The 554795-nt window shown below is 57.6% G+C and overlaps 9 protein-coding genes across 19 annotated transcripts; 6 read left to right on the top strand and 3 right to left on the bottom strand.

Moving 5' to 3' along the window:
* The first annotated feature begins 10710 nt into the window (after positions 1 to 10710).
* Positions 10711 to 103689, top strand: ACOT7 (acyl-CoA thioesterase 7). Of its 3 annotated transcripts, none has more exons than XM_044237018.1 (9): positions 10711 to 10868; positions 40390 to 40507; positions 46469 to 46625; positions 50697 to 50788; positions 55071 to 55185; positions 59573 to 59659; positions 78096 to 78212; positions 88135 to 88319; positions 103504 to 103689. In XM_044237018.1, the coding sequence occupies exons 1-9, from the start codon at positions 10711 to 10713 to the stop codon at positions 103600 to 103602; spliced, it is 1128 nt and encodes a 375-aa protein (XP_044092953.1). In that variant the 3' UTR covers positions 103603 to 103689. The 3 variants fall into 3 exon arrangements, with proteins under 3 accessions (XP_044092953.1, XP_044092952.1, XP_044092954.1); XM_044237017.1 differs by lacking the exon at positions 10711 to 10868 and adding an exon at positions 23409 to 23895; XM_044237019.1 differs by lacking the exon at positions 10711 to 10868 and adding an exon at positions 33046 to 33080.
* Positions 103690 to 106943: 3254 nt separating this feature from the next.
* Positions 106944 to 117726, top strand: GPR153 (G protein-coupled receptor 153). Its single transcript, XM_044237016.1, has 6 exons — positions 106944 to 107110; positions 111230 to 111694; positions 112058 to 112487; positions 114046 to 114238; positions 114776 to 114960; positions 115117 to 117726. Exons 2-6 carry the CDS (start codon positions 111339 to 111341, stop codon positions 115765 to 115767), a joined length of 1815 nt encoding a protein of 604 aa, XP_044092951.1. The 5' UTR covers positions 106944 to 107110; positions 111230 to 111338; the 3' UTR covers positions 115768 to 117726.
* A 1656-nt stretch (positions 117727 to 119382) lies between these two features.
* HES3 (hes family bHLH transcription factor 3) lies at positions 119383 to 127390 on the bottom strand. Of its 2 annotated transcripts, none has more exons than XM_044237014.1 (6): positions 127085 to 127390; positions 126222 to 126387; positions 121779 to 121915; positions 120319 to 120414; positions 120138 to 120219; positions 119383 to 119753 (listed from the first exon to the last, which is right to left on the bottom strand). In XM_044237014.1, the coding sequence occupies exons 4-6, from the start codon at positions 120397 to 120399 to the stop codon at positions 119383 to 119385; spliced, it is 534 nt and encodes a 177-aa protein (XP_044092949.1). In that variant the 5' UTR covers positions 120400 to 120414; positions 121779 to 121915; positions 126222 to 126387; positions 127085 to 127390. The 2 variants fall into 2 exon arrangements, with proteins under 2 accessions (XP_044092949.1, XP_044092950.1); XM_044237015.1 differs by having other exon boundaries at positions 127146 to 127390.
* Positions 127391 to 127709: 319 nt separating this feature from the next.
* On the top strand, positions 127710 to 137002 carry ICMT (isoprenylcysteine carboxyl methyltransferase). The gene is made up of 5 exons (XM_044237013.1): positions 127710 to 127924; positions 128740 to 128828; positions 129929 to 130098; positions 130891 to 131108; positions 133604 to 137002. The coding sequence occupies exons 1-5, from the start codon at positions 127730 to 127732 to the stop codon at positions 133784 to 133786; spliced, it is 855 nt and encodes a 284-aa protein (XP_044092948.1). The 5' UTR covers positions 127710 to 127729; the 3' UTR covers positions 133787 to 137002.
* Positions 137003 to 137404: 402 nt separating this feature from the next.
* RNF207 (ring finger protein 207) lies at positions 137405 to 149511 on the bottom strand. The gene is made up of 17 exons (XM_044237012.1): positions 149321 to 149511; positions 148574 to 148706; positions 147310 to 147454; positions 147117 to 147198; positions 146967 to 147042; positions 146768 to 146893; positions 146335 to 146381; positions 146018 to 146090; positions 145861 to 145929; positions 144986 to 145054; positions 144805 to 144902; positions 144020 to 144206; positions 143690 to 143875; positions 143339 to 143390; positions 142896 to 143013; positions 139026 to 139106; positions 137405 to 138227 (listed from the first exon to the last, which is right to left on the bottom strand). The coding sequence occupies exons 1-17, from the start codon at positions 149509 to 149511 to the stop codon at positions 138056 to 138058; spliced, it is 1905 nt and encodes a 634-aa protein (XP_044092947.1). The 3' UTR covers positions 137405 to 138055.
* Positions 149512 to 153753: 4242 nt separating this feature from the next.
* On the top strand, positions 153754 to 162636 carry RPL22 (ribosomal protein L22). The gene is made up of 4 exons (XM_044237011.1): positions 153754 to 153854; positions 155772 to 155876; positions 159424 to 159548; positions 162436 to 162636. The coding sequence occupies exons 1-4, from the start codon at positions 153843 to 153845 to the stop codon at positions 162578 to 162580; spliced, it is 387 nt and encodes a 128-aa protein (XP_044092946.1). The 5' UTR covers positions 153754 to 153842; the 3' UTR covers positions 162581 to 162636.
* A 6837-nt stretch (positions 162637 to 169473) lies between these two features.
* On the top strand, positions 169474 to 225291 carry CHD5 (chromodomain helicase DNA binding protein 5). The gene is made up of 42 exons (XM_044237010.1): positions 169474 to 169552; positions 178222 to 178349; positions 183532 to 183711; positions 186630 to 186748; positions 187274 to 187512; positions 189111 to 189235; positions 190955 to 191078; positions 191555 to 191721; positions 191902 to 192123; positions 193231 to 193437; positions 193656 to 193867; positions 196338 to 196469; positions 196554 to 196662; positions 197664 to 197855; positions 197947 to 198147; positions 200526 to 200663; positions 200765 to 200886; positions 201715 to 201888; positions 202290 to 202431; positions 203537 to 203668; positions 205910 to 206027; positions 207086 to 207210; positions 208272 to 208503; positions 208674 to 208784; positions 209102 to 209274; positions 209882 to 210056; positions 210407 to 210499; positions 210722 to 210810; positions 211107 to 211240; positions 211648 to 211792; positions 212193 to 212349; positions 213947 to 214026; positions 214285 to 214402; positions 219634 to 219723; positions 220385 to 220522; positions 220784 to 220892; positions 222160 to 222292; positions 222699 to 222894; positions 223701 to 223864; positions 223989 to 224103; positions 224209 to 224262; positions 224782 to 225291. The coding sequence occupies exons 1-41, from the start codon at positions 169474 to 169476 to the stop codon at positions 224214 to 224216; spliced, it is 5847 nt and encodes a 1948-aa protein (XP_044092945.1). The 3' UTR covers positions 224217 to 224262; positions 224782 to 225291.
* Positions 225292 to 228681: 3390 nt separating this feature from the next.
* Positions 228682 to 309245, bottom strand: KCNAB2 (potassium voltage-gated channel subfamily A regulatory beta subunit 2). 8 transcript variants are annotated; one of them, XM_044237005.1, is made up of 17 exons: positions 309115 to 309193; positions 279142 to 279270; positions 277996 to 278037; positions 254902 to 254945; positions 254023 to 254060; positions 246963 to 247042; positions 244370 to 244414; positions 242299 to 242343; positions 241612 to 241655; positions 240417 to 240503; positions 239530 to 239574; positions 236559 to 236644; positions 234693 to 234813; positions 234411 to 234505; positions 233445 to 233565; positions 233007 to 233095; positions 228682 to 231490 (listed from the first exon to the last, which is right to left on the bottom strand). In XM_044237005.1, exons 2-17 carry the CDS (start codon positions 279216 to 279218, stop codon positions 231401 to 231403), a joined length of 1149 nt encoding a protein of 382 aa, XP_044092940.1. In that variant the 5' UTR covers positions 279219 to 279270; positions 309115 to 309193; the 3' UTR covers positions 228682 to 231400. The 8 variants fall into 8 exon arrangements, with proteins under 8 accessions (XP_044092940.1, XP_044092939.1, XP_044092943.1 ...); XM_044237004.1 differs by lacking the exon at positions 309115 to 309193 and adding an exon at positions 287091 to 287282; XM_044237008.1 differs by lacking the exons at positions 239530 to 239574; positions 309115 to 309193 and adding an exon at positions 287091 to 287280.
* Positions 309246 to 309557: 312 nt separating this feature from the next.
* NPHP4 (nephrocystin 4) lies at positions 309558 to 415270 on the top strand. Its single transcript, XM_044237000.1, has 33 exons — positions 309558 to 309656; positions 310466 to 310532; positions 314760 to 314976; positions 316140 to 316321; positions 322478 to 322630; positions 326145 to 326231; positions 328835 to 329007; positions 330269 to 330333; positions 331678 to 331833; positions 340927 to 341063; positions 343590 to 343771; positions 344445 to 344571; positions 358410 to 358592; positions 364616 to 364754; positions 377986 to 378047; positions 379926 to 380033; positions 381341 to 381492; positions 381638 to 381829; positions 382217 to 382404; positions 391835 to 391995; positions 395087 to 395264; positions 400209 to 400334; positions 402979 to 403187; positions 406545 to 406771; positions 407058 to 407244; positions 408026 to 408109; positions 410780 to 410936; positions 411506 to 411591; positions 412149 to 412234; positions 413176 to 413347; positions 413971 to 414150; positions 414381 to 414524; positions 415071 to 415270. The coding sequence occupies exons 4-33, from the start codon at positions 316187 to 316189 to the stop codon at positions 415209 to 415211; spliced, it is 4377 nt and encodes a 1458-aa protein (XP_044092935.1). The 5' UTR covers positions 309558 to 309656; positions 310466 to 310532; positions 314760 to 314976; positions 316140 to 316186; the 3' UTR covers positions 415212 to 415270.
* Positions 415271 to 554795: the final 139525 nt, after the last annotated feature.

Here is a 554795-nt window from a genome sequence, read left to right as displayed (position 1 = left end):
CATACTACTTTTTCATGCTCTGTTACACCCAACTCCACTGATCTTTTTTTTTTTTTTTAAAGTAAGTGTTACATCTAGTGTGTGGCTCGAACTCACACCCTTGAGATCAAGAGTCACACGCTCCCCGGCTGAGCCAGCCAGGCGCCCCATCTGGCATTTTGAACTGGCCTTTTACCCACGTGTGATTACGTAAGGACACGCATTAGCCTTCTGAAAAATATCAGTCCTCCAAGTCATGCAGATCTTCCAAATATTGCCTGATTTCATTACATAGTTTCATCACACATCAGGTAGCCTCTCAAAAAACCCCATATGTATGTATATATTTTAAAGGTTTTACTTATTTGTCAGAGAGAGCACAAGCAGGGGGAGCAGCAGGCAGAGGAAGGAGGCTCCCCGCTGAGGAAGGAGCCAGACCCGGGGCTCAATCTTAGAACTCTGGGATCATGACCCAGAGCTGGCCATGACCCATCACCACCCAGGCGTCCCACCCTGTGTATGTTAAAGAATGAAAATAAAGGGGTCGTCTGGGTGGTTTACTTGTTAAGCATCTGCCTTTGGCTGGGGTCATAGTTATATCACAGATTGACAAACTGGGGACGAGGCAAGCCGACTACTTCTCCCGGAAGTAACCACAGCCACCCCCCACACTGATGGTTGTGCACAACGATCACCTTTACCCAGGAGGAGAGGACAGGTGGGAGCCTTCTTCGTGCCGGAGTGGTTGTTATTCATGGTCTGGGGTGTTAATGGGTGTACTTCTTTTATAATGAACATAAATTATAGCAATCATTTATTATTATAATTATTTATTATAAATTATAATTATTGTTTGTTATATAAATCATATAAAATTATACTATATATATTTAAGATTTTGTTTATTTGAGAGAGAGAGAGTACAAGCTGGGGGAGGAGCAGAGGGAGAGTGAGAAGCAGACTCCCCGGGGAGGGGGAGCCTGACTCCGGGATCATGACCTGAGCTGAAGACAGACGCTTAACCAATAGAGCCACCCGGGCGCCCCTACATAAAATTATATTTTGTAATTATAAGTTGATAATTAACCAACTGTACAATTAAAATTTGGGCATTTTGTCTGCACGTGTGCTTTACTTATCAATATCTAAATGGTTTCTGTATTGTGTGGTATCATCAGTGTGATGGTACTGCCTAGCCCACGGCTTGGTGTGCATAAGGTGCTCCATAAGTGGCTGTTGGGTGCATGGGAATAATCATCATTAATTAGTCATACTGTCGACTGCCATGTATTGAAGTCTTCCTAGGCACCAGGCACTGTTTTAAATGATTTTTACATTAAACCCTCATACATGGCTTCCGGGGTGTATCCTGTTATCTTCATTGCATAGATGAGCAACCAAAGCCCAGAAGGGTCACGGAGCCTCTCTAAAGCCACAGAGCTAGTAGGTGCCTGCAGGTGCGTTCGTGCTGTGGGGCTCCGGGTCCCTTCATTCACCAAACTGGTTACGTCATTCACCAGTGATGAAATGACCCCCGTCAGACACTCACACCGATACCAAATCCAACCGTGTCCCTGCACCATCAAGGAATCAGAGTGGTTCTGTGACCTGGGTGTTTAGATGAGCATTTGGAGGGGTCCCCCACATTTCTCAGCAGTCGAGAGCTCGGTTAGAAACCAGTCCTTTCTTTGGGGAGCAGGCTCCTCAGCAGAGAGCAGCATCTGCCGGGTTGGGGCTGGGAGCCAGGGAGCTGCCCCCTCCCGGGTTTCTCACGCCCCCCCCCCCGGCTTGAGCATCTCTAGCTAATCAGGGCCCTTTGACTCTTCACAGGGCAGTTACTTGATGTGTGAAGCCAGCATCGTTTTCCTCCAGGGCCTTTGAGAAACTGTAATTATACACTAGTTTTTTATTATCATGAGTGCAACTGTAATGGAATTTCCTGCATGCTGAGTGGCTTTTGTTGTCATCCCAGGGCTCCCCGGCCTCCGTCTTAGTAAGGGGGAGTTTATTCTGATTTTGAGCAGGATCAGCAGGCCAGTGGAGCCCAGGCTGGGGTCTGGTGGAGGGAAGGAGGCTGCGCTTGGGGACTCGGCCCCTAGGTGGAGCCACAGAGCTTCGGACCGGGAGTGGGGGGGGTTGGGGGGGGGGTGGGGGGGGGGCCAAGGGCAGTCGGGCTCCGGAGGGAGTGGAACGCCCAGAGGCTAACGGAACATTGAAGACCGCCTCTCACTTACACACCAACCTGCAGGCTCCGGGCCGCGGCTGGGATTGTAGGTTGACAGCGTGACCTGCTTGAAGGTGTAGAGATGATATCTAAATGCTTCATCTAAATGAATCTCCATCTGCATTTGGTCTGCATCTGTGCTTCTGATGTCTGCATGTGTCTTCTCCATAGAAGGACTCATTTGTTCTTGGTGGCCCTCCTGCATTATGGTTCCTGATTTCAAACGCCTGGTTGATTACTTCTGCCTTGTTCACTCTGGGCTTGATCTTGCAGGTGTTGGGGGTGGGGGTGCCACTGAGGTCTCTAAGCAGCCTCTGCCGTCCTCCCTGAGATGCCGGTCGTCCCTTTGTGAATGGAGACTACACTTCCATATCTGCGGGTTTCCCGCTGGCCACAGACAGGGCTTGTCCACGTCCTGCCGTGGACAAGATGCGTAATCATGAAATGTCCAGCATCTCCTAGCAGGAAAAGCAAATCTTTAGTAAAACAGTTAAACGATACTGACATTTGAAGAAGACGATGGAGGGCCCAGAGGAGCCAGAGCCTCCCCTTCAGGTTGTGTGTCCCCAGTGCCAGACACCAGGAGGACACGGCAGGCCCTAGGGAATCCTCCGGTCTCCTTCTCTCTCTCTCTTTTAAAAAAGATTTTATTTATTTATTTGGAAGAGAGAGAACGAGAGAGACAACATGAGATGGGAGAGGGTCAGAGGGAGAAGCAGACTTCCTGCTGAGCAGGGAGCCCAATGTGGGGTTCAATCCCAGGACCCCGGGATCATGACCTGAGCCAAAGGCAGTTTCTTTTTCTTTTCTTTTCTTTTCTTTTTTTTTTTTTTTAAGATTTTATTTATTTGACAGAGAGAGACCACCAGTAGGCAGAGAGACAGGCAGAGAGAGAGGAGGAAGCAGGCTCCCTGCTGAGCAGAGAGCCCGATGTGGGGCTTGATTCCAGGACCCTGAGATCACGACCTGAGCTAAAGGCAAAGGCTTAACCCACTGAGCCACCCTGGTGCCCCTCTTTTTATTTAAATTCTTAATTTTTTAATAAACACATAATGTATATTTAGCCTCAGGGGTACAGGTCTGTGAATTGCCAGGCTTACACACTTGACAGCACTCACCATAGCACATACCCTCCCCAATGTCCATAACCCAACCATCCCTCCCTCTCCCTACCCCCCTCCCCCCGGCCCTCCTCTGTTTGTTTTGTGACATTGAGAGTCTCTTATGGTTTTTCTCCCCCCTGGTCCCATCTTGTTTCATTTATTCCTTTCCTATCCCCCAAAGCCCCCAAGTTGCATCTCCACTTCCTCATATCAGGGAGATCATATGATAATTGTCCTTTTCTGATTGACTTATTTCGCTCAGCATTATTACCCTATAGTTCTAGCCACATCGTCCCAAATGGCAAGAGTTCATTTCTCTTGATGGCTGCATAGTATTCCATTGTGTATATATACCATATATTCTTTATCCATTCCTCTGTTGATGGACATTCAGGTTTTTTCCATAGCTTGGCTACTGTGGACATTGCTGCTATGAACATTAAGGTGCAAGTGCCCCTTCGGATCACTATGTTTGTACCTTTAGGGTAAATACCCAGTAGTGCAATTGTTGGATCGTAAGGTAGTTCTATTTTCAACTTTTTGAGGAACCTCCATGCTGTTTTCCCGAGCGGCTGCACCAGCTTGCATTCCCACCAACAGTGTAGGAGGGTTCCCCTTTCTCTGCATCCTCTTTTTTTTAAGATTTTACTTATTCATTTAACAGACAAAGATCACAAGTAGGCAGAGAGAGAGGGGGAAGCAGGTTCCCCACCAAGCAGGGAGCCTGATGTGGGGCTCCATCCCAGGACCCTGAGACCATGACCTGAGCTGAAGGCTTTAACCCACTGAGCCACCCAGGTGACCCCGAAGGCAGTTTTTTTTTTTTTTTTTTAAGATTTTATTTATTTATTTGACAGAGAGAGAGATCACAAGTAGGCAGAGCAGCAGGCAGAGAGAGAGGAGTAAGCAGGCTCCCCACCAAGCAGGGAGCCCAATGTGGGGCTTGATCCCAGGACCCCGGGATCATGACCTGAGCCGAAGGCAGATGCTTAACCGACTGAGCCACCCAAGCACCACGTGGAATCTTTCTCTTGCGCTGACCCCTGCTTGAACTAGCTGGAGTCTTCTTTCTGGACATCAGCTGGAGTTCTCCAGCTCAAGGCAGACTGAACCCCATCCGGTCAGACCATCCCTGCAGCCCCCCAGGACCTCAGGGTGACACGGCCTCCCCAGCGGCTTCACGAAACCTTACGTTGACCTTCCTCCACGCTAGGCACTATTCCAAGTGCCTCAATAAGTCAACTTATTTATTCCTTCCAACAACAGATGGAGCAGGTACTACTGTTTGCCCGTGTTTCTTTTCTTTTTTTTCTTTTTTTTTTTAAGATTTTATTTATTTATTTGACAGACAGAGATCACGAGTAGGCAGAGAGGCAGACAGAGAGAGAGGGGGAAGCAGGCTCCCTGCTGAGCAGAGAGCCCGATGCGGGGCTTGATCCCAGGACCCTGAGATCATGACCTGAGCCGAAGGCAGAGGCCCAACCCACTGAGCCACCCTGGAGCCCCTGCCCGTGTTTCTTAATAAGAGAGCCAAGGCCCAGGTGCGTGATGAGCCGAGGTAAGGCAGAAGCCAACAAGGGCCTGAGGCCCCGGGCTGACGACCCTACGACCTGTGTCCTCTCTGATCCCCTCCCTCCTCTGCCTGCAGCTCGTCTCCGTCCAGGCTCAGAAGCTCTCTCGACTCTGCCAGCCTGCTGAGGCTCCCCAGGGTGAGCTTGGTCTGACTTCTGGGCAAAGGCTTACAGAAAGGTCTCCGCGTTTACGCAGAGGCCCTGCTCTCCCACGTGAAGGAGGCAACAATGGGGACACTTGGGGCTTGGAGCGTACTTCCTGGGAGACCTTCTCTGCCCATGCAGGGCCGCCTGTTGCCCGGTCTCTGCCTCACCCCTTTCCAGGCACGGGGCACGTGAATGGTGCCACCAGCAGTTTTGGGGGCCCCACGCCCCGTGTCTATTAGGCCTCTTCTCTTGCGTCACTCTAGGTTATATATTCAAGCGTACGAAAGAGCGACATCTTCAGTTTAAGGAATGACAGTTATTATGCTTAATGGCATTACCTGTACTAGTCAGTATGGCACGGGCTTGTCGCGCACCCGTGACACTGGAGTCCAGTTCGGGGTTATCACAGTGTTGCTGTGACCCTCTTCGAAGCCCATCTGGGTGACCTCACGTTCAACATATCGGCAAGGCACCTGGGAGTAGGATTTCTGGGTCACAGGCTATGGCTCTTTCCAACTTGAACAATGATCTTCAGCTATTTTTCAAAGAGGCTGCCCCAGCTTCTGTCTCCACCATCAGAGTGTATGAGCCTCTATCGCTTCCTGTCTGATACTCCATGACGACTTGAAAAAAATAAAAAATAGTCAAGAGGTTAGGGGCGCCTGGGTGGCTCAGTGGGTTAAGCCTCTGCCTTCGGCTCAGGTCATGATCTGGGTCCTGGGATCGAGCCCCTCTTTGGGCTCTCTGCTCAGCAGGGAGCCTGCTTCCTGCCTGTCTCTGCCTGCCTCTCTGCCTACTTGTGATCTCTGTCTGTCAAATAAATAAAGAAAATCTTAAAAAAATAGTTAAGAGGTTTGGTGGTAACAGTGCAAAAATATATAAGTGAGGGGCACCTGGGTGGCTCAGTTGGGTAAGCGGCCAACTTTTTTTTTTTTTTTAAGATTTATTTATTTATTTGACGACGAAGATCACAAGCAGGCAGAGAGGCAGGCAGAGAGAGAGGAGGAAGCCGGCTCCCCGCTGAGCAGAGAGCCCAATGCGGGGCTCAACCCCAGGACCCTGGGATCATGACCTGAACCGAAGGCAGAGGCTTTAACCCACTGAGCCATCCATGCACCCCAAGCGGGCAACTCTTGATTTCAGCTCAGGTCATGATCTCAGGGGCGTGGGGTCGAACCCCGAGTCAGGCTCTTCAGCAGGGAGTCTGTCTCAGTATTATCTCTCTCCATCTGCCCTCCCCCTCAAATAAAGTAATAAATCTTTTAAAAGTGTGTATATATATATGTGTGTATATAGAAAGCAAAGGTCTCACCCCTTTTCCCCAAAGGTTACCAGTGTCAATCGTTTCTTAATTGTCTTTACATGGGGGTGCTTGGGTGGTTCAGTCGGTTAGCCATCTGCCTTCAGCTCAGGACATGATCCTGGGGTCCTGGGATCAAGCCCCGTTTCGGGCTCGCTAATTCAGTGGGGAGTCTGCTTTTCACTCTCCCTCTGTCCCTGTTCCTGCTCACTCACTCTCGTGCGCACACTCTAATAAATAAAATCTTTTTTTAAAGATTTTTTTAAAATTTATTTATTTGACAGACAGAGATCACAAGTAGGCAGAGAGGCAGGCAGAGAGAGGAGGAAACAGGCTCCCTGCTGAGCAGAGAGCCCGATGCGGGGCTCAACCAACCCCAGGACCCTGAGATCATGACCTGAGCCGAAGGCAGAGGCTTAACCCACTGAGTCACCCAGGCGCCCTCTAATAAATAAAATCTTAAAAAATAAGTATCTTTCCATAAAAATTTGCAGACATTATTTAAATAATATATGCAAGCTTTTAATTTTTATTTTAATATTATTTTTGAAGATTTTACTTACTTATTTGACAGAGAGAGAGAAAGGACAAGCAGGGAGAGTGGAAGAGGGAGAAGCAGGCTCCCTGTGCAGGACTCGATTCCAGGACCCCGACATCATGACCTGAGCTGAAGGCAGCGGCTTAACCAACTAAGCTGTCCAGGCGTCCCTATTTTATTATTATTATTATTATTTAAAGATTTTATTTATTTACCTGACAGAGATCACAAGTAGGCGGAGAGGCAGGCAGAGAGATTGAGGGGGAAGCAGGCATCCCGCTGAGTAGAGAGCCTGGCTCGGAGCTCGATCCCAGGACCCTGGGATCATGACCTGAACCGAAGGCAGCGGCTTAACCCACTGAGCCACCCAGGCGCCCCAATTATTATTTTTTATATGTAAGCTTTTAAAATGACGATTTGTGGATACCATTTCTAGTCCAAAGAATGAATGGGGAAATTAAGGCAAATGAATCACATTGCTGTGGTCCAGTATACCAGTATATTGCTGTAAACCTCTGTTGAGTCGATCACTGGTAAAATATTTCCTGAGCGCCTGTTACAGGTGAGGCACTCTTCTAGGGGCTTGGCATACAGCAATGAACAAAATAGTAAAAAAAAAAGAAAAGAAAAGAAAAAAAAATCCTGCCCTCATGGAGCAGGAATGCTGGTTCGGGGAGATACAATAAATAGATGAGTAAAATCCATGTTAAGTGGCATTAAGAGCTAAGGGTAGGGGCGCCTGGGAGGCTCAGTTGATTAAGCACTTCTGCCTTTGAGTTAGGCAGGATCCTGGGGTTTTGGGATGGAGACCTGCATTGGGCTCCCTGCTCAGCGGAGAGCCTGCTCCTCCCTCTCCCTCTCCCTGCCCCTCCCCCTGCTTGTGCTCTCTTTCTTTCTACCACTCTGTGTCAAATAAATAAATACAATCTTAAAAAAAAAAAAGTTAAGGGGAAAAGAAGTCAGGAAGAGAGGTAGGGAGACTGAAAAACCACAGTTTTAGACAGGTGGCCGGGGAAGTCCCGTTCATAGGTGGTATTTTAGTAAAGACCCAAGGAAGTGAGGGCTTGGTCTTGGGGGTGCGTAAAGAAAAAGGGGTCGGGTGTGGTCAAGGACCCTTTGAGGGGTCACAGAGGTGGAGATTAAACGAACAATGCGGAGGGCAGAGATGAGGCCACGTGGACGGAGGTATCGGTGGATTCTCGAATGCCACGGGGAGGTGGGGCATATTCTAGACTTACTTTGAATGCAGAGCTGGCAGGATTTGCTGGTGGGCTGGATGAGGCCTGGGCGAGAAACGAGGCCTGGGTGACTCCTCAGTTGTTAGCTTAGGCAGTAAGAAGGAAGAAACTAGCACGGAAGACTAGAGCAGCAATTTCGGGGGGAATGGGAGATGCTTACCACACACCTGCAGCGACGTGTGGTCCAGGCAAGAGGACGCATGTGTCCAGAATTCAGGGGAGAGGTCTGGGCCTCCGCTGGGGCAGGACCAGCAGAGCAGGCCAAACAAAGTGGCCAGAAATATAACAGCGAATGGCGTCTTGGAAGGCAAGGAATAAGCATTTCAAGAGGAATGACTTCTGACAACGGATTACTGGATTTAACAACTTGGAAGGAATTAGCGACCTTGATAAATTGAGCTATAGAGACAAAACCCAGCATGGAATGGGTTCAAAAGAGAATGGGACTGGGAGCAGAGGATGGAGGATGTGTATATAAACAGCTCTTCTGAGAAGTTTTGCTGAAAGGGACAGAACTGGGCCCGCAGCTTCAGGAAAAGGAAAAAATCCCAGAGTGGCAAGGTGGGGACTGAACAGTGAGGGCGCAGTGGAAATCCATCAGCGCTGTAGTAAAGCCAATTCGTGAAGTTTTTGCTGCAGGACTGTCCCCCACCCCCTGACCTTGAACATCACACCCCCCACCCCCTGACCTTGAACATTGGCCAAGTGCATAAACAATTGGCAATCATTGACAAGTGATTAATCCCGGAGCAGTCTGCTCTGCAGAACCGGGACACAGACTATGTTCCCTGGCTCCCTCTGCTATTGGACGAGCTGTCACATGGAGAAGGTTGACAGACACTGTCTTGGGCCAAAGCAGAGCCACACCCTTTCCCAAAGGTACAGATGTTGCCCCAGATCTTCCCGTCCCCCTCTGGGGGGACCATTCAGCCCCATTCCCTGGTCTAGGAATTCCATTCAGCATGTGGTCATGATCAGGCTTTTTGTGTCCCATTTGTCTCCCGATCAGATATAGAGCTTTTTGAAGAACAAAAATGTATCCAACCTGGTGGGAATGCTCCCACCTGTACACACAGGGCAGGGCCCTTGTAAATCCTTGTTCTATCCCACTGAGGGCCTGGGAAGAGCTGTCTGGAGAAACAACGTTTGAGTAGGAAAGGTGAGAACAAAAGAGAAAGAAAGGCCCTGATTATTAAGGAGGTAGGCCCCTTACTTTCATTACCTCATTTCTCAGGCGGAAGGTCAGGAAAGGTATTAATCCCAATTAACAGATAAGGAAATTGCTTTGGCTAAGACTAAAGCTGGCTATTGCTCCTAGGTTCCCACCCTAAGAAATCCATCCCCTTTGGGACCCATCAGGAGAAGAGGTGGTGGTTAACTAGGGTTAAAAACAAAATTTCTGGGCGCCTGGGTGGCTCAGTGGGTTAAGCCGCTGCCTTTGGCTCAGGTCATGATCTCAGGGTCCTGGGATCGAGTCCCGCATCGGGCTCTCTGCTCAGCAGGGAGCCTGCTTCCTCCTCTCTCTCTCTGCCTGCCTCTCTGCCTACTTGTGGTCTCTCTCTGTCAAATAAATAAATAAAATCTTAAAAAAAAAAAAAAATTCTAGTGCAATAATCACCCCCCACGCCCCGCCCCGGGCCCCGCCCTCTAGTGCAATAATCTTAGATCACAGATGGGATCTGGGTTCCCCCCATGGTCCGGGAAGGCCAGACTGACCAGGATGAGGCACGAGTCCTTCAGAGCTATTTAGTTTGGAATAAATAGGTTTTCAAATTTCACCGAAGAGCTGGAGTTCTGTGGCTTTCATTTGATTTCTAGAAATCTGACTACAGAAGCAATTTATGTTCATTGTAACAAGTCTGGAGAAAGGCGAATCTAACACGGGGTAAACAGCTCTGGGTAATTCTGGCAAGGCAATCACCCTTCCCCTCCTTGGGGGATTTTGGGCGTATTTTGTGACCCCGACTTGACCTGGACCCCACGGCGGAGCATAGGGCGTGCAACGTCACAGAGCAGCATCTCTAGGGTTCCTACTGCAGCATGCACGCCCCCAGGCCAAAGCTCCGCGCCCCAGGAGGGTCCTCCTGCAGGAACCCCGCGGCGGTTTGGAGCCGGCGGTGTAGACAGATGCCCAGCTCAGCTCCGCGGCGGCCGGCTCCAGGCCCGGGGCTCCGCGCACCCACGTGCCTCGCGGCACCGCACACGGCAGCTCTGCCGTAAAGGCTCCTTTACGGGAAACCGCCTCCAGTTTCCTGTCATGGCTGATTCGAGAAGGCGACACCCGGACGCGGACCCCCGCAGGCCTCTTTGCCGCACGCCGTTCGCCTCGCGGGGCGCTGTGACCCGCAACGGCCGGGCGCCGACGGCCGGAACGCCCCGCACGAACACGCGCCGCGTGGGGCGACGCTGATCCACGCAGCCGCCCCCCCTCGGCGTCGCCCAACAGCCGCCGAACCTTCTGGAAGCGGCGCCCCACGGCGCCCCGCCGCAGCCAGAACCGGACGCCGGGGGAGCCGGCGGCAGCTCGGGGGGCGGGGCGTCTGGGGGCGGGGCCGGCGCAGGAGCCCGCGTTCGATTCGTCGCCGGCGCCCAGGCCCCGCCCCCGGCGCCATGGCCCCGCCTCCTCCCTCCCCCTCCATGGCGCCGCCCGGGCTCATTCATTCCGCGCCAGGCCTGCCAGACACCTGCGCTCTCCTTCAGCCGCTCGCTGTCGCCGCCGGCATGTCAGGCCCCGCCGCCGAGACCCCGTCCGCCATCCAGATCTGCCGGTAAGCGGGGCGCGCGGCGCGGTGGGCGGCCAGGACGCCGAGTCAGCGCGCGGGCCCGCCCCGGCCCGCCCCGGCCAGCGCCCCTCCGCGGCCTCCCCACCCCGCCCCCGCCCCAGCCGGTGCCGGGCCCCGCTTCTCCGTCTCGCCGTCCGCCCGCCGCGGCCGGGATGCGCCTCGGACTCCGCAGCGCCGGCGGCCCCTGGCGTATCCCGGGGACGGCGCGGCGCGGCGGCCACGCAGGCCGTTTGCGGGAGGAATCCGCGCGGCGCCCTTCCGGGCGGGGTCGGTGCGCATCCCCCGCGCCGCGCGCCCCGCCCGTGCCGGAGCGCGCTGGAGCCCCTACCCGCCTCCCGTTGAGCCCCCCTAATTCGAGGGCGTTCTCCGGGCGGTGGCGCCTCGCCCACCGCATCCCCCCAGAGGTGGAGCGCGGATTACCAGCTCGCCCGGCGAGCCCCCGGGGGGGGGTACCCGAGTGGGCGGGGGCTGCAGGGGATCATTCCCTTCCGTGTGATGCCTCGGGTTTCGCGGAGAGCCGGTGTTAAGTGGAAGAGCGGAAAATCCCTTTCCCTGCTGATGGTTTACTGCTCCGTGGAGCCTGGAAGCATCTCACACAATGGGGCGCAGGGTTGTTCTTCGCAGCGGACCACCCCTACCTTCCTCCACGGGCCCGAGGTAGATAGCAGTCCTCCGAGAAGCCGGAGACCCTGAGCTGGCTTATTTCCCGCTGGAGCGCGGAGGGCAGCCTCAAGGTTACTCTCCATCCCTTTGGGCAGAATCAGAAGCAAGCGCCCTGGTATTTGGGGAGTAGCTGAGTAAGGGCAAGAAGTGTGGGAAGGCCGCGCTGGGACCGGGCCTGCAGCGGGGCTGTCCTGCCTGGTGTGCGCTAGGAACGAGCTGCTTCCTGGTGTGGGGCTGGTTCCTGAGGTTTGGAGGTTGGGCATCACACTGAACTTGGGTCCCAGCCAGATCGGTTTCCTGTGGATGTTGACATCTCTCTGGAAAAGGCAGTGGCTGGGTGTGTACTGTAAGTGCTGCATTCACAGGGTGCCTTGATTTCATCTCACTTCTGACCCAGTCAGAAGCCTTTTCTGACCTCAAGGTCAGTTTTGAGTTTTCTAGGGAGAGGAGGCTTGTAAGGAGAACCTTGCTGTGCTCCCTTTGTTATTGGCTGTGCGCAGTCATGGCCACACCAACTCCCAAGCTCCAGGGCAAAAATAATAGAAGCAACTGAGTTGGGTAAAGGACGGGCCTGGTGTCAGGGCCCTGGATCAGGCTCTGCCTTGTATTGGCCAAGTGACCTTGGCATCCAGGATTTGCAGAGGGCTTGTGTATCTTTGGACTCATTCGGTTTGCCCAACTTTCCTGGGAGGGAGGATGGCAGGGGTCTTACCACTGTGAAGAGAGGAAGGAGATTGGAGTTGGAAATTGAGGCTCTGGGAGCCCCAGTGTCTCGGTAAGGTCATCCAGCCACAAGAGCCTGAGGGCAGCCCCTGCCAGGTTGTATGTGTCCAGACCTGTGGATTTTCCACCACACCCCCCCCCCACGTAAAAGAAGATACCGATTTCAATCTACACATCTGTGTGTGTGCTTTCTGTTACCTTGGGTGTGTACGGCGCAGGTTCTAGCATATTTACAATTGCGTATTTTCTTGGAATGGCCTTGGGACAGGTGGGCAGAATGCTTGGCTGAGGTGAGTGGCAGGTGCCCAGCTCAGCTGCCAAAGGGAGTTGGGGCAGGTCACAAGGGTTTGGCCCAGAGAAGCTCCAGGACACTGGAGAGTGGACATACCAGGGCAGGGAGCCCTTTAAGGACATCTGAGCTGATACCCTGCGTTGAAAGAGGAGCCTCCTGGCCTGGGACAGCCAAGCCTGTGAATTTAACGAGTTTCACTGGACACCTCCAGGGAGCCAAGTGGCACGGAGGGACACTGACCAACATGGAACATTTGGTCCCCAGCTTCAGGGGTTCACAGTCCAGCAGGGAAGGATGCCAGAACCCCCACTATACCAGATCATTAAGAGTGGTCACATGCTCACGGTTTGGAAGGCGGTGTTGAAGGGGTGGGGCGCTAAAGGTTGGGGAGGCAATGGTTAGAACCAACTCTGCAGCCCCATGAGGAAAAAATGTAATCTGCCAACTAAACATTAGCATTACTTAAGTGAATGCTGCCTCCACCCCGTTCGGAAACTGCCTGACCTTCCAGTGTCGCATTTTTCTCCTGGGTGGTTCTGAGTGTTAAAGAAAGTGTATCTAGTTAGTGCCTGTTGGAATGGCTGGCACCTTGTAAGTAAATGGAACCTCTTTGTGTCCCAAAGTGGGACGCTGGCTCAGGAGGCCGAGGGGCCTGAATTTGAATCCTAGCTTGGCCTCTTATAGGTGAGTGGCCTTAGGCATGTTCCTTAACCTCGCTGGGCCTCAGCTCTCTTCTTTGCGAACAGGAGATGATAATGCCTGCTCTAGGGATTAAAATCCTTGGCGCAGTCCTGGGCAGTTATAAAAGTGAGCTCACAAGGGGAATGTGAGCTCACAAAGAGAACAGTTCACCTTTGAGAACCTGAACTTTGGACAGTCAGGCCACTGTGCGGTGCTGTCTCCTCCTCTTTCTGATCCAGCCCTATGATGCAGGTGCCCGGACAGCAGTTAAAATCTCAGAAGAGCATGTTTCCTTTGGTTATTTTGGTTTATTTCCTTTGGCTTAAGTAATGTTAATTAATGTTTAGTTAGCAACTTACATTTTTCCTTGTTGGGACTCAGAGTTCTAGAACGTCAGATCTGGAAGGTCCCTTAGAGGCCCCCCAGTCCAGCTCTGTCATGTGACCGGGAAAATGGGGCCCTCAGAGGTTAGGTTAAGGACTTGGTCAAGGACAGACCTTGGACCTTGACCAGGAGCTGAAGGCTATTGGCGGATTATTCCCTGCCAGTGTCCCTGTTGCTGTGGTTTCCCTCCTGCTTTCCAAGCTGAAGTTTATATTTGGTTGTGAGGCTTATTCATGGCATCAGTGTGGGCCCCTAGCAGAAGCCCCCGAGTGTGTGTTGAAATAAAGTTGAAGGACATGTCGTATAACAGGTTGTGGGAGAATAGGGCTTTGTGGGACGCTGATGGACATCCTCCATGTCTGCACTGTCCAATATGGTAGCCATAGTCACTGGCCACTGAGTGCCTGGAGTGTGGCCACACGGGGCGGGGGACTGCATTTTTAATTGCATTCATTTAAATTTATTTAAATATAAACCTACATAGTCCTGTGACTGGTGGCTACATTAGGGGACAGTGTAGTATGGTAGAGGCATGTAGAAACTGGGAATTGTGGCAGGCCTGGGAGAGGAAGGATTTCCTCAGGCTTCAGAAGCTCCCTGGGAACTGCAGTTGGCTCTCAAACCACGTAGCTAATGGGGGCGGACCTTGGTTCGGACTTTGCCCAGGGCAGGTGATCTAGGAGTCATTTATTTGTAGGTAAGTGTGTGAGGTCTGCATGGGGTATTTTGTTTGCATGCTCTTAGATGCAAATCTGCCCGGAAGTGTCTTGAGGTTAGGGACTGACAGTGTTCACTGCTGTGCTGAGAATGCCTTGAGTAGTGCCTGGCGTCTAGGAGATACGACTTCTGGTAGATCTGGCATCAAGTAGCCAAAATGTTAGTGGAAAGGACCTGAATTCTAGTGTGTTAACAGGTTAACATTTTTCCCCTTGGACTCGATCTTTGGGTTTATAGTGGAATTAATAAAAACATCGAATCTGATGTACAGAAGCCATACCCTGAGCTAATGTTCTGGAACATTCTATAGAACAATGCACCGTGCTGACTCCCTTCTTGCTAGGACAGGGAGGCCCTGGAAAAAGGTGCAGCCATTACAGCCCAAGGAGCCTCTGGTTGAGTAGGCTGTTGCTCACCCCACCGCCCAGCCTCCCCCTGCAAGTGGGCCAGGCAACCTGGCATCGCCCTGGATTTGGCACCACAGGCCACCAGCTCCCTGGCTTCCGTCGGGCCGGAAGTTGCTTTCTCCTGTTGACCTTAAAAAGAAAGCTGCCAGTTATTTTACCAGAAAGAAAAAGGGGGAGGTTATTCAGGAACTGCCGGGCAAGGAGGCTTAGGGCAAAAGCACGGACAAGCCTGGGAACAAAGGAGAGGGACGCTGTTTTATATGGGAGGGGGGCGTTCCCGAGCCCTTAGGAACAAGAAGTCTATTGGAGCGAACCGGGAGTGCAGAGTATAGTGGCTTCTCATTGGCCGACGTGTGACAGTCCCCCACTGGCTGGGCTGTTGCCAGGGGAAGGGGAAAGCTTTCTTCCTCGTGCTGGGGCGGGCGCAGCCGAGCTAAAGCCGGTGCCCTGCGGAGCGGCCTTCCCCGCGGCCCTGCAGGCGACGCGGAGCCGCGGCGTGTGGGAGCTCCCCCTGCCGGCGCCCTGACGCCACTCCACCGGTCTCCTTGGACGGACCTTCACTGCACGCTGGGGCTCGTGCAGGGGGGCCCCGCCCCGGGGGACCGCCCCGTGTGCCTCCAGGCCCCCTGTGTCTCCCTGCCAGAGGTGTCCCGGGGAGGGGGATGTATTATAAGGTCACCCGCCCCCACGGACCACCTGCATCCCAGTAACTGAGGAAGCCTCTTACAAATGCACATATTCTGCATGCACATTACACTTAAGTAGAAAAATCAACAAAATGCGGATTTTAAAACATTAACGAGATACTTGGGGGGAACTTGGCTAGTTCTTTGAAACTTAAAAGATACTAAGGAATTTCCAGTGTTTTTAAGGTGAGGTCTCTGTAGTTCTGCTTTTTAAAAAAACGACCTTATAAGGTATGATGTACACAATGAACCGTACCTATTTTAAGCGCACTGCTCACAGAATTCGAGATGTGCACCCCCAGAATTACCACCACCACTGTGACACAGCGTTTCCATCACCCCCAGCGGCCGTCCCAGCCCCAAACCCTGGTAAACAGGTCTGCTTTCTATCACTCTGGTTTCTGCCTTTTCTAGAATTTCGCATGGGTGCAGTTATGCACCTGGCACTCTGCTTGTGAGCGCCACCTGCCGAGTGCGTGTCGTTCGTTCTTCTCACTGTCCAGCTGTGCTACCTGCACTTTGTTTCCCGCCAGTCTGGGAACACCTGGGGTCTTTCCAGCTGTTGGTGATTGTGAAGACAGTTCACACATGTGGATCTCAAAACTTTTAGGACGCCACTGGGGAAACCTGAACACTCACTTGGTATTCAATGTTATATTTTAGGTGAGATCATTGTTTTGTGGTTCTGCTTTTTAAAAATTAATTAATTTATTTGGCAAAGAAAGAGACACAGTGAGAGAGGGAACCAAGCAGGGGGAATGGGAGAGGGAGAAGCAGGCTTCCTGCTAAGCAGGGAGCCCGATGCGGGGCTGGATCCCAGGACCCTGGGATCATGACCTGAGCCGAAAGCAGATGATTAAGACTGAGCCACCCAGGCACTCCTGTGGTTCTATTTTTAGAAGGAGTCTTTCTGGTTTAGAGGGAATGCTGAGATATTTACAAATGCTAAGCTGTGATGTCTGAGATTTGTTTAAACTCCTCCAGAACTGGGGAGTGGGTGGGAACAGAGAGGAAACCGATACATCTGAAACCAGAGTTGACCAGTGGGGCTGTTTAGTGGGGACTTGGGTTCATTTCCTTCTCTCTGCTCTTGTAAGTGATGTTTTCCACAATAAAGAATAAAAAGATGTGGGCACTTGGGTGACTCAGTTGGCTAAGTGTCCGACTCTTGGTTTCGGCTCAAGCAGTAATGTCAGGGTCCCGGGATGGAGCCCTCAGTCGGGCTCTGTGCTCAGCGGGCAGTCTGCTGGAGATTATCTCCCCCTCCCCCTGCTTGCACTCCTTCTCTCTCTAAAATAATTTAAAAATTTTTTTTATTTGAGAGAGCACAAACGGGGAGAGGGAGAAGCAGGCTCCCTGCTGGGCAGGGAGCCCGATTTGGGACTCAGTCCCAAGACCCCGGGATCATGACCTGAGCCGAAGGCAGACACTTAACCAACTGAGCCATGCAGGTCCCCAGTAAATAAAATCTTTAAAAAAGAAAAGGAATGAAAAGACCAACAGCCTCTTGCGTCTCTACTCCAGACCTACTGGTTTTGCATCTTGGGGATCTGGGGCGCAGAAATCTGTGGCCCACCAGTGCTCCACCAGAGCTGGTGAGCCACTGTCTGAAGTAGGGATGGGAATTTTCCACTGTTGTTCTTGTGTCCGCTTTCCTCAGCCACCCGCTGCCAGAACCCATGCGCTAGTTGGCAGCCTCCCAGCCCTCCCGACACCTGCCATGCAGGGACCCTTACCGCCCAGTGGAGCTGCTCACCCCTGCCAGAGGCCGGGTCTGGCCTGATGGGTGGTAGAGGCTTCCAGGTCCTGGAGATGAGAATCTGGGCCATGTTGCTCAGAGTCCCACCCATGTCCTCCTGTTAACTTTAAAAAGGAAAGTTATTTTATCAGCAAAAATGGCTTTATTCAGGAAAATCAGAATTGCAATTCAGGACACACAAGCTATGGAAAGACCATAAGCAAGTCCAACAGACAAAGGAGAGGAACGTTATTTTATGGAGAAGAAGGAGGAAGTCTGGAGGGGTGGTACTGAATGAGAGCTAAGTGGTGACAGTCTCTCATTGGCTGAGCCACAGGAATAGTTGATTTTTTGTAGAAAATCCAATGTACATCTTTTCCTGTTGGGGTCCTTTAGCTGATGATTCTTTCCTGTTGACGATTCTTGTCTGGGAGTCTGTAATTGGCAGTGTTTCCTGGAACTGACGTTGAATGGCATAACCCCCTTCTAGCCTGCTGACTCCACTTGGTTTTACCTTATTAATTTTCATGCCACTTTTGTTTTGTTTTGTTTGGGGGGCAGGGGCAGAGGGAGAGGGAGAGAGAATCTCATGTGGGCTTCACACCCAGTGCAGAGCCTGATGCAGGGGTCTGTCTCACAATCCTGAGATCATGACCTGAGCTGAAATTAGGAGTCAATCACTAACTGACTGAGCCACCCATGTGCCCCCATTGTTTTTAAAAGAGGTTTATTTATTTATGTAGTTATTAGAAAAAGAGAGCGAGAGAAAGTGCTTGAGCAGGGGAGGAGCAGAGGGAGAGAATCCTCAGATGGGGACTCTCTGCACAGTACAGAGCCCAATTCAGGGCTTGATCCCAGGACCCTGAGATCTTGACATGCGCTGAAATCAAGTCAGATGCTTAACTGACTGAGCCACCCAGCACCCCTCTTTTGTTTTGTTTTGTTTTTGGTCAAGCTCTGATGAAGAGTCAGGCCTCCTTATTTAAGATTTTATTTATTTATTTTACAGAGAGTGAGAGACTGCACAAGCAGGGGAAAGACAGAGGGAGCCGGAGAAGCAGGCTCCCCGCTGAGCAGGGAGCCTGACACAGGGCTCTGTCCCAGGACCCTGGGACCATGACCTGAGCTGAAGGCAGACGCTTACCCTACTGAGCCCCCCAGATGTGCCCTCCCTCATTCAGTGGCTTCATCTCTCAGTGCCAGGAAGGACCATTCCCAGTTGTCATGTCCTACATTGGAGGGGGAAGCACATGGCAGTTGGAAACCACTTAAGGCCACATTTGAGTAACAAAGAAGGTTAGGAGTGTGGACTCTCAGGCACTTCCTATCTCTACTACATCTTACCAAGACCGTAGTGTTGGAGATCATCATCTTCCTGGGTACGTCATTTTTACGAAAGTCTGACCCGCAATCAGACCACACAACTGGAAATATTTATGCAACAGAAGAAGTAACATAAGAATTCCAGATTGTGTGGTGGTTCTGTACCAGGACTCGAGGTCTGGAAGTGCCTCCTGGAAGTCTCCGCTGAGACAGGTGAGGAGAGCAGCAGGATGGTGCACAGCCCCGGGACAGGCTGAAGGAGCCCAGGACACTGGGGAAGACCCGGTGCAGCGTGAAGCAATAGCACACGAGCTTTCTGCAAAAATAGTAAAACTTCAAAGGTGTATTAAAATAGTACTGTTGGGGCCCCTGGGTGGCTCAGTGGGTTAAGCCTCTGCCTTTGGCTCAGATCATGATCCCGGGGTCCAGGGATGGAGCCCCGCATCGGACTCCCTGCTCAGAGGGAAGCCTGCTTCTCTCCCCCTACCACCCGGCTTGTGTTCCTTCTCTCGCTGTCTCTCTCTCTGTCAAATAAAATCTTTAAAAACAAAACCAAAACCAAAAAACCCACTATTATTATCTAAAAGAACAGTTTGCAAAAACAAATGTTATCCAATAAGACAGCCTGTAAGGTTGCAAAATCAAGAGACCGTGAATTTGGATAAGAACTCAGAGTCAAGGGGTGCCTGCGTGGCTCAGTGGATTAAAGCCTCTGCCTTCAGCTCAGGTCATGATCTCAGGGTCCTGGGATCAAGCCCCACGTCTGGCTTTCTGCTCAGCGGGGAGCCTCCTTCCTCCTCTCTCTCTGCCTGCCTTTCTGTCTACTTGTGATCTCTGTCTTTCAAATAAATAAATAAAATTAAAAAAAAAAAAAAAAGAACTCAGAGTCAAATAATAGTTCAGATGAAAGACTTCTGTGACTCCTGAACCTTCTAATCCTTCAGAAAATGCAAGTGAGAAACTAATTTGTCATGGGATCATGATGAGGCTGTTTCTGAAAAAGGCCATAATAAAAAAAAAAAAAAAAGAAAGAAAGGTTTTCCCCTTTTCCAAGAGCCTGGGGAGATGCAGATGAGGGCATTTTCTTTCCATGAAAGTGAGAGTAGAGGCAGACAGCGTGGAGAAGGCTTCCAGGCCTGGCTTGGACTGCTCAGGAAAGCTGTGTCGTCAGATGTCATCGACTTCATGGCCTGGAAGCCTGTGCTTTTGGTCACCAGCTGGTCAGGGTTAGGTGCTTCACCTAGATGTGTCCTGTTGGAGTTTGGTGGCACAAGGGCTGGTGAGCAGTGCCTGGGAAGGGCATTTCCAGTAAGGCTGATGAGTCTTTGTGGAAGTGTGTCTTCCAACAGACGAAATCTCAGGTTACAAGGTCTATGTCTCCTGGGAATGAATGGTGAAAAGGTTGGTCTACGAAACATGGTTATTTTTTATTTTTATGTTTTAAAAAGATTTTGTTCATTTATTTGAGAGAAAGAGAGAGGAGCATGAGTGGGGTGAGGGGCAGAAGGAAAAGCAGACTCTCCGTGGGCCTCAACCTGAGCCAAAGGCGGACACTCAAATGACTGAGCCACCCAGGCACCCCTATTTTAAATTCTTAAAAATATATTATTTTTAAAGTAATCTCTACACCCAATGGGGGCTTGAACCCACAACCCCGAGATCAAGAGTTACACACATCACCGACTGAGCCAGCCGGGTGCCCTGTACCAAAGCCTGGTTATTTTTAACAGATGCGGTTAGGACTTTAAAATATTGGAAAGCATCTCCTTTTGTCAACTACAGATCAGAGGAGGCAGGGGCCAAGGGCACCGGATGTCCTGCTACTTAGCTCCACGGCTGAGAGCCTACAAGTTCCAAAGGGGGTCAGTCGGAGATTTGGAAGGACCAAGAGCGGTGCTTTCGGCCACCGCGTCTAGAAGGTCTCTACAACTTTTGCCAACTGAATCTTCATAATGCCTTTCATGTGTTTCACTGACCTTGAGGATTGACCTTGAGGAGTGTGCGTAGTATCCTGAAACTAGCCAAACAGCACAGACTCGTCGAGGCGCCTGACCGTTAAAATGGGTTTCTTGATCACTGTGAAGTTTGACAGGAGTTGCTCAGGTGGGGGCATCCTTTTGAACAGAATTTTTCTTTTTAAGATTTTGTTTATTTGAAAGAGCACAAGCAGGGGGAGGGGTAGAGGGAGAAGCAGACCCCGTAGAGCAGGGAGCCCAACGTGGGACTCGATCCCAGGACTCCGGGATCGTGACCTGAGCCGAAGGCAGACACTTAACGGACTGAGCCCCCCAGGCGTCCTATTGAACAGAAGTTTAACCACCGAAGCAGCAGTGGCCTGCCTATAAGGGAAGGGCTCAAGCCAGTGAGAAAATACACAAACTGTGACTACCACATCTTGTTGTGTTTGTACAACCCATACACGTGAAGGGGTTTCCGCAGATTGTACTTCGGACAGGTGTGTGAAGTAAGCCCTTTTTGCAGCCTTGTTAATATTTCTCCCCCCCACCAAATTTCTCCGCTAATTATTCATGAACACTATAATTTTGTCAGTAAACCCGTGTACAGAGGTAAGTAGTGGGAATTAGAACTTCCGGTAGGCTCAGTTTGTTTTTGGGTCCAAACCAGAATTCTGTCTTTTCATTGAGCCAACAATGATTAGACTTCCAGTACTGTTTTTCCTTCTCGGGGGCCAATTATTGGGTTATCACCTGTCAATTTTTCCATATTATAATTTGGAACAACATTGTTTCGGACCACAATGGGGATTTGTCTCTGGGTTTCCTTGACTGCCTCATTTTTGGCAGAAATATCAGTGAGGTGGTTTCCTTTGGTCTCCAAGGAATTGCATCTGAATGTCCACGAGCCTTAAATCATAGCCAGAACAGCCAGCAAAAGTGTGGCATCTGATAAGTTTTGGCAATGGGAACCATTTTTAATGCTATTCCCATTCCAGGTAAGGAAACCAGACCGCTAACCAGCATTCCAGGGTCATGAGCCGTGGCGTGTGGGCTGTCGGTATAAATACACGTGGTTTTACCCTGGTCCGGTGTCACCATGCAGGGATGTTAAAGGGGACCCTGCGAACATCTCCTCAGTGCTCTGCACTAACAGGGCAGTTGGTAGCAGGAATGGCTGTGAGGCAAGGGGGATTTTCCTGGCCACAGGATCTGGTTGTTGCCCCTCTATACCCCGTGGGGCCATGCTGGTCCCCGTGTTTTTGCGGTTGTGTACTGTTAAGATGTTCCCTTCACTCTCATTTACACAGAGGAGAAAATGAAATTCATAATTAAGATGTCTGAGGCCGGGGTCTTATTAGGCTCTTCCTTTTTTTTTTTTTTTTTTTTTTTTAAGATTTTTATTTATTTATTTGACAGAGAAATCACAAGTAGGCAGAGAGGCAGGCAGAGAGAAAGAGAGGAGGAAGCAGGCTCCCCACCGAGCAGAGAGCCCAACGCGGGGCTCAATCCCAGGACCCGGAGATCACAACCCAAGCCAAAGGCAGAGGCCCGGCCCACTGAGCCACCCAGGCGCCCCCAGGCTCTTCCTTAGAGTCCCTAAAGTTGTATCTTCCTGCTCTTTCACTTTTACAATTTTTATTTCTATATTTACAGTAGCTCTATGTGCCCAATGTAGGCCTTGAACTCATGTCCCCAAGATCAAGAGCCACACATTCTGTTGACTCAGCCAGTCAGGAGCCCTAGATTTTTCCTTTTCTTACTAAAGCATGTAGACATTGAACCACAAGACTGGCCAGCCAGTACAAAACCTGTACAAAACCAGCCAGTACAAAACCAGTACAAAAGCAATTACAAAAACCTTGTAATTGGTTTTCGGTTTTGGGGAGTTGAGGCATGCTACCTGGGTTCTAATGCAGTTCTTGTTCTGAGATCAGGTTTCCTAGTATCAAACCAGATTTGAGCAAACTGCAATTTTTCTTTGAGGATTTTATGTCCCTTTAAGGTCAAAAGCATTAAGAAGCGGTTGCTATCTTCTTGGGAAGAGGTTTCAGAAGGGCAGTGGAAAAGCAAGTCATCTACATGTTATAAGCAGAGGCCACAGACAATTTTTATATCATCCAAATTAGCTTTTAAGACTTGTGAAAAGTAAGGACCATCTGTAAAACCCTGAGTGATTCAGACATACTTACGTTCTTCCCAAGTGAATGCAAAAGGATGATTGGCTTTCCTTATTGCCTGGAATACTGAAGAGACACTGCGTAGGTCAAGGGCAGCAAAGAAACTTGCCTTCTCTGGGAACGGATGTCGGTGACGCACAGGGCCGGGGCAACAGGGTGCAGAGAGATGATCATGCTGTTGGTTGTTCGCAGGTGCCGGACAAGAAGAGCAATCAGAGAGGCGTCCCTTTCAGTTTTGACAGTCCCAGAGCCCTGGCTGTCCAGTTTAGTTTTGAGAAAGTAAGTTTGGGGAGATCAAAGAGTTCCCCATCACGGCCACTGACCATAGTTTTTAAACACAAAGCCAACTACGGTCCCAGAGATGGGGGCCTCTCTGCCTACTTGTGATCTCTCTGTCAATTAAATAAATAAATTCTTTTAAAAAATAAATGAAAATCAAAAAGTCACTTATTTTGTCAGCATACTGTGGGTTTATTTGGGAAAGCAGAGAATTGCCGTTCGGGACAAGCAAGCTGTGACAAAGGCAGGGGCAAGCCCCACAAACTGGAGAGGAGTGGTACCTCCCCAGAAGGGGGGAAGCCAGTCGGTGAGCGAGAGCTCAGGGTCATGACGGCTTCTCATTGGCTGAGGGGCGGGGGCGGGGCCGGGTCACCTCGTCGCCGAAGATGCCAGGCGCATCTTGTTCCATGGAAGCCCCCCGCTGCGGTGGCTCCTGGTGGTGGTTCCGCCGGCGTCTGTAACTGACGTGGGGCCGCTTCCCCTCCGCCTCCCGGCCCCACCTAATGCGTTCTTCCTCAGGAACGGGCACGCTGCCGGCCCGTTGCCGCCCTCCCTCTTTTGCTCAGGGAAGAGCCAAGCTGGTGACTTCAGGCGGAGTCATGAATTCCTTGCATCACTGGGGTTGCAGGGAAGCATCGTGAGACGCTTCCGGAAGGAGAACCGCCAGTTTGAGTGTGGCCGGAGGAGGGGCAGCCCCAGGAGGACAGCCCCTGCTGTCCTATAGGGAGGGCTCTGGGGGGCAGGGCCACCCGGGAGACAGGACAGGAGGCTACTAATACGCCTGCTGCCGGCAGCAGGGCAGCCTTACTGCTCGATGAAGCTGCTTGTCTACGCTGTCCGCCTCCGAGGGCTTGCCAAGCAGGCGGCCGCTTGGGAGCGTCTGGGGCCCAGGAGCTCCCCCAGTCCCGGGCAGAGATGCTGGGCTTCCACGAAGGCTGCTGAAACCAGGTCTGATCTGCTGTCTCGACCCTGTGTCACTGCAAGGTAGGATGACAGGGACATCTCTGTGCCCACAGCGATGGCACCACTCTGCTGTCAGCGCGTAGGGCGACTGAGGCTTGGCCACGCGACTCAGGATTTATTGTGAATAGACGGAGAGCTGGGTGTTCACGAGCTGCCTGGTGGCGCGTACTCACTTGTGCGTCCCTCTGAAGGGGAGACCTAGCAGGTTTCTGGGCCAGGGACCTGTCGAAGCCTGTTGGGCTTTGTTGGAGGTGGAGGCCTTCAGGAATGGCAGGTTCTGGGCTCTGGGTGGCTGACAAATTTGAAGGCTTGAGGCAGCTATGGAGATTAAAGCACCACTCCTACTAACAGTTGTGCTGGCTCCTCACCCCCTGGGCACACGCTGCCGAGGAGTCCGGGGACATGTGCCTTCTGCTGTCCCCTGGGGCAGGGGATCAAGCTGTGATTTTGGCCCCTTAGGCTTGTATGGGGCAGGGGGAGCTATCCTTGCGTGCTGGGCTCATCTTCAGCAGCGTGACCCTGTGGTGCTGTCCATGGCCTTCCCGTGTTTATTTCCAAACTTTATAGAAACTTTGTTTGGTGGGTGCAGTGGGTGTACCGCCCCTCCCGGTTTGTACCAGCTTTACTGGCATGTAACCTGGGTTCTGTAGGACTCGTCCGCCGGAGTGCACAATTTCACCAGCAAAAATGGGGTTACTGGGGGGACACCTGGGTGGCTCAGTTGGTTAAGCATCTGCCTTCAGCTCAGGTCACGATCCTGGAGTCCTAGGATCGAGTCCCGCATCAGACCCCCAGCTCCACGGGGAGTCTGCTTCTCCCTCTGACCTTCTCGCCTCTCATGCTCTCTCTCTCTCAAATAAATAAATAAAATGTTTGAAAAAAAAAAATGGGGTTACTGGGGAAAACCAGAGAATTGCAGCTTGGGACAAGCGAGCTACTGTGACCCCTCCGGAGAACAAAGAGGTTGCTTTTATAGAGGGAAGGGGAGCCGGGAGGGCTGTTGTAAACTAGAAGCCCGTTGGAGCAAACTGGGAGTTGGAAGTGTTGTGGCTTGTCATTGGCTGCACTGCCTCTCGGGGGCGGGCCCTTGCTGGAGCAGGAGAGCCTGCCGTCCTCCTGCTGGGCTGGTCCAGCTGGAGAGGTGTAGTGGGGACCTGCCGGGGTCTCTCTTCCTGGTGGGGCTGCAAGGGACCAGTTGTAAGGTTTGAGAGCGCCCCCTGCTGCCCTCCCGACTCTGTTCTCAAGGAGGCTTTTATTTTTTATTAATTTAATTTTTTATTAGTTTATTAATCTACCCAATCTCTCTTCTTTACCTATCGGTTTGTCTCTTCTGGACATTCCAAATAAGCAGAATCATGCAATATGCTGTTTTCTGTTTGGCTGCGCTCACGGAGCATCCTGTTTCCAGGGGTCATCTGGGCTGGAGCAGGCGTCCGTGCTGCCTCCGGAACTCACTGCAGGGTCCATACCGCCCTTTGTGTATGCATTCATCAGTTGATGGACATTTGCTGGGCTCCCACCGTCTAGCTACCGTGTATAACTTTACTGTGCACGTTCCTGTCTGAGTTTTTGTGTGCATATGTTATTTTTTCTCAAGTGTATACCTAGTGTGGCTTAATAAGATACCTATTTGGTCTTTGTCCCTGAGTTCTGGCACAGACTTCCCAAAACACTTGAAATTTCCTTTGTGACAGTCTGTCTTTGGTATGCAAATGAGGTGGTTGGCGGGCTGGAAGTCTGTTAGCGTCAGGATGGGGGCTGGTAGCCAGGATGACCCAGGCAGGGCCAGAGGGTTGGAACCTTCTGCCCCACCTCCTGCCTGGAGCCAGGGAAGGGAGGGCTGGAAGTTGAGTTAATCACCAGTGTCTCCATAATGGGACCTTTATAAAAATCCCCAACAGTGGAGTTCAGAGATCTCCTGGGTTGCTGGACACCTGGATGTGCATCAAGGGTGGTGTGGCTGAGTCCCACCCCATGCTTGACCTGTGCATCTCTTTCATTTGACTGTGCCTCAGCTGTATCCTTTATAATAAACCAGTAAATGTGAATATAGCTTTTGCCTGAGTTCTGTGAACTGCTCCAGTAAATTATCCAACTGGAGGAGGTTTTTGTGGGAACCCCAATTTCTAGAGCGATTTTGTCAGAAGTATAGCTGGCATTGAAGTGGGGACAGACCTGAGCCCTTGAGCCTGGGGCCTGAGATAACCCTGGGCTGTTCGCGTCAGAACTGCCCTGAATCGTAGGCCCCCCAGCCGGGAAAACAGCCCCCTCACCCCGGGTGTCAGAGGTGGTGTGAGAAAACCAGCCCGTCTGGGAGTGGGGTTGCTGGGTCATAGGGTTTCTCTACGCAGAAACTTCCGACGAGCCACTAGTGTGTTTTCCAGCGTGGCTGCCTCACTGTTTTGTCCCCTCCTCCAGCAGTGCGACGGTGGGGAGTCCCTGCCTCCTCCTCAGAGCTAGGGAGCTGCCTCTTGGGTTACAGCCGCCCTGGCTGAGTGGGTGTGAAGTGGCATCTCCCTGTGGCCTTGATTTGGTTTCTCTGATGACTGATGACATAACTTTTGTACCGATTTTGTGAGCTTCGCAGACAGTGTACCTCTTGGTCTGTTCAGTTTCTTTCCTCATTTTTCACTGGGCTTCTTTGTCTTATTCTTGAGTGTTTAGAGTTCCTTCCAGATTCTAGATCCAAGTCCCTTCTCAGATGCATGGTTTGCAAAAATTTTTGTCTGTCCGGTGGGTTGTCTCGCCACTTTGGATGCTATGCCTTCAAGCACAGACGTTTTGGATTTTGATGTAATCCAATTCATGTTTTTTATTTTCTGACTGCTTGTGCTTTTTGCTGCCAGCAAATGGCTGCCAGGTCCAGGGTCACGGAGGGTTACTCGTGTGTCCTCTCTCAAGATTTCCTCAATCTCATCGCTTTTAGGGCTTTACCTGTTTTGAGTTCTTCCTCATAGATGGTGTGAGGTAAGGGTCCAGCTTTGTTCTTTTGATGTGGACACACCTCTTTCTTCAGATGGGGACAGTCTCTGTGAGTCCGAGGTCCTTGTCGGCATCCCAGGGTGAAGCCACAAACCTGCCCCACACCCCCGGCTCGCCCCTGACCCTGAGGACAGAAGCAAAGGGGCACCAGGGGTAAAAGTGCCCTACAGAACGTGGGGTGTTGGTCACCCACGTGGTTTCATTTCAGCAGTGGGCCGGGCCTCTGTTCCTGCATCTGTTTCCCACTTCACCTCCCAGAACACCAACAGGCCCCCTTCTGGTCTTTGCGCCTTTCCTACTTCCCCGCCCTCCTGTCCCCGGGGTGGTGTGCTGTCCCCGCAGCGGTGTGCTGTCCCCACCTATCCCCCACCTATCGGGAGGCTGTCTGTAGTAGTCATGACCTTGAATGTGCCCCACGGCCCAGCAAGAATGTTTAACGGGGCATCAGGTGCATCAGGGAAATCAGAATTTTAATCCAAATGGGGGAGGTCGTGTTCGCCCTGGGAGGTGAAGTACAGGGAGAAAGAATTGCTTTTGTACAAGTAGTTTCCCCCACCTCTGGATGTGGAGCAGAGCCTCCTAACAGCTGACAGAGGGGAGCCGCACCCACAGTCTGAGCCACTGCCCTGGCTCCTGTCTGCACCCTTCATGCCCACTCAGCCCTCAGCCCCGGGGGGCAGAGGGGCTCCCTGTTTTACAGGTAGGGAGACTGAGGGCAGGAGTGACCTGCCTGCGGTCAGCACAGGGAACACTGGAATTCAGGTCTCTTGACACCGAGTTGGTGTGTCTCATCACCTGCTCAAGGGAGGTGATGGGGAGAGCTCTGATCCACCAGCCGCCCAGACACGGCCTGGTGCCCCGACTTTGATTTATGAGTGGGGAGGATTAAAAGTCAAAGGCAGGATTTGTCTCCTCCCAAACTCAGCACAAGATCGAGAGGTTCTCTGAGCCTCAGGGAAATATGTGGCTCACGGCACAAAGGCCAGGGTGTTGCTCATTCTGGGACAGGGAGAAGCCCTGGCTGAAGTATCTGCCCCCCGAAGATTTGTCTGGTGGGTCTGAGAGGGGCTTCTGGTGTATGTGCCACGCAGCCACTCAGGGAATGGGGTGCTGGGGAATGCTTCAGAGGTGTTTTCTGATTCCTCAGCCTGTGTCCTGGCCTCCCTTGGCACACCCCAGCCGTCTGCAGGTCCCTGTGACATGGTCACTGGCCCCGCTCTCCACCAGTTGAAAGTCCCTGGGCTTCCAATTCCAGTCTCTTCTCGAGCCGCCTAAATATTTCATGACCCTCTGGGCCCTTAGCAGGTGGGAACTTCAGCCTTGTAACCGATCAGGGTGAGTGAGGGCGGGTGGCCGTCATTTTCCGTAAATGCCACGCTTGTTCTGTGCTTCTTGGCTGTACTCAGGTGTGCCTTTGGAATCCAGAGCTTTAACGGATGAAATGCTTTCTGGAGCCTGGCAGTGTCTCAGGAAACCAGTTCCCGTTGGGTCAGTACTCAGTCTCTCTGAATGACTGGCTGACACTGCCCCGTGCCCCGTCATGTCCTGTGCCTGATAAACGTCAGGACCTGAGAGGTGGGGACACCCACAAGCCAGCCCAAAGTTGCCTGATTAACCTATGGCATCTGAAACCTGTTGCTAATACTCTTCCTTTTAATTGAGGTGTAGTGGACGAAGAGTATTAGATTAGTTTCTGATGTGCGGCAAGTGAGCTGACATTTACGTGCATCGCGCAGTGCTTGCGGGAAGTGTAGGTGCCGTCCGTCGCCTGCAGTCATCACGATGTTTTGGCTGTATCCCCTGTGTGGTACTTTACACCCCTGTGACTGGCTTCATTTATAAATGGACGTTTGTACCTCTTTCTCCCCTTACCTGTCCCCCCCGCCCCACTACTTAGTTCTCTGTATTTACCAGTCTGTTCTATTTGGTTTGGTTTGGTTCTTTAGATCCACATTAAAGTAAAACACGGTATTTGTCTTTGATTTATTTCCCTTATCATGATACCCTCTATCCAGGTCCACCCATGTCACAAATGGCAAGATTTTTTCCTCTTTGTTAATGGCTGAGTAATATTCCTTTGTGTTTGCGCGTATGGGGTGTGTGTGTAACACATCTTCATCCATTCCTCTGTTGACGAACACTTACTTCTGAATCTTGGCTGTTGTAAAAAATGCTGAATTGAACATCAGGGTGCACATACCTCTTTGAATTCGTGTTTTCATTTTCTTCTGGTAAATACGCAGAAGTGGAATCTCTAGATTGTGTGGTATTCTTCCCTCTTTCCCTCCTTCCTTCCCTCCCTTCCTCCCTCCCTCCCTCCTTCCTTCCTTCCTTCCTAAGATTTTATTTATTTGCCAGAGAGAGAAAGGGAGAGAGAGCAAGTGGCAGGCAGAGGGAGAAGCAGGACCCCGCGATCATCGCCTGAGCTGAGGGCAGATGCTTACCCGACCGAGCCACCCAGGTGCCCCTTGTGTGGTATTTCTGCTTGAAAGCTGAGGAAAACGGCTGCCACCGATGTCTCAGCAGAGCGCAGCCCTGCTCGTGCGTGGTGCTGGTGGCCTGGGGGTCTCAGAAGCCTCAAAGCCCCTGACCTGTCCGGCTGTGTGTGGTGTTCTTTGGGCCCAAGTCTGGGAGCTCTCTCTTGGGCTGAGTGTTTGGAGGTGGGGGGGGCCAGCGGCCTGCAGCAGGTGTCATGGTGACGGCTCTGTTGGGTCGTAAGTTGCATCCGTTCCCTCGAGGGCTACTCGGTGTGCTCTGGTATATGCACAGGCTTGGGCGGCCGTCACCGTGGCTTAAGTCCAGAATGTTTGTCTTCGCCCCAAAGGAAGCGCTGTAGTCTTAGCTGTCACTCCCCATTTGCCCCAGCCCCCAGCCCTGGCGGCAGTCAGTCGGTCTGCTCTCCGTCTCTGGATCGGCCTGCTTGGACGTTTCGTGTCCATGGAATCGTGACTTTTGGGACGGCTGCTTGCCCTCGGCATCATGTTTTGGGGATCCTTCTGCGTGGTCGCAGGCATCAGCCCCCGATTCCTCCTTAGTCAGATCCTGTCCTGGTGTGCGCGTGGAGGGCATCAGACTTGCCGCTTCCTGCATGAGGGGCTCCTGGGCTGTTCCCTTTGCTCTTCCCTGTCTTTTGGCCGTTCTGATCATCTTGCCGGGAACCTTTCCGGGCATCTGGTTAATTCAGAAACCACCTCCTGGTCATCAGTTGGTTTGCTGGTTGTCTCACAGTGATTTGCTCGGAAGGCTGACGACGGACAAGCCTGCTCCGCGGAGAGTCGGCGTGGCTGTGCGGCCAGTGGAGGGGACACGGCCCCGCTGCTCCGCTGGAGCTGTGGGACGACCTGCAGGTGTCCCCCAGTGTCGTCTCCTGCAGGGTTCCCTCATTGCACTTCCCCGTGGGCTTTGTTTGGGTTTTCCAAGTCTTAGTTCTCCCGGTCCAGGGTGTGTCCATGTACGCAGGCGTTAAGTCATTGGGCCTGCCTGTCACTCCATGCATCATTCCGGATCTGACACATTCTTCCTTCTAATGATGAAAATGGGGAGAGAGCCTCATTTGGGTCTGAACTCCGTGGCTTGCCTCGATGCTTCCCTCTAGGTGGATGGGGATCCCCTGTGCGCTCTGGCAAGGACGGCTTCCCTCGAAGCCAGTCTTGGAGCATTTTCATGATCTTTCTCCATAACTGGGAAAGAACGGGTGGGGCAGGTTGTAGCCTCTCGTCCGTCTGTGAGTCATCACCCCATCACCTGGGTGTTGTTTTGCCGGGAAGGATGGCAGGTCTTTGTGGTGTGTGGGAGGCTGCGTCCCTCCACGGCCCAGCGCCTCCCGGCATGTTCCCTCGAGGTGCCCGGCGCCGCCTGCAGGTGTGCGTGACACGGGGCCACCCCCTCGCCTCTGCGGGCCTGTTTTCCCCACGGTAGAAGCTGGGGCTCGAAGCGAGTAATTTCCAGCATTCTTTTGAACTCCAAATTCCTGTGATTTTAAGGGATCTGAGAAGGTCACGGGCTCACACAGTCTTGGGAGTGGTGGGGTGGCTGCTCCTTACCTGGGGTAGGCCGTGTGCCCAGCACACCCAGGGTCGAGACCAGGGAGGAGAGAGAAGCCAGCGTTGCTTAGGGAGGCAGCGATGCCTGCCCAGAGGAATGCGGCCGAGTCCAAAGGGCACAGCGGGCGGCTGACACCCCCCTCCGGGTCCCATCTGGCCGGGGCTCTGGAAAGGACACGCAAAGACCATGCTCTGGCTTCGGAGGGGCGCGTCCCTGAAAGTGTTGAGGAAGGGAGCTGGCGGGGCCTGTCTCCGGGGGAAGGCCAAGTTGTAAGACAACCGTGGGATGGCTGGGGGTGGGGGTGGGGCCGGAGGGGGCCCTGGTTGTGATGGTGGGGTGTCTGGACACATGGCTCTGGGATGCCCCCTGGCTGGAGTGGACACCCGTGGCCTTGGGGGCCTTTTCTCTGACCCGCGGGTGATAGATGGGCTTGACCGGACCCACAATATGGCCCACTGGTGGCCTGTGGGGACAGCGCTCTTGGCCTTTTCTAGGGAAGGAGAGTGCGGCCAGGCTTCTCTGGGCAGGGAGGGCAGGGGAGGTGCAGGCTGTTGGTCAGGTGCGCATGGGGCCGGAGCACCCAGCTGACCGGAGGGGACCTAGGGTGAGTGGGGCGGTGGCTCTGTCCATCCGTGTCTCTCAGGGACTGGGTCACTCTTCGATTTGACATGGCACTTTGCTTTGTGTCCCGTGTGGTGCCAGGTGCTGGGGACATCGCAACGAGCAGGATAGCCCCAGTCCCTGCCCTACAGGAGTGTCCTCGGGGCTGCTGGCAAATGGGGTCATTTCTACTCAGGTTGAAGCTGCGTCTCGGACAGCTGAGGGGCTGCAGGAGGTCCTGCCAGGGCCCCCCCTCGGGCTGTGAGGGTAGGGGAAGGCTTTGGGGAAGGTTTTCTGCCCAGACTCTGCCCTGACTCCCCTTCCAGGTAGACATTTCAGGTGTGGTCCGTGGCGCCCGTCGGAACCCCGTCCTGCCCCGGCCGGCCTCCCTGCGGGGCGCGCTGCTGGGCTGCTGGTCGGTCTGGAATTTTGCTTCTGTTTCTTTTCACATGAAGGGGAGAGGACGTGGGACAATGGTAGCTGTGCCTTCAGGAGCAGATCATCGTGTTTTAGGGAGGCGGCCAGGAGCACGCCGGGGCTCTGGTGGTGAGAGCGGCCGTTGCGGGGGGTGGGGGACGCCCCTGGGGCTCTGGCCCACGTTTACCTCTTGAGCACGGTACCTGCTGGAGTCACCCCCCCGCGAGGTGGACCCGTGCCCAGGAGCCAAGCCGGGTGGACAGTCCAGGAAGGGTCCCTCACGGAGCTTGCGGGCCGGTTCATTCATTCACAGTCGCCATCAGGGCGGCGCCACATGGGGGTGGCCCTGGGGCGCAGGGACAGTAATTACACACCCAGCCTCCTCTCCTGGGGCTGCCAAGGTCACACCAGCTCCTCGGCCACTCCGATGGCTTGCTTTCCTTCTTCCCAACACCCAGTGGGAGGGGAGAAGGGCAGGCCCCCTGGGGGACGGAAGGTCTGCCCCTGGCCGCCTGGCCCCGGAGAAGGGAGGAGGCAGGTCTGTGCGGTGGTGGCCACGGGAGAGCGAGGTCTGGCGGAGCTGGCTGCTTCCTCTCCCCACTTCCCTTCCAGTGGCTCACCCGGCCCCTAGAGCCCTGGAGGTAGCCTGGGGATAGATGTCGGATGCCAGCCCCTCTGGGCAGGATGCTGGGCTCTGCCCCTGATGTGAGCCTCGCTGTGAGTCTCACTCTGGCCTGGGACCCTGCTCCCCTGTGTGCATCTGGGGAAGCTCAGAAGGCGTGCGGTGGCCCTGGGCCCAGAGCCCAGCCTTTCCCGGGACCCTGGGTGGGCGTTTGCCCCATCTCGGGCCCCCCAGAGGCTTCTGAGAGATGGCGGCTGTCTCTGTGTGACTTCTCGATCCCACGCACAGCAGCGGAAGGGCTCGGAGATGTGCTCTCCTCCACTGTCATTATTTACAAAGCGCGGTTTCTATGACACCGGCTTTTGGTAGACTCCTCGGATTGGTGAGGCGGCCTCTTCCTGGTTACATTGGGCAGCCTGGTGGCGGGGACTTGGGACGGTGCTTTTGGAGTGGGAGGGCCGGTGACTTGGCTGCCACTAGCCCCCAGCTTCTCTCCGGACCCAGGACGAGCCCCAGCGGGCATGGCTTCCCAGCTGAGCAGGTACCATCCGTCTTGTGCTCCCCACTCTTGCGGGGCTATTGTCGCAGATGGTCTGTCGGGGGGCACTTAGAGGGGATGTGCCCCCCGCGTCCAGTGTGGGGGCTGGCTGGCTCCCTGTGGCCAAGGACAGATGTGCCTGCTCCGGGTCTGCTGCTCCGGACGTCAGGTGCGGCCGAAGCTGGGGCAGGAGGTCCAGCCCCCACGTCGCCCCCTCGGCAGGACCGCAGCCTGAGGGCGGGGAAGCATGGCCCGGGGGTGGCAGCCGCTTCTCTCTGCGGCTGTGCTGCTTCCGGTTCTCCCCTTTCTCTCGCCAGCAGGGTCCTGTGGTTGTGTGGGGCGCTGCTCACTTCCTGCCTGCCCAGCCGCCCGGTGCTCTGGGGTCTTGGGATCTGTGGGTGCTGGGCGGCGGCTGCACCTGGAGCTTTCTCTGGTTCATTCCCCGGTCCTGGCCGAAGTGTGAGCCTGGGCCTTTGGGTGAGATCGGTGCCTCCCACTCCTGCTCTGGGGCCTGGAAGAGGCCCCAGGACTTTCTCCTGGCCCAGCCATTTCTCCCTCCCTGCCTCTTCTAGGGACTGTGGTGGGAGCTCTGGGGTTGAAGGCACCTTGCTGGAACCTTCTTGGACAGCAGGTTGGAGAGGAGAAGCAGGGTCACTTGGGCTTCTGATTGGCGGGGTCTCCTGTAGAAAGGTGGGGTGTTCACATGGGCCATGGTCGGGCTGCCTGGTTGAGCCGGTCCCATCCCCCAGCCCACATGGTCCTCCTGGCACGTGCACACCCTGCGATCGGCCCCCCAGCTCCTGTCTGGCCAGGAGGGACTGCACCTGCTCTTCCTCGGCTCCCTGCCAAGGTGGCGGCTCCCTGCACGGAGCTTGAAGCTCGCACCTCGGCAGCTACGGCTGCGGGTTAGGTCAGGGCAGAAACACCCTGGGGTTGTCCCTCCTCGGGACACCCGCCGCTGCCCCACAGGGACAGGCCTGGGGACCTTCGGCATAGTCTCTGTGGTGTCCTTGGCACTGGCCACCCTGCAGGCCCCCACCTGGACCACAGCTGGGGGCCCGACGGCTCTGCCCGTCTCTGGGACAGGTGGAAAACCCGAGAGGACTTTATCTGTCCCGGGGGTCCGGCTGTGCGTTGTGCTGCCTACTACCTTCTACCTCAGAGAGCTAGTTCAGCTTTCCCCGTTGAATAGAGGAAACCACCTCCCTCCCCACTTACCATGGAACTCACGCTGCAATGTTGTATTTTCTTTTACTTTTTTAAAGATTTTATTCACTTGAGAAAGAGAGAGAGAGAGCGTGTGCAGGAGCAGGGGGAGGGGCAGAGGGAGAGAGAGAAACAGACTCCCCACTGAGCAGGGAGCCCCATGCAGGACTCGACCCCAGGACCCCAAGATCATGACCTGAGCTGAAGGCCGACGCCTAACTGACTGAGCCACCTGGGCGCCCCTGCAGTGTTGTATTTTAGCAGGGACGTTGTGGTGTCAGAATCAGAGAGTGCCGGGGGCTGTGGAGGTGGGGGGAGTGGTCAAGCCCCTGTGCTGGGGCCTGGCCCGGGCCGGCTGGGCTTGGGACGCAGAAGCTGAGGGTCAGGCTCCGGCTGTAGCCACCGCCGCAGGTCCCGTGGGGCTCACCTGTCCCTCGCTGCCGTCTTCTGTGGGTGGAGCACAGCCCTCCCCCCCTCCCCCCGAGTGCGAGTGTCCTGTGGCTGCCATAGCCAGTGGCCACAAACTGGGGGGTTTAAAACAACAGAAATGTCTGTTCTCACAGCCTGGAGGTCCCAGGCCCCGAATCCTGGTGTCCGCCGGGCCTTGCTTCCCCTGAGGGCCCTGGGGGAGGATCCTTCCTCGCCTCCTCCAGCTCCAGGTGGCTCCTGACACCCTTACATTTCTTGGCCTGTACACACGCCACTCTGGTCTCTGCCTCTTCCCTGGTGTGTCCACATTTCCTTCTTTTCAAAAAGACACTAGTCGTTTTGGATCGGAATGCCCCCGATGACCTCACCGAACCTGATCACGCCTGCAAAGACTCATTTCTGAAGAAGTCCCGTTCACAGGTTCCGGCAGCTAGAGCGTGGGCGTACCTTTTGGGGGACACAGTTCAACCCAGTATAAAAGCTCTGTGCGGGGCCAAACAACAGGGGGACAGGGCCTGTCCTCAAGGTGTCTGCTCTGAGGCCAGGTACATGGAGCTCAGGGGGAACGAGTTTAATCATGTTTGGTGACGTCCCTAGGACGAGCTCGGATGTGCGGAGCTCAGGATCGGAGCACGCCAGCCCAGCTGGAGTGTCCACGGGCAATGCCGGGCCGCCCTTCGCCACTGATAGCCCTGGGGACTGGTGACCCTTGAGGCAGTGGGCTAAGTGGCCAGTTAGGTCCAGGAGGTGAGAGACAGGTGTAGAAGCCTCCCTTGGCTTTGTGCCTGCTTCTCTGGGCTTGCTTTTCTCATTCTAAATAGTGAAGAGGAAAGTGAAGCACTTTTCATTCCCCATCTTCATTAAAAATGGGAAAACAGGGACGCATGGGTGGCTCAGTTGGTTAAGCAGCTGCCTTTGGCTCAGGTCATGATCCCAGCATCCTAGGATCGAGTCCCACATCGGGCTCCTTGCTCAGCAGGGAGCCTGCTTCTCCCTCTGACCCTGCCTGCCTCTCTGTCTGTGCTCGCTCTCATTCTCTCTCTCTCTGACAAATAAATAAAATAAATAAAATCTTTAAAAAAAAAAAATGGGAAAACAAAAGCTTGGACAAGGGACCACATGTTCTCCTGGCTGCCCTCACCCCTCAGACACCTGCCTGCCTGGAGAGGCCCAGGCCAGCGGCGCGGGACTCTAGGGAAGTGAGTCGGGTGGGAAAGTCCCCGACCGAGTGACCAGTGTTTCAGGACAGCCCTGCCCAACAGCTCCTGAGCCATTTGGGGCCAAGAGGAGTGGCAGCCGGGCTCTGGTCTCCCTGCCTCTGCAGGTCCTGTGGACGGAGGCTCGGGACTGCCCGAGCGGCCAGCTGGCCTGGGGAATTAAGACTGTATTTATGCCAGACCTGGGTGACCCAGGAGCGTGGGGATTGGCAAGTGTCCCAGTGAGCTCTCATGTCCGACAATGTGTGGTTTGGAGCTCCTGGCATGTATTCCCAGGGTGTTGTCGGGGGGCCCTGGGGACAGCCGGGTGTGGATGATGAGGGGTTTCTGGGGGCCCTTGAATGTCCCACGATGGCCCCAGGCACTATCTCAAAGGCTGCTTCCTTATCAGTCTCTTCCTCAGTGCCCCACCGGATGTGAGCACTTCCTCGTCGGCTCTGTGGCCCCGAGTCTGCCCCCCTCCCAGACCACGCCACATTGCTGTGGGCCAACCGTGGGGGGCACAGCTCCACAGGCCAAGTGAGGCCCGAGGGGGGAATCGGGCTCCCCCAGAGGCAGGCTCTGGTTTCTAGGAAAGGCTGGACTCAAGTTTCCCTGATGCTCTAGAACCCAGGGGCGCTGCTTTTCCTGGCCAGCCCCCTGGCCCCTTGCAGCTCCAGGATGACCAGCCTCTGGGCAGAAATGACCATCTGTCCTTTACTAAGTTGAAAACAGATACAAAGGAAAGAGGCTGATAACAGCAGTTTTCTTACTTATTTATCAGAGGAGGGGGAGAGCACAAGCAGGGGCAGTGGCAGGCAGAGGGAGAAGCAGGCTCTCTGCCCAGCAGGGAGCCCCGGGATCATGACCTGAGCAGAAGGCCACTTGTTTAACCTTGACTGAGTCACCTAGGTGCCCCTAGTTTGGTTATTTAAATTGTCTGCGTCTTCACTCAGACTTAAAAAACAAACAAAAAAACCCCTTAGTATAAACTTGAATTTCTATTTTATTTTTAAAACTTGAAAATATATACATATATATTTTTAAAGATTTTATTTAGTTTTTTGACAGACAGAGACCACAGATAGGCAGAGAGACAGAGAGGGGGAAGCAGGCTCCCTATTGACCAGAGATCCCGATGTGGGGCTGAGTCCCAGGACCCTGAGATCATGACCTGAGCCGAAGACAGATGCTTAACCCACTGAGCCACCCAGGCGTCCCTAAAACTTGAAAATATTTAAAAAATTTTTTTACTCTTTTGTTTTTTCAGCTTTATCATGATGTCACTGGCGTTGACCGTGGTGTCAGTTTTAGGCGTGCAGGGTGGTGGTTTGGCGCGCGTGTAGCAGGAGACTCACCCCTCCTACCGTTGACCTCTCACCTGACCGGGCTGCGGAGTTTTCCCGGGGGTGGAAGTGTTCGCCGCCGCTTTTCTCAGCGACTTTCCCGTGTCTGGTGTCCTACAGCTAACTAGCGCCTCCTGCTGCCCTGACGCCCTCAGGACTGGTTTCCCTGGACCTGCCGCCCCATTCACCCCGCCGCCCCCTGCCTGGCCCCCAGGCAGCCAGCGGTGTGTTGTCTCTCTGAGCTCCCTGATTTGGATTCCACATGTGAGATCAGGTAGAGTTGTCTTTCTGTCTCCGACTTATTCCACTCAGCATGATGCTCTCAGGGTCCATCCGCGTTGTCAGGATTGACCGGATTCCCTCCTTTTTTGAGCTTTATCCCCTCAGCCATTGATGAGTGCCCCGGAGGCTGCAAATACCACTGCGGCATCTTACGTTTCCTCCGGGTAAATGCACAGAAGGGGCCTGGCTGGATCATGTCGTGGTTCGGGCTTTCATTTTTTTTGGAACCTCCGTGTTGTTCTCCATGGTGGCTAAACCAGTGTGCAGCCCCAGCAACAGAGCGTGAGGATCCCTTCCTCTCTACAGCCTTGCCAACACCCGATCTCTTTTATCGTTTTGATAATAGCTGTTCTAATAGGTGTGAGGGGAAAGCTCACCATGGTTTTAATTTCATTTCCACTGTGATGAGTGGTGTGAAACGTTTTTCCGTGTACCTGTTGGCCGTATCTCTCTTCTTTAGAAAAATGTCTTGTCAGTTTCTTTGCCTGTTTTGTTTTAAAAAAAAATTTTTTAAGTAGGTTCCACACCCAACATGGGTTTGAACTCAAGACCTGGGATCAGGAGTCGGATGTTCCACCGACTGAGCCAAACAAGCACCCCACTTTGTCCCTTTTATTTATTTCTTCATTTAATAAAGACTTTACTTACTAATTTGGGAGAGACAGAGAAAGTGACAGCATGAGCTGGGGAGAGAGGGAGAAGCAGGCTCCCCGCCTGCTGCACGATTCAGTCCCATGAGCCCGAGATCATGACCTGAGCCGAAGGCAGACGCTTACCCAATTGAGCTACCCAAGTGCCCCTCTTTACCCATTTTAAAATCAGATTTTTTTCACTATTGAGCTGTGTGAACTCTTTATACGTGTTTGGGATATTAACCGCTTAGCAGATACATGATTGGCACATATTTTCTCCCATTTGGTAGGTTGCCTTTTCTTTCTTTCTTTCTTTTTTTTTTTGGATTTTATTTGTTTGATAGAGAGAGCCCCATCAGAGAAGAGCAGAGGGAGAGGGAGAAACAGGCTCTCCACCGATCAGGGAGCCGGATACGGGACTTGATCCCAGGACCCTGGGTCATGACCTTAGCTGAAGGCAGCGGCCTGACTGACTGAGCCACCCAGGCGCCCGTGTGTTTTCATTTTGTTGGTGGTTTACTTTGCTCTGCAGAAGCTTTTTACTTTGGTAAAGTCACATTTGTTTATTTTTGCTTTTGTTGCCTGTGCTTTTGGAGTCAGATCGAAAAAACCATCGCCAAGACTGAGGTCAAGGAGCTTACCGTTAGCCTGTGTTTTCTGCTGCGAGTTTCATGGTTTCCAGTCTTACATTCAAGTCTTTATCCATGTTGAGTGGACTCAAGAAATATTTTTAAGTGAACGTTTGAGAAGCCAAGTGAAGCTTCTTTCCGGTTCTCTGGGGTTCCCCTGGCCTCTGGTTCAGGTTCCCATGACTGTTGCCCGAGCCAGTGAGGCAGGGCGGGAGTGGTTCTCGGTCCTCAGAGCCAGCTCTCCCGCAGGATGAAGTACCTGCGGCGGGCAGCAGTCTGCTGTCAGTTACCCAACATGTCCATGCGCGTTTGCTGAGAAAGTAACAGCTTCCAGCTCTGTCCTGGAGCTTCCAAACTTCTTGCAGTCTGTTGGGTAAACGTTCCCCTAGAGGGTAGGATACCGCTGACGAGCTTGTGTTGTATTGGCCACGTGCCAGGCACCGTGGCTGGGCCTGTTAACTGCATTATCTCGTGTGATTCTGTCCCCCCGTGGTCAAGCGCAGTGGCTCCGTTATTACGCCTATTTTAAAGACAGGGAAGTGCAGGAGCGAGAGTTTGGTCTGCTGCCCGGCGCACCCAGGTCTAGTAAGAGCGGGAGCCAGAAAGATCTTGGGGTCTGATGGGCTAGACTGAGCCGCTGAGCGGAGCTGTCAGGAGGTCATAGCCCCAGAGGGTGGCGGAGCTCTCTGGGCCCGAGTGGAGGGTGCTGGTCCGGGGGGCTGCGCTGGGGGAGCCCCGGTGGTTGGCAAGCATGCTGGGAGTGTGGCCTGTGCTCTGTGGATCCTCTTTCTCCAGGCGTGAGGCTGCTGAAGGCAGATTTCTTTAGCCTGGCTGTGGTTTGGGAAAGTGCCAGCTAGACTGGGGTTGCCCACTGCAGGGGCACCAAGCTGGCTTCTTGGGATTCCAGAGATTTCTTGGAGTTTCCCCACCACTGGCTGCCGACAGCAGGGATGTGAACATTTTTCCTCTTTGGGCCACTGAGGTGGCATTTCAGTTCCCCCCAACCCTGGAGGGCTCCCAGCTCTCGATCCAAGGGACCCAGCCCCCCTCAGGCACCCCTAAGAGCTCAGCAGGCCAGGGGCAGGCGGGGACGGATGTTCCCGTGCTGACAGGTGTCTCAGAGCTGTGGCCTCTTTCCACTTCTCAGAGCAGCCAAGGCTGGGTGTGTTTTCCCCTCTGGGACTCCGATGGTGGCCTTCCACGGGGTCACAGCCTATGTCCTGGTGCTCATTCAGCCCTGTAGGTGGCTGGGGAGCCGGCGAACCAGGAGGGGCAGGTGTGCTGGGAACCCCAATAGCCACGCTGTTGCCTTGCTGCCTTTGCCGAAGGCCCCTGCTCTCACCCCTTCCCTGCTGGGTGCCTGCGGCCCTGGGGACACAGTCCTGCTATCTGCCTCCCTTCCTCCTTCCCATGGAGACAGGACCCTTGTTTGGGGCTGTCAGAGCAGTGGCCCACTCTGACCAAACTCCCCCGGAAAGTTCCCTTTCCTTCAGGAGGCTTTGGTCTCCTGGGACGTCCTCTGGCCGCTGCTGTTCCATGCGCGACACCCTTCCCAGTGGCCTCATCCCGCTGCTTCTCTCTCCTCCACCCAGGATCATGCGGCCGGATGATGCCAATGTGGCTGGCAACGTCCACGGTGGGACCATCCTGAAGATGATCGAGGAGGCAGGAGCCATCATCAGCACCCGGCACTGCAACAGCCAGAACGGGGTAAGCGTCTGCGAGCCGTCACCCAGCCCGCCTGGGATCTCCTGAAGATTCCAGGCCCAGGAGGCCCGGCGTCCCGATGTGGGTGACATCGAACCACTCCCGGGTCGGGACAAGAGTTTGCATGGGCTTCTCCCGTCCTTCGTCCCTCGGCCTTGGGAGCTCCTGGAACCCTGGAGGGGACCTGTTGGAATGGTGCTGGTTTGGGGATTCATCAAGGAGGCTTGGGGGCAGCCAGAGAGTAAGCAGGGAGCCAGCTTAAATGAGAGCTGCATTTAAGTTCCTCCCTCCATCCACAAGAGTCTTGGTTTCTAGAATGCCCTCCCCCAGCTCGGCTGCCCTGGGCCTAAACCCTCCCCTGTCCCTTCGACACCCCCAGGGACGGGGAGGGGCCTGGGCAAGCACTGGCACTCTTGCCGGGGAAGCCCACCAAAGCCCGGCCAGAGCGCCCGGGAGGAGGGTCAGCTTTTCTGCTTTTGCAGCTTGGGCAGCTGGGGAGCATTTGGCCCATCTTCTCCTGCCCTGCCTCAAGGGCCGAGGGACCTGACCTTTCCCTCTCGAGGTGGCCCAGCACCTTTGCTCCGGGGGAGGGGGTCTGTCTTGCGCCACACTGCCACCTGGGGGCCAGTTGAGATGCAGTACCACTGGCATCTGTGTCCCGGTGTCCTGTGTCTCCCTGGGCCTGGGCCAGCCACCCACCACGAGGGGAGGAATGCACGCCGGCTGGAGGGGGGAAGGAGAGAGAGTGCTGCACAGGTGTGGGAGCCAAACCAGAGCGAACGTTTTAGTGGGTGGACATGGGCGAGGGGGCCTCAGCACACTGCGAAGGAGGGGCTCACAGGCCCAGCTAGGAGTCCGGATTTGTTCAGGTGCCCTTGGAGTTGCGGGGCGAACCAGGCCGTGTTCAGAGTGCGCCCTCTGGTGGCAGCTGTGGGGCAGGGCCTGCGTGAGGACCTGGTGAGGACCCAGCACCTGGCCCCCGGCTGAGACAGACAACAGGATCCTGGCAGGAGAGGCCGGACCAGGGAAGGAGAACGTTAGGATGGGGGAGTGAGAGAGTTGGGGGGGATTGCGTGGTGAGGACCCACGTAACTGCTGCTGGGTAGTGAGTGCTTAGCATTTTGCAAAGCTCTGAAGTGGTTCTGCTCCTATAGTCCTCTACTCCGTTCCCCCATGTTGCACAGCGGAGGCCGTGGAGGTACAGAGAGCCTGCATGCTTGCCCGAGGCCATGCGGGAAGCAGGGGGTAGGTCTGGGCCATGAATCCAGGCCTCAAACCTGTGCTTTGAGCCCCTGCTCCTCCCCATCCCATCCCTGGAGGAAGCCTGGGGGTACAAGGGGGATTGTTCTCTTGTGCTGGCTTGGCGATGTCTCCAGACTGGTGGGCCCAGGATGAGGGCGTAGAAGTTCCAGGCTCGGGAGGGCATGTGAGCCCCAGGCAGCTCCAAGTGGTTAGACCCTGGCATGGGGGCCAATGCTGACCTCTGAGGGCCTCGCTGGGTCTCTGCGTCAGGCAGGGGCACCCCCAGCCCCTGAGATCCCCACCCAGCTCCCCTGCAGGTCTCATCCGCTTTATGTCTTTAGTATGTCATGTGGCCCCAGGGTTCTCTTGTCAGCTGGGACCTCTTGGTTGGCATCATCTGGATGCTGAACTGGCCCCTTGACCTTGATGGGCCCCAAAAGACACTCTGGACCTGTCCCCAGGCTGCTCTTCCCAGACTCCCTCTTCTCTGTACATGACCTCTGTGGCATCTGGCTACCCACACTGAAAACCGGGGACCTTCAGTGACCCCATTCTTCCTCTTCTGTTGCGGGCCCTGGCAAACAGTCCTGTTGGCTCCACCTGCTCGGTAGTTTCGGATCTGAGCACCGTCCGGCTCCCAGACCTTCCCCTTTACACTCCCTTGGGCCACACTGGCTCTCCTGCTTCTGTGGGACTGGCTGGTGTTCCTACCCTTTGCACTGCCTCTTCCCTCGGCCTGAGCAGCTCTTCCTCCAGAGTCTGCATGGCTCCCCCTCACCTGGTGCCAGTGTGGCACATGTGACCTCCACTGAGGCCTTACCTGGTGACCAGCTCCCTCCTTGCTCCCAGCTGTGCTCCACAGCACTGTTGCTCCTGGAACATTGTGTGCTTTGCTCATTTATCTTGGTCTGCCCACCCCCTTCACCCCGTTAGAATGTAAACCCCACGAAGGGAGGGACTTTTGTCTTCAGGTCCCTGCCGGATGTGCAGCATCTGGGTCGAGGCCTGGAGCTCGGTGGACTCGCGCTGGCGATCTGCTCATTGCCAGAAGGGCATGTGTGGAGTCGCTGTCCTATGGAGCGTTGAGTAGGCCCTTAGGGTGGACCAGCGACCACACTGTGTGCTCGACCTTTTCTCTCTGGAATCTTCCCAAGTGTCGCCTTAACCCCACATTGTAGGCGAGGCACAGGGGCCTAGAGAAGTTACACGGCTTCCTGAAGGTCCCACAGAGTGGCCCTCTCTATGGTGGCATCTGCTGAAGGCGGCCTGTGTGGGAGTAGGGCAGGTGCAGCCCAGTCAGTCATCGTAGGGAGAGGGAACCTTCTGGACCCGCTCGCTCTCACGTCTGATGCCCACATGTCCGCGAGAGGGGCGGCGCACCCCTTTCTCCGGGGGTCACCCCCTTGGATTCTGGCAGCCCACTGTCCCCACCAGCGAGTGGCAGAGCCGGGAGCTGAGCCCAGGGCCCTGCACTGTTCTTTCTTGCTCTGCTCCTGAAGCCGCTGTCCTGACTCCCTGCCCCGTGGCTTCTCCAGAGCCCAGCAAGCACTGTGATACTGGTCACCTCTGGGAGCATGGCGGAGGGCCCTTCCTGGGGTAGACTCTTGAGAGTGCTCCTGGGGTGGGGTCTGCCCCCTGCTTTCAGCCCCAGAAGCAGGGAGGCCCGGGGCTGTGTCAGAGGACAGGCAGCCAGATGTGTGCTCAGCCTGGAGGCCCTCCTCCTCTGTGCAGGTGTTTGCTGGCTGGTGTTTTGAGTCTTTGGGTCGCACCTGCTCTTTACGGAATGCCTGAGGCAGGCCCAGTGCCCTGCTGAGCCCTTGGACAGCGGCTCACGGTCAAGTTGCCTCTGCCCTGGGTCCAGGCCCGTGCTATCTGCACCCTGGTCTGGTGGAGAGCCCCCAGGCAGCCCACCCGTCTCTCTTGGGCTGCCCCGCGTGCAAAGGTCTCTGGAGTGGCTGCCCTGTAGACGTTCCTTCTCTCCTTTGGAAGCCAGCCAAGATTCCTAACAAGCGGCTTCCAAACCAGAAGAGCAGGGGTGAGGCCTCTGCCAGGCGTCCTGTGTCAGGCCTGAGGGCTTCCTGTGGCAGGTGTGTGCTGACAGCTTTCCCTGGGACAATGTGGAGAGCAGCTCTGTCTCCTCCTGGGTCACCGTGTCCGTGTTCCGGGTCACAGAAGGGAACAGCAACACCAGCTGCTCAGAGTTCACGCCATTCTGAAGTGCAGGGACTAGAAAGTCAGCCGGTCTGCTCGGGGTCCCTGCCCTACCCGCAGAGTCCTGGCCCTTCAGGGCCTGCTGACCCCTTAGCTCACACCTCCTGCTGTGCTCCCCTCCCCGCACCTGCACAGCCTCCGCCCTGCGCAGTCCCTCCTGCTCTCCCCTCTGCTGGAGAGGGTGCACACGGTCCATACCTGCCTCCACCTTTCCACTCACACCTCAGCTCAGAGGCCACCCCCAGCACCAGCGCTTCCCACACGGCCCTGTCAGAGCACCCACCACCACGTGGCCGTGTCCTGTTTGCTTGTTTATCATCCGTCCCCCTGTCAGAACCCGAACTGAGGCAGGTGATCCGACTCGCTCCCCTGCAGGCCGCACAGGCCCAGTGCCTGGCTCCGTGCCAGTAGCTGCCTCCTGACCTCCTGACCAGCCTCTGGTCCCCTGGTGTACCCGCACTCAGCTGCAGCCCAGAAGCCGATGACCCTCCCCCTGACGGAGTGTCCGAGGGTCAGCAGTCGCCTCACGTTGGGTCACCTGCCCACACCGTTCACCTCCTTCATCTCAGCATGTAGGCATTTTACCATCTCCTCCTCGCAGAAAGGACACTAAGAGGGAGCCCAGGTCCTCCAAGACTAAGCTGCAATCCCATTAAAAATTATTCACACACACACACACGTATGCTACCCATGTGTGAGTGTAGCCATACCAAAATTTAGCCACTCTCCAGTGAAGACACCTGGTTCCATGCTGTTTCGGGGTAACAGCGCTTGCGTAATTCCACCTAGCGGCCCAGAAGTGAGGCCTCGGTTCCTGTCCTGCTGCGCTCAGCACGTGCCTTTCCCGCTTTCTGCCGGTGGGTGGCGCTGTAGCCACAGAAGTCTACTTAGGGGTGCACTTTCTTTTAGTGTCCGTGTGACTTAGGGGGCAAGTCGTGGTTGGGGGGAAGCAAGGGCAGATGAAGGGGCAAGTCGTGGGGTGGGGGGTGTCGGTGCAGATTAGAGAAGCCACAGCCTAGCCCTGGAACCTTTCCCAGCCACTCTGGTCCCTTGCTTGCTGAGACCTGGCTCTGGCATGTTTATAGGAACAGAAACTGGAGGAACCCACCCCATGTTCCTGACTCACCCAAGAGGGGTGAAGGTGCAAGTTCCCTGACTGTCCCTCCAGAGCGGCAGGTCCGGTCGGTTTGAGGGGCCCCAGGGCATTGGCGCGTCCATGAGGCGGCAGGTGGGCTCTTGCACAGATAACCACAGGAGGTTCCACCAGGGCTCAGAGTGGCTGTTACTACAAGCTCAGTGTCACCAGCCCTTGGATGAGGGGTGCTGCGAGGACTAACTGGGAAGGCGAATACCAGAGCGGGCAGGGCCGGATGGACAGGCTCCCACCCCCAGCTCCCCATCCAGCTTGGGTGGCCCAGCCTCCTGGAGAAGAGGGCTGGTTTCCAGGAGAAAGTGATAGACGGGCCAAGTGCTCTGTTTGGCACTGAGGGTCTGAGGTGCCCCTGTTGAGAAGTACTTTCGGGAACATACACCAAAGTGTCCCTTCAGTCTGGGAAACAGCCCCTGGTACTGAAAACGATTTACGTGAAAGGACGCGCATCACAGCGTTGCTTAGAGTAAGAAGCAAATGGACCCAGCTGGACACAAGACTGTGATAATGGAATATTCCGTTCTATTTGGCCATGAAACACACTTTTGCAACAGAGGGTGTGTCCACTGTGGAAAGTGACAGTGACGTCTGTGGTGGAAACGGCCATGCAGAAGCACGAGCAAGTCAGGTTCAATAGAGAACAAGCCCCAGTGTAGACTGTCGCGTGCCCTCCAGACATGGGTGTACTCCGTGGCCACGTCGATCCCTTACCAAGGGGGTCCTGGGTGACTGGGGACCAGTGACAAACACACACCTGGTGCCCTGTACCCTTTTTTTCCTTGGAGTTTTGAGTCCTGCACTATTGGAAGGATAAATAACAGTTAAAGGAACACTGATTGCAAAGCATCGTTTGTAACACAGGCAGGTTATGTTTCCTTGTTTCGAGCGGAGGAAGAAGCAGGTTGTGGACACGTCTGTTGATGTTTGCATGAGCCTGAGTAACTGCAGAGGAACCAGGGAGATTCCGTTCTTGGGGAGAAGAGCCTGGGAAGGAAGATCCCGAAATAGAAAGCTGGGTTCTCTTCCGAGGTGAGGAGTGATTTTCCCTCCTCGGTCTACTTCTCTGTGTACTTCCCAAATTTTCCATGATGAGTATGTCTTTTTTTACTTTTCATTATGGAAGTGATACACGTCTTTTGTAGAAAAATTAGAAAAAAGAAGCCACTCCCCACCCTCACTGCTCAGAGAATCCGCCGGCGATTGCTTTAGGGTGTCCCTTGAGGCCTTGCTGTGTGTCCCGCGGCTTTGCAATTAGGAATGTGTGATGTCGAGAAATGGCGTGACTTTCACAGTGGGCGAAGAAGGGCCGCCTTCGAGGAGCGCGGCCAGGGCTGGGGCTCACCTGTCTCTGGTCTCCGCAGGAGCGCTGTGTGGCCGCCCTGGCCCGTGTCGAGCGCACCGACTTCCTGTCCCCCATGTGCATTGGCGAGGTGGCGCACGTCAGCGCGGAGATCACCTACACCTCCAAGCACTCCGTGGAGGTCCAGGTCCACGTGATGTCGGAAAATATCCTCACAGGTAACTTCTGCACGTGTCTCACCAAGCCAGCTCTGGGTCCCCGCCAGCAGCAGCCACAGCTCGTGCTGAGAGGGGGCCTGGCCCTGACGTCCCCTGTGAGTGACAGTCCCTCTGTTCCCAGCCCCACCCCTGAGCCGACACTCCTGCCATCCTTGTTCTGCAGACAGGGACAGGTTAGGCAATGAGTGTGACAGCGAGCTCCCCCAGTGGGACTTGGGCTCCCCGTGCGCAGACCTTCCCCTCCTGCCTTTCCCAGGAGGAGGCCCCAAGATCAGCTCCTCAGGGGCAGAGGGGTGGCAGTGGGCTGGGAGGACACAAGCCACCCTCCAGCCCCCTGCTGTCTCCCCCCCCACCCCCCCCCTCCTTGCTGTTCCCTGGATGGGGACCACCGGCAGGTGGGGGCGGCGGGGGAGTGGGTCGCTGTCCGGCCCTTTCCCCCTGCACCGGGGCCCTGCATTCCAGGCTTAGGCTGAAGCTCCCTCTGCGAACCTTTGACTCTGGTTTGATCTGAATATTCTCTTTCTCCCAGTGGTAACCATGGAAACCCCTTTTCATCCTCCCACTGGGCTCTGCAGGGGAGTGTGGCTCTGCTTTGCCCTCGCTGCAGCTTTTTATAACCGGGCTGCTGATGAGGAAGGCAGGCCCCTTTGTCCCCTTGCTGTCCCCCTCCTTGCCTCAGGCCACCCTGTCGTCCCACATAGTCCCACGCAGGGGACAGTCCAAGCTGCTTCTGGAGGTGGGAGCTGCCTGGGTCCTTGGGTCCTCCTCCTCGTGCCCCTCGCTCCTTCCTTGGCGGCAGTGGCCTGCAGCTGCCCTGCTGGGAGAGCTTACAGGGGCTCAGGCTTCTCCCCTCCCCGGGCCTGGAGCCCAGTTGTCCATCTGGAACATCCGGTGTCCTCAGCAGGCCTGGCCGCAGCGTGGTGAATGGTTTAGCCGAATGGGGGCCCGTGGCCCTGGAGCACGCAGCCTCCCTGTGCCCTGTGTTTGTGTCCAGGCCCTGGGGGAGCCCGTAGCTCTGGCATCTAAGGGACCATGGATGTCGCATGCCGCGGCCCAGAAAGGGATACCTGGGCATGGTCTTCTCACCACGGGGCCTTGGAGTCCCTGTGGCCCAGGCCTCGGGATCGAGGGGGAACTCATTGTCTCAGCTGCTGTCCATCTCCAGAGTCTTCTCCTTCTGATGGCGTTCCCAGCAGTGTGGCTTTTGCCAGCGACTTCAGATGGGGGCGGTCCGCCTTCCAGATTTCTGGCCCCAGAGGAAACCCTGAGGAACTGAGTAGCATCTCCCTGTGGCGAAAGGGGAAGAGGCCGTAGATGGGCATTCTTGACTTGCAAAGCGGAGCTCAGCCCCAAAGCATTGGGCCCCCGGCACAGTGACTCTCAAGGGGACCTTTTTGGTTGTCACCATCTGGGCAGAGGGGCTGGCGTCCGGGGGCGGGTAGGGCAGGGATGCAGCCGCACAGACTGTGTCCACCACGAAGGGGGGACCCAGTCCAACGCGTCCTTGTGCCGGACGAGGCTGAGAAGCCCTGTCCTCCACCATGAACTCCGGAGGAAGGAGTCATGCTTTCGTCTTTCCGGCAGCTTCTCTTGGCTCGCGGCCGGTGGAAAGCTGACAATGCAGGCAAATGAACGATGGAGTGAGCCGAGGCTGTCAGGGAGATTTGTGTTCCTGTCCAGAGACTGGAAGCTGACGGAGGGTTTTGTCTAGAAGGACACGCTCCGCCTGACTTCTAAGGGGTTGCTCCCACTGTGGGGCAGGGGCTTCTCGCCCTGGGCCGAGATGGCGAGATGGCAGCCCTCTACCCCGCCCGAAAGGATGCCCCCCGCCCCCCAGCACCTGGTCGCTCGGCCTTGGTTTTGCTCCTTCCCTGCAGGGTGGGCACGCAGAGCTGACAGGCCCTGCGGGGGACAGAACGGGGCTGCGGGTGTCCAGCCTCACGGGCAGGTGTGGGCTCTGTGACCCTACTGTGCTCTGCTTCTCCAGACGGGGCCTCCTGACCCTCAGGCCTCCCTATTACACGACGCGGCCGGCCACTCTTGGAGCCCCGAGGGCCGTGGCCGTTCTCCGTGTGTGGGTTCTCTTGCCCCACAGCCTCCAGCTGAAGGGCCAGGAGCCGCCCCTCTCTCTCCACCACCACAGGTCCGTCTCTCGCTCATCTCTGCGTCTCTTTCTGTCATCGCCACGTCTGGGCCTCTGCGTCGCGGTCATCCTCCCTCTGTCTTTCCGAGTTTGGATCCGTGCAGTTCGCTCTTATTCTGGGACCCCACGTCTCTCGAGGCCTCCCTCTCTGTCCTGACGTGTGTCTTTCTGTCCACATGTCTAGAACACGAGGGCAGGGCTGGTGGCTGCCTTGTCCCCTGTGGTCGCCCCCAGTGCTTACAACAGTGCCTGGCCCCTTGGACCCAGGGTGACTCTGACAGGGGGACGGGGAGGAAACTGAGACCCCAGGAGACAGGGGTCCCCTGTCCGGTGTGTCCCCCTCCTCTGGGGCTGTGCTGCCTGCCCGGAGGCAGCCAAGCGAGCACGCGCCAAGGCAGACAACCGGCAAACCTCTGCCTTCGAGTTTGTTCATTCATCTCTGGCAACTGTCAAAATATTAAGCTAACTGGGACCTGATTGTTGCAAATTGCTCCAAAAAATAGCTGGGAGCGCTTAAGATTTTAGAAGAGGTGTTTTTAATGCTGCAATTGTCTTTTGATGGTTTTATTAAATGACGGAGAAAGTACAATTAGCATGTTTTTCCTCATTTGGCCCGTGGCGCTCATCTGGGTCTAAAGGAGGGCCACTCCGGGTTTCCATGGAAACCAGCCTGTCAGGCTGGCTCTGGCGGAGTCAAACAGGAAATCTTTATTCCCAAAAGCAGGTTGTCAGATTCACTCTCAGTCAAAGTGCAGTGAAAATATTTTCTTTGTTACTGGCCTGTGGTTCCCAGGCACGGAGAGCCTGTCCCCATGGGGCCGGCGGTGCAGGCCGGGCGCCGGGGGCTCATCCTCCTGTGTGACCACACGGCTCAGCTCCGGCCTTGGGGCTGTGTTCAGGGGCAGAAGCAAGAGGCCCGGCCCCCTTTGGGAAGGCACCAGGTCAGAAAGCACTGCTAGGAGGGGAGCTCCACGACAGGCTTTGCAGAGGACACCTGGCTGCTGTCCACCCTCCCCGCTTGCATCCTTCATGTCCTGCAGATGTGCTCTTCTCCACACGGAGGATCTTCTGTGTTGAGGAAGCTACATTTTAAGGCATCTTTGCAGATATTTCTCCGAAAGTACTGGAACCCCAGAGGTGTAGGTCTATGCACACAATAGCACCAAGTTGCTGTGTGACCCTAGGTAGACCCCTTGACCTCTCTGGGCTCCAGGCTCCTCCTATACAAGCAGGGAGGCGAGGGACCATGCGATCCCTGGACTTTTCTGGCTCGTGGTTCTCAGCCCAGGCAGGCCTCCCTGGTAGGCCTAAGGAAGGTTCTGTTTCCTGTCACTTGGCCCACAGTGGGGCTGAGCAGCTCAGTGCCCACCTGTCAGCACTCCACCCGGATTGGGGTTCTGAGTCGGTGGTTGGTGGCCGCAAATCCAAGCGTCTGGGGTGAAGCCTCCCACCTCGCGGGATGGGCCTTGCCCAGGGGCCGTGCAGCCACGCCCCAGCTTGTGGCCCAGCGGCAGCCGCTCCCGGGGCTGCCCATACAGGCTCTGGCTCTGTGTGTCCCCGAGCCTCACGTCCGTGGGCCGCTATCCTTTGGGCCCCCTCTGGCAGGAGCTGTTAGCCTGTTCAGGAGACGGACGTTCCCTCGCCGAACACAGGTCTGCTGGATCGGGTTGCAGACACGAGCTCAGCGGAGCCAGAATGCCCTGGCTCTGTCCCCTCTTCTCTGGGAGGCGGCTGGAGAGGGCCCCACCCGAGAAAAGCCGGTTCCCCAGCGTATGATCGGAAGTCTTCCCAGCAGCCTCCAGGGGGCAGCACTGGGCTGGGTTGGGGCAGCTCCCCATGCCCTGGGCCCTGGCTCCCACCTTGTGTCTCAACCCCATCTGCCCTGGGCTCGCGCTGCACCGTCACTCACGTGGTTTTTTTCTCTGAAGGTACTAAAAAGCTGACCAATAAGGCTACCCTGTGGTATGTGCCCCTGTCACTGAAGAACGTGGACAAGGTCCTGGAGGTGCCTCCAGTTGTGGTAAGGAGACCCCCCCCCTTCTGCTTCTCTCGGGGGGCAGATGGCAGAGGCTACCCAGGCGTCCCAGGACAGCAACAGCGGGGGCTGGGGGCCGGCGCTGCCGGTGGAGCGGGCTGTCCCTGGCTGGGACCTTCGTGCAGGTTTCGCTCGTGGACGTCCCTCCCGGAGGGCCCTTCCTCACGTCCCGACCAGAGCGGGTCAGGACGGTGCCAGGTGACAGGTCCTTCTGAGAGAACCAGGACCTCCCGGCTGTGTGGCCCAGGCCAGCCGCTCCTCATCTCAGCCCCTGACGAAACGGAGGCTAAGATATCTGTTTCCGCCTCTTCCCCTGCCGTCCTTGGTCCCTTCACTGTGGTTTGCTGCAGACAGAACCATCTTTGCATGAAGGGAGCCTGTTGTATTCGTTCCCAGCCTGCTGGGCACACTTGGGTGGGCAGCCTGTTGGAGGGTGAATGTCGAGCCCATAGAAGGATTTCGTTCCTTCCTTAACGTTGTGGTGCCTGAGTCCCTGCATGTTTCCAAGACATGTGTGACAGCTCCTCGGTGGAGGCCTGTGGCTCTGTTCTCACACCTAAGCTGTTCTAGAGGAGCCATCCCGTGGCTCAGACGGTGGCTGCCTTGCCACGAGCATTTTCCTGTGCAAAGAACAGATTTTTGTAAAGACAGTGTAACTGGGAACCACAGCCGTGGGCACTGGCGCCTGCTCTTTTCGCATTGAGCTCGCAGAGAAGCTGGGTCCCGTCCTCCTCCTCACCAGGACGCTGGCTGCAGGCCCTTCCTGCTTGGAGGAGGCCTGCTCTGACTCCGCGGCCCACCTTTCCACTCCCTGCACCCCTGCAAGTGTGACCCTATCGGGGGCGCTCCCTGGAACTCCCCACCAGCCACACCTCTGCCCATGGCAGCCCAGGGTCTGACCCCACACCCTGCCTGGGCCCCTGGGGGCAGGCGAGGCCTGGGTGACACGTCTCCCCAGGTCGGGATGGCAGCCTGCGGGGCTCTAGTTGCCACAGTCTAAATATCTAAAAAACTCTCTGGAGACAGGGGAGCCCTTTCCATGTTGAAGGGGAAAGGGTGCTTGGACCTTGACCTGAGTTGCATGGGTGGCCTGTCCTTTGGTTCCACGAAAGAAGGGACATAGTGCTGCCACCGGATGACGCGCTGGCGCCACCCGTCCTTGCACGAGCGAGGGGTCCGTTCTGCTGCAGCCTTGCCTCATCCAGACCCCAGTTCTGTGGAGGTCACGTGCACGGCTTCAGTTTGGACATACCGTTCTCGCCAGAACGCTGCCCTTCCTTGCTGCCCCACCCCACCCCCTCCCTCCCTCTCACTCTCTCCCTCCCTGCAGGGGGCTGGGGGCAGGACCTACACTTAGGAGTGAGTGATTTTTCTCTCCGGAAATTACAAGCCTACCCACCCCCGCTTTCATCTTTTGCCCGAGCCCTGGGTACTCGGTCTGTCACATCGCAGGGAAACACGACCTAATTATCGAGCTGCTGGCATTTTCGGACACCGCACATTGTGGAAGTTTCCCACAGGCCCTTCTCTGGCTTCTGCACCTGATGCTACATGTTCTGGGGTTGATGCTGAAGGAAGCTTCTGGGGCTGAACTCATGAGCCTTTGCTTCCTCTGGCCTCTCGGGGCCAGGGGGCTGGGGGGCCGAGAGCTTCGGGTCTTCCCGTCCTCCCCAGGGAGCTCACCCCCACATCCCTTGGGGGCCTGGAGCTTTCCCAGCCGCTTTGCTGAGCCGGCCTCGATAAGACACAGACACCGACTCTGCCCTGTGGAGGTGGCCGTGGGGAGGGTTCCAGATGGGAGAAGCCGCGCAGATCCCAGCTGCGGGGGACGCCGGTACTCACGGGAGCCTTGCCCACCAACACGTGCCCCCGCAGAGAGGCCTTCAGTGGGTGTGCGATAAGGTCTGCTGTTTGCCTTGTCCTGATCCATCCTGGAGGGCTTGGGTGGCATTTATGCAGGCAGCGTGGCCACAGGCTTTCTCATCCCCCACCCCCGAATCCCGCCATCGACCTTTTACAGACCACTGTCCTTTCTTTGAGAATACACACATCTCTCTGTGCAGGTGTGTGTGTGCGCCACGGACACGTATGTCACACTATCAGAGCACACACTCATATGTGCGTAGAGGGACCCCGTGTGTGTCTCCCTGAAGTCACCGGCAGTCAACCCCCGATGGCGGTGTCTGGGGTCAGGGGCTGCCACTTGGCTCCACCCTCTTCTCCAGGGAACAGGGACCTCAGCATCTCTGCAGTGACCCGGGAGAGGCTGGGGGCATCTGAGAGCAGACACTTGGGTTGTGGGTTTTTTTCTTTTTCCCGGTGTCAGAATGTGCGCTCAAGTTCAAAGTCTGCCCTGGCTGTTGGACCTGTGGGCTGAGCTGGCTAATGATTCACATCACTGGGGCTGGACGAACCCTTGGGGGTGAGCGTGGGGTCCCAGCCCCACATTGGGAATTCCAGTGACTTTATCCCCAGAGTCAGAGCCGGCAGGCCAGCATTAGGAGGAGGCTGTGTTTCCTCCGTCTTCTTGGCTCGTGTCCGGCTGGGGCCACGCCAGCCGCATGCGAGGGCCCAGGCCCAAGTAGCGGGTTCACACAGCCAGGATTTATGAGGCTCGGGAGGTTGGCTGGTCCTTAAAAAATATCTCTTTAAAAGGCATTTCTGGAGGACACTTGAGTGCAGCCGTGAATTTCACCGGATAGGTACAGCACAGCCTCTGCTTGCTCTTGACTGTGGACGGTGGGGCAGGAGGCTGCGGTTTATTTATGGAGGAAAAGGTTGAATTATCCACCGTAACTTAAACACTTGGGGTTTGTTTCTTTTTTCTTTTTTTTTTAGCGGGGGATTTGTCTCTTTTGAACAGAGTCCTCAGCTCCTTTCTTGGCCTCCTTGGGAGACAGGTTCTCAAGCCTCAGATCATGGTAATTAAGCCAGAGACTGGTGTTCCAACCCTGTGCGATTTGGAGCAGAGCCATGAGCAGGAAATCAGGATGTTTAAAACGGGCTTTTGAAAGAAGTTCCAAAATTGTCGTCTAAAGTGAACTGCCCAAGTCGGAGAGGTGTAGCAGGGCGTGGAGAGGGGCCCATGGGGTCCTTTGTGTAGAAGCTTCTCCATCGGGTCTGCTGGAAATGCCACCTGAGGGAAGGCAAGGGCAGATGTCGGAGCTAACCGAGGGGAGGCTGGCTGGGCCGTGGTCGGCAGGAAGGGAGAGGGGCCTCGGGGAAGCTGGCCACCGAGGACCGGGCCTGCGGCTTTTCCAAGGGGTCCCACACAGAGGGCGTGTGTATGTGTTCTACACTGGGCTTGGGGACAGGGCCCTTGCTCTCACATCAGAGAAACCCAGCATCTCCCGCTGTGCCCTTTGGAACCCATTTTTGTGCCAAGTTTTACATTCATGTTTATTCTTAACTTCTTGGGTCCGAACACCTGTGATCCATGATGACAGCATCGGTGGGGCTGTCATAGCTTTCGTGTGCGTGACCGCAAGTGTGCAGCCTGTTGGACAGGCTGGGAGGTCCGTGGGGGCGGGTCGCCCTGTCGGTTTCCCATGATTCTGTAGTTCTGTGTCCAGGGACAAGTCCCTTCCTTCCGAAGGGGCACGTGTAAAATGTGACAGAGGTTGGTGACGGGGACGTTGTTTGAACAGCAAAGGGCTGATGCGTTCAGTACTGGGTCCATCCCCAAGTCCTGTTAGGCTGAGAAGTTGGGCTAATGCAGTTGGAGGGGAAATATGGCTCCTTGGAAACGTGGCACATGGCCCGGGAGAACTTTTGTCTACACGTGGACGTGAAAACAATGGAGGAAACACAAAGTAAACGCTTGAGTCCGCTTATCTCTGGATACCTGAAATTTTCACCTTCTCTATGTTTATATTTTTATATTTATTTATTTTTTAAAAAGATTTTATTTATTTATTTGGCAGCGAGATCACCAGTAGGCAGAGAGGCAGGCAGAGAGAGAGAGAGAGGGAAGCAGGCTCCCCGCTGAGCAGAGAGCCCGATGTGGGGCTTGACCCCAGGACCCTGAGATCATGACCTGAGCCGAAGACAGAAGCCCAAGCCACTGAGCCCCCCAGGCACCCCAGTTTTTATTGATTATATTAAGTCTTCCCCGGACAGGGATGGATGGCTCCGGTTGCGTGCCTGGAGACCAAGCCAGGAGAGACTTGAGGCTGGGGGGCCGAGCCATGCCTGTGCAGGGAGGGCGAGGGGCAGGAGGCCAGGCTCGCTGCTGCTGGCCTGACCGTGTGCACGCTGCTCTCGGCAGTACTCCCGGCAGGAGCAGGAGGAAGAGGGCCGGAAGCGGTATGAGGCCCAGAAGCTGGCGCGCATGGAGACCAAGTGGAGGAACGGGGACATCGTCCAGCCTGTCCTGAACCCAGGTAAAATCTGGGGTGCAGGGCGGGGGGTTCACTTCTGCTGGCAGGTGCCGGATGCGGCAGGCTCCAGAGCCCTCTCCCTTTGGGGTCGGTGCAGCCCCTCACTGTGGATGTGGTTCTCGCGGCCCTATCCTCTGTCCCTGCAAACCCGTTCCCAATAGCACTGTCAGCGCTGAGGGGACGGGACAGCTCTGGGGGTCCCAGCAGGCCGTTGGAGTATGAGGCAGAGACCCCACTGTGTGGACACACGGGAGCGAGCCTGTGCCGTTGTGTCCGTCCCGCAGGGTAGCTCAGGAGCACATTTTTATGGGGTTTCCAGCTCATAAAAAAAAAAACAGGCAAATGGCAGCAGCTCTTTCCACGTTTCTCCTCTCCAGCCTGGCCCTCACGTCTGTGGGCCTACGGCTTCCCCTCAGGCCGGGGCCTCCGGGTCATTCCCTCCCATAGCCGGCGTCCGCCAAGTGTCCGCCCAGAACCCACACAGAGAGGTCCAGGCTGGTTTCCTTCCAGATGGGACTTTCCTCCCCAGTCCTTAGCAGGCCGCTGCCCTGGGGCTCAGACTGTGCAGGGCAGGGTCTCAGGAGGTCTGTCCCCCTCAAGACCACCGTGAACCACTGGGTTGTGTGTCTCCACCGCACACACACGAACACACGTCATCCGAGGGGGGAGGATGCGAGAACATGCTGTGTTCTGTGTGGGGCTCCACGGGGTGAGCCCTCAGGGTGCCCCGGACACAGGTGTGTCTGAGTTCCACGTTTTGGTCCTTGACAGCCGAGGACCTGTCCCGAGTAATCCCTTTCCTCGCTGATGTGCCCCCGTGTGCCCTGGGCTCCCCTCCCCCCACGCTATGCCCCAGCTCCCGCTAACCAGGACGACGGTGGACTCCAGGACACAGACTGGACTGGGTTTCTGGTCCCCCCGTCTGCCTGCCCAGGCTTCAGGCCCCATCCAGCATCAGGGCAGGGGGGCTGGTGACCACGCAGCAGCTGTGCGAGTGAGGACGGGACCTCCTGGGTTCGTCGGCAGCGCCTGTGTAGTGCGCGCAGGATTCTGCAAATCTTTCTGTGCCCTCACGCGCATCTCCCCCTTATCCTTCTCACTCTCCAGCTTCAGCCTGCCCACAGCAAAGGCCGTTGCCTGGGAGTGGGGGAGTGTCTTCACTGTCTTTCACATCTGCTTCGCAGCAGACGCCATGATGATAAATTACTTGTTAGTATTCGTAAGACAGAATGTTGCTGGAATAGATGATCGGTGTCTAACACAGCCACCCGCAAGATGGGCCTGGGGTCACTCCTGATGGTGGAGGGCAGCGACGATGCCAGACCTGGGCTCTGCTCTCGGGGGGTGGGGGCAGGCAAGCCTGCTGGTCAGGCAAAGACATGGGTGACTGCCACGTGACGTAGGGAGAGGTGATGTCTTAGGAAAGGTACAAAATTGGTGCTGATGCTGAAGGTGTTCTGGAACAGAGAAGCTGGAGGGGCTGAACGGCAGCCCTCCCCCTGAAGACCTGTCCGTCCCGCCCATCCCCCATTCTGGACTCTTCTTTGCAGAAAGGGTGTTTGTTGATAGGATTAAGTTAAGGATCTCAGGACGAGGTCATTCTGCATTACCCAGCTGGGTCCCTAACACAGGGACTGTTCTCATTAGACAGGAGGGGAGAGACGGTGTCGACCCAGTGGCAGCAGGGATGGGCTGGGAGGAAGTCTGGGCGCCAGGTGGGGGCTGCTGGGGCGCTCCTCTCTGTGGGCCCTTTCCAGCGAGTACTTGGGGGTGGGAGCCAGTCCTGGATGCCTCCTCTCTCTGGGAAACAATATAACGCTCATGGTTTCCAGCCTAAGTCCCCTCATGCAGGGGGTTATTTATTTCCTGTTTGCTCTCCTGCCTGACTGTGAATCGGATACATAACACTTCTCAGAATCTATTACTCTCCAATGCTTCAGTCAAAGGAGACATTCTGCACCTCAAGATTTCTTTTTTCTTTTTCTTTTTTTTTTTTTTAAGATTTTATGTATTTGAGAGAGAGAATGAACAAGAACACACACGAGCTGGGGGGAGGGAGAAACAGGCCCCGCACTGAGCAGGGAGCCCAAAGTCGGCTTGATCCCAGGAGATCCCATGAGGCCATGACCCGAACTGAAGGCAGATGCTTATCCAACAAAGCCATCCAACGCCCCAGCATCTGCTTTTTCTTCTTTTTAAAAAGATTTTATTTTATTTTATTTATTTTTTATTTGTCCGAGAGAGAGAGAGAGAGAGAGATCACAAGCAGGGGGAACAGCAGGCAGAGGGAGAAGAGGGCCCCCCGCTGAGCAGGGAGCCCGAAGTGCGGCTCCATCTCGGGAGCCTGGGATCACGACCTGAGCCAAAGGCATGCTTAACCCACTGGGCCACGCAGGTGTCCCCGAAATCTCATTTCTTGATAGATTTTTACAAACTTTTATTTTTATTTTTCTGTGTTCCAATAAGAATGCATCTTTCTCAGATGATTAGCTTAGGGACTGGCTTTTAAATGCTTCTTAAGGCAGTCACATGCCCATTCCTTGCTGTTTTTGAATGTGCCCTGCATTTCTGACCTCAGTGTCCCTGAAGAACTGGCCTCACTCTGGCAGGGCGGGGCTGGGCCTCTGCAGCCAGGCCTCCCGGGCCCAGAGGAGGGCAGGATGGGGTCCCCAGGACCCGCTCGCGGGGCAGGCGCTCAGCAGAGTGTGGGGTCGGCACTGGGTCTTTGGAACACTCCAGCCCCTTCCTGCGGGAGGACCCCGCTACCCCCCGTGTCTGCAGCCCTCTCTCAGGGTTGACATCAGAACCCTATTTAGGCAGGCTATTGCCTAGGAACTCCCTCGCGGGCTTGACCTTATCCTTCAGGTGTCCTTTCAGGGAGTCTGGGAGTTCTTCAAAACCCAGCTTTTTGTTTTGTTTTGTTTTCTCCATCCGACAAGAGAAAATACAATTACCTTGAACTGTTTGATCCACAGCCATCACAGGTCCAGCTTCGACCATGGAGGGACTGCGTGGCCATCAGAGCCGTTTGGGGGCAGTCAGGTTGATGACAAAGAACCCAGCTCCGGCTGCTGGGCTGGGCCCAGGCTCTGCCCCTGCGTGGTCAGCCCGACCCCAGCCGCCCCCAAGAGTGCTTGGTGTGCATCTGGAGTCTCCTAGGATCTGACCAGGCCCCATCTTCCTGCACCCATCAGCATTGTTCTGGGGAGAGAGTGAGGCAGTGAGGGACATGTTGTGGAGACTTGAGCTGCCCACGTCTGAGTCCTACCTGCGCCTCCATGGGGACTTAATCTCTGCCACTGTTCCCAGGCTGTTAACAAAGGAGAGGGGAATTCTGGGTATGTTTATAGCCGTGTTGACACTCTCCCGTTGCTGCCCTGGGGACATCACTCGCATTCTGGGTGCTGCCATGATCTTGAGATCCACACACTAGGTGCCCTGCCAGCCTGTGCCATGGCAGCTGCCGCCACTGCGGAACCCTGGAAGCTCAGTGCCCGAGCTCGTAGAGGTTTATTTCTCATGAAGTCCAAACCGGCTGTTCCTGATCAGGGGGTGTCCTGCAGGTGGGGCGGACTCGTAGCTGTGCGTCTTGAACAGGTAGCTTTTGGGGTTACCTTGGAAGGGGAAAGGTCAGGGGCTTCCCCATCTGGGGTTCGCATGGGTCGGGCTGAAAGCAGGTAGCGTTCCGCTCGCACCTCTCTGGTAGGAAGATGGCTTGCCGAGGAGGCCGGGCAGCGTGGTCTGGTGTGCGTGGAGAAGGCGAGGAGAAGGGGCTGCCCAGTCCTGCCGCTGACCACCACGTCCTGTTTCCTTCCCACGCCCACGTGGGACATTTCACCCCGAACCTGTCCAGCCACTGCCTGACCTCAGGGATCAGAGTCTCGGATTGCATGTGGTTCCCGCTGGGTTTAGAGGTGGTACCTTGTGGGCCAGTGGCCGGAGAGCAAACCACGGGTCCCCTGCTCCAGCACCGTGTCCACACTGTGCTCCCGGGGCTCGTGTGCTGGTGGGGGGTGCTGCGTCCGTGACTGTTTACAAAGTTGGGAGTGAAAGTCAGAAGACCCGACTGTCCAGATGGAGGGTCACCACAGCCCTGGGAGCGTGTAGCCCCGAGGTATTGACTGGCTGCCTCTGTCTCAGGAGCGGGCCTCACTGGGCACACTGGTGTCCCCAGGAATAAGCACCATGACCCGCTAACAGAGGGGCTGACGAGCCCCTGGAAGCCTTTCCTTTCACGGACCAAAGCACGTGGAGACCGCAGTTGTCCTTGGAGAGCTCTCACCGGAGCGGCCGGCACCTGGACGCCCTCCGCGGCCGCGCAGACGTCGTGGTGCTCGGTTGCGGGCATCGAGCTGTCCCATGGCCTGACTCCTCTCCTTTGCCGTTCCAGAGCCCAACACGGTCAGCTACAGCCAGTCCAGCCTGATTCACCTGGTGGGGCCTTCCGACTGCACCCTGCACGGCTTCGTGCATGGAGGTAAGGAGTCCGCGGCTGCTGCTTGCTCACGTCTCTGTCTCCGGGAGCCAGGCGGCCGTCTGACCCGGTTTAGGCTCCCGTGTTTGACGAAGCAGAAGTTTAAACTTTTAAGAGGCTGCATGATAAATTGCCGAAATACAGTCGGCGCCGGTTTTTAAAATTGGAAACGAAAGTCAGGTGGCTGGCTCTCCTGACAGAGGGTCACACGCAACCCTAGAAGCTGAGAACCATAAGGTGTGTAGTGGCCTCGGGTTGGGGCAGGGTCTTTTGGGCCAGTGATGTCACCAGAGAGTAACAATGTGACCCGTTACTGAAGCAGGGCTGCTGCAGCATGTTTTTGGCTCTGACGTTCTCATTTATTTCTTCCTCTGGTCAGATTCCACCTTAAACAATGTAGACCTTGAAGTTCCTGGCTCGGGAAATATAAGGGACTTAGCCCCAGGTTCATAGCGGGACACTTTTTACTTTAATGGAGAATTGATTGATAGATTGTAATTTAGAGAAAACAGTAAGCATGGGCACAGTGCCATTCACTTAAGCTCTTGCCTCCAAGGCCGGGAGTACCAAGCTCTCTCTTTTCTTTTCCTCTCAGAAAACTCCTATTCATCCTTCAAAACCCAGCTCAAATGGTACTACTCTGTGCAGGGTTATGTTGCTATTTCCACCCAAGGTGGCTCAGGGCAGTGCTCAATCTTACTTTGTGTAGGTTCTAGGACTTCATACAGCGTCGAGCAGGCGCTCTCCTGAGGCGCGCTCCATGAGTGGGAGGCACAGATCACATCCCCGTTGAAGAATACGGGATAATAGGTCCTGGGCCAGTTGGAGTCAGAGAGTGCGCCCTAATTTGAGAAATACTTTTAAAGTTTGCTTCTTTTTTTTAGCTAATCCTCTTTGGTGTTTTTGTCTTTTTTTTTTTTTTTTAAGATTTTATTTATTTATTTGACACAGAGAGATCACAAGTAGGCAGAGAAGCAGGCAGAGAGAGAGAGAGGAGGAAGCAGGCTCCCTGCTGAGCAGAGAGCCTGATGTGGGACTTGATCCCAGGACCCTGAGATCATGACCTGAGCCGAAGGCAGCGGCTTAACCCACTGAGCCACCTAGGCGCCCCCCCCCCTTTTTTTTAATTTCACTATTGTTTTCCTCCTTCAACTAAACGTTGGCTGCAGTGTCCTTTAATCCTATTAACTTAGATCCTACCCATGAAACTGGTACTGCCCAGGCCCAGGTCTGCGGTGGTGGTCAGAGCGTCTTTGTACCCCAAGGACAACTGTGACCCCATAAGCTTGCTTGTCTGCTTTTCCTCACCAGCCCTTTCCTGCCTCCTGGAGGTGGGAGGCAGCCCCTCTTCTGAGCGCCCCATCCGGAGCCCAGACCCCATCACTTTCAGCCTCACTGAGCTCCATTCCGCCTGAAATCAGTGAAGCTACAGCAGAATTTTTGCTTGTCTTGTCCGTATGTTGGAATTTTGGGAGAGGTGGCATCTCCACACTTCGCTGTCTCCTGGTTGACAAGCCGGTCTCCCTCCACACATGCTGGACGGCGTGAGTGAGGGAATCGCTGCAGATCTAGGACCCGTGCTCTGTCACAGAGCCTGAGCTGCTTCCTTCGAAGTAGGCACGTTTCTTTAAGAAGCGCGTTTAAGGAACGTTTATGCTGGCTTTGCGGTATTTAATGCCTATTTTAGTCGAAGTTTTTGTGCCCACAAGTTTAAAAAAAAAAAAAAAAAGCCAAATATTTTCCCCAAGCGCAGTCATCTCTAAATAGCGCCTAGTAAGTCACCAGGAGCGAGTGAACAAGATAAACGCCACGCTGAAAACACCTGCAAAGACCTGGGATTTCACGGCGTTTTCCTACGGAGAGGAAGCCCGCGGTGCGAGGGTGTCTGAACGTGTCTCCGTCAACGTCCTCTCTAACCTGTAGCTCAGTCATGCCAAGCGCAGGAAATCGTGAGCTGAGATGGAGGCTAATTCGTCTTTTATCCAGTAATTCTGGACCGTGTATATGTCTCTGAAAAACTCTCGCCCTGTCCCGTTTTCTGTGCCTTTCACACACCGGACAGTGTCAGCCTTGCAGCTCGGCTCCCGTCCCAGCACTTAGGAGCGCACGACGCGGACGCTGCCTGTGCTGAACTGGGGCGGGGGGGCGGCCCCAGATGGGAGGCAGGAGTGCAGTCCGGTGCCCGGTCTTTTGTCCTATCCTGGGTGCAGACAAGCTGTCCAGGGATTCATAGAGGAAAGCAGGAGCTGAGGGCAGCAAGCCGGAGGACATAGAGGATGTTGGTCCCATGCCGGGGAGGAGGGCCGTCTGCGTCCCTGTGGTTGTGGTTTCAGGGTCTTGGCACGAGTTCCAGCCTGGCTTTGGGCTTCTGCCTTCCCTGAGTCCTGAGTGAAGCTGCGCGGGCCCTTCCTCCTCTTCTGGCCTCCCGTCCCCTCCACTCCCCTGCTGTTGGTTGTATCCCCGAAGTGGTGACCTGGAGGCTACTTGGGGGGTGTTTTGGTTCATGCCACAGTGAAGACCTGATTATAAACTCATCCAGACGCCCATCCTTGATAAACAGAAGAGGAATTGCTGGCCCTTCCCGAACGTACTAAAGTGCGGGCGTCTGAACCCCAAAGTGAGCGTCTTTTTCCAAGGCCAGGACGGAGGCGAGGGCTGCGCTGTCATGCGTGTTCATGTGGCTTCGGGGATTGGAGTCGCTGGCGTTAAACCAGAGGGACACTCGGAGGCCCCGGCACTGACAGAAAGGAGGGAAGGCTCTGTCTTTGCAGACGGCACAGTGACATACCTGGGCGACCCCAGAGATTCCGCGATGAAGATAACTCAGGTTATTAAAGACTTTAGGGAAGCAGCAGCATCTAAAATGACTGATACTTGCCCAAAATAGAAAAACAACTTTTCGTTGTTTCTGTTTGTAGGCTTGTCTGTTGGCCCACATGTGTTTTGGGTTGAATTTTATTTATATCACGAAATACCACTTTTCAGTAATTTGGTGGAAAGGTGTAGGGCCAGTTTTTCTGTTTGACTCGTCTTCTTCAAGGTCTTGTTCTTGTCTTCCGTTGGTTCCCGAGACAATCGCTGCTGCTTTCTTCCTCTGGGACGCTCCCTGCCTGGTCCTCTGTCGGCTCTCCCACGTGGGCTGGAAGGGGGTCGCTGCTCAGCATGGCCCGCATGTGACAATGGCAGGGGGGCTCCCTGGGGGTCACCCGGCATCACTCAGGGCAGGCTGGAGGAAGTGTCTCCGCTGTGAATTCTTCACTTCTGAACCTCTGGTGGCCTTGGATGTTTCTTTGGCGCTTTAACAAACCTTATTAATTAGTTTAAACCAAGGTATCCTACGGGAGGGTCCAAAATGGCTTTTGCCAAAATGCAGCTGCGCTGTCCTCACTTCGTGGGGGCCACAGCTCTGGCTATGCTCCTGGCTTGTGGCTCTGTCTCTCTGGGGGTCACTTGGTGGGCCCGCCGCAGACTCGTGGCATCGCCGTGTCTCCCAACCACACCGAACTCCCAGCCCCCGTTGCCCTGTGGATGCCTCTCGGGGTAGTTACACCTGCCGGACAGCCGTGCAGGACGCGTTTCCTTGGAGAGGGCCCCCCTCCGCCCCCCGCAAGACGGACTGCTCGTTCCCTGCACTGCCCTGTGCTGGTCATCCTCACAGAGTTTGTTTTCTGGTGGCTTCCTAGGGAAGGCGTATGTCAGCCGGATGAAAGGCTCAGCGGCTGTGCGGAAGGCCCCACATAGTGGCTTCCACCAGACAGACGACAGCTGCACCCTGTGGGGTGACGAAGCTATAAGATGTCCAGGGCTCCTCGGGAAGCTCGCTGGTGTTGGCGACCCAGGCTCCCTCTGCCCAGCCTGCCGTCCCTGGAGTGACCCCATTTGGGGGGGGGGGGCATGTGGTGGCACCAGTGTTCCAGCCCGGAAGGCCGGGGGCCTCCCAGGAAGCGGCACCCGCCGCTCGTGTCTGCTGGTGGGCCTAGCTGGCCAGACGCGTCAGTCAAACTCTAGAGCTGCTGTAGGAGAGACGGAGAAGTCATGGGGGGGCAGTCTCGGTGGGGACTCAGGAGTAGTTTTTCTGGATTTGGCATATGTCAAGCGTTTCCTGGCTGGGTGTGTCATTGTCTCCCCAGGACTTGGAGGCATCGGTGCTCCCCTTCCGACAGCCACGGTCCCTGTTCCGAGATGTGGGGAGTCTGTGGTTCTCTCCCTCTGCTCTCTGGCCGCACCTCGGCCTGTCCCTCTTCCCTGAGCCTCACGGCTCCCTCTGGGCTCTGCTCTGGGCCCATCCACCAGCTTCCTGCGCACTGCTTTCCCGAATAACATGGAATTGAGGGGTCCGTGTTTCCTGGGCTCCTCTCCTTTGCCGTGCCACCCCCCCCCAGCCTGCGCCCCCTGGGGGTTCAGAGCAGCCCAGCTGTCCCGAGCTGAGGAGTCCTGGCTCCATCCCTGCAGCTCCGTGGCCACCAGCTTTCCACAGCCTCTTACACCTCAGTGCGCCCCCCTCTGGTGCGTCTCCGTTCTGCCTTTTCCGCCTTTTCCTCCGAGTCCGAGTCAGCGCTTCTTTCGGGCTTCGGACTCTCTTCTCACCCACTTGCGGGTGTCCGCCCCAGTGGCCAGCTCATCCTTCCCGTGGTGTCCGTCTGTCCACTTTCCCGAGAGGTCGTGGATTGTGGTCTCATCCTTGCCGCCTGTCGGGATCGCCAGGGCCCTCAAAAATGCAGATGCCCGCCTCACCCCCCGTCCCCCGGTTGGACCAGGCGCTGTGTGGAGGCCGAGTGCTGGGGTCCTGGTGATTCTGACAGACGGGTCAGCCTGAGTTACCAGCAGCTGCTGGGAAGGTGCGGCCCTGGGGAAGAGGCCACAGCTGGGAACAGTGAACCGTGCTCAGACCCAGCGCCCAGAGAGCTTCCTGCCTCGGAACACTATTCCCAGTGGTCCCCACTGTTCCCCGGTGTCCTTAAATGAGCAGCCAGTGCCATGCCATGCTAACGACTTACAAACTAGATGACAGAACCTTGTTCTTAAAGTTAATTATTGTTGTCCTCTTAATAACCCTGTGGAAAACCCCAGAAACCGGGAAAGGAAGGAAGTTTACAGACTCAGGGAAGGGTGTTGGGGGCAGCCAGAGCTCTGTTCTGGATGATCGGCCCCAACTGCACCTTCCAGAGCTTCCGTGAGGGGTGGACCTGCGGGGCCCTCGACCCAGGGGCTGACCTGGGTGATGCCAGTCGCCTCTCTGGTGCCTGTCCCAGACCTCTAGAGCATCAGCGGAGGGGGTGTGGGGTTGTCTGTGGTAGGGATCTTGTGTTCACAGTCACATCTGGTTCTGAGTAAAAACTGTCTCTGCTCCAAGACGAGAAGGCAGCAGCGTGGCGGTGAACTGGGGCTGACCCGGTTTCCTAAACTTGTCTGCCCCTCAGCAGTCATCTTGGTGCCTGTTAGGAACACAGATTCCTGGGCCTTCTCCAGGAGGCTTTGATCAGCTGGTCTGGGCCCTGGCCTGGGGACCTGCATTTTGACACAAATGGCCTAGTGGTTCTCGTGATTCGGGGCTCCCAGAGACTCCCAGTGAGGGGCCTTTGGTCTCAGTGCACCCAGCGACTATGCCCTCTCACCCCATTCCCCCAACCTCTCAAGAACATTGGACGCCCACCCCCCTCCAAGTCCCCTCCCGGGTTCATGTTTCCCCACTCCAACTCTGTGCTGGGGCCAGAGTGCCCGAGTGTGGACAGAAGCCAGGCCCCACCCCGAGAAGCCTCCAATAAGTCCGGGGCAGGCCCCGGCATCTGCATAGTCAAGCGCTTCCCAGATGACTCTCCCCATGCCGACAGTGAGGGCTTCTGGGGGCCTTCCTGAATCGCAGATCGCCCTGTCGCCTGAGGCTGGGTGCCTTTGCTCCCCCATATCAGTCCCGGACCTTCTCCTCCTTCTGCATCTTTTCTCCTCGTGCCTCACCCGGCCCCGTGGCCTCTGTGACCTTATCCAAGTGGCCTCTGATAAATTTGTTCTTCCTTGCTTGAGTGGTCTCGAGGTCTCCCCTGGGACAGTGGCCCCGTGGACCTGGTCTTTCTCTTCCTTTCTCCACACGGCTGTTCTTCTCGTCACTTCTGTGGAGTGGTTGACGATGACACCCGCTAGAACAGTGTGGCTGTCCTCACCTGGCCCCTACCCCGGGCCTTATAGCCTCCCTTTCTGTACAGGGGTTTGGAGAGGGTGGATTAAATGAGATAATACGGGGTAAACAGCCGGCACGTAGGGAACACTTAGTAAAGGCTGGTGGTGGTTACAAACCGCAGGCCCTTGAGCAGTGCGGGTTTGAACCACACGGGTCCTCCTATGTCTGGATTTTTTTCAACAAAGACAGGACAGCGTGTCTCTTCCTTGTGATTTTCGTGTCATTTTCTTCCCCTTTGCTGACTTTGCCGCACGGCACCATGTGCGATGCAGTTGACACACGCAGCCCGTGTTAGTCCACGGGTCCTGTGGGGGGGCGTGTGCTCAGCGGTGCGCTGCTCGTAGTTAGGTTTGGGAGAGTCGAAAGTTACGGGAGGGTTTGTGAGGGGATCAGCGCGCGTAACCCCACCGGGTTGTTTCAAGGTCAACTGTAATATTTACTTGGTTTACTAGCTTTAGTCCAGACGCAGAGGGAACACGGAGAACACATGCTCTTTTCTCCCATCCAGGGAGGTGTTTGTAAGATATCGTTTACGTGAGCACAAAACATATCTTAATGGTAACAGGAACGTAGCCACCTGTGAGTCAAGCCCGTCCTCTAAATGGAAGAGTCAAGTCTGGGCTTCTGGACAGTCCAGAACCACAAATAGCAGAAAGAAGAGCGTTTCCTGTCAAAAATCGGGTTTGGCTAAAGATATTCTCAGAGGAGAGAGTGGGTCACTTGGAACTTGTGCTACCTAAAAAGAAAAATTAAAAATAACTGAGCGCTGGAATTGGAAAAAGAGCAGCAGATCCACCCCCAGGATGGAGGGGGACGGGGGCGGCAGCAGGCCTGGCTGTGTGCGCCTGTCTTGGGACCCCCCCCCCTCCGGCCCGCTGCTGTCCCTCGTCTTTGCCCCGTCCCCGCCCTGGTCCCACCTCCCAGCCATGGGACCTGTGAATGTTGGGCTGTCAGAGCCCGGCCCCCTTCCTGTCCTCCCCAGGTTGCGGGGTCCTGGGGCCCCACACCTCCGGCATCTCCCCTCCCTGACCTGCCCCAGGCAGCACATCACTCTCGGCAAAGTCTGACTCTGCCCGCGGCAGCCGAAGCTCTCCTGGCTCAGGTCTCGCCGCTGCCTGCAGGACGCCGTCCCGCCTCGTCGCTGCCCTCGAGACTGTCTTTCCCTAAGCGCGCCTCTTGCTTTTCTTTCTCCATATCTTTGCTCGGCCTCTCCCCACCCGCGCCCATTCTGTGTGCCCAGCCCTCATCCCGTCTGCTCCCAGGTGCTCCAGGAGCCCCCCTCTCCCCAGGGAGTAGCAACCTCCCCTTCCTCCTTATGCCTCCTCGCACGTGTGTTTCTCTCTTACACATTTCGGTCTTTCTGTCACTTCGAATGGTGGCGATATTCTCAGGTGTTTATTTCCTGGAGGTGGCAAGCTTTCTTGTCCTGACTTCCTCCCTTCCCAGCCGCTTTGCAGAGAACCTTATGCATGGAAGGAACTTGGTGTCCGCTGAGTGAGCGAAAGACATCATTCGGAAAGGTGGTGTTGGAGTTGATGCCGCTCACTAGCTGTGTCCTGAGCTTAGCGGTTTGTCTCAGAATCGCAGCTTGCAAATCCAGCTGAGTGTGGCGCTCCGGCATCCTTAGATCAAGCTCCAGACGGGGCCCCAGTCGGCGGGCGCTTGGAGGACAGGCCGGGCTTTCCAGCAGGCGGAGGCGGCGGCGTGCTGCAGGGGAGCCCACGTCCGTATGCCTGATCCTGCCTGGCACTCGGCTGGAGTGTGGGGTGGCCACCGACCCCTCAGCTGGACCCATTCTGCCTCTGTTGCCGAGGCCAGGGGTCTGGTCGGTTTCAGCCATGGCTGCACCCCGGCCACGGAGCCTGTCAGCCGGGAAGGGACGCATGACACAGGGAGCGTGAGCACTGGTCAGCCCTGGGAAAGAAAGCCTTGGTTTCAGAAAATAAGGGGCCGGGGTGAGTCGTTTCCTAGCCCGTGCTGTCCCCGTGAGCCTGCAAATAAGTTTATCTGTGGGGACCCCTGCCTCTAGCTCTAAGACACTCTGATGGTCTGTGCTGGCCGCCCCCCCCCCCGGGGCTCTCAGATCTGCAGCTGACTTGCTTTGGAAAAAGAATAATGGAATCGTGGCTGTCATAAAACATTTATCAGTTGGAGTTACTGGGGTGCCACTTGTCACAGTGTCCTCGGTGCCCTCAAGCCAGCTGGGGAGGCCGGTCATCTCTTTCCTGGCAGAGCGGTCTCCCCGGGCCACCTGTGCCCCCTGCCATGCCTCCCCTCCCCCTTTCATCTTGGTGCCTTGGTGAGCTGTGTGTCCTCCGTCCTCCTGGCTCTCTCCTCATCCTTTCTGGAACCTGCTCCCAACACTTCCCTCCTGTCAAGGAGCCCTCTGGCCCGCCATTGCCAAAGCCGGGGAGCAGGTCTCGGCGCGCCCGGCTCATGCAGCCCCTGCTCTCAGCCTCCCTCCCTAGGGCCCTTCCCTCCCCTCCTCGCGCCCATGGCCTTGGGGCCTCCTGCTTGCTCCCTCCCTCGGGGACTCATCTGGTCTCATGCTGCCCTGGGCCTGCGGCTCCGAAACACCAGCAGCCAAGGGGCCTCGTGTGGCTCCCAGGGGTCCTGAAGCTGGGGGACTGCGCGGCTTAGCGGGGACCCGAAGGAGAAGGCGGCAGGGAGACAGGTGGTTCACAGGCAGAGACAAGCCTGGTGGCCCAAGCAGAGCCCGTCTGGGAGACAAGGTGCAGAAGGGGCCTCCCGCCCAGAGGCTCTTGTGCGCTTGGATTCCGTGGGACGGTTGGGAATGAGCAGTGTTTTGCACCCGTGGGAGGAATTGATTTCACACAAAATACAGAACAAGGCACAGATGCTCCTTTCCAGTTTTATGGCCTCGTTTAGCCGGGGCCCTGCTGCGTGGCAGACAGGGTGCCGAGCCCTCAGTCGGAGAGGAGGGAGAAAACGGGGCGAAGCGTGTTTCTGCCTTTTGAGGAACGGGTCTGGGGGTTTCTGAGGTGAGGAAGCAAATGCTGGTTCGGGGCTCGGTCCCTTCGTGGTGCAGCTGAGTGCTCCTCCCACTTCCCACTTTCTAAGAATCTTTGGTTTTGAAAATGTTCTTTGTAGCTAAAGCCCCACAGAGCAGCTTCAGGACCACCCAGGTGGTGCCAGGATGCGGGGCCAGAGGCAGAAACCCAGGTGAGTGGACCAGCCAGCTGCTCCCCCTCCTCCCCTCCAGGCGGGCAGCGGGTCTGTGCCACCGGGTGCGGCCACCCTGCTCACGCCTGTCCCACGGACTGGTTTCCTCCTGCCCGCTGGCCCTCTCAGTGGCCTCTCCAGCCAGGGACGTCTTCACCCAGAACTGTGTATGTTTTGCTTGAGAACCCCGCTGTACGGCACCAGAATGTCGTTCTCTGTGGGTGTCCTGGGATCTTTCATCTTTGGTGCCAGAATTAATTAGCTTTTGTTGCCCATTTAGCTGCATCGTTAGGGCCACTGATGTCCCCTAACAGCGTCTTTCCCATTTAGGATCACGAGCATGGCATGCCTAAATATTACCCTTCACCCTGACTCAAGTCTTTCCTCTGAGGAAACTGACGCCCCCCCCGGAGTGGTTCTTGGCCTTCAGAGACGCGACCAGGCCCTGTGTGGCCCCCGGGACTCAGTCCGCCCTTCCCAGAGCAGGTAGCAGGGAGGGGGCTGAGCGTACAGGCCGCTGATCCCTAATCTCCTTGGAGGTTGGGACAGGAAGCTGCCTGCCCTGCTTTCCCTGCTGCCTTGTTCGCAAGAGGGAAGCATCGATTCTCAAACAGCAGTGAACACATGCAGTTGTGACTTGACACAGAGCGAGAGCGGTGACGGCCAGGCAGCCCCTTTCCCTGGCCCTGGGGCGTATGGGAGCCACAGTCCTGCCGTGCCTGAGGCTTCTGCCCAAGTTCCTGCTTTTGATATTCTAACGTTAGAAACCCATCGTCTTTATTACCCTGTGTATGAATTGCCACAAATAATCCTTACTAATTACCTTACCTAATACTCCCCTGACCCCTCCCGGCCCAGTCGCTTTTCACAGAGCTGCCCACAGGTGCTTCTGGAACCTGGCAGGGAGCCGTGGGACTGTCTGGGGAGGCTGTCACTCAGCCAGCTCCCAGAATAACTCGTTGCCATTGCGGAGGGGTGGGCTAGTTAAAATAGGATGAACTTACTATTGTTTTCTTAATATAGGAGCCTGGCACCCACACTCCATCAGCTAGGATTAAATATAGAAATGGGGGCATCTCAAATCGCCACCCACGGGGCGGGCAGCAGCGGCGCTGGGCTGGGAGCTGCTAACTGCTGCTCTGGGTTTGTAGGCAAGCGTGACCCAGGCAGCCAGTCGGGCCTGAGAATAAACTTAAGCCTCTATTTTTAAGCCAGCCAACATGTTGTCGATACTTAAAAAACCTATGAGCAGTTAAATGTTAGATTCAAAAATATCTCTGGTGCCCACTGTTTATCTGCACGCTCGTGGCCGAGCAGGTCTCGTTTTCTTCCTTCCCATAATTCCTGAGATGGGTGCAGCATCTAAGGACAGCGAATGTACAATTTTGTTGTCATTTTTAAAATGGCGAGTCCCGGGTACTGAGGACAGCACAAGACAGACTGTAATTTGCCAAAGTGACGTCCCCGTCGCGGGCAGCCCCCATTGTGCCGGCATGGGGAGAAAGTGACACGCTGTTCCGGCGGGACCCCGGCCGAGGCACGTTTTGGAAGGCTCGGGTACTCAATGTTTCACGTGCAAGTGTAGAAAAGGGAGCAGGAGGTGGGGAGTTCAGTGTCAAGGAGCGCAGGGGGCTTTCCGCAGGGCGGGGAGTGTTTGTGTGTGACAGTTTCTCTCTCTCTGTGGACAGGTCATAGCGTACTGCATCTGCCGCCCTCGCTTTGCGGTACTTGTCCTTACAAATATGTCAGGACGGGATGAGATTTTTCATGTCTTACTTCCACCTGGGCCACGTGACCTCGTGGCTGTCTCCCAGCCGCAGATGACAGGAGCATCTCAGAACCAGCCCCATACAGCGATGTGTCCCGCGGGGGTCCTCTCCGTACCATGAAGACGGAGAAGACAGCTTGAATTAACATCTTATTAGAATCTCGACTTTGGATCCACTCTCTTCCCTCTAAGCAGGCACCAGACATCCCTTGACATGCAGGACCCGAGGGGACCGGTGCCTCCAGCTCCAAAAGCCCCAGGACACCTCCTTTTTCTTTCTTTTTTTCCGGAGGAGGGGCAGAGGGAGAAGGAGAGGGAGAATCCCAAGCAGGCTCCATGCCCAGCACAGAGCCCGACGCACAGCTCGATCTCACAACTGAGATCTCATAACTGAGCCGAAGTTAAGAGTCCTACTCTTCATGAGTCACCTGGGGGCCCTCAAGGAGACTTCCCTGATTCAAACACTTGAGTTCTGGACAGAGATTTTCCATGTAGTGAACCCTGAAGACTGCCTTGCTGTCACTTCCCATTGAACCGGCTGTGGCCTCCGTGGGAGGTTCAGATTAATGGACGTGGTGAGAGCCTTTCTGCAGCTTGGACCCTGCGCCCCGAGGCTGTCCCCGGTGCAGCAGACCCCAACCTCTTCCCAGGCCTCCGCGCGTGGCCGTGTGAGATTGCCGCCCGGCCGCACTGCGCACTGCCCACATTCGGCTCTGTTGCCGGTACCTGGGATAAATCCCCAAGTTGGGGCACTGTCTCGTAATAGACACCCATGGTGCGACCAGCCGGTCCCATCTCTGGGCAGTAGAAGTCTGTGGCTTCAGTCCATGAGTGGCCTTTGCCATAAAATGCTGATTTTTTTTTTTTGTGAGGTTTGCAGCTAATCACGGTTCTCTCCCCTGTCCCAACTCAGATTTGTATGCTGGCTGTTAGGGTCTGGAAGAGGTTATCTTGTTTTAATTTTTAAAATTTAAATTAAATTAACATAATGTATTATCAGTTTCAGAGGTAGAGTTCAGTGATTCATATGCTGCATATAACACCCAGTGCTCATCACATCACGTGCCCTCCTTGATGCCTGTCCCCCAGTTACCCCACGCCTCTCCCTTCCAGCAGTCCTCAGTTGGTTTCCTCGAGTTAAAGAGTCTCTTAAGATTTTTCTCCCGCTCTGATTTCATCTTGTTTTATTTTCCGCTGCCTTCCCCTATGATCCTCTGTCTTGTTTCTCAAATACCACATATGAGTGAAATTACATGACAGTTCTTTCTCTGGTTGACTTGTTTTGCTTAGCATAATACCCTCTAGTTCTATCCCTGTCACTACAAATGCAAGATTTCATTTTTGATGGCTGTGTGACATTCCTTTGTAGATATCCCTCATCTTTATCCATTTATCTGTTGTCGGACATCTGGCCTCTTTCCATAGTTTGGCTATTGTGGACGTTGCTGCTATAAACACTGGGGTGCACGTGCCCCTTCAGATCACTACGTTTGTAATTTCGGGGTACATACCAGTAGTGTAAGTGCAGGGTCATAGGGTAGCTCTATTTTCAACTTTCTGAGGCACTTCCATGCTGTTTTCCAGAGCGGCTGCACCAGCTTGCATTCCCACCAGCAGCCCCCTCTCTGTACATCCTCACCGACATCTGTCATTTCCTGACTTGCTGCTTTTAGCCATTCTGACTGGTGTGAGGTGGTGTCTCTCTGTGGTTTTGATGTTCATTTCCCTCATGCCGAGGGATGCTGAGCACTTTTTCATGTGTCTGTTGGCCATCTGAAAGTCTTCTTTGCAGAAGTGTCTGTTCATATCTTCTGCCCATTTCTTGATTGGATTATTTGTTCCTTGGGTGTTGAGTTTGATAAGTCCTTAATAGATTTTAGATACTAGTCCTTGATCTGATAAGACATTTGCAAACATCTTTTCCTGTTCTGCCATTATCTTTTAGGTTTTGTGGGCTATTTCCTTTGGTGCAGAAGCTTTTTATCCTGATGAAGTCCTAAGAGTTCATTTTTGCTTTTGTTTCCCTTGCCTCTGGGGACGTGTTTAGCAAGAAGTTGCGGCTGCTGAGGTCACAGAAGTTGCTGCCTATGTTCTTCTCTTAGGATTTTGATGGATTCCTGTCTCACATTGAGGTCTTTCATCCATTTTGAGTTTTATTTTGTGTGTAGTATAAGGAAATGGTTCAGTTTCGTTTTTTTGCATGTGGCTGTCCAATTTCCCCAACTCCATTTGTTGAAGAGATTTGTTTCCATTGGACGTTCCTGCTCCGTTGAGGATTAGCTGATGTAGAGTTGAGGATCCGTTTCTGGGCTCTCTGTTCTGTTCCATTGATCTGTGTGTCTGTTTTTGTGAGGAGACTGTCTTCTCATCTGTTGCTCTCCAACAGGCGTAGCAAAAAGTAATTGTACCGTGAGCACCAGTTTTGTTCCGTGACAAGTCACCCAACTCAACGTGGCTCTTGATCAGACACGAGTGTCTTCCCCAGCTCAGGCTGTGGCTGATCACGAACCAGATTGTTACCCAAGCATGGGGCTGACCACCTGCTCGTAGGGCCGCTTCCTGGGGCTGAATGTGCTCTGTAGTCGGTGACCTTTCATTAGTTTCCTCGTTTAGTCGCTTATTCATTCAGCACAACTGTTTCCTGAGTGCGCTCTGCCAGGTTCTGACCCGGGTGGGGTGCAGACAATGCGGTGTGTCACCGCCTGCTGCTGGCTTCGGTGCCACGGATGGTCTGGGGTGCAGCGCTGAAGGGGGTCTTTCCCTGGGTCTGCCCTGGGCTCAGAGCTGATCGGGGTCAGCACACGCTGGGGTCATATGATATTTTTTAGCAATTTTAAACAATGAAGTCGCTTGTGGAATCTTTTTTTTTTAAAGATTTTATTTATTTGTCTGACAGAGAGAGATCACAAGTAGGCAGAGAGGCAGGCAGAGATGGTGTGGAGAGGGGGAAGCAGGCTCCCTGCTGAGCAGAGAGCCTGATGTGGGGCTCGATCCCAGGACCCTGGGATCATGACCTGAGCCAAAACCAGAAGCTTTAACCCAATAAGCCACCTAGGTGCCCCCGCTTGTGAAATCTGCCTGCATTTTGGATAAATGGGGAAGAAGCCCTTCTTGTATTTATCCTCCCTCTCTTGATGGCTTCTGCTTTTCAGGACCCACAAACGAGGGGTTCATTGTAGGTACTTCCTGCGTCCCGAACACTACTTGCAATTCAGACTCTACCTTCTCCTCCTCCTTACCTTCCTCCCCCAACCCCCAGACCCCGAAGCGGATGGCACCGCCTGACGGCTCACGCTGGCAGCTCTGGTCTCCTGTCCTTCCACGCCCCCACACGCTAATTTTGCCGCCACCCCCACCCGGCGCCGTGGTCTTGCACCCTCTCCTTCATATCCCATCTCGGGCAGGAATTCCACCTCTCGTCTCCGTGCTGCAGGTCCCGGAGGCAGGCGACGCGGCATGGCTGTGATGGTTCCCGCCCTATGGGCTGGTCCCCACTCTACCCCGAGTGAGTGTTGTGCCTTTGGACGCGTGTCTCTGTGCCTCCATTTCCTGCTTTGGAAAGTGGAGACCATAACGTGCCTCCCTCCCGGGGCTGCTGTCCCGTCACTCCGTCCGTCCTCCCTGCATTCCTGCATTCACTGTTCATAGAGAGGCTCCCGCGGAGCAGACACTCCGGGATACAACCGTGGGCAAAACATGGTCCTCATCCTCCAGGGCAGACCTGGCATATGCTAGTCCCACGTGCTGCAGCTGCGGCGGCCCCTGGCCCTGCTGGAAACCAAACTCTTGTTCCCGACCAGCTCCCCGCGACGCTGCTACTTCTCTACCACGAGTCCACTTGGTTCCCATCTCCTGGGCCGGACTTCTCGGTCTCCTCCATTTTCTCTCAAAAAACCCTCCTCGTCTCTGTCTCATCAGAAGGACCCTGATGGGGGCTCCATCTAAGAAAAGGACAGCTACACGTAATACTGTTGCAAACGTCTAAAATTTTCCAGTTAAAATGCCCTGAACACTCCCCGGAACACTGAAAGAGGAAGGATTTTAACTGAGTCTTGCAGCTGGACACCCTCCATAATTTCTCCCGGAATCCTGTCTCTTTGCCATTCTTGGTTTCAACTGTTCCTAGATTCTGGACCAGCATTTCCTTAACGTACATTATTGCTGGCGTGGGGGTGTCTCGTGGCAAACGCAGCCTCTGCTGCCGCTCCTGGGACTGAACCTCTTTTGTTGGCTGCCCGAGGAGGTTTGCTTATCGTACTCAGAGTGAGTCTGGGAAAAGGCCTTCTGAATTCAGATCGAGCGAGCAGGGCCCACCTGGCCAGCTGCTAGAACAGCTCAGTTCTCTGTGAGGCAGACCGACCCAGGAGAACTCAGTCTGCGGGCTCTCGCTCCCTCTGCAAAACTGAACAGGCAGGCGCATGCGTGCCCACATGTGTGCACATGTGTGTGTACACACCCCACACACGTATACACACCCACACACATGCACAGTCACACACGTCCCCCCTCACTGCCCACACACTCACGCACACGTGGACCCACACGGTGTCAGGAGGTGGTCCGTGGGAGGTCCACTGTGGGGCGGCATGGGGCTCATCCATCTCCCAAGGGCTGTCTCTGCCTGCCCAGGGACCCCAGCCAGGCAGTGACCTCGGACTCCAAGCCTGCACCGCTGTGAGGGCAGCACCGCATTCACACCGCAGTGCGGCCCGTCCAGAGGCTCGGGGTCCCTCCAGCGAGGCAGTCCACACTGACAGGCTCAGTGAGTGACCCCGGCGCTGTTTGGTGTTTTTCCCTCCTTGGAGTGCGGGGCTGGGGATGTGGCCCGCCAGGCCTGCACTTTGCCCTGCGTAGGCCGAGACTCTGCTGCGGGTAAAGACCCAGAAGGCCTCGTGGTGGGCTCGGGGAGGCTGCCTGTGTCCGTTTCCGGTAGCAGCGTCACCCCGCATAGGCTCCTTACGGAGCGCAGTGGGACCCCTTGTGTCAGCTTGGAGCCAAGCTGCTTGAGGCCAGAGGCCTCCCCCCACCCCGGCCTCGGTCACCTGGAGATGACACCTGGCACCTGCCATTCTTTCCTCTCAAAAGAGCTGTTTTCCCCAGCATGCCGTCTGCACAGTCTTTAGACTCAGACCCGTATGGGTCAGAGCCTGCGTTAGTTTGAAAACCGGGTATACCGATCCCTTCCATCTTGGCTGAAGCGAATCCCTGGGCCAGTCTCTCCTAAAACGGCGGCAGCAGCTGCGTCTCCGTCCCCGTCTGGTCATCTACCATTTCCACCACATAGCAGCATCTTCCGTGAAGAAAGTCACGGTAATAAAAGCATCATTTTAAAATCAAGAACAGGAATGTGTTTTTTAAAAACCTACTGTTCGGGAATGCTCAGATATGCACAGAATGGAGGGAAGAGTGTACTGGACCCCAGGTGTCCCTCGGTGTCCCAGGTGCCTGTAAGCAGCATCTCTGCCCCCCGGCCCCGTCCGGAGGGGAGCTCTGCTCTTTTCAGTTTATTGGATTTCGTTTTTCCCACACAGTAAGAGGGTTTTAATTAGTCACCAATGTTTAAAAATTGGTAGATGCCTTATAAACGTGTAGGTTCCAGTCTTGTCTGGAACCATGGCAAGGCTGGTAGCAGGAGGTCGGCATTCCTGCGGTGGGAGGCCATGGGCAGGGCAAGGCAGCGGCCCTGCTTCCCGCCCCCGATCGCCCGCCTGGCCCTGCAGACATTTGGCTCTGCAAGCCTCATCCTAAACATGCTTCCTCGTGAGCTCTCACGAGTGGGATGATGTCTGTTTTCCTGCTTGTTCTGGATGTTTAGAAAGCATTCTGGTCCTGGGGTGAATGGACATTAGTTTCTGAGATGATTGATTGACTGATTGATTGAACACAAGAAAAGCGTTGGGTGGGCAGAGTGAGAAGGAGGCTGAGAATCTCTCGCAGACCCCCCCGGCGGAGCTCAGAGGCAGATGCCATTCTCAGCCCTGAGATCATGACCCCGAGCGGAAATCAAGGGTCAGACGCTTAAGTCACTGAGCGCCCAGGCGCCCTTTGAGACTTTGATAGCTGTTAGGTTGGTTCATCTCACTCTGCTCCTTTTATAGGTTAAACATGGTTGAATATTGGCAATTTCATGTAGTTCAGCCTAATAAGAAACATGATCTAAATGTTTGCGAGTAAGTAGCATGTGTTTTCCTGGAGGGCAGTGTTGGGGTGGGGAGACCAGCAGGTGGGCAGTTGTGAACCCGTCAAAGTAAGGGGGCAGTTGAGCAAAAGCCAACACCTGCAGCCTGAGGTTTTAAGATCACCTTGGCCTGCCGTGAGCCGGCTATTCTGGCGTGTTTGTTTTATGTAACGGCTTTACCGAGACGATTCGTGCCGTCACGGGTGATTGATTTCGGTGTATTCCGGTTCGTGGCCATCACCACAGTCAACATGAGAACAGTTCCGTCCCCCCAAAGAGAAGCTCCACACCTGTCAGCTCTCACTCCCCCTCTCCCCGCAACCCCCCCAGCCGGGCAACCGTTAATCTGCTTTCTACGGTTCTGCCTGTTGTAGACCTTTCTTATAAAGGGAATCCTACAACGTCTGGTCTTTAGGACCAGGCTTCTTCCCTGAGCAGCGTGTTTTCGGGGCTGCTGTGTGTTGCTGTGTGGGTCAGGGCTTTGCTCATTTTCGTTGCTGGATCGTATCCCACTGTACGGAGGGGCCGCGTTTCCCCGTCTGCTCATCAGTTGACCCGCGTGTGGCTCGTGTCCCCTATTTGGTCGTCGTGAGTAATGCGGTCATGAAATCCGTGTACAGGTTTTTGTGTGACGACGAGTTTTTAGTTGTCGCGGGTGCACACGTAGGAGAGGAACCGCCGGGGCATAGGTAACTCTCTGTTCAGCCTTTTGAGAAACTCCCGCCTCTTTCCAAAGCGGCTGCACCTTTTCTATCCCCTCTGGCAGCGTGTGCGGGCTCTGATCTCCGCGCGCTCACTGACGCTTGCGACCTGACTTTGGATGCGGCCATGCCGGCAGGGTTTGTAACTTACTTCCCGAGGGAGTAGGGTACCTGGAGAGGGTAGGAAAAGGACCATCGTTTCGTGAGTGGCCTAGACCATCAGCTGCGGTCCGTTGTCCGCAGACTCTGCTAAAGAAGCCAGGTTCCCGCACAGGTTCCTGCTTGTGGGGCGTCAGCCATGCCCGGTCACCCCCGCAACGCCCCCGGCTGCTGCGGAGTGGGAGGGCTTTGTCTTTGACGACCGTCTTTTACAGCTCCAGGGTGGGAGGTGGCCTCCCCGTGTCTGACCTGCCGCGTGCCCCTTCTTCATGCAGGTGTCACCATGAAGCTCATGGACGAGGTGGCCGGAATCGTGGCTGCGCGTCATTGCAAGACCAACATAGTCACTGCCTCCGTGGACGCCATCAACTTTCACGACAAGATCAGAAAAGGTAACGGGCTCTGCGGACAGAGAGAAGCCGGGCGGCCACTGGCGCTCTGGCTCCCTCGGCCAGCTTGCTGGTGGTCCGCGCCCCGCGCACCCGCACCCCGCGTCTGCCCATGTCCCCAGAGGAACAGGAAGCCGGTCTTGCGCTTCGTTCTTGTTGACGCCTCCGTGAGGCTAGGATTGGTGGGCTGGGCTTTTCAGACTTGTAACACGCACAGTTCAGATGTGTCTGGGGCCTTTATGCTGCTGGGGAACGCCACCAACCCCTCTTAAAATGCTCCATGAACCGAGCCCTCTAAAGAGCTCACGAGCACGGCTCCGGTGAGCGGTGCCCCAGACCTTCCCTGTTTCCTCTGGGGGAGGAACAGATAAGCCACGATATAAGTAACAGTGGGATCCGAGCAGAGAAGCCCATGGGCCAGCAGCCAGGCAGCCCTGGGGTTTGGGACTCCCCCTGTCCCAGAGACTTGGCGGCCTCCCAGGAGAGAGGGCCAGCTCCTCACGCCCACCCCATGGGACTACTGAGGGTGTGAAGTGAGTGACCATCCCCTCCCAACACAGGGTGATTTCCACGTGTGTTGTGTCTTCTGCGGTGAGGCTCGGTGCTCCAGACAAGGAGCGCTTGCTGTGGGCTCGGGTGACGTCACTGCGGCGGGAGCCTGGCGTTGTGCGCAAGCAGCTTAGCTGGGAAGCTGTCGGGTCAGGCCGGTCCCTGGCTGCGGGTGGTGGTGGCACTGGTCTGTCCTGAGCCCCCCAAGGCCTTCCTGACCCTTGAAGGCGGCGGGGCCAGCACTGCCAGCAAGTTCTCTCTTGAACACACGGGTGGGAAAGGCCCCCAGCACGGGGCCGGAAGGGTCCTAGCGTTGGAAGGGTAGAGGCCTGCCTGCCCGCCCAGGGCCATCAAGAGCAAGTGTAGCAGGCCCTAGTAGGGTCTGGGCGATCTTAGGGTGAGGAAAAGGTGTTTGGCTCCACTCCGTCTGCTTTGCACAATCCCTTCGTACCTGGTGGGTGTTTGCCACACAGACCTCAGCGCCATTTTAGAACTGGTCCACGGAAAGTGGGTCTTGTCCTGGATTGTCCTCCGTGGGCCTCTGGTATCGAGTGCCACAGTTGCACGATCATTCGGGAATGGCAGAATCCTGTGCCAGGATTCCCTGCCTCTGTTATTCTAGAACCACTCCCCGGACCTGTCCCTGCAATCACAACTTCATTGTCAAACACAACTTCAAAATCCATAGTGGAAAAGGCATTCACGTTCCAGGACCTTGCTCTCAAGGTCTCCCAAGTGTCTCCCAAGTGCCCTTTGAGAAGCGCCACCTAGGAAAAGAGACTTTCCTAGAGAGCCCGTGTCCGCGCCGGCCGGCTCAGCGTATGTGCTCCGTGGCTCAGGGAAGCTCCCAGAGAATGACCAGAGTCTTCACCCCAATCCTTTGTACGACCAGAATTAACTTCCAAGGGGGAGCTGAGGAAGGAGAATGGTTGGTTCCTGGTCCGTGTGAATTATGGATTCGCAGGCAAACTGTGAACTCTCCTGGAGGACAAGGCCCTTTCTAGGACCCATTTAGCAAAATGAAAGTCACTGGGGCAACATGTGAGCAGCTGTCCTTGACAGATGCTGTCGGTTTCTAAAACGTTCCTCTTACTCCAAAACACAGAGAAAGGATCTTCATTTTCAGAAGGCGTAGTTCTGGCAGAACGTTCTAGTCTAGAGGGTTTCCTCCAATAGGCAGATTGAGGGGTGGCCCATGAGACCTGCCTGCTGCACCCACATAGTCCCTGCCCAGGCCCCTCGCCGGCATCCTAGCCCCGGCCCGGAGTCTGTGATCCCCAGGATCCCTTGCTGGCAGCTCCAGTCTGGACTCTGGGATGCCCCGGACCCCTCACCAGCAGCCTCTGGTGAGCAGAGAGAGGGTTTCTGCTTTCTCGGATCACTTCTTGCTTTGTACATGAAGGAATGTGGACCACACTAACAGCTATGGAGTCTGGCCTATTTCTGTGCCAGTGTCCCCCAGGCGCTGTTAGACACTATCACATGTTATTTGTTGTTTTCCAGAGGAGTGTCCCCGTGTGAAGCTGGGGACTCCTCTGGGCCACGGCGCTGCTGGGGAGCCAGCACCGGTGTCCCAGGTGGGGTGTCGGTCTGGCAGCGCGCTGGCCACACCTGCTGCAGACACAGGGTGGGCCCATCATGTCCCCAGTTCTGGGGGGGCCCAGGGCTCTGCAGGCATGACTCCTTTCCTCCCCCTTCCCCATGCTTTGCTCCTTTCTGAGGACATGCAGCAGTGTGAGGCTGGGGTGACCCTGCCCACTGGGGACTCTGGACAGCCGGCGACCCGAGTGTGCCCAAAACTCGCCGGGGGGATGGTGGGCCACATACCAGCTTGTTCTGCTTCGGTTTTCTGACGCAAACCTGTTGAGATCGCGTGAAACCCCATCCTGGGGGCTCGTGCAGCCTCCACACTCCTGCCATCCCTGATCCAGCAGGAAGGGACCTGGAGGCCGGGTGGGACCCCTGCACACTGTGCCGCAGTGGGGCGGTGGCAAAGTCGAGAGCCCTGGAGAGGGTGTTTGTGTCCTGGGGCTGCACCACGGGGGACCACAGACTGGGGGCTTCAAACAGCAGACCTTTGCACTGCCACGGTCTGGAGGCCCCAGGTCCCAAATCCAGGTGTGGGCAGAACCGCTTGGAGGTGCTAGGGGAGCCCCCCTTCCCTCGGCCAGCCTCTGGGGAGGATTTCCTGGCTCGTGGTCCCATCGCTCCAACGTCCCTCCACCTTCACGTGGCCTCTCCCTTCTCTCTGTGCTTTGCCTCGTATAAGGACATCGGTCACAGGATTTGGGGCCCACCCAGAGAATCTGGGAGGATTTCATCCAGAGAGCCTTAACTCAGCGGCATGCGCAAAGATCTGTATTCCCAGTAAGGTCCCGTCCAGAGGCTCTGACCGGCCTCACGCGGGGGTGGGGGGCACCGTTCCGCCCAGCACACGTTCTCTCTCCTTGCAGCTTGCTTCGGGCAGACACCAGCTCACTCTCTTTTGCAGAAGGGTGAGGTGGGTAAAATCTCTTCTCTGCCTCCAGTCACCCCTTTCCCCACACAGGTGTGAGGCCTTCCCTCGTGAGGGCCGACAGTAAAGTCAGCACCCAGCTCGGAGAAGGGGTTAATCTGAGGGGCTCAGGAGGGAGGCCCCCGGCTTTGAGAAGTACAGTCAGGGTTGGGGGACAGCCCCAGGCCCTGACTCCCAGGAGCAGCCCCGCTGGAGCAGAGCTGAGAAGCCCCTTGCTTCTCTGGCTTCTCTGATGAGGGAGCCGTGGCGTTCCTCCACGGGGCAGGAGACAGGCCCAGCCTCGGGACACAGATAAACAGCACAGCACATGGAGCTGCCCTCCTTTTCGTGGGCATCGAACTAACTCATCCCTAAGTTGACTGTAGAATGGGTCCAGCATAAGAACTGTGGCTGAAGTAATGATATTTTCACGGGAGAGGCATACGCAGGCGGCTGAGCAGGTGGGCACCCCAGGGCTGTGGTCACAGGGCGGCAGCGGCCCACAGCCAGTGTCCAGCCTACTCAGTCACACCACCCTGGACGGTGCCACCATAAGAGGCCACTGCCCCTCTTGGGAGGGTCTCCCCACCCTCTGACAGCTGATCTCACAGGTGGGGGAAAAGTCCAGAAAGGCAGGTGCGTGGCCAGCACACGTACCACATCCCTGTGAGTTCGCCATGGCTGCTCTAATGACTTCCCACAAAACCAGGGGCTTCACGGGCCCCAGACACCCTGTCTCATGGCTCTGGAGGCCAGGCATCTCAGAGAGGCCCACAGGGCGGCATTCCTGACGGGGGGCCTGACTGGGTGGGGTACAGCAGGGGTGGCCGGCCCTGCGAGGTGGGCTGGGCTGTCCCGGGACCCCCGCTGTCACTCAGGACAAGCTGGTGAAGCCTGAAGACTGAACTTACTTTCATTGGCCGTTTGCCCCGTTGCTGACCGTTTCCCTTCAGGATGAGAAATGGAAAGGCCTGGGCAGCGGTTGAAGACAGTAATGCTGGCATGCGGCTGCTGTCGCTGTCATGGCTCGGAAAGCCCAGGCAGGAACACTTAAAGCTGGACCTGGGTGTGGAGAAGCCGTTCTCCCCAGACTGGGTGGGAAGTGAGGGATCTTCTAGAAAATGCTCCCGGCTGTGTTACGTGAGACACTGCAAGCTGCTTCGTTAGCTCTGTGCTTTTCTGAGGAGCGCCCGCTGCTGCTGCTCTCTCTGCAGCGCCAACCCTGAGCCGTCCCTAGCGTCGGAAACCCTTGGCAGCACGACCGCTGTGGGAAGAGCAGCGCCGTGCCATCCAGCCCGGGAGACGCCCCACTCCGGGGGCACACAGCGCACCTGCCCTGAGCCGCAGGAAGCCTGCTCATCCCCACTTCTCCCGCCTGGAACCTCCCTGGGCCGCACAGCCGGCTCCTCACCACCGGGCTTGATCGACACGGGCATCCACTGCCATGGCCCAGGCCTTGTCATCCGGGTGACGAGCTCGTAGCCTGGCCATCAAATGCAGCGCCACTCACCCTTGACCCTTACGCACCTGCCGGAGCGGCGGCTGGCCCACGTGGTTGGGCTCAAAACTCTCCTGGCTTTCTCGAGCCTCGTGCAAAGCATGGCTAAGAGTTCTCCGTCAGGGGAGTCCAGCCCCAAGGAAGACCCCGCTCCATCCGTGTCTCTGGCATTGGCCTTGGCCCAGGACCCTTTTCCCACTGAGGTTACTTCGTCCTGCCTCCGGCTGTGCCCTCCATCTCGCCAGCTTTGCCTGGGGGCCCCCACCTGGGCTGTCCCCCACACCAGTTGCTGGCCACCTGTGGCTTTTTGCGTCACAATTAAAGGTAAGCAGAACGGCAGATGCTGCCCGTCCGTGGCACCGCCCGCGTTTCCAGTACTCAGTGGCTGCACGTGGCTGGTGGCTGCTGTATTCCACGGCACAGAGAGAGGACCTTCCACCATTGTGGGAAGTCTGCCGGGCGGCGCTGGCCTCTGGACGGTCTGGACTCCGTCCCCAGCGCCTGGTGCTCTGGGAGGGGCTTCCGTAGACCTTAGAGGTCCTGTGGACACTCCGCACAAAGCCTAGTGCCCCAGCGCCCCCTTCAGTGGGGTCCCAGCACCACCCAGCTCCCTGCAGCGCTAGGCACAGAGCCGTCCCACGAGGCTGCAGGGCACCCCGCTCCAAGCTCGGGCCTCCAGATGGCGTTCACTAGACAGGCCTGCTTCTTGGCTTCTTGCTGGTACCCACGGGGCTCTGCTTTTTTCTGGAATTCACAAGAGGAATTTGACAGAGGCTCCAGCTCCCAAAGTCAGTTAGGCATCCAGCGGTTGGAGCCCCCAGACAGGAGACTGGCAGAGCTTACAAGACACCAGACTTACGGTGGCCTCCTTTCATCTCGGTTGGATACTTTGTGGCAAGAGAACTGCAAGTTTTAATTTCCAGGCCTGATGGAACAGTGAACCACCGACCACCCTTCCCACTGGTCCCAGTTGCCTTTGGGGTTCGTGTATTGGTTCTTGGAGCTGCCTCAAATTTCTCGGTTCCTTGTACTGTCACAGAGTCCCTGCTTGAAACACGGGACCGTCCCATGAAGCGATAGAAACATGTGACGAAACCACGTAAAGGTTTGTAAAGTAGCATTCTCCTGATTCTGCGGTCACTTCCGATGCAGCGTTGGCAGCAGCCTCCACGGGACCGCATCAAAGTCACCCGGCGCTGCAGCAGCCCAGATAGGTGTGTGGGTTTTCTAGGGCTGCCGTGACAGTTTACCAGAAACCTCACGGCGGAAACGACACGGATTTGCTGTCTCAGTTCTGGAGGTCGGAAGTCTGACCCGGGTCTCACTGGACGGAAGTCGGGGGCCGTTCTGGAGACTGTAGGGAAGAATCCCTGCTTGCCTGTTCCGCCTTCTAGAGGCCGCCCGCCCCCTCGGCTTGCGGACCCTCCTCCGTCTCCAGAGCCGGCGAGATGGGGTGTCTCCGACCCTCGCGACGACGCTGGGCCCACTTGGATAGTCCAGGCCGGTCACCCCCTTAGAACCACATCTGTAAAGCCCCTTTGCCACGCAAGGCCACAAAACCCCCAGGGGCAGGGGATGAGGACATGGACAGCTCTGGTGGCTGTTGCTTCCCCGGCTGTTGCGGTCTGTTAATTCCGCTCGACGCAGGCAGGTAGAGCTCCAGACCAGCTCTGAGCACTGCCTTCTCCCCACCCTGTGTCTTCTCCTAACGCTCTGTAGACAGGACCGGCGCAGAGAGCACAGGAGAGCAAGAAGTAGCTCAACCCTGTGGGCTTCAGGGAGGCGTGGCGAGGAGACGCCCCTCAGTCTGCCCGAAGCCCCTCAGCTGCTCGAACCCAGCACCTCCGAGGCCCCAGGGGATTCACAGCGAGGCCTCGGGGTAGTGAGCGCTGGAGGTCGGGTCCAGAGGGTACTTAGGTCCTGGAGTCCTGAGTCCCGGCCTCTCAGACCTCGCTCACATGCTGGGCGAGCTGAGCCGCAGCCCTGGCCTCCCTGTGCGGGGACCACGACCACTGTGGTCACGTCTCCGCGTCCAATCTGGCACAGGTGCTGATCAACTGGGACCCAGGGAGAAAGGGCAGGGTTTTTAATGCTTTGCTACCCTGTGTTCCTCACAAGCTGAAAATGTAAAGCCTCCCTTGTGCATGCTGTAGCCCTTCTGAGTCATGTAGACGACACTAGAAGCAGACCCCTGGCCAGCATATACACACGCTCGCTACAGAAGAAGGAAAATGTGATCTGCTTTAAACGTTACTTATTACCATGTTGGTGCAACTCTGCACCCAGAGACCCCCAAGAGCACTGTGTGGGCTCAGTCTGCCCTTAGCTCAAGACGGCTGTTAAACAGAAGGGCACTCAGACCTTACCAGAAATTTCTGTCCTGGGCTTCACGTCCACGTAACAAAATTAATGTGGGCGAGTGACCTCCACGTGGCCACATTTGGAGGCTCACTGTTCCTCACAACCTCCCTGAGCTACTTCCTGTGCCTATTTGCAGGTGAGGAAACCAAAGCCCAGTGTGGGTCCTGGCTGGCCACCTGCCCAGTGTGCTCCGGAGCCTGCGGAACCCGAGGTCCTCCTCAGAGCCCTGTAGCCTGGGCTGTGGGCCATCTTGGGGCCGCTCCAAGAACCTGCCTTTCAGGGAGACACTCGGTGGGGAATGGCTGTTCTCACTTCAGCAGCTCAGAGAACTGGTGCCCCCTCCTGAACTCCCCCACCACCCCTGGCCGGGAGGGTGACCTGACACCCAGAGCCTGTCCGGCGGGCTTGTGACTCCTAGCGCCGATGACAGGGGCCATTTTCCCCCCTAAACTTGTCATGCCGGGTCCTCTGGGTGGATTTGGACGTGTGACCTAGTGGGAAAGTCCCCAGGCAGTGTCTCAGCACTTTGGACCACTCTGCCTCCGCTGTCCCCGACAAAGGGGACCGTGTCTCGCAGTTCCTGTTCCCCCGTCTGCAGTTCCTCGGGGAAACAGAAGTGAACGTGAGCACAAGCCGACCCGGGCTGCGGTCCTTCCCTGTCTCACGTGATGTCCCAGTGTCCCAGGCGAAGTGCTCCTGGCACGCCCTTCCTGTGATTCTGCCCCTATACCTGGGATGGAATGAGCCAGACTCTGTGGGAAGGAGCCTGACTCCCCATCCCCATGAGATCTCTGGGCATCCTGCCTCCGGCCTTGTGTCCAAGCCCCATGCTCCCCGGTGAGCCATGTTGATGGCCTTGCCCCACCCCCGCGTGGGGAAGGGGCCTGCTGGCCTCTGGTTTAGGCTTTAGTCCCCAGAGAAATCACCGCCCCAGTCTCAAGGAATCTGCAGGAAGGGGGAGCCAGTCCCAGCTGAGCCTTGGAGCAAGTTCTGTCCACCAGAACCGCGCATGTGTGGGCCGCTGTCCTCACCACCCTCTGGGCGGTGAGCACCTGCCCCTGCTGACCCCTGGGCTCATGAGAGCCGAGCGGCGGTCACAGGCAGTGAGCAGGTGGAGCCCGGGGCCGCCTGGCTGGGGGGGGTGACTAGGTTGGCCGGGCCGGTGTGCTGCCTTCCGGCAAGGCATCCACACGCCTGGGGTGTGACCTCGCTTCCAAACGTAGGTGCGCCCACGGGGTCATTCCAAACAGAGCCTCCAACTTGGGGACCACAGAGCACTTCAGGGGTGTCCTGACCCCCTGAACCAGAAGCAGCATTGATGTGATCTCTGCCTCTAGGAGAGCCCCCGTGGCCATCACAGGTTCTCCGGGGGTAGAGACGCGATGACGGGAAGGATGCAGGGATGGGTTTGCCCGTCCTCCTCCTGCCCGGGTGCCGAGCCGCCCGTAGTAACTCTGGCAGAGGCTGGTGAGCCCGTGAGGGGCTGCTCCTGTGGGTCACGGAGGCAGAGTCTCACGGGGCAGCGGGACTTGGGACACACTCATGTGTGCTGGGTGCTTTGTTCGTGACTCCGTCCTCGTAGAGCTCCCGTAATGCCCCCAGCACTGACGGCGCGGCCTTCCCTCCCGGAAGTGGCTGTGCAGGACTTGAAGCACTCCCTGTAAGTATGAAATTGAATGTGGCATGGAACGTTCTGGAACTCTGTAACATGGAATAACCCCTCCCTGCTTCTGGCCTGCCCACACACTCACCTCTAACAGTCCCCATGCTGTCTTGACTTTCTGTCCTCCTGGGTCTTTAAACGTGTCTCGTGCCTGTGTCCTTGGAGCTCGGACGTCAGGGTTCCCAGGATTGTTAAAATGTCCCCTCAGCCAGCACTGGTTCCGGGGAGTGCCGGGACTCAGCATCGTGTGCCAGGCTTGGACAGGGATTGCCTTGAACCCAGCCTGGAATGAGGCCATGCTGGGGACAGGGGCTGGGGGAGCCGTTCTGGCCACTCATCGTTGGGGGTGCAGCCGGGTGTCAGCCCCTCCACCCCGGAAGTCCTGAGGCTCGGTGCTGCCTTGTGGTCCGGAACCAACCTATCGGTGACGATAATGACCATGCTGAGAGCCTTCCTCCACTGGGCCCCTAGCACCTGGCTCATCTCGTGTCTTCCCCGTGGTCACCCTGGGAGACAAGTCCAGTCTGTATAGGAAAACACTGGGCTCCGTGACGAAAAGGCAGCAAGGCAAGGAAAGGCCAAGGCTGGCTGGCAGACGAGAGCCTGTGAGCGGGTGGTGGGGGCGCTCTAGGTTGGGAAGCTGCCAGGGTGCGTAGTCCTGACCCAAGGGCCACGGGGAGGACAGGGGGGTTCAGTTGAGGTTGAGAGGGACAGGGGCAGTGGGGACAGTGTTGTGGGAATGTAGGACTCTGAGTCGTGATCAACAAGGGAAACCTTGCCAGTCTAGGCAGGTGGTGAGCACCTGGGGACTAGACCAAGGTCAGGGCCTCAGCTGTATGGCAGGGCAACTCCCAGGACAGCTCTGGTCCCGTGAGCAAGCCGCTGAAGAGACAGAGCCAGACGGCACAGACGCAGTCTTATAGGACACAAGGGTGGGGGGTGTGGGCTGAAGTGCGCGCAGTGGCTCCGGGGGACGTGGGACCAGGGAGCTGGGAAGGTACCGGGCACAAATGAGGTCACAGGGTGGACAGTGTGGGCTGGCGTGGCCTTAACGTGATTTCAGAGAGACAGAGCCAGCTCACCCCGCGGCTGCCTGAAAGCAGGTTCAGGAGGCAGGGGGCCAGGTGACAGCCACCACTCCGAGTGATCACGTGAACACCGAAAGCAAACACCTGCTCCCAAGGCAGGTGAGCCTTTAGGCACCATAACGAGGCCTGGAGAGAGCTTGCCATTTCCATGTCGGCGTAGTTGTTAGATGCTGCCTAACCCGGTGTCTCTAACGCCCTCCGGGACACTGCTGCCTGTGCCCTTCCCCGCCCCTCCCTCGGCGCCCCGCTAACCGGCTGTGCGTGCTCCGCAGGCTGCGTCATCACCATTTCTGGCCGCATGACCTTCACGAGCAACAAGTCCATGGAGATCGAGGTCCTGGTGGACGCCGACCCCGTGGTGGACAACTCACAGAAGCGCTACCGGGCGGCCAGTGCCTTCTTCACCTACGTGTCCCTGAGCCAGGAGGGCAAGTCGCTGCCTGTGCCCCAGCTCGTGGTGAGTGAGCGTCCGCCCTTCTTGGGGGCAGGGCCCGGGCCTGGCCGCTCCCTGCCCCGGTGACCTTGGCTGCCCTGCCCCTCAAACGGGAAGGCCTTCCCCCGGGGGCTGTGAGGTCAGACCGGGCCGACAGGACTAGAGGGCTGTCCTTACCAGCTCCTTGCTCTGGGGCTTCTCTCTCAAGGCTGAGTACAGGGCCCAGGGACTCCTGGCGCCGTGTGTAAAAGCTAAAATGGGGCTGAGGACCCTCCCGAGGGCTGGGTTCTCAAGAAGCCTTGGCCTGAGTGTCGTGCCTGATGGGGACTGAGCCAGACCCCGACAGCATGAGGCTGGACATCCGGGGACCCAGTGCTTGCTGCCACCACAGGGTCCCGGGCCTGGAATCCCAGCAGTCTGACAAGTGCTGGACGTAGGGAGAGTCGAGGAGAGTCAGGGAGCCAGAGGCAGCCGAGGTTCAGAGTGGGCGATGGGGAAGGGGGCGGTGAGTGGGGAGGGTGCTTGGCTGGAAGGTACTCGGGGACTGCGGAAGGAATGCATGCATGCGTGCTCGCGGCTTACAGGTCTCCCCCGAGGCCAGTGATGGTTCTACCGGAAGCCTCGCACACCCCTTACCAGTGCCGGTCGCAGAGGTGTCCCTCCTGGACCTCGTCCAGACACTAGCAGCCTGCCTCCTGCTGCTCCCCACAGCCAGAGCCACCCCGGCCCTGGGGAGTGGGGCCCCCACTGCTGGCTCCCCTGTCACCTGGCGAGGACCCCTCAGTTCAGCAAGGCTGAGGCCCCTGTGGAGGGTCGTGCACCCCGTCCTGGGAGCCCAGGCTCGGGTTCAGCGCATGACCTGGGGCAGCTCGGGCCACTTCTGATGGCTCCCGAGCCTGTCGCTAGAGGCAGCTCTCCTGGGGCTGCAGTCAGAGCTCCCCGCCCTGGGGGGGGGTGAGGGGGAGCGGGCAGAGTGGCCAGGGCCGGGGGCGCCTCTCTCAAGCAGCTGGCACGTTGTGGCCCCCTGCCGCTCCCGCTGTGCCCCAGGGAGAGCCTGAGTCTCTGGCAGGAGGAGAGCAGGCACCGAGAACCTTCGACAGGCAGGCCGCAGGGAAGACCTCACTTCTCTCCCACGTGCCGCTTCCCTCGGCCCCCCGTCAGAGCTGTACCCCCAGCAGCCCCCCAAGGCAGGGAGCCCCACACAGCCCTCCGACCTGCCTTGCCTGAGTGTGAGGACTAGGGGTGGGTGTGCGCCCCATATGCTGACCTGCAGCCCCGCAGCCTTGCCAGGATGGCTCTGCCCCACCCTGTCCCCTTGGCTGATGTGCGTCTGTTCCCCCAACCGCCCCAGGCCTTGACCTTTGCAGCACCTGCCTCTGGGTCTTAGGCCACTTCTCAGAACCTCGCCTGCTTCTCGTGGTCCTCAAACACAGGCTTCCCCACTTCTCTCCTGGACCCTTGTCTCATCCTCCATATTGTCACAGTGCCCCATCCCGAATGCTGAATTCTGTCTCACACAGGCAAATACTTGCTCCCTGTTCTCGTTGGCCTCTGGGCTCCAGCAGCGCGGCCCGATCCAAGCACGCTCTGCACCTTTGCTTTGCCAGCCTGGCGTGATGCCCCAGGCCTCAGTGGAGCCCGTGCTCCCTTGGCATAGGACCGCAGTGTCCAGATGGTCAATCCATGACCCCAAAACACCAAGCCCTGATGGCCGCCTGCCGCGCCCTTCCCTCCTCCTCGGGTAGTTGGGTCCAGGCCTCATGCCATGAGCTTTGTTCTGCGTTCGCTGTTCAGGCCCCGATCAGCTTTGCCAGCCCTGCCTCTCCCCGTGGGGTCCCAGCACGCGTCTCAAACGTGATCTGTCCTGAGTTGAACTCGCTGTCTTTCCTTAGAAAATCCCACTGGTCCTCACGGGTTCCCTCTCTCAGTGAGCCTGGGAACATGCCTGGCTCCTCTCTCCCCTCTTGCTCAGCCCCGACACCCACTGTCCCTATGCCCCATGGCTGCCTGGGTCACTGCTCAGCCCCAAACGGTATGGCCCCAGGCCAGCTGCCCTCCACCTGACACCACACTAGAACCCAGGGAGCTTGTTTAAAACTGAATCAGGTTTTCTCCCTCTCCCACCTAATCTGCTCAGCAGCCTCTGTGCCCTCAGCACAGGGTCCTGTGACGCTGGCTTCTCTGGCCTCAGGTCCCAGACTTGTTCCTGCCTCAGGACCTTTGTACACACTGTCTGTCTGCCTGGACACCTTCCCTCAGACCATTGTGGAGCCAGGTCCTTTCACTGTTCCTCAGCTAGCTCGTCCTTAGATGACCTTCCCTCCACACTGGAGGTAAAGCCTGACCCCGACCACTGCCCAGCGACTCTCTGTCCCCAGACCATCTCCCAGCAGCCGGCACCACCTCTGAGCCTCTGGTACATCCGGCCCATCATGTGATCCCAGGATACCCAGCGCAGAGTGGGGCTCAGGAAAATGCCCGTGGGTGGCTGATGGGCCTGCTGGCCTCTCCAGCCATATTCCTCCCCCACACTGCCCAGTGTCCTGCTGCTGGACAGTCGGCAACTGCATGTCCCTGAGCACCCCAGGGACTCTAATCCTAACACACACCCCCACTGTCACGCTCACACGTGCTGTCATCTTGCCACCTGCAATCTGGTCAGGGCACTGGTGCAGGACTTTGTGGTCCTAAGCTCACTCTTCTTGGGTGCCTCTGTTGCCTCATCTGTACCACGGGGACAGCCCTAGTGGAGTGCCTGCTGCGAGGGGTGGGTGAGGGCTCTGGGGGCTACTTTACATGTCTGGGAGCGCCACACTCGTCCGCTGCTGTTGGCTGCGCTTTGGGGAGCCCTCCCACTGGAGCTGACGCCCTCCTGGAGGGAGCCAGTAAGCAAGTGGGGACAAGGGACCGTGTGAGACGCTGGGGAGAGTCCTGAGGGAAGAAGCAGGAGGTGAGGGGTCGGCCTCCCCTGGGAGAGTTGTTGCTGCCTAAGGAGGCTCCTTCTGAGGAGGACCGCACAGGCCACTTGTTCTAGCGGGGCCTGGTGTTGGGGACAGGGGAGCCGTTTCCCAGAGACCATCTGGGTCAGAGGAGCCAGGGACTTGGAGGTCTGGGGCTGGAGCTGGTCGCCCGAATGAGGAGAGGAAGGGGCAGGAACACACCAGAGGCCACCCCGCTGATCCTGGCCAGGCCCAGCCCCGGGACCCAGCCTCCTGACCACAGGGGCCTTTCCTCTGCTGTCAGCTGAGGGGGCTCAGCGGCCTGCAGGGCTCCCCACGTGGGTCCGAGAGTAAGCACAGCCGAGGAGTCAGACCATCTTCGTTTCACAAAGGCTCATTCTGAGTAACTGTGAACTGACAGGGTTTTCTGGCCAGGTCCAAACTGTTCTCCGTAGCTGAGCTGTAGGCTCGCCCGTCCGGAGCCCAGCAGCTGCTGTGGGCTGCCCATGGCCAGCATGCACCCCGGAACTCAGCCTGCTGGCGAGGCCAGTGCTGCAGCCAGGAGCCAGGGATCGGCCTCCTGTGGACAGTGCCTGCGGGCCAGGAGCCCTTAGTGGGGGTACCCATGACCTTCACAGAGGCGGAAAGCAGTCCTGGGTCTGGGCCAGTCTATGTGCCTGCCCCCTTTCTAGAAACCTGTGATGTGGGCCACAGGTGGAGGGCCAGCCCAGAGGAAGGGGTGCTGGTGCCTGGCAGGTGGGGCAAGATACCTGCCTGAGTGAAGGGGACAGTGGCTGAATCCCTAGGTTTGAGGGGCCGGCCGTTAGCGAAGGCCATGTCTTCCTGCCGGCCGGCTACACGCTGATCCGGGCTGCTCCGGCTTGCTAATTAAAGATGGTCTTTGATTCTTCATGGAGGTGGCCTGGGGCCCAGCCTCTGGCAGGGAGGGTGGGCAGCTCCCCAGAGAGGTTTTTGGCTCATCCTGTGCATATACTCCCTTGAGGACTGCCCGTTGGACACCATCTGTCCCCCGCAAGCACACTCGGGCTCCCCACCGCCAGCGTGCCTGTGCCCGTGGGGGGCGCTCAGCCCTCCTCCCCTCCCCGCCCCCCGTTGTCAGCAATTCTTCTACCTCCTGCCTATTTTTAGCTTCCATCCCCAGGGCCTGGCTGACACGGAAGGCAGCGTTGCTGTTTGGAGTTTTTCTTGATGAATATTTTATGTTGGGGAGGCTGTGCCGAGGCCAGCTGCTGCTGGCACTTTCCAGGCTAATCAGTGAAGAAGCAAGTGCGGAGCATGGAGCCAGGCTACTGGTCCAGACAGCAGGCCCAGGCCCCCCGGCTGCCCTGCCTCTCTCTGAAGGCCTCTCTGCGGCCATGACCTCTGACCTGGGGGGTAGAAACACGCCCCGGATTTCGCTGAGCACGGCTCAAAAGGGGCCAGTGCAGAGACAGGGTGGACACCTCCAGGGTCTCAGGTCGGTCCTGGAACGCCCTGTGGGTGACTTTTTCTAGCCCCTTTTCATGTCCAGGGGCGTGAGGACCACATTGTGTGTGTTAAAGACGGAGTCGGCACTGTTCTGGGCGCCCACCTGCCTCCCATGCCCTGGCTGAGTCTTGGGTGCCGCTGCCCTGGAGGGCCACCTGGGGGATGTGTGAGGACGGAGGCACCAGCAGTGCAGGGGTCCTGGCGCCCTGTGAGGGTGATGTGGGTCCACACAGGGCCCCTTGGGCTGAGGGGGAAGCCTGGAGCCCATCCCAGGCTTGTAGGTGGTACAGGGTTTAAGCCCTTCATTACTTTGTGGATCTTTTGGAAAAGGAATGTTTGCCCCTGTGAACTGAGGCCCACGTGGGGGCAGCAGCAGGTATAGTGTCGCCGAAACAGGAATGCTCTGCTTCCAGGAAACCCAAACCACAGTGAGCCTGCCCCGTCATGGAGGGTCTTGGTCACAGAGTGTTTTGGCCAATGCTTATAGACACCCACTTCTTGCTAGACCAGGGCCTGGACCCGGAGGCCTCCGTCTCAGCCAATGAAATGGTCTGGAAGTATTTTCTAGGTTGAAATGGGAGGTGGCGAGGAAATCAGGGGTGCAGCTGTCCCTTTGTCCTTCTCGCACGAGGCCCACCCCAGCCCGTGAGCTCCACATGGAGCACCGTGAGAACACATGTGTGGAAGGCACGTTATTTTCATGCTTACTGAGCACCCACTCGAGATGCCCGGGGGTGCCCGCCTAGCCCTGTGCACATGCATGGCCATTCCCTGTCACCTGGGAAGGGTCGGGTGGGGTGGGTGTCTAGGTACACATAGTGACCACAGTCTGGTCCTAAGGAGCTGGGGTGTCCATGGAATGCTGACCTACTTCCCCTTTGCTATTGGATCTGGCCTGGGGAAGCAGGGGAGAGGGTTCCCATCCCACAGACAGGCAACCAGATGGCTAACTCTGGTCCAGGGGACCAAGTGTGGGACCCTGAGCCTCAGTTTCCCCACTGGAGCCATCCGGGGCCTCTCACCAGCCACCAGCCCCCCGCTTCTCTGGACCCATGCCTGAGCCCAGACATGTGGCAAGGCAGAGGCTAGGGTCCTCCAGATGGCCCCATTCCTCAGCCACCAAGGAGACTGCCACTCTGCTGACCGTGGCCAGGCCTGCTCTGCACAGCCACCGTGGCAAGAGGAACTACTCCCCCAGCTTGTAAGACAGCGCGTCCCTACACAGGGCTTGTCGTGGCCAGGGTCCCCAGCATGGGGAGATGCGTCAGCGGGCCAGAATGATTTCCTAACTTGAGAAACTCAGATGCGCCGTGGTGCAACACGGTTGATGCCGTTCCTGGAAGGGGGCGAGAAGCCGCACGACCGACAGAGCCATGCCGCCCCTCCTTGCCGTCCTGCACAGGGGTGAGTCCAGGATGACACTGTTCGTGAAGCTTCTTGACCCAGTGATCCGTTCTCCCTCGGTTCTGGGTGCTTCACAGAAAGTCTGTCTCGTGATGGGAAATGCTCCTGTCAGCTGAGTGGTTCATGCTGGGAACTTTAGTGTCTGGTGAGAATCGGGGGTGTGGGTGCCCCAGGGGATGTGGGTGACGGGGTGCAGCCCCTGCCTGCACGTGTCCCTGGACACTCGGCTGTGTCCCTGACCACTGGGTAACGGCCTCTCTCGCTGGTACAGCCCGTGCTCTGGAGATCCCACCCAGTTCACGTCCATAAGGGGGAAGGCCCATGGCACCAACAGTACCCATTTTCCTGTTAACATGCTGGCAGTTTCTACTCATGAACAACCTGTCTGGTTGCTTCATTGCCGCGTTTTCAAATCCTGGTGCGCCCTTGCTATTCTAATTTCTGTAAAGCGGGACAACCCAGCAGCAGGCGCTCCGAGGGCCCTGCTAGGCCTGACCTTGCGTGGTGCCTGGAAGGCGGCTGCAGGAGGGGAGGCTCGTGGCTGAGACTTGCAGAAGGTGCAGCGGAAAGGGGGATCCCAGATGGTCAGGGCGCCCCGGTTCTGCGGTGGTCACCCTGCACGGTCATAAGGGGAGAGGCCTGGGCAGGTTGTGGGGACCCAGCCCGGGGCTCGCAGCCGGGCACCCTCCTGCCCGGGCTTGCTGGGGCAGAAGGCGGCGCCGCCTACCCTGGACACGGACGAAAACACCGCTGCTCGGTGGCACCGTGCTCTCTCTGCAAAGTCCCGTGGCAAAGACCCTGTGAATCCAGGGACACGGTACTCAAAGTGTAGCCAAAAGTGCAGGGAAGAAACAGGCCCCGGGAACCCCCACAGTGGCCAGAAGGATGCGGAAGAGCCTCCCCTCACACACACGCACGCGCATGTGGACACAGACGGGAGCGTGTCAGCTTTGCCAGCAGGACAGGAAGTGCTACTTCTGGGGCTTTATCCCTGGCTCGGTGTGCGGGCCGCTCCCAGCCATACCTGTGTCACCGGGGCAGGCTCCTGGGGAGACCCCGAATGGGCAGAGCTCTGGACTTGCTGGTGACAGGAGATGCCTAACCATGTGTCCACTGAGCAAAACTACTGGTTTTGAAGCTTTAGCACAAAGACCACACCAATTTGTTATTTGCTTTTTTGGTTTGATCTTCCGTTGGTTTGATCATCTGTTCATTCAGCAAATGTCCCCTGGGTCCTCGCTGTGTCCCAGGCACAGTGCAGCTTCAGACCCAGGACAGGAAAGACGGACTCGACGCACAGTGCGCCCCCACACAGGGTGGGGGGCTCAAGTGAGGGCACAGGTTCTGGCCAGGCCCGCCCTCAGCATGTGGCTGTTACGATCTTTGTCCCTGTACGGGTGTGGCGGAGTGCTCCCAGGAGCACGTGCTGTGACCCATCCCCACCCCCACCCTCATCCCCGACGCCTTGGGAGAAGCTGCTGAGAGGCCACCCAGCAGGGCCGAGTCCTCTTTCACCTTCTCTACCGGAGACCGTCACCCTTCGCTGCCTTTCCCCAGCCCCCCGCGCTCCCTGCCGCCCCCTCAGCCTCCTGCCGGCCTCTCCTAGGGGCGTCCACGGCCACACAGCAGATCAGTTCCACAGCGATCTCACTGTTGGAGCCGCCGCCGCGATGAGCCCCCTGGCCCTGGTGTGTGCCTCGGGCAGGGCGGTGAGCGGCTTCCCAGGTGCCCGGCCCCACCCACCGAGGTCGCGGTCACCGGTGGAGCCCCGCTCTGGGGACACAGCTGCTTGCCAGGCTAGGGCTCCCGGATGCCAAGCTTGTCCCTGCCAGGCCGCGTGGAATGGCCCCAGTCATCAGAAGACGTCCTAATTGCCGGCACAATTGTCCCAAGGCCCCTCCTGTCTCACGTTATGAAGACTGGAGCGGGCGCGCGGTTTCCTAATTAAGAATGTCTGTGTCCCTCCGGCCCGCAGGAAGCGGTTCTGTCACGACGGGAAACCCTCTCCGCACCAGCCTTCCTTAATCACAGAAAGGGCGAGCTACTGAGTCTGCGGAGGGTGGGACTTAGTCACTCGCCTCTGCGCCAAGCTCCAAATGTGTGTGCTCGCAGCACAGAAAATGCAAACTGGGAAACATCTTGTCTGTACTGTGGGCTCTGCGAGCCACGGGCTTCCCTCCAGGGGCAGGGAGCCCGGGAGACAGCAGCTGGCAGGGGGAGCCGGAGGAGGGAGGGAGAGGCCGCCGATGCGAGGCCCCTGCAGCCGCCAGAGCAGAGGGGGCGGGGACGCTTCTGCCCCCCGGCTCTCTGTGGCTTGGGGTGAGGTGGCAGAGGCCTAGCTCCCTGACAAGGACCCCCGGGGAAGCCCTCCTCCCTGGGCCGCACGGCGGGTGGGCAGACCGGAGTCTGTCTCTGAGGCTGTGTGTAGCGTGAACGTGTCCTGGGCGCACACGCGTGCACACGTGGCCTGACTGCTGTGCACGTCAGAAAACAGAAAACGCCTTGCCCTGGGAAGGGGGGCCAGCCCTGAGGCCACATGGCTGAAGCCCAGAGCCTGGGTTCCTTGCCACCCCTCCACGTCCCTTCCTCGTGCCTGTGGGAAGCGGTGCGCCAGGGTCCACAAAGGGTGCGAGCAAGCGCTCAGGCCATCAAAAGACACTGGCCTGTGGTCCAGAGCCCCCTGCCCTGCCAACAGCCCTGGGCACCCGAAAGCATATGTGATTTCCCATGGAGGAGCTTTTTCCTTCCCCCCAGCACCCTCAGCCCTCCATTAAAAACAGCCACGGCCAACAACTTCTGTATTTATTTACTTAGCCGGGTGGAGGGAGACGGGAGGTGGGGACGCAGCAGCTGGGCCGTGGGTGGGGACCGTGTGCAGGCAGCCATCTGTCTGGCTCCGTCAGCTTCACACCCGGCAGGGAAGGGGTGGCCCCGCTTAGTCACTTGGCGGGGAGGGCCGTTGGTCGGTCGGAACTCACAGTGTCCTGCAGCCCGCAGGGCAGGGACTGTGCCTGCGGAGGCCGAGACGCTGCCTTGCCCGCTGCTGTCTGCAGGGGGCAGCGACGAGCCCTTGACTATTTCCTGGGGCAACTGGGTGCGGGCCACGCGGTACTCCCTGGGTGGATGCTCAGTGGCCCCGGTGTCAACCAAACCCCGTTCCTGGGCCTGGTGGGGCTCATGGAGCCCAGAACATTCAGCACGAGCACGAGCCCCATGGCTCCTTTGTCGGAGGCCTTGCAAGGGCCTTGTCCTCCTGCGGCTGGCTGGCTGCCTCCATGTCCGGCATGAGGCGGTGTGAGCTCTTGTCAGCGGGGCTAGCTGTGGAATCTCGAACAAACGTTGGCACTGGGTATGGCTTCTCCCTCCACCAAGCAGCGCTAGAATTTACTGTGTCTGTGTTGGCAGCGTAGACCAGAATCACCTGCACTTTGGACTCGGCCCCCCTCAGCTCATGCATGGACTGAGCCAGTGAGAGAAGCTTCTAGAGTCCCTGGTGGCCTGTTGGCCACTGTGGGGCGAATGGCTACAGTTGTCCAGGGGTAACCTGGTGGAGGCTGGGCCTCAGACCTGACCGGAGGATGAGCCCCAGAAAGCCATGCTGGACGGAACTGTCATAGCCATGTGGGACGAGGGGTGGCCCGCTAGGTGTGACCTGCACGCGCACCGCCCCGGGGCTGGGGGAGCGCCTCCTTAGGACTGGTGCCGGCGCCTTGCTCGCCACCTGAGGCCTGGCCCTGAGCAGGACCCGGCGGCGCTGGCTCCCAGACTCTGACGTGCTGTGCAGACGAACCCTCCTGCCCGCCGCTCTCTCTTGACCTTGACGGGCTAGGCTTAGCGAGAGCGCATCTCATGCATCAGGGGAAAGCCTGGGGCTGATGGGGCCCCAACGCTGACTTCCCCGAAATGTAACAGAAGGCGGGGGGCCATGTCTGCTCGAGTCTGTGGAACCTGGAGGACACCCGGCTGCTGGCGGGGTCTCCGTAAACCAGGCTCCAACAGCCCCTGGTGTCACGCTCACGGGAGCGACAGTCATTGGCACCTGAGCCATATGGGAGAGGCCAGGCACATCTGCCCTTCTCCGCTAGGACTTGAGAAGCTCCCTGGGGAGGCGGCTAGCTCCAAGGCCGGAGTGAGGGGCTGGGATAGGAGAGCACCCCTGACCCTGGGCCCCTGGCAGGCCGGCGCCAACAGGAGGGGACACCTTCACTCCTGGGGGCTAGGGCCCAGGGGCTGAGCCGTTGCAAGTCCAGGTGGGCTCCAGGCTTGTTCTGGGAGAGCAGGCCCCAGCCCGTTCACCAGGGCCACACCACAGGGTCGCCATCACCCCCTCTCCCCACTGCTAAGCCTGCCGGCCAGAGCCCACTGGCATGGAATGAGTCGGACCAGCAGCAGCGCCCAGGCCCGGGTCGAGGCCGTGCTGCGGACCAGCTGCCACTTGGGCAAGTCCCTAGCTGTGTCTGCGCCTCACGTCCTCATCGGGAGAAGGAAACTGGTGACTTCAGAGCCCCCCGGGTTGTCGTGTAGACTCCGACGGGCAGATGTGGTCCTGGCACGCATCAGGCCACGCCCTGCCAGCCTTTGCCCAGAGAACTTCCTTGTCCCTAACCCCACGTCCATGCCTTGGGCACAGCCCACGTGGGAGAAGGTGCAGGAGGCTCTGGGCTGGTCGCTGCAGGAGGTTTACCTGGGCAGTTGGGGGGATTTCGTCCCCCGTGTGGGTGAGCCCAGGACACGGCAGGTGTTCTGGCCGGAAGAAAGGTGCTAGATGGTCATTAGAGCCCGGTGTGGGGGGAGCAGGTCTTCTCCAACCCTGGACTTAGCCCCTCGACTGACTGCGTGTGACCGGAAGCCCTTTGTAACCTGGGAAGGGAGAAGGGGTCCCAGCAGTTGCCCTGATGGGTCTAGTTGGTTTTTCTTTTTTTTACCTTTGAATGATGGAAAAGTTCAACTATATGCAAAAGTAAAGAGAAGAAAGAACCCCTTGTAGTTAGCCTCACAGGCCCGGTATTGCTCATGGGTGCCCCTGCCCACCCCACCGCTGGGCCGCTGGAAACAGAGCTCAGATCTCATCATCACCTGCGAACAGCTCAGTGTGCTTCTCAAGGAGCAGAGGGCGCGGCGTTCTTTGTTGCTGACTATTCTTTCCGCTGGACTAGACTCTGGGCAGCTCCTTGCCCCGTAGAGGCCTGGCCGGGGGCCCCACTGTCTTCACAGCCACTATAGGACCAATGACCCAGCGTCAGGCTCCTGTTCGTAATCACAGCATTGCTCAGAGAGAAAAGGGCTCGGAAGGTCATCCAGATTGATGCTCGCCCCAACAGTGTGTTACCTGGGGGCTCCTGGAGCCCCTGTGTTGAGGCCTGGGGTTGGAGATGGCCTGGGCGCTCTGTCTGCTCCTCGAATCCACAGGGACCCGGGAGATCGGGATACTGCACAGAGGAGGTGGCTCGCTCTGCCCAATGGGCCTGGCTCTGCTACTTGCCTGACCTGACCGGGAGGACAGCAGCCATTGCTGGTGGCAAGTGACTTGCAGACCTCTGTGTCCCTTGGAGCCCACCCGCTGCTCTCCCCACTGTGGAGCCTCCCTGGCACCTGTCCCGCGAGACCCCCTGGCTCTGTTTGACCTTTCCCACCGTGCATAATCTGCCTGTTGTCCTCCATCTTGCCGGCTGGAGCGTCAGCTCCGGGGACGGGTCCCTGTGCCAGGCCCAGAGTGGCACCCGGGAGGCCGCTGGAGAGAAAGTCCTGGGTGGGGTTTGGGGAGCGTTGCCTTTGCCGTGTCTGGGGTGGGAGGCATCCCGCCATGCTGAACCTTCTTTCTGGCTTTCTGTGAACTGTGAGGAGGCATGTCACCTCTGGTGGGTTTGAGATATAATGACGGACTGACTGTAGAGCCCCCCCCCGTTCAGAGTGTCCAAGCCGGCAGGGGTTCATTTGTTCACACCATTGTGCAACCATCGCCACGGTCCATTGTGGAACATTGTCATCCGCCCAAAAAGAAGCCATGCGCCCCTTAGTTGTCCGCCTGTTCCCAGCCCCTGGCACCAGTAACCTGTGCTGTCTCCGTGGACGTGCTTACTCTGTGTGTTTGGTATAAATGGGCCCCGACTTGAGGCTGGGGGGGGGGGTCTTCTTTCTCTGTCTTGTTGGGGACAGCTGAGAGGACTTTGGGGCTCTTTTTTTTTTTTTTTAAAGATTTTATTTATTTATTTATTTGTCAGAGAGAGAGGGAGAGAGAGCGAGCACAGGCAGACAGAATGGCAGGCAGAGGCAGAGGGAGAAGCAGGCTTCCTGCCGAGCAAGGAGCCCGATGTGGGACTCGATCCCAGGACGCTGGGATCATGACCTGAGCCGAAGGCAGCTGCTTAACCAACTGAGCCACCCAGGTGTCCCGACTTTGGGGCTCTTATGGAGTAGAATATATGAGAGTCTGTGAACCTTACAATGGTAAGCAGAGGAGCCCGGTTCAAACCAGCCTGGCTTGTCCCCCTACCCTGGCTCCAAAGGGGCAGCTGGGCTGGTTGGTGTAGGGGCAGGATGAAGAGGCCCGTCCAGGAAGGGCACGCAGTGTGGTGGGGACCCAAGGCAGGCCAGCCCATTCCAGAGGGTGGGTGGCGCTGACCAAAGTATAGGCATTTCCTAGAACTGTCAGGATCAGCTTTTTTTTTTTTTTTTTAACATTATTTTCTTTATTTGAGAGAGTGAGCAGGAGTAGAGGAAGGTGGGGCAGGTGGGGGGAAGCAGGCTCCCCACTGAGCAGGGAGCCTGATGTGGGGCTCCATCCCAGAACCCTGGGATCACGACCTGGGCTGAAGGCTGATGTGTAACCGACTGAGCCACCCAGGCACCACTTGAGTGGGCCATTTCTGCCCATCTTCTAGGGTACCCCTGATGACAGTTCCATTTACTGCTCTCCTCTGGACCCCTCCCTGCTGTTCGGAGCTCTGGGAGCCCTTGGCTGGTGACCCAGGTATTGGGGACCAAGATGCGCGTGTGAGTCTCATGTTTGCGGTTTCCAGAGACACTGGTGGGCTGGAGACCCAGAAAGGCCCCTTCCTTCGGGCCCTGGCTTTGGTGGGCTCTGCAGACGGCCTGGGTGGCCATCAGTCCACCCCACAGCCTCGCCCAGGCCAGGCTCACATTCTTGTTTTGAGCAATTATTTTCTTTCCAAACCTTTTGCGTTCTTTCTCCCGCTCCAGGGATGGAAATTCTGGCAGCTGGCGGGGCTTGGAGGACCCTCCACAGGTCCAGCCCATGCTCTCCCCCTCAGCCAGTCTCCCAGCTCCAGGACCCAAACACATTGATTCCCCATGAGCTGGTCAGCTCTGTGAGGAGGCGGGAAGCCAGGCTGCAGCCCCTCCTTCCCCCTGAAGAAGGGCCCAGCCATGCCACTCTCCTGAGCCCTGGCCTTTGGCTGCACATGGATGGGAGCCACAGGTCCCCTCAACCACGCCAAGCACGTTCCACAGGGGAGAGGGAGCAAAAGAAAAAAAAAAAAAAAAGACTGTCCCAGCCTCGTGCCCTTGACCTTGCATTCTTGGCCCCCTCGGCTGTCCCCCGTTTGCTGCAGGGCCCTGCTGCTCAGAGCGGCCCCCAGGCCAGCAGCACCGTATCATCTGATGCTTGTTAGGAATGAGTCTCAGGCCCTGGGCCCTACACCCCCTGCCTCAGGTTCTGCATTTTAAGACCCCCCAGGTGATTTACGCACACGGAAACTGGAAGCAGCTCTGCCTGGGTTGCACAGAAGCTGGGCCCCGCAGAACGCGGCCTTGTCTTCGCGGGGTGCCTTCAGCAACAGGGACAGGCCCCTGGCCTCCTGCCCCCAGGATGCTCTCCCTTAGCACCACCCGCTCTAACCGAGAGAACATTTTGTTTCGCTGGGCTGTTTCAGGTCAAATTGCATGGCCTCAAATTTCATTTTTAAAAAAGTCAGCCAGGGATGGAACCAGAACAGCAGGAGGGCCTTCCTCAGTAAAGCATCTTGGAAAGCCACCGTTGGCCACGTGTGCTCCGAACACTCTTCAAATAGGCACCAGAACCACTAGAAGGAGCGTGATCCGAGTTCTTTAAATACCCTTGTGGCTCCAAGCCACAAGGTTTTGACAGTTTACACCTGGTGACATTTAGCGAACAGTTTCTGAGAAGGCTGAGGGGGAGGAAATATTTGGTCGAAACTGACATTACATCCTCCGGCTGATTGTTCTCTCTCTTGCCAATATCCCATTTGCCTGTAAAACACTTGGGCTTGAAAATAGCCGCCGGGGCTTGGTGTCTTTGTGGATGAAGGGCGACTGCCTCGTTTCTTTGGCTTTCAGTCACCCTCGAAGTACCGCAAGGAAACGTCCCAGAGGAATCAGCGCAGCTCTTGAAACCTGAATTCCTGAGCAGGGCGGGCGAGAGAGAACTTGGGCGTGGGCCAGCTGGGGCCTCAGGGAGTGACCTGTGCCTGGGCCACGCCCCTTAGCGGCCAGGCTAGGCCACTCTTTATAGATTTTATTTTATTTTATTTTGAGAGCGGGGGGAGGGTGGGGAGGTTCAGATGGAGAGTGAGAAGCCTTGAGCAGACTCCGTGCTGGGGAATGGAGCCCAGCGTCGGTCTCCATCTCACTACCCTGAGATCGTGACCTGAGCCCAGACCAAGAGTTGGATGCTTAACCGACTGAGCCACCCAGGCGCCCCCAGACCAGACCACTCTTAAAAGTGATAGGGGCATGGTTCACAATCCTGCCGGGACGGCAGGCAGAAGCCCGCCTTCGGCCAGTTCCCTCTGGTCAGTAGGCTCTGCGTCCCCCCGCCTCCCGGCCGCCGAGTATGGGGACATGGCTTCCTAGGCTGCTTAGAGGAAGAACGCGACAGAGAAGGGGTGATCAGGACCCAAGGAGCTGCTTCCTGGTCATCAGCGCCGTCCAGGGCTCCCTGCCCAGAAAGCAGTCACTATTGCTTCTGCTACAATAAAGTGGCCTGCCCAAGGTGACACAGCCAGCACAGTGCTTGTCCCCACTTCCCTTTGGGGCAGACACTGAGCAGCTGGCATTCCCTGGGAGTGGACCAAACACTGTGTCCCCAGCAGGGACCCTCTTTCCTTCCTCACACCCAGCCCTGGTTTAGGCCTTCCCTTCCACCTCTCATCTCCCGCTGAAGTTCATTATCAAAGAGGCGCTGGGGTTGGGATCCCACCTGCCGTGAAGGGTGGCGTGGGGGTACCCGTGATGCTGCATCCCTAGGAACTCCTTCCCAGGTGGTCCTGAGGCCAGCATCCAGACAGCCCCAGGTGGCCAGTGGAGCCTGGGGGGTGGCGGGGGGTAGGGGGCTTCCGGGCCCACAGTCAGGGTTCTGTGACCTTGCTAACGTGCCTGTTTCCATGTGTGGTCCACAGCCCGAGACCGAGGACGAGAAGAAGCGCTTTGAGGAAGGCAAAGGGCGGTACCTGCAGATGAAGGCAAAACGGCAGGGTCGACCAGAGCCCCAGCCCTAGGGGCCGCCCCACGCTGGGCCCGGAGAGGCCCCAGAGTCCAGTCATGTAGAATCCACCCCCTTGGCCAAAAACCCAACCCACACTGAGAGCCGGTGTCGTGTGAAGTGTTCGTCTTGCAGTGTTAACCTGTGCCCTCTCCTGAAAACCTACACACCAAAGCTTTATTTCTAGGACTCCGGTGTAAGTGCTCCCGTGTTGTCCCTGCCGCCGAGGCGTCCCTCGGGAAGACGCGCGCACACTACGGCGTGTGTAGAACCCAGCATCACTAATAAAGCTGCTCTTTGGCTGGACCTTGGTCCTGGGTGGTCGTTTTTCTTGGGCATGGGAGCACTGCTTTCCTGGTGGGCACAGATGCGGGGGCTAGAGGCTTCCATGGGCCCACCTCTCCTTCCTCCCCACCCGCCGCCAGTGAGGGCCCATACCTGTGTGTACCCCAGATCTCGGGTGTGCCTGGTGACTTGCTGGCTGGAGAGGACACTCCTTCCCTCCCAAGGCCCTGGTTCCATGTCCTGGCCTGGAGGCACCAACCCCCCACTTGCCCTCTCTCTGGCCTGTGCAAGACGCCACCCCTGAGCATCCCGCGGCCTTCCTGCAGATGGAGGTGGAAGGTGCTTTCGAGGACTCTGGAAGCTGATGCGCAGAGAAAGCTGAGCCTGCCCGGCCAGAGCATGCTCGGCATATAGGAGCCCTGCCCTGGCTTCCCTCCACCTCTTAGTGGAAGCAGCTCTGACACCTTGGCCTTCTGGATAAAGGCGGAGATTTTGCTAGAAGGAGTCTCCCAGCTGGTGCCAGGGCCCCTGTGCCTGTCATGGAAACCCCCAGCCACTCAGGCCAACAGGTTATTGGGAAGGCTTGTGGGCTGGGGGTCTGAGGGGCAGCGTGTGTGTGTGTGTGTGTGTGAGAGAGAGAGAGAGAGAGAGACAGAGAGAATAGTGCCAGTGAACGACTATGTGTGTGTGCGCACGTGCACGTCTGTGGCCCTGGGTGTGCCTGTGTGAGATGGGAAGCTGTGTGTGCACCCAGACCAGCACCCTAAGGGGGCAGACAAGCCGCCAAGGCCACAACGTGGGCCCATCCTTCACCTCCCGTGACCGAGAAAGATTCCTCCACCAAGCACACCTGGCGGTGGGGGCTCATCCTGGAAGCCTGGAGATGGAGCCCGGCCCCTGCAGCTCCAGCCTCTCACGGGGCTCCCTCAGGCCCACAGAGAAGGGGCTCCAGATCCCCTCCATCTCCCATCTGCAGACGTGCAGAAACGCCGCCAAGAGCTTCGGAATCCGTTTCAGGGCCCAGTCCCAGCTGACGGGGTTATTTCCTGCCTGGAAGCAGGGAGAGGGAACATGGCCCAGGAAGCCGCAGCCGCAGAGCCCGCAGCCGCCCCAGCCCCACCCAGCCCCACGCTGACCTGAAGGCCACAGGTGGTGCCCGGGCTGGGGACGTCCACAAAGCCCAGCCCTAGCTGGCCAAACCATGGTCCTTGAAATCGGAGCTGGTAATGGCAGTGCCTGAGCCCTTGCATTCCCCGAGGGAAGGGGGACACCAGGACATCCACATCTTTCTCTGTCATGGCTTGGCTGCTCATCTGTGCGGCTTTTGGGCAAGGCAGGTACCCAAATTCCACCTCCCAAGGCAGCTGGGAGGAGCCCAGACTAACAGCATTTAGCACAAGGCCTCCAGGATGGCTGCTGGAGGCCCATTCCTACCTGCCCGCAGAGGCAGCTGAGCCCAGGGCAGGGACACCACCAGTAAGGGCAGTAGTGGGTGAGCTGGGCCGGGGGAGCCAAACGCCCGGGGCAGTTTGCCCTCTGTCAGTGGGGCGGCAGAGTGGCCTAAAGCTAGGGATGACTGGGTCGCCTATGTTTGCCTTAGAAATGTCACTTGATGACCAGCCTCCTTGTGCCAGCTTCTCACTGCTGGTGGCCCATTTATAACCAGGGCCGCCTGGTCAGGGAGCTGCCTCTCCACCAAGGGCTCACTAGGGATCCTGACTGCCCAGAAGCCACATACACAGAGCGCATGGCCCAAGGCGCCCTGTTCACCAGCCCCACTTCATTGTGGAGGCTTTGGATACAAACACCTTTACTCTTGTCTCAGAGGACTGATCCTGAGGCCTTCGAGGGGTCTCCTAACAGCTGCTCCTGACTCCCCAGCAGCTCCTGGGATGTGGAGATGGGGGGAGTGGGCAGGGCGGGAGCCAGGCTGTGGAGGGGTGCAGGCAGCATTGGCTGCATTTGGCTGGGTCTGATCCTGTCTGGACGGGGCCCCCTTCCTCCAGACACCGGGTTGTGCGATCGTGAATGCTTCCCAGGTGCACGGGAAGGGCAGGGCTGTGCCAACAGCCCAGAGTGATGGAGGCCTTGTGCCCAGGGTGTGTGGTCACGGGCAATCTAGAGGAGACAGGAGGGAGGAGACACACAGTGTCCACTGCCTGGATGGGAGACCGAGATACCCCCAATCATTCTCTTGTGACTCCAGCCATCTCCAGAGGCCCCCAAAGTCAAGGACACTGATAGGATGTCCTCTAGATGTCTATGGGTGGCAGCCTGTGCCCCTTCCAGGAGTGTAAAGTGGGTTGCTCCTGGGGGGAGCGGACAAGAGTTCTGGGTTGTAGGCCTGGCCTCTCCCGGCTGTGTTGTCCTGGTTCCAGCTTGAGAACATTTCTGAGCCCATGGGGGTCAGGGCAACCACCTGGGACCCCTGTGGTATGGACCCCCCCACCCGCGCTGCCCAATACAGGATGAGTCTGAATCCTTAAGTGGCCCAAACTTCCACCTCCTTGCCCCAGGCCCTGATCTGACAAACTGCCCAGTTCCTGGAAGGAGCTAATCCTCAGATGCCCCACGTCCCCTCCACACCCCACCCCTATTGTTCACCTTAGATGTGGCTTCCTCCGGGAAGGCTTCCAGGAGCCCCCCATACCCCTGGCCCTAGGTTCGCTCTGTCCTTTCTCGCCCCAGGCCCCCTTGGCCCGCCAGCCCCCAGAGCTCTGGGCCTTCTCTTTCCCAGTGGGCTTGGAGGCGACATCGGGGCAGTGGACCGACCCGAGACGGCGACGAAGGGGACGCCCTCCGTAGGGGGCTGCAGTCCCATGGCGGCGAGGGGCGGGAGAACCAAGGACCGACAGATGCGCGGACAGACTGCCGCGGCGGCGGGCCGCGCCTCCGGGGGCGGGGGCGGGGGCGGGGCGGTCCGAGGGGCGGTGCGGAGGCATGCGCCCTGCTCCGCCCCCCGCCCCCGGCCGCCCGAGCGCAGCCAGCAGAGCCGCGCGAGCCGAGCGCGGCGGCGGCGGCGGCGGCAGGAGGGGAGGGAGGGGCGGCGGGCCGAGCTGAACCGAGCCGAACGCGCGGGCCCCGGGCGGCGCCGCCAGGATGTCCCGGCCCGCGGGCCGCTCCGCCGCCAGCCACCCTCGCGGCCCCCGGCGGCCGGCGCTTGGCCGGGGAGCGCAAGAGCCGCAGCCGGAGCCGGAGGCGGGAGCAGCGAGCAGGAGCCCCGGGCGCCCGAATGCAGGGTGAGCGCCGCCGCCCGAGCCCGAGCGCGGCTGGGTGGGAGGACCCCGGGACGGAGGACCCCCGGCGGGAGGGCTCTGGGCAGGGAGGGCTGCCTGCGGTCTGTTGGTCTCACGGTCTGTCCGAGGGGCCGCGCATCGCCACCCCCGACTTGGGGACCTTCGGGGTAACTTCCCTGGGGCTGGCCTCTTCCTCGGTCTCTCCCCCGCCCCTCCCCCCAACTGCGGGTCCGGCCCCGCGGCTTGCAGGGAGCGGGGACGGCCAGTCTGGGGGTACTGGGCCAACCCCCCTACGCTGAGTAACCCGTTGGGGCGTCCGGCCCCCGGGTGGGAGCTCGGACGCGCCCTCGGGGCTGCGTAGAGCTGGGGGTCCCGCTAGGGACCGGCGGGCTGGGACGCGCCGCGTTGGGCGGGAGCATCGGAGCGCGGAGGAGCCGGGACCGCGGGAGTGGGGGGCGGGCGTGGCGGGCGGGGGGCGTGCCGGAGATGCGGAGGCTCCGCGCAGCGAGCCCCGCCCTGGCGGCGGCGGGGCCCGGCCTCGCGGGCCGGTGAGGGGCAGCGCGGGCGGGGCGCAGCTGGGGGCCGGCGGGCGCGGCGCAGGCCTCGCGCGCGCTGGGCGGTGCATCTGGAGGCCGCCTGGAGCCCGGGGAATCCTTTCAAGTTCTGGGTTCTCTTTGTTGCGCAATAGAGCCCCGGGGCCGCGAGGCTTCATTGGCCGGGGGCCGTGACGTCACGCGGGGGCCCCGCCCGCAGACCCTGCGGAGGGAGGCTTCTGGGCCGACCCGGTCCCACGCGGGTCACGCCCTGCAGTCGGCCCTGCGTTGTGGGAGCGGGGTGGGGGAGAAGGAGGGGCTCCAGGATCTGGGCGAGGCGGGAAGCCCTGACCTGAAATGCTGGGGGGACGCTTGGAGCCTGTGGCGGAAGAAACTTCCCAGTGGGGGGCGGCGACACCTGGGTGTGGCCCGCACTGGCTGGAGCCTAGCCTGGGGTCTGGCCCTCCGGGTCTGCGGCTCCCTGTGGAGAATGAACTGTGGGCGCCCCATCAGCCTGGAGGAGGGGGTCTCCCAGTTCTTGCACGCCAGCCCCCCTCACCGTGCATTTGGGGACCTCGGCATTCACTCCCCAGTGACTTTCTTCCCCCATCCCAGCGCCGCCGCTCTCAGGAGTCCCAGGCTCCAAACCCCTTTGCGCACTTCCTCCCTGTCTGCGTGCGGGTTCTGAGCCTCAGTGTTCCCATCTGCAGTGTGGAACAGCACGGCCCAGCCTGCAGGGGTCTCTGAGTTGAGAAAGGTAACCTCAGCTCAAGGAACCAAAAGTGCCTGTTCCTGCTTGGGTTTGGGTTAAGGTTAGGGTTTGGGCTTGGGTTTGAGAGGTCAGGAGTTTGATGTCAGCCAACTGGGGCTTGGGTCCTGGTTCAGACACTTCATAGCTTGGGCAAATGGTTTAACCTCTCTCTGTCTTTACTGGACTATCTTTAAAATGGGGATAATGTCAGTATCGACCACACATCATCCCTGGGGACACTAACTGGGAAGTGTGCCTGTTCACACTGCTTGCTCCCACTCCAGGCAAGGCATGTTCTCCTGCCCACAGACCTAGAGCCTTTGCCTGCAGTGAGACACAGGCCAGACAGGGGGCAGAGCTGGCACCGTCAAAGGTTATGCCAGTGACAGCCGGTGGCCCCTTCCCCACCACCCTGCACCAGTGGGCCCAGGGCCTAGGGTGCAAATAGCTGCTGGCCCACCAGGTGCACACCGAGTCGAGCTTCCTGTTTGACAGCGTAGAGATCACTGGTGTCTGCGTCTGCCCACCACGGGCCCCCACAGCCAACCTGCTATGCCCCAGGCTTCCTCGCCCCAAGGCTGGGCTGTCCCAGGTTCTGCTTGGGGTGGCTCTGTCTATCCTCAGGCTCAGTGCCTTGGCCCTTAAGGGACAGCAGAGCTCGGTGAGCTCACAGGGCTCTAGTACAGACTTCCACGTGGCAAGCATTCATTGAGCGCTTACTGTGTACTTGGCTCCGTTCCATGGCGGAGCTTGTCTATCACCTGCAGCACCTTCCCAGGTGATCCTATCATGTCCAGCTCACAGAGGAGAAGCACAAGGCCCAGCTGAGTTTGTAACTGGCTGGCGGGCGAGAGTCTAGCAAGCTCTTTACCCAACCCCATGTGGCCTCTGTATGCTGAGGTCCGAGAGGTTTGCTGGACACTGGAATGGCTAGGGGAGGGTCCCGTGGGGCCACCCCACCTCCCACACTGGATCTTGGGTGGGGAAGAGGAGGGTGCTCTGTAAGCAGAAGCCTGATGTTCGGGAAGGAATTTCCCTGTCTCCAGAACGCCCCCAACCCCTTAGAAGGCCCTTAAGGAGCACTGGCGTAGTCCAGAATGCACCCCTCCCCTTGGTCAGGGGTCGGGGCAGGCCCGCAGCAGGGGCACAGGGGTGAATGCGACTCATCCCTGAGAAGTCCTTCCGTATTGGGGATGGGGGGGCGGGGTCGGGCCACAGAGACACCAAAAGAACTCTAGATGAGACAAGGGACGCCTGACACCCAGAGCAAGCGGTACTGCTTCCCCGCCTGGAGAGCCAGAGCCCTGCTGTGGCCTGTCCATTCCACGCTGGGTAAGAGCCCCTGGGGATCTCATGGCTGTGTCTGGGATAGTGGGTGCTCATAATGTGTTGGAGGCAATGGAGCGCCGGAGTGGCTCAGTGGGTTAAGCCTTCGGTTCAGGTCATGATCTCAGGGTTTGGGGATCGAGCCCCACATCGGCTCTCTGCTCAGCAGGGAGCCTGCTTCCCCCTCTCTCTCTGCCTGCCTCTCTGCCTACTTGTGATCTCTCTTTGTCAAATAAAGAAAGAAAATCTTTAAAAAACAAAAAAATAAGGTGTTGGATGCAAGAGGATTGGAACCCGTGAGATTAAACGGGGTCCAGAGTAAAAGGGCCCAGTGTCGCAGGGCACACAGTAGGCCTTCACTTAGCACTGCACTTCTCCCCAGGCCGCCTCTTGCAGGCTATGGCCACGGAGGCCTATTGTGGGCCTCACATCAGAGGGACCCACCGGGTTCTGCACAGGGGCGGGGTTTGGGGCTGCTGGGCAGGGAAGGGGTGGGAGGGACTTAGAGTCCTGCAGTCTGGCAAGACGGAGAGCCTCTGCTACATGTGTGTTCTGCTCAACATCCTGTGTCCTGGGCTCATGGCCATACGCTCTTGGCAGTTGCTCCTTGGGGTCAAGGTCTGGTCCCTTGGCCGTCTGCAGGCAGGCCCCATGCTGTCCCAGGCATCCACAGCATAGTACTAGTCGCCTCCCCAGAGCACCCACTGTGTGCAAGACCAGGACCCACAGCACAACTATGACCACCACCCAGAGCACCCACTGTGCGCGAGGCTTAGCTCAGGGCTTTAAAAACGTGGCATCTGTCCACCCCAGCCTCCCCCGGAGGAATCATCATGGTCCCTGTTACAAAGGATGTAGGTGCCGGGACCTTGCTTAAGCCACACAGCTAATATGCTGGAACTTAATGGGAGCCCAGCCTGTGGTGGCGCCGGGACCTGCCAGCCACAAAGCCAGTAGGAGGCGGACCTGGGCCAAGTAGGCTGCCGTTGCCAAGGTGGCCATGGAAGTGGTCACCACGTCGCCCCTACTGCACAGGGGGGTTCAGGGGGCTCACCGCCAAGGCATGTCCTCATTTGGCCCAATGAAGTGGGACAAGTTAAGATAAGGGGCCCTGATGTGCCCTGCAGACAACATTGTTTGGGTTGTGTGAGATGCAAGACACTCAGGGTGAGGGTGCTGGTTCCTGGCAGGGCTAGGGCCCCCGGGGCAAGAATGCCCCCCCGGGACCCTGCCTGGTTGCTTCCCTGAGGAGGCAACTGTCCCAGGAGCAAACCCAGATTCCATACCTTGGCCAGGAGTGGGTGGAAAGGAGAGTGTTCGTGCTTATTGGGGACCCCTGGCTATGTCCCTGGGTGCCAGGGACATGGGCTAGAGGCCCTGGAGTAGAGAGGAGGGCCGAGCAGCCCAGTCCAAGCCAGGACCACGCAGGTCAGGGGAGCCCCAGGAGCTTTGATGCCGCAACTAGAGGGACTGTCTCGGAGCACTCATTGGCTTCTCCCCCCAACCCCACAGATGCTCGCGGTCCCTGGTGTCGCGGAGCCCGTGCGTGTGAGCGCCGCTGCTCGGAGCCAAGCCCCGGCCCCGAGGATGTCTCAGCTGGCAGCCAGCTCCCGTCTGCACCATGAGTGATGAGCGGCGGCTGCCTGGCAGTGCGGTGGGCTGGTTGGCATGTGGCGGCCTTTCCCTCCTGGCCAACGCCTGGGGCATCCTGAGCGTGGGCGCCAAGCAGAAGAAGTGGAAGCCGCTGGAGTTTCTGCTGTGCACGCTCGCGGCCACCCACATGCTCAACGTGGCGGTGCCCATCGCCACCTACGCCGTGGTGCAGCTGCGGCGACAGCGCCCCGACTACGAGTGGAATGAGGGCCTCTGCAAGGTCTTTGTCTCCACCTTCTACACCCTCACCCTGGCCACCTGCTTCTCCGTCACCTCCCTCTCCTACCACCGCATGTGGATGGTCCGCTGGCCCGTCAACTACCGGTGAGCCCGGGCGCACGCTCGCACTTCGGCCCCTGGTGGTCCTGGGGGGGTGCGGGGGAAGGGAGCACAGAGGCCCCTGGGGCACAGGGTGCAGAAACGGCCCCCTGTGCTGTGCTGCGGGCAGGCCAGAGGCACGGGAGGGGCTTCTCTGGGCTGCACGCCTGTGTGTGCGGGCGTGTCCACGGTGTCCAGCACGGAAATGCTTGGCGGGAGGGATGTGCCACCACCACCTGCAGGAGGATCCCCTGGGCAAGGGACAGGCCCCACTTCGCTGGCCGTTTCATGATAATGAGGTACTAGGGGCCCAGGGCTCTGGGAGGACCCTACGAGTGACCCCTCGCTCCTGCCCCCACCGCATCCCAGGCTGAGCAACGCCAAGAAGCAGGCGGTACACACGGTCATGGGCATCTGGATGGTGTCCTTCATCCTGTCCGCCCTGCCGGCCGTTGGCTGGCACGACACCAGTGAGCGCTTCTACACCCACGGCTGCCGCTTCATCGTGGCCGAGATCGGCCTCGGCTTCGGCGTCTGCTTCCTGCTGCTGGTGGGTGGCAGCGTGGCCACAGGCGTGGTCTGCACCGCCATCGCCCTCTTCCAGACGCTGGCTGTGCAGGTGGGGCCGCGGGCCGGCCACCGCGCCTTCACGGTGCCCACCATCGTGGTGGAGGACGCTCAGGGCAAGCGCCGCTCGTCCATCGATGGCTCTGAGCCGGCCAAAACCTCGCTGCAGATCACGGGGCTGGTGGCCACCATCGTCATCATCTATGACTGCCTCATGGGCTTCCCTGTGCTGGTGGGTGAGCCTGTGCGGGGACTGGGCTCTGGGGCAGCCCTGGGGCTGGGCATGGGTGCTGGTGGGTGAGCCTCTGGGGGGACGGGGCTCTGGGCAGCCCTGGGGCTGGGCGCACTCCAGGTATCAGGTGGTTGAATCCTCTCATCTGGTCCCTGGAGGTAGGAGGGGAAGGCATTATCGCCCTCTCCATTCTGTAGATTTGGAAACGAGGTTCAGAGGGGTACCATAACCCACCTAAAGATAAAAGCCCATGTCAGGGGAATGTGGAGCCCAGGGTCTTTCTGGCACACTGTAGGGGACGTTTCCTCACCAGAGGGAGGCCCATTTGAATCAGAGGGTGTGGAAGGAGGAGGAACATAGCCACTTGGCCCAGATATGAAGTCTGGGTTCAGCAGCCGGGCCCTCGCACCCAGGGCTCCAGCCCAACCTCTTGAAAAGTCTGGACTGGGGTATGGGGGGGTTTCCGGGCAAGGATTAGTCAGAAACTGTCCAAGCAATTGGGCAGGGCTCTCTCCTTGGAGTTACTGTAGGACACAAGCTCCAGAAGGTGGCAGGTGGGGTGGCAGCCTCATAGTCAGGGTACACACTCGGGATGCGGTGGCGCCACTCTCAGAGGGCCTGGTAAGCCTGCCCCCTCCACCGCCGCTGCCAGGTACTGGGTTCTGTGTGCAGCAAGGCCCCGCGTCTCCAGCCTGTGCTGATGGAGGGAAGGAGCATGTATAAAACACAGAGCCAGAAGGGGACAGCAGTGGAAGAAGAGCCTCCCCAGCTTCTCTTTAGGGCATGGAGGGAGTGTAGTTTCTGGAGCCCACTCCATGCTGCGAGCCTGGCACAGTGTCTGGGATCCTCACTTCACTCTGTGGGATGTTCTTGGCCCATTTCACAGATGAAGAAACTGAGCCCAGAGAGGTTCAGCACCTTTTAGAGGGTCACACAGCTCACACAGCAGAACTAGTACAATGAGTGTATCCTACCCATTTCTGCTCTGTTGGAATAATTAAATGTCACTCTGGGTGGGGGAAGGAACTATCCTGGGACAGGAGGAGTGAGGGTCCCTGGGCAGGGACCCAAAGCCTACCTGGTTGATTCTCAGACTCCTTTGAGTCTCCTCTGAGGTCCAAGACCTAGACCTCCTGCCCCGGCCCCCACCCCTGCCCCCAGGGTAGGCCATGTGTCCACAGAGGCATGGGGATGGCAAAAGAAGTACCTGAACTGGGAAGTTTGAGACCTGGTTCTCCAAGCCCGTTTCCTCTTCCCCAAAAGGGGTTGGTAAGCCATGCCCCCACCTCTGTCCTGGGGCAGTCACGAGGCTGGCATGGGGGAAGGCACTCTGTGAAGGGCTGTCCGTGTGCACACGGGGCTCTGGCTGTTCGTGCCCGCAGCCGGCAGCTCCTGGTGGACATGCCCTTCTACTCGCACTCTGGCTTTTTCCTATCCAGGACCCTATAGCTCTGTCTGTTGCCTCTCCCTCCGGCAGGTGAAGCGGGGGCCGGGGCGGGGGGAGGGTGGCTGTGGCCGGGGATCCTGCCAGGTGCCAGGTCCAGCCGTGTCCCCACAGGTGGTGAGCTTCAGCAGCCTTCGGGCGGACGCCTCAGCGCCCTGGATGGCGCTGTGTGTGCTGTGGTGCTCGGTGGCCCAGGCCCTCCTGTTGCCCATATTCCTCTGGGCCTGTGACCGTTACCGCGCCGACCTCAAGGCCGTCTGGGAGAAGTGCGTGACCCTCATGGCTAACGATGAGGACTCAGACAATGGTGAGGGCGGCCTGGGAGCGGGCCCCCGGGAGACGGGTGAGGGCAGCAGGATCACCAAGATGGCTGCGTCCTCTAATGTGCTGGAACCCCTAAGCGACCTAAGTGTCCTGTGGGACATTCTCCTGTCCAGCCTGACTGTCCCAGGCAGTATCTGTGGACACCGGACCGAGCGCGTTCCCCAGAACTTCCACCCTTAGAGGTCCCCCGGGGCCTCCTGTAGACCCCAGTGCTGTCTCACCTGGTGATGAGCATTACCCTCCGCTGAGCCTTTGCGAGGTACCGGGCACTGTCAGACCCTACCTGTATTTAGTTCCCCCGGAGCTCACCCAGTAACCACACCCCATGGCAGAAGAGGAGCAACCTGGCTCAGGTGCTCTCCGCAGTCCCACAGCTAAAAGGTGGCACAGTTATGGTTTGAACCCAGGCCGCTGCCCTATGCCTGTCTCTGAGGGTCGCTGGAACCCACTGTCCGGGGACAGTGAGGAAACCCCCCTCCCGGGGTTTCCACGGCCCTAATCTTTTGCTCGCGCCCTGCAGATCCCAGCCTGGAGGGCGGCATCCCCCCGGACCTGGTGCTGGAGCACTCGCTCGACTATAGCTATGGCGGCGACTTTGCGGCCCTGGACAGGATGGCCAAGTATGAGCTCTCGGCCCTGGAGGGGGGCGCACCCCAGTTCTACCCCCCGCGGCCCTTGCCGGAGAACAAGATGCAGTACTTGCAGGTAGGGGCAGGGCAGGGCTGCGGTCGGCCGGGCTCACGTGGGGAGTGGGGAGAGCGGGGAGGCTCGTGCCCTCCTCAAGGCCTTGCCTCGCTGAGCCCCGCGCCGGTCCCCGTTTTCCAGGAGGGCCGCCCGGGTTAACCCCGCCCGTCCTGACAGGTCCCGCCCACGCGACGCTTCTCCCACGACGACGCGGAGGTGTGGGCCGCCGTGCCGCTGCCCGCCTTCCTGCCGCGCTGGGGCTCGGGCGAGGACCTGGCCGCGCTGGTGCTGCCCGCCGGGCCGGAGCGCCGCCGCGGCAGCCTGCGGGCCTTCGCAGAGGACGCGCCCCCGTTCCGCCCCCGCCGCCGCTCCGCCGAGAGCCTGCTGGCGCTGCGCCCCCCAGCCCCCGACGGCGGGCCGCGCCGCGCCCGCGACTCGCCCCCCGGCAGCCCGCGCCTCCGCCCCGGGCCCGGCGCCCGCTCCGCCTCGGCCTCGCTGCTGCCCGACGCCTTCGCGCTGACCGCCTTCGAGAGCGAGCCGCAGGCCCTGCGCCGCCCGCCCGCCCCGCCGGGGCCCCGGGTCCACAGCGCACGGCCGGGTGAGGACGCGGCGCCCCCTGCCGGCGGCGGAGCGCAGCGGAACCCCGGGCCGTGCCCGGCCGCTTACGCACATGCGGGACCCCTGAGGACCGGCCTGAGCGCGTCGTGGGGCGAGCCCGGGGGCATCCGCGCGGCGGGCGGCGGCAGCACCAGCAGCTTCCTGAGCTCGCCCTCCGAGTCCTCGGGCTACGTCACGCTGCACTCGGACTCGCTGGGGTCTGCGTCCTAGGGCCTGCGGGCGCTTCCCCACGCGCGCCCGGCGGGCCGGGCCGCCCGCAGGGACCAAAGCACCAAAGATGCCACGCTGACCCAGGCCGGGTTCCGGGCGGCGCCACGCGGGGCCCACGGACGGCGCCTAGCCAAGTGCCAGCCCTCCCTGCGTGACTGAGCCATGGGCATCGCCCTGAGGGTTGGTGGCTGCCCTGGACCGCTGCTGGCTATGGCATCACGGGGCAGAGCGAGGCCGGGCTTGGGTAAAGGCAGGCTCTGCACGCCCTGATGTGCCTCGTCCAGCCTGGGGCAGCAGCATTGGGAGGATGGGGGTAGCAGCAAGGAGCCCGGGACGAAGGCCACCACCAGACAGAACAAAGCCCAGCCCTGCAGGAGCCATGGGACTGACTGCACCTGGCTTTCCACTTTGCACTGTAATTGTCTCTCCCCCGCGGGGGGCAGGGTACAGAGGGTCTCTAAGCACAGGGGTCTACAGAGCCCAAACAAGCTCTCTGAGTAGGTGTTCCTGCTGAGCAGTTCTGCCTCGGTTTCCCATCTGTAATGAGCAGGCGACCATATTAACTCACAGGACTGTTTGGAGCAGTCTTCTGGTCGGTGTGCACCGGCCCCTGCATGGGTGTGAGAGCATCTAGGGCCCTCTGTGGGTCCTTTGTGGGGGTCAGTCTTCAGTGTGTGGCCTGCTGTGGCCTTTGCACCTGAGGCCTCCCACTCTCAGTGCCCCTGGCCTCCCCAGGAACTCACCCCACCCACACCCCAGCTAAAGTACAACACTGCGCCATCACCCACCTTAACCATTGTTAGTGTCCCCGCCCTCATCTGTCTCTCACCAAGCCAGCCTCCCATAGGACTCCCACCGTAAAGATCGTGGGTCCGTGCTGGGAAAGAACTGAAGCCAAGGGAGAGTGGGCTTCCTTATCCTGATGCCCCTGGGGAGGGGTCCTGGCTGAGAGGCCTCCCAGGTTCCCAGTTTAAGGTCTAGTTCCTGCTGAGGGCAGGGCTCTTTGCTCTCTCTCCTGGGCAGGACTTTTGCTGGCCTAGGCTTTGCCATAGGCGTTGGGGAGGGGCTTGCTGGGTCTTCCCTGGAGAGAGACCTTAGAATCAGGCTGAGCAGAGGCCCGGGAACAGCTGTGACCTTGAGCTGAAAGGACAGGGGCAAATGCAGAGGTGGTCTCCTCCTAGACCTCGCCTCCACACAATGGTCTCACACAGCACACAGGGAAACCTGGAGCAAATCCCAGAGCCAACGCGGAGCTTGTCTGCCTTGTGCAGCCCCTCTCCAATCCTCCCCACCTCTCCTGCCCGTTGCCAGGCCTCTTTCTTCATCCAGCTGACAGGGTCTCAGCCCCAGAAGAGGCCTCTGGGAGGATCAAGCCTAGGGGACCGGCTCCATCTCTGCTTCTGAGGCCTCCCTGGCCCCTCACTGGGGGTTGGGGGGGGTGGTTAGGGGAGGGATGAGCTAGTCACAGGAGAGCAAGGCAGGAAGCTGCGGGATGGCCTAAACCACGGGAGGGGCTGCCTCTGGCCAGTGCTGCCGTGCCTTCAAAGACCAACAGGCCATGTGGGGGCAGAGATCTCAGCTGGCCACTGTGGCACCCACCCCTGCTCAGGCCTGCCCATTTGTCATGTTGGGTTTTTAATCTGTGTACTTCATATCCGATGGCAATACTTGCAGGGAGACTTGGTACCCCAAAGTCCCTCCAGTTCTGGGTTTTACAGAAATAAAAAGGAGGGAGGACCCCAAACGGAGGAACCTGGGGCCTGGAGCTCCCTCTCTCACTCCCTGAGCCTCCCGGGCCTATTGGCTGCCTTGGTCAGCAGCTTGAACCTGGGCTCACAGGGGCAGGAGCCCTGTCTTCACACCACCACCCACCCGGAGCCAGGGATCCGTTTGTAGTTTTTTGACAACTGAGCATTTCTCTTCTGTACAGGATACAATAAAAACTTCCTATAATTTGCACCTGGCATTCCTAGGCTGCTTTAATGGAAACACTTTCCTAGGATACAGCAGCACTGCTCAGCCAGCTGCCCCAAACGTCTCTCCTCTGGGTTTGGGATCCCTCCTAGTGTGCCACCTTTTGGGCCGGTGCCCCTTTTCTATGCAACTACTGCAGGCCTCCCCCTTGCCCCGCCTCGCCCCCCGGACAGCGAGTGAGACCGGCATGGAGCAGCTACGGGATGGAGCTGTGGGGTAGGCACCAAGGCCCTAGTAGGAGAAGCCCTAGAAGGGCAGCTGGCAGCCTCGGCCTCAGGGGCGTCTAGCCCCCATGAGGTTGGCTCAGGAGGGCTAGGGGCGGGGGGGTGGGGGTACCTCTCCGGCCGCTCGCGGGCTCGGGTGCGAATTTGGAGTCCGCCCCCTAGGTCCGCGGTGTAAGATCGTCACCTAGTGGCTGGTGGCGGAATTAGTGCGGCCGTCCCGGTCGCCGAGTCGCCTCCAACGCACTAGCAGGCGGAGACCAAGAGGCCTGCCCCTCGACCCCACAGCGGAGACCCCCTCCCCGCCTGTGATCTAAAGAGCCTGGTGAGTGGAGTGAGGGAGCCGGGCCACTCTCCCGTGAGTCTAATCAGAACGGGTTCGACACGCCGCAGAGCAGGGGCACTCCTAAACCGGAACTGTTGTACGGAAAGTCGATTATTGGTTGTTCAAAAGATGCACCCAAGCAGGCATCGTGAGAGAAATGTGGACCTTCGTGGTCTCTTTATACCCATTTCACAGGTCTGCCCTGTCTGTGTTCTGAATCTCGAGCGGGAAGTGCCAGGAGCTCTTCCCGGGCTCCGCGCGGTTTCCCGTCCCCGATCCCAGGCGCCGCTGGAGAATCGGGACCCCGGGCTCGAGTCCGAGCACAGCAAAGACCTCGCTTTCGGACGAACAGCCGGCGGCCGAGCGCTCCGCGGTGGTCGAGGGTCGCGGGCTCTGCAGCAGGAGGCCGGGTCCCTGAGGATCCGCGCGCGGCTGGGCGTGGGGCGCACCGAGCGGTGGGCGGAGCATCTTGGGGGCGGGCTGCCGGGCCAGGACAACTCCCCGCTGGGCCTCGGAGCGGGGTGGGCCTCGGAGAGCGCGCCTGCCGGGTGGGCTGCGCCGCGAGCTGAGGGGGTGGGGATCCGTGGAAGCCGAGAGGGTCCAAGGTGGGGGTTGGCTGGGGGCCCCTCGCCAGCGGGGCGGGACCCGGCGCGCTTTGTGCCGGTGGGAACCGGGCGTCCGCCGCCGGCTGAATGGGCCGGGGCGGGGCAGCGATTCTCCTCGCTGCGAGGGGTCCGCTCTGCGCTGCTGCGGACGGCGACCTTCCCACCACGGCGTGGCTGCAGGGCGGGGGCGAGGGCGGGGGCGGGCTCCCCGCCGGGGGCCCTGGGAAAGAGGCGCAGCTTCGGACATCCCCTCCCAGCCCCACGAGAAGGTGGGAAGAGGGAGAGGGTCTGGCTTGACTGGGTGGGGCTGGGAGGGCTGGATTTCGGTTTCCCGGCGGCCGCGAGGCGCGCGGCAGCCTCCCAGTCACCCCTGCCACGGGACCGGGACGGATGACTGGGGGTCCCGGCCAGCACCGCAGGCGCGCTCTGAACAGTCTCTGCGTCTCCAGGCCGGACGGGGGCCCTCTTGAGTCCGAGGCGGCGCCGGGACTCACCAGGGCCGCCAAACGCCCAGACGCGGCCCGGGGCTCTCGGTGCAGCGGCGAGGTGCCGGCTGCGGCCCCGGGACGCTGGAGGACGGGCCGGGAAGACCTCCAGGGAAGAGGAGCCGGGGTGGCGGGGACCGCGAGCCGCCGGTGGCCGGAGCAGGGGCCCAAATGGCGGGGGCGCAGGGGCTGAGCGGCTCGGGCGCCTCCCGGCTCGGGATGGCGCTGTCCATGGTGCTGCCACCTGCGCGTTCGTGCGCCAGGGGGCAGCGCAGGCCACCGCCGCCCTCTTCGCGCCGCAGAAGCTGGCCAACGCCAGGCAGACAGCTGCGGAAGCCCGACGGGAACTCAGCTCCGAGGGGGACCGGCCAGAGCCCTGGGGGGAGGGGGGGGGAGAGCGGACGGGAGAAATGTGAAGGGCAGGGAAGAATAGGAGAGGGGAGGAGGAAAGGAGAGGTGGGGAGAGGGAAAAGGAGGGCAGAAGAGTGGCAGGGAGGGGAGGGGCTACGCAAACCGAATTTCCTTCCCAGGGTCCAGATCTTCGCCCACCCGGATTACAACTACACTAGCCTGCAGGGTCTTTGCGGCCTCCTGCCTCCAGCAATCTGGGGCCTTCTCCTCACCCAGCTGCCCACTGCCCCAAGCTTTCTTCTCCATCCTTTTTCCTTGATCTGGTCTTGTCATATCCATGGCTCTGACCCCAGAAGTCACCGCCCCTCCCCGCAGCTCTTTACCCCACCCGATCCAGACGCCCTCCCACCTTGCACCGAGTTCTGAAGGCTTTTCATGTACTTGACGCTCAGCTCCAGTATGTCTGCCTTCTCCAACTTGCGTTTCCGGATCTACAGATCCGTGGAAAGGGCTCTTAGCTGGGCAGTCCGACTTAGAAGGGATGAGGTGCGGATTGTATCACCCCACCCGTCCACGGCCCCACGTCTCACCTGGTGTGAGTAGTGTTTTTCCAGCAACGACTTCAGCTGCTCCAGGGACACATTGATGCGTGCCCGTCGCTTCTTCTCCATTAGAGGCTTGGAGATCTGTGAAGGGGTGGTATTTTAGGGCAGGGCAACGGTCCTCTCACCCTCTGCCCCACACCACCCCCGGCTTGGCAGAGCCCCCACTCTGTGCGCCTCAGGACCCCAGACCTTGCGGAAGCTGCTGGAGTGACTACTGGAGCTGGCTTGGGTCCCGGGCTTAGAGCCCATGGTGTCGTTATCTGTGCCTGTGGGAGGCAGTGCCGCCTTTATAGGGCTTCTCGTTTACATGTCAATGAGGCGCTCCTGGGCTCGAGGAACCCCGAGGGGGAGGAGATGAGAGGGGGATGCACTGTGAAATTCCCCACCTCCCTCTCTTCTCCCTGGCTTCAGCCTCACCTCCAGGAGCCCTCTTTTCTTCCAAGGGACCCCTCTTCCCCTTTCTCAGGCTTTCCTTTATCCCTTTCACCACCACCACTCCCTGAGTCTGAGGTCCCCTCCCATGCATACCCCTCCATGCCCTGTCCTGTCCCTGTGTCTAGTGCCCCTTAGGTACTGAGCCTCACTACTAGGCCCCTTGCTGCCCCCTGTCTCCAAGCATTCTGGGGGATACCCACTGAGGAACGTCCATGGGCCCATGGCTCTGAGCCTGGCTCATGACTCTGACAAGGTGCCGGGCCTCTCTGGGCCTGATGAAGATGCGGAGGCAGGGAGGACCCGCCAGCGACGCCTTTCTGCGGGTTTCACGCTCTGGCCGAACTGGCAACGCCACATTAGTCGCCCTAATGTCGGGACAATGCAGCGATTTTCTGCCTGTGGCTGCTCAAAGCCGGGTACAGGCTGGGCCTGAGGGGGCCAAGCAGAGACATGTGTCCCATTAAAGCGTGCAGCCCGCCCTCAGGGCTATAGCCAGTCTCCTCTTGGCTGTGGCCTTGGACTGGGAGCTTTCCTGTGCAAAGGTGTAGCCTGGGCACATGTGTCCTCTGGCCCTGTTAGGCCCCCATCCACCTCTCCTAACTGGAGGGACGCTGCAGGCAGCCTCAAGCCTGGGCGAGTAGAACAGCCTCCCCATCCTCAGTCCCGGATTTCCAGGCTGGACAAGTAGGACTCTGACACTTCCGTCACAGCCTGCGAGTTTATTCTCACCCGCCTTCTCTTGGTTCCAGCTAATGTAAGATGAGAGTAGGAAAGACACTGATCATGTGGGGAGAGCCCCATTCTGTGCTCTTGCAGGTCTGGGACCCCCAAACACTTTCCATTATTCGGCCTGTGGTTGGAGACCCAGAGAGCTCCGTGGAGGAAGCACCCACCGCAGGACCGCTTAGGCCCTACAGCAGGACTGGTGCGGTCCCGGGTTGGGCCCTGGGAGCAGGACTCCAATAGCTGTGACTGAGGGGCTGACGTCCAGAGGACTCCAGGGTTCATACCGAGTTGTGTCCCTGTACTGGGCTCTCAGGGCCTCAGGTTCAGAGTTTGTAAAATGGGGTTGCGAACAATGCGGACCCCCACGGCTGCTCCGGAGGGTGACGAAGTAGCTTGGACGCCGAAGTTCTGCAGTCGAGCCCTGCGGCAGGAGAATAAACAAATTGGCCTTTGCGCGGACGCAGCGTGAGGGGGAGGGGATATTGCTGAGGCCTGGGTGGGCCCCCTCACGACCCCGCCGCCGGGCTCCGTGGAGCCCGAGCGTCTTCTCCCCCGACACCCGCCCCCCCCCGGGCCTCTCCGGCAGTATTGAAGGGCCCTGCCCGGGCAGAGGCGTTCTCAAGCCTGAGCAGCGTGGAGAATCGCGCCCCGCCCTCCTTTCAGGCGTAGGTTGCGTGTCCCGCGGCCCCGAGGTGCTCTTCCGCCCCGGCTGTCGGACCCGCAGGCCGGATCCGGGCCGGGCCGGGCCGGGCCGGGCCGGGGTTGGGCGGCGGGGCCGAGGCCAGCCGGCCGGCGTTGGCACGCGCCGGGCAGCTTTGAAGCGCCGGGGCTGGCCGGGCCCCACTGCGTTCCTCCGGCTTGGGGCGGTGGCGGCCCGGTACAAAGGCGCCGCCGGGCAGGCGGGCGGCGCGGCTGGGCACAAAGGGGGCAGCCGAGTGTTAAGGGCATTGTGCCGGCCCCACAAAGCCCGCCCGCGCCCGCCCCCTCGGGGCCAAACTCCCGGCGCCCCGCCGCGCGCGGGCTTCCAGCTGCTGCACATCTGCACGGAAGCTGGGCGCGCGCCTCGCTCTGCCGGTCTCCCTCACCCCCGCCCCCGCTCCTGAGCCGCGCGGGCTGCGGGGCAATTTGTCCTCTAATTATGATCCCTTCCCATAAACCGCCGCCCGCGCCTTTCAGCGCCGCGTATTAGCAAACCAATGGCCCTCCTCGCAGCCCTCGCGGCCCGCCCCCTCTCCAGAGTTAGGGCCTCCATAAAGGGGCCCACGGGCCGCCCCTGCCCGCACCCCGGCATCCGCAGCCCCTCGGGCCATCGCTCCTCTCGAGCCGGAGCCGAGGGCTCGCGGCCGCGCTGGGTGGGGCCGCTCACGTGGGTGGCTTAGTGTTTTCCTAAGCAGTGGAAAATTGACCGCAAAATGAACTAATTCGCAATGTTCTGCTTTGCCTGCGGGCGGCGAGGCTGGCGGAGAGGCCGGGGCTAGACTCGCAGCAGTCAAAGTCCGCCCCCTGCCCACTTAATGGGCCTCCGGCCCCGCTGCGCCCTACGCCTACCCTGGCTGCACCCCCTTGCGTCCCCCTCCATCCCCCAGCCACACACACACCTAGGCTGATGGCCTCCCTGCTCTCCCGGTTTCCCACTCCCAGCGTGGCTCGGCCGCCACCAACAGCCCTTAAACCGGCTGAGGGTCGCGCAGACTCAGGACAGAGAGAGATCCCGGTGCGGATTCCATCCCGGCTCTCCCCCTCGCCGCGGGCTTTTCCCCGTGCCCGGGAAATCCCCCACTTTACCCGCAATTCGGGCTCCTGGGCATCCACCTCCCCGCTAAGACCCAATTCCTTTCCTCCCTCCCACACTGTTTCCAGGTCCTGAGCCTGAACCTCCTACCCGCACTCACAGGGAGGCGGGGCTCCGGCGGGGGGGGGGGCGTAGAGGTAGGGAAGGCGATTTCTGAGATGCGGGGTGCGGCACCCCCCACTCCCTTATCTGAGAGCAAGCAGGGCGAAGTACTCTCGGGCTGCAGGGAAGGACATAGACCAACTTAGAACCCCGGCTTATGCAAACTGGGATGTAGGCCACCGACTCCCTTTCCATCTTTAGCATCTGGAATCCCTAGGGGGCCTCTGCAAAGGAGCACAAGTTCTGGCAAAGCGCTGGGGAGATCCAGGTTGTCCTTTGCTCATTCAAGGAAGAAATTCCTTCTATAGTTCTGGAGGCCTCTGGGGGCTTCCAAGAATACTCAGAGCCCTCAGCTTCCTCCGACTTGAGAATGTAAGGCAAAAAGTGACCTCCCTTCCCACGGTGGGTTTTCTCAACTTTGGCAAAAGAAAGAACATTACAGAGTAACCGAGGTCTGGAAGGTAGGGAGTGGAGTTGCAGGTCCCAGGACAGGAGCCTGACCGGATATTCCACCAGCCCTCCCAGGTGATGGCCCTGCTAGCCTCTTCACCCTGGGTGAGAGCCCCTTCCCTTCCTCCAGCACCCATTGAAAGCTAACTGGCGAGTGCCACAGAGGCCACCGAGGGTGAGGGGGGAGAGAAAGGCACTGTGGGTCTCTGCAGATGCATTTCAAAGTGGAATGAAGTGATTGCTTCATGTAATTAACTATCGGGACACAGCAAAACTCTGAAATGACTCAGCCGATTGTCTCCAGATGGGGTTGGAGAGGCCGCGATTGTTTAACTCTCTTTAGCTGTGTTGCGACTCCGAATAGCCCGGCCACCAAGGGCCCTCCAAGGGACAAAGGCTGGGACTGCGTTGAGTGCCTCAACACTGAACCGGGCTGGCCCAGCTCAGAGAGAGTGAATTCAGAGACACCCCTATTGTCCTAGCCCTTTGTGTCTCTCCCCAGCTGGCTCTAATCTTTAAATATTTACCCGGCCCTTTTGTGCACATATGACTTATGCACTTCGGGCTGATGGGCTCATAAATTACGCATCATTTACCCGTTTCCAGACTAGAGAGAGGGGACTTTCATGCCTGGAGCCCAGAATAGCCAGAGGAGGGAGAAGAAAAGCGTTGGACGATCAGGGTTCCCTCCTGGGGAGAACAGCGGCTACCCTGAACAGGCCCCTCCTGGCCTCCACGTGGGAAGTGGATGGGACAGAGGAGCTTTGAGTGACAAGGAGCCCCCAGGAGGCCCCCTCTAACAACAACTGACCAGGGACCCACCAGCAGGAAAGAGGGGGAGGCCCGTTCTCAGACTTTTTATGTGGCGTCAAGTTTGGACAAGAACAAACTTCTCACCCTGGGAAGCTGGTGTGGGTTGAGGGGCTTGGCGACGCCTCCAGCTTGCTCTGGGGGATCCCCTCTCCATATATTCTCCCTTGCTCCATCCAGGAACCCCGTTTAAGAAAAGGAGGGTAATTTCATCTCAGCCTGCAGTTTAACTTGGGAGACTCGAGGCGGTTTCTTAGGACTCTTGAAACGGGAGGAATCCCCTCTTAAGCTCAGGGTAGAAAACCACCGCGGCTGGTGGGCGAAAGGCAGGATGAGGGGGGCACAGGGGAGACCCTGCAGAGGGGCCTTCCTGCATGAGAAAGGGCTCCCTTTGTGCATGCCTCTGGGCTCTAAGAACAAAACACATTCAAATGCTTATTTACAAAAGAAGGCGAGTGAGGCATCCCAGGGCTGAGTATTTTACCTTTATGTTCTTCTATTTCTATGGGCTTGTTGTTCTCGTGCCTGGGGAGGACACTGGAGAACTGGACCCAGAGTGGATTTTTTTGACCAGATTGCTTCCCTCTCTGTTAGGAAAGCAGGTCTCAATGTATTTGTTTCTGTCCATATCGCTCTGTGAATTACTGTTTCTCTGGGTATCCGTCGGTCTGTGTGTGACTCCGTTTCTCTGGGTCTATGCCACTGTGTGCACATATTTGCTTACTTGCCTCTTTCCTACATTACTGCTCTGTGAGCCGTGGGCCCTAACAGATTTAGCAACTCCAGGTACTTCTAAACATCCCCCTTCCCTCTGGTCCGGCCATCCCTGGCAGGGGACTGTTTCCCCTCTTTCTTCCTTCTCCAAGATGGAGCTGATGGAGAGGTATGGTCTACAGGGAGATCATGGATAGAGAAGAGAGTGTTGCTCAGGCTCACCAAACTGGATTTCCAGTCACCCTGTGCCCCCAGAATGGGGATGGTCCCTGGGGTGCATCAGGGCCCTAAGTCAGTGTGGACAGCACATGGCAACGGCCAGAAAAGGGAGCTTCCTGGGAGCAGCTCTCTGCCCCAGGACCAGACTCACTCCCAGGAGTGAAGATGCAATTATTCTCTGGGGTACCTGAGGCGTCCCAGAATTGGGGGTGAGGTACTGAGTCTGGGTGAGAGCATCAGAAACTGGGGGCAGTGTTGGGAGCGGGAGTTCTCAGCCCCCAGCAACACCATGCCTCCTTCCTATATGGTACTGCAACTAGGCAACTTTGGATTTTAAAAACATTAAGTCTTTTCAATTCCCATGAGCCCAGCTTAGCGTATGTTTTCTGAGCATCACTTATTTTATTTTTTAAGATTTTACTTATTCATTAGAGAGAGAGCACACAAGCAGGGGGAGAGGAAGAGGGAGAGGGAGAAGCAGACTCCCCACTGAGCTGGGAGCCTGACATGGGGCTCAGCTTGATTCCAGGACCTGGAAATCATGGCCTGAGCTGAAAGCAAATGCTCAGCCATCTGACACCCAGGTGCCCCTCAGCATCATTTAAACATGGTACTGGGCTTTGCAGAATGTTATCAATACCTGATAGTGAAATGAGGATTCCTGTATTATAGGAAGCTGAGATTTGGAGATGATTTGTCCAAGGTAACAAAGCTGGGCCCTGGCAGTGCTGAGACGAGGATTCAATCCCAGGCTCTCCATCCTTCCCTGAGCTCAGCTGCTTAGACACCAGGCCTCCTCCCAGGTCCTGGGGGGACAGAAGAGGATGGGGCAGCTAGCGGCTCAAATGCAGGTCTGGGTGACTGCAGTGCACACCCCGCCTGGTCTCAGCACTCTCTGACCCACTACTCTGGGCTCCAGCCTCTCCCGGGGCCTGTCCCCTATCCCAACTCAGGCTTCCTTTCTCCTGCCTGAGTCTGCCAACTTGGTGTCCGCCCCCCCACCCCCGCCCTCTCCATCGATGCCCTTGCTCTCATTTCCAGCGTAAAGCTGCCAGTCCCTGAGTGCCCCAAGACCTAGCTCCAGCATCCCTCCCATGCGGCCCCCCTAACCCTCTACCCACCCACCTGCAGGCCCCTCCTGGGTCCCTTTCCCTCCTCTCCATTCTTCCCTGGCTCCTATCCCACTCCCACCCCTCCATAGTTTATTCCAGTCTCTCCTCTACTTGTCTTTCCCCTTCATCACCCCTCTGTGAGCTCCCCTGGGGGAGGCCATGAACACTTTTTTTAAAAAATTCCGACTTAAAAAGTAATGTATGTTGATTGTGCACAATATGGAAAATACAAAAACAAACACAGAAGACAGTGGAAGTCACCCACTGTTCTGTCACCCGAAGATGACCGCTGTTAAAAAATTGTGGCTTCTACTCCCACGGTTTCTCCAGGCTCACACGTCTGCTTTTGCTCCCCTAAGCGAAGCCAGGGTCGCCCCGTAAAGCTCCTTACTCTGCCTTTTAAAAGCGGGTGTCTGCTGAGCTCTTGCAGGACTGCCAGCATTCTCCCTCACCGCGAACTGAAGCGGGCGGTCACCCCGCGCGCAGAGTCCCCGTGCGGGCTTCCGGCTGCCTCCGGGGCAGGGTCCCCGCGCGGAAGCAGCCCGGGCTCCCAGCTCGCGGCCCAGCTCGCGCCTGCGCGCCCGAGGGTGTCAGCTTCGCGGGGGGACCGTGCGGGGCTGGCCGAGGGCGGGGTCGCTTCGAGTTCTTCGGACGGGGGCATTCTTAAGTTTGGGGCTCCTTTCTGGCAGACGCAGGCGGCCACTTCTCGGCCCGGGACCCGGGTGCCCCGCGGCCCCGCCCGCCGTTCGCCCCTTGTCCTAGGTCAGGGGATCCCGGGGGGGAAGGGAGAGGGCTCCGGGAACTGGCGGGGCGGGGCCACGGACGGGGCGGTACCGTGGGCGGGGCGTTCCCGCAAAAGCTTGGGGACCGGGCCCGCGGAGCGGTAGTATCGCGAGAGCTCGCGGGAGGCGCGCGGCTCCCAGCAGCCGCACTTCCCGGTCGGCGTCGGCGGCGTAGTGCGCAAGCGCGGCGGGCGGGTTTCCCCGGGCTACCGCCGGCGCTGTCGCCGTCGCCCGCTCGTCGGCCGCCCGGCGCCATGGCGGGCTGCGCGGCGCGGGCTCCGCCGGGCTCCGAGGCGCGCCTCAGCCTCGCCACTTTCCTGCTGGGCGCCTCGGTGCTCGCGCTGCCGCTGCTGACGCGCGCCGGCCTGCAGGGCCGCACCGGGCTGGCGCTCTACGTGGCCGGGCTCAACGCGCTGCTGCTGCTGCTCTACCGGCCGCCGCGGTACCAGGTGCGGGCCGGGCGGAGGCGGGCCGGGGCCGGGGCCGGGGTGAGGGCGGGAGCCCGGTGGGTTGGGCACGGCGCGCGGGCTCGGTCCGGTCGGGGTCGGGAGCTGGGCCTGCGGGGGACGGGCCCGCTTCCCCTGGGCGTGTTCTTCGTCCGCGAGTTGAGGCGGCGGGAGGGACGCAGCCTCGCCAGGCTCGGGGCTCAAGGGGCGCGGGCCCCACGTCTCCGGCGGAGTGGGTGGGAAATCGCAGTTGGTGCTGCTCGGCAGCTGCGGCAGAGGCGCGTAGGGTGGGGAGGGAGCGGGCCCGCGAGTTCTTTTACGTAATTTAAGGTGTGGAGACTTACCTGCTGCCAAGTGTCAGGTCAGGGGCGCCCGCGGAGGCTCGGAGTCGCGCTTGCCCGGACCCGCTTCGCTGCGTGGTCTTGGGAAAATCCTGCCAGTAAACGAGGTTCCTGCGGTTTTCCCGCGGCTCTGGGTAGCGATAGCTGTAATCCTAGCGATGGCAGCGGGAACCAGGAGGCACCTGCTCTGGGTGCTTTACGTGGCTGCTCCTCACAGCAGTGCCCAGAGGTGGGTCTCTGGTTATCCCCGTCGTGTGTGTGAGGAAGCCCGAGGGCCAGAAAGGCTAAGTAACTTGCCCGAGGCCACACCGCCGGACAGGGGTGGCGGCGGCATTTGAGCCCAGCCCTCCCTGCTTCACCCTGTTGTCGCTGAGCACGGCAGCGGTCCTGGGTTGCCCGGAGCCTGCTTATCCCAAGAAGTGGGATGTGTGCTCCGGGAGCAGCCAGGTGACTGAGCTGCTTTTGGGTCCCTTTCAGATAGCCATCCGAGCTTGTTTCCTTGGCTTTGTGTTCGGCTGCGGCGTGTTGCTAAGTTTCAGCCATTCTTCTTGGAATCACTTTGGCTGGTAAGAAGTACTTGGGGGAATAATGGTTTTGAGGCGAGAGTGGGAGGATCAGAGGGTCCAGAGGGTTGGAAGTGGTGTTTCCTCATCCCTCTGTCTCATCTCTGAGTGGCGGAAGGCTGTTGAGGATTCTGTCAGGTCTCTAACTCCCACCTAGATTCCTAGGTCTTGGACCCCAAGAGCTTGTGCCCACGGGTTGCTTCTGTTGCCGGCAGAAACGGGTCTCCCTGGCACCGTCCCGGTAGGTGCCCTCATCGGTAATATCAAGAGCCCTTCCCAGAAGAGGGTACAGGTCCTCAGTGACAGGAAGGAGCAAGGCTCAGGCTCGTCTTCACAGGCCTTTTCCATCTCTAATTTCTATTAGGTCACATCTAGTGCCTCCCCCACGGCCAGGGTAGGATTGTCCCCTCCACTATGATTTCAGGCCCTTGAGCCTTCTAGTCCCTGACCTGGATATGAACCAGTGGCTTCAAGGTAAAAAGTTTTATCTCCTGTTATCAGTACTCGGAGCCATCTAATCCTTCTTTGCTGGACTTACTGTTTTGTTGAACTTTTGTATTCAACATGCATCACTGCTTTGTTTTTATTATGCCCCTCTTTCATATTTTACGGGGTGTGTAGTATCATTTTTAACAGACTGATGGGCCCATAATGCCTTCCCTACCTATGTTCATTTGGTCTATTACATCCCACATGTAGTCCTTTTAAAATCCCACCTTCTGCAAACCTGAGCAGGCCTGTTACATGTGGGTGCCTGCTGTCCACTCTCACAGAGGTAGCAACGGGGTCTTCTCTTAGAATTCAGGGACAGGGGCGCCTGGGTGGCTCAGTGGGTTAAGCCGCTGCCTTTGGCTCAGGTCATGATCTCAGTGTCCTGGGATCGAGTCCCGCATCGGGCTCTCTGCTCAGCAGGGAGCCTGCTTCCTCCTCTCTCTCTCTGCCTACTTGTAATCTCTCTCTGTCAAATAAATAAATAAAATCTTAAAAAAAAAAAAAAAAAAGAATTCAGGGACAGTTCTGCAGACCCAGATTCGTACTTTGAGTTATGGCTGACTTGATTCCCTTGCCCCAGCTTACCTCTCTGTCTTTTTGTTTTTAAACAGGTATATGTGCTCCTTGTCACTATTCCATTTTTCGGAGTACTTAGTCACAGCAGTCAATAACCCCAAAAGTCTGTCCTTGGATTCCTTTCTCCTGAATCACAGTCTGGAGTACACAGTAGCTGCTCTTTCTTCTTGGATAGAGTTCACACTAGAAAATATCTTTTGGCCAGGTCAGTGTGTCCTGCTTTCTCTTCCAGAGGGGAGAAGGGTGGTTTTGTGCAGGCCTGAGGACAGTGACTTGGGTTTACCTCTCAGGTATAATCTCCCGGAGTGATTTTCCCCAGATCTCAATCCTCACTAAGCTCTTTATAGAGGACAAGCAGAGCCTGTGAATTCCACTGCTGGATTTTGAATGGAGGACGGGTTGACCTTTTGCCCGAAGCCTGCCGTAACATGCCACACTACCTAACGTACCAACCCATGGTAGCTGTCATTCTGGCTTTACAGTCAGAGACTTGCATCTGTTCATTTTCTGTGACTTGAGACTTTTCTTGTGAAGATTTTTTTTTTCTTGTGAAGATTTTATTAACAAAAAGCTATACATCTGAAACCTGCTCTCAAATTGAACTTTCCACAGCAAATTAAGTAAAATGTATGTGGTTCCCAGGATTCAGTAAAGAGCCAGGGCGGGAGACACTAGATGCTTCTCTGCTTTCCTTAGCTCTCCTTTCCCCAGGGGAAGCAGTGGGGCATGTGGCAGAGGAACATGGATGGGGAATCCATCAGGTCTTTGCCAAGAGGCTCTGGTGGGTTGTTGGCACTTTAAACAGATGAACAGCACAACTTAAGGGCATGTGTTTTGCTTATAATTAAGTCTTAATGTGATGACAAATGCTGATTGCCCACTAGCATGTTTCCTAATGTTGTTAGCCTTGGAAAAATAGGTTAATTTTAAGCATCCGTAGGGTGAGCCCCGCCGTCCGGTGTCTTCACTTCCTGTTTCTCCCATGTCTCTCCTCCAGAACTGAAGCAGGTCACCTGGCTCAGTGCCATGGGGCTGCTGATGGTGGTCTTTGGAGAATGTCTGAGGAAAGCGGCGATGTTCACAGCCGGCTCCAATTTCAACCACGTGGTGCAGAATGAGAAATCAGAAACCCACACTCTGGTGACAAGTGGAGTGTACGCTTGGTTCCGGCACCCTTCCTATGTTGGGTGGTTTTACTGGAGTATTGGAACCCAGGTATAGTATCAGAATTGACAGTGGCTGCCTTTAATTTTTTACTTTTTTTTTTTCTTTTACTTTTTTAAAATTGACATAACTCACATACCATAAAATTCACCATTTCAAAGTGTCCAATTCAGTGGATTTCAGTGGATTTATTAGATTGTTGGTCTCCTTTAAATAGGTGCATCTGCCCCTTGTCGTATTTTGAGTGAGAACAAAATAAAACGCAAAAGAACTGATGTAGTCCTTAACATTTTTTTACTATATACCTAAAATCTGGGTGTCTTAAACTTGTAAGCTCCTGGCGATTCTAGTTGCTGTACCCATTCCCTGCTTCTTTAACTTAGATCTGGAGCACTCTTGTTGGGTGAGGACAGAGATGGGGCTTTGGGGAGAGAGAGCCTTCTGCTGTTCCGGTGGATTCTGATTTTCATTAGAAGCTGCTGTTGATGAGGCCAAGGTCTGGATTAGACTTAATGTGAGCTACAGAGGTTTATTCTAAGGTTGCAGACCAAGCCTTGTTTCCTGCCCGTTGCCTCTTAAATATGTTCTCTTGGTCCTAGAAATACTTGGCCAGAGAATGTGACCAGAGCTTCGGACACTCCTCACCTCTTTGGAAAAATCCAGTCTGGGGCCCCCAAGCTCCACTGGCAATGCATGGTCTGTTGGGGACTCTCTGGTGACCCCCAATGGTGTAGAAGGGGCAGGACAGTGCACACAGGACTTACTTTAATACTTGATTTCTGAAACCCAACACTGCATCCCCAGTCGTATTCCGAGAACAAGCTGACGGTGGTTGAATCCGTCATCTGCCAGAAATGCCGCCTACACACGGAAGTGCTCTAGGAATGAAGTTTGCCCCCCTCTGTGACCATAGATCTTTTCACACTGTCACCCAGTACACACGCGTGTATAAAAGTGGAACAGGCCTTTCCCAGGATAGTACTTACTGAGTACAAAATACACTGTTTCTTGTCTTATTTGTAGTTCCATTTATGATGCAATGAATGGGTTTCAGGGCTCAGGAACAGGTTGAGGCCTGCAGTTGGGAAACCCCACCACAGGGTGTGGTGGCTGTGAGGGCACAGGCTCCAGGATCGCCGACAGGGCCAGCCCTGGCTTGCGCGTCGGCCGCTTAGCCTGCCTGCCCTCACACATTGAGCACAGCAGTGCCACCTCAGGGGGTTGCTGTGAGGGCTGTTTGGTTGGAAAGAGCTTCGCTGGGGCTTGAAATACAGCCAAGTACCCCGTAAGCAGTGGTGGGCATAAGAAGTTGAGGGCATGTGCCTGGCTTTCTGGGTGGAAGTTGCCCCGTTGGGGAGGACATGTGTCCGTGGGGGTCTGTCAGAGTAGGCAGGGGTGGAGTGGTAGGTTTCTCACACAGCACAGAAGTTCCTGAGAGCGGGGAGATGTTCTTGGCCTGGAGGGGTTGTTTGGCCTTGTCTCAGTGGGGAAAGATGTTCTCAAAGTGGGAAAAGCACGTGAGTAAGGAGGTGACAGGCAGTTCAAGTGGGTACAGCCCAGGGGAAGGGGGCTGGAGGAAATGACTAAGGCACAGCTTTTCCTTGGTTTGGGCAAGGGAGTGGTTTGAAGACTGGCGATTTCACTAGCACTGTATGCCGTATAGGGTTAGAGCGAGGGGGCGAGGAGGAGGGGCGAGGTGGCTGTGAGGGGGGGTGTGAGCACGGAACGGGAAGGGGCAGGCTGGGAGCGCCACAGGAACTCACACCTGGGGTGGGATCGGGAGCTGCTGTCCCCTGCCCTGAGGAATGAAATCTGAGAAGTTGGCCTTGTATTTTTTAATTATTATTTTTTAAAATTTTATTTATTAATTTGTCAGAGAGCACAGGAGTGAGCACAGCAGGGGGAGTGCAGGCAGGGGCGGGGGTGGGGGGGGAGCAGACTCCCTGCTGAGCGGGAAGCTGATGTGGGACTCAGTCCCAGGACCCTGGGATCATGACCTGAGCCCAAGGCAGACGCTTAATCTACTGAGCCATCCAGGCATCCCGTGAAAAAGTGGTCTTTTAATTTTTAGATCTCTCTCACATAAGAGGAATCAGCAAGGGGTGCCTGGTGGCTCAGTGGGTTAAAGCCTCTGCCTTTGGCTCAGGTCATGATCCTGGGGTCCCAGGATCGAGCTCCACATCAGGCTCTCTGCTCTGGAGGGAGCTTTCTTCCTCCTCTCTCTGCCTGCCTCTCTGCCTACTTGTGATCTGTGTCGTCTGTCAAATAAATAAAAACAAAATGTAAAAAAAAAAAAAAAAAAAAAAGAGGAACCACCAAAAAGTGTTTAGAAAAAAACTACAGTGCTCAGTGTTTGTTTAGCTCTAATGTGAAAAGAGCGGTAAGGTGTCAGTGAACGGCCTCAGGTCTCAAAGACCCTAGTAGTATTCTGAGAGTCTCTTGAGCTGTTGGCAGGAAGTCCTGGGTGGATATTCAGGAGAAACAGGTGCTGCTGAAGTGCTTGGTGTCAGGACACTGACCCTGATCACCTTCGTGTCCTCCGCCAGGTGATGCTGTGTAATCCCATCTGTGGCATTGGCTACGCTCTGACAGTGTGGCGATTCTTCCGAGATCGAACAGAAGAAGAGGAGATCTCGTTAATTCACTTTTTTGGAGAGGAGTACCTGGAGTATAAGAAGCGGGTGCCCACGGGGCTGCCTTTTATAAAAGGGGTCAAGGTCGAGCTATAACACAGCTGGAGCGGGCCGGGCCGGGCCCAGAGGCCTCACACTGCACGTGGCCTGGGCCATGGCTGCCCCCCCGTCAGCCGCTCTGCAGAATGGATTTTCTGAACCATTTTCTATGTCACCAATTACTCTTCTGGAATATCACTCAAGACCAGTGGTCAGAAGGCCTTAGGACCAAAGGACCCACACCCTAGAGCAATCTGTTCTTGGGCTGAATCAAGGTAGGACACAGACTGAAGATGGACAAGGAGCAAATAACAGCAATATTCGACATTGACCCCCTAGAAGGGCCCTGGTGACAGCCCAGGCCGCGCAGCATCCCCCACGAGGCATTTAGTGTAACGAGGACCCCTTGGGAGCGGTGGGCTCGCTCATCACTGAGTGAGGCTTCTTTGGCAGGAAGGGGTACGTGGGCAGCAGTGCTTAGTGTTAGAAATACATTCAGAATCCTTAACCGAGCAACACAGACAGCACAGCGTTGACCTCCTTATTTCTGTGCTTACGTGCATGAGCATCTATACAGTTTTAAAGATAATTCTTTATAAGGCACTTTGGCTCTTAATATATTTAATCGTATTTACATATCTATTTTTTATAAATAGCGGTATAAATTTCAAGGGGGCTTAGTGTTTCAAGCCCCAACTTTTATTTGGCAGAAAGGCAGCATGGACACCTCCGGATGCTTTGGCTGAGTGGCTTTGTGTTAACAAGGGCACCCCAAGCCAGGGAGACTGTGGGCCTCTGTGGCTTTCCCCGGGGTCCTGGCTCCTGCTCTTCTCCCAAGAGGGGGCTGTTATCAGTGACAGGCATGTTGGAAGATGTGACATTTTTTGTTTATCCAAGAAATGCTAACTGAACCCCCGCTCTGTGTAAGGCCTTGTTAACCATTGGGAAGTACGACTCTCCGTTTATTTGGGGTTTTAGTCTTACTGCATCACAGCTTATATTTTTGTGTTTCCATTGAAGTCTCTTAACTATTGATTTCTATATTCTGTTCTCAAAATTCCACCAACTCTAATGCCATGACAGACTGTTCGAGCATATAGAACTATACAATTCAAGCAAGTCAGCTCACAAAAGTCTTAAATAGAACAAATGATCCCAACTGAGAATTAGTATTTTTGTTTTTCAAGTTTGGGGAGAGTGGTTGGCTTTAACTGCATCAGCTTTAAGACCCTGGTTTAATTCTGGACAAGAGAGGGCCTTGGTCTCAGCACGAAATCCTTCCTGCAGTTGGCAGTAGCCGCTACCGAGAGCCGAGAGCTGCCCGGCGGCCACGCCATGCCCGGCGGCTTCAAGGAGCCACTTAACCTTTCTGTGCCTAGACTCCCCATCGGTAGAATGGGGTCGATACCACCTACCTCATAGGGGTGTTGTGAAAACTTAGAAGAACGACGTCAGACGTTTCTGATCCTTAGATAGGAGAGATGGCGTAAATGGAATCTGCACCGTGCGAGATGGCACAGAGGCGGACCCGGTGGGCCGTACCAGACGCTGGAGCTGTGTGTTCAGAAGAGCGTGTTACCAACTCAGAAGTAGTACTGACTTCTAGATTCCATGGCCTAATTAATTTTTTCGTTATTATATATACCAAAGAGGTTTACGGGTTTGTTGATTCCTGGGATGCCACTCCTGGTGTGAGTGCACCCTGCCATCAGCCCTCGAGAGGGCCTTGCAGCCAGGCCAGCTGAGGCCGCTGCTGGAGCTCTCAGCAGCCGGTCCCTCTGGCACGAACACTCCCCAGTGGGACGTCGACATGCTCTTACTCTGGGAACTTGCGTCGAATCCGTTCTGGCTTGCTCTCCAGACCACGCTTAGCAAAGGATACGCCACTCCTCGGGACTGCAGACTGGAGGAGGGCGTGTCTGGGGCGTCGGGAGCCATCCCTACCTTCTTGAGGGAAAGTTCTGTGCTGCATCTAACAGGATTGGACCCAGCTTTCATTCCCCCCAGGTGTGGGGCAGGGAGGGGGGGCACTGTGAAGTTGTGTTTAATAGATGGAGAACAGCTCCTGATAGCCCCTAGCTCTGTGGACAGAAAGTGATCTCAGCTTTGTCCACCTGCTGGAGTTCGCGAAGCCCACCTTGCTGCCAGGCCCTTGAGCTCAGGAGGCAGGCCTGGTGTTTCTGCAGTGAGATGCTGCTGTTACACCGCCTGGGCTTTAAAGAGCAGTCCCGTGGGCAGGAGTAGGGAGACCCCCACCCCCACCCCGACCTGTACACCCAGGGTAGAAGTCAGCAGTTACTTGGGGGAGAAAAGATGAGCTTAGGGGAAGACTTGGCAGGTGATTGACTTTCATCTAGTACTGACATTCTCAGATTATTTTTAACTTTATAAATTTAGCAGTGACATTGTACCCGGCAGAGAATCAGGTTAATGAAGTACAGGCTTTTTGGGTATTCCCTAAGGCTTTTTGGGTAAAGGCCACGTCACCAGTTCCCTCAAATTAAGAAACTGTCAAGAGATGACTGACTTTTTCCGTTGTGGGTTTTAAAGTGGAGATTCTTAAATGGAGAAAAGGCAGTGCATGGAACAAAGCTACTCTGAAGGAGCGTGAAATGAAACCGTCTCTGAGGATTTGCAGGCTGGGGCCGAGAGTAGCAGCTTACAGGAGAGGAAGCGAGAGCGCGGGCCCGGCTGAAAGCGAAAGGCGGCGTACCCCACTGGCCATCGTCTGTCGGAACTGCTTCTTGAGCCTAGAGACTAAACTTGATTAGTCCCTTGCATTTATTTAACACTGAATGATTGACATGATGGGGAAATACTCCTAAACCGCACTCGTGTTTCTAGCTTAGGCTCAGGAGGGTCGCCGTAGCCCAGGCTCACTCTGGCAGCAGCCCCCCCGTCACGGGCACAGTACACCACTGTCCCTTCTCTGCACTTTCTTACTGCCTTAGATAGTTGTGATCTCCCACCGCCACCTTGCTTCCGTAGTGGCTTGATGAGGCTGGTGGGGGAGGCTTGCGCTCTGTGCCCTGCTGTGAGAGCTCGCCGCCTTGCCCTGGGCCTGGAGCGCCAGCCGTCGGGGCGGCGGTCCCAAGCGCTTGCTCTAGAGGAAGCCGTCCCGTAGCTAGGAGAGTAATTTAATGGAGTAATTATTCTACTCTTCTTTTTACATGCAGAAATGTTTATTTAAATATTTTAAATTGGATTTTCTTTCACAGATACTGAATATTCTTTCCAGTTCTTAAATAAAACTGTACTTGATTTCACTACGAACCGTAGCGTGGTTGTGTGATGTCATCACGTCACCTGTGAGAAATGTCCAGGACCCGCTGCATGAAACCAGATGGGATTGGCCCACTCAGTTCAGTTATGAATTCTGATCTCTATAGCCAGTCCCTTAAGACAAGTTCCTCCTGCCCTGTAGGCCCCCGGGGGTTTGTGAGGCTGTGGAACGAGCGTGTCTGGGCCCGAGAACAGCAGGGGCAGAGGCGCTGGACACGGACGCGATGCCGTCAGGTACTGACGTGCTGGTCTCCCTGCACATGGAAGCCATTTGCTGCTGGAAACCATTGAACAAGCTGGATATCTGCTTAAAATGTGACTGTGGACATTTTTATCTCCAAAATGAAATTTTAGGTCATCCAGATTAATTTTCCTCCTTAAGCATTGGTGAAATTCCATCTCAGAGAAAGGGCACCATGCAGGAGTGGAAACCACTGGAGAAAAGTCACTTCGGGGTCATCCTTTACACGGGAGAGTGACCGTCGTCTGGAAAAAGCAGGAAAAGGCACAGAAGTTGTGACTGCCTCCTGCCACACATACCGCCAGCCGCGTCTCTGCTCCGTGAGCTCAGTCCTTGTGTGAAAGGAGAAAACCGGAGCCACGGTTTTTGAGCCTGTGCCCGGGCTACTGGGCACAGCTTACTGGCGGGGAGCTGTGGCTCAGGGACAATGAATTTGTTTGAGGCAGGGCAGGTGCTGCCCTGTGCCAGAGTCCCACGATCTCAAGTTCGGGGTGGTGCACGCTGGGCCCACAGACACCTGGGAGGTGCCCGAGCAGCGAGGGCTTCTCCATGTGGCCCGGGATGCCATCCCCAGTCCCCAGCCTCCTGAGGAGGACAGGCTTCATGCAGTGCAGTGCAGACACCGGGAAGAGTGAAGCTTAGTTAAGGCCAAAGAATCTGAAATGAGGGCCTGTCAGAGTTTCTGGGTTTTTCTGCTGTGTCAGTGATGACTTTGTTTCATGAAGGGAACAGCCTTTTCTCAAATATGCCAGTCTTGATGTGTGGGCTGTGAAACGCCCACCCTTCCGGGCCAGTCCCATTTGCTAAGTCGGACGCTCCCTCCACGGGGGGACGTCATCCCCGTCCTTCTGTCTGGGTCTGGGGGCATCTTTCCTCTTCAGCAGAGGCTCTTCTGTGGGACTGCTCAGAGTCTGGCCGCTCCCTCTAGGTTCTGATGTTTTCTCTCTCTTCTCTGTGACACTCACCAGGTCATTCCTAAAGGGACACTTGATGTGAGTTCTACTGGCCACCCCCACGCCAGCACTAACATCCAGGGGGGCCGAGGCTTTTGGAACGGGAAGCCTTTCTGGGACCACCTGTGGGTCTCCCAAAGGAGTCTCACGGTTACTGAGTTTTAGTTGCCTGAGCAAGTGTGGTTCAGGCCTTCTCAGAGCCTTGTGGGGACAACAGGTTCTATCGGACGCTCCACTGGAGCATCTGGGCTACCCCTGGCGGCAGGGAGGGTGAGGCCCGTGTCTGGTCTGCAGAGTGGCAGACTGCTCTGTGCCTGCGAGCTTGGCCCGCTCGGATTTTCTGTCCCCCCATTCTCTGCCCCATGGCGAGCTCACTTAAGGGAGAGCAGAATACTGGAAGACCAGCCTGGGCCCGTCCTGTGTCTTCTGGCACATTCTCCTTCTCCTGCGGCAGGTATTTCGGTGGACACTGTCTCCAGTGAACAGTGATGCTCTCACGTGGAGTCACTTTTTCTCATTTCAGAGACTCTGAGGCGCTTGGTGTGTGCGTGTGCGGGCTGGTCTGCAGGGCGCGCAGCCCTGGGCGGCGGGAGTGCCGCAGGCCCCAGCCACGGCCACTTAAAATTCTAGAACGCGGGCCGCATCCACCCTCCGAACTTCCCCGGCCTCGTGTTTTACGAACAGACCCCGCTGAGCTCGGGGAGCTGGTCAGCAGCAGCCTGGGCCAGATGGGAAAGAAAACCCGGGGCCTGTCTCTGTGCCCCACGTTTGTCTCTGAGATTGAATCACTTGCCACTTGGGCTGGAGAGCCCTGCCATACCTGGCCTGTATCTCTCCACTGGCGCCGTCATCGTGCGTGTTTTGTAGGGGCTCCGACTGTGGGTCCGCGGGCGCCTGAAGCCTGAGGGAGAGAAACAGCTCCCAGCAGGCTTGAAGGCAGCAGAGCAGGCCACAGCCTGTCCTGCATCTCTCTAGACAACCCAACTGAGTGAGACACTCATGGGCCTGCCTAGGGTTTTGGTCCTCAGATACTGACTAGGGCTGGGGCCGTTCTCGGGACAGCTGCGCTGTGGTCAGGAGACATGCGGAGGTTGGGAAGAAGGCGCCGCAGGGCCAGGCAGCAGGGACCCATGTGGAGAGGATCTCTGGGACAGTCTGAAGCAAGAGCTGTCCAGGCAGAGGCTGGGAAGGGGGAACTCGTCTGACTTGTCTGGGGAACTGAAAGGCCATTGTGACTGGAGTGTGGTGAGGGGCTAGTCTGGTTGGAGGGGGACAAGGAGGGTCCCAAAAGGGCTGTCAGGCCCAGAGTGATGGGAACTCTAGGCTTTAAGACCGCTGGCTATGGAACACCCTAGAGGGGCCGGAGATGGTCGGTGACAGTGGCTTGGCATGGGGCGGCCATGGGGACAGCTATGGCCTGAGACAGTCATGTCAGCAGGACTCAGGGTTGTTGGAAATGAGACGAGGAAAGGAAAGGAAAGGAATCAGAAGGCCCCAGGCCTTCTCACTGGGGCATCTGGGTGCTGTGATGTCACTCACTGGGTTGGGGGGACCCAACCAGTGGGTCCTCAACCCACTGGTTGAGGACCTCAACCCAGTGGAGTCCTGCCACTGGGGGAGCTGAGGCACCTGTGATGTGTCCGAGTGGAGACCCCCAGGAAGGGGCAGTTGGAGAGGGGTCTGGAGCTCAGGAGGGCCTGTGCTGGGGAGGGCTTGAAGGTCGTCTGTGTCACAGTGGGATTTTAAAGTTGGGACTGGATGAAGCCACTTAAGCGTAGGGTGTGGGATGGGGAGAGGCCGTAGGACTGGGCCGTGGGGAAAGCTGACGCTTGGGCACCGCGCAGAGGTAGCAGAGTGGCCAGACAGCCTAAGAAGGGACAGCCTGAGCGGCAGGAGGGAAACAGGTGTGGGCTGCCTCGGAAGAAAGAGAGGAGTGTGGTGAGGACGGCCGTGAGCACTACTGAGAGACCGAGGGCTGCAGCCAGAGGCCCCTGAGGACAACCGGCCCCAAGAGCGGGCTTGGGGCAGGTGGGGCTGCCCGAAGTGCAAGGGGAGGAAGCAGCACCAGACACCTGGAAAATGGTGCCCTGGAAAGGGATGGAGGCAACCTCCTTCCTCCCTCCAAACCTCCAGGAGCCAGGCTCTAGCCTGAGCTGCTTTCGCTTTGCCAAAACGGATCACAGGTGCCATTTCCCCCACAAAGCCAGGCAGCCAGGAGCACATTACTTGAAGCCATTTTCGCACTGAAGCAGAGCACCCAAAAGGAAATGCACACCAATGATAAGAACGAGTCTTGGTACGCGTGCGTAGCCTGAATAAGTTGGGTAGGCAGGACCCAGAACGTCACCTCCGCCCAGAGGCCCCCCAGGGATCATCAGCATCTCAACTGCTGATGCAGGTGTGTCTGGTTCTGAGGTTTTATAAATGGAATTGTGCAGTGTGTGGAGTGAACGGCTTTGAACGCCCGCTGAGGAGATGCTGCAGCCCATCTTGGGTAGACCTGGACGCCACCAGGACTGTGCAGAGCTGTGCCGAGCCTGACGTCCCCGGGTCAGGAGGCTCACTTGTGGCTTGGGTGAACATATAGTTGCACACACTTTAATTTTCCTTCTTCCTCAAAGTTGCTAAAACTCTAGTAAAGGGGCCAAAACAATAGGGGAAGAAACTTCTCCAGGTCGAGAACAGAAAAGAATAACACCCAGATTTTTGAAGCTGGAGGGCACGTGATCAGGGGTTAACAACCTCAGCAGACGGGAGACACCCAAGCGGGCCCCCTTGCCTCTGCAGCAGGGAGGACAGCACAGAAGCAGGGAGTGGGGTGACAGTCACGGCCCTTAGTGCAGAGCAGCTGCCCCTCCCACAGCCCACCAAAGGGCCGGTCTCGGAGGTACCACACAGGTGAGAACTGTGTGCCTGCAAATGCTTAACAGGACAGCCTCCAGGGAAGAGACTAGGGAAAACACAGAAAAAAGCCCTGCCTGGCCTGACCCCAAGCTCTGAAGCGCCATCCACATGCTCCGATTACCCGGTCCGCCCCTGCCCACCGGCTCCTACTTTGAGCACGTGCTCAAAGACGGCTGGAGAGAAGCCTTTCACACGGAAGATGAAAGCCTAAACCAACATGTGGAGGAAACAGATTTAAGGAAGAAAGAAACGTAAACACTATCAGCCTCAGAGGGTTAAGACACATCTGAGAAACAACAGAAGGCTGTGAAAAAGACAAGTCTAGGGTACAAAGCAGGAGCTCTTGGAATTGGAAAACAATGAAGTTTTTAAAAGTGCTCGTGGAAATTTTCTTCAAAAGTGAAGAACTCAGTACAAGGGTTGGGAGAAAAAGGACATGTCACAGAAGGCACAGCAGAGACACAAAGAGATAGAAGAAAAGCCGGAGAAAGCAAATCAGAGGGCCAGCCTGGAAGAGCCGATATCCAGTAATAGGGATTCCAGAAAGAGAAAACATGAAATCAACTCACTGGTTCAAAAAGATGTGTGTCAAAACTGAAGGAGGCAAACTTCCAGACTGCAAAGACCAGGTTCTTTCTGATGGATGGAAGTAGACCCTCACCAGTGGGAAGTTTCAGAACCCTGGGACCAGAGAAAATTCCACAAGCTTCTAAAGAGAATAAATAGGTCTTGTCACAAGGATTAAGAATCAGAATGCCATCAAACTTCTCAAAGACAGCCTTGGAAGTTAGAAAATAATACAGCGATGCTGTCAAAGGAGAATCATTTTCAATCTAGAATTTCTTTTCTTTTTTTTTCAAAGATTTTATTTATTTATTTGACAGAGATCACAAGCAGGCAGAGAAGCAGGCAAAGACAGAGAGGGAAGCAGGCTCCCTGCTGAGCAGAGAGCCCAAAGTGGGGCTCGATCCCAGGACTCTGAGACTATGACCTGAGCCAAAGGCAGAGCCTTAACCCACTGAGCCACCCAGGCGCCCCCCAGTCTAGAATTCTGATCTGAATTCTATACCCAGCAAAGCTATCAGTCAAGTGTGAAGGCAGAATAAAGACATTTCAGACTCGTGCTCTCCAAAATATATACCTCCTGTGCACCCTTGCTCAAAGGACTATGGTGGGGAGGGGTAGATTCCACCAAACCACAAAAGAAGAAACGTGGGATACAGGAAACAGATCGAAGGCAGGGGTGAGGCGAATGAAGTCCCCAAGAAGGTGGTAGGGGACGAGGTCAGGCTGACTGACCGTTGTGCTCCAGACCTATAGGGCAACCAGCCCACCCTGGGGCCAGGTGACTCAAGAAACAGGCATATTGAGGACCTGCCACCAACATCCCTCTGCCATTGTAACACCTTTTGATGCCCAAGTGCAGTGCTGAGTGCCCAGCCTTGTCCAGATGTGGCTTAAGCATGTAGTCAGAACATTCTGCTCTCCTCCGTGTCCTGCTGCCGGGATCGGCTGAGGGCCCTCATTACACCCTCAAGAAGTATCTTTTGCTTTGATCTATTCCTGAGGGCTAGAAGGAGCGATTTTGTGCCTCGAAGCAGAAACTCAGAGCAGCCCACTCATTCTGTGTTTTTGGAGATGTTCAGAACCTGGTCTGCCCAGACGCCCAGTGAACCCTCATATCCTGACCCACTGACTTCCCGAAAAGAGCTTTTCTGAATGTGTGGCACCTTTCCCACACACATCCTTGTGTCTTGGCTGTCCTGTGAACACCCCTTGGTCTCACCTGGGCTCCAGCCGCTCCTTCACCTTGGCAATGGAGCGGATGTAGGGCGTGATCTGCTTGGTGATGGTGGTCAGGTAGGCATTCTCCTGCTTCAGCTGGAGAAGGTCATGGAGCTGGGCTGTGGGAGCCAAGGCCAGAGCACTGGGTCTTGTTGTCTTCAGGTTCTCACTGTCAAGCCTCATACCATCTAAGTATCCCAACCACTTCAGCGCTTGCCTCTTTTTAATTAAAGGGCAACGTAAGACTTGTGAAGGCATTCTGCTTCCTGAAGCCTGACCTCACATGTATCATTTTGGGGCATTAGCAATTGTGGGGCAAAGTCGAGGGCTACGGGGAAGAGCATGGGAGTTTGTATCTGGTTAGTGGGTAGCTGATTTCCTGCGCCTGCCAGCACGTGGGTTAGCTCCAGGAAAGGGGTGCACCCAGCAGCAGTGGTCTGTGACCTTCGTAAATCTCCTGCTCGTTAGCCACCCGCTGGTAGGATTCCTCCCAAATCTGAAAGAGAAAGTGAGTTGGATGTTGCCTACGGCCATGAGCTGGAATTTCCACTGGTGGCATTTCTGTCCTCTAGCTACTCAGGGCCATAGGGCACCCCCAGCTAGTTCATGTGATTCTAGGCAGCAAAGACCCCAGTTCCAGAGCCTGCCACAGGAGGGCCTCATGATGGACCAGACCAAGGTCCTCCTTTTCTCCCCTTCCGGTCTTGGGATAGCCCGTGTTCAAGCTGACAGGCGGGCTGCAGGGAAGTCAGGTGCGGGGCTGGAGGGCGGGATGGGGTGGGCGCGGTCCGCTACCTCCTGGAAGACTGCTCTCATCCCCTGCAGGGAAGCGTACTCAGAGGCGATCTGCGCGTGCACCTGCAGGGACTTGCGCAGGATGTCTCCCATGATCTCCGCCTTGATGAGCGAGTGGTGCTTGGTGAGGTCCCGGTGCAGCTCTTGGACCTGGTCCTTCAGGTTCTGCATCTCTGCCTGCAGGCGCTGTGCGGGGAGACCCAGTGAGCGCCGGCCTGGCTGTGCTCCCTGCGGAGGCCCTGGAGGCCAGGACGAGATCTGGCCACCGCCCTGTGGTGAGAGGGAGCGGTGGGGCCTTTCCCAGCCCGCAGATCCCTGGCCCCCGCGCACCCGGTAGGAGTCCTCATAGTGGCGGCAGTGCTCTGAGAACGGCGTGTCCTCCCCCTCCGTCAGCAGCACCTTGGTGCTGATGGACCGGTGTGGCGTGGGCTTTCGGACCAGAGACCCCAACATCCTTCCCGCTGGGGAGGGGCAGCTGGGCCCCATCAGCACCTTGGGGCCTGAGCCCGCTGCTAGCCTGAGGAGAGAGCCAGTGTGAATGCAGATGGGGGGGTGGTGAGAGAGTCTCCCCGCTCCAGGCTCTGAGCCTCTCCCTTGGACTGCACACCAGAACCGCCTAGGGGCTCTGAAGAAGCCCCAGGGAGCCCCCCGCGCCAGTACTAGGACATCAACATAGGGTATTTTAAAAACTCCCCAGGGAAGTGTCTGTGTACAGACAAGAGTCCATCAGGATGCCTCAGGGCTGGTCCAGGGTTAACTTTGTTCACTCACACGCGGGACTTTGGACATTTGGCCTGATGCCCAGTGTCCCCTGGTTTCCTGGGGTCCCTAGCACATACGTCCATCTCGGGCATTTCCTGTAACTCCTCCTGTGTTGCTGGCTCTCCAGACTAAGACCTGGAAGTCAGGCCTTTAGCTCAAGCTGCCCCTTCCTTTCAGTCCCTGCGTGTCCCGTCCTGGGTGGTGGCGGCTGCCGTGGCAGCTGGGGACAGCCCTGGGGCCTCCCCATCCTCCCCTAACCAGGTTTCGGCATCTGGGGAGGGCGGCAAGCCGCCAGACCCCACTGCAATGGGTACCTTCTGCCGCCCCCCTCCCGGCCGCGCCCCGCTGCTCACGTGCTGGTGCCGGCCCCAGCACCTGCTGTCATCCGCGGGCCCAGCAGCAGCAGTGGCTCCAGGCAGCGCGCAAACTCCGCGTGGTGGTCGCTAGTGATCTGGGCGGCAGCAGCGGGTGGTGAGGCGGCCTTGGTACCGGCTGGTCCACCCAGCCCAGCCCAGCCCACTCCGCCCCGGGCACCTTGCTGTCCTGCGCTGGCCGGAGGTGCTGGGGACGGGTGACGATGGCCTGCAGCCTCTCCATCAGCTCCTGCAGCAGGACAGGGGTGCTCAGGCCCGAGGAGGGGTGGGAGGGGAGGAGTGGGAAGGCAGGGCTGTCTTGGGCATTTCGCTGGGGGCTCCAGGCCCTCCCTGGGACTGTCCCAGAACCCCCACACCACCCCAGCCCCCAAATCCACAGGAAAGTTGGGGGTGGCCGGACTCCAGTAGACACACTACACTTTGGGGCAGTGGAGGCTCATGCTCCCTTCCAGGCTTTACTGTCCTTTTATTTTATTTTTTTTTTTTAAGATTTTTTTTTATTTATTTATTTGAGAGAGAGAGACAGTGAGAGAGAGCATGAGTAAGGAGAAGGTCAGAGAGCGAAGCAGACTCCCCGTGGAGCTGGGAGCCCGATGTGGGACTTGATCCCGGGACTCCAGGATCACGCCCCGAGCCGAAGGCAGTCGTCCAACCAACTGCGCCACCCAGGCGTCCCATCCTTTTATTTTATTTTAAAGATTTTATTTATTTATTTATTTGACAGACAGAGATCACAAGTAGGCAGAGAGGCAGATAGAGAGAGAGGAGGAAGCAGGCTCCCTGCTGAGCCGAGAGCCCACTGCAAGGCAAAGGCTTTAACCCACTGAGCCACCCAGTGCCCCTTCACTGTCCTTTTAGAAGAGACTCAGCTAAATGGTTCACCTATGATGGTGTGGGGGAGGGGAAGGTAAGCCCAGGACAGCCCTGGTGCAGCTGCCCAGGGGCAGGCTGCCACGCCCCGAGGTGGCAGTCTGGTGTGCAGAGTGGGCCGCTGGCGGGGAGGGGAGAGCTCTCTCGGGAGCTGGGGGGACTCACGTAGCCCAGGTCCAGGAACTCAGCCTTATTGGCCAAGCTGAGGAAGGAAGAGCAGATGACCAGGTGAACCTGCGGGAGGGACCCTACTCAGGACCTGGCCAGGGGAGGGAGGCCTCTGGCCTGGGGTGCCCAGCCCTGAACCCCCAGCTCCCCTCACCTGCAGGGTGGGCAACAGAGTGGCCAGGTGGGAGAGCTGCTCCTTGAAGGCTTTGTCCTTCTCTTCGTATTGGCTGGGGGAGGGACAGGCAGCCCATTCTCGGTGGGGAGTGCTGCTCGCCCCCACCTAGCGGGGACCTCAGAAGCCGGAAGCTGCATCTCCCCACCACCTTTATGCACCCTTCCCCGTCAGCACTTCCTGCTCCCGGGGGCACCCTGCCCTCCTCACCCAGAGGTCCTGCTCCCAGGGTGGGGCCAGGTCTACCCAGGTCCAAGCAGTGAGGCCAAGCAGGGGGCGGAGACCCTGCCATCACTCACCTCTGCACAGCCTGCAGCAACAGCGCTTTCCTCTCCGCCAGTCTGTCCTGGGAGGGACAGCTGCTTCTGACTCGGCCTGCCCGGCTGGCCCCCTCCCGGCACTCACCCACACCCCGGCCCCAGACGCGCAGCGCAGCTGGAGAGGCGGGCTGCATCTCCCCAGCCTCCTAGCCCTTCCTTCCTGCATCAGGCGGCCTGAGAGCCCCGGGGGACCTCCTGGGGGACGCCTTCCCTCTCCAACCCTCCCCCCAGCACCAGCCTGGGGCTGGATCTCTCCTGGCCACGTGACTAAGGAACTTCTGGAAGCCGCACGGTGCTTGCCACCCCGCTACACCGCAAACTCCCTGGTAGCAGGAGGTGGGGTGCTGTGGGCATGGGGTCGCGGCTGGTGAGGCTGCGCAGCACGGGCCCACGGGTCCCCAGCACCCCTCACCTGCATGCTGCCGAAGAGGGCATGGATGGCAGCCTCCTCCTCCGCGGCGCTGCGCCGCACCTCCTCCACCATGGCCTGCAGCAGCTCGATGGCCTCCCGGGTGGCTGTCTGCAGGGCCTTCACGGCCTGGGAACAGGGCGGCCTCAGCCCGGCGGGGGCGCCCGTCCCCGCCCTCGGCGCCCGGCCCTCCCGCGCTCACCAGCACCGCCTGCTCCAGCCGCTCGCAGCCCTGCACGTAGGCTGACTCGAGGTCCACGCAGTGCGCCCGGCTCTCCCTGCGGGGAGAGGGCTCGTGAGCCCCGCTCTGGGCCGCCCTCCAGCCCCCTCACCTCCCATTCCCTCTACCCACCCCTGCATGTCCCGGAAGCAGCGGATGCACAGCAGCGACTTCTTGTCGGTGGAGAACATGATGTAGGGCTCGGCGTGCAGCGCTGCGGCGGGAGCAGCGGTGAGGGCTCGGGGCAGGCCCGCCCCCGTCCGGCCCCAGCCATCCCGGCCACCGGCCCCGACCCCCGGGCCCCCGCCCGGCGCGCCGCACTCACTGCACTTCTGGAGCACGTCGCGGCTGCGCTGGCCCAGGGCCACGATGTCGTGGCGCGCGAACATGCGCGCCCGGTGCGTTTCATCGCGGCAGCGAGCGCACAGCGGCTGCCCACACGTGTTGCAGAAGTACGTGGTCTCTGCATCCTAAGGAGGGAGGATCAGCGCAGCCTCAGCCCGCCCACTTGCTGGGGAGCCTGAGCCCGCACCTGTCACTGAGCGCGTCAGTCTCAGCGTGGGGGAGGCAGGTGGCTCCCGGCATCCCTTTTATGGGATCCTCACACTCTAACACACCCAGTTCATGGATGAGAAGAGAACCTGAAGTGGGGTGGGGCACGGCAGAAACGTGTTACCTACAGCAAAATTTCCAGCTTGAAGGCTTTCTGAGCCCTCCTTGGTGCCCGCAATAGTAGCCAAATGGCAGTGCCCACCCTGGCCATCTGGAGTCACAAGGTGGCCGGAAGAAGGAAGGAATGAGAGCCTATTGGTTCCCCTTCCCTGGGCCAGAGCCAGGGCTGAGAGTCCAGGTCTCAGGCTGCAGCTGTGGTTTTGACCCCAGCAATGGCTATGAAAGCACAGACCCCCAACTCCTTACTTTAGCATCCCAGGCCATTGCCTCCCCTGCTTTCCCTACCTCCAGCTCCTAATCTCCTGCTGGTCATCTCTCTGTGATGGAACTCACCTATCCCAGCACTTGCCTAGCACACCCTGAGCTTTTGCTCCTGCAGGGCTGTCCTCCTAGGACTTGCGGTACCCTCCCCTCAACATGCAGCTTTCACAGGTCAAGAGTCCCATGTGCCTTTCACAGCCCAGCCTGAAGCCTACCTTCTGCTCCTTGGTCTTTCATAGCCTGGGGGGGGGGGACAGGAATACCCCTCCCACAGCATGTTGTCCTCACTTCCCCTTGGGCAGTAGGTAGCTTCCGACAGCTCCCCAGGGAGCAGTGGGCCCTTAAGGGCAGACCCAAGCCTGGGCACCCAGCGGCCCTTCCTGGAGGTCACAACTCCACCTTAGTTGGGGACCAGTAAGCTCTCCCCACATCAAATGACTTTAACCTCCACCACTATCTGCTAGTGCTTCAAGTCATTTACTCTGGACCTCAGTCTCCCCACCTGTAAAAGGGGGCCCACATTTGGGGTTCAGGGTGCCTTAGATTTTGGAGAATCCAAATGGATAATGGTCTAAGGACATGTTGGGTGCACACTGGGAGCTCAGGACCGTCGAACCCGGCACCCTCAGTCCCAGCCCACCCCCAGCCCTTCCTGCCTGCTTGTTGCACTCCAGGTCACAGTTGGCACAATGCACGGCCTCCGAGCCATCCCCCGAGCTGTCCACCAGGAACTGCAGCAGCCGATCCACCGGAGGGAGCCCGCTGGGGCCCTTCACCACCGTCTGGTGTCTGTAGAGAAGCTGCAGCCACGATCCAAATGCCCCTTCCCCTTCCCCTTCCCCTTCCTGGCAGCTCCCTACCTCCATTCCCACCCCCCACATTCCAGGCTGGAACTAAAAATAGAACTTGGCATCTGCTATAAATCTCTCTTCCAGTGCTCATGGGGGTTTCTGGGGTTGGTGCAGCCTGGGATGTCAAGGGTGGAAACCTCCCCCCTCATCAGGGACACCACTTGCAACTTGGGGCAACACAACCTGCTTCTGTTGGCCTAAGACTCAACTGATCTCCAAAGGCGATTTCTGGGAATGTTATGACCGCTGCGCTGAGATCCTGAACTGCGTAGCAGCACTGTGCGGCGACATGACCTATGTTCTAGCCTCACTCTTGCCTCCAGACTTTCTATGGAAGGCCTCCGGCGGTCACTCCAGGCCTCCATTAACCTGCTCTGTAAAATGGGCGGGAGCCTACGCACTACAGTGCGGAGAGGTGCGGGCTGGGAGCAACGCAGAGTGGGGCCTTGCCTACACCCAGTTCCCCTCCCACAACGAGCCGATCCCCCCCACACCCCCAGCGGTGGCCCGGGTGTGTGTGGTGGGGTGCTGTTGGGGCTTCCAGGCACTCACTGGCACAGCGGGCAGGCGAGGCGGCCGTCCGTGGCGCGACCGCGCAGGCAGCCGGTGCAAAAGTCGTGGAAGCAGTCCAACAGGCAGGGGCGCTCGAACTGTGCGTGGCACAGCGGGCACACCAGCGGGTGGCCGCTCGCCGCGTCCAGGGCACCCAGGCCCTCCAGGGGCGTGAAGATAGCTCCCGACATCTGGGAGAGCTCCGGAAGGCGGCGGGACGTGCCCGGTGCGGAGACCCGGCCGCGGACCCCAGCCAGCCCCCCGCCAGCCCCCGCCAGCCCCCGCCAGCCCCCGCGTCTCCCTCGGCCTCCGCGCGGCTCCTTCCTCTCTACCAGACCCGGACCCGACGGGGCGTCCAGCGATCGTGGAGCGCTGGGAGCAGGGGGAACGGGCTGGAGGCGTGCGGAGGGGTCCTGTGCGCGGTTCCCTCCTCTCCCGCACTCCGCTGGCGGCCCTGGAAGGTCAGGCCGCAGTGCGTCCTACCCAAGGTCTAGCCTCCCCTGCTTCCACTTTACCCACCTCGCCTCACTCCCACCCCAGGAATTCCCCTCCCGGTGTCCTCTGGGTGACCTGCAGGCGACACCCCTTCCTCGCTGGGCCGCAGCATTACTCGGGCGCGGCGCTCCCGTCCACCCTTCCCAGGCCGGCCGCTGCACCGCGACGACGGGCTCCGGCTGCAGCCACTCCGCGCGTCGCCCCGAGGGCAGAGGCGGGAACACCGAGGCTGGAAAGGACCGCGTGGGACGAGGGTCCGAGGCTGCCTGGCTCCCGCCCGGGGTGACCGAGCCCGGAGCCTGGAGCCGCAGGAGCACTGCGCAGGGCCCGAGGACCCTGATTCTGGAGGCCCCCTGGCTAGCTCCGCTCTCTCCGTGCGCGCTGGGGCCAGGACGCGAGCGGGTTTGCGGGTCCCCATTTCTTCCACGGCCGGTTGGGGGCGCCAGAGAGCAGCGGCCGCCTCTCCGCAGGCAGCCGGGTGCTGGAGAGGGCGCGCGGGGAGGGGGCTGGAATCCCAGGCCGGTCTCTGGCGGGTTGGGGTCTCAGAGCGGCCAAGTCACCGACCTTTCAGAGCCTCAGAGCTCGGGTGACACAGGGCCGGCCTCTCGGTGATGCCCGCGAGTTTAATGACGTCAAATGCGCCTTCTGGGCTTCCAAATAATTAGGGTCCCTACCCCCAGTTCTCAACAAGAAGGGCTGGGCTTGGAGGGAGAAGAGGTTCTGAGCCCTTCCGTCAGAGCTCCCTCTGCTGTTCTTGGCCTGGCCAGTGCTTGTTTAACCCGGTGCTCTTTTGTAGAGTGCCTTCCATCTTTGGGCCATTATCCGGCTTCTCTGCAGGTGTTATTCTGAGTTCTGGGATAAGTAGTCTCTGTCTCTGCCTCTCTTGAATTCAGGGTCAAGCCCAGAGCCCGACCTACAGAAGGCGTCCCATGAAGTGTTACTGATCAATTAGGATAAGCTAGGAATTAATATTCAAGCTGGGTTTTGAAGGATGAGTAAGAGTTTGACAGCAGAAGAAAGGGAGTGAATTCTAGGGGTAAACCACCGGATCTCTTAAGGTTCCTCCCTACCTGGGTTCCATTTGTGCTCCAAGCAGCAATAACCCAATAACCGTAACAATGGCTAATGTTGTGGGCCAATGTACTATTCAAAGTTCTTTTACCTGTATTAATTCACCTAATCTTGACAACAGCCTTAGAAAGTAGAAAATGTTACCCTAGGAAGTGGTAGAGCTGGCATACAAAACTGAATGGGGTTTATAAATAAATTATGCAGTAGTTTCCCTCTGCAGGGGCAGTTGGAGATGGATGTTCGTTCTTGATACATGGGCTTATCAAATCCGTCCATTCCCGTCTTCATCTGTTACTTTTTTTGTTTGTTTTTTAAGATTTTATTTATTTATTTGACAGAGATCACAAGCAGGCAGAGAGAAACCGCTAAGCAGAGAGTCTGATGCAGGGCTCGATCCCAGGACCCTGGAACCACGACCAGAGCCGAAGACAGAGGCTTTAACCCACTGAGCCACCCAGGAACCCCTCTTCATCTGTTACTGAGCAGACCCATCGGCCATACCCATGGGAGGGAACACAGCAGCCAAGGTTACCCAAGTATACAAATCGACAAGCATGGTAATGACAGACTGTATTAAACGCTCCAAAGAAAATCACCAGGATGATGTGAAGGAGGGCAGCTGGGAGGGCGCACTGGGTAATCATGGGCAGAGAGGGGCACCGAGCCCAAGACCTTGCAGGATGAGAAGAAATCAGACACAGGAAAAGCCACGAAGAAAAGTTCAAAGCAGAGGGAGCAACAGGTACAAGGCCCCAGAAGCTGGAATAAATCTCAAGCAAAGCAAAGTAGACCAGTGTGTGTGGAGACACAGGAACTCGGGGTTGGAGTCGTGCTGAGGATGGAAGGGGTGGGGCAAGGGGTATGGGTCCCAGCGTGGGGAGAAGGGTGAGGGGTAGAGTGAGGTCATGGGGGTGGGGATGGCCCACTTGACATTCTAGACTCAAGATACCAAGGAGGTCTTTGGTTGTGTCAGGAGTCCCGGGGGAGTGGAAGCCACCATCACTTTGGGGGATTGGGGCTTCCACTATGAATTTTGGGGTGATGCATTCAGTCCATAGCAGGGAGAAAGGAGAAGGGGTGGTAACCCATGGGAATATTAGGACATCAAGAGATTGCCTTTTTTTTTAAAGATGGGAGATATTAAAGAATGGTTAATCCCCGAGTGTCTGGCTGGTCTTCTGTGGGAACAAGGGCTCTTGTTGCAAGGTAATGGGATGGGGTGGGACTGGGGCGTGCGTTGATGTTGCTGCGTGGTTAGATGTGGGAGTATCTGAATATTCTTTTTGCACTACTTCTATGTTTCCAAATAAAGAGTAATGGAAGTCACCAACCGAGAGGAAGGCTGGGGAAGGCGGGCTGGCATTCTCACCAGAGTAGGGAATAGTCACTTAGGAGAGGACATTAGGGTTATCAGGCAGCCGCAAGGGCTTGCTGGGATTAGGAGCTGTATCAGCCAGGAGAAAGCACACCAATTTTTAATAGAATTTAATGTAAAAGGATTGTCAAGTGGATACAGAGACTGGTGAGCCAGCTAACGGAACAGGTGAAATAAAGACAGTAGCAAATGCGGGAACCACTCGTAGGGTGGTTTTATCAAAATGTAGAAGCTTAAAGCAGGGGCCCCAGTGAGTTAATAGCTTGGAGTGGGGGCATGTGGCTGGGTTGGGCTGGGGTTGGGCTGGGGTCTCCGAGGAAAGGAGACTGACTGGTTCTTTAAGTGCCGGAGTAATTGCAAACCAGATTCAGTTACTGTTTCTGGAATGTTCCACCCAAGGCCTCTACCAGGATGAAGAAGAGTGGGTGACATTGACAGAAGAGGAACAATCCGGAAGCAAACAGGATGACGTCCCTCCAGCCCCCTAGGGCAGAGGAACAGCAGTCGTTGGCAAAGCAGGGATGTGGTCTGCAAGCGAGAGGAGCAGGACGGTTTGGCACTAGGTCAACGGGCACAAAAGGCTGGAGTTTAAACCCAGACCATCAGTGTGGTGTTTCCCCCAGGTGAGGGCACTGCAGCCAGGTGAGCGGAGGACACCTGCAAGGAGTGCGGGTTACAACAGAGGATGTAACGGGTGAGGACGAGAAGGGGCGAGGGTGGGTGGGAAACAGCCCAGGCAGTGGGTGAAGACCTCGAGGACTCAACGTGGGGTGCCGGAGCCCCCCCCCCCACGGCAGCATCTCCGAGGAGCTTGTGGAAGTGCAGAATCTCAAGCCATTGAGACCCGCGGAATTGGAGTCTGCGTTTCGAGGAGATCCCAGGGGATTCCTGCCCACAGGGCAGCTCGAGAAGCGCCGCACGGGAATTTTTGGAACCAGGAACGGGAAGGCAAGAGCTGGAGTCCTAGGCGGGGACAGGGCTGGGAGGGTGGGCGGCCGGCCTTCGAGAGGGCGAAGGGGTCCAACCGGAGAGCGCACCGGAGCGCAGCAAGCAGGGCTGGCCCCGGGACACGCGGCCCCTGGGCCCCCGTGGCCCCTGGGCCCCCGCTTCAAGGCTGGGCACTTCAGGTAGGAAGAAGCCGAAGTGCCCGCTGGCATTTGCACCCCGGGACCAGCAAGGCCTCGCGTCCCCTAGTTGGCGGGTTCGAGTCCCATTCCACTAGCTGGTGACACAAGGTTTCGTGATTTCCTTATTTCTTTTCTCTTTCCAAAACTTTCAAAAAGGAGAGCGAACCCTTTCATTTCTCTTTGGGCTCATCCAGCCCCGCTACCCCCCTCCGACCGCAGTGGGACAGGCCACCCGGCCTCCTTCCTCCCCGCCCCACTCCCCCCGCCCGCGAGAGGACGGGCTTGCATTCGGGAAAAGCAATCGCTCCCCGATCGTACGGAACAGGCCGAGGCGGTGGCGGCCGAGAAGCGTGGCAGAGCGATTGGTACGGCCTGAGCCCTGCGTGCTCTGCGCGCTGCCGGCTCTTTGCGTCTGCGTAGTCCGCCCACCTCCCTTTCTGCCTCCGCAGCCGCCATGGCGCCCGTGGTTAGTATGGCTCCGCGTGAGGCCTCGGCTCTGAGGCAGGCACGTGGGCCTCGCTGGCCCGGCTCCTGCTCGGCTCGCACGGGACGACGCTCTGCAGAGTCCGGTCGGGGCTGGGCTGGCAGGCCGGCTGGAGCGGGCCAGGGCCGCCCCGGGGCCCAGCACGTTATGGGCGGAGGAGGCCGCGGCCTGGGGCGCGAGAGGGGCGCGAGAGGAGCCCCGGAGCTCTCGGAGGCCGCGGCTCAGGCTCGGGCCTCTGGCTACGGCCAGCGGGGAGCTGGAGCGCCCAGGCTGCGGTCGGGGCTGGCGAGGGCCCCTGGGAGCCCGGCCGGCGTGAGGCATCCAGGGTCTGGGCCTGCTTACCTGGGCGGAGGGCGGGGAGGAGGTAGGGGACCTGCCCCCCTGGGGAGCCGCGCATCCGGGAGGCCTACGTCCGGGACTCGGGGACCAGGGGGACGGTGGCCTGGCCGGCTTGTTTTCAGAGAGAGGCTTGGGTTTGGGGATCCGCGCAGCATCCATGGGGGGGGAGTTAGATCCTCGGGGCCGCACCTGTACGGACCCTCTTGGGTCTCGGGCAAGGCCCAGCTCCATTCAGTTGCAGCCGGGCGGAGACCGGGTCGTGCGGCGCCCTCGTGTCATCCACCTGCAGCTCGCCGTCCTTGCGCAGGTTGCGTGAGCGAGTGGTGTTCTCGCTCCCCTTTTTCTGCTGGGACACCCTTGTTAACGTTTTCGGTTCACCGTACTCTCTCTGCCTGTGCAGGTTTTTAATGCCCGTGCATTTGTGCGCCTTCGGTTTAAAACCTTGGGGGGCGGGGGGCATGGAGCCTGTCGTGGACAGGTGTTTCATGGGCTGGTGGTGCATGTCCCGGGCTGGGTCTTAGAGCATCCCTTTTTTTGATGGTTACTAGGAAGAGACGTCTTGAAAAGACACCGGTGATGTTTGCAGTAGCTAAATGTTTGGAAAGTTGACCCAGTCAGGTCTTAGGTGAAATTCTGTTGAACAGGAAGGGAGAGGAGATGTGTTCCTGGAAGTCTTTTTAGAGTCTGTAGGGCGTTCTAGAGTGGAGGAGTAGGTGAGCAGGTAAGGTTATACAGATGTCAGAGTTTGTGGAGGCAGAAGACGGATAGAAGCTTGTTGCGAGTCAGGGAATTGGATCCCTGTTGGATGTGCTCGGACCGATGGTTTAAGTCAAAACCCAGAAGTTGATAGTGTGTTGTGATTAGAACCTTCTACATTAGAGGATTATGAATTACTGGTTATGCATTAGAATTAGAACTAGTTTTTAGTTTTAGCCTTATCTTCTCCCAGCTGAGTTAGATGTATTGTTAGGATGAGTGGTTCCCATTGTGCTTTTCCGAGAATGTAGTTGGGAGAGGACTAAGGGAGAACAGTTTATGTGGGTCTGGACCCTCGTCCGGAGTTAGGACGAGTACTCGCTCCAGATCAGAATTGTTTCAGATTTGCGAGGCACTTATACGCCTGCCCTAGTCCTGGAGTCAAGTGAGTGTTATTTCTTGAAACTTCATTTTGGAAGTTTTATGGTAAATAAAAGGGAATGTTCCTTTTATTGTGGTTTGTAAGATCACAGACCTTCCTGCCCAAAGAGATTGGGGAGGCTGGAAAGTGTAAATGGGTCAAGAGTGCCAGAATGAGGTTTCCTTCAAAAGGGCATGAGTCCAGGTCCCAAAGTGCATAGAACAGCCTCTGGGGTATCGCCCTCGGCCGCTCTCGGGCAGAGCCCAGAGTGTCCGTGCAGGTCTCTTGGGTGGCTGCTCTGCAAGGGGGCACAGCTCCACGAGTTTTGCGTTTGTATGGGCTTTTCCATTTCAGGCGTTTCTGGGTTTTTTTCGCTTTTTGGTGGTTGGGGGAGGGGGGACTGATTGTGCTTTCATCTCTTTATCATTTGTGTACCTTCTTAGAAAAAGCTCGTGGCGAAGGGGGGCAAAAAAAAGAAGCAAGTTCTGAAGTTTACCCTTGATTGCACCCACCCTGTAGAAGATGGAATCATGGATGCGGCCAATTTTGTAAGTGACACCCTTGACGCCACTCAGGACAGTGACGGATCTTCTGGGGTGTTGCTGAGAAAACCTGCCGGAGCACATTTCTGGTCTCAAGCTTGTAGGCAGCCCTGCAGTTCTGACTCCATGCACGACCTTAGAACTTGGGCTGGTTACTTGTTTGTTTGTTTTTTTAAAAGATTTTATTTAGGGGCACCTGGGTGGCTCAGTAGGTTAAAGCCTCTGCCTTCGGCTCAGGTCATGATCCCAGGGTCCTGGGATCGAGCCCTGCATCGGGTTCTCTGCTCCGCAGTGAACCTGCTTCCTCCTCTCTCTCTGCCTGCCTCTCTGCCTACTTGTGAGCTCTCTCTCTCTGTCAAATAAATAAATCTTAAAAAAAAAAAAAAAAATTTATTTATTTATTTGACAGATCACAAGTAGGCAGAGGGGCAGGCAGAGGGGGCTGGGAAGCAGGCTCCCCGCTGAGCAGAGAGCCCGATGTGGGGCTCGATCCCAGGACCCTGAGATCATGCCTCTAGCTGTAGGCAGAGGCTTTAACCCACTGAGCCACCCAGGCATCCCTAGTTACTTGTTTTGAAGTCTGGCTTTCTCTCACGTGTGTCCGTGGTGAGGAGGCGACATCAGCGCTAGAGAACCACGTGTTTTCTTCTCCATCTTTCCTTTTGTTTCCAAAAATGATTTACTTACAAGTTCCCAGGAAACCACGAACTCCACTAGATCAGTGTGCCCACTTCGCACTTCGGGTGTGTTTAAACATAAGCATGGAGCCCTGATCTGCATGGGACAAGGGGTGCCTCCTCCGGGCCTGACTGCGGGACAGATGGCAGCATTTCTTCAAGCTTCGAGTCTTGTCGGACATCAGAGCTGCAGTGTTCATGTTAAAATATCCTGCTTGCTGACTCGTACTTGGAGTTTGTTTTTTCCACATGCTGCTCGGTGCTGGTACCTTGCCCCCATATTTGGGCTCATTCACTGGTATTCTTGTATCTCTGTTACATCAAGAAAAACTAGCCTCCCGGCCGCATTTTGGCTGCAGCGAGGTATTGGCAGTCGACTCTGCCTGTTCTGTGGCCATGCCGGGGCTCAGACTCTGATGCAGAGCCTCCTCCTCGCCAAGGTAGTAGCAGTACAACAGGCGTGATTTCAGGTGAAAACCTAACTCAGCCTGTGGCCACTGATTCCCCTGAGCAGAATTCCAGTAACCTCTTGTGTGTCCCTGTCCCACAGGAAGTCCCGGAATTGGCTCTGTAGTCTCTCCTCTGCAGTGACTTCTTACTTGCCTCTGGCGCCTCTTTTCCTTCCTAACCTTTGTGGCTTCTTCCAGTTTGTGTCTGTGATGGCCTTGCGCTGCTGTCCTTTCCCTCTCCCTTCTCTACACTCACCTGTTTATGTGATTGTTTTTCCTTCTAGAAGTTTCCAGAGGATAATAAACTTGAGCCATTTATGAGTCTCAGAGGCAAAAGTCAGGATTTCTGACCTAGTCACTCTACCCTATGCTCACTTAACATACAGTGTATTGGAAGATTCTTTAAATTTCATTTTAAAGTTTTTGGGAAAAGATTTATTTATTTTTAAAGATTTTATTTATTTGACAGAGACAGTGAGACTGGGAACACAAACGAGGAGTGGGAGAGGGAGAAGCAGGCATCCTGCTGAGCAGGGAACCCAGTGCAGGGCTCCACCCCAGGACCCTGGGATCATGACCTGAGCCGAAGGCAGACAAATAATGACTGAGCCACCCGGGCACCCTAAAAAGATTTTTTTTTTGAAGACTTTATGTATCAGTTTGAGAGAGAGTGAGTCAGAGCACAGGCTGGAGGGGGACAGAGGGGGAGGGGTAAGCAGATTCCTTACTGATCCTGGAGCCCTGGGAGCCCCATGCTGGGCTCTGTCCCAGGACCCTGATACCATGACCTGAGCAGAAACCAAGAGTCAGATGCTCAAGAGACTGTGCCACCCAGGCTCCCCTATTGATTTAATTATTTTTTTTCCTGAGAGCTTGGGCGAGGTGGGGGGTGTTGCAGAGGGAGAGAGCAAATCCTCAAGCCGATTCCCTGCTGAGTGCAGAGCCCAACTTGGGGCCGGATCTCATGACCTGAGCCGAAATCAAGAGTTGAATTCTTAGCTGACTGAGCTACCCAGGTGCCCTAGTGTTGGAGTTTTTATTTTATTATTTATTTATTTTTTAAAAAGATTTTATTTATTTATTTGTCAGAGAGAGAGAGCGCGCACACGTGCACAGGCAGGCAGAGAGGGAAGCAGGCTCCCTGCCGAGCAAGGAGCCTGATGCGGGACTCCATCCCAGGACCCTGGGATCATGACCTGAGCCGAAGGCAGCTGCTCAACCAACTGAGCCACCCAGGCGTCCTGTGTTGGAGTTTTTAAATAGAGGGTTGTAGGGGTTTGGGGCGGAGGGGCTCATACCATTGCAAGAGCAAGAGAAGGAAATATTGCTATTTTTTTTTTTTAAAGATTTTATTTATTTATTTGACAGACAGAGATCACAAGTAGGCAGAGAGGCAGGCGGGGAGAGAGAGAGAGAGAGGAGGAAGCAGGCTTCCCGCTGAGGAGAGAGCCTGATGCGGGGCTCGATCCCAGGACCCTGGGATCATGACCTGAGCCGAAGGCAGAGGCTTTAACCCTCTGAGCCACCCAGGCGCCCCGAAATATTGCTATTTTTATCTTAATGTTTTCTTTTTGTAAGAAGTAGGCTCCTGTGCCCAGTGTGTGGCTCAAACCCACAAATCCCGAGACCAGGAGTGGCATGTCCCGCTAACTGAGCGACCCAGGCGTCCCCAGAATCCTCCTTTTTGAGCAAGACCCTGAAGTCCATGCAGGTGGAGGACCTGTGGGCTTCCGGGGGGCCCAGTGTCTCTGGGCTCCGGGGCTGCTGTCCTCTGGCTGTCCATGCACAGGCCCCTGAACCGGTGACGAGCTGTTCGGGTCTGCGTGTTGCTCCTTGCCTGCGTGGGAGACGTCCTTCCTCTGGCGGTGCTGGGGACAGGGCTTTCTGCTTCTCAGGTTCAGAAGCTGAAGGTACTTTGTAACGGTTCGGCCCCAGGTCTCCTGTCTTGTCTTACCGTGGGCTTCTCTGTCAAGTCTTTGTACAGAGGCACATTGGACCTTGTGTGGAAGCCATCAGGTGTGTTCATGCTTGTTACACAGAGAGAAAGTCAAGTAGTGTCATTCTCAAGTTCTTAAATTTCAGACCTTGTATTAATAGCTGAGGATTTGCTGTAATTTATTTTTAAAGACCAGACATGTGAAAAACAATTCTGTGTTCACTGTTAGGGGTATAAAAACGGAGGCACCTGGGTGACTCAGTCGTTAAGTGTCTGCCTTCAGCTCAGGTCATGATCCCAGGGTCCTGGTGTAGAGCCCCGCATCAGGCTCTCTGCTCGGCAGGCCTGCTTCTCCCTCTCCCACTCCCCCTGCTTGTGGTCCCTCTCTCACTGTCCCTCTGTTAAAAAAAAAAAGTACGTAAGTGTGCAGTAGTCTATTAAGGGGGTGGGGCGCTCACCTGACTAACTGATCAACTTGACGATTTCCACAGGAGCAGTTTCTTCAGGAGAGAATCAAAGTGAATGGAAAAGCTGGAAATCTCGGTGGAGGGGTGGTAACCATTGAAAGGAGCAAAAGCAAGATCACCGTAACTTCCGAGGTGCCTTTTTCCAAAAGGTATGGGACCGATGAGTGTGACCTGCGGGCACCCTAGCGCTCAGTCCGCCGCCCCCCACAGGAGTGCTGCTGCCCCAGAGTCATCGGTGTCTGCTGTAGTTGTTAGTTCCTAGAATGGGGCCCAGTGCAAGGAGGCAGTGAATGAATGAATGTTGTTATGGGGGTTAAAAGCATTCAGCTTTTTTTTTTTTTTTAAGATTTTAATTTATTTATTTGAGAGACTGAGATCACAAGTAGGCAGAGAGGCGGGGGGAGGGTAGGCTCCCTGGTACGAAGAGAGCCCGATGCCGGACTCGATCCCAGGACCCTGAGATCATGACCTGAGCCAAAGGCAGAGGCTGAATGAACCCACTGAGGCTCCCAGGTGCCCCTAAAGCATTTAGTTTTTGATAATTTTTTAAAATTTTGTTTTCCAGGGGCGCCTGGGTGGCTCAGTGGGATAAAGCCTCTGCCTTCGGCTCAGGTCGTGATCCCAGGGTCCTGGGATCGAGCCCCACACTGGGCTCTCTGCTCAGTGGGGAGCCTGCTTCCTCCTCTCTCTCTGCCTGCTTTTCTCACTACTTGTGATCTCTGTCAAATAAATAAAGTCTTAAAAAAAATTTATTTTTTGTTTTACACAGGGAAAGATTGCAACAGTAGAGAGCTCTGGCTTGATTAGACAGTATTAAAAATGAGAATTTCTCCTCCTTTGCCTCTAGATCACAGTGAGGAGCTCTCGTTGTCATCGCCTGCAGTGTTGTGTTAGTTTCAGGCATCCAGCCTAGACCCCGAGTCTCTCCATTATTCAGTGTTCACCATCAGTGTGTGCTCTTTTTTAATTCTCCTTACTTTCCCCGTAAGTGCTCGTGTCACTGGGGGAGCGCTCCCCTGAGCTCCCCATTCAGACGTTCAGACCGAAGCCATCCTTGTATTTGCCGCGGGCCCGTTTTCTTTCTAAGTCGGAGACCCCGGGTCACTTAGCCGGTGGTATTCCACAGTGGTTACAAGGAATCGGACCTGTTGAGACCTGGCTCCTAGCCCAGAGCCGGCATATTCTTAGGAACTTCCAGTCAGACTGCATCAAGTGGTGGGAAATGTGAAGGTGTATTCGGACAGATCGGGCACAGTTCAGCCTTTGCTTTTAGCTTTAATTATTATCGGTCAAAAGTGACTTCCGGTTCTGCCTGGCTCGAGTTCTTTCATTTGTGCAGCAGGAGATGTGATACCACGAGAGACTGGCGCAACCACAGGGTGTCCAGGGCGTAGAAAGCCTACAGTGCTCTGGGCTTTCACGTAGGTCATGTGGGGGATGCTGTGATCTGTGCCCTGTTTCCACACTTACCAGCCTGGTTTAAGAATGGCTCCTGACACCCCTTACTTCTGTTCTCATGGACGCTTGTTCATCCCCAGAGCAGGAGGACTGGGGCCTTGACCTTCATGGCTCTCCTCTCAGTGACGATCGTTTGACTGTCTTGCAGCGTTCTAGGTGTTCCTGCTCTAGGACCTTTTCTGCTCTCCAAACTTCTGTAGCTTTTTCCCTAGTTTCCCAACCTTCTATTTTGAAAGTTTTAAAACTACCTGAAATTAACCACCTTACTAGACGGCAGAAATAGTAAATGACAGAGAAGAATAGATGGATGATTTATTTTTACTTCGGGAAAAGAGGATAGAACTGAACTGAGATCCTCACATCTTTGTGAAGAGTGCTTTGTTGACAAGTAACACTGTTGAACAGTGTTCATTTCTTGGAGATGGTGAGTCTGTTGGTTCATTGATACTTGGGTCCTTGCTAATAGGCCAGTTTGCCTGTGTGTCTCCTTTAGTGCCCATAACAGTCGGGAGAGATGGGAAGTACCAGAGTCTCCCTTCACAGAGAGAGAAACTGAGTTTCCAGACAGAGGTTTGGAAAGGTTAATTTGCTCAGCAGTGAGTTGGCTTGGGGTTCTGTTCCCTCTTTTCCTCACGGGTTTAGGAAGATGCCCCAGGGCCTCAAGAGTAAACGAGTGAGAGAAGAAAAGATTTTAGCCTTTGTGTTGTGGGATGTCGGGCGCAGAAGTCAGTTGCTGCCTGTGTATAAATCGCGAGTTTTCTAAGCGGTTTGCTGTGGTGACCGCTCGGCCGTCACCCCGGCCACAGCAGCCAGGTGACCGCCGCGAACTCTCACTTGCTGTGCAGGAGGGAGGGCAGGGCCGGCTGGCGTCCTTTCCCCGGGAGGTGGCTAGTGAGCATCCCGCCGTAGAAGTTTGTGCACAGCAGCCCCGAGAAACCGTCCCGATGGTCTGAACAACCTCAAAAGGAGGTTCGAATCCATGAGGTGTGATGTGTGGGGAAGACTTGGAGCTCAGAAACCCAGTGATTCTCTAGCAGGAAGATACGGACATGGTGCGCTTAATTGTTAAGTTACTCTCTTGGTATCGAAAAACATCATGTTTTTGGTGTCCACTCTGTAGTGGACACTCCAAGTCACTTTATAGGTGTATTGCTGTGTTTAGTGGACAGCTGTGACAGATGCTTCTCTGTTCTCATTTTTATTGCCGGTTTAGATGAATGTGGCTGATACTTTTGGCCTCATCTTTGCTGTGTGTTTATTTTTTATTTTTATTTTTTTTTTTAAGATTTTATTTTATTTGACAGCGAGAGAGGGAACACAAGCAGGGGGAGTGGGAGAGGGAGAAGCAGGCTTCCCACTCAGCGGAGAACCCCTTGCGGGGCTCAATCTCGGGACCCTGGGACCGTGACCCGAGCCTAAGACAGATGCTTCAGCCCCAGGCGCCCCATCTCTGCCATTTTTGAATGGCGGCAAAAATCCCTAAATTGTAATGATTGGAATACGTGGGTTTCAGGAAAGGCGCAGTGACGGAGCGCGCTGGGAGGGCCTGCGGTGGTCTCAAGTGTCCTTTCTCCGCAGGTATTTGAAATATCTGACCAAAAAGTACTTGAAGAAGAATAACCTCCGCGACTGGCTGCGCGTGGTGGCCAACAGCAAGGAGAGCTACGAGCTGCGCTACTTCCAGATCAACCAGGACGAGGAGGAGGAAGAGGACGAGGATTAGAAGTCCTGTGTCTGGGATATTTTGTATAATCTTTAAATAAAATCTAGGAATCACAATGGTGGTTTTCCTTGTACCTCCGCAGTGTGGCTTAAACAGAAAATTGGAGATCAGAGTAAAAGCATCGCTTGGCCAGCCTTTCACGGATTTGTAATTAGACTTTTCTCCTGCTTGAAAGTTTCAGGTTTACGTGGTAAGAATACCAGAGCAGGGAGAAGCTCCTGTAAGGGAACTGCCAGGGATTTGACCTCCAGCAGGTGGTAAAGAGTGGAAATGTGCGCCCTTCAGTTGTCACTGTTGGACTTCCAAAAGTGGGACAGTTTTATCCCATGCTTTTCTCAGATTCAGGTGTACTAACGCCGGGACTCCTAGTTTGCTGAGCAAAACCAGCAACTTCTCTGAGGTTCTCTTGCAGGAAAAAGGCAGGGTCGGAAATTTAAAAAGCAGGGTTCTGGGGCATTTCAAGTTTGGGTTACAAATTAGTCCCACACAATGACTATGTTAATCCTTTTCTTCCTGTAGAAATAAAATTTCCTTTGGTGCCGCTGCATAGCCTACCTTCCAGAAAAGAGTGGGGAGTGCTTCTAAAAGTCCCAGGTTTTAAATTAAGTAAACGCACACAAAACAAGTTGTAAATGACTTTTTAGGACTCGGCAACCAACTGTCGCTTTGGCCCCCAGCAGGGGGAGCTGGAGCTGAGCTGCATCCGGAGATGGACCTCGGGCATCTCCCTGGGACGTGGTTTTTGCCCCGGGGTGGGCGCCAAGAAGAAGCGATCGAGGGCCAGGTCGTGCTGAGGAGTTGAGGGAAAATGTTGACCTGCCCAGGGAACGGCCACTTCTGTGCCATTTAGGCCTTGGCTGGATTTAATGTCCGGTCACTCTGCAAACTGACATCAGCCCGAGCAGGATGAAAGTGGGGTTTTGTTGCCTTGTGTGCAGAGGCTAGAGATCTGGGAGAGGTTGCGGAGTTGTAAAGTCATTGTCGCCAACCGGAAATCCAGAGGATTTGAGAGCAAGTTTGAAAAGAGACCCTGATGCCTTATGGTGCCCTTCGGAAATCTAAACAATTCTGCAGAAATGTCTGCATCGTCTTAAAATCGCAGTGTATGAAGCTGTGTTTTTAGGGTTTGTCCACAGCTAGTTTCCCCACCTGAAATTCTTGGGCTCTGCTAGCTGCCAAGCTGGAAATTAAATGCTGGAGCCTTACCTTTGCTCCAGTATGACTTGGATTGAATTTAACGTGTGTCTTTGCAATTTCATTTGTAGTAAAGGCGCCAGCATTTTCGATTTCTATGCAAATTTCTTGAAGCAGAATTGTTTGCGTGTTTCTCCGCCTTAGGGCAAGGAGAGGTTTCTTCCAGTGTAACTGAGGCATCAGCTGGTTTCTGGCGCTGTACCTTACCACGATAGTTAACTTTGTTAGTAAGTTTATGACCTGGATTTGCAAATTGTACTTGTTTGTTGCATCAGTGTTCACCTGTAGTGATTTGTAGTTTGGTTGTAAAAAGATTAATCCTGGGCTGAAATCCACATAGAAGGTGTGGGGCTTTTTTTTTTCCCCCCAGATTATTTCCAGGTTTTAAAACTTGTAATAAAACTGAAACACTGGTTTTTCTATGCCTTTTTGAACTCTTGTAATTGAGTTTTGATCACATTTTATATTAAAGTGGCTAACACATGGCTACTCTTATTGTGGAAGGTTTTTTGTTTTTTTTTTTTAGGAAAGGATCGGCATGGTAATCTGTTCAGCAACATTCTTTTTCCTACTAATTGCTGTACCAACAGTGATCTTGGTCTTTGTTAAGCCTGAGAGGAAAATGTGTCCTTTATTCCCATTTTCTTTACTTTCCTTGTGCTTCGGTGAGATTCTGGAGTTGGTCGTGACTGAACTGTCCACGTAGAATTTGTTCCGATCCAGAGCCGAGAGAACAACTTCGCAAACATGACTTTCTCTGACGAAGGCTCTGTGCTGGGAAGCTAGGGTTACTTCACATCCATTATACCGGCTGTGTCCGGACCACATTTAGACCACGTTCCTCTTTAGCTCCTGACTCAGGACCTTCCGCCTGCCTGATGGGAAGTGGTGGCGGTGCGGGCAGAGTGGGTGGGTGGCGGAGGGTCTCGGGCCGGGCCGCACGTTCCCAAAGGTGGTGGAATAGGGAGCAGCTGCGGGCTGCTTCTTCGCTGGCTCTGGTTACCGACACCATCTCTTAGCTAAAGGGTTAGCATTTGTTGTTTTCCTTTCAAAAGCCTCAGTGACACCCGCCTTTCCCTGTGACTTTGGGTGGTGAAAGTGCTTTTTTCTGAGTAGTGTAGCCTCCCGACTCTTCGGGAAGGGCCAAGTGCTGGAATGCGTGGATCCCGTCCTCACCAGTGGCTCCGGGCTGAGGTGTGAGAAACACTTGGGTCTAAGAAGGATGCAGCACCGTGGGGGAGTTTGAGCATAAAACATTCTTCCTAAGATTTTTTTTTACTTTTTTTTCTTTTAAAGATTTCATTTATTTGACAGAAAGCGAGAGAGGGAACACAAACAGGGAGCCTGCTCCCTGAGCACGGAGCCTGACATTGGGGCTCCATCCCAGGACCCTGGGACTATGACCTAAGCTAAAGGCAGAGGCTTAACGACCGAGCCACCTAGGTGCCCCTTATCGAACATTTTTAAAGACCATAAAAATTACAGAATGTTCTGGACTAAGCGGACCTCAGCCTTTTTTAGAGGACACTTGGTTTCTTGGAAGGTAAGCAGGACCCCAGTGAGGCAATGACCGGTTCTATCCCTGGTCTTCACGTTATCCTCAGGGGAGCTTGGAAATCGGCTTTGGCAGCCTTCCACTTCCTTCCTCTTGGTGCCGTGGTCTTTCCCGTGACTTTGCCCTAGACTTTGCCCTAAGCTCGTCAAGTGTTAGAAGCAGAGTGAGGTGCAGGCTTTCCCGGTGAGGGGTGTATGCTTAGGTGGTGTGGGTCATTGAGGAGATGGCAGGTTCCAGAATACCAAGGGGACGGACCTCCTCCCTGTGGCAACCTTGGTTGGGGTCAGAAGCTGGGGAGAGCTTGGGTCGGGTCCTGCTGGGGCTGTGGACGAAGCTGTAATGAGTCTCTATGGGGTAATGAGCCGTGGAGGTTACTTCCCTTTCCGGAAGGGAGGAAGGTAAGGAAGAGGCCTGGTCTGTGGGATTTGCCATCCCAGCCAGGTGGTGGTGCAGAGCGAAGCGGGGGGAGGGCTGCCTTTTAAGTGATGCCCTCATGCTGCTTTCCGCAGGGAACAAAAAACTAGGAAATTGTAATCTAGACATTTTCCTCTTTCCTATCTTTGGGAGGATCTGAGAATTCACGTTCTTTTTTTCTAGGCTATTTCTGGCCAAACTAAAACAGTCTTAATGCTGTGCTGACCAGCCGAATTAGCGGCTTCCACACCTAGAACCCAGAAAGAACCCGTAAGATGACTTGAGGCTTACACAGGCACCGTTCAGGGCTGTGGCCCAGATGTCTGCCTTTTGAGCAGCCCCAGCAACCCAAGTGATTTGGGTTCAGCTGGGGCACGGCCCGCATCTTGAGACACAGGCTCCACATACAAGGGAGACCTTGGTTCCTAGGGGATGTTTACTGCTCACCTCAGAAGACGCCGGGATCCTGCCTGCAATGCAGTCCCTGGGGCAGAGTCCTGACCTGCGGGGAGCAGTGTGGGGACAGGGCTCCACTTCACAGGGCCGTCAGGTGGTCAAGATGGGGCGCGTCGGAACGGACCTCGGGGCATCTGAGAAATCCCTGGAACCCAGGGACTGAGACGGCTAGGGGCTTGTGTGGAAGAAAACCACTTCCTGTAACTCTGCTCTTGGAAAAGCAATTTTTCCCTGGTGCTTTCATAACCAGTATATTTAAAAATATATATTTTGGTTTTGAATCGTCCCTGGAGTGCAGTTCCAAGCTCTGTGATCAGCCCACAGGAGCATCTTGTCTCCTGAAACTGACACCTGAAGGGTGGGCTTGTTCTCGGCATCGGAGAACTTACTGAATTTTCACCTTTTTAGGGACGGCTTTTAACATCAGACATTCTGGGCTGATTGTCACTATTGTTAATGGTCTGACCATGATCAGAGCTCTCCCTTCAATATGACTGGGGATTCCTGGTCCCAAATCCAATGTGTTTCTGCCGTTCCAGGCTTCGCTTCATTTTGCTTTTGGTCAGCCAGCAGGGTGAGCGAGCGGCCACCGTGGGCAAGGCGGGACAGCCACAGAGGACTGGGACTGGTCTTTCCCGAATGTTGTCTGACTGTCTCAGCCTCGCCTTGGCAGTTGGACCCAAGGTTAAGGGTGTGGGCTGGGCCGGGGTTGGGGGGGGGCGCTTTCTGGTGATGGGAGGTTTTGTAAGTCAATGTTTCTCTCAAGTGGGACAGAGAACCTTTGGAAGTGTCCTGACCTCTTCTGGGATGGGGTGAGGGGTCGGGGGCGGGGCTGCTGAGGGTGGACAGGTTGGGTGGTGCTTAGGGGTTTTTCTTGGATGGTTAACATTCAGAAAGACAGGAGGTCTGGAAAGAACAAGGCAGCCTTGCCAGGGACAAGGCAGGCCTGCTAAAGCACAGTGATTTGGTGCCCCCTTGGCTAGATGCTCAGTGATGTGAAATACAGCCTTAGACCGGAGAAGCCCTTTGCTGGCTTAGCCCACTGCCCTGCTGCCTCTTCCTTCGCCCTTGTACGCCGCCTTCCCTGGGACGCTTCCAACCTCACTCTCTCTGGTGTGGTTTAAAAGTGATCCCGGAGAGGGCGCCTGGGTGGCTCAGTGGGTTGGGCCGCTGCCTTCGGCTCAGGTCATGATCTCAGGGTCTTGGGATCGAGTCCCGCATCCGGCTCTCCCTGCTCCCTCTCTCTGCCTGCCTCTCTGTCTGCTTGTGATCTCTGTCTGTCAAATAAGTAAAATCTTTAAAAAAAAAAAAAAAAGTTGGGGACGCCTGGGTGGCTCAGCTGGTTGGACGACTGCCTTCGGCTCAGGTCAATGATCCCGGAGTCCGGGGATCGAGTCCCGCATCGGGCTCCCAGCTCCATGCGGAGTCTGCTTCTCTCTCTGACCTTCTCCTCGCTCATGATCTCTCTCACTGTCTCTCTCTCAAATAAATAAATAAATAATCTTAAAAAAAAAAAAAAAAAAAGTGATCCGGGAGATAAAAGGGACTCCCGGCACGCTGCACTTTGGTCCAGCTCCCGGCACGCTGCACTTTGGTCCAGGAGGCTGGACAGACCTGCCTGTGCCCAGGAATGAATGAAGACCAGCTTCTGTTTGGGGCTTGCTGGCAATTTATTTGGATGGGAAGGGGGAGGAAAGTTTTGCTTCACATCTTTCCAACTGCCCTAGACCATCCATGGCCTTCTGGTCACAGCTTGGGTTCATCATGGCTTGAATCATTGCCATCTCGCCAAGAGGCCTTGCTTGGGGGAGCCCTCAGCAGGCAGTCACAACTCACCTGGTTCCCCAAAGACCCCCGGGAGAGCCCTCATGCTGCTGTCACAGTGCTAGGGGGATCCTGATAAAGCCTGCCCAGATGGGCCAGATGTTCTGCCAAGCCCAGAGGGGTTGGTGCTGGAGAGGAGAGCCTAGACCCTTTCTTGCTTCCTCAGTCAGGCAGACCCTGTGGGTCCCAGGCAGTCGCATGGGTCTCCAGTGGGTTCCCTCAGATGTGTCTGGCCCCAGGCAGAGAGGCGAGGGTGCCCTCCCTTTACTGGCTCTTCTTGGGTTGGAGAGCTGACCGTCCTAAGGGCCACTGAAGCTCTGATGCTCTCAAGAGTAGCCGTAAGACCTCCCGCAGCCCAGACTGGCCGTCCTCGTTTACAATTCCAGCCTCGCTCCCGAGGGCTCCGGCCTCCATCTTCGCCTTTAACAACCGCGGGCTGGTGGCCGAGGCGCCTTACCGCTCTGCGACAGGTGTCGCTTCCGAGCGGGAGTTTTGGGCACAGAGAACGCAGATCCGCATCACCCAGGGGGCTCTGGCTGTGTTTCAACAGGACCCCGCCTGGAGGGGCGTTCGGCAGAGGGCACGTGGGCCGTGGGAGCGCGGTGCCCTGGGGTGGGGGAGGAACCAGCCTGCGCGCTTTCTTCTGGAGGAGTCAGACCGGGTCTCTGGAGCGACCCTGCCCCAAGTGCAGACCACATTTCCTTCTGATCTTCCTCCCGAAGGGCCGCGCCGGCTGCGGGATTCTCCGTGCCCCAGCTTGTCGGCGCACGTGAGCGGAGTGCGGAGCTCGCTGCTCGTGGCCCGCGGGACCCCGCCCTTGCGCGCGCGGGGACCCCGGGGCAGGGCGCCTTCCCGGCCGGCGGCGCCGGGTCCTGCCTGGGGTGCGCGGGGGCGCGCTGCCCGCCTCCCCCCGGGCCGGGCTCGCTCGAGTCCCCGCTGCCCGCTCGGCCGTCGGGTGCCCGGGCGCGCGGGCGCCTCGACGGCTCCCCCTGCCGGGGCGCCGGGGGCGCCCCCCTGCGCCCGGGGCTCAGGACTAGTCCCCACAACTTGTTCTCGGCTGTTAACTAGTCGCGCTGCCGGAACGATGGGATGGGGTTGCCACAGCAACAGACTGGACGTCACAATCCGGGCATGTGTGCCGCCCCCCCGCCGTGCCGCCGTGCCGCCGGCGCTGCCGCCGCCACCCTCGGCCGGCTGCGGGACTCAGGCTGCGGGGCGCGGTGGGCGGAGCGGCCCGGGCTTTGCGGGGAGCGGGGCGAAGGCGGCCGAGAGGAGGGGGGTCGAGACGGGGGGGTGGAGGTTTGGGGGGGTGGGGGGGCAGGCGGCCGCCATCTTCTCGCCGAGGCCGCCTCGCCCGCCGCGCGCGCCCGTCCGGCCGCGCACGGGTTAAGGCTGGCACCGCGCCCGGCGGGAGGGGGGGCGCCCACCTCCCCTCCCCCCCGCGCCGGGCATGCGGGGCCCGCTGGGCACCGAGGAGGAGCTGCCGCGGCTGTTCGCGGACGAGATGGAGAACGAGGACGAGATGTCAGGTGAGCGGGGCGCCGGCTGCGCCCGGGGCCGGGCGGCGGGGGGCTCGGGGCCCGGCGGCGCGCAGGAGGGGCGCCCGGACCGCGGGGCTGCGCTCCCGCCCTGCTGGCGCCGCGCGGCCAAGGGCGCGGGGCCGGGCGAGCCGCGGGGCGCGGCGCGCGGGCGGCCAAGGGCGGGGTGCGGTCGGGGCCCCCGGGCCGCAGGCGCCGGCGGAGGAGTGCGGGGGGCTGCGCCGGGCGCCCCGGGCGGGGAGGGGGCGCGGCGCCGCCGCCGGCTCAGCCCCGCGTGCCCTTGAAGGGGGCGGGAATCGCGTTCGGCTCCCGGCGCCGCGCACCCCGCGCTGTGGACCCGCGCCGCGCGCCCCTGGCCTCGCGGGGGCAGGCGGGACCCGGCCCCCGCCCGTCTCGGCCCCCGGGGCGCGCTGGGTGGGGCTCGGAGCGGCTCGAGGACCGGCCGCGCTGGGGGGACCCCGCGAGCGCCCTGGCTGGGGCGGTTTCCCTCCGGGCCCGCCAGGGCTCCGGGCCGGGGCGCGCGGGCTCGGACTCCCGCTCCCCTTCCCGGCCGCGGGGCGCTGGGACCGCCGCTCCCAAACACTTCGCCGGGGCCGCCGGCGCTTCCAGCCGCAGATCGCCCGGGCAGTGGCGCTCCAGCCCATCCAGCTTTGGCCACGGGCCTGGCGCCCAGGGCCGCCGCCCCGGCCCTCTCCGTCCCTCTCCGAATTCAGCATGAACAGGGCTTGTGCGTCAGGGGTAACCTTGCAGGACGATTCTTTAGTTAACTGCTCACCATTTGTTTGGGACGGTTCTCCTCCTGGCACGGCAGGGCAGGGCCTCACCCCGTCCACCCGTCTCCCTCCCTCCCTCCCTTCTGGGGGACTCTTCTCAGCTTCCCGGCACCAAGTCTATGGCCCCTTCCGGGCTCCTGAGAGACTTGTGGGAGGTCCGGGGGCCCTGCCGAGCCCAAGACTGTGCTGTCTGTGGCCTCAGGAGTCCTTGGAGGGAGGCCGGATGGGACATTCTGCAAATTGGCACCCCCACCCATCTCCTGCGTGCCGGTGAGAGGGTGTGGGGGGAGGACCCCGCAGGACCCCTGGGGCTGCTCTGAGCCTTCCTGGAGACGGGATTCCCACCAGGTGGCCCCGCCCACTGGGGGGTCCTCCTCCCCATTCCCCACTCCCCACTTGTTTGCTTGCTTTAACGCTGTGGCTAGGACCCCTCCAGCCTGGCCTCCCTCCACCCTTCAGACAGTCTGGCCAAGTTTGCCAAGAGCCTGCTCCGGTTAAGGGGAGGGGGCTGAGGTGGTCTCTTATGGGAAGCGTTGCTTGGACAATAGTTGACTGTTATAACCCTGGGTGCAAGGAATTAGGCCCATTTCCTGGGAGGGAACACAGAGGCTCAGGAGAGGCAGTGAAACCCGTGGCTGTTTTCCACCCAGGAGGCTGGCTCCTCCCTAAGCTGTTCTCTGGCTTCCTCAGTAATTCCCAGTGGTGCCTGGGGCGTGGCCCCTTTGTGGCATTGATGGGGCAGTGGGCAGCGGAACATGCATTAACAGGCTTATTTCTGGGTCTTCACTGAACCCTGATGGGGTCCCCTGTCTGCTTCCCCCACATACTCTGGTTCTTCCTGGCTGTGTTGGGGCTCAGAGCACCGGAGTGTCGATGGGCACCTGTATCACTCTATTTGGGCCAGAGGGGTTGGGCCTCTGTCAAAGTCACCTGCTCACTACCTGTTCGCCCTGCTTGTGTCCGTTGCTCCAGGGCAAGGTGGGGAAGAGGGGTGAGGTCCCCAGGGCCTCGGGTAGCAACCCCAAAGCCCTGCAGAGAAGCCATCCTGCCCCAGCCCCTGTGGCCTGGGGACCTTCTGCAAGGCTCCATGTCCTGAGCCTTCCAAGCTCCCAGCTCCCTCTCCTTGTCCCCAGCCCAAGGCTCTGTCCTCTGGCTCTGGTCCACTTCAGAGCATCCTAACTAGACCTCGCTGACCCCCCGCCACTCAGTAGCCAGGGTCACCTTTGTGAGCATGAGTCAGGCCTAGGTTCCACTGCTTGGACGGCGGATGAACTCCTTTTCTACCTGCATCTACCCCACCCCGCCTTGCTCTTAAACTGTGACAACACTGGCCTCCTTGATGCTTCTGGAACCCCCCCAAACTCCAAACTCCATCCCGCCCTTGAGCACGGGCTGTGACCTCTGTCTGACCCACTCTTCTCTCTGCTCGTGGCTGCCTCTTTGCTGTCCTGTAGGTTCCAGCCTACACATCTCCATGGGGCGGCCCTCCTGGAACTCCTGGCCCAAGTGTGCCCGCCCCAGGACCATTTTCCTGCTTTATTTTCTTGGCAGCACTTCCTACACCCTGGCATATCACCGCCAGCTTCTCTGTCTCCCGGCTCCCCCGTCCAGTATGACTCCTTTGATCACCCCCTTTGCCTGGCACCCGGCCCTGTGGGCGCTTGAGAGGTGCTTGTGGTCTCCGTGTCTGAAGGCGGGGAGTCCCTAGCTCACCCCGGCCTCTGGACACGGTGACAGCTTCAGCACAGGCCTCGTGTCTCTCCCCAAGTGCCGGCCAGCTGGCCCCCTAGCCCTCCAGCACAGCTGCTCTGCGGCCCTCGGCCTGAGCCCTTGGCTGTCACCCGCTCGGACCTGGGGCCAGCTGGTTCCAGAATAGCGCGGTGTGTGGTTGGAGGAGCTGGTGTGTTGGGCGCACTCAGGCTAATTTTCGAATCTGCAGGAGCTGGTCTCATCACATCTTGCTTTCCATCGTGCCCCCTCCTCCCCTCCCCCTCGGCAGGGTCCTTCTTTCCCACACAGGGCTGTGTGCGGCCAACGCTCTGAGGCAGGTGGGCGAGCCTGCTTGGAGGAGGAGGCAGGGGTGGGTGCCTGCCTCCCCGATTCGGGGTGGCAGATGCCAAATCCCGCCGGGAGTGCAGGCGGTGGGGGCGCTGGTCACAGTGCGGGCTCCCGGCTCAGGCGGATCCTGGCTCTGCTGCTTGAGCCCGGGCACGCTTCCCCAGCCCTCTGCCTCAGTGTCCCCACTTGTGGAATGGGGATATGGCACCCGCTACCTCACAGAGGGTTATTGTGAGGACTGGTGAGACAGGGCACGTGGAACATTTAGGTCACAGTGCCCAGCACATATAACAGGTGTGACTGCTGTAATTAGCACCCACCAAGGGGCGCCGTTGATCTGCCTTCCCCAAGGAGATGCTTCTGAGTCTTGCGCCCTCTTCTCGTAAGCTGGGGGGCGTGGGAGCCTGGGCTGGAGGTGGACTGGGAGTATGACCCCCGTGCTGGGGCTCAGTGTTCCCCGCCTTTTCCTTCGAGTTCCCAGTCTGGCGGGATTTGGCATCTGAGCCAGAGGGCTGGGTTTCCTGGAGCTGGTGAGCCCAGCCTCTCGCCTGGCTGGGCAGTGTGACCACTCTGGCCCCAGAGTCACCTGACTGGCCCGTGTACCCCCTGCCCGTGACTGGCCCCAGCCATGTGAGCATTTTAGGATTCCTGCAGCCCGGGGACCAGGCGGGAGTAATAGCCATGATTCCCAAAGTTAACGCCTTCTTAGCTAACCCCACCCCCCATGGGGAAATGCAAACTTTGGGGTCCCAGGGAGCCTGTAGGTGATACTGTTTGCTGGGAGGAGGGAGGCAAAGTGGCCAGCGCGCATTGCCCGGTGCCTTGGGCTGTGGGATATTCACATCAGTCCAGACTGATCTATCATTTTATCAGTTCATTGAGTCACCAACCGCCGATGGATCCATTCACCCACGTGTCTGTCCTCTCACCAAACATCTCTCCATCCGGCCGAAGGACCAGCCCCCAGCCAACCGACCATACACCCACCACTCACCAGCTAGCCATCTTGCCCGCTCTCCGTCCCTTGTCTGTCCATCTGTCCATCCACATCCCCAACACAGATCTGCCCAGTGTCTTCTCCAAACTAGGTACAGAGCACAGTATGTGGTCTCTAACGTCCTGGGGCTTTTGCAGGTAGAACATCTGAGGCCTTCCTCCCTTCTCTTTGGCTCTGTCCTTATTTCTCTCTCCGTCTCTTTTTCTCACTCTGCCCCCATGTCTGTCCCTCCGTCTGCCTCTTTCCAAGTCTGTCTTCCCTGAGTGCTCGCCTCTGCTTCTCTCTTTTCGGCTGTCCCTTGCTTTCCCTTTTTTGCCTCTGTCTCTCCCTGACCCTCAGCCGTGTCTTTCCATCCCCTCCCTCCTTGATTTTCTTTCCTCCAGCCCGCCTGTGCTCTGGGTTTGCAGGGGGGCCTGTCCCTGCTGGCCCTGGGTCCCTGTCCTCCTCATCCCCACTCCCTGGTCGCAGTCCCTTAGGGTAAAAACCTCAGAGTGCTCAGAACCGATGCTTTCTTTGATGAGACGCCAATGAGGTGATGTCTGGGTTTTGTTAAATGTCATAAATAAATTACTAACCCTCACTTGGGCGGGAGTGCTCACCACCCCCCCATTATCTCGGAGGGCCTGTGGGGTAGGGGTGTTCCAAGGACTGATGGGAACCTTCATCTTGGTGGCCCCCTGGGCTAGCCCTCGAGAGGCCTTGGGAACCCCTGGCTCAGCAGTGTGGCAGCTGGAGACCCCTACCTTCTGCCACCCCACCGGGGGCCCTGAGCTCTACCTGCCATCACCCAGCCCTTACTGTGCGTCTCACGGCTTCTAATTCTCTATCACCCCATGTCACCCCATGACACAGGCACGGCTAGGCCCATTTAAGGATGAAGAAGAGGTGGGCTCAACTGGGAGGGGATTGGGGGCAGCAGGCCAGGAAGGGGTGGTGGTTTGAGGTCTGCACGCCCTGTCCCTCCTTCCCTCCCGGCCACCAGGCGATCTTGTCCCCTGCTAGGTCGGGGGTTGGAGGTGGAGGACAGAAGAAACCTTCTCCCCAAGGCCCCAGAGAGGATGGCGGGTATTGGGCTGGGCCCCCGTTGCTAGCAGATCGGCCTGTCTTTCTGGACCTGGCAGTGGAGCTCCTGCCCCTGCACGGGGCCTTCGAACACCCTCCGATCAGAGGACCTAACTTCTCCCTCCACAGTCGCGCCGTCCTTCTTCTCTGATCACTTGTGTCTGCAAAGCTCCCCGAGGGGCTGCATTCTTTCCCACTGGAGGGGGCAGGAGCTGGGCAGAGTGTGGAGTGGACTAGCACTCATCCCCTGAGGGGCCCCGTGGGACTTTCCAGACCAACGGCCAACCTGAGTCACCTTGGGGTCCTTGGCTGAGGCCCAGGCTCGGCACACGGGCCGCGCTGTTCAAGCGCCCGCTGGGTAAATGCAGGGAGGCCTGAGTTCTGGGAGGAGGTCGGCGCCCGCAGAGGGGCAGAGGGGAGGACCACCTGTCCGGACTCCCCCCGGGCTCTGCCACCTGCTGGCTCTGAAGCTCCGTGGGTAAAATCAGGAGGCTTCCGAGCCCGTCTGCTCTTCCGCAAACAGGGGTGACGGCCCCACCTCTCAGGGCTCCTGAGTGGACTCGATGAATTAATACAGATTACCAACTGGTACCTGCCCCTCCCAGCGCCTCCCAGGTGACCCCGTGGGTCCTGGCACTGTGCCAGCGTGCTGCCACTGGAGGGACCCACCCAGCTCATGGGGGCCTGAGCTCTCAGTGGCTCTATGAGGCCAGCCTGGGGGTCCCCCAGGGCGGAGCCGGGGGGAGGACTGTGGGTGAGCTCAGGAAGAAGCAGCTGAGGTATCTCTCTCTTGCCGCTCCGTCTCCACCCCTCTGTCCCCCTGCCCGTCTCTGTCTCCAAAGCAGCTTCCCCTGCCCCCTCCCCGGGCCTGCTCCCGACCTGGAGGCTCAGGAGGTAGCAGAGATAACAAGGCTAATGGGTCCTAATTATAGCCCAGGTTGGATCGATGGAGCCTCGGGGCCTGGAGGGGCAGGGCTGGTGCGGGAGGGCACTGCCGGCTGGGGGTGGGGGGGTGGCAGGGAGTCCTGGGGTTGCTCTTTCCTGAGACCCTCACCCCAGGGCCAGTGGGATCCCACCTTACCCCTGACTGTGTGCCCTGAGGAGGGGACAAGGGGCTGGGGGCTTGGGGAGCTGCTCTGAGGCCCCGGGCCCGGTTACTTGGGTGTGACTCCCCAGGTCTGGTTTTAGAAAGCTCAGAGGCTGTCGCGGCAGAGGCAGGAGGGGGAGATGAGGGTGAAGATGGCAGCGGTGGGGGTGCGACCATGAGGGGTTGGGAGGGAGTGTCACAGAGCTCGGCCCTGGGGGTCCTCCAGGCTGCCAGAATCAGTGCAGGGCCAAGAACGGTCTGTCAGAGATGGGGAGTGGGCGGGCTGTGGGGTCCCTATCCTAGTATGTCAGCTCTGGAACCTTCCCGGAGGAGGGATTTAATCCAGCAGATGGCCCTGGACCGGGAGGGCTTCTGGGAGTGGAGGAGGGGCTCTGTCGGGGGCTGAGGGCCTGGGGCTTCATCCTCTGAGGCTTGTTGTGGGCGTGGCTTAGGCCTAGAGTGTGGGCACCCCCCCTGCCCACTCCTCCACCGATAACCTCCCACAGCCACCTGCTCATCCCCTTGTGAGCTGAGCTGGCGGGTTGGTCCGTCAGTGACCAGGTGCCCAGCTGGCCTTCCCAGTGTGGGGGGCTGACCCGCTGGGGGTGCAGGGGACTCAGGGAGGTGACAGGAGGGATAGGCCCCCCCGATTGCATCAGCCTGCCTCTTATATAACCAGGGCTGGGCAGTGCCAGGGTGCAGGGGTGGCTCTCTCAGGCAGTCTCCCCGTGCCTCTGGGGGAGGTGGAGGCAGGGGTGGGGGTGGGCAGGGGTGGATGCACAGCTGGCCCAACCTCGGACCCCCCCACTCCAGGATGACTCTGGGGGACCCCGTACCGGTTTTCAACTGGTCTGAAAAATCCCTGCCCTTCCTGTGCCAGGGCTTGGGCAGGACAGGACTGGGTCAGCTCAGCCTGGATCTGCTCAAGACCTGGCCCACATTAAACTCAGCTTTGGGCCTCCCGGCCGCCCCGCCACGCCCCACAGCAGCCAGGACTGCTGAGCTCGCCACCTCGGCAGGGGCTCCCAGTCCTGCCACAGTCTCTCTCCACACCTGTGTTTGTCCAGCAGGATGGGGAGGGGTCTGGGGCCCCACGGACTCCTGGGGGGCTTGTACAACAGCCCCCACCCCTGGAGGGAGGCCTCGGGGCAGAGGGCTGTCCCGATGGTGGTGCGCCTGGTAGGGACGTGGTACAGGTGGCAACCAGCCCCATAGAGCCTTGGGGCGGGAGGGAGGACCGTCACCAGCTGTCACCAGTGCCCTCTAGCTGCACCCAGAGTGTGGCGATGGGAGCCACAGGACCCTGGGGACTCTAGGGGACAGGGACCCCAGGAGGGGCGTGAGGGGGACCTGTGTGGAAGACAGGAGGCCTGATGTTGGTGTGTCCTGAGTGTGCACCTGCGTGTCTGAGCGCCTGCGTGTGCCTGTCCACACTGTGCTGTTGTCCGGCCGACGCGGTCATCAGCTGCTGTGAGTTGTGGCGGGTTTCCTAGGCCGGTTGGGGCTAGCTCTCTTTCCTTGAACTTGACTCAGCAGGGACCCGCTGCCCCTTTCCCGATGAAAGTCTCCTGGGTCACGGGGTGGCAGACGAGCTCAGGCTGAGATTCCCTGTTGTGTGTCCCCCCAACCCCCTTGGGGGTGGAACCCTGGTTGGCTCTTCTCTTTGTACCCCCCCCCCTTTTGTGAACTCAGGAGGTCTGGTGGCTTCCTTCTGGATAGATCTCTACTCTGGAGTTTGTTTCTTGCTCCTGTTTGCCTCCAAGAGAACCCTCCCCACTCTCCCCTTCTTCCTACTCTAACACTGTCCCCCGCGACCCCGGGAACACAGGGCTCACTGCCCTTTCTCACCTCTGATCTCCTGGGTGGGAGCGAGGCCCCAGGGGCACACGTCAAGCCCTCTCCTTGCTGGGGGGCAGGGTGGTGGTGGCTTGAAGCTTGAAGCCAGCTGCTTCTTCCAAGATAATCCTGTTGCACGCTCACCCTGGTCCTGTTCCCCTCTTGGCCTTTCAAATTCACGAAGGAGGGAGGGGAGCTCGGGACTCGTGGCCGCTTTTGGAAACCCACATGTGGCGGATGCGGCTTCTCTCCGTGGAATTTCACATCTTCCCGGGGGCCCAGGCAGAAAGGGTTTGGCGTGTTGCGTGTGAGACTGGGGTGTGCTGTGCCGTGTGGGCGTGTGTGCGGGTTCGGGCGGAAGAGGCAATGGGGGTCTTTGATCCCCAGTGAGGGGGGAGCCTGGCCTCCTCCTCGTTGGTGTCCCTCCAAACCCCGTGTGGCTCCAGGTGGTCCTGGGTGATGTGACCCGTGCGTCCCCCTCCGCCGGCATTCACGGGCCATCTCCTGGCCACACTGCGGGCCTCTGGAGGGCAGAAATAGGCCCCGACTCCTCCCCGGGGCCAGCCAGAGGTGGCTCGGTGATTCCGGGGTGATTCCCCGCTGGGGAGCCAGGTGAGGGGAGGAGAGGTCCTGAGAAGTGGGGACCGGGGACACAGCCCGCCTGAGCTGGGACTCCGCTCACTGGGTCTGGGCTGGTGGCTCTGAGGGCTTGTGGGGAGGCCAGGGCGTGAGGGAAGGGGTGGGGGCGTAGGAGGCAGGGGGAGGCCCGTGGGGCTGGCTGTCCCACGGGGGGCCTCCCTGATGGGAGCGGCAGAGTCATCCCTGCCCCCACTTACGCCTCCTCCAGAGGAAGAAGATGGTGGCCTTGGAGGCTTTGACGACTACTTCCCTGAGGAGCCCGTAGGCCTTCCCAAGAAGAAGAAATCCAAGAAGCTCAAGGAGAACCGGTCCAAAGGGAAACGGAAGAAGAAAGAGGTGCGTGGGGGGCCCTGCTGGGGTCAGGCCAGCGGCGGCGGCGGGGGGAGGGTGGTCAGGCCCCAAGGGGTCTCGGCTGCTCTGCCCAAGGGGTGTCCTGAGAGGCTGGTTTGCGCACGAGACGGGCGCATACAGACCCTGGATGGCAGGATCGGAAAAGTCCTGTCCTCCTGAGTGGGACATTCCAGGGTCCTTTGTCTTTGTGCCGCAGAGCATAGACGGCTCGGGCCAGGCGGGACCCTGCGATGCTGGCAGACCTCTTGGCGGAGGCTTTGACATGTCTTCCCTCTAACCAGACCCGAGGCTCTGTGGACCTTGTGGGCGGACATGGAGTCTGGGATCCCGGGGCCCCGTGCTGTGCCCTGTGCGAGGGCAGGAGCTCCCTGCACAGCCCGCCTACCAGCTCCTCCTCAGCATTTTCTCTCTGGCAGCAGCTTTCACAGGCACTGGACCTGGACTGGACGCCAGGCCAGTTCAGGCCGTGTCGGCCCAGTTCCCAGATGCAGATGGAGGACCACCAAGGGTGCCCCAGACTGGGCTGAATTTTCCCCTTTCTTCCCGGGTACACAGTGCAGCAGGAACATCCCCTCCCCACCCTGCCCTGGCTAGGCAGGAGGCTAGAGGTGGGCAGTGTCTGTACAGTGGTGAGGCCGGGGCTGGGAGGGCCAGTGGTGTCCAGAGCCTGAGGGGGCTGGAGCTGGCCTCCCCCTACCCAGGGCTGGGCTCACTCAGGTCTCACCCCTCCCTTCTTCCCCAGGACCTACCTGACGATGCGTGTGTTTGGGGCCCTCTCTGTGTCCCGCTCTGCTGTTTTGGCCAGGGGCTTGGCCTCAGCCTCTTGGTCCCTCGCTCTCTCCCCTCCACCTCTCTGCCTCTCCGTTTCTCCTCCCCCCCCCCCCCCCCGCCCCATTTCCAGCCCCATTTCCAGCCCCACCCACACCCCTCCCCTCACTTGCTCACCTCTCTCCTTCCTTCTGCTTCTCAGTAGGGGTGGACGGCCAGGCCAATGACCGGATGCTGCCTGGCAGGCCCCCAAGGTGACCTTTAGGTCATTGCTGCCCCCTCCCCTGTACTCCTGAGAGCCTGGTTCGGCCAGCTGTCCTAGCCTAGAGGGTCTGGAGCAGGCTGTGGCTGGAGAGCAGCGTCTTGACCCCCTGCCCCCCGCCCATCCGCCCGCCTGCCTGGGTCCACAGGATATGGGGTGGGGGATTTCACCCTGTGCTCCCCATCATCTCCAACTAGGTGGCCCCAAGATAAGGCGGGGTGGGTAGAGGGAGAAGAGGGTCCCACAGGGTTTTTTTGGGCAGGGTGGGGGGAGTGGGGGTGGGGATGGGGGGGGTGGGGACCGGCAGCGAGTCGCGGATCGTGATTTACATAAAACAACCGGGCTGCGGCCAGAACCTGAGCATATGTAGATGAAGCTCCTTGTCAGGCCCAGCGCAGGAGGGAGAAATGATTTCAACCTGTACTGCAGCGGTTACCATAGCAACCAATTATTCAGTGCTAAATTATAACTGTTTATAACACTCGTGAATGGGAAGGCTCATATTTCATTCTTTCTTTTTCCCTCTCAATCTTGAAGGACCCCAAATTGAGAATGACCAACTCTCTGAATCCTCCCTTTGGAGTGTAAATGCCTCCTTTATCGGGAGATGCTGGGAGATGCGTGTGCTCTGGGTGCAGAGGGAAGGGAGAGGGAGATGGAGGCCTGGATAAAAGGCATCCGCAGAGCTGGGGAGGAGGAAGGGCGGGTGGGGGCTGTCCACTTGGGGTCCCCGGGGCCTGCATTGGTGGCATGCGGTGGCCTCAGTGGGCCATGGTCAGGGCAGGGTGCCCTCCTGCTTACCCCCAGCTCCGCACAGGCAGCCTGGGCGTGGTGTTTGAGGAAGCAGATGGATTCTGCTGGGGCCTTGGTGTCCACGAAGACTCTTCTACCACAAGGTGTCTCCCCTGCAGTCACGCCTGGGGTGGCCACAGCCCAAAGGACAGTATCAAGGTCAAAGCCCCGACGGGTTCACAGCCTGTGCTGTGGCTTAGGGCTGAGGTTGGTTCCAGGCTTTACCAAGACGGTGTCTGTGTCTCCTCCCCTGAACATGGCTTGGCCCCAAACCCCTTCTGTAAGTTCCAAGAAACTGAGCCGCCTGGTCTACCCCTGGTTCTCTGTCATTCTTTCCTTCTCACCACCGGCCGGTGCTACATCCCTCCAGGTCCTGCTCCTGGGCCACTCCTCTTCACATCGTTTGTAGAACTACTTGCTGCTCTTCCGCTCGCCCCTTGCTCTGCAAGGAAAGATTTTGGGGGGAGAATAAAGGAGGCCCGGGTCTTGTAGGGTCCAAACAGCTGGATGCAGAGGTTTGCTGTGGGTGTAGGCTTACGATGCCGGTGGGAAACCAGTTTCCGAAGACCTGTCCTGCATGCCCGCCCCACCCTGAGCAATCAGGAGGGCTTGGATGAGGTCGGGGTGCAGGTGGGGGTGGGCCCGGGCAGGGTGAACTTCATTTGGTGGAGGGGGAAGAAGGCACTGCTGGAGAGGGTCAAGGTGGTGAGTTGGGAGAAGTGGGGAATCAGAGCTTTCTTTCTGACAAGGCTTTCCCTGGTGCAGGCAGCCAGTGGAGGGAGAAGTCTCCCCGTCCCTAAAATGAGGGGCTGTAACCACTGCCATCACCCATGGGGCCATTGGGGCACCGGTGAGTGGTGGATGTGCCCTTCGATAGCTCTCACTCATTCCTCGGGGAGGATCTTGGCGCCCCTGCTCTGCCACTTAGCCCTGGAATGGATGCTGGGCCAGCCCTCTGGCAGGCTCAGCTTGGGGCCTTTCTCCAGGCCTGGCATCCAGGCTACACACACAGTGAAATCTTCTGGAGGTGCCCTCCCCTCCCTCCCTGCAGCTCTCTCTGGGCCCTGCGGGTAGAGCTGTGCCCGCTGATCCTCACCTCTCCTGGGAGGTGAAGATGGCAATGCCTACTTCCCATCAGATGCCCAGGTGGGTCCTCCCTCCATTGTTGCCACAACGGCCTCTTTGGTCAGCCTCGGGCTGCCCAGCTGCACCATCATGTCACCCAGCTGGGGACGGGCTCTGCTGTTGGCTTAGCCAGGTCCTGATTTGCAGACTCCAGAAAGGTGAGGCTGGGGTTGTCCTGAAGTCTGTCATCTGGCCTGTGTCTTTGTCTTCCAAGCAGAGTTTGGGTCATGGGTGCTTGGGTCTCTCCCATTTCAAAATGTGTGCAGCCTCCTCTCACCCCATCTCCTTTGTGCTTCTTGCCACCCTTGGTCGAATCCCCATTTCACGGATGAGGACGCTGAGGTCTGATTAGCAAGGGATAGAGGTCCTAGGCCATTCTGTGTCCTGCAGACTCCCTGGGGAGCCCCAGGACCCACAGCTGGGCCACTTGAGTCTCAGCCGAGTGGCAGTCAGGCATGGGTGGTCCTGCCTCATTGCGGGTCTGGTGTGTGGGGTCCAACCTGGAGCAGCTTCCATGCCCCTCCCTGCGGCCACCCCACAGCCTCTGTCCGAGGTGCTGAAATCCATGACGGCCTCCTGCCATCCTTACCTTGGCTGGGCTGAGGGCTGGGGTAAAGCCTGCCTCTCGGGTGTCTTCAAGGGTGGTTTCTTGAAACTGGCCGGACACTACACTCTCGGGAAAATAGATGTCCCTGTCTGACCCCTGCCTCCCCAGAGGACTGTGGCAGAGCTGGGAGCGGTGGCCCCAGGGCTCTGCATTGGCATCTGCCGTGGGAGCAGGAGCCCTTGCTAGGCTGTCCTGCCCCAGGCAGATTCCAGCAGCAGCCAGGACCCGCTTCGCCCCTGGGGCCCCGCAGAGCAAGTCAGTATTCCGGGAAACACCCAGTTCCGGAAGGGCGCAGAGGCCCTGCTATCTGCCAACGGCCAGCCAGCACACTGACTCAGCGGCTTAATGAGCATAAAAGGTTTGGGAGCTGAGAGCCCGGTGGGAGACAGTCGGGAAGTACAGGGAGCCTGTGGGGGAGTCCTTTCCCAGCTGTATCTTGGGAAGAGCCTCCCTTCTGGGGAAAGACTCTCACCTCTTAACTGAGTGCCCGGAAAGGGCAGAGATCCCGTGGGACCCTCCCCAGAGCCTCCAGACAGACCCACTGCCTTTGCTTCCCACTTCCTTTCTCCCACCTGCTTCTGTCTTCCCCCTCTCCCATCCTGCCCCTTCCCCACCTCATCTGCAGCCTTCTCCCCCACCCCACCCCCAGTGCTGTTTCCCAAGCTCATTTGCCACCTTTCGAGTTTTCCGTTTTTTCCGTATTTCTCTTTGCTCACCTTGAAAAGAGTCAGCAGCCAACTTGAAAACGCCAAGCCCTGTGCTGGTAATTAGAGCCTCTATGCCCAGCCTCTCCTGCAGACCCAGGCCAGGAGGGGGCTGGGAAGGGCTTTGCAGTCCACTTGCATCTGGAGAGGCGGAGAGTAAACATGCAGCCTTCTTGGAGGGGCAGTGCCTTTCTGGTGGGGGTGCTCTGGCTGTGAACGCCCTTATCTCCATATAAATGGGCCATTTGGTGCCTGTGCAGACGGGAAACTAAATCAAGGAAGCCAAGCTTAAGAGCTGCCTAAATTACCTTGTCTCCTCCAGAGCCAAGGCGGCGGGGAGGGGAGGTGGAGAAGGTGGGCTGGGGCCGCAGCAGCTTCTGGAGGGCCCACAGACCGACGAAGCTGGGACTCGGGGTCTACAGTAATTACGGGTTTTGCTCAACAGGGGGGTGCATGCGCCTGCAGGGAGGTCGGGTGCTGGCTCACACCCCCTGCAACTTCGCCCACCTGGTCCCCTGGGGTTCTCTCCTCCCCCTCCCCCCGTGCACTTTGGTTTTTTTGGCTCTGGACATCACGTCCTGCACAAATTCCTGGGGCCCAGTCACACTGGTTAAAATCCTCGAGTCTATAGAAACCTGATTCAGACTGAAGCAGAGCCTGAGCCTCACCCTTGAGGGGTGCCGTCCAGGTCGGCTGCACTGAACTGGGGGCCCAGGCACCAGGGGCAGGACCCTGGCCCAGTGCTGGCTTGGGGCAGCCCCTCAGGCTGGGCTTGTGCTGGGCTGTGAGCAGCCTGATGCTGAATGATCTGCGAAGTGCCGGGGCGGGCGTGGAGGGCAGTCTTGCCGCCCAGGACTCTGGGTTTTCTTCTGGCCCCTGTTGCCCTCACCAACCTCCTTTCTCTTCCAGGGGAGCAATGATGAGCTCTCAGAAAACGAAGAGGATCTGGAAGAGAAGTCAGAGAGTGAGGGCAGCGACTACTCCCCTAATAAAAAGAAGAAGAAAAAGCTCAAGGACAAGAAGGAGAAAAAAGCCAAGCGAAAAAGGAAGGATGATGATGAGGACGATAATGACGACGGGTGTCTGAAGGTAACCCCCGGGTCCCGGCCGGAGGGGCCTGGGCTCGAGTAGGACGCCCGGCTTGGATGGGCCGCCCCTCTGCTTTCTGGCCTGGGAGCCCCCGCAAGCAAAGGGGCAGAGCATCCTTCCGTCCCCGGTTGTGTGTGTGTGTGTGTGTGTGTGTGTGTCTGTTGGGGGGGTGCTGCTGGGGCAGGTGGGCCTGTGGGCATGAATGTGGACACAAGTGTGTGAGGAACACTGTGCCCAAGTTCTGGAGATATATTTGCAGTAACGACAGGTGACATTTAGGAGTTGGGGGCAGGGAGACTTGGAGTGGCCTCTTGCTGACGTATTTTCTGTCCCTCTGTCTGCTGGGGTGCACAGCTCTGTCTGAGGACAGTGGAGTTCTCACGCACGTTGTGGGTCAGGAGCCTCTCCCTTGGAGCGCTCTGGGGAAACAAGCCATCGGATGAGCCCCGGCCAGCGAGAGGTGGCCGGGCGGCCCTGCTTCCTGCGGAAGGGGACTTTGTTACTCTGTGTGTGTTCTGAATTTCTGGCCACATGGGCATCTGAGAGGGTGTCCCATGAGCGCAGGTCTGGGCATGGAGGGGCCTGTGGCTCTCCCCGAGGGGGAAAGTGGCTTCTTCATGCACATGTGGCCTAATGCGAAGCAGGTCTGGGCCCCGCAGGTCTCGGAGCGGCGGCAGGGCTCCTCGGGGAGGGGACGGGCCCTGGGCCCAGCTCTCGGGCAGCCGCAGGTGTCGGCAAGTCCGCACAGCCCCAAGCTCAGGTTGGGCTAGTCGTGGATTCGAAGATAAGGGTCCGTATATACCAGTCCCGCTGGTGAGGCAGAGATGGTGGCTGTGGGCCACTGAAGTCAGGAAGCACTGTGGCATCCCGGCCCCCGAAGGATTTCATTAGCCAGCAGGTGTGTTGCAAACCGTCTGGGACTGATGGCAGCTGAGGGCTGACAGCTGCGGGATGAACCTGTGGGCCCGATCCGGGATTCTCCCGCAGCACTGTCCTGCTGTTCTGCTTCCTGCTGGGAGCGAGGCCCAGAGGCTTCCAGGAAAGGCTGCGTGTGTGGGGCCGGCGGACCATGGGAGGGCATCCCTCATGGGAGCCCCTCTGAATGGGCACAGAGAACGGGACACCGGGGAGCGCCAGGCAGGCCTTGTTCCCAGCTCCCGGCACCGCAGGAGGCCGGGTGCCCTCCCGGTGGTCTTCTGCTGCGGGGGCAGACAGCCCAGCTCTGAGGGGCTTAGGCAGGGATGGGATTTGCTAGATCGGTGGCCTGGGAGTCGAGAGGGTAGGTTGCTTCCAGCTTGGGGTGTTACCCAGGGATTGTGTCTTCACATCCTTCACCCTGCCCCCAGGAGGTCAGCTCTGGGCTCAGGCCCAGCACCCTGGTGGCTGAGCGTGGGTGTCACTGCAGCTCTGGGCTTCCTGGCTACCCGTGGCCCTCTCCAGCAGCTGGGAAAGCTGCCCGAGTCCTCGTTCATTGTCCACATGGGAGACCCAGTGCACCGGGCCCTGGGGACTGACGGCCAGTGGAGGGGCGATGGTGACCTGGGCCAGTGACCGCTCCTGGGTGTGGCTGGTGCCGACTGACTGAGTGGGTCCACGGGTGGGGCTGGGACAGGGCTGCCTGGAGCCAGTGTGAAAGGGGGCAGGGGTGGCCCTATTCCAAGCACTTGTGCTTTTTTCTTTTTTTAAACTTTTTAAAAAATTTTTTTAATTTTTTAGAAAATATTTTATTTACTTATTTGACAGCAGAGATCACAAGTAGGCAGAGAGGCAGGCAGAGGGAGAGGAGGAAGCAGGCTCCCTGCTGGGCAGAGAGCCCGATGCGGGGCTCGATCCCAAGACCCTGAGATCATGACCTGAACCGAAGGCAGAGGCTTAACCCTCTGAGCCACCCAGGCGCCCTGACTTTTTTTTTTTTTTTTAAAGATTTTATTTATTTATTTGACAGACAGAGATCACAAGTAGGCAGAGAGGCAGGCAGAGAGAGTGGGGGAAGTAGGCTCCCTGCCGAGCAGAGAGCCCAATGCGGGACTCGATCCCAGGACCCTGAGACCATGACCTGAGCCGAAAGCAGAGGCTAAACCCACTGAGCCACCCAGGTGCCCCAGCACTTGTGCTAACTTGTTCCCACCTGGGAGGCAGGTGCTGCTATAGACAGAGAAGCTGGCATAGTCAGGTGCCTGTGTGGGGGCAGAGCCAGGATTAGAACCAGAGGCTGTGTGGCTCTAGAACCCGGGCTCACGGCCAGCACGCCCATCCCCACTTGACCCCAGCCGGCCCGGCCGTCTGCAGAGCTCGCTGTGTGCCCCTGGGGAGTCACACGCCTCCTTGGGCCTCGTGCCCCATCTGGAAAGTGAAGCAGTAACTGAGGGGCCCTCACATGTGTCCGCCTTCCCCTGGGCCCTTGTCCCATCCCCCACCCTGGCCCTGGAAGCTGGAGAGGAGCGGTCTGTCATTTCATGGGCTCCCTGTGTGACTCTACGGGGGGACATCCCGAGGCCGCCTCATCTCTCCCCAGCCTCAGGCAGCCCTTCAGCCCTGCTGCCTCCCCAGGGACAACTGGCCTTTAGGCTAACCCCATAGGCTGCTGTTCTGGCCTGGGGCCCAAACTCACAGAACACATTCTTCCCAGAGAGTGAGCTCTCTCACTGTCTCTGTGCGTAGAGGGGGTGTGCCCAGAGCATCCGCCCACCAGAACCCTTACACTCACCCCCCAGGCTTGGCCTCGCACCCCCCTCACATGTTGGTGTCTGAGCCCTTGCCTCTGACCAAGGGACAGTGGCCTGGGAGGGGGAGGGCGGGTAGGAACGGCAGACACAGGCTCCCCGCCCATTCCTAGGCCTTCTGGTTGGGGGCTCTGGGGTGGGGATGCAGGTCAGAGGCCCGTGCTCTGACCCCACCTCTGGCTTGCATGTCCCTAGGAGCCCAAGTCCTCGGGGCAGCTGATGGCCGAGTGGGGCCTGGATGACGTGGAGTACCTGTTCTCGGAGGCCGACTACCGCACGCTGACCAACTACAAGGCCTTCAGCCAGTTCCTCAGGTGGGCCACACCCCCAGCCACCGTAGCAGAGGGAACTGCAAGTTAGGGGACAGAGGCCCAGGCTCCTGGGGTGCAGGGGGCTATCCAGCTGACAGCAGCCCTGGGCAGAACCCCTGTCATTTTAACAGATGGTCCAGCCTTCTCTTGCTTGCCCTGAGCCCTGGGGATGGTGGTCCTAGTCAATCCCCAGGGCTTTAAGCCCTCATTGGGCTCTCTCAGCTCTGGAAGAAATAGGGCTAGACACCCAGTGGCCCACAGGAGCCTTCTCCCTCTGGTCCTTCGGGTGGTACAGGGTCTGGAAACCCAATGAGAAGATAGCCAGCCAACCACATAAATAGGAATCAGAAATGTTTGGGGATGGACGGGAGTTCCGGGCCGTGTACTCTTCCCTGCGCCCTGCCTTGCTGTCTGCTTGGTTCGCCCAGCCTGGAACAGGGGGCTTCCCCCAGGTGTGGGAGAAGAAGAGGGTGCCTGGGTCGTCAGGGGGTCTCATCCCCTTCACGGCGATGCTTTCGTCCCACACAGGCCCCTCATCGCCAAGAAGAACCCGAAGATCCCCATGTCCAAAATGATGACGGTGCTGGGGGCCAAGTGGCGGGAGTTCAGCGCCAACAACCCTTTCAAGGGGAGCTCGGCAGCGGCAGCTGCGGCAGCCGTGGCCGCGGCCGTGGAGACAGTCGCCATCGCCCCTCCACTGGCTGTCAGTCCCCAGCAGGCCCCCCAGCCTGTACCTATCCGCAAGGCCAAGACCAAGGAGGGCAAGGGTAAGGCTGTGGGCGGGGGCGGGCACCCAGCTCTGCTGGCAGAGTCTCTCTCCAGACCCTGTAGCCTCGGGCAGCTGGGACAGCTGAGGCAGGCTTTACCAAGGACTTAGTGTCTCGGTTGACCTTGGACCCACTCGTCCTTTCTCAGCTGTATCGTGGCTTCGTAGCTTCTGTCCCGCTTCCCCTTTCGGGGCTGCGGAGAAGCAGGGGAGACGGCGTGCTCAGAGCTTCGGGACTTTTGCACCTGGCCCCCTCCGACTTGGTGTGGAAGAAGGGAAGGGGGAGGCCCATGTTGCTGGGAGTTGGGGGAGCTCTTGAGTTTGAGGAGAAGAGGTCCCAAGGTTGGCCCCCTGACCCCACCTGTCTGAGTACCCAGCCCTTGGGGTGATGGACGTGCATGAGTGTGGCTGCGGTCGGGCTGCGGTCGGGCTGGCTTCCCTGGGAGGCCTGGAAGGAGGTCCAAATAGATAATCAGATTCAGTGGTGGGTATCCGGTGTCTGGGGAGAAGAGGGACAGCAGAGGCTCCCTGTGACTTGGAGTCCCCGAGGGAGGGACCTCCCCTAGGTGGAGGATTCCTGTCCCCATTGGGGTAGAGACCTGCATCTCCCCAGGGTGCTCAAAGGTGGGGTCACCAGTAGCTCAGCCTTTCCGGGTACTCTGGATTTTGATGGAGGGGCTAAGGGGGTTCTGGGCACCCATTTTTTCAGCCCCAAGGAGCTTTGGTTTCTGGGATGCTGAACCCCTTTTCCAGGTCTCTGCAGGGGTCCAGTGGGCAGAGTGATATGGGGTTTAGAACCTGCTCCTGCCCTGCTTCCTGGCTGGCCTCTTTCCTGGGCCTCCCCAGCCTTTCTCATTTCCTCCTGGGTGCCAGCCACTGAACTGTCGATTCCCGGAGCTGCCCACTCAGAGCCTGAGAAATTGAAATAGATTTTCTATGGCATCATGGAGGTTACAGCGGGGCTCCTAGCCCCATCTGTGTGTGAAGCAGCTGAAGGAGGGCCCGGGGCAAGTCCACCTGCCGCCAGGGCTCCATCTTCCCCCCTCGGCCCGGTGGGAGAGGCTGTTGAGGGGCCATTACTCCCCCGGTGGCCAATTGGCCTGTGGCCGGCCCCATAAAAACAACCTCAACCTTGCTGGCTGCCTGGGAGCTGGTGTTTGCCATGGGTGATTGGACACAGGGGTGCCTGGGCCGGGGGGTGACCCGGGGGCTGGTGGCTGGGGAAGGGCTACTTGTCCTCCAGAGCCCAGGTTTGGACCCCAGGGGAGTGGGTGTGCCCATGGTGGCCTTGCTGGCCACAGGGGGCCATGGCTTCACTGGGGACGGCTCCTTTCTGGGGAGAGGGGACAGGACAGGGCCGTTCCCAGGATGGCTGGCAGTTCTGCCATTCATGGCACATGGCAGTGGTTGCCGGAGCGGAGACGGAAGGGCGCTTGCTGTGTCACTTTTATGCAAGAACATCACCACTCAGACTTGTCATCTGGAAAGGGGCTGCGGCAGAGTGACTCTTCCCTAACGGAGTCCCTCAGGGCCGACTGGAATCATGGCAGCAGGTGACTGAGCCACGGCCGTGTGGATGACCCTCTTGTCACTTTGCAGGGCCAGGAGTGAGGAAGAAGATCAAAGGCTCCAAGGATGCCAAGAAAAAGGGCAAGGGGAGAAAGGTGGCCGGGCTCAAGTTCCGCTTTGGAGGGATCAGCAACAAGAGGAAGAAAGGCTCCTCGGTGAGTGTGTGTGTGAGAAGGGGACTGGGACGTGTGTGAGTGTGAATGGGAATGTGGGTTTGTGAGCCTGAGCGTATGTGTGTGGGAGTGTGTAGGCGGACTGAAATGTGCGTGAGCATGAGTGTATGAATATGAGCGTATATCTGTGAGTGTGAGCGTGTGAGTGTGTAAATAGGTGAGCGGACTGGGATGCATGTGAGCACAAGTGAATGGAAACATGTATTTTTGAGCATGAGCGTGTACAAATATAAGAGTGGACTGGAATGTGTCTGAGGATGAGTGTGTGAGTAGGACCATGTGTGTTTGTGAACACGAACCTGTGAGTGTATAAATGTGTGAGTGGACTGGAATGTGTGAACATGAGTGTGGGCATGTGTATTTGTGAACATGAGCGTGTGAAAGGACTGGAATATGTGTGAGTCCAAGTGTGTGTGAATGGGAACATATTTGTGAACATGAGCACGTGAGTGTGTAAATGTGTGAGCGGACTGGAATGTGTGTGAACACAAGTGTGTATTTGTGAACATGAGTGTGTGTGTAAATGTGTGGGTGTGTGATAGGGTGGACTGGGATGTGTGTGAGAGACAGAGAGACCACATGTACTTGGCCACGTGCATGGGTGTGTGAGCAGCCTTCTGCATTCCGCACGTGTGCGTGCGCGTGTGCATGCGTGTGCCCTGCGAAGGCAGGTGGTGGGGATGCAGGGCTGGCAGCCTGCACTCCTGAATCAGGACTCCGGGTGGGGAGCTCCCCGTCTACTCCGCTGGGCTGGGGGCCTGCCTCTGGCTCTGCTGCATCTGGGTAGCAGGTGGGAGCGTCATCTGGCCTCTAAGAGCCCTGATGGGGCCTGCGCGCCTGGGTCTCCCCAGGAGGGGTGGCAAGTAGGCAGAATCAGGCTGGGCTGGAGCTCTGACCCTCCCCTGCCCTTTCAGGGTCATCTCTGGCACCAGGTTCAGACTGACCCTAAGTCCCCGTCTGAGACTTTGGTCCTCCCTCCTGCATGGAAGGGAGCATGCATACATACCCTTCCCACTGCTGCAGGGCACCTGTTTGCCACACCTTTCCCCACCTCTGTAGAGGGGCAGAGTCGGAAGCCATTCCTCTGTCCCTTGGTAGAGGCAGATGACAGGATCTGAGTTTAGCTGCTCTAGAGGGGAGCACGGAGAAGCACGTGTGACCCAGCCCGCAGCTGCTGCTCCCGCTGAGCTCAGCAAGTCTTTGTTGAGCACATTTTCTTGTGCCAGCCTCTCGGCTCACCCATGGTGGGCCCTGCTCGGGGAGTGTTCATGGTCTCGAGGGTGTCTGGGAGATACACAGAGAGAGAGCTAACGACAAGCAGATGGAACAGACCAGACCTGGCACACAGGCTGTGCAACAGGTCCAGTCAAGGAGAGATCTGGGAAGGCTCCTTGGAGGAGGTGTCCTTAGGGCTTTCCCTTGAGGGAGGTGAAGGAGTTTTGCAGGGTGGAGAGCAGGGCTTGCGGGAGAGGTATGGAAAATGTGGGTTGTGTCTGAGGGCTGGAGAGCAGGGCTTGGGGAAGGTGGTAGGACGTCAGGCTAGACCGATGCGGGGGGCCCTTTGGGGTTGCGAGCCAGGTGCAGAGAACCTGGAGCCTCCACCGTGCCTTGCCCTACCCCATCCTCTGCCCAGGCCAGGGAGGCCCTTGGGATGAGCCCCCAAGGCAGGCTCTAGGCTCACGGGCCCCCATCCCTCTGCAGAGCGAGGAGGACGAGCGGGAGGAGTCGGACTTCGACAGCGCCAGCATCCACAGCTCCTCCGTGCGCTCCGAGGGCGCCGCCGCCCTGGGGAAGAAGAGCAAGAGGCGTCGCAAGAAGAGGAGGAGTAGGACTCCCGGGGCCTGACCGGCTGGGTAGAAGGGGCGGGGTGCAGAGTGCCCGGTGGTCAGCAGGGGAGGGCCTCCTTGTGTTCCGTTACACAGTTCACCTCAGTGAACTTCCTTACCCCAGTGGGCTTCGGGGTCAGGGGAGGGGTCTTGTCCCACTGAGGCCAAATCCGGGACTTTTGGTGTAGGCCCCTGGGGCGTGTGCACTGGCAAAGGGGGCCCTGGAGAAGGAAGTGCCTGCGCCATCTCCCGTCCTTCCCAGTGCCCCGCCCACCCTCTTCCCCGCCTGCTTTTACTTCCACCCCCCCCCCTCAGCCTTTCCTCAGACATTGGTTCATGCCGTCTGCCCATCTGTCATCCATCCATCCAACACCTATTAAGCACCTACTGGGTACCGGTCCCGCCTGGGGTGGAGATTGCTTGGGCTTTGGGAGTGGGGACCGGGCGCTCCACCACCGCCTCTGCCCTTCCCCAGTTGACGACGGGGATGGCTACGAGACTGACCACCAGGACTACTGCGAGGTGTGCCAGCAGGGCGGGGAGATCATCCTGTGTGACACCTGTCCGCGAGCCTACCACCTCGTCTGCCTTGACCCAGAGCTGGAGAAGGCTCCGGAGGGCAAGTGGAGCTGTCCCCACTGTGTAAGCCCGCGGCGGAGGCTCTGGGACGGGGGGGGGGTGGGGGGGGGGTGGGGGTGGGGGGGGCGCGGCCAGGCCTGGCGGCCCGCGGGGCAGTGAAGAAGGGGAGAGGCGCGCGGGAGGGGGAGCGGCGCTGGAGCGGGCCCTGGCCCGAGGTGCCTCCACCCGGATGCTCCCCTCCAGGAGAAGGAGGGGATCCAGTGGGAGCCGAAGGACGACGACGACGACGAGGAGGAGGGCGGCTGCGAGGAGGAGGAGGACGACCACATGGAGTTCTGCCGCGTGTGCAAGGACGGCGGCGAGCTGCTCTGCTGCGACGCGTGCCCCTCCTCCTACCACCTGCACTGCCTCAACCCGCCGCTGCCCGAGATCCCAAACGGTGAATGGCTCTGCCCGCGCTGTACTGTGAGTGTTACGCCCGCCCCGCGCCGCCCGCGCCGCCCCGCCCCCGGCCCCGCCCTCGGCGAGCACTTCCCCGCCCACCTAGGCCACGCCCCCGGCACACCCTGCCCACAAAAGCCTCGCTACACCTGCCCGGGCCACGCCCGCCCACGAGTCCTGCCACGGAGCTCCAGGCCTCGCCCCACCAGAGCCGTCCGTCCGCCAAAGGCTCCGCCTCTGGAGGGCTAAACCCCGCCCACCCACAAAGCCACGCCCACCGAAGGCCCAGTCCCTGCGGGCTGCACCTGCAATGTTCCCGGGACGCTGGCCGAGGCCCCGCTCCTTGCAGGTCCCGCTCTGCTGGCCGCCAACAAAGGCGGGAGTCCCCGTCCACCACAGTGCCCCCACCCATCCCCGAGTCCCGCCCCCTGCCTCACTAAGACCCTCTCTGCGGCTCGACCTCATTAAGACCCCATTGAGACCCAGACGCAGTTTTCCCTGAACCATAACGAAGAGGGACACCAGCCACACAGCCGCTGTCCACTGGCATCCCTTTGCCGCTTCCGTCTTTCCGAGTACAGGCGTTTGTTATGCCCATTTTTACATGACGTAACAGGCTCAGGGAGGTAAAATGCTTGTCTCAAGCCGCACAGCAGCAGAACTGCCCACTCAGTCCCTCCCCGGACCTGGCTGCTGTCCCAGGGCTGGGGGTGGGGAGAGGGCAGGAGGCAGGGAGAGGAGAGTGCCCCACACCCTGCCCCCAGTGGCCGCGTGCTGGGCACCCCGTGCGTTTGAAGGCCCCCAGGCCCACCCCCAGTGCTGGATTCCCCACCCTCCGGATCCTGGGCTGTGCCGTGGCAAGCCCCAGTTCCCCGGTGTGCATCTGGGCTTCTGGTGTGTGTGCGCGTGCATGTGCGTGCATGTGCACACACCCGCATTGCCCATCTCCCGTGTGTGCTGTGTGTGTGGACTCCTGAGGACAGGGCAGCATGGCGGAGTTATGGTGGGGCAGACCTGGGGAGCAGGGCAGCTTGTGGGAGAGAGGGTAGTGACAGCCTGATGTCCCTGGGGCCTCGGTTGGAGGGGGCCTGTGGCTAAGCCCTGAACTTGGGGACCCTCCTGTGTCCACAGTGCCCCCCTCTGAAGGGCAAAGTCCAGCGGATCCTACACTGGAGGTGGACGGAGCCCCCTGCCCCCTTCATGGTGGGGCTGCCGGGGCCCGACGTGGAGCCCGGTGTCCCCCCACCCAAGCCCCTGGAGGGCATTCCGGAGAGAGAGTTCTTTGTCAAGTGGGCGGGGCTCTCCTACTGGCACTGCTCCTGGGTGAAGGAGCTACAGGTGAGGCCCCCCCGGCACCAGGCAGGTATGGCTGTGCCAAGGCTCTGGTCCTGAAAGGTGCGGGCTAGCACTGAGTGCGGGCCGTTGTTGGGAGGCGGGGAGCGGGAGGCTGCCGGTGAGGTTGTCCTGCCCGGGACCCAGGCTGGGGGAGCTGCATCAGGGACACGGGGGAGCCACGGCCACCTGCCCCCCCGTAACCTCTGCCGGTGCGCAAGCAGCTGGAGCTCTACCACACGGTGATGTATCGCAACTACCAAAGAAAGAACGACATGGACGAGCCGCCGCCCTTTGACTACGGCTCCGGCGATGAGGACGGCAAGAGCGAGAAAAGGAAGAACAAGGACCCTCTCTACGCCAAGATGGAGGAGCGCTTCTACCGCTACGGCATCAAGCCTGAGTGGATGATGATCCACCGTATCCTGAACCACAGGTAGGTGCCTGCTGCCCCGGCCCATGGCCACGGGGCAGGACGTGCTCCGTGGCGCAGGCGCAGGACTGCGCATGGGAGCTGTGGGGGCAGGAAGAAGAGGTGGGGGTCCCCCCGCTGCCGGCGACGGGACTTCCCCACTGGAGGGAGTCGTCCGAGGCACATAGGCACGTGCATACACGTGTGTTCTCACTCGTGGTGGGAGTGCAGGTCCAGAGTCATACGAGTAAGGGGGCAGGCAGCTTGATACACAGGCTGGGACACTTGCACCGAGTGGGACCATCAGTGGGTCAGGACGCGTGTGCTCCTGACTTCAGCCAGAGCCTGATACCTGCGGGAGGGTCCTGGGGACAAAGGTGGCCTGAACTGTGGGGGTATATGCACATTTGATCCTCCTTTAGAACAATAGCTAATGCTATTGAACACTATCTACCCTGATAGGTAGACATTTTATTTCTGTCCCTTTTATGGATGTGCAAACAGGCACAGAGAGGCTAAGTTACTTGGCCAAAGTCACACAGCCAAGAGGCGGTGGAGCTGGGATGTGAACCCAGTGAGTTGGGGTGGTAGGACTTGCTTTCTTGGCCACTGTCCCAAACGCCCGTGTCCCGAGATAACTCTTGGTGGCCCCAGGTGACTGTGATCAGAGGCTGCAGAAAGCTGGACAGAGACTAGGGTGGGCAGCCTGTGCGTCCTTGGGATTTGGCTTTGGTTTGGGGAACAGTGGGAGCTCTTGATAATTCTTGAGCTCAGGGGCTTGAGAACGGGCAGTGGCCGACAGGTGGGCACGGGGTGAGGACCGGGAGTCTTCACTTGCCTTCCGTCTCGGCCTGATGGGGTCTGCCTCAGAGGAGCTTAGGGTCCGGCCAACCCCGGGTGTCCTGAGTGGCGGGGCTGGGTAGTGCAGAGGGTACGAACCTGAGCCAGACCCAGATTCCAACCCCGGCTCCCCGTTTCCTGCGCTCTGTGCCTCTGTGCTTCTCATGTGAAGTGGGATCGCAGGAGTAACTCCCTCCAGGCTGTGGCGAGGGCGAGGGCAGGGGGAGCACGCCAGCCCCCGCTAGAGCCGGCCTCTGTGAGAGGCAGGCGGGAGTGCCTGGAAGAGCTGCCTGCCCCCGCCTGCCCCCAGCTCCCCCCACAGAACAAGTCTTTCTAGTTATTTGTTTGTTTATTTATTTATTAAGATTTTATTTATTTATTTGACAGACAGAGACACAGTGAGAGAGAGAATTCAAGCAGGGGGAGAGGGAGAGGGAAGAGCAGGCCTCCCGCTGAGCAGACAGGGCTCCATCCCAGGACACCCCCCCACCATCATGACCTGAGCCAAAGGCAGAGGCTTTAACCCACTGAGCCACCCAGGCGGCCCCCACTGAGAACAACTCTTGAAAAGAGGGTTAGATCCTATGCAGACCTGAGCTCCCCTCCCACACTGAACTGATCCACAGGTTTTTTTTTTTTTTAACCTTTATTAAATTGCATTTTAAAAACATGCATGGCGGTCTTCCTCCTTGCATTCACGGCAGGGCAGGTGAATTTTCCCCACATTTATTTTCCCCACATTACTGGGCCAAGTCCGAGTGATGACTAATTATTTATTTTAAAAAGCTGTTTCCATGGTGATGGGTTGATCTTCCTCTTAATGGTCCCCTAGCTGTAGGCTCAGCCCTTTTGGGGAGCCATGGCTTTGCTGACCCCGCCGTGCTCCCCAAGCTTGGTTGTGCACTCAGCTCGGGGTGGGTGGGAGGCTTCGGGGACCCTCCCTATGGCCAGAGTCAAGCTGAAGTCCGAGCAGCTTCTCTGGAACACCCCTCTGGGCTGCTAGCTTGCTCGTCTGTGTCCCCAGGGGTCTCCAGAAGAGGTCATCCCGCCTGCCCATGTGGGACTCTGTCCTAACTTACTTTACAGAGGTGGGACCAAGATGGGCATGGCTCTCGGCCTTTGAATTTTTAAATTTAATTTAATTTATTTATTTGATAGACAGAGATCACAAGTAGGCAGAGAGGCAGGCAGAGAGTAAGAGGAGGAAGCAGGTTCCCTGCCGAGCAGAGAGCCGCCCGATGTGGGGCTCGATCCCAGGACCCTGAGACCATGACCTGAGCCAAAGGCAGAGGCTTTAACCCACTGAGCCACCCAGGCACCCCAGGGCCTTTGAATTTTTTAAGTGAAAATACACAGGCCTAGGGTCCGGGGAGAGGACTGTCCAACTCAGAAATGCAGAATCCCAGTGTCCAGACACCCTGCCTCGATGGCTCACCATGGTGACAGAGGGTGGGACTGGCGCTGGCCTTTGCTCCTCTGTGAGCGTGGCCTCTCCCCTGTCCCTCTCGGCTCTGCTGCTCAGCCTCACACTAGCTCCCCAGGGCCTGTGGCCGTGGGGGTTTTGCATCGTGTGAGGTGTCCCCCGGACCCCCGCCCCGCCGGCCCCTGGCCCAGTGGCCCGCCCCTCCCCCTCCACCCATGTGCTGTGTTGCAGCTTCGACAAGAAGGGGGACGTGCACTACCTGATCAAGTGGAAAGACCTGCCCTATGACCAGTGCACCTGGGAAATCGACGACATCGACATCCCGTACTATGACAACCTGAAGCAGGCCTACTGGGGCCACAGGTGCGCGGGCCGCAGGGCTGCCCCCAGACTGCCGCCTCCTGCTGGCCTCAGCTTTGCTCATCTGCCTCCCCCGCTCTTTCCCAGGGAGCTGATGCTGGGTGAAGACGCCAGGCTCCCCAAGAGACTGGTCAAGAAGGGCAAGAAGCTGAAGGACGATAAGCAGGAGAAGCCGCCGGACACACCCATTGTGGATGTGAGTGTGGGGGGTAAGGGGTGTGGGGGGGGTGCTGCTGGGTCCTGGCACCCCAGGCCTGGCCCTGGAGGATGGCGTGTCCTGCGGGAGCGGTGTGCCATGGCCTCTCTGGTTCCGGCCACTTCAGCCGGGCATCTGATGGCACAAGGAGACGAAGACCCAGGCCCTCCCTGCCGGGGAGAGCTCAACCCTGGAGTCGGGGTCCCCCAGCCTGATGCGGAGGGACAGCTCCCTGGGCACAGAGGCCTTGGCCTCCTGTGAGTCTGCACTTGGCACAGTCCAGGAGCACATGGTCTCTGCTTAGCATACAAAATACATCCCCCAACACCCTAACGCCTAGCCGCGAGCCTGTCGGTGTGTGGATGGTTGACCTTTATTCATTTAGCAAACTTCTCTGGGGTGTCTGCCAGCTGTTGGAACAAGGACTCTGTCTCCATTTCAAGAAGTGTCCATCTCCCCCTGGGCCTGTAGTGGGAACACACAGAACCTCGGGGCTCAGCCTGGAACTAGGGGATGTCAGGGAGGACTTCTTGGGGGAGGCAGCCTTGAGCTGCAGGATATAAAGGAGACAGAGGGGATGTTTAGGGTTCAAGGAGAGGAAGCCCCTTCGGCAGGCAGCAAACAAATGTTGACCAAGTGCCCGCCATGTCCAAGATACCATGTGGGACTCAGAGTCACGAGCAGGGCAAGTCGTGAACAGGGCAAGTGTGATGACCACAGCCTGGGCTCCCAGTCACAGAGTCCAACAGTCAGGAAGCGGCCCCTTTGGAAATGTAGAGGGCTGCCCCAGGAGGACACAGAAACACCTAAGCCAGACTGGGAGTCAGGGAGGGCTTCCTGAAGGAAGAGGTGTTCTAGCCAAGCCCAGAATGATGGACACGTTGGCAGGGTTGAGAGGAGTGAGAATGGTGTTGCCGGCAGAGGGGCCGTGTGTGCCAGACCCCGGGGTGGGCTCTGGGGCCCCCGACTCAGGTGTGTCTGAGCATCTGCCTCCTCCATAGCCCACGGTCAAGTTCGACAAGCAGCCTTGGTACATCGACTCCACGGGCGGCACGCTGCACCCGTACCAGCTGGAGGGCCTCAACTGGCTGCGCTTCTCCTGGGCCCAGGGCACGGACACCATCCTGGCTGACGAGATGGGTTTGGGCAAGACCGTGCAGACCATCGTCTTCCTCTACTCCCTGTACAAGGAGGTGCGCAGGCGGGGGCAGGAGTCCCAGGACGGGGGGCTGGCACCAGCTGCGGGCAGGGAGTCTCACCGCATCCGTCTGCCTCTGTCTCCAGGGGCACTCCAAGGGACCCTACCTGGTCAGTGCACCCTTGTCCACCATCATCAACTGGGAACGTGAGTTTGAGATGTGGGCACCCGACTTCTATGTGGTCACCTACACGGGGGACAAGGAGAGCCGCTCCGTAATCCGGGAGAATGAGTTTTCTTTTGAGGACAATGCCATTCGGAGCGGGAAGAAGGTGTTCCGTATGAAGGTGAGTGCTCCTCGTCCCCAAGGGGGACCCCAGGAAAGCTCTTGGCCAGCCCCTGGGGCCACAAGGCCCTGTGGTTGGCCACCGACTTCTCTCCAGGCAGAATTACCAGCTGTATCAATGTCCTGGGGTTAATGTAACAAAATACCGTGAACTAGAGGGCTGGAAACAACAGAGACTTACTTTCTCCTGGTTCTGGAGACTAGACGTTGGCAGAGCCATGCTCCCTCTGAAGGCACTAGGGGGGCTCTGCCCTGCCTTCTCGGGCTTCTGGTGGCTGTTGGCGTTCCTGCGCTCATCGCTGCATCGCTCCCATCTCTGCGTCCAGGCCTCAGGCCATTCCCCTTTGTATTAATGTGTCTTAGAGACGCCACTCATACTGGATTCAGGACCCCTCTGATCCAGATGACCTCATCACAACCCATTATCCCTGCAGAGATCATTGCTCCTGGAAGGGTCACATCCCGTGCTGCTGGGTGGACATGGATTGGGGGGACACGATTCAACCTAGCACCCTGTCTGCGTGACCTCACATTCTGCTCAGCAAATGAGCTAACAGACCCGGCCCACAGAGCTGTGGAGGGTTGACTGAGCTAGGCAGGGCCTGTCCTGACTGTGTCCATGGGTCTCCAGGGGTCTTGTTGAAAGGCCTCATTGGGATCCAGCAGCTCTGAGCCTGGGTGGCTCAACCAGGTTAAACGTCCAACTCTCGTTTTTAGCTCTGGTCTGATCTGGGATCGCAGGCTCGAGCCCCATGTGGGGCTCCACGCTCAGTGTGGGGTCTGCTTGGGGTTTTCTCTCCCTTTCCCTCCCACCCCTCCCCACTTCCTGTTCTCTCTCTCCCTCTCTCTACAATCAATCAATCTTAAAAAACTAATAAAAATAAGAAATTGTGGTAAAATTCACAAACAGAAATTTCCCGTGATAACCGTTTTGAAGCGTGCCGTTCAGAGGCAGTGAGCATGTTCGCTTTGTCTGGCAACCGTCACCTTCCTCCGCCACCAGAACCCTGTCGTCTTGCAAAACCCAAACTTGGCCCCCAGGAAGCAGGAGCTCCCGTCCCCCTGCCCAGCCCCCGCTCTCTCCCTCTGGGATTTCGACTATTCTCAGTACCTCGTTCGGGGAAACTGGTACAGTATATGCTTTCTGGTGCCGGTTCCCTCGCTGAACATCACGTTGTCGGTCTCACCCTGTGGTAACACGGGGTCCAAGTGTCCTCCCTTCTTAAGGCCGGATAACTTCGCACTGTGTGAAAAGGCCGCATTTTGTGATCTGTGTGCGTTCATCTGTCCACCGATGCTGGGGTTGTTGCCACATTTGGCTCTTGTGAAAATGCTGTAGACGTGAATGTGCCCACGTTTGTTCAGATCTCTGCTTCTGCTTCTTTGGGGCCTTTTGGGTCTGTACCCGGAAGAGGCCGTGTTGGATTCTGGGGGGACTCTGCCTGTCGTTTTGTGGGAACTGCCTGTGCTCTCTGGGTTCTCATGGCATTGCTCATGTAGACAGGACTGTGCCCTCTTTAACCTGAAGGGAGACTGAGGGCCTGGGAGGTTATTTAACTTGACTGAGGTCTGGCTCCCAAGGACAGGGCCAGACGGCCATACAGTGCGGCCCCAGAGACGCCCTCTGCCCCTCTCTGGTCCCTTCCCAAAGGGACGCCGGTCGTGGGGAGAAGCAGGCTTGGTTTGGCCAGGATGGGCTCCCTCCTTTGTGGGGTCCAGAGAAGGGTGAAGGCACAGGGCTCCTGACTCAAGTGCAGGGAACAGCTTTTCCCACTTTCCCGCGCTCCTTGTCTCCCCGTGGTGGCGGTTTTCGTTGGCTGTGTAATGCCGTGCTCCCTCAGCCTGGGGCTGCTCCCGGGTGCGTGGCCCCTCATGCCCGGGCCAGGCCCCCACGTGGCTGTGAGGTGTTGGGGTCTGCTGGGCAGGGCTGCCCAGGGCCCCACTGTCCCTCAGGACAGTGTCCTGTCCCTCAGGACACAAATTCAATGCTAAGAATTTCAAGTCATTTGAAAGAGCATTTAACCCCAAGTGTGGGGACCACTTCTCTGTTCGAATCTTTGCTCTGCCAGCTACTGGCCATGGGGACCCGGGTGATCCTGCCCAGCCCAAGACCCCGCGAGCCGTATGTGGGGACAGGGACGGCGTGGCGGGAATGGCTGTGAGGATGAGCGGGATGTGAGGAGCTCAATGCAGGCTCGGCCCCCGCGGCCATCCGCCAGGGCGGGGCGGTGCTCTGGGCCCCAGCGGACCCCTCTGCTCTTCTTCTCAGGCCCAGGGCCTCTCTGGGCTCTCGGGGGGTCCCGCCCACCCCTCCTCCATGCCTCCTTGTCTTTGGAGACCCTACCTGCCCCCCTCCCAGATGCTCCTCTCCCCCCGCAGAAAGAAGTGCAGATCAAATTCCATGTCCTGCTCACCTCCTACGAGCTCATCACCATCGACCAGGCCATCCTGGGCTCCATCGAGTGGGCCTGCCTCGTGGTGGACGAGGCCCATCGGCTGAAGAACAACCAGTCCAAGGTGGGCAGTGCCGGCCGCTGGCCCTGGAGCCGCCGTGGGGCGGGGTGGGGGAGCCCGGCTGGCTGCCCCGCTCCCCCTAACGGGCCTCCTGTCCCCCAAAGTTCTTCAGGGTCTTGAACAGCTACAAGATCGACTACAAGCTGCTGCTGACGGGGACCCCCCTTCAGAACAACCTGGAGGAGCTCTTCCACCTCCTCAACTTCCTGACTCCGGAGCGGTTCAAGTGAGTCGGGGGCCTGGACGGGGCAGGGGTGGGCGGGCAGGCAGGGGAGAGGCCGGCGCCCGGACGGCTCGCGGGAACTCGGCTTCCTCATCAGTAGAATGAGTCAAGCCCACCTGAAGGGACCTGCGCGGGAGGGTCCGTGGGGCTGCGTGTGCAGAGGGCCCAGGGGGACATGGGTGGTCCCGAATATGGGGACTGTTCTTGGCTCCACCCCAGGAGAACCCTGGGGGTCCTCTGGGGCTCCTGTCCTTGGCCCCATGCCCTGGCTTGTGCCTTCCTCTCCACGGAAGCCCAAGGGACCCCATGGGTGACAGTGATGGGGGCAGTAGACGGGGAGTGGTGGTGGATACGGGGGCGAACACGGGGCCCCGGCCAGTGGGAGTCCTAGGGTCTCCTTCCCCGACCTCCCTGTCTTCACCAACCCTATTTTCCGACTCAGAATGGGGGGTTCAGGGTCAACAGTGCTGACTTTGGAATCGGGAGACGCAGATCGGCAGGCAGGCTACACCGTACAACCTTGGGCCCCCATCAGCCTCAGTTTCCTTTTCTGTAATATGGGTAAAGAGTTCTAGAGACTTTGTGCCCTGGACAGCTTCGAGAAAGAGGAAGGTATCCTATGTGGCGGAGAGGGCTGTGCTGGGAAGTCGGGGTGCGAGCGAGGGCTCAGACGGACACCTTGGGCAGGGCTAAGGCTCCCACGCCCACCAGCCAACCTGCCTGCCCTGTGACCCTCTGGTCACCCCCGCCCCAATCCTGGCTCCCTCTGCCGAGGGCTTTGGCCTACTTCTGTCCCCGGCTCCTGGCTCTCATCCCAGTTCCTTCTTGCAGCAATCTGGAGGGCTTCCTGGAGGAATTCGCCGATATCTCCAAGGAAGACCAGATCAAGAAGCTCCACGACCTGCTGGGGCCGCACATGCTGAGGCGGCTCAAGGCTGACGTGTTCAAGAACATGCCAGCCAAGACCGAGCTGATCGTTCGTGTGGAGCTGAGCCAGATGCAGAAGTGAGTGGGCACCCCGCCCGTCGGGGGCCGCCGCAGAGCAGTGTGCCTCACGTCCCCTGGGCTTGTCTTGTCCCTGATGGTCTGACCTAGCCTTCCGGCACTGCTTCCCGGGGTGGCGGGGACGGGGGGACTCACCTCCAGGCCTTGGCTCACCTTTTACACACACTTCCTCCTTTGACCTGTTCGGCAGCCAGGCTTGGGGCTGTCTGAGTCCTTGTAGAGTCCCCAGGAACTCGCCGGGTGGCTCTGGGCCGGTGGCTTCCCCGCATAGGTCTCCCCTGGTCTCTCTGTGAGCGCTGCAGGACCAGTGGCCCCTGGCCTCCCCGCAGAGCAGAGAGTGTGCTCTCGGGGGCCGCGTGGCCCCGGCGTCCAGCCTGCCTTCCCTCCTTGCCTTGCCGCAGGAAATACTACAAGTTCATCCTCACGCGGAACTTCGAAGCGCTCAACTCCAAGGGCGGGGGCAACCAGGTGTCGCTGCTCAACATCATGATGGATCTGAAGAAGTGTTGCAACCACCCCTACCTCTTCCCCGTGGCCGCCGTGGTAGGTCCCCGTGGCCGGCCCGTGGCCGCCGTAGCAGGTACCCGTGACCACCATGGTCAGGGCGTGAGGCTGCCGTCCTAGGCTCCCTTTGCCCGCCGTGGTGTGGGTGCGTGGCTGCCCCGGGGCCCCTGGCTGTGGTGGCAGGTGCTCAGCCCTCCCCGGGCGGGAGGACATAGAGGTGGTCCCTGTTAGTCCAGGATCTGAACACCCGCCTCCATCCACGGCTCAGGCAGGTGCTCTCCTTCCTTTGGCCCGTCCTCGTGACCTCAGGGGGCAGTGGGGCACCCTTCAGCCTCAGCAGTGGGGGATCCCAGGCTGATCTGGTTGCCCTCAGTCACCGAGGGAGTCAGCAAGGCCTGAGTGGGGCCCCAGGTGACTGTGACCGGTAGCCCCGGGGGGGGGGGAGAGGCTGGCGCCGGCTCCAAAGCCAGCTCTGGCCCTGTGGTCTCAGGAGAGCCAGTGGTGCTTCTCTGAGCCTCTGCTTTTCCTTCTCTAAAATGGGACAGCAGCATCTGCCTGAGAGGGTAAGGGCCAGATGCGGAAATTCATGTGAAGTGGGCCTCCCTGGAGAGCCTGGCGTGGCTGCCTGTCACCCCCCACACGATTATTCTGGTTCTCACCGAAACCCTGTGCAGGGACTACGTCCCCCCTCCCCGAACAGCAGAGTGAGGCATGTGTGCGGGCGAGCTGCACTTGAGTCCGCCCCAGATGGCTCTCACCACTCTGGCATGGCAGGGGCCTTGGGACTGATGTCCTGCCCAGCTGGGGTTCAGGGCTGGCCCGGCCAGGATGCGCCTTGCAGTGACCGCAGAGACCAGGCCCAATTCCTTCTGGGAAGGCCTGGCTTGGCTTAAGACTCTGTCACCGGCCTGTTCACTGATGTCCCCGGTGTCTTGGTGGCGTGCCAGCAGGGGGAGACGGAGGGCAGGCTGCCTGGGAACATGGTGCTGGGAAGGGGCCCCCCGCCTCTGCCGAGCCTGGCCTGACCCGGGCTTTGTGCTCAGCCCATCCCTGGGCCTCTGTCCTTCCCTGCGGGCCTTTCTGGTGCAGAGCCCGAGGGGCGAGGGGAGGCCCCCCAGCGCCCCAGCTTCTGCTGTGTCTCCAGGAGGCCCCCGTCTTGCCCAACGGCTCCTACGACGGCAGCTCGCTGGTCAAGTCCTCGGGCAAGCTCATGCTGCTGCAGAAGATGCTGAAGAAGCTGCGGGACGAAGGGCACCGTGTGCTCATCTTCTCCCAGGTGAGCTGGCCCCGCACCCACCTCTCCACCTCCCCCAGCCTCCCCTCTGTGCCCTGCAGAGGGCAGCACCGCCCGCCGGCAGCCCTCAAGGCCTGGTGCTCTTCCTACGGGGACCGTGCGTCAAAAGTCACTCTTCTGTGGCCTGGCCTGACCCGGCCAAGGAGCCCTGGCCAGGTGCCAAGCTCGAGGCGCTCAGGCACATCGGCCGTGAAGACCAGTGTCTTCCTCACCGCTTGCTCCTTCTGGCCGGCTCCTCCTGAAGGCGTGGAGCCGGACTTGGCGTCCAGGCTGGCACGACAGCCCTTGCCCCTCACCCCTCACCCCTGCAGCCTGGCGTCCCACACAGGGGCCCCAGGGCTGGCTTGGGAGGAGCCCGCATGGGGGCCGCGCCGGGAGGCCCTCTCCAGCATGCATAGAATGGCCTCTTGGGCGGTCTGAGGCACGCTGTGCGGCCTTGGGGGCCAGCTGGTCTGTCCTCATTCCGTCACCCGCCTGGTTGCATTGTCCTCCATCAGGCTCTGTGCTAGGCAAGGGGCCAGTCCCTGTGCTTGAGACACTCACAGTCCGGTGTGGGAGGTGGAGGGGACACAGTTATGTAGTTCTGGGGGCTTCTCTGTGATGGAAGTCACGGCAGGGTTCCTGTGGGAACCTGGTGGCAAAAACGCTTCCCTCTGTATGGTGGGACTGAGCCAGGCCCTTGCTCAAAGCCCCCGAATGGGATGTGACCCCGCTCATACTAAAGTGGTAACGGCTGCTCCTGTTGGCAGCCCCCGGTCCCAACATGGGCCCTAGGGAGGCTGAGGGATTTGGGGAACGCTGACCAAGCCCGGGTCAGTAGACTGGCTGGGAGACACCATCCACGATCCCCCCACTCCCCTGCCGACCTAAGACAGGATTCTGGGCTGAGGCCTCAAGGGACCAAGTAGAAGGAACTGCACCACTCCTAGACATGTGCACAGAGGGAAAGTTCCAGAGACAGAGCCCTCCCATCCAAAACGAGCCAACACACCCCACCTCCAAAACTCATGACAGAAAGACATTTCACAAAATAGGCAAAATTCAGATGAAAAGAAGAAAAGAAGAGCCTGAAAAGGACTTCAGACAAACATGTTTAGGAGCCTCAAAATTAATGGAGTAACAGCCACGAATCCAGAAGAAATCAGGGAAGCATGAGCAGGAGGAAGTATGGCAAGAAGAACTGGACAGGAAAAGGGTCTGCCTGGACCTGAAATGAAACATTTCTCACGATCGGATAAACTCTCAACCCTGGTGAAGACAACCTTGGTGTGGGGACCCGGCCCGGAGGGATGTCTCCAGAACGCAGCCGCGGGAGACAGAGCTCAGGAATGAGAAACTGCCCAGAGGACCCCTTGGGAGGCTCCCGTAATCCTCTGACATGAGCCGTAGAAGAAATGGAGAAAACAGTGGCAAAGCTAGACTCCGTGAGAGTTTGCTGACCTGGGGAAGGACGGGGGGCCTCAGGTCTCACATGCACTCTGGAGAACCATGTGAGAGAGAGATCCAAGCCAGTGGATCCCCGGGGCACATGGCAGGGAAATCACAGCTCTTCACACACGGTACCTACAGGAAGTGGCGATCAGGCTGTCCTCAGACTTCTCAGCAGCACAGTAGGGGGCAGGGGGCAAGTGTAAAACCCCCTGTCCCTGTGGGGCAGACTGTTTTATATCCAGCTGAACTATCCCTCAGAATGAAGGGAGGAACGCAGGGGTGTGGGAGCCCAGAATGGACTGCCTTCATCTCATAAGGAGCGGTGACATCGGGGAAGACCTCACAGAAGAGGCGCCGTTTGTGTTCCCCAGGCAGTAAGGGGGTGGGCATTCCAGAGGAGAGTCCAGGTAATGTGGGGTGACGGGGGGTATAATGGAAGCGTTGAGAAATGAAACCCAGGTAGACTGGACACCAAGCCCTGCCAGCCCGGAAAGCCAGAGCGAGGAGCTGGGACCTCCTCCTGTGAGGTGAGAGCAGGGAGGCGCGGGCTCAGAGCTGTGTTTTAGGCAGATGGCTGTGGGGCTGGCGTGGGGGACGCTGTGGCCTCGGGGCTTGAGGCTGGAGGCTGCACTGCTTTCCAGAGAGCGCCGTGTCAGGTCCGCCTGGGCCCCACTTGTCTCCCCACTCAGCAGATGGTTCTGTCTTCCCCCAACTGTCATGGGGTCCCTGCCCAGAGCCCCATGGGCTTCCTGGCTCTGTGGCAACCCCTCAGGCATACCGTGTCCCCTGCAGATGACCAAGATGCTGGACCTTCTGGAGGACTTCCTGGAGTACGAGGGCTACAAGTATGAACGCATTGATGGTGGCATCACTGGAGGCCTCCGACAAGAGGCCATCGACAGATTCAACGGTACCCCTGCCTCACCCGGGGCTCTCGACGGGGACCCCATGTCTGCCTTTTCTCCCAGGCTAGGATCTTAGCCAGGTCCTCCAGCTCCCCGCGAGTGGCTGAAGAAAGCAGACCAGTCCTTAGGTCCTGACAGCTGCCCCTTAGGTCTAAAGGCTACAAGGAGTTAATTTTATGGAACCTCCAGGGGCCGACTGGGGCGCTGAGGGGCCCAGGAGGGATCATCTGTTCAGAACTGAGACCCGGACAAGGAGAAAGGCAGAGAGGGAGGAAAGTTCCACCTCTGTTACTAAATGATGCTGGTGCAGAGGGTCTGGCTGGCACCGTGGGCATCAGACCCCGACACCGGGTAAACCAGCAGTTACGAGCAGTGCAGGACAGACGCCGTCACCTGGGGCCCAGATGCCCAAGGAGTGATGCCGTGTCCACTTGTGTGGGAGGAAGAACAAGTACAGGGTTTCAGGATCTAGATGGAAGCGGGGGTACCCGAGGCCCTGGGAGGGTTGGGAACCTGTGTGCTGCTCTCGTGGGCGTGCAGGGCAGTCCCAGGTCCCATATGAAGGGCCCAGATGCGCCTGAGTACCGGCTGTCCTGCGACAGTGGGGACTGCCCAGCAGGATGGCTGGGGCCCTGGAGCTGTGACCTTGAGTGTCCCCTGCCACGCTGACAGCCCCATGGGCTAGGCAAAGCCGGGAGGGCGCAAAGGGCCAGGCTCTCCAAGGCCGACCCTTATTAGGGCCTCTGCCCGTATTTGCTGGCTATTTGAAGTTTGTCCTTTGCCCATCTGGGCTTTGAAAATCAACTTCCTTCTCACTGTGGCTCCCTCCTGTTGGATCAGGGCTCAGAGCACAGCCAGGGACTAAGTGGGCTGCTCTGTGCCCACCCTGGGCCCCCGGCCTCCTCCAGCTTCCCTGAACACAGCTGGGGCTCTTGTCTGTGATGGGGTCATAGTCCCTAGCAGCTCCCTTCCTTTTTGTATCCCCTCCTGCCCTGCTCTCTGCGCCCACCTGTCCCTTCCCTCCTCGCTATGACCCCACCGGGCACCTGCCTCTCTTCCTCAGCCCCTGGGGCACAGCAGTTCTGCTTCCTTCTCTCGACCCGAGCGGGGGGCCTGGGCATCAACCTGGCCACAGCAGACACCGTCATCATCTACGACTCGGACTGGAATCCACACAATGACATCCAGGTCTGTGGCCCTGACACCACAACCCTTAGGCAGGCCCTTGCCACCCCTGGTTCTGTGGGCTCTCCCCCCCTCCCCTCCGACTGTGTCTCAGGGTTTCACCTCCCCCTGGGCCAGCCTCATGGAATCCCAGCCCCGAGAGGGGACCCTGGGGGGTGAGTTTTGGAAGCTTGGCCCTGCCCCTCTGGATCCCTCATTGTGCCAAAGAGGAAACACCCAGGGAGGACAGGCAACGTGTGCAAGGACACATGATGAACTGTGTGCCTGGTAATCCCCGGTCTGACCCGTCACTCTTACGACCAAGGCCATGGAAGGAGGCAGGAGGAGGGAGTCCTGGGACCCAGAGGGAGCCCATCTGGGAGGAAGCAAGGGAAATAGAGTGTGTGTGGGGGGAGCCTATGGGAGAAGTGATGAAGGAGGGGACAGAAAGGGCTGGTGAGGAAGGATGGGAGGGTTGAGGGGGGAGGGGTTGTGGGAGTAGAGATGCAAACTTTTGCATGGCCACCCCTCCTGGGGCAGGGATGGACACACACACCCTCATGTCCCCCGCACATGTGTGCACCAGACACAGTCACCCCCCCCCCACAGAAGCACACTAGGGTCATGCCATGCAGATACCTAATGTGCAGAGCCCCAGGCATGTCCTACATCCCGGGCGGCTTCTGGGCCTCGCGGTCCTCCCGAGGCGGCCGTGCAGTCCCGTCAGTGGCTCACACACCCCATCTCCCCATGACGGCCGTTAGAGCCCCCTTGGCTTCCACACATTCAGCGCACTGTCCCCATTGCCCCTTGCACACCCCCTGCCCACCCACAGCCATGCCCTGCTCCACCTGGGCAGGCACCCAGGCCTACCCGAGACCACCCACAGTGAGGAAGCAGGCACGGCTGCCCCAACACGGGCACATTTCCGTGGGGTCACATGCGGAATGCCCGTGTGGGCATTCATTCCATGTGGAATGTCCCTGTGAACCCGTGTGCACACCCCTTCCCCGCCTTGGGGTGCCCGGCCCTGCACCCCCAGCCCCGGGCCGAGCCCCGCGCCCTGAGCCGCAGCTTGCCCCCAGGCCTTCAGCCGCGCCCACCGCATCGGGCAGAACAAGAAGGTGATGATCTACCGCTTTGTGACGCGGGCCTCGGTGGAGGAGCGCATCACGCAGGTGGCCAAGCGGAAGATGATGCTGACCCACCTGGTGGTGCGGCCCGGCCTCGGCTCCAAGTCCGGCTCCATGACCAAGCAGGAGCTGGACGACATCCTCAAGTTCGGCACCGAGGAGCTCTTCAAGGACGACGTGGAGGGTGGGCGTCCCTGCTGCCTAGGGGGTGGGGGCTGCTGCAGACATTCACTCCCTTCCCAGGGCCTGCGCGGGACCCCCGGCCTCTCTCCTCCGCTCCCTGCCTCCTGGCCAGGGGCGGCCTCTCTGGGCACCGGCCCCCAGCCCTGCAGCCCCTCTGACTCTGTCCCCCAGGCATGATGTCTCAGGGCCAGAGGCCTGTCACGCCCATCCCAGATGTCCAGTCCTCCAAAGGGGGAGCCTTGGCTGCCAGCGCCAAGAAGAAACACGGCAGCACCCCGCCAGGTAGGGGCGAACGCGGCTAGCTCCCCGCTCCTCCTGTGCTTCAAGTGGCTGTTCCTGGAGAAGAAGGGTTTCTCCCCACCTCACTCCATCCTCTCTGCGTTTTGTCTGGCTCTCATGCCCGCCCCCACTGGCCCCCACTTGGGTAGACCCGGACAGGCGGGTGGTCAGGTCATGCCCCCGGGCACCATGCCCCTCCGCTGCAGCCTCCGGCTGGGGGCTGAGAAGGGCCAGGGTCGGGAGTCTGTCCCTGCGGGGTCCCCACGGTCGGACCTGGGCACCCCCGTCTGTCCCTTCACTCAGCACCCTGTCTGCCCCAGGCGACAACAAGGACGTGGAGGACAGCAGCGTGATCCACTACGACGACGCGGCCATCTCCAAGCTGCTGGACCGGAACCAGGACGCCACGGACGACACGGAGCTGCAGAATATGAACGAGTACCTGAGCTCCTTCAAGGTGGCGCAGTACGTGGTGCGGGAGGAGGACGGCGTGGTAAGCCCCGCCCCTGTCCGCAGCAGCCCCTCCCCTCCCCGCCGCGGCCCCGCCCCGCCCCGCTGTGGCCCCGCCCCTCCCGCCGTGGCCCCGCCCCCTCCCCGCCGCGGTTCCGTCTCCAGCCATCTCCACCCACCAAACCTTGATCTCCTGAGGGCCAGCTCCTGGGTCTCTCCTGAGTGGCCTCTCCACGTCCTCCTCTAGCCCCACCGCCCTCAACGCAGACTCTGGGGGTTAATGATCTTTCCGGAAACCAGGAGCCTCCCGAGGGCAAGGGTGGGGCTTATTCAATTCTGTTACCCCCATGCCTCACCCAAGGCCAGAAAATGTTTATGCCCTGAGCAAATAAATGAACGAATGAATGAACGAGCGACTGTGACAGGGCAGGACGAAGACCATTTGGGGCTGGGGTGATCAAGGAGGCTTCCTGGAGTAGACAGGCTTTCCGATTCCTCCTTGAGTTCCCAGAGGGTAAGGTTGGTGGAGGCAGCACGAGGCTCCCAGGGGGCAGCGATGCCCACTGCTGCCCCCCACCTCCGGAGCCCCTGGAGCCCCGGACCCTGTGCCTGCGGGTCCTGCCATCAAGGGCCCGTGCCTGTGTCTCCAGGAGGAGGTGGAGCGTGAGATCATCAAGCAGGAGGAGAACGTGGACCCCGACTACTGGGAGAAGCTGCTGCGGCACCATTATGAGCAGCAGCAGGAGGACCTGGCCCGCAACCTGGGCAAGGGCAAGCGCATCCGCAAGCAGGTCAACTACAACGACGCCTCCCAAGAGGACCAGGGTGCGTGGCCCCCGCAGGCAGGAGTCCCGTGGACACCGAGAATAGGGAGTGTGGGGGCTTCTTGGGGAAAGGGGGCTTGGAGCAGGTGTGGGCTGTTGGCTGTCTGGGAGAACTGCATGGATAGTGGTCCACTGGCTTCTGACCTTGGGCCAGCCTCAGTTTCCCCACCTGTGAAAGAGGGATGATGATCAGGGTACGGTACCTTAGTATGTAGAGCGGGGCACGTGGGATTCAGTGAGCTCACAGGAAGTTCCCCTGGGGCTGCTGGCATTGTCACGCCCTCCTGGGCTGCGGTTAGGGGCTCGGGGTGTTGGGGGCTCACTCTGTGCCTGTCCTTGCGGCCCTCACAGAGTGGCAGGACGAGCTCTCGGATAACCAGTCTGAATATTCCATTGGCTCCGAGGATGAGGACGAGGACTTTGAGGAAAGGCCGGAAGGGCAGAGTGAGTTTCAGGGCCGGTGACCCTGGACTGGGGCCCACCCAGACCCGTGTCGGGAGGCTGATGGTCAACCGGGGTTCCCCTGGGAGCACCAGGAAAGTCATCCATCCCTTGGGGGCTGTCGTGAGGGATCCTCCTGCTGTCCCTGGGTGAGTCGGGGTGTAGGGGGTGGGGTCAGGACACCTGGGGCTCCATCGAGTGTTGTGGTGGGGGACTACTTCCCAGGTGGACGGCGACAATCCCGGAGGCAGCTGAAGAGCGACAGGGACAAGCCCCTGCCACCTCTTCTCGCCCGTGTGGGTGGAAATATCGAGGTGGGCCCCCCCTGCACACCCCTTTCTCAGCTCCCCTTCCCCTTCCTGAGTACAAAGAGCTCACCCCCGCTACATCTTTGGGGTGTGGAGCATGGGTGAAGGCAGGAGGGCCAGAGGCTTGCCCAGGGTCACAGCCGTGTAGAGGTGGGGGTCTGGGTCTGGGCTCTGCCCTCTGGGTCCTGTCCCAGCTGGAGGCCCCTGCCTTCTCCGTGCTCCTCCCTGCTCCTCCCCTCTGTAGGCCTTTCCCCGCAATCCCTGAATTCTCTGCTCCTCCCCCCAACTCCCTGCCCACCCAGGTGTTGGGCTTCAACGCCCGGCAGCGGAAGGCCTTTCTGAACGCCATCATGCGCTGGGGTATGCCGCCCCAGGACGCCTTCAACTCCCACTGGCTGGTGCGGGACCTACGTGGGAAGAGCGAGAAGGAATTTAGGTAAAGGGGCTGAGTGGCGGCCCAGGGCGTAGCTGCCCACCGCAGAGTGGCCAGTCTCCTCTGGGCCAGAGTGCGCAATGGGCATCCTTTATCTGGAGGGTTCTGTTGTCTGGCTTCTGGTGCCGGGGGACCAGGCCCCAGGCAGGGCTCATTTGTAGAAAATATTGACCAGCCACCTCTGCTAGACCAGATTCCAGGCAAGCGCTATCCTAGAATCTCCCTTCCCAGGGAAGGCCCGGCTCTGTCCTCTCTGGGGGCCTGACCCAGCGGGCCAGGTGGGGAGGCAGGTGATGGATGACGGCTCTAGCCAGGGGGTCTGCTGGCGGGGGGGGGGGAGTCCTGCCAGCCCTCTCAGAGGGTCCTTGCTGGCCCCCCACTCCCTGAGCCCCAGTCCCCCCCCACCCCAGAGCCTATGTGTCCCTCTTCATGCGGCACCTGTGTGAGCCGGGGGCGGACGGCGCAGAGACCTTCGCGGATGGCGTGCCCCGTGAGGGCCTCTCGAGGCAGCACGTGCTCACCCGCATCGGGGTCATGTCTCTAGTTAGGAAGAAGGTGGGTGAGTAAGCCTTGCCCGGGCCTTTCCTGGCGGGGCCCCCGCACCCCGTGGCCCTTGTGCACCCCCTGAGGCTCAGCAGGCAGAGGGCACGTGTCCAGCTCGGAATGCTGAGTCAGGCTAGAGGGATGGCTTTGAAGGCCTGTCTGAGTGGGGGTGGGGAGCTGGCACGGGGGGGCGGGGAGAATCGCAGGTCGCAAGGCAGAGGACACACGGGGAGATGGGGGTGCGCGTGGGGCCTGGTGCAGCGGTTTGTGGTAAGAAGCGCATTCGATTCAGCCTTGTGGGGAGCTGGCGTTCATCCCACGCCTGGGATACCCCAGACCCACCAGCTGCCCTGAGGTCCCGAGATCTGAGCTGAGACCACCTCGCTCTCTCCTTGCTTGCCTCCCGCCCCAGGTTCAGGAGTTTGAGCACGTTAACGGGAAGTACAGCACCCCGGACTTGATCCCCGAAGGGCCCGAGGGCAAGAAGCCAAGCGAGGTCATCTCCTCGGACCCCAACACGCCCGTGCCCGCCAGCCCTGCCCACCTCCTCCCGGCACTGGGCCTGCCAGGTCTGGGCTCCCACGAGTGGGGGAGGGCACCCGGGTCACGGCAGGTGGCAGGGCCCCCGGAGAGCCTGGGTCCTCCGCATAACCCATGACGGTCGGCCTCCCTGTTCCCCCCAAGCTTCTGTCTGCAGAAATGTTGCTCTCCTCAGACTTTCTCTTTAACGGCTAGTCACATATCACAACACAGTCCTTAAAAACTTTACTGTCCGGGAGCTCCTAGCGTACTCAGCGGGTGGGACGGCCTCCAGCGCTGGAAAGTTTTCATCCCCCAGAGAAAAACGCGTACTGTTAGCAGTCACTCCTGCTTCCTCCCCTCCCCGCAGCCCGGGCAGCCACTAATCTGCTTGCGGTCTGTGGGTTTGCCTGTTCTGGAACTATATCCTCTGTGCCTTCTGTGCCCGGCTGGCTGTGTGTCCCAGGTCCGTCCACGTTGTAGGGTGGGTCACGGTTTTGTTCCTCTTTGTGGCCGAATACTACTCCGCTGTATGCGTGGACCTTAGTTTTGTTTATTCGTGTGTCGGCTGGTGGATTTGGGGCGGTTTCCGCTTTCTGGCCGGTGTGAGTATTGAGAGGGACACTGTGCGTGGCGCGCGCCTGGGCACGTCTGTGTTCCAGCGAGGACACGTCTCTTCCCTGCGTAGCTCTCGGAGCGTCGCTGGGATGGCGGGTGCGGATCGCGGGGCGGGACGTGTTGAGGAACTGCCGGATTTTTCCATCGGGGCCGCGCCATCTCACGTTCTCCCCGGCCACGGAGGACGGTTCTGGTTCCCCCACCTCCTCACCAGACGTTTGTCATCTGACTTTTTGCTTGTAGCCGTCCTCGTGGATGTGAAGAGCTGTCCCCCCGTGGTCTTGGTTTGTGTCCCTCTGACGGCTGAAGATGTTGAGAATTTTCCAGGCGCTTCTGGGCCACTTGTGTCTTTTCTTTGGTGAAATGTCTTTTCAGATCATTTGGTCTTCTCTGTGGGTTATTTGTCTGAGTATCTTTTGGGTGACCCACACGTTTATTGGGGCAAAGCATCTTCTTCCCTCAGAGGAACGTTGAAGGCCTTGGCACTGACTTCTGCTGCCCAGGTGACACGTGAAGTCGTGGGAGCTTTTGCTTCCGAGGACATACCTGCTGCTTCTGGGCTCAAGTGTGCCCTTGGGATTAGATGGGCCTGGGTTTGCTCCCTGGCCCTCTCTGGCTCCTGCTTTCTCATCCGTGATATGGACAAGCTAGTGCCCTCCGCCCCGGGCTGCTCTGAGTACGAGAGTCCCCGGCTCTCGGCGGTATGCTGAGAAGTGGCTCAGTGCGGGCGGGCAAGTGGTTCCCACATCCAACTGTTGCGGCTCCTAGGCCTGCCCCCCACCCTTAGCTCCTGCTTTCAGAAGGGGGCCCTGCTCTGGGCGGCCCTGTCCCGTCAGCCTGTGGCTTTGGCCTCACTGGGTCCAAGGTCTTCCGAGGACCCTCATGTCTACAGGCTTAGTGTGGGGTGTCTGGCTCACCTGTCCTTCTCCTGAAGGTGCTTGGCCCAGATAGAGCCACCTGGCACCCTCGTTTCCTGCCCTTCACCCCCTGCCTGCCTGCCTATCTCACCTCTGTCCTTTGACCTTTCAGACAAAATGGAAGCCCAGCTGGGCTACATGGACGAGAAGGAGCTGGGGGTTCAGAAGCCAAAGAAGCCCCCAGAAATCCAGGTATGGAAGGTGCTGGTATCTAGGCCCCTGGGGGCGGGCTGTGGGTTGGGGGTTGGGTCTGAGGAACCTTCTCAGCCCTTGCTTGGGTAGTTGGAACCCAGGCCTCTTGGCCCCACGTTTGGGCCTTTGGGTTTTGGGGAGCAGGTTGGGAACACAGATGGGAGCCTGGAGAGGGAGTTTCCAGCCCAGTGACCATCCTCAGCCCTCCATGCTGTTGAGGCCCCAGGCCCTGCTGCATCCCTAGCCTGTCCTCCCCAGGCCCTGCCGGCTTCCCTGGACAGAGTGGAGGTGGAGGACAAGCATGAGGGCTCGGATGGCAAGGAGCGGCTGGAGGAGACGGAAAAGGCCCCGCCGTCCCCAGAGCAGCTGCCAAAAGGTACGGCTTCCCACGGTCACCCCCTGGCCTCCCTGCCCAGTATAGCCTCTGGCCTTGGCAGCCCTGGTTGAGAGGAGGGCGGCCAGGGTGTGTTCCCCTCCATCTCTCCCCGGCTGGGTGGCGGGCTCTGTCCTAGCGCCATAGGATCCCCAGGATGAGGAGAGAGGCAGGGGCTCAGGTCTCTACAGTGGATCTCAACATTTCCTACGGTGCAGATTTCGGGGGGCTATCGGGCTGTCTTTTTATTAGTGATTTCTAGCTCTGTTGCCCTGTGGTTGGGACACATGGTGTTGATGAAACCTGCTTCCCGGCCTAAATGGTCGGATTTTGTAAATGGTCACGTGTGCTCAAGAAGAAGGCCTACTCTCTTAATTGCTGCACGCAAGGTTCCAAATACACGCCTTAGATCATTATGTTGTTCAAGTTTCTTACAGCCTTACTCATTTTTGGTTTTCTTTGATCTGTCAAGTCTGAGAGACCTGCTTAGCATCTGTCACTATGACTGTGAATCGGGGTCTTTCTCTTTGTAAGACCAGAGTGCGCCTCATGTTGAGACTGGGTTGTTAGGTGCATATTGATTTAGGTTTTTTGTATTTTTCTGGGGAAGTATGCCTCTTATATAATGACCCTTTTATTCTTCCTGATACTTTTTGCTTTGTTTATTTTGCTTGGATGGATCTTATTTTTGTTGGGTGTATATTTAGTGTATGTTTTTCTGTGCTTTTACTTAAAAAAAATACAGGTACACACACACTTTATTGTTCTATAATGATGCAGGATACAGTTCGCCCATTTATTTTATTTTTTTATTTTTAAAGATTTAATTTGTTTATTTTAGAGAGAGCATGAGCACTAGCAGGTGGAGGCGGGGCAGGGGCAGAGGGACAAGCAGACTCCCCACTGAGCGCAGAGCCCATTACAGGACTGGATCCCAGGATCCTGAGTTGTGCAGCCATCAGCACAAATAATTTTAGAATGGTTTCATCGCTTCAAAAAGAAACTCCATGTCCATTAGCATTTATTACCCATTTCTTCCTCTTTACCCCAGCCATCACTTGTCTACTTTCTGTCTCTCTGGATTTGTGTGTTCTGGAGATTTCATGTAAATGGAATCATAAAATAGATCCCCTTTTGTGTTTGGCTTCTTTTGCTTCATGTTTTCCAGGTTCAGCTTCATCCCCTCATCCTTTGTATAAATATCCCGCATTGTATTTATCCAGCCATCGGTTGGTAGAGATTTGGGTTGTTTCTAATTTTTGGCTGCTGTGAACATTTATGTACCATTTTTTTGTGTGGACACGGTTTCAGTTCTGTTGTATCACGTAGGAGTGAAATCTCTGGATTGTATGGGAACTCTATGTTTAATATTTTGAGGAACTGCCAGATTGTTTTCTCTAGTGGCTGTACCATTTCGCATTCCCATCGGCAATGTACGAGGGTTCTGATTCGTCTGTGCCTTTGACAATGCTTCTCTCTTTCTTTTTAAAAAGATTTATTTTTTTGAGAGAGAGAGAATGAGCACAAGTTGGGAGAGTGGCAGAGGGAGAGGGAAAGAGAATCCCAAGCAGACCCCTTGCTGAGTGAGGAGCCCCACGCAGGGCTCAATCTCACAACCCTGGGATCATGACCTGAGTCAAAATCAAGAGTCAGACACTCAACTGACTGAACCACACAGGTCCTCTGGCATTTGTCTTTTGATTATAGTCATCCTACTGGGCGAGAAGGGGAATCTCAAAAGGTTTTGATTTGTGTTTCCCTTATGCATAAAGATGTTGAGTTTCTTTTCATGTCCCATTTGTCTATCTCTATTGGAGAAATGTCTTTTCAGGTCCTTTGCCCATTTTAAAATTGGGTTATTTGTCTTTCTATTACTGAGTTATAGAAGTTCCTTATAGAACACGTTCCATATCAGATATATGTTCTGTAAGCATTTATTCCATTCCTTTACTTTAAAACACTTTTTCTTGAAGTATGGTTGATACTCATTCCTTTACTCGTAATCTGTGTAATTACATTTTTGGTATATTACTTATAAACAGTGTATAGCAGGATTTGTTATTTTAAGTCCAGGTACAAAATCTTTATCTTTTAGCTGGCAAGTTTGATCTCTTTACATTTATTGTAATACTAGATATTTGGATGTATTTCTACTCTCTTCCTTTGTGCTTTATGTTACCCTTGCCGCCTTTTTCCTCTTTTCTTGCTGTTTCTTGGATTGATCAGGCTTTCTTTATATTTCCCTTCCCCCCCCAACTCCCTCAGAAAGTTTATAGTCAATCCTATTTTATACTCTTAAGCTTTTAACATGTGTCTCTCTTGAATAAGAGTAGGGCTGTGGGTACCTCCATTCCCTTTCCATGTGCTGCTTCTCAGTGTCTTAGTTTCAACTTGTTTTAATTTCCTAAATTTATTGTGGTGCCTATTTCTGAATCTTTAATCCTTATTTAGATCTTACCATTCTTAGCAGTTTCTTGTTTGTTTCCTTGTTCATCATTGCTTCCTAAAGTACACCCTTTAGTGGTGCTGTCAGCAAATTTCTGTGTGTGGGGAATTCTCTCATTGTGTGTTATTTTTCCCTTTACTCTTGAATAATAGTTAGCAAAGCATAAAATAGGAGAAGGGTTTCCCCTTGGCACTTTAAAAAAAAAAAAACCAACAACAAAAAACACGAGGCTTGAACTCATGACCCTGAGATCAAGGACTGCACCAAGATCAGAAGAGTTGATGCTTAACCGACTGAGTCACCCAGGCGCCCCTTCCCTCAGCATTTTGCAGATGCTTATTCCGTGTATATTCTGGCTTCCACTGTGCCAAGAAGGCTGCTCTCGAGGTAATTGTTGCTCCTTTGTGGGAAATTTGCCTTTTCTATCTTTCCTGACATGCTAAGGCCACTTTTAAGACCTTCTCTTTGTGTTTGGTCATGTGTGGGTTCACTGTAGTGAAATTTTTACTTATCCTTGCTCTTACTTATCCTATCTTGCTTGTGACTGCGATTTGTAAAGCTAAGAATTATGTCTTTCGTTAGTTGGGAGAAAATTCTCAGTCATTTCCTCTTTGAGTATTGTCTTTATCCCCATCCTGTTTGTGTTCTCCTGGCCTTCCTACTACTCATCCATTCGTTCAATCATCCAGTACACCTGCATTGAAGGCTGCTGTGTGTTGGGTGCTACCCCGGGGACACCAGCAGTGCGCCCAAACGGCCACAGCCTTTACACGGAGTTTGTTTTTAGTGGGGCAGGCAGGCGATCAGCAATAAACAGAAATATGTCTTTGTTCAGCAACAGACTCCGAACGTGATGAAGAAAAGAAAGCAGGTACAGAGTTAGCCAAAGGTGGGGGCAGGTGTATCTTTCATGTCTTTTACTTTTTTCTTGTCTGTCTCTCTTGCATAGCCCTTTTTTTTTTTTAAAGCGTTTATTTATTTATTTGAGAGCAAGAGCAAGTGCATGTGTATGAGTGCATGAGCAGGGGGAGGAGCACAGAGAGAGAGAGAGAGAGAGAGAGAGAGAGAGGGAGAGAAGCAGAGTTCCCTTTGAGCACAGAACCCGACCCGGGGCTCGATCCCAGGACCCTGAGATCATGGCCAGAGCCGAAGACAGACTCTTAACTGACTGAGACCCCCTAGGTGCCCCTCTATAAGGCTTTTTGAGTCATCTTTAGATCTAGCTTCTGCTTTTTTCATTATACTGTTTTGTTTCTTCATCCTTCCCATTTGTGTTATTTTCTCTGGCTGCAAAACAAATCATTATGTTCTTAAAGCAACACCCATTTACGAGCTTAGAGTTCAGTGGGTCGGAAGCCTGACTTGGTGCGGCTGGGTTCTCGGCTGAGGGTCTTGAAAGACTGACCTCAAGGCGTTGGCTGGGCTGTGTTCTCTGGCAGCTCAAGGGGAAAAATCTGCTTCTAAGCCCATTCCTGTTGGCCGACGTCAGCTCCCTTGGGTGGGGGCTAGAGGCCCCATTTCCTTGCTGGCTGTCAGATGGGGGTTGTTCTTAGCCCTTGGAAGAGGCCCACATTCCTTTCCCACTTGGTCTTCACGCTTCAAGGCAGCCATTGTGGCCAAATCCCTCTCATACTCCGAATCTCTATGATGTTCTTTTCTGTGACTGGTTGGAGAAAACCCTGCTTTTTGAAGGCTGGTGTGATGAGGTCAGGCCCCCCCAGATAATCTCCCTCTTGGAAGGTCACCTGTGCCCCATCCCACGCTCCACTTGTGCTCCGGGGCCTGGAAGTCTTGGAGGACATCTTTGATTTTGGCTGTGAAAATGTTTAAAATGTTAATGATTGTGTATTTTATTTCTAGAAATTTTAGCTGGCTTTTTCTAGTTTTCCCTTTCTTTGTGTGTCTTATTTGTGTGACTTGACTTACCATGGATTCTCATCTTTCTTGTTTCTCTCTCTCTCTGGTGCATAGGTAAATGGTTTCTGAATTTTGCTTGGCTGCCTCTCTGTCGGGGGTTGTTTTATCCATGGGAACCCCGTGTCACCTGAGTAGCAGGAATGTCCATGCTCTATTTCCAGAAGCCCTGGGGCACGCAGTCTCCCTGGTGGTCTGGCTGCACCCTCCCTGCTGGGTGGTTGAGATTCCGCGGTCACGGTCACGGTCATGGCAGCTCGGCCGTGAGGCATTGGATGGAACTTCCTCTCTTTGGCTGAGTGCACAGTGGCTGGAGGGTATTGGATTCTGGTCTCTGGTCTTTGGGGCTTTGCAGTCTCATCCTCCCTGTCTGGGTGTTGAGATGCAGCCCCAGGCCCCCCCAGGCCTCTTCCTGGCATCCACTCACCCCTTCCCTTTATGGCACTGACAAGTTCCTTTTCTCCTTGTGAGCTCGCTGTGTCTTCTTCCAAGGGGATCGGTTCTACCTGACATTTCTGGGTGTTCATAGAGGGTTCGTGTTAGTGAGGTCCTGCCGTGGTGTCAGCCCACCGAGTCCTCTGTTGATCACTGTGGCAGGGAGGATTTCGAGACTGTGCCTTGAAGAGTTTGGGAGTGGGTGCTGCTGGGGGGGCGGTGAGAGGGAAGGGGCAAGCTGAAGGGCGTCGGGGGGTCCGTGCCCCCCATCCCTGCCTTCCCCGAGGACCCGTCCTTGATGGTCCCTCTCGGACTCTTCGGTGAAGTGGTAGGTGGGAGTCTGTGTGTGGCTCCGTGGGAAGTTGGAAAGCCACTAGCCCAGGGTCCCATTGTCTGTCCTGGACCTCTCCCTACGTTGCCAACACCCTTTGTCTTGCAGAAGAAGTGCTTCCCGAGAAGGAGAAAATTCTGGACAAGCTGGAGCTAAGCTTGATTCACAGCAGAGGGGATGGCAACGATTTCAAGCCAGGTTTGGGGCTCTTGTGTGTGCTCTGCCCTATGTCCCTTGGGCACTTGAGAGCATTATCTGGACCCCGATGGGCCTCTGCAGCTTCCGTGGGCACCACCATCCATCTGTTAACCCCCTCCCAGCCCTGAACCAACTGGAACTTGTGGGTGGGAGCCTGGGCTCCTCAGCCCTCGGCCAGGGGGCAGATGCCACCCCTCTCCTAACCCCTCCTGCGGCCCCAGCCACCTCTGGGAGAAAGGAGAGCTGGTCACAGAGCTGGGCCTGGAGCATTTGGGGCTCAGTCAGAGACTTTGTGTACCTGTAGATCCTGGAATGTTCTGGAATACTCATCCTCAGGTCAGATCCCCCAGGACAGCACTGCTGGCCACGAACCTCATGAACACGTTCACAGCACTCTGCCCTGTGTTCCCAGGGTGTCCTGATTCAGTGGGGTAGCAGCACCTGGGCCTGGAGCCCATCCTCCCAGCTCAGGGCAGAGAGAGGGGCTGCTGGTTTGTCTGTTTGTCTGTTTGTCTGTCCCTCTCGACAGTGAGCCCCTTTGGGGACGAGGAGACATGGCTCCCACTTGCTTTTGGGTCCTCAGTCCCCAGTCCTTGGCAGAGACCTCCCCCGGGCAGCACTTTTCGGATGGGTGAGTGAATATGGGTCTGACCTCCCGTAGAGGACACCAAAGTGGAGGAGAAGGAGCCCCTTGAAACACAGCAAAATGGTGACAAAGAGGAAGATGAGGAGGGGAAGAAGGATGACAAGAATGGGAAGTTCAAGTTCATGTTCAACATTGCAGACGGGGGCTTCACAGGTATTGGGCCGGGGTGGTGGGCAGAGGGCTGGGGTGGTGGCTGTCACGGGCTTCCTGACTATGCGGGTCCTGGGAGTCTGGGCGGGGGGCTATTTCATACTTAGCTGTGAGTGGCTGATAAAAGTGGATTATATAACCTTTCCTGGGATTGCTGCACTTCCAGGCGTGGGGAGGTGGTGGGGGGTGAGGAAGAGACTTCCCTACCTGCCTCTCTGAGGGACCGGAGGCACCTCATACTGCTCCCCTCGGCTGGCTTCCCAGAATTGCACACACTGTGGCAGAATGAGGAACGTGCCGCCGTGTCCTCGGGGAAAATCTACGACATCTGGCACCGGCGCCATGACTACTGGCTGCTGGCGGGCATCGTGACGTATCCTTGGCCAAGGCCGGCCAGGCAGGACTCTGGCCTGTTCCTCCGTGGACCTCAGGGAGGGGGCATGGGGTGTGTGGGGTGAGGAGTCAGGAGCCAGGTGCTGAGGACGATCCTGGTGGTGACGGCAATGGTGGTGGTGACCTTGGCGGCGGCCCTTCCCCTCCTGCCCAGTGCTCGCTCCGTCCACACAGCAGCCTTCCGAGGGGCACCAAAGAGATTCCCGTTACACAGGGGAGGAAATGATGCTCGGAGAGGCCACGAGACTTGCCTAGGGACACAGAGCTAAAAAGTCACAGCCCGTCCCCCTGAGTCCACCACAAACCTGCCTAATTCTTGCCTGGTACACACCTCACCTCCTCCCAGCCAGGACGTCTGCAGTGGGGGGCATTGCCGTTGGGGGGGGGCTTGTACTCATCCATTCAGTCTTGATTGCTGGCCTCCCACCTGCCAGGCAAGGAGGACACAACCCTGAGTAGCACCCCCAGTCCCTGTCTGCCCGGGGCTCACATCCTCCTGGGGACATTCGGAGAGTGTTGTAAGTGTGCGGAGTGTGGCGTTCAACAGGATGGGAGCCGGCGAGGAGCGAACGGAGTGCTGGGGGCCGCGGCCGCATATTCTAGTAGGTGGTCAGAGGTGACGTGTGAGCACAGACCTCCCAGGGGCATGGGGAGGGCCACACAGCTACACACGGAAAGCCCCTTAGCTTTTTTTTATTGTGTGTCCTTGTTCCCTTGCTGGCCCTCGGGGAGGACCCTTCCTTGCCTCCTGCCAGCTTCTGGTGGTGGCCGTCAGTCCCTGGGTCTCTGGGCAGCTGCCATTGCAGTCTCTGCCTCCGGGGTCACACGGCCTTCTTTCCGGGTGTCTGTGTGTCTTGGTCCACAATCCCTCTCCTTAGAAGGACAGGAGTCACTGGGTTTGTGCCTGCTCTCATCCAGGATGGCCCCTTCTTAACGTGACTACATCTACAAAGACCCCATTTCCAAATGAGGGTGCGGTCACAGGTGTGGGCATTGGGACTTGAAGTTTCTGCCCTCCGGGTTGTTAGGACGAAGGGTTTGGTCCCCGAGGCCTCAGTGCCGCCTGGGCCCCTAAGAGCACCTGCCCGTGTCCTGGGTCATGCCTTCCTCGTCTCCTCGCTCACCTCGCCGTCGAGCTTAATCTGGTCCGAAAGCACGAAGCTGGGTTGCTGAATCCAGGCTGGTTCCCCCCTCACCCTCCCACCTCCCACCATGGCCGGGTTTGCCCTTGACGGTGCCCCACCCAGGCACGGCTATGCCCGCTGGCAGGACATCCAGAATGACCCGAGATACATGATCCTCAATGAGCCCTTCAAGTCCGAGATCCACAAGGGCAACTACTTGGAGATGAAGAACAAGTTTCTGGCCCGCAGGTTCAAGGTCAGTACCCTAGGCCAGAGCCCGCAGGGAAGGAACTGCTTCAAGAAGGCAGATTACACGCGGTGGGGGGTGCGGGGCGAGGCAGTGACTGACCAGTAGCCCCCTCCTCACGTATCTGGATGTGGTCCGGGCTGTCCACCATGGTCAGTCATGGAGTCAATCAACAGTGTGTTGGGTCCTTGATCTGGGCCAGGCCCCTTGGGTGAGTGTCCCTGCCCTGGGTGATGGTGCCGAGAACCCAGACTGGTGAGAGCTCTAAGGGGGGAGCGAAGAGCAGAAAAGGCAGAGCAGACGGATGGGAGCGTCCTCCCTCCTCCCTACCTGCCAGATCCGGGGCCTGGGGGTGGGTGGGTGCTGGTGGAGGAGGGGCGGGGTGGCGCTCAGTCCCTCCTGCCCCATCCCCCAGCTGCTGGAGCAGGCTTTGGTCATCGAGGAGCAGCTCCGGAGGGCTGCATACCTTAACATGACCCAGGACCCCAACCACCCCGCCATGGCCCTCAATGCCCGCCTGGCCGAGGTGGAGTGCCTTGCCGAGAGCCACCAGCACCTGTCCAAGGAGTCCCTTGCCGGGAACAAGCCAGCCAACGCCGTCCTGCACAAGGGTGAGCGAGCCCGCTTCCCAAAGGCTGGGCCGCCTGCCTTCCTCCTGCCCTGTGGGTCCTGGGCCCCCCATGCAGCCCTCGATGGGCCGGGAGCCAGGCCCGAGGGTATGGCCTCCTCCAGAGTGGGACAGTCCATCATCCAGCCCCGGGGACGTTGGGCCCCGCCTCCTCTGGACTTGTTCTCAAAGTCGGCCTCCTGTAGGCCCTGGGCTCAGGGTAGGTAACACAGACGTCTGCCCCACTCACCCACTCTTGCTTATCAAGCCCTGACGACAGGCTTTAAACGCGGCATCTCTGTAACGCTCGTAATACCCTTGAGCGGTAAGGTTCCGGAGCCCGTTTGAGAGATGGGGATGTTGACACCCAGGGGCGGAGTAATTGCCGCGGACCTCCCGGGGTTCAGACCCTTGGCTCCTTGCTGGGGATCTCTGGGAAGCTCCCAGGCTGGTTGGAGGGGCGGGGGGAGCCAAGGCCAAGCTCCAGGAGAGCCCTGGGCTTGCTGGACCCTGCTGTGTCTGGGACACGTCTCCTGAGGCAGCGCCGGGCCGGGGCTGCGGGCCTCCCTAGGAGCTGGGGGGCTGGCAGAGGGCCCAGCGGAAGCCCGGTTTCTGGCTCTCCCATCCGCAGCCCTCGGGCCCCCGGGGAAACCTGCTGCTCGACCTGGAGGCCCGTCTCCGCTTCGTGGGCCTGGCGGGCCGGGCGAGACGCGCCCTCCGTGCCCAGGGCCTGCGGAGTGTGGTCCCTGTGGGCAAGCGCCAGCCTGCCGGCGGTCAGCAGCGCCCCCGCGTCCCCCTTCCCTCTTGCAGTCCTGAACCAGCTGGAGGAGCTGCTGAGCGACATGAAGGCCGACGTGACGCGCCTGCCCTCCATGCTGTCCCGCATCCCCCCCGTGGCCGCCCGCCTCCAGATGTCGGAGCGCAGCATCCTGAGCCGCCTGACCAACCGGGCCGGCGACCCCACCATCCAGCAGGTCAGGCTCGGGCCGCACGCCCAGGCCCGGTCCCTTGTCCTGCCAGCCCTGGGTGCCCCTGGGCTGGGGCTTGGAGGGGAGGGGTGCGGGACGACGACCTTTAAACCTGGGTCCTTGCCTCCAGGGCGCTTTCGGCAACTCCCAGATGTACAACAACAACTTTGGGCCCAACTTCCGGGGCCCCGGACCGGGAGGGATTGTCAACTACAACCAGATGCCCCTGGGGCCCTATGTGACCGGTAGGTGCCCGCCGCTTCTGGGCAGCACGTGCAGGGGCGCCCCTCTGGGGCCCGGCCTGCCCACCGCCACCCCAGGCAAGCCGAGCTCCTCTGTCTCTCTCACAGATATCTAGCTGTCCCCGCGCTGTCCCCCTGTCGCAGTGCTCATTTCCAGCTGAGGTAAGCTCGCAACTGCACGCCCGCGGCCCCATGTCCCTCTCCTGGGGTTGGCGAGGCAGGCCGGGACCGGGTCAGCCCTGAGGCCGCCGGGCGTGCTCCCGCGTGTCCGTGCGCACTTGTGTCCACCGCAGTGAGCCGGCCCCAAACCCGGTCTGCACGGGTCGGCCTCCGCTACCCTAGGACACAAGCTCCCTGCCCAGGCAAGCGGGGTGGCTGGGGGTCGGAGGGGGTAAGGGAGAGGAGCTCGCACCCGAGAAACCGCCAGTTCACTCGGGCCTCTTCCCCCGGCCCCCCGAGCCCTGTGCATCCTCGTAGGAATGGCGCTTGGGGGTGTGGGTGCGGGGGGGTTTCGAGGCTGACGGCCCCTTCAGAAGGCTCTCTTCCTCTGTCTCTCTGGCCGTCGGAGTGTGGCAGGGGGGTTAGGAGCGCCCTGTGACGGGAGTTGGCGGGGACAGGGGGTGGGGTCTCCCGACGAGCACCCGGCCGCCCAGTGGGGTGACCGTCATGGGCCTCTTACAGCCACGCCTGCCGGGCCACCTGCCCGACCCCCCCAGGAGAGAACAGCTGCTGCCTTTTTAGGAGCCATGCCACCTTGGGACGGAAAGGGAAACCGAGTCATGCCATCACACGGGGGACGAGGCCCAGCCCGGCTGGGCTGGAGCCCGGAAGTGCTGCCTCGCCACCCTGTCCGCGTCCCTCCCAACATCACACCCCCCCCACAGCGGGACGTGCCCCTTGGCCACCTTTGCTGGAAAACTTCTTAGAGGAGATTTCATTTACTTGTACATCTTTTGCACTTTCCTGTTGAAGACTTGAACGAGTCTGTCTTGATGTAAGCGTTGAGTGACGGACGTACTGGGGGGGCCTGCCTGCAGCCCTCACGTCTCTCTGCCGGCGGGCTCCAGACCGCAAGGGAAGAGCCTGGAAACCCGGCTGCCGCCCCGTGGACCCAGCCCGCCTGGGGAGCCCTCCGGGTGCCCCCGCCCACCCCATCCCGTCTGTGCGGCCTGACTGCCCGTGTTCTGCCCCGTCCCCCGCACCCCTCGGGGCTCCCCAGTGTTGGATGGGTCAGGACTGGGGAGTGGCTGCCCAGCCCCCGGGTAGAGATCTCGGCTGGTGTCCGGGGCTAGGGGTGTTTTCTCCCCACTTCTTGCCAGGGGCCGGTGGCCCCCAGGTATGTGCTATCTGGGTAGGGGAGGACAGCCCATCAGCAGTGTCTGTCCCTGGCCCAGCACGTCTTGCAGGCCCTGGACTTGTTAGCAGGTCACAGGGCCTGTGTCGCCTGCTGTGCTGCATGGCAGGTCCCACGCGGCTGTGCTCCTGGGAGGGAGGGGAGGATCCTGCGCAGGTCCCGCAGGGGCTGCGAGAGCCTTAGTCTCAGACTCTGCGGGAAGGGGGCTTGCCCTCTGTTGGAAGGGGCCCGGGAAACCTGGTCCTGCCCTGTGCCCTGGGAGGCCCGTCACACCCCCCTCTAGTTACACACTCCCCGGCCACAGATGCCAGGAAACTGGGCCACACCTTGGGGCCCGGACTTAGCCCTGTCTTCTTCCTGGAGGAGGCCCTGATCTGGTCACAGCAGTGTTGTCAGAGGGCCTGGGGACAGCCGAGCTTGGAGGCCGGGGAATGCCTGATGGCTATCCAGCCCTCCTGCCTCGTCTTCTCTGGGGAACCTCTACAGGCCCACTTCCTGCACTCAGCTGGTAGTCTTCCGTGAGGGCCGCTGCTGGGGGGGAGCTGTGGGCCAGGCCCTGGGCCTGTGTCCAATGTCTCCTCTGCCTGCCTCAGACTGGAAGGGTTTTCCCTTCCAAGCTTTCTGGGAGTAGGGGTTCCTGGGGAAGTGTCCTGGCTACAGAAATCAGGAGAGGCCAAGATGCGGGGGCTTGTCTGGGGGCCTCTTGGGCAATCAGCCAGCCCTCTGGGGTCCCGGGTGTCCTCTGTAAATGGCTCTCTCCAAACCCCTTGATGGCTGGACCCCAAAGCCTTTTCATCTTGGTGTCCCCCTGCTTCAGTCTCATAACCTCTAAGGCTGAGTTGGCCCCGGCCCCGTGGGCAGAGTTCTGAGGATGGCCCACAGGTTTCCAGGTCATGTGTGCCGCAGTGCTGGCCCCGCCTTCTGGGGCAGGCCTGCCCCAGTCCCTTGGGGTTCCTGCGGTGCCTCCCTGCACAGGCTTCTGGCTCAGGCCACAGGCGAGGTGACCGCATGAGCCCTCTCCCAACCCAGAGCCCTGAGACACTCCCCTCCCAGACCTCTGGGTAGCCCGGCAGCTGGCCTCACTGGGGACAGTGCTGGCCTCCCCCGGCCACAGTGACTGGGTCTTGAGTGTCCAGCCAGGAGGCCCCCATCTCCACTGCCTTGCCCCAAGGGCCAGTGGTCCCCCTGCTGTCAGCCTCCCTCTGTCCCCCATCTTTGCTTCCATGCCAGGCCTTCCCCTCCTCTACTGGGTGTCTGCCACGGCCAGGTCTGGGAAGGGCTCAGCTCTCCAGGATCGGCACCCGGAGGCCCAAGAGGGAGGCTTGGGGGTGTTGGGGAGTGGGTTTCCGGTCGGCTTGTTTGGGAGAGGAAAATGGATCTCAGACTGTTTTCTTGTTAGTTTATCGGTTACCTCCTGTCGCGAGTGGTGGCGGGGGGGCGGGGCCTCCTCGGTCTTCGGCCTCTCTGGACTGGGTTTGGTTTTTGCTGCTGGCACCAAGGAGGGGCTTCGTGCACAAGCAGACTCCTCCAGCGGCAGCCCGCGTTTTAGTTTCCAGCTACCCTATTATTTAAACCAGTGCTGCGTAGGCTTTGGGCCATGGTTTCGGAAAGCATCGCCTGCTGAGCTCACAGGTGACGAGGGGAGCTCGGGCTGGACCGAGCCTGTCCGGAAGGCCCCGCTCTCTCGCACGCGCCTGCCCTGGAAGTGCGTTCCCCGGGCGGGGACCCTCCCTGCAAGCCACCTTCGGGGGCTCCTTCGCTTTCTGCAGGTTGCGACCGAGGTCCTGCTGACCCCCGCAGCTGGTGCAGTTGCCCCCTCCTGCTCTTCGGGGGTCCCTTTCTGGGGTCCTCTGGGCCCTCTCCGGTCCACACTGGTTGGCCACGTCATGCTGCAGTGACACCATAGCTCTTGCTCCCGTGTCGGGTCCCAGGGCACGAGACGGTCACGTAGGGGGTGGGCTCAGGGTAGGAGTGCCTCCAGAACTGGGAAGGGCAGGGCTCTGTCGGGGGGTGGAGGGGGCTGAGGTCTTGGCCGGGCCTTGAACTCTGGTCCCCCCGCCCCCCGCCCCGCTGCGCCTGTCACTGTCCTGTGCCCACCGCGGTCTCTGGCGAGGAAGTTGGCTCCTGCCCCATTTTATATTTCTGCAAGTTTACAGGTCGTGGTGCATCAGCCCAAAGTCATTGGCGTTGTGTTTTGGGTTTTTTTTCTTAGTTTTCAGATTTTTTTTAAACAAAAGTATTTTTTTAGGTGAGATAACCCAGAAAGGGCCCGTTGGGTGTGTGTGTATGTCCCGAACCCCTGACATGGAGAGGGGAGCCCCAGCCCCTCGTGGCTCCTGTGTGCTGAAAATGAGGGAACGGTCCTAACCCCCTGTGCATTGGGAGCGTGGGGGGATGAAGGAGCAAGTCCGCCCCCCCTCGGATAGCATCTGGGCCAGCGAAGGGGGCCAGACCCCTGGTCCTGGGTATAGCCCCAGGCCAGCAAAGGGACCAGGGGTTTTGGGGTGAGTTGGGAGGGTCCCAGCAGGGAGGGTCCCAGCCAAGGGGCTGGAGCTGGAAGCTGAGCCCCTGTGAGTGGCAACCCGTCCGGTCCTTGGCAGGACATGTGGGCGGCCGGACAGGGAGGGACGGCGGCCGACACAATCCCCTTTACTTTGTACTCTGTGTGTGTGTCTTGGTTTTCTGTGTTTTAATAAATCCTTTGGGAAAGGATTCAATCCAAGTGTTTTCCTAGATTCTCACTCATCTGGGATGGAGGAGGCCTGTGGGGGGTGGGGGAGGTCACCCGAAGCCGTCTCCCGCCTGAGAAGACATGGCCTCATGAGGTTGAGGGGCTTGCTGGGAAAGGGGAGCCCCAAGAGGGGGTGGTACCTGTCTTTCCTGCCTGGACCCCCAGATGCAAACACAACACGGTACCCGAGAAACCCTGAGCCCCCAGCGGCCCCTGTGGGCTCCCCTGGATCCTGATCTCCCTGCACCTGGAGAGCACGGCCGCCTCCCAGCAACAGAGAATGTGTGTGTGGTGGGTGGTGGGGGACACCCCTGTCCCCAAATCACCCTGTGAGGCTATGGGTGGCCTCAGAGTCCCCAGTCTCAGCCTCTCCCCTGGGGCCCTTTGCCCCAGGGTCAGGATACTGCGCCCTGCAGGTGGCAGCAGCCCCCCCAAGCTCTCCCCCCGCCTCCCCGCTGCCCACAGCCGGGCCCCTGGAAACGAGAGGAGCAGAACGTCGCAGACCCCCGACAGGCTGGGGTTTTATTTGTCATTCCATAAATACAGTGGCTGTATCTCAGCTGTGTCTGGAAGCGGGAGGCGTGAGGCGGTCTCCGCCTACAGCTCGGAGTGCGGTTGGCTGAGGAGCCGCGGTCATTAAAAAAAAGGGGAGAGAAGAAAAGCGCATTATTTACACGAGGGGAAGAGGACAGAGACGGAGTCCGCCCCTCTGTCATTCCTCGGGACCTCGGGTTCCTGCGGGGTCTGGGGGTTTGGGATGAGAAACAATGGGGGCTCCCGCGTGTCAGCAAGGGGGACTGAGCCCAGCCCTGCCCTCAGCCTGGGCCTCTGTCCTGTCCTGTGTGGGGCACGCCCCGGGGGTCTGCCCCAAGGGGAGGGCCAGAGGCTGGTTGGGGGTCAGCTGGGGCTCCTGGGGGGCTGCCCCTCCTGGTAGGGCCTGGGCCACTCCAGGGCCTGCCTCTGCCTGGCCTTCTGTCTCCAGAATCTAGCTGCCCTTGGGACCCCCCCCGACCCCCTCCCCCACACCAGTCCCCTTCTAAGTTGGGGGCCCTCCCCCAGGAAGCAGAGCCCTGTCCTCCCTGCCAGTGACCATGGAAAAGACAGGACCCCTCAGAACAGGGTTGTGGACTGCGCCCCGGGGCCAGGAAGCTGCTTGGGTCTTGGCAATGGGCATTTCAGCCGTAGCCCTGCTAAACCCTGAAGGCCACCCTCTGGCAGACATGTGGCCTTCCCAGGTGTGGCTCCGGTGAGGGGGGCAGCGGCCCCTCCCTCGGGCCCCACTGCAACCCATGGTCCGTCCATCCCCAGGGGGCAGGCTGCGGGCAGCCATGTGAAGGGGGCCCAACCACTCCCCCCAATGAGGGGTGGGCGACCTGGTCCCTCTGGCCACAGGCCGGAGTGGGGGGGTTCCTGTGGGGACAGGCTCGCTCCCTCCCCACACCCACAGTGTGCAGCCTGTAGATTTGGTGGAGGTGAACCCCCAGGGGCCTGGTCCAGGAGGAGGGGGGAGGGCTCTAGACTCCAGGGTCAGCACAAATGTCAGGAATGGAAGTTGTGTCCCTCTCCGCCTCCCTGCTTGCGCGTGTGGCTTTTCGAGGCCTCAGCCCAGCCAGGACGGGCCAGCAGGCCCTCTGGGAATGGCGGGGAGGAACTCCTCCGACAGCGGCCCGTCTAAGGGCGAAGCAGGCCTGGGTGGGTGAGGGTGTGGGGGGTGGGGAGCCACCCGGACTGGAGGCACACAGGCTTCCTCTGGCGGCGTGGGATCCTAGCCCCAGCCCCCCACATAGCCAGCAGAGGTCCATAGCTTGGGTCCGTGGGCACTGGGAGTCCTGGCCGCCGGCCCCTCCTGTCCTCCACCTTTCCAGCCTGTGGCTGTCAGTTCTGTCCGTCCTTCCCCAACTCCCTGTCATCGGCCTGTTCTAAGCTGGGGCGGTGGAGGTTGCGCAGCAGGGAACCACTGACTCCAGCGGTCCTGACCTCTTCACAGGGGTATGTGTGGAGGTTGGGGGCACCCAGACTTAGCCCCCTCCCACGGGATGCCTCACCCCAACCGGATCGGAGGCCTTGAGGAAGGCACGGCTCCGGGGAGAGAATCCTGGGGTCTTCTAGACTGGGTGAGCTCCTGCTAGACGTTTAGGTCCCCCAGCCCTGGGGCATGTTGCACAGGAACCCCCAGGGACCCGCCCCCCCTGAACGGGCCCGAGTGTGGTCTCTGTGCAGACCCGAAGCCCACCCCCAGGTAGAGCCAAGGTGCGCCCCTTTGAATGTGGTCGGCAGCCACAGTCCAGCTATGTACCCGCGACCTCAGGGCCTTCTGCGGCCAGGACTGAGGGGCAGTGGGACAGAGAACCTGGCCAGGAGGGCAGCTGGGGGCCTGGAGGGAACTGGGCTGGAGCCTGCTTGTCGTGCCCCTCCCCGGTGCTCAGGGCTGCTCTGGGCACAGGGTTCATGGCCTGTGGGCAGGAAGGAAGCTGGCAGAGCCATGAGCTCGGTTAGACGCCCGAACTTCCCATGGGCCCCACTTGATAGTTGGTCCCCCTGGATCTCGGCCCCCTGCCAGCAAGGGGGGGGTGGGGTCAAGGGACAGCTCGGAAGGCCCCTGGGAGACCTGTGGGGGGGCAGGTCGTGGTGCTCAAGAGGCTGCAGAAGGAATCTGGGGTCAGGCCTATCGTAAAACGCAGGGAGCCCTTAACAAGAGGGAGGTAAGGGCGAGACCCACCGGGGAGGCCCCGCCTTACGTCCCCTGCCCCAGCGGAGGGCGCTGCGGGAAGAGCCAGACCTGCTTTCCCCTTTCCCATGCCTGGCACCAGTTGGGGGCTCTCAGGAGAGGAGAGGCCAGTCCTGCTGCCCCCAGGACCCAGCCGGGTCTCGGCCTGGCCTGGACTAGAGGTGTCTCTGGGAAGGGCTGAGGCTGGGAGCAGCGGCGGTGGTTTCTTCCTGGGAGGTGAGCAGAGGCTGCAGGCGGGCTCGGCCGGAGCGCTCCAGCACCCCGCCCCATCAGTGCGGTCTCCCCGTACGGATCTGAATTCGGTCCGCGAAGCAGCGAATGGTGTCTTGCAGCAACTTTTGAGATCTTTTCCCCAAGGACATCTCGCCGTGATGTTTTCTTTTTGAGGCAAACCACACCCTGGACTTGGCTTCAAAACAGCTTAAGCGAGCGAACAAGAGAGACTAGGAGGGGAACGAAAGTGTCCAGGCAAGCGGCCGGGGGCTTCTTAGGATCGGTAGTCTTTTTTGCTGTAGGGTTTATTGCCCAAAATACTATCAATCTCGTGGATAATGGAAGATGACAGTTTCGGAAGGACCTGTGTGTGAGGACGAGCGCTAATCAGAATCCCACCAACAGGACTGGCCTGACCTGCGGGGGAGGCTGGGGGACAGTCTTCTGGCCCCCGTCAGCCTGTCCTGCCTCACCACATCGTGCTTCTTGCAGAAGCAGAGGTGCACTATGCTGCTTCCATGTTCTAGAAGGTCTGGGGCAGAGAGGAACACCCTCTGGGGTTTATCTCTGCGCCTCAAGCTCCAGAGTGCTCTAGAACCATCTAGGAGTCCCAAAATACAGATTCCAGGGCCAGACACCTGACTTCTGCACCCCCAAACTACTTTTCCTAGCCTTCCCTACTTCAACCAACAGCAAGGCCGCCCGTCCAGGTGAACCCCACAGGCTGCCTCTGACCGTGCCTCTGTCCTGTTGGCCTCACCTTCCTGAACATCCAGGATCCAAACCTCTCCGCATGGGTCACTTCCCTGAGGATCTCCCTGCGCCCCCTCCTGCTCCCTAAAGCCTTTCCTTCACTCAACAGCGAGGAAGAGAGGGATCCTTTTAAAATGTAGGTATGGGGGCGCTTGGGTGGCTCAGTGGGTTGAGTCTCTGCCTTCGGCTCAGGTCATGATCCCAGGGTGCTGGGATTGAACCCCGCATCAGGCTCTCTGCTCACCAGGGAGCCTGCTTCCCCCCACCCCCTGTCTGCCTCTCTGCCTACTTGTGGTCTCTCTCTGTCAAATAAATAAATAAAATCTTTTTTTTAAAAAAGATTTTATTTATTTATTTGACAGACAGAGATCACAAATAGGCAGAGAGGCAGGCAGAGAGAGGGGGAAGCGGACTCCCCGCCGAACGGAGAACCCGATGAGGGGCTCGATCCCAGGACCCTGAGAGCATGACCTGAGCCGAAGGCAGAGGCTTAACCCACTGAGCCACCCACATGCCCCAATAAATAAAATTTTTAATAAATAAATAAATAAATAAATAAATAAATTCTTTAAAAAATAAATAAAATGTAGGTGGGCATTGGGTCCCTCCTCTGCTCTTGTCTCACTCAACAACCACCCAAGTCCCTAGGGCGCCTGGGCTCTGTCCCGCCCCCTCTGCTCCAGGCCCCGCCCCTCTGCTCCAGGCCCCGCCCACCGGTGTCCCGCTCCGCCTCTTCTGTTCCTCCAGGTGTTTGCTGGTCCCACTCCGCACTGTCGGAGCCTTTGCTCCCATGTCACTTTCTCAGCAAGCCTACCTCACAGCCCCCTTCAGCCTGGGCGCACGGCACCACGGCCCCCCTGTGCCCCCCAACTCTAACCCTAGCCCTGCCCTTGCTCTACGGCCTGTCAGAGTCTCATGTCCTCCCGTCCTGCGCTCAGTGCCCCCTGCCTGCTCTTCCAGAGCGGGCTTCTAAGGGAGCTCTGCGGTAGCCGGGATGCTCACGGCAAAACTGGCCCACGGGAGGTGCCCGACAAACACGGGCAGGACCAAGGACTGACTTTGACCCTGAGTTCGGCCGCAGGGCCTGGGGGGGGGGGACAAGCCCAGCAGCCCCCTTCCCAACTCGCCTGTATGGCTCCGATGTTCTCCATGAGCTGGTCCGCGCTGGAAGCACCCAGGAGCACGGAGCTGACCCCCTCGTTCCTCAGGCACCAGGCTGGGGCAGGAAGACCAAAGATGAGGGACACACAGCCAGTGCAGGGGCCCCTCCTTCTGCCCTGTCCCTGATGGGGCCACAGAGACCTGGCCTCTTGGTCGCAGCGCTAAGGGTGTCCGGGAAGGCCCAGCATGTTGGGGGGGGCTTTGCCCGGGACGGGGCTGGACAGGCTTCTGGGAGAGCCCTGGCACCAACTGCTTCCAGGGGGAGAGGTGGCCCCCGGGCTCTGTCCATGAAAGTTGGAGCCCCATTACCTCTGGCTGGCTAATGGAGGGAGTGGCCCCGGCCCTCAGGGACTCCTGACAAGCTCCAGGGACAACAGTCAACCCTACCCCCCAAGTCCTCGTACCTATGGCTAGCTGGGGGAGGGTGCAGCCCAGGCGCTCGGCGATGGCCTGCAGCTCCTTCAGCTTGGCCTGCTGGCGCCGGCCCTCCTCACTCAGGATCTTATCCTTCAGCCACTGGTAGCCCTGGTGGTGGGGTGTGGAGAGCACACAGGTCAGGGCAGGTCACCTGGACCTGTGTTTGCAGACGGCTGACGCTCCGTGCCACGGCAGCATCCGCACCCCCAGACCAGCCGTGCCCCCTGGAGACCAGAGCTGGGCAGTTGGAAGGACGCGTCCCATTGAAGGGGAAGCCCAGAGCCTGCGGGGTTGCTGAGGCAGGCCCCTGAGCCAGGACGAGGAGCCTGGCAGCCTGGGAAGGAATGCTTTGGCCTCTGGCCTAGAGACCAGAGCTCTGGGGAGCTGTGGTCTCAGCTGCCCCCAACCCTGGCATTGCAGTGCCTTCCAGGGGACTTCTTGACTCTGCTGTGGACTGGGCGGGAGTGGGGTGGACAGGCCATCCTTGAACCCGAGGCAGGGGGGCTTTGGGGCTGGATCTGCCCTGACCTGGGTAGGCCTTTCTCTGCCTGCTCCTCCTCCCCCAAACCCTGCATTTTGGAGACCCTCCTGCGTTCCCACTGCAGAGATGGGTCTGTGTGGATGGGGGGGGACTGGTTCCGGATCACCTCCGGGGAGCGAAGGAAGCAGCTCTGCAGGCCGGGCCCGGGCCCCAGAATGCGCAGGGGGTATCTGTTGCCGCAGGGGCCATCCCAAACAGCCCTGGTGGACCCGGCTCAGGCCTTCGGGGTGGGGCGTGGCGGGGCTGGCGAGGGAGTGGAAGCGCTTTTTCAGCCGGGGCAATCCTGTGACGGCAGCAGCCTTTCTAGAGGCGAGCTCTAGTTCCTGCCCTGGCTCTGCCCCCGCAGTGTCCCGTCCACCCTGAATGCCTGTTGCCTGCCCGTCCCCTCCCCCCAGCCTGGCCGCTCCTTCACCTTCAAGGAGGCTCTTGAGTAGGGTGGGATGCCACTGTCGTACTTTCCGGAAACGATGCCGCAGGCCAGAGGGGACCAGGTCATGGCGCCCACTCCTGGGAGAGGAAAGTCAGGAGAGGTCAGGCCCAGGGTTCTGATGCAGGGGGCAGGGGGGAGGGGACAGAGCAAGGGAGAGAGGAGGCGGGGTGCGTTGGGGAGGGCGAGGGGGAAGAGGGGCTGGGGTGGGGCTGGGGTGGGGTGAGGCAAAGGGGAAGAGGCGGAGGGGGTGGCGGGGGAGCCCACCTATCTTGTGGAAGAGCTCGGGCAGCTGTACCTCCACCTTCTCGCGCTGGAACATGTGGTACTCTGCCTGCTCGCAGATGGGCGGGATCAGGTTGAACTGCCGGGCCACGGAGTAGGCCTCCTAGGGATGCAAACAGGACCACGGAGGATCCCCGTCTATCAGCAGGGCTGGGGGCTGCCGGAGAAGCAGGGGCGGGAGACACAGAAGCCTCCCCAGGAAACAGCTGGCCCACTGGCTCTCCCCCCGCCCTCCTCTCTGGGGAGATTCATGGCTTTCCTGGGAAACTGTTAGCCTGTCCCCCCCCCACCCCCTGCTGGGAAAGGGGGTGAACCCCACAGCTGAAGGCATGGGAGGAATGCACAACTCAATAGAGAGACTCAGGTTCTGGCACTTATTGGCTGGGTGGCCTTGGACAAGGAGCTCGCCCCTCTCTGCCTCAGTTTCCCCATCTGTCGCTGAGGTTGTTCACAGCCTTCAGGACAGTGCCTGACTGCTGTGCCGTTACTGTTTTTATCAGGGTCATGAGTCCAGAGCCCCAGCCCTGGGAGGACAGTGGCCGTGGCGGGAAATGCTACGCCAGGAGGGGAGAGTGGCCAGCATCAGCCCATTTCTGGGACTTGGAGCTCAAGGCCCGGACTCCGGACTCCCACCAGATGGGCATGAGCCAGGGGTGAGGTCTCCAGACAGACTACCGGGAAGCCCTGCCTGCCAGCGGGAGACGCCCTTTCCCCTTTGGTTTGAGATCCAGCTACTGCATCTGTAAAATGGGGATAAGACACCAACAGCTCGGTGAGCTCTGTGCTGGCTCCAGGCAGCCTCAGAATGCTGCCCGTGCCAAAGGCAGATGAAAATCGCCGGCATCTAGAATTGTGTTAACTTGGAAATTCTGCTTAATATTTTTGATGAAGCAGAAAGCTGGGACTCACCAGAGGAGAGACCCCCTCCGAAGGACCCTAGGATGTGGGGAATTCTGGGAGGAGCAGCATGGGAAGGGTGGAGGCTGGGAGGGGTCTGGAAGCAGGGGTGGAAGATCAGTTCGGAGACAGTCCTGGCAAGACCCGGTCCCCAAACCACTGCTCTCCTACTCCCTGGGCCCCCAGCTCCCTGCCTCTGAGGGTGGGGGGCATCCCACTGACTCTTCTGGGACACCCAGAAATACCAAGAAACATCCGCCGGCCTCTGTCTCTGCTGGCTCCCTGGAGGGAAGGGACTGGGGAGGGGAGGCTTTCCTGAAAGTGTGGGCGAGGGGAAACATCGGGGATTAGGAGATGGAAGCTGGGCTCCCAGCACTGGCTCACGTTCCCAGGCAGCCCAGGCCCACTGAGCTGCAGTTTGGAGACTGACCTCAGCACGTGCTGAGTGACCTTGGGTGTACTACTTAACCTCTCTGTGCCTCAACACCCACATTGGAAAAACAGGATGACAGCAACATTGACCTTGTAGGGTGCTGTGAGGATTAAACGGGAGTTAGTCCACACGAGCCCTCAAATCTAACGGCAGCGGGAGCATTGTGGAAGCTCAGGGCCGGTGGCTGAGCCCCAGCTCGTCTGCGGAGAGGGTCACACCTGTTCTCTCAGAACAGCCTTCTGGGGGCGAGGAGCTAGGTCGTCCTAGTGCTCTTGTTCTACAGGTGAGGAAACCACACTCAGAGAGGTCAAGCCATCTGCCCCAGGCCACACAGTGCTGGGACTCAAGAGCCCTGCCTGCGGAGGTAGCGGCCACACGTCACCAAACCCTCCCTCGCTGTAGGAGCCGGTTATCCGTGCCATCGGGACCAGTGGCCCTGGATCTGCCATTCATCCCTAGAAGGGGGCTGGGAGCCCACGTCCCACGGATCCACACACGCGGAGAGGTCGCCACCGTACCATGATCTCCATGGAGCTCCAGCGCGACGTGCCCCAGTACATGGCCATCCCCTGGTTAATGACATGGGTCATGGCGCGCACGGTCTCTGTGGGGAGAGAAGGGGAAACTGCGGGTTGGGGGTGAGGCGGCCAGGAGCGTGGGGCGCAGCCTGGGGACATTCTGCAAATACAGTTGGGGGCGCCGGGAGGAGGGGGAGCTGCAAAGGTGTCTTGCAAGCAGTGTACTTCCTGGCTCCAAAGTCGGGTGTGGCGGGGCCGTTCAGGGACCCCGGAAAGAAAAGCGAACCACAATCCAAGAAGCTGGTCTCGGAAACAATTTCCCCAAACAGTTACAAGTCTTTGTAAAGGATCTTTGAAAAGCGGGTTCTAGACGGACTTGGGGCGTCTCTGCGGCACACTGGAGTGACGAGGGAAAGGTGAGATCAGAGAATGTGGGTTTGGACTGTCGAGTGGGGAGGGCGGGTTCTCTCGTTTGGGGACGAAACAGACCCGCAAAAAGGCATCAGGAAGTCTTCTGATTCAGGCTACGTCAGATTCGCACTGGGATCTGAGACTGAATGGAGAGGTCACAGCGGCCTCTGTCACGACCAAGGGCAGGGCGGGGCCCTGGATGCTCCCAGAGGATGGGGGCTGTGGAGGTGAGCTCCCCTTGTGTCCCCCAGAGCCGGAAGTAGGCACGGAAAGCCCTGTTTGTATCCACCCCGGTTCTCAGACCTGCCCGGTGTCAGGCAAGGGAGCCTCATCCCCGCGACACGATCGATTCTTCCCAGTACTCAGAAAAGTTTTTGAGAAATAAAAATCTGCCGATGACAGCCTTCCCACCACTCCCACGCCAGGCGGTTTCCGTCCACGGGGACGTTGTGGTTTTTAAAACAGACTTGGCCTCCTGCTGAAAAATTTCGAACTGTCTCGCAGCTTTGCAGGGGGAAGGGCTAGTCGTCAGATCCCTCACTGACCCATACAGTGCTTGCAAGTCCCACGGCCAAGGGCAGGGCGGGAAGTAGGGCTGAAGAACAAGTGTGTCCAGAAACGAAGCAGCAACCTTGACCCCTGGAAGTCCAATCTCTCCCCAGGTGGCCGGCTCCTCCTCTGCTGCTGAGATGGAGGTGGGGGCTGGGGTCCCCGAGACAGCAGGGCGTGGGAGAGCCCAAGGAAGGAAGGAGAAGGCAGGCTTTGTTCCCAAGGCTCCCCCACCGAGTGGCACCGGCCCTTTCTCCTGCTGAGAGCTGCCCCTGTTTTGGGGTGTCACTTCCCACCCATCCTGGGTCCTTGGGCGCCCCTTTGGCCAAGGGCCCCTCTTTCAGTAGAGAGCTAAGATAGCCGGGGCTTCTGGGATGCTGGTGTCAGGGGTTCACCCAGGACCCCTGAAAAGTCACACGTCAGCTTCCAGGCCTGCCTGCCCTCGCCTTCCTTCCAAGATCAGGGACTGGGCTCCTCTCTGCCTCTCCTCAGGAGGAGGGCTGGCAGGAAAGCCTGGACACCCGCCCTGACCCCCGGGGACCGCCAACAGGCTGCGGGGGTTTGAATGCCAACACCACCCAATGTGAAGGAGACCCGCCCCGTCAGAAGGCTTGGGGGCCCCAGGAAGGGATCCGCCCACATCCCAGGCTCCCGGCTGGCTGTCCTTGTCACGCTATTTAGGCACACCCTGAGGGGACCCTGGTGACCAACCAGCATCACATGGATCTCTCCAGCCAAGGCTTGGGCCTACATGCCTGAGAGGGAAGTGGGGGACTCCCCTGTCCACTAGCCCGGCTGCCTCTCCGTCCCGGGAGCATGGCTCTCTCCTGCACCGCCCCTTCCGTGCAGAGATAGGAGTCCCCCGAGGGCCTGGGGGGACCGGCTACCAGGGCAGGAGCCTGCGAGAGCTGGCGGCTGGCCTGAGAGAGAAGGGGTCCCGGGGCAGCGGCTGGCGGGGGTGCAGCCCACACCCAGAAGCATGGCACTCTGAGCTGCTGCGGCGCCCATGTCGGCGGCCCCAGGAACAGGGAGAACTAGGGACAACAGTCTTCCCCTCAATATTTAATGCCGTTGAACAGAAGCGGGACCGAGTCCATCCGGCTGCTGTCAGAACCCATAGTACCTACTGTCTCGTCACAAATAATACATGGGAGGGGTCAGGTGGCAGTGCCAGTTGGCAGGCAGGAGCCCGTCCACTGCGGGCCGAAGCCTGGCTCCCGGGAAGACCATGGCCTGCCCTTGGTGTGGGGTCCTGGGCAGGCCCTCAGCTTCGGGGCGGGCAGAGACCGGGCATGGCCAGGGGCTGCTCCAGGTCTCAGAGTTTGGGCAGCTCGCAGAGGTATGGTTCAAGGAAAGAAAGGACTCCGTTTTGATGGAGGGCTCGGGCTGCACGGCGAGGGCGGGGGAGCGGCCGGTGGCTCACGCGCGGCCACGACGCTCGCGGTGGAGACGGCACGCTGTGACGGGACAGCCTGCTCCTGGTGGGCTTTGCTTCTGCTTGAGGCTGGAGCTTAGCAAATGTGCCCCATGAAGTTAAGACTTGTTGGAAGCCACATGTTCCGGGGCCCCTGATGTTTGCTCCTGTGGGCCCCTGGTCTCTCCAACCCTCTCCCAGACCATCCAGGGTCAAGGTTTCAGGCGCCGATCACAGCATCCCCAAATCAAGAGGAGCCCTGGCAGACAGACAGCCGCCCCCCCCACCACCCCGAGGATCACGGCAGTGCAAGGCGGGGGTGGGGCGGGTGGGCACGGGTCATGCATGGGGGTGGGGGGGCAGGGGAGGAATGAAATGACAGGCGGGCCAGGCAGGGGCAGGGGCGGGGGCAGGGGCTCCACACCGCTTTGCTTTTCCTTCACTTGCAAGATGTTCTCATAGGGCACTTATTTTTCCTTTATGCATTTTATGGAGAAGTTTGTCTTGGGGGGCAAGAGAGTGGCGTAAATAAAACCACCATCTCATAAAATGCAGGTCGGACACGGAGTCAATAGTCAGGCTAAGGGCACTGTGTACCTTCTATGATGAATGTCCTTGACTTGGAGGAACTAAATGGGTCCCCTGGTGATAAAGAAAGATTTAGAGAGACCAGAGTTTATAGCTGTGGGAACACGGAGAGACGCGGTATGACAGAGGGCAGGCGAGGGAAGCACAAGTCTCCTTCACGGAGTACTTGTTTCGTCAAAAACAAAACAAAACAGAACAAACCCCCCAAGAACCAAAGCCCACACAGCACACCAAACCAACCCACGCACGGCACACACGTATATATACACGCACGCGTGCGCGGTATACATAGAGACACAGATGAAGGAGAGATAACGTGAACACAACCTAATTTTCCAAATCCCTGAAGCAGCAAAGCACAAATGAGTCTGAAGCAGGAAGTGGGGTGGGGGGGACGGGGGGGGGATATGGGGGGCTGCGGAGATGGCGGGAGTGGGAAGAATAAATAAGGGCCAAAGAAATCCAAACTGCTTTTCCAAGCGCGGCACATTTTTTTTTTCCTCCTCTAAGTAACAATTTATCCCCCAGAGCGAAAGACCCCGCGGGACGGGGATGTGACTGAAAGGAAACAGCGGTTGCGAAGAGCCGTCATCTCGTGACTTCGTTTAGCTGCAGAATATGAACAGCTGAGAGAAGAGAACATTGCACACAGTTCCAAACCCAGGCGGGGGCGCGGGGAGCAGGCGCGGACCCAAAGCCAGGACCCAAAGCCAGGACGGGGCGGGCGTGAGCCTGGAGGCACCATGGCGCACCTCTGGCCAGTGAGGGCCCCCCTCGGCACCCCCACCACCTCGGCTGCGCTCACCCCGCCCCCGCCTGCCCCCACCAGCTGCCTGGGACCAGCAGCCGGGGTGCCCCGCAGGGCCCGGCGGAAGCAGCCGTCGGAGAGAACCTACCTTCCATGGGCGTGTTGGGGTCTGGGCGGTTGGCAAACACCACGTCCACGTACTCCAACTGCAGCCGCTCCAGGGAGGCCTTCAGACCTGGGGGAGGGGACAGAGGGGACCATCACCGTCAGCAGGAGGAGGGAGACGAGGCCCGTGGCGCCGGGAGCTGTCGGACTGTGTGGGGACACCTGATGTGCCCCACCTGAGCGGGAAAAAAGCCAGGACTAAAGGGGGCCCCAAAGCTGGTGGTGGTCGGGTCTGTCGGCCAAATGCTCTGTGACTGAATGAAGGGGTGGCCTTCCAGGCCCCCAGGTGGCCCATGGGGTGACAGGGAGGGCTGGGTCATCCCACCAGGAGGGGAAGCTGCGCCTGTGTCCCCGCACCAGTGAGCCCTTAGCCACAGGGCAAAACAGGGCTGCAGAGTCTCGGCCTGGGGCTGGGGGTGGGGAGCACAGCCTCCTCATCATTGAATTTTTTTTTAAAAAGAACTTATTTATTTGAGAGAGAGAAAGCCAGAGAGAGCATGAGCAGGGGGAGGGGCAGAGGGAGAAGCAAGCTCCCCGCTGAGCAGGGAGCCGGATGTGGGACTCGATCCCAGGATCCTGGGATGGTGACCTGAGCCGAAGGCAGACGCCCAACCGACTGAGCCCCTCAGGCGTCCCTTATCATTTGATTTTTAGAGGAGGGAGTGTATTACCTTGATGAACATGAGCACAGATGGGAAAAGCACGAAGACAGTATAATCACAGGATCAGCCACACAGCATGCCGGACCCCCCCATCTCTACTCTCTCAACAGTCCTGTGTTCAGAGCACCGGGCTCTGTTGGACATGCCCCTCCTGGGTTCCTCCCAATTCTCCAAAACCCCAGAGGTGGGCACTCTCCCCACACCCATTCTACAGATGTTGCCACAGGGGCTTGGGGAAGCGAGGTCCCCGGCTCAGGATCCCCAGTCAGCACAGGGCCCAGCCCCGCTGGCAACCCAGGCCTGTCTTGTCTTCTCCAAGACATCACTGCCCATCTGAGGGCGCCTGGGATCCTGCTCTCGTGCTGCGGAGCCTGGGTAGAAGGAGAGGGTCGGCCCCCGAGCACGGGGTGCATTGGTGGTGGGGTGGGGACACCTGGCTTTCTTCACTCGTGCACCTGCAGGAGGATGCCGGGGGTGTGGGGGAGCCGTGGGGGGCCAGAGCGCCACCCCCCTCACCTTCTATGATGTGCTTCCTGGAAAGGCCTCTCTCCGTCTCTGCTCTGAAAAACAGGACAACAGCGTGTGTGATGTTGCAAGCGGTTTTGGGGAAAATGTTTATGATGCAATGTTAGGCAAAAAAAAGTAGGTCAGTGCATGCCACGTGCAGTCTGATTCCACTTGGGGGATAAGCCAAAGGATGTGCTCGCGCGGGCTGGGAGAAGGGCCGGGGCTGCCTGGCTGTCGGGGCACAGGGTCGCCGCAGGGGGGAGGAGGAGGTGATTCAATTTGTCCTTCTGTTTCCCTTGGATTTTTTTTTGTTTTTTTTTAATTAAGAATCAGGTCCATTTAGAATTCCTATGAAGCCGATTCTGTCCAGCCCTAGAGAGAATGTGGGGCCAGCCCCCGGAGACTGGCAGGGGTGGTGTGTGGTCAGGGAGGGTGGAAGAGTTTAGACAGGTCGTGAATTTCCTGTGTTTTCCAGAATTTTTAGGATGTTACCTTTGTCATCAGAAAAAACAGCAAACCACAAAAGTAAAAATAACAAACAAGATCTGAGTAAAAGGCAACTCAGCCAAAGCTGCTTTTCTGGAAGGTGGGCTCAATAGGGACCCGCACCAGCCAGGGGAGGCGGCTGCACACTCGCCCCCAGGAGCCCCCCAAATCCTGACCCCAGCCCAGAGCATCGCCTGCCGCGGCACCTACTTTCCTCCCCAGAAGATCTTGGTGGTGATGACCAGGCTGGACCGTCTGCGGAACAGAAGACAAAGGGCGTTACCGGGCGCGGCCGCGGTGGGGGTGCCAGCAGCGTTGGGAGGCTCTGGGGCACCCTCCTCCTCTGGGAGCTCGGGGTGGGACGCAGCTACCTCTCAATCGTTCCACGTTTGGGGTGTGCGAGTCCAGGGTCCTGGGGCTCCCTGTCGAGCCCCGAGACAAGCCACGGATGCAACTAACTCACCGTGGAACCCAGAGTCCGGCAGTGGGGGCCAGGAGAGGGTGGGGTCTGGCGCAGGGGAGCCCCAGCGGGAGATGCACCAGGGGAGGCGCAGACGGACCTGGCCTGGGGGACGGAAGCCCCTGCCGCCCCGGCCCCCGGCTCCAGTGGGTTTTGTCTGAGAAAAAGCAGGTGCAGGCAGCGCACTGCCAGGACGTCAGGGGGAGGGGCTGCTGCGGACAGAGGGGACGGACGGACAGACAGATGGTCGGAGGGGCTCTGGTGAGGATGGAAGGAGCAGTGAGGGGCCCGAGCAGTCTGGTTGTCCCCCCACAGGTCAAAGACAGGCTTCCAGAAAGCACTGTGTGACACAGCCTTGGAGGGGGCCCCTGAGGGAAGGACTGCTGGGTGAGAGGGAGTCGGGGTCTGGGTGATGGACCGGATGGATTCGGGTCTCCCGCAGGAAACCCTCGGGAGCCAAGTGGAGACACCTGTCTGGTCCTGGTGCAGTGGGAGGCCACAATGATGGCCCCTCCAGGCCCCAGGTGGTCGAGATCCTTCCCAAAGAGGGGGGTGCCAATGTGTTTTCCTCCCGCGAGGGCGGGGGGCTGCTCTGAAGCTGTGTTCCCCTTGAGCTGCAGCTGCAGGTGGTGGGGGTGGGGGTGGGGGCTCGCGACCTAACGCGTGTCTCCCTGTGTGCTCCCCAAGACAGAATCGGGGCATTCAGTACCATGTGCCATTGCCGTTAGTTAGGGAGTCGGGAGGAATTTGTTCTGTGATGAATTAGAGCCGAGAAGAAACAAAGTACTTTGCTGGGGCAAGAAGAGGGGTGTCAGTCATCTGTGCCCAGGGGCTGAGGGCGGGGGACGGGCCCAGCTTTACAACGCCTCTGTTGTCCCTGAAAATAAAGACACGTGGGCCCCAGGGGGTCCCAAAGTACGGGCAAGTGCCAGCAAAATCTGTCCCAAGGTGGGTGGGAATCCTGCCTGACCAGGGACCTCAGGCTTCTGAGCGGCTTGGGGGCCGGTGGGGGGACGTGGTGAGGGGCTGTGGTGACCAGTCAGGGGGCTGCCCCTCCCCAGGTGAGCGTGATGTCCAGCCTTGAGCTGGTGTCTTACAGACTCGGGTCCCTGAGCCCTAGGACAGCCCTGCCAGAGACCTCAGACGTGGTCCCTCTCCAGGCAGGGACAGTGAGAAGGCGTAGATTCCAAGCCCAGAGAAGGACTGTCCCTCTGTTCAGCAGCTGTACCCTCTGCTTCCCCCAGGCCACCCGGGAAGTCCTCATTTCTTTTGGCTGAACACATGTCAGTGTGCGGCCTGGGACCCTGGCCCTCTGGATCCCTGCTGGACCAGAGGTGGAGGGCAGAGGCGGAGCGGGCAGAGCAGGGCGGAGTGGGGGGGGGGCAGGGCACAAGGGCCTCCGCTCGACTTCCCTCTCCAGCACAGACTCCTCTGGTCTTGCAGAACTCCGTGCGGCACCCCACTGACGGAGCCGGCAGAAGCTTCCCACCTCACCACAGCCCCACACGGTGCGACTACGCTCTCCCTGCAGAGGGAGCACAGGGCTGCCTCCTTTCTGGAACATTCTCCCCTTCCTGGTGAGAAAAATCCTGACACTTCCAGACTTTAGAAGGACTGGCCGGCTGCCCAAGGGTCACTGAGGGCAGCCCTGAGCCCCCTGGTGCCAAAGAGGCAAGAACGGCCCCGGGACCCGAGCCGACGCTCGCGCAGGACCCGGTGTGCATCTGCCCCTCGCTGTGCCCCTTTCCCTCCCACCGGCCTCCTTTGGGCTTTTCCCTGTGTGCACCCCAGACACGGTCCCAGACAGAACAGGGTAATTACCTCCATCCCTTCTTCTTGATGATGTTTCCTAATACCACTTCGGCCCTGCAAGAGAGACCGAGACATGGGGACTTCATTAGAGCGTGGCAGAGACATTCAACCTCGCCCCACCGTGACAACCGGCCACGTGGTCCCCTCCGTGAGGATGCCACCGAGGCCGGAGGGCCAGGCTGCTAACAAGGCTCCTCTTGGCTTGGGCAGTTCACTCCAGAAAGAGGACAGAGCCTGCAGGAGGTTGTCGTTCCCCACGAAGGTGGCCGCGGGCGGTGACCCTTCGGGCGCCTGTCTGAGCGGAGGTGGCTCCCGCTCTTCAGAGAAGGAAGGAGCTGATGTCCTGCTTGGCAAGGTCAGCGCCATCCCATTCCCAAGTGTTCGGGGCCAGGGGCTGAATTTCCTGTAGAGCGTGCGTGGGTGCGTGCGTACGCGTGTGGTGCATTCACGTGTGTGGGCACACGCGTCTCTCTCGTGTCTTGCTTTTGGACAACAGAGGGACAGATGCCACACTGCCTGCTCTCCGTTCTTTCCGGCGTCGCTCTGGCCCTGCCCCAGGCTGGGGCTCGCGGGGTTGTGGGGTCGCGGGGTGGCGGCTGCCCCAGCCCTGCTTGGCACTGCGGGGCTGGATTAACTCTGAAGAACTTTCTGCTCGTAGCACAATGTCTCTGAGCAAAAGCAACAGACGGAGAACGATCCGCACCCAGCGCTACATCCCCGTCGGGGAAGTGCCTGAGTCACGCGGTCAGGACTAATGGGCTCGAATTTGCAAGCTGTTCGGCTTGCATTGTGAGCGCTCTTCGTCTGTGGTCAAGATGTGCAGAAATTCACTCAGCCCTTGGCCTCTTCCTGTGATTCCTCGGTCCCTCGTTTGTGGGACAAACAGATCAGAAAGGGAGGAAGGGAGAAAAGCCAGTGGTGGTCCCGGGGGTGATGGGAGCTGGAGGCGAGCCGCTAATCACAGCCCGTGGCTTGTGGCCAGGAATTCCCGTGGCCCTGAAATCTGGTGAGCCTGACATCTGCCGGGGGAGGAGCGGGGCCCAGGAACCCGTGGCTCTCTGCTAAGTGCCCGGATTAGTGCTAGCGCTGGCAGCAGGGGGCTCAGCAGAATGTGCACTAGGCACTTGGGGGAGCAAGAGGCACAGCGCCCGGCCCCCCGGCTCCTGGAGCTGCCCGACAGCCCCCTGCCCAGAGCCTTCCTGCCCGTCCTTTGGGGTGCAGTGCCCAGCCTCCTCCGTGGCTGCCTGCTGGCACCGAGGCATGGCTGGTGGTGGGTAGCCGGTCCAGCTCCGGGCTGGCCTGAGAAGGAGCCGCTGGAGCCCCAGAAGGAGTGGAGGGCAGGATGAGGGCTGTGGGCACCAGGGGCACCCCCACCCCCGGGAAGCCGCTCTCGGAGTCCTCGGCGGTGGGTGCCCCGAGGCTGCCTATGGCTGACAAGCCAGCCCAGGGTGTCCAGTGAATCAGGGGGCAGTGACGACGGGGACACAGAGAGTGTGGGGTGTGTGGGGCCGGTGCGCATGGGCTGGGCCCTTGGGGGCCAGAGGCGGTGGCACGGAGTGGCTTCCTGCACGCTCTCACGGGCAGCAGGGCCGGCACACGGGCTGGGGTGCAGAGCCCGGGGAGCGCCCGTGCGCTTGGCAGCGCTGTTCTACCTCTGATCCTCTGGCTTTAGTTCATCTGTCTGGAAAGCATTTCACTGTCCCGGGAAGAGCCGCCAGGATGCAGCACTGGGGAGGGGCCGGGGCATCCGGAGGGGCTGAGGGCTGCCGAGGGGGGCTGGAGGAGATCTTGGGGCTCCCTGAGGAGGTCCCCAGAGCCGTTAGGTCCTCAGACCCTGGGTTGGGACTGGAGAGAAGGTCCAGCTGGCTTCCCATTCTCAGGGCTCTGGGCCCATCGCAGGCTGCGGGTAATGACCCAGAGCCTTCGAGGCAGGTGCTAGCCCCGGGGCCACCAAGCACAGCCAGCCGGGCTGCAGCCAAGCCGGCTGATGGGAACTTGGCTCGGCCCAGGCAGGAGGGGCCGGAGGGAGAGTGAACAGAGAGCCAACAAATGACTTCACAAACAAAAGCTGACTTTTGGAAACCCGATGCAGGAGAGTGGATGATTTGATTACCGTAGTCTTTAACATCGGAGCCAGCAGCCTTGGCTGAAGAGGGCTTTTACATAATTGAGGAGGGAAGTTCACTGCCAAGGTGGGAGTGCTTCCTGCAGGGCTGGGCTGGCCAGACTCTGCTCTCCGCAGCTCGAGAGGCCTCACGGTACCATTAGCACATGAGTATGTCAGACTCGCGGGGCTGGCTGCAGGAGAGCCCGGGACCGCAGCCTGGTCTGGCTCATGCCCAGCCTGGCATCTGAGGCACCAGAGGGACTGTGGTCATCTCAGGGCTTGGACACATGGGGAGTTTAGCGAGTGGCCAGTGTCCAAGCGTCCTGTAATTTTGGCCCCAGGAAAACAACACCTTCTAAGACCATTCTGAGTTTAAAAAAGCAGGCAGAGTGTGAGGGACGTTTATGGGTGCTTGGGACCAAGGACCAAAGCACTGGCTCTTCCCAGGGAAGCTGTGGCCCGCGCCGCATCGTCCCCACGAGAAAAGACACGTACTTGCCAGCTGCGTAGACTTCTGCGGTATCGAAGAGGTTGATGCCGTTGTCATAGGCCAAGGTCATTAGCTGCTCTGCCATCTGAAACGAGAAAACCAGAGCCGCTGTGGGCAGCACATGCCCGCCAGGCCGGGGGTGGGGGGAGCTCCAGGGCATAATCTCGTGGCCTGGGGTGCCTCCTGTGTGTGCAGGCCGTGCCCTCTGGGGCTCCCCTCGTCCTCTCCTGCCATGGGACAGGCACGGAGGCAGCCCTCAGGAGCGGACCCACAGGGAGGAAAGAAGACAAAATGAATGAAGGAACAGCCATGGGGCTGTGAGTTTCTGCGAGCAGGGACCCCATCTCTTGGGTCACCACAAAGCTTAGCCCCTATACTGGCTTGAACACAGCCCCCAACAGAGGTGCAACGGATCTTGGCAGAACGAATCCTTTCTTAAAGCTATGGCTGGAGTGGGTCCTCTGGCTGTTTGCTGCACCCCCCGCCCCCCAATTCCTTCCCAGCAGCCATACCAGGACGAAAAGATTATTGTTTGCAGATGTAGAAACTGCCTGCTCAGCGAGCACTCTGGTCTCAGCTGGCTGCGTCTCCAGCCAGGCGGGCAGGGGCTGACGCCCGATGCCCGAGGGGCACTCGCCTGCCACCAGAATTAGCTGGTTCCCCGGATGCGTTTGTGCCCCACCAGCCATGACGCCCTGGTAGTGGGGGTGAGGCTCGAGCCGCTGGGGGCGGGGGGTGGGCAAGCGCCCCCCGCCACAAACAGCCCCTCCAGGATGCGGCAGAGATCACTGCTTGTCCTCTGGATCGTGCCCCTTTGAGAGAGTCACAGATGCAAACTCCCCCCACCGCTTCTCAAAGCTCAGCTCAGAGCGCCAAGCCTCCCTCCCCAGCTACCCGAGGTCCGGTGAGTCACACTTAACAGCCCTCAGAAACGGTGGGACGAAAAACCAGCCCTGTTTGGCGTCGCGGAAGTTCTCTCCATCCCAAGCTCAGAAGCCCCCTGGGCCAGGCAGGTATGGACAGTGAGGCTGCTGGCCTGTGGGGACACTGGGATGGGGGGCACTGATGCTCATTTGCGGCCCTGGGAAGGCGGCTCAGCGTGGCTACATCTTGTGATTTTTCAAGAGAAGCTAGAGACCAGGGTATTTGGGGCAGTAAAAATCTCTCGGTTTTTCAAATGCTGGCAATGAACCCCAAAGATTTCTGATACCGAGCAGGCCAGGGTGCACCCCCATTAGTTAGCGGCTGTCATTTGAGTCAGAGAGCCCAGGGCAGAAGAAAGGCCATTGGTGGAGGAATTTTCTGGATCCACAGGGCTGGTTGGCTCTGGTGGAGCTCAAGTGTAATCATGTATTAGGTGCAACCATGACCCTCCAGGGAGCAAGTTCCCCCCTTCCCCTGCGTCTCTCTGCATCCTGGCGGGCAGGGGCTGACGCCCGATGCCCGAGGGGCACGCGCCTGCCACCAGAGTTAGCTGATTCCCCGGATGCCCCTTCCCTCCCCTCCAAACCTCCAGGCACACCGGCTTCCTTCGCTGGGTCATCTCTGTCTTCAACCTGACTTTTTAGGGATGTGTCCCACAGAGCCCCCGACCTCTGCCGGGAGAGCGCCCCATGCTGGGGCCCTAGCCAGGGTATATAGAGGACGTAGGGGTGCCCACTGCCTCCTGGCGAGGGCTCTGAGCAGAGGTGACTCAGCACCACGGCTTCACCCTCACAGTTCAGACCCTGCCTCTCGCCCCCCGCGCCCGCCTTGCTCACCCGGAGAGCGACGCGCTACAGGTGTTTTGAGCTTTGCTCTTCCCGGTTCCACTACATCTCGGAAACCAACCCATGTTAGTTCGTAGAGATCTGCTTCGTTCTTTCTCAAAAAAATTATATACAATTTAAAAAGTGTGGTAAGGCATGCCTACGTAAAATGGACTCTTTTAGCCATTTTTATGTGTGCCCTTCTGTGGCATGAAGGACAGGCATGTTGTGCAACCCTCACCCGCGCTGGCCTCCAGAACGCCCCCACCTTCCCAAACAGAAGCTTGGTCCCCACGAGACACCAGCTTTCCACTCTTCCCTGCCCCAGCCCCCGGCGCCCGCCCATCTGCTTCTAGAAGGCCTGGGGGGCGTCCTCCAGCATCTTTCTGTGATGGGGTGACTTGCTGAACTGAACGGGGTGCCTTCAGGGTTCCTGCATGCTGGAGGGTGTGCGAGCGTTTCCGGGGCTGGGTCTGGAGGGTGGGCAGGGGTCTGTCCGGCAGGAAGTCGGGGGGGCGCAGGCGGAGGAGCGGGAGTTGCAGGCAGGGAGGCTGCGGTGTGCGGAGGAGGGCCGCGTGCCGGGCTCCCCCGTCCTGTGCCCCCGTCCAGCACCCGGCACCCTCCTTCACTTGTCTTTCTCCTACTCCAGCATCGGCGCCTTCGGCCAGTCCTGCCAGCAACTTCCGGAAGCTGACCCAGAGTCGGACCCTCCCGCCCCCCACCAAGTGGTCCGAGCCAGAGTGCCCTCGGCGGCGTTTCTGTGGTAGCCCCTCTCTCTGCTTCTGTCCTTGCCCCCCGGCACCCTGCACGGGGCCAAGGGTGGTCCGCGGTCCAGCACCAGCCATGCCGGGTCCCCGGCTCTGCCCCAGGCCTGGCCCAGCAGAACCTGCATGTTAACTGGCCTTCCAGGGGATTTGTGCATACGTTCCAATCTGAGGAGACCCCCCCATCCTTGGGGGACTGCCGTCCTCCGCGGAGCAGCCAGAGTGAGCCTCTTGAGTGAAGTCAGGTCAAACTTCCACTGTGACTTCTATGTCACAGACGATCAAAGCCAAGGTCCCCACCAGATCTGCTCCCTCACCTCTGCCCCCGTCTCTCAGCCTGGGGCTCCTCCTGCGGCCTCCTCCTCTGGCCTGGAATGCTCTCTCTCTGAGTCATCACGGGCTCACTCTTGTCTCCCTCCTCCCTGACCGTCCCGCATAAACGGGAGTCTGCACCTCGGGCCTCCTTTCTCTGTGTCCGTGTTCTCTGTGTTTGATTAAATAAGGGCTCCTGGAACCTGTGAGTGGTCTCTTGGGTAGAAAAAGGATCTTTGTGGATGTGCCTCCATGAAGGGTCTTAAGGTGGGAGACAATCCTGGATTATCAGGTGGTCCCTGAACGCTACCACGGGTGTCCTTAGAGGAGGGAGGCGGACGCTGGAGCGAGGCGGCCACCAGAAGCTGGAGGGGCGTGGGCGAAGCCAGTCTCCTCCTCCAGAGTCTCCCCTGGGAGCGCGACCCTACTGACGCCTTGATTTCAGCTCTGTGGTCCTGTCTCTGGACTTCTGACCTCTGGGCCTGTGAGAAAATAAATGTCTCTCGTTCTAAAACCACACAGATGGCGGTCGTTTGCTAATGCAGCCACTGGACACTTCTAGCCCTCGGAGGTAAGGTGTGCTTATTGTCTGTCCCCCCCTCCAGAGAGACAGCGGGGGGGGGGAGACGGCACTCGGCAGGGGCTGAGCAGGTGTGAGCCGAGCGGACACTGTCCTTGGCTGCCTCCACGGGCCGATGCTGCGAGGCCGGCCAGGCCGGGAAGATCAGCAGGTTGGGGGTAGAGGATCCCCATCCCCATGTCACCTGTCGCTGAGCCAGAAAGATGGCAACACCAACGACACCCCAACGACACCAGGCCAGTGAGAAAAGAGAGAGGGAGGGGATTTTCCAGGCTGTGATTTTATTTTACTGTCCTGCTCTGATTTTGTATCCCTCCTCTCCCACGCTCTTCTTTAAAGGTTTATTTATTTATTTTAGAGGCAGGGCGTGGAGAGAGAGTGTGTGCACGCACGCGCGTGAGGCGGGGCAGAGGGAGGGACAGAATCTCAAGCAGACTCCTGGCTGAGAACAGAGCCCGACGTGGGGCTCGATCTCTCGACCCTGAGATTGGGACGGAGCCCAAATCAAGGGTCGGATCCTCATCTGACTGAAGCGCCCAGGTGCCCTCTCTTGCAGATGTTCCTACGTGAATATATACTTTTTCCCTGTAAGACTGTGGCTCTCACATACAGACCAGTGTTGGTGCTGTTTGCCACACGCTGGCTCCTGGGTCTGTCCCCATGTCATTCTGTAAGACGTGAGTCCCGGAGACTTACGCTCTGTGGATGAGTCCTGCTTTAGGGGACGGAGCCTTTATATTGAGACTATCCGGATTTTTCCAACATCAGAGTTAGCGTCCCCGAAACTAAAGGCAGGAGGGACTTCAGGAGACATGCGGGCCTCTTCCTTGGGGGCCAGGGGAAGCCATCCCGCCTCGGAGCTGGGAGCTGGCCGTGGGCTCTGAGGCAGGCGCCGGGTGCCATTCCCCGATCACGAGTCTCCAGGTAAGACCGCAGGCACCTGCTTCATCTCTGGGGCTCTAATTCCTCCAAATAGGGTAACGGCACCTGCCTCCCTGGGTTGATACAGGGTCGAGTGTCACAGTAAATGTCAAGTTTGTAACTACCACCCTTGTTAGATTCCCGATGCCCAGGCTGTTCTGAGCACATGGTCCGAGAAGGAGTTTTTTTTCTTGAGCTGCCATGTGAGGTCACAGAAAGGGCATTGGACTAGAACTTGGAAACCTGACTCTGACCAGGCCAGCTCCCACCCTTGGCTACAAAATTAGAGGTTTGCTAACACCATCTGCTTCCTCTGAGGGCTGGCTCTGCTCTGCCCGGCCCCCACGGACTCTGTCCCCAAGGCCACAGCCCCACAGACATTTGCAGACAGAGGACAGGCAACGGCAGACTTTCTCTGTGAAGGACCCGAGAGAACACGCTTTCATCTCTGCAGGCCGGACAGTCTCTGCAGCAACTAACGGGAAAGTGGCCCCAGACTGTATGCAAATGAATGGGCGTGGCTGCCTGCCAATAAAACTTTATTTATAAAAAATGGGTTGTGGAATTCATAGAGGCAGAGAGTGGAGTAGAGGTTACCAGGGGCTGGGGAGCTCGTCTCTCACGGTTGCAGTTCTGTTTGCGGTGATGAAAACTTGCGGAGGCAGACCATGGTGATGGTTGCCCAGCAAAGAGAATGTACTTAATAACCATGGAATTTTACACTTAAAAACGATTAATATGGTAAATTTAATGTTACACATATTTTAACCACAATGAAAATGGTGAAAATAGCCAATTTTATGTCTCATATATTTGATTAAAAGTAAAAAACAAAAAACACAAAAGAAAAAAACTCAGCTGGGGGCCAGATTTGGCCTGTGGGTTGCTGCTCACGGACATCTGCAGGGTCCTGCCACGGGACCCTCCTCCTTGGCCACATAAAATCTACCCAGTCCTCATTTCTGCGTCTCCCTGGCATCGCGGTGTCTTGCTCTAAAACTGGGACTGTGTTTCTGGGTTCCTTAGCAGGCCACCCACCTTCCTCTGGACATGGGCTTAGCAAGGAACATGGCGCTCCCAGTGGTGCACCCACTGGGGACACCCGGGGGGCTTGTGGTCTCCCCAGTGTAGGTCAGCACACATGTTCCTCTGTAGCTCAGGATGGCCCTTGATTCCCTTGTGGTTCCAACCCCGCTGGCTTGGAACGGGCAGGCAGCCAGCTCAGGAAAAAGACGTGCCCATTCTTCATCTGAACCGTGGCAAGGTGGGCCCCTCCTCCCTGACGTATTGATTTTTTTGGACACTAACTGTAGGATTTAATGCGAAAATTCTGCTTGCTCCTTCGCTCAATCCTTTTCACCTGCCAGGACCTCTGAGAACCCCGAATCTGTCATGTATTGTAGCTGCTGTCCTCCTAGCTTTGTGTCATCAAGAAATGACTTCTAGTATCTTCATACGAGTCACTGTCTATGTGATGGAGACGGGGCAGAGACCGGAGCCAGCAGGGCGGCCGCTCGGTCGTTCATCAATACTCTTTGGGTGCGGACAAAAATCGCCTAAGCTGGACGCTTACCACCCAGTCACTTCTCTGGATCTTTCTCACAAGGACATCACACACGGGGTAGCGAATGCCATTTGGAAATGAAGTCACACACCACCACCCCCCACCCCAGCAAAAGGGGAAGAGATGATTCAGACGTAGTGATTTTGGGTGAACCACACGGGCTCTGGGGCTCTGACCTTCTATGCTAAGTGCTTGCCATTAATCCGGTGGCTAAAGGCAAAGCAATTTCCTGAACCTCAAAAACTCCTTTCCCCTGAGACCGTCCAGAGCTAGAGCCTCAAAACAAAGGCAAGGCGCTCTGCAGCCGGCCGCTGTCATCAAGGAAAAAGGGATAAAAGCGCAAATGAAATACATTTAGATTTTGACAGAAGCAAAGCTTTTCCTTTGGAAACTTGACTGGGCAATCACAGCAAACGAGGTCTCAGATGAGTGCACTTATTAATTTTTAAATGCAACCTTCCTGAGAGTAAGCAGGGCAGACGTGAGCACAGCTCCGCGGGCAGATGTCCAGTGCTCTCAGACGCCACTGCCCTCCCTTCCCAGAGAATCACTCTGCTGCCCAGAAGTGTGCCCAGCCTGGGGGTGCGCAGGCCCTTCCCTGACAGACGCTGGGGGCACCTGCTCACAGCGGGCAGAGAGGAGCCCCAGGGAGCGCACCAGGCTGGTGAGCACAGGCTGAAACAACAGCGAGAGGAAATGGGCGGGGGCAGGGCGGGGGACGGCGGGGGCTGGGTATTCGCAGACTCTGCTTTCTAAAGACCCCAGCAGATGCGGGCTGAAGTGGTGGATCCCGTGGGGTACTCTGCCCGAGCAGCTTAGACAGACGCGCAGCTGTGTACTTGGGAGAAGAGGAGCCCCTGGACTCTCCTGGCTAGTGGGGACTGGATGCTGTGCAGGTGAGGAACCTGAGATTCTGGGCCTTTTGGGGATCACAGACGCCCCAAGGCACCCAGCTGCAGAGGGCAGGCACCGGATTTGGCATCTTTTAATGCTGCTGTGGCTCCCCTCACCCTTCCTGCTGACCCAGAGGGCCATGGCACCCTTGAGCGGCGGCACGAGGGAGGCTGCAGTGGCCACTGTGAGCGCTGGCCCGGTGGTCCACGCGGCGGACTCAGCCAGGTGCCCACCGTGGCCAGCCTCTGCTGGGACCTGCGGCCTGCGGGAGCCCCGTCTTACCTCATCGGTGATCTGGCCTCCGAAGGTCACCCATGTTCCTGGAAGGAGACACATGGGCTCAAGTCAGAGAACCTCTCCAGGGAGCTTGCCATCCTGCCCCCACACCCAGGGTGCTCTGCCCTCGGGCTGCAGGGCCTGGGGGACAGCCACAGGCCACCATGCCACTCGCTCTGCAGTGAGCCCGTCCTCAGCACGTGGGGACACTAGGCCTTCAAGGCAAGGGCAAGTCTCCCTCTCTTAGGGACACCAAACCGGGGGACAGGAAGTGCCCGGAGAGGCAAAGGACTGCAGGTCTTTGAAATGCTTGTTGGGGCTCAAGCCCATGGGCTCCTACTCTGGTGACCTGCCCCAGGGAGCAGGACGAGGGATGCCCCCCCGAAACCGGGCCAGTCTGACAGCCACGCCCTCGCGCTTGCTGGGTGGCACGTGTGTGTGCGTGTGTGTGTGTGCGTGTGTCTGTGTTCAGGGGTGTGTCGGGAGCGTACTGTGGGTACCAGGGAGGGGGAGGGACAGTGTATTCTGGGAACAGAGCTCACATCTGGGGAAAGCCTAGATAAAAGGGCACAAGCCATCTGCCCTCTATGAGGTCTCAGTCTCGCAAGGAGAGAAGATGCTCTCCGGACACACCTGGGGCCAGGGGCCTTCTCTGATTTTCTGGTGTGAGGCAGGGTCTGTGGGTGCACAAGGCACCTGTACTCTTCTCGTCTCCCCTGTCCCTCTCCTGAGGCACCCCCCCAACCTCCTGGTTGCCGTGGCAACTGAGCCTCACCATCCCCCTAATCCTGGCTCCCAACCCTGCCCCCAGGGCTGGCCCCTTCAGCCCTCCCAAAGCCCTGGCATCCCTGGATGGCACTGGACCAAGGGAGCCCCCACACTCACCGAGCCCCAGGCAGGAGACCCGCAGGCCCGACTTGCCCAAGTTCCTGGAAAACAAACTTGGTATGAGTTCTCGGTGACAGGGACAGGACCTGCCAGCCAAGCACAGCCACGCCCCCTCTGCTGTTCCCAAAGCCCAACCCCCAGCCTGAACCCCCCCTTCAGACCATGTATCTTTTGAGACTCTGAAGGCAAGGGATCCTCTGGAGAGAGGCCTGTGGCTCACTGGCCTTTAGGCATAAAGAGCCAACTGTCCGTCCCCCCGCCTGCCATACCCATGCCAGAGCATGGCCACATGGCCAGGCCACGCTGTGGCCCACCACAGTGGGGCCGGGAGAGCCACCTCGAAAGCGATCAGAGGAATGGGCTGATTGAGGCCTGGTGGTATCTGGTCGTCACGGGCCTGCGGAGGTACCTGCCGGATGAAGATCCCAGGGTCCACGTGAAGGGGCCACAGCCATCACTAATGTCCTTAGGAGGTCACGGAGGGTGGCTGTGCTCTGCTGAGGACTGGGATGGCCACCTGTCCTGGCCTGTTTGTCCTGGCACAGGCTGGCTGGGGGCCCGCAGGAGCAGCCACAGGCCGGAAGGTCCTCAAGCATCACGTCCTCCACCTCCCACTGCTCTGTGGGTCAGGGGCCTTCCTTTTCCCCACATTCCCATTTTACACAAGAGCACATTGGACCTGCCCAGGAGCCGAAGGGCCAGGAGCCCACTGGCCAGGAGTCCATGAGGGCGCGCCCCTTTCCCCACTCACGGTGGAGGCAGGCTGTGAGCTGCTCACGTGGTGAGGTCCATGGGCAGGGTGGGAGTCCACTCCCCTCGGGGCACCCCCACGGCCAGCATCCTGGTCCTGGGACCAGCCCAGGGTGCAACACCCAGCCAGGCAGTGGAAAGTCAGAGAGTTGTGACGGACTCAGAGGCTGAACCCCAGCCGCAAACCCTTCCCTGAGGGCTTCAGTGTTTCCCTGTGTCCTCAGTTTCTCTACCCAAACCTGGCCCCCTCGGACCCTCTGAAGCCTTGGTTTCCTGCTTCCCAGACCCGAGGACCCTGCCCATGTCACAGGCGGTCACAAGGGGTGGGGAGGGGATGTAACAAACTTGTAAACGGTTTGAGTCACCAAATTTAAAATAGTTCTAGAAGGCCCAGGTCTCTTCTCAAATTTCCCATTGAAACCGGCCCGGCTGCCAGCCCACTGTTCCTGCAGGGAGCCATGGAATTTTCCCGACGCAAGTTCAGAACAGCTGCTGGTACCTGTCAGGGAGGGCAGCCGCTCGAGCAGAGCCTCTGAAGCCACAGCTGAAACCCTGGGTGCGTGATGTCACCTGCTGCCCCTGTACCCCTCTGGAGAACGGGCTCCTGGGGCCGGCCGCAAGGGTGAAACGAGGTAACAGGTGACCGGGTGACACAGGACGCTGACCCTGCCTTGTCCTCACGCGAGAAGCAACAGGCAAATCAAAGAGCTTTGCAAAGCTACCGAGTTGAAAAAACGGAAGCCTCCCCTGTTCTTCTCCCCTAAAAATCAGCGAAATAATCTGATGGTGCTTTCAGCCCACGGCTCGTTTGATCCGACCCAGGGCAACTTGGGTTTGCGGCTGCCGGAAAGGAAGGCAATACATTATCACGTTGTAAGCTTGCACAGTGCTATCGCCTCTGTACAAGCCTGTGGGAACATACTCAGAACATTCCTGGTTTAGCTTCCGATTGGCCGTGAGAGAGTTAAAATCCACCATGCGCAAAATGTAAGGGCTGAGCCGTCGAAGACGTGACGTAAAGCTTTTCTGATGAACTTCGGATCGCACTTGATGTTGCGTCTAAGCAGAAAGTTAATTTTTGTTTTGTTGTCTATACATAAACCGGAATTAAAAAGTCGTGTTTTTTTATACAAGGAAGAAAGGCACCACCGTGTCATCTATAGACCGTGCATCGGGCCAGGCCTGCTCAGCAGTGCAGGTGATCGTCCCCCCGTTAGCTAGAAAGTAGCTGTGGCCGAAAAATCAGAGCCTTGCTTGCAAGCAGCCTGGAAGAAACAAGGGATCCAAGATTCTGATCAGTAGTTCCTCACTGCTTGGGGTCACAGCCCCTTTGAGAAACTGATAAAGGCTGTGGACCCATTCCCTGGAAATGTGCAGGACACGAAGACCACTGGACCCTGTGTGCAATGCCCGGGCGCTCCCAGGGCCTCGGGCCGCTGGTCTCCATAAATGCAGGTGCTGGAAGGGAAGCTGAGCTCCTGACTCGGCAAAACTCCCACTAGTGACCGTGGGAAGGAGTTTCCTGGCCAGGCTCTGTGGAAGGCTATGTTTTAGGTACATCCTCCTGAAAGTCCCTTTCACCAGTGTGGAGCCAGATGCGTGCACGCGCTGAGTGTTCGGGGTGGGGTGGGGGGATGAGTGGCTTTAGCGACAGACAGATGAGAGCATAGAACTGAGCTCGCCTGGGTCTGTAGCTGAAAGGGGCGCCTGGCACCCCTTGCCCACCAGAATGGGCCAGGACCCAGGACATTCAGCTCTCCAGCTGCTTCCCCGCCCACTGCCCACGGGAGTAATTTAACAAAACTAGGGCAGCGCGTGATGCTGTAATTACCCCGCTCAAGTTGTCTCCCCGATAAAATGACGGTATTAGTTCTGCCATCCGCTGGCAGTCCTCGGGAGAAGGAATGAGAAGGGACAGGGTATCTCCAGGCAAAATGCTTTATAAATATGGCTGCTCCGTGGGGGTGGGGAGGGCCACCAAGTCCGCCTCTTCTGGACCGGGGCTGGGGACGCGCTGCCCCTTGAAACTCCCAAGACTCGAACATTGAACATCGTCTCCTACAGTTTTCTCCCCTAATTCAGTTGACCTAATGACAAAGCAGTTGGCTAACTCTCTAAACCCAAGCGATGCTGGCCTCCACGGATTGGCCTCGTGTCTCTCCTGCCATCTGGAAAAATGCTAAGGAGGACTCATGGGTTTAACCTCTGCCGGAGGACAGCACCGATGCCCAGGATATCAGTCACCAGGTGCCCTCACCCCTTGACACCGCACTGCGGACCCCAAGAATTACTGACCCTTTAAAAAGAGTCCAAGGCCTTTAAATTCAGCCACGTGGTGGAGGACAACACGTTGAGCCGGTGACAGAGCAACGTGGTCCTAATGAGCGGGTGGGATGAGTGTGGGAGATGGGGTGTTTGCGGGGCGGCCGTTAAAATGGGGGCGTGGTGACCCGTTGACAGGTCCGTCCCGCTCCCGGTCTCCAGGCTCCCTACGACAGGCCCGGGCTTCTAGGTCTTCGGCCTCAGATGGTAGCGGCCAGCAGGGTCTAGGGGGTGTTTGCTGGGTAACTGGGGGGGCGAGAAGCCCTCGCATGGGCGCCAGGCCCTTGGGGCGGAATGTTGGCCCCTCCCCTTATCCACAGGACTTGGCATTGCGCTTTTCCCACACCGAATGAGCCCCTCTCGGGCCCCCCAGTGAGAATGTGGCACTCTGGCCACCCACCTTTAGTTCCCTCAACACCAAAGGGTGTGGCTGGAGGCACCTGCTGGCCAGCTTCCTAAGGAGATGGTCGGAGTGGGGGTAACGAGCAGTCAGGCCCCCTGCGGCCCCCATCTGCATCCTAGCTGTGGCCCCGGGACGGTCACTACGGGGCACCCCATGGGGCGGGCACCCAGCTATAAGGCAGGCAGCCTGTACTCACATGGGCACCCCATGGTTGGGATTCCGGCTCCCACTCCAGCCTCTGTGAAACCACACTTCCTGCAGGTGTATGAAGCCGCCTTCCTCCCCCATGCTGTCGAGCAACGCTCCGCGGGGCACACACAAGGACAGATGGACCCCCCAGTTAGGGAGCACTGAGGCTGGGATCTGAACCCGGCGCCTCACGCTGCAAATCCCCAGCCTAAGGAGCGTCTCCCCTTACTGTCCGTCTCACCCTCCTGGCCTCTTGCACAAACAAGTGCACACACACATTTGTGCAAATGCATGCACACACGAGCCCACGAGCAAACACACGCAGACACACACAGACACACACACACGCGCAGTGTTATCTCCAGCACCCAGGCTCTTCAAGATTTACTCCTGAACGGGCCATAGGATCCTCGGCCGGAAATCATGTTAATACCCGGACTTTCCATTAAGTGGCACTTCAGGTTTTTTTAGAAATGGTCTCACTTACATTAGCTCCGTTAACGATCCCGGGATTGACTTAAAAATAGCAGCAGGTAACAGGTATCTAACCTGAAATACAGTGTTTACCCTTAGCTTTGGATTCCCACTTAACACAAGACACAAGCTAGCAGGGCTTCTAGACGAGAGAAGTCCATTCTGGAGCGTCCTCAAACCCAAGCTTTTCCTCCAGAGGCTCATACAAGAGAATCAAACACCCCCGAGGACCCAAGGAAGGAGGGGGTACAGGCAGAGAGGCAGAAGGACTCCGACTTTTCCCCAAATTCCCTACCACGCGGCCCGGGACTCCACACGGTTCTTTCACGTGTGGTCCGACTTTGGGCACCAGTTTGGGGAGGTATAAGCTCTACCTCTGGGTGTCGGAGTGAGCCTCTCAATACTTTCTGAGTTGGCCGCACCGCCAGCTAGAATCCCAGACACTGTCCTCAAATACAGCTAGAATCTTCCATGGCTCCTTCTGAGCCTGTGTGACTCTCCGGGTCCAGCTGACACGGACTGTTTACTCTAAGAACATCATTCCCAGGAGCATCCTTCTAGAAAGGGTGAAGGGCTGAGAAAGGCCAGACCCCCCAAGACAGCTGCCCTATGCCCCTGCCCCCAGGGGTCTTTTGTACAAAGCTGGGACTGTCCTCTTCTAGCCGGGGGCACCTGCTGCACATCTGAGCAAGGCCCAGGATGGGGCAAGGGGTGCATGTGGGGAGCAGGAGGACGGTCCCTGCTGCTGACATCCCCGGCACATACAAGCCACGGCGAGGGAGGCTGGAGCCTGGTGGTGGACAGAGCCCAGGCAGAGGCACATGGGACAGCTGGGGCTCAGTCACCAGCAGGGACGTCCCGATGCTGCTCTGTGCCCTGCGGAGTCATAGTCCTGCCCGTGGAGGAGCCCAGGCTGGGGGTCTAGCTCAGGTCCGGCAGGGAAAATTAATTCATCACATGGTTCACTCAATGCTCCCTGAGTATCAAACCAATGACTGTCGTGATACCCTTACTGCAAAGACCACCCACGGGGCATCTTCTGGGGTCCTGTGGCCAGTGCCGGGGGTTCCCAGGAAGAGAAAGCATCCCAGGGTCCTCCGTGGGTGGCTTGGTTATTATTACCAATACCACCCCCCGCACAAGCCCCATCAAAGGAAACAAACGGGCAGAAGGAAGAGAAGCCATCAAGCACCTTCCTGTCCCCCTGCAACCCCCTCACCCTGCGGTGGTGAAGAAAGAAACTTGGGGCTAGCCTGAGCCCTGACAGTATTTCTCATCCGGTCTGAGAAGCGCTAGGAGCCCCCCAAGCCTGCCCGGCTTCTCAGGATGCCAAGTGCCCACATCTGACCACGGATTTGCAGATTTTCCTGGCCCTCTCTGAGGCGGGTGATGGGGGGCAGCCTGAACCCCTGAAGCCCCCCGGGGCCCCGTACCTATATTTCATCCCCGGCTGTTTCACGCTGGCGTCTCCGGCGCACGGGAGGCTCTGCGTGGACAGATGTCCCAGGCTCCGGGCCACCATGGCCACGGCGCGGAAGCGGCCACGGGAGCCCAGGCTGGGGCTGCTGGCCGCGGGCCGGCCCAGCCGCTCCTCGGTGCCCCGGCCCTTGAGGCTGTGCTCCGAGCACACAAAGGACACCTGCATGCCGGTGCCGGGTGCCCGCTCCGGGCCGCGTCCCCCTCCTTCCAGGCCTCCAGAAGCCCTCCTTCTCCCAGGACAAGACTTTATCTCAGAAAGCCAGGAAGCTGCGAGGCGTTCCTTTAGGGGCGAGGATCTCTCAAAGCAACGACAGAAAAACCTGGCGCGGTGTCCAAGGGAAGGGAATCAAATGTCCAGAATCCTGCTAGCAAAGACCTCATCGGAGGGCACCCGGCAATCCAGGTGGGGAGGGGGGAGCCATTTCCTCTCCCCTCACGTCTTTCTCTGGCTTGGCAGGTCCTTCCCCTGCCCTCACCCTGGCGTGGCTCCGGCTGTCCGAGCCCCCAGCCCGGCAGCGTCCCCGTGTTCGGCCCGGCCGGGCTGCCAGTTACTCCCGACCTCCGCGTGACATCGCTGTCCTCCGAGGGAGAGGGGAGGGCACCTCCCGACAGGATGAGAGCCTGGGGGCTGAGCAGGCTGCTGCCGAGGGTGGGGTGGGGGGGGGGGACCGGGGAGCAGCTGCTTTTCCAGGCTTCCCAGAGCCCAACTCCTGGCTCTGTGCACCCCGGGCTGTCGGGGCTCCCACCGAGTCAATTAGGTGACCGGTGAGAAGTGCAGGAGCCATCCAGCGATTCATTATTAATGACACGGGATGCACAGCCGTCCGCCCTGGGCTGATCCCCGGGAGGCTGGCTCCGGCTGCTCCAGGCTGACAGCCGGGACTCATCAGACAGGCGACAGGCGGCCGCGGCCAACTCTAGCTGCTTGCGGCTCGCACCCAGCGATGTGGGGCTTCCACTAGGTTTCAGCACAAGCAGAAGCCGAATCACCCGGAATGTGGCGAACAGATCGCTCTGTCTAGATGGTGTAACGCAGACAGCCCGAGGAGAGAAAGCTGGGGGTCGTGAGCCAGAGACCAGAGACGTTCTAGCACCCCCGTCCTTAGCTCCCAGCACGCACGTAGTAAATACTTCTGGAGCGGAGGCGTGAATGAACGAATGAGGAAAGACACCTTCCCCTGCTGCCCCGTCCTCCTTGCCCACACTCATGGGCTCCGGCTAAAGCTGGGGGCAAGGCTCTCCTCCCGGAACAAAGCTCATGGGGTGTCTTCAAACCCCCAGGAGATGCCCCCAGTGGCAGGAGGGGCTGGCTTTGGCCCGGACCCTGAGTGTGCCGCCCTTGCCCCGCAAGGTGAGCCCTGGCCAAAGCTACTCTTCAGCTTCTTTCTTGCCACAAGAGAGGGGCAGAGAGAAAGGAAGAGAGCAGGTGGTAGGGTCTTGTTCAGGTTCTGCAGCGAATTTGCTGTGTGATCACAGGCAGGTGGCTTGCCCTCTCTGGGCCTCCACTGACAAAACGAGGGGCATGGTCCAAGAAGATGCTCTCTCTCCCAGCTTGGACCCACAGGGCCGTTCTGCACCAGCTGGCGGTCCACCCTCTACTCTGACAGGACCCAGAGAAGAATCCACCCAAAGATGTTCAGGATGGAGGGCACCCAAACTTGCTCTCAGCCCTGGCCCTGCCTTTTTGACACGGATGTTGAGGATGAAATCTTGTTCCTCTCCTGGCCTCTCTGCTTCTGAGCTGCGCAGCCTAGGGCAAGTGACTTCCTCTCCAGACCTCAGTGTTCTCTGTGTCTGACGCAGATCACGGAGCATGGTCAGATCACAAATGGCACGGACTCCTGTGATCCCACAGCGTGAAGGATTTTTGGAGTTGGGAGTCAGTATAGGCCGGCTCTACCCCCACCTCTTCATCGGTAACTGTACCCCTTCGGACCTCCCTGGGCCTGCCATAGCAGCAGGAGACACCTCCTGACTGCGATACCCGGACCCAAGGACAGAGCCTTTGCCAAGGGCGCCCTGGCAGGTCACAGACACCACCTTCAGATGCCACTGGGGGCGCCTCAGGACCCAGAGGCTCAGCGCTGCCTTCTTCATTTACCTGCCCACATAAGCACAGGCCTGCCTGGCCCTCCCTGCCCCTCTCGAGTGGTATGGGCTGAAAGGTAGAAGGGCAGCCTATAGTGCTGACCCTACTCAGCAGCTGAGCCCTTCCCCGAGTTGGGCTCTGGCCTTTAGGAAGCCCACAGGCCTCCAAAGAGGCTGCAGAGGACAGAGACTGCCTCCACTCCTTCCAGGGCTCATGAGCTAATGGTCTAGGGCAAGGTTGCTCAGCTGTCTGACCCGGATGCTGCGAGGGCGGTGGGGGGTGGGGACTTGCTACAGTTGCAGATTCCTAGGTCTCATGCTGACCTACAGACTCAGCAACTGTGGGGTTGGGTCTGGGAAGCTTGTTTTTTTATCAAGAGCTTCTAGTGGGGCTGTGCACCTGCTCTAGCGGAGGTGGCGTTCTCCTGCTTCATTCTTCCTTAGATAATTCATTTCTCTGTGCTCTGGCAAACGACCAGATCTGGCATCTTACTACTCCCCAGGGCCTCCTCAGACAGTGTGCCTTAAGCAGCTCCAGGTTAAGTAAGACTCAGAGAGACTTAGTCGCCACAATGTGTCAAACATCATCTGCTTCACCGTACAGCCCAGCAATTCCACTCCTAGGTATGTGCCCAGAGAACTGAAAACATACGCCCACACAAAAATCTTAAACACAAACGTCCAGAGCAGTATTATTCATCATAGCCCTGAAGTGATACAACCAAAAGGTCCATCCACTGATGATGGAAAAACAAAATATGGTCCATCTACACAATATCATGTTATTAGCCATACGAAGGAAAAAAATAAGAAACACATGCTCTGACGCGGACGGACCTTGAAAATGTTACGCTAAGTGAGACAAGCCAGTCACAGAAGGCAACATGTTATAGGATTCTGTTTGCATGAAGTGTTCAGAAGAGGCAAATCCATTTAGACAGTAAGTAGCTTTGAGGTTGAGTGAGGAGTTGGGGAGGGATGGCTCATGTGGGTGTAGGGCTTCCTTTTGGAGAGATTAAAATGTTCTAAAATTGATTGTGCTGACTTTCGCACAACTCTATGAACATACTAAATTCATTGAATTGTACACTTTAAGCATCTGTACGGTATATGAACTACATCTCAATAAAACTGTTGCCAAAAAAAAAGTCATCTGCCTCAAAAGCCCCTGGGCCGTACTCTCGTACTTCCCCGCGAGAGCGCCCTTCCTGTTTCTCTGGCTTGGAAGTCCTCCTCGCGCTCTGATAATATGTGCAGGGTGAAGCTAGTCCCCCAAGCACCAGTAACCTTTCCCTCCTCCAGATGCCACCAACTACGTTCTACCCAGCGACACACCATGGTGCGAGAAACCAGTTGCTGGTTCCTGGTGGCAAGGAGCACCCCTCCCAGACGCTGGTAGGACTGAGCGGGGTCCTGCGCTAGTCCGGAGCTAGTCCTCGCTCCACCCCATTGTTACGTATCCCGGAAACGAGGGATGTGAATATTGACGTCAGAACTCCCAGTTTTCTGGGTTTTCAGCCTCTCTAGTAGCTGCTGTTGTTACAACAAAACAGCTAGTTCCAGCTGGGACTCCTCAGAGACAAGCCCCCCCCCCCCAATTTAAAGCTCTCCTCTTTGTCCGCAGAATGCCGCTACAGAGAGCTTCTTGGAAGAGAAGCTTCCGGCCCAGCCATCCGGGAGGGCAGGAGAGACAGGAAAGCGTCGGCCCAGCCAGGCCGGTTCCTCCGAGATGGGGACAGGCTCATGTGGGAGGCGAAGGGCACTCTCCCATCCACAGCGAGGCCCCTGGAAGGCTCGAGGCCGGGAGTAGAAGTTGTAGAGATGACTTTTAAGGTGCAGACTACAGTCTTCACTCCAGAGGGAGGACGAGGGGCGCCTGGGTGGCTCAGTGGGTTAAGCGCCCCACTCTTGGTTTCTGCTCAGGTCCTGATCTCACAGTCCATGAGATCGAACCCCACATCAGGCTCCAGGCTAAGGATGGAGTCTGCTTGAGATTCTCTCTCCCTCTTCCTCTGCCCCTCCCGCTCATGCTTGCTCTCTCTCTAAAATAAGATAAATAAATCTAAAGGAAAAAAAAACAGTGAAGATGAGCGACTGCGCCCGCAGCGGCCGGGGCGCCTCCCCTGCATCAGCAAGGCTGCCCGAATGGAGCATGTTTTGCCCCCAAAGGTGACTTCCTGTCGCAGGGGAGGGGGGTGGATGCTGATGAGTTGAGGGTTTCTCCAGTGAATGGGAGGTCCTGCCCCTGAATTTCTAAGCAAAGGGTGGCAGACTGGTGGCCTTCTGGAGGAGGTGTCGTCTGGGAGGTAAGAGCTGAAGACCTCCTGGGGGTCCCTTCAGGATGTCACACCCCAGTCACGTCCAGTGCTAATGGCCCTCGAGTGGGGAAAAGGCCAACCAGTGGCCGATTAGCAACTTTCCTCCTCTCACTTCTTAGTTGACACCTGGTACGGGGCAGCTGCGCTGGCCCAGAGTAAGCGCTTGTGGCACCTTCCAGAGCACTTCTGGGCCAGCGACTCACATGGAAACTGTGCTCCCGCTGCAAGCTGCGTCCCACCGCACCCCGCCAGGTGGATGCCGTGATGGTCCACTCACACTCGAGGAAACTGAGGTACAGAGAGATCGAGTAGGGAAGGCTGACGCTGGGTCCGCCCTCATTCACAGAGGCGGCAGCCTGGGAGGGGAGCAGGGTGCTGGGGTCCCCGCCCGCAGAGGAGCTCCTGGTCTCCGACCCTCGGATTAAAGGGTGATTAAAGGGCCAGGGGTCCGCCCAGGGTGCTGCCTGGGGCTGTGTATGGATTTGATTGGGCTGTGCTGACCCCTGCCTTTCCAGATGGACAGCACAGAACCAACCACCCTGGTCCCCATCCTTGCCCAAGGAGAAGAGCCTCTTGGGGGTGGGTTCCCCCCTAATATTGGGGTGGAGGCCTAGGGATCCACACTGCTCACAGACATGGCCCCTGATTCCTGAGGCCAGGCTGACCGGGGAAACACCTGTTACAGAGAACCCATCAGTGGGGGGCATTAGATCGCCGCAGCCCCTTCTGCCCCATGATGGGGGGCCGCTCTGCTGATGCTGTGGTCCTGGTCAGCCCTCCACGGAGACCCACGAGACACCCCACGCCTGCTGTCCTCCCAGCCCCGGTTCCTGTCAGGGCAGCTCTTCCCGAACGACTGGCTGGTCTCTGCCTACCTCACCTCCTTCCTGTTTCCTCCTCCCTTCCTTCCACACCTGCTCCTTGTCCACACGGGACGTGGGCTACACCTCCCAGTGCGACTGCCTCCAAGACCACGCTTCTCTCCCACCAGCGGCCACGCCTGGAGCTCCGAGCGACGTCACTGCCTTACACAGCCCTCCGGACAATTCCGTGAGGAAGTGCACACGGTCTCCGCTTTCCAGAGGGGGAAACGGAGACACAGAGAGGCCAGATGACTCACCGAAGGTCATCAGGCACCGCAGGGAGCCGGACTTCCTCCCAGGGCACTGACCCTCGCTCGGGCAGGCTCAAGGAGTGGAGCGAGCCCTTGGCACCTACTGTGGGTGGAAATGTGTCCCCAAGAAGACATGTTGAGTCCTGACTCGTCTATCTGTGACTGTGAACTTACTTGAAAGGAGGGTCTTTGTAGATGATGTCAGGTTACGGTGGGGTCTCACTGGAGTAGAGGGCCCTAAATCCCATGACTGGTGTCCTTATAAGGAGAGAGATTTGGGGACAGACAGGCATAGAGGGAAAAGAGCCATGTGGAGCTGGAGGCAGAGGCTGCGGCAGCCCGTCTGTGAGCCGAGGGGTGCCAGGGCTGGCTGGCAGCCCCCAGAAGTTGGATGAGACAGGCAGGGAACGCTCCTACCCTAGAGCTCTCGGAGGGAACAGGGCCCCTTTACCTGGATTGCAGACTTTGGGCCTCCAGAGCTGTGACAGATTCCGTGTCTGTTGTTTCAAGGCCCCCCCCCCATTTGTGGTACTTTGTTGTGGCAGGTGCAGGAAACCAATATGGGACCTTTCACAAGGGGGACTCATCCCCACTTAGTCTCTGAGACTGGTCCACACACCGTCCCCCTCTGGTCTCTGCTCGTTCTCCTTCACCTGTCCTGTCCACCCGTCCTCGGAGACAACCTGTCGTCCTGCCTACCTATCCGCCTGCCCGTCTGTCCTCGGAGACACAGCTGGATTCTCAGCTCTTCCAGGAGGCCCTCTCTGATGCCTCAGCTGTAAGGGATCCCCTGTGAACAACCCAGCGGCTAGGCAGAGTCTGCTCGGTGAACCTGGCCACAAACCAAATGCTGTCTGGTGGTCGAGCCGGCTTGTGGTGAGAGCCCATGGTCTATGGTCAGAACTCGCAGGCACACAGGCGGGCTCCCCCACCAGAAGCGGACGACCAAGCCTCCCTGCCCAGGGTCTCCCCAGCCTCCCTGACTGGGCTGCCTTAGAGGCGCAGATGTTGCCTCCAGTCCTGTTGTCAAGGAAGCAGCAGGGATGAGACACACTTTATAGGGGAATATTCTGGAAAGGGGGATAGGGCCACGCCCATTCAACACCATCCACCCCATACCTATGGAGACTTGGGATGTTCTCAGTGCTGCGAACAAGGAAGGCTCTGCTCTTAGGGGCTGCAGGTAATAGGGCCAGCAGGGGGACAGAACAGTGGGACTGAGGATGGTCTGGGACGCATTTGCTCGACCAGGCGCTTGGGAAAGTCTCTCTGTGGACCAGGATGTGATAGAGGGGAGGGAGCCGGCCGTGAGAAAATCGGGGGGACCAGACCTTGCAAGGGCCCTGAGGAGGGAACGAGCTTGGCAACTTCCAGACCTAGAAGGTCAGAGCCTCCTGAGTGGGGGGAGAGGGTCTCAGCCGAAATCAGAGCAGGGAAAGGCCACGTGGCCTCGAGGGGATTTGGGATCCATTCCTGGCACCCTGGCGGGGGGGCCAGGGAGGAGCAGAACCGAACCAAGGTCTGGGTCCAGTGGGTGCCACGTGGGTCTGGGGCCTCTAGCCAGTCCGCTGGGAAAGCTGCTGCCTCCTCTGAGGCCACATCTCTGGACCCCCGCCCACAGCTAATCCCCAGGATGGGTGCAGGGAGGGGAGCTCACGCAGGCACTGTGCGGATTTAAAGATTTGATGCATTTTTTTTTTTTTTAAACCACATAAGTTGAGGAAAGTGAAGAAGCAGCAGAGAAAGTTAACAGGAAAGCCTCTCCCCCAGCTGCGAGCTCAGTTCAGCTGATAAAACGCCCAGGCCTGGGGCACCGCTGTCCCCGTGCTCCCCCGAGCAGGAGCGTATCTGGAGGCATTATCTTTTTTACATTAATATTTAAGACGGAGTTTAAGGAAGTCCAGCCCCGCTGCTGGCGGGGACGGTGGCCGGGGGGCAGCACTTATCTGGGATCTTTAATAACTGTGGGCATTAGTCGCAGAGGCCTGTTTTCCCGATAACTGCAACTCCCCTGGAGGCAGCAAGATGAAATCCGCCAGATAAAGAAGGGGCCTTGCGGGTGTGACCCCCTTTGGCCCATCAAATGTGAAAGGCGCTGTGGTTTCCGTTCCCCTCTGCTCCCTAGGAAGTGGGTTTTCCCTGGGTTCTTAGCCCCCTGGCTAGCTCCCCACATTTCTGATGGGGCCCAGATTTTCCTCGGGGTGTCAGGTGAATAAGCGATTGGTCCCCGTCTCCCCCACCCCATGTTAGCTTCCTGGGGCTCCCAAAATGGAGCACCACAACCTGGGGGGCTTCAAAGACTAGAAGTAGATCCTCTCTGAGTTCTGGAGGCCAGGAGTCTGAGATCCAGCTGTGGGCAGGGCGGTCTCCCTCTGGAGGCTCCAGGGGACCCCCGCCCCCTCTGCAGCTCCTGGTGGCTGCAGGTGTCCCCAGACTTGTGATCACGTCTATTCTCTGCCTCCTCGGTCATGTGGCCTGATCCCCGCTCGGCGTCATATGGCTTTCTTTCCATGGCGCCAGACATCGGAGTTGGGGTCCACGCTCCCGCAGGAGGGCCTCGTCTTAACGGGGTCCATCCGCAATGACCCTATTTCCAAACAAGGCCGCATTCTGGGGTTCCGCATGGACACGACTCTCCCCGGTGCACCTGCCATCACAAACTGTATCCACCACGGCGGGGGCTTGTGTCTTCCAGGGAGGAAGCCGCTCTGCCTCACCCTATTGCCCTCCACCTGCCTCGCGCTGGCCCAGCCACGCTGGCCAGATGTTCCCCTGTCTCCTTGGCCTGGAAGGTTCCATGCTGCACCTTAACATGTCCCCCTTTCAGAGGGTCGGGGTCTCAGCTGTGCCGGGCTTGTCTTACTTCCCTAGGTGGTTACTTGCTTGTTCTCTGCTTCCCTGAATGAGGATGTACCGTCCACGAGGGCGGGGGCCCTGTCCATCTTGTTTGTGTGGCATCTGGACCCAACAGACCCGCCTTCCCCTTTTTTAAAGGTTTTACTTATTTATTTGAGAGTGAGAGTGAGCGAGCGGGGTGGGGGAGGGGCAGGGCGAGAAGCAGACGCCCTGCGGAGCAGGGGGACCAACAAGGGACTCCATCCCAGGACCCCAGGAACGCAACCGAGGCGAAGGCAGACACTCAACCGTCTGAGCCATCCCAGCGCCCCTGGAGCCAAAAGACCCCTAATAAACGTCTGCTGAATTAATGACAAGCATCAGTGACCGGCGCCCCACCCCTGCCCCCAGTCTCATCTCCCTCTTGAGAAATTTCCGCTAGAATTAGGAGCTGCTGGGGCCAAACCACCAGCTGATGCTCTGTCCCCCCGACAGCTGGATTCAGAGCGCAAAACCTTAAGGATTCTGCCATCTAATGGACTCACAGCAGAAGTGCCTTGTTTCTTTAAACGGCAACCACAGGATCAGACAAACAATGGGCCGCAGGTCCAGACTCGAGTCCGCAGCGGCCTGTTCAAGCCATTGGGCTGGTCTCTGCTCTCCCCCCCAGAGAGCAACCAGACCACCCCCAGAGCCTGTGTTAGACGGAAGCCACATCAAAGACAGGATGACCAATTATATCTGAACTTCAGAGAAACAAGGTTTTAGAGTAAGTATGGCCCAAATATTGTGTGGGATATACTTACACTAAAAAAAAAAAAAAAAAAAAGTTTATTTGAAATTCAAATTTAACACAGGAACGAAACCGGAGCGCCTGCCATGGAGAGATGCAAGCGCCAGCTCTGGGGCTCTCCGGCCGCTCCCGGAGGCTCTCAGCCCAGAAAGTGGGCCGACCAGAGCGCTGCCCCAGATGCTGATTTCAAAGGCCTGCCCGCTAAACAGAACATCCTTCTGAAGTTCCAAGCAGAGCGAGCCCTCCACGCCCGTCACCTGGAGAACACAGGGGCCTTTGCTGAGGACGCGGTGCAGGGGCGGGCAGCTAATTTTGGAGGCCGCCTGCGGAAAACCGGCCTCCCCAACCGTGAGGACGGTCCGGCTTACGGTGCGACGAGAGCAGAACACGTCCTCGCCCCAGCACAACCGTACCCAGCCCGGGCCGACGTCGGGTCTGGCGCCAGGACGAGCTTATCAGAGGTGACGAACCGAGAGGCCTTTTCGTGAATTCGTGTCTAGCCAGCCCCCGTCACTCAGCTGTCCTAGCGACGGCGCAAGAAGGCAAAGGACAGCCCCGCACTGAACCCCTGCTGCAAAGCGTTGTCAAGAAACCGCGCTCTGCTCCCGTGGAGCGCACATCAAAGTGGTCCCCGTGCTGGTCGGCAGGCGGCAGGACGATGCCGGGGAGGACAGACTTTGACTTCCCATCGCACGTTTCCGCGTGGCCGGACTCCGTAAGCGCGCGCCCTCCACCCCGGCGTCCGGTCCCGTCACTTGCCGCGCTCCCGCCAGCCACCCTCCGGCGGCACCTGCCTGGTCGTCCCGCTCGGCCCCGGCGCGGCTCTTACCGGTACTTCATGCCCGTGCGCCGGGCGGTGCAGCCGTCCAGGGAGAGGCCGTGCATGCGCAGGAAGCTCTCCATGTTCCTGGCCTGGGCGGCCGCCCGCACCTCCCGCAGCCGCTGCAGCTCCAGCGTGTCCGTCTGGCGCACGGGGTGCAGGGCCCAGTCCGAGTGACACCTGCTGCTCACGCTCCTCAGGCTCTCGCTGTACGTCATGGACAACATGGTCCCGCCCGGCCCGGGGGCTGCCGCTGTCCGGACGGGAAACGCGGGGAGTGGCGATGAGTTAGGGACGGGGCCGCTGCCCCTCCCCCCGCCCGGGTGCCCGCCGGGGGGCTGTGCCCGGGGCAGGGGTGCTGCAGAGACACGTCCTCCGGCCACAGCGGCCACAGCAGGTCTTGGCCCCCGCGGCTGGGCCCCGGGAAGCGAACTCCTCCTGACACCAGAGTCTCCGTCCTTGTCCTCGAAGCTGCCCGGCTGGGAATCTGGCTCAGCCCCATCCTCTGCCCTCGCCTCCCCGAGACAAGCGCAGGCCAAGCTGCATTCCAGGCGGGAGAAACTCAAAGGGGCTCCAAATGAAAACAGGGGCAGAGAGCATGCAGAGAGCCCGGCCCCCCACTGCCGAAGGCACCGCGTCAGCGCTCCCTGGCGGTGTTGCCAAGGTCAAAGCAGGTACTGGGCTGTCTCTGGGGTGATGACGCAGGACGAGCCGGCCCGAGGAAGGCCCTATTCGTTTGTTCACGAGACGCACAAAGGGAGACCCTAGCCACAGACTCGTAGAAAGTAGAAAGTACCGCGGCACCAGCAGATTCCATAGGCTCCATCCTCCACGATAACGGAATATGTCACAAGCCACACGTTTTGCCACAGACGGAATGGGATGTGTGTAAGGAGGGGGGTGACAAGAGAGGGACAGAGGTTCCGTGCACATAGGGAAACGGCCAAGCTGAGATGGGAGGAACCGCTGCTAAATCGTCCTCCTGAGCGAGGACCACACTCTCGGAAACTAGAAACAGCACCGGTGCCCCTCAGTGGGGAAACTGGTTACGGAAATGAGAGTCCATCCCTAGAACGGAAATTGGCGCAGACTTCCGCGAGGCTGGTCTCCGTGGACGGATATGTGGCGATTCCTCGGAGATGGAAGTAAAGAAAACACCGGGCAAGCGGGAGAAGCTACCATCTGTGTTAACGCACGTGCGTGCGTGCATGAGACGAGGGAGCTGCGGCCCCGCACCCACGTCCTGCAGTACCCGTGGGCAGCAAGGACACAACTGCAGGGGTCAGGGGTGCTCTACAACCTGGGGAGCCCCCGCACACTGGACCACAGCCCTCTGCCCTGGCTCAGATGCCCGTAGGGCGGCCCCAGCATCATCCCCAAGGACAGAAGGTGGGACGGGAGCTGCCAGGTCAGCAGCAGAGCAGGATCCTGGAGCCCAGTCCCCATGGCTGGACAAACGCACACGGTCCCCAAGGGGCAGCAAGTTCGAGCGTCTCTGGGAGGGGCTGGGAAAGCTGTCCCAGGAGCTGAGGCAGCTGCGGAGGCCTTGGCTCTGTCCCTGAGGACAGAGGTGCTGCCCTGGGCTAGCCCCCTCCTTGGGTGAGACCCTCCCCCCGGACTCCGACACTTCACAACGCCCTTTCCTGCTGCGATTTTCCTCCATGGCTGCACCCTCTCCTGACCTAACAGAGTCTTCTCTAATTGTCTCGTTCGTTGCATCTGATCTCCTGGAGGTCAGGTCCAGGAGGGTGAGGACCTTCCCGTCTGAGGCTCAGTGCCCCCCGCAGAGACTGGCCTTCCCTGACGTGTCAACAGCACCTCCCTGACTCTGGCCTGAGGCTCTAAGCAGCTTGCTTTCTGCTGAGGGGGCAAGGTGGGGGCCTCTGGGGCCAGGACTTCCCTTCGCCATGGCTCAGCGCCACCAGGAGGGGGTCTGCAGGGTCCAGGACGGCTGGCATCCCCCAAGGGTTTGGACTAAGGGGATCAGGGATGCTAAAGAAGGTAGAGATGTCCCAGGCACAAAAATTCCCATGTCCAGGAGAATCACTCTGGAGGCGGTGGAGAGGCTCACGGCTCCAGGATGGGGGTCATCTTAGGCCCATCGAGGCCCACAGGCAGCAGCATAGATCTCCCCTCCCCTCCTGCTGGCCCCTCAGCCTTCAAGCATAGCCGGGGGCAGGGCAGCGTCGGGCAGCGGCTTTAGAAGTGGCGGTGTGGCCGGCGGCCCGTCCTGCATGGGGCAAAGGCAGACCAGTTCTGGCTTCCCTTGGGGTCCCCGTTCAGAGAAGAGCAGCCTGGCAGGCTGGGGCTATAGCGGTCCTTCCCGAAAAGCAGGACCCACCTCGGACGCACACATTCCCAGCCAGGCCGAGATCAATAACCATTAGCTTTCAAGACACTAGCCACAAAAAGCAACCTGGTCTGGTTTGGCTTTGGAAGTCCAGCCAAGGTCCTGGGGCTGGGAGGGCGGTGTGCCTTCCTACCCAGATCCTGGACAGGGGCAGCCCTGTCTGTCACCTCCTCAGTGCGACCCAGGCAGGCCCCTGATGGCTTGGAGCCTCAGTCTCCCTGTCTGTGAAGTGGGACGAGCAGAAGCTGATTGACCAGCTGTGCAGACGAGCCTGGGCAGGGGCTGGCAGTGCAGCTGGGAGCTGGCTTCGGGCAGGGAAGCGGCTGCCATCAGCTGGGACACCAATTAGGAAAAGTGGGGTGGAGAGGACAGAGGCTAGAGGGCAGGGTGGGCCCCCGGAGTGGGCACAGGGGAGCACAGGCTTGAAGGCTACCAGGGAGTGCTGCCAATACAGAACATGAGTAGGAAAGGCTGGACAGCATGGAAGCCGGCATTGGTGGCTGACCCTGGTCTTGCACGGACCACGCATTCCTAACGAGATGGGTGCAGGCAGGCACGGTACAGCCAGGATTTAGAGGGTGCCCTTTCTGTGGGGGCCTGGGTCCCCTCTGCTTGTGACCTTTCCTTACAGCACACCTCAGAGCAACCTTGGGTGTGGGCCTGTGGGTGTCACCTGCGGCATGGCGGCGCGTGTCCCCCGGATGCCGAGACTGGCTCTGGCCAGGGGACTTTGAGAGAGGTGGGGTGTGGACAAGCATAGTGGCCTTGGCTGGGGTGGCAGGGTGAGGACTGGTGCCCATGAGGGCTCACTGTGGGGGCAGAGCTGGGAAATGTCCCTCCTCTCCTCCAGGGAGGCAAGACCCCACCAAGGAGGACAGACACGGAAGGCACAGACGTGCTCTGATGGTCTGCCCACGGGAGAGGACAGTCTGGCCCTCGGGACTTCTTCATGCTGGGGATCATTCCTGGTTTCCTCCCAGGGTGACTGGAACCCGCTGGGGTGGCTGGAAGAAGGGGCCTCGGGAAGACAGGGAGGGCCCACTGCCGGGGCTCCTGCCTCTGGCCCCTCGCTTTTCAGGGCTCAGGGGCACATTGACCTTGACCTCGCGTTCTTCCTCCTCCTTACCATCCGGCCCCCCACGCCATCTCAAGAAAACCTAGCCCTTCCTCAATAGCCATAATGAGTTACAGACACCCAGGTTCTCCCCGGCACCGTAGACCACATTTTGCAAATCGATTCTGGTGGAGGGAGGGCTCGGGGGGATTCCCGTGAATGAACACGGAACACCATGACACGGGAGGCATCGACCTCATTAAGTCAGCCGGGCCCTCGACCTCCCCCAAGGGCCAACCACCTGGCGTTTCTGAATTGCGTGGTGCGTTTACCGAAAGCCACCACAGCCTGACAGGTGAGGTTCGGAAGGAATCCCGAACGGCTCTTCTGCACGGAGACATGGGGCTCGGTCTTCGAGAAACCAGCGCAAGTTCCGAAAGCGGGAATGCAAGGGGAAAGCTGCATCATTCTGGGGTGCGGCTCGAAAGCGCACGGCAGCGCATCACGGCAAAGCAAAGCCACCTGGCCGGACAGCAGGCAGCGAACCGAGGCCCCAATGAGTCCCCCACCCCCGACTCCGCTGTCATTCACGGGAAGCCCCCACAATGCTGAATCCTCGTGGTGAAGCCAGACGCCCAGGTCTCCCCAGGATGGGAAGACGGACGGTCCCCAGGGGGCAGGTCTGGGAGGCAAGCGCGCTCAAGCGGCAGAATGCCCACCCCTCCCCTCCCTCCCGCTGTCCCCTTGTAGCTACCTAGGCCCGGCTTCTTCTTTTTTTTTTTTAGGTTTTCTGTTTTGAAAAAATATACAGGGTCATCTAATTTCAGATCAGCCAAGTGCACCCCCCCATACAGGCTCTCTGTGTCTTCCATTCCTGGGATGGAACGGAAGGAATGTTGCTGGTCCCCCAGCAGCAACCCTGAGAAGGCGGCCGTCCCCGGACTCCTGGAGCTGAGGGGCCACTCACCTGCCTTCCTGGCGTCTGCTCCTTAAAAGGGACACAGCCTGGTTGACTAGGGCTCACCAGATGCTCTAAGGCTCTGCCCCAGCGGCTGCTTCATTAGCAAGTGTCACCGTCGGACGTTAGAAGCAATTGGTGAATGAGACGCGCCCCATGAGGGTCGAGCTTGGAGGCAGGGAGTCCATTAGTCTATTAGGGCGTTTTTAGCTCAGTGAGAGGCTGAATTATTCACGAGCGTCTCTTCCCCTAAAAGCCCGGGAAATGCAGTTCCGCGGTGCAGCCTGGCAAGGCCCACTCCTGGCACGGGGGGTGGGAGGGGGCGCCGACTGGGGTCCGCCCCTTCCCGTGGGCACACTCCCCACCAGCCCTCCACTGCCCCAAGTGCCAGAGGCATGGGCCACAGGTGGGGAGTGGCGGCCGTGCGTTGGTTATCCAAGGCCAGGACCCGGGGCTCACAGCTCTTCCTACCACATTGTGCAGTATGGGGCCAGGGGTCCTCAGAGGATGTGACCACCACTCCCGGGGAAGGGGCTGGGGTCTGGCAAGACCTGCCCTCAGCACTGTAGACAGGTGTCCCTCCTCACTTCTATGGAGACGTGCCCCAGATTGGTATAACCTATACGGTCAGTACCTATAAATGGCCGGAAGGTTCTGGAAGCCTGCTATTTGAACACCACACTGCCACTCCCTCCAGGAAGGGGCACAGGGACCCTTCCTCACAGCACACGTTCTGACCCGGCTTTGGAAGATGCTTTGAGGCTGAACTCTGGGCTGAAGCCGTGCTGAGCCCCGTTCCAGGGTCACGACCCCAGGGGCGCTCCTTCCTCGGAACGCCAAGAGCTGTGTGGATGTCTCCCACCACGGGTTCTGCCTTCCCGGTATCATTAGTCCTGGGGGTCCTGGGCTAGGTCAGGGCTAGGCTTCCAGGGCCTCTATCCTTCTTGGCCTCACCTGCCTGAGGTTCTTCTATGGGTGGGGGGGTTATATGCTCCCGCCCTCTTACATCTGGCGTGGTCATGAGACTTGCTTTGGCCGGAAGTACGAGCAGGAGGGCCTGCGCGCGCCGCTTCAAACCGTAGGCCTTCAGGGTGCGACCTGCGGCGGCTCTTCCTTCAGGGCTTTTGCCTGGAGCAGCCTCTGGTCAAAGAAGACCCGAGGAGGAACACCTGGGCCCCACCTGCGGCTCAGAGCAAACAGCCGAGCCCAGCCTGCACGAAACACACGCTTCCTGTTGCAGGGAACCGAGCCTGGGGGTTGTTTGTTACGCGCCGTTCGCCGGAAGAGCGGACAGATACAGGGTCTCGCCTCCCTGACAGTCCGTGAGCTGCTGGAGGGCAGGACCTCCAACGTCTCTGCCCTGCGAGGGGAGGGACCACATGCCGACTGACCTCACCCTCTGAGGCCTGCTGAGTCGGGGCCCAGATGACCAGGACATCCCCCCTGGGAGTGGCACCCGGGACATTAAACAAAGGTATCATGTCATGAGAGGTCATCGTCAGAGACCCTGCGAGAGACACAGGGTGTCTACGAGAAGAAACCACACCGGAGACACAAAAGGCGGGATGGCCGGAGCCTGGTTGGGGGGGTACGCGCTGCTGGGAGGCCCGGATGGAGGTCTGTGCGTCTCGGGGGCGGTTCTCCAACAGAGCTTGCCTCAGGGCAGGACAGAGGGTTCCCTGGGAGTGGACAATAGGTTGGATCTGTGGGGCCCTGAGGGCCAGCGAGGGCTGTGGGATCTTCTCTGGCTTCAGCTCTGCGATACCCCACAGTTCTCGGCCCCTGCCCTGGGGGCCCCTTCCGGCTGGCAGTCTGGGCTGCCGTTCTGCCGCCTGCTATCTCGCTCCTCCCCTCCAGGGTCTTTGGTCTCATTGGTCAAATCCTGCTGGGACGAATGTCTTGTCTATGTTCTGACGTGTGACGCCATCCCACCTATGGGATGGCACACGTGGCATCCTATAAAAGCCTTTGCAAGCCCAAGTTCAGCTCTAACCAGTTCAGGTAAAATCTCATCTTCCGCTCTATTTCAGGTAAAATCTCATCCAGCAAAAATTTCAGTCATGTCTTCGGGGCTCTCTGGAAGGAGTGAGACCCCATGGGAGGCACTGAAGGGGAGGTGAAATTAGCGCGAGGACCCAGGCCCACGGCCATGCTCCCAGGTGCTGGGGCTGCGGGAAGGGCTGCCGGTTCCAGCACCCAACTCCCCATGCAACGGTGAAAACCGGCTCCCGGCTCTGCACCAGCATGTGGGCACGGCCCTGGGGAGCCGGTCTAGACGGAGACCTCCCAGCTCTGAATGCCGAGGTACAGACGACACACCAGGGCTCTGCTCCCGAGAGCCATACCGAATCGCCATAGCCCCGGGGCTGACCTGTGTCATGCTTAACATTGACACTTTCCCGACAGGAGGAAAACGTCCGCTGAAATAAATTCCTGCAGTTACAGGCTGCCTGAGAAGCACATGTCTTTGTGGCACGCCTCCCCACGCCACCGCTGAGCTTCCCAAAGGAGGAAGGGACTCGCCCGGGAGGACTTTGCGGGCTGACCTGCCTTGGCCTGGGCTGTGAGCCAGGGACCCTCGAGACCATGTACCTGTGGGGCGCAGCCTTGAACCGAAGAACGTGGTGTGCCCATCCACCACCCGGGAGATGCCCCAGAAAATGCCAGCAGGTCCAGCCCCGACCCAGGTCGCACGGCGGCCCCACGCCCCCGAGGATGTATCGGCCTTGAACTGCCCCTTTGATCCCAAATCAGCTCAGACCCAAAGAGAAGGGGAGAATGGCTGGGTTTGCCCCCCACCTCGTTGACCCGGATCACCCAAGAAGCACACACCCGCGACAACAGACGTGTGACAACAGACGTGTGACAACAGGCGTGCGGCCTCCACCGCGGACAGGTGAGAGTGTGAGGCAGATCAGGGTGAGCTCAGCAGGGATCAGGCCCTTTGCTCCAATCCAAGCGGATTCCAGAGCGGGGCACACACCAGGATCCCGGCTTCACGGTGTGCATCGGGATAGCACATAACATAATGTGGAGGGCACCGGCAGAGGACCCCGGCGCCCGTCTTACTGGGGTGTCTCGGCCTTCCCGCCTGCACCCCTGCCTTCCGCGAGCGAGCTGTGGGGGGAACGGGGGGCTTTTTACCTGTAGAACTGCAGCTGCCTTTTGGGGCTCCCATACCGAGTACTGCGGACAGCGGTGCAAGACAGAAAAAGGAGAGAGAGAGAGAGAGTCCACAGTGGGCGTTAGCCACAGGGAGGTGCAGGCCCGGGAAGCAGCCGCCACACCCCACAGCCGGGCCCCACCCCGCTCGGCCTGCGCACCCCGGGACAAAGTGCTCAGCGGCAGCGCCACCCAGTGGCACGCGGAGGCAGAAGCCCGGTCTGTTCGGTGGACGCGGGCAGGTCCACCGGGAGCGGGCCTCGTTCCCACGCGGGGGCAGGGGCGCGAAGACGAGGAAACCTCGAGCGACAGTCTGGGTTTTAACGAAATATGCTCTAGGATGACCGTACAGAACCCTCCAGCTGAGACGCGGCCCGTCCCCCCCACACACTGGCGAGACTGCCTGGGACCATGGGGTTCTTTTCAGGATTCTGATCAAGGAGGGGCGCCCCCTTTCCCTGTGGGTTCTACGGATACTCGCTCTGGGTCAGGTCCTCACGATTACGGAGGAAGGCCCAACCCATCAAGGGCTCCTGGGCTCCTGGGGTCCCACCCGGGCCCATCTTTTGTGACGGCCACGGCTGTCTGGATCCTGGGCTCCCTGTGTGGGGCAGCAGCTGTCATCCGACCGACCAACGCCTTTGTGTTCTCTCCCCGTGGTTCAGGCGGGGCTGCTCTCCACACCGACAGACCCAGAGCTGGATTTGGAACTGGCCTCCACGGAAGAAAGGCAAGGGTGCCTGGAGAGCCGCTGGCCGCTCCTTCCCCCACCCCCGGTGCAAGGCTCTGAGCCTCCCTCAAAGGAGGCTGCACAAGTCGGGGTGTGTAAGAAAGACACAGAAGCTGGGGAGGCCCCTCACTTCCAGGCCTGCCGCCTCCAACAGAATCCTTCAGAAGAGTTGGGGACGAGTCTCACCCTGGCTCTGCTCCACCGGGACAATCTGGGGTTTTAAAAGCTTCCGTTCCTTCCCTCAGAGAAAGATCTTGCTGACCTGTACCTCAGAGCCCTGTGGGCCTCCCTTGGTCCTTCCCTCTGGATCCAGGTCTGGTGACTGGCCTCGGGGGTCCCTTCTCAGAGGCAAGACCGAGTCTGAGACTGGCCTGGGTGGGTCGGGGGCAGGGGATCACCTGTAGATCATGCCGGGGGAGCCCGTCTGTCGCAGAGAGAGCCGAGCTGGGGAGCCTGTGGTCGATTCCGGATACATGGGGCCGGCCTCACTGGTCCTGACTTGCTCTCTTCTTCACAGACGGAAGATTCTGGAGGAGAAGCAGAGTAGAGGGGAGGTGGTTCAAAAGACCAGTTGGGTTTGCCCAGGAGGCTCTGTGACAGCGAAGGCCCGGTTTGCTGGGCATCTGTATGTCCCTCGTGAGACAGACAGACAGACCAGCCCATGGGGGCTCAGACAAAGCTCTGTAAGGGATTTCTACTCTCCCATCCCTGTGCTTCAAGAGGTTCTCCTGCCTCCCAGCTGCCTTCCTGAGGTTCTGAGAGCCCTTCTCTGCTGGCCCCAGGGGGCATCGGGAGGCTGAGAACTTTGGACCATCTCTGCTGTCCCAGGAAGTGGCACCACCGTCCCCCAGGCTCATCCTCGACGCTTCAGCTCCCCTCACCCCAGTCCAGGGCTTGCTGGTGTCACTGTTCAGCTTTCAGGAAGGCAGCTGCTCAGATAACCCCAGCTCCTGGAACGCAGGCCCTCCCCCTGGGTGTTACCTCCTCCCGCCCTACAGGTCAGGGCACAGGTGACAGGATATCACTTCCGTGATCAGGCGACACAGACAGTGCCTCCTGTCTGGCTAGCAGACTCCCTCCCTTGCTGGCTCTGAGAAGCAAGCTGCCACAGCCAGAGAGGGCCGTGGGGCCGGGAACGGAGGCCCTCAGTGTAACTGCCCACAGAGAAGGGAATCTTTCAAACCATGTGGACTTGGAATTCCGAGTTTCCTCCCACTGTCGAGCCTTCAGATGAGACCACAGCCCTGGCCAAACCCCTTGGCTGCAGGCTTGCGAGGCAGCAGATGTAGCAGAGCCCTAACTGAACTCCTGACCCACAGAAACCAAGAGATTTATGTCCCTAAGTTTGCAGGCATATTTTACACAGCAGTTGATAATGAGTACCGACAGACACATCGGTCCATTTACTGCCCCCCCAATCCCCGCTACCCTCAGGGAGAGCCATCATCATCTGTCACTTGAACCACCAGGTCGGTCTCCTGACTGTGCTCCCTGCTTCCCCCTGGCAGCCAGGGGCAATTACTTCTAAAGGAGATTAGGTCATGCACCCCTTTCTTCCCTTCTCCCACAGGCCAAGTGCACACCTGCCACCGGGCCTTTGCACTTACAGTTCCTTTTGCCTGGAATACCCTTCCGACAGACCTTCTCATTGTTGGGCCTCCCTGGGGAGCCTGCCTGACGGTCGCACTCTGGGATTCTCTCCAGGCACCCCGTCTGCTGTCCCATGTGGTCAGCAGGGTCTTGTTATCTGTCCCTGAGTTGTGAGGTTTGACTCTCTCCAGAGGGCCAGCTCCACCAGGACAGAAACTTTGTTGGTTTTGCCACTGTCCCTAGAACAGGGTTTGGAATCAGTCGGGATTATGTGGCTCCCAAGAGAGTGATGGTCCCTGATCCAAAATCACCTTGCCCTGTGCCAATGGGCAAAGGGATGGTCTGGGTTCAAAATACAGCCCCGCTTGCCCCCAGTGGGGGGCTTCACTGCTGAATGCCCATCTAGAGGGCTTGTTCACGTCACTCTTCCTCCCTCCAGGACGAAGACCTCCCGTGGGCAGGAAGCTGGTTTCCTCTGGACACGCCCCACCCCTTGGCCGGGGCTTCTGTACAAGGCATGGGTTCCGTCTCTCTCCTCACTGAGCTCCCCTCTGAGTGAGGGGCGTGTGCATGTGTGTGAACACGCTGGGAAAATGGGGACACAGAACATCAGCCAGAGTCCTTACAGTAACAGCCTCATGGAAATGACAGAAATGATGGGGTCCGTGAAGGTCCCCAAAGTTGTATTCTTTAAAAAAAACCTCATTGAGAAAGAAATGACAAAAGGAAGTGAAAGGACACGGAAATCCTCAAAAGAAATGTGGTGGATTCTCGGCTGATGTTGAACCCAGTCTTCGGGCTTCTCGGGGGACTGTTCACGAGCGGCAGTGCCCTAACCCAGGCTGCCCTCTCCCGGGCCCTTGTCCGCAGGGCCCTGTGCATCTCTTCCTGGTGGCATGGCTCCGGGCAGACCCTGAAGGTCTCCTGGTCACCTTTCTTTCAAACCCTGGGGTCCCACCAGGGTCACGGTCACCAGATGGACCAGCCTGACTCCCCCCACCCGAGACCCAACACCTTTCCCGCAGAAAGAGTTCAGTCACGCAGTCCCGGGGGTGTTGGGTCCCTCAGCTTTGAGGGTGGGGCGGGCCTCTCCTTTGTGCCCGTTAGGCGCTCCTGGGGTGTGCTCGGCCAGGTCCCTGGGCATGAAACCCAGCCGTTCCCTGAAGTCTTCAACCGTAAGTCAGACGGTGGTGGGTTCACTGGTCACAGCATGTCTGCCGAGGCCCTACCGTGCGCAGGCCCTGGAGGCCACCTGTACAACGCGGGGCCCTGCCCGCGGCTCTCAGTCCCCAGCATGGGCACGCAGGGGTGTTGAAATTCCAGACTTCCAGGATCACAGACTCCATCTGAATTCGAGACGGTGGAGGGACCTAGAATCTCTGACTCCGCAGAGGTGGGGTGCACCCAAGCACCTGCATCTCCGACTGGGCCCCCCGGGGACGCTGGCGCTTCTGGTCCAGGGACCACACTTCGAGGATGGCGGGTCCTGGAGCAGGAACTGGCGGACACCCGACAACAGAGCCAGTCCGGCCTGCGGCCCATCTCTGTAAACAAGGTGTGTTGCTGGAATTGCCCACTTGGGTACGAACCGTCCTGCGTCTGTGCCACACGGCGGCGCTGAGCACACTGTCTGCCTTCGCCGCCGCAGGTGGCCGGTGGGAAGCCGCTCTCCCCGCTCTCCCGGACGGCGCCTTCCCCGGCGCCTCTCAGCCCGGGGCTGAGCTGCTCCCACGCCACCGATGGAACGGAAGCCACCAGAGGCCAGCGTCCCCCACGACCGACGTCAGCTCTTGGAACATCCTGTTTCCCCGGCTGCTGCCACCCAGACGACCCCGCCACGGCCACGGCCACGGCGTTCCCCCTGAGCACACCCCACTCCAGCCCCACTCGAGCTTGGATCCGCTTCCTCCTCCAGCGGCCCTGTGTTGCCCATCCTTCTCGCAGGAAAATCCCTCAGAAGAGTTGTCCTTTCTTGCCTGCCAGTCTCCATTCTGCCTTCCCTGCTCAGAGGAAGCTACTCTTGCCAAGGTCACTGTGACCTTCCTGTTGCTAAGTCTGGTGGTGCCCACAGTTTGGCTGACCCCCCCCTCCCCCGGGGGCTGCTGGGACCCACGCTGTCCAGCCTCTCCTCCTGCCTCCCGCGGCTTCTTGCCACGCTCCTTGGCTTCCCCGGCTCACCTCTCTGACTCTGAGCCTTCTTTCTTTTCCATCTCAAGAGGTTCCTCAGACTTCTACCCGTCTTCTGGCTCTGACCCGTGTGATTGCGCCGGAACCCCTGTGATTATATCTCCAGACCCCATCGTGGCCCAGACCCCAGACTCCCCAGACTCATCACTTCAACGGCCGTGTGGGCATCTCTCTGTCTCCTCTGCAGGGCGTGGTGATCTATCTGTCCCACGCCTGGTGCTCAGGGCAGCAACAGGGACAGGGAAAGGCCACATCCTACTCCTCTCCTCGCCTTGCCTGGACTCCCGAGTGTTGGGCTCCCTCGGAGCCAGCAGCCAGCTCCCCGGCTCCCAGCCAGGAGGCACTAGCTGGGCTCTGGTGCCCACGGCACAAGGACAACCTCGTTTTCCCTGGGGAGCCGTCACCTTGGCCACCTGCCAGGGGAGGGAGGGGGACTGCATTCTTTCGACCTGCCCCGAGCCCCCACTTCCGCAGCAGCCACCGTTCAACCAGGAGAGGCCAGGAGTGGCTTCAGAAACCACTCGAGAACCGGCTGGGCCCAGAAGGGACAACTGGCTCAGAGGATGGGCTGTGGCTCTGCAGTTGGGCTCTCCTGTCCCCAGCACTTCCGCTTGGTCTGTGTGTGACCCGGAGCAAGCCACCTGGGTCATTCTCGGAGAAATCCAAGCACGAAGCCTCACGAACGCCGGCCTGTACTTCCTCACGGGAGGGAGAGGAGAGGACACGAAAACGCTTGGTGCTCCGGAGGGAGGATGCTGGGTAAATCCTAGCTCTCGGTCATTGCGGGAAGGGCGGCTGGCAATGGCGACTCGGCCCTGGGGGCCCCACCTGTGGGCACGGCCGCTCTCGGCTCACTCTCCTGAGAGTCCGCCGGTCCAGAGAGGACAGCTGCACGCGCGAGGGCCACCCAGCCTGGACTGGGCACCGCCGGCCGTTGTGGGACGCGGGACCAGCCACCAGGACCGTTATGTGGAAGGTGACTTTGCCCTCCTGGGGGCATGTTCTGCTGGCTTTAACCTCAGGGCCACCCTCATCACAGGTAGACAGACTCTGGTGAGCTGTGAGGGGGACTTCCAGTCACTGAAGAGGCCTCCTGCGGTCTCCCCACGGTAGGGTCAGGAGCACAAGAAAACTAGGGCGGCGGGAACCTTTTGCCAGACTTCCTGGTGGGAAGTTAGCACTTCGAGCCTTGGGTAACTTTCTGACATGAAACCTAGCCAGGGCCACCATGCACAGACCTATCCTCCTCCAGGGCCGGTGTGATGACAAGCCCACCCCGTCGGGTGCCCTGAGGAGGCCACTCCAGGTGTCAGGGAGGGAGGCGAGGCCCAGGTGGGTTTGGATCTAGCGGATGACCACGGGCAAATCTTCCCACCTTCCTAAGCATCCGTTTCTCCATCCGAGAAACAGGATGAGGGAGTTGGGGAGGACCCGACGTGTCCACCGGCAGGGGCGCACCGTGGGGGCCACGGGCTGGGGTCTTCCTGTGTCGGGTCCTGGCGGAGGGCAGGTGCTGGCCCAGGGCCCAGGCTGTCTGCACCACGGGCACAGGCGAGTGCAGTTGTCCCTGCACAGATGTGCCCCAGCCTGCTCCTGGATGGGGGTTTTACCTTCCAGAAAAGCACTGTTTGGGGTCCTCGGACTTGCTACCACAACCGCTTTCCCTTGCTGCCTCTCCACTGCGTTCTCAGGGGCTGCTCCTCTCTTCCGCGTTCCCAGAGAAGGCGAGTCTCTGGTAGGTGTGCCCGGCCACACACAGCCACCATCGGCGTCGAGATGGCACTGTCTTCCCTGGGCCCTCTGCGGCTGCTCCCAATTCCTGATCATCTTGGAAGCGCGAAGGTTCTGGAAGGCTCGTCCGCACAGAGCTAAGCTCTTACGAATTACAACACTGTAGGAGTTCTCTTGCTATGTGCCATGGGTCACATGGGAAACAAGGATTTCTCACACAGTTTTGCAAAGTCAGGAATTGGGGGTTGCCCTGGCCGGGCAGGTCTGGCTTGGGGTGGGGGCTCTCCTACGATTGTGGCTGGGCTGGGGGGTCAAGAGGTCTCACACACACAGAGGTGAGCAGGGGCCCCCTCCTCACCACCTGGGTCTCTCACGCTAAGGCCGATGGTCTCGCCCGGAGGGAGGGGTTGAGAGAGAGAAGCTGGGGCTTCTCGAAAGCTGGAAATCCTTCCCGCCAAAGCCCGGGATCCGCTATGACTACCGCGTGGCAGGAAACCGCCACCTGTCACAGGGCTGAAGCTGCAGGAGCCACGCCGGGCGCCCCACGGAGAGGCAGGAAGGGGCGTAACCGCTCAAAACCACCAGATCCAGAAGGGAGCTTGCGCAACACACGCTTCCTCTCCGCCCCACACGCAGGGCGCCGCCCGCCGAAACCCCAGTCCTTCCCCGGGGCACAGGAGGGAGTGCCGCCGCCGAAGGCCTGTGAGTCTGAGTGCACAGGGGGATCAGCTCTGGCTGTGGGGTCACCTTTGGGAGTCAGCAGAGAGGCCGGGTCCCTGCAGGGGTGGCCCTGGGCCGCGGGGGTGGGGTGCGGGGGGCCAGTGGGGAGATCCACCGGCCCATTCCCGGGGAGCATCAACGAATCATGCTCAGATTCAGGTGGGGGCAGGGAGAGCAGTGACTAATTACTACAGGCAGGCCACGACGGCCAGGACACCCTCCTCCTTGCTGCAGAGACACCCCCGTCTCTCCTCCAAGTTCTGAGCCGGGGGACCTGTCAACAGTGTGGACATCACATGGTCCGACAGCAGGAGCAGGAGAGGCACTGGGACCAAGCCACGGAGTTCCCGTTAGAATTTCTTGGAAAGGGGCTCCTGGGTGGTTCAGTCGTTAACTGTCTGCCTCTGGCTCAGGTCCTGATCCCAGCGTCCCGGGATCGAGCCCCACATCCGGCTCCCTGCTCGGCAGGGAGCCTGTTTCTCCCTCTCCCACTCTCCCTGCTTGTGTTCCCTCTCTCACTGTGTCTCTGTGTCAAATAAATGAATAAAATCTTAAAAAACAACAACAACAACAACTCCTTGAAAAGATGGCAGACTAGGATTTTTCAGTCTTCTCAAAGCAACATTCCAACGCTTGTCCCCTGATTACAAACAGGCCAGCCCAGCACCGGGCTCGGCTCAGGCTTACACTCTTGCAGGCCGAGGCTCCATTCGTGTCTCGTTAGTGCCACAATTAAAAAAACAACATCATGGCCCCCAAATTCCAACTTTCCCAAAGGAACACTGAAATGCCTCTCCCTCCATGCAGCCCACCCAGATCCACACCCACTTCTCGTGCACCTGCCAGCGGAGTGGCTCCCCACTGACGCAGAAGCCTTCGGGGTGTGCACAGTGACGGATGGGGACCTGCCAGGCTCCGTGGCCAAAGGCCCCTGGCCTTAGGAACAACTGCCTTCCCTCCCCGAGAGGACATGGAAGCTGGGACCACGGAGGCAGCGGCACCCCGGCTCCATCCTGAGCCTTCAACCACACATGAACAGGGCCCTCCTCGGGTGCCTGGGCGGAGGGAGCCTAAGAGCTGTAGCCGGTCAGGGCAAGACGCAGGAAACAAGCCCCTGAGTGCTCTGGGCTCCGGCATCTTGGCAGCCACAGGCCTGTCCTCGGTCATTCACTGAGCAAAGCCCTGTAGCCCTCCCAGCCCACCTTGGGACATTCACGGGCCCTCCTGCCGGCACCCTGAGCTCCCACCATGACCACACCCTGCACCCATATCCTGTCCTGGCAGGAAACTGGAAAAGAGAGCCAGTGGGGGAGGGGAACGCTCTCCAGAAGGGACTCAGCTTTTCTGGGTGGGGAGGAAGCCCCTTCGGCCGCAGGAAGCTCCCCGACCAGCCCTGCCCTCCTGCCCCGCGTGGTGACCGCAGGCTGTCCCTCCAAGACAGAGCTTCATAGGGTCCTCCGGCTGCCCTCCCCTTTGCCCGCTGCACTCCGCTCTGCAGGAGAGAGGGGTGGGGACCCACTCACTTATTTTTAAGGCAGGGACCCTCCCTTCTGCCTGGGAAACTACATTCCACTCTGAGGTGGGAGATCCCTGGCCGGGGGCTCAGGGGACAGCAGGTGGGCAGGGATCCCTCGGGAGCCTGCCGGGGTTGCGTGACAGCTGGTGGCACCCCTCCCCCAACCGCGGGACAGAGGTGGCCCCACAGTGCTTCTGATCTCCAGGCGGCTCCTGTCTTGTTGCTTCAGGGATGAAAGCAGACCCCGGCAGCTCCCGGCAGAGCTGTGTCTCGGTTAGACACCTCTGCGGGGTGCCAGCCTGCGATGCTACCTGCACCCCCCCAGCCTGCCCTAGCAGCCGCCTGGTTGTGGGGGGCCTGCCGTGTCCCCGTGCCAGGAGGACGCCTGTAGCTGCTCGGCCTGAGCTGCTGCGACAGATGGCCACGTGGGCTCCCCTCCCAGCGGCAGCCAGGCCTGTGCCGGCGGGGCCCAGGGGGGCTGGCTGGCCTGATTACCCCGGGGCTGTCAGGGGAGCTCTAAGCCCTGCTCAGGGAGCTGACGTGCCCACCCCCTCGAGCACAAAACCCACTCAGGGAACAGGATCCCTGAAACCCCCCAGGTACCTGCTCCTGAGAGAAGACCATTTTCGTGCGCGAGGCGAGGCGCAGGACCGCAGGGCGAACCAGGAAGTCGGTGGCAGCGCGTGTGGGAGGATGCCTGGCAAGCCGGGGGGGCCCCCGGAGGTGCTGGGGTGTGGCCTCCACTCCCAGGCGTGCCGGAGGGAGGCCCCCCGACACCCCAATCTTCTTGATGGTATAGCGACTTCTCGGGGGGGGGGGGAAGGGCAGGGGCTGTGAGAAGGGGAAGCACACGGGTGTGTCCCCTCCCTCCGGAACATGAGGTGGACACCCACAGGCTAATAGTGGGGTCCTTTCTCGGGGAGGGAGAGGGACAGATGTGCAGCCAGCCCTGGTGATGTCACAGGGGTCCTGCTTCTTGGCCCCAGCTTTCTGCCAGTGCCGGGCTGTAGGCCTTTCACCTGTGTCCCCAAGCCCTCCAAGAGGTCCTGCTGCTCCCCTCAGTCTATAGATGATGACACAGAGGGTCAACGGTCAGGCCCACGGCTAGAATTCAAACCCAGGGCAGAGAGACTCAGAGCTCTGCTCTGTCTGAGCCCTGTGGGGCTCTCCCTCACCCGTCTCCTCTCCTAGGTCCCAGCGCTGTGCGAGGACACGCAGCAGGTGCCGGTGAGTGGTGTGTGGGTGGGGCGGACTGGGAGGTCAGCTGGGAGGGGACCATCTCCCTCCAGCCTCTGCCTGCTCTGCCCTTCCTTCCCGGGGAGGACCCTCAGCTGGAGGAGAGGGAGGCCAACGCAGGACCTAGACAGAGCAGTCCCCTCCCCCTGTGCTCTGCTGAGGTGCAGCCCCAGCCAGCCCCTTACCCACGGTCCTGGGAAGAGGAGCAGGCTCCCTCTTCCCCAGGGGCGGGCGCAGGGCTGTTAAGTCTCGGCAGGGAGTCAGCCAGCAGATCGGGGGTGCTGCTAAGGGTCCCCATCAGGTTTAGGACACAGACGAGGTGATGGGGAGGAGAAGGGAGAAGGGAGGAGTCATCAGCTTGGGGCGCTCGGTCTTACCACCCTGAACGCGCCCGGTCTCGTGTGGTCTCGGAAGCGAAGCAGGGTCGGGCAGGGCTGTACTTGCGTGGAGACACTTAGTTCTTAAATCACAGATCTCAGGGCGCCCGGGTGGCTCAGTGGGTTAAGCCTCTGCCTTCGGCTCAGGTCATAATTTCAGGGTCCTGGGATCGAGCCCCGCACTGGGCTCTCTGCTCTGCAGGGAGCCTGCTTCCCCGGCCCCCTCTGCCTGCCTCTCTGCCTGCCTCTCTGCCAGCTTGTGATCTCTCTCTCTGTCAAATAAATAAAATCTAAAAAAAACCCCACAGATCTCCCGCCAGCAGGCGAACATGGAACTTCCCGAACGACAGGCACATCTGCAGCCTCACTGCCTTCCAGACGCAGGGAAGCTGCCTCATAGCTCAGCGTCATCCCTGGCCCTAAGTGTCTGTCCCGCCTGTACCTCAGATGTGGAAGGCAGGGGACGACGAAATAGGAGCAGCCTTAGACATGCCCACTGAGTCCAGGGGCGGCTCCTCTCCGGGCCCATGAGTCTGAGCCCCACATTCAAGCCGGACCAATGAACACGGTGATAGGGTTGCTGACTGGCCCGACCACTGCTCGGGAGCTTCACTTCCTGAACTGCCTTCTGGCGAGGGGGGCCTGGGACAGTCCACTGGCAGAGCCCTGGAGGTGGGGCTTCCAGGAAAGGTTTGCTTTCCTGATGGAAAGGGGTAGAGTCTTCTAGAACATTCTATCCCATGGAGGAGGCTGCCCACCAGGTTCTGCCTCCATTTGCAGCAGGAGTAATGTTGGAGGCTCGGGGGAGCCTCCGGCAGGATTGGGGGGCAGGAGGCGGCACCGCAAAGGCCCTGGTGGGATAGTGCCCCCCGCGACTCAACCACAGAACAACATCGAAACCAGACCGGTCCTGGGAGCACCAAAAATACTCTCCCGTGAAGAGGGAGCCTCACAGTGGTTCTGGGTACTTCCACAACGTAAGGGGCAGGTGCTGCCTTGGTTTAACTGGTGTTCCTTCGGGCCAGAACCCTGGAGAGAGGCAGGTTCCCCAGGGGTAGCAGAACGGGTCTCTCGCATCCCAGACTCTCCCAGAGTCGGGGCGGAGGCTCAGTTCCAGGGTGATGGAGACTCCAGTTCCCTCTGCGAGATCCCCACGCTGGTGTTCCCCCAAATCTCCACCCACGGGGAACTCCGAGCAGACGAGTCCCCTGGGGACAACTCGAATGATGGAAAAGATCCTTTTTGTGTTGATTTGAAATCGCGTCCTTGTAACTAGACCCACTAGGCCCACTTCTGCTCCCTGGAGACGAAGAAATGCAGTGTCTGTGACTCACGGCAGACACACCTGGCATCCCTCACCCGCCACATCTTTCGATGTTTCCCCACGAGCCTTCTGACTTCATAAATGTAATTGGGGCCAACGTCATGGCACATGCTTGGCCATCACACAGAACCCTCACAGAACCTTAAAGGCAGCTGGGTGACTCCATCGTGCTGGCGAGGACACTGGGCCCGAGTCTGCCAGTGGGCAAGTGCAAGGGCAGAGATGGGATGCTTGAGGGCCTGACTTCAGAGCCTCGGCACTTAACTGGCCACCCTGGGTATGGCCTCCTTCTGGAACATCAACTCCAAGGTCATGTCCTTCAGTTTGCTCTGCTGACATCCTTCGGGATCACCCGGAGAACGGAGCGGGCTCCCTCCAGGAAAGAAGCATGTGCCCTCAAGGCACATGGAACTAAGAGAAGCATCCGGGCTGTGGGCAGCAGCGAGGGAGGAAAGGAGGCCCTCTCCTTGCTCTGGGACAGGGTTTGGCAAGGCTCTGTGGGCCTGATCCAGCCCATCACCTGGGTTTGCGTGGCCTGTGAGTTCCGAGTGGTTTTCACATTTTTAAATGGGTTGGAAGAAAAACAAAGGAAGAATATTTCATGGAAATGGAAATTATATAAAATTCAGATTTCAGTGTCCACAAATAAAGCTTTACTGGCACAGAGCCATGGTCATTTGTTGTCTTGGTCTGCTCTGGCTGCCGTAGCAAGATGCCAGGGACCGGACAGGGGGTAGAGGCAACAGACAGCTCTTTCTCGCACTTCTGGAAGCTGGAATTCCAAGATCAAGGTGCAGGACATTCAGGGCCTGAGTTCTGGTCCCCAGCCAGGCCTCTTGCTGTGTCTTCGGGTGGTAGACAGTGAGCTTGCTGGGGTCTCACCAGCATCTTATAAGGGCATTGGTCCCATCAGGGGGTTCCACCTTCACGACCTCATTGAATCCTAGTCACCTCCCAAAGGCCCCGCCTCCAGATACCACGACACTGGGGCGGGGGGGGGCGCGCTTAACACATGAATTCAGCACTGCGTTTGTCCACGAACGCTTTCATGCTACGTGGCAGAGCAGGGGAGTTCCGACAGAGACCGTGTCACCTGCGGTCCTGAAATGTTTGCTCTCCAGACCTCTGTAGAGAAGGTTTGCAGAGCCCAGACCCAGACAGCGTCACAGGGAAAGGGACCCCTCCTGCCCAGTAGTGCAAGGTCCCTCAGGGTCCTGCGTGTTCTCTTTCCATAGTGGGGTCTGAGTCTAGTTGTGTGATGCAGACAGGCCTGCCCGAACCTTGCTCCTCACCTTGGAGAGCCCAACCTAATTATTGCAGAATCTTTTTTTTTTTTTCCTTCCCCAAACAACACCTCTAAAACCCTAAGCCAACATCAGCACAGACACAGCACCTAACAAAACCCTGCCACCGACGGTCGGCTGTAGGCGGATGGGCCACTCGCCCAGGGTGCTCGGGCATATGATGAGAAGCGTCCCGGGTGAGAGAGAGACCACAAGCGCGGGCAGCTTGGGGCCAGAGAGCCTGTATTTTAGGCTTGGTGGGCCAGTCGGTCTGTCTTTGCAAAGCTGTGCGAAGGCAACTAGCACTAGGATGTGAATGAACGGGAAAGCTGTGTTCCGATAAAACTTTATTTATAAAAACAGGTGGTGGGCTGGAGCAGTTTGTAAAACTCTGATCTGGGACATTAAACAAAAAGGTGGCATTCACCGTGATGAAATCAGGACTAAAGGTACGGACCCTCACAAGGTCTACGGCGCTGGCAGCTCGGCTTTGCAGGGAGCCGGGGCCCGCCCTTCTGCGGGCGCATTCTGGGTCAGGAAGGGCAGACTTGACCCCGCGGCCTGGCCCACTGCTCGGCAGGGGTGCCAGCGCCGAGGGGAGGACGCACAGAGGCCCTGTGTGCCTGGAGCCATTATCTGGCTTTGACTTTGCCCGGAATTCTCATCTGTCATCGGATCGCAGGCCTGATTAATCTGTTCCGGAATAAACATGGGAAGCCGGGCTCCCGGCCGCTCTGTGATGCCGCTCGCCAGGGACAGCTGGCCGAGGGACGCGGGCTGCTGCCTCCTATGCTGTACTATTTTTGGTGACTCTTTTTGCCTCATTTATTTTTGATTTGAGTTGCTCATACAGGCTGTACGTTCTCTCTCTCGCTCCTGCGCTGAAATGCAATAGGCTTAGTATTTTTAAACCCTGCTTGTGTTGCCTCATGATGAGTGCAGATGGGCCGACGCACCTGCAGAGTGGCCTGCACAGTGACGCGGCCTGCCCTCTTGCTCCGGCCCTCGGCCTCTGTCTTGTGACAGCAGCAGCAGAGCAACGGCACCCTTCACTCTCTTGGACATAGTGACCCGTCCCGTCCTGGGCAAAAGGCTGGGACCTTCAGGGTCCTGCCCTGAAGCTGGACTTGGAATGGACGGGGGTCCAGGGACATCCAAGGGTCGTCTTGGTGGTGTGGGTACAAGAAGCCACCTGAGCAGCAGTCCCAGGCCACATCATTTCGTGGTGACCAGTGAGAGCTGTGGGCGACTCAGGGCTCTCTTGCATTCATTCACTCAGTCTCAGCCCCCCTGCCCCAGGAGGGTGGTACCATATGGCTAGCCAATGATGCCAGCTGAGGAAACTGAGGCCGGGGCATCTCAGTGGGCCTGCCCACAGTCACCCAGGAAGTAGCAGTAGTGGGAATGCCTCCTCTGAAACAGCCCCGTGAGCCACCAGCACCAGAGGGGCAACCAGAGGCCTTCTCTGGAGAGCCAGCTCACCGATGCTTTCCAAGGTCTCTGGGCGGTGCGGTGAGGAGGACCGGGGAGCAGCCTAAGGCAGGGGCAGGGCTCCCATCAGGAGGCCACAGAACGACGCAGTTGCGAGCCAGAGAGCCCAGGGCCAGGGTGGAGGAGGCAGCCAGTGGCTGGTGGAGTCAGGAGGCCAAGACCAAAAGTCTGGCTGGAGGGTGGATGTGTGTGTGGGGTGACCCTGGGTTCCTGGAGAAGAGGCGCCAGTTCTCAAGCTGGGGGAACTGGTGGGAGCAGCAGGTTGGGGGAGTCCTAGAGCTGCATGCTGGTGGCATTGGTTCCAAGGTGCCCACGGACACCCAGGTGAGAGGCTGATGGTGTTCCACTCCTGTGGCTCCTTCCCAGGCCTGGGCCAGAGCAGTTTCCTGTCTTCTACCACAGGGCCTTTGTACATGTGGTCCCTCCACCAGGGATGCTCTTCCTTTGTGTCTCTGCTCCAAAGTCACATTTATAGGAACATGGTCCTGGAGACTCTCTCCAAAGTGTCCTGTCCATCATGCCGGCATACGGTTTCCTTCAGAGCTCGTGACTGCCCCCCAAATAGACGCTGAGCCCCCAGTGCCGGGAGTGGGTGGAAGCCCTGTGCTGGGATAGGACCTTTGCCGAATGAATGAGTGTGTCACGCAACTCTGGACAGGTGGTGCTTTCCTTCTCGTCAACACAGACTCCTCCAGAGGCTGAGCCACGCAGAGCGGTGAGGGGCAGAGGGAGCAGGTCATCTTGCGGCGGCTGCTCCGGGGGAGAGGCGGCATCGGGGGCCTCCTCCAAGGGCCTGCACTGTGTGCCAGGCCGGCCCGCATGGGCCCTGAGTGGGATCTCCAGCTCGAGCCTGACTCAAGTGTCCACCAGGTCTGGAGACCCACGCCAGGTTCCTGAAGCATGTGGACAGGCAGGCACCTCAGCGGCACGCACACACATGCATAGAGACCTGTGTACACACATATGTGCACACACACTTTGTTACCAGTGCCGCCATCACCTGCACCACCTCCACCTGCGCCTCCTCCGCCTGCGCCTCCTCCACCTGCGCCTCCATCACCTGCGCCTCCTCCACCATCTCCACCTGCGCCTCCATCACCTGCGCCACCTCCACCTGTGCCTCCTCCGCCTCCACCACCTCCACCTGCGCCTCCATCACCTGCACCTCCTCCACCTGCACCACCTCCGTCTGCGCCTCCTCCACCCCAGCCTGGCTCTTCCTCCACGCATTCTTGCTTTCCCTGTTCTGCTCATGGAAACTTCCCCCGAAAGACCTCCAGGGCAGGTCTTTGGCCCCCTCTGAGCTTCAGGCCCACGAGCCCCACAGCTGGCGGTGCCTCCCCGTCTCTCTGCCTGTGGCCTAGGTTCATCCTCTCAGCTGTCTGTTGGCTCTGTCCACCTGGGTATCCCTGGAACATTCCCTCTCTTGCCCATTCCCATTGCTGGTCTTTGGAATTCCTGCCTGGATTACAGCCATCTACCTGTCACCAGAGTCCCATTTCTACTGCTCACCCATGGGTCTATCTCAAAAGCCCACAGTGGCTGCCCAGGGCCTTCAGCATCAGGTCCAAGCCCCTCAGCTCAGCATGCTGAACCACTCATGGCCAGCCCTGTCTCCTTTTCCAGCTTCCTCTTCTCTGGGTCTCCTGCACACCTGATCTGGGACCTGCCTGCAACTTTTTCCTGGATACTGGATCTTGGGCCCACTGCCTGCATTTTTTCCCTGCACACTTGACCTTGGGCACACCTGCTTATCTCTTCACTCATGCCCATGGCAGTCCTGTCTGTGTTCCTGCTGTTGCCTTGGGGGATGGCTACATTTCCCCATCTGCCCGGGTCTTCACCAGCCTCAGGGTCCAATGCAGAGGCCAGTTCCCAGGCCTAGACAGATCGCCCCACAGTATTTTCAGAGTTACCCTGGAGGTGGGAGACAGTGAGGAGGGAGTTTGCACTTTCCATTCCTAACTCCTGTCACCATCTGCATCTTTTTTAAAAAATATTTATTCATTTGAGAGAGAGAGAGAGAGCATGAGCGAGGGGGAGGGGCAGAGGGAGAACGAGAATCTCCAGCAGACTTCATGTTGAGCCTGGAGTCTGACATGGGGCTCGATCTCATGGTGCCAAGGTCATGACCTGAGCCTTAATCTAGAACTGGATACTTAACCACTTGAGCCACCCAGGTGCCTCCCATCTGTACTTTATAAGGGACCTGCCTAGAGTCCCATAACTCAGGGGCAGAGAGCTAGGACAGGCCTGCCAAACTGCAAAGCCAGCACTTGGAATGCAACCTCATGCCATTTTGCTCCAGAAACCACCATGATTTCTGTAGCTTTCTCGTTTACGCCTTCAGCACTCGAATGCCAGCCCAGCCTCTGGACACCCTCTCCCAACTGCCCCCACCCCCAGCCTAAATCCAAGGAGGGAATGAACATACAGGTCTGAAGCCCCAAGGCCTTCCCATTTCTCATATTCACCTGAGCGGCCCCTGTGAACATGAACAGCCTGCCTGTGGCCAGGAAGATGGGGATGACTGCAGCGGGAGGGACAGGAGCCACGCGGGAGGGACAGGAGCCACGCCCCTGACTCGTCAAAGACACGCAAAGGCTCACCCCACAACCCCTCAGGCATGGACGTGCCTGGTCCCACAGGAGAAGGTTCTTGAACCCGATATCTACCCACTTGTCCTCTAGGCACCTCTGAATGAGGACGAGTGACGCTGCATTTCTCTTCGTTACAGGTGCAGCAAGGAAGCGTCATTCCAAAAGAAGCTTATTTAAGAAAATAACTTCAACTGACTAAAAGAAAAAACATTAACTCAGAAATAGGGCTGGTAGTGTGCACGCACGACCCAAATCCAAAGATGGAAGGCCAGTGACCGCAGCACGGGAAATCTTGCCGAAGGCAGACAGACAGACAGACAGAGAGCAGAGTGTGGGAGTGTGTCCTTGACAACCTGGCAAGATCTCACCCCAGCGATCCCAGGAAAAGGCGGGAAGACTACAGAGCAGAACCCCAGGGCAAATGTCCATCACACAGTTCTTGCTTTCCTTTGAAACTAATTTTACATCCCCTTTTGTGGAAGGGCATCAGGGTTTCCTCTTATAGGAAGTGTATCAAGAGAATCTGGGGAGAGACCAGAACCCCAGTGGACGGTATGTTCCAGGCCATCCCTGGTAGGACGCTCTGGGGGGCAGGATGTCTAGGCACGGGAAGCACACATGAAGGGATATGTGTGCATACGCACACGGGCACATATGCAGACACACACGCAGGCCCACATGCAGGCCCACTGCACCTACCGGCCAAGTGGCCCCCTGGTCTGCTGTACTTATGCACATCGAGATGCTGGTGAAGGCCAGATGCCCACCCCCACTCTGGCCAGGTGAGCAGTGCTGAGCTTCCCACGTACGGAAGGCACTTGCTGTCTCCGGCTACCCCTTGGGCAGCCTCTTGTTGTTCTAAGAAGCAGATGCCAACAGGGAAGGTGAAAGCCAAGAGTCCCGGACCCCCATGGGGGTGCTGGGGGACCGGAAGGACTGGAGAGCCACACAATGCCACCGAGACCCTCGGGCTTATCTTCAGGGTACGTGAACATCCAGCTACAGCACATTTCAAACCAACTCAGGGGCAGAGAGCATGTCCCATACTTCTGGAGAGGGCATGGGGGCTGGACCAGTTCCTACCTCCCCAGGGTGGCAATGTCCCCAGGGGCACTTTTGCTGTCTTCCCTCTGGGCCCTGGCCACGGCCAAGTTCCTGTCTTTACAGCTCTTGACACAGCCCCTCCCAAAGGAATTGGCAGGGCTGCCCCAGTGCCTCCCTCTGGGGAGCTAGGCCATGGTCAAGGCCACAAACATCTCCCCACTGGCAACCCAAGGCCTGAGTCCCCAAGGGGCCACCCCTCCTCCATGGCTCAAGGGGAGAGAAGGGTCACACACAGCGTGACACATGGGCAGGAGCATTTTTTGCCCCAGTGGGTCTGGTCCTTCAGAGATAAGAGGTTCTTACAGATCATGGAGAGGGAGTGAGGGGGATCTGTCCCTGGTGCTGGCCTGGGGCTGGGGGGTGCGGCTTCCTGCAGCAGGACTAGACTAGCAGAGCATTTCCCTCGTGAACCCCAAGCCCTGCCCTTCACACTGAGTAGAAAATCTGCAGATCTTAGTGGCTCACCTCCAGGATTCCCTCCTCACTGGCACAAGGGGGGAATGCTGGGTGAGGGAGCCGCTCCCTCTGGGGTGGGCAATCCTGGGGGACCCCAGGCAGCATCCTCAGGCTGCACTGAGCTGGGGGTACCCTGTGGCCACTGCCGCCCCATGTTGTGTCTGCAGTGATGGGAGTACCTGGCTGGCGCGTGGGGTAATCAATGAACCAAGGGGCTTGCCACCTCCCCCTTTTCCCCCCCAGCCCCCTGTGATGGCAAGAGTGTCCCTGGGGGAGAGCCTGGCTTCCCCTGCTCATTCTGGGACATCCAGAAAGCATAAATGCTGTCTCCGCTTGCAAATGATTGACCAGAGTCCTGGCTGAGCCAAGGCAGGAAAACAGAGAGTTCCAGGGACGGGAAGAAAACCAGCAAGCCTGCCTATGATTACAGGCCTCATCACTCATCACCACGTCCCAGAGCCTGACTCAGCAGGCAGAGCAGCTGACACAGGAGGGAGCCGAGGTGGCCCAGCTCCACGCGTGGATGGAGCTGCTCCAAGCTTCCTGGGGAGAGGGGTGGCTTTTAACTACTTACACCCCAGGATGGGAGGAGGGCAGAGGCCCACATCCTGGTGTTCCCAGATCTGCCATCTCGGAGACAGTCTGTCCACAGGCAGTGGCCACACTGCTGTAGTCTTGTACTACCAAGCAGTCCCTGGACACGGGGCCCTCCCCCAGGTGTGGCTGGGGTCTCTCGCTTCCTCTCCAGAGCCCTGCATGACCCCACCTGCAGTGGGGGGTGATTCCCCATGCAGCGACCGGGCAGGGGGCCCACTGGGGAGCGGGGGTGTTGCTGTCTTGATGGCTAATTTGGGTTTCTGCAGCAACATGGTCATAGGGGGTGAGGAGGGAAGGCCTGTCCTGGGCTGTGGGGATGGGAACTGCCTACTCCTGGCCAGCCCCGCACTGGGATGTTCTGGTCATCATGTCCAGCAAGGGCCCCTTCCCTGGTGCTTCGCATGGGGCCTGGCAGAGCTCTGGCTGGCTGTCCACACTGACTGCACACATGCTGGATCCCTGGGCGGTAGCTCTTGCCCTCACACTTTAGACGTATTTCGGTTGCTGCCCTTGGCAGCTGGGGGGACAGACCCTGGCTCCAGGTGCAGAGGGCAGTCAGAAGGCTGAGGAGAATGCGGGCCCAGCAGCACGTCTGACTAAGCTGGGGCCCCCTCAGGCCTGTAGCACAAACCTGCCCCTGCCGGGGGAGGCACAGGCTAGCATCCCGAGTGCCTCCCATCCACCCTCCAGGGGACACACGCCCTGTCTTACCTGTTCCCCCTGTCACCCTCCAGCGAGCTCCCACGCCCTCTCTAGGCTGCTGAGCCACTGCACCGGGACGGGTGGTCGGCCTTCAAGTACGTCGGCAGCTGTGGCTGGGGGACCCCACACCCGAGAGCGCAGAGCCCCACTCTGGGTGTAACTGTGGGCCTTTGACACGATACCGCTTACCCCTACTCTGGCATCAGACTTGATGAATAGTCCTTGCCAACGGGAAAATAAATGGCTAACCAGAAAGAAAGTCACAGAACCCTCTGGAGGGGGTTCTCTGCGTCGAACTACCAGTCCCTAGGACCAGTGACTATGACCTTAGATGGTAAAAGGGTCTTTGCAGATGTAATTAAGGTAAGGACCCAGTGATGGGGTCACCCTGATTGGTGGGGGTGGAGGGAGAGCCCTGAATCCAATGACAAGTGTCCTTATAAGAAGAGAAGAAGCCGCCGACAGGGAGGGAAGGGGACATGAAGGGGGAGGTAGGTGACAGGTCCATACACCAGAGGACACGGAGGATCGCCAGCAGTACCAGGAACTGGGGGAGAGGCCTGAGCAGGCCGGAGCCTCCAAAGGGAACCAGCCCTGCCCACACCTTGATTTCAGACTTCTAGCCTCCAGAACTGGGGGAGAATCCACACGGCTGTTTCTAGCTGCACAGTTGCTGGTGATTTGTTCGGGAGGCGCTAGGGAACTAACGTACCTGCCTAACCTCTTAAACGCTGCAACGTCAGCGGGCTGGATGGGAGGCAGAGGGTCGGCCTTCTCTCAGGGGAGGAGCCCCTTTACTGGAGGGGGTAGGGGGAGGCTGGAGCCCTGTGTCCCCAGCCCTGGCTTATTTCCACACCTTAGTGGGGAGGAGGGGGTCTGAGGGCTATCTCTGCAGCTCTCCCGCACGAGCACCTGTGAGCGGGCTCCTGGGGCTTTCCCTGCTCTCCCGGGGACTGTAAGAATAAATAACAAACGGTTCCAAAGAGGATTGCATCCCAGGGCCGCATGATGGAGGCATGAAAGATTAATATCTTGCCCATGCACCCCACACCAGCAGTCTGAAAGCCAGCTTTACCCCACCCCATCCATTAGAGGCTCTGCTGAATCAAAAAAGCTATGCAGAAGACAGCCACCAGGCACAGAGACCTTTGCGATCACAATGAACAGGAAAACATTTTTTTTAATGAAAATACTCATTGCTGGCGAGGTTGTGATGAAGCTACTCTACTGGGCTGTTGCTACTACTGGGGTCCACGGCACAGTCTTCTGGGCCCACAACTGGGGTAATTCAGGTCCATAGCCCGGGACTCAGAAGTCCTACCTACAAAATGTAGTAGGGGAGCCAATGAACTCAGAGGTACACACACCTCCCTACAGCTGCCCAAGTCCCTAAGGAAATGTAAGTGAATGACAGGGAAACCATGAGATACAACGAGGCCGCTCGTAGTGACTGTTGCTCCGTTCGGGAAAGTGCTCGTGGGTGAGGAACGTGGAGAGAGCCCACGTCTCTGCCCGCAGAAGCGGAAGCAGCCAGGTGAGTGGGGAGGGGCCCCTCCTCCCTGGTCGCTCTATTCCTGCTGCACGTTCAGTCCCCCTTTGGGAGCAGAGGTCCTGCGGGCACCAGGCATGGGGACCCGACTTCTGCCAGCTCTGCTCCTCACCAATGGAGCTGGAGCGTGGGTGGCTAGCTGGGGGCCGGGCTGTGCCATCCTGGGGCTTCCCCTCATGAGGGATCCCGGGGACCCGAGCCCAGGAGAGTGTGCATCTGCCCCGCTCGCGAGGCGGGTCTGGGACACGGGATCTGGAGTCCTCTGAGGTCATGGGCTAGCTCTGTCCTCTGGTTGTGTGCCTCTCCGCTGCCCCCGCCCCTGCAAAGCACAGAGGATCCTATTACCTCACATTCCCTAATCCTGGGGTGGCCGGAGGATTAAGAGTAAATGCAGGCCAGGTGTTAGCAGGGGCCTGATGAACAGCGGATCTGCTACGGGACAAAGGACAGCTCTGGGACAAATAATGAGTGACCGCAAGCCTCGCAGCTACCGTCCTTGGTACGGAGCCCATCGGCACGGAGTCATCACCGTCATCTCTGCGGTCCGCATCCTCATCCCCACCACCCCCAGCATCGCGACCGCCCCCAGCACCCCCGTCCCCACGATCGTCACCACCATCCCCGCCCCCATCGTTGTCAACACTGCGGTCTGCATCCTCATCCCCACCACCCCCATCCCCATCATCACGGCTACCACGGCCACCCCCGTCACCACGCTCCCGTCCCCGTGATCGCCACCACCATCCCCACTGCCATCATCAGCACCGTCACCACCGTCGTTAGCACCATCGTGACCACCATCCCCATCACCCCCCTCAGCGTCATCATCCCCGTCACCCCTCCCCATCATCACCGCCATTATCGTCCCCACCATCACGACCGCCCCCAGCACCCCCGTCCCCATCACCACCATCTCCACCCCCATCGTCCTCATCAGCACCATCACCACTGCCACCAGCATCCCCATCACCACCGTCCCCTTCCCCATCATCATCACCACCATCCCGACGCCCATCGTCATCCCCATCCCCACCCCCATCGTCACCACCATCATCATCCCCATCATCACCACGACCACCAGCATCCCCGTCACCACCGTCCCCTTCCCCATCGTCATCCCCATCATCACCGCCATCCCCACCCCCATCGTCACCCCCGGCACCAGCATCACTACGGCGTCCCCATCACCACCATCTGCCAGCATCCAGGGAGGGCCTGCTCCTTCTCACGCAGGGCCAAAGGCTTGCAGCTGTTCAGGCTTTCCCCGGGCGGCTCCCAGCTCTCTTATAAATATGCTCCTGGGACCATGACCTCCTCTGCCTGCCCCTGGGGCCACTCCATCGGAAGGCCCTGGGACGGCGTCTGCAGTGGGGAGGAATTGTCTCTGCATAATGAAACGGCTTGGCTGTGTAAACACGAGTGGCATCCCGGCTGCTGGGCACTGAACTTATGGTCTGTCTGAGGAGGCCGAGGGGCTGCAGGACAGGGGCCAGGCGGCTGGGAGGCTGAGGCCGCTGGCTTGTGATGCCAGCCCGAGGACCACAGTGGTCTCGGCACGCACGCCGAGTCCCCACCTGTGGCTGTTTCTGGCTGGGTGCCAGGCTCCAGCAGCTGCCCGGCCCTCCCTGGGGCACTGCCTGCAGTTCCAGGGGTGCCAGAATCGTGCCCTGGACCTGCGGGTGGGGAAGACACGCTGCGGAGAATCCCCGGGCGGGTAGCCAGCGTGGGGGATGAAAGCAGGGAGTCTGCGGTGGGGGTGGCCTTTGTCTGCCCCAGGGAGCCCAGGTTTGGTCCCCTGGCTTCACCGGCGGGACCCAGAGCCCATGAGGTGGTGAGTGCAGGTCGGCTCCTCCGAGCGGGGCCTCTGGGAGTGGGCAGAAGGGGAGCCCAGAGAGCCGTCCTGGCCGAGGACATGACTTCGTGCCTGAGCTTTGCCTCACAAAGAATGTGGGGACTCATTTGGGCGGTGGCATTTACCTCCCTCTGCAGCTGAGCCCGGGGCACGGACACCGTGAGGGACCGGGTGGCAAGGCTGGCCTCCGATGTGTGGCGTGCTGGCTTCAGAGGGCTGGGCGCACTGAGGAATCCCGGAGACAGCCTGGGCCACGCAAGTGTGCCCGGGGCCTGGGGTGGTGGGGGTAGGGGGTGACGCCCTTTCACCAACACGTACAGGGACACCATCTTTTCCCTGGAGGACCAGGCACAGGCTGTCTGGCTCGGGAAGTGGGGAGACCGGCACGGAGGACGCGAGGGTCCCCTCCATGATGCGTGCACCCCTCCTCTAAGGACGGTCCTATGTGTGGAGCAGGGTGCTAGGGACCGTGGCCGAAGGTTTGGTTTCTGTCCTGAGGGCTCCCTGCTCCGGCCATTCTGAGTCGGGTGGCTGCGTGCGGTCTGTGGGCTGTGCTTCCACGCCCCTTCCCAGCTTGGCAGGGGGTGCCTCTGACTGGGCGGCCGGGAGCTCCGGGTGCATTTCCGACCCTGCTCTGCTTTCTGGGAGAGTCCGCTGCACCGCATGGTTGCTGAGAGCCTGCTCCTGGCGAGTGTGTGTCTGAGGGCTGAGCTGGGGGTAGAGCAGTGATGAGGCAGATGTGCCCCATCCCCACAGGCACCTGGGCCGGGAGTGGCCAGACAGCGGCAGCAGCGACCGCGTGGCGTGCAGGGAGACCTACGGGATGCTGCAGGGGGGCTCGGGAGCCACCCCCGGCCGCGGTGGAGTGCAGCTCCTCGGCCCCACCCAGCTCTGCCAACAAGGAGGGTCCCTCCCCGAGCCTCAGTTCCTTCTCTAGAAAATGCGGCCGCTGGACTACAGGGCCACAGGGTAAGGAGCCTGGGGGGACTTTCTGGAGGCCCACAGGCCGGAGAAGTGATGCCAAATGCAAGAAAACCCTGAATCGGTCTAAGTGCCTGCTCCCCCGGGGGCTGCTTCAGGGACAGGGGATTCTGCCTGAGCTGGGGTCAGAGGCCCTCTTGTCCCCTCGAAGGGCAGGCAGAAGGGCCCTTTGGCCTGTGATGTCCTTGCTTGCAGAGCGCTGGGTGCGAGCCTGGGACTGCACCTGTTGCCCCCCTCCTACTGCCCACACAGGTGGCTACCCAGGGACCCACACCGGCCTCCCGTGGGGCCCAGCCGGCCCTCAGCACCCAGACAGCCCAGCCCGGCAGGGGGCTGGGCCCCTCCAGCAGCTCCCTCTGGTTACCGTGGTTACCAGGCCGCTGGAGTGGGGGGAGAAACCCTCTTTTCCTCAGCCCTCTCAGTGGCACCCCGTGGGCTTTGCCAGAACCTTCTAACCATGGGTGAGGCAGGGAGCGAGGGCCCGGCCCGGCACACCGGCTCCAGGAGTGTGTGTGTTTGGGAAGGTGGTGTGACTCTGGCAGCTGGGGAGCTCGGGGCTCCCCGAGGGATGCACGGGGCTGGGCCTGGGGGCTCGTGGGACCTGGTCGGCTTTCCTCTCCCCAAGCTGCACGACTGACCCAGCTCAGCCCCACAGAGGAGGCAGGAAACCTCTTGTAAAGATGAGCAGCCCCCCCAGAAGCTTCCTTGCTCAGCCCAGCGTCGCTCCCTGAGGTCGCCCCAGTACTCCTTGCTGTGTCTGCACTTTCTGCACGCAGTTCTCCCTGCCTGGCGCGCTGCCTGGCCCTCTCTCCTCTGACACTTGCCACGGCCCTGCCGGCTCCGGCCTCCCCTCTTCTCCTGAGCACACGGGATGCACTCACAGGTGCCGCCTGCCTGGTCTGCAGGTGCTTCTGCTGTGGCCCGACGGTGCACCTCTGTGCTCTGAAGCCCACGTCTCCCCCCGCTGACTGTGAGTTCATCTGCACCTCCCCGGGGCAGTGAAGGGATGGCTGGGAACCCAGCCCCGGCCTCACCTGCACAAAGCCAGGGGTGGGGTCGAGGTCTCCTCCCAGCAGCTCCAGACCCCTGGGCTGCAGCATCAGACCCACAATGCTTGGCGCATCTCATCTGAACAAATCCTTCTGTTAGGACAGTGGGTCCATGTCCCACGTCCCTCCACACCCCGGTGGCCTCTCTGAGACCCATCTTTCAGGATGAAGGAAAAGCACAGGAAGGTAGCATTCCCTGGTGCCTCCAAAGGGCCCCGGCCGGTCCCCAGACACCCCTTGCTCCCCTTTTCCAAAAGAGTGGGTGTAAACAGGGACGTGTTTGCTGCTGTGGGGAAGTCAATATGTGCCTGTGGCCCTGCAGAAAGGAAGTGCTTTCCGGCTGGGGTTTGCAGTTCCCGTTCTGGGCATTGTGTGTCCTCTGCAGGAGCGAAGGGACAGAGATGGCTCCAGGCCTCTTGTCTCTGACACCTGAACACCTCCTGGCCAGGGAGACTAAAAATACCTTTTCACTGAGAGGGAAAGGCAATACCTCCTGGGTGGGTGGGGGGGGAGGGCGCCGCAGAGATGCGGGAGGGGGGATGCCACAGGATAAGACCAGAGTGACAGAGCCTGCCCCTCTGCGGAGTCCCAGCTTCCTCGGCACCCCGTCACGCATGCGCCCAGACCCGCAGCATCCCCGGCCAAACCTCCGTCCCAGAGGACCCAGCCACCAGTAACAACAGCTTCTTGCCACGCTTGTCAAGATAAAAGCACACGTAGAGGTTCGAAGGTGAGAAGAGCCTAGCAGGTCGTTCCAGTGAAATGCGGGCTTCCTCCGATCCCCAGAATTGAGGGAACCCCAGTGCAGCCCTTCTCATCAGACCCCCCAGTGATCAAAGCTTTCTCCTGCGCAGCCTTAAGGAGACGCAGGAGTGGGGAGCTCACCGGTGAACAGAACAAGCTGCGAAGTGTTCCTCAGAGTGCGGCTCCCCCAGACCTGTCCGTGCTGGTGGGACACGGAGCTCGCGGAGCTGCTCTCCCGGAGCCTTGGGTGACTGTTTCTGGGCACCAGTCCCTGTGGTTCTGGTGTGTGCGCCCCTGGCTCAGGACTGCCTGGCATGCCTAGGGCCCCGGGACCCCCGGAGCCTCCCCTGCTCCCTGCTCAGCAGTCACACAGTAGGCAGAGCTGCCGGCGAAGACAGAGCGTCAGAACCTCCCTGTTTGTGCCTTCTAGTCTTTTCTGACTCGCCTCCATCTAGAAGGGGTGGGGGGGCACTATTTCCAGAGAGGCCCTGCCGCCACAGAGCGTTCAGGATACCAAGACTTCTAGATCCTTCTGTCCTTGGCTGCCCGTGACAGCTTGTGGACATCAGGGCTGGTTTGCTCTGAAAGATCCCACGGCTGCCGAGGAGGGAACATGAAGACACGCTGTGGCGAAGGGGGGGTGGGTGCGCTCAGAGGGTGACTCTGCAGCCCCCCCCCCCCGCCCATGGGCCACTGTGTGTGTCTGCAGGTGTGCAGTGGCCTGAGGTGATGGAGGACGGGGCGAGGCATGTCCCTCTAAGCCCCGGGAGGCTCTTCTCTGCAGACCAAAAGCCACAGGACGTCCTCCCCACCCTCTACAAAGCAGGTGGCTGGGCCCTCCCGGGTGGTCCCCCAAGGACAGGCAGCCCATTCTGGTCCTGACGGGGATCATAAAGTCACTCAAAAGGGGACCCAAGTCACTGTGCGAGCTTTCTGGGGAGCCCCCCTGGTCCGGGTAGGGTGAGCACTTGGGTTCAGTCCATGACTGGAAGCGGCAGGTGAGGGGTTAGAAGGCACCGAGTGAGCACCCCAATGAGCCAGAGACTGTCCCTGGGCTTGGGCTCACATCGTCTCAATTTGCCCCTCCAGAAATAGGGAGGCCCCAGAATGAAGCCAGGCGGCTGGGAAGGTGAGAGCCAGAGACGCAGGGACACGCAGAGCTGACCCCCCACCACGCTCCATGGGCCAGACTGGTGACCGAGGGCCCTGTGGACCAGACCTGGGGTTGAGGGGACGTGAGGCGCTGCTCGTTTGCAGCAGAAACCCGCCCGGTGACGGCCGGTTCGCTGATCTGTTTTGAACTCAGGGTGGGGGCCTGAGAACAAAGGCGTGCCTGGTTTTCAGCCTCCACTTGTGGGAGAGACCCCAACCGAGGCCCAGCAGCCAGGGCCCAAGGTGCCCGTTGGGGGAGATGCTCTGAGTCTGCAGCATGGGTGTGAAGCAGAGGGAGACGGTCCCCTCTCTGCTCCTTCCCTTGCCCCAGCTCTATTTTATGTGTACCCTGCGCGGCATCGAGAGCCAAGGCTGTAAATGCCCGCGCCGGAGTGTCGGGCAGCCTGCGAGGAGGGAGGTCAAGAGAGGCGGGGCCAGGGGTGCGGGCCAGGGTTGCAGGGCTCGGCTCTGCTACGAGGGACCCCCCCCAAGCCCACACGTACACCCGAGGTCTCCAGGGTTAAGTACGTGACCATCTGGCAGAGCAGGGAAAGCTTCCCGAGACCCTGTCCTGCAGGGCTATGAGTTAGAAAGCCGGGTGTGTGGCCATGGGGCACCGTCAGGCTGAGGGCCACGGGGCCCAGAGCTCCTCGGGGTATACAGGGATGGAAAGGCCAGGAAGAAGACACAGCAGGGGCTCATGCTCACCAGCAGGGAGGCTCTCCCGTCTGCCAAGGGCAGGCTGAATGGAAAGCCTCGAGCCACCCCCGCAGCTGACCGCATGGCCAGGTGGGTGACGCTCCCACCTGCCCTGTGTGTGCGCTCTCCTGGGCGAGGCCCTGGTCTCTTTCCCCACCCTGAGGCGGCTGAACCAAGAGAGGGCCGCCTCTCCTCTCCGCCATGCCTGAGAGAGGGCACGAAGCGACCAGGTAGCGGCGCGTGCTGGGCTTCCCTTCACGCAAATGGTGGATTTCCATGACCCCTGGGAGCCAGGACTGAACCCTGACTGTCCTGTGCATCTGAGACCCATCTGTGAGTGTGTGTGCGGGGATGTCTGGGGTTTCCGGAGCACGGTGGGACAGAGAGTTGGTACCTGTCTCAGAGTTCTGGCACAGTAGGGACCGAAGGTGTCCTTAGGAGCCTGGGAGTCTCCATCATTCTCTCCACCACTCCGTGCCTCAGTTTCCCCATCCAGGCTACCCAGCCCATCTTGCAGGGTTATAAGGACCCATCGCGGAGCAAGGTTTAAAGTGCAAACCCAGCAAGACCCAAGTCTTTTCTCCCCTTTCATCTTGCCCAGTGTCTTGGCCCCCTGCCATCTTTTTGGTGACATCTCTGGAAACATGGCACCTATGCTCTGGGGACCTGCCAGGCTGGGCAGGGGGTCTCACCAGAATTCTCTGTGCTTGATGGGTATCCCCCACTCCCAACGGCTCCCCAGTGATGCAGAAAGACCCCCGGGCTCCAGTTTCCTCTGTGCATGTCAGCCATGTTTCCAGAGTGGCTTTCCTGAAGGGCAGCCAAACCCGATGGTTGGGCACCTGCAGAGGGAGCCGGCATCTTCCAGCCATGGGAGTCACAGACGTGACCTGCACTTCCGTTAGTGGGATGCAAAGGCTCTATCTGGGATCCACCCCTGCCCCCGAGTGACCCTGGAGAAGTCTCTGCCTCTGGGTTTCTGTGGACTCCTTTGTTCGGGGGAAGATGGCCCAAACCTTTCGCCTTTTTGAGGTGAGACCCCCCTGGCTGCTAGGAGAGGGGATGGAGGGAGCACCGTGTCTCTGGCCCTAGACACCATCAGAGACGGTCTTCCCCAAACGCTGCCGGCAGCTGCCACCGTCCTGCCCTCTTATCCAGGGACTCCAGGAAACCACTCTGAGTCTGGGACCTCTGCTGACATGAAGGTCACCAAGACTTTTTTGTCAAAGACTATGCATGTGCTGCTTTCAGCCAGAGTCCCCGGAAACGAAGCATGTTACACATGTTCTAGCAGCGAGGGGACCTTCCTTTGCCACACACTGTGCTGTCCAGTTGCCATGGGCCCAGGATCAACAAACAGGCTCCCTCCTTCTGAGCCCTCACCGGAAACTGCCAAACAAAACTTGTGCCACTAGCTTCCTCCTGAATCATTTGAGGTCTACAAGATCACTGAAAACGTAAAGGCAAGAAAGAAAGCCAGCCCTGTGGGGTGAGGCCTCTCAAGCTGTCCCATCTACGGAGCTCACTTGGCCCTCAGACCCCCAGCGCCCGCGGCCGGCTGTGACACTTACAAGGAAAAAAGTGGTGCCCGTCTCTACACTGGCAGTGTGCAATTGCTTTGGGGCCCACTTCCTCCCAGCCAGGCTCCACATCCAGACCCAAAAGGGCTTTGAGCATGACATCTGGGTTTCCCATTTTTCATGATCCCCATCCCCATGGCCTGTCTGAGTCCCGGGGGCTAAGCAGGGCATCCGGTGTCTGGCAACTGGTAGTATAGAGAGACACACAAGCAGCTGGACCCGGTTTTATATGGGATGCATCTCCAGCTTGCTTGCCAGGCAGGAACGTGCGGTAGCGCACACACCTTCAGTGCCACTGAGGCTGTGTATGGACCTGGAGTGTCTTAAAGGACGCAACCTGGGGAGCCAATGCCCTCTGGGCCCCCGCTGAGACAGCACTCGGGCAGGAGCACAGGGACCGCACATGAGCCTGGCTCTGCAGGTGGATGTTTTTCCAAGCAGTAATCAGGAGGGCAGATGGGGCCCCCCACACGCGGGTCCCCGAGCCCTGCAATGTGTTAGGAGTGGGAGCTAGCTCCTGGCACTGGAAGGGGGATGGCATTTTTGAGGAGGAGGAGAAGTTGCAGAGAAAGAAGAAATCCTGAAACAACAGACAGTGGGACAGCTGTGGCCTGAACTTGGTGTTCTTACTCCTCGGATGTGCATGTATTAATTTCCATAAATGCTAATAGTCCATTTCCCCAAGAGCTATTACTTATGTCATCTCCCTTTGGATGCGGTTCAACACAGGACAGACAAATGAAAGGGAGAGAAGGCAGCCCCTACTGGCTGGGCCCCAGCTTCCCACCCCTGTCCCCACCAGGCAACTCAGGTCCGTTTCTTAAGGTGGTCGTGGTAACCAGCTACGGGGTCAAGATCCCCAGCTTTCAGCCCCACAGCCCAGTCCTGTCATGCCAGAAGCAAAGAAAGTTACCAACCCCAAAAATGCTGAATCACAAAGTGAGGTTGAGAAGGAAAGTGGGGGTGGGGTGGGGAGGGTGACAGTGGCCAGGAAGGAAGGCAGGAAAGGGTCCTAAGGGGTTTCCCACCTGGAGCCCCCTAGGATGCTCTGGGCAAAGCGCAGTCCCCCATGGGATCCCCCAGTCCAAATGGCAGGAGGAGCGGAGCCAGGGTGCGCCTGGGTGGGAGGGTGGCAAGGTGGGCAGGTACAAGGGCTGCGGTCACTGCAGCAGGAAGAGCAGTGCGGCTGCGGGGTCTCTGCGTCCTGCGGGAGCAGCAGCAGGTAGGGAGGCAGGGAGAGGAGAAGCTGACGATGGGGAAGGGGCCCAGGGACGGGGTTGGGTGGGGTTGGGTGTGCAGGTAGCCAGGGGAACTGGTGCAGGAAGGGAGTGCCAAGGTCCTGCAAGGTGGAGGGAGAGCGTCCACGGGAGGAGATGCAGGGGCTGGGAGCAGAACGGATGGGAGGATGGGGACAGCGATCAGGAGCGAGAGGCAGGGCGAGCCTTCAGGAGCAACAAGGAGGCGAGATGGGGAGGTCCGTGACCAGACGCGCTCAGATGGGGCTGCGCAGAGGCCGGGAGAGGGGATGGGAAGGGGGGATGGGGGCAGGGGGAGGCGAGGCTGCGGGAAGGGGAAGTGGCGGAGATGGGGAAGAATGCGCCGGGACGAGGGGAGGGATGAAGTTTGGGGCAGGGGTCGGGGATGGGAGCTGAAAGGTCGGGCGGGATGGGGGAAGGGAGGTGGTGGAGGAGGAGGTGAGCCGGCTGGAGAGGAGGTGAGGTCGGAGGCGGGCGCGGGGACGCGCCGGGGAAGAGGAGATGGAGAATCAGCGCGGGCCTCGCGGGTGCCCGCCGCCGCTCTCTCGGCGCACGGCAGTGGACGGCGCGGCCCGCGGGGTCCCCCCGCACTTACCTGGGGGGCTCCAGCTCCGAATCCTGTGCCCCGCTCCGGATCTTCCTTCCCGCCTTGCCCCGGCGACTTGAGCGCCCCCGAATCCCGCTCGCTCCGCCAGGTTCCGCCCGCAGCATCTTCACCTCGTGGGACGCCCGGGGCCACGCCTCTGCTAGCTTCTCATTGGTTGGCCTTCACGCCAGTCATATGCCAATTGGCTGAGGGGTCGCCGGCCATGCAAATCAGGACGGGCCCGCCGCCGCGCCGATTGGCTGGCGCTGCAGGAGCGGAGCCTCGGGGCTGGGGCTCCGATTGGTCCCGAGGCCCTGCCAACGACGCTGACGCGGGGCGGGTTCCCGGCCCCCGCGCGCGCCGCGCCGCCTGCCGAGGCTCCTCCCGCGGTGGCGGCGGGCGGGCGACCCTCGGCCGGTCCTCAGCCCGCTCGACCTGCGGCTCCGGCGGGTACCGGCCGGCGGGCGGGGCTCTGGGCCCGCGGTGGGGGCGCGTCCCCCACAGCCTGAGCCTCGGCGGCTGGGGCGCGGCCGCGGCGGGTCGTCTCCTAGGTAACGCTGCCGGCGGCGGGCGGAACCACGCCGGCGGGCGCGCGGGGAGGGCGGACGCGGCTCTGCGCGCTGGTGGCGGCCGAGCGGGCCGGGGGCTCCCGGGGCCCGGGGTGGGGGTGCTGCGTGCGGCTCTCCACGGGGACCGGGGGCCGGCGTCCTTCGCATCCCGCCCCCGATTGACGCTCGGTGCGGCCCGGGCTTCCCTGAGCGTCGGGGGTCCCTGGGGCCCAGCGCGCGCCCTCGCTGCCTCCCGGCTCAGACGGGCGCGGTGCCCCTGGGGAGGCCCCGACGCCGGCCCTCCGCGCTCGGCGTCCCGCAGCTGGGGACCCTGCAGGGTGCCTGTGCCCCGGCCGCGTCCTCGTCTCCGCCGGGGGCTGTTCCCGCCGGCGCGTCCCGGAGCCGCGGCCCAGCGGAGGCGGCGAGACTTCGGGGCTCCTGCGGGAGGCTCTGCCCGCCCTGCGGGTCCTGCCTGCCTCGGGCCGCCCTGCCCGCCGCGGGCCCTCGCGCTGACTTCCTGACCGGCCTGGGGCTGGCCGTCTGGGCCCGTCCCGCAGCCCCAGTGCCCGGCTGTCCCGCGCGTTCCTTCCGGCCCAGAGGCCCCACCTGTGCGCGTCTCCAGGGCCTGTCTCCGGGGCAGACCGCCGCTCCGGTCTTCAGGGCTGCGTTGCCCCGTGATTGGGACTCGGGGCTCCGCTTCCAGCCCCGCGCCGGTCCCAGCTCAGCGCGCTGCACGCCTCCCGGTCGCTCGCGGAGCTCGCAGCGCGGCCTCGCTGGGTGCTAACTTAAATCCCGTGTCTGCCTCACCCCAGATACCCTCCAGAGGGCAGGGAGCCCGTCTGCTGAGTTGAGGACGGTTTCTCCAGTGCCTGGCACCTGGTAGGTACGCAAAGAGGATTGCTTGAGCGAGGGCATTCTGGGCAGTGCTTGATGACACCTCCACGCACTCCCCGAACAGCTTCCCAAAGCTTTTCAGTCTTCAGCATCCCAGCTCTTGTTCTCTGCTTGGAAGGAAGCTGCCCCCCCCCCCCCCGCCCCCGGGGGACTTGCACAGCTCCTCATGGCTCTGGCCCCCCCGCTCCTTCTCCTGGGAACCATTGTTGGTGAGATTTCCTCCTGGCTTCCCTCTTCAGTGCTGGAGTTCCCTGTTCTTTCTGCCCGCTGCCCCCCCTGCCCAAAGGAGACAGAATTAGGCTTGTCTCCTTTGTGCAGCTCACACCCGCTCCCATGTCTTTCCCCCACTGGATTTTTAGCTTCTTAAAGACCTGGTATTTGGCGGCGGTCTCCATCATTGTAGGCACTGGAACAGAAGAGGTGTGCCAAGCAGGGCCCCCTGGGAGACCTCACGGTCCCCCCCATCCTGTAGATGGGACACAGGCAGGGAGGGCAACAGACTCGCTGAAGTCTGAGGACAGCGGGGGTTAGCCGGGGCTCCTCAGCCCATGTCCCGCTGCAGGCCCCAGGGCCTCTCCTGGCTTTGATCCTAGTGGCTTTGAGGCCGGTCATGACCAGCCATGTGGCTTTGGCCTGGCCCTTTAACCCGAGCGTCACTGACCTTGTCTGTGATACTCATCTACACAGTTTTTGGAATAATACCCATGAAAAGGTCTGTGTGTGCCTGACTCACAGTAGGGCTGTGAAAGCTGGTGCATTTTCTTGTTTCTGCCCTGGAGAACCCTTTCTGTGGGCTCAAAGCAGGGAACTCTCTCTCTTTTCTCTTCATTGTTCATCTAGCTCCAAAAGTCCTTCTTTCCTCCGTAGCATTCTTAAGTCCTGCACAGTGTAATTTAATTATTTACCTAATCGTTAAAAGATTTTTGCTGAGGACCTAGCCCTGACCTCACTGAGCTCCGTCTTGCAGGACAACAGCAGCGTGGAGCCTGAGGAAGCACGGTGACTTTCTCTGACGGGATCCCTTGTTGGGGAGCAACTGGTGGGGGATGGGAGTGCTCACCCCGAGGAAGGGGCATCTGCTTTGTGTCCTAGAGGATGAGTGGGAATTTTCTAGGGGGACATGTGTGTGCCGAGGGGAACCGAGAGGGCATGGTGTCCAGGAGGAATTGTAGCTGGGGCAGGGTGGGGCCAGAGTGGCCGGAGAGGGAAGGAGGGTCAGGTGGCAGTCAGGTGGGGGTTGGGAGAAAGAGCTTTGTGTCCACCTGTCTCCCACTCCCAAGAGCCTGTGTCTCAGGTGCCCTCTCCCTCCATTGCCCACCTGGACTGTTGCTACTTTCCTCCACGTGCCCGGCTCACCATTTTGGTTGGGTGGCTCTCCCTTTCGGAAGGGGATGCCTTTCCTCCCAGTGTGCATCCTTCTGGTACAGCCTGGGGCCGTCCCGGGGATGTGTTTCCTCTGCCAGGTGGACCGGCATGGAAGAAGTGTTCTTCAGCATCTGCTGGCTACGTGTGGTAGCCAGGGGGAGGGGAAGGAGGTGCTGGGTGAGGAATCTGGGGCAAGCGAGCAAAGTCCGGAACGGCCTGCAAAGGAGACACGTCCTCCCGCTGGGAGAGCACCGTGGGCAGCGTGCTGGGGCCCCTTCCGAAGGTGATGCTTTGCCACAGTGCTCCCGAGACACGAAGGGCTTCTACACAGGAAGTTTCAGTCCTTTTTTTTTTTTTTAAAGATTTTATTTATTTGAGAGAGTGTGTGTGAGCGAGAGAGCATAAGCAGGGGGAGCAGCAGAGAGAGGGAGAAGCAGGCTCCCCACTGAGCAGGGAGCCTGGTGTGGGGCTCGATCTCAGGACCTGGGGATCATGACTTGCACAGAAGGCAGACGCTTTACCGACTGCCCCACCCAGGCGCCCCAGGAAGGTTCAGTCCTTAATGTCACTCACTTGGTATGAATTAACCTCTCCATTTTGTAATGAAAGTTAATAGGAAAATACTCTTTCTCTTAAAAATGCTTGGGAGTCAACTTTATTGAAACCTCAATTTGATTTTATGAAAATTTATTGAGTTCTGATGGTGAGTCAGGTGCCAAGGACACAGGAACGTAGATCCCCTTACGCTAGTGGTTGGCCAGTGGGCAGGTCCGTACGGGAGAGGTGGCAAGTGCTGTGACCACAGGAAGCACGGGGAGTGGGTGGGCCCAGCAGCTGGCCCTGGAGCCTCCAAGATGCTCTCCTGGGCAGGGGGCCCTCCTGCCGGGTATCGGGTCTCTGCTGCTTACAGGTGGTAGCAGCGTGAGTGTCTCGTGGCTTTCCTAACAGCACCGCAAACTGGGTGGCTCGAAGCCCAGATTTATCCTCTTTCTGTTCTGGAGGGTCAGAAGCCCAAAATCAGTATCCCTGGGCTAAAGTCAAGGTGTGGGAGGGCCGTGTTCCTGCTGAAGGCTCTGGGGGAGAGTCTGTTCCTTGCCTTTTCTAGCGGGTCCTGGGCTTGTGGCCCCTCCCTCTTGGTGGTCTCCCAACCTTTTCTCTGACCCTCTTGCCTCCCTCTTATAAGGACCGTGTGACTACCTCAGGCCCATCTGTGTAATTCAGGCAATTTTCCCGCACCTTAAGGTCTTTCACTTAATCATGCTTCCATAGGCCCTGATGCCACGTGAGGTCCCACATTCACAGGTTCTGGGGATTGGGACGTAGACATCTTTGGGGCCATTACTTAGCCGGCACGGAAAGCCTCTAAGGGCTTTTCTTGGCTCCTGCAGCTCTGCTCCGATGGGAGTGGCGGCTGCCTTCCATCAGGCTGTCTCCGCCTAGAGGTCTGGGTTCTGTTGGCAGGGCTCCCCACCCCTGTCGGCACCAGTCTCCCCTGGGCTGGCTTTGACTTCAGGCTCTCCCTGGAGTGGCAGGGTAGCCCCTGGGGTTTCAGGCTGGCCTGGGCAGCTCCTGCCCTCCCAGCAGAGACGGCCTCTCCAGAGAGAGCTGTGGCCAGACTCCCGGGGACGTCGGTGATTGGCACAGTGTGGGTCACATGTTCGTCACCAAGTGCCCTGCCCCAGATCGTGGGCAGCCTTCCCACGCGTGGGTTTGGGTGGCGGGGGGTTGCTCCTTAAGACAAAGTTATCGAGCGGATAAAAGCAACAAAAAAGGAACAAAAAAGCAACGCATGTGTGCTCACATGGTGACGGTCCTGGTCTGGAGGCTGCAGTGTAGGCCTCCCTGCAGGGGCTGGGGGTGCGGGGGTGCTCCCGTGGGGGCTCCTTGCCTGGGCCCCCTGGATGTGGGGGAGCTTTCCAGGCCAATCAAGCCCATGCTCTAGGGGCTCCCTCCGCTCCCTACACAGCCTGCAAGGGCGAGGGTCCCGTTAGAAGAGCCTTTCTCAGACTTCGTAGTGTCCTACCCTTTTACACTTTAAACAATTGCGGAGGACTCCTTCTGTTTCCTTTAGTTATGTCCGCCAGTATTTGCTGTATTGGAGATGAAGACTGAGAAGCGTTAGGAAGGTTGCTGCTCACGTGGGGATAACAATAGACCCGTTACATGTTGGCGTAAAATGTTCTTTTTATGAAGACCAACTGTTTTCCAGAACAAAAAAGTTAGCAGGAAGAGGGCTGGTTTTACATTTTTGCAAGTTTCTGTAGCGTCTGGCATAGTAGACAGCTGGGTCTCATATAGACTTTTTTTTTTTTTCAAGATTGATTTATTTATTTGAGAGAGACTTCACGAGCGTGGTAGGGAGGAGCCGAGGGTAGAGGAGAGAGTGAGAGGGAGAAACAGAATCCCAAGCAGACTCCCTGCTGGTTGCAGAGTCTGACTTGGGACTCGATCCCATGACCCTGAGATCAAGACCAGAGCCAAAACCAAGAGTCAGAGGCTGAACCGACGGAGCCGCCCAGGCACCCCGAGGCTGGTCTCTCATCCGTTGACAAAGTTGTTGTGGTTGACAACAAGAAACTCAGTGTCACCCCGAGAAGGGAAGAGTGTTCTAGGGAACTGTGGATGTTCTCCTGGCATCCCTCACCCACACGCCACCGTGGTGGTTTCTTAAAGGTCCGTGCGGTGTGGGCTTGGGCAGCCTGCCGGGGAATGTGCCCTTGCGTCTGTCCTGCACAGGCTGGATCTTCCGTTCACACGGGCCTCTCTATCATGATGCATCGCTCGCCTGGAAAATACTGCCTCTGAGGCATGTGGACCTTCCGGATTCTTGCACATTTAATCCTGTAGTCTCCACAGGTGAAATTGTCGCCGTCCGCATCCATCGCCAGGCGCGTTTTTAAGGAGGAGGAAGCTGTCAGGTTCGCGGCAGAGGATACAGAGTTTCCCGGTTCTGAGTTTGCCCGCAAGCCCGATTCTTAGGACCAGTTTTCCTGGAAGCGACAGACTCATTCAGTGGATGTTTGGGAGACCATCTGCGAAGTGCCTGACTTTGGGAATAAGCCTGGTCCGTCCCTCAGTGGCTCTTTGAGTAAAGGTTACGGTATCGCTGGCTAGCGGGGGACGTGCTCCAGGGACGCTCGTGGCAGCCGTGTGTGCTGTGTCTTTCCCTTCTTGTCCCAGAGTGACAAGGGTCAAGATGTAATACAACGGGCTCCTGGGGGCCCCGGCTGCTGCGCCCATGCCCGTGCACTGAGAAAGGCAAAAAGTGCATCTGACTATTATGAAAATAGCTTTGACCTTGTGGAGCCCTGGACAAGCCCAGGGAGCTGCAGGGGCTGGGCACCCCATTTACGGAGCCACTGTCTTGGGAGATGAAGTCTCCCTATCTTGTGTGTCGTTTTAGCGCACAGAATTCAGGTTCTTATCAAAGCCCAGAGCTTAAGATTCAGGGTCCGCTGACAAGAGGCCAGAGAATGGGGAAGGTCCCGATCTCTGGCTGGCTGGAAGGCGGATGACGTCCTTAGTGAGCCAGGTCACCCAGAAGCCCACAATATGCAAAATCTGTCCCAAACTGGCTTTGGCAACAAAAGGCTGTTTGTGTGGCGGAGCCGTCCCGGGTGGCTTCAGGGTGTCCTTGACCCAGGGCTCCATCCGTGGCACCTAGACCCATTGGCCCTTGCTTTGCTTTGGCTCTGCTTGCTTTCTTCCTGTGGGTCTCAAGGAAACTGCTCTACGGTGGCTCCTGACCGCTCCATATTGATGACCTTTCTACCCAGAGGGCTGCAGAGAAGAATATTTCCTTCTCTCTGCAGAGCCGGCGGAAGCTGTGAGATGTGCATCTCCTTGGCTCTGACTGGGTCATGCTTCCAGGTCCCCTCTACAATGATGGCCCTAGTTCCCAAGGCCTGGCACTGTTGTGTAGTGCTCAGCCTTCACAGCTGTACAGAGCAGCCTTGCATGTGCCGGTCTCTCTGCCGGTTAATGAGGCCGGTATAGTCTTGCTGTAGTTGGCTCCTGAGAGCAGGGACAGAGGGGATCTGGAGCCAGAGGGGTGTGTTCGCCAGGAGAGGGCAGCACCGGTCCCAGTCTGTTGTACTGGGGTTTGGAGGGTGGAATTGCAGTGTGGGTTTTCGGTTGGAGGGTCCTCTGGGATGCAGGGGCGGTAGGAACCTTTCAGGATCGCTCTGAGCGTTCTGGCCTTTCTAACTCTTATTTATTTGAACACAGATTGTGCAGGTAATCCCGGAGGCCCAGGAGACCCTCAGACTGGCAGAATGAATGACTGGCTCAGGATTTTTGACCAGAATGTGCTGGTCCCCCCCCACCCACAGAGAGCACGCCAGCCTTTAAAGGAATCAACAGCGTTTCAGTGTGTCCTGAAGTGGCTTGATGGGCCACTGATGAAGCAGGTAAAGGAATTTGCTGTTTATTGTCCTGTGCCTGTTGCCACTGCTCTCAGCTGAGGGGGTATTGATTTTCGCTTACTCGAGACCTGCCACTGCACCCATTACCTCGGGCCTCGGCAGTATCTGGACATAAAGTGGCTCGTCAGCACAGAGAACACGTGATTCAGCGACTCGGTCAGCACTTCCGACACTGGTTAAGGTTTCTCTCTGCCCACAGTAGAGCCATTTTAAAACCCAGGTGATCGGATTTCCTGCGTTGTTTCTGAGCAAGGTTTGCAGGAGGTGGGCCCGTGCCTGACTCGACACAGCCTGCGCGCAGCCTCACGGCTGGAAGTGCGGGGGCAGAGCCCTGGGTATATCCTGGCGGAAGCCGCGTGCCTAAAGGTCCCACAGCCTTGGGCACACGCAGGCCCTTGCTCCGGGGCTCTGCGTCGGTCTGTGCCTGTCAGGGGCAGGGGAGCCGCTGGATAAGCTGGTGCTTCTGCGCTGCTCACAGAGCACCCACGTCACTGGACGGTTCTAGGGAGACCCAGTGGGATGCCTGAGAAGGAGCCAGACTTGCCAGTGGGAACATGACTCGGTTAAGGGTTTGGCCTGGCCAGGTCATGCCCTCTCCTGCTGAAGGTAGTGTGGTTCTCGGTGTGTTCACGGTCATTGGGGTGCTGGATCTGTAAGGGCTCACTTTTAGGAAACCCCTCATGCCCTACAGCGTTCACTTCCAAGCCCCCCAGTCCAGGGCCTGCCGTGTGTTGGCGCCGTGTTTGCCCTGGGTGGCTGCCGCTCCTCCTGCTTTACTGCCCGGCACTTTCCGTTCAGCCCGCTGCTTCCTTGCAGCAGCCCTTGGAGGCAGGAGGCATCACGCCCGCACTTCACAGCAGAAGAGAGTCTGAGAGGGGCAGCCGGTGGCGTCGGGTGCCCTGCTCTGGGCGGCCAGCTGGGCTCCGGCCCGGGCAGACAGCACCAGCCGTCTCCCTGCCGTGGAATAGTTCACAGCATAGTGGATGGCACCGTCCTCTCCCCTAGGAATTTTAGGAAGGAAATTTTATTTATTGTCCCATTTAATTTCATTTGTTTGCTTGCATTTAGTTTTGAAAAGGTAGTTATTGTTCGAAATTCACTAGGGTACACGAGGAAAGTCTATCATTCTACGGAGTCCCTATAGCATCCGTGTCCCTTGCTAGACATAGCCAATGTGACCTTCTTTTTGGTGTAATTTTCCAGAAACTCTAAGCAAATACAGGAGATAAATATACCTGTATTATCTTGCTTAAAAGAAAAATATTCGCAGCAGTATGTTTTGTAGACTGTTCATGTCATCGCACGAGGAATTTCACTCTCTCTTTCGACACCGTAGTGTTTCTCTGTCTGGATGAACCGGCAGTGATTGATCCACAGGCTGACTGGGAAGCACAGACTTTATTCTGGTCATTTGCTCTCCCAGACGCTGCCGCAGTGATGAACCTCACTTACACGTACGTACACGTGTGTCTGCGACATCATTCCTACAAGGGGAATTCCTGACTCGGAGTTACATGTTAGAAGTTACTGTTTCAGACCCGATTATCGGGGTTAAAGCACGCTTTAAACAGAAAGACAGGAACTGTACGTGGGAAGGTAAGAGGATGGAGAAAAGGTAGGCCACGTAAGCCCAGTGGCTGTGCTGTGCTGTGCTGACGTCTGACGAAGTCGGTTTCATGGTGAGGGGTATTAGCAGACATAGAGCGGCGTTTCCTAACGATGACGGCCATCAGGAAGGCAGATGTGCATGCAGCACCGCTGTTGAGGCCTGTGAGACCACCCCCGGTTCAGTGACACATGGGGATGACTCACAGGATTCCACGCAGAATCAGTCTCACAGGAAAGAGTTACTACAGTGAAAGGACGCAGAGTAGGATCAGCCCTGGGAAAGGGATATGGGGGGATGGGGGCGGGATGGGCACGTGCTTCAGGGATCCTCTGCCAGGGGGACCCCACAAGACACATTCAGTTCCCCCAGCAGAGTTATGACAACACGTGTGAAATGTTCCCGCCAGGCAAGCTCATTAGAGACTCAGTGCCCATGGGGTTTTGAGGACTGCTCAGGAGACTGTTGTCTGCCTAGCATGTTCCCAAACTCCAGACTCCCAGCAAGAAAGCAGCTGGTGAGCACAAACCACTTTGTACAGTTTTGGCACAGGGTGCCATTTCAGTAGGGTGATGGAAAACTTCCTGAATGCTAAGCACAGTCTCCAGCCAAGGGACCGCCTCGTACACTGGCCTTTCGAAGCGTCATGGTTGGGCCAGCTGTGATTGCTCTTCTGCGCACAGCCCCCGGGAACACAGCTTCCAAACTCGGGAAGCAGAACTGTGTAGAGCAGAAGGGAGCTCCGTTCAGATTCACCATCGCATTGGAGACTTCCAGCCCTCCTCTCAGTGATTGATAGAACAAATAAACCGAAAAACCCATGAGGGTTTGGAAGATCTAAACACCGTCCACCACCTTGGCCCGACTGTCATCTCTAAAACACTATAAAAACACATAGAATGTACACGCTTTTCAGGTGCACGTGGAGCATTCCCCAAGACAGATTGTGCTGGGCCATAAAAGTAAGTGTCAGGGGGTTAAAAAAGATTGCAATTTATGAGTGTGTATATATGTGTATATGTATTTATATATGTACACTTATGTATTTATATATACATATGTATTCGTTTATTCGTATGGTATTAAATTAGAAATCAACCTAGATGCCCAGAAAATCCTCAAATAGCAGGAAATTAAATAACACACTACCAACTAATTCATGGGCCAAAGAAGACTTCAAAGAGAAGTTAGAAAATAATTTGAACTGAGTAATGGAGGAATGTACCAAAATTTATGAGATGCAAGTAATTTAGTTCTTAGAGGGAAACTTACAGCTTTATAAGACTGTAAGAGAAGAAAGGTATAAAATTAGGACCGCTGTGTCCTCCCTAAGAATCTACATGGAAAGAACAAGTTAAACCCAAAGAGAATAGAAGAAGGAAGTGTAGATTTCTGCCCATTTAGCAGAAATCAGTAAAGAAAGCGCAAATAATAGAGAAAATCAGCAAAACCAAAAGTTGATTCTTTGAAAAGATTAATAAGGTTGATTAACTTCTCTAAGACTGATCATGCAAACAGAGTGAGAAAACATGGGTTGCCAGTATTAGGAAGGAAAGAAGGAACAATCCTGTATATTCTACAGATGTTAAGAAGATAGTTGGGGAACATTATGAACAATTTGTGTGCCAACAAGTTCGATAACTTAGTTGAAATGGGGAAATTTTTTGAAAAGCACGGCTTACCAAAAGTGACACTAATAGAAATGGAAAAGAGAAAAAGTCCTGTGTTAATTAAAGAAATGGACTTCATAATTAAATAGCTTCCTACAAAGAAACTCCAGACTTAGATATCTGACTTCATTGTTGGGTTCTATGAAATATCAAAGGAAGAAATAATACGAATTTTAGGTAAACTCTTTCAGAAAATAGGAGGAGAGAATGCTTCCCAGCTCTTTTTTTGAGGCTGCCATAACCAATATCCAGATTGGGAAAGGACCTCACAGGAAAAGTACATACTGCTGTCCCTCGTGAATATTAATATAAAAATCCTTAAAATATTAGGACATCACATCTAGTGATAGACATAAAGGATAGCACCTCATGGTCAGGCGGGGTTTAACACAGGAGCCCAGAGTTTTACAGGGTTTGTAGCTGACTCTTGAACGACGTGGAAGTTAGGGGCACTGTCACTTATCCACGTGTAACTTTTGACTCCCCCCCCAAACTTAACAATAACAGCCTGCTGTTGACCAGAAGCCTTCTCGAGAACGTAAACGGCTGATGGACACGTGTTTTGTGTGCTATGTGTATTGTAGCCTGTGTTCTTACAGTAGAGTCAGCTAGAGGGAAGAAAATTCTATTAAGAGTATCGCAAGGAAGCGAAAACACATCTTCAGTCTTGTACTATGTTCATCAGAACCAGACCAAAACAAGCCACATGTCAGTGGACCTTCACAGTTCAAACCTGTGCTGTTCTAGGGTCAGCTGTACCTACAAGGACCAGTGAAAAGTTAACATTTAAAAGAAGACCAAGTAGGGAAAAAAAAAAAGACCAAGTAGGAAACATATGAAACAAGTGTAGTCTTACAAAATTGGTAGGATGTTAGTTATTTTGAGAATAGACAGCTTTAGATGATAGCAAACATCCCTGTGAAAGGAATTGGCTAAAAATATTACATGCTTTTGAACGCAGGACATTTTCTTAATAATTTTTTATGTCTTTTTGGCTGCCCCATTTCCCATTTTCACTGAGTTGAATCTTTGCCGTGAGTGTTGATCGCATTTCTTCACTTTGGAAAGTCTATTCCAGTCCAGTTTGGTGTTTCCTGGGGACCGTTGTATGGTTGGAGCTGTGTGGGGGACACGCATGACTGTCCCATATTCGGTCTTCCCACGGCAACAGAGACCATTTAGGAACTTACCTGAATAGAAATGGGTACAAAGTAGCGTCAAGATGGAGGGGTGGTTAGGGTCTGGAGATCTGGGAAGAAGTCTAGGTCAGTAAGAAAGTTTTGGAACTTAGCAGGTCCTGGCCGGTATTTACCTCTCTGAGAGCATAGTGAGAAGCAGGAGCAGGGGGAGGAGGAGGGGGCGTGGCCTGTGGAAGAGGAGGAGGGAGGGAGAGGGAGAGGGAGGGAGGAAGGAAGAGGGTAGGGTGGAGGGAGAGGGGGAGAAAGGGGAGGAGAGAAGAGGAGGAGGAAGAGGAGTGAAGACAATAGAGAAGAGGCAGGGAGGAGGAGGAGGGGGAGGGGAGAGGGAACAGGAGTAGGGAGGATGAGGGTTAGGGTAAGGGTGAGGGGAGAGGGAGGAGGGAGGGGGGAGGAAGGAAGGGGAGGAGGAGGGAGGGGGGAGGAAGGATGGGGAGGAGGAGGAGGTGGAGGAGGAGGAAGCTGGTAGAAGCATCCTAGGGAGGACCAGCAGAGAGGGGAGGCCTGGGACCAGGCCCCTTGACTGTGAGTACCCACATGGGCCAAGCCTGCTTCTGAGGATGGAGCCGGGAGAATATCCTGGGCTCTTGTCCTCCAGAGCTCAGAGATCTGGAGGAACCCTGGGGAAATGGAAAGCAGGATCAGAGGAAGGGAGGGGCTTCTAGGTGGCCAAGGAAGGCAGGGGAGGGAGCATGGGCTGGAGAGGGTCCTGAGAAGAGGTGCACTAGGAGGGGTTGGGCAGAGAGGCAGCTTGTGTGTGGGGAGGCCCCCGCAGCTCCATGAGTGAACCTGGGCCCTGAGGCCTCCTCCAGGCCTGTTGGCCGTCTTCCCTGCCTCCATACCCGACACCACCTCGCTCCCAGCAGCCCCAGACAGACGGCAGCCGACATCCTTCCCTAGGGACGTGGGACTCTCAGCACTAGACCCGGGCAAGGCCTGGGCACTCCAAAGTGCCTCTGTCCCTCCTGCTTCTGTCCCTCCCCTCCCCCATCCAGCCCATCAGCCGCCCTGCACCCCCCCACCTCCCTGGGCTGGCCGGAGGGGTGTACAGTGCCCACTCCCAGGACTTGGGAGAGGCCCCCGCTGACTTATGGGGCAATCCCGGCCCCTTCCTCTTCCCCTCCCAGTTGCTACAGTCACACTGGCCGGTGTGGGATTTTGTTTCTGTTCAGGGCCCGTGAGGGTAATAGGGAGAGAACAGCTCGTTACCATTCCCAGGAGGCCGGGGTATGTCAGGCCTCGTAGGGTCACGTGAGGTTGGTTGGGAGGCGGAGCAGCCGGGGAGACCGTGCCCGAGGGCATGGTGGGAGTCATCCCAGTGGCCCCTGGGAGTCTGAGAGCCAGGGAGGCCGATGGGAGTTTGGACTCGGGTTGGTTGTTTGCACATCGTAGATGTTCTGGAAGGCGAGTCGTTTCATCTGTCTAGGAATTCGCTGTCCGCATGTCTGCCGTGAGACTTCACTTCTCTGATTGGCTTGGGGAGGGCCAAGCACTCTAATGCATAACCCTACCAAGACCACAGGCCGTGGGAGAGAGGCGGTTCCCCCAAGGACAGCGACACCTGAAGATGGAGGCCCAGTGAGCCAGTTCGCGCAGGCTGGTGGGTCAGCGCAGGGGGCTGGCTCACGATGCGCAGACCCTTCAGGGCCCGTACCCTTTTGTCTCCTAGGGAGTCCTGGAGGTGCTTTCAGAGGTGGGCTGCCATCTGCGCGTGTCTCTCTTTGATGTCACCTACCGACACTTTTTCGGGAGGACATGGAAGACCACGGTGAGGCCGGTGGAGCCGCTGTCCAGGCAGCCGTCCAGGATCGTCTTTGAAGAGGTGGGCCATGGTGGCGGGCGGGCCGCTCTGGCCCAGAGCAGAGGTGCCGGGGATCCGACCTGGGGTCACGACAGACCCCAGAAATGCCACGGAGCCGCAGACGGGCCCTCGCCAAGCTTGTCCTAACACTGGGGCCCTGTGTCTCTGAACAAAACCGACATGGACGCCAGGAGTCCCGGCAGAGGAGAGCGCGTGGCTCTCTCGGAACAGGAGGAGCGCTTGGGGGTCTTCTCACCTTCAAGGGACCTTGGGGTTCTTGGAACAAAGTTAGGAAGTTATTGTTCTCAATTGGCGCCTTTTCCCCCTCACCCTCCGTGTCCCCCTACTTTCATTTTGGCTCCTTTCTTTGTCTTGAAGATGAGCAGTTGGAACTCAGAAGGAAGGTGACTTGCCCAGTGGCAGGTGGCAGAGCTGGCGCAAACCCGGCCTCTGTTTGCACCCCGGAGGCTGCGTTGGCGTTGCTAAGGCGGTTCGGTCAGCTTGGCTGTGTCCGGCTGCGCGCAGGTAGGGGTTTTCCGTCTCGCTTCAGCTGTACCAGATAGAAGCCTCTGTCCAGCCCTGGGGCTGGGTGCCCGGGCGGCTCTGGCATTGGTACTTGTGTGCAGGACATGGGTGGGGAGTTGACAGAGTCCTTGTGAGGTGTGGTAAGCTCTGGAAGAAGGCCGGTGCGCTGTTGTCCCTGGAGGAGAACAGGGAGACCTCCCGTGGGAAGGCGAAGAAGGGGGTCTCCCCTCATGGCGAACACCAAAACTGAGCCTGCAGGAGGAGGGGCTGGCCCTGTGCAGGCTGCAGTGGGGGCGCTGGGGGTGGGGGTGCCAGGGGCTGGGGTGTGGAGAGTGAGGGGCGCCGGGGGACTGGGGAGCCTAGCTCCCCTCCTGCTCAGCCTTGCCTGCCCTCACTCCTTGTCTTCTGCTGAGCTGGGTGTGGCGAGGGGGTGGTGGGTTAGTGAGGACCGCAGTGCTTGACGTTTCTGGAAGATTCTGCGCTCTTTGATCCTGGGGTTGCTGAAGCCGGAGCCTGTAGCAGGGCCAGCATGCAGAACCGAGTGACTGACTTGCTCTGGAAGCTGCCGGGGCCCAGGTGCTATGCCCCAGGCGGGCAGTAGAGGCCAGTGGCGCCCCAGGAATGCGCTGGGCCTGCCGCGCCCTTCAGCCGCGTCCTTTCAGCCCCGTACATTCTCTCATTTGCTTGACACTCGGAATACAGGGAAGTAGGTTTCTTTCCAGCTCAGTTTGTGAAAGACAATCCCGTGTGCGGCGTGTGCGTGCGTGCTTCTGCGCATGTCCGTACACACGGGCCATTCCCGTGGTGGCACTGACACACGGGAGGGCTGTGTCTCCTGCCCGTGCGCCCGTGGGACTGAGTACACGGTGCCCCGGGTGGAGGGGAGTCTGAAACTCCGTGAAGGTCTCTCTGTGGTTCTGTTGGTTGCCTGTGTTTTCTGGTTGGCGTGGGGAGATCTGAGTGGAGCTAGGCACGCTGCCAGTGGCAAGGGCCCATCTTGGGAATCACCGTGGCTCTCCAGTCCCAGTGTGGCTTAGTGACCCAAGCTTGTGTGCTTGGGGGTTTTTCCTGAGTCATCAGTGTCCTATGTAGCCCTGATTGCATTACTCGGCACACAATGTCGTGGAGAAAGATGGTGGAAAAGAAATCTTGCCTTGAACCTGCACTGGTGTTTCCACGAATGCTGAATTCCTCCCCCCTCGGCCTCAACCTCCCGGGCGCTCGTGTAGAGCCTCTCAGTGAGGGGACCAGGGTTCTGAGCTGCCCTTCCAGAGCGCCCTCGTGTAGAGGCATCCCCTTTCACTTTTGCTGAGATGGTTAATGATTTGTTCAACCTCTCGGAAAGCATCTTTAAAAAAAAAAAATCACTGGGGGGCCAAAGTGCCATGCAGTTTCTACATTTTCTTTCTGAGATGGATGTGATTCTCCTTTAAATTCTCCCCTTAACTAACTGCATTCAGGCTTCCCACCACAGTCTGGGTTTTCCTCCTCCTCCTTCTCTATGGGATGACTGGGCAGGAGCCCTGGAGCTTTCTCCCGCCCAGGACTCGCCTCAGTCCCGGGTGTTGCTAGAGGAGTAGGGCAGCCAGCCGTCCGAGCTCAAGAGATGGCTACCCGGGTTGCTTCTGCTTCCCTTAACCAGTGCCACAAGAACATTCTTGAATGTTCTCATTCGTCAGAGTAATGAGACCCATGTAATTCTCTCTTTAAAAGTGGATGCTGTCAAAGACAATCCGTGTAATCCCGAGGAGAGTCTGGATGCTCTTCTGAGTGACTTGATGAATCCCTGACTTCTCGAATGTGTGCCGCTTCTCTCCCCCCACAGCCTCTCACGGGTCCTCTCTGCTGGTGTACGGGACCATGGCAGGAGCGAAGGGCAGCCTCCTTCCCGGGGGTGCTGGCCATGGCGGGCCTCCCTCTGGGGAGGGGCCCTTCCTCTCCGGCTCCACAGAAAGCACCCCAGGGACTTGGAGTCAGAAGTGGGGGGACCACTCTCCAGGATGCTTCTCATATGAAGGTTTAACCACCTGCCGTGGGGGATGATGGAAAGCTTTGAATTTGCGAACTTGGGCTGTTTGTTTGCAGTTGTGTGTACTGTGAGGTGTCTGCGTTGCTTATTCTCTGAGAAAGCTAAGGACTGTCCTGCAGGCTGGCGTGGGGCTGGCCACAGGGTCGTAGGAGTCGATGGAGGAGGCCCCTCACTTATGCCCATGGGGGTCTAGGCCCATGACCCAAACTCTTGACTGATTCTCTCTGGGCGTGAGAGGTAGCGCTGTGTGCATCGCAAGGTTATGTGGGGGTAAATAACAGGTTCTTCGCGAACGGACACCAGTGAGCAGGGGGATCTGTTCGCACCCGTGATGGCCACGGCGCAGGCTCTGTCGCCAGAGCTGGAGTTGACGTTGTTACTGGGGGACGGGGCTTCTCCGCCTCCGCTCGCTGACATCCGGGGCCGGACCCATCTCCTGGTGGGTCTGGATCCCCGTGTGTTGTTTGCTGTGGGTGACGGTGGGCTCTGTCCTGGGGGAACGGAAGCTTCTGACTTTGGGACTAGAGACTTTGCGTGAATGTCCCAGCGTGGAGTTTCGGGTGGCCGAGCCCCCGTGCCTGGAGCGCTCAGCCTCGTGGTGGGACGTGCACAAGAGACGATCCGGGCCTCCAGCGGAGGCTGGGCCGGTGGGTCGGAGCCGCAGGAGGTGTTGGTAGGTTACCTGCCTTCCTGAAGACGCGCTGTTTTGGGTTTGTTTACAAAGAATCGTCTCTGTCTCCCCGGGCTGCCGCCCAGCCTTCTGCTTGGGACTGAAGGGGGCAGGTGGCGTGGCGTCACCGCTGGGGACGCGCGGCTGCAGCTTCTCCACGGAGGCACGTCCTCCGAGGCCCAATTTCAGTTCTGTCATGTGGGTGAGAAATGGGGGCCTGGCCCCGAGGCAAAATGGGCTCCGTGTTTTTGAAGATGAAGGCATTAAGACAGGAGCATTTCCATGATTTATTAATCTGTTTATCCTGTCAGGGAGGAAACCCGTCAAATGTCGGCGAGTGGGATGTGACTGGGGCGAATGAGGCCCCCCCTTCGGTCAAGAGAGGCCTCTTCTCGCAGGTGATGTGATGGGCTTGACTCAAACTTCCATCATGGGATTTCAGTTGATGCCCAGGGTTTTCCTCAAAGCTCGCGGCTCGGCGTTCATTAAATGTCCTCAGGCTGAAGGCCTGTTTGCCAGCGCTGCTCGGCCGAGTGCCCGTGATACGTGTGGCCGCGCCCATTGCCGGGCTGGAAGCGGGCTCGGCGCCGAGGCCCAGGTGAACCGGACTGGCCCGACTTTGCCCTCCTGGGGACAGTCCCCACCAGGGGTGACCAGGGGATTAAAGGTCATTAAAGACCAAAAATCAGCTGAGTACATTTGAAGAGCTAATTGGCTTTATTCTCGACGCATGAATCGGGCAGTGTCCTGTCTAGCAAATAGAAAGGAGCTCCGGGGAGCTGGACAAAGTGAAAGGCTTTTATAGACGGAATGGGGTGGGAAGAAGTTTCTAGCAAAGAGAAACTTTTTTTCAGGAAAGGTGACCTTCCTGTGGGGGTGAGACAAGCCACCCAGGGAGACTACTTCTGGGCTCTGATTCCAGATCTGTGGGCTGACGGCACGTGCCCGGGAGCAGTGGAAACGGCGCTCGGGTCCGGCATCCCTGGCTTTGCTGCCTGGGGCTTGGCACAGGTGGCTCTGGAGCCTGGTAGGTTTTTCCTAAGAGGCTGCAGAGCTGCCCTGGGCTCTCGCCTCTGGGAGGCTCTTACTTCCACATGCTTCTGGTTGGTCCTGAGCAGGGTTTGTGTTTTATACCTGCCTAATCTAGCCTTTACCTTTGCACTGTGAGCTTGAGGGTGGGTTCAGCACCTTGCTGTTCTCACACTGAAGGGTCCGTATGTTATGTTTGGAGAAGAGCACGTACCCTTCACGGTAGCACCCCTCAACCTTGGGTCAAGGCCAAGCTGCGGCATTTCCTGCGGTGACCCTCCTGGTTGAGGACGGGGTCTTTGTAGACAACAGCGGGCTCTGGCTTTGTTGTTCAGCCTAGGAATAGTTGTTTTTGGGGTAAACGGGAGAGAGAGGAAGGAGCCGTAGATTAAGCTTGGGACATCTGAAGCAGCTGGTCCCACGCACGGCCTCCAGGCAGAACAATTTCAAGGTGACCTCTAAGTGGGTGATGACTGAGGCTTTGCATCAGGGTTTAAGGTATTTGTTTCATTGCCAAGAGGAACGCAGTTGGGGTTCCTAACACGGAGGTGCCCAGGTATAAATACAAGAGGTGAGACATGGACAGACCCGACTCTACAGAGGGGCTTTCGAAAACAGTTCTTGAGTCTCGGAAATAGAAACATAATTCTCTTTTGGTCCAACCACCTGTCAGCTGTAAGTGGTCATTATTTCATCATTTTGCAATAAAAGATAATAGAATAACGATTTATATCTCATGGCTGATGTTTTAATGTGTCTCTCTGTTATCCTGGGCTGACAGTCTGTGATTACAGTGGACGTCTTCCTGGTGACACTGCGGTAATGACTCGTTAATGGGGGATTAGTCCACGTTTAAATCACGTCCTCCCAGGCCCAGCCTGGCCCAGCCTTACCGCTCCCTGCTTTGGGTGGGGGTGGGGGGGTAGTCTCTGTGCTCAGTGGGTGGCCTGGCACCCGTGCTTGTCCCCCTATGCGGGCGCGGTGCCGGGGACCCCTCCATGTCCAGAACCACAGCCCAGCGCCTCCGTCTAGGCTCGTTCTGCAAAACCTGGCAGCGCCCTGTCCCCATCTTCTATGGCCACTACGTCTGTTAGTCTAAATGAAAGCAGCCGCACGGGGCCTTGTGAGGTGGAAGGAAACGGCAGAGCAGAGAGAGTCGAGGTGCTTCCGGACCCCACACGCTCACAGGAGCCCGCAGTGCGTGAGGCTGGACGCTGGGGGTCTGACATGTTCCACCGCCCCCGGTGATGGGCAGGGCCGGGGCCCCGCGGGGGCTGTATGTGCCCCTGAGGGAGTGGGAACGTCACAGGCGGGAAGCCTTTTAAGAGCGACTTGAGCACCATCTGCTCGGCTTACAGCAAAAAAAAAAAAAAAAGGTCCTGTAAGAAGATGATGTCAAGGCGGTATTTTGTCATAAAAAGGAAAAAGGTGTTAGCTGGGCTCTGAACTGGGGGTGGTTACAGAGCGTCTGCGGAAATCGAAGGCTCCTGCCTGGCTGGGCGAGAGCTAGTTTAGCTGGTCCCACACGGCACGGGGTGAGAGCCCGCACTGGCGCGTCGAGCTGCAGCTTTGTGCGACGGGTGCTCTGTGAAGTTGTGCGCACGCATGTGCGTGTGTGTGTGCGTTGCATGTGGTGCACATGTGTGCTTGTGTGTGCGTCCGCACGTGTGCGTGCAGCGGTTGGGTCCTCGCCCGGCCGTGGGGTGGCGCGCAGAGAGCCTGCTGTCGGCATTTTCTGTCGGGGGGGAGGCTCCTGGAGCAGAAGCCAGTAGTCTGATGTTGGGGGCTCTGGAATGTTCTTGACTCCGAGGGAGCTCCTGCCACGCCCTGGAAGGGACGCAGGGTTCCACGCGGCCACACACTTGTGGCGTTTTCACGACGGCAGAGCGAGGGCACCTGTACCTTTCCTGTACTCTCCGTGCAGCTGGTGGACGGTGAGTCCGTCACCTGAGTTGTGGTTTCTGTTTTGCAGCCCGTGTACTTTCACACGTCCTTAAAGCACCCTAACGTGGTGGCCGTGGTCGAGGTGGTCACCGAAGGCCTGACGCGGGACGGCTCCCTCCAGGCGCTGTCGTGTGGGTTTGGAATTCTCCGGCTCTTCGGCAACAAGCTGGAATCCCCGGCCTCTACCTCCCAGGACACGCGGTACCCGCCTCGTTTCCTTCCTCCTTGGGGTTTTCCAGCATCGTTTGGGAGACGTAACTGCTCACCACGGGCCACGCCAGAAAGCGTCACGACTGGCAGCTTGTGGTGGGTCTGTTGCGAGCAGCGTGTACCGTGCGAGCCACTGTTGGCCGTTTCTGAGTGAGCCGGGGACTGTCCTGTAGGCCGGCGTGGGGCCGGCCCGGGCCCTGGCTGTGGGAGTCGATGGCGTCGGGCTCTCACTTACTGCCGTGGGGTTTTAGGGCCATGACCCGAACTCCTGAGTGATTCACTCTGGGCGTGAGAGAGAACGCTACGCATGTTGTAAGTGATGGAGGGACGATGTTAGGGTTCGAAGCCGACGGCCAAGAAGGAATTGTTGAGACATCTTTGGTGCGAAAAGGTGGTTTTATTAAAGCACTGGGACGGGACCATGGACGGAAAGAGCTGCCCCGGGGTCATGAGGAGTGGCCCATCATCTGCTCTGAAGTTGGGAGGGGGTCAGGGAGCGCCTGAGTCTCTAAGGAGTTGGGAAGCAAGGTTCCCAGGACCTCGAGGGGACTAGCTCTTGCTGGGGAAAGGTCACTTATTACCGTCTAATAAACCTGGTCCTGAGGCCCTTCAGGTGTTTGTTGGTGGGTCAGATGCTTGGGGATGATCGACAACAGATAAAGAAGTTTCTGAAGGAATTTTTCTACATTGAAGTAGACGTACAGCATCCCGGGGGTCGGGCGAAGATGCCTTTTTGCCCTCAGCAAAGTATTAACATCGAGGCAGCTGCGTCCCTAGAGGAAGGTCACTCTGCCTGTTTCGAGGACTTGTCGGTAGGCTGCAGGTAGTTAGTTTTCTTCTGCCTTTGTTTGCCACATCAGTGAGGTTACGTGGGCGCTAGATAATACGTTCTTCACGAACAGACACCCCATAAGCAGGGGCATCCGTTCAGCACCGGTGCCAGGCTCCGCTCAGGAGCTGGACACAGCAGGACGGAGAAGGCAGCATGTCACCCCGTCCGTGGGGGCTGAAGTGCTGGACGGGGCTTCGCAGCCTCGGCTCACTGACATGATAGGTTTCCCTGGAGTGGTGTTTCTGTCTGTCTGTGCGCTGGGGGTATGTGGCCAGGAGCGCGGGGGGCCGCGTCCTTCCTGTGCAGGAGGCGTGGTGCGGCGGTGGGGAAGGTCTGGCAGGTGCAGCGTGAGAAGCGTGGCTGAGGTTTGCGACGCCCGAGGCAGCGGGCTGACCTGCGCTCTGCGGGCTTGTTTTCCAGGCTGCGGCTGTACCATGGCTCCCCCCGCGCCCTCCTGCACCCGCTGCTCCAGGACCCCGTGGAACGTAAGATGTGCGGCCTGCCCGGCCTCCCCAGGGCTTCCCGACAGTTACCCGCTTTGAGTCCATCTCGCTCTTTCTCAGCAGGAACCTTTGTCAGCTCAGCTCCTCTATTTAGTGATTAGGGCAGAGGGTGTCACAGCTGGGGCCGTAACACGCTAGGCTGCAGGGAGGGTGTTGCTTCGTGCCGGTGGCCCCGGGAGAGGCGGCCCCAGAGCTGGCCGATGGGAGGGCTACCGGCCTCCTGGCCTCTGGGGCAGGGCCCTCGTCCACCAGAGGAAGCAGCTGCTGTGTGTCAGAGGCCACGCTGGCACGGAAACCTTTCACTGTGAGGCCCTTGGTTCTTTCCGGCTCGGCCAGGCTGTCCAGCTGTGCCCGACTGCGGAGGACTGTCCTGCAGGGATGCATCCTCCTCCTTGAGGGATGTGGGTGTGGAGGCGTCCAGTGGTTGGCGGTGGATCTGTTTGGGAGGGTGACTTTCTGTGTCTGAGCTGTCGCTTGGATTCTGTGATGGGAATTTTGAGCATGCCTAGTGGCCGGAGTTAAAAATCGAGCCAACCCCAGCCCTTCCACGGCCTGCTGAATTTGGTGAAAATTTCATGGCAGAGGGGGGAGTAGTCTGAAGCTTAATTTTACTGATGAAGATTGGCTCTTAGGTTATGTGTCAGTTGAGTCCAATCATCATCTTGCCAGCATTTCGTGTCCTGGAGCTCCCATAGGGTCAGGACTTTTTTTTTTTTAAATTTTAAATTTTATGTTAAATGGGCTTAACACCTGCTGTGGGGCTTGTGCTGTTCCCTCCGTCTCCCTGAGCGCTGTGTCTGGGCCTTCCTCAGCTGCTTCTTTGTCCAGGTTGCTCTCCCTCTTCCACTCCCCCTTGCTCTCTGTCCACTGTGTGCATCTGTCCTGGGCTTCTGTCCGCTCTCCCTTGTGCTACGGGTATCCGTGGGTTTGTGTCTTGCTCTCAGAGGCTCCCCCCAACCCAGGTCTAGTCCTGCTGCTGAGTGGGAAAGGGAGGCTGGCTGAGGCCCGGGGTGCCTTCTAGCCCCCCTTCTGATGACGGGGACCAGGACCTGGACTTCACCACATGGCGGGTGGGGGAGGTGAGCAGCAGAGATTTTGTTAAGTTGCATTAAAAGCAAATATCTGTGCCCCTGAGGTTCTAGCAGACAGTTACTAAGGACTGATTCTTTTTTGCTTTGTGGCTGAACTGACAGAGCAATTCCCCTTTCTCTGTCGAAAAATGCATTTCCGGCTTGCGGTGTTTCTTTCTTAGAGGTGCAGTTCATCATCTGGTTTGACCGAAATGGCCTTTGGTTCCAGCTGTCACATAGGTGTTTTCTCCCCCAGAGAACAAGCACGTGACCCTCATTGAGGGCTGCAGCCTCCAGTACGCGCTGAGGCCGCACCCGCTCCTGGAGCCTCTGTTCCATCTTCTTCCTGAGAACCTTCTGGTGTCTGGTCTGCAGCAGATACCTGGCCTCCTTCGAGTTCACGGAGAAAAGGGTAAGGGCTGCTTCGTCTCTCCAGCGGGTGAGTCTGTGCAAGCTGATGGTTAGACCTCGCCAGAGTCAGGCAGGCGCTGGTGTGCGGTGGGCTGGCCCGGGAGGGTGGTGGTGGGAGGGGCGAAGGGGGAGGAGGAGAGGGGAGTGGAAGGGAGCAGAGCAGGGCAGTGCCATCTCTCCTGCCATCCCTTCTGAGCAGGGTCTCGTATCCCTCGTCACTTCTGCCCTCGTCTTGGGGGTGCTTTTGTAAGTCAGATAGTTGGTGTCTGTATGACAAGGCCAGGATAACCACGTTGCTAGTTCTCACCCTTATTGGACCGTACCAGGGGCCTGATTATTATTATTATTAAGTTGCGGTGAAGTAGACGTAACGTGCACTGACTGTTTTAACCGTTCGTAGGTGTGCATTTCAGTGGCAGTAAGTACTTCTACCACTGGTACAACCGTCTCCACTATCCCCTTCCAGAACTTTCTCATGTCCCCAAACTGAAACGATAGCTCCCGCACCCTTCCCCCAGCCCCAGCCCCCGCGTCCCGCGTCCTGTCTCTGGGAACGCGCCTCCTCCAGGGTGCTGCTCAGTGCTGGCCCTTCGGCGACCGGCTTGCTGCGTTGGGCGTCGTGTCCTCACGGTCCGGCCTTGTTGGATCACGTTTGGGACTTTCCTTCCTTTTTAAGGCTGAATCACAGTCCATTGCGTGTTTCTCCGTCTCCCTGTCCACGGGCACTTGGGTCGTTCTGCCTGTGCTGTCGTCGTGGTGCTGCTGTGAGCGTGGGTGTGGGGCGGCATCGACGGGTGCGGAAACCGACGGGTGGGCCTTGCTGGTTCTTTTCAAAAACCAAAATCCACATGAGAGTCTCAGAGCTCTGTCTTGGTGTGTTTTAGGACTTCATTCTCCAGCGGTGGGTTAGGGACAACGCCTTCACCTTGAGATCACTGCAGAGGTGTGCTCTGCTCTCGGGCCTGCTGATGGGCCTTGACCTGGGCCTCAGGCCCCTTCTGGGCCCTTCCGGAGGCTTCTTGTCTGGCTGTCTGAGGAGTCCAGGAGAAGGGGCTGCATAGGTCCTTCCCCACTGGCTCTGCTGGAACCTCTCGTCTGGGGGGCTCCCTCCCTGTTCCATCCTGGGGGGAGCAGGATTGGGCGTGGGTCTGCCGAGTTTTCGCTTAGAACAGAAACACTCGAGACCCCAAAGAAAAGAGGTCGCTCGGCTCCGGTAGGGGAATGTTTTTAGTGAAGGGGTCCCTGCACATGGCTTGGTGTTCTGGTCCGTGCTGGGACGCAGACGGTGTTATCTGAGTTCGGGAATTTCCGGGATGGGCCTGTGCTGGTTGTCACCATCATGACGTCCTGTTTCTCCGTGTTCCTGAGTAGAGATGATGAGGCACGAGGAAGGATAAATTAACAGTGAACAGAAGCAGGTCCGAAGAGGGTCTGGGCTTCAGACCTGCCCTGGCTTACCAAGCTCCAGCAGCACACCCCCCACCCCAGCCCCCTCTGTCATTTGCCTGTGTTCTCTCACGGGGGAAGGAGGGTCAGGGGGACGGCATGCCGCCTGTTATTGCCGTTGCCGCTGAGAACAGTATGACAACCTGCGTCTGGTGCTGAGACCTCGGCCTCGTCAGCTGGGGGGCCTCTGAGTCCCGCCACACTGCACGCTGATGTCCGGAACCTAGTGTGCACCGGCTTTCAAGTCTGCTTACGACGACTCTCTGACTTGAGGTTCTGGGTGGGAGATTGTCTTTGGGGCCTGAGGTGTGTCCATCGCTCTGTGACTTGCCACCGGGGGTCCGCAGAGCTGCAGATAAAACCTGGAAGGGCCGCAGCTTCTATGTCACTATGGCAGGGGCAGAAGGGCAGCTCTGACCACCCACGTTGTTCTCAGTATCTCTGGGGAATCCAAGGCTCCAGCTATAGACGGGGGTGGGGGGGCGTGATTCCAGCACCTCCCGCTTGAAGGTCATGCCTTTGGAAGCAATGTGGTCACTGGGACGCTCACTGGATGCGGGCAGTGTCTGAGAGATTGCAGCACTGATGACAGCTCATGTTGTTGAAAAGCTGATGACCAGGGACCCTGGGTGTGGAGCCGCGACATGCTTGGGAGGGCCGCTGGGAACGCTGGCTCTTCTCGGGGAGAACAGACCGGATCGCAGCTTCTTACCACGTCCCCCGGTGACCATCTGAGAAAAGAAACCCATTTGCTCTGCCCTCCCCTGACGAGCAGGACGCCAGGCTGATCTGTAGCTCGCGGCGTGGATGCGGTTATTGTCTGTGCTGTAAATCCTGCCCAGTGTCTCTTGGGCTTTTGTGACTCACTCTTGGAAAAGGGTTTCTTTGCTGAGTCACATTTTATAGCCCTGAAAGTGCCAAGGCGGGGATCGGTGCCGGCTTCAGCGGTGGGACTCACTTGCAGTGTGCGGAGGGTCTGATTTTATTTTGGTGCCGTACGGGGGGGACACAGGTGTTTGTTCATTTGTAGAAGGCCACGATATAGGAGGGCTGAGTTGTTTTTAACCGAAATTTTTATCAGGGTCACTCTAGATTCTCATGTGTTTTTTTTTTAAAGATTTTATTTATTTATTTGACAGAGAGAGATCACAAGTAGGCAGAGAGGCAGGCAGAGAGAGAGAGAGAGAGGAGGAAGCAGGTTCCCTGCTGAGCAGAGAGCCCGATGCGGGACTCGATCCCAGGACCCTGAGATCATGACCTGAGCCGAAGGCAGCGGCTTAAACCACTGAGCCACCCAGGCGCCCCTCATGTGGTTTTAATAAATAATGCAGAGAGACTCTGGGTGTCCTTTGCCCAGTTTCCCCAAAATTGCAGCACAAGGTCACGGCCAGGATATGGACATCGGCACAGTCCTCAGCCTCCCCCGCATCTACCACTTAGACTCGTGTGTGAGGACTGACTTCTGAAGAGCTGTTTTCAACCCAGGAGTGACCGGAAATGACAGGTCCTAGCTGGGGCTGTTCTCGGGGCTCTTTGTCGCTCCCCAGGAGGAAGGGGGGCCTTTTCCCGCGAGCAGCTCTTAGAGGGAAGCTCTCCGAACCCGTCCAGATTAGCAGGTGCTGCCGACCCGCCACCTGTTCTGCAGCCGGGAAAGCCACGCAGCCTCCCTCTCCTGGTCTTCTCTTCCTTGCCTGGTTCTGAGCTTTCCGCAGGCTTCGGTTTGACAGGCCTGGACTGTGCGTCGGCCCCGGGTAAGTGCTCACGTGCTGCTGAAAGCCGCTCCTTGCAGGAAGAGCCCCATGCCTTGCTCAGAGCCAGGCTCCGCCGGGGCTCCTTGGGCTGCCCTCGGGGCCGCAGGTCTGCGTGCCAGTCACGTGCCCGGCGGCTGCTGCTGCCCCGGCCGCGGTGGGGGGAGGTCTGGGGAGGCGGGGACCAGGAAGACTTCTCTCGTTTGGGGCAAGGCTCAGAGCGCGCCTCCTGCGTCGGGGCAGGGCCAGAGCCTTGCGTAAAGTGTCCGAGTGTGTTGGGAGCTTAGTCATGAATGAAGCGGGAAGCCTGTTTTCTGGAACTGGACCTGAAGGCCAGAGGCCAGTGCCAGGACTGAACGGAGTCCCGAGGGAGGCTTCTGGTCGGGTGCTCAGGGGGCACAGGGGTCCTGCAGGGCTGCTAGTGCAGGAGGAGAGCGGAGGGCCTCACGCTCCCCCGAGCTGGCCGACACCATCCAGGCATCTGGAGCGGCCGGAACGCTTGGCCACAGCTGCCCGTCGTGGGCTTGGTGGGAGTGAGCCGTGGACTGGCAGCGTCTGGGAGTGGACGAGGCCTCCGGGGTGACCTGAACCGAAGCTCGGTCTTCCGGGCTCACATCCGCAGGCCGCCACCCATGGCTGTGGTACTTTGGGGGAGTCCCAGGAACTGTGGTGGCAGCGGCATGTGACCCACAGAGAGGCAGAGAAAGGCCGCTGTCCTCGCCACGTGCCCGTCCCGCATGCCCGTCCTCCTCACTCGGGGCCTTCGAGGTGTTTCTTCCCCGACCCCAGACTCACTTCGCTCTGAGCTCTGCCGAGACTTTGAACGCCTGCCCCAGTGATGTGCGTCTGCCGTCCTTCCTTCTTGGCTGCCTTCCGTCCTGCAGGCCTGCTCATGCCGACGTCGCCTGAAGCGGCCTCTGCCGTGGGTCCTCCTGCCTGGTGCGGGCGCCGGGTCCAGGCCTCGCTTCCTCACCTGCTAACCCAGAGCTCAGCCGAGCTGTCCGGAGAAGTGCTTTGTCGGAACTGTGCCCGCGCTCTGCCGCGTGGCGGCCTGCCCCGTTTGGCATCCCACATGGTCCTCCCGAGTCCCCTGGGGTGTCCTTGAGAATGCTGCTTCCCCACCCCGACCTGCTGATGCTCCTTCCAGCGGACGGCGTCCAAGCACCCTGCCGGCTGTGGGGCGCGTCTCCCAGGCTCTGGGGGCTGCTCGGGTCCTTGCCGGGATTCTCCTTCTGGATTGGTCTGTGTGAGCGCGGGTTGCCGGTAGGCAGGGGTGGGGGTGGCGTGGCAGGAGCAGAGCTGGTGTCCTCCTTGTGCGAGCTGCAGCTTTAACCTGATGACGGAATCTTGGCAGAAAGTCCTTCCTTCCAGTCTCACTGCCCAGGGAACCGCCCCAGAGCAAACCACTGCCCCGTATCCCTTCACGGGTTCTCCGATGCCTGGGCTCGTCCGTGGTTCATCTGTGGGTCCGGGTGCGCAGGCCCCCAGCCGGGGAGAGGGCGCAGCCTGGGGGTCTTGGCGGAGAGCTCACATCTTGATGGAACGAAGCAAGGGCGGACGTGTCCTCTCACCACTGCCATGAAGGGCAACAGGTATTTTAGAAACGCGGACGGCTCAGACGCCCGTCTGCTCCTGCCTGGGGAGCGGTCAGCCTCTCACTCTGTTGTCCCTCCTGCGACGCTGTTTGTCTGGTGAATCGAATACCCTTCCAGGAGAGCTGCGCCCCGGGAAGCTGCGGACCGTGTTAGGACTTTGTGGGGAGCTCATGGGGCACGTGGGGGTGTTTCTGAGCGCTTCCCTAGAGGACGGTACTCCAGGGGGTTCTTGCCTGCTCCACGCCTGTAACCCTGTTTTCTTAGTGGTGCGTGTGGGGATCCCCGAGGGAAGGGGTCCGCTTTCCTGTTGGGGCAGTGCTGTTTTCGGGGTTGCATTCCCGTCCACAAGCTGGGCAACAAACGTGGGATAGCTAGCCCTGGTCGCAGAGCGGGAGGGCCAGGAGTGCGCCCAGAGGTCGGCTCTGCTGAGGTTCCGTCAGTCCTGGTCCTGAAGGGTGGGTGGGGAGCGACCGGAGGGTGGGGGGCGTGTCAGATGGCGAAGCTGCCCCGCGGGGGGTGCGGGAGTGGTCAGGGGAGAGGCTCCACGTAAGATGGGGATGTTCTTGGGACCTGCCCCTGCAGATGCATCTGGGGGGAAAGGAATGGGCTGGGGCAACTCAGTGCTGAGAACTTAGGACGTGCCGAGCCCTGGGACCTGCTGTTCTTTCTTCGGGGGTTCTGTCCCCTGCCGCGGCGGCTCGGGAGACCCGCTCCGTCTCCTGAGGGAGAGCCCGTCTCCAGCGCCTGCGCGGTTCACCAGACCTGGCCTGGGGAAGGCCGGCCGGATGCCACCCTGGCCCTGCCTCCCGGACCTCTCAGGATCTGAAATTTCTCCCCAGCCCAGATGTGGCTCATCAGTCTGGCCTCCTGGGGGGAGAGTGATCGTCCCTTGTCCCTGTCCAGTTCGGCGCGTGGGACTCGCTTCTCACCTCTCTGGAGACCAGGGTTTTGACTCCTTTTGTTGTTGCTGATGGCTGTGGGCCTGGGGGCCACCTTGTCATGGGGGTGGGCTGTGCAGAGCCTGCTTCCTGCCTGGCGAAGGCCTCTGCTAGAAGCAGGGGGCTCTGCCACCTTCTGGACCCCCGGATCTTGCTCTCACCCCTGCACCGTCCCCTTGAGCTGTGAAGCCAGGAGGATTCCTCCCCAAGGGAAATCAGTCTGGGAAGTGGCCTTTGCCCACCAATATTTTAGTTTTTGTACATGGGTGGGTTCCCTGTGGGATGGGCTGTGGTCCCAGCACACGTGCAAGCATGTCTGTCTCTGCTGCCGCCCTGTCTGTGTAAGGGCTGCCACTGGCCAGCCCCCCGGGTCCTGCCTGAGTCCACGGCTCCCAGCGTGGCCCGTCCTCGCTACTCGTGGGTTCTGAATCTGCAAATCTGCTCACTCCCTGAAGTCCTCACCATGCTTTCCTGCTCATTCGTGGACATGTGCTTAGTGGCTTAAAAATCTGAGTCTTCCTCACGCTCGTTTCTGTGGGTGAGGTGGCTTCGGGCCCATCACTTTGCACGTCCAAGCCCCGGTTCTCTTTTGTGAAATTAGGAGGATAGAATGTATAGGGATGTGCTGTGTTGAGATTTAGGATGTCTGGTGAGATGCGTGTGTCTGTGTGTGCCTTTCCGTGGGAGCCATGACGTGTTCCCGGCTGCTGTAGGGAGCACGCGTGGATGCTGTTAGCTCTGTCTGTGTAGCCCCGTCCTGGCCTCTACAGCTGAGGACGCTGAGGTTTAGAAACTGGGATTGACCCCCGGGCCCTGGCCGCAGAGTGCATGTGACTGCTGTGCTGTCCTCCCTTGTTTCAGGACACGCGGTTCCCTCCGCCTGCCGGGGAAGGTGGACTCGGCCCTCCCCAGCAGGCGCTCGTGTCTGCCGGCCTGTCCTCTTCCTGCAGACGGACCCTGGTTTGGAGACAGTCCCCGCTCCTTCCTTCCCTTTGCCCTGAGGGCTCTGGTCACCCTATCTTGTCCTTGCTGAAGCCCCATGAGCTGTGTGGCCCCTGGGCCCGACGGTGGGGGACCTGGTACGGGGCAGGTGGTCCTGCTGCTGCGGCCTGTGGCTCCTCGGAGCCCTGGTGCAGGGGATGCGCCCGGCGGGGGACGCGCGCTGCCTTAGCTCCTCCCTCTTGCCTCTTCTGTCCTCCTCCTCCGATGAAGGTCTTAATTCAGGCCGGGCCTCAGACACTTGATGGACCACTTCCTGCAAGGTTGGACTTCATTGTTCTTGCTCTTTAACGAGCAATTGTGGTTACGTAGACCTTTTACACTGCACCCCTGGGGGGCACGAAGGGCATTCCCGGGGCTGTACAGCCGCCACCACTGTCCACCGCCAGAACCTCTCGTCTTGCAAAGCGCCTGGGAAACTTGCCGCCCGTCCTGCGCCCAACCCCTGGTGCCCGCCCGTCCACTCTCTGTCTCTGATTTTACTACTTTAAGTGCTTCCTGTGAGCAGAATCGTCCAGCATTTGCCCTTTATGTGACTGTCTCATGTCCTCAAGGCCCATCCAAGTGTCCGAAGTGCCATCCTTTAGAAGGCTGACATCGTGTGTGTGGATCGACCACATTTGTTCTCCTCCGTTCATCTCCTGATGGACGTTTGGGTGGTTTTTACCTTTCAGCCGTGGTGAGTAACTGTGCCTGCCCTGTGTGCCGGCAGGCTCTGACTCTCGGCGGAGCTGCTTAAACACTTTTTAAATTTAGGAAGGAAGCACGTGCGTATTTCTGAACTACGCAGAATCCAGTGTCTGTTTGTGATGGGGAAGGTGTGGGAAGCCATAAAGAAGGAAATTAAGTCATCTGTGATTACTTCCCGTACGTGTCCATGCGCACCTGTAAATGCGTAGGTTCTCAGGTATAACTGGCATTAGGGGATCTCATGATGGTGTTAGGTGTATTGTTTTCACCTACAGTAGTGTGATTGTTTTTCAGTTGATAAATAATCTTCGACAATGTGAGTTTCCTTCTCATTTTTAAATCTTTTTTTTTTTTTTTTAAGATTTTATTTATTTATTTGACAGAGAGAGATCACAAGTAGGCAGAGAGGCAGGCAGAGAGAGGAGGAAGCAGGCTCCCTGCTGAGCAGAGAGCTCGATGCGGGACTCGATCCCAGGACCCTGAGATCATGACCTGAGCCGAAGGCAGCGGCTTAACCCACTGAGCCACCCAGGCGCCCTCCTTCTCATTTTATATGGAGGCACAGTCATTGGCTCAGCATTTCCCTACTGGTGAGCATTTGGTTGTTTCTTACTTTTTTTCTGTTATAAATAACATTTAGTGGGTGTTCTTGCATGCAGTGCTTTGCCTCTGCATTTGATTAATTTTGCTGAACAGGTTCAGAAAGTGGAATTAGTGGGGCAGAAGGCGGCAGTGGATAGTTTTACAGGTCTTGGTGCCTGCGGAGGCAAAGCCGGGATCGCCTCGGCTACAGGTTTACCGCCGGCAGGACGGCCAAGGGCTCTCATCGTTGTTCGCTCTGCGCAGAGTCTCAGGACAGTTGTTTCCTTTCTCTGACTTTGGAATCTGCTCTTAAAATCCAAGACTTTGCACCTTCCTTCTTATGGGTAAAGCTTGGGAAGAGACAGAGGGCAGCAGAGCAGTGACGGGCACAGGAGGGCAGAGCCCGGGTTGCGTGCTCGTGGGGGGGCGGTCAGCTTGGCCTTTATCCTGCCGTGGCGCCTGAGCCAGCAGGGGGGAGCTCAGTGCAGACCTGACCACGCCCCTCACTGCGGAGTGTTGGTGCGCCTGCTCTGGGCTGGGCACCGAGCCGTGTGCTGGGAGCCACCGTCCCCTTCTGTCCTCACGGAGCTCCCAGTCAGGGCTGCATCCCCTCCCCACCCCGGACGGGGACTCTTCTCTTGTGGTGTCAGCCCAGACGGTGTTTTTGCTTGTTGGCTTAATGCGCTCATGAGTATTGCTGCATGTTTCCAAATGGTTCAAGGTAAATGTACAAAAATAAGAAATGTCATCGTTGGCTCTGTTCTTGCTAGAGAGGAAGGCAGTGGTTAAGGGAAACCGAGCTGATAGGAACAGATGTTACCCTGCATTCTCTAATCTGTGTTCTTTGGATTGCTGAATTATAAAATGTGTTCCTGGAGGAGGGTGGGGGAGGGAATCGGGCTGTAAATGAAATCTGGGCTTGTTTAATCCGCTTGGCGTCTCGATGTGAACAGAGGTGGGTTCTGATTCAGTGTTCGGTCTGAGTGCTGTGCCTGTGGTCTGTTCTCTGCCTGGGCCTCGGTGGGTGAGAGCCCCTGGATGCTTCTGGTGGTCCTGTCTCCACAGACACGCTCCATGAGCCCCATCGTTGTTTCAGGGGATGCCCTCCGAAAGCCTCGCCTTCAGAAGTCCGTCACGTGGTACTTGGACGATTTATTCTTCACGCTGTACCCTTCCTTGGAGAAGTTTGAGGAAGAGCTTCTGGAACTCCTCATCAGTGATTACTTCCGGGAGGTACTGTTTCACATGGTGGAGCTTCCCTGAGCTGTGGAGATGCAGGGGGGCCAGAGGTGGGGAAGCTGCCAGCCTTAGATGCCACCAGGCTGGGCTCCTGTGTGCTCCCGCCTTCGGTGGCTCGTGAGGGACACCTAGCCTGTTGTATTAGCCTTGGTGGGATGAAGGTGCTGTTATCCTGAGACCCTAACATTAGTTTCATTATATAGTAAAGCAGCCTTCACTTAAAAGTATATTAAATCACCAAATGAGCATAAGGAAACCAGTAAAATAATCTTCATTTACAAAAAGCATTAGCAAGATATTTGGCTGACCCCAAGGACAGGACTAGAGGGCTTAGTCATTTTATCCTAGCAGACCCGCTTTCCGTGGCAGGGGTCCCCGTCTCAGGGTCCAGTTCTGCCTGCCTACGTGACACATTGCCATAAACTCTTGGCAGTCACGGGCCACAGCTTGTCCCCACTTGGCCTTGGGACTGGTAGCTCGCTTTCCTGTGTGTTCTGTGTCCAGACCCTTGAGTGGCTCCCCTCAGGCTTCAGGTGTTGGTGCAAACCTGACCGCCCTGACAGGCCACCTGAGTGTGTGGCTAAGGCCACAGCCCCTTTCTCCAGCAGGCTCTGTCCAGGTGTTCCCCTGCTTCCTTTCTCCGGTGCTTGGCTGTCCCCGAGAGCACCTGCTTTCCTTACCTGGTCGTTGCTCTGTCATCCGTCTGTCTGTGGAGTATCTGTACCGGCAGCACAGGGTCATGGCTGGGTTCACCGCTGCACCCGAATGAAGTGCACCAGCGTCGGCCCATCGCAGGTCTTTTGCGCTTCTTGGTGGGGACAGTGAGCGGCTGTGTCAGCAGGAGCCCGTCCTAGCAGTGTGTGAGGTGAGCAGGGTCTTAGTGACACACGTGCACGCACGCTCATAGGTACACATGCACACATGCACGCACCCGCCATGTGGCCGCACGCTCATAGGTACACATGGACACACATGCACGCACACACACGCATGCTCACAGGTACGCACGCGCACACATGCACGCACACACACGCATGCTCACAGGTACGCACGCGCACACATGCACGCACACACACGCATGCTACGCACACACACGCATGCTCACAGGTACGCACGCGCACACATGCACGCACACACACGCATGCTCACAGGTACGCACGCGCACACATGCACGCACACGCACGCATGCTCACAGGTACGCACACACACACGCATGCTACGCACGCACACACACGCATGCTCACAGGTACGCACGCGCACACATGCACGCACACACGCGTGCTCACAGGTACGCACGCGCACACATGCACGCACACACACGCATGCTCACAGGTACGCACGCGCACACGTGCACGCACACTCATAGGTACACGTGCACACATGTGCATGCACACACACATGCTCACAGGTACGCACGCGCACACATGCACGCACACACACACATGCTCACAGGTATGCACGCGCACACATGCACGCACACTCATAGGTGCACACATGCACACACACACGCGTGCAGTACGCTCATAGGCACACACATGCACACGTGCACTCCTCGATGAGACGGGCTGGTTTTGCTCTCTGCGCATTCCTGCCCAGGTAGCCGTACGAGGGCTCGTGCGAAACAGTACAGAGCAGGGGCTGGCGGAGTGCTGTCCCGCTGTGGCCCCCGCCCTGCCCTTCCTGCTGGGTGCAGACTGAGTGAGGGAGGAGGTGGTTTATGGTTAGCGTTGTTGAATTTTACGTTTTCCCATAAAAGTCGCTTTACTGTGTGTCTTTACTACTTTGTATTGAGTTCCCATCCAGCCAGCAGCGACCCGCCTGCTCTGTCACTTCATTTTCGTTATCCCGAGACGAACAGGCATTTGGTCTGTTCAGCGTGATTAAGGAGCAGTGAAGAAAACTTGAAGATTCAGGCATCGTTTTGCCACGATCACATAATTTAATATGCAGTAGTCGCCTGGAGGACTGTCCTTGCTCATTTGTTAAAGTGCCTGTACATTTTTTTCTTAAGATGAAACACTTTAATATCCAGTGATCACTTTGGGGCAGATTCTGTGTTTATTGGTTTATGACTTACTGCGTCCATACGCTCCCTCTTCCTGCTGCCCCTTCGGCCCTGAGCTTCCTCCGGAGTCTGAGTCTGGGGGCGGGCAGAGGCGCCTCGGGCTGTGGGCTCCTGCACTGGTGGCTCACGTTTGCTGCTTCTTGGGAATTGTGCTCAGCCGTGGCAACCTGAGCACGCGTTTGAGGACTCCCCACACCCGGGGGGAGGGCATGTTGGGGTGGATAGCCCAGAGAAGGCCGTGCCTTGTGAGGAAACCCACAGCAGCCTAGAAAATGCCCAGAGGCCAGCGGTTCTTGGAGTTGCCTGTCACTTGCCGGGACGCATTTCTCTGGGCGCCCTCTGATCCGGAAATGCCTGGGGCGGCCGTTACAGTTTCTTCTCTCTGCTTGCCTCTTCCCTGGGAGCCTCTGCCCTTCGGCCCAGGGGCTGACCCTGCGTGCCCTATGCTTTCCTAGGGGGGCGTTCCGCTGGACGGCAGCACGCTGGAGATCTTGGAGCGCCGCCTGTGCGTGGGCGTGCACAACGGTCTGGGCTTCGTGCAGAGGCCGCAGGTGGTGGTGCTGGTGCCCGAGCTGGACGTGGCCTTGACGCGCTCTGCCAGTTTCAGCAGGAAAGTCGGCTCCTCCTCCAAGGCCAGGTATGCTCGCCAGGGTGTGAGGTGTAGCCCCGTGGATCAGGGAGGTACGAGGGTGCATGTAGCTGGGGTTTGAAGTGTGGTGGAGCTGTTTTTGCATGGGAAGCGTGCACTCGTCCGCCGGGGCTTCTGCCCTGGTGCCTCTGTTTCCTCTTGCTGACTTCTGCGCCTTAGGAGCAGACCTCAGTGATGTCCCATTGGAAAAGTCCTGGTGTGTGCTGTGACAGTTTGGAGTTAGCGTGACAGGTGCCTCCCGCTGTGGCTGCTTGAGGTCTGAGGAGACCCCGGCATGCTTTCTCACCGGGCCTGCGAGCAGGGTCACAGATGGTGGGGAACCAGCAGGCAGGAAATTCTGTCGTTCTGTTCAGTCCTGTGTTCCCAAGTCAGAGTCAGAGAGCGCTCCGAGGGGTGCCCCGTGTGAAGCCGGCAGAGACTGGCCCTGGGGGACGAGCCTCCCTGGAGACCTGGCCATATTGGCCGTCCTCCTGACATAAGCTCTGGCGATTTGGAGCGAGTGATTAAGGCATCTAGAAAGGCTCTGGTTTGGAAGCTACCTTGGGGGCTGGACACACAGCAGAGCTCAGCGGCATCGTTGTGGGCACGGACAGCATCCCGCGGCGGGTAGAGGGCAGTGGGAGCCCTGCCTGACCTGCCCCTGTCCTTGTTCTTGACACAGCTCTGGAAACCAGGCTCTGGTTTTGAGAAGCCGCCTCCGACTCCCTGAGATGGTCCGTGACCCTGCGTTTGCCATCGTCTTTCAGCTGGAGTACGTGTTCAACAGCCCTTCCGGAGTGGATGGCAAGGTGAGTAGGGCTCTGGGCTCTGTGCCCTGAGGAGAAACAAAGTCGCCGCTAACGTCGTTTCTGTTAAATAACTTAGTGCAATTACCATCAGCTGTGTGGACAGCACGTGCGGCACGGGCTCACGGAAACGGCTTCTTCCTCGTCGTAGAGCTTTGTCACAGTCATTTCCTGTCTTTCTGGTCACAGCCTGTTCTGCTGACTGACGGTAATCAGTAGCTCCGTAGGCACGCATGATAGCCTTGATTCACAAATATTGCATCGATAAGTGTTTAAAGAATGAGTCTACTTTAATGTAGTTTTCATATGATCCTTAGTAAAACTTGAATCTGCACAAGTGATCCATGTTTTCTTACTGTGACCTTGGTGTGTCTGTATCATAACCAAGTGAGAGTCTGTACGGTTCACTTGGAAGAAGACAGAAGACCCTTGAGTGACACAGGTTTGAACTGTGCAGGGCCATTACAACCAAAAAAGATTTTTTTGGTAAATATAGTATGTAAGTGTGTTTTTTTCTTATATTTTCCTTAATGGCATTTTCTTTCTTCCAGTTGGTTTTATTATAAGAACACAGCATATAACACTTACTACTTACGAAACGTGTTCGTCGACTGTTCCTGCTACTGGCCAGTCTCCTGGCCAGACTGTAGCTGTTACGAGTTACGTTTTTGGAGGAGTCGAAAGTTACTGCAGGCTTTGGATGGCGCGGGGGGGTTGGAGTCCCTCCGCCCCATGTTACTTGGGACTCAGCATGTAGCACAGAGGCAACGTTCACATCACTGATGGGGCTGCTTTGGAAACTTCAAATCAGGCTGTACTTAAGATTTGGTCTTCTGTTTGCAAAAGCAGATGTCAATTTAACATGTCGATTTGAAATAAAAGGATGACAAGGCGCCTGCCCCGAGGACCGGTTGGCCAGCGTCGTGGCGCCGCTGCTGGAGGGCCAGGGCTGAGGACGGTCTTGGGGCAGCCTTAGGAGGGGGAAGGCGGTGCCAAGCGGAGGTGCTGGTTTGTGTTCTCATCTGCCCTCTGCCGTGCACAGCTCAGGGCGGCACAATCCGGAGTCCCGGGCAGGTGAGCAGATCCAGGGGCAGCCGTCCTGACTGTGCCCGAACAGGCGGCCGCCATCGTTGCTGTCAAGCTGTCGTTTGCAGCTCCGCGCGTCTTTATTTACTGCCGACAAGCAGCCGATGCCGCTGTGTGAGCGCGTGTGGCGGCATAGGGTGGGCGCCCCGGGCTTGAGGGGGACAGTATCAGGAGGGAGGGACTCCGGGGCCGGCACCCAGGGCTGCCCGGGGAAGGAGACAGGGAGGAGTTGGCCCAGCTGCCTGTGGGCCTGGCGCCCCTGGGTCTCGCGTACGTGTAGAGTTCGTTCCCCCCGAACGCTAGGTTACAGTTTGCCCACAGTTACGGGGTCTGTACATGGAAACTGATGTGTCACGTGACGCTCTGTTATTTGTTAGCCCTTCCTGGAAACGCTTACCCAGTGCAGGTGGCTTTGCCACGTGTTGCCGCTTCATGGAGCTTTTGGCAGGCGGCGTGTAATGGCTCATCGGTTCTCCGTGGCGTGGAGGTCTCTCCTGACACAGGATGCTGGATGCCGTGGTGTGGCCATCGGTTGTGCTTTCTTCAGTGCAGCCGCGAGGGGGTGGTCCGCACAGACGCCTGCTGTGTGCGTGGAGCAGCAGGGGGCCGCGCACCCCGGGGTTAGGCCTGAGTCGGACGGGTGTCCACGTTGGAGGGGAGGGCGCAGGGGCGCTCCTGGCCCTTGTCCTTCCCCAGGAGTATCCGTGAGTCGGGGGTGTGGCCTGGGGTGCGGGGGACAGCCGCAGCCAGCACGGCCCGGGTTCCTCTGCGGGCGGTCACGGAGCACGTGCTTCACTGGCCTCCTGCCTCCGCGCCTCCATCTCCCTTCCTGTCCCTGTGAGAGAGCTTCCCCCGGTGGGCACTTCACAGGTAAACTGAGGCCGACTGCATAGGAAAATGAACCAGCTAGCTCAGCCAGCCGCGTGCACAGGCCTGTTTGGTCCACACCATCTCCTACAACCCGTTCTGATTTATTTTGAGGCAAATTCCAGTCGTTGTCTGCTGTGATGGCTGTGGACGTTGTGGCACGTATGATCTTTTCTTCTTTTAACTTTTTTATTATGGAAAATTTCAAATATGAAGGGAGAGAGAAGCCTGGACCTGGTGGGGTACCTGCCTCCGCTCCTCCGCCCCTGTCCCTTGGCCCCTGTCACTCGGTCCTTGACAGCCCGTCGCTGCCTCTGTGAGCGGTCCACACGTGTCCCCGGACGATGGGGCTGCTGCCGCAGTGCCCTGGTCGCACCAGAAGACCGAGGCAGATTGTCCGCTGCCGCCCAGTGTCCAGTAGGCCTGCGCACCCATTTCTCAAGTACTCGACAGAATCAGAAGTAGAAGAGCCCAAAACAGAAATGTGTTTTTCTTTGCGAAATGATTTCTGGGCCAGGTCTTCCGCACAAGGGGAGCCGTTGCGTTCTCCCTCACGGACGCCGCCTCTGTTGCCGAGACCTGTTCTCAAGATGTGTTCCTTAGGTCTCGTGTCCTATGGCTGGTGCGTGAAGTAACAGAACGGGCCTGTGGCACCGGCGTGTCAGACCAGGAGCCGGAGGCTTCTGTCTCCGGAGGCCCCTTGTGAGGCTCGTCCCTGCAAGTGGCAGATGGGGAGAAACCGTCGGGCTGAGAGGGTTTCCAGTTTCCGAGTTTCCAGTCACCTGAGTCCGAGAGCAGTTTCTGGGTCCTGAGTATTTTGGTAGTCATGCAAAACAGACTAGAAAGACTGAGAAGACATGCTCCTTGTTGGTAATCTGTTGTGAAGTCTGCACACCTTTTAGAACAGCTAAAGCCCTTTGTAGTTTGTCTCTGGCTTCGCTGCCAAGAGCCAAAGGAAGCACTTCTCCCCTCTGGGAGGTGGGGTGCGTGGGGGCAGTGTGCCCGCGTGTGGGGGCAGTGTGCCCATATCGGGCGGCCTGTTTGCAGAGAGGTGTGGGCTCCCTTAGTGCTGGCTGATGGTAACGTTGACAAAGCAGACGCCCTCGATCGTGAGAGAATGACAGAATGAAGGCAGCTGTGAAAACAACCAGACCCAGAGTCTTCGGTGCATTTTTAGATGAGAAATAAGTGCAGATCCCCAGGGGCCTGCCAGGGGATAACACAGTCCTTTTTGTGGAGTCACATAGCAAAATAACTTCCAGATCTCTAGAAGGTAAATGTTAGCTAATCTATTATTTATGTATGTTCTAATGTTCTCTGACAAAACAAGCCCATATAACAAAGATCAGAGTGTTTGCCAGGTGCCTGGTCCTCAGAGCTGAGTATTTTGATGTTCTTTATTTGGCACATGAATATTATGCCTGATTTATTCTGAAAATGATGTACATTTCAACATTTAGAACTTGGAAATATAAAAGTCTTGAGGGTTTTCTGGAGTTTTTTGAGGCTAACCTGGCTGGTCCCCTGGAGCATGGCAGCCTCCAGACCGCGTGGCCACCTTTCCACCTGCTCAGCCCAGGCTCTGGCCTCATCTCCTGGAGCCAGCGGGGCTGCGTGCCCCCGCACATGTGGGTGGACGCTGACGGAGAGGGGGTCTGCGGCCGAGTCTTCTGCTTTGTCCTGAATGTTGGGCTCCCCTTACGGCTTTAGGAAAGATATCAACTTACTTTTTGAAAATTGTTTTTTTGGTTTGCTTTTTCAAAAATATTTTATTTTACTAAGAAATTCACACAGCCTAAAACAGTTTTACAGGGTATAGTGCAGCGGCTTTCTCACTTTTTTCCCCCTGATGTCTTTTCTTTCTCGTGGAAACAACGCACGTATCACAAACTTTTCCATCTTAACTCTTCTCGAGCACACAGTTCTGTGGCATCGAGCGTGTTCTCATGTGTTGTGGGGCCGTCACCTCGTCCATCCCCAGAAGGCACGTCCTGTGAAATCGTACAGTATTTGTCCTTTCGTGGCTGGTTTCTTTCACTCGGACTTACGTGCTCAGGGCCCTTCCACCGTGTGCCGTGTTGGAGAACTACCCTCCTTCTCAAGGCTGCAGACGGCTGTCCCGCGCGTCACAGTTCTGCGCGTCTGGCCGTCGGTGGCTGGGCCAGAGCGGCTTCCCCATCCCGGACGCTGTGGATAACACTAACACGGACACGTGCACACACGTATCCCTTCGAGACCCTCCACTCGGCCCTCCTGGGCAGCGGAAGCAGAATTGTTGGCTCGTGTGGTCATTGTATTTTCCGTGGTTTGAGGAGCCCCACGCTGGTTTACACAGCGGCCACGTCCGTTCACGTTCCCACCGACTGCGCGAGGGTTCTGCTTCCTGTGCAGCCTCGCCAGCCCTCGCCGTTTGGCTTTGTTGAAAACGATGTGTGAATGGGGTGAGATGGTGTCGCGCTGTGGTTTGGATTTGTCTCCGTGGCGGTCAGTGCTGCCGCGCACCTTGTCGCCAGCTTGCTGGCCTGTATCTTCGTTGGGGGAGTGTCTGCCCGAGTCCTTTGCCTGGTTTTGGGCCGGGTGGTTTGTTGTTTGTTGCAGGGTTCAGGACTGCTCTCCGTGTTCTGGGTGTTACTCTTTTATCAGGTAATGTGGTTTGCAAATTTCTTTTTTCATGTCACTGTGGATGGGCTTCTCCAGCTAATTAATAAAGCGCTCTACACGCTCTGGGGCAAGGCTTTGTGGACACACGTTTTCACTTCTTGTTGCCGAGGGCCGTGGGACCATGTTCCGGGTCCTCGGTAGATCCACGCTGCCTTTCCAAGCACAGCCTTTTTCTCCTAAGTGTTTGCGCGGCGGCTGTCTGTGAAGGACGGCTGCTCCACGCCTCACCAGCTTCTGGTTTTGTCTGTCTGTTTAGCTTCAGCCTTTCTCCTGGTGTGAACATGGTTTTAATTTGCCTTTCCCTGATGACCAGGCATGAGTATGTGTTCCGTGCTTGTCGGCCTTCCCTACTCGTCCTTCATGATGTGTCCAGGCCATTGTTTTGGTTTGTGTGTCTTTTTATTATTGGGTAGATGGGAGTTCCTTTCATATATTTTTGCCATAAATCTTGCACCAAATGCATAGTTTGCGAATATTTTTCCGCAACCTCTCACTTGCCTTTCCATATTCTTAATGTTATTCTTGAAGAAAAGAAAAGGCATAGTAGGACTTTGCATAATTTCTTTAAAAACACTTTGTTTGGGCACGATTTCAGACTTACAGACAAGTTACAGAAATAGCGGGACTACTGGTCTACGCCTCGCCAGATGCACGGGTTCATACCCGCCACATCGATTTGTCTCGACTTGCTGGTTCGTGTCTGCTTTTCTGTGTCCTACGTATGCACGCGCAGGTCCACGTGTGTATTTTTTGTGAACTCTCGGAGCGATTGCAGACATTGTGGCCCCTGACCCCAGATGCTTCCACGTGCATTTCCGAAGGCGGGGTGCCCTTCCGTTGGGTGCAGACCGCAGCCTGCCGGGCTCAGCAGCGAGTGGGGCCGTAATCTCCACTGTAGTCCGGGCCTGCTGGTGACCCTGCGTGTCCCTGATGGCCTTGCTTTCCAGGGCAGGGCACGAGGTGGTAGAGTTCCTGCCTCTGGGGCCGCCTCTGGTCTGGAGCAGCTCCATAGCCTTTCTTTGGCTTTCCTGATTTTTTTTTTTTATAGGAATAGTTTCCTTCCTTTTAGAAATTAATTTTTTTTTTTTAAAGTTTCAGAGGTAGTCAGTGATTCATCGGTTGCCTATAACACCCAGTGCCCATCACAGCACGTGCTTCCTCTTTGCCCATCACCCAGTTACCCCTCCCCTTGCCCCTCCCCTCCAGCAGCCCGCAGTTTGTTTCCTATGGCTAAGAGTCTCTTAGGGTTTGTCTCCGTCTCTGATTTTGTCTTATTTTATTTTTCCCTCCCTTCCCCTGTGAAACTCTGTCTTGTTTCTTAAATTCCACATATGAGTGAGATCATACGATAATTGTCTTTTTCTGACTGACTTATTTCACTCAGCACATCCTTGTCAATGCAAATGGTGGGTATCCATCCTTTCTGACGGCTGACTTTCCCCTCTGTGTATGTATGGACCGCGTCTTCTTCATCCATTCATCTGTTGATGGACACCTAGATCTTTTTCGGATTTGGCTGTTGTGGACTTCACTGCTATAAACATTCGGGTACACGTGCCCCTTGGGATAACGACATTTGTATCTTTAGGGTAAATACCCAGTAGTGCAGTTGCTGGGTCGTAGGGTAGCTCTATTTTCAACTTTCTGAGGAACCTCCATGCTGTTTTCTGGAGAGGCTGCACCAGCTTGCATTCCCAGCAACAGTGTGGAAGGGTTCCCCTTTCTCCACATCCTCACCAACATCTGTTGTTTCCTGACGTGTTAATTTTAGCCATTCTGACTGGTGTGAGGTGGGATCTCACTGTGTTTTTGATTTGTATTTCCCTGATGCCAAGTGATGTGAGCACTTTTTCATGTGTCTGTTGGCCATCTGGATGTCTTCTTTGCAGAAATGTCTGCTCATGTCCTCTGCCCATTTCTTGACTGGACTGTTTTTTTGGTTTTTGGTAAGTTCTGTATAGATTTTGGTAGAAACATTTGAAAGCGTGTGTTCCTCCTGTTGGATTTGGTGAAGGTTCCTCCTGATGGAGTCGGCGTCTGCGTCCCAGCTGGGACACAGCAGTGGGGCGGGTGTGTCCCTCAGGGTCCCCCGTCAGAGGGGTGTGCTGTCCCTCCGGTCCAGTGGGCCTGCTTAGTTTGGTCAGGTGTTGTGTGATGTCGCCCCTGGACGGTTACTGGTTTTGCCCTTGCGGCTAGTAGGCAGTCTGTGGGGAGACCCTGGAAGGCCCTCCCCTAACCGTCCCTGGTTGGCCTCCATTGCCGCCTCTCTCAGAGTGAGGATTCCAGCTCCACGTTGGGATAGACTCAAGGACATCTTTATAAAAACAACCAAAAAAGAGGGCGCCTGGGTGGCTCAGTGGGTTAAGCCTCTGCCTTCGGCTCAGGTCATGGTCTCAGGGTCCTGGGATGGAGCCCCGCATCGGGCTCTCTGCTCAGCAGGGAGCTGCTTCCTCCTCTCTCTCTGCCTGCCTCTCTGCCTGCTTGTGATCTCGCTCTGTCAAATAAATAAATAAAATCTTAAAAAAAAAAAAAACAACCAAAAAAGAAAAATAAACTGCTCTCCCTGATTATTTTAGTGCTCAGATTGCCCCAGAGCTGTCCACAGTCCTTCCAGGCTGTGTCCTTGTGACGTCCTCTGTCATGTTGGTTTCTTACATTCTGGCGGAGCGAGATGCCCCGGGCTCAGCTGACATCCTCCCCGCTCCAGCCCCGACATCAGTCGTCCTGGGAGGAGCTGTGGTTTCCCACCTCTGCCTTGTACTCAATAAACTTTTTCTTTGAGAAAAGTTTCAGATTTATGGAAAAACTGTGTAGATGATATGAGATCCCACGCACCGGTCCCCAGTTCCGTTGCTGTTAGCCCCATTACTGCGGCACATCTGTCACAACTGATGAAGCAGTATTAATAAATGGTTACCAACTTAAGTCCGTGGTTTAGTTGAATTTCCTTCCCTAAAGTCCTTCTCTGTTCCAGGAGCCGACCTGGGATGCCACACGTCAGGTAGTCATCGGGTCTTATGCGCCTCTGGACTGTGACAGTTTCTCAGATTTTCCTTGTTTTTGATGAGCCCTGGTTCTTTTTTTTCATTTATTTTGATTTCTTAATTTACAAAAAAGATGTCTGTATGTATTTGAGAGAGAGAGGTGGGAGGAGGGGCAGAGGGAAAGAGTCTCCGGCAGACTCCCCTCTGAGCACGGAGCCTGATGTGGGCCAGGTCCCGGGATCCTGAGATCGTGCCCTGAGTCACAATCAAGAGCAGGTTTCTTTTTTTTTTTTTTTTAAAGATTTTATTTATTTATTTGACAGAGAGAGATCACAGGCAGGCAGAGAGGCAGGCAGAGAGAGAGGAGGAAGCAGGCTCCTCGCCGAGGAGAGAGCCCGATGCGGAGCTCGATCCCAGGACCCTGAGATCATGACCCGAGCCGAAGACAGAGGCTTTAACCCACTGAGCCACCCAGGCGCCCCCAAGAGCAGGTTTCTTAACTGCCTGAGTCACCTGGGCGGTCCAGCCCTGGTTCCTTTAAAGGGGATGTGTCCATGTCCGGATCTGGGTGCTAGGTGTGTCTTCGTCCCCCAGCTCTGGTTTCGGTGGACAGAGCTGGGAAACTCACCTGTGGAGACACACAGGCACACATATGTGCACATGTGAGCACACACGTGTACACACTCCGTGTGCACAGACCTGGCTTAGGCCTGGAGTTCTTGCCGATCGCCGGCCATCTGGCAGGGCTCTCCAGCCTCCTTCGGCATGTGGCCCTCCCTCCTTCCCCGCACGTCAGCCCCTGTGCAGGCTCACTCCACCAACACTGCCGAGAGAGGCGGGTCTCCCAGCCCGAGTTCAGGACTCTGGAAGAGTCTCGGAGCCCGTCGGCCTTGCCCCGGCAGGGTGGCCGTGCTGCTCACTCTGGCCACACTTCAGCTGTGTGGTTATTTCCCCTCCTGTCCTTAGTGATTTAGTTTTCATTTGTGAATGTGTAGCACACTTATATGCTTCTAAAAGTAAAAGTTCTTCCAAGAGGTGGTTTCGGAAGACCATTGCTCCCTCTGTGTCCCGGTCGCTTCCGCTGCCCCAGCCCCAGGTGGGGACCAGGGCCGTCGCTCCCGGGCTGCTGTGCGTGGGTGGGCGCAAGGGGATATGCGTGTGTGTTCTTGGCTCCCGTTCAGCGTGCGGGGGGCTGACTCCGCGTGTGTCCCTGCTGTCACACCAGGCTGGCCACAGATCGCTTCGCCCTCCTCCAGCTGCCTTCACTCCCTCATGCCGCGCGGTTCATGGTTTCCCCGCGTTTGCAGAGCTCGGCCGTTGGTGGGGCCTCGCCGCTGGACGCGGTGCAGGGGCTGCCGCTGTGTACTTGCCGGCCTCGTGCCACGCACCCAGGAGGGCTTGCTGGACCGAGGGCCGGGGTGGCCCTTGCCGGCCGATGGTGTTTCGGGCTCTGGGGTCTGCTGCTCGGGGCGGGGGCGAAGCGGCATTGCGGTGAGTGACCGTGTGGCGGTTTGTGGGTCGTCTGGTCCCCGCCTTCACCCGCCTTCCTGGCGTGCGCTCGCAGGTCCTCCTCACGTGCTGTGCTCTCGGCGTGTGTGCGGAGGCCTTCTCCCTCCCACTTGGCCGTCCGCCTTTTCACCCACACGCCTGTTTCTGGCCACACCTCCTCTGCTCTGGCGGCTGTGATGAAATGCCTGTGAGCTCAGATGCGTAGCCCTCCCGGCTCTGGGCCTGAAGTCCAAGGTCACGGGGCTGCAGGTTTCGTTCCTGGTGAGGCCAGACCTTACAGCCGTTGCCCTGGTGTGTGTGTGCACGTGTGTGTGCATTGCATGTGTGTATGCGTGTGTGTATGTGTGTTGACCTGTGGGGGACCAGCCCTGAGGACTGGAGGGCCGTGCCCGCAGGAAGGACATCAGGCCACCACGCCTGAGCCCTGTCATCAAGGACACTGTCGGACCCAGGCAGAGAAGGGGAGAAGCAGAACAAGGCAAGGGGCAGGTTTTCCTGAGGAAGCAGGTGCACGTGCAAAGGCCACTGGGCTCTGCAGTCCATCTCTGGAGGCCCGGAGGCCACACGCCTGTCCCCCCTCTCCAGGCACAGCTCCAAGCTCAGGGCCGTTTTATCCTTGCTTCTCTAACTCACTGTCAAGTGATCACCTTTACTGCTGAGGACCAAAGTGCTATGACCTTTTTAGCCAGGATGAAGCACTGTCCCACGTTATGTTGCTTTCTTCAGACCACACTCCCGTTCGTCACCGCTTGTGCGTATGTTTGCACGTGCTCCGCTCAGTAGAATGAAACGACTCTACCTTCTGTCAAATGATTGCTGTGCCTTTAGATGGCACGTACTGTCATACACGGGCAGGTTAAGTGAGTAATTATGTGTCGCTGGGTTTCCTTTTGCACCGCGAGTGTGTAGGAAGGAAATCAGCCTGCAGCCGCCGCCACGTTCCCTGTCCGTCTGCTTTACAAGCGGCTCCGGCGTCTAACTCACCGCTGTCTGGAAGGACGACTTCGGGCTCTGATGCCCGTCCCGTGAGTCTTTGCTTTGTGCGGTGGCATCACCCGGGCCCTGGGTGCCTGTCTCTCTCCTGACCCTTCACCTGGCAGGCTCTCGGGCCTTGTGCAGTGCGCCACAGTGGCCAGGGACCCAGTATTCTTTACGGAGACCGCTGGGACCCGAGTAACCTGGAGCTGGCCTTGTTCCTTGCTGGCCGTTGCGCTCTGGCTGCTCTCACGTGCCCGTCAGTCGTGTGGGCAGATGCCTGCCCCTCTGCAGGACGGGCCTCGGTCCCCGCTGCTCGCCCTGGTGGTGGGCGTTCTTGGATGTGCCTGCACCCAGCCCGGGGCTGGCTTCCGTCCGGAGGCTTCAGGGGAGGATCCCTGCTGCCTCTCGCAGGTTTTGGCAGCTGCGGTCTCCCCTGGGCTCACAGCCGTGTCGCTGCAGCTTCTGCCTGCGCGTGGTCTCCTCTGCCTCTCAGTCTCCACTCTCTGTCTGTCCTGCTTTGTCAGGACACTGGTCATTGGATTTGGGGCTCACCTGGATAATCTAGATCTCCTAATCTCATAAGACTTAGTTACATCGGTATGGACCCTTTTTCCAAATCACGTCACAGCTGCCGCGTCCAGGGCTTAGGCTGGAGACCTGCCTTTCTGACGCTGCGTGGAGCCCCCACGGGGAGCCGGGTTACAGCGTTCCCATCAGGGCTGTCTGTTGGGCTCTGCTCGGGGCATGTGGTGTGGCCCTTCTGTTCCCCAAACCCAGCTTACGCTCCAGTGTGCTCCTTCAGCCTCTTGTTTGCTGTTATCATTAAAAGTCTAAACGGGGAACAATTCAATGGTTTTCTCTCCTCCCACCTTTTTTTTTTCGTGAATGCAAACCCAGCTGGACGGGAGAAGATGTTATGAAGTAACTGACTTTATCTCAACCACTAGACTTCACCGGCAGGAGGAGCCTTGTCACGCTGACCAGTCAAATACGTGCTTGGATGCACCTGACCTCCTCAGAGCTGGGCACCAGGCTGGGGGGATCCGAGGCGCAGGGCTGGGCAGGTTCTCACCTGCAAGTGTCAGCCCGGCCTGGTGGAAGAGAGCACAGGCTAAGATATGGCACCTGCATTGCCCACGAGCCCTAACTGTTGCCGAAATCTTTGCAAAGGAATTATCAGTGACTCACGCACCGTCTCCTCTTGTTGGAGCTGTTAGAGATGAAGGGGAGGCGGATATGTGTGTAACCCACAGGTACTCCGCATGGGGAGGGCTGTTAGCAATTGAGAACTAGGAAACCAAAGGAACTGTGAAATTGGAAGACTATGTATCAGAATCACCTACTTTGAAAGATTAAACTAGAAGGACTGCCACAAACAGCATGACAACTTGGACGCATATTTTACTTTTGATCCCGTAATAACCTGGGTCTTTTTAAAAAAAATATTTTATTTATTTATTTGACAGAGATCACAGGTAGGCAGAGAGGCAGGTGGGGTTGGGGAAGCAGCTCCCCACCAAGCAGAGAGCCTGATGCGGGCTCAGTCCCGGGACCCTGGGATCATGACCCGAGCCGAAGGCAGAGGCTTTAACCCACTGAGCCACCCAGTCACCCCTAGCCTGGGTCTTCTAAGGAGATGGCTGTGTACAAAAGTCGTCTAGCGATGTTGGAATTTGCAGAGTGTTTTTTAGTGGCCAGTTTCGCTAATACAATTATAGTGATTTTTTTAAAAAAATTTATTTATTTGAGAGAACGAGCACGAGAGCTGCAGGTGTTTCGCAGCCGGAGCCGCCCGGTGCCCCCAGGATGTTGTTTTTGAAGAGCAATGGACTTAGAGTCCCCGGGTTGTCCTCTGACCGCTTGATGTCACCGCCGTCAGCTAGTGGGGGGGGGCGGCAGGGCTGTCTGCACACCTGATGCGTTTCGGACGTGCTGCGCAGGGTCACGCGCGTAGGCGTCTCCCTTTGCCAGTTCTTCGTGCCTCCAGGATGTTCTCAGTGAGCTGGCGGGTGGCCGGGGCAGAGGGGCGGTAGCCTAGCTCGTGATCGGAAGTTGGGCTCAGAACAGGCCCCACAGAGGTGAGGTTGGTCCACTTATGATGGGGCCTCAGGAAGAGACATTGATTCAGGGCCAGACGCTGACTCTGGACTCTTACCCCGTATGACTGAGGATGTGGTAGGACGGGGACTGTTGGGCAGAGGAACATTCTGGACAGCCTGACCGGGGTGAGACGAGTGTGCTTCCTTTTCCGTGCTGGGTGCTGTGCACACATCCCCTAGGCTACGGTGGGCCCAGCTGACTGTGGAGCCGTGTGCGTGGGGCTCCAGCCAGAGTCCTTCCGTGTGCGTGTGTGACGATGTCATGCGGACCTGAGTGCCGTCATGTCCTGGCTGTGACAAGCAGGCGGGGTCTCTTGGGAGCCCCATCTCCTCTGCCAGAGCCTGGCGATCTCCTGTGGCTTCCAACATGGCCCCCTCGGCAGGCCCCTGCGGGCCCCCCTCCGCTTTCCTCTCCTCGGGGACGATGCAGGCTTCCCTTCCTTCCAGGAGCGAACGCCCCTCCTTGTAGGCTCCCCTTGCCCATGGCCCAAATGGGGAGGGCTGCCTGGCTCAGCAGATGAGGCTGGTGGTCGAGACCACACGGGGTCACCCCATTCCTTTGCTGTCCCCATTGCGGAGGGGAGCAGACCGCTCGCTGCTGCCCATGAGGAGACATTAGGAGCGCTGTGCCTGTGCTCCAGGGACTGCCTACCGCCTTCAGGTTTTTGTCCTCCTGGTGTCCACCAGCACCAGGCAGCGGGCAGAGGCAGGGGTGCTCCTGCCCTGGGGCTGGACAGTTTCAGTGTGACTCTGGTTGGGGCCTGTGCCCTGGGGCTGGACAGTGCCTTCCTGGGCTCCCCGTCCGTCCCGCTTGCCGAGTGTCCCGTGGCCTCCAGCCCAGAGCGGGCCTTCCCGGAGCCCTGAGGAGCTGCCTCCTGCGGAGCCTGGGGCCCCCGCCTGTTGGGGGCTCGGCCAGAGCTGGGGTGTCTGACGGCGCCCGTTCCTGCCGCGAGTCTCACTGCCCAGCTGAGCAGGCGTTCCAGGCCTGGAGTGTGGCTTTATTTTTAATTTGGAGTGGACGCATGAAGGTGGTGCCATTAGAACACGCTGAGTCAAGCCCGAAGCCGCGTTTGAGAAAATGGCCTGTCCTCAATCCCGGCTTTTCCTTGGTGCCTTCATGGGCTTCACTTGCCCAGTAAAAGAGAAGGCGGAGGAAGGAAGGCACAGAAAATCGGGCCTGGCCGGTTTCCCAGGCACACACAGTCACATACGTGAAACGTACCGTTCGTTATGAGCAGAAGCGGGGCTGGAGAAAACACGCGGGAATGATCGCAGACGGAATGTCCGCGGGCACCTGCGTCGCCACTAACACCAGGTGTCATTCCCAGTGTTTTCCTCGTAGCGGTGAGCCGAGCAGGTGCGGGCGAGGGGCAGCGTGCTCACAGAGCCACACCGAGAGCCCCAGGGGAACAGGCAGGGTCAGCAGGGCGGTGTCGTCTTGAGAAGAGAGGCCGCTGCTCTAGGGAGATCCCTAGAGGAGAGCTTGGGGGGTGGGGGGTCTCAAGGTGGGCAGCTGCTCCCGTGCCCTCCGAGCTTCTGTGGCGTGCCCTCCTGCCCTGGTTCCTTCTGCGTGACCCTGCCTGGCTGCACTGCTCCCTCCTGACATCTGCAAGGTGGGTCTGGTGTAAGTCAGGCACCGACACCTTTTCCCTTGTAGGCGGCCTCCGTCCCCTCCCTGTCCGGCGTGGCGTGTATGCACACGATTCGCTGGGCTGTTTGGAACCCCGTGCTGGAAGCCGGCTCCGGGAAGGTGACCTTACCTCTGCAGGGTGGGATCCGGCCCAACCCTTCGCACCGTCTGGTCTATAAAGTGCCCCCGGCCAGCAGGAGCTCTGAAGAGGTAAGTGGTTCAGATGCTCTGTAAGTGTGAGACTTTGCCCCTGAGCTTCTGGCAAGTTCATACGTTTTCAAAACCAGAGGTTATGTCATGAGCAGATTTTTCTTTCTTTCTTTTTATTTTTTTATTTGATAGAGAGATAACACAAGTAGGCAGAGCGGCAGGCAGAGGGAGAGGAGGAAGCAGGTTCCCTGCTGAGCAGAGAGCCCGATGTGGGGTTCAATCCCAGGACCCTGAGACATGACCTGAGCCGAAGGCAGATGCTTAACCTGCTGAGCCACCCAGGCACCCCATGAGCAGAATTTTTTCATGTCATGGATGTGCCCTTAAGGGACGAGCGTAATTGCTGAGTCCCGGTCACCAGTGAACCAAGGCGGGTTTTATTTTGGGGCTTAGGACATCCCCGTTCACACATCAGTCTTGCAAGATGGCCCGAGAGCCTGTGACTTTCATTTGTACGCACTGTGCAAACAGGGTGCGCTTCTGTGCTGTGCGTGTACACGTGGGGGCTGGGCCTTGTGGGAGGCGGAGGCTGTGGTTGGTGCCGGGCACTGGGCGTCCAGCTGGGCTCGTCTCCATGACTGGTTTCTCGTGCCTGCTGGCCCCTAGCGCCTTCCAGCTTTGCACGGAGGGCAAGCCACAGCTGAAAATCCGTGTTTGGAATAAAGTTCTCTCTGAACCCTGGCGGAGAAGACAGGTAAAGGGGGCGGGGCCAGGGTGTGCGAGGGGTCTCCTCCCTCGGCCTCCCTGCCCGCTGACAGCCTTGCAGGATGCGTAGCAGGAACCCAGGGAGCTGCAGGTGTTGTGGGAAAGCGCTGCTGGTGACGGAAGCCCATCCTGATGCAGTGTCACCCTGTGTCGTCCCGTGTTTCCCAGTGTCACCCTGTGTCACACCATGTCACCCGGTGCTGCCCTGTGTGGCACGGGAGTGCTTGGACCTGCCCACGCTCCTGAACTGCCCGGCCTGTCTCAGCAGTGCGGCGAGTCTCATTTTTCTTAGGTGCAGGGACCGTCCCTGGCCCTCAGTGAGTCGTCCGTGTGCTGACTCTAACGACAAACGTTATTTTTGGTGTTGCTGTTTATGATGTGGGCAGTGCTCTGGGGACCTGGACGAGGAACGGCTGATTGTGCAGCTTTTCTCCTTATGGGGGTGTCTCGTTGTGGGACCCGTTTGCTGCGTTCCCCCACGGACGAGTCCGAGCCCTTAAATAAAACCGCCATTAGAGTCCTGAAGCCTCTCTCTCCCCGTCTTGGTATGTACATATGTATGTGTTTAAATAAATATTTATTTTATTTAATTTTAGCCTTGGCATGCCACGACGTTCCCTTCACTTTCTGAGTGCGTAAACCGTATTGGAGGATGTGGAGAGCTTGACTATCTCGAGGACAGAAATGTACCAAATACTGCCGTTTTTAACAAGGGATATCATTTCGAATTCTCAACCTCAGTGTTGCTCACAGTCCGGGCCGTAATTCTTTGCCGTGGGGATTGCCCCGCGCACCGGGGGACACTCATCCCCAGCTAGAGGTCCGTAGCTGGTGCGCACCTGTGACACCCTGAGCTGTCGGCAGACATCGCCAAACGTCTCCCGAGGGCGGAATTGCCCCTGGCTGAGACCACTAGGTTAAACATCTACCACTAACTAAAATAATGAACAAACCTGGTCACAAGTATAATTCCGCTCCTCCTCTGCTTCTTCCTGCGTTTGTGTCCTCCAGCAGGGCCGGCCTCTCTCACCGGCTCATTCTGTCTCACTCATCCTTTCAGTGAACATTTACCGAGCTCCTCTGTCTACCCAGGAACACTAGCCCCGATCCTGTGAACTTACCCTTGAGGGGAAGTGGTAGATACTGATGATCAGAGGGAAATACAAATATTCGAGATATCCCATAAGTTTTGGCTAAGTGGATGTGGGGGCTGGTGTTATGATTATTTTGATGCTATTTCCTGTGTAGGTAAGGAGTGTAGTATGTTGTGTTTTCTTTCTTAAACAACTCTTGTGTTTTTCCTTTGACCAAGTAATTGTCTTTTGAAAAACATTTATATCTCCAGAGTCAGCCACTTTCCACTCTCGGCTGTGATTGACGGTGTTTCTTTGTTTCCAGACATTATGCTTCTACTGCTGTTTCTTAGTTTCTCAATTTTAGACATTATGTGTTGACTTCCAATAATGATAGGTGAGAACTTCAGCTCTCTGATACGCTCCCGCGCCCTTTAAAGAAACCACTCTGTTCCACTGCGCAGCCTTGGATTCAGGGACTGTTGCCAGAAGTGTGCAGCGCCGTGGGGTCTGGCTAGAGGACTGTAAAGCCCCAGGGAACTGGACAGGTCTGGGGAGGCCATGGAGAGGGAGGGGCTTGGGAAGCAACCCCATGCTGCTGTGTAAGAAATGCTGGGTTCACCCCCCGGCTGCACGTGTCTGAGTCTGACCCTGAAGCGCGATACCGGAGACCCTGAGAACGGACTGTGGATAGACCGCCAGCCCCGGCCCAGAGTTGCCCAGGGTGGATCACATGCAGGAGGGATCTGGATAGCACTGCGTGGGTTTGACAACCTGTAGAAAACCGGTTGGAAACTGTGGCCTGGACCCGCTGGGCTGATTCCTGATGACACGAAAATATCAACGTACTCCACAGGCTCTAAATGAGACTCAGAGTCTCTTGACATAATATTCACAATATCTGTGAAGAAATCTAAGTTTAATTGACATGCAAAGAACCAGGAAAATCTCAGCTTTCAGAGAAAAGACCCTCAACAGACACCAAAACATTCCATGTAAACGCTAATCAAAAGAAAACAGGAGTGGTTGTATCCACACCAGACAGAGTGGACTTTGGAGCAAAGGAAATTTCTAGGAATTAAGGATATTACAGATGATAAAAGAGGCAATTCACCAAGAAGAATGGCAGTCCTAAATGTGTGTGCATCTAACACAGAACTTCAAAATACATAAAGCAGAAATGAGTCGTAGAAGTGAAAGGGCAAACAGACAAGTTCCTGGTCATGGTTGGAGACTCCGGTGCCCTCTGAGCAAACCAGGGAACACGGAGAGAATCCCCGAGGACACGGAAGAACCAGACGACGTCGTGAACTGTGTGGACGGACATGACGTCTGTAGAGCCCACGCCTGACGGCAGCAGAGCACACGTTCTTGGCCAGCGCACAGGGAACACACAGGCAGACCACATCCTGGGCCATAAAACTTTCATAATTTCTAAGGAATTGTATTATGCAGGGTATGTTCCGAGTTCACAATAGAATTAAACCAGAAGTCAATAACAAAGATAAGAGTAAAAAGTACAGGCACTTGGAAAGCAAAGGATACATTTCTAAATAATCCCTAACTCAAAGAGGAAGCCTCAGGAAGAGATGGAGGAGGTTTGGACTGAACGAAAAGGAAAATACATTAAAAGGTGGAGAATGCAGCTGTCATGTGCTTCCAGGGAAATTGATAGCATTAAGTGTTTGTATTAGAACAGAAGAATGCCCTCCATTCAGTGATCTTCTCTTCCACCAGCAGGAGCAAGAGAAAGAACAACAAAATGACCCGAAAGCCAGTGGAAGAAAGTTGGGAATAAGGATGAAAAGCGGAAACAAATGAACTCGAAAACAGATAGTATAGAGACCACAGAGAACAAAAATAGAGAAAAATCAATGAAGCCAAAAGCTGATTCTTTGAAAGGATCAATAAAACTGATAAATGTCCAGCAAGAGCTACAACAAGGACCCAAATTGCTGGTGTTAGGAGTAGAAGCAGGACCATCTCTGCTGGCCCCACAGGTGTCAAGGGACCGCAGGGGAGCACGGTGAGCAACTCTGGGCCTGCTCATTTGGCGATTTCGATGAAGTGGATCGTTTTGTCTTAAGCCAGAAATTATCAGCACTCACCCGAGATGAAGTAGACAACCTGAGTAGTCCTTGGACTATTACAGAAGCGGAATCTGTGGTTAAAACACTTTTGAGAAAGCGATATCCAGGCCTAGTCACTGTAAATTCTACTGAGCGACTTGAAGAGAAAGGAGGAGTTTTATACAGACTCTCCCAGGAAATAGAAGGTTGCCAGCAATTCCCGACTCACGTAACGGGGCTGTGCTACCGCGTTGCTTTGATGACAGGACCAGAGACAGCGTATGGACGCCATTGACACGTGCCCCTCAGGGACACAGATGGAGAATCATCAGCAAAACCCTCGCAGATCGAATCCAGCCTATGGAAAGAAGACAACGCCATGACCAGGTGGAGGTTTGTCCCAGAAATGCAGGGCTGGTTTTGTTTTAAAAATGAATAAATATCATTCACCATAGTAATAGCCTAAAGAAGGTAAACTGTATAATCTTAACAATTAACACACAAGGCATTTGAAAAAATTCGACTTTGATTTTTGATGAAAGCTGTGAGCAAACTAGGAGTAGTAGAGAAGCCCTTCCTTCTGCCGGGGGACATCCACACAAACCTGTCAGTGAGCACCCGACTGGGCAGTGAGAGGTGGGGTGTCATCCCTTTAAGGTCAGGGACAAGAGAGGGGCATCCGCTCAGCATTCAGAATCTCATTCAGCATCGCACCCGAAGTCCTAGCCAGGGCATAAGGCAGGAAGACAGAAACGAAAGACACACAGATTGGAAAGGGAGAAATAGAGCTGTACTTGTTTGCCGATAGCATGATTGTCTGTGTGGAAAATCCCAAGGGATCTACAGAAAAACCTGCTAGAGTGAATTAGTGACTTCACTGAGGTTGCGGGAGACAACAGGAGATCAAGATAGAAAAATCATTCATTTCTGTATACTAGCAATGAAAAGTTGACCAGCAAAATTAAAAAAAAAAATCCAAACAGTATTACTTATAAAGCTCTTCCCCCGAAGAGAGAAATCTAATCACACGATGTTCCCGGGATCTGCCTGCTGGGAACTGTAGCCCGTTCCTGTGGCCGCACGCCACTGTTCTTGTGCTTCCTCTTGTCTTGGGTGAGATCGTAAATGGAGAGACGCAACATCTTCGTGGATGAGAAGATCCAACGTGATAAAGATATAAATTCTCCCCCAATTCATCTACAGATAATATAATTTTAATCGAAATCCCAGCAGGACTTTTTTTTTTTTTTTTTTTGGTCTGGATGTAGACAGACTGATCCTAAAATCTATACAGAAAGCACAGGAATCAGAAGGGTCCGGGCAGTGAAGCAGGAGGAATCGTGCCCCGCAGTCTGACCCTTAGAGTAAAGCTTCCGCAGCCCCCTGTGAAGAGCTGTTGGTGAGGGCTTGGCACAAGGGTCAGGGGAGCAGAGCGGAGAGTCTAGAAGTAAACCACGGCAGCCTGTAGAATGAACCCGATGCGCGCCAGTACCCAGCAGTCCTGGTCTTAGAGACATGAAGACTTTGGTTCCCCCGGAATCATGTACCCCAGGGTTTGTAACCGTCACGCTGAAAAGGGCCCGAAGGTGCTTGCGTGGGCGAAGGCATGAATCAAGCATGCGCGTCGGCAGGAAAAGGGACCGATGACAGATAACGTCCCACTGCTTGGATGAGTCCCGTCGGCACCGTGTGAAGTGCAGGAGGCCAGGCTCAAAAGTGATCTGTTTCGTGGTTCCGCGCCTCTGACGTCCTGGACAGACCAGGCTGCTGTGATGGAGATGAGCCCGTGACGGCGGGGCCAGGCCGGAGCAGCACGGGGCAGGGCTGGGGTGACGCGCTGCTCTGCGCCCTGACCGTGGTTGTGGCTACGTGTGTTAGACAGAGTGCTACGCCCACATTTAAAGGTCAGTTTTTTATAGCTTTGTTTAAAAACACGTGCAGAACTAGAGAATGTGATTTCTGCTTGTGTAAAAGCCTTCCGTGCTAACGTGGTCTTCTGGGGTGTTAATGCCACGGCTGACTGCTCAGGAAGTGACTTGGTCATAATCTAAGAACACGGGGCTTCAGCTGTCCCTGGGTTTACGTCGACTTTGGGCCAGGGGACCCACTTCTGGGTGTAACTTGGGAGCACTGATAAGGGGGGAGGCTGCCATCCCTCTCACTGTGTCTACCGTAGGTGAAGCAGGTGGAGTCAGGGACTGTCCAGTTCCAGTACTCGCTGAGCCCCGAGGAACACCTGGACACCACCACGGGCCTCGTGCACGGCTCCGAGGCAGAGCGGCAGCCCTCCAGGAGACCACCCACATCCCCCACAAGTAAGTGTTTGCAGAGGACTGACTTTTTGTGCACACAGCATGACTTCCATCTGTTCCCGAGAAGTACAAAGTCCAGTACAATAACATTTATCTGATAATCACACAGATTTGCTTTAATTTGGGTCCCATGGTTGAACTTCTGCTTAATAAGGAGGTGTGGAGTTGGATGGTGACAGCACATTGTCATCTGATTCTTTTTTTTTTTTTTTAAGATTTTATTTATTTATTTGACAGAGAGAAACCACAAGTAGATGGAGAGGCAGGCAGAGAGAGAGGGAAGCAGGCTCCCTGCTGAGCAGAAAGCCCGATGCAGGACTCAATCCCAGGACCCTGAGATCATGACCTGAGCCGAAGGCAGCGGCTTAACCCACCGAGCCACCCAGGCGCCCCTGTCATCTGATTCTTGCAGCTCTTGACCAGAGGCCTGTGGAAGGCTCTGCAGGTGACACCCAGTGGGGCGCGTGGCCTGGGGTCCTGCAGACACGGGCCCAGGAGTCAGAGCGTGGCTGAGATCCATGGCTGCCTGCTGTGTGTGTGTGGGGCCATTAATGTGCCGAACCTTTGTTGTTTTAAGGTGCTCCCCCCCGCCCCGGAAGCACTCTCCGAGAGTGGGGTGTCTGATCTCAGCTTGTGGCTTTGAAAAAGAGAGTGGGGACTCCCAGCAGAGGGACGTCCTTCCTGGGAGCAGGGCTGTCTCTGCATGGTGTAGGGGGTAAAGCAGCGCCGGTGGCCACTGGGCCTGCGTCCGGCTGGCTCAGCACCTGGAGGTCAGGGCCTCTTGGCTTCTGCCCAGGGACCCCGAAGCCAGCGTCTGACTGAGAACCCTACCTGTCGGGCCCCTGCAGGGCTGGCGTCAGAGGGGTGTTGGAGACATTCACTCTGCAGGGCCCTGAGCCCTGGCCTGAGTCTTCTAGAGATCGCTCCAGCTGAAAGAATGTTCTAGATCATAGGATTTGTCTCTTATTAGAAAGGTAGGGAATGGACTAATGTGTAGGGCGCAGAAGGGAGCTCTAGTCCTGGACTGTGTCCCTGACAGACGCTTCTCCGTCTCCGGCGACGCTTGCTGGTGTTTTGGCCGCAGGTCCCGGCTGCTGGAGCAGGGGCGCTAGTGGGTCTGGGGCTCGTTTGGGACAGATTTTTTATGAGTTGAGATTCTAGTTTATGGAAACTGGTCTTGTTGAATTTAATTTGACAGTGGAAGCAGTCCCTGTATGTCTTTGGTCTAGACCTTGATGCAGTGACACTGTCTTCATGGTCTTCTGGGGCTTCTGAGACGCCCAAACGTACTCAGGTACTAGACGGAGAGTCTGTTGCTTTGGGACAAACCACATCATTAAGGATTTTCCTTCTCTAAGAGGCAGTGCATTTGGTGGTTCTAGTGGTTCTTCTAGTTCACTGGGTAGCAGCCAGGATTCCAGTGTCTGCTGGTCACAGGCTTCCATCCGTAGCGCTGCTGGCTGGGGGCTGTAGCCAGGATTTCTGGGGAGTCCCTGCCGTGCGGGCAGAAGCCATGGGTTTTCGGACAGGGTCCATGCAGGGCGTTCCCAGGTTTCCTTGATAAAGTTGAATGCCTTAAGGCCATAAAGTACGTTATTTAAAAATACTGAACAAAGGGTGCAATTTATTTCCTACCCATTCTGTAATCTGGCATCTTTCCTTCCTTGACATATAGTTACATTTAAAAAATAAAACAAATAAGCTCTGAGAAGGGTAAATATGAAAGGCAGTGTCTCAGGTTATAAACACAGGTAAATGTTGTGATTAAATATTTCTCATGGAGTCACTCAGGACAGTGGTGAAGGGCAGTGAGCGTGGTTCATCCACGTCTGTGGGGAAGCCTGGGTAGTGGGAGTCCTGGGAGGACACGCCTGCTCAGCGAGCTGGGCAGGGGAGACAGAATGGCCTTTCCTGGACAGGAGTGTTCAAGGCTTTAGTTTACTGTGCGGTCCTGGTGGTAGAAATAAGCGGCTGGTTTGTGTGATGATGTCCTAATCATATTAATCCTAAGCAGTGATGGGATTGCCTTGTTGCTTAGCTGCCTCAGGCCTGCATCAGCTGCTCCGGTGGGCTGTGGCTCAGCAGTCCACCAGGTTGGGTCTTTCTTTTCCAGTGGCCTTGACCTCTGGTGTGTGCAGACCTGGGATTAAAACCCAGCCTGCCGCTCCCTCTGCTTGCCAGAATTATCCAGTAATTGATTTTTATTTTTTCTTTTTAAAAAATATTTCACTGGGGCACCTGGTTGGCTTAGTGGGTTAAAGCCTCTGCCTTCGGCTCAGGTCATGATCCTGGGGTCCTGGGATTGAGCCCCACATCGGGCTTTCTGCTCAGCAGGGAGCCTGCTTCCTCCTCTCTCTCTGTCTGGCTCTCTGCATACTTGTGATCTCTGTCAAATAAATAAAATATTTTAAAGAACATTTTATTTATTTATTTACTTGAGAGAGTGCTTGTGTGCACGCATCAAAGGGCGGGGAGCAGCAGAGGGAGAAGCAGACTCCCTGTAGAGCAGGGAGCCCGGTGTAGGACTCAATCCCAGGATCCTGGGCTCGTGACCTGAGCCAAAACCAAGAGTCAGACACTTAAGGGACTAAGCCACCAGATGCCCTAATTCTCCTTCAGTTTTAATTGGGTAATGTTAATCCTAATTTGGGTTGTATTTTCTTGCTTTTTATTGTGTTACAGATATTGTGAATTTTCTTTTATCGAGTGTTAAATACTTTTGTATTTGATAAATACTCTTGAGCTTTGGAAACAGTTTGATCCTTTCAGATCTTGCTCCTAAGGTCTGTTAGGTGGGACTAGATCAGCTTTTAGTCTAGGGCTAACTATTCCCCTTTGCCTCCTTCTGTCTCCGGAGTTACAAGGTGTGCCGTCTGCCTGTGCAGTGGGCCTGCTTCTGGCCCCAGGTGAACATCCGGGGTCTTCCAGGGACTCTTGCCCAGCACTGGGTGCTGTCCTGATCAGTCACCTGCCAGATTACAGGGAGCTCTCTGTAAGTGACCGGAGTGCTCCTTCTGTGCACCTTGTCCTGTCTGGCGCTTGGCCCTGCAAACTGGAGCTTCCTCGGCTTTCTCAGACCCTCAGCTCTGTCTTCTCCTTCAGGGGTCCCCTGTGCCCTGTCTCTCTGTGCCGGGACCTGCAGACCCACTAACTGCAGTAAGCAGGGACAGCTGCAGGACTCACTTCTCTTGTTTCCTGCCCCTCAGGATCTCTGTCCTTTGTTGCCTGAATTCTATTGTCTTGAAACCTGTTGTTTCATATATTTTGTCAGTTTAAAAAAATTTGTTTCAGATGCATTTGTTTCTGGTCACTGCGTCGTGTTGGCTGGAGGTAGGTGTCTTTGCCTCCTGTGAGCGGTTTCTGGGCTGCTGGAACCCTGCACTGCAGGGCTGGTAGTCCAAGGGTTCTGGACGTTTTCCCGGCTGCTCTGTGCTACTGTGACTCACTAGACGCGGCGTGTGTTTTCGTGACTTTGAGCTGGGCTCATGCTCTCTGCTGGAGTATATCTCCCTTGTGCACTGCATTTACTTTACTTCGAGATAGAGTCTTTTTTTTTTTTTAAATTAAAAAATCCCGTGGTTGAGAACAGTGAAGGCAATTCTAAAGACAGAAAGAGGCTTCACCTTTCCTGATTTGTAGGTGTGCGGAGTTCCGGTAGCCGGAACAGCGCGGCGGAGATAGAGACGGACACAGTACCGAGTGTGACAGACGGCAGGTTATAGGAGTGTGTGGCTTTGCAGCTGTTGTTGTAACAAATTACCATAAGCGTAAAATGGCTTAAAACAGTATGAACTTACTGTCATGCAGTTCTGGAAGTCAGCGGTCCGACATGGGTCTCACAGGCTAGTGAAGAGGTCTTGGTGGGGCTGGTTCCTTCTGGAGGCTCCAGGGCGGACTCTGTCTTCTTTCCAGCCTCTAGTGGCTCCTGCGTCCTTTGGCCCCTTTCTCCCTCTTCAGAGGCATTGGGCAGTTTCCCGATCTCTCTGTGATCCTGACCCTGCTGCCTCCCCATCAATTATAAGGACGCGGGGATTGCGTTGGGCCTGCAAAGTGGAGGCCCAGTTTTGGCCCGGACACTGATCATCCGGGCCGTCCCCCTGGGAACAGCCAGTCACTGGCGTGCAACACCATCACACTGACGGGTTCCGGGGACTAGGATATGGGTATTTCTGGGGTAGGGAGCATTGTTCTGCTCACCGCCGGGAGCAGGGACCGCCCGATCACACGTAACTGTGCGGGAATGCTGGTCCATAAGGAACATATAGAATTAGATCCTAATTTCATATCATGTGCAAAAATAAACGTAGGTGGATTATGAAGCAAAACTTTAGAAGTGATAGAAAACTCTAGAATTAGAAGATTAGAAAGAAGAAAGATGATAGGAATAGCTGCTCCAAATCAATTAGAAATAATGGAAATGGGATAGAAAAATGGGCAAAGCACACGAACAGGGGATTTCCATGGAAGAAGCCAGGTGGCCGGAGAGCGCGGGACGGGCTCCGTGTCGCCGGTGACTGGAGAAGTGCACCGCACAGGGAGGAGTCATTTCATGCCCCCGACGCCCGCTCCCGGCCCGGAGAAGTGTGGTCTCATGGCACGGGGTTCACGCGGGCGCTCGTGGGCAGGCGGCTCTAGCCACGCCGGCCGGAGTGCTGCCCGGGCGGCCGCTTTGAGGGGCCGTTTCGTCATCTCTGCTTCATGCCCTGGGACTCGGGTGCTGGTCCTAGACGCCCGTGGGGAGCGGCTGGCTCTCTGCGCGGCGGCCTGCCCGCACCTCTGCGGGACGGGAGGACGAGCTGCTGTGACTGGACGGCCGGCGCCGCACAGCGGACAGGGTGAGCCACGGGGGTCTTGGTGTGTCCTCAGGGATGAATCTTCAAGACCATGTGTGCAGGGAGCTTTTAAGAAATTTTTTATTTTTAAAGATTTTATTTATTTATTAGAGAGAGAGCACATCCATGAGCAGCACGAGCCGGCCTGAGCAGGGGGAGGGGCGGAGCCCTCAGTGAGCAGGAGCCCGACCCGGGTCTTGATCCCAGGACCCCGGGATCATGACCGGAGCCCAAGGCAGATGCTTAACGTACTGAGGCACCCGGGCGCCTAAAAGGAGATCCGTTTTCAAAAGAGACTGTAGGGGTGCCTGGGGGGCTCCCTGGGCTCCTGGCTCAGCGGGGAGTCCCCCTGTCCTGCCCCTGCCCAACCTGCTTGTGCTCACACACACGCACACACACACTCTCTCTCTCTCTCAAATAAATAAACAAAATCTTAAAAAAAAAAAAAGACAACAAGCAAACTACCAAATATTTTAGAGCCAAAAGAATGTACCAGGCGGGTGTGAGGTGTGGATACGGGGAAACTGCGTATCTGGGGCAGGGAGGATATGGGAGTTCTCTGTCCTTTGTGCTCAGTACTGGTGTGAATGTAGGACTGCCCTCACAATAAGTCTATTGAAGAAAAGAAAGGGATGGAGGGAGGACTTGTGGGGAACTCGGTAGTTCTGCCTGTCTTGATTTGACTCACTCGCGTTGAGGACTTCTGTCTCAGCCTCCAGGATCGGGCTTCATCTGTGGCAGAGTCAGCGGACTTCCAGCCAGATGGTAAATGTTTCAGCCTTTATGGGCCGGTTGCCCTGCTGCCGCTCCTCCTCTCCCGAGCCGTCGAGTGAGCTCGGCTGGGTTATGGTGCAAGTTTGTTCACAAGCCCAAGCCGTGGGCTGAATCTGGCAGGTGGGCCGGAACCAGCAGGCCCCTGGTCAATGGCTTTCTTTCCTGTCCTGTTTTACCAGGTTTTGGCATTGGGAGTGTGCTAGTTTTGCAAAATGCGTGTCTAGTTCAGGCTCTCTAGAGAAACAGAACCAGTGGGCTACCCCGTAGGAAGAGATTTATTATAAGAAATTGGTTCACGCCTTCTGTGGAGGCTGAGAAGAGGCCCAGGCAAGCTGCTGTGTAATTAGTCCCAGTCCAGAGGCCTGGGAGCCGGGGAAACCCGCCATGCAGGTTTCCGTCTGGGTCTGAAGGCCCCAGAGCAGGAGCGCCGAGGGCAGGAGACGATGGGCATCCCAGCTCCATGGGCAGGCAGAAGGGGCCCAGTCCCTCCTTCCCCCACTCTTTGGTTTTACTCAACAGATGCGGTGATATCCACCCACACTGCACAGGGCAGACTGCTTCCTTCAGTCGGGTTACTCAGATCGTAACTTCTGCAGGAGTCACCTGCACAGAGACCCCCAGAGTGATGGTCGGCCCCGTGTCTGGGCCCCTGTGATCCATCTCATCCACTCGACACAAGAAATTCACCGTCACAGTGAGAATGCCTTCTGTATGTTTCTGGGCTTTGAAATGGTTTCAGCAAAAGGCAGGACCTGTTTCTTGCAGGTTTGATGAAACTTACCTATAAAACCATCAGGAACTCTGTGCCTTTGGAAAGGATTTTCTGACAGCGTTAATCTTGAAAACAACCAAGGCTATTGAGGAGCCATTGGGTCTGTTCCAGAATAGCAGGTGCAGACGTGCGGACCATGGTGACCCCGAGAACGAGGAGACCAGGGGAGGAGGAGGCTGCGGGGCGGTTCTGAGCAGACGTTCACTGGAGTAAAAGACGGCTCCGGGTGGCGGCTTCCCATGGGCTGCAGGCCCCTGCCGGTCCCCGGTGTGGGCAGGTGGGGTAGGGGCACCCTGCCGACCCCCGCTCCCTCTCCCACCTCGATGGGGTTTCCTTGGTTTGTTTTCATAATCTTTAAGTTTCTGTTATGATTTATGGCTTTTTAGGCTTTCCGTCTCCGCTCATGGTAACTTTGGGGATACCTGCTCTGTAGAAGAACGGTTAATTTCATTTTGTTTACTAAGATCCTGGGATAAACTTGTATCTAACATGAAAATCCCAATTTCTGTCTCTGCGTATGGATTCCCTTTGTCGTTCTCGATCTTTGGGCGAGTCCTTCTCTTGGTCAGACTTAGCGGAGGTGTCTGCCTCGCATCCTCTGGCAGGAGTCCGCTCTCCGTTTCCTTTATTGGTTCTCGTGCTGTTTCCAGGTTTCTGATTGTGTCTTTAATTTTAATCTAATCAGTTATAATTTAATACGACTTTGCCTTCATTAATATGCTCCTCTTTTTTTTTAAGTTTGAAAGAAGTCGAATGCTTAGCACATTTCCACTTGTCTGTTTCATAGAGACATTTAAGTTCCTGTGGTTTCCGTCTGAGAACCTCTTTGACTAGGTTTTGAGCTGTGGGGGTCTTATTTCCTACATTATTGGTTTCAGTTTCTATTTCCCTTTGACCTTGAATTTAGAAGTGAAAAATAACAGCCTCGCCTCCAAGTATCCACCCCGACCCCCTCTTACTGGGCTTGAGCGCCCCGCGTGGGCGTGTCCCTCGCCTCGCGGCTCTCAGGAGCTCTTGTGTTCGCTTCATCCCCGTCGTTTGTTCCTGCGTCTCCTCCCCCCGCTGCCCGGGGAGCGAGTCAGGTCTGCCACGGTGACAGATAAGCGCCAGATCCCACCGATATAAAACAGAATGGCTTGTCTCTGGCTCTCCCTCCACATCCACCGCCGGTCGTGGTCACAGACGGCAGGTGTCGTCTGAGTTCTGCCGGCCACGGCGCCACAAAGAAAGGGACACGTCAGGGGAGCCTGCCCCACGGTCCCAGAAGCGACACGCAGGACTCCTCCTGACACTCAGGAGCCAGCTGAGTGTCCACGCCCCGTGGAAGGGCTGGCAGGCGGCCTCACTGGTGCCCCGGACGGTGCAGAGGTGCAGACCTGTGGTGCGGGCACTTGTTCGACACTGAGCACTGTGCCAGGAGCATCTCGTGACTGGGTGTGTCCTCTTTCTGCTGCCCACCTGGGTCCCAGCTCAGGAAAGCACTCAGCACATTTGCAGAGCTGATGTGAGGCTGGGCTGTGTCCTGGCTTTCGAGTTCTGTCTGTCTGTCTGTCTGCCTCCCATACCCGGTCCCCTCACCATCAAGTTCTCTTGTTAGCTTCCTTCCAGGAAGAGTTTCTCCTCATGGCGACCCTGGCTCTGAGGTTCCCCTCATGTGTTCAGGGGTTCCCCACACGCTCTGTTGTATCCCTTCCCCCCTGCGGTTAAGAGCTGGGAGGGCGCTGCTCTCGGAGGGGAGCGTGGGGTCAGAGTGGGGGAGCGGCAGGGCATGGACCGAGGGCCCGGCCTCTGGACGCCGAGTCCCTGGCTGCTCCCCTGCATGCTGCTGCTTCTGTGTGGGTGGTACCCTGGCTTCGGCCAGCTTTCCCCGCATCTGGAGAGGTTGGAGCGGGTGGATCTTGGTAGTCCCCGCCCCTCTCTGCTGTGTGAGCAGGACAGGGACCGGTGAGAGCTGGCCTGTTCCCCGGAAGCCCGCTGCCTCCAGCTCCACATGGGCAGCTGGGCAGAGCGGTGCCCCCGGGAGGCTGGATGTTCTTGAGCTCCGAGGTGTGCTGTGGAGGTTCAGGGGGAAGGGACACCTTCCCCTGGAGACTGCGCTCTGGGCTTCAGATGGGTCCCGCTAGCCGGCAGGACAACATCTGATGACCGGGTGAGGCTGTGTCTTCCCCATGCGAAGCTCGGCAGACAGGTCGCTGGAGGGATGGGGATCTGGCACAGACATCACGTGTTCCCACTGCCCTTCGGGGGCCGGTGGGTCTGCATGGGTGGAGCAGACAGCACTTGCTTTATTTAATCTGGATTTACTGCCGCGTTCATGTCACATTGATGTCATCGCCTTCATCCCAGGTTTGCTCGTGTTTAACTGGCAATGGGAAGTTTCCCTCCTTCGATATTTTACCAACTCACACGGTTCTGTTAGAAATCTCGGTGGCACGCAGCTGTCACGTTAAGTGAGGGACTTCGGCTCTTTGCCATGAATTACCTTTTTTATGTTCCCTTAGAATGAGGAGGGAGCAGAGGCCCACGCCTCACCCTGCAGGAAGGAGTGCGCGGAGCCACTAGAGGGCGCTCGTCGGTGTTCTGAAACTTGGAATTTCCCTGACCTGTTTGTTTCTTCTCGGTGGCTCTGGTGGGGTCAGACGTCCCTGTGTTTGCTTTGTAGATTTGGAAAACAGCTGTGTGGCCGGGGTCGCGGGAAATGCGTCACCACAGTGTTTCTGGAGTGCCCTGACTCAGGTTCCTGGCGTGGTTGTAACCTTCCTTATGTCCACGCTGCGGGGACGTCCTGTCTGATGGGAGGCTCCTGGCCCCGGGTTGTGTCCCCCAGGCGGTCGTACAGGAGGGCTTTGGGCTTTCTGGCAGGAGCCACATGAATGGGTGGATTTAAGGAGATGCGTGTGCCCTGCTGGAGGCCGTCAGTGGTGCTCAGATGGGGGACGGGTCGCTGCTGTGGCCAGCCCTTGAAGGCGACTACAGCCTTGGGCTTCGGTCACCGTGTTCCCTGGTCCTCTGGGGCCTGGTCAGCTGAGACAGGGCCCCGTGTGGATCTTGGCTTTAGCACCGCTGGCAGCAGGGTGGACAGAACCGTGACACCTTTGCTGTGACGCTCCCTTGTCAGCAGCCGGAACCTGCGTCTTCCCTGTGCCCTCTCTGCTTAGGGAACACCTGGGTACGGTGCCAGCCTGCATCCCTTGCACCGCAGAGCTCGGCCACTCGCACAAGTCGCGTGAGTTCTCAGGTGCTGAGGTGCACGTTGGATCCTGGGTGCTAACTTGGCAACACTCTGGCGACTGCTGGCACAGACGGCCGTGGGATTTTGGGACCTTAGGTGAGCTCAGGACACATATCCCTTGCTGCCCCGACTGCCCGGCCTGCCCGAGCTGTAGGTGGCCGCCGTGGCGGGCTTGGGCAGCTGCAGGTGTGGACGCCATGGGCCGGCCTGGGTTCGTTCCTGTGCAAGTGCAGCCCCTCCCCAGTGGCTCCCCCGGGCAGGCTGGGCCACCTGTGCTCTGTGCTCCTGCAGCACCGAGACCCACTGCGCCCCCGCACTGCACCGTCTGCCCCGCTATCTCTGCACAGATCATGCCCATTTCCCCCATTGCCTGGGGTTGGAACCTCAGGGAGAAGGGCTTTTTATCCCCAAGTAATTAGAAATAAGGGCCTTTCAAAAGGGTTTGCCCTATGAATTCCTAGTGTCTGAAGAACCATTAAGTATTAATTAATGCTTTATTTTCAAAGCCCAGTGGGACACTTATTGTCCCCGTTTTTCTTTAAATCATGGCAGTTTTGTCTTTAGTGGTGATGACCCCCTTCTCCTCCCTGCCTTTTGATGCCAGCTGTTCCCCCCTCCGTGTAACATCGCCGACCCCTCCCTCCCGGCGCCAGGCCTGAGCCAAGCAGCCGCCGCCTCTGCCAGTGAAGGGCGGACCCTGCAGCGGGTCACAGGCGGGTCTGCGCCGCTGGACAGCGTTTCCCTCTGTGAACACCCCTCCTCAGGCCCGCCTGCTGACTCCTGTCCTCAGTTTCCCCCAGAATGCACAGCTGTGTTTGAGGAAAGCGTTCCCAGGAGGACAGCTTGCATTTTGGGATAAAGGGCTTCGGCGCTACCTGCTACCCAGGTCTGGGCTGTGGTTGGTGATGGGCAGGAAGGTGGCTGCGTTGTGGGCCCCCAGCGTCTCTGGGGAAGCCTCTGTCCCGTCCAGCCTGGAGGACGTCTGCATGAAGCCCGCCCCTGGTCTCCTGGTTACCTGTGTGCTTGTCTTTCTACCTTTCTGTGGCCCTGTGCAGCCCCCTCTCCAGAGCCGCCGTCGGGGCCGTGTGGGCCGCTCAGAGTTGTGCGATCCCGCACGTGCGTCCTCCGGCAGAGAAAGCGCCTGGACCCAGATCTTTGTGTGACCAGCGGGACGTGGACGGCGCAGGTGTCAGTGGTGGCGGTTTGGGTTTCTAGAAGCCAAACTGGCAGAGGGAGCCTTGCTTCTGTTGAGCTTCTGTTGATGGTGATTTTCAGTGCGTTGAGGCTCCCAGGGAGTAACCGAGTGTCAGGGCGGGTCGGTCTTTAGACAGGGGGTGGCCCTGCTGTGGCAGGAGCTGCGAACTTCCCCTTGGTCTCAAGCCGGCGGTGGGGACGCTGTCCGTGTGGCACTTAGCCCCGGTGGTGGGGGAACCACCGATGTAGTCCCTTCCCGCTGTTCTCGGGGCTGTCTCTGAGGCCAAGGCGTGACCACGGCCTCCCGGGCTCTGCAGCCTGTGGGCTGCCCAGAGCTTGTGCCAGTGGCCGGTTTTCTCTGGGTTTCCGTCTTCTTCTGAAAACAAGAGGCTAGTGGCTCCCCAGCAGGGGCCAGCAGCTGCTTATGGTGTCTCGGTTGGCGCTGAGCTGGCCAGTGTCATTGGTTCACCTTGTAATGACCATTACAGTAAAACTTAAGTTCTTTTCAGTTGCACAAGCAATTCACAAGCACACATGCTTACTCGGGTGTGGGAAAGGCGCCGTGACAGCCCCTTACGCTTGTCCCCGCTCCGCAAACTTTGGATTTGCTTGCTTTCCCGCCTCCTCCGTACTTGCTTTCTCTTTGAACTCTTTCCCCTTCAACGTGGGGAGCGGGCACAGGCGGGCCGTCTGGTGACCGGCCTTTCCGGCTCTGTGACTTCTCTTGCAGCCTTTCCACGCAGGACGCCCCGACCCCCCGGGGGTTCCTGCTGCACGCATGGACCTGCCGGCTTTCCCCCACGCGCTGCCGTTTCCCAGCACGCGGCTCTTTCCGATGTGCCGCTGGCCCTGACGTGCTTGCACACGCACGCGCTGCGGTGCCGTTCCTCACGTCCATGGCCCTGGCCCGACCATGCTCTGTGGCGGGTGTCAGGGGTCCCAGTCTGGGGCTGCCCATGGGGCTTCGAGGAGCCTCTTGGAGGGACCGGAGGGGACACGCTGTGGAGGATGCAGCGTTCTCTGCATGTGGCTAGTCGGTCGCTTATTTTGAGGAGCAGCCGAGCTGGCAATCACCACACGGGGCGTGAAAACAAAAAGCTGCAAAACCAGCATATTTTGTGGTTTTGGTGTGTTTTCGCTCAGGTTCTGCCTCCCTGGGGCATGTGGCCCTGGTGTCACTCGCGGTCATCTTTTTAATCTGCCGCCTGAGCCTTTCTTGTTCCAGTCTATTCTCCAGGAAGATACGATCGCTTAAAGTTAGTGGTGATGTAAAGAATTACTCCGCACAGCACAGCACCCCGCTTCGGGAACGTGGGGGCAGAAGGGCGCGTGCGGGAAGCTTCAGGGGCAGGTTCAGCTTTTGCTCAGCGGAGGATGCGGGAGGCCGACTCCGAGGGCCAGGTGTCCCCTAGCGGAGGGTGGCGGAACTGCTGCCTGCAGGTGGGCCCCGTGACCAGAGTCAGCCTGGGGCGCTTTGCCGGATGGGGCCGGGGGGACTTGGCCGCTCTGCGTGCTTCCTCCTCCGGACAGTTTCAGGGAGGACGGCAGCGAGTGGCCGCTCGCACTCTGACGTGGGGGACAGGGGCCTGGGCTGGCGGAACCCTCATCTGCACTTGGCTTCTGGTGTGAGGACACCTTTCTTGGGGGACACAACTTGCTCCATGATCTGCCTGAGCTCATTTTGGGAGCCGAAGGCTCAGAGACGAGAGTGTTTCTAAGACCCTGGGAAGTGCCCTGACTTGGTTTGGGAGCCGGCCGGCCACTGAGGGGGTTGCCCTCTGGACTTGCCTGGAGGAAGGCACCTCGGAGCCGGCAGGAGACAGCCTTGGTGTCACCGAAGTCAAAGGACACATGAGGCCCCTTGCTCTGGGGCGGCCACAGGAAGGGACTGGGACTCTCGGTCCCACCACGCCCTCAGCTCGAGTGAGCAGGACTCGGGGCAGGCTGTGTGTCGTGGGCCTCAGCGGGGCTGGGAGATGGGAGGAGCAGGGCACGGCCGGACGCATCTGCTTGGAAGATCCTTACTTAACTGGACAGCAAGTGTGCCCAGGCACGGGAGTGCCAGGCCAACCCACATGGGACCCCCCACTCTTCAAAATCAGGGGGTGTGAGCAGACGGGAAGATGGAAAGGTGCAGGGTAGGCGTGTGAGGACTTTCCCAGGTGACAGCCGGAGTGACCGTGGGGGGAAGGGGGAATGACCAAGGATGAGATCAGGCTCCATCCCCCAGGAGGTGACCTGGGGGAGAGGCCCTTGCTCTTGCACACGCCCCACGTCTTCTACACACTGTGGGTGATTGACTGCCCAGTTCCTGCTGCCCAGCAGCAGCGGCGGCACCGGTCCGGCCAGGGGCAGATGGGTCAGGCCCCGACTGAGTCGGGCCCCCCAGGACTCATGGGTGCCACCCCCTGTCCACCTGCTTCCCCACAGGCCCGCCAGCACCGCCACCGCAGAGGCTCGCTGCCCTCCAGGACTCGCCTGTGGGACCCGGGGTAAGTCTGGGCCCGAGACGCCTGTTTCAGAATTCCCAATCGGGTATTTAAAGGCCCTGGCGGCAGGACGTTCTTCTGCATCTTTGAGAACAGTGGTGTCCTGCTTGTTTTGCCTGGGCTGGAGACTGGGGGGGTTACGCTGGCTGTGGGGGTGCTGGTGCTGCATCCTGTCCCCTGTCCGGTCCTTGTCCCACACCCTCCACCCCCCCACCCCCCCGTCCTGCCCGGCTGTGTGGCCGGCGGCTCCCTGCTGTGATTAGCAACCTTCCAGGCTACCATCAAAGGCACATTCAATACTTTTTTAAAAATGAAGTGTTCTCTCTGGCAGTTCCGTCTGGCAGCTGCGAATCTGCCAGGGCTGAACGGCCTTCGTCTCGTCCCTGCGACGGCACAGGGTGGTCTTCACGTCCTCCCGTCCTCCTGGGCAGTCACCGGCGCCCCGGGCAGAGAGGCCACAGCTGGCCTCTAGGCCGAGCAGCTGGTGCTGGCAGAGACGGGCCACAGCCGGCAGAGACCGGGCGCGAGCCACTGCCTGCCCATCCCACAGCAGGTGGTTCCGGGCACGAGGTTCTCCTGCTACGCAGGAGGACAGGTGCTGGCTTGCGTGGCTGTTGGCTGGCCAGCGAGCCCCCGACCTGGAAACCCGAGCCAGCTGGGGTGCTTGCCCAGGGTTCCGGCAGCATCATTTTGTGCAGGGTCAGAGTTGGCTTGTCTCCCCGATGACCTTGTCTGCCAGCAGCACCCTGGGAGATGACTTCTAGAAAAGTCGGATAATTTGGTATCCAGTGCTGTCCCAGGGAGCGGCTTTACTGTGCCCCATGCAGCTTGGAAACCGCCTCAGGGGGGCACGCTGCTCTGCCTGAAGGCACACATGTGAAGACGGCCTCCCCAGCCTCCCTCTGGGCTGTTCCAGAGTATTCTCTGCAGCGTATGTGTGTTAGCCTCAGTGTTCAGGGACCACAGGACCGTGCTGCTCACTTCCAGAGGCAGGAAGGGCTCAAGACAGCGTGCGGGGTCTGAGGGGGGCTGAACAGACCTCACAGCTCTTCTCTGCCCCCTGAAGATGCCAGGGGGTCCCCCGTTGCTACCTGCCCTCCCCCCAGCTGCTCTCATGTGCTGAGCCTCTCTGTGCTGGCGCCGCGTGGGGCCAGCCGTCAGTGTGTGTTAGGGACAGAGCCCAGGGTCTGAGAGGGTCTCCCGTGGAGCGTGGCCCCTTCACAGATGCGTTCACCTTCCAGACACCTGTGACGTTCACGGGAGGCTTACTGCGTGCTGGGTTCTGGGCCAAGCCCTTTGCACGACTTCTCACTTATGTCCCACGGCAGTCGTGTGATTTGGGTACTGTTTCCACCCCCACTTTGCAGATGAGGAGACGGAGGTAAAGGAGGGACTTGGTGACTTGCTCTCAGGCACGTGATGATAGTGGCGTGGGAGCTCTGTCCTGGCCACCGGCTGCAGAGCCCACATCGGCCGCCGCTCCAGTCGCTGCCTTAGCAGGGGCCGGGTCCCCGGCACAGCGGTGGTTAGGGCTGGGAGGCGTCTCGCCGGTGTGCGGTCTCCGGCCGGACAGGACACCCGGGGAGGTTCAAAGACATGAGGCGGAGAACCTGGCTTCCCTGGCCCTTCCCTGTCTCCGCCTGCTGTTCCTGTCATGGGGTTTTATGCTGCTGTTAGCACAGAGGGGGGCTCCCAGGCTTGCCTCTCAGCAACTACCGTGAAGGAACTTCGCGGCTCTGGGTTCTGGGGTGGCCGCTGGGTAGGTGGCCGCAGACCCCCTGCCTTCCCGGCTGCGTCACCTGGCTCTGTGCCAGCATGGGCGGGGGCTGCTGTGAGGTGCTGGGCCGCCCTCCGGTGTCACTCACGCTTCCTCCCCTTTAGTTGTCGCTCTCCCAGCTGGCGGCTCCCCCGCAGTCCCCCGCTCGGCGCCGCTCGGCCACACCCGCCCCACGGCCACCCGACAGCTCGGAGCCCCCGCTGGCCCGGGAGGTAAGTGTGCCCCCCCTTCCTCCTTCCTCCTTCCAGGGGAGGCCTCCACGCTCCTGGCTTCTGCGCCAGCCTCTGACTTCGTGAGCTGCGCTGGTCCTTGGTGAGGTGGCGAGGCCTTCACGGGTTCTCCGTGACACGGGCGTGGGGACAGGGTCGGGGGCAGGGCTCCCTTCCGTGCCTCAGGTATAGCCGCATCTTGTCCTGTTGACCCAGGAGCGGTCAGTGTGGGAGCGCGTCCTGCCACGGGCTTGATCAGGCTCTTGCTCTGCCAGACAAGGCCGTCCAACTGTTCTCGGATCTCTGTACGTGAAAGGGAAGGAGAGTTTGCCGGAGGCACAGATGAGGCCCATCCAAGCCTCCCGCTCTCTGGGACCTCCTTGCTGTCAGCTGCTGTCACCCCGGCTTCTGGTGCCTCCGGTGGACAAACGGCCCGTGTTCCCACTGACTTTGGGGGGTTCACGTGTAGTTTGGTTTCAAAAGTTGCCTGGCTCACCAGCAAACCATGTCTTCAGTCTTGAACTGGAAGTGTGTTGAGGAAAAAGTAGTGCCATTAAATTGTTTATTTGAAAACAGTACGGTGAGATGCCTTATTCTAGAATGTGCCAGGAGCTCATTTACGGAGAGCCCGCGTGTCTTATTATTGGCAGCTGAGAAGGGGTGGGGTTATCTCTGGTTCTGTGGTGTCGATACCCTTTGGGCCGGAACAGAAAGCTGGGGAAGTCAGGGTGAAGAGGCGCATCCTGATTGCCACACGGGCTCCTCACTCAGACGTGTCTTCCGCGCTGGCGGGACGTGGAAGGTGGAATACAGGGGAATGACTAGAATATTCAGGGGACGCAGGAATCAGAGAAACGTCTGTGCCAGCCGGCCAGGGCTGGCACCAGTCTGTCTCGCGGTGTTGAAGGAGGGTTCATTTTTCTGGTCTGGCAACGTGGTTTTTATGTTAATTGACTTTTTCAGACAGCAGATCTCTCCCATGGTACCTGTTCATAAACGTGATTGAGTTCTCATGCAATTCTCATTGCTTTTTGACTCACTTAAAATAGGAGATGCCCAGATAAATTAGAATTTCGGAAAAGCGGTGATTTTTTAGTGTAAGTCTCAAATGTTTCATGGGACATACTTACATTATACCCACATTACTCCCTGTTTGCCTCAAGTGGAAAAGGCGCCTGGGCGTGCTGTAGTTTCCTTTGCTGAAGCTGGCGGCTGGACAGAGGCGGTTCGTCCGTGGACACGCCCGAGCCCCGCTTCCTGGGTGGTTACAGGCTTCCTTGTCGTCCTCACCTGGGCCCGATTTCGCTCAGCAGGAGCTGCCCCCGGAGGGCAGGATCTCTCACCTGGAGGCCCAGCTGAGCCAGGCGTCCTCGGTCCTGGGAGCGTCTGTTGCTGAGCAGCTGCGGGAGCTGCCTTTCACGCCGGTGCACACCCCGATTGTCGTGGGAGCCCAGACCAGGAGGTGAGGGGTGGTCCTGACGGCCCGGCACGTGCTGCGCGTGAAGACTGGCTCTCAGCAACAGGCTTCCCCGGAGAGGGGGGTCCCCGGTCCTGCCTGTCTGCCAGCCCTTTCCTGGAGGCCAGCCTCCGTGGTCCTTGTGTTTCAGCTCTGGGAGTAGGCTGTCTCGAGCCTCGATGGTGCTCCTGCAGGCTTCCGGCTTTCCCGAAATTCTGGATGACAATAAGCAACCAGCGGAGGCTGTCGATCCTGCGGATCCCGTGCAGTTCAAGCTGGAGAAGGAAGAAGCGGACGGTCTGCAAGGCAACGAGATAGTGCTGCAGTTCCTGGCCTTCAGCAGGTGTGTCCTCAACACTCCCTCTCTTCCCCGGCTTCTGTGCGGCTCGAGCCGGCAGAACTCCGTGCCGAGGGCTTGCCGGGTGAAGGAATGCTGCTTGTGTTTTCATCTGGTTAGGGTGCTCACATAGCCGTCTCTAAATACTGTCAAACCGGCCTTGCCCGACCTTCTGTAACTGAACGTGGCCGGTACTGTATTGGCTGGTTCTCCATCTCCACGCGGCTCTGAGCGCAGCGCTCTCCAGCTGGGGCTCAAGTGGGCTCCCCTGATCCCGCCAGAGCCGCGCGCGTGGGTGGACCGGGCAGCGTCTGGCCTGTGGCGCTGGACTCTCGAAAGCCCAGGTTCTCTGCCGTGGATGCCTGATTAACTGGGGGCTCTTGTTGGATTCAGAGCGTCCCAGGACTGCCAGGGAGCGCCGTGGCCAAAGACCGTGTATTTCACCTTCCAGTTCTACCGCTTCCCGCCCGAGACAACGCCACGCCTGCAGCTGGTCGGGCTGGACGAGACAGGCCGGACGCGCTCCGGTTCCCTGTCGCATCTCCTGGTTCTCACTGACAAGGATGGCTCCTCTGACGCTGGTAAGTGCTCGTGCGTCCGGTAGGCGTGAGAAATTCAGCCCCAAGCCGTGTTTGAAAAATTTATTCTTTACAAAATAGTGTACGGTGAAGATTTCCAAGCACATACAGAATTTGAAAGAACAGTATTATAACAAGCCAGTGGTCCTGCCCGTGAGTGCTGTCCAGCCGCTGCCGGCGGCGTCCCCGCCCACACCCCGGGTCCCTTGGAAGCAAATCCCAGACCTGTGTGATTGCACCTGTGAGTCTGTCCTTACTAGGTCTGAACACTAAGGCGTCCTCTTTGAAAAACATGCATGCAGGATTATCCCACTTCAAATGAGCGATAATCCCTTAAATGTCCTCAAATATTTAGCTAATGTTAAAATTTTCCCAATAACTTCATAAAAATTTCTTTTTGTGGATGGAGAAGGGTTTTGTTTGTTTGCTGTGAGGAGGCTACAGCTTGTAGTGGCTTGTGGAGGTCACCATCTCGGGCCGGTGTGTGTCTGCCTGCGGGTCCCCTCTGCCCCCTCACTGGGTTGTCGTGTTACCGGCTGAAGGAGCTGCACGGCTCCAGCCCGTCCTGCAGAGCTCCCCAGTCTGCACGTGGGTTTTGCTTTCCAGTGGGGACGTTGTGAGGGTCCCTCCTGTCCCCTTTCTGCTGGCCATGGGGAGTGAGATCTTTGTGTGTGGTCGGAGGCGTGTTTGTGTTTTCGGTGGGAGCTCCCTGGGGCAGGGGCTGTTCTCACCCCTCCCGCAGCGGTGCAGGGACCCATCCGTCCTTGCTGCACCGTGTCCGTGGCCGCTGTCAGGACTGTTGCCCACAGGCTGGTTATTTTGCTCCAGGTGGAGCAGTGGGGATGTTCTTCTTCCGGAGCTGGGGTGCTTCCACAGGGAGAAACTTCCCCTGGCCGCCTGCTGACTTACCTGGCGTGCAGCCCATGCGGGAAAGGCAGAACAGTGCTCCGTTCTAACCTTTTAGTTCCAGATTTTCAAAACCGTGAGCCAGTTCCTTACCATCCTTTTGAGATGGGGCCAACGGCTTCTGTTTCTGCCATTACCACACTAGTGCATTTCCGCTGCAGTGCACGCAAACATCAGATATGTTGTTTTTGCCTACGGTCAGTCACCTCCACGGCCAGTCACTGGGCCTGTGAGAGCAGAGCTGGGCACCCTTGCTGCCTCTTCAGCAGAGAGAACAGGTGGGAAACGCCATATTAAAATGCTAATGGAGGGAAAGTAGTTTAACAACATTAGCATCAGCCAAAAGAGACAAAAGGCAAATGCGGTGCTGGGGATAAAGGAGCCTATTAAATATAATCAAGAGAATAATCACTAGGAAAATAAATAATTCTGAACCTGTGAACTTCCAACAAGCAGCCTCAAAATACAAAAGAAACACTGACAGATGTTAGAAGGGAAAGCTGACGAGCCACAGTCGTGGAAGGGCTGACATCCCCCTCCGTGAACTGACACATCAAGCAGAGAATAATCAAGGGTATTAGAAAAATACAATTTAAAAAGATGATCTTATAAAGCCGTAGAACCAATTCAGAGGATGCGCGTTCTTCCCGAACACACTTGAGACTTAGGGGACTGATAGTTCATGAGTCTGTGTGCACGTCTCAGGCCACTGTGCAGGCCTCACCGTGTTCCCGGAGACCCAGCGCCCGAGCTCACGGCAGGGCGTTCTCTTGGGTCAGAAATTGACCACTCCCTGCCCCCGAAAGGCTCCGAACTGCTGGGGTTTTTTCTTTTTGAAACTTTAAAATATACTTTTAATTATTCCTTAGGTCAAGAGGAAATCAAAATAGAAATATTTATTTTAAACTGAATCACAAAATCCTATTGCAAATATTTCAAAACCAGTGACATACGGCTAAAATGATGTTTGCAGGAAAATTTACAGCTTTAAGTGCTTGTATTGGGAGAAGAAGAAAGTATTTTTTAAAATGCTGATTTAATTGTTCAACTCAGGAAGTTTGAAGGGGAAAGAACCTGAAACAAATCCAGTAAAAGTAGAAGAAAAGAAGTTTTATTTTTTTAAAAGGTCTTTAAATATTTTTATTTATTCATTCGAGAGAGAGACCGAGAGGGCGTGCACTTGTACAGGTGGGGAAGAGGAGAGGCAGAGGACCGACCCTCCAGTGCTTACGGAGCCCGACGCAGGCCTCCGTCCCAGGATCTGGAGATCGTGGCCTGAGCTGAAGGCAGGCTCTGCACCTTCTGAGCCACCCAGTTGCTCAAAGGAAAGAAATTTTAAAATAAGCATAAATGCTTAGAAGGCAAACAATAGACAGTGTTGGCAGTCAGCTGGGCACACAGCTACAAGGGGTGGTGCTACCCTCCCTTGCCCAAAGCCAGATCCGGTACCGAGGGTCAGAGCTGTTGCAGGTGCTGGTCAGCCCGAGAGTGGGCGTGCTTGCTGGCTCTCACCCCACTGGATGGGCCTTGCCAGTGGCAGAGGTCAGACCGCCCGGCCGCAGACTTGGGGTCGCACCCTGGTCCCTTGCTTGCCTGAGGACCTCGGCACCCTCACTTCCTGCAAACCAGTCTGGAAAGAAGAGAGAGGGGATGAGGACGCAGTTCAGGTCCTGTTCCGTCTTCCAAACCCTCAGCCCTTGGCTGGGGAGGAGCATATGAGGGGCAGAGGGTGAGTGCGGGAGGGCCCCGGGTCCCCAGCTTGGAAGCGCATGGCCAGGCCAGGAGGCTGTCCTGCGATAGTCCCGGGTTTTGTTCTCTCCGCTCCCTGCGTTTCTCAGCCATCCTCGGGCCACCTGTCCCAGGCCACCTGCCTTCCCTCTGACGACGCGCCTGGGACCCTCGGTGGACAGTTTAGCCCAGGCCCCCAGAAGGCTCTGAAGTGGGTCAGAAGAGTGCACTGATTTCCAGGCCCCCGTGCACCTGTCACCGAGACCGGCTCCTCTCCCGTTTCCTGTTCCCGGCCCCACCCGCTGCCCTGTCCGGGGCAGCTCACCAGAGGTTCTGTGATGAGGGGAAACGGATAGTGTTCAGGCAACTTACTTCAAAAGGCCAACCACAGAGAGATGCTCCTGATTTGAATACAAAAACCCCTTTCCATTATGAACTTCCCAGAGAGAAATTAGTCTGAAAATGAAATCTTGAAAGTTGAGGTCCAAAGAAATGAAACTCCAAAATCAAATTTTGTCATTATGAATCAAAATTCAAAGTCCAAAACAAGTTCTTTTCCGTGTCTTACCCCCTCGAGACTCAGCAAAGGTACCCCCGCCTGGGCAGGGCCAGGCTTCCTCCACAGCTCTAGCCCCGGGGTCCCCACGGCTCAGCGCCTAGCCTCACGAGAGCCTCACGTAGGATGTATTTTCTTTTGTTGTTGAAATAGAGCATGTATGCAACACATTGTTCAGTTCTACAAGTTTTTAAAAATTAGTAGATTCTGCTGTTTTTCGAGCAGTTTGAGGTTTATGGAGAAACTGAGCTGCTAGTGCAGCGTCCCCACATACCCCTTGCCCCCAGCAGCTCCCCTGTCGGCAGCATCCAGCTTCGCAACGGACCGGCGCTGGCGCTTCGTGGCTGCCTGAAGCTCAGAGTTCACAGGAGGGGGCTCTGGGTGCCGCACGTTCTGTGCATTTCGACAGATACAGCCTCAGTGTCCCATACAGTGTTGTAGAGAATGACTCCCCCCAGGGATGCCCTGTGCTCTGCTTCTTCCTTCCTCCCTCCCCTCCCCTTCCTCACCACTGACTTTCTCCTGACTCTGCGGCTTTACCTTTTCTCAGGGACTCTGCACTTGGACTCACACGGCATGTAGCTTGTCCGGACCGGCTCCCTTCACTTCGCAGCATGCGCTTAACGTTCCTCCTGTCCTTGTGGCGTGGGAGCCCGTCTCTGGAGCACTGGTAGTGCGACACTGTCCGGACGGGCCTCCGTCCACCCGCTCTCTGAGGGCCATCGCGGTCTTCCGCTGTTTGGCACTTATGAATAAAGCAGTTGTCAACATTTTGCTCAGGCTTCTGTGTAGACCTAAATTTTCATCATTTGGGTAATACCTAGAAGCGTGGTTGCCGGGTCACGTGGTGGAGGCCGGTTTGGTTTGTAGGAAGCCCCGCAAACGTCTTCCTGAGCCGCGCCACGCGGGGCCTGGGCGTCCGGTGCGGGTGGGGTTTGGGATTCTGGCTGTTCCCATATGTGCACGGCAGCTCTCCCTGTTGCTTTTATAAACTGCATTTCCCGATGGTGTGTGGCTTGCGGCCTCCTCTCGTTCGCTTACGTACCCCCGGTGCGTCTTGTTTGGGGAGGGGCCCACTCATACCTTTTGCCTGTTTGTGGACGGGGCTTTCTTGCTGTTGTGTTTTAAGAGTTCTTTCTAGATTTTGCCCCCCCCCCGCCCCGCTGTCATCAGATGTGTGCTTTGTGTGTGTTTCCTCCCAGCCAGTTGCTCTCGGGCCCTACCTGTCATCTTCGGTCACTTGGCCAAGCGGCGTCCCCTCCTCCCGTGCACCTCCACTAGAGCACATTTGGTCTAGCAGGAGACACGGCAGCCTCCTGAACGGAAGCTTCCGGAACCCTCGGCCCTGGGCCTGGGGCCTCCTCTGCCCGAGGTTCCTCCGCTCCTCAGAGTTCTGGATGTGACTACGGTCGCTTCTTGTTCCCGCCATGGCTCAGGACAGGGTCGTGCCTCCGGAGCGTCCCCGCTGACCTGGTCATGCTCCTTTCGGGGGTTCAGCCGCCCATCATCATCTCATCCTCCGTCACACAGGCGGGGCCTCCCTTCCGTTCACTTCCTTTGCTTTCTGGCCTGGAGTTCGGTTTCTCTGACACGTTCCTCCTGATATCTTGGCGAGTGGGTCCTTCCTTAGCACAGTAGCTGGAGTCCTTGAGCTCTGGGTTACCCGAGAGCCCCCTGGTCTGGAGAACTCTTGTCCCGGGGTTCCCCAGCCCTGCTCTGGGCCCAGCTGGTGCTGCCTTGCCTGCCTCTTCCGTGGTGGGTCTCCTGTGTCCTGTGCGTTCTCCGCTCCAGTCCCTCGGCCCCGCCTCCGGAGCCTGTGTCTGCGCGGTCGGTTTGAAACGCTTGCGTTCACTCTTTCTCTTTTCCCTCCGTCATTTGAAAGTCGGTAGCAGGCGAGGTGACCATTCACCTCCGAACACACAACAGGCTTCACAGAAAAGCAGCCGCCGTCATCGTGACGAGGACAGGGACCTCACAGCCCCATTCCCAGTTTCCCTCTGTGTCCCTTATAGCTACTGTCCTGCTCCGACATCCAGTCTGGGTCCTGGGCTGTACAGGGGTTGCCTCCGTGGTCTCGTCTCATCTGGAGTAGTCCCCGTGTTCTCCTCCCAGGGACAGAGGTGTCTGAAGGGACCAGGGGAGCCGTCACGTAGAGTGCCATGCTGTGTGTGTCTGACCGTTGACACTGGCCCCCGGAAGGTCTCGTGCACGGGTGGTTAGAGCCGGTGCTCCGTCTGGTCTGGATTTGGCGTGAAGCTTCATGGGCTTCACGTGGTGGCCGTCAGCTGGGGGCGGTCAGCCCCGAGACCAAGATGCGCGCGCTGCCCTGGCCGAGCCGGCGCGCACCCTGTCAAGGCTGTCCCTGTGTTCTCTGACGTGGTGCTCTTTCCTTTATGCTTCTAAATTCCCGAGTGGCGGGCGTGAAGGGTTCTCCTCCCCAGCTCGTAAACAGAGCCACACGCGGCTCCCCCGCGGCCTTGTGGGTTTCCTGTTTCACACGAGGCTTCTGGTCCGTTTGTCTTCACCCTGCTGGGCGGTGAGAGACCGGGATCCGGTTTTCTCTTTCTTCAGATGCCTCTGCCTTGGACCCAGCGCCGTTTGCTAGAAAGCCCATCTTCTTCAGTGACTCGAGAGCTGCCCTTCTCATATCATATACCCACACTTTTCATTGCTTGGGTTTATGTCTGGGTTTTATATTTTGTTCCATTAGACCAGAGGTTGGCAAGCTGATTTGTGTTAAAGGCCAGATAGTAAATATTTTAGACTTTCTGGGTTACATATGTTCTTTCTGTAATCTTCTTTAACAGTCCTTTAAAAATGTGAAAGCTCTTCTTAGCTCCAGCTGGTTCGGCCCGCGGGCTGTGGTTGGCTGGACTGGGCATTAGACCGCCCGTCCGCACACGGCGGGCAGGCCGCGGGGTCAGATGGACAGACCCCCTCCAGGTGCTCTTCCCTGCACGGCAGCCTCCACCCCTCGCCGCACGTACTGGCCGGGCTCGTTTCCCGCATGAACTTGTTAGTCCTTTATGCGGCTTCTGCTGAACCCATGGCTTGCGGCAAGTCGAGCGGCCTCACGGGAGCTGCTCTGCGGGGACAAGGCCGTCCCCTCATGTGCTCATTTCTAACCCCCTGACTTTCCGAAGATACTGCAGTGACCCGCCTGCAGGCTTTGCCATTTTCTTGTTTCCTGACCAATAAATCTTGTCTTTATCTTGGTTACCTTGTTTTTTTGTATTCTCCTGTGTTATTTTCCTAATTTGACTTGCTTAATTCATTTATTTTGATTCTTTTGTTTTTGTGGATGCAAAGTATTAAAGGCTATGAATTTTCCTTTGATTATTGCTTTATGCTTTGGTGATTCAGATAAGTAGTATTTTCATTCTTTTCTAGAAAATCTGGATTTTGTTTTTCACTTGACAGAGAATAATTTACAAATAAGTTGTAAATTTGTTTTTAAGAAGTTGTTTCCAGTTTCTAGTTTGTGGCATTGTGGTCTGAGAATATTGTTTATTCATTTCTACCTTGTGGGGCATATTTAGGGTTTCTTTGTGGCGTGATACATAGTTAATTTTTATTAATGTTAAATTTTATTCATATAGTTAATTTACCCTAATTTTCATTAATGCTATTAATATTTATTAGTTTATTGACATTTTATTAATTTATAATATAATAGTTAATTTTACTAATATTAATTTTATAGTTAATTTTTATTAATGATTTTAATTAATTAATTTCGAGATACACTTGAAGTGTGTGTTTGGTGTTGCTGGAGAACAGTGTCCCGCGTGCATGTATTCTACCTAAAGGATTAGCTGGCCTGGCCTTCCGTACCCTTGTCTGTTGTCCACTGGACCTGCCTTGAAAACAAGGTGATTAGTTGGTCTCTACTATTATTACATTTTTGTCTGTTTCTCCTTGCGTCTCTGGGTTTTTGCTTCGTCCTCTGAGGTGTGGCTCTCCCTAGCTGCTGTGTATTCCTCGCGGGTCGTGGACTGTAGAGGTGCTCGTCGTCTGTGGGGTGTGGATGCCTTCGCGGAGCAGGGGTGTTTGTGGGTCAGGAAGGAGGGGTGGAGCCTGAGGACCGTCCAGCCAGAGGAGGAGCACCCACCAGACTCGGATGTGGGTGCGTGGCGGGACTGAGGCTCAGGAAGGAGGCCGGCCGGGCTGGGCTCGGTGTTTGCCGGGGGGCAGGTGAGAGAGGTGAGCTTGGGAGCCAGAGCGGACCCTGGGGAGGTGCCGCTGCCCCTGGCGTCTGCCTTGGTTGGGTAGAGGGTCCGCATCCCTGTGGACTTCTGGGCGGGATGGAGATGACACGGTTCCCTGTGCTTTGGCAGTGCCGAGGGGAGGACTGCGGGGAATGTGGCCCTCAGGGAAGGCTGCCGAGGAGCCGGTTGTCTGAGCCAGACAGGAGTGAAGGGACCCAACCCTGTGGGGGGTGGAACGGGGCGCCTCCAGCCTGAGAGCCCTGAGGCTGGGCCCAGACTGGGTGGCCCCCACACCCCACTCACCTCCCGCGAGTACTCAGCATGCTGTCAGCTCTGGGCGCACTGTGTCACCCCGTGACCATGAGCTCCGTCAGGCCGGGGCCCTGTCCGTCCCCTGCTCCCACGTTGTTTCTGTGCAGTGCTTGGCACGTGGGCTGGGGGCACCCGGCAGTTGTGTGTTGAGTGTGAACTCCTGGTGCGTCTGAGTGGTCGGACTAGTGGTGTTGGAGCGGGAGGCAGCTGGCAGGGGCGTTGCAAGGGCCCGGGGCCCAGGAGGCACTCCCGGCTGATGTGAAGAGGAGCTGCCCGGTGGGGGCGGAGATGGAAGGTCTGGCTAGGACCTGCTTCCCTGGGGAGCAAGGAGAGCTCCAGGCGCAGAGTCTGTGGCTCTGGGGGACATGGAGGTGGAGTGCGGCACTCCAGGGCCCGGTGTCCGTAGGTGTCATTTGGGAAGTTGGCCCGCAGAGTTCACATCTGTTCTGCCTCTGCAGATCTGAAGTCTGAGCCGTGTCAAGCTGGTGCCTGAGCTCGTCCTTCTCCTGCATCCCCGGTGGGCCTGGTGTGGGGAGCAGCGCCTTTAGTGCCGGGAGCTGGGCCCCGGGTGTGTACAGGTCTTTGTTCCTGTCCCCACCATGCGTCTGAGGATCCAGCTTCAGGGCTCCCTCACTGCGGGGGTGTCCTGACAATGGCCAGAGGCCACCGGCCACCCAGGTCTCAGCTGGCTGGGGGCCCTGGGGCCTCCAGTGGTTCCGTTACTTTCCTCACTTGTGACGTGATGCTGGGGACTGGCCTGCCGCTGCGTGGAGTCATTGCTGTCCGCTCCCTCAGCCTTTTTCCCAACTCCTTACTGTGCCTCCACTTCATGAGGCGCTGGTCTTGGCGCCGTGTCCCTTGGGCCCACAAGAGTCCCCACACCCCCGCCTTCCTGTCCCCCACTGCTGTGTCCGCTCCAGCCTGCTTCCCTGCTTCAGCAGAAGGAACCGTTCTGGTCTTGGGACAGCCCAGGGCCGAGGTGGCTGGAGTTGGGGTGAGGATCACAGCCCGGTCTGGGACCTGCCCCCCAGTGCTGAGTGAACATGTGTCCTTGTCCCCAAAGTCACTGTTCTGCTTCCCGGGGGCTCTGTAAATGTGTTATCGATGGGAAGGGGGGAGTGTCGGGCTGTGCTCCCCAGCTTGGCCGCTCCCTGCACGGTAGCTCACGATGATTTCAGTGGCGTTTTTGTCAACTTGGAACTGATGGTGATGCCACCTGGGGGAGCCGAAAGGCGGGGGAGACAGTCCACTGCCGTCTCGGTGATGAGCCCGAGAGCTGGTGCCCCCCGGGGAGGCACTGTGCTAGCGCCGTGCTCGGGGCCCTGGGCCGGAGCTCTGCACGGGTGTGTGTTCTCCCAGTCTCGGTGGCAGACCACGTCTTCCTTCAACCCTGCACGCAGAGTAACGACCTCCCCGGCGCATCCCCATCAGGACGTCTGTCCCCATTCAGATAGACTGTTTTGCACGGACTCGGTGAAAACCATGAATCGTATTCCGGGAAGAGTTCAGGTTTTGCATTGGAAAGAAATGGTGACTTCTGGATGCGACTCTCTATTTCGTAAATGTGGGTATTTTATGATGTTTGGATTAATGTGTTTATTAAGCTGCAGTTATGATGGAAGCAGAAATTCACGATCATGACCACAGCAGGGACTGCTTCAAAATATAAAGATGGTAAATGACTCGAGGCACTTTTGGGCTCATTCGTGGCCTCTTTGGACAGGGTCTCCCGGCTTTCAGCTCAAGTACCTGGTGGATCCTGGGTTCCTGAAGCCCGGAGAGCAGCGCTGGTTCACCCGCTACCTGGCCACCCAGACCCTACAGATCGACGTCTGGGACGGAGACTCCCTGCTCCTCGTGGGATCTGCGGCCGTCCCGATGAAGGTGGTGGCTCGGGGGTGGGGTGTCCCTCCTGGGAGGGCCTGCTCGGGAGGTGGTCCTCTCCCACTGAGGGGTGCTGTGGTCCGACTGTGCACAGATTCTGTCCCTCCCCTGAGGGAGGGACTTTCACAGAGTCCCCATGGCGCGAAGCTATGTTGTATTTTCTGTCAGTCAGCTCGTCCTACAAACCGACCGCAGGTAAGGTCACCTTCGGCCCCCTCCCGCGTCCTGACAGTGAGGACACCTGTTCCCTGTGAGCAGGGGCCTGGCCCGGGGTTGGGATGGGGTGAGGAACGGACTGGGCTGTGCAGAGGTCGCCTGAAGCCTGCTAGCAGTTACTTGAATTGTGCTTTTCGAATTGTAGTTAGAATTAGACTACTTCTTTCTCTAAGCGTGCTTTCCATCTTCCTCGCATACGGAAACCCAAATCCCCGTGTTAATTAAACGTTCCTCCCTGGGGTTTCTCCCCGGAGGGTCAGCGTAGTTTCAGGGCAGCTCCTGGGCTCGGACCTGGGGACACGGTGTCCCGGCTGTGGGGCGGTGGGAGGGGAGCCCCAGCTCCTGTGTCTCCGAGAGCCCCCCACTCTCCCTGACTCCCACTAGTGGACTTCCTTCTGGATTGCAGCCTCGGGCGCCCCTCAGTTCCTCCCACTCCCAAGCCTCGCCCCTGCCACAGCCCATGTGGTTACCAAGACCTGCAACCCAGGTCACCGCTCGCTCCTTGGCAGCCCTCGCCATGATGAGCTCACGGCCCCCGTTTGTGGTGTGCCAGGCCGCGTGCACTGCTACCCTGATACCCTGCTGCTCTGCCCCTGGGGTGCTGCCTGTTCCCCCCTTCCCTCAGAGGGCTGACCTGGCTGCACCATCCCTCCTCCGGCCGACTCAGGTGTCCGTCCCTGAGGAGTGATGCCCCCAGGGGGGCGGGAGGCGGGGTCACCTGTGGGGAGCACTCAGCAGATGTGGGCTGACGTTCTTATTCCTCACCCTGGTCCCTCAGACCTTCCTGGGTCATGGTGCCTGTGGGGTCGTCATGGCCATTGCTTGTCTGTCTCTGATGCCAGCTGGTGACATCCTGGTGGGTGGGAATGGGACGGTCACTCATCCCCAGCACAGTCATGACCCACAGTGGGCACGGTGCTGTGTAGCTGAGAAGGAGCAAATGGAAGGAGCAATGAGGGACTGGGAGAGGAAAAGGGGTGAGGAATGGAGGGAGCAGGGAGGAGGGGCCGGAGGGAGGAGGGAACAGGGCGGGCGGGGAGAAGGAGGAGGGATGAGGGAGTGGGCACTGGAGGGGCTGGGAGGAGCCCCTGTGAACTGGGGGCCTGTCACGGCCCCAGCCTCCTCTGCAGCCGAGCCCTGTCCCCATGTGCTCGCAGCTGGAGATGAAGTTATTTTATCTTGTCCTCCACGAAGACCCTTGAAATAAGCGCTGTTGTGATTATTGGCACTTGGATAAATTAAAATTAAAATTTACTTTTTAAAATACAAAGTATTTAACTTCAAAATTTACAGAGAAGGGGTGGGAAATTTGGGTAAGAAGAGAGAATCCCAGTGGGGTTTGGCAGGTGGGCTTCCCGGAAGGTGTGGCGCACGTGGCTCGTCTCCCCTGCTCATGCTGTGGGGCGCGTGAGGGATTTCTGCTTTTCTCTTGGGACGCCGCGCGAGCATCTCGAAGGACGGTGTGCCCTGTCCTCAGCTGTCCCCGAGGACGCGACGGTGTTGTTAGGGCGAGAGTGACAGTCGCTCCAGAGCCCCGTTGCCCCTCCCTTCACTGACTGTGCCCTCAGCCCAGCTCCGGGCTTGTGCTGCGTTACCCTCACGTCCGGCAGGGAAACTGAGGCCCGAGATCCCACTGACAATAGCCGAGCCGGCTTTTTGCCCAGTTCTGACTCAGAAGCTGGTGCCCTTCACCCTCGCGCTCTGCTCTCCCCAGACGACAGCTTGTCGGAGCTGTTTCTGAGTCAGCCGCGCTCACGTGACAGCCCTGCATGCAGTGGGTGGGACTCGCGGACTGGGAGCCCCGTCCTCCTCCTCCTGGGTGAGGACGAGGGCGCCAGCTGCGTTTCCATGCTCTTGCCTTTAACGGGTATTAATTAGACAAGAAATCTTTGCCACCCATAGTGGGATGCTATGCCTTGTTTTTCTTGGCCTCTCTCCTTCCCGGCGCCTGGGTGTCACTTCCTTCATCAATGGGCCCTTCTCCCGCGGGGACATCGTGTAGTCAGCCCGGCCACTGGCCCCGGCCGTGAACACGAATGCGGGTATGTGGGCTCTGTGGACCCACACTGTGATGCTCGCAGGGTCTGAAGCAATTGGAAGCTGCCAGACCCGCCAGGGAGGGGTCGTTGTGGGCCCCTTCCCTGCCAGAGTGGGGCTGATTGCTGGAGGAGGAAGCACTGGGACCCTGCTCTGGTCCTGCACGTCCGTTTGTGTGTGAGAAGTGCACATTGAAAGGTCAGGTGACTTTCCCAAGGTCTCCCAGGAAGAGGATCCCAGCTGGGCCTGGAGGCGGCCGTGGTCTTGTCATTCCCCCGCGGGCTTCACTAGTGCTTGGGTTCAGACCGAGCACTGAGGGGTGAGCTGGCGTAGCAGACAGCACCGGGTCAGCAAGGTCCTGCGCCGCCCTGGGTCTGCTCTCACCGGCTCTGAGCAACTGCGGCCTGGTGTGGACCCTCGCAGCCGGACCTTCACTGCCCTGTGGCCCTGCTCCCGGCCACTCCCTGTCTTCCAGCCACACTGAAGCCGGATGCGCAGGCCCGCAGTGGGGGTCTGTACTCTGCACCCTGGGCCGAGTGTGCCCCCAGCCTTCCCTGCCTGGCTCCTACCTGGAAGCTCTCACTAACCAGAGGCGGGGTCTGCTCAGCGTCCCCAGCCTCGTTCTGTCGCTCGTTTCCGGGGGTTCTCTCTGCGGAACGGGCTCCAGGAAGGTGGCTGCCTGGCCTGGCCGTGTGTCGTTGGCGCTCACTCACTGGGTGGATTGGGTGCACGTTATGAAAGAGTTTGTGGGAAAAACCGGATCTCGAGGACTTAGGTTTTCCGAAGAAGACGGGCTTGGCCTCAGCCACCCTCTGACTGCTGCCTTTCTCCTCTGCAGCATCTGCTCCGCCAAGGCCGGCCGGCTGTGCGGGTCCTGCACGAGCTCGACGTTGTGGCGACCGAGTATGAGCAGGACGTGGTGGTGAGTGGAGATGTGACCCGGTTTGGCTGTGTCAAGCCCATCGGTGTCTACACGGTGCTGAAGGGCTGGCTGCATCTGACGCTGGCCAACGTGGGTAAGAGTCCCTGGGGGCTTTGCTGCCTTTAGGCCATGTCCTGGGTGGCCACGTGTTTCCCCAGTTGCTGCTCTGTCAGGGCAGTGGGTACTACTGTGGGTGTCATATAATCAACAGGAATTCAGAAGAACTTTTACCGTTTGACCACTGAGTGCCCTCGACCACTGGACATCTGTCCTTGACCATGAACGTCTGTCCTTCACCACTGAGCCTACCCCCAACCGCTGGTCTGTCTTTGACCCCCGAGCCCATCCCAGCATCGTTGCTGTTCCTGACTCGTGATCAGGATTTGGGGTCCGTCATCTCAGTCTTGCCCATACTTTGTTTCTTGGCGCCGTCTGTGGGGCATCTCTGTGACAATCCTCAGATAAGGTGACTGGTTCCAGGAGGGCTTTTGTGTGGAATATCAGCCCACAGAACTACTTCATCACAGGAGAGGAGAGGGAAGTGTTCCTCAGCTTCCGTGCTGCCTGGGGATAAAGGAGCACAGCAGCACACTCCCTTAGAGCCTAGTGCTCTGACCTTACACCTAACGGTGTCCGACGGTTGCTTTCAGATCAGGCATGCTGAGCACAGCCCGGGTGCACCTTCGTTCATGGGCCAGTGGCAGGGTGCGGGGCTGGCTGCGGCTACAGCAGACTTACCTAGACGTTCCGGAGGCTCCTCTGAGGCCCTGACCAACGGGGAACCTGGGGCCGGCATGCCTGCCCCCACAGGGCAGGGGACCAGAATGAGCCCCTGTGGGACCAGGGGACAGGCCCACTCTGTCTCCCTCAAGGGGACTCTGGAAAGATTGGGGATTTTCGGGGTGAAATGGAAAGCAGGACAAAAGCAAGACGTTTGAGATTTTTGGAGCGGTGTCTGCCCACATGAGACTCAAACCTCTCACGCTTTATGGGAGAATTTTCCATTCCTCACAGCCCAGGCTGACATTAAAGCCTGGAGCCTCATGGTCCACAGGAGCCCATGTGGGCAGTGTGGAGGGGTCGGCCGGGGCCGCCGCAGCAGGGGGGGCACGCACAGCCCGTTACTCAGCTTGGAGGCTTCTGCCTGCTTGTTTACAACCGTGGCATCTGAGGCAGCCTGGAAAACAGACAATATGGAAACAGCAAAACTCAATTAGGTTCTGGAGGAAGAAATGAGCCGCATGTGAGAAGCCGACATCATTCAGAAGCTCCTCCGAGCCAGGTTGCTGCAGGAGCGTCCGGCTTCTGAGATCGTGTTGGTTATTTTTGTATTTATTCGCAGCCTGCAAATGTGCAGTGATTCCGAGTTTTAAATCTTATCTGCAGAAGAAAGATTAGCTCCATTATATGTTATCTCAAATCGTCATTTCCATACTTTGCCTGCAAGAGAGCGATAGCGCACGGGGGAGAGTCAGAGACGCCCCCAAGAGGGCGGCCGCCGAGGGGATTAACAAAGGACGAATGCGTGCAGCTCGCTGGGCCGCGCAGCCACGCCGTGGTTTCCCCTGCAAATTCTGCGTTTTCTGGAGAAGTGTTGTGGCTTTTGTTTCTTTATAAAACTGATTGTTCTGCCGCAAGCAGCAGCAGGAGGAGGCTGTGTGAGCTCGGGGGACAGAAGCAGGGTCGGGCCAGCGTCCCAGCGCCCGGCGTGGCGTCGCTCCCCTGCTCTGCATTCACAGGCGGGTGGTGAAGCTCAAGGCTGCGGAACAGGCGCCCTCTCTGCCCGTGGTGCCCGTGCACGTGGCGTGTCAGCTCAGACCAGCTCCGTGACGGTCTCTGCAGCCTCGTCTGCGGTGTGACGGCGGCTCTCCGGGGAGCTGCTGTCGCTTGTATCTGCGGCCCTTCCTGGGGCCCTGGGGAGCGAGGGCCTGCTGCGACTCCCGGCTCCGTGTTCTCAGGGTTGAAGGAGAGCCGGGTGGTGTGGATAGAGGGCCCGGGTTTGGGGTGGGACACGGTGACGTGCTCTGTTCCTGCCGTGGACTGAGGTAGCTGCAGACCATGTCAGGAGCCCTGCCCATCTGGAGGGAGTTCCTGCTCCCGCTGCAAATGTGCGGGTCCACAGCTTAACCCGGGTCTCCCCGAAGGGAAAGAAAGCCACGGCCGCTGGGATCTTGGACTGAGCCCACAGGAAGTGAGCGCCTTCCTCGCGTCCTGTCCCTGAGTCAGCGGTGCGTGCCCCCAATCTAGTTTATTGTCCCAGCTTCCAATCCAACAGTGCGAGTGCAAAATGCGTCGGAGGAAACGGCGATACTTGGGACGGTCCTGGTCTGTCTGGAGGTGACCGCATCATCCTGCTGGTGCCGCAGTGACCGTCATGACTCCCGAGAGCCCGGCTCCAAGGCCGCTGGCCATCTGCCTGCGGGCTGTGTGCCGCGGCTCCTGAGCTGCCGGTCTCCAGGCCGGACGGAGGCCACGGGCGCGCCAGCCAGACGCGGTCGGGGCTCCTTGCCTGTGCTTGAGTGCAGCCGTGGAGGTTCCCAGGGCCCCTCAGGTGGGCACAAATCCATTGTCCTGACAGGGAGCAGAGGTGGTGTGTGTCCACTGCTGGATGACTGACGGAGCAGGTCCTCGGTGGGATGGAGAGCTGGCCGGACGGTCCGCCCGCACCGGGGAGGAACAGCGCTGAGAGCCGGGAGCCTGGACCGACTTCTGAGCTCGGGGCAGGAACAGAGCACCCCTGGGCTCCAGGGCACTTCGCCCCCCTTATGTGGAGAGCGGGGTGGTACCAGAACAGTGAGTGTTGGTGCCAGGATCTGGGCTCTGGCATCAGCTGGCTGTCCCTTCCCTGCCTGGCCAGGCTGTCTGTCCCTGCCTGCTTGTTTGCTTGTCTATCCCCCTTGGGGCCTGAGACTTCTTGGGGACGTGGCTGGTCTTCCTTGCTGCCGTGGTCACCCAGCAGCGGCCACAGTGGCCTGGTGTGGTGATGGGAGGTTCACGAACGGGAGGCTGAGTGAGTGTGAGAGCCTGATTCTGTGCCCCTTGGACTTGGGCTGACAAAGCGGGCCCCGCGGCGTGAGCAGCTGAGCCCGTCAAAGTGGTGTCCACACCAGATTCCATTCTTGGGGACGAGCCTCGCGACCTTGTCGCGCTGAGCTGACCACAGGGGGAGGAGGGCCGTGTTTGGCAGAGGCTCCGCTGCTCCTCCGTCTGCGGGGCAAGAGCAGAGAGGCAGATCCCCAGGGAGAAGCGTTCCATGCTCAGCCGCGCAGAGGCCGGGAACAGTTGAGACTCAAGACGCAGGGCCAGAGGGCGTCCGTCCGTGGGGAGCGTGACACAGACGCGTGCGCTGCGCGTGCAGAGCCAGCGTGGGGGGAGGGATGGAGCAGCAGCGGGACTGAGCCTGGCCCCGAAGCCCCCCAGGAAGAGACCCCGGGTAGGATTGTCAGTGGCCTCCGTGGCCAGGCCCGTGAGGAACCATCGCAGAGGAGCAGCCCTGCCGTCTGGCGTCTCACGGGGACGTGGTGCGCACCTGGCAGGCGAAGCCGGGGCTCGACCCGACGCTTTGCCGGGACTGTGGTGCTGCCTCAGGGACGGCTCCGGACAGTGAGCTCCACGCCTGTCCCGGCGCGCTGGTCTCCTTGCCGGGGGCTGTGGAAGACACCAGCGCGCCTGTGCTTGCCCAGCGGTGACCGCTTTGCGCCCCCGGGCTCGTGGCCAGGAGTGGCTCTTGTCGCAGGAAGGCTGGGGAGGCCTCTCTGTGTGAGAGTCTCAGAAACACGCCAGGCGACCTGAGGAGTTTGGAAACGATGAGAACAGAAGTCCCGGGGGAGGACTCTGCTCGTCTGTGTGTCCCCGGCCTGTAAACCACGCCAAGTCCGTGATCGGCCAGAGGCGGTTTCAGTCCGTCTGTCAGTTTTGAATCGAGCATTTTCCCCCACGCCCAGACTGGGGCCTTAGTCCTTGCTGGTCCCCCGCGGGCTGGTCTGCCGCCGCACCTGTCCTTCCAGCTGCTGCACACTGGGGTCTGCAGGGGCAGCGCCCGTTGGCAGGGCAGAGACCACAGGACGTCCCTGGCAGGACAGGCCTTCCCTTCCTGACCTCAGCTGGGAACCAGTCAAGAGGGAGACATTCTTGTCCGACAGCTGGAGATGAAAAGGTCACTTTGGTCGCCGATGCTGAGGCCGAGCTCACCACTGTGGTCAGGGCTGTGCTCCTGTGTCTAGCACTGTCCCGTGGGACAGAGGCAGGGGTGGGCAGAGCTGAAGGGGTGAAGGGCCAGAGTGGAGGCGGGGAGGGAGGGGATGCAGAGAGGTGGGGGACGGGTACCTCCTCCGGTGGCTCCCAGGAAGATCTCCAGGATGGCCAGGCCTGCAGACGTTCGGCACCGTCCTGCCGGAATCGGAGAAGCCCACAGTGCGAGCATTTTGCGTCCGGAACGTGGAGGGGGTTCTTTCTGAATCCGACTTCATCGGCTGTGCCCTGCCTCCCCGGAGGTGGGGGTCATGTCTGCGCAGAGGGGTCATGAGCTCCGAGGTTGGGCTTCTGTCCTCCGTGGGCCTCGCACATGCTGGGGTTAGCGGGGCGCTGCTTGCCGTCCAGCCGGACAGGCCTGCCATGAGCTCTGTCCCCAGGCTCCCGCCCGGCCCTCTAAAGCCACGTGCTGCTTCCTGCAAAGGCTTCTGTGTGGAAACAGCTCCAGAAGATTCTAGCTTGCTGAGGCTTGTTGACCTTCAAGTGTGTGTCCGACGTTAGCAGACGCACACAGAGGCCTCCTCAAGGCGCGGGCATGGGCACGTGTGAGCCCCGCTGCAGGGAGGGAGGGAGGGGTGAGGGCGTGAGCACCGGGAGCTCTGACCCCGCGGGAGAGAGGCCGCCGTCCAGCTCCCGACTGCCAAGCCCATCCAGAGCTCGGGGGTGTCAGCGGGCCAGGGGGTGTGCACGGGCCCTTTGGAACCCTGAGCTCCCTGCGGGGGAGTTGGTGTATCTCCTCACGCTCCTGTCGGCGTTCACACCTTCTGCTGGGACGTCTTTAACTTAGGGCACGTGTGTGAGCAGACGGAGAGAAAGTCGAGCTCGCTGCCACCTTCCAGGTCACGGGTCATCTCGAACGACGGCGCCCGGCACTTCGTGGGAGGCAGTCTCCTCACGCGTGGGGGTCTGAGACGTGAGTGGGGGCCGGGTGGGGGCGGGTGGGACTGTGTGCAGGGACGTGTGTGGTCCGGGGGTGGGCGCGGTGGCCGTCGTGTCCAGCTCAGCTCCCTGCCTGCCTCAGTGGACCCTCAATCTGTGCGGGTCAGCGCGTGCGTCACAGCCGGAATGTTCTAGAGAGGGCTCCGTGGAAGCTGGCGGGGCTGTCATCCTGCACGTGGCATCCGTGTTGGGTTCTAGCTGCCCATCATCAGGGGAGCAGAAAGTGAAAAAAAGGCTAGGATGAACAGAGACTGGTTTCTCTTTGTTTTTTATTTTTATTTTTTTAAGATTTTATTTTTATTTATTAGAGAGAGCACGCACAAGGAGCGTGAGCGGCAGGCAGAGGGAGAGGGAGAGGCAGCCTCCCTGCTGAACAAGGATCCTGATGGTTTGTAAAAACTGGTTTGAAGCCCCCACGTTGTGGGGAGTAAACCAGTTGTGGTGCTTGGGAAGCAAAGGCCGACACTTGGAAGAATGTTGTCCAAAGCAGGGGGCGTCTGAAGTTTTCTGTCTCCTCGAGTCACCCACAGACCTGGAAGCACAGTAGTTGGTGGGACGAGAAAAGGGGTGTGCCCTTTGGGTGGATCCCCCTGGCGTGGATCCACAGCTGCCCTGAGCTTCCTGTGCTGATGGTCCTCAGACGCTGTTGTCCCGGAGTCTGTGCCCAGGAGGGAGGCCCCGTGCTGTAGCCGGTGAGAGCCTTGAGGCCTCTAGGAGCCTGTGCGCTCTGAAGCGCCAGCCCAGACTTTGTGGGCGCTCGAGTGTTCTCCCGGGAGAGGGGCCCCAGAGTCTCTGACGCTCGGAGCGGTCCAGGGCCCATGATCTCGCTGGCCGAGTGTTCTCCCGTTCAGTGTTGAGGAAACCAAGGCAGGGGAGGTTGGTGACTTGGCTGGTTGTGTGGTAAACGGTGGTGAGCTTGGGTGACAATCTGGATTCCCACCTTGGGATCAGGGCTTCTCTGTCCCAGGCTGGTCCAAGAACCGGTGGCCGTGTTTGTGAAAGCCCCCGCCTTGGGGCCCAGCAGGTCGGGGGCTCGGCGAGGCCGTGCAGCGAGCTGTAGCTCGTGAGTGTCGGTTGCGTGAGCGGAGAGTCTCTGAAGTCCCTGGTCCCCTTCTCCCTGTCTGAGCGAAGACAGGAGGGGAGGTCCCTCCGAGAGTCCGTCGTCCCCAGCGGGCAAGGCTCAGCAACTAGGAGGTTGTGCAGTTCGAGCAGGTGCTCCCAGGCTCTGAGCAGCGCTGGGATTTCATGTCTGGTCTCTTTGGCACTGGGTGATGCGGTCTGACCCGGAGCTCGTTGGTCAACCCCCAGCTTGCTTGTCCCCTTCCCTCGGGACCGTGGGCCTCGGGCTGCTCAGACCCAACGGAGGGGGGTGGCCCACCCACTATGCCTGCACCCAAAAGATTATTTTGGGTTGGCATTTTACTTGTCTAGAGCGACTCATAACACCTGAAAAGCAATTGAATAGCTTTAAAATGGTGGTGAGGAACGGCAAACAGCCCTTGTTAGAGGGGACGGAGGAGGGGGCAAGTCGGGGAAACACACGGAGCGCGTCAGTCGGAGGCTAGACATGGGGAGCCGGCGGGGGGCCGGCACGCAGATTCAGCGGGGTGCTCACTTCCCGCAGGGCTGTGGGTGCCTTAGGCTTGGAGGGGCCCGGCCCCACGTTGGGGTGCCCCTTCTCTTCTGCCTGCGCCAGCTTGAGTGCCAGTCCGGGAAGCTTCGTGTGTACGCTTGTGCGCTCACGTGTGCCGTGTGTGGCTTTGTCACCTGAAGAGAATGCGGCCCTCTGCTGCTCCAGTGTCTGTCTGTCTGCTCATACGGCTTCCGTGTCTGTCCAGGGTTTGAGCAGAGGCACCCAGAGGAGTCCGTTCCCCGGGGGCCGGGCTGGTCTGAGACCCCCACCCCAACTTGGGCTGGGGCTTCATGTCAAGCAGGCAGCTCACCAGAGCCCCCGAGTCCTGATCTGAGCACACCCGGGGTCTGAGGACCTGGTGGGACAGCGTCTGGAGAGCTCTGAGTGGTCCCTGAGTCAGGAGGCTCTCTCTGGGGGGGGCTGCATCCTGGATGGGGTGTCAGCGGCCTTTGAGAACCCAGAGAACATCAGCTTCTAGAACACGGACCTTTATTTTCCTCCGGAAAGTCACCTAATGGTGTATTAATTGTCTCTAAGGACCAAGATCAGAATTCCTTTATTTGGGGACGCCTGGGTGGCTCAGTTGGTTAAGCAGCTGCCTTCGGCTCAGGTCATGGTCCCAGGGTCCTGGGATCAAGTCCCGCATCGGGCTCCTTGCTCAGCAGGGAGCCTGCTTCCCCCTCTGCCTCTGCCTGCCTCTCTGTCTGCCTGTGCTCGCTTTCTCTCCATCTCTCTCTCTGATAAATGAATAAAATCTTTAAAAAAAAAAATAATTCCTTTATTTGAAAGGCTGGTAAAGGGGGGACGCTGTGGAGAGCAGCCTGCAGGGTTGCCGTCTTTATGAATGTCTTCGAAGGTACAGGAGAGGGCAAGGTGCCTGCTGAGCTCCTGCCCTGGGTGAGGTGGCTGGAAGCTTGTTGGGTTTGCTTGAAGGAAGTAAATTCTACACCTTAATCTCTTGCTCCCTCTTTGAACCTTCCAGCAGTAAAAAATGTGGTCCAAGCACAGAAGCTGGCCGACGTGGACCGTGAGCTGGCCGCCATGCTGTTCACGCGCGCGCAGCCCGGGAGCAAGGGGCCCCCGGGTGCCAGCCGCGAGGGGGACGCCGTCCGCAGGCGCAAGCTGGAGCGGATGAGGTCCGTGCGCCTTCAGGAGTCCGGAGGAGAGCTCAGCTGCTGGGGGGCCAGCCTGTTGGTGAGGCCCTTGTCCACCTCCCCCAGGCTGTCCCCGCGTAGGGGCCGCGGTCGGGAATGGAAGCGGCCTTGTCCTCTGGCTGTTCTTCTCCGCGTGGCTCCCCCCACCCCCACCCCTGAATCCTCCTTGTGGAATGTAGGGGAGACGGAGCTCTCAGCCACCAAGGGAGGTTTTCCCTGGAGAGTGAGGTACTTGGAGAGTTTTTATAAAAGCTGGTTCTTAGGCTCTAGCCCTGGAGATCCTGTGTCCGGCTGGGCTGCGCACATGTGTGTCCATAACCTGGGCTCTTAAGAAAGTTCTTGAGGGGGTTTTGAGGGGCCCCCATGTTGGGGGTCAGGGCTGTGAATGGGTCGTCAGTGCAAATCAAGGAATTCATTCTGACCAGAAAAATTCCCATTTTTGTCTAAAAATCTAGAGAAGACCCCGTCATAGTTTGCAGCATAGACCTAGGAGATGGGTTCGTGGAGTCAGGAAGCCACAGGGGCCTTGAGAAAGAGCTCTGAGGATCATCCTTTACGTTAAGGCAGGCAGGTGTCTGGAAAGACGTCCCTGCTCGGCCCTCCGTGCTCACAGCGGCTGGGCTCCTGCCCTCCTGTGTGGGGTGTGCCAGAAGATGGGACCAGGCCAGCGAGCATGTCTGGCAGCCCCCCGGCTATGTTGGCTGTCCCCACCGCCCCCGACCCTTCCCCACACCCCCGGCTCAGCAATGAATTTGGATGTCATTAGATTTCTGAATACAAGAAAATGTTCCACTAAATTCTCATGGTTTCCCGGGGCTGGAGGCCTGGAGAATCAATGGTGAAGGACCTGTCGTGGGGACCCGGTGGCCGTCTGTTCCCCCGTCAGCTTCCCCCAGCCTTCCTCAGGAAACGGGTTTGTGAGTTCATGACGACAGCAGGCCGCTTGACAGGAGGTGTGCGGTCGAGGAGCTGAGGCCCAGGCCGGACCTCAGGGCCGGATGCTCCTGCCGTCGGCGGGCCTCGGGCCGGGGGCTGTGCCTGCCTGGGAGGCGGAGAGCAGCGCCGAGCGTGGCCTGCCTCCGTGGTGGGGACGCTGGGCGCCAGGCATGCTGATGGTCTGGGGGCTTCTTGGGGGAGTCCTGAGCACAGAGTGGGGCCAGATGCCTGCGCTGGTGTCCCAGCTGTTGCCGGGACAGTCCCAGCATCCACAGGAGGGTGGCTCCGTTTCCGTGGCATCCGGACGGCAGCCGGCCCCACCGTCTGCTGTTGGTCCGCGTCAGCCGCTGTGTGTGCCAGCGGAGCCCCAGCCGTGGGAAGATCGGGCACCTTCTCCGTGGGCCCCCGGCCGGGGAGAAGGGCTGGCGGGTTCTCTCCTTGTGTGGCGGTTGTCGGAGGCTGCAGGCTGTGCAGCAGCGCTGTCCCCAGGGCCCTTGGCTGGGACTCCGGACCCACCATTCTGTGTTTGAGCAGGTGCCCCGCATGCAGAGCCTGGTACTGACCAGGCAGGCCTGGGGCCCCAGGGACCGGCCCCCACCTCTGCCCTCTGCCCACCCCCTGCAGCCCTCGGGTTGTCCCGCACAATAACAGTTTGGGGCACTAACCCCATTCGTGTACTCATCCCATGCTAAGATGAGCTTTTTTTCCAAAAATCCTGGCAAAAGGCTTGCCAGTCTCATTGCTCTGGTTGGGTGTGGTGCCCACCCTTGACCTGCTCACTGGGCTCTGCCACTTGTGGGGACCCAAGGGCTCCACCGAGTGCCCTCACCCCAGCCTGGCTGACTTTTGAACCGAATGAGCTGTCAGGCAGCGTTGTGGTGGAGAGAGACCAGAGTGTCACATCTGTCACTGGGGACTCTGGTGATGCAGTAGAATGAATGGACCATTCTCTGTGGCCGGGGTGCTTCTGACACGGAGCCCGGAGCTGACGCTCGAGCCCAGCCCCCGGGCAAGGCATCCGGCCGTGGGCCACTGACCCCTGTGCTGGTGAGGGGCAGGTGAGCCTCCAGAGCTGTGTCCAGCCAGTTCGATCCCAAAGGGAAAGGTTGAGGGAAGGCAGGGCTAGGCCTGCCTGGTTCCTGCTCCAGAACTTTCTATCAGAGAAGTCGCCCCATGTCCTGTGGGGCAGAGGGAGGCCAGGGGTGCCAGGCTTCCTGACAGCTTCCTCTGTGGTACAGAACAACACAGGACAGGCAAGGAGAATCCCTCCGCACAACCCCCAGGGTCACGCTTTTCACCCTCTGGTGTGTGGTGAACTGGGGAGCGGCTGCCACTGTGCCCTGCCCCCAGCCTCTCCCCGAGAGCCTGTGGTGGATGGTCCACTGGTGGCCGTCCAGAGTTTGTCCCTGCAGCTGGGGAGTGGGTCAGAATAATGCACTGTCTCAATTCAGGTTTCTCAGCCTAGACTACGCCTGGCCGTCCCGCACTCTACGAAGAAGCTCTCTCGTCTGTGTGGGGAGGCCTCAGATAGGAACACCTCCTGTTCCGGATCCCCAGGGAGAAAGGAAAGGTTCAGCTTCAACCCCCTTGTGAGGGGAAGGCCAAAGTTTGGGATGTTGGAAAGTCAGTATCCAAAGTAATTTAATTTAGAAAACAAATTTGGTCCTTACTTGTTGAGTTGAAATCCAGAGGCGCTCAGACGGCCTCTGCCTTCTGACGGTCGGGCCTCCTCCGCATTCAGAGGTTCTCAGCACGGGGCCCGGCTGCTTCCCCAGCACAGAGCGGCATGGGGCGGGGGGTCTACTAGGTCTTAGATCCTGCTGGGCAGCCTCCACAGTCCTCACTCTTCAGTGTAAGTCCCACGGGAAACACAAGCCAGCCTCCAGCCTCCAGAACACGTGTCGGCCAAGCCGCATGAGTCAGGCCACGGAGCAAGGAGGTGGGGAAGGACCGGTGGCTGAGCCTCACCGAGGCAGCGCGCCAGCCAAGTGGACCGTGGCCTGGCTCGGGTCCGTCAGGCCCCTGTTCACACACGGGGCTCCTGCTATGATGCTGGGGACCTGGTCAGTGAGCCCAGCTCCCATCTTAGTAGCTTTGAGGCTGCGTTTTCCTCTTGTGTTAGAAACCTCTGCTGCTGATTCCAGTGTGACCAGATGCCAGCCTTGAGGCCACTGGGAGAGCTGGCCTCGTGAGTGGTTGTCTTCTCTTGGGAGCACGCGGGGCAGACCCTGCCTCCTACAGGGGAGACCACCGCAGGGCAGAGAGAGGCCAGGAGAGCCGCATAGACCTGTTTTCTGTCCTCTGGACCTGGGGTCGGCCGGTCCCATCCAACTCAGGAGGCTGAGGAAGGGGGTGATGGGGATTCCGGGAAGAATTTGGGGAGTGGGAGAGGTGGCCGAATGGCCCTCGGGAAGGAGAGTAAGCCCAGGACTGTGACCTGGTTTGGCCCCTGTGTCCGCAGGCTCGGCAGAGCGTCCGCGCCCAGCACGCACGCGACCTGCAGGTCATTGCGGCCTACCGGGAGCGGACCAAGGCCGAGAGCATCTCCAGCGCCCTGAGCCTGGCCATCACCACCACACACACCATCCACGTCACGCCCGGCACTGCCGAGTTCTTCGAGTTCGCCCTCAAGAACCCCCACAACGTGCAGCACACCGTGACCATCGACGTGGACAACCCAGAGCTCAGGTGGGTGTGAGCGGCGGCCCCATGAGCGGGTGCCCCTGGGGGGCTCGGGCTCTCCCTGAGATGAAAGCTGAGCCGCTCTCGACCCTCGAGGGGTGTTGGCTTTTGCCCATGGTCCCAAGTGCTGGCTCTCGTGGGCGGGCAGGGGACTCAGCAGGAAGAGCGTCTTTGCCTCAGAGCCGTGTCCCCCTGCCTTGTAGTGTCACCTGGGACCATCTCAGAGCCGTGTCTCCCCATCTTCTAGCATCAGTCCGGACGGTGTCCGAGCCCATTTTTTCCTGCCTTCTAGCATCATCCGGGATAGTCGGGAGTGGAGGTACTTCAAGGACGCGGCTGAGCTGAACACACCGGTGGAGGAGGACATGTTCCATCTCCGAGGGAACCTCGCCCCGCAGATCTTCCTACGTCCGCGGGAGACCGTCCACATCCCCTTCCGATATCAGACCTTCTCTGTGGGGTCGCCAGCCTTGGTGCAGGCGAGTAGGCCTTTCTTCCAGAGCCAGACGGGCTTGTTAGGCACATGGAGAAGTCCCACTTGGCTAAAAATGGGAAGGGGGGCATTCCCACGTGTCTCCCCGTGCTGCTCAGACCGCATAGCCTTCGGAGGTCACCTGCTCCAGTAGCCTCTTGGGTGTGCGTGCACACGGGGGCCTCGGGAAAGGCCGACTGAGTACTCTACCCCTCGGGCACAGAACCTCGCCCTCCCCTCAGAAGAGCTGATGGGCCGGAACTTTGCAGCATTCTGTGTTCTTAGTTAATGTCTGCCCACGTCGTCTGTAGCGTTTGCTTCTCTGCAGGACGCGCAGTCTTGGGGGTTTCCAGTGCCGGTTGTGTGTGGTCCCCGCGGTGCGACGGGTGGGGGCCGTGCGGCGTGCAGGGCCTGCGTTTCATCTTCTTTGCTGAACTTTTGGGCTCAGCTCTGTGGGATCACTTCAGTGGGCTCGAGGCGCCCCCCCGAGCCTCACAGAATCCTGTGGCGGCTCTTTGGATGCGCTTTTGGGCAAGTGGTCATAAGGCCCGTGCAGATGTCAGGCAGAGCCGGCTTGCGTGTCGGGTGGGCCTTCACGGTTCTCGGCCACCCCTGCTCCCTCTTTGGGGGGTGGGGCTGGTTCCTGGCTGTGGCCGGCCACGCTGTGAGAACAGATGAGACCATGGACGGGAGCCCTCCGCCCTGGCAGGAGCCATCCTACAGGTGGAAGGGCCCATCGCCCTCGGACCCCGTCTCGTGACCTGCTGGTGCCGGTTGGTTTCTCACAGGCCTCTGCTGAGCTGAGATCTGAGAAGGGCACGGATGCCGGGTCGCCCCAGAAGTCCAGTGCGATGTCCACTAAGCATGCCAAGGTAAGGGGGCAGGATCCCTCTGACTCCCGACAGCTCCGGGGTCTTGCATTGAGGGCCAGGTGTCCTTTGAGCGGACCCGCTAATGTATCCATGACTCAGCTGTTAGGTCGCTGGGGCCTGGCCCTGTGCCCTTCCTTGAACCTACCGGCATGGGGGTGGTGGTAAGCTGGGCCCGTGGAGGTGACTTTTCCTGTTCTGATGGGGCAGTGACTGCTTCAGGTGACGCTGGTCCAGCCTGCACGTGGGTGTCTGGCCCGGAAGCCTCTCACTGGCCACTGGCACCTTGTAGCCCGTGGTGCTCCGGGTGCTTGCCGCACGCCCTGCGAGGACAGTGTCCCGGCACGCGGCTGCCACACACGGGGGTGAGACGGGCCCCTGTCCCTCGCCCACGGTATCCCCACGTCCCTAGAATCAGTGCGGGCCGTGGGGTTTGCGCAGTCCTGCCTAGAGAGGAGGAGCATCTTGCCTCTAGGATGTCCTGAGGGGGGGCTCAGGACACTTGTTTTTAGGACTTTGTGAGGCTTTTTTTCTGGGCAGATGAATGCCTTTAGAAGAAGTTTGAAAGTAAGAACAAAAGCAAAAGGCTTTGCTCCTCCCCTGCCCCGAGAACAGATTATTTCAGTGAGTCCCGATGGGAAGCCGGCGCCCGACTGCAGGCCTGTGTCCTGCCTCACTGCGGGGGCTGCTTGTGCCCACAGCCCCGCCACGGTGGAAAGTGCTTTATTTTACCTAATGTGGAGGCCCAGCTTTGCCTCGTTTAAGGAATACGTCAGCTGTTCCCGTAGGGCTCTCGGTGGAATCGCAGAGGCTACCACACTCTCCGTCCATGCACTTGGAGTTTGCAGGCAGACCCCAGAAATGGTAGGAGTTAACCCGTGTTAGCTCAGTGCGTGTCCCTGACGGATAAGGACTCGTGGCCTGGCCGTGTGCTGCTGCCCCTGCGCCGGTCAGACCCTCTGAGTCGCCTGCGTCTACCCTGTGCTTCCTTGTCTTCCCACGTCTTCCTTGTCTTTCCAAGCGCTGTTAACTAGGCTAATGGCTCGCGTGTTAACCAGGTCACTGGAAGGGTAAAACCAGAACTCCAGGCTTTCAAGGAGGTAGACTCGGCCAGAATGGCTGCCTGCGCCCCCTGTGCTGGGGAGCAGCGGGCCGAGCTGGACATACTAGGACTCGGTCACAGAGTGGGCAGTCGGCCTGGGACCCCGCCTGGAGGAGGGGGCCGCCTGGCACTGCTGGGGCTGCTCCGCGGAAAATCACATCCTGGATCCAAGCCCCACTGTGGGAGGAGCTGCCGCTGTGGGACAGGGACGGGTCGCTGGCTGAAGCTGACCAGAGCCGGGCTGTCCCCTGTGCTTCTAGGAGCAGCCAGGGGAGCAGAACTGTGGCCAGAGCAGGGGAGGGCAAGGGGGGTGGTGGCTGGGGGCAGAGGCTGGGACAGCCGCTGAACACACACGGGGTCTTGGTGTGTGGGTGCCCTTGTGGCCAGAGCATCAGGGCACAGGTGACAGGGCAGCCACTGTGCTTGCGGAAGCTGCTGTCCCACAAGATGGGGAGAAGCCAGGTGGAACTCTGGCCAGGCCCCACCAAGCGCAGCATGGCGCACGGATCCAAAGGTGGGAAGACCACAAGGACAAGCCAGGACGGTGCCCACAGGGTCTGGAAGGGGCTTCCCCGGGCAGGCATGGCAGGGCACCCGGAGCTCACCGTGGGGCTGGCGGGTCCAGCCCGGCGGGGAATTCCGCCCCTGGTGGCCGTCCTGTTACGATTTAGGACTTCGACAGATTTTTACATATTCTAGCTTTTTGTATGCATACCTCTGAAAGATTTCACGGTAATCGTGTCCTCCCTGTGTGGAACACTTGTCCGGAGGCCCGGGAGCTGTGTTGATGTGGGGAGGCTGCCTCCGGGGTTGGTCTTCCTGCCTGCCCTCGTTCGGGGCCCCGGAGGGCTCGGGGCCAGGCCGAGTTGGGGAATAAAGATATTTGTTCTTTTTTTATTTTTTCTGTTTTAAAGATTTATTTAGTTTTGGGAGAGTGAGAGGGAGCTCGTGTGCACGGGGCTGGGGGGCAGAGAGAGACTCTGAAGCAGACGCTCTGCTGAGCGCGGAGCCTGACGTGGGCTCAGTCTCGCCACCGGAGCCGAGACCAAGCGCTGGATGCGTAACCGACTGGGCCACCCAGGTGCCCCAGCAGCCTTTTTTTTTTTTTTTTTTTTTTGATTTTTAAAAGAGGTTTATATTTTTAGCCTCTTTGGTTTAGGTCCTTTTACCCTCCGGAGTCAAAGAGCTCCAGGGCTCATGGTCCACCACACGCCCGGGGACCTGGTGAGCAGAGCGTCAGCCCCTCCGAGCGGCTTCCCGCACGCGCACAGCAGCGTGCCGGAGCTGGGGTGGCGGCTGGGGGCGTCTGCCGTGGGGGCCGCGGACCTTCCAGCGGGCACTGGGGCGTGCGCCGTGCCGGGAACTAGCAGTGGCGGCGGCCCGTGCGATGAGTGTGTCCCCAGAGCACTTGCACGCGCGGTCCTTCGGCGGCCGTCCCCTCAGTGTGGGCACCTGCAGGCCATGCCCCGTTCTCACTGCCCCTCCCTCCTCGCGGGGGCGAGTGGCCCCTCGGAGCTGTCTGCGGGCCCGCCGGCCGGTCCTGACGCCGGCGCCCGCTGCTGTCCCGGCAGGTGTCGTTCCGGGGCAGCGGCGGCAAGCCCCTCGCCGTGCTCTGCCTCACCGTGGAGACCCAGCCCCACGTGGTGGACCAGGTCTTCCGCTTCTACCACCCGGAGCTCACCTTCCTGAAGAAGGCCATCCGCCTGCCTCCCTGGCACACGCTTCCAGGCAGGTCCCGTCTGCCCCCGCGGCCGTGTTCGCAGGTTCAGCGGGTGGAGGAGGTTTTTCCCTGAGGGTGGTGACAGGCATCCTCGTGTTCTCCCGTGAGGCTCTACGCCGGCCCGTGACCTGCCTGTAAATCTTGCCACCTGCCTCTGTCCTTTCAATGGTGACCTCTTTGCGTCCTCTGAGACGGCAGATGTGCCCTCGGCTGGCTGATTCCTCCTCCTGAAACCCGTGGCCCTGAGGGCCGTGCCCGGAGCAAACTTGGGCCTTCTGCTGCCGAGTCGCTTGTCTGGTTCCGGTCTGGGGCCTCCGGAACACGACGGTGTCTTCAGTGTCGGGCACCTTACTCCACAGTCCCCCATTTACTTTTGGTCACTCCCTTCAGATGAGTCCCCGAGGACACGGCTTACGGCAAGAGTGCCAGTCCTGTGCAGATGGGACTGGGGGAGGGTGGTGTCGCCCCTTTCCTAGTCCGCTGAGGACCTGTGACGGGCCAGGCCTGCCCCAGCCAGCGACGTGACACGCCCAGGCCTGCCGGGAAAGACATTGATTCTGGATATTCCCCACCCCAGGTGCTCCCGTGGGAAGACCCGGTGAGGAACCCCCGGTCCATGTCCGATGTAGCGACCCCAATGTCATCTGTGAGACCCAGAATGTGGTGAGTTCTGCCGAGCCCGTCCCCCTGCCCGTCCCCCTGCCCTTCCCCTGTCATCTGAGCCCCAGGCCTCCCGCAGCCTCTTCCTCGTACCTCTCAGTTGAGTGGGGTCTTCCTAAGGCACTGACGGGCTGCGTTGACATCCCTGGGGGAGATTTATGCAGGAGTGTTCATCTTTTCTGCCAGCAATCAGTTCTTTGATTATCTGAATTTAAATAAAAAAAGGGTTGAAGCAAAGTGAGTGGTAATTAAGCCCCTTATTAATTGTCATTGTGTACAGAATAAGGGCAATAATTGTGTTATGACTGGTTAGGAGACTGGATAAATTCTCCTGCAGAATATAATTATGGAACTCAATGTGAAATCAAGAAGTTAATGATTTTCTTTTCTGCAGTGAAAAAAAAAAAACCAACAGTGAATTCTGACTAGTACCGAAAATTAAACACCTGTTGGGAGGGAGGGAGCCTGGTCCGCGCTGCTTCCGCTTCATGCAGGCTCAGGGGGCTGGGCTTGGAGCGGGGAAGCAGGCGGGCTTCTGAGGGCGCTCCCGTGTCCACCAGAGCCTCGGGGAGCCACGGGACGTGTTCCTGAAGGTGGCTAGTGGTCCAAGCCCAGAGAGCAAAGACTTCTTTGTCACTGTTTATGCGTAAGTCCGTGGACCCAAACCCTGGTGGTCTGGAGGGGTGGGCCGGGGGGGAAGCAGGTGGAGTGTTGGAAGGGCTGGCCCGGCTCTCCCAGCTCCGTACGGGGCTCCTGTCGGGCCTGTGGCCACCGGAGGGGAGACTCCGGGGCTGGCAGGGGCCTCGCAAAGGGCGCCCTCTGATCAGAGCGGCACTGGTGGCCCGAGGGATGTGTGGAGAACCCACTGAAGAGAGAAACTCGAGGCGGCATGTGTCCCAGTGCAGTGTCCGGCTCTGGCCAGGGGAGGTGAGGGTGGGGGTCGTTACCCTTCCGTGCCCGAGACGGTGATCACATCGCCTCCTGCTTCTCCCACTCAGCTGAGATGACCCTGAGATGACCCTGAGATGACCCTGAGATGACCCTGTCCCTTTACCTTTTCCACCAAGTGTCCTGTTCTAGTCCCTTGAAGGAGGATCTTTTAAAACTCAGCCAGGCTGGGGGCTTCGGAATGGGGCCTCTGAGAATGGGGGTAACTGTGCTCAGTGCCTGTCTGGGACCGTGCGGATGAACCCGGGGGACAGCGTTACTGAGCCTCACTTACAGGAGGGGTTGGTATCCTCCTGCGGCTCTAGGCAGCTGGGACGGGGCCCATGAGCTCTGGCCTGCGTGATCTCCAAGCCCACAGACCCTTCGGGGTGCTGCTGTCCCCGGGCGTCACCCCAGACCACCTGGTTTGGGACGGTGGCATGTCTGGCAGAAGCCCACATTGTCATTCGTGCTGGTGTCATGGTGCAAAGTCGAAGTGGCCTTCAGAGTTGGGAAGGTGGCTGCAGGGGTGATGACAGCTGGGCCCCCCGTCTCCTTGGCCCCTGTCCTCCTGGCCACCTTCTCGGCCTCTTCCTGGCCCCTCTGTCGTCTTAGGGCTGTTGTCCTCCCCAGGGCTGGTAACGGCTTCTGTCCCCGCAGGGACCGCTGGCTGGCGACGCCCGTCCAGGTGTGGCAGGTCCACCTCCACTCCTTGCAGCGTGTGGACGTCTCCTGTGTCACAGGCCAGCGGACCCGGCTGTCCCTTGTCCTTCGGGGGACCCAGGCAGTTAGGAGAGTGCAGGCTTTTACCTCGCACCCCCAGGAGCTGAAGGTGGGTCCCTGGGTGCTCTCTGGCCTCTCGCCGTCCGCACCCCACCCTGGGAACGGACGGTATGGGGACTGGCTGCAGCCGGCGTGGGTCCTGAGGACAGGCTCCGGCTCCTCCGGGACTCCTGGCAGAGCTTTCGTACCCGCTGCCTTTTCCTGGATACGCCGCCGCGGGACGACTGATCTGTACACCCCAGAGGCCAGTTTTTAGAATTACTGGAAGGCGAACACTAATAGCAGATCTGGAATTAATTCAGCCGCAGCTGTGCGTCTGGATAACGCGGGCCGTGCGGACTCCTTGCCAGGCGTTGGCGCTGGAGCTCGCTGCGCTCTCCCTCGGCGGGGGCGGCTCTGGTTCTCGGGGCACCGCGGCCACACGGAGGGACGCACACGTGGTGATGCAGACCGAGACGTGCTGCGGCCTGACCGCGTGGCCGGGTCTGCTCTCAGATGTGTCGCTCGGGCCCCTCCTGCCCTCTCGCAGGCCGTGTGGCCCCCCCAACGCCCGAGTCGCTGGGGCTCCCTTGGGGGTCTCTCTGCGGCCTGGGCTGCGGGCGTCGGGGAACCTGCGTGCGGTCTGCACAGTGCCGGCACCGCCCCCCAGCCCGCCTCTCCTGCCGTTCCCAGACGGACCCCAGGGGTGTGTTTGCGCTGCCGCCGCACGCGGTGCAGGACCTGCACGTCGCCGTGAGGCCCCGGAGGGCGGGGAGCCGCTTCATCCACCTTAACCTGGTCGACGTGGACTACCACCAGCTGGTGGCCTCGTGGCTCGTGTGCCTCTCTTGCCGCCCACCTCTCATTTCCAAGGTCAGGAGGGGCACGTGAGGTGGGGGTGTTGGGTCACCTGATGTCACCCGGTCCTGTGACCTGGTCTCAGGTGGGAGTTTCCTCCTCCGCGGCCTGGGGGTAGGGGTGTGGTTGCTTCCGCAGGGTGCGCCCCCTCCGCGGGGGTCTGTCGTGTTTCGGGAGAAGCCCCAGGTCGGGCCGCAGGTGCGGGGCAGGCTCAGCAAGGGCGCCTGCTGCTGCCGCCCCCACAGGCTTTCGAGATCACGCTGGCCGTGGGGGATGGCAGAGGCGCCAACAAGCGCATCACCTACACCAACCCCTACCCCTCCGCGAGGACCTTCCACCTGCACAGCGACCGCCCGGACCTGCTGCAGTTCAGGGAGGACTCCTTCCAGGTGCGGGCGCTGTGCGGGGCGTCCAGGGCTGTGGGGCCGGGCGTTCGGGCTCTGCTGCTCCCGGGAGCTCCAGCCCACATTTGGGGGTGGTCTGGAGAGAGTCCAGTTGGGGCGCAGTGCCGATCTGGCCTGGGGAAGGTACCGGGTGTGGGGGGCCAGGCCCCCCTCTTGAGCTCCTCTGCCTGTGCTTCTGGGGCCCCCACATCTGGGCCCCGTTACAGGGTCCTGCTGGCTCACCTGCCCCGCAGCTGATCCACAGTTTCGTCCGTAAGTGCCCGCGAGTTAGCCTTTTCTCCGTTGTGAATGTTGGGAAGAAAGTACAGCTCGCCACAGTCAGGGGTGGGTGTTACTGCAAAGTGACCCCGGTGTGGGGAGGCAGCTGCGTCTGCTGGTTCAGCTCAGAACAGCAGGTGCCTGCAGTCCCGCGGCCTCGGGCCTCGGGGTCTGGGGCCTCAGCTAAGCTCCTCTGTCCGGGTCTGCGGCTGCGGAGCCTGCGGGAGGAGAGGGCGGGCCGGGGTAGGGCTTGGACTGGATGCTTGCTTCCAGGTTGGGGGAGGGGAGACCTACACCATCGGCCTGCGGTTCGCTCCCCGGGACAGCGCCGGGGAGGAGGAGATCCTGATTTACATCAACGACCACGAGGACAAGAACGAAGAGGCGTTTTGCGTGAAGGTCACCTACCAGTAGGGGAGCCGCCGGCCGTGCTCGCCTGCCCGCCGCTGCGCAGCGACAGACTCGTGCGCGCCAACTCCGGGTCCTCCTCCCCGGCTGACCTGCATGGGCTGCTGGTGAGGGCGGAGGGACCACCCAGCCGTGCGCCGAGGCCGCCGGCGTCCTGGGGTGGGGGGCTCGGTGCTCAGAAGCACGAGGCTCCTCTCCGCTGCACTCGGGCAGGTGTCGCTGCCTGTGACGTGTCGATTTGCTTTATAGTGAGATGTATTTTATGAACCATCTTAGGTGATCAAATTATGTTTTCTTACTGGGTTTTGTACACACATTATTTGCTATGCAATGTTTATATTGGTATTCTTTCATACCTTTTTTTAAGTTGTGTATGAAATACTAAACTTTCACCTGTTTTCTCTATTGATAGTTTCTTGAGTGTTTTCTGTTGTTTTCAACCTCGTCAGATGCTCTGACATAACCAGGCATAAGCACGGATTTCCCTTGAGGACAACAACACAGCTGAGGGACAGTGGGGTGGCCGGGGGCCTCTGGCCCCCTGGAGAGTCGGCTTGGGCCTGACCGAGCAGGTGAGGCACCTGACCTCTGCCTCTGTTGGTCATGGCTCCCGTTGTCCTGGCCACCCTCCCGCCCGCCCGGCACCAGTAAGGACCCCTGGGATTACATTGGGCCCAGCGAGAAACTCGAGATGACCACTTCGTCTCAAGATCCTTACCTTAATTCCACTGCAAAGTCCCCTTCTGCCTGTCAGGTCACTCAGTCACAGCTTCCAGGGATTAGGATGGGGACACCCCGGGCAAGGAACCTTTTTCTGTCCGCCAGAATCCCGTTGGCCAGAACCCGGTCACGTGGCTGCACCTGGCTCCAAGGGGCCTGGGAACGGCCCTCCTTTCGGGTGTCGTGTGCACATAGCTGGGAGCGTGGTTACTGAGCGGCGGGAGCAGGGGAATGTGCACAGCCGTGGCCACAGCTGCGGGTGGGGAGGTGAAGTGGCCAGGCTGGAGGCCCACTGGGAGGCGGAGGGCAGGACGGAGCCTGGAGCAGAGCTGAGAGAGCCCCGTGTGGTTTTACAGGAAAACTCGACTTTCCGTTAGTTGCGAATGCGGGTGAGAAGGAAGCAGGGGAGCCTGAGCCCTGGCGAGTGGCCAGCCAGGCTATTCCCAATTCTGGGCGACGAGAAGGTAGCAAATGCTGGCCAGCCCCCCGCGGGAGCAAGCCTGTGGGGGGTGGGTCTCTGGGGCGCCTCGGATGGCAGAGGCTTCCTGCGGTGAGGAGCGAGACCCAGGGCTGGGATGTGCTCGGGGGCGACTGAGCGGGCCCCAGAGAGAGGGTCGTCCAGGCAGCCCCGTGGCCAGATGCCAGGGGCCATGTTGGAGAGGCAGGACAGCCCCTGCCCCTGATTTAGACCTTGACCCTGTGTGTGGGGTTCAAGAGTGCGTCTGCGCTGCTGCCGACCTGCTCCCCGTGTCCTCTGCCTGGGCCCGGGTTCCGAGCCCTGCGCCGGGGTGGGCACCCAGACCAGCACGGACCGTGGATTCCAGGGAAAGCCCTTTGGGTGTACTTGGGGCTCTTTTTGCCACGTGACGACGTGCTGTCATCTCTGTTGTTCGGATGCCCCCCCTGGTGTTTTCTGAGTTTGCACGCCCGTCCCTGGGTGAGAGTTCGGCCTGTCTACACCCGTGCTGGTCCAAGTGCGTGGAACTGGAACCGGGGAACCGGCTGCCAGTCCAAAGGGAGACCTCCAGGCCTCGGCGCGCAGCATTGCCTGCCCAGCTGCGGTGGGGCTCGCAGGGTCCTGTCCCTCCCGGCCCCCACGCGGGCCGCTCCTCCGTCCTCCATGCCGCGCTTGCCCGTCGCGGCGTGGGGGGACGGCCTGCTCCGCTGGTCTTGCTTCGTGAGTCTTCTGCTCTTTCCGTGCTAAGAGTCTGGAGACTCACTCTGGCCCACGACAGGTCGGGAGATGCGCTGGCTGAACGCTCCGGTTTCGTCCTCCGAGACGGCTTCGCTGCTCACGGCCAGGATGAAGAAATGTCCCCCTTCTTTCCTGCTCTCACCGGGGAGGGTGACAGGGACCACTTTCTCCTCCTCTTACAGAAAGCCTCAGCCAGACGCAGATGCTGCGGGACCATGGCCGGCCACACACGGGGTCTGTGCCGGGGGGGATGGTAGAAGACTGCGGCCGCGGGACACTCAGAGGAGACCGAGACAGGAGTTGGGGGACCCCATTCCCCGGGCCTGCTGGCCTTCAGGGAGGTGGCTGGCGGGAGGCCGGGAGCCCCCGCACTACAGAGGCGACCCAGCCTGGCACATTGGTGGTCTCACGGCCCCGTGGGGACAGGGAGGGCAGGAGGAGACAGTGTCCGAGGGCACACACGCAGTGGGGGCATCTGGACCGGGCAAGGGTGACCCCTGGGGGCAGCTGATGCTGTGGGTGACAAGCGGGCTGACTTCTCACGCGAGCAGAGAAGGAGGTTGTCTGTCTGTCTGTCTGTCGTGCTCCTGGAAGGTCTGCACAGCCCGTGGCACACAGGTGCGTTCGGTGCCCCTAATGGAGACAAACTCTCCCTGAAGCCCCCTCGCTCCCTGCTGTCCGTGGCTTGTGACCCTTCTTGTGCCCCTCGGTGCCCGTGCTGGGAGGCTCCCGGCGGGAGGTCAGGGTGTTGGGTCTTTCTGGTGGCTGGCGGGGGCGGTGAGGACTTAGGCTCCCTGCTTTCCGAGGCTGGGGTCGGGCTGAGCGGGGACGCCCCTGGCTTTGTTCTCACACCTGCCGTGTCATCGAGCCCTGGCCACAGCGTCCCCTTTGGGGACACCCGTGCATGCTCGCTGTGTCGGCTGAGCCAGGGTGGGAGGAGAGGAAGTGGGAAGGGGACGCCCGTGGGGAACGGGACACGGGACATTTTCATCTCCATCTCCACCTTCCAGATGCTTCCAAGACGTGGGAAGCCACGGGGCTGCCCCTTTCCTTAGGGAGGCAGATCCACGGTGAGTCCATTTTGTCCTGGCACGACGGGGGGGCCACAGGCCCTTCCCTATCCCAGGTCCAGGCTCTAAGACAAAGACTGAAAGGGTCATCTGTGGCCCTTCGCTCCTGGATGCCCAGTAGGGGACCGTGGAAACCTGCGAAACGTGCCGCCACGCCACACCAGTGTCCCCGGCGCTGGGTGCGCGCCTGTCCCCACCAGGACCCTCCCGTGTGCAGGCGGGAACGGCGGTGCCGTGGAGGTGGGCGGTGGTGGTGCCCCTCCTGGACTGGCCCGTCGGTGCTCGAGCCCGGCAGGAAGCAGCGACAGGGCCCTCGGCAGGACAGACGGCGCCGGCCGGCACAGCCGAGCTCATTCGCTTACTCCTCACTCCCTCGTTCACTCATTCATTCGTTCTTTCATCCAACGTGGACTTGCGGGTGCCCCTCTGCAGGGGGCGGGGGCATGCGGTGCCCCAAGACAGACATAGTCCCTGCCCCAGGCCAGGACCCGGCCTCCCTGTGGGACCCAGACAGTGGGAAATGGCACATCCTGTAGGCTCAGACGGTGATAGGTCATGAGGAGCAAAAGCATGAAGAGGCGATGGTCTGTCTCGAGAGCAGGTCGGGTCCTCTCCAAGGAGGTGATGTTGAGCAGAGCGTGGACGAAATGGAGTAGCCAGGAGCGGAGGGTCTGCGCCAGCTCGCAGGGGCCTTTGGGCTGCAGGGAAGAGCCCGGACTTGGCTCTTGGGGTCGTGAAGGGGCCGATGGGACTGGGGTGGACAGGCCCCTGCCCTGGGACCAGCGCCTGCGGCCAAATTAGTGATCTGCTCTAACCCAGGGGCCAGCTCGAGGGCGTGTGCTGTCCGCAAACACGCTGCCCCCGCCTTGGTGCCTACAGGGCGGGGCTGGGGGGCGGCAGGCGCGGGACATCTGCATTTCATTACATCTGAAAAGCAGGTTGTCTACACAGGGATGTTCTTTTCCTCTTCTCTTCCCCTTCATGGCTCCTCCTCCAAACCCCCTCTCCAGTGGGACTGTGGCCCCTGGTCACTGTCCTGGATACAGGTATTGATCTGGGGCCCCTCTGGGGAGTAAGAATTGGGTACAAGGTGGGACTTGGGGTTTTTCAAACCTTGATGCCCTTCTGAGCCTTCCCCCCCCCCCCCCCGTCTTTTCCTTTCTTTGTCTTTGTCTTTTCTCACAGAGAACAGAGATTTCTTTTGTGATAGATTCCCAATGTCAAATAAAGGTCAGCCCCGTGACCTCGATCTGGCCACTCGGGCTCTTCTGCTGGGGCCCAGACCCCAGGTCACGTTCACGGTGCGTTCCAGGCCATGAAAGGTGGGCCTTCTCCAATCCGTGAACCCCAAAACGTTCTGAGCCGGTGCCCGGGACTGGAAGCAGCGTTTGGCCTTCGGGTCGCCAGCCCCAGGGTGCAGCCGGCGTGCACGGCGGCCGCGGGTGTCCGTGGGGGCCAGCCTGCCTCGGGAGCTCCTGGTCAGGGACGCGGCTGTGTTCCCGAGCCGAGAGCCACAGCGTCTTTCCATGGGAACGCTGCCGTCTCCATCGGGGCATTTTTGGGTATTACTGTACTTCTCGCCCCTCCTCCTCCCACCCCTGTCGAAAGCCACTTTTAACTAAACGCCATCAAACGGAAGCCAGATTAACTGCTTCACTTTTCCTGCGCCCGATAATGATTTAACGCTGTTTGTCTCTATTTAGAAATAAATTAAGGCACCTTTAAAAATTATTCCTCAGGATTTATGAGGCTGGAAAGAACAAGCATTATGATTACTTAACAACGTTTTCTTCCTCTGGCCGTGCGGGGTTGGGGTACGCTTGTTGGTCTGACCCCCAACATCTCAATGTGCTGGTTGGTTTTGTTCTCAGGCGTCTGTGCTGGGAGCTTCAGAGAGAAGGAGGGGGAGGGAAGCAGCCAGCGGCCTGCCTTCCGGGGGTTTGAGTGGATCCTGTGTCCAGCGTGGCCCGGGCACACTGGGGTCACGCTGCCCTCGCTCCAATGGACCGGCAGTGAGTTTTGAGGCCCTTCCTGCTGCTGAAGGAGGCAGGGAGTGCCACATACCCGGAAAACTTTACTGGGACCCACCTGCTGGCAGTGTCACGTGGGCCCCGTGGCTGTGACCCCAAGGCCAAGCCAGAAATGAGCTGCTCCGTGGGAGGCTGTTCAGAACCAAAGGAGCCTCCTCCATGTTGGGGGAGGCAGCACGCTGCCCGCGGGCTGTCCGGGAGGGCTGGAAAGGCTGGTACAGGCAGGAAAATGGGCCCAGGAACCGTCACTCCAGCTGGAGGGCGAGTCGTGTGAAGCGAGACCCGCGTCCACCCAGAACCTCAGCGTGTGGCCTTGTTTGGGAAAAGGGCCTCTGCAGCTGCCGCGGGGCTAATGATGGGAACGTGAGCATGTTGGATTGGGGCTGTCCCTAGATCCAGTGGGGGTGTCCTTGTAGGAGACAGAAAGGGACACACAGAGAAGATGGAAATGTGACAACAGAGGCCCCAAGGGGAGTGAGGCGTCGATGGCCGGAGGTACTCAGGATTGTTGGAGGCACCAGAGTCTGGGACACAGACCTGGGACGGGTTCTCCCCCAGAGCCCCCGGGGGGGGGCAGCCTACATCTGCAGGTCACGCTTCCTGCCACCAGAGCCGCGGGAGAAGGAGTTCATGTTGTTTTAGGGCCACGGAGTCTGGGCAATCCGGGGTGGCAGCCGCCGGGAGCCGAGCGTGGGGGGCGTGCGCGCCCACACAGACCTGGGGGTCTTCCGGCGTCACGGCCGTTCCATGACGGACTCGTGCCCAGTTTCTAGTTCTTCGGGGCAGTGGGGGACGGCGCCGTGATCGACGGAATGACCACGAGCTGGGTGGACCTTGTGCGAGGAGAAGCTCCGGTGTGGCCGCCCTCGCCTGTGCAGGTGGCCCCGGCGGCAGTGGCCTCCCTGGTCTGTCCTCGTGCTTTGTCAGCCGTCCCCAACCGGTCTGGGCCTCGAGGTTCTAACGACGAATTTCACGGCAAGAGCTCAACCTTGAAATGACTGTTTACCAAAGCGAGCTGCGCCCCCCTGAGGCGACCCGCGCGGACCTGGGCGCTAAGGTTCAACGGAGAAGAGTCCAGAATCCCAAGAGCCTCGTTTCTGCTGAAGTTCAGATGCGTGGGGAGCCGAGCCCTGGGGCTGCGCTTTTCCCTCCCCGCCCTGCGCAGCTGCCGGCTGCTGCCTCCGGGCTGCTCTCCTGGCTTCCACATGGTCCCCGTCTGTGAGGAGGGGGCGGTCGGTTTCCCGGCCATGAGGCGGGTCTACTTACCAGCACTGGGGGAGGCTCATGTGTTCAGTCTCAGCAGGAAGGTCAAGCTCTCTGGCTTCAGGTCCCTTGTGGCTTGGACGCCTCTGGCTGCGCAGCTTTTCCCACAGGCTGCATATCCTCCCCAAACCGCTTTGGGGCGACCCCACCAGGCTTTGCCCCAAGGGAGCGGGAGCCAAGGAACATGGGCAAGTCCTGTCCGCAGCATCCTTGCGGGCCCTGCCTTCCCAGAGTCCCCTGAGTCCTAGCAGGACGGTGACCAGTGGGTCCCCAGGAACAAAAAGCGGACAGGCCGCCCCTTTGCCCCCAGGGCCTCTGTCACAGCCTCCTCTCTGCCCCGGTCCGGCCACTCCGCTCTCAGAACTCCGGGCAACACCAGCCCCTCCACACGCCTGGCCTCATCCACGCCACAGCTGACAGAGGCGCAGAGCTCGGCCTCCCTCTGGGCCTTCTCTTTGGGACTCGGGCCTGGCCTGAGCCTGGGGGAGCCCCACGGACTGCCTGTTCCACGGGCTGGGAACTGAGGCCCAAGGGGTAGCTGTCCTGTCGGGAGCCTAAGTCAGCCGTCCACGTCCACGTCCACACCGTGGGTCCTTCCCCTGGCACTGCGCCACGGTGGAAGGCATAGTGCTGGTGGCTGGAAGAAATGGAGGGGGGCAGAGAAGCCCCTTGATGCCACCGTCGCGTCACGGGCACAGGGCCCTCCCGCTTCGTTGGGTGCTCTGGGCCTCTCAGCCGGCTGCCCCATGTCCCTGCGTCAGGTCCCGCTGGCAGATGGGGACCCCTGCTGGGTCAGCCTGGCCCCGTTCCTGACTCCGAGCCTCGTCCCTGGCATCTGTGACCCTCACGGGCTGGGGAGTGTCTTCCTGCAGGTGGTGCCAGGCTGGTCTCAGGGTGGGGTGGAGCCTGTCTCCCCCCAGCCGCCCCGTGCCCTGCTCCTAGGCTGGGCTCCACAGTGATGGGCAGGCTTGGTTGGCTGGGATGTGGGGGAACCCTCACTGGTCCCTGCCCCCCCCATAGGCAGTCCGCTCTCTCCTCCCACACAAGCCCTGCCCCACTCTCCATCTCTTCCTGTGAAGTGTCTTGTTCTGAGTCTTTATCTCTCTGGCCAACATTTGCTTCTGCCTCTCTGATCTGGTCTGTCTCTGTCCTGGCCCCCTCCCAGCCACAGCCCTCTCCCTGCTGTGGTTGGAGCCCCTTCCTGGCCTGGGAGTCAGACCGCCAGGGTGCTGGGCTTGGGCGTGGCTGGCCAAGAACATGTAGGAAGTTGCCGTGTGGACCAGATAAGGTAAACTGAGCCTCAGAGGCTCCGTCCACTCAGCCTTGGGGCTGTGGCTGGGGTCTGCCTGCCGCTCTCCCCCGAGGCTGAGCATTCTATGGAGCCAGGCCCCAGGGTCCAGGAGGAAGCTGACCTGCAGGTCTCCCATGTCCTGGGGAGGCCCTGCTGGGTCCAGCCTCCATCTTGCTCTGGCCGGCATGCTTGGCCAAGCACAGGGTGGAGCTGGGCCTCTGTGGCCTTCTTGATACCGGTTCTAGCTTGGATTCTTCGTTCCTTTCCAGGAGCTCCATGCTGCCACATGGCCGCTCTCTGTGACTTGTGGCCCTGGGCCGCCCAGAATGCAGAGCTCCCTCTGTCCTCAGAGCTAACGCGGGCCTGTGAATCCCGTCTTCGCTCCAGGGGCCTGGCCAGCCTCTGAGCCCCAGCTTCCCGGTCAGCAGGCCCTGATGAGCCCTTCACAGGCGCTAGGCAGGTCTCCCTCCACCCAGTGCCCATCACTCACCTCTCTGAGCCTTGACCTTCGCACCTGCAAAGTGGGACGGCCGAGCTGTCTCCCCCGCGCTCTGAGGATGGAGGCACTCATGTGACACATGTGAGGGCTGTGCCGGGCACAATAGAGAGAGAGGCTGGGTGGCCAGGATGGGGTCAGCAGCTGGCAGGTGACATGCAGGACGAGGGGGACACCTGACCCTGCCACAGTTTGCAGGGGAGTGGGGATGGGAGAGAGGGGTCAGCTGGGCCTCCCAGAACACCAGCGGTACTTCCCAGGCTCCCCCCACCGCGGGGAGGGCGAGCTGCTGCATCCGGTTGGATCCTCCTGGACCCTGGGACCAGGCAGGTGAGGGGACCGAGGCCCCGAGGCTGGGCAGCCTGTGGAAGGTCGCGGAGAGAGGAGGAGCCAGGGGGACCCACAGCCCATCTCATGGGGCTCGCAGCAGCGCCTCCACCCCCGGGGAGCAAGGGGAGAGGCCTCGTGCACCCCAGCAGCCCAGAGCGCTGCGGCTGACAGCTTTGAGGAGACGGGTTAATGCAGGGGGAGTTCCCGTCCGCCACCAGCAACGACCTGTTGGGAAAAGAAGCTGGGAAAACAGAGACCACATCAGTGCGGATGTAAAACAGGCGCTGCTGAAACGGTTTCTTTCCAGAAGCAGCAGGGCCTGGAGGAGATCAGAAGTCTTGGCCCCGAGGGAGGCCTGGGACAGGCTGGAGAGAGGGGCTCTGCCCCTAGGAAGCAGTTGCCTCCCTGAGAGCCTCTCCCTGACGCCACTGGGCCCCCCACAGGGCTCTGTCTTCAGCCGTGAGGGCAGAGCTCGGGCTGGGAGGTCCCTGCTGGGGGTGTCACCGGCGGGGGGCCTCCAGGGAGAGGGACCGTCAGCTTTAGGAGCCGGGGGCAGATGTGAGGACGGGATGCTCTTGGTGGCCGCAAATCCCCCCAGGGATGTGGTCCTGCAGGCCAGTAAGGGGCTACCCATGGCCCTACAGGGAGGCTGTGCGGGTTTGTTCATTGATCCATTCATGCGTTGATCAGCTGTGTCTGGGGATCTCTGAGGGGGCAGCCCCGTCCGTCCACCCCAGGCTCTCCATCCTGTGTCCATATCCCCGGAACGCAGCCCGGTCGTCGCTGCTCTCCCGTAGTCCCCGATGGCGGCGTGCTGATGGCGGTGAGCCCTGGGCTCCTGGGGAGGCCGAGGGCAGCTCTGGTCTGACCCGGGCGCGGTGGGAGCCGGTCGCTGCTCTTCCGGCCTGCACCTAAGCCCTCCCTGGGCTTGGGGAGATTTATGTCCCGAAGGGAGCGATGTCCCTGGGTGTCAGGGCATACGCGGCGGACAAGCACCCCCATCGGGGCCAGGCTGGGCGCCTCTGTTGCTTCGTGGATGGAGAGTGGCAGCTGGTGTTTCTGAAACGAGCACAGTCTCTCGGGGCCTCACAGGGGGTCATTCAAGTAGATTAACAGAATAGTTTTCCTGGAACAATCGTGTTTCTTAAGGATTATGAAGGAGCCCTGCTCTTTCCTCGGTGCCGCGAGCCCGAAGTGTCCAAGGGTGGCTCCACGTCCCCGTGTGAGGCTGCCGGCCCGTTAGGGTCCCGTGGGAGACGGAGGCTGATGCGGGCGTCGCAGCGAGCCCGCAGCCCCCCTGAGTGTGGCTGGAAACTAGTTTCCGCTCTCAGGTCCCTTTGACATGCCCCACGCACGACAGCTGAGGGGGTGGCCGACACCCAGGGCTGCGACACTGGGGACGCTGGGCGGGGCAGCTGGCTTTGGCTAGGGGCCCGGGGACTTCTGGGGTTCCGATGAGCTTTCTCCAGCATGTGGGGTCCCCAGCTCGGGGAAGAGGCCCAGGTGGCTTTTCCCGGCAGAGGGAGTTGCCGAGCTGGGTTCCCAGCACCTGCAGGAGACGTTAGCCCCTGGGGTGGGAGGTGTAACAGGCCCTGTCCTTTAAGGATGTGCACCTGTCCCTGGGCACAGGAAGAGCTCCCCCTCTCTCAGACCCAGGTCAGGGAGGGGCTACACTCAGAGCGCGTCAGCCTCGGGGAGCCGGCGGTTCCCGCCTCCGGGCAGGGAGAGAGTTAAGCAGTCATTGTCAGGCCCAGGCTGGAGCCGCGGCGGCAGTGGGGACACTCCTTGCCCATCTCGGAGGGCTCTGTGGGCATGTGAGCGTGCAGGCCCAGGGGCCGTGCTTAGGAGGACTCTGCACTTGGTGGGATGTTCTGCTGTTGCCCGGGAATCTGGAGTGATTCTTCGGTAAGGGGCCCCATGTTTTCCTTTTGCACGGGGCCCTGCCAACTCTGCAGCGGGTCCCGTCTCTCCCGTTGGTGGCGGTCGTGGGGATCCCCAGGGACGTGTTGTGAACCCCTGAGGGGAGAGTTTGGGTGGAGTCCCGGGCCTGTGCGGCTCAGCCTGACCCCACTACCTCCGTCCTGGGGGCTCGCAAGCGCGTGTGCTGGTCTGTGACAGTGGGCAGTTCTACCCGGGTCTGTGGTGGGGGGGGGGTTGCGCCAGGAAGCCACCGTTGCCTCACACCACGCCACTGTCCGTGGACCTCCCTCCTCGGCAGGGACCTGCTGTGGCCGCCGTCCTGACGCTCAGCGGGTAGTGGGCGTCCGGGGGCGCGAGGCAGCTCCGGGCTGCACTAACGAAACAAACGTCTCCGGAGCCCCCGGCTTATGACCGCGGCGGTTCTGAGTCTGGTCACGGCGGCGGCTGGGGTCAGCCCGGCCCCGTGTGAATCTCGTTCTGGGACCCGTGGTCTCCCAGGGCCTGTTCTCAAGGGGACAGAAGCACAGAGGGAGCGTCAGAGCACCAGGCGTGGGACAGCTGGGCTTGCGTCCCACCCACTCAACCCCAGGGGCCAAGGCCAGCCCCACAGCCAAGCCCGCCGTGCCTGGGACGCGCTCTGCCAGCCCTACTGGGAGACGTCGTGAAGCCCCACGCGGAGGGCACGCTGGTGGACGCCGCCGCAGGACGGAGGTCGAATCCCCGTGTGAGTCAAGACTGGGGTTTCAGAAGCTCCTGGAACCCTGAGGCCGGCCGACCGGCGAGCAAGGTCTTGCAGGACGCGCTGTGTGGGGCTGCTGACGGAGCGGGCCTTCGAGGACCCTTGCCGCGGGGACTTGGGTGGGACAGCCTGCAGTGCTGGCTTCGGCCGGGACCACGGCTGGGAAACTCCCGGGGCTCCTAGGGCTGCTCTGTGCTTGGGACAGAGAGGACAGAGTAAGACGGGCCCCTGCTCCAGGCCGCTGGCCATCAGGGGCTGAGACGTACCCTCGGCGCGGGCTTGTGGAGCCCAGAGAGGGGCTGCTTGCCCGGCCTCGGCCTGGGGTGGGTGGATGTCTTCCCAGAGGAGAAAAGCCTGTCCTGAGATTGCAGGGGTGAGGAAGGTGTGTGCGTGGGAAAGAGCATTCCGGGTGGAGGAGCCTGGGTGAGCTGCGGGCTGGTGACACCGTGTCCCCGAGTGGGGCTCTCGGGCTCTGCTGGGGAGAACACGGCAGGACCTGCCCTCCCCGGGGCTCGCCGTCAGCACAGCCAGGCCCTGGGAAGCTGGCTGTGTCCTGGGTTGGAGAGACGTGGAGCCCCGGAGCTTGAGGCCTAGGTATTGTGGGGCAGGGGGGGAGATGTGGGGACCCCGCACTCCACTGACCGCAGGGGGCACCTCGGGTCTGGAGCAGAGAATGGAGTTGCTCTGGGGGCTGCGTTGATCCTGAGTGCGGACATCAGGGATCTGTTAGCTGGGGTAAGGAGGGGAGGGGAGGCTGTCCCGCACAGCCAGCTTCCCGCGGAAGTTCGGGCCCCTAAGCAGGCCTGATGAAGGCCCTCGCTGCCCTCAGCCTGGGCGAGGTGCGTAAAGAGGTGAGGCGACAGCTTTAATCAGCGAGGCCCTTTCTTCCTAAACGCGGGAGGACGTCTAGATCTGCGGCTGCCGCCAGCCACGCGTCTCGTGCAGGGGAGGAAGCCACGTGACGCCCCGTGGAGTGGCTCTCCCTACCACAACCCCCCTCTGGAGCGATCCTGGGGCCGGACGCCGTGCGGCGGAATCCTGGCCCCGGACTCCCGAGCTCCTTGAGGCAGGTGCCCTCCCGACACCCCGCAGGATCTCAGCCCCCAGGAAGCGAGCGAACGGGCGAGCGGATTGGCGGAGGTCAGCTCGGCGCCACCGGGTGCTGCCCATGGTCATTTCCTGCCGTCCCTCGGCCTGGGCCCTGGAGAGCAGGGGCCGTCCCTCACTCCGGAGGCCCCCAGAGTCCCACCTCACAGCAGTGGGCACTGAGCGGGCGCCTGTTGACGTCACCAGTGTTGGGGGTAAGGAGGGCCCTGTCCGGGCGGGATGGCCCCGCTGGTGGCTGGTGGCAGGCGTGTTGGCCCAGACCCCTTCCTGCCCGGCCCTGCCCGGCCCCGCCTGGAGCTGCCTGGAGGCCGGGGGACCACAGTGCCGTGGTGGAGCGTGACCCTGTGGGCAGGAGCCCCTCCCCTCTGACCTGTGAGGGGCCGAGCCACCTTGCCAGGGCCCTGGGTGAGTCTGTCTGTCTGTCCTCACTACACTGGCTTCACCTGAACAGTGAACCTCTGCCCCGGCCTCCAGGCAGCCTGATGAGCATACAGGAGCAGCCCCAGCCCGGCCACAGGGGAACAGAGGCGCTCGTCCCTGTGGCGGGCCTCGCCTCAGCCGCAGAGAGAACAAGGCGGTCACACGTGTGACTGTGCACGCGCCTGGGAGACACGTGCTGCGCGGAAGAAGCCCGAGCCCAAGGGCCACGAGGCATCTGGTTCCTTCCACCGGAGTATCCAGAACATGCACATCCAGAGCCGGAAAGCGGCCTCGTGGTTGCCTGGAGCGTGAGGGAAGTGGGGAGCGCCGCCGGCATTGCCTTTTGGGGGATTAAATGTTCCAGAACGAGATACGGGGGTGTCGGGCAGCTCTGCACGAGGGTGCAGAACCACAGCAGGTTTCCAGGGGTGAGTGTGACGCATGTGAGTCCTGTTAGGACAGACTGAGCAGGGGCGAGGGGCAGAGACCCCCGCCGGCCCAGGGAGAGGCCTGGTTGTTCTGGGGGTGGTGGGGTTCCAGGACGTTGGGGCCAGAGCCTGGTGGTACCAGCATCGACCTCGGCCTTTGGGTCGCTCTGGCTGTGGCCCCCAGAACAGAGTTCAGTGGAGACAGCGCAGGGCGGCCGCACCAGACCCGTGGAGCGTGCCTGCCGCCTCTCGCCAAGGCGGGACCCACGGGCGTGTGGCACCTGCAGGGCGGAGGGAGCAGCCTGGTGACCGAGGGAAGCCGGGGTCTCCCACTGAAGGAGCCTGCGTGGCCGTCGCTCAGCTCAGGCCGGCCGATGGAGCCGTCCCCGGGAACGATGCTGTGGGCTTTGCTTGAAAACCTTTTCGGGGGGAGTTGAGGGACAGGAAGCGGCAGGCACGGAGGAACGCTCCGGCGAGGGGCTCTGGAGCCGGTGGGTGGAGCGTGTGAGAACGGCTGTTGCAGGCTGCGGGAGGAAACCCGGCCGCGGGAGACGCAGGGGCCAGGGCGGTGCCCGGCTGCCTGGCTCCTTCTCCCCGCTGCCCCACCCGCTGCCCCCTCACAGCCAGGGCCGGATCCAGCGTCCTGTGAGCGGACGGGAAAGTGGGTCCCCACAGAAGGGGACAGGTCTGGCAGGAGGAACGAGGCCTCACCTGCTGGGGACATCCTGCTCCCGCTGGGCACAGACTAGGCTCTCGGTGCTGCCTGAGGCTGTGGCGCCCGACTGACAGTGGCCGGTCGGGGAAACAGCGCACAGGTGCTGGCAGCCGAGGGGACGAGGGCTTGGCGGTGCCTTTAGGGACAACGACAGCTTCAGCCGCTCTCTGGAGCCCGGCCTGCCCCTGGGGCTGGAGATGGAGCCGAGGGTCCAGGACACGGTGGTGGGGCCCCAGGGCAGAGCCAGCCTGCCTTTCCGTGCTCTGGGTCCCGCCTCCTTTCCTGGGGAATTCTGTCACCGTGGAAACCCTCCTGGTCCCTTTGCGGAGGCTTGTTTGTCTCCTGGTTGCTGTTGTCCACGTTTTTGGTTTTCTTCCATCTCCGCAGGCCGCCGGACCCCCACAGCCCAGCCCCGGAGGCCGCGGGGTTTCCAAGAAGACAGAGCAGGAGTGTTCGCCGCACTGGTGGGGAACCACCACCGGCCCGTTCCAGAGGCCCCTCCGTGCAGCAGAGGGCCTGGTGTCGCTGCTGCAGCACCGACCTGGGGAGCCCACGTCCTCGTGTCCGGGACCTGACCTTGCCTGGAGCGCTCGACGCCTCTACATTGTGCAAACCGTGCGCCCAGGGCGACTCGTCCACCGCGGTCATTCACTGAGTGATGTCTGAATGTGTCCTCTGTGTCGGCTGCGACTCTAGGCTCTCGACACAGGGGACCCTGCAGACCAAAGTCCTACCCCCACAGAGCCGACATCTCAGGGAGGACCCCTGGGCCCGGGTCCCACGTCCCTCCTCCCCACCGCCGGCCCCGCCGCCGCGAGCTCGAAGCTCCAGACGCAGCTCAGCGATGCCCACGCCGAGTGGGACTCGGGGCCGGGCTGCCCGGGAAGCGGTGAACTGGGAAGCGTTGGCAGGAAGGAGCAGGGCTTTCCAAGCCAACTTTCGGCTTGGCGTGCCTTCAGGCATTCTTCCTTCCCAGGGTTTGGTTAAAAAAAAAAAAAAAATTAGTCAGTGACACTTGTTAAAGAGCCAAGTGAGGCCGACTTCATCCCGGGGTGGGGGAGGGGGCGCCCCCGGCGGGTGCAGGCGCCTCGTCCAAAACGGGCGAGCGGGTGGGGGCCGTGGATGGAAAATCGCCAGGAGGAAACAGCAGGAGGGAATCACCTGACGGGCGTCGTGCGCAGGGCAGGCCGGGGCGATGAGGGACCCCCATCCTAGGGAGGGCGGGGGATTCTGGCGAAAACGACTTAGCAGGATTCTGTGGGGAGGATGACCCCAGAAGGTCCAAAATCGAGGCCCGTCTAAAGTGGGCTCAGAGGAGCCTGTGGAGTTTGGTCAAAGAGAGATTCTACGTCAGGTTGACAAAGTGGTCTCTGTCCAGGAGGTGGAAGGCCGGGGAGTGACGGAGGCCACCCCCCTCATCGCTGTCTGGTTGTGGGCTTGGGGTACGGTGTCGGAACCCCCTTCTCTCTCCACGGCCACGGCTGTTGGTTTCTGAGGGGTCGGTCTGGGTGGTGGGTTGAGTCTGTGATTTGGGGACTAAAGCATCTGCCCGGCTCACCAGACATCACGCGTGGGTCATCACTGCCCAGGCAGGGGCCGGAGGCAGACGGACAGGGTGTGGAGTGCTGCCCGGGCTGCGGCGTGTTTGTTGGGGGTCGAGACGGGGGTGGGTAAGGAGCGGGGAGGAGGCCTGTGTTTGAGCGGGAACAAGCCAGACACACTGGGTGACGCCCCGCGTCCTCCGGGCTCAGACGTGGTCCTTGCTCTGAGCCATGTTTCCGCCCTTGTGGCAGAGCCAAGGCCGGGAGGGGCCCAGCAGGAAAGCCCTCAGCCCTCAGCCCTCAGGCCCCCCTTCCCCGCTGCCCCCACCGGGATGCTCCCTAGTGACATCGGCAGATGCGTCTGGAACGGTTTCTGGCTCTGGCGTTCTGAACTCTCGGCAGCAGGGGTGCCTCCTGGAAGGAGCTGTCAGCAGGTCAGGGGCACAGAATGGGGCCCGCACGGACTTTTCTACTGGCCACTCCCCAGGTTTGACAATTTTCTCACGACACTGAGCAAAGTGCCCCACCTAGGTTTGCTGGTTTGTCGTCAAGGATGAAACCCAGGCTCAGCCAAATGGACGAGATGCGTCGGGCATGGTGGGTGGGACACCCCTCCCCCCGGCCTCTGTGTGTGTTCCCCAATTTGGAGGTTCTCACTGATGATTGAACTCAACCCCCACCCCCTCCCCGGAGGTCAAGGAATGAATTTGAACGTTCCGACCCTCTGATCCCTAGGTTGGTTCCTGGGCAAGCAGGCCCCGTCCAGAAGCTGCTAGAGGCCCACCAAGCGTCACCTCATTAGCATTAGCTGCTGTCAGGCTGGAATAACACATATGCTCCTGTTACTCAGAAAATCCCAGATGACACCACGCCCTCTTAAAGCATCAGTCTGTAGTCCAGTGTCCCTAGCGTCCCCTGAGCCAGGAGCTCCTGTGGTGCCGTGCGGTGGTGTTTGTCTCTGTGGGAGACTGCCGGACTTCCTCTTCGGGGGTAGAGGCCCCGTGCGCAACGTGGTCACGTTGGGTGTTTCCAGGTTCCAGGCCCTATGCTGGGCGCCACGTCACCGGCCCCGTCACCACTGCTTCCGGGAAGACCTAGGATTTTGTCGTCATGGGTGGGGGCTTAGGCACATGCCGTCTCAGGATCGACTCGTCCAGGCTGTTCCCTGGATGGGCGTCTATGAGAGTAGCTTAGTCCTGAAGCTGCACGTGTCCCCGATCTTCTCTGGGGACCGGGGGGTCGCCAAGAATGACCTCAGGGGACAACCCGAAGGCTGATGCAGGGGAAGAAGGTGCAATCTTCCTTCTCTCCGAGCAGTAGCTGCCAATCCCGATGTCCCCAGTGACTAGTGCCCAGGTGGCAGAGCAAACTCGTGGAAGTTTCCCTCTGCCCACGTGTGGCTCTGCCAGCTCTGGGATGCCAGGAGTGTCCTCGACACCTCCGAGCCTCCCTCCCTCGTGTGTGATCCAGAGGAAAAGAGAGTGGCTGCCTCGGAGGCTGGTGTCAAGGACTGGGGAGATCCCTCACACCGATCTCTCAGCCCAGGCAACGTTTCTTCCTCTTCTGCGGTGCTCGGAGACGGCCTGGCTTGGTATTGTCAGCGCCAGCATCACCGCTCCAACTTGAGAACTGCTGAGCGAGGGGACAGGGGTGACCTTTCAGGCTCCGCACTTGGAAAAGCCCTCCCTGCGTCCTGCTCCAGGGTCTGGTTCCCAGGCAGGGGCAAGCTGTTGGGGGTGGGTCTCGGTGGCATGGGCGGAGAGGATTTCCCAGCTGGCAGCTGATGGTGGCGCTGTTGGCTCACACCAGGCACCAGGCCAGCCGGCTCTGCAGCCTCCTGGGCCAGGGCCAGTGAAGGGGGTGGAGGATAGGGCAGCCGGTTGGGCAGCAAGTCCTCTCTCTTCCAGACGGCCCTGCATGTTTCCTGGCCCGAGTCCGCCTCTGAGTTTTGGGGCGGTCTCTGGCTTTCCTCAGTGGCAGAGAGGACGGTGGCTGGACGGTGGACAGGGGAGAGCCTGGAGACCAGCAGGGTGGCAGGGATGGAACAGCCGGGCAGCCCTGACCAGGGAGCCAGCATCTCTGGCCCTGCCCACTCCCCAGACTCCTGGCTTCTCTGCAGACTCGCGCTCCTCCTTCCGCTGGATTTTTGGCATGCTGCGGACACTTTAGGACCTCTGTGTAGCTGGGGAGGGGGTCTGCATCCAGCAGCTGGTGGGTGGGGAGGGCAGCTGGTCAGGTCAGCAGCCTTAGCCCTGGCTGGTCTGACCTCCACTCTCCATTCCTGAGATAGTAACTACAGTTGTCAGAGAGGCTCTGTTTTTGGGGTCTTCTGCCTCTTGCCAAGATCTTCCTGGGACCCTAGGGGACCCCCAAGTCTTCCCTAGAAGCAAGACTGGGTGCTCTTCTGGCTGACACCCTTCCAGACTTCTGATTCATGCCGGGACCATTTTGTAAGTCGATGGGAATTCAACAAATATGAAGGGAAGCCCTCCCATGCCCCAGAACCATGATGGCACTCAGCTCTTTGTGAGAGGCTGGGTGATTAACTCCTCACTAGGACCTGGGAGATGGGGTGTGGGCCTAAGCACTAATGCAGGCTAGTAACCTTGGACCAGGGGCTTTTTCTTTTTAAGCTTCAGTCTGGTCATCTGGGAAATGGGAGAGTTGAACAAGAACAAGATTTGGTTCCTTTCTGCCCTGGGTTTCTGTTCCCTAATTTTACTAGTTACCTGGACCTTCTGCCTTCCTTCTCCTGGTCGTCTTGGCCCAAGAGCCCATCCCTATCTTTGGGACCTTGTCTTTTCCCGGCTCATTACCACATCACCATCGTCATCAGCATCGTCATCATCATCTCCACCATCACCATCAGCTTCACCATCACATCATCACCACCACCACCACCATTGTCATCCCCAGTATCAACAGCATCGCCATCATCATCATCACCATCATCAATATCTCCGTCACTATCATCACCGCCATCACCATCACTATCGGCTTCACAGTCACACCATCACCATCATCATCCTCATCAACGTCACCATCACCGTCACCGTCACCACCATCTCTGTCACCATCACCGTCACCATCACCGCCGTCACCATCATCATCCTCATCAACGTCACCATCACCGTCACCGTCACCACCATCTCTGTCACCATCACCGTCACCATCACCGCCGTCACCATCATCATCCTCATCAACGTCACCGTCACCGTCACCACCATCTCTGTCACCATCACCGTCACCATCACCGCCGTCACCATCATCATCCTCATCAACGTCACCATCACCGTCACCGTCACCACCATCTCTGTCACCATCACCGCCGTCACCATCAGCAGCCACCGTTGCCATCTTTATTATAGCCTCTGGGTTCGTTTGGCGATGAATGACTCCGGTTTTAGAATCAGACTTTTGGGTTTCATTTCTGGCTCTGCCATTTACAAACCCGGTGGCCTGGGCCATAACCTGCCTCCCCCCATTCTACCCTCCTGTAAAATGGGGCTGATGCCAGGGAATCAGAGGAGGTGGAACATGTCAGGGACTTAGTAAAGGGCTGGGTACATAATGACAATTCATTTTTCTTATTAGAGTAATCCTCAACACCCTTGTGAGGACACAGTTACTCATGGAGGTTGAGACACTTGCTCTGTACATAGAGCCATTGCACACTGGGCTCAGGATCAGAAGCCAGACCTATCGGCCTCTAAAGCCCGGCGGGTCACTGTGGGTCTTATCACCCTCCTCTCAGGACCGCTGCTCTGGGCTCTGCAGGCAGACATCCCTACGCCTTTTCTTGAAGCCTCATGTCTAGAAACAGCAGAGATGCTCTGGTGGGAGAGAGGGTGATTGAGTTTCTCTGGGATGAGCTGGCTCAGTGGAAAGTGTATGGATGTCTTGTTCTGGGGCAGTGAGAAGGCTCTTAGTAGAGATGGATAAACAAGGGACTGACATTTCTGTGTCCTGCTTACACCCTGTTCTTATTCACCTACTGGAGATGGAACATGTCAGGAGGGAATGTACTTTACCATTTCTGGCCACTTTTCCTGTTCTGTTTCTGAAGAAAGCAGAGGGGGCTATCAGTAGCAACAGACCCTTGGAACTCAATATTTGAAGAAGACCCCTTTTGGGGGGTCAGGGTCTTTTTGAGAATGATGAAAGCAATGGTAGTCAGCCCCTGAGTTGGCCTCCTGATATATACGCCCATGTGTGGTCCCTCTCACACTCCATAGAGTCAGCCGGTATAGGCTGTAGCATACTGCAGAAATGACGGAGGGTGACTTTTGAGGCTGGGTCACAGAAGTCCTCCGACGTCTGCCTTGTTTTTTCACGGATCACTCACTCTGGGAAAAGCCATTTCCATGCTGTGAGGACACAAAAGCAGTTCTATATTCGAGGGGATCCAGGTATCCTGTCTGAAGCCAACAAGAATGGAGTCCTCCAGCTAACAGCCATGTGAGTGAGCCATCTTGGAAAAGGGTCCTCAGCCCAGCCCCAGGCAAGCCTTCAGATGAGGCAGCCCCCATGAACATCCTGACTGCAACCTCAAGAGAGATTCTGAGCCAGAACAACCCAGCTAAGCCATTCCTAGATACCTGATCCATGGAAACTGTGAGATAATAAATGTTTGTAGTCATTAAATTCAGATGATTTGTTATGCATTTTTAGATAACTAAGAAATGTGGACCCCTTTCCCAGAAATGCACTTCTAGGACATTCAAGGAGCTTCTGATATCCAGGAAAATCAGGTTACAATTCTCTGCTCTGTCTGCAACTCCTCCATGCATGGAGGTAGACAATGAGTCCCAGGGCTTCCTCACAGCACAACAGCTGGGTTCAGAGAGTGAGTTCCCAGAAGGACCAAGCCTGGGTGCTGCACATTTCAGTTACTCTAGAAGTTCATGAAATGCATGGCCAAGACAAGATGAGGTGCCTAATGATTTAAATATTATCAGAAGAGCCCCACCTGGGTAGTTGCTGTTTGGGGTAGAGCCTAGCTTATAAACCCTTTCATCTCTTTTGAACAGAACATTATGAGCTTGAAGAATCTCAAGTCACATTCCTTATCAGCAAAGTGGAAGTCCTCAGGGTCACCATTGCCAACTGTCCCTCAGCCATTACCAGCACCATCATCATCATCACCATCACCACACTCTTGATGTCACTGTCACCGTTGCCACCACCCTCCACTGCCACCACATCACTACTACCCTGAGCGTGACCACCACAATCATCACCCACCATCACCACCTCCCCAGCCATTGCCACCCAACACAGCCCTGTCGTGCTGTCCATGCCCCATGACCACCACCACCACCACCACTACCCACCCTCCCCCACCACCGCGCTCTAGCAGATACGATTCCTGGAGCTTCAAACAGCATAAAAACCCTTTGTGACCAGCAAAAGATGATATGTTTGGTAATGATGATTTTTTATAATAAAGGGAGCCCCACTTGGGAACTGAATCCTTTCCACAGAGATAAATGGGGATGACATCTCATAGTACGAAATAATTTGCAAATGGATTTCTTTTTTTTTTTTAAGATTTTATTTACTTATTTGACAGGCAGAGATCACAAGTAGGCAAAGAGGCAGGCAGAGAGAGAGAGAGAGAGGAGGAAGCAGGCTCCCTACAGAGCAGAGAGCCCAATGTGGGGCTCGATCCCAGGACCCTGGGATCATGACCTGAGCTGAAGGCAGAGGCCTCAACCCACTGAGCCACTCAGGCACCCCACAAATGGATTTCTTTAAGCAAGCAGCCTGACCTATGCATTTCCAACACATTTCGCTTACTCTGAGGGTTTACTTTTGGGAACTCTGGAGAAGAGAGCCACACCTCCAGCCTCTGACAAATGCTGAGCAGACCCCATCCTCCCCCACCTTCTGTGGCCTGTGTCACCCTGTGCTGGGGCCCTGTGCTTGGCCCCAGTTGAGTGCCTTTGCACTCAACTCCCTGACTATAGAGAGGGGGCAGCTTCATGCTTGGCCGGCCCAATCCTGGGGAAGAAGTAAAAATCGAGACCTGCCTATGAGCTGGTCAAGAAGGACTTCCTTTCCTTGGGAAGGATGAGGTAATTTCTTCATTTCCCTGCTAGGAACACGGTGCCCATCTGCAGCTTTTAAAAATACCATTTCTACAGTTGAACGGGCTCTGAAGTGTTCATTTTGAGCAGCTAAACATTGTAGAGTTATCTTTTCTTGTAAACACTGGAGTGTTTTCTCTAAAGCTGCTAAGAGAGCAGGTACCATGCACTAGAGAGGTCCTGGGTGGGCCCTGCACTGGAGAGCTCCAGCCCCGCTCTCAGCGGCTACCCAAGCTAGCTTGTTCTTAGGGATTCTTGCCCTGAGCTTATTGCTCTGCCCCTACTTTGTAGAGTTCTGGCTTCCTACTGTCCCTCCTGGAGGAGTGCTGGTCTACCACGACCAGCCTGAGTCACATCTGTTGTTTTGCTTGTCTGGCACCTTTCCCCTTCTTCCATTTATTTTTTCTTTTAGTGGAGAGAATACCTTTCTCCACTCTCTGTCCTTGTGGGTCATGTGGACCAGACACCCCCTCTCTGCTTCATGACCCTGTTCTAGCAGCAAGGATGATGCCCAGACCTAACCAGTTAGTTTTCCTTTGAGTTTTGGGCTCCCCAGAATAACCAGATGCATGACCCATGTTGACTCAAGAAGCTTCAGTCCTGGCACTTATGCTAGAATTGTTTGCAAAGAGAAAATCTCATTATTCTGATCTTGAATATGGTTGAATGTAGGCTTACTTTGTCAGAGCCTGTTTCCAGGAGTGAGCCTGCCTGGGAGTGATGCCAGTGGGAAGGGCAGAAGTGAACAATACAGAGGGAAACTGAGTTCCAATGACATCCTCCCAGTGCCAGGCATCAGCCGTCTTAGACACATCCTGGAATTGTCAGTTACATGAGCCAAAGATGTCCCCTGAGATGGTTGAGCGAGTTTGAGTTGTGTTTCTATCCAACTAAGAAGGTCTTTAATTCCGCCAGGATCCCTCGTCTGAAGAAAATCACTGTCATTTGGAGGAAAGAGCCTCTAGGCATTGAGGGAACTATCTTTTGTGTTCCGAAGGATGTCAGAATAGCTTCTGTCATGGACCATGAACACGGGTATTTTCCTTCCATCCATTCTCTGGGACTTGGGCTCCTGCCCAGCCCTGGCCATTTTCTGGGCAACGCTGCAGAGGAGAGTGGCAGTGACCAAGTATAGGGAAGCCTGGTACAGGCCTGCAGATCCTGTGGTATCTGTGTTCGTGCTGGGAGGTGGAGGCTGGGGGATTGGGACAGAGAGAAGGAGCAGAGGAGACCACTTGTTTGCTTCTCAATTTAACCTCTGATCTGGTTTGTGAATCTGACACCCAAAGAACGTGTACCACGAGGACTCAAAGATTTCTTTGTTAGAGCTACGCTGTCTGTGTCTTTTCTAAGCTGCTAATTTGCCATTGAAATGTTTGTAGGGGAACCCAATGGAAGGAACCCCAAGTGGGGAAATAGGAAAGAAAAGATCCAAATTCACAGCTGCCTTCTCTTTCTTGTGACCCTAAATCTGTTATCGCCCCTGATTAACTCAACCCCTTGATTTCTTTTTTTTTTTTTACTTTTTAAATTTGTATTTATTTATTTTAAATTTCTTTTCAGGGACGCCTGGGTGGCGCAGTTGGTTGGACGACTGCCTTCGGCTCGGGGCGTGATCCTGGAGTCCCGGGATCGAGTCCCACATCAGGCTCCCAGCTCCATGGGGAGTCTGCTTCGCTCTCTGACCTTCTCCTCGCTCATGCTCTCTCTCACACTCTCTCTCTCTCAAATAAATAAATAAAATCTTTAAAAAAAATAAATAAATTTCTTTTCAGTGTTCCAGAATTCATTGTTTATGCACCACACCCAGTGCTCCCTGCAATATGTGCCCTCCAAAATACCCACCACCAGGCTCACCCAACCTCCCACCTCCTCACCACCAAAACCCTCTGTTATTTCCTCAGAATCCACAGTCTCTCATGGTTTGTCTCCCCACCGATCTTCCCCAACTCCCTTCTCCTCTCCATCTCCTCATGTCCTCCGTGTTATTCCTTATGCTCCACAAGGAAGTGAAACCATATGATAAATGACTCTCGTGCTTGACTGATTTCACTCAGCATAATCTCCTCCAGTCCTGTCCATGTTCATACAAAAATTGGGTATTCATCCTTTCTGAGGGAGGCATAATATCCCATTGTATATATGGACCACATCTTCTTTGTCCATTCATCCATTGAAGAGCATCTTGGTTCTTTCCACAGTTTGCTGACTGTGGCCATTGCTGCTATGAACATTCTCCAATGTTCATGGCCCTTCTTTTCACTACATCTGTATCTTTGAACCCCTCAATTTCTAAGTAGCGCACCAGTGTGGGAAGACTCCAAAGATTTGTAAAGTTCACTCTCAGGGAATGAATTTTACAGCAGGGGCGTCACAGAAAAGGTTTTATGGTAGAGGATTAAATGGCTTCTTACACTGTCGAGGGCAGGAGTGTGGGGGGCCAAAGAAACAAAGTCCGGCGTGAGCTCCGAGGCATGGTCAGGAAGCTGTTTCTGTCAAACAGGGACCTCCCTGCTGGCATGGCTTGCTCCAGCACCGAGAGGCCCTGCTCTGAGCCACGGCCTTCCCCAGAGCGCAGGTCCACACCCCACCTGGGGCACGGGCTCCCCTCTCTGGGAGATATAGTTTTACCCCTCCCTTCACCAGCCTCTGTGGAAAAGGACAGTCCTTAGGAGGGTAAAACAGATACCAGCAGGCAGGACCCAGGCCTCTCATGGTCCACCCTTCGCAGTCAAGATCAAGATCCCCCCGACCCTACTCCTTCCCAAATGTCAACCCCAGAACGAGTAACCTGAACACCCAGCTGTTCCCGCATAGTGCAGTGCAAATGTCCATCATACAAACTCGACTGTCCCCATCCTTCCCTGAAAGGAGGACCCAAATCTCACCAAATTCTACAAACAGTCACCTCCCACACATGCGGTTTAAAGCAGTAGGGCAAAGGAGGAAAAAGGAAACCTAAGACATTCTCCTCAATTATGCAAGTGGCCCAGCATCTATCTTGTTGGTGTCTGTAACTTTTTCTTCTACTGTTTTTCTTGTTCTTTTTTCCTCACTGAGCTCCTCAGTGGAGGCAGGCTCTTAACCTGAAGCTGGACTCACATCTCTGTCCCTGCTGGGTCTGAGCTCCTGGGGGCCCCACCATTTCTATAGGTTACTGTAGACATGATCATCTCTCTCACAAGACACTGCAGTAATAGGAAGAAGCGCCCCCCCAACCCCCGCCCAGACTGTGTAAGATTTAGAACCTCCCCTCCATCCCCATTGAAGTGAGCAGCCCTACTTCCCCTTGAGTTTCAGGATCAGTTACTTGGACAACATTCTCTCTGTCAATCAGTGATACGGTTAGCCCCAAATGGCCAAGCGGTCCTTTCTTCATCGGATGCATTGCTATGTCTTCCATTTACGTCTTCCGTCTGGCACGAAGATCTCCAAACCAGCAGGACCTGGGGTTTGGCTGGTGGAAGCAACCAATTCACCCATGGGCTCCCTGACTCGAGTGTTCTGCTTGCAGGAAAAAGAGTGTTGCAGGCGTTTGCAGATTCAGAGCACACGCTGCATTGCACAAGACCGCGCTCATCCTGACGTGTCGTTGACTTCCGGCCGGCACCATCATGGAGTCTCTGTAAGGTCTTCTACTCACTCCATTACTCCGGAATGCCAGCTGCTTCTGGCTGACGGATGCAGGTAGGACCAGTGAATTCCTTGTGCCATACCATTGCCTCCTTTTTTTACTCTGGGAAGCAAGTTCTCTGGCCAGGGGCAGCACCGTGTGAGGTGGCACGGAAGGCACTTGGCAGTTCCATAGATGGGCAGGAGCATGAGGTGGCGGCAGCGGGAACAATCTTTATCCAGAGAGATGTGTGTTCCAGGGAGGCTGACTGACTTTCCCATCTTCAATGGAAAAGAGCTTGGTCCCCCAGGGTGGGTGGTCGTGTTGGGGCTCAGCGGACCTCTCTGCTGCACTTGTGAGGGTGGTGTTAGAGCTGCCCTGGGAGGGAGAGCGGGCCGGACTCTCCATCTTTGCCTCCATGTCTCTGTGTCCATGGACCCGCTGAGCAGGCATGGGGGCAGCTGGGGACAGAGGCCCATTGGCATCTTCAGAATGGGTCAGCTTGTCTCCCTGATTCCTGAGAACCTCCTCTGCAGGGGGGACCAGACATCCCACAGCCCGGGGCTCGTTCCGAGAGGCCCAGAGCCCGAGCTCCTCCAACCCCATTCTTCTCAAGCTATGGCCACTGGGCCACGCCTGTAGATGTTCCTCACATCCACTGGGCATCCATGCTCTCATTTCTCCTTTTAGGACCCAGTGGAACATCAGCTGTGCCACTGGCATTCTGCCCACTGGGAAGATTGCCCTTTCCTGCCCCTCTTCAGGGCCTTCCCAGGGGGAAGCTCTGCTGCTGCGGCATCTGTTTTTGGCTGGTGCCAGCATTTTGTGCAGAACCTGCGAACCAGGCTTGAGTTTCTTCTTCCTTAGTCAGCTGGTCACGGGAGACCCCAGGGACGGTAGGCTGGATGGCGGGGGAGGGGCTGTGCCATTGCAGGAGGTGCTGGAGACACTTCTGATGCCGTGACTTGGGTTTTCAGGACCCGCTTGCCCTGGTCTCCTTATATACCCTAGGTGTGCGGCTGCTGCTTGGCATGGCCCAGGAGGTGGCCTTGTAGATGGGATTCTGTCAGTGATACTGGGTCCCTTGGCACTCTGTAGGGACCCACGCATGACCAGACGTACCGTCTCTGTTAGGTCTAATGGCAACTGCTGAGCTACGTCTCTAAAGGAATCGTTATTTGCTGAAGACACTGTGACTGCTTCCAAACCTCAGGGACAGACACTGATTCTCCATACAGTCTCCCCATCTGCCACACTCTGAGCCCTGCCAGATCTCAGGAATCTGAAGTGCCAGGGGGCATTGCTGCCCTTGCAGGCCTGCCCAGCTAGCGAGCCTCCACCTGTTATGGGCCCCACTCAGAGGAGGCGGGAAGATGGGCTCCTTGTTCAAGGTGTGGGAGACCTGTGGCTTGCTTTAGTGACGAGTTGCACAGTAGAGAAACCTCTCTCCTGCCCATCTCTGGAGGGGATATCTGAACATATTCCAGATCAGATTCCTAAATTTTGAAGAGGTTAGTCTCCTACTTTGAGGCACACCCGGGTCTTAGCAAGGTTTCAGAGGTTTGCCTGAGACTTCTCACTCTAAGACCCGGTCTCTGTGGGGTCATCAATGCAGTGAATTAGCAAGGTGTCCTATGGGGGGCTGGGGTGATGACGGCTCCTGTGGGTGGAGTTAAGACTCTGAGACAGAGAGCTGACGTAGCCCCACGGATGAGAGTGGAATTGTACGGCTGCCTTGGTCAGGATTATGCAACGTCTATCTACACGTGACAGAAAAAACCTCAGCTCGTCCCCTCACCCTCTACCCACCCCCAGAATAAATAAACAAATCCTTAAAAAAAATAAGTGTGACAGGGGAAAAAAAAAAAAACCACCTGCCAGATGAAGAGCCTAGTATCAGGCGTTCCATCAAGGGCACTGGATCTGGGGCAGTGATTGGAATTAGCACATGAGCGAGTTCATGATGATCCCTCTTGCCTCTCCAGGACCCATCTGTCTTCTGTGTCAGTCTGTCCTGTGGGCCCAACGGGGATGCGAGAAGACTCCCACGTCTCTGAAGGTGACCTGGGATGTGAATCTCTCCAAGGAAGCAGAGTCGCTCTTGTTTGCTACTTTGGAAGACAATGCCATCCCAGGGACTTGCACTTGCTCCTTCCTTCTACAACGACCCTCACTGCGCGGGGTGGGGCCAGTGTTGGATTGTGCCAGTCTCAGCACGTGTGTCTTCCAGCCACACTCTCAGGAAGTGCAGAAATAAGCGGCGTGGTTTCCGAGCCCACTGGGTTCACCACGGGAGAGCTGAGGTTCAAGGGTCAACGTGTTCTGGTCCCCACCAGCCTGCACTCTGGATGCAGCCGCAGAGGATCTGGGGTCTCAGGGGTTATCCTTAGGTCCAAGCCAGTGTCTAATATTCTCTCCCACGTGGGCAGCACACTGGCCAGTGGCCACAGGTCTCTTTGGGGAAGGTTAAGAAGCTTGGCAGGAGATACCTGTGTGGCTGCGGGGGGTAAACGTGGCCGCCATTATTCCCTGTATGCACAGCCCTTCCCAGTGTGACTTTGTGGAGAGTCCCATCAAGAGCTGGGAGGTGGGAGGAGACGATTTCCCCTTCCCCAGGTGGCCTGTGTCTTTCTTTGATCAACAGAAGGTAGTATAAATGACACTGGCCGGTTCTGAGCCAAGGTCTTCCCTAGTTGCTTCTATCCGTTCCCCGGCAATCTCACCTCTTCCGTAGGAACCAGCCATGTCTGCCTGCTGGGGATGAGAGGCCACAGGGAGAAGGACAGGCCAGCTGGCGGAGGCTTCGGGCTGTGTGATGGGCTGGCCCAGATGAGCTGAGCCTGTCTTAGGAAGCAGAATTTCCCAGATGACTTCAAGACTCAAAAGATATCATCCTGTTTTAAGTCACTCAGTTTTGAAGTGGGTTGTCATACAACAAAATGCTTCGCAGATATAGGTGCCGACCCCCAGGGGAGCCTGGCCTCCTCTTCATTCAAAGGGCCTGGGGATGCTTGAGGGACAGTAGCTGTGGTGGTGCCCAGGTCAGGCTCCTGTTCCCCAGCCTGGAGGGGTGATCAAGCTGGACCATAGCAGGCTGATACCTATTTTAATCAAGGGGGTTCCATGAGCATTTGATTGCTATCAGTGAGCCCTAGGAGTTAAGCTATTTTGATAAGCGTTTTGGCTGTGCTGCCTATTGGGGTCACTATGAGCTATTAATTCTGGGTCAGTGCTGTTGCTCTGAGATCCCAGGACAATTGGGTCACTCTGTATGCAATGGCTACCTTTCCCCACCTGGGCTCTATCCTCGGATAACCACACCGGTCACTCCTTTTAGCCATAGATCAGGTCAGATAACCAATGCAGGTCTCATTCCAGGTGTGGTTTCTGGGAGACTCATGTTTCAGTGGAAGAGAAAAAATCTCTTCTACTTGGTTTAAATGTAAGGGGATCTCCGGGTGATTTTGATTCGAATTTCCCTGATGGCTAATGATGTTGAACATTTTTTTGTGTGTCTGTTAGCCATTTGTATGCTGCCTTATACCAGTTAGAATGACAAAAATTGACAAGACAGGAAACAACAAGTGTTGGAGAGGATGTGGAGAAAGGGGAAGCCTCTTACACTGTTGGTGGGAATGCAAGTTGGTGCAGGCACTTTGGAAACAGTGTGGAGGTTCCTCAAGAAGTTAAAAATAGAGCTTCCCTATGACCCTGAAATTGCACTACTGGGTATTTACCCCAAAGATGCAGATTTAGTGAAAAGTAGGGCCATCTGTACCCCAATGTTCATAGCAGCAATGGCTACGGTCACCAAACTGTGGAAAGAGCCAAGATGCCCTTCAACAGATGAATGGATAAAGAAAATGTGGTCCATATACACTATGGAGTATGATGCCTCCATTAGAAAGGATGAACACCCAACTTTTGCATCAACGTGGACGGAACTGAAGGAGGTTATGCTGGGTGAAATAAGTTAAGCAGAGAAAGTCAATTATAATAGGGTCTCACTTATTTGTGGAGCATAAGGCATAGCATGGAGGACATTAGGAAAAAGAAGGGAAAAATGAAGAGAGGGAGTTGGGAGGGGGGAGAGAAACCATGAGAGACTATGGCCTCTGGGAATCAAACTGAGGGTTTCAGAGGGGAGGCAGGTGGGGGGATGGGTGAGCCTGGTGATGGGTATTAAGGAGGGTATGGAGCACTGGGTGTTATATGCAAACAATGAATCATGGAACACTGCATCAAAAGCAAATGATGTACACTGTATGGTGACTAACATAACATAATAAAAAAACATTTAAAAAATGTAAGGGGATTCACTATCAGGTATTAAATGGCTTAAGGAGCCACCAGGAGGCCTGAAACAAGAGGCTTTAGGCTGAATTTCTAGGAAAGGCTTCTAAAGCACCACCACGGCATGCACTGGCCAGGGAGCTGCTGCCAGGAGATGGTCAGGAAGCTGTCCAGGAGCTGGAGGGTCTGCCCACCCACCCAGCCCAACCCAACCCTAAGTCCTGCACAGGTGCATTTGATTGGTGAAATCTATACCTCACCTTGACCTCAAGCTGCCAAGGATTCTGGGAAATGTAGTTCTTAGCTTTTCAGCTTCCACAGTCCAAGAAGGTGTACTCCAAGACTGAATAAATCGAGAGCCGGTACCCCATAGCCACATGCCCGGTAATCCCTGGACATTGCACGTTCCTAAGGACGGCATGGACCACATACCATGTTGCCCTAATCTCTCTCCCAGTCAGAGCAAGGCAAAGTCAGCCTGGAAACTCAGGACAGATGGTAAGACACTGGGTGAGGGCCGCCATCTTAGCTGTTGCTCATCCTTACCACTGCAGCTTCTGTGATTGGTCAAGTTTGCCATAAACTCACGGGATAAGGATTCTGTTCCTTGTATCCTATCAAGGGTGTCTTTGACCCTTTTTTTTGCAAGGGGGAGCCCATAGCTTGGTTTTGAATGCTCATCTTCTGCCCCGGAGGCGTGACCTTGGGCATGTTACTTCTTTTCTGTGCCTAGTTTTTCATCTGTAAAACAGGCACAATCATATTACACAGTCTCTAGGACTTTTATGGGGATTAAAGTAGATAATATTTATAAAGCCCCTAGTACATCAGTTGGTAGAGAGTATGCATTTAGCGAATTTTGGTTTTTGTTTATTATAATTATTGATATTGTTAACCTATCTATCCCATAAATACTGGTCTATATTGTACATTGCTTAAAGCAAAATTCTCACACAAATACATGAGAACATGTTCAACTTTCACTGAATTTCTTAATGAATGAATTAATGAACTAGCAGGAAGTTAAAAGTAGCCGATTTGAAGAACAAGTCGGGAGCAAGTCAGTAGGGAAAGGCGAGCTGAAATGAGCTAAAATGAGCTTGCTAAGCTAGATCCCAAACAGCTTAGTGGCCTGCAGAGCAATAAAAGTCTAATCTTTGGGGCCGTTTTCTCCCCCAGAATATAAAACCATTACTCCTTGCCAGTTTCTACAGGTTAAAACCCCTAACTTTAGAGCACTGCAGAACATCTGGGCTCCTAGCCATTGCGCATCGTTACGGAACACAACTCTATTCTGCAGAGAATCTGGTGCTCTGGAAGACGTAGGAAATGCTCTTGCAAAGCAAATCAAGTGGGCACTGTATTTCCCTTTCCCAAATTTGGGATACATTTTAATTATTAATGTGAGTATATGAAGTTCCTACCTCCCCATTAGGATAAAAGGAAAAAAGCCCATAAGATGACTGGGTGATTTTGCTGGCATCAAGAGGAGCTCATGCCTTGGGGTTTCTGGGTTCGCTCTTACCTGGGAAAAGGGGGAGGTACTATTGGAAGGGATGCATTTGTGTGGGTGGGTGTCCCGTGGGGGTCACCTCTGGGTTAGAGTGGGCCCTTCAGTTCACATGAAGCCCTAGTTTCATTTTTAATTTAAATTTAATTAATTAAAATATAATGTATTATTAGTTTCAGAGGTAGAGTTTAGTGATTCATCGGTTCTATGTAACACACAGAGCTCATCACATTGTGTGCCCTCCTTAATGCCCATCACCCATTACCCCATCCCCCACCCCCCACCCCTCCAGTAACCCTCAGTTTGTTTCCTAGAGTTAAGAGTCTCTTATGGTTTGTCTCCCTCTCTGACTTTGTCTCATTTTATTTTTTCCTTCCCTTTCCCAATGATCCTTTGTTTTGTTTCTTGACTTCCATATATGAATGAAATCATACGATAATTGTCTTTCTCCGACTTATTTTGCTTAGCATAAGACCCTCTGGTTCTATCCATGTCATTGCAAATGGTAAGATTTCATTTTTTGAATGCAGAGATATCTATCTATCTATATCTATCATCTATCTATATCCCATCTTCTTTAGCCATTCATTGGTCACGGACATCTGGGCTCTTTCCATGGTTTGACTATTGTGGACGTTGCTGCTATAAACCTTGGGGTGCAGGTGCCCCTTCAGATCGGTACATTTGTATCCTCTGGGTAAATACTTAGTAGTGCAATTGCTGGGTCATAGGGTAGCTCTACTTTTAATGTTAGGAAGGATATCCATGCTATTTTCCAGAGTGGCTGCACCAGCTTGCATTCCCACCACCAGTGTAGGAGGGTTCACCTTTCTCCACATCCTCATCAATATTGGTTTTTTCCTGACTTGTTCATTTTAGCCGTTTTGACCCATGAGGTCATATTTCATTGTGTGTGTGTGTGTGTGTGTTTTAAAGAGTTTATTTATTTATTTGACAGAGAGAGTGAGTTCATCAGCAGGCAGAGAGGCAGGCAGAGACTGAGAGGGAAGCAGGCTCCCTGCTGAGCAGAGAGCCTGATGCAGGGCTCGATCCCAGGACCCTGAGATCATGACCTGAGCCAAAGGCAGAGGCTTAACCCACTGAGCCACCCAGGTGCCCCTCTCATTGTGGTTTTGATGTGTATTTCCCTGATGCCCAGTGATGTTGAGCATTTTTTCATGTGCCTGTTGAAGCCTTAGTTTTGATGGATCAGAGAAGCAAGAATGTCATAGTTGCTGGTCCTGGCCATCCTGCTGGTGAAAGAAAGTCTGGCAGAGGATGGAAGTATGTTCAACTTTCTTCTTCTCTGGTCAATTTTCCAACCAAGCTGAGGCAGTTCATGGCACCTGAAGGCCATTTGAACATGTTTTTGAGAATTTGGATGTTTGCTATACATACGCAGAAGAATCTAACACAGGGCCAGACACACAGTGTAAAAAGTTAGGGAATGGGAGCTATTAGGACAACAATATTTGTTAAGAAGCCTGGACGCCTGCCTTTGGTTTTGGCCCAGCCCCACCTCCAGCACCCCTGTCCCCATGCCCCCCACAAAGTCCCAAGGGAGACGCTTCAAGGAGGCAATGGGAAGCAGAGCAAACCTTTCTTAGCAGCTGTAGCTCTGGTGTGCCCCCTGTAGGTCTCTGGTCAGCTGGGCTGACAGTGCAGACAGTTCTGTCTTCTCCCTGACCCCTCAAACCTGAGTCCCAGACCTTGCCATGTGGGTAGGATGCAAAGCCCATCTGCCAGTGTCAGTGGGAGGGAAAGCTGGGGTTCATCTTTAGAGGAGTACTGATACCCATTCACACCTGGAGGTATAAGCCATGTGGGCAAAGGGGGCTCCACAGGTATCCACACTTCTGACCCACCAAACCTCATTCCATTCTGACCTTCTGCACAGTTTTTGCTGTATAGTGTTAATACTGGTACTGTATTATTGTTATTCTGTACATGGGCTTGGTTTTTTAGCTAAATACACTTACTTTGAAAAGGAAATGTATGTATACCATTGCCCTAAGTGCAACATCAGAATCCATTTTTCAGAAATGGATGGGTAACTGTAAAAAGAGACTTCATGAAGATACAATGATATTTCTATCTGCAGCAAATATGGGCTTTTACCTGAGAACAGTTTTGTGGTTTTTCTTTCCTCTTTCTTCCTCTCTTCACCACCCCTGCTTCTCTCTCTCTCTGTCTCCTCCACCCCCTATTCCTGAGGAGGGAGGTTAGCATGTTTAGAGAGAGCTGCTGAGGTTCTTTCCGGGCTGCTCAAGTCTTCTCTGCATGGGACTCTGGAGCCAGTGTTATTTAGATGAAGGTTTGGGCATGGCTTCCCACCCCAAGTCTTTTCTGAGGCTTTCGTGTCTCACACTTTGAGGAACTCTCCCCAGACCCAACGTGTAGCAAGGAGGAGAACATTGCCTAAGCCCCTGGTGTTTCCCTCTTCCTCCTCACACCGCTTCAGGACAGCCTAATTTTAGCGTGACTGGGATCTGCTTTTCTCTACTGTCCAGCTCCTCCTGGAGTCCGTTGACTTTGGGATGCTTTGAGACCACCTTTTCTCCCCACCACTTCATTGACTTCCCTTGGGATGGTTCTGCTTTTTTGTTGACCCCCCAACAGGCATTTAGAGACTCAACAGCAGCCTTTTGGATCTCTCTCCCCCTTTTCTGTTCACCCTGGATGTTTTTGCACATTTTTGGGCAAAAGCAAATCAGCGTTATCGTCCTTATCTTCCAAGTTGGAAATGTGATTTCCAATAGACATTCGCAGTGGACAGAGATCCTTCTCCTCCATAACAGAAGCCACCAGTGATGGCGCTCCTGTCACGTGCTAGACTTTGAACTTAGTGCTTTACATCTGTTGTCTCCTTGACTCACCTGAACAGTCGATGGGGGAAGCATCACTTCCTTTTCATGGATGGGAAAACCGAGATTTGAAAAGTTTAATACCACCCCCAAGGGAGCGCATCTTGCAGGAATCCGAGCCTACACGGACACCCAGGACTCTAATTCCGAGAGGCTGTTTCCTTTCTACAACAGTGGTGGATCCTCAGACTGCGCTGAGTGCTGCGAACACTGGTTCTTCTTCAGCTGCCTCGTCCCCCCCCCTTCCAGCCGCTGGGCAGGGGGTTCAGATCCTCATTCAACCGAGATGCTCCGCACGGATTCCGCCTCGCTATTCTGACGGCCGTGCAGGCCTGCGAACCCCACCAGGCTTCCCCTTCCCAGGCACACGCGCGGGCGCCTTCTGTGTGGCCAGCTGACCTCCTGGTTAGCTTTTCGAAAAATAAAACGAGTTTTTCCCACGGCTGATCTGCACATGAGATTCTGAAGTGAGTTTAGAGAGGAGCGAGCAGGACATGGGACCGAACCCGCTCTCGCCCTCTGGAAAGCGTCTGGGAAACGTCCTCGTCCAGGCTTCGGTAAGACTTTCCCCCGGAAAGTGCTGCTGTCAGCGGTCACGGAGCCAGGGCCAAGGAGCTCTAGCAGCCCCGCGCACCGAATGCGGACCCTCGGGTGGCTGGAGGAAGGCGCGCGGCGACGTCCCGCGGAGGAAGGCAGGCGCGTTAGAAGAAGAAGAAAGAGAAAAGCAGGGGCGAGGCGGGCTCGGCCGACTAAACGTCTGCTCTCGACCTCCGCGCAGGCTCCGAGCCTGGGGTCTTGGGACTGAGCCCCGGCATGGGCTCGGGGGGACTCGAGGGCTCCCTTTACGGCCCCTCCCCCGCCTCGTGCTCTTTCTCAGATAAACACATAAAATCTTTTAAAAGGAAGGGGAAGGAAAACCATAAAAGGACAATGACTGGGCAAAAAAGACCTTGTCTTTAAAGAACCCCCGGAGGCCAGCTCGCTTACACGAGCATCAGCGGCATTTCCTCTTCCTCTGCACACAGGAATCTGCACTCCCAGCTTCCCCTGCGGACGGATCAGGGTCACATGATGCGGTTCTAGCCAATGGGATGAGGCCGGGTGTGGTCTGCACCGCCCCCCCCCCCCCCCCCCCCGCTTCAGCTCGACTGTGCTCTGTACTTCCTCCAGAACTCACTCCCCAGCTTCCCTTGTGGATGCACCAGGGTCACATGATACGGTTCTAGCCAATGGGATGAGGCCGGGTGTGGTCTGCGCCCCCCCCCCTCAGCGGGACCACGGACTCTACTTCCTCCCGCACGCACTCCCCAGCTTCCCTTGCGGACGGATCAGCGTCACATGATGCGGTTCTAGCCAATGGGATGAGACCGTGAGTGGCGCGCGCCCTCTCAGCCTGACCCTGGCGGTCCACACTCCCCCTGCGCAGCGACCGCGGGGATACCGAGTCGACGCTGTCACGGGAGAGGAGCCTGACGTGCCGAGTCTCCGCCTGGGGAAGCCCCACAGGGGCACCTGCTGCTCCGGGCCGTGGCCTCAGGGGGCTGGAGCGCGTCCGTGTGCGGGCCCCGCGGCCTCGGGGTGTCCGGGAAGCCGCCGCCGCCCCGAGAGGCCGCGCCGCCGGAGTCCTGTTCGCCGGGGCCCGCTCCTTGCGGTCATCGCTGTGACAGCGACCCCGGAGCCGCGGCGGGGCCGGGTCGTGAATGACCCGTATTTACGCGGCGCTTCCGAGGCTTCCGTCCGTCCGTCCGTCCGGGCGGTCCCGACGGCTTGCGGCCGGGCGAGCCCTGGCGGCTCCGTCTGCAGCGGAGGGAGCGTCCCACCGGCCGCGAGAGCCCGCGCGCAGCTCCAGCGCAGGTCGGCCGACCCCGGGCCTGGTCCCCGCCGACCCCGGGCCTGGTCCCCGCCGTCCCAAGCCGCATCTGCGCATCTGCTCCGCCGGGGCCGGTCACGGCGGGCGGGCGGGGCTGTCGCGGCCTGTGCGGGGACTGGGTGTCTGATCGGAGGGAGCTGGAGACTGCGGGTTTGGGTTGCTCGTCGCAGCGTCTGCAGCGGCTGCCTGGGGGGTCCGACGTGTGACCAGATCGTCTCGGGCGATGGTGAGCTCGTGGCCCCGCGGGGGTCCAGACCGTTGGAAGCCCGCGTCCCCTCCCAGCCAGTCCCACTCGTGATTCCTCCCGGTGAAGATTGAGCTCGTTGGCAAAGCCTCTCCCCCGCCTTCCTTCCGTCTTACCCTCTCTGCACCCTGGAGCAGAATTTCAGGTCTTCGGCCGGTCGGATCGATCCTCCATTATCACCCCCGTCTGAAGTGGCTGCCGAGGGCATTTCCAGTGGAATGACCTCTTTTCCAGGCATGGGGTGGTCTCTTCAGGTCCCCCGGGGGTGGTGGCCTAGGTTTCCCGCTGGCTGAGATCTCGTCTCACAGGCGTGCACAGTTGACTTCTCTTTTCAGGTTGTCTTGATTTAAAGACGTTAAACTTCCCCAACCCAAATCCGTGAAAGGTATCGTTATCCCTGCTGATCCGGAGGAGCCAGATGCAGCGGGGATTTCCTTGTGTGGCCCGGTTCCATTTGTGGAAATCCACCAGCTCTCGGGAGGCTCCTCCTTACTGGTCGGGTGTTGAGCCGCTCAGCGAGGCTGGCAGACAGACACAGTGGAGATGGTCAGGAGTCACAGCAGGCGGACACACGGACAGACACAGGGGAGATGGTCAGGAGTCACAGCACGCGGACACACGGACAGACACAGGGGAGTTGGTCAGGAGTTGCAGCACGCGGACACACGGGCAGACACAGGGGAGTTGGTCAGGAGTTGCAGCACGCGGACACACGGACAGACACAGGGGAGTTGGTCAGGAGTCACAGCAGGCGGACACACGGACAGACACAGGGGAGATGGTCAGGAGTCACAGCACGCGGACACACGGACAGACACAGGGGAGTTGGTCAGGAGTTGCAGCACGCGGACACACGGACAGACACAGGGGAGTTGGTCAGGAGTTGCAGCATGCTGACACACGCCCGACTCCTGCTCTGCGTAGGAGAGATTCCCAGCTTGCGAGGACTCTAGAGTGCGCCTGCAGACCTTCGGGTGGAGTCTTGCTTTCTGGAAAGCGGTTATAGCTCTGAAATGGCCAACGGCACTGTTTCCGAGCTCCCAGGGTAGCTGTGCTGTCGCCCACTGATCCTGTCGGAGGCCATAAGCAGTGGCCGGCCACCCGCACCCAGACACATGTAACCGGTATTTATGGAGCTGGTGGCTGGGAGGAAGATGAGTTCTTTCCTTAAGAGGCAGGACGTGCCGTCAGTGTGATCCTGTAGTTTCCGAAGCAGCCCCTGTCCAAGCACCTACCTTGTTTATCATAAGGCCAGTCGGCTCTGCACAGGGAGGAAATTCTCGGCAAAGGTGGCACCGTCAGGGAGGAGGCGTCATCTTTTCAAGTCAGGGAGGTGTTTTGCAGGGGGAGTCCTCATACCTGGTGGGTGCCTCAAGTTTTGCAGGGAGAGACTGGGGCCGCACAAGCTTCTGCACCTCAGAGTGTGTGGGCGTGGATATGCGTGGATGTGGGTGTGGGATAGGGTGTGTGAATGTGTGGGTGTGGTGTGCATGGGTGTGTGTGAGGAACATGGGGAAGCCACAGAGGAGCCATCATGGAGAAGCAGCTGAAGAACGGGAAGAGCATTCTAGAATAAGAAGGTGCAAGGAGGGGCTCCTGTGTGGCTCAGTGGGTTAAAGCCTCTGCCTTTGGCTCAGGTCATGATCCCAGGGTCCTGGGATCGAGCCTCACATCAGGCTCTGCTCAGCGGGGAGCTTGCCCACCGCCCCCCCTCCCCCCCTCCCCGTCTGCCTGCCTCTCTGCATACTTGTGATCTCTGTCAAATAAATAAATAAGATCTTAAAAAAAAAAAAAAGAAGGTGCAAGGAGGCATCAGTCAGCCTGTGGGGAAGGTGGAAGGATGGCTGAGCGGTGGTTCCTCTCCCTGTTCCCACTGGATTCTCCCAGCAGCCCTGTGAGTGGGCCGGGAAAATGAACTCAGAGAGGTCAAGTGACCTGCCCAAGGCCACAGGGCTTGTAAGTGGAGGGTGCCAACTGCAAGAGGCTTTGTGGAGAGCGGACAGGCTCTCTGTGAGTCAAGGACGATGAGACTGACATCAGCTTAAGTTAAGATGGGACAGAGCCCAGGCAGGAAGCCTTCCTTGACATAAAGATGCTTCCTTTAAAGTGCTGTCCCCATGGCCTTAGGAAGGGAGGTTTATGGCCCTTGGTGGGTGAATGAGGCCCAGCCAGCCTCCCTGCCCCGATCTTGTGCCACAAGGAGAAGGTTTCTTCAGGCACCCCCCAATCACCTTTCAGAGTCTAGGATTCTCTGCCTCCTGGATCCCAGCATATTTTCATTAAAAACATGTTCAGAGCAAAACTGGAGGATATTCTGTACCTGGTTTTAGGTTTTTCTTCTTTGAACTCCTAATGAATTTTTAAAAATGCATCCTGTGTCTCTGACCTGATGAAAAATGGAGGGAAATGAATACTTTATTTAAATGTTCCTGCATACACTTCTAATGGTTTTGGATCCCCTCCTCGGATTTTACTCTCTTCCAAAGCTTTGCTTGCTTATCAGGTTGATCATACTCAGAGTCGGAGTAAGGTGTGTCCTTCATAAGCACAGTAAATTTCATCTGGCGTTGGCAAGTTTACAGAGCACGCCTACCACCCCTTGTCCTTCCCAAGTGGCTTAAATGATGGAACACGCAATCTGGAGTGAGCAGTTCGGTTTTGACTTCTGTTCTGTTACTACCCAGTGCCTTGGGCAGGCCCCAAACGTAGAGGGAAAATCTGGGTGTCTTACCTCAGAGAAGTGTTGTGAAAACAAAGACGACGCTCTGGTTGGGGAAGTGTTAGACATTTCCCCTTTTCTTTCTGACCCTTTCGTTCCTGCACCTAGCACTGGGCGCAGAGTAGGCATCTGACCCACAGTCCATTCATTCATCCGTTCAAACCACCTTCACCAAGAGCTGCTTGTATAACAGGTTCTAAGGGCGTGGGACACACTGGTGAGCAAAAGACAAGATTTACATAACACATAAATGAATGATATGCTGGATTAGAAGGTGATATTTCTACGTGAAAATGTAAAGCTTAGGAATACTAGTGCCAGGGTTGGAGAGGGGCAGAGGGCTGCCAGAAACAGGGTGGCCATGCTAGGGCTCCAGAAGAAGATGGCATTTGGGCAAATACTTGAAAGGCGTGAGGGAATCAGTTGCAGGTGTCTGGGGGAGGAGGGTTCCAGGCAGAGACAGTAGCAGTTGCAGTGAACCCACAGGGACACCTGTCGGCTGTGTTCAGGGACAGAAGGGAGTGGTTGGACTGAGGTCAGAGTCCTGGAGAGCAGATCCTGTCGCCGGGGTGAGGGTGGGGGTGGGCGGGGCAAGGATGCTCATTTTACTGTGAGTGAAATAGAGATGCTTGCTGGATGTTGTGAAGCATCACTTGGGGGGTTGAATTAAGGACTCTCTGCAGGGGAGTCGGGGCAGAAGCTGGGGGATGACGTTGGAGCCCACTGCAGGGGAGAGATGATGGGGTAGAAGTGGGGGAAGAGCTTGGACTCCAGATCTGTCTCGCAGCAGGGCCAGCAAGATTGGCAGATAAATCTTGTATTAGGCACACAAGAACAGAGGAATCCAGTGGGAGCATGAAATTGCCTTTAGCAGAGACAGGTCTAAGGTAGATTTGGGCAGAAGAGTGTTCCCCTATAAGCTCTACATGTTTCATCTCAACTAAAGCTCAGATTCCCATGCACAAACAAGGGGACAGATGTAGAGAACCCCAGCAAGGGTCCCAAGGTTGCATAGCTGGGGTGGAGCTGAGATTCAAAGGTAGGCAGAGCCACACTTGGCCACTTCCTTTGCCTGATTCTGTAAGAGGGAAGGCAGGAAGTCTGATGCCTGCTTGGTGTGGGTATGCTGACCCTGCCTGGAGAGTCTGTGTGTGGGGAGGAGTGGCCAACGGAGAAGGGCACCCCTACACACTCCTTGTGTAGGAAGGGCTGGGAGGGAGTCAGGAACCAGAAGCCCCAGGTTACTGATTTTAGATTCTGGACCTAAACTCCAGACAATTTGTACTTCGTGCACCATACACCGAGCACCTGCTGTGCGTCAGGTCCCCTTCTGACTGTTGGTGGCACAGGAGGAATTCCTCATCTTCAGACCACAGTGCATGGCAGGATGTGGATGAAGTTGCTTGCTGCTTCTTTAGGTCAGGTCTTCCCAGTCACCTGGAGAGACATCCGAGACCTTGGCCTGGAAGTCAACTTGTATCCTTTGACCGAGTGTAAGACGTACATTGTGTTGGTGTGTGAGTGTGTATATGTGCATGCATTTGAGTGCGTATGTTTTGGCCTATTCTGTGTCTGTGTGTGTGTGTCTCAGTGTGTGGGAGAACGTGTGTGTGCCACCATCTACATGTATGTGCATCCGTGTGCATGTGTGCATGTATGTGTGCATACACTGTTCTGTGTCTACATGTGTACGTGTGTATGTGGCTGGTTGCATGTGTGAGGCGTGTGTCTACATTAGTGTCTGTGTCTTTCCGTGAGCTGTGTGCATGCCTGCTCCTGTTCCCTGATCTAAGCAGCCTTATCCATGGGGATTCCTGGGGCCCTCATCCCTCCCCACCTCCCCTTAGCCCCCTCTGTCCCTCCTGTTTACAGGTTTCCCATCAACACTTTTTAATCCCTCTTCCAGTCACTTGTGCCTTGCCTCTTTTCTCCATACCCAGAGACCATTCTCAGCCTCCCTTTCCCCAGAGATTGTGTTTCCTACCAAGGCATGTGCATTTTCTGGATTGCAGGAGGCTCTATGGGGTCTGCCTCTCTTTTCAGTTGCTTGAACCTTCCTTATTTTAGAGTTGTCCACTCTAAATGGAGCCATCCAGGAGAAAACCTAACAGGTAGAAATAAATCTCTTTGTTTGTCCTTTATGATAATAAAGGAGCCACTAAATTAATGATGCCAACTTTCATTTTATTAAGTTGGCATTCCTTTTGATTTAAGAATATTTTTACCTCTCCAAGTGCTTTTAAAGAAGGTTATGGCAAGAAAAAGTCCATTCATCTCGGCAGTGTATTTGTTGCTTTTCATAAATTGTCTAGATTGCATTTTAAGGGAGTAGAAATTGAATCTAGTCTTTTAAAAAAAATTGTTGAAGTCAATTAGCCACTGAAGTGTTTAATTATGAGAGAAACACTCAGATCTACAACCGAGTAGAGCCTTCCTGAAGCTTTTCCACACAGTTCTGCCTCCTCTTTCCTTATTTCCCCCCATTTGTATTCTCCAAAGAACCAGCTTCCCTTACAAACCCAGTGTTCAGACCTGCGCTGTTTCTGAGGCGAGTGGGGGGTCAGGGACGCTGTGTTAGGGTACATTGGTGAGGGGTCAGGGGCCTGAGCATCGGCCCATTCTCTCCACGGGGTTCTGGCCAGCCTTGCGATGACCGCCTCCATAGAGGGTAGAGGAATGATCCTTAGAGAGGTGCTCAGTGGGATCTCCAATCTTCTTCATCGTTCCGGTTTTTACCACTAACTGTCAAGGTTGTGAGGTGAAGCTTAAGGAAAGGAAATCGCTGGATAAGCTAAAAAAAAAAAAAAAAGTTTATCGATAAGTCTTGGTTGAGTATCAGGAAATACAATGCTGATTTCTTACCAGAAGGTAAGTTCCTGATGAGTCATGACCTGGCTATCTGATTACAGTCCTGAAATCAGAGATGCCCTGGAATTCCCAGCTGTTTGACAACCCACCAGTTTCCTCCTTTTACTGTTAACTTAAGGCAGGTTTTAGCAAACTATAGCCCACAGGCCAAATCTGCCTGCTTTTGTAAATAAAGTTTTATTGGAACACAGCTGCACCCATCTACTTACTACATATCGTTCCTGGTTGCTTTTGATTTAATAGTTACCACAGAGAGGGTATGGTTTGCAAGGGCAAAATCCTTCCAACTGGTGCTTTAAGAAAACGTTTGCTGTCTTCTGTTTAAACAATTAAACATGAAAGAATGTCTGATCCAGATTTAATTTACTCCTCTTTTTGTTCTGGAAGAGAATGCATGGAAAGAATGTTACAATTTTCTCCCTTGAGCCTAGGTGGGGGATGCGAATCCCGTGCTCTGTCCATGGTGCTGGACATGTTTGACCTTCACTTGTCAATACCATTTATTTTATGTGATCAGAGAGGAAAAGAAAATGATTTCTAGGTGGGTAAGCATGTAGGAGGACATGCTGCTGATGCTCCTTGTCCCTCCAGCCTTCTTGAAGTGGATAGGCGGAGGTGTCTCTTGTCGAGGGAGGATTCCATATGCTTTTGCTTTTTAATGAAGAGAAATGGCTTTGTGAGTGTTCGCACAGCCAGAAGATATTGTATTAGTGATGAAAGGAAGTTCCAGCTTCCAGCCTTGGCATATGTATAAATTATGTTTACTCCAAGTGCCTGAAGGTCAATCAAAGTATGTTTATGCTTTCATTGTAGCACTGTGACAGGAGGTATAATATTGAGATAGCACGGTAGCATTTATGCTTAAATGTGGGCATAAACTTCTTGTTTTACTCTGGAACTAAAATCGATAATGGAACAGAGCAGCATTACATCAAATCAATTCTGAAAGGCTCTTGAAACCAATCCAAATTGTAGAAAGAGAGATGGAGGTAGTCAAAATATTTAGGCCAGCTAATTTTGCAAAGTTTGAGAGGGGATGTAGCTCGTGAAAAATAAGGGTAATTTTGACTTTTGTCAATAATTCTGGTCCCTGAAAAATCGACTACTCTTTTTGCCAGATGACTTCTGGAATAGGGTATCACTAAGTCGGCGTATTTTGAGAGTCCTCCTGCAGAGTTCCAGCCTGACAAAATTTAAAGAGGCAAACAGAAGGATACCTATGTTGGTTAAAAAAAAAAAAAAGATTTTATTTATTTATTTGAGAGAGAGAGTGAGAGCGCACAAGGTGGTGGAGGGACAAGCAAATTCTGTGCTGAGCAGGGAGCCCAGTGAGGGATTTGATCACAGGACCCTGGGATCATGACCTGAGCTGAAGACAGATGCTTAATGGCTGAGCCACCCAGGGTTTTTTGTTAAAGGATATATGAAGTTTGATTGCCTAGCCGCAGAATTTAAAAAAAAATGCAGAGCAACATTAGAAACTTCCTTTCCTAATTTGCTTGATTTGTTGCTGTATTCCTAGGGGAAGATTGTGATTTGGCATTATTCAACCTCATCACTGCCTAGAGTCGGTCAGTCAGCTGCCACACCCGGTCAGGTGGGAAGCCGTGCTGATGCCGGTAAGACTGTCTCTCCTATCAGAAGGGCTGAGCTGCTACAGTGGAAGTCATGTGTGAGGGCAAGGTCACACCTGGCTGGTAACAGGCTAGGGTTTCTGAGCACATCTTAACATTTGCCTAGTAATTTGCCCCCAGGGGGATCCGACTTTTCCAAATACTGTGATCAGTTTGTAAGAACTGAATCCAACAGGAACAAAGTAGGAATATTCTAAACAACTATTTAATTGCTGAGATTCGTTAAAAAAATAAGATTCATGTTTTTTCCTGGAAAAAAAACCAAAACACAAAAACTAACAACAACCAAAAAACCCCATAAGCAAACCAAAACAAAAAACCACAAAGGTTCTATCTTATATTTTACCACTATTTAAAAATGCCCTCTGGAGCCATTTATTGCTTGAGTTCCAAAGTACACAGAGCATGTTGCTGTGTCTGCACTCGGGAGATCCTCCTACAGGGACCAGGCGCTGCGGGAACTGCCAGTCTGCACGCAAAACCCTTTGGGAAAGAATCACTTCCAAGTAAACAGCCAAAGAAATGGGCAGATGGATGAATGGGCGGGAGGGCAGAGAGATGGTGGATAGACGGATAGGAGGGGAAGATGTGTGCACGGAGGGATGGAAAGGAGAAAGGGGCACTGTAGTAGCCATAGGACAGCCCCAGGCTGTGGCAAAGAACCTGGAGGTCCCTGACTCTTGCCCCTGCCATCATTTCTCTTTTGCTCCGAGAAAGTGCCTGCCGGCGTGCGGGAGGCTCAGGTGTTAAGTGTCCTGATGGGCACTGACTTCTGTGAGGAGGAAAATCGTGTTGTTGTTGCTCTGCTCACTGGAGGCTCCCGCAGAGAGTGGAGGCTTCTGAAGGAGACTCATTCAGCTTCTCTTAAATTGTTTATGTCTGACCCAATGGACTTGACATTTTCAGGCATATCATGTGATGCTGGCCGCTGTCGAAATGCCTGGCATCGATGAGAGGGGGTCACTGGGGAGGGGCCAGGACGTGGTGGCATTTTGTTGTGGCCGACGAGAGAGAATATGAAATGTTAAGATGTTTTTAGGGAGGGGAGGTTTTAGCTTGTTGCTGTAGTTAATCCTGGGTTCCTTGGCCGAGGAGATTTTGTGTGTGTGTGTGTGTGTGTGTGTGTGTATGTGTATGTGTGTGTGTGTGTGTGTGTGTGTGTGAGAGAGAGAGAGAGAGAGAATTCACAGTGGGTGGGGGCAGAGGCAGGCGGAGTGCTTAGAGGTCAGCGGCTCAATCGATGCAACGGCTGTTTCCTTCTGGTGAGGCTTGGTTCCCGCTGGGTGGGGGGTGGGGCGACCTTTCTGCACCCCGAGAGACAGATGGATTCCTAACCCCTGGACTGATGAAGAGCTGAGACTTCTGGTTCATGGAGCTGAGAACTGAAGGGCAAATAGCCCCGAAACAGTGATGTAGGTACTTGGGAACATCAAAAACAGATGTGTTCAGTGGTTCAAAGAAGCACAGCTCAGCCTTTTTTTGGGACCAGAAGCAATGAAAACAATGTGTTGGTGAGGCATTCTTGAGTTTCAGTTGCCTTCCCTCCAGCCCTGTGAAGGCAGGAGAAAGACCCCGATGCCCCCTTGCACAGGAATAATGAGATGATTACCAGGATGGTGATGACAGTGATGACAGGTTGTAGCTGCTCCTGGTCGTGGGCTGCATTCCAGGAATTGTGCTAACGGCCACCACACCTCGTTCCATTTGTTCCTCAGGATAATTCTTCAATAGCTGGGACAGCTGAGGCTCAGAGAGAGTCTATTTCCTAATTTCTAACTTTACAGATTCTAGTGCATCCTCACAACGACCCTGGGAGGTGGGTATCGTTCTCAACTTACAAGATGAGAAAACTGGGGCACAGAGAGGTTAGGTAACTCCCCCTAGGTCACACAGCTAGAAGTGGCCATAGTAGGATTCGAACCCAGGATTTGAGCCGTTCAGGGCTACGAGGTCCTCCTCTGCCACGAGCAGGTAAGAGGACGCTAGCTGAATGTGGGGACTGATCTGCTCAGCCATGTGAGTACTAGCAGCGGCTGGCGACTGCCTCCCCACATCTCCCTTCCTCTCTGCCCATTTCCCAGGGAAGACAAGGAGCGTGCCCCCGGGCATGCCACAAGGGGAAGACTGGCCGTGGCTGATGCAGCTGAGAGTGCCGTTATGAGCCTTCTGGCCACTGGGACTTGGAGCCCAGCCGTGGACGAAATGGTCTCAGGAGTGGCCATTCCTCCTACGTATCGGGGATGTGGCCAGAGTCCCAGCTGTTCTGCAGAAGACCAGTGGCCGGCTGAGCCTCGTGGAAAGGTAGGGTCTTCAATTTCCTACCTTGGCGGGTGCTGTCGGCTGGGTCCCTGCCCTCTCGGAGCCAAGCTGTGCCACGCCTGGGGCAGTCGGGAGTAGCAGTTTGTGTCCCTGTGGCCCTGGTGGCTTTGTTCCCGTGGGGTGGTCTCTGAGATCTGCCGAGACTGGCCATGGGGCTGCCCCCTTTGGCTCTGGATGGCTTACCTGCTACCAGAAAAGGCCAGTGGGGGACCAGGGACCAAGCCTGGTTAGCGTAAGGAGTCCGCTGTGGACTCAGGGACCTCTTGTCCTGCCATGGCCTTGTTCATGGTCTCTGAGCCCAAGAGCATCCCAGAAGGGACCCGGTCTGTGCCCCACCCCCTCCCCCCGGCACCGGGCTCTGCAGGGTGCGTTGAGGATAATGTCCCTGAGACAGCACACGGGGCCAGACTGCAGATGTCCCCGGAGGCCTCCTGAAGAATTGGATTTAGATCGTGGGGGTGACAAGGAGGTGGAGAAGTGCTTGCGGGGTCTGGCGATGGCCAAAGCTGGAAGAGCCAGGCTCGCCGTGGCCAGGCTCTCGGCATTAGCTTCCTGGGGGCGTCGTAGCCAATGACCACAGACTGGGGGCTTCAAACAGTGGAAGCGCGTTCTGTCTCTGTCTGGAGGAGAGAAGTCCTGTTACATGGAGGCTCGGCAGGCAGGACGGCGCTGCCTCCAGAGGCTCTGGACGAGGACACTTCCTGCCTCTTCTGGCTTCTGGGGCTGCATCTGGCTCTGTGTTTGCTCAACCTTCTACTTTTCTCCCCCTGCTTCTCTGACTAGGAGCCTCACCACTGGGCTCAGGGCCCAGCCACGGAATCAGCACGACCCCCCCCGGAGACACTTAGCTTCGAATCATAACTGCAAAGACGCCTTTTCCAAAAAGCGAACATTCACAGGTTCTGGGGGTTAGGATGTGGGCTTATTTTTGGGGAGCCACCATTCAGCCCATTACTCTCCCATGGACTCCCCTGGCCTGAAAACCAGGACTAGGAGTTCTTCTCCAGGGCTTGCTTCAGTGTTCAGGGAGGACCGCCGAGGGCAGAGCAGAGAAATGTAGGAGTTTTTTTCTTCCCTTCCGCGTAAGGATTTTTTCTTTTTTTTAAAATAATGGGTGTTGCTAGCACACAGACCCCAGTAACCGAGGCTGGATGTGGGGGTGCCTCCCTCTTGGGGTCCGCACTAACCCGTCTCTGCGGCTGGTAACCGCCTCTGATGCAGCAGACATCTTCCCTCTGACAGTGTTCCTGCCTCGTTAAGTGTTTTGTCTTGCGCCGGGTGTAATGGTTTCTGGACACTTGTTTTCAGTGTCAATTAGCACATCTTCAGACGTGTAGGAGGCAGAGCTCGTTCTTGTGCGCTGGCCTCTGGGAGATGCTTTGGGGTCACAGCTCTGGGAGGGACAGCGAGGGGGGCTTGCCAGGAACCCCAGATCCCTTGCCGCCTCTTGTGGGGGTGGGAACGTGGTCTTGGCAAACCCCTGGCCAGAGAGGGGCTGGGAAGGAGAGCCAGGCTTTGCTCTCCCAGGCAGCCTGTCTGTCCACCCCACGCTGGAGAGAGTAGAGGGGACCGTGGGCGTTCGTGCAGGTGCGTTTCTCAGAAAGCCTCATTTCTAACTGAGGTTAAGGCCGGGGGGACCGCGTTGCTTGCACGTCCGGGGCAGGGGGAGGGGGGGCGGTCGATGGCAGGCCTTCTCACCCGGTGTTCACGCCTAGGCAGGCAGCCGCAGTGTGCCGGCCCCAGAAGCCCTTCCTGACCCTGGCTGCCGGCCTGGAACTGGGGCTTTGATACGTGCATCTCTGAAGCTCCTTGGCTGCCTGAGCTCCTGTCCTCAGGTGATGTCCTCGGGCAGGTGGGTGTACAGCCCTGCTTGCTGGGACGGGCTGGGTGTGCATCTGCTGTCCTGGTGTCATCTTCCCTCGAGCACTTGTCACACTCACTTTGATTCTTTCTTCCTCTCTCCCTCCCTATCGAGGTATAATCCATGTAATGTTGAATTAACCATTTTAAATGAGAAGTTCAGTGTTGTTTGATCTGTTCTCAGTGTTGTGCAAACATCATCTCTGTCTGGTTCCAAAGCAACTTGTCACCCCAAAGGAGACCCGGGACCCATTAAGCAGTCTTGTCCCTGTACCCCTTGTACCCCTGCCCCTCTCCCACCCCCTCCCCCAGGTCCTGGCAACTGCTCACCGGCCTTGCTTCTGGCTTGGGGGGCTTGCTGCTTCTGGACATTCTGTGTAAGCGGCCACAGGCATGTTGCGTCTGCCTCCTCTCACCGCGTGTGGACTTTCCAGGCGCGCTCGCGGGCTACGAGGCATCGTGTGGCGCGTGTTTGACATCGGAGGTGGGAGGTGCACGGAGAGACAGCAGCCCTGTGTCCGGGGGACTGGCATCCACTGCCTGGCTTCTCTCCTGGAATTCTGAGCTCCCAGGGCATGGCTTCGGGAGTTTCTCTCCAGGCCTTTGTGTCCCTTAGGGGAAGGCCCATCCGCAGCCGCCGCCTCCTTCTGCTCCCGGTGGGCCTTCGAAGCCTTTGCTTTGGGTTTTAGCTGCTTATTGGCAGGGGAAGGGGAGCCTTCCTGCTTCCACTATGTTCTTTCTGGCTGGGTGCAGCCCGGACATCCGTCTGCGGCTGGAGGCCAAGTTCCTGGGGGAAAGCTGAGCCCCGGCCCGGTGCTGGCGTCGTCGGCAGGATGAGTGGCTGGAGGGGGAGCCTGAGGAAAATTTCCTCCCAAGTTGGGTCATGGGAGGCCGCTGTTAGGAAATGGAGCGCGTTCGCTGGCGTTCAGAGCTGCTCTAACGGCACCGTTCTGGGCCCGAAAGGCTGCTGCGATGAGCCGGACGACCGGATTCCAGCACTGCTCTGCTTAGCTGCCCTAGTCCTTCTCGAGAGCCCACTGCCATGTCGGGCACGTCCCGGCCCTGCTCCCTGCGTCTCCGGAGGGCTCTGCCCTCATTGATTAAACAGCTGAAGACCCTCTCTCTGGAACGTTACTTTCCGGACTTTGCTGGCCTGAACCCACTTCTGCTTGGGCTGAGTCGGTCCCCCAGGCTGGGCGGTGTCCCCGGCGGGGCCCTGGGAGCGCCCCAGCTCCGCCTGGGTAACAGATGTCATCACTCTGCCCTCCACGGGCTGGGACGTGTCCCCAGGGCCTGGACAAGAGAAGTGATGGGCTCAGCGGGGTCCCTTCTGGGGCTCAGGCTGAGGAGGAGGAAGGGGCTGGATGTGCAGTTCTTGGCCTGGTCACCTCCTCCTTCGGCACGTACTGTCCCAAGGTCTCGGCATCAGCCCGGGAGAGTCGTTAGGATGCTGGGCAGCCACAGAGGTAGAAATGCAGAGCCTCTGGCCCTGGGGTGCCCGAGCTACCGTGGAGACCCCCGTCTGCCAGTCGGGAAGAGGTGGGCCTGTCTGGGGTCTGGCCCGGTGCCCGGCTGGGGCCCCGCTCCGCTCCATCATGCCGCTGGCAGCTGCCGCTGAAGCGAAATGGATGGGGCAGAACAGCTGGAGAAATCCCAGCCCCAAGACGGTGGGAGTAAAGATGCTTTTGGGTCTTGGGGAAAAATAGCTCAACGGTGTCCTCGTTCAGCTTACATTTCCCCCATTTTTCTCAGGGAGCTGTCGTGTGCCTGATTGCTTTGGACGGAGCCTGCTGATTGCTTGGAGAAGCCTTGACCCTTTTCTGGGGATGGGACTGGGGGCAGCGCCGGGTGGAGAAGTTGCATTAACACTCTAGAATCCTGCTAGAGACCGGCGGGCCTTGGACCCTCTCTGGCCAGGGGCAACCTCACTGCACTTCTTGTCTTGGGAAGGGTGGGTGGGTCCCCCTTCCTGCCGAGGAGGCAGGGTGCCCCCTCCACTGGAGGACCACGAAGTGGGAGCCTGTGCCTTTCTGCTGCCGGCGGAGCTCTTCAAGGGCTGTGTGGCCCCCTGCCCTCTCCCGGCCCACACTGTCTACACCCCAGTGAGGCTGGCAAAGTTGATCACATAAGGTGAATCCACGATCCACACTGCAAGTCCCCTTTTCCTCTTGCCTCTTTTTCCTCAGGCTAATGCCTTTTCTTTGTTCGCTTTCATTTTTCTATTAAAAAAAATTCCCAATCTTCATGGATTTTATTTTCTTGACTCTGAGAAACTAAGCTTTTCTCTTGGAGGAAGAAATGAGATTGTGGATTCTTTCCTGTGTCCTAGTTATCTCTGCATGCATGCAATCTCAGCTTCCCGATACGGCCGGGCTCAGGAAGCACGTGGCCCACCTTACTGGGTGGGGACGCGTGGAGCTGGTGGCGGGCAGTGCGATCCCGGGCTCCTCGGGGCTCTGGTTCACTGTGTTGAACGCAAGCCTTGGATGCCCTTGGTGATGCCCGCCAGCTCTGGATGTCGTGCCATCTTGGAGGAGCAGCCTGGCCCTGGCCCTGGGGGGTGTGAGGCCTTTCTCTTTGGCTGCTGCCACCAGCCATGCTGACCAGACATGGGCCGGGCATCTCTGGCTCCTTCCGCCACTCCTGGCCTTGGATGAGAGCCCCGGCCTCAGGCTGTGGGGTTTGGCATTCTGAGAACACTGCTGGGGACCTGAGCCCTGGGCACTGAGCTTCCGCCAACGGGAAGCTGACCGGATGGTTCCTCCCCGTCCTCCTTGCTGTGGGACTAGAGGGAGCACATTTTCACGGAGGCCTTGCCCCAGGAGCACAAGGGAAAGGTTGACACACCTGCCAAGGGACACATGGGGCTCTGGGGCACATAGCAAAGCGGCTGCACCCCGTGTGCGCCTCTGCCTCGCTTCACACTTCCTTGTCCCTCTTCTTCCCTTGCTGTGGCTGACCTGGATTTTTACCTGCCGGAGAAAGCCACCGCGCTTTAATCCTTGCCTCAGGCTCGAGGTGCTCAAAAACCCAGCTATGACCTCATGTTTCTGCCTGGCTTGGGGTGGCGGGGGCTTGGCTTTGTTCCAGATTCTGCTGGTATCTGCTGATCGAAAACACCACTCTGGCTCACAGCAGTGCTCGGGGCCCCGTGGAGAGTGAGCAGCCGTCTGTCCGTCTCTGTCTTCCTGGCGCAGACGGTCAGGACCCCCAGGGGTCTGGGCTGATGCATCGGGGGGATAGAGGACCATATTCCCGATGAGCAGCTGGGAAGAGAGGAGTTGTTCTGTGCGCATGTGTTTATGTGTGTACACGTCTATGTGTGCACATGTATATCCTCGCACGCTCAAGTGTGTGAGAATGCACGTGCGTGTGCCCGTGTGTGCACATGTGCGTACAAGTACCCGCACAGCAGCATGCATGCACACACGGGAGTGTGTCTGTGGACTTCTGTGTGACTGCACACCAGAGTGTGTGCGTGTGCACACATGTATTACACGCGTTTGCGTGTGTGCACACACATGTGCATGTGTATGTGTGTGCATGCACGAAATGGCCCGCCCTCCGAGGAGTCACTGGAAGGGACACTTTTGTGCCCTGCATCACGGAGGGTCCTGGCCTCCGGCTGGGACCAGGAGCAGCACCAGCCCACCTTGGCCCCGTGCGCCCCACGTCCCCGGAGGGCCACCCCCGTGCTTGCCCTCCCCTCCGCTTGCTCCCTCGGCTCCCCGTGACGGATTCTTCCACACAGTTCTGATGACTCGCTCCTCCCGTCTAGCTTTAATTAGGTTCCATAAAACATCTCCTGCTGCGAGTTCTGGTTCAGTAATTACTATATCTTTCAGGTTCAAAGAAACCCGAATCTTTCCTTTTAGTAATTTAACAGAACATTTCACGCTTTAAGGGCTAAATGCCCTCCAGATTCTGCAGTCGTCTCCGAAGTAAGTCCAAGAGGTTTTGTCTTTATTACTGGGGAAGCCTGGTTTTCCTCTTGTGTCTCCCCAGTGCCTTTTCAGGTGCTGCCCGGGGCCCCGGCCTCCCATGCAGGAGACAGAGCTCAGGGGTCTGCTCCCGAAGCCGGCAGCTGAAACCCCGGGGAGACGGGCTGTCTGGGCCCGGGAGAGAGCCCCTGTCGCGTGCACTCCCTCTCGTTGAGATCATTTCCTCCCCTTCCTTTAATACTTGCTCCAAACACTTGTGCCGGCGGCGGCGGTGCTCACAACAACTCGTTAATGGGGAGACTTGAAGCTGTCCTCCTCGGGGCAAAATGGCTTGGCTTGTCCCTGCCCAGCAGCCCCCCAGATCCCATGGTCTCCGAGGCCACCAGCCCACCCTGAGCAGCCCCCACCGCTGTCCTGGACCGGCAGGGCAGCTCCCTGGGGTCCCGCTGCCTCTGCGTCTCCCCAGCAGTGCCACTCGCGTGGGCGAGGTCCACCTTTTGAAAATACAAGTTTGAAAAATTAAGAACTAGTCTCTCAGCAACTTTAAAGTTCATAATTGCTTATCGTGGACTGTATTCACTCTGCCGCGTGTGGGATCTCCAGAACTGCTCTCTTCCGCCAGTGGCGAGTCTGTGCCCGTAAACAGCAGAGAATTATGTGACGGGAAAGATGTGGGAAAGATGTCAGTAGTCACACGGTAATAAACACACGTCTCAGCCTGGGAGCGGAGCACAAACGTGCACAATGTTACATAAGTCGGTTGTATCTCAGTAACAATAACTACATTAAAGAAATGAAGAAAATCCAAGCTGGAGTGCGTGACCTTGCCGTGCTCTGAAGCAGACGGTCTCCTGCTCTTGGGAGGGACGTCCTGCCCTTTCTGTGACTCCATGCTCACCCCTGTGCCTTTGGGCGGTGGGGCTGGGGCTGCCTCTCTGGTGGGGGACCGTGTTGGGGCAGCACCCTGTCCTGCCGCCGACCTTTGCGCTTGATGGGGAGCCGAGTCTGCCCAATTCCGGAACCCATTCCGTACACGATTTCCTCCCGCTCTGCTTTTTATGGGGACGAGGGTGACAGTTCTGTTCTCCCCTGCCTGCCCCTTTGTCTTGTTTTCAGTTGGTTCGGAACTCAGCCAGGCAGAGGGGGTGTTTTTTCTTGGCCCTTCTTGGGCCCAAGTCCCCCCCCCCGTGTGTGCCTGGGTCCCTCCTGCTCTAACCACCGTCATCCCTGCTCACAATGTAGATCCTAGCTCCCTCTGGTCATTTCTCCCTCCTAATGCCTCGTCTCTGGCCTTCAGGGCAATGGTTGTGGTCGTAATGGTTGACATATTTGGGTGTTTATTTATTTATTTATTCATTTTTAATTTTTTGAATTAAATTAAACTTAAATTTAATTTAATTGAAATTCAATCGATTAACCTGTAAGGTACTGTTAGTTTCAGAGGCAGAGTTAGTGGCTCATGAGTTCCACCTAACACCGGCGCTCATCAGATCACGTGCCCTCCCCAAGGCCCGACCCCCAGTTACCCCATCCCGCCGCCCCTCCCCTCCAGCCACCCTGAGCTCGTTCCCTGTGGTTCAGAGTCTCTTATGGCTGGTGTCCCTCTCCGATTATGTCTTGTTTAATTTTTCCCTCCCTTCCTCTCTGTTCCTCTGTTTTTGTTCAAGGGCTGTCTCCCCACCAGGCCACGTGCCCCGTGGGAACAAGGATGCCCGGGAGCTGTCAGTCGGGGGAGGAGGGTAGAGCATAAATAATGGATTAAAGGGGGGCGTCACCTGTCCTGGGGGGGCCATAGAGGGGCGAGTGAGGGGCGGTTGCGAAACTCACCTGGGCTCTTCTCCACTCCAGCAGCCTCAGCTGTGAAATGAAGATCCAAACAGGAGGCGATTAAGTCGCGGGACCTCACTTCATCCCCGAGGTCAGTGTGCTTTTGGTCCTTTCCCTGCCCGCCGTTACTGTGACTAGGTTAGTACCAGGTGTTGGCGCAAACATTTGAGAAGGCCTGGCTAAGGGGTCCCCCTTACCCTCAGGAAAGGGAAGATAGGAGGAAAGTTCCTGCAAGGACATCCATGTATCGAAGCCCCGTGGGAGGGGTAGTGGCCTTACTCTGGCATCCTATGGACCGGAATATTCTGTAACAGTTTGACAGGCCCTTGACCCCCAGCTTGGCGCCTTCCAGCAGGAGGCGGATACCGCTGCTGTCCTTGGGGCCTCCCAGAGGACCCAGAGATGGAACGAGGGAATGAACCCCGTGGAAAGCCAGGTTGGGGGGACCAGTGGAGGTGAGGCTGTCCTGTACTCCCCTGCCGCCTGCCATTATGGCAGGTTTGGGGCTCAACGCCGGCTTCTGCTACCTTGCTAATGGCTCCATTCCCACAGTCTCGTCTGGAGGGGAACAGTGACAGCTTGGGGGAGGTGGGGGCGGTCTGGGGTTCTTCTGAATCTTCTCTTCCCTCTGGGAGCAGGGGAAGGGAGGCTGGGAGTGAGCTCTGTCTGCCCAGCGAAGCCAGGAATGGGGCCAGAGAGAATGATTTTCTTATTCTTTGCTCACAGCGGATGGTCTGTCCCCATCTTGGGCCACCAGCTCCGGGAAGGTGGGGACCTAGTCTGTCCGTTTGCACCATGCCTATAGTCAGTGCCTCTTGGGGCTCAGTATTTGTCAGACAATGGAGTGAGAGCAGAGGCTGAGATTTTGAGTGGAAGCCTGAGTCCCTAGCTCTCCCTCCTCCTGGACGGCTCCTACTGGACCCACCCACTGTGCCCTTTGCGAATGCCCTTCCTGCCTCCTGCCCCTTCGCTTCTGACTCATTCCAACCCTTGTTTGCTCACGGCTGCGAATGTGCACATGCAGCAGAGAACTAATCTGTAGGTCTGGGCTGTCCACGCCCTGCACGTTCCCAAGGAAGGTCTGGACCTTGCCTGGCTCCTGGGGGTCACCTCTAACGTCTGGAACGGCCTGCCTGTCAGGAGTGCCTTTGTGTACCTGAAGCCTTGGGTCACACTGGACAGTCTGGCGATGTGACTTATGGTGGGGGCCTTGTGCCACCTGGTGTGAATTTGACCTCTGCAGGGGCTAGAGGCTGAAGGTCAGCCACATAGTCCATCAGCCATGCCTGGGCGACCACCCCAGAGAGAACCCAGGCACCAAGGCTTGGTTGAGCTTCCCTGGTTCACAACACTCGGTCCATGCTGGTGCTCATTGTTTCTGGAGACCTGGGTACCGTGCACATGTCTCCATGGGACAAGACAACGGAAGCTCGTGCCTCGTCTCTCCTGGACTCTGTCCCATGGACCCATTCTCGTGGCTGACTTGTCTCTAGCCTTCACTGCGACAGGCCGTCACCATGACCGTCAAGGCTATTCTGAATTCTGTGAGTCCTTCCAGCAAATTTCTGAAACCAAGGGTGACTTGGGGACCCTCCAGCACAGTGCGATTCTGTAGGGTGGATGGAACCAACATAGAGTTCTCAAAACTTCAAATTTTGATGGAATCTAACTTTATGCCCCAGTTGCAAGAATAGTATAAGGAATTCTTGTGTTCTCCACCCAAAAGCAACCACTATTCCCCCACCGCCCGACTTGCCTTACCGTTCTCTTTCTTGGTGTATGTATTCAGATTAACTCCCTGTCCCATAATGGGCTTCGCGCCTGTTCTCTGTCATTGTGCCAGACCAGCGAGGGGCACACCGTGCGTTTCATTCTAACCCTCTTCTGCTCCTTCCATCTGAACTTGCTCCACAGCCTTCCTCTGGGAACGCGGACCTTGGCATCTTGAAAAGACGCAGCTATTTGGGGACGTCTCTTATTTCCAGGTCTGTATCACTTCTCCATGTTTGGATCCAGGTTATGCCTTCTGGGCAGGTAGACTCCAAAGGCGGCATCATGTCCTCGCCAGCCTGGCGCACCGGGAGGGGTGCAGGGGGCTCAGTGACCGAGCACTGGTGGCTCGGTGTCAGCTGTGTCCATCGGGGCTCTTGGCTTGCTGGGAGTTACTCGTTTCCTTCTGTAATTCCTAGGTCGTCTGTGCGGAGATGCTTGGAGGCTGGGCAAAAATTGTGCCTCTAAACAGACCTTTACAACCATAGTTTCACTGCAGCAGGATGATTCCCCGATTTCAGCATTCCCTGTAGGTTTACGGATAGACGTTCTGTAAGGAAGAACTTTCCTCCCACCTGCAATAATTTATTAAAATTATCATATTAGTATTTGTTGAATTTATTTATTCCATCTGTTCCATTTTTACTTATTAAATTTATTTACTCATGCATTGATTTATGCGTGTAGGGACCCAGGGCTTCCTGTTTCCGCAGTGGGCTCTGATCCGTTACTCTCACTAGTGTTCTACGGCGATTGCCCCAGGTGTGGTTCAGGGGAGCCCTTCTCGCTGGCTGCTGGGTCCTTCAGGAGCTCTGATCATTCTTGGAGCATTGGCCCCTCTCCCCCAGGCTCACCTTGCATCACCTTGCCAGCGGGAGCCCTGGTGACACTTTCTCCTTTGGGTTGTCAGATACCAATCCCATTTCAGGGCCCCAGGGAGAAGGGTGCTTGCGGCGGGATCCTCAGGGGCTGCTGTGGGGCCTCCCACATGGCCCATGTTTGTGGAGGGGTGACTGGGGGCTTCATCTTCTGGAGATGGAGTGTTTCCTACTTTCAGGCTCAGAGCATGGTTAGGACCAGTCCCTCTCTGATGAAGATGCCTCATGAAATGGGGAAGTCACGCAAACACACTGTTGGCCACACACACCAATGCCTGACTTAGCCCTTTCTCATGGCGTGGGAAGCTGGATGCACAGAGGTCGTCAAGATTTTTCAAATATGTGCCAGCCATGCATTTCCAACGTGGCGGGCACTCACCCCATGCAGGCTCCAGATAGCCCTAGAGCGTCTCCCACCAAGGAGAAGCTCAGCAAACATCTGCTGATCTTTTTCAGCCCGTGTTTGTGTACATGCATGTGCCCATGTGTGTGAATGCACATGTGACTGCCTTTTTTGCAATATGTGTGCAAGCATGTGTGCACACACAGATGTATGTGTGGGAATGTGTGTGTCCCCGTACATGTGCGCACATACATGTGTGTATATAGATGTAAGAATATATGCATGCTTTTGCATACACATGTGTGCCCATGTGTGTGAGAGAGAGAGGATGTATGTTTGCATGTGTGTCTGTGTAGGATGTTGCACAAAGGACTCACTAACCAGTCGGCAAGAAGGCTCACATCCAGGCTGCTCTGAAGAACTCTTCTGTTTGTCCCAACCCCCCAACCCCCCCAGCAGGAACAGTAATTATTTATTAAGATTAGAAAACAAGAAAATCCTTTGTGCTTACGGAGACGTCAAGAATAGGCAGAGCTCTATTTAAAAAAATAAATGACTTGGGAGAAAAGAATGTGTTTGGTGATGACAACTTTCACACCGTGTTCAGAGAATCTGGCCTCTTGCCCACCTGCCATTCCTGGCATGGGAGAGTGAGCCTCCGTCATTAGGGGCATTTGAGTGCTGAGGAGCCCCCGCCCGGTAGGTTGGACAGGCTGACCCCTAGGACTTCTTACCCCTTGGAGGAAGAACAGCTTGCTCAGACAAGAGTGCGGCCCTGGAAGGAGAGGGGCCTGGCCTGCGAGTCCCCACCTGGAGGTCCCAAGAAAAGACTCCAATGCTGCTTCTCACTAAAGCAGAAGTGACTGATTAAGCTCAAAATGTGTCACTTCCAAAGTTGCATTTTCCTTTTCTTCCTCCTCTTCCTTTAATGTTTGCTGAGTCATCCCGCGTGCCATGCTCAATGTCAGATACCTTTGTGACTTCTCATTAAATTTTTACAACATCCTTGGGGTGTGTGTGTATTTTATCCCCCCTTTTTAATAAGCAAGTCCACTGAGGCTCAGAGAGGTCAGTGATTTCTTTAGAATTTTCTCCACCAGGGGCACCTGGGTGGCTCAGTGGGTTAAAGCCTCTGCCTTCGGCTCAGGTCATGATCTTGGGGTCCTGGGATAGAGCCCTGCATCAGGCTCCCTGCTCAACAGGGAGCCTGTTCCCGCCCACCCCCTGCCTGCCTCTCTGCCTGCTTATGATCTCTGTCTGTCAAATAAATAAATAAATAAAAATCTTTTAAAAAATTAAAAAAAAAAAAAGAATTTTCTCCACCAGAGACTGCCAGCCTAAATTCCATACCAGCCCCGTCTGGAACTAAAGAGCAAGGTGTGGGTGCTTCTTCACCTCAGTTTACAGGGCTGAGACTTTCAGCTACGGCGAGCTAGCAGCACTTGATCCTCCCTCCCTCCCACTTGTTCCTGGAACATCCTCCCATGCTCCCACCCCAGGGCCTTTGCATCTGCTGTTCCCAGTGTTGGCGTGCCTCCCTCCATCCCCTCCTTCAGGTATGCGTGATCTCCTGTCAGCCCTTCCCGACCACCAAGTTCTTTGGTCCTGCCCCCCTTACAGAATTACCACCTGACATCCAAATACTTAATTACCAACTATTCTCTGCCCTCCCCAGTCCCCCAGCTACCGCAGATGCTGTTTGAAGGCCGGTGTTTTGATTGCCTTCTTCATGGCCAGACTGGATTCTGAAAGAACTGGGCCAGCAGCAGAGACAGGCAGGGCTGCGTCAGCTTGGCAGTCTGGGCTCCCTGGGATGGCCTGGGGTGTGGCCTCCCGGTCTCCCTGGAGCACTCGGGGCCTCTGGCTCATACCTGCTCCCAGGAGTTAACACCTCTGCACCTCTCAGAAATTTCCAGGGGCGTCTGATGCTTATTCATTCAGCTTCAGAAAGGGTGGTCCCCCAATAGTTACGGGTTTGGACAAGAAAAGTTCAGAAATTGAGAGTAAGGGTTTAGAAATCCTTGTAGTCACCTGCAGGGTAACTTTGTGTCTGAAATGTAATAAAAAAAAGTTGTGGCTTGGGGCGCCTGGGTGGCTCAGTGGGTTAAGCCGCTGCCTTCGGCTCAGGTCATGATCTCGGAGTCCTGGGATCGAGTCCCGCATCGGGCTCTCTGCTCAGCAGGGAGCCTGCTTCCCTCTCTCTCTCTGCCTGCCTCTCTGCCTACTTGTGATCTCTGTCTGTCAAATAAATAAATAAAATCTTTTAAAAAAAAGTTGTGGCTTGTATCTTTCCTCATTTCACTTTTCTAGTCATTCATTTTTACTGCATTTTTCAAAAGTACTGGTTCACCATGAATAGGAAATTTTAAAAAATGTGTCCTTCCCCACAGATAGCTGAAAAGTCTGCTTTAGGGAGCAACTTACTTATGAGGGACCACATTCAGGAAAAGTCCGTGGCTGTAGAACGTGGCCTCAGCGAGGTGCCAAGGGGAACAAGGGCAAAGGGGGTGAGTCAGACAGGACACGCGTCACCAGCGACTGCCATAGGGATTGGCCCCTCAGACCTGGAGGACAGATTTGGGGAAGGTAAGAGTGTGGGTCTTCCAATGTCTGAACGGCTATCCTGGGTGGGAATATTCTTTGCAGCTCGCATTGATAGGATTAGAATTTTGCTTACATCAGAGACTCAGAAATAGTCACAGAATGAGAGTATGAACTAATGAGTAATGGTTTATCCATGACTATCTCTATCCATTCCTCTCCCTTTCAACCTCCGTCATCCGCCAGCCTGTCCATGCATCCATCTACCAATTATCCACCCATCCATCCGCCATCTGTCCATCTGTCCATCTGCCCATCTGCCCATCTATCCATGTATCCACCTATCACATATTTATTAAGCACGCCTTATGCTGATTATTAAAACAGCCGCTGTTCTGGGTGGTGAGGATACAACAATAAGTGAAGAAAACCACTCCTTGCTCTCATGGAGCCGATATCCTGGAGGTGGAGGAAGATAACTAAGCCAGTCATCCCGGACAACATTCCCGGATTGTGCCGAGAGCCGTGGAGGAGGGGCAAGGGTGGTGTTTGGAAAGTGGGATGGGAAGGCCTTATCTTAAATTCCTGTATCCATTACCGGTGTAATGAGGTCACATGTGCTCATTGTAGAGTGAACACGGAGCCCCAGAAGAAACAATGCCATCTGGAATCTCTTAACAAAGTGGCGGTGGCATTTTGGGTCTTCCCACTTTTTTTGAGGGAGGATGCGGTGGTGTGCAGCCATGGCCGCAAAGGCTTTGGCCCTCTTCCCCGTGAGAGAGGGTCAACGTCTAGCCCTTAAGTCTGGGCAGGTCTTTGTGACCTCAGCCCCTCCACCGAGGGAGCGTGGTGACAGTGATCCTGAGACTCCTGGGTTGTCATGAAAGGCCACACAGTGTCAGCTTCATTTTAGGCTGCACGGACTTATTTGCCTCAGACTTGAAGAATCTTTGTTTTTCTTGGTCCTGCAAGTAAATGAAGCTGCGCGGTCTCTGGAGAGACAGCACTGTCGCTCTCGAAGGAGACTGTCAAAGAATCTCCAGCTCTTGTGTCGGCAAATCAGTCCTTTCTTCTAGAAATTTCTTTGCCTCTCTTTAGAAGGACATATCAGGTGGCCTCAGTCGGCGTCCCCAGCTGCACCGACAGATGGTCTTTCGGGGTAGCTCACTCTCCCAAACAGTCCCTCACGGTTCGCGACAAAGCGACAGGGAAAACCTCTACATCGTAATTGGAAGGATCGGGATGTCAGGGCTTCTTCCTCGTTTCTGGCAGAGGCAGGATTGGAGCTGGTCCAGGGTTCCCATCATTAGAGCCCAAAGTTCTGTCTTCAGTTTCATCCAAATGGCAGAGTGGTTGGAGGTTGATTTATTTTTCAGTTTTACTGAGATAAGTAGATCTACAACATTGCGTAAGGTTAGTGTGCACAATGTGTCATCTGGATGCACAGGCTAAATATTGCAAAACGCACTCACACCTCCGTCCCTTCACATAATTACCATTTGTGTGTGTGTGGTGAGGACATTTGAGATCTACTCGCATCAGCTTTCAAGCGTCTGATACAATAGTATCGGCTATAATCACACGCTGTGCATTAGATACCCACAACTCGTTAATCGTGTAACTGGAAATTTCTCTCCCTTGATAAGTATCTTCCCATTTCCCCCACCCCCAGCGCCTGGTAACCAAGACCTTATTGTCTGTTTCTCTGAGTTTGGCTTTTTTTTTTTTTTTTAAGATTCCACATAGGAGTGATACCATACATTATTTATCTTTCTTTGCCTGACTTATTTCACTTAGCACAATGCCCTTAAATTCAATCCAAAGTGTCGAAAATGGCAAGCTCTTCTTCTTGTCATGCCTGCATAGTATTCCACTGGGTACATACGACACCTTTATCCATTCATCTGTTGACAGATCCTATGCTTGGGTCCGTGTCTTGGTTATTGTGAATAAACCTGCAATGAACACGGGCGCACACATATGTCTCAGAGATCCCAACATCCATTCCTTTGGGCACATATTCCCAGAAATGATAGTTTCATTTGTAATTTTTTGAGAAACTTTTATACGTTTTCCACAGCAGCTATGGCTGGTGTCCTGACTGCATCATCAAGGGTTCTCACTATATCATTGCTCAAGGGTCTGGCGGAGATGGACATGTCCCCAGCCCCGGCCGGACACCTGGCAGGAAGAGCGCGCTATCATGGCTCATGGGGTCAATCGATCAGAATTCAGACTCTAACTTGGCCGCTTACTAGCTGTTACCTGACCTCCCTGAGCTGCCCTTTCCTTGTCTGAGGACGGGGATAAAAACAGAACCTACCACATCAGGGGCTGATGTGAAAATGTAGTAGGGTCATGTAAGTAAACTCCTCCACATGGTGCCTGGTACAAATGAATGCCAGATAGTTCTTCTGGAGCACATCAGGGGAAGTCGAGCACGTGGCCAGCGGCTCTGGTACCAGCCAGTCAACGCTCACCGCTCGGGTATTAGGCTGATTTCCAGGCTGGCTCTCCTCCTTGTGACTGCTGCTGCTTTCTCCATCCACTGCGTCCTCACGTGCCTCGCACAGCACGTTGCTCCCCAGTGATACCCCATAATTAAAAATAAAGTAATAGGACTCCCTGTACTGGAGAGCCATTGTAAAGACCAGAAGATAAAGTAACCTCCTCTCTCTTTTCCTCCTGCAAGAGCACAGTCGAAGAATCGCGGGTGGTAAGTTGGCGGCAGTGGCCCTCCAGCTTTGGTCTTTATCGAGATGGTCAGGCTGTTCTCGCTGATTTGCATTTCCATGTGGCTTCTGGAATCAGCGAGTCAATTTCTGCATAAACCTCGCTGGGATTTTGATTGGGATTGTGTGGAGTCCATAAGTGAGATGTGATTTCCTCTTTTCTGAGATTTTTTTTTTGAAGCACAAATAAGCAAAGTTATCCAGCATACAGGCCTGCCTGGGATGTGAGATCTCAGGGCCCCGTGACTCAGTTTACCTGGCTGGCTTCATGTGGTGCTTCTGGAGGTCATCCTAAGTAAAAGCCATGAATGGAAAGAGAACCAGCTAGCCGTGGGATTGGTGCTGCCCAAAGCACTCTGGCTGCAAGCCGCCCACAATATACTCAGCCCTTTTGCTCACCCTGTTCTCCCAATGAAGACACAGAGGAGCGAGGGCCGTGTGAGCTGCCCTAGACCCACGGCGGCCACGGGGTGGCACTCACACCCCCCACACACGGCCGTAGGCGGCCCACAACCCGCGTCTTGGGTTCCTCCAGGCCAACCAATCTCTCAAGATGATTTGAATCTGTGTCCCAGTTTGGGGATGGAAACGTAACAGATAAATAGAAACAATGATATTTTCACAGACTCCAAGGCAAGAGCACAGAGGGATGATTAAATGGAGAAGCCACAGGCGCCTGGGTGGCTCCGTCGGTGAAGCATCTCTCTTCAGCTCAGGGCATGATCTCAGAGTCCTGGGATCAAGTCCCACGTTAGGCCCCCCACTAAGCAGCCTGCTTCTCTCTCTCCCTCTGCTGCTCCCCTCACTCATGTTTTCTCTTGCTTGCTTTCTTTCAGATAAATAAATAAAGTCTTTAAAAAACCCTTCCCAAACCTAGAAACCACATGACCCAGCAGTTCTATTTTTAGGTACAAGAGCAATGTGAGCACACGTGCAGCAGAAACACGCCGATGGATGTTCGAGGCTGCAGACACGAGATGCACAGATGCGCAGCAGCGGGGGGTGGGAGCAACTCGAACGTGCGTCCAAGGTGAGCGGACAAACGGGATGTGGTCCGTCCATACAATGGGATTCTCTTTGTCCATACAGAGGGGTGAGGTGCTGACACAGGCTACTGTGTGGACACACCTTGAGAAGCCAGACACACAAGGTCACAATTGTGTGGTTCTGCCTCTGCGTTTAGAACAGACGCATCCGCGGAATCCGAAGGTAGGTGAGTTGCTGCGGGGGCTGGGGGAGGTGGGAGATGGCCGTGATGGCCGAGGGGTGTGGAGTGCCCTCCTGGGGCTAAAATTGGGCGTGATGGTGGTTGCACAGGCCTGTGCATGTACTACTCCCCTCCCCGGCCCCGCACTGTTTACTATACAATGAGTGAATTTATGCTACGTGGATTATATCTCAATAAATCTGTTTAAACAACAACAACAACAAAGAATACCCAAGTCCTTCCATGGTGAAGTTTGACTTAGGTGTCTTCTTTCTTGTTATTTTTTACTTTTTTAGAGTGAGAGCGCGCACGTGCACGTGTGTGGGCATGAGCAGGGGTGGGGGAGGGGCAGAAGGAGAGAGAACCTCAAGCAGGATCCACGCTGGGCCCAGAGCCCAGTGCGGGGCTCAGTCGCACACGAACCTGAGATCAGGACCTGAGCCGAAATCAAGGGTCTGACACTGAACCGACAGCCACCCTGCCCTGAGGTGTTTTCTAAGAGAGGCTCCCCCATCCTGGGTACCCCCCGATGATGGCCTTTGTGATGTGACTTCACAGCGTCCTGGAGGCCTTGGTCCTCCTCTGTGGCACTGTCACTGCCCCCGCAAGCCCCGCGGACACTCAGCCCTGGCTGTCTCCTGGTCACCACGGACCCACCCCCTGGGTCCTCCCCATGGGGCTGCTCGCTCTGAGGCGCCGTTTGGCCTCAAGTTCCTCCACATCCACCAACAGAATTTCCCTGGGGACGGGGCTCTGTCTCCTCTCCATCCCTCGGTGTCTGGAAGAGTGCCTCACACACAGTAGGTGCTCAATACATGTGATTTGATGAACGAACACATGTATTATCTTGTCTAGCAGTGTTGTTAATGAGATGGGAGAGCCCTGGAAACCTAGCTCCTTAATGCAAAAAAAAAAAAAAAAAAAAAAGGAAAAAAGAGAATGTGAACAATCCAGTGGCATTTAGTACACTCAGAATTTTGGGCAACCAGCACCTTGATCTGGTTCCCAAATGTGTTCATCCCCCCAGAGGAGACCTGGGACCCACTGGCAGTCACTTCCTAGTCCCCTGCCTCGGCCTCTGGCAGCCCTTGATCTCCAGTCTGTCTCTGTGGATCTGCCTGTTTGGCACATTTCACACAAACAGAATCAGACTGTAGTGACCGTTCCTTCCTTTTCATGGCTGCATAATATTCCACAGTGTGCCCAAGCCAGGCATCATCCACGCATTCCTATGTCCCCAGACACTAGGGTCGTTTTAAGGCAAAGATTTCTAATGTGCAAAGATCTAGCACTGGGTGTGGGGGGTGGGCTTTGAAACCCGCTTTCCCTATGACTTTCTCTCTGGCCTCAGCTCACCCAGGGCCTCAGCTGCAGGTCACGGCTGAGGTTTAGATGCAGGATGCTGGGGTTTCTTCATTCCCTGATTTCTACCATTCTTGTGCCTCTGTGTGAGAAAGGCAGGGAAGGCTTTGCAAGTAGCAAGCCAGAGCTGTTGATCAGTATTTGGAACCTTTTTAGCTTGGTCTCAACATCACCTTCATTAAGACAGAAGATGTATTAAAAACCAGAGTGAGGCGGGGCGGGGTCCCTCCTGCAGGAGGTGTCCATCGTGCATGGAGCCAGCAGTCTGCTGCCTTGTCCCTGCAGATCCCCCTGCAGCCGGCAGATCCTCCTCCCAGGCTGCCTCACCAGCCCCCCTCCCCCGCCCCTGGCAGTCGCCAAGGCAGTGCAAGGAGTTGTGACTGATTAACAGTCTCAGCCAAGGTCGCCTGAGTCCACATTTCGGATTCAAGGACATGAGAGCAGGAGGAACAAGGGTGGACACAGGAATGGGGAGCCGGGGCCTTCCAGGAGGCCGGCGAGCTCAGCGTGGGGTCCCAACTGCCTGGGGGCCCTGCCGGCCCCTCCCCTTCCCAGGCCCTGCTCACAGCCTCCTCCTTCAGGAAGCCAGTCTCAATCCCTCTTTGGCAGTAAGGACCCAATCCGGGCTGACTTGAGACCTGCAGGCAGGGACGTTGAGCAAAATGTTGTGTGATCCCATTACAGACACATGATAAACGGTCCTGACCTGCAGGTCACTCCTGCTCACATGTGTGACGCCTGCAGGAAGTCCCGGTTCCAGCTGTGTGTGGGAACATTAAGGTCTGCACTGGTGACTGGCAGCCTCAATGCCCGGAGAGGACAGAGTCGTCTGGCCCTGGTTGCAGTGGGGACTGGACTGGGCCCCCTCCCCCACTGTCCTGACTTCCCCAGCCCCATCCTCATCCGAGGGCTAATCCCTTCCTCTGCCTCTCTGGAGAGCCGCTGGGAGGGTCACGTGCAGTGGGACTGTGGGCGCACCTGCCTATCGGGGACCCCACCCGAGTCCCATGAGATCTCTTACCGGCTGTGAGCAGGAGTTTCTAATCGCCGTCTCCTTGGAAAGAGTAAAGAGAAGAGACGGGTCTTACTGAAGGTCGTGAAGACTTCAGCGTCTCCTCGAGCCTGGGTGATAAGCCACTTACGCGACAACGGTGAAGGAATTACAATGACGCAGTTAAGGTCCCCAAAGCAGACTTTGAGATTTTCCTGGGTGGCCTGACCCAATCAGGCAAGTCCTTAAAAGGGACCTGTCCTTTCTGAAGTCAGAGGTTCTCCTGGCCTCTGAGAAGCAAAGTGCCATGGTGAGAAGGTCAGGTGGCGAAGATCTGAGGGTGGTCGGAGGCAGAGAGAGTGGTGTGGACACCTCAGTCCCACGAGAGGTAGGAACTGGGTTCTGCCAACAACCTGAAGGGGGTTGGAAGAGGACCCCAGCCTCCAAGTGAGAATGTGGACAGCTGACACCTTGATTGCAGCCTCTGGGACCCTGAGCGGAGGCTCCAGCTTCCCTGTGCCCAGGCTCCTGGCAGACGGATGCTGTGAGTTGACAGACGTCTTGTTTTTAGTCTGTAGAAATTTGCTATGTAGCAACAGAAAACTACAGCGTGATCTCAGTTACCTCGTCTCACTTAGAAGACGGAACGGGCTACAGTCAGCTTTGACTTCATTTACTTGTTTGTTTCAGCAAGAGTCTTAGTTGAGGGTTTGAATAATTTCTTCTCTCTGCACCCCTCTCCCCTTGAAAGTCTTATTCTTAAAGGACGGAAGCCGATCTCCTGAGTCCTAGCTCTGGGCTTTTCCTGGGCTGCCAGCGGCTCATCCTCTCCTGTGCACGGGAATCTTGTGGCTTTGAGGCCTTGGACACACTTGAAGGGAACCAAAGACCAGCACCCGTCACTGCCCCTCCCTCCTGGGAGATTCATCAGCAAGTCCATGAGTTCAGGTTCTGCCTGACTTTCGGCCGCTGGCAAGGTTGGCCTCTTGTTTTAAATAAGATGGACTTTGGCTAAGGCTGGTAACATTCAGGGGTAAGTGAAAATTTGAGTTTGCACATAGCCTGTTTGGAATTCATGACCTTTGCGAGTTGACATTGAGGACTGGGCTGGCCGATATCTCCTGTGGTTGGACCAGCCCCGCCTCGGTGTCTCTCCTCAGCCCCCGCAGCAGCAGTGGGGACTCCAGGGAGGGGGGATGGAAGGACTGTGCTGTTCAGGCTGGCTTGTCTCGGGAAGCAGGTCAGGGACCGGCACCACCTCAACCATGGCCAAGGCTGCAGCCCCATCTCCCTCCTGTTTCTGCTTCTTTCTCTTTCCCTTCTTTACTTTATGTTTCAGGCTGAGCCTCGTGGATCGGGGGTACTGCCTGGAGAGGGGGCGGGAGCTCCGCCTTGTGCACAGCTGTATGGACGGGACCGTGTTTGTTCTACCTCCCCCATGACTGACGGCCCACCCAGGCTGCCGAGGGCTCGGGGGTCCATCACGGTCAGCACGCCCTTGACTGTGCCTCTCCCCACAGTTGGCCGACCCAACGTGGCCCACTGGCTAACTGTGTGTGATGTTCAGCCCCTACCATGGTCCAGGCCGCCGCTGTGCTGGGATCTGCTTGGGTGCAGGGGGAGGGGGAGGGTGCTGCCCGAACCAAGTTCATGGAAACTCGTGTTCCTGGGAAAAGGCCTGCCTCCGGTGGGTGGTTGCTACAGCCGGAGAGCCTCGCTGTTGGTGCAAGAGTCAGCCTTCCCTCTGACCTGGCTGCCTTGCTCCCGGGGCGGAGCGAGGGGCTCTCCTGACCCAGGGGGGCAGCTCCCCCTTCTGGAAAGCACCGTGGCACGATCCAGTGTTTACACGGCCTCCGTTAATGGATTCTCACAAGATTAAAGCGTCAGCGATCAGATGCGGAATCTCTACACGGCAAGAGCAAGTCTATCAAGCATTCTCAATCACGGCCAGACAGGGAACTTCTAGATGGAGTAACAGCTCAACAAAAAGTGCGTTCGACAAGTTGCCAAAAGTAAAAAATCAGCCTCGGTATGGGAAGTGACACCGATCTCAAGCAGACGTTGTCAGGATATAATAAAGTTGAGACGGATGACGCGGGGGCGGACGGTGGGTGTGCGTCCCTGCTCCCGTCTGGCACGGGGATCAAGAGGCGCGGGGCCATCCATCTCTCTTCCGGGTCCTGCAGACGGAGCGTGAAGGATGGCCAGGGAGGCGATGAGTAAACATCACATCCTTCACATCCTGAGAGCTCGGGCCTCCCTCCACTCTGCCCGAGACACCGGTGAAGACAGATTACCTGGCGGGGAGGCGGGCGAGCATCCCTGCACTTGCACCTGCCAGGTGCCGCCGGAGGCCTCTTCGGGAAATGGCAGGATGACGTTCATCGCCCGAGGGATGGACCTGTCGTTAGCAGGGGAGTGTTGGAGCCTTCTTGCTCGAGGCAGCATGGAGGGCAGCCCTGGGCCCTCGCCGCCCTTCCCTGGGACCCGGCAGCTCTCGCCTCCCTGCATCCCTGCACAGGGCGGCAGCCAGGGAGCTCAGGGCAGGGCTGTGCGTTTTCTGGCTCCTTCCCCTTCCTGGGCTTCGGTTTCTCCAGGGCAGAAACCGTGTGTCCTCTCCTGCTCAGGACCCAGCAGAGCGCCTGTGCTTACGACACTACTGTTCCGTGAAGGGCCCAGGGACGGGGCCACAGGAAGGGCGCACCGTGCAGAAGGGGCGCCCCTGATGGACTCTGAAATGCATCCTTTCGGTTTTTGTGTTTGCTCTGGTCTGAGTGTCAGATCTCACGGGTTGAAATCATACTCCCCCGGGTGATGGCATTAGGAAGAGTGATTTGGTCAGGCCAGCAGAGCCCTCCAGAGGAGGGTCCTCAGTAAGGACCCCAGGAGCTCCCTGGCTTCTGCTGCTGCGCGAGGACGCGGGGAAGAGCCAGGTCTGCAGTGAGGAAGAGGCTTCCCGGAGCCTGGCCGTCCGGCCCCCGGAGCCGCAGCAGATAAATGCCTGTTGTCTAGAAGCCGCTCAGTCTGTGGGATTTTGTTGTAACAGTGGAACAGATGAGATGTGTAAATATATATACACAATATGTACTTTACCCCATTTTAAAAGATTTTATTTATTTCAGAGTGAACGAGAGGGAGAAAGAGAGAGGGGGAGAGAGAGAGAGAAAGCGAGCACTAACAGAAAGTAGGAGAGGCAGAGGGAGAAGCAGGGTCCCCTGCTGAGCAGGGAGCCTGACATGGGGCTCCATCTCAGGACCCCGGGATCATGACCTGAGCCCAAGACAGACGCTTAACAAACTGAGCCACCCAGGTGCTCCCCTGTTTTAACCACTTTTAGGTGTACAGGCCAGTGGCTCCAGACGGATGGCCACACTGCTGCCATCCCCACCATCTACCTCCAGATCTCTGTCATCTTCCCCAAACTGAAACTCTGTCCCCGTGAAACACCGACGCTTCATTTCCCCTCCCCCAGCCCTTTCCCTGTATTGCTTTTGGTTTCTGTGAGTCTAGTCCCCTCGGGATGTCAGATGAGTGGAATCCTGCTGTATCTGTCCTTTTGTCAGTGTCCTACATCACTTGGTGTGTTATCCCCGTGCTGCGTCCGTGCCGTCACAGGTGTCACGCTCTCCTTCCTTCTTACGTCCGAGTGACATTCCACCATACCCGGACATGCATCTCTCGGATGGAGGGACTCCGCTGTAAAGGGCAGGGGTAACTGGGCTTCCTTGGGTTTGCATGTTGGCTCATCCCTTTCTGGGGGGCAAAGCTCAGTGCTTTCAGGATCCTGAGAAATGGGAGCAGAGGCGTGCCCACCTGTGGGAATCCCGCATCACCGCACTCGAGGCACTAGGGAGCTCTTTTTCCAGGGAGAACAAAGCAGGCAGTGGCTTTCTCCCTCCTTAGGTGTGGACCCCCATCTCCCGTCCCCACCTTCAGCCTGCCTGATGCTCGGCGGCCGGCGCAGCAACTCTTAGTGACAGGGTGTTTGGGTTCAATGAAAATCAGGGACCTGCAGAGGAAGGCCCAGGCCCCACTCCCCACTGCATAAGTGCCCCAGCCTCACCCCGCGCTCTCCCTGCAGGGCTGGGGCCTGCCAACTCCTGGGAGAGTTGCTGGTTATGAATCTGTCACGGGGCTGGAGCCCAGCCCTGTTCTCTGGGGACTGAATTTGTCTTCCCATTTGTGAAAGTTATTTTTTAAAAAGTAATTGCCCATTTTATCCCCCATTCTTCTTGTCGGTGTTGTGAATGTGCTTCTTTAAAGGGAAGCCGGGGAGCTATTGTCCGCCTGGGGACGGATCAGAGGACCGTACAGATTGTGTCAAAACGCGCCCTGACAAATGGAGGGTGTTTTTCTGCACAGGTGTTTTGCAGGCCTGGCTTTAGAGTCAAAGGGAGCTTCAAAGTGGAAAACGTTCAAACTGTTTTCACGATCCTTGATACTAGGTGACGCATCTGTCGTGTTTGATGGTGGCCGTGCGGCAGGTGACGGAGGCTGGCAGGCAGAGGCGCCTCTGTGGAGTCCCGTGCTGCTTGGGGAGCAGGTGGTCACCTCCTGTACGGCTCCACAGCCAGAGACCTAGTCGGCCTGCTCCGCAGCCCAGGACTCTGAGTGCGTGGACCCCTGGGGCTGCTCTGTGTGTCTCCGTGTGACCTTGGGCAATGCCTCTTCTTTCTAGCAGGAAAAATTGGGCTTTCCATAGCGATGCCCGCCCCTCCCCTGGGGAAGGCCGGATGGAACCAGGTGCCCTGGGTATGGGGTTGGAGGGATGTGGATTCTCTCGATAGCCCTCCTACTTTCAGGGGATCCCAGGCTGGCGGGTTCTGTGCTGAGTCTGGCTGAGTCTGGCCCAGTCTGGCCGAGTCTGGCCGGTAGAGAGCTTTTAACAATGTATATATTTTCCATCATCCTGTATTTAAAGTACATTCAACAATTTGTCAGGCTATAAAAATCATAGTCTATACTTCTTTTGAAAGCCAGGAAGGTTTGGCCACACGAAAGCCTATATTCCCCTGTGGTTCCACCCCCCTTTCAATGGGACACACACTCTGGTGCCGCTCTGGTCACTGGTCCTTACAGCATCTCCAATACCGAGCCCACGTGTCTGTCTATCGTGGAGTTTGGGGGCTGACGCTGTGATGTTTGAGCTCTCAGCCCTGGGTGGTCCGGTCAGAATAGGCTGGAGCCCGAGTGCCTGGGACTGGAGCCCAGTTCTGCTGAGAGTGGGCCTTGGGGCCGTGGACAAATCCTGATCTTTTATTTAATTAATTTATTTATTTTTAAAAGATTTTATTTATTTATTTCACAGACAGAGATCACAAGTAGGCAGAGAGACAGGCAGAGAGAGGAGGAAGCAGGCTCCAGACGGAGCAGAGAGCCCAATGTGGGGCTCGATCCCAGGACACTGAGACCATGACCTGAGCCGAAGGCAGAGGCTTTAACCCACTGAGCCACCCAGGCTCCCCAAATCTGATCTTTTAGAATTTCAGGGCTGTATCCGTCTAGTGGTCTAAATGCTTTTGGTCTCAAAGAGTTGTCTGCATGGTGGACTGAGACAGCAATCAGGTCAAGAACACAGGGGCACCGAGGTGGTGAAGTCGGTTAAGCCTCTGACTTTGGTTTTGGCTCAGGTCATGATCTCAGGTTCGTGGAATCGAGCCCCGCGCCAGGCCCCGTGCTCAGTGAGGAGTCGGCTTCAGACCCCTGCTCTCCCTCTGCTCCTTCCTGCTGTGTTCTCTTTTCATAATAAATACATCTTTAAAAAAGCACCATCTACTGCATGTCACATGGTAATAATATTGTTATATAACATAATTTGTGCTATAATAATATAGCATTTACTAATTATATGCGATATAATCGTAATGTGATAACATTTACATTATAATAATGTGACGTACACTAATTAGAATATGTAAGAATTATGATAACGCTCACCAGCACACACAGTGTGCTTTCTGGGACAGGTGCTGGCCTGAGCGGTGGTCTCATGCTACCTGTCCAACCTTCCCAAAGTCCCTCGGATTAGGCCCCATTATCAGCACAAGCGTCCCATTTCCCAGGTGATGAATCTGAGTCCCAGAGAGGCTCAGATGCTCGACTAATGTCTGGTAGAAAAGTGGCGGAGCTGGAATTCGAATCCAGGCCCTTTAGTTCCTGCCTCTGGGCCGTCAGTGTGTACACCACCCTGTGGCCTCTCCTGCGGCGACACAGGATGCTCAGTTCAGACGGCCTGGTTCCAACACTTCCCTGCAGCATCTGAGGCTTGAAGCTGTCCCAGGGATTTTTCTTGCAGCTCCACTGGGTCTTGGGTCTTGGGCTTTCTGGAGACGTTTGAATGCGTGGGGGTGGCGTGCAAATGAGGGGCTGTTCTGCCGAGACCCTGAATGGCCGCAGTATTCTGGAGGAAGTCAAGCCACTCTGTCCCAGCAGGCCCCCAGGCCCTGACGGCATCCCAGGAATGAGCACAGCGGGCCGGCGAGCTTGCTGCCGCGAGTGCCCAGGGGAACACGTGGCTACTCAATCCTTGGACTTCGAGTCCCTTTTGCTCCTTCCTACCAGAGCCCGTCTTGCCAGGAACAAAGCGGCAGCAGAGCGCTCGCAAGCGGGATTAATCCTGTTAAACAACCCACAGATCTGACGCCAGACACCCCTTTTGAAACTGGAGAGTACATTCTGCAACCCAAGCGTGAGTCTTACATCCTGTTCCGTGGCTCACGGCCCCTCAGGGCTGAAGGGCCGAGAGGAGATGGGCCAACGAGGTGGTGTTCATACAGCTTCACTGGCTGGACTCACGCCCGCTGTGAGCGCTTCTTTCTGTACTGATGTGCCGGAAAGGGAAGACACATGAAAGGGAGAGGTTGCACCTTGCCTCCCAGCCTCTGCCAGGGCCAGTGTGAGAGAAGTAGTCCAGGCTGAGTCTCTGAGCACCCAGGGTAGGGCAGCCCAGTGGCTAGGGGTGGAACATAGCTCAACCAGATCCTTCCTACAACTTAAAAGCTGATGGGTTGGGCCAGGTCCTAACTTTGCTTAGCCTCATGCTCTCCATCTACCAAGTGGGAGCCATAGTCATGATGATCTCATGGAGAAGGGAGAGGGTTTGGATGTCAGGTGTCCCCCCAGCCAAAGGCATCAAGCTTAGGGATGAGCAAGGTGCAGGGGCCCCTGTGACCCACAGGGAAACAGGGTGGAGTAGAAGGTGCCATGTCCATCATCTCAGATGGGACTGGCTCTTAACTCAAAAAGTAGGGTTCATGGACCTCCTGGGGACTCTTTCTCTGAAAGGTGCACTGGATAGAGACATGGGATTCTGGCCAAATGGTCCAGGGGGTTTACGAGTCCCATGCGGGGTAAGAACCCCCAGAATGTGCCAGTGATCTTCTGAATGCCTGTGGAGACACCCGCGTGTCCTCAGTCCTCCAGTTCTTCTGTCTGGCTCCTCAGGGCTGCACCGAGGGGCTCTTTCCATCCTCCAGGATGCATTCCTGGGCGGTCCACACCTCACCTGCCATGCAAGCAACCTTCAGCAGCTCTTCTCCCCTCTTCATAGACGAAGCTGCTTGGCCCCCAGCCCCACTGGCTGGCTTCTGGGTCTGCCTTGGACAGTGGGGAGTGGGCCATGGCCAGGGTAGGGGTTTTGACGTCAGAGGCCTGGACTGAATTCCAGTCTCTGTCTGCTGACCTTGGGGCTGTGGGTATCCTGCTTCACCTCCCGGTGCAAGGAGGTGGGGATCACCGTCATCAGAGGAGAGTTAGATGAGCTTGTGAGTGCAAAGCCCTTCCCACAGCCTGGCTCGATGAATGCTAGTGAACTCATCGTCACCTCTGACGGAGGCTAAGACCGTGGCTCAGACAGCTGAAGTCTCTGCTTGCCCACGAGCCCCTGGGACTCCCAGTCCCGAGGGAACTGTGGGGCTGTGGACTCCCAGAGCTGGAGGGGTCTCTCCTGGTAGAGCGGCAGGTGCCGTTGGCCGAGAGTTGTGTGCTCTTTCTGGAACATCCCTGCTGGGCTTAGTGCATGGGGTGGTCCTCCTTCCTGTCCCCTGTTTTGTCCTCACACAGGACCCTTGGCCTTGGACCAGTTTCTTCCAGGGGCTTTGTGGTTCTTCTGTGCCTGGGCTGTGATGCCGTTTCCAGGCAGGGCTGGTAGCATGCAGCGCTGTGCTGTCTGTGGCAGGTGCTCCAAGGGCCTGTTCTGGTAGGCAGTGAGGACGTGGACCCTGTCCTGTGCCCCTGAGCAGCTGACCAGAAGCTTCCGCACAGACCTAAGACCCTTGGCCACACCTGCCAGCCCCGCCATGGCCCAGCAGCCCATTCCAGTGTTCAGGACAGACAACAGAGACTGCTCTCCGCAGGCGCAGCCAGGGCAGGGCGTGGGAGGACACTCACCTGCGGGGGAGCGGGGAAGACTGTGCCAGGCCCTGGAGCTGGAGAAAAGGCTGCTGGAGCCCACAGCATCAGGGGCTGGGGCCGGGCCCGGCGCTGGCCACGACTTCGGAGCAGCCCCGTGCTGGGTCCTGTGGCAGTGACTGAGCGCCTGGCTGCCGGCCTGCACTAGGCAGAGGGTGGCACTGTGCCTGCCACGTGCGCAATGACAGCCGCAAACCTGCCTCCCGCGCACCTGCCGGACGAAGCCGCAGAGCAAGCCGACAACCTTTGCGGGCCCAGCATCCGTCACGTGCCCTTGCCTGGCCAATGGCAGAGCTCTGTCGCTGAGGCATGACGATTGGCTCAGGGATGGGCACATGACCCAGGCAGGGCCAATCAGGTTGTCTCTCCCTCTCCACGTGCCATAAGGCAACATGGCGGGCCTTCCGGGGGACTTCCTGCCGCTGTGTGCGGAGCACCTGCGAGAGAACGAGGCCAACATAGCGGACGGGGCGCGGCGAGAGGGAGGATGAGAGGGCGGTGCGCTCTGGGGCCTTCAAGGACAGTCCCACCCTCAGGACGTCCTTGTCGTCCCTGTCGCGGAAGGCCCTGGGCGCGGTTTCCGTCCTGGCCGGCGTCCCCCGTGGCCCGGCGGGGCCGTGTCAGGTGTCGGGGCTCCTCCCGCTCGGAGACGGGAGGAGACCGGACCGGACCGGACCGGGAGCGAGAGGCCCCGTCACCCGCCCGCCCCGTGCTTGTGGAACCCACGGTCCCGGCGGTGGGGAGTGGAGTCGCTCCGTTCCCCGTTCGCGGCTCCGGGCCGGTGCCCGAGCCCTCCGCGCCGGCTCCTGCGCGCTTGGGGACCCGAGCCCCGCTGAGTGCGCTCGGGCCGCGCCGACGCCCCCCGCCAGCGCGCTGCTGCCCGAGCGCTGCTGCCCCGCAGCCGTCGAGGACTTCCGGGAACGCCGGGGAGTTTGCGGGCCGGACCCGGAAAGGTGGCTCGGACGGCGGCCCCCGGCGCGCAGCCGCTGGCGCTCCTGTTCCCCTCCGAAGCAGTCCCGGTTGATGGGAGCGGAGACGGCCCTCACCCCCAGGTCACCTGCTCTCCGGAGACCTGCAGGAGGCCGGAGCCGTGTTCAGAAGACCGTCGAGTCCGGATTCTCGTCCGCAGGGCTGAGCCCCGAGCCGGCTGGAGGAGATCAGAAACCGCTGCGCGCCTTCCTTGGCCCAGAGCCGATCAAGGCCGGAGCCGGCGAAGGCGACCTCCCTCGGAAAACGGAGGTGGGCCCGGCCGGCTGGAGGGCCAGCTGGGGCCTGGGGAGCTCGGTCTCCTCCGTTCCCATCCAGCCGGACAGCCTGCTTCCGTCTGAGTGCGTGAGGCCTGGGGAGGACCAGGGAGGCGGAAGTGCCCACGCGGAGACTGCGGAAAGCCCCGTGCAGGGGGATGTGGGCTGCTCTCTGGTGGGCAGTGCAAGGCCTTGGCCCTCATCTTTCCCGTCTTCCCCGAGGCCCCCGTCTGTCTGCAGAGGCAGTCAGCGTCCCTGGTGCTGCGGGTCAGAGGGAGCTTCGCCTGAATGAGCCCCACCTCTCGGCCCCTCTCTCTCATCGCCTGCCGGGGAATGGCAAGTTCACAGCCAGGTGTTTGTGTTCTGACGGAGCAGGCCTCCAGGGGCTGCGGTTTCTACAGATCAAGATCTGTGGGGCATGCAGCCCTGGGCTTGGACCCTGTCCGAGGTGCGGTCCCAGCAGCAGACCTTGAGCCAAGGATGTGAGTGTGAGCGATTGCTGGGGAAGCAAACCCTGGAAAGTGTCCCAGAGAAGGGGATGCAACAGGGCTGGGAAAATGGTGGCGTTGACCTCGACTGCTCTGGGACCTCTGGAGCTTGTGAGGTGCAGATCCCAGCCCAGCAGGTCTGGGGCAGCTTGAATTCCTCGTCTCTAGCGAACTCCCAGATAAAGCAAATGCTGGCAGTCCATGGTCCACATGGGAAGACATGTTTCTGAGCTCCTCCAGCTGAAGGGGTTAACTTGTGTCTCCCAAAAGACATGCTGAAGTCCTAACCTGGTGCCTGTCAGTGTGACCGGATTTGGAAATAGAGTCTTTGCAAATGTCATCAGGTCGAGACCAGGACATACGGGTTTGAGTGGAGGCTCATCTAATGACTGGAGGCGGAAGGCCATGTGCAGACAGAGCAGAGGTTGGAGTGATTGGGCCACAGGCCAGGGAACACTGTGAACTCTGCGGAGCTGGAAGAGGCAGGAGGGATCCACCCCTGGAAGCTTCAGCGGGACTGCGGTCCTGCCTGCACCTTCATTTCAGCATCTGGCTTCCAGACAACGAAAGAATACATTTCTGTCATTTTAAGGCTGCAGTTTGTGGGGCTTTGTTAGGGCAGACCTAGGAGTCTGAGACAGCAGCCAAGGGTGGGGGAGCTGCTCCCAGGGGCGTCTGTGCTCCAGCACTTGCAGCCTGACCTGAGAATTGGCCAAGTTGGCAGGTGCAGGCTTGGCTCCCCAGATGTGGTCGGTGCTGAAGGAAGGTGGCTGTGCCCCGCGAGCCTCTGCTTCTCTCTTGGAAGATGACCAGGTCTTTTCCTGGAGGGAGAGGGGTAGGTGCTCCGGTCCAGGACAGGCAGATGGGGGGCCCTGAAGAACAGAGCTGGGATGGGGTCGACATGGGCGCGGGGACGCTTCTGGTTGTGTGCTGTCCATCCTCCATAGCTGCTGGGCAGGTTGCCCTGGGCAGGGTGGGGGCAGCATGGCGCCTGGAGGAGAGCGAGATTGGAATCAAGGGTCCTGCTTGGAATCCTGCCTCCACTGCCAACTGAGGTCTCCCAGTCTCCATCGAGAGTATGACAGCCTGAGATGATGCACGTCATCGTGTAGAACGAGGGCCTGCACAGAGGGGAGGCTCCGCGGCAGGATGTCCTGCTCGGAGTTCCTGGCCCAGCACCGTTGGGGAAGACAAGCTCCAAGGGACAGGGGCCCCCTTGTTTTCCCGGGATGCCTCATTACTCCTGGCTAAAGGAGACTCTTCTTCCTCTGGAGTCCTGCTCCCCTGCATTTTAGCCCCCGATTTCTGGAAATGCTTTGGAGAGGCAGATATTTGCAAGTGCACCCAGTGCTATTGATTTGTGTCCTAGTACGCCTTGCCTTTATGATGATTAATATTTGATTTACGCCCTGGGTTTGTCCTGTTCCTGATCTTTCTAACTCACTGAATCTTCCTTAATCGAGCCTCTAACTTTATACTTTGGAACTTATCCTCCAGAGGAAACTTCCAGTTCCCCTGTTGGCTTCTGACCCATTTATTTGCCTTTTGGGGAAAAACCCCCACATTTGGCTGGAAGTAGTCCTGGAGGCTGACTGCCAGGAGGGGCTTGGCTTGCAAATATCACAGCTGTCCCACTGCTGCAAAAGCTTCTTTCACTGATTGAATTTACTTGTGCTGAAAGGGCCAGGCCCTCCTGTGAGCGGACAGAGGATGGAGCTGGGCTGGGTGAAGGCCAGATCGGGATCCTGGCGGGCAGGGCCGGCAGAGCCTCACTTGGCATTGGGGTCTGTAGTTGGCCCACTTTCCTTTGGTTCTGGGCAGGTGCATGGTTGGAAAGGTGGGCCCTCAGGTATGAGGATGAGCTGACCTTTGGGTAGCTAGGGTTCCAACCTGGCTGGTCTGAGCCCAGAGCCCTGGCTCCTCAGGCTGTGCCCCGCTGCCCCCTCTAGAACGCTCTTGCTACTGCATCCATGGCCTCAGGTCAGGGACGCTGTGACACATCCCACAGTGGACGGCCCCCCATAAAGCATTGTCACTCTGAGTGTCAGCAGTGCCGAGGTGGAAACCCCATTGTGGAGGGGCCTGCATTGGCTTTGGATGGCCAGTCCCACTCAACGTCCCCAGTTGGCCAAGCAGTCTGGACATGGCCAAGTATTGGGTTCGCCCACAGAAGGGTGTTAGGCTGTATAAGAGAGAAAGAATAAGGGACAGGTGTTCTTACTGTAAACCGAACACGCCATCTACCTGGTTGAGCTGTGGGAATGACGCAATTCAGTCACAAGACCTCATGCTGTCTGATTGCATTTACATGAAATGTCCAGGACAGGCAAATCCGTGGAGACAGAGTAGTGGTTGCCAAGGGCTGGGAGTGGGTATGAAGGGGTCCAGGGCCACGGTGAAGGCACCGAGCTGTGGGCCCCTCGCAGTCCCGGGAAGGCAGGGAGCAAGGAAGCCAGAGTGGGGAGTTTGCCTTAAGCTGTGTTCACCCGTTTTCCTTTCTTTTGTGTTCTAGGCTTTTTATTATGCAGCTTATATTGCTGTGTGTTTTTATTAGGGCAGTGATTGGTGTTTTTTCCCCCTTTTTCTGTGTTTCCTGATTTTGTAAAATGCACATTTGTAATGCAAAGAAGGAAGCTGATAAAAAGAAAATCATATCCCTCTCCCCTGCGAACAGGTACACTAAACAAAAGCAAAGGAAAAGAGTCCTTGAGTCACAGTGAGCAGGTGTGCCTTAAGCAGGTGGCTCTGGTCCTCAGCACAGGTACGGGCACAGGGCAGTGGGCTTGGGTGTCTGCGCATGTGGGTTTGGGTGGGCACAGCACAGCATCCCTAGCCTTCTTGCCCTCTTGGGAAGGGAGCCGCTGTTCTCTCTGCCTCTGAGCCTGTTCTGTAGAAGGGCCATGTTAGAAGGACAGGCCAGGACATCACGAGAACCGGGGGTGTGGCCACCTCCTCCTTCCCAGCGGGCATGGCTAGCCTCAAGTCTCCCATTTTTGGACTGACAAGTGGCCTCTCACCGGCCTGATCTTCCTGCAAGGGACCCTAAGACTGAGATTAAGGCTGGGGAAAGAGAGAGGTCTCCATGTGAGCCGGCGCCTCTGATCCAGCTCTCCTGCTGTGTTGTGTTTTCATCTTTGTCCGATCCAGGAGGGATGACCTGCGGGTCTGCTCATGAGCTGAATCTTCTCTGCACAGCTGCAAGTGCGGCTTGCCTGTGTCGCTCTCTGTTCCTGGCACAGTGCAAGGAGGCCAGGCAAGCAAGAATCTTGGACTGCCTTTGGTCCTTGGAGGGGAGCTAGGGGTCAGTCCTCTTGAGGGCAAGTAGACCCAGAGTGTCAGCCCCCATCAACTTCAGAGTTGGTTTGCAGACCGAGAGCCCCTTGAGTGAAGTGGGGGGCTGTGTCCCCTTGAGGAAAGATCCCACCCCCACACCAGAAATTTATATCATTAATTTTCCTGATCTTCCCCAAAGGGACTTATGGTTCTTTCCCAGCAAGACTGGGGAACGGGGAAAGGGAAATAGGCCTTCTGGGAACTACTGGACACTGGCTCTGAGCTGACACTGCTTTCAGGAGACCCTACATGTCCCTGTGCCCTCCAGGAACATATTGAGATCAATGCTTCCTTAGCAAGAGGACCACCTTAAAGTAGGGGGTCAGGGAGGACCCTGCAAAAGAGATGTTTCTGCAGAGACCTGACTAGCTTTCTTAGGGCCTATTACTGGCTTTGGGAAAGAAAGCTGGGGACCATCCCCTTCCTTCAGTTCTTGGCACTCAGGATTGGCTTGGAAATTCCCAGTAGTAAGGCCCTTCCTACACCTGCTTCTGTTCTGGCCAGCATCGATAGTCTTCCCAGGGTACATCCCAGGCCACCCCAGAATGTTGGCTCATGTTAAAATGTTTTAAAAAATGTACAGAAAAAAATCATGGTGCTACGTGAGCTGTAATGATCTATTGGTGTAGGTTTAGATTAGTAAGTAGAGAGGAAGTATTTATGTATACGTCCTTTGTTCAGTAAATGTGAAGATCCTTCTTAGTGTCCAGGCACCGTCTCTGCCTGTGCAGGCCCAGATGTCCTGTTTCTTATTGTTAAATGAACCTTTCTTGGCTCACCTCCTCTCTCCTGCCATGAGGAGAAGGCAGCAGTGCTGTTATGACCCGGAGTGTCATGGCACTTTGGAGCCCGTGTGCATCGGAGCAGTAGAGAGCTCCTCAATTCTGCAGTCCCTTCCACCATGTTTACTTCTGGTTGCACCGTTGCTCGCAGCACTGCGTCGTCTGTTGCACAGTCTGTGAGTCCTGGCTCCGGTCACTCTCTCAGAGGACCCTGTGCTTCATCACTGATGACCAAAATGCCAGTGTTACTCACAGTATGCAGGAAAATGGGAACTAGAATGTGCTGGCTCTCACATAACACTCACTGTGTGTAATTTCTTAGTGCCGTCCTACAACAGCTCCTTTTCCTACCATGTTTTCTTCTGAATCTTTAGGCTATAATCACTGCATTGTTAGAGATCTTTGGGGGCACCTTGGGGGGCTCAGTGGTTTAAGCCTCTGCCTTCGGCTCAGGTCATGATCTCAGGGTCCTGGGATCGAGCCCCGCATTGGGCTCTCTGCTCAGCAGGTAGTCTGCTACCCCCCCCTGCCTATCTGCCTACTTGTGATCTCTCTCTCTCTATCAAATAAATAAATAAAATCTTTTTTTTAAAAAAAGATCTTTGTGTCACCCTCCCCCCCCACACCTATTTTCAAACACTGACGTCAGAGGGAGGATAGGCGAGGGCCCTGTTTTTGTAAAGAATGTCCCTCTGTCACTGTTCAGAACTCAAGACTGAAAACACAAGGTGACCACATTGATGGGAGGCAAGAGAGAACATCAAGAGGAGAGGCCATTTGCTTTGAAGATCAGTGCCTTAAAAGCCCTAAACAATCCCAGGGGTCAAGTAGAGAACCGAGACTTCTATCTGCCAGCAAGTATTAAGGTCTTCATCTCTGGTATCAGTGGGAATGACAGGGGAAGCTTGGACTTCCACTCCGGCCTGGAAGTGTATCCTCTCCAGAGCGGTATTACAGGAGACCTAATGAAGAATCTGGACTCTTACCATCATTAGGCAGTAATGAGGCCACCCCAAGTGTGATGTCAGGGGAGGCCAAGGGGGAGACCACCCCTGCCCAGTGGGAATGATGAGATCCCCCGACCCTCCACAGGTATCAGTGCAGGCAGACTGGGGACCTTCCATCTGAGAGGAATGAGATGGAGCCCCTCACTTACTTCCACTGCTGGAGCAATGCCAGAGAAACTGTCTAAAAAAGAAGGTTTAAATAAGATCCAGAGTCTCAACATAACACAAAAATGGCCAGGTTTCAGGGGAAAAAAACTCGCTCACTACTAAGAACCAGGAGCACGTCAAACTGAATGAAAAATTATAATAAATACCAACCTGTGATGGCAAAGATGTTAGAATTTTCTAACAAAATTTTCAAGGCAGCCATGATAAAAAAAAATGCTTCAGGAGCAATAATGAACACTCTTTAAACAAATGTAAAAACAGAAAGTCTTATCAAAGAAATAGAAAGTCTCAAGAAAGGAATAGGAGATATAAAGGGGAACCAATCAGACATTTTAGGACAGATAAGTGCAATAGCTGGAATTTAAAAGTTTAGTGGATGGGCTCAAAAGCAGAATGAGAATGTAGAGGAAATCACTACAGACCCCACAGACATCAACAACACAAAGGAATAAATACAAACAACTGTGTGCACATAAATTTGATCAAACTTACAAACTACTACAACTCATCCAAGGTGAAATAGATAATTTGAGTAGCTCTGTAACTTCTAAGGAAATTGAATTTGCAATTTAAAATCACCAAAAAAGATATCTCTAGACCCAGAAGTTTTCACTGAAGAATTCTGCCAAATGTTTAAGGAAGGATTAATACCAATTCCACACAATATCTTTCAGAAGATAGAAATGGAGAGGAAACATCCCAATTTATTTTATGAAATTAGTATTACCCTATTACCTAAACCAAATATACCATGAAAAAGAGAAAACTATAGATTAATTTCTGTCATGGACGTAGATTAAAAAAATCTTCACAAAATATTTGCATTTAACATTTATCAATATGTAAAAATTATACACCGTATCCAAGGAATTCCAGGAATGCAAGACTGGCTCAAAATTTGAAAATCAATCAATATAACCCACCAAATTAATAGGCTAAAGAAGAAAAAAAAAATCACATGATGATGTGATTGATGCAGAAAGAGCATTTGACAAAATTCTACACCCAATCATGACTAAAAACCCTTAGAAAAATAAGAATGGAGGGGAATTTCCTCAACTTGATAATGAGGACCTACAAAAAACCTGCTTCTAAGTTTGTACATAATGGTGAAAGACAAAATGTTTTCCCCATAAGATCAGGAATGAAACTAAGATGTTTCTTTTCACCATTCTTACTCAGCTTAGTGCCGGCAGGGTTATAAGGTAAGAAAAGGAATTTAAAGGCACATAGAATGAAAAAGAAGAACTAAAGTTCTTTTTGTTTGTATATGATATTATGTATGTAGACTTTTCCAAGAAACCTACAAAAAATACCTAAAACACCTAGAACTAGTACAGAGTTCAACAAGGTTGCAGGATACAAAATCAATATACAAAAATCAATTGTATTTCAATATACTAGAAATGAACACATGGACACCAAAATGAAGAATACAATGCTATTTACAAGTGTGGAAAGAAAAATTTAGGTATGAATCAAGAGCAATTGCAAGACTTGTATGTTGTATACTCTACAACTCTGATGAAATAAAGAGTAATTAATAAAAGAAGAAATATATTTTGTTCATGGTTTGGAAGGCTCAACCTTGTAAAGATGAAATCTCTCTTTAAATTGATATACTGGTTTAACACAATTCCCATCAAAAGCCCAGCAAGATTCAATTCTTTGTAGGTATGGGGAATATTATTATGAAATTTATTTGAAAAGACGAAGGAACTAGAATAGTTCTATTTGAAAAAGGAAAAGGAAGTGGAAAGAATCCATGGATCTGATTCAAGACTAATTATATAGCTACCACGATCAAGATCAGAATAGAGGGGAAAATGTGACATTTCACCAAAGAAGATACACAGAGGGCAAATAAGCACATGGAAAGCCGTTGAGCTTGATTATTCTTCAGGGAAATGTAAGTTAGAACGATCCTTAACTATCCCTACACATCTTCCAGAATGGCTAAAAAAAGAAACAAGGTGACAGTAGCAAACGCTGGCGAGAATGTGGAGAAACTGGATTCCTCATGCGCTGCTGGTGGGAATGTAAAATAGGATGGCCACTCTGGGCCAACAGTTTGGCACTTCCTCAAAACACTCAACCAGCGACTACCATACATCCCAGTGACTGAACTCCTGGGCGTTCATCCCAGAGAAATGAAGACTTAAGTTCATACACGTCCCCGCATGTGAATGCTTGCAGTGGCTTGATTTGTAATCAGTAAGTCAAGTCTGCCCTGGGAACAGCCCCGAAGTCCTTCCCCAGTGTCTGGTTCAGCAGACCGTGGGACCTCCGCGCCCACAGAGGGATAGTGCTGAGCTCTCCACCTGTGCGCGACCCCAGGTGGGTGTCCTGGGAGCATCGCCGTGTGAAGAGAGCCCAACCCCAGAGCTTGCGTGCGTGGATCCATTTCTGTAACATTCTCGCGATGTCAAAATTACAGGAATGGGGAGCGGGGTAGGAAGTTGAAGAAGGTGGGTGATGAGGGGTTGTGGCTATGAAGGACTGCAGGGGGGTTCCGTGGCAAAGAGAATGTTCTGGATCTTGATCAGAATGCATCAATGTTCATGTCATTGTCAATGTCAAGGTATCAATGTCTGTATGGTTTTGGTATTGTCCTCTAGTTTTGCTGGATGCCACTGTAAGGACCTATTTAGCCAGAGCGGCTCCATCTCGGTTAAATCGCCATTTTGTTGTTTGTGCAGTGAGCTTCAATCGACTCTCCCCGCCAGAGAAACTTACTTAGAAGCAAGTCCAGGAGACGAGTAAAATGTTGTCGGCTAGTTCCTGATAACAGAGCCCAGAATACAAGGACGAGTCAGGCCAGATGGGGACATCTAATCAGTAAAAAGTACTGATTGTAACAGAGAGAAGGTCTTGCCCAAATCAAAATGACTCCATTTTGGGAAGGACGACGATCTTATTGTTCACACTGAATACGTTAACTGACTAAGCCTTCCCAGAAAGTACTGTTTGTGACGGTTCCCGGTATGGGGTAATCTTGAATAACACGTCACCAGACCGATGAATCTAGCCAATCAGCAAGAGACACACAAACCCGGTGGGTTGAGATACCAAGACATGGATTGCAGTTTTACCCAATAAAAGGTGGCCTGTAAGATTGGGAGGGGTCGCTCTCTTCGGAGGTGACCCTGGCCGGTCAGTCTGACTTCTAATGCTTGGCATAAAATAAAGCTTTAAATAACTTTCATCTTGTCTCAGTCTTGTTCCTTTGATAACGGACCTAAAACCGGCACTGGGGAGAACGGGGTGAAGGGTCCGGGGGGATCTCTGTGGTATTTCTTACAACTGCATGTGAATCTGCAGTTGTCCTAAAATAAGACCTTAAAAAGATACTCTGAAGGCAGTTTATGTCATAGCTTTGCAAGCTCAGTGTTCGTCTGTGCGTGCAGTAAGCACCGGGCGAGGACGCACCATCAGGAAGCTCCCGCACACACTCATCCTCCGTCCGTGTTGGGCAGTGCGCAAGAAGAGTGCCTCGTACTGTCTTTCCCTGAGAGAGAATGGCGGGGGGCCCCCGAGGCCGGAGATCGCGGGCCTGATTCCACACTGGTGAAGTTTTAATAAGTGTTTCAAAAGGGAAATAAAAAGGCCTTGGAGGGACCCTGCTGGCTGCCTGACCCAGGGGTGGCACAAAGGGTCAGACCCCAGGGTCAGAATGGAGGCAGGCAGGAGCCGACACAGGGCCTCAAGCCCAGGGCCGATGGGACACCATCCGCAGCCTGGAGCCTTGTCCTCATGGTCAGCATGAGTGAGAGTCACCGAAGATCGGCGTGTCAGCTCGAGCTGGTGGCCGGGTCTCCCACGGTCCTGCAAAAGATGCGCCAGGCGGGCCAGGAGAGCCATCAGCTAGAACCCCCGTGCACAACCCGGAACCCAACTCTAGGACTCCAGGATGGCCCCACAGCTAGGAGTCTCAGAGCTCCTTGGGGCATCACGTGATTCTAGGCTCTGGGCAGAGGGCAGAGCACCTCGAAGGAGGCAAACAGAGGCTCATGCAGGCCCTGGAGTAATCTCGGGGCGCCCGGCCTGGTTCTCGGCACAGGGGCAGGGCTTAGAAAGCTTCCAGGTAGGGGACTCTGAAGCGTGGGGCTCCCTGCCACTTGGCGCCGGCCAGGGCCCTCTTGTCTGGTGGCTGGTCATTGCATGGTCACCGTCACCTGGTCACCAGCAAAGCAGGAGGGGCCCCTGCCCCGCCTCGCTCCCGCGTGTGGCTCCGATATGAAGACTTGTTACACACTAACACAGACACACACCCCCTAACAGGGTGCGAGAGGCTTAGGACGCACGTGGCAGCGGTCCCCGGAGCGCAGGGCAGGGCTCTCAAGTGGAGACAGGGGTCTGCCCTGGGCTGTTACCCTGGTCCGGGCGGGGCCAGGCCGAGAGGTCCACGTGGCAGAGGCTTGCGTGGCGGGAATCGCCTACCACTGGTGAAGAAAGGAGCACCCGGCTTCCTCATGGGCTTGTCTAGCTGTGGGGTGTGAGGGCATGAGGGTGTCGAGGCTTCGGAGTTGTGTTGTTCAGACAAGAGAAAGGGGTCAGACCCCTCCTGATGCGGTAGGGCGGGGAGTAAGAAAACATCAGGTCCCTCCTTCACCCCACCAGCACGGCGGGTTCCCTGGTGTTTGCACGGCTGCCGCTCTACTCCTGGGCTCACCTAGCAGAGCCTTGTACCCGCCGGGTGACAGGAGCCGGCCCCTGCTTCCCCTGCTCCCACTGCCGTTCCTCGAGGCTCTGCCCTCGGTCCTGTTTTCGGGGCTCGGGAGGCTCTCTGCAGGGGTGGGCGGTGCTGTGTCCTGGGAGGGATGCCGCAGGCAGGCCCCAGGGGAAGTCCTGCGCCCGGGACCACAAGGACTCCCCGTGCAGGCCCTTCCCGGGGCTGGGCCAGCCCCGCAGGGAGCCCGCACTGTCCTCAGGGAGGCAGGCCTCGGGGAAGAATGGAAGAGCACGGGGAGGAGATCGGGAGTGCCCTGAGGGGTGAGTTAGGAGTGACAGGGACGTCCCTCCAAGCTCCCGACAGTGGCCAGAGCCCTGCTTGCAGGTTTTCTCGGTGGCCCCCTTGTACCTCAAAGAAGGTTCCAGAAGTGCTTTCCTTTCCAGGCCCGGGGGGCCTACCTCCCCTGCCCTGACCACCGGCACCCCCCAAACCTCCCCCTGCAGGGGCCCCACCTGAGTCCCACCCACTCAGGTGCGGCGGACTGGCCCTGCCCCCACTGTCACTCCATGCAGGAGACGACACGGGTGTGTGCGGTGTTGATCACGGCGTCGTGCGTACTAACTGGGGACCACTGGGGGTCTCTCTCTGTCCCCTAGCAGGGGATGGTTGCGGGAGCCCTCCTGCGGACACCCTGCCGTCTCCCACGGCGATGTCACGCGAAAGCACGGCCACGAGGATGCTGCCTGCGGAAGCCGCGGGGCTCTCAGAGGCACTGGGCGTTTGGGGATGTGACCGTGTGTACGTGGACATGTGCTCGTGCACGCATGCACACACTGGCGTACGTGTGCAAACGCGCGTGTGTGCTTGGGCGTGTGCGTACGGGGGTGTGTGTGCACATGCGTGTGTGTTCATGCATGCCCACGGGCGTGCGCTCTCTTGCCTCATGGTCTCTCATGTGGAAACGCGGCCCCCCTGAGAGGTGGCCCCTTCAGCGTCCCTTTCCTGGCGAGGAGCGGAGGAGGAGGGCAGGAGGAGAAGGGGAGACAGCGTTCTCCCTACAGCGTCGTGGCACATTCAGGAGAAAAGGCGTTTTGCCAAACAGGAAGGAAAGTGTGAGCCCATTTTTAGAGAGCTCGTTTTAGAAAAACACGGAGTGGATGCTGAGGAAAGTTACTGGAAGGATGTACAAACATGTCTAGCGGGGCCTTTGCAGTTTGGGAATTTGGGGTAATTTTTTCCCCCTTCTTTTGACTTGTCTGCATTTTCTAAAATTTCTACAATAAACATCTATTACTCTGTAATAACAACCGAAAAGTTATTTTAGCAGTTGGCCCGGAGCGGTGACAAGTGTTTCGGTGAGCCGCCACCGGGACGCGCTGTGTTCTCGCCTCCGTGGGGGCCCGGGGGCCGCGGGGGAAGCAGTGCAGATAATCACCGGCTTCCTCGAAGATGTCTCAGCGCCCACCTTCGCGCTGCCACAGTGCTGGCGGGTCTGTCTGTCTGGGGCGTGGGGCTTTGCCGGCCCCTCCCGACGGGCGGGTACTTGTCAGACCACGCGTCCTGCTCCTCGGCCGGGAGCCCAGGGGGCGTGCAGGTTTCTGGGCGGGGCGGGCATGAGCTCAGGGGCCCGCCACCAGGTCCTCAGCCTCCGGCCACGTCACTGCATCCCTCGTCTTTCGGGGCTTGGTGTGGAGAGCAGTTCTGATAGGGGGCTCCTGGGTCAGATGCCTGGGCTCCGTGGGGAGGCCAGTGGCCGTGGGCCAGTCCCTCAGCCTCCCAGTGCCCCGGCTGCATCCTATATAGAAAGGGGCCGGTGATGTGTCCGCTGCACGGGTGGCCTAGAGGAACTGCCAGGCACGTGAAGCACAGAGAGCAGCTCCCCGCACACCATCGGCACTAAATAAATGTGTGTTACTGTTCTCGTCATTGTCCTCTGTGCGATGGGTATGTCGGCTGGCGGGATCCTGGCTTCAGAGGTGTTCCAGTCTGCGTCTCCCGAACCCGTGAATGTGGGAGCCTGCGTGGCAGAGGGGGAATGCGTGCTGCAGACAGAGTCAAGGCTGCTCGTGGGCTCACCTCAACCCGGGGAGGGGTCTGCCTTCTCCTGAGGGACCCAGTGTGATCACAGCGTCCTTGTAAATGGACGAGGGAGGTGGAGAGTCAGAGGGCTTGGGGATGGCAACAGAAGTGGGGTCAGAGGGGGCACTGGTGCCGGCCTTGGAGGGGCAGGTGGGGGCTGCGAGCGAGGAGTGAGGGCGGCCCCTGGAAGCGGGAAAGGCAGCTCTCCCAGGGCCTTCAGAAGGAGGGCCAGTGAGACCCGGGCTTCTGCACGTCACAGCTGCGAGAGAGCGAGTCTGTGTGGAATCACGGAGTTCGTGGTCACAGGCAGCCCGGGGGTGTCTCAGCGTCTCCCCGAAGAAAGGGTGGGAAGGGGAACAAAGTCTCAGGTGCCCAGCATGCCTGCCCTCCGCGGTCTATGTCTGGAGTGCGTTACAGCCGCCCGTCCTGCAGACTCCTTTCCTGCCACCTCTGTGGGCACGGTTTTCGGGGTGGGGTGGGGCTGTGCACTGGGGAGATGTCTGTGGGGCCCCGCAGGTGCCTCAGTGGATCTGATTGGCAGAGCTCCCCTCTGTCACTCTTCCCCTTCTGGATGTCACCTGCGCAGGTGCGTCCTTGAGCGCGCCGCTTCGGGGGAAGCCTGCTTCCACTTGATCAGAGAGCAGAGGAGGTCATCCCCTTGACTGAATGCTACACGCGACGAAATGCCGTGAAACGTCCTTAAGCCCGCCCCGCAGAGTGCTCAAGGCGGAGAGAGCTCAGGCACGGCGCTCTGGTGAGTACCTGCTCTCTTGCCGGGAACAGGGAGAGGTTTGCAGCCACTCTCATGAAATCTCCTCTTTCTGTGTGAAATCCCAGCTTCAGAAGTGCTGCCTGGGAAGTGGCGGGGGAGGAAACCCCCTCCTGGAACGGAGCGGGGGCGGGGGGGCCCTGCTGGAGAAGCCACATGGACACCGGGGTCATCCCCGTCACGCCCCCTGCTCGGCCCCTGGGGGGCGGGTCAGCAGGGTCGGGGGCTCTCCTGCCACCCTCTTCTTCTGCTTTGTCTGCCGGGACCCAGACGGCTTCGTGAGCTCTGCAGAGAAGCCCCCTGAAACCCCCTCCCCGGCCACCCTGACCTCCTCCCGCAGGGCACATTGACTGTTCTTAGTAAGAGGCGCCCCGTACTTCGGGGGCCCAGCCCTGGTCTAAGCGCGCAGCCTGAATTAGAAGATTTTGCTGCCCAGCTCTCCACGAACCCCACAGCCTGTCGCTGCCACTGTACAGTGAGACACCCGCAGCCCAGAGAGGTGACCCCATTTCCTCCAAGTCACACAGCCCAGAAAGCAGCAGAGCCGAGGTCGGCATTGGGACGGCCACCCCCCGAGCCCCCGCGCGTGCTGATGCGCCCCGGGCCGGGGCGGGAGGGCTCCAGAGTCTCGCGCGGCAGCTCCCTCCGTGTGAACACGAGGCCGGCCCAGCACGGCTCCCCCGCAGGGCTCAGGGCACAGCAGTATTGTGCTGTCGCAGAGTGTCGCTGTGCGAGGAGTGCGAGGGGGACGGGCCGATCTCTGCAGCCCGGGCCGATCTCTGCAGCTCCAGCAGGAGGCCCGGCACAGGCGGTGGGTCAGCCGCGGCCGCCCCGGCCCGGGCCCGATCTCTGCAGCTCCAGCAGGAGGCCCGGCACAGGCGGTGGGTCAGCGGCGGCCGCCCCGGCCCGGGCCCCGAGCAGCTGGTGCTGCACTGCGGGGTCTCCGCGGGGACTCGGCTCCGCGGTCCTGTGAGTGTGAGCCTCTGGGCGGGCGCCGGGTGTTCCCAGCGGGGTGTCCGGCCCTTCTCGCCTCCCTCCCTGCTCCTCCACATCTCCTGGGCCCCCGTCCTGGGTTTCAGGGCTCCGTTTGTATTTCAGACCAAAGTGTCCGGGGAGAGGGGGCCTGGAGGAATGAGCAGAGGACTGTCCCCTGAGTGTGCAGCGCAGGGACCAGACTCCCCACCGGGGCGATGTCGGGGGTTCGGTAAGTCAGTTCTCCAGCAGACCCACCCCTTTCTCGGCGGAGCGGCAGGTGTGGCCGCAGGGAGGCTGTTTCCCAACAGGCAAACTCCTGCTCCGGGCCGTGGTCCCTCCCGTTCTGGGACCAGCCTCCGTCCCAAACAGGCTTTGTCTGCCCCTCATGCTCCCTGAAGCTGTGCCCTGCCAGCGTGTCACCCCTAAGACCCTAACCAAGCCGGCTGCCCCTCAGTGGCTTGCTTCCTCCTGGGGTTTTCAGGTCAGAAGTGGGGTTTCATGTGGGCTCCTCCGTGTAGCCTTGCTCAGCAAAGTGCGGATGGAACATTCCAGGAGTCAGCATTTGTTGACGCGTTCAATCCTTTGGCTCCCTGGGCCCCGGTTTACTCCCCTGTGACCTGGGGAGGGGGCTACACCAGAGGCTCCCTCCGTCTGGGGTATTTTCAAGTGCCCCACAGCATAGCTTCACCAAACACCTTCCCAGCCTGGGGAGGTTGCCGGGACGGGGTCTCCGGGGGCCGGTTAGGACTCTGGATCAGGACAGCACATCAGGACAGGGTGCGCAGGACTCCGAGCCAGAGGGCCTGGGTTTGCCTCCAGGCTGCGTCGCCAAGAACATGGGAAAACGTTCCTCTTGCTTTGCTTTCTCGGAATGGGAGCAAGGACAGCGCCCACCTCGGGGTTGTCGTGTGGTTAAATGCCCTGTTTGATCCTAGCAGGAACTTCGCAGCCACGTTAGCCATTCCTTCCCACTAGTCTGATTTTAGCTTTTTCTCAAACCCTTCATTTCTCTTCATTGTGTCCGGGTACCTTCCAGGGCCCTGCATGCTGGCTTTCCTGGCAGCAGATCAAGAATGTCATCTCTGGGGACGAAGGACATGGCCGTCTGTAATCAGACAGCGGCTGCTTCAGCGCCGGAGGGGCGGATGGCACTTTCCCATTCAGACCCAGGGCACCCGAGACATGGAGGGGTCAGGCCGGAGAGAGCCGCCGTTGCCGGAGTGCCCTGTGCACTGGGTGCTGGCCGGGGGCATCGGGGTGCCATCTCGGGGTTGATTCACCCCTGGGAAGTCGACTGTCTTCTGTAGTGTCCCTTCCCCAACTTAGCCTCTTGTGCTGAGCCTGTATCTTGACGTCTCCCCAGAGCTTCTGCCATTACTTCCTGCTTCCTCTGGCCTGACGATGTGAGGCCCCCACCTTGGTCTTCTCTCTGGCATCAATGAGCCATCTGGTCTACCAGCCACCTGGCCAATAGGGTCTAGAGCCTTTTTGCCTTCGTACCTACTCCCATGTCCCCTGCCTTAAGGAGGGTACTCAGGGCCTTGGTGGGGGGCGGTTGGAGAGGGGGTCCCTGGCCTCATGACCTCATGCCAGCAGTGGTGGGGGCTGGGCTCAGGCCTGCCGGTGCTTCTGGGTGTGTGGCCAGCAGGTGACAAAGGGGGGAGCTCTTGTCCCTGGAATGGAGGCAGCAAATGAGCGTTTCTAATTGGAAGGCTTGTTCTACCCAAAACCAGCTCCCTCTTTAAGGAGCTGGTTTGTGGGAGAAAGAAAAGTGGATTTGCACAGAATTTGCAAACATTTGAGCTTCTTCAGCTTTGAGAGCTTTCTCTCTTAATGACAGAGCCTTGCTGCCCCGTACAAGTGACACACACTGACTCTGAGGCCTTATGTGGAACGATTCTGGGCAAACAGGTCTGGGACCCTGGTGAGTGGCTGGGATGGAAGCTTCTCCACTTGCTCTGCTTTTGAAAAGCTGCTTCCCAGCCTGGGCTGTTGCCCCTGCCCACGGGAACGTCCGCCTCCCACGGTGCCGGGGCGTGGCCTCTGCTGTCCCCGGGGGTCAGCTTGAGGCAGGAGGGGAGACGGCCTTCCTGCCTCACGTTGGGTGTTACAGGTGACCCGGCCCAGCTTCCCTCCCAGAACGAGGACCGGGTGGGGTGGGGGGCGGTGGCATTTTCAGAGGACAGCTGAGTAGGTCGCTGGTTGTTCCACTTGTCAGAGTTCCTGCTGGCTTCTGCTGGTTCCAGAAACCCTGGTCTGGTCATGGGCGTCCGTTGGCTGGGGGGTTCCCACAGCAAGGCGTCCCAGACCGCCGGCTTGAACAGCAGGTATGTACTGTCCTGCCGTTCCGGAGAAATCCGAGATTGCGGTGTCAGCAGGGTGGGTTTCTTCCGAGGGCTGTGAGGAGTCTGCTCCGAGCCTCTCCCCTGTGTGTCTCTATGCCAGAATTTCCCCCAGCCCCCACCTGCGGACACGGCGAGAAGGGCAGCTCTGAACCGGGATGCGGGACCTCACCGGTCGCTGGGTCTGCCGGCGCCTTGGTCCTGGACTTCAGCCTCGGGAACAGTGAGAAATGAACTTCTGTTATTTATGAGCCGCCTGGTTTATGGTTTCTTGGTTGATGTGGCCGGATGGGCCTGCCCCAGGGTGGGTGTCTCGGGGGAGTCCATGCCGAGGGGCTGGGATGGCCACGGCCTCTCTCTGGGTCGCGTGGCAGAGGAGGGGAGGGGTCTCTCGGCCTCAGGGCTCACGGCTGACCCGGGTGGCCTGCCTGTCTCCCCCTCCTGACTCAGGGCCCGGGGCTGTGGCTCTGTGACACAGACACGTTGATTTAATGTGTTTCATGTGACCCAGGCGCCTTCCTAGGGAAACGAAGTGCTGAGAAGTGGTCAGACCTGAGTGTCTTTAGGGTTCGCGGAGGAGGGAGAAGAGGGGGAAAGCAGCTGGACAGAGTGTGGGAGCTCCGGGTGGTGGCCTGGGGGTGCTCGCAGGACCCGCTCGTCCCTCCCTATGCCCCCTTCTTGGAGATAAGGATGCTTTTTCCTCCAGGCGTGGAGAGCGCCTCTGTCCCAGGAGGGTCTCGGACCTGCTTCTGGAACGGGTCAGAGAGTCCTTCCTGCTTCCGCCGTTGTCTCAAATCCCTTCAAGTATTCAACATGCCAAGACAGCCTGTTCTAAGGGAGGACGTCCTGAACCCCGTTACTTTGGGGCCCCCGTTCTCCATGACAGAAAGCGGACTCAGCCTCAGCCACCATGCCGTGGGTTTAGGAGCAGTTGGGAGCAGTCCAGATCCTTGTCTGTTCCAGCCGACCGGTGGGGCTATTTGGGGGTGCACCTGGGTATCTGGGGTCGGGGGAGGCCTGCAGTGCGGGCAGATGGGCAGACAAACAGAGGGTTGCCTCTGAGGCACGCTGCGCCTGGCGCTGGCCCGCGGGAACCTCTGGGCGGGCGGCTGCGGGAGGCTTGGCTGAGTGGGACCCTCCAGGTGCAGAGCAGGGGCTGGAGGAAGAATCTGGAACATGGGGAGTTGAATGATCTGGCTCTGTGGCTGAAAGGGAATTTAACCTGGACCTGGGGGTATAGCTACACCCCAGAAAGCGGGGGCTGCCCCCAGTACCGGGCCCAAGCCAAGCTCAGCCGCGGCCCAGGGTGGGGGCACAGTGGCTGCTGGCGCTCGAGCAGACCCACCCTCTGCTTGTCTGCAGGGCCCCCGTCACCCTGAGCGTCTCCCCTTCTCTCCCTCTCTCTGTTTCCCTGTCTGTCTGTCTCTGCCTCCCTCCCTCTGTCTTTCTCTTCCTTTCTCTGTCTCCCCTCCGTCTCTCTCTCTGTCTCCTTCTCTCTCTGTCTCCCCCCGTTTCTATCTCTGCCTCCCTCCCTCTCCCTCTCTGTCTCCCTTCATCTCTCTGTCTCTGCCTCCCTTTTCCTCTTCATCTCTGTCTCTGTCTCCCCCCATTTCTCTGTCCCTCTGTCTCCCTCTCGCTGTCTCCCTCCCTCCCTCTTGCTTTCTCTGCCATGTGCTGAAAGGCAGCACTGATCACCGGTGGAGTTGCTCATTCCCTCCCTTCTTCAGCTGTCTGCAGGGCCACCGGCTCCAGCAGGGCAGGGATCTCCCCCGGGGCGCTCTCAGCTCCTCCGGACGCGTGCACTTGGCATATAACAGGTGCTCAATGACCTCTCCGGGAGGGTTGTGCACGCTGTGCCTGGGGGGACCTTGTTGGCTCTAGCTGGTCTCATCCAGGTGAGGGGGTGACATCTGTCCCCTTTGTGTTGCTCTCCTGCTCTCCCGGAACTTGCTCCGGGTCTGGCGGAAAGCTCAGGCTGCAAGAGGGGCTCGGGGGCCGGGAGGGACTGCGGTTTCCTCCTTGGGTCCTGTCCCAAAGACGGTAGCTTCTGGTTCCTGCTGGAGGGGCCCAGATGGAGGACAGACCCAACCGAGAGGCGGGGTACCGCGGGGCCCCTCTCCCAGGCAGAGGTCAGAGGCTCTGGAGTGAGGCGGGTCTGAGTTTGCATCGGGGTGCACCTGCTTCCCCGGGGAACGGGGCAAGTAACTAAAATTCCCTGTGGCTCCAGTTTTTGATCTCTAAGGTGGGGCCAAGAGCAGTAATAGTGACCCTCATACTTAGAGTACTACTCAGGTCCTCTCGTCTAGTGGAGGAGACGACACGGTGCTAAGTCCCTGGGTCGTCACAGACACTCCTCACCCCCGTGATTACGGCTCTTAGTAAGTTTGGGGGGCACAGCTGGAACCCGAGTGTCGGGGGCTGATGAGCGTGAACCCCGGGAGCTGGGGGACGAGCCCAGCTCTCAGCCGATGTCCCGAAGCCCTCCCTCCGGCTGTCATCACCGAGGCAGCCAGTTCCCATCGTGGGGTCAGCCCTCTGGATCGGACTCTGAGCCCCTCGTCTCCCATTTCCCTAGGATGCGCTCCTCTGAGGGTTTGTAAGAGGTTTCCAAGGGATTCAGCAGATAGCCTGGTGGTGCCTGCAGTCCGGGCCTCGGTCCTGCCCCGAGAACCGTCGCATCACAGCCCTGGTGCCCACAACGGACCTTTTCAAGGACCTTCCACCTGCCTGTGCTCCCGGCTGGCTCCCCACCGACCCCGGGAAACCGTCCTCCTTCATTCAGACCCACCCCCGAGCTTCACGATCCCTCAGGATGAACAGAAGTATGTCCCCGGGTCCAGAAGAAGGAGCTGGTGATAGACAAAGCCCGGGTGGCCAGGAGGGTCCGGGATCCGCCTCACACAGCCAGAGCAGAAACAAAGCAGGTGCACCGGCGGGGGCTGAGGCTGGGCCGGGCCCTGGGTGGGGAAGGGGTTTAGCCTTGCAGGGAGAAGAGCGCCTCGGGGAAGCCTGGAGGAGGGACTCGGGGGCCCGCGAGCTGCAGGACTAACGGTCCCGCAGCCCCATGTGGGTGCCATGCCCCCCGCGTCGCAGAGCCAGGCTTCCGGGCCTCCCGCTGTCTGTGAGGAGCATTCGCTGTTGATCCTGGGGAGCAGATGGGGAAGTGGAAGGTCAGAGGGAGGTGACACGGCCAAAGTCACAGCAGACTGCAGGGCCCAGCGCCGGCTGCTCTGATTCCCGGATCTGTTTGCTGCCTCTTCCCTCCATCGGTCTACCGGAGAGCTTCCTCTGCGCCCGGCCTTCCTGGAGAGGAGGCTCTGCCTGGGGCCTTTTGGGGCTGTTGGAGGCCTGACCCTCGGAGCCTTTGTCCTTCATTCTCCCTGGGTCCACTCGCGTCTGGGCTGCACATGGCCCTTGGGAGGAGACGGGTCAGCCCTTCCTGACGTCTCTACTAACGACATGAAAAGGCGTCCAGGAAGCCCACCGTCCCACCCAACAGTCTGGGTCACTGAGTGCTGCGCCCCAAAGGCAGGCCTGCGGGGGTAGGAGTGACCCCCATTCCCCACATCTGGCTTAGGGGTGGGACCCTCGGTATCTCTGGTCTCCCCGTGGCTCATGCCGGGGTGACCCTGGGTGCCCCCGGAACCCACAGGAGAGCAGAGCTCACACGCCCTGCAGCGGGGACCTGGATCCCGGCACAACGGTGTGCGGCCTCTGAGCCCCCCTCCGGCTCCGCCACCCTGGGCTCCCCGCCGGACTCGCAGCTTCCCCCGCTCCGACTGCAGGACGCGGGCTGCTCCGCGCTGCCTCCTGCTCGCAATGGCAGCGACTTGTGTATTCGCACGGCTCAGGAAGGGGAGACTCCGTAAGTCTGGGAGTAAATGCCACACGCTCTAAGGAAGTGATTTCTGCAGGTGGACACACGTTTGGGCGAAAGTGCCCTCCTCGTGTGACCGTCGGGGTGGCCCGTCTGCTCCTGCCTGCGGGGCCTCCGCCTCGGAACTGGGGGATGGCGACGCGGTTGCTGGGCCCGGAGAACAGCTGGGCGCTTCCTGGCCTCCCCCACCTGCTTCCCCTGTCACCGCTGACCCCAGCGAGAGCTGCTGGGTGGGCCCCGCTCCGGCCCCCTTCCGGGTGTGGAAGGAAGCCCGCGTCTCCATGCAGTGTCCCACGGCTGCCACCAGGGGTCACCAGGCCCCAGGGCTGGAGGGTGGACGCTGGTGGACGCTGCCGGCCAGGAGCGGAGCCAAGCGGCGGGGGCAGGCGGAGGAAGCTGGCAACAGCCCGGATGCGAGCGTCGGTCGGGAGCTGGGAGGCCAACCCTGGCTGGGCCCTCGGGCCAGCTGAGCAGTGGGCTTTAGCCCCTGGGGTGCCATGGTGTCCCACCTGCCATGCAATGGCTGTGGGCTCTGGGGAAGTCCCAGGACCCGATGCTGCTGGCTTCTGGGAGAACAAGGCCCAGCACAGTGCTTGAGAGCTGGTGGCCTTTGGAGCCCCCTGAGCAGGCTCTAAGTCTGAGTGGATTGGGCCACCCCCTCAACCTGTTTGAGCCTCGGCATCCCCATCTGTACAATGGGAGACATGGCCCAAGGGTTGCTGAAGCGCTCACGGAAACAATGTATGCGGAGCGCTTGGCGCAGCTGGCGTGGCGGCGTCCCTCAGCAGGTGGAAACGACGGTTCCTGTCCCCGTCGGGGTTTTTCAGAGGGACTGTCCTTCCGTGGTCGCCTCCTCCAAGACGCTGTGTGGCTCCTGCTGGTTCTTAATGTCCCTAATCTCCTGTTGATTATTCCTGGGGTTTCAGCCAAATAAGCACTTCCAATTAAAGCTCCTGCCACGGCTCCAAGTTGAGTTGCCATGGCAACGGGAGTGGGGATTTTACTTCTTCCCTGGAATGTACACACGTGTGTGTCTTTGTGTAGGTCTCTGCTTGTGCGTCAGGCTGTTACCAGAGCTCACCCCTGTGGGGCCCAGGGCCGGCAGGTGGGCGGACGGAGGGAGGCTGAGCCCCCGCTCCCGTGGGCCTCCTGGCAGCCTGGAAAAGGCTCTGCCCTACAGTGCTCGGCCCGTGTGCGGGAAGAATGCAGGTTTCCCCGTGTTCCCCGTGCAAGCATGGCCTCAAGGCTCCTGTCCAGCCCGGCTGCCGGCAGGAGGCCACGCGGGGTGCTTGATGGTCCTGCCCGAATCTCAGGAGCGTCACATGCGTGAGCGCGTTTCTGTCTCTTTCTCTCTGCGTCTTGAGCTGGTCCTTGGAGCTGCATCTCAGAGACAGAATTCCGAACTCCGCTCAGGCCCCGACTGACAGAGGACGGGGAGGTGCCGAGCTGGGGGCAGAGCTGCGAGGCCCCACCTCCGGGGGGCTCTGAATTCCAGATGCGTTCAGCGTCGGTCCTACGGGAAGTTCCTGGAAAATAGGCTGCGGCTTCATGCACGGATCGGCTGGGACTCCTTCAGCTGAGAACATCTAAGCGGCTTTTGCAAAATAAAATAAACAGATGAAAGAAAGAGAAAGAAAAAACATGTATGCACGCGCGCGCGCGCGCACACACACACACACACACACACGACAAAAAGACACAGACACACACATGGGGCCCCAGTGACCCCAGTCCAGCCTTGTCTAGTTTCCTGCGCATTTGGATCTGGGGCTCCAAAGGGCATGGGGCTCTGACCGCTCCAGGTCTCAGCTCTGCCTGCTGTGTGGGACCCCCCTCTCCCTGGGATGGAAAGACCTCCAGCCCAGATCTCGGTGCCTGGGGCTCGGGGGGGATGTTGAGAGAGCTTTCTCTGACACTGTTGAGAAAACAGATCTTGTGGAAGGGTCTGATAGACCCTCTCCCCACCTTCCCACTCCGGACACCGTTGGAGGAATGTGCTGAGCTGGAGGCTGGCCTCGGTCTGTGGCTGCGGGGGAGGCCGTGGGAGCCTGTAAGCAGCTGGAGTGTCCCTCTGAAGCCCTTTATCCCTGCCATGGCTCCCAGTGCAGGGAAGGGAGCTGACCTGCTGGGCAGGCTGGGTATCCCTGGCTGCTTCCTGTGCGTTGGGAGCTGTCTGGGCCCTGCGGACGAGGAAAACAGTCCCTTGAGGGACAAAAAAGCACAGTGGTAGCTCCTGGGTCTGCTCTGGGGGCTCCCCATCTATGCTCAGGGCCTCAGCCGCAGACCAAGTGTGCCAACATCTGCATGAGGCGTTTGACCCACGGCGGTCTGTTTCAAAGACCAGTGTTCGTGGGATATTTTCTCTTGAATTCTGGAAGTGTGAGCTTCTTCGTGGTGACAGCTGACTTTGAAGACAATCGACTGGTTTTCTGAATGAACTGGGATTCACCGAGGAAGGGGTTTGACAGGCAGGACAGAGATGCCGACCCAAGGCCCGAAAGCTTCCCCTGTTGTAACAAATCAGCTTCTCCCCTCTGCATCTGGAATCATTTCAGCTGCTTTTGGAGATCGAGAAAATAGTCACGCACTTCGTTTTCAGGACTGGTGGTCTGGAAGAGAAACCTGGTTGGGAAGCCTATGGAAACTGCTTCCCAAGACATTAATTTCTCCCCATTAGGGATTTTCCCCAATCTCTTCTTAGCATCTCTGGAGTCTTTCTGGGTCCCTGCTGGTACTGCCCCCCTCACCGTGGATGGAAGCCCAGTCTTTTGCTTTGTTTTAGAGCGATCCCCTCTGACCCTCCAGGAGGGCTGGTGACAGGTGCTCACGTCTCTGACGGGTGTCTGCTCTGTGTCTAGTTAATTTCCTATTTGGAAACGAACATGCCCTTTGCTTTTGGAAATGTAAGGGGACCAGCCACGTCCCTCCGGTCGCCTGTGATCATCCTGGTTTTCCATCTCGCACGTGTCTGTCCCACAGACCAGATCATGCTCTCCACCGGGCTTGCCTGAGTCAGCGGAGCTCCCCAGGCTCCCCAAGCCTTGTCCCTCCCAGCGTTCATGTCACACTGGATTGTCCCTGCCAATTTCTTTGTCTCTCCAATGAGGATGGATCTTCCCGTCTTCGCTGAATATCCCCAGCCCCTCAATGGGTGGGGCAGGACGTCCCATGCCATGTCTATTTCCCGAACGGGAGCCCTGATGAACTTTAGGAAAGACCCTGATGGAGCCTCAAGTCTTTTACTTCGGTGGCACAGGCTGGTTCCTTGGTGCGAAATACCCAGACCGAGACCTTCGGGAGACATTTCTGGGTTGTTCATGTGTGATCTGAGAGGCCAGCGGAGGGGAGTACGTTCTCTTCCTAAGTCTGCCCTTTGGCTTTTGAGAGGACACCAGATACCGGGGGCTAAATGTGGGTGCTGACGGGCTTAAGGGCCGCCCCAGAGTGCTTGGGGGTGGCTGGGGAGTCAGCACGGTCATCTCTGAACTGGGGAGCTGCTGCTAAACTCTTTCCGGCCGGGCCCTCAGCTCCACGATGTTTCCCAGTCTCTGGTGAGGCCGGTGCAGCCGCCGGACTCCTTTCCGGATGACAGGGGGAGAACACCGGAGACGCCAGAGCAGCCCTTCCCGTCCACGCCCACGACACCCTCCCAGGATGTCTGCAGTGTCCCCACATCTTCCGAGGAGTGGAGTTCCTTCCATGAAGGAGTGAGCCTGTGCCTGGCCTTCCGCCTGGCCAGGGCCGATCGCATCACTGCCACCCCAGCAGGTGGTCCCCCAGCAGGTGGTCTCCCAGCAGGCGGTCCCCCAGCAGGTGGTCCCCCAGCAGGTAGTCTCCCTCCAACTGTCCCACGTGCTGAGTCTCATTTTCCTCCTGGCAACCCCCGTCCTGTGAACTGCCGCTCCTGGGTTTTCCCTGCTCAGCCCACTGTCCTGTTTCTGGGCCCGGTGCAGGGACCACCTATCCTCAGTGGCTTTCCCGGCCTCCCAGGACTTTCGAGGAGCAGTTCTCTGGGTCCTGACATGCCCGGATTTACCTCCATCCTTGTAGTTGCCTCTCAGTGCGATGGAGATCTGTCTACTGTTCCTTCCCTCCACTGACCGTGAGCATCCTGACGGGTGGAGGTATGTGTGTGTCCTCGTGCCTGGCAGGGTGTCAGACCACAGCAGGTGTTCACATGGAGCTGGAAGGGAAGGAGGGACACAGGGAGGGGAGCGAGCAAGCGAGCGAGCGAGAGGGGTAGGGAGGGAATCAGTGTCCCACTTCCTTTTCTTTCTTAAAGCTGGCCTGATGTCTTTTGGTCCTTCTCTGGAATTAATGCAACAAAACAAAGATCCAAGTGTCCCAAAGGCCTCAATTGTATACCTTGGGCACACCTGGGTTTCTATTAAAAACTAGTCTTCTCTGTCACAACATCTATCCATTAAAAGATCAGGTCCCTTCTCTCTGGTCCACTTTCCCATGTACGGGTTTGCCTTCCCTCTGCCCTCACCCCTGCTTGTGCTATTGCTCTTTCTTTCACCTCTCATCCCTGCATCCCTCCCTCCCTCCCCCATCCATCCCTCCATCCATCCATGAATCCTTCCAACCATCCATCCTTCTGTCCGTCTGTCCATCCACCCATCCAGTCACCTCTTCCTTAAAAAAAAAATGTACTGTGTGCCAAGGGCTGTTCAAAACATAAAAACTGATGCCATGAAAAACTGGACAAAAATCCATGCTGTCATAGAGCGTGCCTCTATCTATCAATCCAATAATCATCTGTCTGTCCGTCCATCCCTCCATCCATCCATGCATCCGTCCCCCCCTCCACTGTGCATCTATGTGTCCGTCCATCCATCCATCCATCCATGAATCCTTCCAACCATCCATCCATCTGTCCGTCCGTCTGGCCATCCATCCATCCATCCTTTATCACATAGTTATGCTGGAAGTCAAGGCATGTGCTTGCTTTGGTCAATGAAATGTGAGCGGAGCTGGTGTGTGTGTCACCTCTGGGAAGCGGTTGAGAGGCAGTTCTGGTTTTCTTCATGCCTTCCTCTCTAGCAACATTCTAGGTCTTTCCTGCCTCATCAGCATGGGTCCTGGAGCGAGGAGCAGTACAAGGCGCAGACCACTCTTCCCTGCAGCGTAACCACCAAACTGCTCTGGACATGTGGCAGGAGAAAGAATCAAGACTTTGTTATAAACCATTACTTTTTTTCTTGTTTTTTGTTTTTTTTTTTTTTTTCTATAGCATACCCTGGCCTAGCCTGGCTGATGGATACAAAGTGACAGATTGTTTTCCAGATGGTTATGCCAATTTACATGCCCGTCCTCAGTGATCGGGAGTGCCTGTCTTACTCTATCCTCGCCGCCTGGAATAGCATCATTGAAATTTATTTTAAAAATCTGATCAGTCTGAGAGGTGAAGAGGAATCTTATTTTAATTTCCATTTCTTTGATTAGTAGGGAGGTTGATCGTATGGGCAGTGGTCGTTTGCTTTTCTTTTCCCAGGAACCCTTTTTCTGGGCTGGAAAAGATGACTACAACAGCATCAGAGGAGTTCAGTTTAGTCCTACATGGAAGAAGTCAAGGGCAAGCATGGGAAGTCCTGGGGAACAAGTCCCCACGGGGATGAAACTGTGCGGCGGGAAGTTCTCTGCTGGGGAAGGGCAGGTTTACAGGTCATGCAGGGGCTGGAGCTGGGAGGGCAGGGGGAGGGCAGAGCGCGGGTCCTGAAGCCCGGAGCCCCCTGGCCATCTCCTCTGCAGCCCAGCTTACACCCTGACTGTTTCTGTTCTTGGAGTCTGCAGGTGGGAGGCGGGACCTGGTCCCCCCCCCCCCCCAGCGGCCCTGCTCTGGCTCATCCAGGCTCTGCCTCCAGACGGCTCCGTTGGGGGCCTGGAAGGCGCGGGCCGTCCCTTCCAGCGGCTCATTATCCCCTGGCTTATGTAAGCCTTGGCCAGGTTGCGTCTCTGGTCCGGGTCTTTAAAAGTAAGCTGCTTACATAACTGTTTCGACTGCACATTTGAATTAATTTCCAACATTAACTTTGCTTTAGAATAAAGTCATTGGAGACCAGTGGGAAGTGGGGGGTGGGCTCCAGGGACAGCATCCCTTGCCCCCCCATCCCCAGCCCCTGCTCCCCAGCCCCTGCCTTAGTCCCCAGCCCTGCTAAGTCCTGGGGACTCCTGGGGAAGTGGCATTTGTTTGGAAGAGGCCGCTCAGGATTCCAAATTTCTCTCCATCTTTGTGCCACAATAAATTATTCAGGTAAATGGCTCCAGCCTGTGCAAAGAGCCAGATCACGCAAAGGCCTTCAGCCATGAGGTTGGTAGAAACAGAGGGACTCTGGTGGGTCGTGAAGGAGCCTGAGGCGACTTACCCCTTAAAGGTGGGCGCCCCTGGCAGGGGCCATGGGGACCTGGTGTTCGGGGCTGTGACTGCCCTCCCGGAGGTCGGCTGCGGGTCAGAGATGGTTTCCCTCTGTGAGGGTCTCTCCCAAGGCAGGGCTGGGCGTGGGAGGGAGGGAGCACCTGGCGGCCTGCGTGGGGGCCGCGGGAGGATCCCCGGCCACCTCCTCGTCCCAGGTCACCTGTGCCCTCAAGCCTGCGGGGGTTCCTGCTCTGGCCTGACCCGACTGGGATCTTCTTAGAGGCCTGGGAGGGACGTGAGAGCGAGGGGTCCTCACAGGGCCCGGGGAGTTTGAGGACCTGAGGCTTACGCCCACCATCTGCCTGCCTGGCGGCTCCACCAGAGGCGGAGCGACCCGGGGGGGGGGGCTCCGCCATCAGGGCTGGCCCAGGGCAGCACCGTTCGCAGGATGATAGTTACCTTCTGGTGCTTTCCTTGCGTGGAGAGGCAGGCTCAGGTGTTGTGGCCTCCAAAGTTAAGCCTGGAATCACACTTGGTTCTGAAAACTTTCTCCATCCCATTTGACTGGCAGATGCTTCTAATTGTTTTGTTACCTGGGAGAATCCTCCAGAACTCAGGAGATGCCTGGTGTGTGGGGCCTGGTGGGGGCAGAGGATGGCGAGCCCCATCCCAGGGACGAGAGGAGAAGGGGGGCAGAGCGGTGGAGAGGACCGTGGGAGCCGGCACTCGGAGCGGACGGGAGACGGAGGATGGAAGCCACAGGGAGCTGCAGAAATCTGGGGGTTTCTGGGATGAGAGAGGCTCCGAATCCAGGATTGTGACTGGCCGGCCAGACCAGACAACGGCCGGGGAGACCCCATCCCCAGCTGGAGGACCGCCCGGGGGACAGAGAACCAGCGCGGTCCTCACCCCTCTGCAAGGACAGAGGCAGGAAGGAGTTTGCTTTTCAAAAAATGTCTTTATCTTTCTCAAACCCCAAACCAAAGCCATCAGAAAGCCTTCCAGTGGAAACTGTGCCCGTAGATAAACATGCTTTTGTCAAACCTGTCCGCGTCCTGGGAGACACGGGCTGGGGTGGTCTCGGTGCCCGTTGCTAGCCCGGGGCTGCTCTGGCATGGGGCTGGGGGAGGAGGGGGGACCCCAGGGGCCTTGCTCTCCCTTGAATTATTCCGCACGTGCACCGTGTGGGCGCGGCCGGGTGCGGAGTGTGGATGTGGGCAAGCTTCAACGCCGGCGGCAGAGCTCCCTACGGTTGTGAGAGCAGCCACGATGCCTCGGCAGAACGTGGCCTCTGCCACGGAGTGGCCTGCGTGGACGTGGCTGCTGGAGGGTGCGTTCATCCCACAGCTCGAGGCCGACTCCGGGTCGGGGGGGCTGGTGCTCGCTGGGGGCTGGAGAGCTGTCCTGGGGTCCTTGGCCCTGCGGGAGGCAGGAGAGCTTGTGGCATTGCCCGGCCTCCCGCACCTCCTCTGAGCCGGCTCCCAGACATCCTCCCGCACCTCCTCTGAGCTGGCTCCCAGACATCCTTCCTTCTCAGAGCCCGTTTCCTTCCTCACCAAGCGGTGAAGAACCGTCTGGGTGTGCCGGGCCCTCTGTGTGTGTCCTTCCTGTGCGCGACACGGACCGTCCGTGTCAGCTGCCCCCGCTGGCTCTCCCTGGTGGTGCAGAAAGTCACGTCCCCTGGTTCCTTCATTCACCTACTCGCTTTAGTGACATACTTTCCTTCGGTGTCCATCACGGCAGCCTGGCGCCAGGCTCCGGCCGCTGCGGGGAGCGTGACCGGGGCGTGCGGCAAGAAGGCCAATGGCCTCAGGGCAGCACTTTCCAGGCTCCAGGATTTGGCTGAAGAGCCCCGGGCTGCATCCCTGGGAGCACCGTGCCTTGACTCCCTCTCTTTCCTCCTCTCTTTCCGGACCCCGTCTCTCCCTCACTCTCCCCCGCCGCTTGCTCCAGTAATTCTTGGGCACCTCCTAGGTGCCATGTGCTCTTCTAGGCACAGGGACCCAGCAGACGATGACATCAAGCAAAGCCCCCGCCGTCCTTGCTACCGGGAAGGCGGGAGCCAGGCGGGAGGGGCCGCGGGCAGCCAGCCCCTGGGAGTCTCGGCCCCTGGGGCAAGGCCAGGGTTCGGGTTCTCCCACAGACGTGTGGCTCTGCTCCCGGCAGCTGGGACGGGGCCGAGCCCTGGAGACGGGACCAGCCCCCAGCCCCCCACCCACGTGTCCATGGCTTGTGCTCGCAAGAGACCTGGGGGTGCTTCTGAGCTCCGATGGGGGCACTTCTTAGAAGGGCAGCCCCTAGGTCCCCCTCCAGAGGCGAGACTCTATAGGTCGGCGGTGGAACCCAGTAGCTTGGTCGTTAAGGATCATCCTCCCGCCCCCCAGTGGTTCTGTTGATGCACGTGGCCCCTGACCACAGCCTGGCGGTGGGGCAGACATGGCGTAGACCGAGTCCCGGCCCACGGCTTACTTCTCTGCTGTGTGACTGTGGGCGAGTGTCAGCTCCATGGAGGGCCTGAGCTGGGGAGCCTGCAGGCCTGGGAGGGTCCTTCAGTCTGTGCTCACGTCGTCACTGCCGCTGGTCTGCGGTTGGCATGACGCTCCGTGCCCGTCTGCCAGGACCCCAGTCCGGGCGCTGCCCCATGGGGCACCAGGTGGTGCCCCCTGCTCCGTCCCAGCAGGCCCCGTGGACTCACTGTGGCCAGGGAAATGCAGTTCCCTGCCAGGCCAGGTCAGAGCCACGTGTCCACAGGCCGCCCTCACTGTGCAGGAACGAGGCAGGGTGGCCAGAGACTCTTATCAAGAGGGAGACCGAGGGAACCGGGCAGAGTATGGACGGCGGCTTGCACGTGTACAGCACCATGAACCCGAAAAGACCCAAACCCACTGGACAAGCATGTCCTCCCCGCGTCTGACCCTGTGTCCATCACTGTCCCGTCTCAGTCCGCTCACCCTCTGTCCCCGTCCCCACTCGCTGCTCGCCTTTCAGCACCGCCAGAGTCCCCTCTAGCAGATCCGCCTGTAGCTGATCAACACCTGAAAGAGAAATTTCGGAATGGCATTTAATTTAGATTTTTTTTTTAAAGATTTTATTTATTTATTTGAGAGAGAGAGACAGTGAGAGAGAGCACGAGCGAGGAGAAGGTCAGAGAGCGAAGCAGACTCCCCATGGAGCTGGGAGCCTGATGTGGGACTCGATCCCGGGATTCCAGGATCACGCCCTGAGCCGAAGGCAGTCGTCCAACCAACTGAGCCACCCAGGATTGTCATGATTTCAGTGGTGTTGCCAGCATTAATTGTTTAAAGACACTTAATGAAACTTAATCAGTCTATCCCAACATAGCCCCGGCCAGGAACAATTTGTCCGCACCACGGTGAGACGCAAAACACAGGTACAGGTGGGGGGGCAGCTGGCGCGGGGGGAGGGGACTGGGTTTGTCGCCCCTCCCGAAGACCCCGTGGTGATTTCCCATGCTCCCCCTCCTCCGCCCACCGCTGTGCTCCTCTGGCCCCTGCAGCTGGACCCCCGGCCCCTCCTTCCACTTCCCCAGGCTCAGGAGGGACCTGGGGTTCCCCCAGGACAGCTGTGTGATTCCCCCCACATCTGTTTAGCATCATGCCCTTCTGTCAACAGCGAACCCAGAGGCCGGCTGGGGTGTGAGCTCTCCTGTACCACACTGGGCCAGTCTGGCTGGGCTGCTTCTCCTGACCCAGGACGCGTGTTTGCCTCCTGCAATGGGGCATGGACGAAATGGCCCTTCCCTCACGGCCCCCAGCCTGGTGCTGAGCTCACGGCAGTGCTGGGTAGAGGCACTGGGACCTGACGGCCTCGGTCCCCGAGCAGCGACCTGACTGTGGATGAGGGATTTAACCCGTTTAAATGGCCCATCACCTGCCACCTGCCACAGCAGCCTCTTCTGGCTCAGGCAGGTAAAGGGTCTGCACCTGCTGGGCCAGAGCCCGAAATCCATGCTGGCTATTATTATTATTATTATTATTAGATCGATGACATTTATTATTTCAGCCCTGACGATGGGCTGGCGCTCTGCCAACGTCTGGGCATGCAGCGACAAACACGGTCCTCGCCCAGACAACTACAGTTCACGGCCCCGTTAGCTTCTGTACCCAGCCTGCTCCAAATGGGATTAAGACAGACACGGGCTGCATTAAGAGTGTCCTGGATGGGCGATATGTCTAAGTCCTCTGAGAGCCCTGGCAGGGCCCCGACCTCGTGAGGAGGGAAGTCAGGGTGGGCTTCCTGAAGGAGGTGTTGTTGAATGTTCCATCACTAGACACCGCCTCTCCCTCGTCCTCACTGGGGAGGGCAGCTTGTGGTTGTGGGCTGAGCCTTCCAGGGCTTTGGGGCATCTGAAATTATCCCAGGCTCAGCATACTCAGGGCCATGGAGTGCCCTCGAGCTGTGACCCGACTTCCCGGGGTACACAGAGGCTGGCCTCCTGCCCACCAATCAAAGTTTCCTAATGCCTCGAACAGAAGAGTTGGGCTTCCAGGCACCCGCTAGCGTTCCTCCCCTCACGGCTCCGTGGAGCCATCCATGCTGGGGTTTGGGTCCCAAGACAGGCTGTGTCTCAGCTCCAGGCCGCTCGGCGACGCCCCCTCCACCCCTCACTGAAGATGCTGGGAAGCCCACGGGTGTCCCGAGGTGCCTGCCCGCACCTGGGAGAGGGGACCCCAAGGCTCATGCACTTCTTTGTTGCTCTTGTTTGAGCCCGTGCTGGGTTTGTACCGTGGTGCCCTGTGGAAGGTTCCAAGGACAAGGCAGCAGCCACAGCACCAGTGGGGGCCTCTGGGGGAGCTTCATCTTCCTGGTGGCCTGGCTGCCCTACGCTTTGGTTTCCAACAACACACGGGGCTTCTTGGAGCTCGCAGCTGCTCCCAGATCGCCGCGGCATAAAGACAGGCCTGGACGCTGCAACCTGCCCTCCGCTCGGGCGGCGAGTCCAATGTGCAGAGCTGATGTTAGCGACCACAGAACTATCTCTTGGCAGACGAGGCTTGGGACCGTGCGTGCCTCCAGGGTCATTCTGGATGGTTCTTCCAGGCCACTTAAAACCTAGGCTCTGAAAGGCTTTAAAACCTAGTCCAGGAGAAGGACACAGGTCCCGCAGTGATGGCGGCTCCTTCTGGGGGTTCCTGGGGTCATGGGGTGCAGCCCTGCGTCTCCATCACTGTGGAGACCTTGGAGGAGACTCTCCCCACGCTGGGCCTGCCCCCGACCCCAAAACAGGCTATAGGACCCAAAGGTGAAAGGGGTAAGTGTCTCTAGCAACTCTGCCCCTTCTGGTTTATAGACACTACTTGGTTTTGGTCTGGGGACCATTTGCTCCTGAAAACCCCCTCCGTGGACTGGAACCAGGACATCCCAGCCTGGGGGAGCTCTCAGCTCTTCTGAAAAGAGAGCTGCCTGTGGTCTCCTCTGTTGGGAGGCAAGGTTCTGGGTCTTCTGTGGCTGCAGGAGGCTGGGGGGTCCAGAGAACAGGCGGAGTATCCCCAAGACCGGGGTCATGTTGGTCGACATGGGCGCCCTTGAGTTGGCCTTCACGGGGCGGCCGCAGTCGGATTTGCCTTTTAGCAACCTCGGTCTGACAAAGAGCAGAACTAAACAAAACCCAGAGGTCCCACTGACCCCTCCTGAAGGAACAACCCCCCACCGCCACCCACGCCCCTGCAATCCGGGGACGGACGCCCTGCTCCCTCCCAGCGGCCGCACTTCTGCGGGATCCGGTTTTAGAAACAGCGTTCTCCTTTGGGCTGACCTTTCTGCGTTGAAATCGCCTTTCACAAAACATGCCGCACCGCGAGCTTACGACACCACTTCATTTCATTCCTTTGCTGGGAGGAAAACATTTCCGCAGCCGCAGAACGTACACGCCAAGCGTCTGGCCCCACAGCGCGCCGCTGCGCTCAAGGGAGCCCTTCCGGAGGGCCTTCTCGGAGGACAGCGGAAGGGAGAAGCGTTGTTTTTTACTTTCCAGTGGGGGCCGCCGCTTTCTCCAGGAGAACATCCTCCTTGTCTGCAGAAAGAGGTTCAAAGATGGGGTTCACGCAGGAGCCCTGGAAATGTCCAGGCCTGGTCAGGCACTGCTGGGGAGGGGCGGGTAGGACTCTGAGCAGACACTTCTCTCGAGAGACTCCATGCTCCTCTCTGGTGGTTTTCGTGCCTGCTCATAATATAGGCACAAATCACCCCCAGGGGTTTTGAAGCATCGCTTTGCCCTGCTTACAGCTTCTAGACTTGTCTACAGAGCATACGAGCCAACAGGACACAGGTCGGGGTGTTCTGTCCCCGTGAGCCCTTTCAGAGTGGTGGGCCCATTTGTCTCCCAGGGACGGCTGGACTGGCCCTGGCTTGGTTGGGTTAAGCATTGGCAGGGAAGACAAGGCGTCCCAGGGTCTCTGAACCGTTGTGCAGGTTGCGCACTGCTCAAGGGTGCCTGGGCCTAGTTGGTGAACAGGTACTGAAATTCAGCCTGAATCTGCTTAGCAAGCCTGGGATCTGCCAGCAAGATGGAGCAACTTCTTGCACAGAAGCCTCTGTTACGGGTCGTTGGTGGCCCTAGGACCTCCCTGGGCTGATTTTGACCATGTCTTTGATTTTCTGTATTTTGATGTGAGGGCTGGGGCCTTGTTGGCACCGGGGGATGGCCCTCCCAGGGTCATCCGGTTCCCAGAGACAGTAAACACCTGGCAGAGCATCCAGTCCCGAGCCCCAGCCTAAAGCTCTCTCTTCATCACACCGGCCCCGGTCACCCCAGGGCAGGTACCGAGGACTAGAGCCCCTGAAATTATTCCAATTAGCCAATCTGAAGCCTGCTTTCCAGTTCCTTCCCCATGGAAACCACGGGAAAGTCTTTCGCTCACACACCCATGGCCTCCTGCCTCCGGGTTGACCTTGGCGCTTCTCGTGTGGCCCCGGGCGCCGTGCCCCCCACCCCCCAGAGTCTGTGAGCAGAACACGTGCTTTTCCTTCATGGCGGGCAAACTCATGTCTGTGTGTCTTACCGTAGCCGATCAGACTGACCCCGGACGCCCCTGGAGCACACTGCTGGAGAGACCGTCTGGAGAGACGCTGGAGGCCCACCATGCCTGGGGTCAGTCTGAAGCCGGGCCCTGCCAGGGGTCCCGAGGATGAGAGGTAATCTGGGAAAAGGCGTCTCCCCCAGGGACCGGGGGGCGTGGGCTTCTAGAGAGGAGTGGGCAGGGGGAGCGAGAGGCGCTCTCAGCTGAGACAGAGCAGCAGGACGGCTCCACGGGTCCCACCTGGTCTCCTCGTGCCTTCGAGCTGTGATCTCAGCTCATGAACGGTTGCCAACCCAGCGTCAGGGAAATGAGTTAAAAATGCTCTTTCACAAGCCCTCCTGACCCGAGAAGTCTACAGTTCATCTTAGAGCTTCTCTGTGCCGTTGATGTGGGGACGTAGTGCGGAGGCCGTGGGTATCATTTCCACCTGTTTAACTTGGAAAGGCACCTGTAAACCATCATGGGGAAAGGCAGTGCCTGGTGGGGCGAGGAGGTAAATCCACGGAGGGAGGGAAGCAGGAAGAGTGCTTTCAGAATCCAAACGCTTTACACAGATGCTTGGGACTTGGGTGGGGACCGCTTGGGGGGCTGCATCAGGGACGGATTCTAGCCCTCTGTGATAACGGAGGGTCAGCCCCCTGCACACAGTTTACAAGAGCCCGCAGAGGTGTTCTTCTTTCTTTCTCCCTGCTGCGATTCCAGCAGGCTGGGACCGTTCCCGCCGCAGTGTTGGAGCTGAAGACACCAGACTCAGGAAGTAAAGTGGCCACCCAGGGTCACCTGGGGGTATGTCTTTGGGGACATGCTCGGGTCCTCAGCTCTCCTGACAATGGCTCTTCCTCGGTTCTACTCTAATTCTTGGGGTGTGAGATATATACTTGGAGGGGACCTCCTCTGGCAGTGTGGTCAAACAGGCCAACGGTGAGAGATGGTAGAGTGTCAGAGCCCAGTGCTGACCTGATGGTCTCATGGAGGTCCCGTCACCTGATTGTCATCTTCTGTGCTGAGGGAGCCAAGGACGTTTCCATAGGGGAGGTAAAGACCTCACGAAGATGAGGCTTTGGGAACCACTCTCTTGTTTGAATCTAAGTCTGGTCTGTTGTTGGATCTCTGCCCTGTCTGTGCACTTGACAAGTTCATGGAGCATCTGCTACAGGACAGGTACTGTGTTGGGGTCTGGGGATGCAGCCGTGAGTGAGAAGGGCAAGCCCACCTCTGCTGAGCTTAGCCTGTGATCTTTTCAGAGCCCTGGTACAGAGAGAAAGAGCAGCATGGGGGCTTCAGATGGTTCTCATTTGCTAGGAGAGGCAACGGGGTTGGGGGGAGAGGGGAGAGCAAAGGAGCAGGTAGACCAGACCGACAGAGCACTAAACCTCCGGACCAGAACCCCTCCGGGGAGGATTCCGAACACCAGCGATGGGAGGAAGCAGGAAGCAGGCTGGGGTTGTCTGGGTGCTGGTCTCCTTTTAACCCGCCCTTCCCTGCCTTACACAGGCTACACAGCAGCTGTTGGGGTCCCTAAGCTATGCCCCGGGCAAGCAGGCTCTTGATCGCCCCAATTCAGCGGATACTGGGGAACCTGTCTTGCGCCTGTCTTGCCTGGGGCTCTATCCTGTGCTGTTTGCATCTGAACACCTTCTGGTCCGCTGACCTGACTGCCGCATGGTTTGGCCCCAGTTTCCCCAGCTGTGAACGGGAAGCTGTCCTCGACGCCTCTGAGGGCTTTCCTGGCTGGGCGAAGTCTCCCCACTTGAGCCAGACACTGCCCCACAGCCAGCTGCTCGCGAGCTGGGACGCGGCGCCATTCTCTGCCAAGGACAGCGAGCTAGTTATGGGCTAATGGGCCTCCTTTTCTCCCCGCTGCGTCTGGCAATAATGACGGAGCACCTGGGAGCGCCCGAACCATTTTATTTTTATTTTATTTCTTCCCGAAGTTCAATACCTTCCAGAGCACCTCCACGTGGAAAATGCTATTTTCCTGGCAGGAACGCGTTTATTGGAGCTGTCACTCACTCTGGAACTGCTCCGTCTCGGCTCTGCAGCAGGCCTGAAGGAGGGATACGGCCCCCTATAATTTAAAGGCTGATAGACCCAAATTGCCCACGCAGACCTTGCCAGTGGCGTGAGTTAAGGACAGACTCTGCAAATTGGTTGCCTCGTAAGTTCGTGGTCCTAAGTGACTGGGTTTTCTCTCCCGGCCCGTTTCCTTCCTTGCCTCCTGAGATCGTCCTCGCCGGGCTGACTTGCCCTGGTGAGACAGCCCTGGCAGGGGTTGGGGGTGCCCCACTGCCGTGTTTTGATGGACCATGAGGGGTGACCCTGATGAGGGAGCTTGGGGAGCTGGGACTCGTGACCCAGCAATGACCTAGAGCCAGTCGTAAAGGGACACGGGTTTTGAAAGCCAGGAGGCCTGAGTTCGAATCCAGACCTCCCCCTTGGCAGCAGTTAGCTTCAGATTTCCCTTCTGCGTTGGGTGTTGGTGGAGCCCCCGCTTCCCTGGTGTTCGTGACTGCAAGGGAGACCGGGCCGAGCACGGGACTTGGGGCATGGCGGGCTCTGCTGCCCGGATGGCTGTCTGGCTCCGCGGGTCTCGGCTCGTTTCTCTTCATCTCAGGATTCTAGGTGTGGGGCGTGCTGGTGTCGCCCCCAACGCCAAGCACAGGAGTCTTTTCTGCTCCCTGCGTTCTGCAGCTGCTCATGGGGGCTGTCTGAGGTTCGGCACCCAACATCTCCCATGGGGTTCTCTACTCCCCCTCCCTAAAAAAAATCTATTCTGTCTCCTTCATTGGGAAGTGTAGAAGCAGACCACTGAAAACAGAATCTGCTGAAAATCTACAGTGGAGGGGTCCGGTTGGACAGGTCGCCTGCCCACGGCCAGGTGAGAAGATCTCAATCTCGGCTTAAAACATTCCCGGATGGTTCGTGGTCATGAACATTGTTTTATGTAAATGGCGAACAGACATATGAAAAATGTTCATCATCATTAGCCATCAGGGAGATTCAAATCAAAACCACATTGAGATACCACCTTATACCAGTTAGAATGGCCAAAATTAGCCAGACAGGAATCAACATGTGTTGGAGAGGATGTGGAGAAAGGGGAAGCCTCTTACACTGTTGGTGGGAATGCGAGTTGGTGCAGCCACTTTGGAGAACAGTGTGGAGATTCCTCAAGAAATTAAACATAGAGCTTCCCTATGACCCTGCAATTGCCCTCCTGGGTATTTACCCCAAAGATACAGATGTCGTGAAAAGAAGGGCCATCTGTACCCCTATGTTCATAGCAGCAATGGCCACAGTCGCCAAACTGTGGAAAGAACCAAGATGCCCTTCAACGGATGAATGGATAAGGAAGATGTGGTCCATATACACTATGGAGTATGAAGCCTCCATCAGAAAGGATGAATACCCAACTTTTGTAGCAACATGGACGGGACTGGAAGAGATTATGCTGAGTGAAATAAGTCAAGCAGAGAGAGTCAATTATCATATGGTTTCACTTATTTGTGGAGCATAACAAATACCATGGAGGACATGGGGAGACGGAGAGGAGAAGGGAGTTGGGGGAAATCAGAGGGGGAGATGAACCATGAGAGACTGTGGACTCGGAGAAACAAACTAAGGGTTTTGTGGGGGGAGAGAGTGGGAGGTTGGGTGAGCCCGGGGTGGGTATTGAGGAGGGCACGGATTGCATGGAGCACTGGGTGTGGTGCATAAACAATAAATTCTGGTACACTGAAAAGAAATTAAAATAAAAAATTAAAAAAAATTAAAAACAAAAACAAAACCAACATTCCCGGGATGCAGAGAGTGATGCTAGTCATTGTTTAAAAACTGAAACTGGCTTTTTCTTTCTAAGTGGACCAGGCCTTCCCTCCTGCTAATGTGGTCCTCTTGACTTACTGAATATCACTTTCTCACACCTGTTTTGTTTGGTTTTTCTTTTTCTGAGCACATCCTTCCAGCTGAGTGCCCGCACCTTTCCCACAAACGCTGGCGCCTGAATGGGGTCTTGGCAGTTGTTACGTGCGGTGGGGAGAGAGCAGGAATGCAGCCTGAACAGCCTTGAGAGAAAACAAGGAAGCCCCTGGCTCATTAGATTGAACAAGGGAAGCCGGATAGAGCTGGCCTGAGGGAACTGGGGCCCCGAGTGTTCGCAGCCAGCCCCGAGCCCTGCCTCGGCCTCCCTGCATGGTGGCTTTGGTCCTTCAGCCTTGCTGCCTTCTGAGTCAGGACCCAGGGCTACAAACCTTCCGGTGACAGGAGAGGCCTCTTCCCTCAGCTGGAGGGAGAGAAATCCTGGGGCAGGGCCTTTCATGGGGACCACTCATGTCCCATGCCTGCCCCTGGTCTTATCACGTTGGCCCATCACGTTGGCCTTGGGGTTCCAGTGCCGTGAGGACAGCCCCCACCTGAACCCAGAGCCTAGCCCCACGGGTGGCAGGAAAGCAGAGACAGAGGTGGCTGGGCCAGGGAGAGGGCACCAGACGGGGAACCTCTCCCGTTTGCATCCCTGCATACCTCTCTTCAGGCTTCTCACTGAACACAGAGAGTGGAGGGGGTTTGAACCAAAATTTCTCAAAGAACAACGCGCCTCCCCGCCCCACCCCAGGACATTGGAGCGACATTCAGGAGCAGCCTGAGAGTTTCCAGGCTGCCCGCCTCCACTGGTGAGCGTCACCGCAGCCCTAGCTGGCTCTTCCACACATTCACAGAAACTGCAGGTTTTCGATCCCGGCTCCGTCCTAAAGGAGGGAGGATGATTAGTTGGTAGAGAAACATCCTCATGTTTTGGCTGGAAATCAAAGCATTTGGGGAGTGCATTCGGGCTCATCGAGTACATGTGTTCCCCAAATCTCCCCTGCCGCTCAGAAGAGGGAGGGGAGAAGCGGAGGGGTGGGGCAGGGCTGTGGCAAACCAGAGCGGGGCCACAGGGTCTGGGGTCCGGTGCGTCTTCACAGACATGGTCCTGGACGCAGCTCTGCTTGATTTTTGTTGTCTCCTGTCGCAGGCATATTTGATGCTGAGCCATGGTGCTTCCCGGGGGAAGGGGGTCACACAAGGGCTCCCCTCTCCCTGAACTCCCGGGTGACTATTTGGGGAAGGCGGGGAGGCAGGAGGAGAAGGGGACAGGTGGGACACAGGAGCCACCCCATGTCTTGGCCTTTTTCTTCACTTCGGGGAACTTCAGTGTGTGGAAGAGCTCTGGGTCTCCGCTTTCTCTGCTCCTTGGAGATGCCCGGGAAGCAGGGGGCCGTGGGAGGCCGGCGGAGGGTGTCTTGGGTGGACAGAGCCCACACTTAAGTGTCGCTGACTTTGGGACCCGAGGACACCTTATCAGGGCTGACGGGGGAGGGCTGAGCCCACGGAAGCTGGTCCCTCCAACCCGAGCCCGTGTTCCACCTCTCTACACAATTGATTAACCAGGTTCTTTGGTTTTAATAAGTCAGTGGGTCCAGATGTTTTCCATTGTATGTTACAAATGTTAATTATCTTCTAATTACTTGTTAGCCGAGGCTGCGCTGGCAACGAGTGCCCAGAAGCCCAGTGAAAGGAGGCCTGAGCTCCAGAAAAGAGTGGATTAACCATCGGCTTTCCCTGGCACCTTCCAGAGACTTCTTACTGCCCACCAGGTTTTTTCCAATTGCTATTAGTTTTGGAGAGGAGAACCCCCGTGGCCTGTGCACCGGGGGAGGCACAGCTAAGTGTCTGGAGTTAGGGGCAGCCTGGCCCCCATGGGGGTGCTCAGCCAGGCTGCTCCCACGGCCGGGGAGGGTTGAGGAGATGCAGGGCCCTTGTTCCGGGCAGGGTCGCCCTCCCAAGCCTCCCTCTTCCATGCCTATCCTCCTGAGACTCCTGGGTATCCATTCCCCGACCCTGTGTCAGGGTCAACAGGAGGAGCCAAGCTGAGCCTTTGGTGAATGTCCGCCCCCCCGCCAGGTGCCCACGGTGGGAGGGTGTGTCATTGCTCACTCTCCAATGCCCGGATTTGTGTGTGACAGACGGCTGTGTCCCTGGTGCCTCCATCTCCTTCTCCTTAGCGGTCAGACCGTCTCATGTCAGAAACCAGCAGCACCTGCCACCGAGCTGGCTCTCAAGGAGGACGGCATCCCTGAGGGCTGGCAGCTCCTTCCTGCTGCTCCTTGCTCATCTCACCTGCCAGCCAAAGAAATCCTGCAGGGTGTCATCCTCCGTGAAAGGACCTGCCCCGTCACCTCCCTGGGCATATGTACCCAGTCCGCTTGCTGCAACCCCTACTTCTTTCTCTGAGCCCCCTTTGTTATTCATGAGGAATAAAAATAGGTGGTGTGAAGAGCAAAACAGATGGATGCAGTCATTGATCAGGGCAGTTCCTGGCAGTTTTACAGAAAACGATGGCCTATTTTTCCCCAGAGTTGAGGTTGCATCGATTTCTGTGGAATCCACTGGCATGATGCAGACCTTCTGGCAGCTGTACATGCTGGGATGCTCTGTGAGCACTTGCAGGCATGGGAGGCACTTTGCAGAATCCTTGCAGCATCTGGCGGCTGCCCTGTGTGATCTTCCGTCCTTGCATTCATTCATATGCTCATCTTACTCACACATCCATCTGTGCACTCACATTCAGCCATCCATCCATCCGACCATCGGTCCACCCATCCACCCATCCATCCCCTTATCCATTCACCCTTCCACTACCTATCCATTCATCCACTCATCCAGCCCCATCCACACGCCCAACCCCACATCCATCCAGCCTCATCCACACACCCAACCATTCATCCCACCATCCATCCATCAGTCCCTCCATCTACCCACCTATGTTTCCGTCCATCTACCCATCCACCACCCACACACTCACCCACCCATCTACCCATCCATCCGGTCATCCAACCATTGGTCCATCCATCCATCCATCCATCCACCCACTTCCTTATCCACCCACCCACCCATCCACACATCCATCAGTCCATCCATCTATCCATCTGTCTGTCGTCCATCCATCCATCCATCCACTTCTCCTCCTACCCAGGAAATACTGAGTACCAGTCAGCTTTGATGCCTGGCATGTAAACTCCTGAAGGACAGGGTGATGTGGGTGTAACCTGCTATATGAGTTTGCTGGGGCTGCCATGACAAAGCTCTGAAGCTGGAATTCATTTTTTCACTGTTCTGGAAGTCAGAAGTTGAGATCAAGTTGTGAATAGGGCCATTCTCCCTCCAAAGGCAAGTCTTGGGGAAGCATCTGTCCTGGGCCTCTGTCCTGGCTTCTGGTGGTTCCTTGGGAGCATTGCTCCGATCTTCCCACAGCATGTGCTCTGTGTGTGTGTGTGTGTGTGTGTGTGTGTGCCTGCATGTGTGTGTGTGTGTGTGTGTGTGTGTGTGTGTATCCAATTTCTTCTTCTTATAAGCACACCAGTCACATTGGGTTGGGGTCTATCCTACTTACCTCTTCTTAACTCATTACACCTGCAACAATCCCTTTTCTAAGGTTAAAATGTCATTGGAATTTGGGGGAGGGGGTACAACTGATCTCATGACGCTTGCTGTGTTTCATCTCCCCAGGGAGCCCCCCGAGGCCAGGGCTGGAGTTCCATCGGTGACCTATAGACCCAGGTCCAGTCACAGCACAGGTCTTCACTCCTGGGGTGGAGTCCTGATCCCCTCTGCCAGCATATGCCACATTGTCACTTGCCTCTGAGATCCATTGGGAGCAGTTTATGCTAAGCTCCGTGGATCCCCTTGACATGTGTACAGAGCTAAGGGAGAACCCCCCAAGCCACACTTACCCCAAAACATGCAAGGGAGGTGGTACCAATCCTGGGGGACTGCCCACTACATGCAGGTTGGCAGTGTCCTTTGTGAGATGAGGCATGAGAGGGAGTCACTGTATATGTCCATCAGACAGGATTAGGTTCTGTAGCATTTAACCAAAATCTTCCCAACATCAGTGTCTGAAACAAGACATTTTATCCCCTTTTTCATGTAACAGAAGTTTGGAGGTGGGTGGCTGTAGGAAACCATTAGGGATGGACGCTCTAGCATGCCCGCATCCTCATGGTCCAAGGTGGGTGCTGGAACTCCAGACATCCCAACCATGTTCCTTTGGGAGACTTTCTGGAAGTACTATACAGGGCTTTGCTTCACGCCTCACCAGCAGAACTGAATCACGTGACCACACCGAGTGCAGGGGAGGATCATCACTGCTCAGCTAAAAATCAGGTTCTGTTCCTAAGGGAGAGAGTGAGGTTGGACGCTGGGCAGGCAGCGAGGAGTTCTGCAACACTGTGGAAGGTCTTCTCTGCCACCTCCCAGGCACAAGGCTGAATGCACTGGGGTGCACGGTGTGGGGAGGGGTGGGCTATGCATCGAGCCCACCCACCCTCCTTGCCTGAGCTGTGTCAGGGTTCGTTTCCAGCCACTTGGAGGCTCTGGTTCTCCAGCTCCACCTCAAGGGGTCTCTGGGGCCTGGAAGAGCTGCCTCCCCCTCAGCACCCACGTTGTCAGTGATGCCCCTTTGGGCTGCTGAAGTCTTACATGGAGTGAGTGGGGTGCCTGGCAGGCCGCGTGTTGTCTCTGGTCCTTCTCAGAAATGGAAAGTCATATTGTCTTTCTCAGTTACAGCACAGGTCTGATTTTTCTTTAAACTAGCGTGGTTAGTCTAGAAAAATGACTCAAAACTCTGATCTTCAGTCCCTCGGGGTTTATGCTCCTCTAGCATGGGCCTTGTCAAGGACTGCAAGTGGGGGCCCGGTGGGCAGACCCACACCCCCACTGCCTCACAGGCCCTGGGCACTTGTGAGGTTGGAGGGAGAGGAGGGGGCAGGGAGCAGAGAGGGACACATGGTGCTGAGAGCCCCCAGGGCCCTTGGGAGGTGTCCATCTATGTGCCTCAAGACAGAGGCCAGCCCTCTCCTCCTTCCATGGTGGTTCCTTGGACTGCCCCAGGGCACCCGGCCACGCCCTCTGCACAGATGTTCCCCACCTGTCACCCCTCCAGACATCCTCCTGGGAAAAATCTCTTTAAAGCGGCCCCAGACATTATCTTAGGCATAGTGCCATCACCCTCTAGGAGGCCCACAGCTGGCCCCAGTCCTTGGTGGCACATTATCCGAGTCACAACCCTCCTATCCTTCAGCTTCCTGGAGGCAACGCTGCCCAGACCCTTTTTGGGAGTGAACTGACTTGCATCAGTGTCCTGCACACTCTTGGGGACATACCTCAACCCTCTAGGGGGCTCCGAGAAGCCCCACTCCTCTTCTCTGAGTGAGGGGAAGGCCGAGCTATGGTGGAACTCACAGCAGACCCATCTGTTTCCAAAGAACTCAACTTGCTGATTTCCAGCCTCCTCCTCGAGACAATCCATACCCAACCCTCGAAACTGTCACGGGGGCTCAGGTTGAGGATTGGGAAAGCACTTAGGGATTATGCACCAGTGCTTGGGCTCTTTGCTGTGGAACGTGGAGGTCTCCTCTGACATCTCTTGACTTTGGCCTCAGGAGAAACCGAGTCAGGAGCCCAACTGTCACCCTGTCGTGTGCATAGGACCCGCCTGAGAAACCCGTTACATGTGCAACTTTCCGGGGGCCACTACTGGAGACCTGGGGTCATGGGGTCTGGCGTGGGGCCAGGAGGCTGCCTATGGAGCCAGTCCCTGCAGGGATGTGGATGCTGGGGTCCTGCAAGGGTTTGGGGCTGTCATCAGGGAGGGAATGTGCCCTATGCTTCCCTGCCAAGCCTGCCTCGCCATCCCAGAGCCCTGACAGGCCCGAGGCTTTCCTGAGCTCGGCTGCATTTCCAGGCACTCATTTAAATGGGCATTTTAGTTTTCCATAGTCCACCGATCGAGTTAAATGCCTATAATACTGCAGTGTTATCTGAGGGAGACATGCTACACTTTCTCAACTGGATTTCCAAGAAATGTTATGAAAAGCTGCTTTCCTCTGAGAGGCCTGGCCCCTTTATGTGGCAGAACACACCGTTCGGGGCTGGTACGTACCAGAACAGTGAGCCCTTCCCCATCCTCCACTGTTCTGAGCCATCCCTGAGGCCGAGGACGGTTTGCCTTCAAAAGTGCAGCATTAACAATAGGAAAAACAGTTTCCTGAGCATTATTTAACTCCTCCTCAGTGCTTTGATGATCCCAGCCTCACTCACATGGCTGCTGAATCCTTCGTGGTGTTGGTCTGACATGAAAACCAGCAGCGAGATTTTCCTTTAATGAGAACATGGCAGGGAGAGCACCCCCAGAGCCTCCCTCCAGCCCCCCTCCCAATGCCTGCTCCCGTCACCTCCTCCATCTGCCCTCCGGGATTCAGCCCCCCGTAGCCCTTCTGGGCCTCTGGGAGGTCTTGGACACCTGCTCCCTGGACTCATCGTTCGAATTTCCCAAAACCAATTTAGTTTTTATCTTCCTTATCAATCTGGGGTAACCAGTCTTGGCCCTGTAGGTAGCTTCCTGTGGCAGAGGTTGTGTCTTCTGCCTGGAGGCGGGAAGGATTGGCTGGTACCTGTGCGGGGCAGACACAGGGCTCGGGAGCTGGCGATACTTCGTGTCTACTCTGGAGGTGCTGTCCTTAGTAACTTAGTAACTGGGATGTAAATGTAACTTTGTTACATTTGTTCATAGAACACCCTGCTCTCCTCAGGTACCCACAGGTTCTGCCGCAAGAGCCCTGTTTTGTTCTTTGTAGTGGTAATTCGTGTCTTTTATATTTCTTTGCTTGTCTGTCGTGCTTGGGTTTTGTCAATTTTAGTGATGTCTCTAAAGACCAGCTCTTTGTCTCACTGATATTCTGTATTGTTTTTCTGTCGTCAATTTCATCGATTTCTGCGGCTGTATTTACTATTTCCTCCCTTCTGCCTGTTTTGGGTTTATTTTATTTTTAAAAATTTTTAATATGTGTGTGAATGTGTATTTCAGAGAGACGCAGAGAGAGAGAGAGAGAGAGAGTGAGTGGGGGGAGGAGCAGAAGGAGAGGGAGAGGGAGCCTCTTAAGCAGGCTCCCTGCCCAGCACAGAGCCCGGTGTGGGGCTTGATCTCACGACCCTGAGATTGTGAGCTGAGCCGAGATCAAGAGTCAGACGCTCAGCCAGCTCAGCACCCCCAGGCACCCCGGGTTTATTTTCCTCTTCTTTTCTAGGTTCTTGAGCTGGGAACCTGGGCGATTGATTTGAGACAGTTTCTTCCCTAATTCATGCACACATTACCACAGACCTCACCTTCGGCTCCCCTCTCGCACTGTCGAGATGCTGTATTTTCACTGCCGTTCGAATGCATTTCTTGGTTCCCGGTGGGGTTTCCCCTTTGCCCCACACATGTGCTTGTTCACCCAGGTTTGAGGCTTTCGCCTCGTCCCCAGTCCTGGACATCTGGAGTGATTCCATCACAGCTGGAGAATACTCTGTGCTTGGGTTCAATTATTCGTAATTCTCAGCTTTATCTTATGCCCCAAGATATGGTCTACCTTGGTATACGTTCCCAGGGTGTCTGGGAACAGTGTGTCCTCTGTGGTCATGAGATGGAAATGCCGGCCAGTTCCTGTGCGTGGACAGCGTTACCAGGTTCTCCCGCATCTTTGCTTTGCGCCGTGCACATCTCTCCGTCACCAGGTTGAGGATGCTGACGTTTCCAGCTACAACTGTGGGTTTGACTACTTCTCCTTCCTTCAGTGTCTGCCTCACACTTAGGGTTGCTAGGTCTCCTGGGGGGACTGGCCCTTTGGTCGTGATATCACATCCTCCTCTGTTGTGGTGATTTTCTTGGCTCTGATGTCCACTTTATCTCCTATGAATGCGGCCCCCTCTGTGTTCATGTCATGGGGGTTTGCAAGCGATGTCATTCCCATCCTTTCGCTTTCTGCCAATATTGTTATAATTAAAGTGAGTTTCTTATAGACGGTGTCTCATTGAGACATGTTTTTAAATCCACTCTGCCAATCTGTGTCTTAATTGGTATGTTTAACGTAATTATTTATATGTTAGATCTTAAGTACTGTATATATATACGTCTATTTTTGCTCTGCGTTTGCTTTCTTCTCTCTGTGTTATTTTTTTCTGCCTTTCTGTTTTCGTCCCTTGCTCACCTTCAGAATTCCATCTCATTTACTGAGAGTGTCTTTGAGTGTATCTCTGTCTGGTTTTTTTGGTAATTACTCTGGGTATTACGTGATGTATGCATCACTAACCACAGCCTGCTGGCTTTGCCATCTCAACAGTTTGAATGAAGTCAAGAAACCTTCCCTTGTTTAATGTCCCCAACCCCCATGTGTCATATAATTGTAATCATTGTAAACATATACTCTATACGCATGTAGAACCATATCAGGCCATGTTGCCATTTGTGTTCCACTACCAAATGTAGTTAGAAAACTCAAGAAGGTTTATTTCCAGGTATCTTATGGTTCTTGGTGCTATAGTAAATGGAATCGATTCTCTAATTTCCCTTTCTGTATTTTCATTGTTAGTGTATAAGAAAGCCACTGATTTCTGTACATTGACTTTGTATCCTGCCACGTTACTGAATTGCTGTATGAGTTCTAGTAGTTTGGGGTTGGAGTCTTTTGGGTTTTCCATATAAAGATGAGAGAGAGTTTGACTTCTTCATTGCCAATTTGGATACCTTTTATTTCTCTTTGTTGTCTGATTGCTGCTGCTAGGACTTCTAATACTATGTTGAACAAGAGTGGTGAAAGTGGGCATCCTTGTTGTGTTCCTGATCTCAAAGGGAAGACTTCAAGCTTTTTCCCATTGAGGATGATATTTGCTGTGGGTCTTTCATAGATAGATTTTATGAAGTTCAGGAATGTTCCCTCTAAATCTTTTATTTTAAGATTTTATTTGTTTATTTGACAGAGATCACAAGTAGACAGAGAGGCAGGCAGAGAGAGAGAGAGAGGGAAGCAGGCTCCCTGCTGAGCAGAGCCCGATGCGGGACTCGATCCCAGGACCCTGAGATCACGACCTGAGCCGAAGGCAGCGGCTTAACCCACTGAGCCACCCAGGCGCCCCCAGGAATATTCCCTCTATCCCTATACTTTGAAGCGTTTTAATCAGGAACGGATGCTGGATTTTGTTAAATGCTTTTTCTGCATCAATTGAGAGGACCATGTGGTTCTTCTCTCTTCTCATATTAATTTGTTCTATCACATTGATTGATTTGCAAATGTTGAACCATCCTTGTAGCCCAGGGATGAATCCTACCTGGTCATGGTGGATAATCTTTTTAATGTGCTGTTGGACCTGTTTTGCTAGGATCTTTTTGAGAATCTTTTGCTAGGATCTTTTTGAGAATCCTAGCTTCCATATTCATCAGTGATATTGGTCTGAAATTCTCCTTTATGGTAGGGTCTTTGCCTCGTTTGGGGATCAGGGTAATGCTGGCTTCATAGAAAGAGTCTGGAAGTTTTCCTTCTGCTTCAATTTTTTGAAACAGCTTCAGGAGAATAGGTATTATTTTTTCTTTGAAAGTTTGGTAGAATTCCCCAGATATCACCTTACACCAGTTAGAATGGCCAAAATTAGTAAGACAGGAAACAACATGTGTTGGAGGGGATGTGGAGAAAGGGGAACCCTCTTACACTGTTGGTGGGAATGCAGGTTGGTACAGCCACTTTGGAGAACAGTGTGGAGATTCCTTAAGAAATTAAAAATAGAGCTTCCCTATGACCCTGCAATTGCACTACTGGGTATTTACCCCAAAGATACAGATGGAGTGAAAAGTAGGGCCATCTGTACCCCAATGTTCATAGCAGCAATGGCCATGGTCGCCAAACTGTGGAAAGAACCAAGATGCCCTTCAATGGATGAATGGATAAGGAAGATGTGGTCCATATACACGATGGAGTATTATATCTCCATCAGAAAGGATGATTACCCAACTTTTGCAGCAACATGGATGGGACTGGAAGATATGCTGTGTGAAATAAGTCAAGCAGAGAGAGTCAATTATCATATGGTTTCACTTATTTGTGGAGCATAACAAATAGCATGGAGGACAAGGGGAGTTAGAGAGGAGAAGGGAGTTGGGGGAAATTGGAAGGGGAGGTGAACCATGAGAGACTATGGACTCTGAAAAACAATCTGAGGGGTTTGAAGTGGTGGGGGATGGGAGGTTGGGGGAACCAGGTTGTGGGTATTATGGAGGGCACGGACTGCATGGAGCACTGGGTGTGGTGCAAAAACAATGAATACTGTTGTGCTGAAAACAAACAAACAAATAAATAAATAAAAAGAAAGAAAACTCAAGAAGTTGAAAAAAAATCCTCTATTTTACTTACCCATTTTGTTTTGCTCACTATGCCTTCTCTTCCTTTCTAATATTCTAAGGTCCCTCCTTTTTCTTTCTGTTTAGAGAACGTCCCTCAGTCATATTCTGGTAGCTTCTTGAGTGGCAAATTCTCTCAGTTTTTCTTTGTCTGAGAATGCCTTCACTTCCCCTTTATAGTTTCGCTGGTTACAAAGTCCTGGGTTGGTGGGTTTCCCCCCCCCCTTTCAGGACGTGAAGAATATGGTGCCACTTCCTTCCAGCCATGAACAAAAACATCTGCTCTCATTCTGACAGCAGGCACTCCAGACGTGATGGGAAGGGCACTGCGCCTCCTCCCAAAACCATTTTTTCCAGCCACACCACTCTCCCTGACAGTTGTTCTCCTGTAGGTAAGGTTTATTTTCCTTGGCTGCTTTTAAGATTTTTCTTTGTCTTCAATTTTTGGAAATGTAAGCATCATGTGTCTTGGCATGGATGTCTTTGGGTTTATCCTTGTTTAGGGTTAATTTTAGGCATCCAGGAGGCCCAGCTATGTGGTAAAACATTATTCTGGATGTTTCTGTGATGGTGTTTATGGGTGGGATTCACCTTGAGATCAGTGGGCTCTGAGTGAAGCAGATAGCCTCCACAGAGCAGCTTGGCCTTATCTGGTCAACTGGATGCCTGGACAGAACATATGATGGCCTCTCCCAGGGAAGAGGGACTTCTTCAGCACATGCCTTGGGGCTTGAACTGCAGCTTCGGCCCCTTCCTGGGTCTCCAGACAGTTGAACATGGGCTGTGTCCCAGGCACTGTTGCAGACACTGGGGATGGAGTGGGGAATGAGGCAGAGTTTGCCCATGCCTACCAGGCAGCTGCTGTCTAGCAGAGGCAGGGAAGGGACTGGCAGGCATACAAGAGCGGGTAGAGCAGTGCTGTGTCAGGATGAGGAGACACTGTGGGTGGGAGAATTGAGGTTGGTGATCAGGGAAGGAGGGGCTCATGGTACAGGGATTCTGAAGGATAACTTTCAGGCATAGAGAACAGCCAGTGCAAAGGACCTGAGGCATGAACCAGCTTGGGAATTTTGAGAACAGAAAGAGGATCCAGTTTGGGTGGAGCTGAGTGACTGAGGGGCAGGAAGGGACAGGATGAGGTCACAGAGGTCACATACCATGTGGGAGAACTTTCCCTGAATGGGGGCAGGGAACCCATGGAGGTTTTGAGCAGAGGAGTAGCTGTGTCTGATTTAGATCTCTGGATGCACCCCCACCCCAAGGGAGTGAGGTGGGGGAGGAGTCCAGAGAAGTAAGAACTAGCCTCGCATGGCTCCCCCACTGTTGGGGGACAGTGGCAGGCCCAGGAGAAGGGGTGGGAGGCTTGGGATGGTTGCCATGGTGACAAGAGGGGGCAATGGGACCGATATTTTGCTGATAGAGGGATCGGCCGGGAAAGTTATGCCATGGACCTCATGATTTTTCATATATTAAGAAAATAAAATGAGCCCTGAAGGGAGACCAGGCAAATCACTGTCACCACAGAGTGACATATTTCTGCCTCCTGAAGGTGGGACAGTTAGATTTAACTGAGTAAAATTTGAAGATCTAATTTATCTGATGGCCCACGAATCAGGTGGCATCCCACCCAGCACGTGGGAGGGGGCTCCAGGGAGCTGTACAGAATGGGAGGCTCCTACAGGCAGCTGGGAAACAAGGGTAGGTTGTTCCATGCAGGGTCACCTTCCTCTGGGGGATGACAGGGGTCTGTCGGGTGGATTACGTGCATAGCCCCGCACAGGAGGCGACGGGCGGGGTAAGGGCAGACTCCCGGGAGGGGTCCGACCGCAGGTGGCTAGGTGTTGTAAGTTCTGGTTGGCTGACGTGGGGCCTGGCACAGGTGATCCCATTGGGGACCCGATCTTTCTTTTTTTAACAACTGAATCTCCATCATCTCCCCCCGGCCACCTGCTGTCCATTCCTCAGTGGGCCTCCCCAGAGGGCCCCGGTGTTCTCTGAGCGCAAGGCTGCAGGGTTCAGAAGTGGCAGGCTGTGGCTCCCACCTCAGCCACAAAGCGCAGGGCCCTCCAGCCCCTGTGGGGGGTTCCTCCCATCCCTCCTGCTGAGAGCAGCCCCTCAGTCTCTGTGTTGGGGGAGGCACCTGACCTGGGTGGAGAAGGAGGGGAGAATGCTGCCCAGCTCAGTCTTCTCACGCAGGGAGTGGTCTGGTGAGGAGAACACCCGTGCCTTCCAGGGGGATCCAGATGGTGTGAATGAAGCACAGTCACAGGCGGGGCCCTCAGCGGGGAAATGCATTTTAAATGTAATTCCCACATCCAGAAAACAAAGCCTTCTCTCTTTAAGGGCAAGTGCCTTCGAAACAGTCCACATTGTGGAGAGGAATCAGCCTGGGTCCATGGCGGAGGCGTCCGGAGGGTGCATGGCTGGGGAGCAGGAGGCCCAGGCTGCTGGCCCCCCACCCCTCCTGGCCCCCCACCGGGCCCCTCCCGGAGGGTATGAAGTTTGCTCCTGCTCAGACAAACCCTGAGGCAATGGAGTGCTGGGGGGCTTTTCTGTTTGGCAGGCAGAACTCTGCCCTGCGGGTGTGCTCGGGGACGCGGGCAGGCGTGGTGCCCAGGATTGTTGGTGGAAATATGCATATATGCGTATGTGCCTTATGTATAGTAAGTGCCTGATGTTCCTCTTCTGACCGGGAGGCAGCCATGAATGATCGCGTGGCCAGCGGCCAGCTAGAGAGAGAGCTTGGCCCCCCCGAGCCATGTGGCCTCCTCACAGAAAGCCCTGAGGGACCTGGAACACAGACCACCGAGTGAGCCTGCTCTCCCTGCCTGAGCTCTAAAGCCACGCGTAGGGTTTAAGTTCACCAATAAGCCCCCCAAGTGAGCCCCCCAAGCCCCAGGCCCTCCTCCCTGGCCCTGCATAAAGGCAGACCCCCACCCCCCCGCCACCGCACTCTCTCTCCCTGCCTGTGATTGCATGGCCCGTGGCGTGCCACATGCCACCCAGTCCTGAGAGTGGTGAACCTCGTACTTTCAGATTCCCCTTATGGCTGTGGCTGCGGCTTGCCTTGCAATCACAAGGGCTGGCCCAGCTGCGGCGCTGGCTCTGAGAGAGGAGACGTGGTGGGGACTCACCCCAGGTAACACGCCCCAGGTGAGTCTCCCTGGGTGCTGCTAGATGATGGCACCACTACGGATAGACGGAGGCCAACAGGAAATGTCGTATGTATGTATATGCATTATACGTGTATGCACGTATTTATTTATCTGTATGTATATATACAAATAAAATAATTTTTAAAAGCATTGTTTGAGACTTATAGAAAAGTTACAAAAAGATGGCACAAGGAGTCCCCACACGCCTTTCACTCAAGTCCCCCCATTGTAACATATACATTTATAGGGCACATTTGTCACAGTACCGGACCAATGTTGATGTCTCATTATTGGCTAGAAACACATTATTCAGATCTCACTGGTTTCCCTCTAATGTTCCCTTTCTCCTCCGGGGTCCCACTCGGGACGCCTTGTGACAGGTAGGCATCATGTCTCCTTGCACTCCTTTTGGTGGTCGTTTTCCAGACTTTCCTTGTTTTTGATGACCTTGACAGTTTGGAGGAGGACTGGTTAAGGATTTTGTCTACTGTCCCTCCAGTGGGATTTGTCTGGTGGTTGTCTCAGGGTCAGACAGTGTGATGGGTTTTGGGAGGAGGCGCAGTGCCCTTCCCATCACGTCTGGAGTGCCTGCTGTCATGACTCACACCGTGGATGTGGCCTTGTCACCTGAGTCTGTTTTTTTCTCCACTAGGAAGTTGCTCCCTTCCCCCTTTCCATGTGGTCCTCTCCCAAAGGAAGTCACTCTTCACAGCACCCAGGGAAGGGGAGGGGTTGTGCTCCACCTCCCCGAGGGGAAAGTATCTCCATAAATTGTTTAGAATCATTCTGAATGGGAGACTTGTCTATTCTTACCACTTATTCATTTACCCAATCATTTATTTTTATCAGTGTGGAATCATGAATTTTCTTTTATACTTTGGGTTATATTTATTTTGTTGCTCAAATTGTTCCAGCTTTGGCTCTTTTAGTTGGCTCCTGTGTCCCTTTGATATCTCCCCATTGTTTTGTTTTTCCGATTGCTTTCTTATATGCTGGCACCACTAGAGGCTGTGGGCTTGTCTTGAATACATCCTGTCCCCAGCCCAAGAGTCAGGCATTTCTCTAAGGAGCCGAGGTTCCTTTTATTGGCGAATGGCATTTAGAAGCCAATATCTGGGCACTGGGTGTGTTCATTGCTCCTGGGGCATCACTGCTTCCAGGCCCTTTCAGGGGACAGAGCAAGGACAGGATGATTTGTTTACTAACTGAAAGGTGTTTTGAGACCAATTTCCAATCAATGTGTGTGTGTGTGTGTGTGTGTGTGTGTGTGTATGGGGGGAGGACCCACACATCCAAGGAATTATCTGCAGCATAAGCTAATTCTGACACTGTCTACCTGAAGACAGCATCAGGTCCCACAGGTGAAGGGCTCAGTCCCACAAGGCTGCCCTCCCTTTCAGATGTCAATCATAGGTCCACATTGCTACCTGTGCTTCTGACCAATCAGCTATGGATCAGAGGTCCCAACAACTCCTTCCCTCGGCTTGATTAATTTGCCAGAGTGGCTCACAGAACTTGGAGAAACATTTTACTTACTAGATCACTTGTTTATTATAAAAGGTTACAAGCAAGAAACAGTCATATGGGAAAGCTACATGGGGGCAAGTATGGGGCATGGAGCTTCCATGCCCTTTCCAGCCACACCACTCTCCCTATATCTCCATGTGTTCAGCAACATGGATGCTCTTTGAGCCCTCTCCTTCTGGGATTTTATAGAAGCCACATCACATAGGCATAACTGATTAAATCACTGGCCATTGGCAGTTAATTCAACCTCTGTCCTCTCTTCCCTCTCTAAGGGGTTGGGATGGGTGGGGGGACTGAGAGTTCCAACCCTCTAATAACAGAAGTGGTTCTCCTGGCAATCAGCTCCACTTGTAGGTGTGATCCAAAAGTCACATCATTAACATAACAAAAGACACTTCTGTTCATCTTGTCAGTTAGGAAATTTCAAAGGTTAGGGGAACTCGGTGCCAGAAATGGGGATGGAGAACAAATATATATTTCTTATTATAAATCACAATATCACACTAACCAATGTATATACACATCGTCTCTCTCTCTACCTAATTTATCAATCCATCTTTCCATCTGTGTTTATCTCTAGCTCTAATCCATGACCCCTCAGATCCTTCTAGGATCTGAGGATCCTAGGATCTAGGGTCCTCAGATCCTTGCTTACTTGTAACCTCCACTCCAACAGTGGGGAACCTAGACCCCACTCTCCTTCAACCATTTACTTCTTCATTCATTCTTAGGATATATATATATATATATACAGTGGTCCTAGGATGGTTACCTGGTACCCTTGAAGGAAGCAACATCATCAGCTAGAGTGCAGTGTTATGGGCAGCTCCTTCCATCTTTCATTCAACAGACTCCGTTCATTTCCAGCATTGCTTACACCAGTGCCTTCCCCACTGTCTTTGGTGAGGTCACGTCCTGCATTTGTATTATATTTAGAGTCCTCTGTCACAGCCTCTGTTACATCCTGGGATCCCTGACCTCCGAATTTTTTTTTTCTAATTTACACACATTAAATTTCACTATTTGTGCTGTAAAAGTCTGTGGGTCTTGACAAATGTGCAGTGTTATGTACCTACTAGCATCACACAGAATTCTCTCATTACCCTAAAATATTTCCTGTGTTTCATCAATTCGACACCCTCCCCCCCCAAACTTTTGCAACCACGATCTATTTTCTGTCTCTGTAGTTTTGCCTTTTCAAGAACATCATATGATTGGAATTGTATAGAGCATTTTAAGACTGATTTCTTTCATTTAGCGATATGCATTTAAGGTTCCTTATTGTCTTTCTGTGACTTAATAGCTCATTTCTTTTTAGTGCCAAATGATTCTCCTCTGTCTGGATCAACTACAGTTTATTTATCCACTCACCTATTAAAGGACATCTTGGTTGCTTTCAGTTTTTGGCAGTGATGAATAAAGCTGCTATAAATATCCTTTTACAGATTTTTGTGTGGTCAAGTTTTCTGCCCATTTGGGTAAATACCAGAGAACATGATTACTGATTGTATAGTAAGAGTAGGTCTGTCATTGTAAGAAACCACCCAACCGTTTTCCAAATTGGCTGCACCGTGTTGCCTTTCCACCAGCAACAAATGAATGTTCCTGCCACTCCGCATCCTCCTAGCATTTGCTATTGTCAGTGTTCCGGATCTTGGCCATCCCAATAGGTGTGTAGTCCTATTTCCTGGAAGCGTATTTTTAGTTCATCTTTACAGATGGAGAACGTTTGTATACGCAGTGTGCTTGGCAATCCTTCATTGTTGAGGGACACCTTTGTGAAATATTGGGGAGTTTGGAAATTCCATGAATGGTCTTTGTTCCTTCCTGTTTGCAGGGGGCGGGGGGCATCCTTGGGCCATTTTGGTTTCCAGTTCACTGTTCGAGTGCACACAACCATCCACATGAAAAGCATTCTGGAAAGACTGAGAAGCACAGTTAATCAATGGGTAACTTAGTGTTTATACAGCAATTACCTAACCTGGTAACGTCACTTTTGCCCAGGAAGTATAGATCTTTCCCTCCCAATAAATCTGCTGGCCTTCACTGCCATGGACATTTGTTTTCAAGAACGGGTGACAAATAACCACCACTAAATTACATAAGGACTTCCTTTATTTTAAAAATATGGATTGTGATTTCTAATGGTAGGTGCAGGCAGCAGAATGGAAAGCAGCTCTGACTCGAAGCCAGTTTAGCGGAAACACAGTGGACTTTGGGTGAGACTCGTGAACGAAGCCTTCTTTTTCATTTTTTTTCTTTCCCTTTTTCTTTCTGTATGTGTCAGTTTTTCAAAAGTGCTTGTTGATTTGGTTTTTGAAATATGAGGCTTTTGACTTCTCTTGTAGCAGGTCTCAGCAGAGCAGAGAACCTGGGTCCTATTAGCATGATCTAACCCGTCTGGCTCTGTGTGTGTGTGCGCGTGCACACATCTCTGATAACTTTAAAAGAGATTTTGCAAAGTGTCATGTGCAGACGTGGATGCGTACAGAAGAGTAACCAGGGCTCCATTCTAAGACATGCCCCTGGTGGAATGAGACAGATGAAGAAAACAGCCTGTCATTCTGTGCTCAGGAAGTGGGCTACTGGGGACAGGACGGGGGAGACAGCTGGGCTGGATGCCAAGGAAGGGCAAGGAGCTTTCAGAACTCTCGGAAGACCCTGCCAGGGGGCCAGCTGTGACTCAGCCCCTTCCTGCTCGCCTGGGAAGCTGGGCTTATGGCAACTTGCCTGCTGGGGAGGTCACACTCACATTGGTACTCGGCTGAGTTACAGCAGCAGTAGTGTAGTCTATAAGGTGCTTTCAGTCTTGTTTTCCTCTCTGGTCCCTGTGACACCACGGCGAGGTCCCTGGAATTCCTTAGCAGGATCAAGGCGCAGCAATGTCATGGCTTCCCAAGGTCACACAGCTGGGAAGCGGCAGCTGGCTCTCAAACGCCGTGTGTGATTTAAGCAGGTTGCTAAGAATAGGTTTCCCTCCTTGGCTAAGTGATGTGGATGTTGGGAGGAGTTCCCAGCACAACGTGGAGACTTGCTGGAGCTCACGTCCCTGCACGGAGGGCTTCGGGGGCTCACCCGTCAGAGCGCTCAGCCAGTCGTCCGAACAATGTTTACGGAGTGCAGCTGTGGGACTGACCCTGCTCAGCGCTCCCGTTGGGGCAGGCAGTGAGCAGCACACAGTGTGCATCTTGGGAGTCTAGTGAGGAAGCAGAGTGGGGGAGGGTAGTGGCAGGGGTGGATGGTGATGCGGTGACCAGAACCCTAGCGGGGTCCCTACTACCCGCCCAGGGGCTGCTGCTGAAGAAGTGCAACCCCTTGGTGGGGAAGGCAAAGTCTCTCCACTTGGGGATGGAGCTGTGCCTGGGGCTGGGCTCAGGCAGAGTACGGTCTGGGTGCCTGTGGGGACCGTGTGAAGGCAGGGGACCCATCTGATGTGGCAGAGCCTCCTGGCCCACCTGCTTCCTCCAGCCAGCAACCCTAACCCCTCAAGGAAGCCCGGCCATATTCCCAAATCCCTTCCAGTTTCTTCCTTAGAAGCCCTTGAGCCCCGTCTTTGGTCATCTGGCTCCAGACATCTTGTTCTAGAAGGGAGCACCTCATGGGACATGGGGCCCCACTCTGAGCGTCCCACCTGCGGGCTTCCTCCACCTTCTCTGGCCACAAGTGTGATGCCTCTTTCCTCTCCTTCCCCCATCTTCCTTCCTTCCTTCCACTCAACAAACACTTACTGAGCAACACTGAATATCCACTGCTGTGCTGTGTTGTGTGTGGCCCCAGCCCTCAGGGTCAAAGTCAGTGTCAGCAGGGCTGAGGCGGAGAAACGCTGGATGGGAGGGAGAGGGACTGCTTCCAACGGGCAGAGCTCAGGGTGTGGCGGGCAGCAGAGGCTCCCTCTGTCCAGGGGATGGAGGATGTCCAGGCATATCAGACAGCCAGCCTGCAGGGCTGAAGCATCCATGGGCACCCAGGAGCCCATCACCAGGCCTGCCTCCCATGTGTGGGAGTGGACACCTCTTGTTCTGTCAGCTGCTGGCGAGACCAGCCTGATCCCAGGCACTCGGGGCTCGATTAGATCGCTAATGCAACCATTAGAGTGTCAGCATATTCTCTCTCTGCCTGGGAGGGATCAGATGCTGTTCGCACGTCTGTCCGTTCATTTTTATTTATCTGGCTTTCACCTTGATCCCAGCAAGTTGATACAAAGCCCCAGAGGGTGGAACCAGGAACCAGGAACCAGGAGACAGCGGCACAGGGGTTTCTCAGGAGCAGCCCCAGGATGTTTGGACATCATACAGGGGTTATTCCAACTCTGGGAGCAAAAGGGGAGGTCAGCGGAGCCATCAGGGCCTGGGTGGGGTTTGTCTGTTCCCTTGTTCATCAGCCCTTCTGTCCCCGACACATGGGCAGCTTCAGGGACCGGGGCTGCCTCTCCACGCTGGGCAGGCGGCGGTGAGGAAGGCAGATGCTGTCCCCGCCTCCGAGGGCTTGGCAGTTGAGAGCAGTGGCCCCGAGCCACGGCGATTCTGTCCTGGGGACATTCGGCAGCGTCTGCAGTCTCTCCTGGTTGTCATAACTGGGGTCGGGAGGGGCTCTCCTGATGTGGAGGCCGCGGATGTCACGACGTCCTGTGCGGTTCCGAGGCTGCCCCCCAAACAGAGACTGCTGTGCCCCCAGATGTCGACAGAGCTGCTGGAAGAAAGGATGGGATTCAAGAAGGACCTGCCGAGGCGTGTTCTCGACACTGGCACGCTGCCGCCAAGTGGGGAATTTAGCTGTGTGTGTGTGTGCACGAGCGTGTGTGCAAGTGTGTGTTTTCACGTTGGGGGGATAAGGGGTGATGGGAGGAGTAACCCACGCAGAGCGTGAGCAGGTGACAAAGCCGGGAGGTGGGAAGGACAGTTCCTGCGTGGGAGCGAGAGGAAGGTTCCGGACCTGGGGAAGCCAGAGCAGGAGGGCCCGCAAGTCTCGTGAGGGTTCCAGCCTCTGCGAAGTGCCTTGGGAAGCTACTAGATGGTTGTAAGCACTTACAACATGCCCAGATTAAAAGAAAATCCCTTGACAGCTTGGCAGACAAAGGGCATCCACTCGTTTCCTGTGGCCGCCATCACACAGCACTACAGATGTGGGCTCAGCCAAGGGAAATCTGTGCTCACAGCTCTGGACAATGGAAGCCTGGGGCCGAGGAGTCGGCAGGGCCAGACCCTTCTGATGCTTCCCTCCCTGGTGTGGAGGCTGTCTTGTTCACCCGCGTCTTCACGTCCCCTCCCCTCGTGGGCGTCTGTGTCCAAATTCCCCTTTTTTTATAAGGATGCTATCATGCTGGATTAGGACCCACCCTAATGACCTTGCTTTAACTGGAGGACTTCAGTCAAGGTCCTGTCTAAAAATAGTCACCGTCTGAGGTCCTGGGGTGAAGACTCCAACGTGTCTTTTTGGGGGACACAATTTGATCCGTCACAGGGTTGGCAGGGGCAGTGTGAGAGGCGGGGAGCCTGGCGTGTTGTAAGGAGTCCAGTGTGAGGGCAGGATGGTTGGGACAGGTGGTGGCAATGGGGCGGAAGGGCAGGTGGCCTGGAGGATAGTCAGAGCTTGAGTCAAGGGTCTGGGTGGTTTGGGCCCCATGGTGTCTGCCTGAGAGTCCTGGCTTCTCGCTCCGGGAGGTATAACCTCCATTCCCTCCGCCGTTGGCCGGTGGCCTCGCCATGTTGAAGGAAACGTGACAGAGGGCTGGCTTCATTCACTGAGCCTCAATAAGCTCATACATGGTTTCCAAATGCCTTAGGCGTATCTTAAAAAATTAATTTATTTGCTCTTAATAAAGTCATGCATTCTCATTGTGGGACCCAGATGATTCAAAAAGCATTGAAAAGTATAAATGTATGAATAATGAGACAAAAACCAGTCAAGTCATATACACGGCGATGTGGAATTCCTTCAAATGCTTATTTATTTAACTGCTCTCCCGGGATTGGATGTTTGAATTATTGAAAAAACTTTCTCTGTGTATTAAAATGTCAGCTTCCCCCAACCTCTTCATCATGAAAATGTTTGCTGCTAATTGAAGTAGCACTTTGTCTTGTAATCTGCATTTCTTTATTCAGCGAAGACTCACATCTCTCCTGCTATGTTGTCACCTTGTGTAAATGGCCTTTGTCCTTCTCCCCTTCATTTGCAGGGTCTTGGGTGACGTTCCTGTGGCTCATTGTGAGCAGGAGGAAACTCTTCAGAAAGAGAGCGGATGCCACTAAAGCCTGCGCTGGGAGTATGCCGGCCCGAACCAGGCACTGGCGTGGTTCCAGCAACACTCTGCCCCCGTGTCCCACTGCAGGTGAGGCCAGGGGAGAGCACAGGCTGCTGGACACCCAGTCTCGTGGTTTGTCTCATTTGGTCCTGGACCTTGAGTAACTCACCCACATCACACATTTGGAGCTAGCTGAGCTGGAGTTTGAGCCTCGGGGGTCCAACTCAGAGTCCCCCAATCCTTGCCCCGATTTCTGCCCCCCTGTGTGCAGTGGCACTGGGTCCACACAGAATGGGGTAGAGGGAGGCCCCTTGGACCCCTTCTGCTTTCTGAGAGTACCACCCCTCAGGGATGTCCTGCTACACAACCCGGCCCTTACCTGCTTCCATTCTCTGGCCACAGCCCAGGCTGGAGCCCATACATCTCTGCCACCGGGGAAAACCAGCAGCCCGCTGGGCTCCAGGGGGGAGGCCGGGACAGTCTGTGCACTCCCAAGGGGCCATCTGTCCATCTGTCTCCAAAAGGCGGGTTCCCCCACATGGAGGGAAGAACTGTTGTGTGGGGCACTACATGCACTTTACCCGTGAGCTGCCCAGACACTGTGCAGTCATTCCCATGGGACGGGTGAGCCAGCAAAGCTGGAGATGTTAGGGAACCACAAGTAAGGTCCGCAGCGCATGTAGAGGGGGGTCTGAGCTCAGCTGCCGCCAACTGTGCTGCTCCTCTGCCCGACAGTGGTCTTTGGGGACTCGCTGGCTTCACGGTCCCGCTGCGTCCTGACAGTCCCTTTCGATCACACACACGCACACAAATATCCATGCAGGACCACACTCAGCCTGCTCATCCTTGGGTGGGCCCTCACTCTATGGATACATACTCCCGTTCACACTGGTGTACACACACACACACACACACACACACGCTCATGCCCGCCCAGGTGCAGGCTGTGTTTGCTCTCTCCGCCTTTTACGAGTGTGTCCAGGCAGCCCCCGGGGCTGTCCGAAGTCTTTATCCCGCCGGGATATCGACTCTTTGTCATGTTCGATGCTGTTATTTCCCCCGGTCTCTTGTTTCTCTTTTATTCCAGTTTCGTGTGCTTTCCCCGTGCGGCTCTCCTCTCCGCTTTATTTCTCACTGCCTCGTTCTGGATGTGTTTCTATTACCAGTGACTGCAAATCGTTTTCGGAGGAACGTGCTGACTCACAGGCGCATACAGAGCAGGCCTGGCTCCGCTCCTCTCGGGGGTCTAAGCTGCTGGAGCCTGTAGGAGATCCTTTCTGAGGGTCCAGGCCGCAGCCCAGCCGGGGGGGGGGGGCATCAGCAGGGACGGCACCAGTCCAGCCCAGCGAGGGTGGTAAAGACGGCGGGGTTAGGGCAGGGCGGGGCTGGGCAGTGGGAAATCTGGGCTTCTGGTGGAGCCTGTATTTTGAAAGGGCAATCTTTCAACCGGAGCATGGCAGAAAGACATTTTCCAGGAACTATTGTTCTAGTGACTTCATGTGGCTTCAAACACAGGGAGACCCTTTTAAGGGTTTGGAAACAGTTTTTCTTCTGCCGAAAAGGGTAAACTTCATACCCTCTCTATGGGTCCTGGAAGAAGCTATTCTTAGAAATATCCTGAAAAATTCTGTATGCTTGGAAATGCCGTATGTTGCAAGAAATTGGAAAGGGAGGGAAACGATAATTCCCCCGAACAATTGTCTTCCTGTGTTGAACAAAGAGATCATTAATTCTATTTTTAATCAGCAAATGCTGTATTTCCAAATATAAGTATAAAGGCGCCTGCCAGCTCTCTGCCCACTCAGGAGAAGCGCCCTGGGCCTCAGTCTTGCCAGCAGGGACTGGGGCAGAGTCCGGGGTCAGCTGTGGCCCCTCTTGCTCAGGAACTGGTGGGCTGAAGAGACACATTTCCAGCACCCTCTCCCTCCCAGCTTTTACAACAGGGATGGGAACCCCGCAATCAATGTCCGCATTCAGAAAGAGGCAGAGAGCGGACCTGTAGCCCCTCCGAACCGCACCAGGAAAACGTCCTAGACCCCGTCCCTTCTGCTGAAAAGGAATGTCCTGATTCTGTGCTCCCCGGGGAGCCGCTCCCTTGGTCCTCGGTGGCCTTGGTTCCACCTGCTCCCTGCTGGGAGGGTCTGTCCTCCCGAGCGGCCTCCGCGCAGGGCTGGGGACTGTGCTGTCCCTGGGGGATGAGCGGCTTTCACGGCGACTTCCCGCCTGGATGAGGTCAGGGCTCCGTGTGTCTCCAATGCATGTGGCCCCCGGTGCCACGGCCGCAGCTTGGCTTCCTCCACAGGCACCGCTCTCCCGGCTTCTCCACTCCCCGTCTGAGTTGACCCCAGTCCCCTCCGACAGACGCTCCGGGCCCTACAGACCCGCTTCGTCGGGGAGGGGCTCCGGGCGGCTGCCGCACCGCGGGGACACTGTCCTCCCGAGCTGCCCAGCCAGTGCCTCCCGCTCCGACACAGCCCGCCCCGCTGCGGGGCATCGCCAGGCGCACAGCGGCGGCCTCCCGCAGAGCGCTTCGTACGACTGGGGCTTGGGGTGAAGCCGGCCGGGCGGAGGGCGGCACCTCCCCTTCTCCGACCCTGGGAGCTCCCGCGCCCCCTCTGCTCGGGGCTGCAGACCGGCCGTCGGGCTCTGCCCCGCCCTCCTGCTCGCACGCTCTGCCCGGAGTCCGAAGCCAGCAGCACGCGCCTCGCGGCCTTCCTCCTCTCCTGTCCCTTCCCCGAGGGCACCTGCCACCCCCGGGACTGCCCGGCATCTCCCGGTGCACAACGCGGGCCGCCGTGTCCGCGGCCCCGCTCCTGCCCTCGTGCTGCGGGTCTCGGACTTGGGCTGCAGCACCGCCCCGCTCGGGGGCCGCCGTGCTCCGGGGACCGACCTGCTCCGGGGACCGACCTGCTGGGGGGGGGTGCGACCTGCTCGGGGGACAAAACCTGCTCCGGGGACCGCCGTGCTCCGGGGGCCGATCTGCTCCGGGGACCGACCTGCTCGGGGGCCGCCGTGCTCCGGGGACCGACTTGCTCCGGGGACCGACCTGCTGGGGGGGGTGCGACCTGCTCAGGGGACAAAACCTGCTCCGGGGACCGCCGTGCTCCGGGGACCGACCTGCTCGGGGACCGCCGTGCTCCGGGGCCGCCGTCCTTGTGAACACGGGCTTGCCTTCCACGGGGCGACAGCCGGCCCACAGTTCACACTCAGGTGACAGCGGCTTATTCGTCACGCGTGGCGTCCACGACGTGGCTGGCGGGGGACGCCGAAGCCCGCGGCCGCCCTGCAGACAGGAGGCCGCATCCCCTCAGCGCTCGTGGCGTCCCCGCGCACCGACGACAGAGGGACGCACGCGCGCTGGCTCGCACACCGCGCTTTCTCTTCCATTGGCCAAAGCATGTCACATGACCATCCCTGGCTCGCATAACTCCCGTGACTGGCCCGCTCTTCTGCTCCCATGGTATTGGTCGGGGCTGGTCACATGATCACCCTGCACTTCTGCTCCCATTCCATTGGCTACAGCAGGTCTCATGACCACACAAGCTGGGGGTGGGGAGAGCGGGGGAGGCAGAGTCCCCGCCCAGGAGGAGAGCCGTGGGGATCACTCTGCAGACGGGGCTGCGGGCTGCCCTCGGCCTTGCGTCGTGCTCGCTGGAGACCCCTCTTCGGCCGCATCTCGTGCGCTGGTGCGGGCCCTGCCGCTCCCAGAGGCCTCCCCGACCCTCCGCTTGCCCCGCTGGCAGCTCGGAGGCGGCTGCGCTCGTTTCCGGCGACCACGGAGGCCGGGCCGTGTGCGGCTGGGCGCGCGGAGAGCGGGGCCGGGGGCGCTTCGTGCCCGCCTGCTGGCCGCGGAGGGGCGGGGCGTGCGGGGCGTGCGGGGCCGCGGCCCTCGGAGAGCGCTTGCCACCCCGGCGGCTGGAGCTGGGCCCCCACGTCACGGCACCGCCCGGATCGTACTTTTGTGATTTCTCTCCCGTGTGCCGTGTCTCCGACCTGCGGGGTGAGACGGTCCGCTCTTGCGCCCGGGCGCGCTGGCCCGGAGGGGCTGCGGGCGCAGGACCGGGGGCTCGCCGGTGCGGGGAAGCGCCTCCCCGAGGCCGCACGCTGCCGCGCCGGCTGCCGGGCACCGATCCAGCGACGCTCTGGCTGCTCATCAAGGCGGCAGCTGTTTATTGTCCCGTGTACTCCAGAGTTGGAGAGAAGCTTCCCTAATTACAGTTCGGAGAATTCACCCACATGAATTAGTGACTGCAGCCCCCCCACCCCGGCCCCTGCCCTATGTCCTTCCTCTCCTGTGCCGTGTCCCCAACCCACTGGATTCCTCCCCACAGCCTGGGTCTTCTCAGGTTGGCTCCAAGGCTCCAAGGACACTGAGACCAAAACCTTAAGCCCCCAAATATCTGAGGTGTCCCTGGGTCTCTGAGGTCTTTGTATCTCTGTGGCTGAGGTGTAACCTTTGCTGAGTTTCTGCTCTCGGAACGTCATGACTTCCCTGCAGGGCGGGGTGGCGTTTCCTTTTCCGACAGCTGCTGTCTTCCTAGGAAGAGCCAGGGCGCGGCTGCTGTGTGCAAGATGGGCCCCTCTCCCGTCTCAGAGACGCCAACTCAGAGGAACGTTTAATCTCTTGGACGTGGGAACCAAATGACAAGTGCAATCCCTCCTCGGACCTCAGTGTGCAGGCCCGCCTTGCCGGGCTCTCTCGGCTCCAGCACGGTGCAGCCGGCCCCAGGCCCCGACATTAATCTGTTCTCTCCAAAAGGTCAGTGCCTTCTCTTCTCAGGACATTTGAAAAGGCTGCGAACAAATCAGATGATTTTGAACGGTTCTTCCAGGCTCCTCACAGCTCTTCCCGTCCGTCCGCCGAGGGTGTGAACTGCTACAGCAGCCCCAGCGCGGTTTCTTGACTGAGGCGGCAGATCTTCACTGCGGTCGGGCAGCATGCGCCCCACGGGCCTGGCACGGCGCTGAGCTTGGGGATGCAGAGGGGTGCGAGCCTGGATTCTTGCCTTCGGTGGGCACACGGTCTGGTGGCTGGGGAAGGCGGGCAGACTGTGAAGCCGTCTGAGCAGTGCCTGGTGCCACGCAGAGGGAGGGACTGCAAACCTGTCTGCCTTTGGGGTGGAGGGACATCAGGGGTCGAAGGGCTGTCAAGTACAGGAAAGGCTTCCTGGGTCACATGGGTGTGTGGGGGGCCCTGTCCGCTGTGCCACTCAAATGTGTATATGTCAGTCCCTGGGCATCTGGGTAAAAGGCAGGTTCTGCCCCAGCAGATCAGGGGTGGGGCCAGAGATTCTGCCTTCCTGGCAAGATCCCAGGTGAAGCTGCCGGCTTGAGGACCACAAACATTGACACAGGTGGGAAGCCCAAGGACGGCAGAGAGGAGAGTCATGCTCGCTGGAGCCGGGAGGGTGTGGGGCACCCAAGTCGGTTATGGGGGTCGCAGGGTGCAGGGGAGGGCAGGGACAGAGAGATAGATTCTGTTTCCAAGGCTTCATACATCTTGAAGGGCTCCCAGAATGTTCTCTGCACATACCGACCTGAACCTGCATCACACTGTCTGTGGCTCCCCAGGTGTGTTCCTTTTCCTCCGTTAGTACGAGCAGACCTGGGCTGGGGCCACAATTCCATCATCCTGACACCCAGGGGCCTGGCCTGAGAACACAATGAATAGTGATGAATTCACCTGCCTCCTCTGGTCTCGTTGGCAAGACTAGGTCTTATCCACGCAACTTCGGGTCTCTGTGCTCCAGACATAGGGATTGCCCAGTCTGTGCTTTTGGAGTTTAATTTACTTCTCTGACTGTGCGTGTGAAACTTGTCGTGTGCCTGCCTGCACGGACTTCTTAGCTCGCCTACTCGCAGCTTTTTGCCAAGAGCAGCCATTCTGCTGCACCGGTCCGAACACGTCCCCTGAGGGCTGACAGGAGGTTGCTGTGATAAATGAGATGGCAAAGTTGTGTCATCGGCCAAGATATTGACCAAGGACTTGGTACTCAGCAGGAAGGGATGGGGGAAATCAACACCCCTTTTGGGGGCAGTTATTCCGGGGCAAGGGTGGAAATAACATACTTCATGTTTATCCCCTGAAATGTTGAGTCTTCTCTTAAACTGGTAAAAAGAATTCATCCTTTGAGTCCAC

This window comes from Neovison vison, chromosome 2 (genome assembly GCF_020171115.1).
Source record: "Neovison vison isolate M4711 chromosome 2, ASM_NN_V1, whole genome shotgun sequence".
NCBI classification, from domain to species: Eukaryota; Metazoa; Chordata; class Mammalia; order Carnivora; family Mustelidae; genus Neogale; species Neogale vison.
The sequence above is the reverse complement of the archived record's forward strand: the minus strand, read 5'-3'. Positions and strand labels throughout refer to the sequence as shown.

Coding starts and splice junctions, on each gene's coding strand:
- ICMT (XM_044237013.1), top strand. CDS start 127,730: ATGGCGGGCTGCGCGGCGCGGGCTCCGCCGGGCTCCGAGGCGCGCCTC. Junction 127,925..128,739: donor ACCGGCCGCCGCGGTACCAG/GTGCGGGCCGGG, acceptor GGTCCCTTTCAG/ATAGCCATCCGAGCTTGTTT. Junction 131,109..133,603: donor ACTGGAGTATTGGAACCCAG/GTATAGTATCAG, acceptor GTCCTCCGCCAG/GTGATGCTGTGTAATCCCAT.
- ACOT7 (XM_044237017.1), top strand. CDS start 23,726: ATGAAGCTGCTTGTCTACGCTGTCCGCCTCCGAGGGCTTGCCAAGCAG. Junction 50,789..55,070: donor TGGAGGTGCCTCCAGTTGTG/GTAAGGAGACCC, acceptor TGCTCTCGGCAG/TACTCCCGGCAGGAGCAGGA. Junction 78,213..88,134: donor TCACGACAAGATCAGAAAAG/GTAACGGGCTCT, acceptor CGTGCTCCGCAG/GCTGCGTCATCACCATTTCT.
- RPL22 (XM_044237011.1), top strand. Junction 155,877..159,423: donor TCATGGATGCGGCCAATTTT/GTAAGTGACACC, acceptor CGATTTCCACAG/GAGCAGTTTCTTCAGGAGAG. Junction 159,549..162,435: donor GAGGTGCCTTTTTCCAAAAG/GTATGGGACCGA, acceptor CTTTCTCCGCAG/GTATTTGAAATATCTGACCA.
- HES3 (XM_044237014.1), bottom strand. CDS start 120,399: ATGGAGAAGAAGCGACGGGCACGCATCAATGTGTCCCTGGAGCAGCTG. Junction 120,220..120,318: donor AAAAACACTACTCACACCAG/GTGAGACGTGGG, acceptor ACGGATCTGTAG/ATCCGGAAACGCAAGTTGGA. Junction 119,754..120,137: donor CCTTCAGAACTCGGTGCAAG/GTGGGAGGGCGT, acceptor CCCTCCCCCCAG/GGCTCTGGCCGGTCCCCCTC.
- NPHP4 (XM_044237000.1), top strand. CDS start 316,187: ATGAATGACTGGCTCAGGATTTTTGACCAGAATGTGCTGGTCCCCCCC. Junction 330,334..331,677: donor GCTCCAGGACCCCGTGGAAC/GTAAGATGTGCG, acceptor TTTCTCCCCCAG/AGAACAAGCACGTGACCCTC. Junction 414,151..414,380: donor GCCCACCTCTCATTTCCAAG/GTCAGGAGGGGC, acceptor CCGCCCCCACAG/GCTTTCGAGATCACGCTGGC.
- RNF207 (XM_044237012.1), bottom strand. CDS start 149,511: ATGTCGGGAGCTATCTTCACGCCCCTGGAGGGCCTGGGTGCCCTGGAC. Junction 147,199..147,309: donor CGACGTGCTCCAGAAGTGCA/GTGAGTGCGGCG, acceptor CTCCCGCCGCAG/CGCTGCACGCCGAGCCCTAC. Junction 147,043..147,116: donor TGCTTCCGGGACATGCAGGG/GTGGGTAGAGGG, acceptor CTCTCCCCGCAG/GGAGAGCCGGGCGCACTGCG.
- KCNAB2 (XM_044237001.1), bottom strand. CDS start 260,687: ATGCAGGTGTCCTTTGTGTGCTCGGAGCACAGCCTCAAGGGCCGGGGC. Junction 240,504..241,611: donor CAGGAAGCACATCATAGAAG/GTGAGGGGGGTG, acceptor CCCCTCCCCCAG/GTCTGAAGGCCTCCCTGGAG. Junction 234,814..236,558: donor GGAGCTCCATGGAGATCATG/GTACGGTGGCGA, acceptor TTGCATCCCTAG/GAGGCCTACTCCGTGGCCCG.
- CHD5 (XM_044237010.1), top strand. CDS start 169,474: ATGCGGGGCCCGCTGGGCACCGAGGAGGAGCTGCCGCGGCTGTTCGCG. Junction 200,664..200,764: donor TGAAGAACAACCAGTCCAAG/GTGGGCAGTGCC, acceptor TGTCCCCCAAAG/TTCTTCAGGGTCTTGAACAG. Junction 201,889..202,289: donor GAGCTGAGCCAGATGCAGAA/GTGAGTGGGCAC, acceptor GCCTTGCCGCAG/GAAATACTACAAGTTCATCC.
- GPR153 (XM_044237016.1), top strand. CDS start 111,339: ATGAGTGATGAGCGGCGGCTGCCTGGCAGTGCGGTGGGCTGGTTGGCA. Junction 112,488..114,045: donor TCATGGGCTTCCCTGTGCTG/GTGGGTGAGCCT, acceptor GTGTCCCCACAG/GTGGTGAGCTTCAGCAGCCT. Junction 114,961..115,116: donor ACAAGATGCAGTACTTGCAG/GTAGGGGCAGGG, acceptor CCGTCCTGACAG/GTCCCGCCCACGCGACGCTT.